Below are 425,454 nucleotides of genomic sequence, written 5' to 3'. Positions count from 1 at the left end.
AGAGCATAGATTTGAGGCTTGGGACTTGGTGTATCTTCATTTGCAACCCTACAAAGAATCATCTCTCAAAATAAAAGGGATATAGCAACTAAAGCCCAGATTATGTGGGCCCTACAGGATTGTGAGACGTGTAGGGGAAGTAGCCTATGAGGTAGAGCTTTCGGAGGGGTGTAAGATTCACAATGTTTTCCATGTATCTAACCTCAAAAAGGCCCTGGGACAACATGTATTCACTTCTACCAAGCTTCCACCATTAGACGAGGAAGGGGAGTTGATTCTAGTTCCAGAGGAAAGTTTGGAGGTAATAGAGTGGAAGCTGAGAAACAAGACTATTAAGGAGTACCTGGTGAAATCAAAAGATTTTCATGTTGAAGATGCCACATGTGAAGGGGAATAGGTGCTCCAACATCTGGGACAAAAGCTGCTTAAGGACAAGCAATCTTGGGCGAGGAGGGCCGTAATGTCCCCATCCGCTTAGGAGACATACAGAAGGCGATCTGCTAACCTAATAAGGTTGACGTAGGCTATGATGGGAAAAATTAATCAAGGGAGTAAATTTGCCTAGGAGAAAACATTACAAAAGCTAAAGTGGTGAAAAGGGGACATGGGTCCTAGGTTAATGAAAAGTCACTTTTAAATTATAGTGAGAAAACCCACTAAAGTGACTCTATTAAAATAAAAGGGTAAAAAGGTTGCAAAACTGGTGAATTAGTTATAAAAAGGGAAAATCAAGAACCTCTCCTCGTTCTTGCATTTGCTCACTTGAGAAAAAATAAATTTGGAGAGCTCTTAAAGAAGTGTCTATGGTTCTTGGAAACCCTCATTATGATTGCTAGTTTCAGTGTTGAAACTATACACCCTAGCTAGTTTGGGAGTAGGCTCACTCAAATTTTTCCATTGTGCTTCAAGAAGAAGAAGATATTTGCATGGAGTAATTCAGTGGTGTTATCAATTGATTTTATGGAATGTATTTGGCACACACCTTAAAGAGTTTCAATTAAATATTTATTTGTTTATATGTTCACCTGGTGACTCCTTAGTTTATTTGTATCATTTATTTTCATTTCAATGGACTTTTCATGGGTTTCTTTACGCTTTACTCCATTAAATTTTGCTGACATTACAGGTTTTCCAAATGAAATGCCAAAAATAGAGGCATGGGATACCCACTTATCCTATTTTCGAAGAGATGAAGATGATGATCTGACACATCTTATCAAATTCCATGATTGCATTCCCAAGATGGGGGTTGCCACGAGGATGTACTCATGAAGTTGTTCATGATGTCATTAGAAGGCGATGCTCGAAATGGTACAGAGGACTTCCTCCTAGTGGAATCTCTTCGTTGAAATATTTTCATACAATCTTTCATGAGTACTATAAATGTATGTATCCTACAATGTTGCTTGATTTTAATTCTTGTAAACGTTATAATGATAATAATATCAAAAATCAACATGATGATAATGGTAAAGAATCTGAAATGGATAATAAATATGAAGTAGAAAGTGATTTTGATGAATCTAACTTTGAAAATCTTCAAAGATCATCTTTTGTCTTAGGTACTAATGAACAGGATATGTTGCCATCAAATTCAGGAAGTCATGAAGAAGACACTCCCTTTCTAACAGAAGATCTTGCAATGCATTTATGTTTTAAGAAACCTCAAGATTCTATAACTCCTGTTGATTCTAACTTATCTTTGGTTTCGTGTTTAGAAATTAGAAATAATGATATTGATAGGGGAGAAGTTTCATCTGAGGTGTTTGACTCGATATCTAAGCAAATATAATTATGTTGTATATGCATGAAGATGCACACCAAAAAGTAATCAATAAAAATATTCTTCAGTCAATTGATCCAATTTTTCAACCTTTTTGTGATACAACCAGGAGACTAGTATGTGTACTTATCTTTGACCATTCTAATTCCATTCCATATAGTTTTCATGTTGACTATTCTCAACCACCTATTTATGATGATTATGAAGAAGAATTGATCATGAATCAGTTTTGGATTTTAATTCTTATTTTTAACACACTTTAGATACTTTTAATACTTATCTAAATGAAGATTATGACAACATAACTCAATCAACATCTTTGCAATATACTTAAGAACAACCTATCTATGAAAGTTATGAGGAAGATGAGCTTTTAAATGAAAATGGAATTAATGATATCAGTTCTTACCTTTCATCTCTTCCTAAATATGACAATCATTATCAATGTAATCATTTGCAAGATGATCCTTGTTCCAATTTGGAAGTTTTAGACAATAAATCTTATAAAGAAGATAATCTAGTTTCCCTTGTGTTATCACTCTATAATTTCCCAAGGCTTTGGAGAGAAACCCATAGGTAACCACAAAACCACTTGCAAAGCTAGGATCTAGCCCTTCCAGCTTCAGAGAGGGATCCCTCTTTCTAATTTAGATTTTTTGTTTTAAGATATTAGGTGAGTTATTGAGTTTTGTGTTTGGTTTTTTCAAAGATTTGGTTGAAAACTGTAGGGAAATTCCATTGGGCATCGAGCCATGAAGTCTTGGGGTGATTAAATACAAAAAGGATAGAGCAGCTATAACAGGGCAAAATATGCAAGCTTTTGGATATTTAGAGCATTTATGGAGTGAATAGGATGAAATTATTTAGATTCAATTAAATATAGAGCATGATGAATTCTATACTTAATATCAGAGTGAAAACATAAATATTTTTTATAACCCAGAGTAGAGTGTACTTAAACAAATTCAACCCTTTATCTTCTTTAAACAATAGAGACAGAAAAACATATGGAAAACTGAGGAAATAATAATTTCACATGAGAAGGAACATCACCAATTGCCTCACATGGGAATCCTAGAACAAACTCTTTGTATTATTGAAATTGATCACTTCAGTACATGCATAGCTTAGATCAAAATGTATGCTTTCTTCATACAAGTTCCAACCTTTTCTAAGTCTTATTTCTGAATATTTATACAAAACTATTACATCTGAGATCTGATTGCAAAATAAAATACATTTACAAATAATATATGTTAATGACACAACTATTTTAGATATAGAATAAGAAAAATAGGGAAATTTTTTCTAAACTTTGTTGCATTGTTGAGGCTATGTAGGAATCTGGTGATGACTATAGCTATTTCGCTACAAATGTTGTTCCTCTGATGCTGAAAATTTTGTGCTTCAGTTACACTTCACTCGATCAACTCTAGCAATCGGTCCCACCTTTCTTCACTTGGGATAGAAAAGTTAACCATATTTCTGAACCTTTCATCCACCTCGGTGTAAGTGTCAAAAGTTGGCTTATTGACAAAAAGGTGGTGGATTTCATGTTGAATATTCAAATCAAATTGTATTCCCTATATGAATGCTTCTCCACTAATAACTCCTTTGGCCTTTACAAATTTGGAAGCATCAGCACCTATGCTACACAACTATTCTTGGTAGTTTTCTAATGGGATCAATTTTCCATTAGAATTCTTGAGAGTAGGTAAACCCTTTTCCTGCAGCAATGTGAATTTTTTGTTGAACCTCCTAACCTGCAACTCAAGGTATTTGCATTTATTCTCCAGTTGTATCATTAAATTCTTTTTTGTTAAGACCCTCTTAACCTCCATGATTGTTGTTGTCCTGTTTGGAATGTTCAGGTCTTCTAGTTCCTCCTTGGTCTTGGAATTCAACAGCTTGATAACCTTTTGTGCCTCTTCTGGTCTATGCTCCAAGTTTGCCTTTGTGTTCTGTATTGTTTTTTTTACTCTTTGCACAAGTTATTCCTTCTCAAAAGTAATCTGAATTGAAGGCTACATATATGTTATGTTGGCATTTATATTCTGCCAAATGTTGTTCTTATCCTCTGCCAACACCTGACTGACAAAGGATTGGTCCTCATATTTCTATAACTGTTGGATGAGCTTGTAACTTTTCTACATTTCTGACAAATATGCATTGTCATTTTTAATCTTATTCTCCTCCATCCGAGTTAATGCCGCTGACAATTTCTCTTTCTTGGCCTGAACTGATGAAAATTCATCCAGAGCTCTCGTAAACTCTTTTGTAGACTATGAAGTTGTCGTCTTTACTAGAGTTTCTACTACTGTACCTGTCCTTGTTGTAGATTCTCTTGTTGCTTCCCACTGTTCTTTTTCTTTCAACAGTACTTTCATGCCCTGCTCCATCTTTTGTATCTATGCATTCTGCTCAACTACTATAGTAAATAATTTTTCTTTCTCCATTTCTATATCGACAACTTCTTTAGCTTGAGGATGTTCTGTGTAGGGTAGCTTTAGTTGCTTCCTCAATGCTTGAATGTTTACCTCCTTTCTCTTTATGAGCTCTTTTGTTGCTTTGATATCCTTGGGGTCATGTCCTAACTTTATGATCAAATCTTCTAGAGATTTGATCCTAATGTCCTTGGCAAATGATGACATCTTCTAAATCTTCAGTTGAGAATTCATGTTATTCAAAGATGACTATAATTTTGAAGCAGTCATGGCTGAACTAATAAGTGTTGAAAAAATCAGCTCCCCTGTTTGCTTGTGCAAATCGATTTGATTGATTTCATGTATCTTGCTAGTATCAATTGAGAAAATGGAGGCTTTGTAGTCTTCAACACTCCTGGGAGCTGGTACTAAAGGTTCCATGAAGGCCATTTGGAATTGTCCTTTCTCTGAATCAAATGCAGAGAGTAATCTATGTTGTGTTTTAGTTGTCTGCTTCCAAAATTTAGAGTAGGTGGAAGCCTTCAAAGCTTCATTCTTCAATTTTATCTCCCTGTATCTTGAAAATATACTTTGCTGAGTTGAAATTTGGGAACTGGATGATACTGGAGACTGGACTATTGTTTCTGTAGTAGGTGATTATACTGTTTCTTTCATTTGAGTAGAAGGAGTGAGAGGAGTTTCTGACAAAATCAATGTGGTTGTTTATCGTGTGTCCATTTCCTGTGGAGTTTCATCTTGAATAGTAATTACTTGAGGCTTAAACAGAGGATTTATTTGAGAATCTGACTTTCGACTAGTGGTTGGGTCCTTATTTTTCCTTTTAAAAACAATAAACTTTGCATATTGTCAGAATCAGTATGAGGCATGGCTTCCCCTTCCCTTTTGCCCTCCTTTTCCTTAGGAAGGGGTGTCTGCAAAGATGACTTAGTGACCAGTTGTCCTTCAGCTTCCTGTAAAGTTCCCTTTGTCCATTCCTCCTGGTAAACATATTGTTCAATTTCAGGCCTTGGTGTATGTGCATAGGAGGTACTTTTTTGTTCCAATCTAAGCTTAGAAATGATGCCTAGGGGATCATAGGACCAATGGAAACTAAGCTTGAATTTCAACTAACTCAAAATAGTATCCACTTCCTTTGCTTCAGCTCTGGTGTTGATAATATAGGGCCCTATATGAGCCTTCATCTTGAACTGTGTCTTCTTCTTATAGGAGACAAAATGCAGCTCATCCATGTTTAGCATTTGCCTAGTGTATTCTAATGCAAATATTCTAACTGGTATAAATACTAGAAACCTGTAAGGAGGTAATTTTGATCCATAAACTATAATATCAATGTAGTTATGGTATAAATACCAGTCTCCAACTTTCGATTGCTCTAACAAGTGTAAAAATTGAGTTGGCAAGAAACTGGTTGTAATTGAAAATAATTGATGGTTGTTTGCCAACTGCAAAAAATAGATAAAAATCCTAACACTATCTCATCTATCCACTGATCATTATGGTACTTGAGTAGTCGAGTTACCATAGAAATTACATGTTTGGAAATTTTAGGTAAAATTGAGACTGGATATGGGGGATTTGTCCAGGGTAATTCAACATTTTCTGGAAGGAAACACTCAAAAATTTGGGCTCTCTGAGGGAATGTCAATTTTTTATATAATTCCATTAAGACATCAGTAGAAAAGGATGATGGGAGGCTTGATATTCAATTTGCAGGGCCTGGCACATACTTTCAGGGGAAATGGAGAAAATGACTTCATTATTACGAGAAATGACAGCCCTTTGACTTGGCAAATATCGGAGATGGCACCAAACAGAGAATTCAGGGAAAAAGTAAGTTTGGGGGAAGACAAACTAACGGAGAAGGGATTCCAAAATACTCAAGCCATCACTTTTGTCCATGAACTTTTGCTTTGCCCAGTTATGGAGCTCGTACAAGTCAAATTCGAATTAGATCTCGACAATTTTGTAATGGGTGTCTATCAAGGGAGATTTGTCAAAATCTGGGACTGAGGGAATGAGGGGATTTGACTCTGTAATATTTCCCTTCCTTTACGGTTTTACATTTTGGGAGATGAAATATTGGGAACAGAAGAACAATGCTAGAGAAAAACTTGATAAAAAAAGGTCTAAAAACAAGTTTACTCGTGGAAAACTATCGACTTTGCACAGGGAAGGTTGTTGTAGAAGGCTTGCAGTTTGTGGCAATTTGTTCCTTTAATCTGCAGGATCAATGTCGTGCTCAAAGGGTTGAATGCTAGCCTCTATGGGTTTTTATAACAGTCCAATTGGTTATTTAGCGGGAAGACTAACGTCTATGGAGCGGAGAGATTAATTAGTAAAATGGATAGATGGTGGGAGTTAATGACATAATGTTCATTTAGATTTCGGGCAAATATTTAAACGGATAATATGACGTGGATGGGAGTAACATGGCAAGACAGATGGCAGAAACAAAGTGGCATGGGTAACGGTTATGTAGTGGGAGATGAGTGGTGGAAAGGGAGACACATGGTGGGAGAGAATTGGCGAAGGGATGAGTCGTTGGCGGGGGGGTGGATAGTAAGCGGTATCGGGAGGAGACCCCCCAAAATTCCCCAGGCACCACCACGTTGGCCCAGGGGTTTTGGCGGAAACAACTCCCCCCCCCCCCCCCTCGTGTTAATTGTTGGGAGTGTGGGGGGCGAAAACACCCCTCCGTCGTGGATTAGGGTGGAGTCAATCACGACCATTGATTCCAACACGACCTTTATTCATATATGCCAAAATAAATTTGTCATTTTATTACATAGCTTAAAACATAAAAACCAAATAAATGATAATAACCAAGGTTTAAAACCTTATAATTTGACATTTTTTTAATTTTGAAAGCGACATTTTGATTGGCTTGCTATAGGGGCCCACTTTTTCTTTATTTTTCTAATTTTTTGTTCATTTCTTTTGTTTTTTCACATATATATCATTTTTTTATATCCCCTATTTTATTTTTTCTTTTCTTTCTCTTTTTCTTTTTCTTTTAATTTTCCTTTTTATATCATATATATTTTTTACTTTTCTTCTTTTTCTTTTGAACTTTTGAAAATAATTTGTAGAATGAAATCATTATTTACAACATCTCATAGGAGAAAATCAATAATAATTGTCAATTGATCGTATTAATTATAGGACCCTAACACCTTGAATTTGATAGTGATATTTTTACTAAAAATATTGAGAATATTGAATTACACAATCATAACGATAATCTTCATTTTCCTAAGCATAATTTACAATCTTTCTCGCAACACATGGAGAAATTGGATTACACTACAATAGGTTCTAATTTGAAATACGGAAATTATTTTGGAAATACCCTTTAGCGGTTTTTTTATCATGAATCATCTGAAGGATGTCACGGAATTCTGGATTTCCATGGGAGTAATCTTCTTGAAATTTCAGAAAGCATCGAAAAGAGAATTTATGAAAGGCCCTCATAGGAAAACATCGCAGAAAACTTTATACTTGGAAGGCTTGATCATTTGTATTTTCACACAGAATATTGTGACTTTGTGAAAAATTGGATGGACAAGGTATTTCAAAGAACATCAACATATTATTACCTATACTTCTACTTTCTTTTGGGATGCAAGTTAGTTAACACAACTTACTTCTTTCTTAATTTACTTCTGATATTTTTGTTTTGGATAAGCAAGAAGCCCCGAGCTATGAGATATGTCATTAATAAGTTTTTGACTTGGTTACATTGGATTTTTTATTTATTTGATAAAGTTTGCTATTAGGACACATGCATATAAATTTTGTGCATAAATAAAATTATTACAATTTTGATTGCATATACTTTATGCATGTTTAGTTTAGAAGAAATAAACATGAAACCTTTACATCTTAAATAATCTTTAGTGCTCATAACAAGAATGAAAAACCCTCATTCTAGTTGCTAGTTTTCTTGTTGAAACTATACGCCCTAGCTAGTTTGGGAGTGGGATCAATCAGATTTCGACATTGTGCTTCATGGATGATCTGTAAATTGTCGTGGATATTCCACTAAACAGTTCTGATAATAATATATTAAAATTATGAATTTTTTATACTATTACAGTTTTATTAAACTTCTAGATCTGAAAATTTCACTGTAATTAGTGTATGCATGGGAATGGAAATTATGCAGAAAGTAGAGAATGACAAAATAATCTCACACATGCACATAAGACACAAGATATGATATGGGAAACCCTTTTGGGAGAAAACCCAACTAGAAGGTGAGGTTGCTTCGCTCTCCTTCTCTGTCTGGAAAATAAGGTTGCAAGTACAAAAGAGTAAGGCTTGTAGCCCCTGGGCTGCTACAGTGCACAAATCCTCCCTGTGTTGTTTACATCATATCCCTCTTAGCTATATTTTCTTAGTTATGGAACAAAATTCTCTCGAAAGAATGGAATGCATCTTTCTCCTAGTGGCCCGGTTATAACATAGCCTGATAGCCTACTAGTGGTTAAGTTTGAATACATCAACTCTTAACTAGAGTTACAATATAGACTCTTCTAGAGTATTTTACATCATAATGACGTGGCTATCCCCTTTACATGAATAATGGGGGCTGACGCAACATCCTCCTAAATTATTGGTGTGAAACCAGGAAAGTCAACTTCTAAGTGGCATAACTTTTGCATACAGACTCCGATTGACGCACTTCTTACGTCGTTGGAAATATATCTATGTGTAGAACAACATGAAAATGTGTTATGCTAAAGTAGAAAAATTTTACCCCCAAACAACATCGTTTGATGCCTCAAAACGCTCTGGGAAGGTTTCAAACCTCGTTTCGCCAAACTGAGTCTCGCTGGTAAAAGCGGCCCATGAGATGATTCCTCCACTTTTTCCACTCTGACATTGAGATGGATGAAAAATAATATAATGATTCAATATAGATCATAACTCACCATTTTGGGAGGATTTTGGTTCCCAAAAGCTTCTACTAAATGAGGTGAGGAAATTTTTCATCCACCTTCTCTCTCGTGTACCATTTAGCTTTGCCTAGAAGTTGTCCCTTCAACCCAATCTACCAAAGGCGATGCTTCCCATATCTTGTAGTTTTGGACCTCTTCTGCAAAAATGTATCTTCTATCAACTCTTCCTAAGCATCTGATGCCAAATCCTCCACAGAAGGTAGGACTTGTTCCTCTTCCTGATCTAGCATGAAAGGATCATAGAGTTTCAAATTATCTACATTCAGAACTGAGTAAATGCGCATATATGGTGGTAAACTAAGTCGACAGGCATTATCACCCACATTTTCCAATATCTCAAAGGGACCATACTTCAAAGCCTTGATTTTCTTACCAAGACCCCGTAGCCTCTCCTTTTTCAACTGTAGCCATACTATGTCTCCTATCTTGAATGATTTCTCTGTTCTGTGTTGATCATACATGGCCTTATACTTTTCTTACGACTTCTACAGTGTCCCTTGTACCTATAGATGGATATGTCTAATCTTTTCTATAATTTTTTCAACCCTCAAGGCATCTCATGTAAGATCTTCCTTCACGCCTCCTTGCTACCCATATGAAATATCCAAAGGTGAAGGCGGAAAATATCCAAAACAAGTTTCAAATGGGGACTTTCCTGTAGAAGTGTGGACTGATCTATTGTAAGAATGTTATATATAAACCATATTTTCATATCAAACCTTTGAATTCTTCTAGTTGTATCCCCTTAGAAGTTGAACCAAAGTCTTGTTGACTACTTTCATCTACCCATCTGTCTATAGATGGAATGTTTTAGATCTCTTTAACTTTGTGTCAATATTCTCCCACAATGTAGTCCATAATTCACTAAGAAATCTTGTATCCCTGTCTAAAATTATGCTCCTTGGTATCCCAAAGTGTACCTAGACCTGTTCAAAGAATAAGCTTATTGCTTCTTGTCTATTGATGGTCTTTTTATAAGGCGTCATAACACACATCTTGTTGAACCTGTCAACTACCATGTATAAGTAGTCATGTCCCTTGCTTGTTGTCAGTAAACCTCCCACAAAATCCATGGAAATGATTTCCCAAGGATGAATAGGTACAGGTAAGAGATGATATAGACTTTGTTTCTTGTTTCTAGGCTTGCTGGTACAACAAAGCATGCATCCACTTATGAACCTAGCTATGTGCTCTTGCATATTGGGCCAATACACATACCTCTACAAGTTAGGCACAGTCTTCCCTACACCAAAGTGCCCTGCAACCTTGGAGATGTGAGCCTCTCTAATCAGCTGCAATCACTCACCTTTAGGAACACATAGCTTATCCAGCCTGTAGAGTAACCCATCCTGGAGATGGTAGTCAATGGTGTTATCGCCATCGTGCACATGACTATGACTCTGCAATTGTTGATACACCTCCTTGAAGTCCTCATCCTCTAAATATGTCTCTTTGTATGCATCATGGGTGAATGGCTCCATGTGCATAAGAGTCCCCAAAGTTGTAATATTTGATGTGGGTGGCCTTGAAAGCATGTCAGCCAACTTGTTTGTGCTTCCCTTCTTATACTTGATCACCAAATGAAATTGTTGTAAAAACCCCATCCACTTGTAATGCCTGGTCTGTTGTAGCTTACTCTGGGCCTGCAAGTACTGTAATGGCTAGTGATCTATGTGGATTACTGTCTCCTTTCCCATCATATAGTGCTTCCACTTCTTCATAGCTTACACCATGGCATAGAGCTCCTTATCGTAGGTAGGGTATTTAAGGACTTCCCCATGAAATACTTCATAATAGTAGCATACAGAGATTCCTTCCTGCATCAAGACAACTCCCATAGCATACCCACTCGCATTTATCTCCACTTCAAAGTGCCTTTGCAAGTTTGTTAATGTCATAACTGGTGCTTGGCTAATCTTCTTCTTTAACTCCTTGAAAGCCTTTTGTTGACCTTTTCCCCACTAGAAACTCTTGCCACTTGTTGTTATGGTGTGGAATGGCGTTGCTACCACTGAAATAAGGCTATGAATTTCCTCAAGTACTATGTTGCCCCAGTGAAACTCCTGACCACATAAACATTAGTAAGCACTAGCTATTTCATGATGGCCTCCATATTGGAAGGATCTATCTTCAACTCTCCTCCATCGATCACATACCCCAGATACACCAAAGACTGTTGCGCAAAGTCACACTTCTTAAGATTTGCTACCAGTTGGTGCTTCTTCAATGTTTCCAGGACCTACGTTAAATGTGAAATATGCTCCACTCAAGTAGAATTATATACCAGTATATCATCAAATAGAAAATAACAAATGAATCTATAAAATGGCGCATTATATCATTAATTAATCTCACAAATTTAGTTAGTGCATTACATAGGCCAAATGGCATGACTAACCACTCATACAAACCTTACCTGGTTTTGAAGGTGGTCTTTCAGGTATCTTCTTCTTTGACTCGAACCTAGTGATATCTTGACTTCAAGTCTAGCTTGGTGAAGTAATTAGCTTGTTGCAACTGATCCAACATATCATCTATCATAGGCAAGGGGTATATGTTCTTAAGCATGATTTTGTTCAATCCCTTGTAATCTATACATAGCTTCCAAGTGGGTGACCCATATGGTGATGTACTCGGTCGAATGACACCCTGTTCCAGCAGCTATTCAATGTTTCTTCACCTCACTTACTTGTATAAAAAACTTCTTATACAACCCAATATCCAAAATGTGGAGTCCGGAAATAGCTAGATCTCGTGCTCCACTCCTCTCTTAGGCGGTATCCCTTTAGGCTCTTGAAACACATCCTTGTATGCTTGTAACAACTCATCCAATTGTTGTTTGTATTTCTTAGTACACACCTCCAGGGATGCCTTACCTCTTATTGACTCCTCTACACACTGACTTTCTCTTAAAAACAATAAAACATACTTCTTGCTGGAACTGATCAATTTCTTGGCTTGGTTGGCACTCACCAATGAAATTTTTGACTTACCTTTGTGCTTATTGATGATAAATGTTTTTCCATCCTTGACAAGTCGATACTGGTTGGCTCTCCTCATGAATATTGCATCACGCATGTACATGTATGGACTCCCAAACACAACTCCACATACATTGATCTAGATCTTTAACTTCAAGGATGCATTTAGAATTGCATATAACATAGCATATTAACCATGAAACTTAAACCACATAAAAAGAAGCAAAAAAACATATGCAAACATGAGATCAAGACACAATTATTTGATTATCGAGTTCACCCAATGTGGGCTACATCTCCGAGCCCTCCTCAATAGTGGGGAGGTCTTCTTTTATTAAGTTGCATCAAAGAAATCAGTTACAAGCAACTTCATAAAAATGACCCTTATACCTCCAATCCTGATGATGGCCTGAAAATAGAGAGCTCAACCGGAGAAACGAACATCACCACTGAATTATTGGCGCAAAAACGTGCAAAATCTGTTATAAACTTGCCCAATTCTAACACTCTTACCTCAGGCCCTTTAGGGAATCTTTAAGGAATCTTTGTTGATGCCCCACTCACGGTTGCAACCCTAGGCCTTCTCCTGGTTCCGCAAATCTGGGTTCCAACCTCTGCCTCTGCTTCGTTGGTCGTTGTGAAAATGGTTGGTGTTTAAATATTTGTGCGTCGACGAAGCCACCAAGGAGTGAGCTTGTGGCTCGATGGTGGCAGATCCAACTAGGCAGGCGGAGGTCGGGTTATCAAATCCCCCACCCACCCATAATAGCGAACATTTTTTGTTAAATGGAAAACAGTTTGTTGGCATGATAAATACACGGTTGGCGGTTACATTTCATATGTGGTAACAGTTACATTTCCCCACAGCTTATGTGATAAATGTTGGTTCGGTGGGCGGGTCCACCAGGGGTTCCTACCCCACCATCCTTTTTTGGTTTCATATGGTATAACTGTGGTGGGTGTGGTGGCGGGGTTTGACCACCCATCACCGTGTATTATATATATATATATATATATATATATATATATATATATAGATATATAGCAGGGTTGGTGGCCCGCCAACCATTTCTTATATTTTTTTATTTTATATTTTATACAAAAAGCCTCATTGGTTAAAAATCGTCAATTGAAAAATAAGAGATATTGGACAAATTAACCATCCTACAAATTCACACGTTCTGATGGCTAAATTCTATGCGTCGGGTCTCGGTCAATTTGGTTCCTCTTTAAGCCTGCCACTTGGCCAATTTTGACCCAAACTTTGACGAGCTATAACTTGACCATACAAACTCAGATTTGAGTGCCGTTCACACCTATGGAATCAGTGAGACGAGCACTATGACTGGTCTTGGTTTCACTTCCATCTGAAGACTTTGATTTTTGAGCTATTTTCAAGGCCACTTATATTTCTGGATCCTTCCAGATCATTCCTCCCCACTGAGGAGATTTTGGTCCTCCAAAAGCATGACCACATCCTACACACTACCTGTGTCCTCATCAAACCACACTTTCAACATCTGCATTGCATGCAAATCTGGTACATTCTTTGCAATCACATACAAAACCACACATGACTCAAACAACCCCATACTTTCCAAGAGTTTATAACACACTCTTTGGTCAAGTTTTACATAATAGAAACCAATACCCCAGCTACTAACAAAAGGCCAAAAACATCATTGTTGCTTTAGTAAGCGATGGAAAACACATCATCACTTTTACAATTATTCACAACACATGATTTACAAACTGTGGCCATGAAAAGCTACTATATCTAGCAAAACCATCTCTTACTCAATAAATCAGACCACCATGAATGTGGTGGATTCATTTGTTGAACATCTTTTCCAACTAGTTTCTTCATGGGTGCTTTCTGGGCTTGGAGTGTCTTACATGCGGCTTTCTGGTGTCCATCCTCATTGCAATAACTACAATGATTCTTTTTCCTCAAAACTTTCTAGATCGTCTTGGAACGCTTTCTCCTTGTGTGCCTTTGATAAGTGCTCGTGGAACCCTCACCATCAATGGAATGTGATTAAGTGCTCTCATCACCCGTCATTGGTTGGTCACTGGCTGTCTTAGGGCATTCCCCAACTTCCTTTCTGACATATCTAAGTCCTACATAGTGAGGAAATTCTTCCACTTTGATAGGGTTCACAATGCCTTGGCCATTAATGTTGAGGCCCTTTCCTTGATACCCCATTTTCTTTAACAATTTTGATCCATCTCTTGTAGTATGTCTCTCAAAAGCAGCGAAATCATCATCTTAAAAAGTACATGAAATTGAAGAATCACTTTTTACCTTAGGCTTGTTATGTTGCAACTTTTCTAAGGCCTCCTCCTTGGCTTGTAACTAATGTTGCAACCTTTGTTTCTCCTTATCTGCTTCTTGTAGGAGCCTCCTTAGTTCAACATTCTCGGCCTGAATGCTTTTATTGATTTCTTCGAGTTCTTAGAGCCATGCCGCATTTGGTGCCCTTTTCATATTGGGTACAATATTTGTTGAAATATTTGTCTCATCACCCGAATCGGAACCCAAGTTGATGGGTCTATCTGTTGCAATCCCAAGAGTCATGATCTTCATTTTGTCACCTAAGTCTGATCCCATGTTAACTGGTCCATCGCCTGCAAATCCCACAGTTGTGATCTTCTCATCATCCTCGGATTCAGATTCTTGGTCTTGTTACATGGTTGCAACTGTCTTCTACTTCCCTTTTCTGTCATTCCTCTTAGGTCTCAATTCTAGATGTAGTTTCCAACAATTCTCCTCATCATGCCCTTCTTTCTCACAATCAATACACAAGGGCTTTGATCCTCTTCTCTTAGTTGTTGTTGTCCTCTTTGGGTGATCGTCTTGTTCATGCTTCTCCTTGCTTTCAAGATGTACAACCTTCACACTAGCTTCATCAAGAGACTTAGGTTCAAATAATAACAATGAATGACGCAAATAACTATGCAAAGAGCCAATATATTTCATCAACATCTCAAAAGTGTCTAGTGGAACATTCAATGCTAATACTTGTTTTCTAAACTCCTCTGTAAAATTCTAAACAGTTTGACCTTTGCTTTGCTTCAAATGTTTCCATTCCATCATGGCCTTCTATCTGTAACCTAATGGATAAAATTGTCCTCTTAAAGCAGAAATGAACTCAGACCAAGATGAAAGAAGTTTATGACTACTCTTACCACCTTGCTGCAATTTTCCTTCCCACCAAACGAGAGAACTGCCACTCAATTGAAGGGATGCTAGTTGGATCTTGACTTCATCCTCTTTGATTTGTTGTATGTGACAATACAGTTCAACTTGTCTTATCGAGTTATCTAGATTTTCTGCATTAGATTCTCCACTAAAAATAGGTAAATCAAATTTGACATCTAGCTTAAGAAAGGGCTCTTTAGATGTATTCCTCTTATGCTTGTTAGAGTGATGAGAAGAAGCAGAAGAAGAATTGTCACTAGAAGATGGAGAGGGAGGAGGCTCTTCTCCACCGCTGATTTGAAGCTCACAATTTGCTCAAAATTAAAAGTTGTCAAATCGGTGTGGAACTTGAACGACCGTGTAGTGCTTGTCGTCTTGAATCCAACACAACTGTTTCGCACAAAACAGACTCCGTATACTCCCAGAAACGAGATCTATTTGTTTTTCAAAATAGATGAATTTTTTCAAAATCAGTCCGTACTACTGATGTGGTAGGGTGACGGGGATCTTGACGTGGCAGGGTGATTGTGCATTAACTAGGTTTCCTCCAATGAATCAGGGGGTGCCAAGTGGCACCTCGTCATTGGTGTGATGTGTCAATTTTTGGTTGATGGGTTGGTGACCAACCACAAGTTGCCACGTGGCCCAACCAGGGTCTGCCATGTAGCAACCCGAGGGCAACCAAAATTTATGGCAAGTCGGAACTGCACTCCGTGGGTTTCAAACTTGAGACCTGCCCAACACAAACATTAGACTTAACCACTATGCCAAACGATGGTTCTTGTTTAAACAACAACAAAAATATATATTTCAAAGGTTGGATGGGCACATATGGCATGGGGGTTTGGGCTTAGGGCTAGCCCCTGGCCACCCCAGCACCACGAGACCACAGGCCGGGGGGGCGGGGGGCTAGGCCCTAGCCCACTCCTATGGTGTTAACCCAAACGTGCAGCATATAATCGTTGCCATGTGACATGGCATAGACCGTGGCGTTAACACATAACTGCCAAGCCACCATAACCATCAGTGCCTTAACCTTTGACCTTAACCGCCCATGTGACCGGGTTCACAATGGTCAGTCCAACGTTTAGCGGAATGGGTGGGGCGGGGGGGGTTAAGAGCATGACCTCTGGTCCCATGCGCACCCATGTGGCCACAAAATTCGGAGTTAAGGCCTTGGTGGCTAAATTAATGCTTCGACAATTTTGCCTAGCGTTTGGCAAAATTGTAGGACTGATGCCGGATTTGGGGAAATTTGTAGAGTGAATAGTGCAAGAGCTAGGGAAGCTCATAACTCTTTCTTTTTTGATCCAATTCAGCAGAAAGAGGCTAGACAATCATATTTGGGTCTTCTGAAACCAATGGAACAAGTTTCAAAGCCATTGGGGCACTTCTTAAGAGACTTTTTGTAGGTTTAAGTCTATGGGTGCTATGATCAACTAGGGGATTGAATCATTTTTTGAAGGCTTTTGAGTATGGAGAGGACCTTGTAGGGGGCTTTCCAGCCTTCATATGTTTTCTGCAACAACTGAGACATCTATGGTGTAGCTCATGTTTCTCTTTTCTCATTATGTCTTTGAGGAAGCTCTCTTTTAGTACTTCAAGTGAATTGTTGTACTTGTTATGCTCATTATCAGATGGAGTATGGGGTCTTGATTTGAGAACCCTTTTCTTGCTAATTGTTTCATGACTAACTGTAGGTTGTCATGTTTTTAGAGTGAGAGTTATTTGTAGATCAATGTTTCCTTGAAGGGGAACTAGCCACTTTTTTGGTCAGCACACTTTACGTACTCTTTATCACTGAAGTATTTTGAGCATAATGAGATTGGGTCAAGCCATTCGAAGCTGGACCAAGGAGACATAGCCCAGGAGGGGTGAACTCCTTTATCAATTGCTGAGTGTATTAATGTTATGTTGTTGTTTAGTGTTTTACTTATGTTAATTTGCTCATGAAATTTACATAAAAACACATTTAAAAAAACCCATGTAAAACTTGCAATTTATCTCATAATCCTCAAGCACTTTGTTTACTATTCAAAATTGGAATTTAGCACAACAAACACTAATTTTCCTATTCAAATCAATTGCCTCCATTATTTACCGATGCATGGTCATATGGATCTTCCTTTTTGGGCTTGATTGTCTTCTCATACTATGCAAATAGCTTGTTAACTTTCTCTGCCATGTTGTAGAAAACCTTGCCATGGTTTCACTCTTCTTCAAATCGAGCTTCCTCATCTTCCATGTTCCATCTTCGTGGTGCATGCCCTGCTTCAAGATCAAAGGACTTAAGTTTTCCTTCACCTCTTTGTAGCTTGTTCCTGGTTAACATTCACTCATGCAACTCACATCAAGAAGACTGGCTCTGATACCAAAATTGATCCAGATCTTTAACTTCAAGGATGCATTTAGAATTGCATATAACAAATCATATTAACCATGAAACTTAAACCACATAAAAAGAAGCAGAAAACATGAGATCAAGAAACAACGATTTTATTACGGAATTCTCTGGGCCTTTGCTCAATATTGGGGAGGCCTTCTTTTATTTAGTGGCATCAAAGAAATCAGGTTACAAGCAACTTCATAAAATGACCCTTATACCTCCAATCTGGATGATGGCCTGAAAATGGAGAGCTCATCTGGAGAAATAGACATCACCACTGAATTCCTGGCACGGAAACATGTAAAATTGACTATAAACTTTCCCAATTCTAACACTGTCACCTCAGGCACTCTAGGGAATATTCAAGGAAGCTTTGTTGATGCTCCGCTCAGGGTTCCAACCCTGGGCCTACTCATGGTTCCACCCAAATTGTGGTTTCGTAGCTCTGGGTTTCAACCTCCACCTCAGCTTCGTTGGTCATTGTGGAAATGACTGGGGTTTAAATATTTGTGCGTCAGCAGATCCACCAAGGAGTAAGCCTATGGCTCGTTGGTGGCAGAGCCGACTAAGCAAGTGGACGTCGAGGTATCGAATCCCCCGCCTACCCATAATTGCGAACAATGTTTGTTAAATGGCAAACAGTTTGTTGGCGCGGTCAATACGCGATTGGCAGTTACGTTGACTATCGGCAATTACATTCCATATCTGGTAACGATTACATTTCCCTGCGGCTTATGTGATAAATGTTGGTTCGATGGGCACGTCCGCTAAGGGTGGCCTGCCCCACCATCATTTTTTTGTTACATATGGTATAAATGTTGTGGGTGCGATGGCGAGGTTTAACTGCCCGCCATCATGTACTATATATATATATATATATATATATATATATAGAGAGAGAGAGAGAGAGAGAGAGAGAGAGAGCCTTATTGGTTAAAAACCGTCGACTGGAAAATAATAGATATTGGACAAATTAACCATCCTAAAAATTCACCTGTTCCGGTGGCCGAATTCCATGCGCCATGTCTCAGGAAATTTGTTGCCTCCTTAAGCCTACCACTTGGCTAATTTTGACCCAAACTTTGACCAACTATAACTTGGCCATACAAACTCGGATTTGAGTATCGTTTGCACCGTTGCAATCAAGGTGACGAGCACTAACAATTGGTCCTAGTTTCACTTTCATCTGAAGACTTTGAATTTTGAGTTATTTTTAAGGCCACTTATATTTCTGGATCATTCTCAATCATACATCAAGGGGAACCACATCTAGATCTACTTCATCAATAAAATCAACACTATTAAAAAATCTAATTTTACATTGTTTTGTTATCTTTAGCTCTACATCCTTATTTACCCATCCCAGTGGATATGGGTTTGGATGATCATGAACTTCCAACCCCAACTTCTTGACTAGATTTATTGCAATGAGATTCACCTACTATCCTGAGTAAAATAAAGCACCAACCTTCGTCTTCTTAACTTGTATATTTATATGGAATTGTTTGGTTATTTATTTCTCCTCCTATTGTTGAAGGCTACTCAGATTCACCTCCTTCTGCACTTATGTACAGATGATCTTCTCATCCACATCCGAGTTGCTTTCAACTTGGTTTCTCGAATCTGTGGCCATGATATTCTTCTACTTTTTATCTTTCTTCTAGTTCTTTAGGTTTAGCTCAGGATGCAACTCCATCATTTCTCCTCTATATGGCCATCAATGTTGCAGTGGTTACAGTGGTTGCTAGGATCCTTGCACTAGTGTGTTGTGTATGTTGTCTTTTTATATTTTCCCCATTTTTTCTTCTTCTTTCCCTCCTTAGAAGCATCATGTTTCTCCTTCTGCTTCGATCCACCCGATTGCGCTCTCTTCAGGTCTATGTTCTCCAAGTACTATACTTGTACATAAGCCTCGTCCACCAATTTGGGCTTGAATAGCATCACTTGCCCACGCAAGTGGCAGTGCAGAACCCCTATATACTTGAGGAGTACATCTGGGTTCTTTGGAAAGATACCCAACATTATAACCATCTTTTTGAATTTTGTGGTGTACTCCTACATGCTTTTGCCCGACCTTTTCCTAAACTAATGCCATCGTATCCACTGGTCCTCCACGTAGCCAATGGGATAAAACTATGACTTAATGATGGTTTTGAAATCCTCCCACTTAATCACTGGAGGTTCTCCCTCCAACCCGAAGGTCTAAGTGTGGATCTCCCACCAAGCTAGCACATGGCCCTCTAATTTCAGTCGTGCAAATGAGATATTTTTCCCTTCCTCGATCTGATGGATGCTGAAATAAACTTTCAGTTGTGGCAACCAGTGGTTCAACTTTAGAGCATCAATCTCATCATGGTACAACTTGATATTGATTTTTTCTTCCATTTTAAACAGGGATTGATTCACGGCACTCGAACTGGCTTGATCTTAACTTGGTTCTTTCTTTGGCTAATTCTATGTTTCTCCCTGACCTTCTGATCCCCGTTCTGATTTGTCCTCTACATTCGAACCCCCATCTTCTCCAAATATCCTCGGCTTGTTATTAAAGGTCGCCATGAGGAGGCTTACATTGTGGTTGATATCTGTGACTTGTTTTTCTAGCCGCGTAAACCTCACCTCTACAAGATCATGAGGTTTGTTTACAGATTTGTCGGTCATGATTAGGGTTTTACGATTTTCGGCCTTACCTAGATCCCTACAATTTCCACAAAATACCCAAAGAAAACTACTCTGATACCAAATGATCAGTAAACTGCCGTGGATATTCCACTGGATCGTTCGTCACAATAGATCTTATAATAATATATTAGAATTCTAAAAATTTTACATTAATACAGTTTTATTAAACTTAGAGATCTGTAAATTTAACTGTAATTAGTGCATGCATGTGAATGGAAACTATGCAGAAAAGTAAAGAATGAAAAAATAAGCTCACACATACACATAAGACACAAGATATGCTCTGGGAAACCTTTTCGGGAGAAAAACTACCTAGAAGGTGAGGTCGCTTCACTCTCTTTCTCTGTCTGGAAAATAAGGTTATAGGTACAAAGAAGTAAGGCTTGTGGCCAGTGGGCTAATACAGTGTGCAAATCCTCCCTATGTGCTTTACCTCTTATCCCTCTTGGCTATAGTTTCTCATCTATGGAACAAATGCTCTCGAAGGAATGGAATGCCTCTTCCTCCTAGTGGCCTAGTTATAACACAGCCCGATAGCCTACTAATGGTTAAGTTTGTCTACATCAACTCTTAACTAGAGTTACAATATAGACTCTTCTAGAGTCTTTTACATCATAAACATGTGGCTAGCCCTTTTTCCATGAATAATGGGGGATGGCGTGGCATCCTCTCGAATTATCAGTGTGAAAACAGGAAGGTCAACTTTTGAGTAGCATAACTTTTGCATACGGACTCTGATTGATGTACTTCTTGGATCATTGGAAATATCTCTGTGTAGAATAACATGAAAATGTGTTATGCAAAAGCAACAAAGTTTTACCCCAAAAAAGTGTCGTTTGATGCCTCAAAACACTCTCGGAAGGTTTCAGACCTCGTTTCTCCAAACTGGATCACGCAGGTAAAAATGGTCCCATGAGCTGATTCCTCCACTTTTTCCACTCTGAATGCATCGAGATGGATGAAAAGCAATATAATGATCCAATATGGATCAATGGAGAAGAAGATACTTCTAGAAAGGAGTAAGTCAGTGGTGTTATCAATTGATTTTTATGGACTGGCTTTTGCTATTCTATATCACTTATATTGGTTGAGCATAACCATTAAGGAGTTGACTTTTGGGGTCATATTTGGAGGGTCAAGTTAAAGAGTCTGGTTGTAGCATTTGAGGTCGAGCTTACTTCCCTACTGTTATTCAAGTTTCACTGTTATAAAGGGTCGATTCTCACCACAAAAAGGGGTCGAGTTACCTAGTCTATTTCTAGGTCAAGTCCACCTTCAAATACAACTGATTTTCCTAATCCATTGATCGAATATCTTTGTTGTCAACAGGTTGTGAGTAGTATACATAAAGGAGGGCCAAGTTCTAATAATAGTGGGGTCAAGCTTGTCATCCATAAATTGTTGGTCAAAAGCATATTTTGTAGGAGGATGAGAATCACCATAAGAGTTGTTGGTCGTGTCCCTTTACAAACCAAGAACCCTCTCATTTTAGAGGACAACCATTTTTGTTTGCATTCCACGGTCTCATATTTTCTATGCACTGAGTATATTTTCAAAGGTTATCACTGCCTTAAAGCTCAGAGATTAAGTTGTTTGCTTAGGGATATTATTTTTGGGTTGTATTTACCTTTAGAAGGCTGATTTCCATTTTCCAAGGGGTAGAGATATAGACCTTTGAAGGTTGAGTATGCAGTTGGGTTCGCTAAACCTTTACTAGCTTGGGTGTTTGTAAGTCTACTATCATTTGTGGTTATGCATATATCTTTATCTTGTTGTGAAACTTATATCAATGGTAAGTATGCCCTCTAAATTTAATAAAAAATAGATACCAATTGTTCTGAAGTACTTTAGTGATGTTTTTTTGGCACAATATATGTTATTTTAAATTAAACATGTGGAGAGAACACCCATGGGTAATTGTATGCAAATTGTTCGACAAAATACCATAGTGAAAAAAAAAAATAATAAATAAAATTAAAAAATTAAGAATTAAAATTAAAAATTAAAAATTAAATAAATAAATAAATAAAATAAAATAAAATAAAAAACAAAAAACAAAAAATAATAAATAATAAATAATAAATAAATAAATAAACTCATAAATTTAGTGGGAAATTTTGAGATATTCCAAGAGGGTATCTTACAATGGTATCATAGCATGGCCATGGATAGTTGTGTGGTTTGAAGGGAAGAATACATCACAATTTGATAAGTTTTGAAGATCATCACTCCAGGGGTGTCACCTATAGGAGAAATTATCAAGGCAGAGAACCCACTCCACTTTGGGGAGAAGAAGAAGAAGCTCATGAAAGGGAGAAGGAGGTACAATATGAAAAGGGTGACAGAGACATGGGGGATACGAGAGATCAAGGAATTTAATAGTTTTATTAGCATCATAAATGAGTTGGCTAAGGGCCAAAAAGTGATGGTGGAGTTGATGGGGAAACTAGCCAACAATGGAGGTTCTACTGAGGTCTCAAGGGATGACCAGCCGGAGAAGGGTCCCATTAATTGTGAAGGATCTAATAGTGGAAAAGGCAACTAGGCATGCACGACCATGCAAAGCAACCCACACATATATATCAAGTCATCTAGACCCACTATGATGCAATTTCTAAATGAGACAATTATTCCCCATGAGTAGCAGGATGATTAGGACATACCTTTTGGGGAATATTTGGAGGAGTATAGAAGGTTGGGACGATACTTTCAATTTTCCATGAATTTTATGCACTTCTGCAACATCAATATGAGGAACAAGCCTAAAGGAGATAATAAGGATATGATGCAAAACCATAAACTTCAGAAGACTCTGGGGAAAGTGACCATCCCATGTTTTGATGGATCATCAAAATGTTCAGCTAGATTATGGGTTCAAAATATGGACACATAGTTCCAGCTACATCAGATGATAGAGGTTGTTACCATTAATCGGTTGTGTTACATTTGGATGGTGAGGCCCATGAGTGGGAGTACCATGGGTTAATGACTTTGGGTCATGGCAACATAACTTCATATTTTGAGTTTACTTAGAGACTCATAGAGTGCTTTAACAAGAAGGACCCAAAGATTCATTTTGGAGAGTTGGCACAGCTCAAGAAGACTAGCAATCCAAAGGCATATATTTCAGAGTTTCAAAGGTTAGTAGTTATGGTCATCGACATATATGAGGCAGGGTTGGTGATGTTATTTGTTGAGGGGCTATCTGAGCCTCTACATGGTTGGGTTAAGGGTTATCAACCCGCCACTCTACTAGATGTAGTTGGTAGAGCCAAAGATATGCAATATGTTGTTCCTAGGATCAAATTTCCTAACAAACTATGATTTCCTCAAAGGGACAAAGATGCTAAATCCTTTCAAAGGGAGTACACTGAGAAATCAAAGCTAGATGAGGGAGACCCAGAAGGAGTTGAGGAAGAATAAGCTTTGTTTTATCTATTAAGAGCCTTGGGTGCCAGGACACGGATGCACAAGGAAGGACAAACATGGCAAGGTACACTACATTATGACCTACTCAAATAGTGACAGTGATGAGGAGGATGGGGAGTCGGGGAAGGGACGAATACGGGAACAAGGACATCTGGGAGCTAGGAGGAGTCATCATAGGCTAGGGCTAAAGGACTTGTTATTGCATTCATGTCACTAATTCCCATATATCATGTATTCAAAGTCAGGGGGTTATGTTAGGACAGAAAGTGATAGTGTTGATTGATGGTGGAGAAACCCACAACTTTATAGATGCAGCGATGGTGGATTGAAGGGAGATTCAAACACAGGAGTTTGATGGATTCATAGTGGTCATACCAGGTGGTCATCAAATGGACTACACTAGTTGGATCCTCAAACTAAAAATAACCATGGGGAACTACACTTTGATGAATGACTTCCTTGTGGTGGACATATTGGATACCAATGTGGTACTTGGTGTTCAGTGGCTTTACTCCATAGGAGGAGGATGGAGATGGAGTTTACAGATCATGACGACAAAAAGGTAGTTTTGTGGGCTATGCATCAATATCCACCCAAGATAGTATCATGTTAGAGTATAGAGGCAGTGTTGCAACATGGAAACATAGAATGGGCAGTAGAGTACTACATTTCGAACAAAAGGCATCTGGAGCCACCTCAATAGTATCCAGATGACATTTAGGTATTACTCCGCAAACATAAAAAAAAAAAAAAAAAAATAAATAAATAAATAAATAAAATAAAATAAATAAATAAATAAAATAAAAAATAAATAAAATAAAATAAAATAAAAAAATAAAAAAAAAAAAATCGTGACATTTCTCTAGGTAGACCTCCAGATTGGGGATTTGAGCACGTGATAGAGTTGGAAGAGGGGTTGTAGGCTATTATAACTAGCACTTATCGTCATCCAAAGGTTTATAAGGAAAAAATTGAAAAGGCAATCAAGGAGTTGTTGAGATTAGGCCACATTCGTTCTAGTTCTAGCCACTTTGCTTCTTCGATGGTGATGGCTAAGAAGAAGGATGACACCTTGAGGATGTGCATTGATTACCAGGCACTCAATAAAGAACAATAAAAAACCAATACCCCATTCCAACGATTGATGAGCTAATGGATGAACTGAGGGGAGCAAAATATTTCGAAGATAAATCTTCGCTTGGGGTACCATAAGATCTAAGTTCAAGAGTAGGATATCCCGAAAACTTCTTTCAGGTGTCACTATGGGCACTATGAGCTTTTAGTTATGTCATTTGGGCTAAACAATGCCCCTATAAAATTTTAGTTTTTCATTACCATGTGCTCAACAAATAGGTGTGAGAGTATTTGGTGGTTCTCTTTGACGATATTATTGTCTACAACAAAACTTGGGAGGATCACCTCAGGCATTTTGGCAAAGTGTTGGGGATTTTGGAGGAGAAGGATTTATACACAAAAGGGTCCAAGTGCGAGCTTGGTATGACTGAGATGCTCTATTTGGGGCATTTGATCAGAGAAAATGGGCTCCAAGTGCACCAGGATAAGATCAGGGCAATCATTGAGTGGCCTACCCAAAAAAATGTGATTGAAACGAAGATATTTTTGGGCCTTTGCACATATTATAGGAAGTTTGTTAAGGGGTTATCACATCTAACAACACCTATTACAGACCTCACAAAGAAAGGAACTTTTAGTTGGTCTGATAAGGCATAGGAAACCTTCGAGGGAATGAAGCGGGTAATGAGTTCATGCCCTATGCTGGCACTACCATATTTCACTCGGTTATTCATGCTTGAGTGTGATGCTTTAGGGGCCAAGGATAGGTGCAATGTTAATGAAAATTCACCACCCCATTGTGTTTCAGAGCCGAAAGCTCAAGGATTATTAGCAGCATTACTTTGTATATGATAAAGATATGTTGGTCATTATTCATGCACTAGCCAATTTTAGAGAATACCTAGTGAGGAACGGATTTAAAGTGAAGATTGAGCATAATAGCTTATGATTCTTCGTGGAGCAGAAGGAATTGCACGAGAGGAAACATAAGTGGATCAACAAACTACAAGAATATGATTTTGAGATTGAGAATGTGAAGGGAAAGAACAATGTGGTAGCAGACACCTTTCCTAGAATGCAATCCATTCTCTCTCTCATGGAGAATACGGATGACTGGAAGTCACTCTTGCTAATGGAGTACTCCAAAAAAAAATCGCTTGTAAGATCCTCGATGGGCCAATCCAAGATGACAAGTACTATGTTGTTGATGACATTATTTACTACAAAAACCAAATTTACCTAGTGTTGGAGTCTTAACTCAAGGAAAATATCATGTAGGTAGCACACAGCTTGCCCTTAGCAGGGCACCCGGGGTACTTTAAGACCTATAGGCAGGTCAAGGAGAGTTTCACATGGATGTTATGAGGTTCGTGAGAGAATTCAACATCTTCCAACAAAACAAAGCAGATCGTACTCATCCATGAGGCTTTCTTCAATCACTTCCCATCCTGGAACGAAAATGGGAAAGCATTTCCATGGATTTCATTACGACATTTCCCCAGGTGCGGGGGAAGAATTGTATTTATGTCATAGTGGATGGGCTCACAAACTTGCACACTTCTTCATCATACCTTCCAAATATTCAAAAGCACAAGTGGAAGAGTTGTTTTTCAGAGAGGTATTCAGATTGCATGGGTTATCGAAGACCACTGTGAGTGACAAGGACAGTAGGTTCATGGGAGGATTCTGGCAGGAATTTTTCAAGCTAGTTGGGACAAAGCTAATGCCTATTACTAGTTTCCACCCACATATTAATGGACAAACCAAGATAATCAACAAATCACTGGAGGGTTATCTCAGAACTATATTTATGGCCAGCAGAAAGCATGGGTAAAGTGGTTATGTAACACCCTCCTCCCACGTTTACCCAAGTTCAACAGCCCATCGGGGTAAATATGTGACGAAGAGTTACTATGATATGACTCAACCTCCTAGGTATAGTTAAGGAAGTGGAATCGCCCTACCAAAACTTTACTGACCTCCCTCAGGAGCTACAAGACCCCCCTGGAAGCTAAGCAACCACTACAAGTGCCCAAACCCTGAGCTAGACTGCTTTTTCATTGATATGGACTCCTAGTCGCTTGCATAACAAGGCAAGCCAATAGTTGTAAACCTCCAGTCGCATGGATATCCCTGCCTCCCAGCAACTGCAGTCTAAATTACCCAATTTTATGCATGCAACCCTGAGATATGAGCCACTTTTTTAGGGCTAGGATCTAGACCTCTGTCTAGAACTTGATAGAACTTTCCAGAATGATAAATGACACAAGGAAAAATACATTAATGCAAAACTTAGACAAGAACCTAGCCTAACAAGGCATAACCAAGATAGGCATTCCGTCAAACACATAGTGAACATGTAGTCTACATGTCATAATTAGATATTTGAACATAGGGGTCTCATACTTATCTAAAAATCATCAAGAAGGTCTGATGCCCTCTAAAAATAGTTGCATCATATATCAGGTCATACATTCATTAACCATTCATTTACCCATCAAAGCATGATGATATCCATAACTAAAGTTTGTTATAAAACCATGCTTATAATCAGTGTATAACCAAAATCATAATAATGATAAAGCAACCATCAAAACCACATAATAACAAGTATAAATACTCATGAAATGCAAGAGGAAAAGAGCTCTTATTAACATATGCCAATCCAACCAATTCAAGGACTTCCTCGTACCTCCCAACCATATATTGGGTTAAACCAAATCTTTCTTTCAATCAATCACCCTTGTTCCATATTCCAAGCATGAATGTGGGACTCACAACAAAACAACTAGGGCTTTATCGCAATCTCGCCAAAACCAGTCAAGGGACTCCTAGGGCCGAAACCCTCACCTATACAACCTTGGCTATCCAGAAATGGCAAGGCAAAGTTGAAACCACTATCACACCTGGAAAAACCCATGCCATTGACAACAAGAGAACCAAATACACACATGCATGTACCATGCATGCCAAAACTAGCAAGGAAATCATGCATGCAACTTGATTCTTGCAAGTAATCCCATTGTAGTAGCTTGATCCAACTATTCCTTGCTTGACCCTTACTTTCCTTTGCTTTCTTGTCCTTCATTTGCCTTCCTTTCTCCAATGTTAGAGTGCTCCAAGAATGCTCTAAGTGTGCAAGAGTATGAGAGGGAAAGAGCTCCAAAACTAAACTGAAAAAGGCTATGAATTGATCCTCAGAAGCTTTTTTATCAATGAGGCCTCTATTTTCTTCATTTTCCTTAATTTTCCTTCAATTTCCTCCTCACATGCAACCTGTGACCTTTCACCTTCCTTTTCTCCTATTTTCCACTATCTTCATAAATAAATGTGAATTAATGCCTCTTTTCCTTTTTAATGCCTTTGTCATTGCCTTTGCCAATTTCCTTAACCATAATAAACCAAATGAACACCCACTACGATGTTTTTCCCAACATTCAGCTTGTAATACGTGTCCTGTGTTATTGGTCTTATTTTACCTTTATTAACTTTATTACATGGTTTTTTAACTGGGGTTGTCATAGGTTACACCTGGGAGAGCATTTTTATAACACCATTTACCACCTATCAATTGGAATGAAACTCTTCACAACCCTATATGGATATGAAGCTCAAGAATTTGTGGATTGGGTATTTGGGGATAGTCGAACCTCTCTGGCTAAGGATAAATTTCAGGAGAGCCGAGACATACTACAATTCCTCAAAGATAATTTGTATATGGCTCAGAACCAATATAATATCTATGCATACAAGCATCAGATAGAGAATAGATTTGAGGTTGGGGACCTAGGGTATCTCCATCTGCAACCCTATAGACAATCATCACTCAAAATAAAATGGGTATAGAAATTGAAGTCAATATTTTGTGAGCCCTGCAAGATTGTGATGTGTGTAGGGCAAGTAGCCTATGAGGTAGAGCTTCCAGAGTGGTGTAAGATTCACAATGTTTTCCATGTATCTAGCCTAAAAAAGGCCCTGGGATAAAATGTAGTCACTTCTACCAAGCTTCCACTACTAGACGAGGAAGGGGAGTTGATTCTAGTTCCAGAGGAAATTTTGAAGGTAAGGGAGCTAAAACTAAGAAACAAGACTATTAAGGACTACTTGGTGAAATAAAAATGTTTTCTTGTTGAAGATTCCACATGGGAAGGGGAACATGTGCTCCAACATCTGGGACTAAAGTTGCTTGAGGACAAGCAATCTTGGGCGAGGAGGACTATAATGTCCCCATCCACTTAGGAGACATACAAAAGGGGATTTGCTAGCCTAATAAGGTTCTCGTAGGCTAGGATGGGAAAAATTAATCAAGGGAATACAATTTGTCTGGGAGAAAACATTACAAAAGCTAAAGTGGTGAAAAGGGGACATCGGTCCTAGGCTAATGAAAAGTCACTTTTAAATTATAGTGAGAAAACCCACTAAAGTGACTCTATTAAAATAAAATGGTAAAAAGGTTGCAAAAGTGGAAAATGAGTTATAAAAAAGGAAAATCAAGAGTCTCTCCTCATTCTTGCATTTGCTCACTTGAGAAAAAGAAATTTGGAGAGCTCTTGAGGAAGTGTCTATGGTTTTTGGAAACCCTCATTTTGGTTGCTAGTTTCAGTGTTGAAACTATACACCCTAGCTAGTTTCGGAGTAGGATCACTCAGATTTATCCATTGTGTTTCAAGGAGAAGAAGATACTTGCATGAAGGAGTAATTTGGTGGTGTTATCAATTGATTTTATGGACTGACATTGGCATGCACCTTAAAAGGTTTCAAGTAAGTCTTTCTTTGTTTATCTGTTCACCTTGTGACTCCTTAGTTTATTTGTATTGTTTATTTTCATTTCATTGGATTTTTCATGGGTTTCTTTATGCTTTCCTCTGTTAATTTTTTTTTACATTACAGGTTTTCCAAATGAAATGCCAAACATAGAGTTATGGGATACCCACCTGCCCCATTTTCGAGAAGATGAAGATGACGATCTGGCACAACATCTTATCGAATTCCATGATTGCATTCCCAAGATGGGGGTTCGCCATGAGGATGTACTCATGAAGTTGTTCATGATGTCATTAGAAGGTGATGCCCAAAAATGGTACAAATGACTTCCTCTTAATGGAATCTCTTCGTTGAAAGATTTTCCTACAGTCTTTCATGAGTATTATAAATGTATGTATCATCCAAGGTTGCTTGATTTTTATTGTCGTCAACGTTATAATGATAATAATATCGAAAATCAACATGATGATAATGGTAAAGAATATGAAATGGATAATAAATCTGAAGTAAAAAGTGATTTTGATGAATCTAACTTTGGAAATCTTCAAATATCATATTTGTCTTAGGTATTGATGAACATGATATGTTTCCATCAAATTGAGGAAGTCATGAAGAAGACACTCCCTTTCTAACATAATATCATACATTGCATTTGTGTTCTAAGAAACCTCAAGATTCTATAACTCCTGTTGATTCCAACTTATCTTTGGTTTCAAGTTTGGAAGTTAGCAATAATGATATTGATGGGGGAGAAGTTTCATCTGAAGTGTTTGACTCAATATCTAATCAAATAGAAATTATGTTGTGTATTCCTGAATATGCACATCAATAAATAATCAATAAAAATATTCTTCAGTCAATTGATCCAATTCTTCAACCTTTTTGTGTGCAACAAGGAGACTAGTATGTAAACTTATCTTTAACCATTCTACTTCCATTCCATCTAGTTTTCATGTTGACTATTCTCAACCACCTATTTATGATGATTATGAAGGAATTGAATAATGAATCAAGTCTATATTTTAATTCTTATTTTCAACACACTTCAGATACTTCTAATACTTATCGAAATGAGGATTATGACAACATAGCTCAATCAACATATTTGCAATATACTTTAGAACAACCCATCTATGATAGCTATGAGGAATACGAGTTTGTAAATGAAAAAGAAATTAATGGTATCAATTCTTACCTTTCATCTCTTCCTAAATATGAAAACTATTATCAATGTAATGGTTTGCAAGATTATCATGGTTCCAATTTAGAAGTTTCAAATAATAAATATTATAAAGAAGAGAATCCAGTTTCCCTTGAATCTGATAGTGATATTTTTACTAAAATTTTTGAGAATGTTGAATTATACAATGATAATGATAATCTTCATTTTCTTAAGCATAATTTACAATCTTTCTCACAACACATTGAGAAATTGGATTACAATACCATAGGTTCTAATTTGAGATATGGAAATTATTTTGGAAAATACTCTTTAGCGGTTTTTTATCATGAATCATCTGAAGGATGTCACAAAAATTCGGATTTCCATGGGACTAACCTTGTTGAAATTTTAGAAAGCACCGAAAAGAGAATTTATGAAAGACCCTCATATGAAAACATTATAGAAAACTTTATACTGGGAAGGCTTGATCATTTGGATTTTCACATAAAATATCGTGACTTCGTGAAAAATTGGATGGACAAGGTATTTCAAAGAACATCAACTTCTTGTCACCCATACTTCTACTTTATTATGGGATGCAGGTTATTTAACACAACTTACTTCTTCTTTAATTTACTTCCAATATTTTCCTTTTGGATAAGCAAGAAGCCCTGGGCTAGAAGGTATGTCATTGATAATTTTTTGACTTGGTTAGATTAGATTTTTTATTTCTTTGATAAAGTTTTCTATTAAGACACATGTATATATATTTTGTACATAAATAAACCTATTACATCTTTGATTACATATACTTTATTCATGTTTAGTTTAGAAGAAAAAAAACATGAAATCTTTACATCTTAAATAATCTTTAGTCCTCATAACCAGAATGAAATGTGAATTTAAGACACCTCACTATATTATATATTGATGAGTTTGGAGCACATTTTTAAAGACCTTGTTCATGTATGAAGGTTGAAGCGTAATTATTTTTCCAAAAGGCTCAAACCTTATCTTTTTAATAGATTCAAAGTGCATGTTGAAGCATTTTCTTTGACCACATCCTTATTCCAATGCTTACACATAAATATTATGAGGGATTGCATTACCTTATTAGTGCTAAAACTATAAATGCAAGGTTTGACTTTCACAAAATCTAATGATATTGAAACTCTTGTTGTACTAGTTATTTACATTCATACTCCATGCATGAGACCTTCCCTAATCATCGTATTGTTCTTGACTACTTGAAACTAATTTTTTTTCACAATGGGGAACATTGATAACTCCGTTGGGGCTACAGATGCTCTCTAGCAGTAGAGAAATATATGTGGTATTGGATCACCACAGTGCGTAATCATCCCATTAGTTGCTTCAAAATGGGGAATGTTAACATCCTCCTCAGGTCTATGGACGCTCGCTAACAGCGGAGCAAGGGGTATTGGGTCAAATCCTAGTATGTGGTCATCTCATTATTAATAAATGAAAGAAAAATGAAGCTTCTGCATTTCATTCTTATATGTGAATGAAAAAGGGATGAAATTTCTTAGCCAGGATAGTGGATGACTCCGTCGGGGCTATGGATGCTTGTTGACAACGGAGCAATGCCTAATTCTAGAAACTCATGTTTTGGAAACAAAAAGGGAAATAAAGTTGGATAACTAGTCTCATGGTTTCAATTGAACTTTATTTTAAAATGAATGTCATCCTTGTGATATTAAACTTGTACCATAACTTTTGCAATCTTTTAATCGATAATTGTAAGCATGCATAATTTATATTTGGTTTTCAAATACTTTGATGAAGGATGAGAAACATATCAAATCATGGTTTTGTGTTGTAAATCATTATTATAATCACCCTAATAGATCAACAAAGACGAACAAATGATTTATATGTCAATAACCACTAAAATCATTAGTCTTTACATACTAGGATCTCATATGATTAATCTTGGTATCATTCTTGTTGTTGATCAGTTAAAACTTTAAGAGGTAAAGATTTTCATTCTCTTTCCTAGGATAGGTTAGGATTTATATTTGGTGCATTGAAAGTTTCCTTTTCTCCTCTTATTAACTAATAAAGGGTTTTTCCTTAATGTAAATTAACTCCATGCCCAATGGATAAGGCACCAAGTCCGAAGTTCTTGATGCCTTGCAAGGAGGCACCATCCCCTGTAGGAGGCATATGTTGGAGCTGAATTTGACCCTCTTTAGAACTAGGTTACCTCTATGGGTTTTGTCTTCCATTATTCTGAGTATTGGTGTTTACCTCATCATATGATATTCCCTGCATCAAAAATTGCATACCCAAATCTTCGTGGCAAAGATATTCATAATCATTCCCATTAGGATTATAATAGTCATTATAAATTATAATAATTATTATATAAAATAAGAAACTAAAAAAATTTAATATAAATAAATAATTATAAAATATAATTATTAGTATAAAAAACTAAAAACATTAATATAAATAAATAATTATAAAATATAATTATTATTATAAAAATTGTAAAATAAAAATTTGAATTATTAAAGTAATTAAAAAGTTAGAAATTAAATATAATAATTAAAATACAAATAAAAAAAATAAAGTAAATTAAATAAACAAAAATATGAAATTAAATAAATTAAAAAATATATTTGGAAGATTTTTCATCCTCCCTCCTCAACGACATAACTTACCACATAAACATGCTTTGTATTATTAGTCCCTATCGTAAGGCAACAAAGACTATTGTAATCGATTGCCTTAGAATATGAGATGGGGCAAAAAAATACAGATGCCTAAACCCAAACTATCCAAAGTTTTGTTGTACATGTTTTTATTCACTTTTTCCTCAGCCTATTAAACACTGAAATGGTATCTTGGTATCTTGTTAACAAGTAAAAAACTATGAGATCGTATTTGGCCTCTTCCCGAGGTTGAAAGACACATATTGTACCAAAAACTTAGGCTAAAAATGCATACTATCCAGTTATTTTTCCATCATCTAGTAATGCTTGGGATAACTTTAAATGTTTCGAGTTTGCACTTGTTGCCACGAGTTTGTACTCGCTACCACGTTGTTTTAAGTTTGCATTTGTTTCCAGGCTGCCACAAGTTTGCACTTGCTGCCACGTTCATAATCATGCAATGTTGCCACTCGCACACACTTGTTGCAATGTTCATAATCATGAAATGTTGCCACATGCAGGGAACAAAATATGCAACTAGTTCGCTGTTAGAAATACGAGAGGAGTTCAGAACGAAACAAAGGTAAACAATCCGGTGCTTAATAATATCCAAAAGATTGTCCCGGTGCCCCATATTTGTGTAGGTTTTAATCCCATACAGAAATTCCCTGCATACGAATTCTAAACATAGAAAATAAATAATGCGAGATCATAACACATAAAACACATATACATGTGTGATTTTCCCCTGGATCCCAAAACCGAGACTACCAGCTTGATTTTTCATTATTTTCCTTTCAATGTTACAATACATATTTATATATGTCAAAGCATCCAATACCATGGACCGAAAACCATCACGTCCAAAACTATGGACCGAAAACGATCGCATCCAAAACCATGTGCGAAAATCATGCACAAAACCATACGTGGACTAGTCGTGGAAAGAATAACACAACCCAACAATTTGATGTAGTGCAACAGAAAGCTACAGGAACACGAGAATCATATTGGAGGTTCTGCAGAACTAGTTACGAGTTATCAAGAGATGCCAATGGTAACAAAATTTAAAAAGATGCATACAAAATTCAGAAATATGCATACAAAATTCAGGTTTAACTATACTTACTTTTCACCCATTCAAGTATTCCTCTCTGAAAGAGCACAAAGGCTTTGCCCATTGGAAAAACAAATTTTTTATTTTTACCTTACTTAGGAAAAAAAAAAGAATAAAAAAAAAATTAACAATTACTCAATTTTCGACTGTCAAAAAATACAATAAATATACAAAACAATGCACACCTCTGGCTCGTATTTCATGCACAGATTTTCAAATTCTTCAGCCCAACATCAGCAAGCCCATAAACTTCATTGGAACAAAATAATGTCAATGTAGAATTTCCTTGAACCCTACTGGAAAAAGAGATTATATGTTTTGTTCTCTTCTTATAGATTACACGAGTATAAAGGATTTTTTTGCCAATATATGTAAAAAGAGGCACAAAAAATAGATAGTGTGCTCCGCTCTCTTCCTATAAAGTACACAACTATAAAGAGCACACAACTATAAATCCTGGGCCTGCCCAGGATACTCTCACCAGTTACCGATTGTCCTAGTGTTAAAAAAAAAAAAAAAAGTAACAAAAGTATTTCTCAACTCCGAAAGGAAGGTTCTTGTCCAGCTCCAAACGCAGAACCTATGCAGAGGATAAGGTGCAATTCATTTTGTACCCTCAACAAGAAAATCCATTCGATGTGCTTTGGGGATATATTGAATCATGTTGATGTTGTACATGACAATGATAGTCAACCTTTCGAAATCCAAGATTGTTATCTTCTAACTCTAATTAATCATTGAATCATGTTGACGGTGCACATGACAATGATAGTCAACCTTTCGAAATCCAAGATTGTTATCTTCTAACTCTAATTAATTTACCTTATCAAATATATCTAAAGGTCTTGTGTTCACAAAAATATCCACTAGTGAAAGGTTGTGGATACATTCACTAAAACAATGTCATAGAAATTTCAGTGGAATCAGGGAAGAAACAAAAAAATTTATTATCTAACATCTATTGCCATTTCCTAGTGACCAATCCTCCTGAATACTTAAAAAATAATAATGCAAGGGATGACCAAACCTATTTACATCAAAATAGAAATAGTTCACAATCCCAGTTCATTTTTGGCTATAGTCCCGTTGTTGTTCCTTGTAGGTGTTCCTCTTGTAAACTTTCAGGAAAAATTCATCTTGTAAACTTTTGGGGAAAAATAATGCAAGAGACTTATTGATTTTCTTTTTCATACAAATGGATATGGTACATGTTACTTCAGGGCTAGCCTTTGTCAATCCCTACATATAATAAAAAAATTGAAAAGTATCCACTGCTAATCAGTTCCAGAATTTCAGTTCTCGAAATATATGATACATTCAAAAAAAAATATTAGCATGCTACCATATTACAATAACAACAATTTGCAAGCAAATAAGGAGAGCATACCATTTTGGAACAGCCACTTAAGTATATGAACTATGAACATTTAACCTGCCACCAAAAAAGTACTCATTTTCCTTTGCAAATTCATTAATCCGGTGTCTTTGAGCTCTGTTTAAACATGGATGTGCAAAATCTACTCACATCCATTCCACGATAAATCCCGAGAACATTCTTGAAATCCAGGTCTATAGGTTAATCTATTTAGCTCCTTCACTATCACTATTTTATAAAAACTTTGTGATTATTTAGTATCCCCATAAATTGTAGATATTATCAAATTAAAGAGAATCTCCAAAAAATTTACCAGATAATTTGGCCATAACAAAAGGATGCTCGTTATGAGCATCCTCATTATGAGATGCATGTGCAACCTTGGTAATTCGTTTAAAACATCTTCCTCTTCAAAGTTGGCATCAATTGTATGACTCAACATAGGTTCAATGTGAGATGTGAACTGGTTGAAGCTTAAATCAGTTATGCCTTGTGAAAATTTATCTATTTTAAACATTGTCCATAGAGTTCCTGCCCTGATCTTGCACCCACAAACAAAGAAATGACATGGAAAACAATTATATAATGACATTACTAGATAATAAACCTTACTTTATAGATCAAACTCGTAAATTACCACAAGTAGGAAACCTTAAACTAATTTCAGTAGTAGTACACACCTTTAAATCATTTCTGGCATTGGTAAGGGATGCCAAACTGTAACTTGGGATGGAATATTGGTATTGAGGCTTCTTGGTATTGTTTACCCATAATCCACAATTGAAGTTGAACCGCCATCATTGGCATCACTACCCGTTCGTGATTGAGTGTACTAAGCCTATGCACCAATTTCAGTAGCATCAACATGAGCAAGCATTCCAAAAATAGATCCACCTAAAGCATATATAGTTCCAATCATTTCTTCAACCAAAAAATCAGAACTCCTAGACACATTTCTAGTCCTAGGTTCGAATGGAGATCATCTGGGTCCAAAAGGAGTTCCTTTTTCCCTATAGTCACTAGCTTTCCTTTGCCCAATCTTCAATTCCTATCCCTTATTGCATTGTAGCAAGACGAGAATAACTACCTTACATAGGTGCTACTCCCTCTCTCTTTCACTAGTTCTTAAAATAGATAGGTGCCTAAGCTATGGCTTTCAAACTTAAACTCAATATTGATATGTTCTTGGAGAATCTACTACGTGATCGATAAAATATGGCACCAGATCTAACTTCGGATTTGCGACTAAAGGATCTGCATATGGACCCTGACCAGGTGCTTCCTATGCATTTGTCTCTACTAGTGAAAACCCTTTACTTTGTCTCTCGATCTGGCTAAGATATTAACTATGTCATTAAACACAGTGCTTTTTCCACCCCGATTATCTTTGTGGAGCCTATGAATAGAGTTCATTGAGAGACAATTGTCTTAAACCGTTCAATGAGGCACCTTATTCATCGATTCCAATAACGAAATAAAGTTGAGACACATCAATTTCGCTCGAATATATTGCATTAATGTTTGTATCTTTGGGAATCGATTTTGTGTACTAATAATCACGTTGGAAAAATGACATATGTAACCCTTACAACATGTTACCCATTCACCCTTCACCATCCATAGCTTACACACGAGTAGCACACTCTATGTTGAGTGTTGCGAATAGACAATACTTAGTATTTGCTTTTTCGTAAGTCTTAAAAAGATATGTAGGTGGAATTTTTATTTTTATTCTTTTAAATAAATACCTTTAACAAAAAAGTCATTATTGTTATTTATGGTAAATATGTTTTGTGCCTATGATTTGTCAAATATCTATGACGGATCAAATAACATGTAGACTCATCATAAATATAAATAAAACTTCAAGTTTATCGAGTATTTATAAAAATATTTTTTGAAATTTCAAACATGAAAACATTTTATATTGAAATTCCACTTGTCAATTATAAAGATGTCGACTTATCATAAATATAAATAAAACTAAGTTTTTCGAATTTTTTAATATAATAATTCTTGAAATCCAAACATGGAAACAAATTATTTTAAAATTCCAACGCCTTCATTTAATTCACCAATTTAGTAGGTAGGGCGTAGATGTAGGTTGATAGGGGTTGTTGAATAGGTGGGATTGAGGATTGTATAAAATTGACTGAATTATAAATAAACAATAATGCTTAGTTGTAAACGAGTCCCCTAACAACCTGTGCAGAATATTTGAATGAAGTATGGGGAGGCGAGGTAGTGGCATCACTCCATCGCCCCATGTAGGGCTCAAACTTCTAACCTAATTTTATCTCTGACATACCCAATAGAATTCTATAAAAGTAGTTTTTTTTTTGTAAATCAAATAAATAAATGGCTACACCTAAGGTTAACTTAACACCAAAAAATTTAAACAATGTATAGTTAACTTAATACCGCAAAACAGATCATATATTTCCTTCTTACAATCATTAAACTATGAGAAGGACAACTACCAAATATAGGTTTATCCCTTTAACCAGTGTTGGTAGATTAATTACATAAAAGGAACCCAAACCCCCCCCCCCCACCCCAAGTTTTCTTTAAGTTTTTGACTCTCTAACATTGAAAATATCGGCGGGCATCAACCATCCTGGGCTCGAGAAAAATCCACAAGATATTATTGGAGTTTTCTTTGAGTTTTTCAAACTCATTAAATTGAAAATATCAACGAGCATTAACTATCTTGTGCTCGATAAAAATCCACAAGATAGTGTCATAAAAAGAAAGTGTAAATAAGATGGCTTGATAGTATGTAGCAGCAAGAAAGTGATCTTGCTTAGTAATGGTTTCTTTCTTTCACAATAAAATTATGTGAATTATTTCCTATAATTACAGAATTCATAACAATTTTTTTTGTAAGTTCCTATAATTACAGGATTCCCCGAAGAGGGATATTCTCAATTATTTGCTCAAACAAGGTTATTTTTACTAAATAATCACGCATGTTAGTGATTACATCAAAGGAAAAAACTGCATCAATATCAACAAAAGAAACTTTAGTCAACATGACCAACAAGGACACTTTTCAAATTCCTGTAATGAAGTTTTTAGATTCATGTAATAGCAAGTTCAAAATTCCTAAAATAAAAGCTTATGAAAAAGGTTAGTCCAATATCAGTTTTAGCAAGGAAAACATTAATTCATTCCTAAAAACTATAGATTGATGGTGATGACAAGTCAAATTCAAAACTCTTTCCAAAAAGGCAATGAGGTGAATGTTTCACATTATATTCATTTATTAAACTTAGAAGATTCTTTTTAAATGATTGATTAAACTTAAAAAAAAAAAAAAAAAAAAAAAACCATGTGCTATATATTTTCTTAAAATTTATACATCATTATTACTTTAGGTGCGGAATTCAGACCTATAATTGTATTTGTACTTCTGCAAAATCATTACCCTTTATGCGTAAAGCCATACTTCTAGCATTTGATGAAATAATGGTCTACCTGACTACATTTGAGTTTCACCATACATTTCTATCATTCTAAAGCAATGTGATATTTGTACTTTTGTTGCAAATATCACAATCAACACACCAATGTCATTTCGAATGGTTTTCGTTGTTAGTTTACCATTGCTCTGAACCCTGAAAACCAAAGTTTTCCTACTCTATTATCATATAGTGCTACTAAGACTTGAACTAAGCTCTCTGCCAGACAAGTAAACATTGTAACCATAGGGGTAGTATGCAATGAACCTCATGGCATCGCTATCTTGGAAATATTTCCTGCATGTCGTATACAATTCCATATATTAGGGTTACTATCATTTTTTGAAAAATTCCAAGGCCATAACATAGCAGTAATAAAGGCATTTGCTAACACATTCAATGGACATGCCACAAGTGTTGGGGACACCACACTCAATTTCAAAAGAAACCCTAGCCAAAATTACAAGATTAGAGCAAGTTAGGGAAAAGTGGTTTAAGGGCAAGATAATAAAAAATGGGCAACGTTCCTAACAGAATCCATATTGGTCAAAAGGAGTTCCTAGATGGTGGCTTAAAGAACCTTGGGCATAGATCGTATACTTTTTGCAGAAGTATATAACCTGCGAGGGTAGGTATAGTATCATATTCCTTTACCATATTTGTTTGGTTGCACATGTGAAAGATAGTGGTAGAAGAACCAATTTTCATTTTTTATTCTGTAAGAGTTTATTGAAAATGACAACTGTGGTCCAAAAATGTCATTCAAACAAGGAGAGACTACATTACCACCAGGGGTTAGTGAAATTACTTGTTTTGTACAAATTGAGTAAGTTAAACCAAACTTGGGATGACTTTTTATAGAGGAATGAGTTTAGGGTTGAAGAGGAGATAATTGAAAACCGTATCGAGGAAAATCCTGACAATGAAGAAGATCATGTTGAAGAAAATAGCCTTGAAACACCAGTAAACCCTAAGACTACTCCTAAAGTAGAAGAAAATGTTGAAACCGAATAGAATTCCCCAATCCAACAGCAATTTGAAGAAAATGAGGGAGAAGAGAAAAGAAAACAAGAGTTGCAGCAGGAAGAAGGATCACCACCCTGTATGGAAATTGTTGGCTTGACTTCTGCTAGTAGAAAGAGAAAAGCTAGCTATAGAGCTCCATCAACAACTTATAGCAAAATGACAAGGAGAATGACTCATATATTAAGAGAAGCCTACAGGGAGACTTCTAACCCTATAGAACCAAAAGAATTGCCTAAGAAAGCCAAGACTAGGAGTCAGATACTCTATGAGGAGGCGTTGGAGGAAGTTTATACTGAACAGTCTCCTCAATTTAAGGAAGAACAAGGGTTTTACACTAAACAAAGCCACCAATTTTATGAGGGGCAGGAAATGTTTGAAAAACAATCACTATAAGAAGAAACCCAGTACATAGAAGCATAAACTGCACATGAAGATTAACACATAAATACCTTAGTGGCTAAGTTAAAGAGGAAAACAAAAAGATAAAGAAGTTGAAGCAAAAATTGTATGAGGTTGAATTGTTAAACAAGGTAGTGAAGGACGAGAATGCAAAATTGAAATATTAGTATGCTAAGAACAAGGAAAAATGCAAGACACTTAGGAAAACATATATAAACCTGTATGAAGAAAATTTGAGAAAAATCAAACACAACAAAAAATTAATAGTAAGACTAAAAAATTTGCAGGCAAAGATAAGAAACATGACAACATCAAACACTAATCTAAACCTCCTTATTTAGGCAACAGAGGCAATATAAGACAACAGGGTCATACAACTTTGGATGCAGTTTTGGATACAATTTTGGATACAAGTCAATTCTTTGTACTAAATTTATGAGCTACAATTAATACAAGGAGGACTTTCTATGATATGGTGCATATTTTACTTTAGCTTTCTAAGTGCTTTCTTTGACAACATTTCCCAGGAGGCCCCCTTGGTATGTGTTCCGATGATTTTTGTCATATATTTGATCAGTTTTGTTATGCTTGAGTTGGTTTTGTTGGCCATTTTTGTTATATATATCTAAAAATATGCATGCTCTGTTTTCCTGTAATTACACAGAACTTCCTGTAATTTTCCAGAATTTCCTATAATTTACTGTAGTGATCTTGTAATCACACATAATTCCTCATAATTAATACTTTGTTTTTGAGTAATGGTACAATTTTGATGTCAGAACATGGGTACAAGACAATATTTATCAAAAATTTATTGTTATTGTACTTTAAAGATATTTATTAGAATTAGCTAGAGCTAATAATGCCTAAGTTAATGACTGAAAATATGATTGAAACGATTCAAGTTTTGGGTTTAAGAGTGATTGTCATTAAATTGGTGTGAATTTGCTTATAAACTTAGAACACTGATTTCATTTAGAGTTCTTTTTCATTACATTCTTAAACCAATTTTGACCAAATAACTACGATTTCAAAAAAGATCATTTAGTGTGAAAGTGTAATGTATTTGTCTGAATCTGCAATCTTATTCCAACAAGGTCAATAATTGAATTTAGAATTATGAAAACAATTTTAAGCTAGAATCAACTCTGAGATTTACTTGTACTTGGTTTGTGCTTTATTTTTTGCATATGGAAACACCTAAGTAGCCAGTTTGCACATATTGTGTTTCACCTCATAGTTTACCTACCTTGGTTTGACAAAACAAATGTTAAATCATTTGTCCACTTTATGACTTGACAACATATAATTAACATAATAGTCTTCTTGCACATAGAGGATTTACTCATAACAAAAGGCATTTAACTATTTCAAGACATGTAATCAATACCATTGCATGAGTTGACAAGGACAAATGAGAACATTTATCGAAATTGCAAGGTTGTCAATTTAGTAAGGTGTGAGCCTTTTTCACCAAATGATGGGCTCAATTGCACATCAAACTGTCTACAATTGGCCACTCCCTAATAGAGCCATGATACCACGAAGGGAACTCTTCAAACTTGTAGGAATTGGTTGTTTGAAGGTAACTCTCCTTCACATGCAAAATATACTTATAGACCTCCTCTTCCCCACTAAGATTGTAGTCCTTGTAATCTTAAGATGCCTGTTGGTGGGCTCCAGTATTGTAGCAATAATGCTACAGCTCCTAGAACTCCCTTCTTTAATTTTATCAACCTGGTAGTTCGTAACAAACTTGGAAGCGACGGTGCTGTATGCACAAGTACTAGCTCTTGCCGCAGCTGTCACTTGGTCAGCTGGCACAAGTCCACTAGGAGCTTAAGCCAACTTCTATGAGCTCTTAGAAGAAGCTTTTTAATTGATGGATGAAAGCTAACTCGAAGGAAGCAAATCTAATTGCAAAAAGAAACTGAAAGCCAAAAAGAAACGCAAACCCTAGCAAACCCTAATTCTACCAACTAGTCCTACTGACGCAAAGGAGAGCATGCAAACTACTGAAAGAGATGCCATTACTTCTATGAAGGTAAAATGCAAATGTCTAAGCTATCACTATCTGAAGAAAGCATATTTTTGTATTTTTGATTAAGTTGTTGGAATTATCATGCATGTGCTTCTAACTATTTTTGACTGTGCAGAGGTGGATCAAGGAGGAGAAATGCTTGGGAAAGGTTGGGAAGGTTCAGAGAGGGTCTAAGGGGTCCCTAACACCCTTCCAGAGAGTCTCACAAAGTTTGGCTGCCAAGAAACCGTGTTTATGAGCTTCTACAGGAAGTCTGCAGGGGTTCTACAGGATGTTCAGGATTTCTACAGGATGTTCTGTAATTCTTCTACAGGAAGTTTCGAAATGGGATTTTGGAGCATGGATGGAGGGAAAAAGATGGAGGAATGAGTATGGAGGTGAAATAGGGGTGTAAAGAGGTCTAGGACTTGGTGGATGAGGCTAAGGAGCGATTGGATTTGTTCAAGGATGGAGGAAGCGATGATGCACAAGAATGTAGGAATTAGGGCAAGGTGGGGAAAGAATGGCAAATGAAGGGTACGAATCATGGACTAAGGGTTGGAGCAGATTATCTGATGGATTATGGGTAGATAGAGAAGGATAACAGGTGCTCTGCAAGTTATTTTTCGAATTTAACAAATGAAGACTTGGAAAATCAAGAACCTAATTACCTTGACCTAATCTGACCTAGATAATAGCAAAAGAAATGGGACAGAAGTTTATTTGCACAAAATCAGATGAACTAACTATGCAACTAAGCAATCATAACCCTAAGCATGCAGTCAAAACTGATATCAAGTTTGACAACTAAAAATCCAACACTAATACTTGCATGGTGAAGCAAAACAGCGTTTTTGTGGGCAGCAAGGTCACCTTTGTCCCAACTCACGATCCCACTGAGGGAGAGGTAAGATCAGAGGTGCTTGAGCCCCTTTTTCCAAGGATCCTTTATGTTATTAATCTATCCAAATCAATCTGAACATGAAAATCTACTTTAATCATCAAAAGCAACCTAAATAACACAACAAGTTTTAAATCTAAATAGCAGATTTTACTCTAAGAATGCAGCAAAGACACATGAAAGTAAACAAAGGAGGTACTGGGCGCTTGAGATGGGCCCAACCCCAAGAGCTACAGCCTCCTAAGAGAGATTTAGAGCTGGTGCAAAGCTGGATTCATCTTTATTGATCAAGAAATGAAGAGTTACATCAAAACTGTCCACAAGGAGAACTTGAAAATGAGCTGAAAGCAAAGCTAATCTACTGCCTAAAAAATCGAACTACAAAATGACTACAACAAGACTATGAAATGACTAACTACCAGCTAACCAAAATGAGGCCCTAAGCCTTCATATTTATACAAATTGAGGACCCTAACAGTCCTCCTAAACTTTAGGGACTCGGTTGCCCAAAACTTGTAGTTAACAGCAGTCCTACTTGACTTGCTTGGCTGCCCTTGTGCTAATTGATTTGGTGGCCTTTGAACTCCGAACTGATGGTGGAGAATTCGAGGTAAGGGCCCATAAATGAAGGGGACACCTTCCTACAAATCCTCTCCCTTGTTCTCCCACGAATTTGGCTACCAAGTGCTCATTAAAACCTTCAATTTTGTCTCCAAGTTGACCAAAAAGGCTACACAAAGCACCCATTAGACTTGTTGGCATAATGACTAACCCAATTCACTCTATTAGCATAAATATAATCAAAAACATGCAATAAACTAATCAGAATGGTGGATTAAGTCGAATTAGGAGGTTGAATGAGCCCAAATAATTATCCATTTTTGGGGCTCATCACCTGTGAGTTGCCTTGCAATGCAAAGGAGGAAATCCCTTCGGTGCTCCTCAATCACTCAGTCATTTCCTACCTCTTGCCTCTTATGTTTACCCATCAAACATCAAATCATGACCTCCTTAGCTCAACTAGTTTATATAGTTCTTTTGAAAGAATTTTACATGCAAAAACTAGGCTATATAAGCCTAGGACACAAAGCATTGATCCAACTCATGAATGCTTTCTTTTTCCATGAAATTGGGAAACTAATTCAAGTTCTATTCACCAAGAATGCCAACTCTCTACTCGTGAATTCACTTCTCTAGGCTTGAGCATCCCCCTCCTATCTATGTATGGAAAAATGACTGGATGCTTGACTTTTCCCCATGATTTTTTCCCTTTCCCCCACACAAATTGTGTGTCAACCCTCGAATTTCGAGATGGGTATTTGCCCATGCTACTCATTGAAGTTTGAAATAACTTTTCAATCACCATCCAATCTCCATACTTGTGGCAGTTGGTTACATCAACTACTAGGTTCCTCATTCAATGAGTGTTGAGCTCCAGTATTGCAGCAATAATGTTGCAACTCGTGGGACTCCCTTCTTTACTTTTATCAACTCGGTAGTTCGTAACAAACTTGGAAGCGACGGTTTCGTATGCACAAGTACTAGCTCTTGCCGTAGCTGTCACTTGGTCAGCTGACACAAGTCCGCTAGGAGCTTAAGCCAACTTCTATGAGCTCGGAGAAGAAGCTTTTTAACTGATGGACGAAAGCTAACTCAAAGAAGGTTGTTCTACTTGCAGAAAGAAACTGGAACGCTGAAAGAAAACGTAAACCCTAGCAAACCCTAATTTTACCAGCTAGCCCTACTGATGCAAGAAAGAGGATGCAAGCTACTGAAGGAGATGCCATTGACTTCTAGGAAGGTAAAATACATGTGTCTAAGCTACTTCTACAGTAACATCTGGAAAAAAAAAAAAAAAAAAAAACAAAACAAAACAAAACAAAAAACAAAAAACAAAAACAAAAACAAAAACAAAAACAAAAAACAAAAAACAAAAAAAACAAAAAACAAAAAACAAACAAAAAACAAAAAACAAAAAAACATCTTTTTGTATTTTTGAATAAGTTGTTAGAATTATCATGCATGCGATTTAACTATTTTTGACTGTGTAGAGGTGGATTGGCGAGAGGAAATGCTTGGAGGAGGTCGGGAAGGTTCAGAGAGGGCCTAAAGGGTCCCTAACACCCTTCTAGAGAGTTTCACAGAGTTTGGCTATCAAGAAACCTCATTCGTGAGCTTCTACAGGAAGTCTGCAGGGGTTTTACAGGATGTTTTGGAATTTCTACAGGATGTCTGTAATTTTCTACAAGTTGTTCAGAAATGGGATTTTGGAGGATGGATGGAGAGAGAAAGGTGAAGGAGTGAGTATGGAGGTAGGACAGGGGTGTAAGGAGGTCCAGGACTTGGTGGATGGAGTTGAGGAAAGATGAAGATGGCTGGATTTGTTCAAGGAGGAATGAAGCAATGTTGCACAAAAATTAGGGTTGTGTGAGCAAGTGTGGCGAACGTGAGGTAAGAATCCGAGTTAGGGGATGGAGCAGATGGGATTGATGGAGTATGGGCAGATAGGGAAGTGGTACAGGTGCTCTGCAAGTTGTTTTTCCAACTGAACCAACGAAGACTTGTAAAATCAGAGACCTAGTTACGTTGACCTAATCTGATCTAGCTGACAGTAAAGAGAATGAACAGAAGTTTTAATTGCAATGAAACCATGTATACTAACTATGCAACGAAGCAATCAAGAATCTGAACATGTAACCAACTTCTGCAAATAAAAATCAAACACTAATGATTGCATGGCAAAGCAAAGTCAGTGTTTTTGTTGGCAGCAAGGTCACCTTGATCCCAGCTCCTGATCCCACTGAGGGAGAGGTGAAATCAGAGGTGCTTGATGGCCCTTTTCTGAAGCTTTTCCCTGTTAATAACCTATCAACTCAATTTGAACATCAAAAGTCTTTCTAATCATCAACAGTGACTTAGTTAATCAGCAAGATTTTAATCTACTTAACAGAAATGATTTTGCAAAGACATAAAGAACAAATAACAATACATAAAGGAGGCCTTGGCACTTGGGTTGGGCCCAACCCCAAGAGCTGCAGGCTCCTATAAAGAACTCAGATCTGATGCCAAGTAAAGCTGCTTTTCATTACTCAAAAATAATCATCACAAGAAAGTTATACAGTAGTAGATACAAGAAAACGAGCTGAGAAAATGACAGCACTATAGTGCAAATACCAACAGTTCCAAAAGTAAACTACGAAGGCTGAGGCCTTCCTATTTATACACTACGAGGGGCCTAGCAGCCCTCCTTAATTCAAGGGACTCGGCTGTCCAAACTGCCAGTAAATAGTCACTCTTCCCAAAGCTGCTCGGCTGCCTTTAGGATTCATTTTGGTGGCCTGTTGAGCTCGGAGTTGAGAGTGGAGATTTCGAGGAAGGGCCATTTAATGCCAGAGACAACCTCCCTACGAATCCTCACCTCAAGCTTGGCTGTAACCGAACCCATAATTGCTTGGTTTTGCTCCAAAATTTGTCCAAAAAACCTGAAATAACCACGTATTAGCCTCCTTGGTAGAGTGACCACCCATATTCGTTCAAATAACATAAACATACTCAAAAAACATGCATAATCTATGAAAAATGGAGGATTGAACAAGGACAATTAGGCAAAATGAGCCCAATAAGTTACCCAATTCGGGGCTCATCATCACCCCCCTACTAAATGGGTTGATCATCCTCTGAGCAACTAGTCCAGCTCATCATCCTTTATTGCTTTGACTGCCTCCCTCACGTCCCAGGCCTCCACGGTGATATCTTCTTCCTGGTCGTGGAATCCTGCTTTCCTTTCCACTTCCTCCCACTGTCTGTCTTCCTCCTCTTCTTTAACTCCTTCTAGCAATCCCAAAAGCAAAGGAGGACTGAATTTCAGGCCAATCCAATTGGCCTGCAGATTTTGCAGCAACTGTTTGTAGAGAGGTACCCTTGCCAAGGCCTCCCTCATCCTGGTGGGAGAGTGGTATTCCCTTATCTTCAAGCTGTGAGGCAGTGTGTTCCACCGCCTTGTGCAGGCATGCAGGTAGTTTTCTCCCAACAGTCTCTCCATGTCCTCAAAGTGGGCAATAGCTTGAGCCTGTTGCTCAATGTATTCTGGTAAATCCTGAGGGCTGTTGGCCAAGTGCTGGTGGGTGCTTATCACTGCTGAGGGGTCATCCGGCTCTGCTCTGATCATTAGTGGCTCAGTGAGTTCTCTGCCTATGATACTGCGGACCTCTGCTGCTCTCTTCTCCTCATGATTCATCCAAGAGGCCATGGCCATAAGTTGGACATCTCCTATCACAATGTTGGGATCCCATGCATTCATGTTCGAAAGGGCGAAGTTGTGCAAGTATAACTCTGATAATTTGGCCCTGTCCTCTGATGAACTACTGCCACATAGAGTTGTAAATTGATGATAATTTTGGAATGGGGTGATGCCCCTTTGGGCCAAGGTGTTGATATGAAACTGTAACCACTGATCCTTGAGGTATAGGGCGTAGGATTTGGCAGGCTGCCTACACTGCAGGGCTTCCATCGCCCAGCTAGCCATGCAGGCCAGTTGGGCCTCCTTTTCTTGTACCTGCTGTTTCAGAGACTGTATCTCCTGGCCTGCTTGCAATTCCTTTTCCTGTAGCTGTCTATTCAGTGTCTCAATTTCAACCTGCATCATTTCCCTTCTCTTCTGTTCATCAGGGGTTTCTTTATCTGCTGTGGGCTCCTCTTGTTGCTGTTGTTCTCCCAAGATGTGAGGCCTGTCTTCCTTCTTCTGTCCTTGTAACTGTAGCTGCTGTTTAAGCAGCTCATTTTCTTCCTGTAGCTTGACCCACTGGCTGCTCTCCACATGTCGTACCATAGCCAATTCCCTTCTTGCCTCTTTGAGTTGTTCCTCCAGAGGACCTATATCTGCCACACCCTTGGACTTAGCGATCTTCATCCAAGCGTGGGTCCTCACTCTTTCTTCTTCTAGTGCAAGGAAAAATGGCACTGTGAATTTTTGGGGAATGATCTTTCCGGCCTCTAAGAAGTTATAGTAGGAGCCCAAACTGGGCTGGGGGCTAGGTTCCACAATTTTCTCCACCTTTTCTTCCTCCTGTGGTGATTTAGCTGCCCCTCCTTCCATTTCTTCGGTCTCCTTTAGCCTAGCCAGTGTTTCATGTAGAACAGTCTCAGCATCTTGTAGAGAGGCCTTTGTGTCCAACGTTTTCATTCTTTCTCTCCAGGTGGATGTCTTCGGGCTTCCCCGCTCATAAGTGATGGATGCCTTAGAGGGAGACCTCTCCTTTTTTGTAGCTGGGGTGTCTACAATCATGATTGGTTCTTTTGACGGTGGCTGGGGTCTGCCAGTCTTTATCCTCATGCTCCTTCTTGCCTTAAAATACATGGAAGGCTCCCTCTTCTGCTTCCCTGTTTGCTTTGGAGATGTGCTCAGGGTAGCTAGCACAGCTGTTGCCTCCCTGGCTAAAATCTCAGGCGATTTTTCCTTCTGTTGTCCTGTTTCCAGACTTCCTGTAGAAAGTCTTGTGCTGACTGTTTTCTGGTTTCCTGTAGAAACGGTTTTCTGGCTTCCTGTAGAAACGGTTTTCTGGCTTCCTGTAGAAACTGTCTTCACTGTTTTGGTCTGCTTGGCTGGGGGTGCCTTCCCTTAAATTTTGCCGTGGTTGCCTTGGTTTTGTCACTTGCTTGGACTTTTTTAGTCCTCTCTGCCCTGATTTGCAATCGTTTCTCCCTTGGTGTTTGTTCCTTTATTCCACCCACAGTTTTGGGCTCAGCAACTTGGCCTTTCTCTTGTTTCTCTTCTTGTTCTTTCTGTGGTGGTCTGTCCTGGGTTTCCTTACCCTTTGCTTTCTCTTCTGCCTCAATGTGATCCCTTTCCTCATTGTTGGATGAAGTGAGTTCCTCGGCCAGAATCCGAATATCATCATCCTTAGACATATTGTGGAAAATCTCCCAGGAGAGAGGGACAGTGTAGGTATGGAGGGCATCTTCCACTAGAAGCTTGATAAGCCCATGATGGGCCAGCTTATCTGGTGTCCCTTTCTTCAATTTTGTGCCACACTCAATTAATGATTGTAGGAGGAAATAGGGGATGCTTAACTTTTGTTCTGGGGGTAAATCCATCCTATGTCTGAGTTCACTTAGCAACGGAAGTGATAACCGTAAACAATACTAAACCGCCCCTCACAGGTAATGTATTTCATGATCTGAAGGCTGACCTCGCTCCAAAACGGGTGTAGGCTGGCTCTCCGGACCCCATTCTTATCTTCTGAAAATTGTTCCTCTGGTAGGAAGAATTCTTTCTTGGCTTTTTGGCCCAATGCTCTCTCCTCTTTGCTCCAAGGTATCCCTAATGGCAGATCAGTAACCCGACTAATGAGTTGTGGGGTAAGCTTTAGGGTCAACCCTCTGAAATTCACAGTGGCCAGTGTCTTTGATTTAGGCTACAGGACATTAAGAATTCTTTTGTTACCTCATCGTCATGACCTTGAATTCTGTCATAGAAGGTCATCCAATTGGCACGGGTGAATAGGTCCACCACCTCGGGAGTTTCTCGCAATTTCTTGGAATCCGAGGGTTCCTTTCTGATAAACCCTCCTGGCATGGTGAGAGTGCCATGTTTCAATGCTCCAAGCAGAAAGGGACTGTTGTTTTATGGTTTCCTCTTTTGATTCTCAGGACAGGGCTTCTTAGGTGTTTGTATTTCACTTTGCACCAATTCCCTGGTTATAATGTTGTTGCTGCCCAAAACTCGACTGTTAAAAGGGAATTAGGCTCCCACAGACAGAGTGCAGCTTAATTTTCATCCCCAACTTGCATACAACCACATAAAAGTCACACTCTTCATGCACAGGTTAGCCCTCACAGTGGTTTATCATTTCTATAGGAGGAATTTCTTAACAGGAACCGTGGAGGAGAATTTGACACAGAACCAATTGAAAAAATTTTGTGTATCACACAGGCAAACTACTATTCTTGACCCACAGGCAGACTTGCTACTAATTCTCCTACTCCAGACAGTTTAATTCACCACCTTTCGAAATATCATACATGGGAATGGTGTTTTCGAGCCTACCTCTCTTCGAAACTCCAATTTCGACGCAGAAAGTCCAGGTTTCTCTGCTCCAGGAGGTTATGCCTTGCTTCCTGTAGAGCTCCTTCCTGTAGAAAGCTTTGCCGGCTTCTGGAGGATGTCACGACGCTTCCGAAAGAGCCTGGGACACGGGAGGATTTTGAAACGAGCCGAGAATCTCGGGCTAATAGACTGCGGAGGAGGAGGACGCGTACTTTGCTGAGAACGGTTGCAAGTGTAAATGACAGCGGTTAATCGTGAGTTCTTCGGCCGAGCATGTTTGAATTATGGCGCAATTCATGGCAAGGGGGTGAGGTGGCCAGGCCGATCCATTAGCCAACGTCACGGCCATCATTCCTCTGTGCGTCTCTGACCACCGTTACCCTTCCTCTGCCATTAACCGCCGCCATTACTGCCAATCCGCCGATTCTCCCCGACTGGACACTTCCCACGTGTCGGTTGCACGTCTCTTTGGCATAACCGAGCTCGTTTGGATCCCACGAGGCCATTCGACTGACTGTGGGTGGCCAGTTGACTGGCCACCGAATTCGTTTAATCCGCACCATTTCACAAACATGCAGTTTTCAGAGTATAGTCTATGCAATTTGATGAATAAGGTTAGACACTTACCTGTGTGGCTATGGACGTGTTCTGCAGGCTTCGGGACGTGGAACGATGGCTTTGCTCACTGCTTCTTCGTGCACAGGCGTTGGAACTCCTTCTTTCATTAGCTGATGTTGTATGCACGGCTTCGGGACCCGATCCTCTGGTTGTAAACGCTGCATGCACAGGCTCCGTCTGATTTCAGCTGTCGAGGAGGTGTTCACGTCCAAGCGGAGTTTGTTACATGTCCCCTGTGTCGATTTCAGCTACTACCGACTCCATAGCATGTGCTCCAGACGGATCTGCTGCTACAGGATTCCTGTAGGACATCCTGTAGCTGCTTCTCCTCCTGGGATGCATGCTGAAACGAGAAAGGTTGTATTTGTGGATGAAGGGTTCTGATGGAGCTTTGACAGGTAGAGTGTGCGAGCCTTAGTGTGCTTGATTTGTCACTTGGAAAAAAGATATTTCAATCTGAAGAAAACAGGACTCTTTGTATGACTGTGTAGGAATACATAACCAGATTGTTGCAATGGCGGTGGAAAGAGATGAAACCGGTGATGGATGGAAGAGAGGGGTGGCTGTAGGCCTAATCAACAGACTTCAAGCTTTAAATCCCTTTCCAAAATCGATTTTGGCCTGCCCGAAGGCTCTACAGGATGTTTCCTGTAGAAATGTAGAACTTCCTGTAGAAAGTCCCAAAACTTCCTGTAAAAAGCTCAGAACTTCCTGTAGGAGGTTGAATCTCGACCCGATTGTGATCAAACCTTGGGAAAAGTGAGTGGCTATGGAGGGAGTGTCTGTAAGGATGTCCGGTAGCCTGGTACAGACCCCTGTCCTCGTTTTGCGCGACCTTCTTTATCTGCAATGTATTCCCTGCAACCTGCAATAATTTACAGAGATTAGACCTGTTCCTTTTTTTTGTTCTTTCTTTTTTCTTTTTCTTTTCTTTTTCTCTTTTTTCGAGAGATAGCAGGGGTGCCTCCATGAGGTTTTCACCCCCACTATCTGCCCTGGGTGCCTCAGAGAGGTTTTCACCCAAGGATCTTTTTTTTTTCTTTATTTTCTGAGAGACAGCTGGGGCGCCTCCATGAGGTTTTCACCCTCACTGTCTGCCCTGGGCACCTCAGAGAGGTTTTCACCCAGGGATCTTTTTATTCCCTTTTTTTTTTATGATCAAGGTGTGGCCAGAATAGAGGCAGAACCCTGCTCTACTACCAGCACTGATTTTTCCACAGTTTCAATGAACTCCTGCCTCGAAAGGGGTTTCTTGTAGATTTTCAATCGATGCCCATTGACAAGCATGGGGATGGCTTCTTCATCAATGGTCCTGATAAGGACTGAACCATTGTCATTACATTTCTCCACTGTATATGGTCCTAACCATCTTGTCCTCAGCTTTCCTTTGAAATCCTTGTATCTTGAGTCATACAGCAGCGCCCAATCTCCTGGTTGGAATTGCTTTTCATTAAGGTGTCGGTCATGCCATATCTTCCTCTGGAGTTGAACTACTTCTGAGTGGAGGAGGGCCTGCATTCTGTGTTCATCTAATCCATTCAGCTGCAATAATATTTCACGTTGAGCATGGCTGAGATCTAGGTCCAGCTGAGCTGCCACCCTCAATGTGTTGTACTCGAACTCTATGGACAGCAAAGCTTTCTTCCCGTAGACCAGCTCATAAGGTGTGAAACCTGTTGTAGTCTTCCAAGTGGTGTTGTAGGCCTAGGTGGCCTCAACTAGGCGATCTGCCCAATCCTTTCTGCTGCTACTCACCACCTTAGTCAAAATCCGTTCCAATGCTCTATTAGTGACTTCCACCTGCCCATTTGCTTGTGGATGATATGGGGTGGAAGTCCTGTGCTTGATCTTGTGATGAGCGAGCAAGTCTTCAATCAGGTTGGAGGTGAACTGGCTTCCTTGATCGGTGACTAACTCTCTTAGGTAGCCAAACTTGTAGAAGATATTTTCCCTTAAAAACTCAGCCACCTTTTCTTCTGTTGCTACTTTGATTGCCTTTGTTTCTGCCCACTTTGTCAAATAGTCAGTGCACACAATGATGTAAGACCTTTGCGTTGAAGGAGGGTTGATAGGACCCACAAAATCCATGCCCCACTTCTCAAATGGCTCGAAGGTCACTTGATGTTGGAGAGGCATTTCATCCCTTGGAGTCGGTTTCCCCATCCTCTGACATCGGTCACACTGGCTGATGTATCTTCTCACATCTTGATGAAGAGTAGGCCAATAGTAGCCTGCCTGTAGAATTTTGAAGGCAGTCCTTTTTGCTGCAAAGTGGCCTCCACAAGGTCCGTCATGACAGGTTAGGAGGATGTCAAAGACTTCCTCCTCCCTAACACAACGCCTCAAGATCTGATCTGGGCCAAGTTTAAACAGGTTGCCCTCGATCCAAGTGAACGGGGCACTCTTCCTTACAATTCTGCTCTTCTCCTTTGAGGATAGATGCAGAGGGAACTGTGCTGAGACCAAGTAATTTTCTATATCAGCAAACCATGGAGAGAGTACTGAGATAGCAAACAAATGTTCATCTGGCATCTGGTCATCCACTGTTCCTTCTTCACCTGCAGGCAAATCCAATCTAGACAAGAAGTCAGCAACAACATTTTCCTTACCTAGCTTGTCGACAATAGTCAAATCAAATTGCTGCAACAAAAGTAACCATCTAATGATACGAGCATTGACATCAGGCTTATTCATTAAATATCTAATCGCAGCATGATCAGTGTGTACAAATGTTTGATAACTAGTGATGTAGTGTCTGAACTTGTTTAGGGAATGGACTACAGCCAGGAACTCTTTCTCGGTTACAGTATAGTTCATTTTTGCCTTGGACAGGTTTTTGCTGACAAAGTATATGGCATATGGTAGTTTCTCCTCAACTTGTCCTAAGGCTGCCCCTATGGCTTTGTTCGAGGCATTAGTGTGGATGTGGAAAGGTAGGGCCCAGTTTAGACCTCTCAAGATCGGGGCGGACACCAGCTTATCTTTCAACTCATCCAGTGCCCCTTGACAGTTGTCAGTCCATTTAAACTCAACATCTTTCCCTAAGAGGCCAAACAATGGCGAGGCTAGCTTACTGAAATCTTTAATGAATCTTCGATAATATCTTGCTAAGCCTAGGAAACTCCGAACAACTCTTACCTTTTGAGGAGGTGGGACCTTTTGGATGATAGCAATCTTATTAGGATCCACCCGTAATCCTTGCCGAGAAATGGTATGACCTAGCACGGTCCCTTCAGTCATCAGGAATTCACACTTTTCAGGACTGAGGGACAGGTTCATCTCAATGCACTTGGTTAGAACTTTTCCAAGATTAGTCAATGCTTCTTGGAAGTTGGACCCATAAGGAGTAAAGTCATCCATATATATTTCTACCGAATCATGGACCAACTCAGAAAATATGCTCAATATTGCTCTCTAGAAAGTGGCAGGAGCGTTGCATAGCCCAAAGGGAAGGACTCGGTAGGCAAAGGTACCCCATGGACAAGTGAAGGTGGTTTTATCTTGGTCCTCCGGGCTTATTTGGATCTAGTTATACCCACTGAACCCATTTAGGAAAGAGAAGAACTTCTTCCCTGCCAGTCCATCCAACACTTGATCTATGAAAGGCAAAGGGAAATGGTCTTTCTTGGTGGCTTTGTTAAGTTCTCGGTAATCTACACAGATTCTCCACTTCCCGTTCTTCTTGGGCACAAGCACTAGAGGTGAGACCCACTCACTATCGGAGATAGGGTAGATGAATCCTGCATCCAACAATTTTTGCAATTCTTCTTTGACAATGTCTTTAAGGGCTGGATTCATTCTCCTCTGAGGCTGCCTGACTGGTTTACAATCTTCTTTAATGTAAATGTGATGGGTACAGACCGAAGGGTGGACTCCTTTCATCTCCTTATAACTCCAAGCGAAAGCATCCAGGTGATTGTTCAGTAAGCTACACAGCTCCTTCTCCTGGGAGGGAGATAGGGAGGAGCTGATCTTCAAGGTTCTTTCGGGGCCAAATTCCACATTCTTAATTCTGGGAGAGGTCGGATCAGTCACACAGAGGTCTACTAAAGTGCTGGCTTGGGTATCTTTCACCAGTTCCTCTAAGGACAGTGCACTGGGAGGTGGATTTTGAATCAAAGTCTCAATCAAATCATCCTCGGTTTCAGGGCCTCCCCTGGTGGTTTCTACTGTGCACAATGGTGCATAGTAGACCTCATCCTCGTCTCCCTCTTCCAACCAGAGTGGTAAGTCATGTTCTAGCAGAGGTTGGGCAGGAGGGTATAGGACTAGTTGCTTGGACATAGGCCCATTCTTGATGGTCATGCTTCCAACTCGACAACTGATGTAAGCGTCCGCAGTGGCTAAACAAGGCCTTCCCAAAATGAGGGGGTATCCAGTGAGCTTTGCCTTTGGATGAAGGACCAAGAAGTCTGCAGGGTACTCCCAAGAGTCAACAGAGACCAAGACATCTTCCACAATCCCTTCGGGAGTCACGGTGGAACGATCTGCCAACTGCAGGACTGTCGAGGTCTTCCTTAAGGAACTCTGAAGGTTGAGTTTAAGCATGGTGTCCCTGGTCATCACATTAATGGCAACCCCTAGATCAATCAAGGTATGGGGGATTATGGTGCCATTGATGTGGACATCAACTATAGGACACCCAGGGTCCAAATACTTTGGACAGATTACTTGCCCCAACATTAGATCAGACAGTTGTCCTATGACATTGATAGTCGAGGCATCTCTCTTTCGCCTGCCTGGGTGCCTGAAACACTTCTCCTTAATCAATTTGTTGTATATCGATACATATTTTATGGCCTGGAGAAGTGGTATTTTCACACACAATTGTTTAAGTTCTCCCAGAAGTTCAGTCTCCTCTGGGTTTGGTTGTGTGGTTACTGTTAGTCGCTCAGGAAAGGGTCGAATGGCTTTGGGTTCACTTTCCTGTTTCTCTTCCTCATCCTCTGGGGGAGGAGGTTGGCGATCTGGAAGGGTCTTCCCAGATCACAGGTTGATCTCCTGGATCTCCACAGCATAGGTAGGGCATGTGGTCTCCCCAGTGTATACCTGCCGGGCCTGTTGGTTGTTAGGGTTCAGGTTCGGTTGAGCAGGCATCTGGGGTTGTCTTGGAGGAGCAGGAGGTAATGGTTGTGGCTGAGCCGGTGGTGGAGGAAAAATGGCAGGAGGAGAGTTGTATTGGGGCCTCCACCCCGGTTGAGGTGCATTCCACTGAGGTTGTGGCTAGACATGTGAGTGAAACGAATGGGCAGTGGGTTGAGTATGGTATTGAGGTGGATAAGACCACGGAGGAGGTGCGAACCAGGAAGGATGAGCAGGGGGACCACAAGAAGGTATGTGAGCAGATTGGTTGGGGCTATAATAAGCTTGGAATGTCCCTTGCATCCCCTGCTGGTAAGGTCTGGGCCCATGCGGCCTCCTTTGGTTGAGGAAGTAGAGAGGTTCATTGGTTGCCTCAGTCCCTTGGTACATGGCTTTAAATCCGGGTAAGGTTGGGCATTGGTTTGTGGGGTGGTTTCCCTCACAAACAAAACATTCCTCTACTGAGTGCAATGGACACTCGTTCTTAGGGTGCTTCCTCGTACATCTAGGACAGAAAATGGCCAAAGCCCTCTCAGCTTCCTCTTTCTTTTGTTGGATTCGGAAAGTATCAAGTTGCATGGCAATGGTCTGTCTCATCTCACTTTTGAGGTCTTCCATCTGATTGGCAAACTCATGCTTGGAGAAGGTAGTACTAGCTGAAAGTGGATTCCCCCTACCTCTTTTCCGGGCTGCCCTAGAGTGGTTTCTAAACACAGTCTTTATGTCCTCATAAGGTAGTTGGTAGATGTCTCCTCCAGCTAGCATGTGAAGGGTATCTAGAAGGTCTTCAGGGACTCCTCGGAGCAGAACCAACTTTAGAGATTCAGGGTCAAGTGTGCACCTGGCCTGTTTATAGCTGAGTTGGAACCTTTCCTCGTAGTCTTCTAAAGACTCATCATTTCCCATGGTCATCCGAAAGATTTCTCCCTTTGTTTCCTTTGACCTACAGTAGTCCCGGTATTTGTTGTTAAAGGCTTGCTGCATCTGAGCCCAAGTGGTGATATTGTTTCCAGGTAACCCCATGAACCAGCGTAATGCTGCATCCTTGAGGGTAGAGGGAAAGAGTTTCAACTTTTGCTCGTCTTCTACATAGTCATAAGTTCGACAAAGGACATCAAACTCAAACAGGAAGGTATTAGGGTCTTCAGTGGTCAATCCATGGAAATGAGGTAAGGCTGAGGGACTTATGTTCTTCATCTTCAAGTCCCCGTTGGTTTCTCGGATGGGGAAGGTACCTTCTATCCTCTCATCATCGTCTCTACCATTTCTGTTTTCAGCCATGGTCTCAAAAAGAATGTTTTCTTGCTCTTCTTCTCTTATAGGATCTCCGTATATCTCTGGAAGTTCACCTATAGGTTTTCTGGGTCACTGCCACCAAAGAAGAGAGAAGGGTGACTCAGTGAAGTGGTGGGGGTGTTGGTAGGAATTTTCCGGTATTATCTCTGTTCCTACGAGGCATGAAAAGATTTTTGGTTACTTTTGCTTTTTTCTGCTTGTACCTACAAAACTAAAATAGATGGAATTGCAACTAACTAAAATCTATCTTGCGGAAATGAAAATGCGGAATTGAAATGAAAGCAAGAAAGGACTAATCTATTTTGCTGAAATCAAATTGCAGGAATGAAATGCTAGACTACACTTACAGAATTGAAATTCTAGTCTATGCTTACAGAATTGAAATTGCGGAATTGAAAGGCTAACCTATGAAAGCAGGAAATGTCTAATTTACTTTTGGATAAATGAAATTGCAGAATGGAACTGAAATAAACTACTTAGCAGAAGGTTGGAGTAGAAAAAATAGAAGAAAGCAGCAATCACAAATACTCTGACGCTTCCCCGGCAACGGCACCAAAAAGAGTGGTGAGCTCCAGTATTGCAGCAATAATGTTGCAACTCCTGGGACTCCCTTCTTTACTTTTATCAACCCGGTAGTTCGTAACAAACTTGGAAGCGACGGTGCTGTATGCACAAGTACTAGCTCTTGCCGCAGCTGTCACTTGGTCAGCTGGCACAAGTCCGCTAGGAGCTTAAGCCAACTTCTATGAGCTCTGAGAAGAAGCTTTTTAACTGATGGACGAAAGCTAACTCAAAGAAGGTTGTTCTACTTGCAGAAAGAAACTGGAACGCTGAAAGGAAACGTAAACCCTAGCAAACCCTAATTTTACCAGCTAGCCCTACTGATGCAAGAAAGAGGATGCAAGCTACTGAAAGAGATGCCATTGACTTCTAGGAAGGTAAAATACATGTGTCTAAGCTACTTCTACAGTAACATTTGAAAAAAAAAAAAAACAAACAAACAAACAAAATAAAACAAAACAAAACAAAAAAAACATCTTTTTGTATTTTTGAATAAGTTGTTAGAATTATCATGCATGCGATTTAACTGTTTTTGACTGTGCAGAGGTGGATTGGCGAGAGGAAATGCTTGGAGGAGGTCGGGAAGGTTCAGAGAGGGCCTAAGGGGTCCCTAACATCCTGAGAGTTTCACAGAGTTTGGCTATCAAGAAACCTCATTCGTGAGCTTCTACAGGAAGTCTGCAGGGGTTCTACAGGATGTTTTGGAATTTCTACAGGATGTCTGTAATTTTCTACAGGTTGTTCAGAAATGGGATTTTGGAGGATGGATGGAGAGAGAAAGGTGAAGGAGTGAGTATGGAGGTAGGACAGGGGTGTAAGGAGGTCCAGGACTTGGTGGATGGAGTTGAGGAAAGATGAAGATGGTTGGATTTGTTCAAGGAGGAATGAAGCAATGTTGCACAAAAATTAGGGTTGTGTGAGCAAGTGTGGCAAACATGAGGCAAGAATCCGAGTTAGGGGATGGAGCAGATGGGATTGATGGAGTATGGGCAGATAGAGAAGTGGTACAGGTGCTCTGCAAGTTGTTTTTCCAACTGAACCAACGAAGACTTGTAAAATCAGAGACCTAGTTACGTTGACCTAATCTGATCTAGCTGACAGTAAAGAGAATGAACAGAAGTTTTAATTGCAATGAAACCATGTATACTAACTATGCAACGAAGCAATCAAGAATCTGAACATGTAACCAACTTCTGCAAATAAAAATCAAACACTAATGATTGCATGGCAAAGCAAAGTTAGTGTTTTTGTTGGCAGCAAGGTCACCTTGATCCCAGCTCCTGATCCCACTGAGGGAGAGGTGAAATCAGAGGTGCTTGATGGCCCTTTTTTGAAGCTTTTCCCTGTTAATAACCTATCAACTCAATCTGAACATCAAAAGTCTTTCTAATCATCAACAGTGACTTAGTTAATCAGCAAGATTTTAATCTACTTAACAGAAATGATTTTGCAAAGACATAAAGAACAAATAACAATACATAAAGGAGGCCTTGGCACTTGGGTTGGGCCCAACCCCAAGAGCTGCAGGCTCCTATAAAGAACTCAGATCTGATGCCAAGTAAAGCTGCTTTTCATTACTCAAAAATAATCATCACAAGAAAGTTATACAGCAGTAGATACAAGAAAACGAGCTGAGAAAATGACAGCACTATAGTGCAAATACCAACAGTTCCAAAAGTAAACTACGAAGGCTGAGGCCTTCCTATTTATACACTACGAGGGGCCTAGCAGCCCTCCTTAATTCAAGGGACTCGGCTGTTCAAACTGCCAGTAAACAGTCACTCTTCCCAAAGCTGCTCGGCTGCCTTTAGGATTCGTTTTGGTGGCCTGTTGAGCTCGGAGTTGAGGGTGGAGATTTCGAGGAAGGGCCATTTAATGCCAGAGACAACCTCCCTACGAATCCTCACCTCAAGCTTGGCTGTCACCTGACCCATAATTGCTTGGTTTTGCTCCAAAATTTGTCCAAAAAACCTGAAATAACCACGTATTAGCCTCCTTGGTAGAGTGACCACCCTTATTCGTTCAAATAACATAAACATACTAAAAAAACATGCATAATCTATGAAAAATGGAGGATTGAACAAGGACAATTAGGCAAAATGAGCCCAATAAGTTACCCAATTCGGGGCTCATCATCACCCCCCTACTAAATGGGTTGCTCATCCTCTGAGCAACTAGTCCAGCTCATCATCCTTTATAGCTTTGACTGCCTCCCTCACGTCCCAGGCCTCCACGGTGATATCTTCTTCCTGGTCGTGGAATCCTGCTTTCCTTTCCACTTCCTCCCACTGTCTGTCTTCCTCCTCTTCCTTAACTCCTTCTAGCAATCCCAAAAGCAAAGGAGGACTGAATTTCAGGCCAATCCAATTGGCCTGCAGATTTTGCATCAACTGTTTGTAGAGAGGTACCCTTGCCAAGGCCTCCCTCATCCTGGTGGGAGAGTGGTATTCCCTTATCTTCAAGCTGTGAGGCAGTGTGTTCCACCGCCTTGTGCAGGCATGCAGGTAGTTTTCTCCCAACAGTCTCTCCATGTCCTCAAAGTGGGCAATAGCTTGAGCCTGTTGCTCAATGTATTCTGGTAAATCCTGAGGGCTGTTGGCCAAGTGCTGGTGGGTGCTTATCACTGCTGAGGGGTCATCCGGCTCTGCTCTGATCATTAGTGGCTCACTGAGTTCTCTGCCTATGATACTGCGGACCTCTGCTGCTCTCTTCTCCTCATGATTCATCCAAGAGGCCATGGCCATAAGTTGGACATCTCCTATCACAGTGTTGGGATCCCATGCATTCATGTTCGGAAGGGCGAAGTTGTGCAAGTAAAACTCTGATAATTTGGCCCTGTCCTCTGATGAACTACTGCCACATAGAGCTGCAAATTGATGATAATTTTGGAATGGGGTGATGCCCCTTTGGGCCAAGGTGTTGATCTGAAACTGTAACCACTGATCCTTGAGGTATAGGGCGTAGGATTTGGCAGGCTGCCTACACTGCAGGGCTTCCATCGCCCAGCTGGCCATGCAGGCCAGTTGGGCCTCCTTTTCTTGTACCTGCTGTTTCAGAGACTGTATCTCCTGGCCTGCTTGCAATTCCTTTTCCTGTAGCTGTCTATTCAGTGTCTCAATTTCAACCTGCATCCTTTCCCTTCTCTGTTGTTCATCAGGGTTTCTTTGTCTGCTGTGGGCTCCTCTTGTTGCTGTTGTTCTCCCAAGATGTGAGGCCTGTCTTCCTTCTTCTGTCCTTGTAACTGTAGCTGCTGTTTAAGCAGCTCATTTTCTTCCTGTAGCTTGACCCACTGGCTGCTCTCCACATGTCGTACCATAGCCAATTCCCTTCTTGCCTCTTTGAGTTGTTCCTCCAGAGGACCTATATCTGCCACACCCTTGGACTTAGCGATCTTCATCCAAGTGTGGGTCCTCACTCTCTCTTCTTCTAGTGCAAGGAAAAGTGGCACTGTGAATTTTTGGGGAATGATCTTTCCGGCCTCTAAGAAGTTATAGTAGGAGCCCAAACTGGGCTGGGGGCTAGGTTCCACAATTTTCTCCACCTTTTCTTCCTCCTGTGGTGATTTAGCTGCCTCTCCTTCCATTTCTTCGGTCTCCTTTAGCCTAGCCAGTGTTTCCTGTAGAACAGTCTCAGCATCTTGTAGAGAGGCCTTTGTGTCCAACATTTTCATTCTTTCTCTCCAGGTGGATGTCTTCGGGCTTCCCCGTTCATAAGTGATGGATGCCTTGGAGGGAGACCTCTCCTTTTGTGTAGCTGGGGTGTCTACAATCATGATTGGTTCTTTTGACGGTGGCTGGGGTCTGCCAGTCTTTATCCTCATGCTCCTTCTTGCCTTAAAATACATGGAAGGCTCCCTCTTCTGCTTCCCTGTTTGCTTTGGAGATGTGCTCAGGGTAGCTAGCACAGCTGCTGCCTCCCTGGCTAAAATCTCAGGCGATTTTTCCTTCTGTTGCCCTGTTTCCAGACTTCCTGTAGAAAGTCCTGTGCTGACTGTTTTCTGGCTTCCTGTAGAAACGGTTTTCTGGCTTCCTGTAGAAACGGTTTTCTGGCTTCCTGTAGAAACTGTCTTCACTGTTTTGGTCTGCTTGGCTGGGGGTGCCTTCCCTTAAATTTTGCCGTGGTTGCCTTGGTTTTGTCACTTGCTTGGACTTTTTTAGTCCTCTCTGCCCTGATTTGCAATCGTTTCTCCCTTGGTGTTTGTGCCTTTATTCCACCCACAGTTTTGGGCTCAGCAACTTGGCCTTTCTCTTGTTTCTCTTCTTGTTCTTTCTGTGGTGGTCTGTCCTGGGTTTCCTTACCCTTGGCTTTCTCTTCTGCCTCAATGTGCTCCCTTTCCTCATTGTTGGATGAAGTGAGTTCCTCGGCCAGAATCCGAATATCATCATCCTTGGACATATTGTGGAAAATCTCCCAGGAGAGAGGGACAGTGTAGGTATGGAGGGCATCTTCCACTAGAAGCTTGATAAGCCCATGATGGGCCAGCTGATCTGGTGTCCCTTCCTTCAATTTTGTGCCACACTCAATTAATGATTGTAGGAGGAAATAGGGGATGCTTAACTTTTGTTCTGGGGGTAAATCCATCCTATGTCTGAGTTCACTTAGCAACCGGAAGTGATAACCGTAAACAATACTAAACCGCCCCTCACAGGTAATGTATTTCATGATCTGAAGGCTGACCTCGCTCCAAAAAGGGTGTAGGCTGGCTCTCCGGACCCCATTCTTATCTTCTGAAAATTGTTCCTCTGGTAGGAAGAATTCTTTCTTGGCTTTTTGGCCCAATGCCCTCTCCTCTTTGCTCCAGGGTATCCCTAATGGCAGATCAGTAACCCGACTAATGAGTTGTGGGGTAAGCTTTAGGGTCAACCCTCTGAAATTCACAGTGGCCAGTGTCTTTGATTTAGGCTACAGGGACATTAAGAATTCTTCTGTTACCTCATCGTCATGACCTTGAATTCTGTCATAGAAGGTCATCCAATTGGCACGGGTGAATAGGTCCACCACCTCGGGAGTTTCTCGCAATTTCTTGGAATCCGAGGGTTCCTTTCTGATAAACCCTCCTGGCATGGTGAGAGTGCCCTGTTTCAATGCTCCGAGCAGAAAGGGACTGTTGTTTTATGGTTTCCTCTTTTGATTCTCAGGACAGGGTTTCTCAGGTGTTTGTATTTCACTTTGCACCAATTCCCTGGTTATAATGTTGTTGCTGCCCAAAACTCGACTGTCAAAAGGGAATTAGGCTCCCACAGACAGAGTGCAGAGCTTAATTTTCATCCCCAACTTGCATACAACCACATAAAAGTCACACTCTTCATGCACAGGTTAGCCCTCACAGTGGTTTATCATTTCTATAGGAGGAATTTCTTAACAGGAACCGTGGAGGAGAATTTGACACAGAACCAACTGAAAAAATTTTGTGTATCACACAGGCAAACTACTATTCTTGACCCACAGGCAGACTTGCTTCTAATTCTCCTACTCCAGACAGTTTAATTCACCACCTTTCGAAATATCATGCATGGGAATGGTGTTTTCGAGCCTACCTCTCTTCGAAACTCCAATTTCGACGCAGAAAGTCCAGGTTTCTCTGCTCCAGGAGGCTATGCCATGCTTCCTGTAGAGCTCCTTCCTGTAGAAAGCTTTGCCGGCTTCTGGAGGACGTCACGGCGCTTCTGAACGAGCCTGGGACACGGGAGGATTTTGAAACAGGCCGAGAAGCTCGGGCTAACAGACTGCGGAGGAGGAGGACGCGTACTTTGCTGAGAACGGTTGCAAGTGTAAATGACAGCGGTTAATCGTGAGTTCTTCGGCCGAGCATGTTTGAATTATGGCGCAATTCATGGCAAGGGGGTGAGGTGGCCAGGCCGATCCGTTAGCCAACGTCACGGCCATCATTCCTCTGCGCGTCTCTGACCGCCGTTACCCTTCCTCTGCCATTAACCGTCGCCATTACTGTCAATCCGCCGATTCTCCCCGACTGGACACTTCCCACGTGTCGGTTGCACGTCTCTTTGGCATAACCGAGCTCGTTCGGATCCCACGAGGCCATTCGACTGACTGTGGGTGGCCAGTTGACTGGCCACCGAATTCGTTCAATCCGCACCATTTCACAAACATGCAGTTTTCAGAGTATAGTCTATGCAATTTGATGAATAAGGTTAGACACTTACCTGTGTGGCTATGGACGTGTTCTGCAGGCTTCGGGACGTGGAACGATGGCTTTGCTCACTGCTGCTTCGTGCACAGGCGCTGGAACTCCTTCTTTCATTGGCTGATGTTGTATGCACGGCTTCGGGACCCGATCCTCTGGTTGTAAACGCTGCATGCACAGGCTCCGTCTGATTTCAGCTGTCGAGGAGGTGTTCACGTCCAAGCGGAGTTTGTTACATGTCCCCTGTGTCGATTTCAGCTACTACCGACTCCATAGCATGTGCTCCAGACGGATCAGCTGCTACAGGATTCCTGTAGGACATCCTGTAGCTGCTTCTCCTCCTGGGATGCATGCTGAAACGAGCAAGGTTGTATTTGTGGATGAAGGGTCCTGATGGAGCTTTGACAGGTAGAGTGTGCGAGCCTTTGTGTGCTTGATTTGTCACTTGGAAAAAAAGATTTCAATCTGAGGAAAACAGGACTCTTTGTATGACTGTGCAGGAATACATAACCAGATTGTTGCAATGGCGGTGGAAAGAGATGAAACCGGTGATGGATGGAAGAGAGGGGTGGCTGTAGGCCTAATCAACAGACTTCAAGCTTTAAATCCCTTTCCAAAATCGATTTTGGCCTGCCCGAAGGCTCTACAGGATGTTTCCTGTAGAAATGCAGAACTTCCTGTAGAAAGCCCCAAAACTTCCTGTAGAAAGCTCAGAACTTCCTGTAGGAGGTTGAATCTCGACCCGATTGTGATCAAACCTTGGGAAAAGTGAGTGGCTATGGAGGGAGTGTCTGTAAGGATGTCCTGTAGCCTGGTACGGACCCCTGTCCTCGTTTTGCGCGACCTTCTTTATCTGCAATGTATTCCCTGCAACCTGCAATAATTTTACAGAGATTAGACCTGTTCCTTTTTTTTGTTCTTTCTTTTTTCTTTTTCTTTTCTTTTTCTCTTTTTTCGAGAGACAGCAGGGGTGCCTCCATGAGGTTTTCACCCCCACTATCTGCCCTGGGTGCCTCAGAGAGGTTTTCACCCAAGGATCTTTTTTTTTTCTTTATTTTCTGAGAGACAGCTGGGGCGCCTCCATGAGGTTTTCACCCTCACTGTCTGCCCTGGGCACCTCAGAGAGGTTTTCACCCAGGGATCTTTTTATTCCCTTTTTTTTTTATGATCAAGGTGTGGCCAGAATAGAGGCAGAACCCTGCTCTACTACCAGCACTGATTTTTCCACAGTTTCAATGAACTCCTGCCTCGAAAGGGGTTTCTTGTAGATTTTCAATCGATGCCCATTGACAAGCATGGGGATGGCTTCTTCATCAATGGTCCTGATAAGGACTGAACCATTGTCATTACATTTCTCCACTGTATATGGTCCTAACCATCTTGTCCTCAGCTTTCCTTTGAAATCCTTGTATCTTGAGTCATACAGCAGCGCCCAATCTCCTGGCTGGAATTGCTTTTCATTAAGGTGTCGGTCATGCCATATCTTCCTCTGGAGTTGAACTACTTCTGAGTGGAGGAGGGCCTGCATTCTGTGTTCATCTAATCCATTCAGCTGCAATAATATTTCACGTTGAGCATGGCTGAGATCTAGGTCCAGCTGAGCTGCCACCCTCAATGTGTTGTACTCGAACTCTATGGACAGCAAAGCTTTCTTCCCGTAGACCAGCTCATAAGGTGTGAAACCTGTTGTAGTCTTCCAAGTGGTGTTGTAGGCCTAGGTGGCCTCAACTAGGCGATCTGCCCAATCCTTTCTGCTGCTACTCACCACCTTAGTCAAAATCCCTTCCAATGCTCTATTAGTGACTTCCACCTGCCCATTTGCTTGTGGATGATATGGGGTGGAAGTCCTGTGCTTGATCTTGTGATGAGCGAGCAAGTCTTCAATCAGGTTGGAGGTGAACTGGCTTCCTTGATCGGTGACTAACTCTCTTAGGTAGCCAAACTTGTAGAAGATATTTTCCCTTAAAAACTCAGCCACCTTTTCTTCTGTTGCTACTTTGATTGCCTTTGTTTCTGCCCACTTTGTCAGATAGTCAGTGCACACAATGATGTAAGACCTTTGCTTTGAAGGAGGGTTGATAGGACCCACAAAATCCATGCCCCACTTCTCAAATGGCTCGAAGGTCACTTGAGGTTGGAGAGGCATTTCATCCCTTGGAGTCGGTTTCCCCATCCTCTGACATCGGTCACACTGGCTGATGTATCTTCTGACATCTTGATGAAGAGTAGGCCAATAGTAGCCTGCCTGTAGAATTTTGAAGGCAGTCCTTTTTGCTGCAAAGTGGCCTCCACAAGGTCCGTCATGACAGGTTAGGAGGATGTCAAAGACTTCCTCCTCCCTAACACAACGCCTCAAGATCTGATCTGGGCCAAGTTTAAACAGGTTGCCCTCGATCCAAGTGAACGGGGCACTCTTCCTTACAATTCTGCTCTTCTCCTTTGAGGATAGATGCAGAGGGAACTGTGCTGAGACCAAGTAATTTTCTATATCAGCAAACCATGGAGAGAGTACTGAGATAGCAAACAAATGTTCATCTGGCATCTGGTCATCCACTGTTCCTTCTTCACCTGCAGGCAAATCCAATCTAGACAAGAAGTCAGCAACAACATTTTCCTTACCTAGCTTGTCGACAATAGTCAAATCAAATTGCTGCAACAAAAGTAACCATCTAATGATACGAGCATTGACATCAGGCTTATTCATTAAATATCTAATCGCAGCATGATCAGTGTGTACAAATGTTTGATAACTAGTGATGTAGTGTCTGAACTTGTTTAGGGAATGGACTACAGCCAGGAACTCTTTCTCGGTTACAGTATAGTTCATTTTTGCCTTGGACAGGTTTTTGCTGACGAAGTATATGGCATATGGTAGTTTCTCCTCAACTTGTCCTAAGGCTGCCCCTATGGCTTTGTTCGAGGCATTAGTGTGGATGTGGAAAGGTAGGGCCCAGTTTAGACCTCTCAAGATCGGGGCGGACACCAGCTTATCTTTCAACTCATCCAGTGCCCCTTGACAGTTGTCAGTCCATTTAAACTCAACATCTTTCCCTAAGAGGCCAAACAATGGCGAGGCTAGCTTACTGAAATCTTTAATGAATCTTCGATAATATCTTGCTAAGCCTAGGAAACTCCGAACATCTCTTACCTTTTGAGGAGGTGGGACCTTTTGGATGATAGCAATCTTATTAGGATCCACCTGTAATCCTTGCCGAGAAATGGTATGACCTAGCACGGTCCCTTCAGTCATCAGGAATTCACACTTTTCAGGACTGAGGGACAGGTTCATCTCAATGCACTTGGTTAGAACTTTTCCCAGATTAGTCAATGCTTCTTGGAAGTTGGACCCATAAGGAGTAAAGTCATCCATATATATTTCTACCGAATCATGGACCAACTCAGAAAATATGCTCAATATTGCTCTCTAGAAAGTGGCAGGAGCGTTGCATAGCCCAAAGGGAAGGACTCGGTAGGCAAAGGTACCCCATGGACAAGTGAAGGTGGTTTTATCTTGGTCCTCCGGGCTTATTTGGATCTAGTTATACCCACTGAACCCAGTTAGGAAAGAGAAGAACTTCTTCCCTGCCAGTCCATCCAACACTTGATCTATGAAAGGCAAAGGGAAATGGTCTTTCTTGGTGGCTTTGTTAAGTTCTCGGTAATCTACACATATTCTCCACTTCCCGTTCTTCTTGGGCACAAGCACTAGAGGTGAGACCCACTCACTATCGGAGATAGGGTAGATGAATCCTGCATCCAACAATTTTTGCAATTCTTCTTTGACAATGTCTTTAAGGGCTGGATTCATTCTCCTCTGAGGCTGCCTGACTGGTTTACAATCTTCTTTAATGTAAATGTGATGGGTACAGACCGAAGGGTGGACTCCTTTCATCTCCTTATAACTCCAAGCGAAAGCATCCAGGTGATTGTTCAGTAAGCTACACAGCTCCTTCTCCTGGGAGGGAGATAGGGAGGAGCTGATCTTCAAGGTTCTTTCGGGGCCAAATTCCACATTCTTAATTCTGGGAGAGGTCGGATCAGTCACACAGAGGTCTACTAAAGTGCTGGCTTGGGTATCTTCCACCAGTTCCTCTAAGGACAGTGCACTGGGAGGTGGATTTTGAATCAAAGTCTCAATCAAATCATCCTCGGTTTGAGGGCCTCCCCTGGTGGTTTCTACTGTGCACAATGGTGCAGAGTAGACCTCATCCTCGTCTCCCTCTTCCAACCAGAGTGGTAAGTCATGTTCTAGCAGAGGTTGGGCAGGAGGGTATAGGACTAGTTGCTTGGACATAGGCCCATTCTTGATGGTCATGCTTCCAGCTCGACAACTGATGTAAGCGTCCGCAGTGGCTAACCAAGGCCTTCCCAAAATGAGGGGGTATCCAGTGAGCTTTGCCTTTGGCTGAAGGACCAAGAAGTCTGCAGGGTACTCCCAAGAGTCAACAGAGACCAAGACATCTTCCACAATCCCTTCGGGAGTCACGGTGGAGCGATCTGCCAACTGCAGGACTGTCGAGGTCTTCCTTAAGGAACTCTGAAGGTTGAGTTTAAGCATGGTGTCCCTGGTCATCACATTAATGGCAACCCCTAGATCAATCAAGGTATGGGGGATTATGGTGCCATTGATGTGGACATCAACTATAGGACTCCCAGGGTCCAAATACTTTGGACAGATTACTTGCCCCAACATTAGATCAGACAGTTGTCCTATGACATTGATAGTCGAGGCATCTCTCTTTCGCCTGCCTGGGTGCCTGAAACACTTCTCCTTAATCAATTTGTTGTATATCGATACATCTTTTATGGCCTGGAGAAGTGGTATTTTCACACACAACTGTTTAAGTTCTCCCAGAAGTTCAGTCTCCTCTGGGTTTGGTTGCGTGGTTACTGTTAGTCGCTCAGGAAAGGGTGGAATGGCTTTGGGTTCACTTTCCTGTTTCTCTTCCTCATCCTCTGGGGGAGGAGGTTGGCGATCTGGAAGGGTCTTCCCAGATCACAGGTTGATCTCCTGGATCTCCACAGCATAGGTAGGGCATGTTGTCTCCCCAGTGTATACCTGCTGGGCCTGTTGGTTGTTGGGGTTCAGGTTCGGTTGAGCAGGCATCTGGGGTTGTCTTGGAGGAGCAGGAGGTAATGGTTGTGGCTGAGCCGGTGGTGGAGGAAAAATGGCAGGAGGAGAGTTGTATTGGGGCCTCCACCCCGGTTGAGGTGCATTCCACTGAGGTTGTGGCTAGACATGTGAGTGAAACGAATGAGCAGTGGGTTGAGTATGGTATTGAGGTGGATAAGACCACGGAGGAGGTGCGAACCAGGAAGGATGAGCAGGGGGACCACAAGAAGGTATGTGAGCAGATTGGTTGGGGCTATAATAAGCTTGGGATGTCCCTTGCATCCCCTGCTGGTAAGGTCTGGGCCCATGCGGCCTCCTTTGGTTGAGGAAGTAGAGAGGTTCAGTGGTTGCCTCAGTCCCTTGGTACATGGCTTTAAATCCGGGTAAGGTTGGGCATTGGTTTGTGGGGTGGTTTTCCTCACAAACAAAACATACCTCTACTGAGTGCAATGGACACTCGTTCTTAGGGTGCTTCCTCGTACATCTAGGACAGAAAATGGCCAAAGCCCTCTCAGCTTCCTCTTTCTTTTGTTGGATTCGGAAAGTATCAAGTTGCATGGCAATGGTCTGTCTCATCTCACTTTTGAGGTCTTCCATCTGATTGGCAAACTCATGCTTGGAGAAGGTAGTACTAGCTGAAAGTGGATTCCCCCTACCTCTTTTCCGGGCTGCCCTAGAGTGGTTTCTAAACACAGTCTTTATGTCCTCATAAGGTAGTTGGTAGATGTCTCCTCCAGCTAGCATGTGAAGGGTATCTAGAAGGTCTTCAGGGACTCCTCGGAGCAGAACCAACTTTAGAGATTCAGGGTCAAGTGTGCACCTGGCCTGTTTATAGCTGAGTTGGAACCTTTCCTCGTAGTCTTCTAAAGACTCATCATTTCCCATGGTCATCCGAAAGATTTCTCCCTTTGTTTCCTTTGATCTACAGTAGTCCCGGTATTTGTTGTTAAAGGCTTGCTGCATCTGAGCCCAAGCGGTGATATTGTTTCCAGATAACCCCATGAACCAGCGTAATGCTGCATCCTTGAGGGTAGAGGGAAAGAGTTTCAACTTTTGCTCGTCTTCTACATAGTCATAAGTTCGACAAAGGACATCAAACTCAAACAGGAAGGTATTAGGGTCTTCAGTGGTCAATCCATGGAAATGAGGTAAGGCTGAGGGACTTATGTTCTTCATCTTCAAGTCCCCGTTGGTTTCTCGGATGGGGAAGGTACCTTCTATCCTCTCATCATCGTCTCTACCGTTTCTGTTTTCAGCCATGGTCTCAAAAAGAATGTTTTCTTGCTCTTCTTCTGTTATAGGATCTTCGTATATCTCTGGAAGTTCACCTATAGGTTCTTCTGGGTCACTGCCACCAAAGAAGAGAGAAGGGTGACTCAGTGAAGTGGTGGGGGTGTTGGTAGGAATTTTCCGGTATTTTCTCTGTTCCTACGAGGCATGAAAAGATTTTTGGTTACTTTTGCTTTTTTCTGCTTGTACCTACAAAACTAAAATAGATGGAATTGCAACTAACTAAAATCTATCTTGCGGAAATGAAAATGCGGAATTGAAATGAAAGCAGGAAAGGACTAATCTATTTTGCTGAAATCAAATTGCAGGAATGAAATGCTAGACTACACTTACAGAATTGAAATTCTAGTCTATGCTTACAGAATTGAAATTGCGGAATTGAAAGGCTAACCTATGAAAGCAGGAAATGTCTAATTTACTTTTGGATAAATGAAATTGCAGAATGGAACTGAAATAAACTACTTAGCAGAAGGTTGGAGTAGAAAAAATAGAAGAAAGCAGCAATCACAAATACTCTGACGCTTCCCCGGCAACGGCACCAAAAAGAGTGGTGAGCTCCAGTATTGCAGCAATAATGTTGCAACTCCTGGGACTCCCTTCTTTACTTTTATCAACCCGGTAGTTCGTAACAAACTTGGAAGCGACGGTGCTGTATGCACAAGTACTAGCTCTTGCCGCAGCTGTCACTTGGTCAGCTGGCACAAGTCCGCTAGGAGCTTAAGCCAACTTCTATGAGCTCGGAGAAGAAGCTTTTTAACTGATGGACGAAAGCTAACTCAAAGAAGGTTGTTCTACTTGCAGAAAGAAACTGGAACGCTGAAAGAAAACGTAAACCCTAGCAAACCCTAATTTTACCAGCTAGCCCTACTGATGCAAGAAAGAGGATGCAAGCTACTGAAAGAGATGCCATTGACTTCTAGGAAGGTAAAATACATGTGTCTAAGCTACTTCTACAGTAACATTTGAAAAAAAAAAAAAAAAACAAACAAACAAACAAAACAAAAAACAAAACAAAACAAAATAAAACAAAACAAAACAAAAAAAACATCTTTTTGTATTTTTGAATAAGTTGTCAGAATTATCATGCATGCGATTTAACTGTTTTTGACTGTGCAGAGGTGGATTGGCGAGAGGAAATGCTTGGAGGAGGTCGGGAAGGTTCAGAGAGGGCCTAAGGGGTCCCTAACATCCTGAGAGTTTCACAGAGTTTGGCTATCAAGAAACCTCATTCGTGAGCTTCTACAGGAAGTCTGCAGGGGTTCTACAGGATGTTTTGGAATTTCTACAGGATGTCTGTAATTTTCTACAGGTTGTTCAGAAATGGGATTTTGGAGGATGGATGGAGAGAGAAAGGTGAAGGAGTGAGTATGGAGGTAGGACAGGGGTGTAAGGAGGTCCAGGACTTGGTGGATGGAGTTGAGGAAAGATGAAGATGGTTGGATTTGTTCAAGGAGGAATGAAGCAATGTTGCACAAAAATTAGGGTTGTGTGAGCAAGTGTGGCAAACATGAGGCAAGAATCCGAGTTAGGGGATGGAGCAGATGGGATTGATGGAGTATGGGCAGATAGGGAAGTGGTACAGGTGCTCTGCAAGTTGTTTTTCCAACTGAACCAACGAAGACTTGTAAAATCAGAGACCTAGTTACGTTGACCTAATCTGATCTAGCTGACAGTAAAGAGAATGAACAGAAGTTTTAATTGCAATGAAACCATGTATACTAACTATGCAACGAAGCAATCAAGAATCTGGACATGTAACCAACTTCTGCAAATAAAAATCAAACACTAATGATTGCATGGCAAAGCAAAGTTAGTGTTTTTGTTGGCAGCAAGGTCACCTTGATCCCAGCTCATGATCCCACTGAGGGAGAGGTGAAATCAGAGGTGCTTGATGGCCCTTTTTTGAAGCTTTTCACTGTTAATAACCTATCAACTCAATTTGAACATCAAAAGTCTTTCTAATCATCAACAGTGACTTAGTTAATCAGCAAGATTTTAATCTACTTAACAGAAATGATTTTGCAAAGACATAAAGAACAAATAACGATACATAAAGGAGGCCTTGGCACTTGGGTTGGGCCCAACCCCAAGAGCTGCAGGCTCCTATAAAGAACTCAGATCTGATGCCAAGTAAAGCTGCTTTTCATTACTCAAAAATAATCATCACGAGAAAGTTATACAGCAGTGGATACAAGAAAACGAGCTGAGAAAATGACAGCACTATAGTGCAAATACCAACAGTTCCAAAAGTAAACTACGAAGGCTGAGGCCTTCCTATTTATACACTACGAGGGGCCTAGCAGCCCTCCTTAATTCAAGGGACTCGGCTGTCCAAACTGCCAGTAAACAGTCACTCTTCCCAAAGCTGCTCGGCTGCCTTTAGGATTCGTTTTGGTGGCCTGTTGAGCTCGGAGTTGAGGGTGGAGATTTCGAGGAAGGGCCATTTAATGCCAGAGACAACCTCCCTACGAATCCTCACCTCAAGCTTGGCTGTCACCTGACCCATAATTGCTTGGTTTTGCTCCAAAATTTGTCCAAAAAACCTGAAATAACCACGTATTAGCCTCCTTGGTAGAGTGACCACCCTTATTCGTTCAAATAACATAAACATACTAAAAAAACATGCATAATCTATGAAAAATGGAGGATTGAACAAGGACAATTAGGCAAAATGAGCCCAATAAGTTACCCAATTCGGGGCTCATCAATGAGACATAGGTAAGGGGGGGAAGGTAACATAACATTTTCAATTCAAACTTTTGGTACATGGCTTTGGGTGAGGATTTTGTACACTGCAAGCAAGATTAGTTCCCACAATGCCCTCGCCAGTTCCCACTTATGGTACCATAGTTTGTTTTGGTGCTTGCATTCCTATCAATTGTTCAACATTTTAACAATAAATTAATTACATACACTTTATTTCCAGGATATCTAGTTTGATCCATCATAACGACGACACATAAATGTTGATACATTTGATAACAACAAAATTAATTATAGTAATCATGAGGACCAAAATGGGGCGTTACACATAACACATAGGCCACTATCCATATGGAAAGAACAACCATCGACACAAGCAATGAGCTCCAAGGGCTCTAAGTGAGCCCCACAATATCAAAAAGTCATTGCCATCAACATAAAATCTATGAAGTCATGTAGGAGAAGACACTTCTAGCGAAGATATGGGAGATCAAATCGCTGCCAAAAGCACAAAGAACGAACATATTCCATGGTAAACTAGAAATCCTTGCACTAAACCACAACATATACACAATAACATACTGAGAGATCTCTCATAGTTATCATAGACCCTCTATCCTCCCCAACTCAATCACCTCCTTGCTCTATTGAGCCATTGACAAGTGCCTTATGTTTTGTGGATAACATCTTTGAAGGCTTTGAAAGAGGAGTAGGTGAAACCCTTAGAAGGGTTTAAATGAGGCATTGCTAGGAAGATGGGGAGAAAGAAAGAAAGAATGATTACTTCTCCTACTCCTTTAAAATGCTATCACATTAAGGGATAATTACATTGATAGTGTCCCCCATTAAACCTGTGCAAATTAATCTTTCAATTAATCCGAATCTCTATCTTATAGTCATAAATGAAAGACGTTGGCATATTAACATCGTCTCCTCTACAATCCAAATCTCTATCTTATGGTCATAAATGAAATATGTTGGCATATTTTCATCGTCTCCTCTACATCAACAATGAAATTTCAAATATTAACTACCTTGCATTTTTAAATCTACATCTACCATTTCTCATTTACCTAATACAATTATGAAATTACCATGCAAATTATGAAGTAACAAATAACATTGTATGGATAAGTAGGTTTATAAAACAAAAAACTCATTGTGTTGAGAGGTGCTCTCTAGCTAGTATGGTAGAGATGTCGTAAAGGGGTAATTAAACCAATAAATTAATATTATAATTATAATTAATAATTAAACCAACAAAAATCCATCTTAACTTTGGATCTACCAATCATCGAAAGATCAAATATTAAGAGAAAAATAATACACATAAAGCACATTTACTAATATAATTATGGCTATATTTACTCTTTACATTAAATTCAAATATGTAGGTACAAGGTTCAAATGTCTCACTCACTCCATGGCAAAACGGATACAATGGCCATGTACCAATTGACCCAACTTTTGATTTGCAAAACTCATATAATTAGGCCGATAGGCCTTCCTTTTGAATAAGTCATCAACACTTTCATTCCCTTATTGACATCTGGCATATGGTTTCTTACTCGACATCTGGCTATACCTTTTGCTGTTTGACACTCTCTCCAAAACCTAGTTATGGTTTGGCTTAACTCTCTCCGAAATCGAGTTATGGTTTGGTGGCATTATTGCTTAGCTCTCTCCAAAACCCAGTTATGTGGTGCACGATCAACAAATTCGTGCTTTGAAAACCCTGTTCTGTGGTGCACACAAATTCGTGGTTTGAAAACCCTGTTCTGTGGTGCACACAAATTCGTGGTTTGAAAACCCTGTTCTGCAGTGCATGATTAACAAATTCGTGGTTTGAAAACCCTGTTCTGCGGTGCACGACCAATTAAGGAAGTTGAGATTGAGGATGTGTGTAAATTACACTACTAGGACTTCATTCATGCAATGGATGAGCCTAGAGGGTTGTTGAAGAGGAATTGATAACACCTAAACCTCAACTGCAGCTTGAAGTGGAACCGACAGTATCCAAATCTGCAAATTTATTCTCTCCTTCAAATTCAAATCCAGCGGCTTCCAATACTCTATCAGAAAACGATGATCCCACCCAAATTCATATTCATTCTTCATGGCCATTCAATTAAAGCTGGTTTGTTTTTTATTTTTTATTTTTCGAATTTGTTTTATCCTCAAGATTCATTTGGTAAACGCCTGGGAAGCGGAAACATATCGGTTCCCTCGCCCAAAAGGGCAAGAAGGGAAGGCAAGGAAGTGGTTGAAGCAAGTGAAGATACCCCTCTTGTGAAAGAACAGTGCAGTATCTGTTTAGAAGCAGAATGCCCATTTGAGTTTTTCGATGGTATGGTTTGTTCGCACAGGTTTTGTTCTAATTGCATGGTCCTGCATATCCAAAGCAGATTGAAAGAAAAAATGGGGACCATTCATTGCCCTGAGCCCAATTGTAGCGAGCACTTAAGTCCTCAACAATGTCAATTGATCCTTCCCAAACAAACCCTAGAAGAATGGTGTCTGGCATTGGTGGAAGAAGAGATTCCCAGTTCTCAGAAGTTCTATTGCCCGTTCAAGGATTGCTCGACACTCTTGTTGAAGGATGTGCCTGAAGTAGGAAGCTCAACTGAGCCAGCTGTTGTTGTTATTAAAGAGTCAGAATGCCCTGAATGCAGAAGGTTGTTTTGTGCTCAATGTGGTGTGCCATGGCATGTGGGTTTGGATTGCTTTGACCTGGAGAAATTGTCTTTTTCCGAGAGGGACAAAGATGATTTGTTGCTCTTAAAGCTCGCCAAAAAAAAAGATTGGCAACTGTGTGGAAAATGTGGACAAATTGTTGAAAAAACATCTGGATGCTGTCACATGATTTGCAGGTCAGTAAACTGGTAAAATGCATTTTTGTTGAATATTTTTTTTTTGATAATACCCTATTTGTCTTTGATAAAGATAATTGGTTCCAATCTGAAAATTAGATTTTCTAATCGTAGCTGTAGGTTATGATATCTTTATTGTGTGCATATGGATGCCTAAGTATTTCCAATTGAAAAGCAAAGCTACATACTAATTGTCCATGGCTTAACAAAGATGTTTCTTCAAATGTATCTAGCTTAGGCAAACCTGGTATTTGAAAACTACTTATCTAATATCTTTCCCTTGCCTCTGGTGAATCTGTCATTGAAATTTGATGTTCAATACTGGAAAACTAAGAGGCATTGCTTGGTTATTTAAACCACAAGGAGAACTGAAACATATGGTGGTTGGTGTTGTTTCAGATGTGGTTAAAAGTTTTGTTATAAATGTGGATCAAAGTGGAAGAATGATACAGTGCCTTGCAAATGCTCTGGTTGGGAATAATGATAAAAGGAGCTGAAATTTTCTTGGATTTGGGACCTGGGAGACAACAAAGTTGTGAAAAATACATATGGTTGTAAATATTGTTTACCAAATTCCATTGTGGTTTCTCTTTAAGTTGATCTTTGCAATGTAGTCCTGATTCTCTTACACAGGGTAATTGTCTATTTTTTAGGTTGTATAGATGTTGAACAATTAATGTGCATTCATTATTGAACATGTATAGTAATGCTGTATTCAAGTATGTTTACAATGTTGTGTTCAAGCGTATTCACAATTTGTTCTTATACCAGAACTTCTTCGTCATGAATAACATGATTTGTTTCAAAGCGCATGCCATGAAGATTTCATTCAAGAGATACATGCTTGACCAAAAACAAACTCAAAATGTAGTAAGTTCAACCCCATACCTGTTGTGGATCTTTGATAGTCAGGGTTCTTGCGAAGTTTCATGAGTCAAGAGAAAGCCTCAAAGGACCTTGTGAAGTCTCTTTACTGAAATCTTTTTGAAGACTTACCTTCGCATGTTTTGGATAATGTGATCAGGGGTGTTCTGAAGCACATATCAGATTGCATCGTAGCCACATTTCTCAGTGATAACATTAAGCGGTTCAATACAAATGTTGTTATGGGAATTGAGGTTGATTTGAAACTGCTAGAATCTTTTATAGATACTCAATTTCATGACAATGGCTTGGATGAGCTTGAAGGTGCAACAGATCCAAAAAAGTCTCTGTTAGAGGCAAGGCAGTTGGTTAGTCTTTTATTAAACAACCATCCAAAGAATTTCATGAATCCTGTTATAAGGGAGAAGCATTATAGTTCTTTGGATTACAGAAAGGTGGTCATGATTTCTGAGAAATACAGAGATTCATCTGACAGACTCTTTGGAACCTTTGGTACGTGAACTTTGAAGCAAAATGCAAAGAAAAAATCACTTGAGACATTGATAAAGAGACTGAGAGAGTTGAGTTGATGTAATGATGAAAATGCTTTATTTATGGAGTTGGAAAATCGTCATTTTGTAGGGTTAATAACCTTGTCTAATAATCATTACTGGAAAAGAGGCCATTGCCTCAATTCTTCTTCTTTCTAAGTTCCTCATCCTATTGTTTTGTAGTCACCATCAATAGTCACAGCTGATGTTCTGGTAAAATATTCCTCCTCGAGAGCAATGGAATCTTAGTTAATGGACATTTATAACAAATTCTTGTGAAGTGTGGAGGATGGAGAACATTGTACATCAAGATGGGGCTCCATTCATGTATTATCACACTTGCAATGTAAGCCTTCCAAGCCCATGTATTCATGATTTTTCCTTTTTATTGTAGAAAATATATCTAAAACAGCTAGGACAACATTTGAAATTCTCAAATTCTCTTCCTTTTTTGGTTCAAGCATGTCAGCATTTTTAAATACATGTGAATGAATCTGGACCCCAAGAAATACATGTTGAATCAGAAAGTCTTATGGTTTTCTTTATGTTCTTTTGCGTTTACATGCTGCTCTGTTCTCTTTTTCTCTTCCAGTATAAAGGACTTACATTCCCAGTCTGTTTTGTCTCCTATATCTTTTACTCTATTTCAGATTTAATAAGCTGTACAATATCAATAGCAGCTCAGAAGGTGGGCCGGCAGGCAGTGTAGACTCCAAATATCACAGAGGTTCTATCAACCTATATTGTGAGCTATCTGGTGCATTATACCTGTCTACTATCAGAAAACAATAGCTGGATTCCTATTATGTAACATGGAGCTGGCATTTTGTTCCTTTTGATTCAAAAGTTTCAAATTCAACTTGCCATAAGATCTTATCTAATTATTTATTAACCTACATGTTTGAACGAATTCCTTTCTTCATAAATTGTTTAATCCTTTGTATGGAAATTTGAAGTGTCTAACACTGATTGAGATGCTTAAGACAAATGTACATTGTATATGTGATAGTTCTCGTTTCAGAAACTTTGTATACCTATTGTACTACCCATTTCATGATAGCGTTACATTCAGTGATATCTAGTGTGTTATTCTTTTATTCAATGTGATTCACATCAAGTATATTCTCTTTTTACTCATCCAAAGGTGATGATTTTGATTGAAGGCTAAAGATCTAAAAGTAATTGTTTATAATTATAGTTTTAATTTTGATAATTTTAAGATTTTGTCTCTACCTTTTTTAAATTGTTTTTCAATAGTTGTACGTTTGAATGAAAACAACGTGTTTTTCTGTTTTGTTTTGCATTACCCAAATTGAATTTGAAGTTTGCTTGATGCACCATTATTATTCAATCCTGATAGAGTTCCGAAGATCTCAACGCAGTGGCAGAATGACTCCTTCCAACTACACAGGGACCAAGAGAAGAGTTCATCATTGGGTGAGATCTTGTGCATTTGAGCTGAATGGTATGCCTACATCAGCACATCTAAATGTCCTTCCTTTAGGTTCATATAGTATTCTTCTAGGCATTGATTGGTTGTTCATTCATAGGACTAAATTGGATTGCTATGATAAGACTATTGAGTGCATGGACGATGATGGGGAAAGGAGAATCTTGCAGGGAACGAGTGAGAACAGTTACAACGATGCAAGAAAAGCGTAGTTATATGAAGGGATGTGTATTGTTTGCAGTTCATATTTCCATTAGCAGAGGGAAGGATGTTGAGGATGATGAAGTTCTGAAGAGGTATCCTGTTTTGCAGCAGTTTTAGGATGTGTTTCCTGTGGAGATTCTAGAGTTACCTCCTCATAGAGAGGTGGACTTTTTTATTGGGTTGATGTTGAGAGCAACACTAACATCTAAGGCACCTTATAGGATGAGCACTCCAATGTTGGAGGATTTGAATTTACAGCTTAAGGAAATGCTTGACAAGGGATACATAAGGCAAAGTGTGTCGCCTTGGGGTGCACCAATATTGTTTGTAAAGAAGAAGGATGGTACTCTTAGGTTGTGCATTTATTACCAATAGTTGAACAAGGTGACTATCAAGAAAATGTATCCATTGTCGAGGATTGATGACTTATTTGATCAACTAAAGGGAGTAGTAGCGTTTTCGAAGTTGTTACTAGGAAATATTAGTACCAAAACATTGGAAAGCAATCTAGGATGAAATTACTAGAATGGAATTGCAACAAGTGTGAACTTTTATAATGAATAGCATTTCTAAAAACAGCCACTGCGATCTGTGTATTGTTTGCAGTTCATATTTCCATTAGCAGAGGGAAGGATGTTGAGGATGATGAAGTTCTGAAGAGGTATCCTGTTTTGCAGCAGTTTTAGGATGTGTTTCCTGTGGAGATTCTAGAGTTACCTCCTCATAGAGAGGTGGACTTTTTTATTGGGTTGATGTTGAGAGCAACACTAACATCTAAGGCACCTTATAGGATGAGCACTCCAATGTTGGAGGATTTGAATTTACAGCTTAAGGAAATGCTTGACAAGGGATACATAAGGCAAAGTGTGTCGCCTTGGGGTGCACCAATATTGTTTGTAAAGAAGAAGGATGGTACTCTTAGGTTGTGCATTTATTACCAATAGTTGAACAAGGTGACTATCAAGAAAATGTATCCATTGTCGAGGATTGATGACTTATTTGATCAACTAAAGGGAGTAGTAGCGTTTTCGAAGTTGTTACTAGGAAATATTAGTACCAAAACATTGGAAAGCAATCTAGGATGAAATTACTAGAATGGAATTGCAACAAGTGTGAACTTTTATAATGAATAGCATTTCTAAAAACAGCCACTGCGATCTCTATAATGTAAGAGTTTTTAAAGTTTTAAAATGATATCTATATATATATATTTATTTTTATTTTATATATATAATTGAAAATAAAATAAGCAGTAATTTTAAAACAAGTGTGAACTTTTATAATGAATAGCATTTCTAAAAACAGCCACTGCAATCTCTATAATATAAGAGTTTTTAAAGTTTTAAAATGTTTTTTTTTTTTTTAGTAATTATGATATATATAATTGAAAATAAGTAGTAATTTTAATTATATCAATAATGATGATATATTATAATTTTGTGATGGATGAGTTTGATGAGGACAAACTGCAATCAAGATATACATTTAAAAATAATTGTAAATAAATTTTAATTAATTTAAAAAAATATTAATTAATAATATAATAATATAATCGAATCATTTTAATTAAATTTAAATAGTGATTTAATATTAAAATGATTTAAATGGTGGTTTCTAACCTTCTCTATTTTTAATATTTTGTTATAAGTATATAAATTAGTATTTTTTAGTTTTATCCATATATATATACAACTTATTACATATAATAAACATTCATAAAACTAAAATATCATTTTTTACAAGATCTATATAAAATTTAAATTTGCCAATACATATGGTATATGGCATACATATCTACAAATATTATCCTCAGAGCATTTTTCCAATTTTTATACCATTTTTCCAATTTAAAAAATCTATCGGCCACTCTGCCTAATTTTAGTTCAGTTCTTTTCTGGAGCCTTCTCTTCATTCATCCAACGGAACACTCTGTCTACTCTATAGTAGCATACATTCTCATACGAAGCTCTTTACTCTCGACTCTCTTCTTGTACACAGGAACTCATCCTTTCTCTGCAACCGAGGCACACTTGGCCTCTTCTTAGAACCACTCACAGACCGAGCTCTCTACACATCTCACTAGCAACATTGTTGCTTTTCTGCAGTTTCTCAATTATTGTCCTAGATTTTGTTTCATTTCTACACAATGGTTGATGTTATCTCCGCAGCCAAACACATTTCCTGATACTATACTCTATGAATGGCCCTCCATACTGTTGTAACATCTGGTTACTTGCCACTACTACCATATTAAACGCTTAGCATGAGATCTTAAGCATTTTCTTGACTATGCTACTCAACAAATGCAATTGTAGCACGATTAATTCAGAGAATAGGAACCTGTGTAATTCTCAATACTGAGAATTAAATCTTAGTCAACTTGCACACTCAAGGAGTACCACTGGATTGGATTCTACTTGATACAATATTCGAACATCAAACTAGCACTTCATTGATGCTCTTTAAGGCTCACATGGCTCGAGATGTACATCTGCAAGGCTTCCTTGATCTAGGCCTAACCTTCAGTACCCGACCTTCTTTTATATTTAATTATTTGTGGCATGAGGAACACTCAGGTATGGAGATTTTGCATGTAGCCATATTTTCAATTCAATTCTTCTCAACATGCAAGAGAGATAAAAAAAAGATTTTTATGGAGTCACATGTTGCCTCTGGGAATCGTGGTCCTCTCTACCTCAGTCTCCATCCTTTAATTATCACCATTGACTCCATTAAAGAATTTGTGCAATTATCATCCTTGCTGCCTTGCACCGGTACTTTCACTATCTTCCTTTATTCTAGTGATACCAACTATTATGTGTGCATTTACCTAGCTATCACATGCTTCTTCTTATCCCACTATGTCCATGGCCAATTATGGCATAACCACAAGATAGGGAGGACTTCTGTCCAAAGTTGTCGACTTATCCATGCCTAAGGAGCTAAGCTCTTAAATAGTTTTTGACTTGTCCAGTCACTGAACATATGTCCTCAATGCGTTTATTTGTTGAACCCAGTTATGGAAAATAGCCAAACAGGCATATCTCTGAAATATGGCACATGGTTCCCATGAGTTGTGACTCATTCCATGCCATTAAACATATACCACTATCGAGATGGAGCTCGGATGTGGTGATGCTTAAATCTTCTTATAAAATGGATCACCTACATCTTACGGTCTTGCAGTCTTCGTGTTTGGCCCACCGGCCACCTGGTTGCCTTTGAAAACCTTTGTCTGCCAGCTTCTATAGACCTCCACCTGTTGGCCCCACTACAATGCCTATACTATTGAGTTGGAGCGTTGATGCCATGTGGCTCTAACGTTTTTTTAAATTGGCTTTCATAAGGCTTACGGTTGGTAATCTTATAGTTATTGGCCCACTAGTGTGCACCACTTCTAATGTTACCTTGTCTTTGCACTCTTTTCTTCGTATTCGGTCTGATGTCCTTAACACGCTTACGTGCAATGGTTTTTGTTCATAAATAGCCTGGAGGCCCTCGGTCATGAAAACACATGAAAACCACTACATAACCTTGACCTTAGTGTGCCTTTCGTCATTTGATGAAAATTTCAACTTATAGGAAACTCTATGTCTCCCAGAAATCCATTGAAAGTGCTTCTGGGTTTTTGACTTTTGGGAAATTCTTGTTACGGGTTCTGTGAATTGACTTTCCATCAAATATTGTCCCCTGCTAGCTGAGTTCCTTGCCATCTTGGACCACCTTTTAAATAAACCTTTGGGGTTTTGGGCCTTTTAGGGTTCCAGAGTCCCAGGCTTCCCCCTACACTAGCTCATTACAAACCCATAACATTTTAAAATAAACCTTTTGGCTTCCACCTTCTGCGGTTCGACCTTCTGCCCCACTAAGATTCGAGGAACTATCCCCGCAACCTCGACTCACTGCTATCCTAATTTTCTTTTAAATAAGACTTTGGGCTTCTCGGCTTCCCAGGGTTCTAGGCATCTAGACACTGCAACTATAAGTGACTTTGACTTGTCAATAAATTTTGAACGAGAGGGTGATTTGCATACTTTAGTATACGATTGGAAAGATGTTTCCAATAACTTTCCAACTAGGCTATTTCCAAGAGAATTTGAGTAAATATCATAATGCATAAATGCCTCAAAATCATGGGTCTCCCAACCATCATAGTCATCTTTTTATTTATTCCCCACTAGGCCTACTACTATGATGATTCTCTACAAAACACTGCATCAACCATGCGACTCCCCTCGAACAACAACAACCTTAATGCTGGTTTGGTTGACATCAACGCCTCACTTCTTGCTTCCACTTAGCCATCAATGCTAATCTTGCTTGACATCAATGTTAACATAAATGCCAACACATTGGATGCCACCAACCATCGATACTATGCGAATTTTTTAACACATATCTCCTATGTTGTAGGAATTAATGCCAACACACTTTCCAATTATTCATACAATGCCAACTGTCCAACAGTAATGAGAGAGTGGGATCCTTTGTTGATTGTAGAGCCTAATTATCTTCTTGATTTGGAGGTATTATTTGTTAACCATGTTTAGACCCCAGCTCCTCATTGGGGTGTAGAGGTGATTTCTCCCTTAGTATTGTTCCATGACAAGGATTAACAATGATAAATTATGGTTAAATATGGTTGACCATTAATGATCATGTTAACTATTGTTGAACTAGTTTTACCATGGTTAAGTATGGTTGAAATTAAAATTTCATTATGTTAAAGCCCTTCTTCATTAGCTATTTTTATTAGAAGCCTCATCAAAGAAACCCATAGGGTATTTTCTCTAAAAATTCATAAGCCGAATGCATCTCAGTGGTCCCTTATTGGACATGGGACCGATTTTGTTTAGGTAAGCACATATGTTGATGCATATGTGATTGACGTCCAATGAAGAATTTTTAAAAATACTTGCATTTATACTTCTCCAAATTCCCTCTATAATGTTTAAAGGAAGGGCCCAATATTCCTTCTAACTCAACATCTAGTCCCACAAGCAAGCTTCCATAGATGTAAAATTCCAGTTTTCATAAATGTTTAAGATGCGTAGAACTCCAATCCAAATGGAGACAACAAATGGACACTACAGGAAAACATGGACCACGTCATCGAGTGCCCCCTTACATAAAAAACATATCCCAAGTCCAATGAAACCCCTACGACATAGATTGTCCCATGTTAAAATCTTATTCTTTCAAGCCAGCCACGCAAAACATTTGATCTTTAGGGGAAGGTTCCAATTCCAATGGTCATAAACATTGTATTTATATCTATATCATTCTAATGAAATGAAATAAACTCTTATGATTTATTTATTTATTTTTCTATTATTATTATTATTAGTCTACATATATAAATATTCACTTAAATATCTAAAAATTATACAAAACATGGTGTGGCTTCAATGCATACATTATAATCATATTGTGCTAACAGTTTTTGGTTTCCTCCCATCTAGATTCCTCCACATTGATGCCTACAACATATGTCAATGTCAAACCATTAGTATTTAGTAATTCATAATGCCAATTTTTCTGACTTACTCCATGTAAAACACATAGTTTGAGGAGGTTATCAACCTATTAAAGAAAAGTAGTTTCCCAAGGATATTCATGACTATTCTATTAAATTCTATATTTTCAATCTCTCTAGCGTACCTCACAATTTTTTAAAGAAATTTATAATGATAAAGGAGGAAATTATAGTTTCATCCTGAAATTATATTTCACCCCTTGCTATGTTATCCATCATTGTTGGAAGATGTAGAGACCTTATTAGTGTAGAGTTTGTAGATTGTTTAGTGATAGAGTGAGGAAGACACACTTCTAGCAATGGAGATAGAATTTCCCATCTAATCCACCATTTCCTAGAGATGATAGAATATCCAAAGCTATAGAACCACATGGCAGGGAGAGTAGCACACTGGTTTATGTTAGCCTCTACAATGTCCCAGGCTGAGGAGGAGATCGAAAGAAGTAACTTCAAACCCCTTGCAGTTTAGCAGCTAGCCCTGCTAAAATAGAGAGGGATCTCTCTAAGGATTTCTCAGTCAAGGACTAGAAGAGAAATGGATTTTAGGCTAGATATAATAGTTTAGGTTTGAGTTTTTGAAAATTTAGGGTTTTTAGGTTGCTGGATCAGAGATGAGAAAAAAGAAATTAGGTTAAGGTTTTAAAGGTTTGCAGTAGCAGGCATAAAGAGGAGCAAGATATCAGTGCCTTGTGATGAATCTGAGAATTTGGTCAGTGTAGTATAGGGTCTGAAAAGCTTATAAAGTCATAATGAACATTGAATTCATTAATCTAGAAGAAGAAATACAGAGACATGATTTTCCACATAAACAGAGATTTGAATATAAAGAATTTTGCATATATCACTGTAAGGAAAATCACTGAGGAAAGAAAAACATGTTAATAGATATGGATTCATTCATAAGAAACTGGCATAAAAAAGAAAAAACATCACAAACTCACTGCACAAGTATTCATGAAAAATAGCTGCAACTGCTCCTTGATTAACTATGTGAAAGCATAAGATACAAGTCCTCTCCTCTGAAGTCCAACCCTTATCTCTCAATGAGAAATGATACATATAGACTCAAAAAAACTGTTTCCCCACCTTCAAGGGTCGAATCCCTAAGTGGTGGAATGGTTCCCAAGAATCTCTCAACCAACAAGAGAGAGTGAGAAGGTAAAAAACAAGCTCTTCTCCTAGACTTTGATTTGAGTTTTGTTTAATTTATGAGGCCTAATTAAGCACAAAAACAACCTATCATGCTAATTTATTCCACAATTACATCATCAAGACCTTAAAATATCAAAATTACATCACAAAACCAAGATTTGGTGAAAATAAGCTGAGGAAGACTGCTACAGGCATAAGCGCAACACATTTTGCCATAAGTGCAGCGCACTTAGTCATAAACGCAATGCCATCTTGAAGGAGGATTTTGGAAACCTTTTTGAAGTAAAATTTGAAAAATGAGAGAACGATCAACTATAATTTTTTGTCTAGTTTCTAGAACAACTTCAGTTTTTGAAAATTACCCAAGGGAAGGCCTTCAAAAATTGATTCTCCCAAGGTGACTCTATAAGTGCAACACCTGCTTCAGAATAGTGGCAGAAAGTGACTTTTTGACCTGTTTTTTTGGCTTTTTCTCCTAACCTGTTTGTTGAAATGCTTCAAAAAGTAGATATTTGATAATTATAGGTGATTATCTATTCAAGCATAAAACTTTTTTTTCATTTGGAGGTTTGTAGAGAAAGTGCAGCACCAAGGCACTAAGCTTATAGCTAGGTCAAAATTCTGGACTTTTTTTGCAAACATAGGCCTGAACAATGGAGCGATATATCTATAACCATAACGATTTTTGGAAACCTGAGAGACGTGTTTGTAGCTACGAATGTTGTGAAGAAAAACCTCTCTCATTGTATGGAAATTCATTTTCATTTGCTTGGAATCCGTGCCACAAAAGAATGACTAAAACAGGAAATTGACTTGAATTTTTTTTATTTTCTAACATAAGTCTCCAAGAAAGTTTCATATCTCTCAATATATGATACCTGTGTAAAAACTTAAGGATTTTTTTGCCCCTTCGTCTATTATTTAAAAAACCTCTTTCAATTTTGTCAAGTTCATCTCCATTTGGTCAGAAACATGCTTTGAAGCAAAACCGTCCCTGTGTGCCACAAATGACCTCTTGATGAGTTTGTGAGGCACTGATCTCTTTGATGTTAGATGGCTCAACTCTTTAGACATGTCCTCCATTATTGTGCTTCTTATTTTCAGTGTGTGTGGCCTTTGCTTCCAAGGTGAAACCCTAGCTCACTAGGAGGAAGAATTAGGGTTTAGTTCTAGGAAAATACGGGATTTGATAGCTGTGAGGAAATTAGGGAAATGAAAGGGACAGGGGATTGGTAAAATTTTGGGAAAATTTGAGAGGATAGTGAGGAATTTTAGGGAGCTAAGGAAGGTGAAATTTTCAAATTTTGGTGAGGGGAAGGGGTAGGAAAGTGAAAAACATAACCCTAGCCTAGGAAAGTGTCAAAAGTATAGCAATAGGCTAGGGTTTGTGGGAAAGTAAGGGAAATGAGAGGAATGAGAATGGGAAAAGCTTAAGGGAGGTATATGGAGTATAGGTGAGGGTGTTTGAGCATAAAAAGTAGGGTTTTACCACAACAATGAAGTAAAATGACTAGCAGACCAAAAGCGTAGCAAAACCCTAGGAGAGGATGATTGACTGGCTCTCACTGAGTAAACTGATGAAAGGAAGGATGAAGGAGGAGTGAATGAAGTTCACTTACTTGCTAATGATGTGATGGACTTGTAATTTGATACAGAAAGCCTCTGTAATGAATGATTTTGCTCCCTTTTCAAAAGCGCAGAAAGGATGGCAAAAACATAGTGAGGGAAAAAGAATGATACTCTAGAGGAAATTATTTAATCTTTTAGGGGTTGGAATGCACTTTGGATATCATTACATAACACTTTTACCTATTACTACTCCCATAATGATGACCTGGATGATGTCATGACTCCTTTTGGACGTTTTTTTGACGACTTGACCTAATGATGACATATAGTGGAGTATGAAACTGATGATTTGGACCTTGAAACATGACTAACCATGAGATGATGACTGAGATGGTGATCAAGACACTTCAATGATGACTCATCACAATGAGTGATGGCATGACTCATATGACAATTTGACCATGAAATGAAGGGAGTAGTAACATACCTAGACACACTAACCAGTGACCAAATTTTTATTTGAAATCCTATTGAACCCATAAGAATTTGAATTTGAGACCCTCACAAAAACCTTGTAAGAGCATATTTGATCACTGGTGACTGGCAACACTGACAGGCACTAACAGTTTAGACCTACACTCAAAATTGGCCCTCCAAATTATTTGACTAGAGTTGAGCCATCATAATTAGAAAATTAGTCAAGGAATAACCTTTTAAGCCAAATTTACCTTTAAAATCAATTTATTTGGAAATCTTCCTAAGATAAAATCCAAAAATATTTATTTGGGAATTATTCCTGACAGAAAATCTGAATTATTTGGAATCATTCTTAAAAGTGGCTCTAAAAAATATGCATGTGCAATCCCCAAGCTAAGTCTTGAATCACATAATTATATGGCCATGATTTCTCTTGATGACTAACGTGCATTATATTTTGTCTTATAAAAGAAAGGTTTTTGGTGAGACTTGATGTTTTAGTTTGAGAAGTAACACCCTTATGCCAACATTTAGCTAAATTCTAGTAACCTTCCTATTGTCCTTTTTGTCCTTGCTTGAGAGGGAAAGCGTTTTCTTTACTATATAATTGAGATATTTCCTTAAGTGTATCCTAGTAGATATAATTGGATCAACCTACTATCATTGTTGGAAATAAGGGTGTTGGAAACTAAACTAACTGAGTACCTTGTAGTTGGAGCACATCCACCTACTTGTTTGTATCATAGACTTGGTTTACCTGTAGCTGAGAAATGTATTGTTCAGATCTGGTCCATTTTCAACGTTCTTTTCATGTCACAAACTTGGTATACCTATAGTTTAGAAAGGTATTTTTCAAATTCGATACATTCACTACAACAAAAAAGGTCATTTGTAAGGGTCATGTCTGTGATAGACCTTTAATGCCCATCACCAATGTCGCATATGATGATGGTCCTTAACAAAGCGATGTTGTAAGTGTATTTAATGATGGTCCTTTAAGGTTTGTCACCAAATCCATTTTCAATGACACTTTTGGTAAGGGTCATTAAAGGCCCATCACTAATTCTCTTTTTGGTGACACTCCTAGTGATGATCTTTTATTGACCCTCACCAATTCTATTTTTGGTTACTTTTGGTGACGGTCAAAAAATATTTATCATAATTGATCTTTACAATGAATTTTTGATGACGCCATGTGCCTGTTACTATATTTTTTTTTTCAAAAGATAACGATTTAAGATCATTATTATGGAGACTTTTTCATTATGTGTCCAAGTCCATAGTGGTTAGAGTCAATCAATTTGTTAAGAAGTAATCAATGTGTATCATTTCCCTCAAGTAATGAGAATAGAGTTTTTCTATGAGCCAACACATGATTCATCTCTATTAGGTTTATTATCTAGCAAATTCCCTTTAGATAAAGTTACACTAGTGTGTGTAGGAAATATATTATTTAATACATAATCAAGCTCTGTCAATTCTATTAATGAGAGAGACCTAACACTCCTCAACAATCCTGGCACACCTTAAAATTCTTTGGCACACACTAACATTTCTTGGCACCTCACATGTCTTGGAACATCTTTGTACCTAGAACATCTTGCCATGACTAGGATGCCCAAGCACATGTTGGCATGCCTTAGCACAACATAGCACTTTCCTAGCATGTGTCGGCATGCCCTCTAGTCCCTAGCATGCCCTGGAACACCTTCGTATGCATTGACATACATTAGCACTTGTCACATATTGACACTTGGCATGTATTGGAACCTATTATTAATTTTCCTAACATGCCCCTTTTGAAAAAGATAAAGTCCCAACTTATTAACCCTCTTATCTGTTGATTTCCTTTCATTTTAGATTTGTTCTTGCTTTTATTGCCTTGACACATATTAAAATACCCTAGCGCTCTGCACATCCTAGCATGCCTTAGTACCTGGCATGTCTTGGCATACCTTGGCACATGTTAACAAACCCTAGAACTCCCTAGCACATTCTATAACTTCTTGACATGCCTTGATATTCCCTAGCATATCTTACCAATGCTTAGCATATGTTGTCACTCCCTCCTTGGAATGAAATCTAGCACTCATTGACACTCCCTGACACACCCTAATGTTCATTCACTTCCATGAATTTTGACCTAGTTCTCCCTTGTGATGTCCTAGTACTCCCTAACACTCCTCAAAATGCATTATCACTCTCTAGCACACCTTAGCACTCTTTGACATGCCTTGCCAGTTCATAACATGCATAACACTCCTTGACACATATTGGCACTTGGCACGTGTTGGCGCTTGGCAAGTCTTAGCATGTATGGAATGCGTTGAGATGCCTTGGCATGATTTGACATGGTTTAATATTAAATTTATTTGAGATCAAATATTGGAAAGTAGATGAGAAAAAACAAAGGAAGATTTGGCACTTAGAATTAGAAATGGAGTTTCTTGAAGAGTCTCATGATTTGATTTTCTCAATCAGTGGTGTAGGCTTCTCTAAATCTACGGATCTCATTTTTGGTGTAGTCAATTTTATGGAAATACCATGCAAAGTTCACAACATTTGCTTAAGAAGCACTGCCCACCTATATAAATTATATAGTTTATCAGAGCTTCGTAGTGACAATGTCTGCATTGTCGATTGTGAACAAATAATAAGTAGAAATATTAAAAAGATTTATGAATAATTAAGTAAATGAAAAATAAAAAATGGATCTTACTCGGGACAAGCAGAGATATATTTGATACAGATTGCTCATTTTTAAATAAATTCAAAACATATTAAAAATATATATATTTGTATATAAAGAAAGATTTCTCGACTTTTCTTTAAAATATTTCTTATTGCTCTGCACTAATGTGGCATGTTTTACTAAAAATATGAATTAAAATTGGAAAAGATTTACAATTGTGGAAGCATATGTTTGTGTAAAAATTAACCAATATCCAAATTGAAAATACAAATGAGATTTTAATTAATTTAATATATATATATATTAATCAATAAAATATTTTAAACTGTACATCTTATTTGGTTTCCAACATTCATTATTTTCTATTTTTTAAAAAAATACTTATACTTTTTAATTTTTTATAAAAATTCAACAATTCCAACTTCATAAGTCGTCTATTTTTACATTTTATAAAAATTCAACAATTCCAACTTCATAAATCTATGAGCGTCTCTTTCTACATTTTGGGCCTCTCGTGGTACATTTTAGAACCATTGCTAATATACTGTACCTTCTTCTCTACCACGTCCATATATATATTTTTGCCCACAGTCCATATATTGCCGCTGGTGCATTGTGTCGATGACCTTTAAGTCGGACAAGAAGAAGTGGAGCGATCCTTACATCCCCACCGAAATCCTCTCTGTGATTGGATATCAGAAAATATGACTAAATCCGGGTCGGAAAATGAGGAGGTCTTGAAGGCAGCAGAGGCTGCTCTGCAGGAATCCGGAGAGACCGTCGTGATGGCCGTCAGGGGATCAAAGAACAGAGGGATCTGGGGCGTCTCCGGACGCCTGGCTCGTCACATGTCAAAACCCAGGGTTATTGCTCTTACCAGTAAGTCTCTCATCCTTAAACTGCATTTTGCCTCTGTTTTCTCTTCATGTCTGTGCGACACTGCTTCAATTGATCGCATCGTGGAAACATCGGAATCTTTTGAATTGAGTGGGGTTTAACAAACGAGCTATCGAGAGCTCCATCTACTTTCTCTTCAAAACAGAACCGAGCTCCAATTTGATTGCAATTATTAGCAGGATCGAGACAGCTTAAAATGTAAAATGTCTCAAACCGGTGAAAGTCAGTTGGAAACAGGTTAAAAGGTTTTTCAGGATGGAAATTTTGCAGGTTTTGACTTATAATCCTTCGATAATAAACTCATCCCTCCTTCCCACGGTAGAATTTATGAACGATAATTTGGTTGTTGGAAGTGTGGAAAAGATCCTTTATTAATTTGCCAGTCAATCTCTGGCCAATAAATCGGCTGAAACTCAAACAATTGCCTGGACCAGTGAAAAATTCGCCCCGCTTGAAGGATCGCTGAGTATTTTAAAAAAGTTTTGGAGCTTTTAAAAAATTTCTCGAGTTGGGCGTCAGTGTCGTTTATAAAGCATCCTGCCCTAATTTCTCGATCTTTTTCTTGCTAATTTCTACGATTTTAATTTTTCATTTTCTGTCCTCATTGCTCACTGCTTTATTTTAAAAATCATTAAACTATGCATTTTCTTTTAGCTCGGGGATTGTTTATGGAGTTTTTGAAAATTTTCTTAATTTTTATTTTTTTGCACCCTTGCTGAATCCCAAGTTTTCAACACTGCTCCGAAGTAATAGGATTTCCCTGCTAAAACATAAGAGCTGATTCTATATAATGGACATCTACACGTCTCAGATGTTGGTCTTATGCTGGATATTGATTATTCTTATAGAATATTCATCCATTTATAATCTAGTTCAACTCTGTTTTAGCAAGGAGGAGGAGTAGATTTGAGGTTCATACCTCATGAACCATTAAGTGAAGTGAAGCCGAGTTGGAGAAGTCTTTTGTGAAGTATTTTTTGAGCTGAGGAAGGGTTTTTTGGCATACTTTTTGAAGGTTTTTCTGTCTGTTTTGGTTATAGTTTTAAGGAGGCCGAGTTCAACCCTGATGAGAGGCCAAATTGTGTTGAAGCTGACGTCTCTTCCAAGAGGCCGAAATCTGATCTGTTGAGAGACCAAGGTCTGTTCTAGATGTCGAGTTTTATTGAAGCCGAGGTATGTTCCAAGAGGTCTAAATCTGTTCTGTTGAGAGGCCGAACCGTAGCCGAGCTATGTGTGCTGTTTTAGAGGAGGTTGAGCCCTAATTCATTAAGGCTGCCTAAACATAAGTGACACCAGATTTGTCAAGGTTAAGTATGAGCCGCCGGATTGGAGCCTGCAAATTTGTAGGTTGTTGCGTACAAATGATTGGTGTCCTCATCTTCTTGACAGTTTGGAGCTTGCAATTTTTGTAAGTTGGTGCTTACAGAGGATTAGTGTTCTCACCCATGGTTGTAATAAATTGAAGGTTGTTTGAAAAGCATTCAAGTATTTCTTCTTCAAGTTTGAATTTTCACTTTAATCTTGGTGTTTATGCATCGTGTTGATGATTGATTATGTGATGATGTTTTATTTTTAAGATTAATAAAGTGAAAAAAATTTAAATCTAAGTGATACTGATTCACCCCCTCTCAGTATCACTGTGTATTTACAACACCTTTAGCCTCATTAGCGGGTTCCTTCTTGCTTAATAGGTGCTTCTGTTAGTGACATCTGGCTACGTAGTTGTCTACCATGTGTCGACTTTAGCACATCATCCACTAGGAGCAACGCACAGGTTATGTGGTGGCAAGTTGCAGTTTAGGTTGGGTACATATGCGTGGATGATACCCCCTTTTAGCCGATCAACTGAGGCTCCATACTTGTTGACTCCATTGCCCACTAGATAGACACATTGGATCAAGGATCATTCTTTAGATCATAGTCTTCATGGTACATGCATAGGTTTTGATCTATTTTGGCTGTCACAGGTTGTGAGGCTCCATACTTGTTGACTCCATTGCCCACTAGATAGGCACATTGGATCAAGGATCATTCTTTAGATCATAGTCTTCATGGTACAGGCATAGGTTTTGATCTATATTGGCTGTCACAAGCTGTCATTTGGGGATACAATTTATAGAGATCATTAGGTTCTCAACATCCCTCAAGGGGATGCAATATCATTGAGTTGCCATTGTTAACCGTTATATTTGACCCCTTGCAAATTTGAAGTGTTAATGACCAACGAATTTCATTAGGCTAGAGGCTCAGAGATGTTCAGATACAACTTTACTGGAGCTAGTGGTTGGTTCCCATGGAGTTCAACTATAGTATTGGTTCAATTTTAGTGATGCTATGGTTGTTTAGAAACAAATTTTGCACAGATTGGAAAAAGTTGCTATTTTTAGCAATGTGCCCCTCCCCCCCCATTTTTTAAAAGACATGGTTAGGGGACTCGCATGTTAGTTGTGATGGTATATTTGAGATTCGTTTGAGCTCGCGATTCCAATGAGCTACTTTCAGGCGACATGCAATATAGGGCTATTTTTGGTAGCGGTTACATGTCAGAGTTTGTCACATATTTGGACTCTTGACTGAAAATTGAGTCCAATGGGATGGTTTCATAGATAGTTATATTTTTAGAAATTTTCTCACGTCAATTCTAATGGCTTATTTGAACTCCTCTCTGAAAAATGAGTTTGATGAGTATGATCTTGTGGACATGCAACATTTTTTCTATTTTCATTAGTGATCATGGAGGGGTGCCACGTGGCAATATCCACATATGTAGCAACATCTGGTTGGACATGTGGCAGCTTGTGTGTGAGAGTGACACATTGTAGGATTTGGATACATGCATGAGCTGGAGTGAGGTTGTGAGTCATCTAGGTTGGATTGGGTGTGTTAGTGAGTTAATTGGGTCACTTGAGTGTGTCAATTGCGCACCCTAGTTCGCATGCATGGTTCTAGGAGTGACTTGGCATTTTCTTGAGTTAACTAGGTTACATGCATGCATCGAAGAGTCTAAGAGGTTTTCTCTTGAATTAACTAAATGCACACGTTCTCTTTTCTTCACTTCATTTTAGTTTAAATCTTTGTCTTTTTAGTTCCACCTCAGTGAGACTAAATCCATTCCAACCTCGCCCACGCACATGGCCTTATCCTTCACTTCGCCCCTAAATTCACTCCACCTCACTCTATTCCTTTTCGAATTTAACACTAATGTATTTCCACTTCACTCATCTAGCTCTTTAGTTGACTAATGCACACCTCTACTTGCTCATGCACATTACTCTCTTATCTCCATTCATTCGTCACTTCACTTCACCAAATGCCTACATCATCCATGCGCATGGTTGGTTTCTCTACTTCATTGCCACTTAACTATGATAGACTCTCCAGTGAGTTAATGTGCATTGATACTCTAGGATATTTCACCTTGTATTGACTCAACCACTCCCCAATTTTAATTTAAAGTGCTTGACACATTACTCTACTCTTCTTTGGGATTACAAGATTCACACTCATTTGGACTAAAAGCAATTGCAGTTGGATGGCGAGTTCACTCATCAATGCACATAGGCTACTCTTGCAGGAGGAGTTAGACCTTTCTTTAGGATGAAGAGATCATTAAATATAGGTGTTGGCTATTGGCCCAAGGTGGGGATCTTCTTTAGTCGCAATAGATTATTCTCTGTTTCTCTTGATTTCTCCTTTTTCTTTTCTGACTTCTACTTTGCAGGAACACCATTATATTGGTTCTATAGCCATCTTCTTGGCACAACCAGCTTCTTGGTTTTTATACAATAAAACTCGGTTTTGCTCTTATTTGGTTCTTTGAGTTTGTTGAGATTTTGATGAATTTTTGTGCTATATCTTAGAAGTTCTTAAGCCTTTTTCTTGGTAACAAAACTGCCATTAAAAGTGTTTTCTTTCTTATGTTTTCTTTTGCTATTTGAAGCTAACATTGAAGATAATTCCATTTCTTTATCTACCAATTATTTTACAACCTCTTTGGCCAATTAGTTGTTGGTCCAAGGAAATTATTGCATGCTTGTTTCATGTGTTTGTGTTGCATATCTACATGGAAAACATTACATGTGAGGCTAGGGACACCCCGTTGTGGATGGCAAGGACCACTTGTATGGAGAGAAGAGTTTGCATGTGACACTATAGGGAAAGTTGTTTTGGATGTTGCACTGGGATTTTCCATTATAGATCTAGCAAGTTTTTCACCTTTCGAAGGGGTAAATTTCTATGCTAACACAAAGTCATAGCTATATTCCATGAACGTGATTTGGTTTGTGGTCATCCTAAAATCATTATTTCATAGAAGACTTATAGGTTTTGCTAGACATGAGTTTGTGGTCATCTTTAAATTATTTCCATTTGTGAGCACTTTCAATTAGCAGAAGACATCGTCTTCTAGCCAAATTTGGAAAAGTTTTGGGCACTGCTGAGCCTCAGAGCCGAGTTCCAGAGTTTGTGATCATCCATAAGCTACCATTTATTAGAAGATTATAAAAAAACCACTAGATTCCAAGAGCACATTCAATGATTGGCAGCTGTCCTCATCGTGATGCTTGGACTCACATACACTCCTTTGAAGCTAGGGGGAATATTAGACACCTAATCTATTAGGATTATGGTAAGGAATATGAAATGTTATCGGGAATTCAAGAGACATTGGAAGAAGAATCCTATAGTCATAAACATGTATTTATATGTGTATCATTTTAATATGCAATTCACACTTATTTCTCAATTTGCATAGTCCAACAAATTTGTAATGATGTAAATATTCTAAATTTTGCTAAAGACCCCAAGGAAAATATTTGAGAAGCAAACATTTGCCATATTTTCATCAAAATATTGTTTTTCTTTTGTTCTTTTGTCCTCCTAACTTCAATGGCTTTCTATTATGGTTTTGATATGCATAATCTGTTTAATCTTCCTTTATGGAGTTACATGATTAGCTTATGTTTTTTTGTAAGCTAATAGTTGATTCCTTTCATTCATCAAAAGAGAGTTACATCATTCAATCCATATTTCCTATCATCAGACAAGCAAGGCCTGCCCTGTGGGCAACCAAGATTTACCCATCTGTATCCAAAATATCCAGTCCAAAATTTCAACAAAATCAGAATTTTCAATCTCACCAATGAGATGATAATGTCATACCAAAACACTAAAACAAGTAGCAACAAACATACTAAACCAAAGAAAAACATAGACTAAGATTCATAAGAGGTGACTGGTGCTAGGTCCTTCGCACTTGAGCCAGGAGGAGCTCAAGAAGTAGCAAGGCAAGGTAAATGCCTGCTCTATGCGTGCAAGGCATTTGTCCATCTGCTCCATGTGGAACCTCATATTCCCCTGCTCTCTTTTGACGTCTTCAAGGTTAGCGAATATACCATACTGGTTCGCTTGCCACTCCATCAAGATTCTCCCCATCAAAGATTTCATTTTCCAGCAAAGGAAAAGAGCCTGAAGGTATTGTTTCCTGCGTCCTTTGGTGTGGCTAGGATTCAAGGCCAATTGTACAAATTCATCCACCAACTTTGAATCAAACATAGAGTGTCTGTCTCTGGCAACTAGATTCTCAAGATTTCTCAACTCAGTATGGACCTCTGCTGAGGTGGACTCGTGAAAGGTTTCAACTGCTTCCCTTGCATGGTCTTGGTCTCGATTGCGACATTGGGGGCCTCCATTGCCTCCCACACCTCGTCGGCTATGCATACTCTGGTGTTGCATGGATGCTGGCAAGTAAGAAATAACAAATATATCCCACAACACCCCCTAGGCTTGCTGGATAGGCCAAGTATCTTTTACACCACAGGTTAGTAGCATACTCCCAGGCACTGGCACCAAGCCAACATTGGACCAGAGCCACCTTGGCGTCAGAGCCACTATATTGCTGGAGACCCTTCCCTCCTTCCAACTAGACTAACTAGAGTTGGCCACCTTCACTCTTTCGAGCTCCAAGGCAACGAAAATGTTGAATGCCAACCACAACTGCGTATAAGCTTTCGTGGAAAAAGACTCCAGTACCAACTAATAATTCTAATTGCAATAGACTGGTGGGAACCCACAAATATGTTGAGCCCCTGATTGCAGACCGTAAGATGTATGAGAACCTCGAAGGCCACCAACCAAACTGTCTGAGTGCGTCACAGTGTCAGGCTAGAAATATGTAGAAAAGAAAAACAAACACCATGGCACAATTCTTCGAGATTGGGGGGCAAGAGTCTGCCAACCTAGTCAACTTCTAAGATAGGAATTTTCGTGAGAACCCATCCAAACCCGCAATTGACACAAAACTCAACAACAAAGGACACAATAATCTTCCTTCTATAGTTTATATTCTCATATAATGATACCTTCTGAACTTCGACGAAAAAGAAAGTAGCTCCAACAATAACCCTATAGAGCCTTCTCTAGATTCCTTATGGCGCACGACCCAAACTAGAAAGGGATAGACCAGTGCAATCAAACTATAGAAAAATCTAAGGAGAAGGTTAATTACCCAAATGAACTCGACCTCGACCTTCCATGGACACATGATAACCAAGCAAGTGAATAGTTCTGGCAGGGAAATGTGGCACTGCAACAAAAGCCTTCCAAAATAACCACAATCTATGCGCCCCGTTCAGAGAAAGATTGGCGGTAGGGAGAATTTCCTTTTGGTCCCTGTCTCCTGCAGATCACAGGCCTCGACAACCTCAGCAAAATACCCATTTCGCTGGCGGGATAAATTCATTCTAGCAGCTTCCACATCTCCTTCACAGGCTGACTAGACGCGAGCCTTCACATGGGAATGCATGCACAGAGGTGGCCACACCACCCCCTAACATTAATGCCCTTCAATATCAGCTTGCCCGAGGTGGTGGGCATGGATCCCCACCGGGCTACTTGCCAAGGATCTCATCCCCATCTGGGATACATGATTAGCTTATGCTATACTCGTTAGCTTAATAAATACTGGGAACTATGTTGCCAGTACTCGTGAATAATATCCATGTTTGTTGTTAACCTCGTTTCCACACTTGCAGTTTTGTCCACATATCTCAGATTTTATGAGGAACAAAATCTTATCAATAATGACAGAACTTTGGAAGTGTGTATGGCATGAAATTATCAAACATTTTTAAATGCATTTTACCAGAGATTTCATTAGATGTAATGATGCAGAGGAGGAATATGATCACATCATTTGGTATATTGTATTTCTTTCTTTATCTTGGTGTGCATTGGAACATGGACAAACGAAAAGCTTTTGACAAAGTAGGACAAATTATCCATGGTGAAGGCATTGCTGTTCCCGTGTCATATCCTGTGCCCACTTGTAGGAAAGTTATTTCCCCCCCATTTCTGGTACATCGATTTGCTTGTTTCAGTTATTGAACATTGGTTTGCTGTTATTTTGTTGATGTGAGAAGAGACTGTCCCAGTTTCAATGCACAAAGGACTAAATCTTGTGACTTAAAAAAGGAGTCTCTTATTTTGTTTATACCATTGAAGTTATAACAGGAAACTTTTCTCGTTTGAATGCATGGTAAAGTAAGGCTTGTAACTATAATAGAACCTTTTTATTCTGTTATGCCAGTGAAATTGTTTTATAGTTTCTGTGTTTGCTTGCTCAATTACTTTAACTAAAAGGTAACTTTTGGCAGCAAGGAGCTCCAGTACAGGTCAGAGAGCGAAAGCTGACCTGCATGTCTTCAAGCATTCATCTGGAGGGGCTCTTCAGGTAATAGTCTCAAGCTTCTCCATATTCTTTCTAAAAAATAGTTATTTATTAAGTTGTCCTATGCAGACACTTTTTGAAGCCATGATGACATCTTATGATTGGAAGCATTCTCACATCTTGCTTTTATATTCCCTTATACCTCGATAGTAAATACAACTGAAAGCCACTTTGTTGGAAGCATTCTCACTTCTTGCTTTCATATTTCCTTATACTTCAATAGCAAATACAACTAAAAGCCACTTTGTAAGGGCTTAATTTTTTTCCCTTTTATAAAATTGTTTTAGTGTTTAGTGGCGTGCCTATGCACAGGGAAAATAATCTATCCTGTTAAATTTACTTAAAGACAGAAAACTTGAAAAAGTCTCAGCTATTTCATCACTATCAAAAGGTGTTTGGAATTGGTTGATTTCTTCTTAGTGTGTTCAGATTGGTCAATAGAAAACAAGTTGGCAACTTCTAAAATTTTGGAGCACCTCAGCATATACACAACATCCCTGGTGAAAAGAAAAGATTCAGATCCAGAGGTAAGTCACCTCTCGTATGTTTTATGTGGTAAGATAGGACGTTATGCTGCTGAGTGTTCTCTCAGTGAAGATAATTATGATGAGGAAGAACTGAGAAAAAGGGTCTTCAAAGGAAAATCTTTGAAAAAGAAAAATCTCTACTCCAAAGATAATGATTTCTCCAAAGAAGAAGAATATCATTCTGATGATGATAGAAGAGAGATCCTATTTTTAGGCACAGATGGAGAATCCAAAATAGACAAATCAGAAGAGCAAAAAGAAAAGGCAGAAGAAGAAGGCGTTGAAGGCATAGTGGATCTTGAAGCAGAACTCATCAATGCATTAGAAGAGATTGATAAACTCAGGAAGAAGAACAAAAACCTATTCAAGGAAATCATCTTCATCAAATTTGAAAAAGAGTGGAATAAGTGTTGAACATTCAGCTAAAAGAAAAAGAAGAAAACTGTGAGAAGCTTGAAGCAAAAATTGTTTCATTAAGGAAAGAGCTCAACAAAAACATGAAAAGCTGTCAAATCCTAGATGCTATTGTCAGCTGTCAAAGACCAACATATGACAAAACTGATCTTGGTTATATGGGTGAGACTTCATACAAAGAAGATGCAAATCCCAAGTCACTTGGAAAGGAAGTTGAAGAAAAGGCTTGAAAGCTCCAATCTCAGCTAGAGCAAGAACAAAAGTCAGGAGGAGTCTGGAAACACTGCTACACTGATGCTCTCAAGAAGTCCATTCACAATGCAGGCAACAATATGATAAGGGACAAGGACCAGCAATCTTCTCCAAAGCAGAGCAACTCCAAAATAACTATTCCATTAAGGCAATCATACACAACCAGGTATCAAACTATTTTTCTTGGTCACTATTTTTTACTAAAAAATTTTTGACATCAAGCAAGAGAGTGTAAAGCTTATAATATTTATGAAAAAGGTTCTCATCAAACCTCTAGGAATAAGCTTGTAGACAACAGAATCAGAGATACTGATGGCTTCAATAACAAAAATCATAATTCATTTGCTCCATTATCCAAGTATAGTATAGAGTGTTATAGATGCAACAATTTTGGACATATAGCATGAGACTGTCCTACAAAATCAAGAGAAGGGTTTTGGAAGAAGAAAAAGGAGGAAATGTGAATTTTGGAGACGATGGATCTGCAAAAATCGCTGGAAGAGGTATTGTAAGCCTTGACAAAGGTAGGGCTAAAGCACAAAATATTTTGTATGTTGAAGGACTCAAACATAATCTTTTAAGTGTCAGCCAGATGTGCAATCAAGGTTATGATCTCACTTTTCGTGCTAAAGATAATGAAATAAGGAAAACTAATTTAGGAAGATTAGTGGGATGAGCGATAAGTACTCCAGGCAATGTATATACTCTGGGATCTGGATTGGTCCACCTTTCATACCAACTTTCTTCATCTTCCCGATGAGGGCTAAGTTCTAGCTCTTCTTCACACCATCTGAAATAGTTTCTAGTCTGGTATCCCCCTGGATAAAATCATCCAAAGCTTCCTAAAAATGGGAAGCTTCTCACAAGCACAAACTTTTTGAATGAACAACTCCCAAGATGAGGAGAATCCATTAAAACTGTTAATTTTAGGTATGCTCTATGCTTAGAGCAATTTACTTCAATTTTTCATTTTAGCCCAATGACAATATTCAGATTAGCAATCACATCAGCGTGATAGTAAAGTGCAGATAGAACATAAACATAAACATCAGAAAACAAGCCAAGACAAGAGGAGACAAGATGTGGTGCCAGCCAGGGACAAACGGCGATGTGGGGAAACCCTTGATCAATTCTTCTTATATTCTTCAATAGTTCAGTAGAGAGAGAGATAGTACAAATACATTTGAAGTCAGCACTTTGACTTGCCAAGATAAGAGATCAGACATTAGAGATCTTCTTGATGAAGATGATACATGAGGTTGTAGATCTGATGACAAGGACTGCAGATCTGAACTCAGGTGAAGGCATACTTCTTCAACTGATACTCCAAGGTGATCCCATCACCATGCTGCATCCAATCATGCTGGATCCAATCATGTTGCATCCATCATCGCGCTGCATCTTCCAGAATGCTGTCCTCCTCCTGCAGTACTAGCAGTCACTGTTTCATCAACTCATCAACTCATCTTTTACTCAGACAACAATGTAGGCCTTCTAAGACTACAATGTATCAAGGTGGGACACCACCTCTGCCATGCTGTCAAGACTGATACAACAGCCTTAGCTGCTGGCTATGGCCTACGGCCTAGCCCAGCAGCAAGTTAAGCAACAATCAAAAATGTCAATGAAGCAGTATTTACAAGGGCTTGACTTTGCTGTCAGCACTGTGATTTACCAACCATGTAAACAGTCCTAGGAACAACCTTCTAACACAGTGCTGTCATCATACTTCTTTTACCACGCTGCCACAAATTCCACGCTGTCCTTTCAGGCCTTGATATATTGATAAGGCTTCTTCTTATCTGTGGATAGTAGCCTTCCCGTTTGACTGCGACTAGGGCAGATTGTGACAACGAATTAGGTCACCTTCTAGTCTGTGATTGGGGCTAAGACATCTCCTTGCTGTGTAGACAGGGACTCTTGCTGCATATAAAAGCTCCCTTTACAGCGACTAGGTATCTTCTTCCTCTGCAGCTAGGAGTCTCCTTTAGAACAGTGTATACAGCTTTTCTATTAGACCAGCATTTAGGCCTTTCCTTGCTACGATATGGAAGCCTCTTTCACTGCATTAAAGCCTCTCCTTCATGACAGCATTAGGGTCTACTTCCATGACTGCGTTAAGGGCTAGGGCATCTCCTTTAGGGCAGCATATAACCTTTTCTTCCATGGCTGTGATTTGATCTTCATTAGGGTAGCATATTAGATTAGGGCACTCCTTCTAGATCTCTCTTTCATCAAAACCAAAACAGAATGAAGAGAGAGATCACAAGAGTGTGAGTGTGTCTAAATGACATGAAGACCTTTTCGATTTATAATAAAATGTGGAGGACAAGTGGGGGTAATTTGGTTGTTGGCCAACCTTGATGAATTGTCACATAACACAAATAAATTCATATCTCCATGAATACCTGTCGGAATCGGATGATCTTTAGATCAATCCTACACCTCTCGACGAGAGGAATCCAAGGAAAATATCAGCTGCCATAAGTAAGTAGACCGACTTGGAGTTTGGCCCTAGTTGCCAATTTTAACACTCCCTCTCAACTAGGGAGAACTCCATCTGCTAATCCATCTGCCAGACTGTACTATCTTTGCCATCAACGCAATGCCCTGCGCTGCTCTGCTTAACTATGAAGAAGAAGAAGTGATCGAGAATGTATGATACCATTCTCTACTGACCCGAAGTCAGTCCCATATAAAGAGATTGTCTCATACCACTCTTATTGATTCGAAATCAGTTCCAAATAAAGAGAGTGTATCATACCACTCTTACTGACCCGAAGTTAGTTCCAATTGATCCTAGATCAATATCATCCTAGCATAGGGAGTACAGTAGTAACACGATGCGTCCATCGGTACTACTATGGTCCTTATCCTCATTTCGCTACTCATTGGCCAGATGAGAGGTACTTCCCATGAGTCCCGTACTGCATGGGTAGGATGTCTCAGTAGGAGAACGACGAACCACTCATCTTGCCTACATGTCGCCATGGGGTATCCCAGGGGAAGGCTGAACCACTCACCCTGTACACAACAAATCACTAGGGGAAGGCTGAACAACTCACCCTATGATTGTGTCTCAGCAAGAGAAGGATGAACCACTCATCCTGCCTACATAGCAGACCACTAGGGGAAGGCTGAACCACTCACCCTATGGTTGCTCATTGCTCCAAGAAGTACCCCCAAGCCCCTCGGAGCTCCCAGAGCTCAATGTCCATATCATATAGGACCTTCAGGAGAGAGTCTCTCCACGACTCCTAGTCGTTCTCAGAAAGTCAAGAATTTGACCTTTCCCAGGGGCTTCATTTGAATATCGGCGACCTGCACATCAGTCCCAGAGTGATGGAGCCTTCTTGCTCCCCATTGTACCATATCCCAGATAAAGTGGTACCTGATGTCTATATGCTTGGAGTGATCATAGAACACGAGATTCCTCAACAATCAAATCCCACTCTGGTTGTCACAGAAGATCACGGTGGTATCCAACACGTGTCTTAACAGCTCACTGAAGAGCTTCTTCAACCATATAGCTTCATAGGAGGCCATACTCACAGTTATGTATCCGGCCTTAGCGGTGCTCAAAACAACCGAATTCTGCTTCTAGCTCATCCAGGATATCAAAGCAAAACCCAAAGAGAACCAACATCCATAAGTGCTCTTGCGATCCTCCACACTGATTGTCCAATCATCATCGAAATAATAATGCAGCCTCACAGCTCCAGCAAGGTATCTCAGCCCATGAGTGATTGTGCCTCGAAGATATCTCAGAAGATTCTTGGCACCAATCCAATGAGGCTCAGCCATATGTTGGTTGAACATGCTGATTGCAAAACATCTATCTAGATGGGAGTTCACCAAGAACATCAATGCTATTATAAGTTGACGAAACTCAGAGGCATTTCCCAAATCAGGTCCGGCAGCACTACCACGTAACTTCTTACAGTTAAGCTCCATTGGGGTAGTCACGAGCTTGTAGTCCACCATTTCAAATTCGGAATCCAAATTCCTCTTACTTTTGCAAATGAGAGGGTCTGTACCTGCTAGAAAAAGATCGTCCACATAAGGTCCCAGTATGAGAGGTCTATCATCCACAACCTTAAAGCAATGGTTTGGATCAACTTCACTCCTAGTGAATCTCAGCTTCATCATATAGCTGTCAATCCTCTCACTCCAAGCTCGAGGTGGTTGCTTTAAATTATAGGGAGTTTTCTTCAACCTGCATACATGAGATTCCCGATCATGAATCTCAAACCCCTCGGGTTGTTCCATATTTGTGGTCTTGCTTTTACATGAGGGGAATGGTCCCCTTGTAAGTATTCCTTCGGTACATCTCGGACATGTAACTTCATGCTCTTCTTTGAATTCAGGAATCCCTGTCACCATCTGTCTCACATCGGGTAGGGCCTTACATTGAAGATGGGCAAACCTTCGGTGCCATAGAAGAGAAATGTCACACGACATGGTCCCCAATGGACTTCTTGCAACTTGATACAAATTGCCAACCCTGAACCCAAGAGTATAAGCATCTTTAAAATTCCTTTTCCAAACACGTACCTTTCCATCGATGAATGTCACTTTGAAACCTTTGACTTCTATTGCCAAAATGGACACCAAATTCCTTTTGAGATCAGGTACATAAAGAACTTTTTGTAAGTGAATCGAGTTACCCTCATCCAATTGAAGAGTAACATTCCCTACACCCTTTACGAGATAGGTGGCATCGTCTCCAATGACAATCTCCAAGTTTGTTTCCTTCTCTATCATATTAGAGAGCGCTTCCTTGTATCCAGTGAAGTGCCTTGAGGCACCACTATCAATAAGCAAAGAGTCTAGAGGAGAAGTAGTGGAGATGGCTGATATAAGATAATACTCCTTTTGCTTATCAAAAACAACATTTGATTCTTCATCCCTGGAGTGTCTTGCTTCCTTGGAGGGTCGACCATTTCCTTGAAGTCCTGAATTCCTTTTTCCTTTGCCATTGAACCTGTCATTGGTGATTGCTCTTTCACTCTTGCTTGGGCTTTGTCTTCACCTTAACTTTGATCCCATGTTAATTTTAGGTATGTTCTATGCTTAGAGCAATTTACTTCAATTTTTCATTTTAGCCTAATGACAATATTTAGATTAGCAATCACACCAGCATGATAGTAAAGCGCAGATAGAACATAAACATAAACATCAGAAAACAAGCCAAGACAAGAGGACACAAGATGTGGCGCCAGCCAGGGACAAACCCCAATGTGGGGAACCCTTGATCAATTCTTCTTATATTCTTCAATAGTTCAGCAGAGAGAGAGATAGTACAAATACATTTGAAGTCAACACTTTGACTTGCCAAGATAAGAGATCAGACATCAGAGATCTTCTCGATGAAGATGACACATGAGGTTGTAGATCTGATGACAAGGACTGCAGATCTAAACTCAGGTGAAGGCATACTTCTTCAACTGATTCTCCAAGGTGATTCCATCACCATGCTGCATCCAACACCATGCTGCATCTTCCAGAATGCTGTCCTCCTCCTGCAGTACTAGCAGTCACTATTTCATCAACTCATCTCTTACTTAGGCAACAATGTAGGCCTTCTAAGACTACAATGTATCAAGGTGGGACAACACCTTTGCCATGCTGTCAAGACTGATACAACAACCTTAGCTACTGGCTATGGCCTACGGCCTAGCCCAGCAGCAAGCAATCTTTTAAAAACCGGAACCGGTGACCAGACCGGTCCACCTAATGAACTGGGTTACTGACCGGAATCGGTCGAACTGGGATTGGTTAGGTCTAAATGAACCGATTTTAAAAAAATACATTAAATAATTAATTTCTAATGAAAAAACTATTTTTAAGATTTAAAACCATGATTCCAAGCCAATAGAGACAAAATATGCAAAGATTGCTCATTTATATACCATGTAAAGGTGAATATATCAAAATGGCACCGAGTGCAATACATATCATCGACAAAATACATAAGCAATGAGGCTCTAAATGGCCTTTAGAGTGCAAAAACAAAGCCTACAAACTATGGGGCCAGTGGCCTACTACAAGACTCAAGTCTACATATATGATAATAGTGATCAACATTATCACTTGAAACTTCTCATGAGTCATCATGATCAAACTCTGTTGGTTGAGTCTTGACTCCCAAACTTTGTAGTCATAAACTTCTCTATTGGTTCAGTGACTTGAGTCTCAAACTTCTGAAGGTATTCTGCCCTAATATGCCCTATTATTTCATTTGGTGCTCCACATGGCTTTACATGGCCTCCTATCCTAGCCAAGTGTTGCTTGAACCTATTAATACCCCCCTTTCAATGGATTTTTGGCAATATTTGCAGATCATTTTGCCATCAATCATATCACAATGAGCCCATGCAGTATCTCTGGCTTTTGGAGGCATGATGACTACTACTTAGCTTAAACTCTGCTGTTCCACTACTCCAGCAAAAACTCAACACTCTCCAAGCTCCCAAGCAAACTCACAAACACTCCAAATGAGATGTGTGAGACAAATGAGAGGGAGAAGGGCCTCTTAAAGGCTTGGAGAGGGTGTTTTTGGAGGGAAAGGACCCTTACTTTCCCTCCAAAAACCCTAAACCACCTTGGATAAGCTGTTGTGTGGGTCCTCCGCGAGCATGGCAGGTAACCGACCGGTTTAGGGCGGAACCGGCCGGTTTGACCACAAATCGACTGGTTAGGATCGGTTACGGTCCATTTCTCGCCATCTAGCCTCCTAAACTGGGTTTTTGCTCTAGTTCCAACTGGAGGGCCTGCTAACTGGCCGGTTAGACCGGTAACCAGTTAGCTAGGCCAGTTTTTAAAACTATGGCAGCAAGTTAAGCAACAATAAAAAATGTCAATGAAGCATTATTTACAAGGGCTTGAATTTGCTGTCAGCATTGTGATTTACCAACCATGTAAACAGTCCTATGAACAACCTTCTTCCTCCTCTTTTACTTGCTTCGTCCCACAACTGCTGCTACCACCATTGATGGTGCTCTTCACCAGATCTCGCCCCATCTCCTCCTTTTGCAGATCAACCCACATATGTTCCCAATCTGGCAGTTTTTCTTTGCCCAGGATACTCTGGACGAAAACTTGCCACTCTTTGGAATTGCTGTTCAGAGCTAATCGTACAAACTTTGTAGGCTAGGGCACTGACCCTACTGAAGACGGCTGATCCTAGAAATCCTAAAACCTAGTAAGGAAAGGGTCTATAAGCTCCCCTTTCTGCATCCTTGTGCAACTCAACTTCTCCTCAAGATACATCTTCCGCTGCTCAGAAGACCCTTCTTACAGCGTAGCTAGTGCTTCCCACATTTGTTGGGTAGTATCTTTGTCAGCTACGTGAGATATCACGTGATCTCGAACCCCATCGAGAATCAGCCTCTTAGCTTTCGCCATTTCCTTCTTGTATTTCTTAAGAGGATCTGCATTTGCGGGTAAAACTACTACACTATCGATATAAGTCTTGAGATCATGTTCATTTAGAAGGTAGGGAATTCTAGCTTTCCAGATCACATAGTTGGAGGCTCCGTCTAACCAATCATGATCTCTCAACCCAACTGATGCCATCTTTCTGAAAATGTCGAACTCCTCTTCTCCTCTGTGCAACTGCTGCCCAACTATTCGCACTCCCTTCTGTAGTCAAAAACTCCGCACACAACTACTGCTGCTTTGCTAGGAAAATTCAAACTTCTTGGCTAGAAGTCCCCTGAGGAAAGAATTCCTTTAGTGTGTGCTTTTTCTTCCTCTTGACGCTATTTGCACTAGTAAACCGCTACAAAATCCGCGTCCCAGCTGAAGATCTGCTCTGCAAGGGAACTACTGCTACTCCCTCTGCCTCTGGCACTCTTTGATCTGAAAAGTTTCATTTTTTGTCGACTCACTCAGAGAAAAACTTCCACGAAAAATTGACCCTTCTGGCCAAGGAAATACGCTGTCCCTGGGGTTTCGAATTGTTGCCTACGCAGAAATTCGAACCTCCTTCTCCTCTTCTGCTCTGAGCTCTCCGGCTTACGATCAGTGGTCTGATACCATGTGAAAATTTGGTTAACCCGAATCACTACTGCAACAACTGATTAAATTTCTCCTACTTGTTAATTTTTGAATCAAGTTATTTACAGTGTTACACAATAAACATTGAAATAAAATCTAGTACAACCTTCACAATATAAAATGCTGTGGAAACAAAATATTGCACAGGAGAGAGATAAACACACACATAATTACACCATTGTTTTTGGATCAATGTCCCCGGAAAAACCCAACTTGGGAAAACCGTGCAGCAGCTGAGGGTTTTATTATTATGCAATAGTAATCTGAGTACAAATCTTTAGATGCCCAAACTGGCAATCTGATACAGAGAATAAATTGGCAAAGAGGTAGTGAGAAATATTCTCACACTGTCACTGACGATCTGAATATGATCCAGGCTTTGGATGGCTAGCCCCACGCTGCCTCTATGCAGTCACTGTGCTGTCACTGCGTTGCAGCCTCTAGGAACTGCGTCACCCTTCTTGCTGATCGTTTTGTTGATTGGAACTTGACTCTCTGGCTCTTTGGTCTCACACCCCGACTTCCGACACTAGATCTCAGCTGCTCCTAGCAAAATTACAGACTCCCTCTGAAGCACTGTGCTGCCTCTTTGAACCTCTCGTTGCCTTCTCTGCCTTGCACTCTCAGAAACTGGAAAAATCCCCTCCGGTGTACTATCCTTGATCCTCATTGCAAGAAGATCACTCGATCTCTCTCCGACAACTTAGCGTTGCTACTCTTGAGAAATTCTATCTCTAGATCTCACTATCTCAATGTGTCCTCCAAGTCCCCATCAAGCTCCTTTTTATAATCTCTCGTTGGAGCACCAACGACCAAGATTAAAACATAATCAAAGGCCAAGATTAACTGGGAGTTGATCCTCGTCTTTTTCTAGAAGATTCACACCAGATTTAATTAATACCCTTTAATTAATCACATTTCCTAAGTTTAGACCTAGGAATACATTAAAAATGATTAATTATTTTAATTAAACCATCTCTAGGTGGAATTTTCCCAAAAGATTTATGGGTCTTGGAGAATGCATGTGTCTTAGCCTCTTTGCAAAATCTCGAGGCTAGAGCGCATCTGATGCTACATAAATCAACACAAGATTCATTGATAGAGGCAGATTTGGATGCCAGAGATTAGGAGCAGATGGACCAATAGATGTGTTCAGGACACATGAACTAAAAGGTCTGTGTGTGGCCACCATCAAGTAGGTCAGGTGCTGTCTTGTTCAGGGTAGATTGGCAGTGAAAGTGATTGACTCCAAGACCTAGCTTGTATTCTTGTATCAGTGATTGTATGAGGGCCATGATCCCTGGTACAAGAGCCCTAAACTGTTGTATTATAGTTTGTTAATATAACAAAGAAGGGTTTGAAAAGTTAAAAATTGTCATGTGCGCTAGATGATTCACTGATGTGTGTTTTTCCACTGTGAAAAGTAGTGATGTTGTGGCATTTGAGTTGGTTGTGTCAGAGATTCTAAGTTTAGACTTAGGAATACATTAAAAATGATTAATTATTTTAATTAAACCATCTCTAGGTGGAATTTTCCCAAAAGATTTATGGGTCTTGGAGAATGCATGTGTCTTAGCCTCTTTGCAAAATCTCGAGGCTAGAGCACATCTGATGCTACATAAATCAACACAAGATTCATTGATAGAGGCAGATTTGGATGCCGTAGATTGGGAGTAGATGGACCAACATATGTGTTCAGGACACATGGACTAAAAGGTCTGTGTGTGGCCACCATCAAGTAGGCTAGGTGCTGTCTTGTTCAAGGTAGATTGGCAGTCAAAGTGATTGACTCCAAGACCTAGTTTGTATTCTTGTATCAGTGATTGTATGAGGGCCATGATCCCTGGTACAGGAGCCCTAAACTGTTGTATTATAGTTTGTTAATATAACAAAGAAGGGTTTGAAAAGTTAAAAATTGTCATGTGCGCTAGGTGATTCACCGATGTGTGTTTTTCTGCTGTGAAAAGTAGTGATGTTGTGGCATTTGAGTTGGTTGTGTCAGAGATTCTAAGACCCTAACCTAGATTCTCCTGTGTTGTGGAAAAGACAACATGGTATTAGAGCTACTTTGAATAGCCAGTGGATCAAAGTGTGCACAGTGGAAGCAGAATGAGCTATTGGAGATCGTGTAGATTCAAAGGGAGTCTAGCTTTAGAGGGATCAACTCTATGGAAGTTTGAAATCTTCAGGTTCTGATGAGGTAGAGACACTATAGAGACCATGATCCATTCTATAGGGTATGCTGGAGTGATGTATGCTAGATGGGCTAGTGTCACTGGTGATGATGGTTACTTCTAAGCAGTGGAAGTGCCTCCCTTGCTAAGAGGGAGTGTTGAATTGTCTAGTTTGGGAGGTACTCCACAAGCCTAGATCTGGGGTTTGTGAGAAGTTTGGTCACAAAAAGACTTTGTTGGCAAAGAACCCAAGCGAAGGGGTTTTAGACCCAAATGGTGTTTAAAATTTTAAAAATAAAATTAAAAAGAAAAATTTAATCCTAAGTCTAATTGGATCAAAACCCTTAAGATCTAGAGGGTTCCAAAGAGGCTTAGAGAGATCTATTTAAGAGAAGCCTTAGGACAAGGCTAGACAAGTCAAGTGAGAGGGAGTCACTTGAACAAGGAGGCTAGAGATGTAGTCTTAATGATGCCCTAGTCTGAGGGCTAAGAAGGGCTACTAAGGAGGTCGAGATCACCATAAGGAGGTAGCACAAGGAGGTCACAGGCTTCTAGAGGCGCTGAATCAGCTAGAAGAAGTGGATGGTCAAGCTAGAAGGTCTGTTTGTGGAAGGTTTTGGGCACAAGTTTCGGCATAAACAGATCACTTCAATTTAGATTTGGAGAGGAGGGCGGAGACCCTACTATGGGCTGATTAGAGGGCTGTAAGAACTAGTTTTGGAAGGTCGCATGGCCTGACCTGTTGTAGTAAGGTGATCGATTGTCAAGGAACTCTCTGAGGTTACCTTCCCTTGTTTACCAGACTTCAGCTGGGGATTTTTCTTGAACAAGAGTTTAAGTAGCTCGAGATTCAATTGTTTGCCTGGGGAGGTAGCCTAGTAGTGACTCTTCTCTCTCTTAGTATATCGCTCTTGAATTACCCTGTATCCACTTCTGTCATTGGGATCTGAATTTGTCCAGGATCACATTCTTCTTCAATGTTGATATGATTTAGGCTCAAAATGACTGCAATAACCCTAGCAAAGGGTGGCTGCAGAGATTTATGTACTCGACGTAGTTTCCAGTCAAAGTTGGTGGCCAAATCTATGGATTCTTGGAGCCGTGATGAAGGATCCAAGAAGGCATAATTGTGTGCTTCATGTTGGTGAGAAATGTAAAGTATTTAGGACAAAGATCTATAAGCCCTATATGAGGGCAGATTTGTGTTAATATTAAGCCCTAGAGAAGTCAAGCAATGATTTTTTATGGGCAGTCTTTGATGTCCTAACACCGACCCATGTGATTGTTCTAGCTTAGAGAGAAAGAGAGGCTGAGATCTGGTGCAGAGTATGAGTAATAAGATTGTGTATTGGGTAGAAGGCAGATTCTAGGAAGGGCTATTCATAAGGGTTAACAATGTTTGTACCCCCTAGATTAGGGCAACTCCGGTATGTGATTAGTCTATGTAAAATATGTCTGTGTAAAATATCACTCCAAATATGAGTAGAAGAGGGAAGGAATGAAGTATTTCTGAGCAATTGAGGCCGAGTTAGTGGGTTGTAGTAGCTGATACATGTAACCCTAACTAGGTGGTCAAGACTGCAGAAAGGAAGTGCATAGGTCGAGTTGATATAAAGTAGAAGTAGAAGGGTTGGACTGTCATAAAGAGGAGCAAAAATTGTTCAAGTTCATTGAGCTGTTTAGGGTTTGGAGCAACATTACAGTGGAGCCAAAGAACAATGATGAGGAGGCAACCTATTCATTGTTAGAGGGTAGATTTTACAAGCCCTAGGTGAGGGCAGTTCTGAATCCTGATGACCCTAGATCAATTAAGGAGATGACTGAAGATGGGCAGATGTGAAGCACAAGAAGCAGTGCAGGATTGGTGTCCAAATGGGACACTAGAATGGCAACTTAAAGAGCAGATTGGAGGATTGCAGTAGTTGTCATCTTGTAGCCCTAAGTGTAGACTTGAGAAGGACCTCAAGCATGCTAGGAGTGGTAGGCTTATTGAGCTTAGGGACTACAACCAGGAGAGCCAGATTGATAGCCCTAGTTCATTGTTAAAGAAGGACATTTGCAGCGAGAAGAATGGCAAACTCCACGCCCTAAGTTTGTCTTCATAGGAGCAACACAAGAAGGCAATAGAGGGAAGAAGTCCCAAAGTGTTGAGGAGCAGCAGTGGGCAATCTAGGAGTTGTTCACAAACGGAGTTGTGAACAACTCACAAGAAGACCCTATGTGTTGATTCATTGATGGACTAATGATCAGCTAGAGGGAAGATTGGTGAGCCGTGTTTAGTGACTTGAAGGAGTAGGATTCATTGATAGAGACAGATTTGGATGTTGCAGATTGGGAGTAGATGGACCAGTAGATGTGTTTAGGACACATGGATTGAAAGGGATGTGTGTGGCCACCATCAACAAGTAGGTCAGGGGTTGTCTTGTTCAGGGTAGAGTGGTAGTCAAATTGATTTACTCGAAGCCCTAGTTTGTATTCTTGTTTCAGTGATTGTACGAGGGCCAAGATCCTTGGTACGACAACCCTAGATTGTTGTATTATAGTTTGTTAATATAACAAAGAAGGGTATGAAATGTTAAAAATTGTCATGTGCACTAGATGATTCACTGATGTGTGTTTTTCCACTGTGAAAAGTACTGATGTGTTGAGTTGGTTGTGTCATAGATTCTGAGACCCTAACCTAGATTCTCCTGTGCTGTGAAAAAAACAATAGTATACAAGCGGCGACAGTGGAAATCGAAGGGTGTTATCTTGACTCATGTGGCATTCGTGCAAACTTCAAAGTATTGTTGGAACTAAACTCTTTTCAAAAGTTAAAGAAAAGATGACAACTAAGGATATTTATTTGTCTCTCCTATTGCTTGCTCATATCTTTGACTACCATTAAATAATTCTTTTTACATCGGGGTGCCTCGATGGGCTATTGGCAAGGAGTAAAAGAAAGTCTGATGAAAGTATATACACCTCATCCCATCATCAAACAATGGTTAAAACTACTCATAATCGGACAAAATAGTAGCAAGGATCATTAGCTTCACATTGTTTAGGACCTCAAGCCCAACACATTACAGACCTGTAGCACTTTCTTTCCCACTTTAATGTTGGAAATAATAATTATTCGAGATCTAACCATGCATATAATTGCTTATTTAAGGAGGCATTTTTAGGGCACAATTAATTCTAGGTCCATTTCTCTCCTTTAGTAAAATTTTGACAAAGTTTACAACACCATGTTAGCGAAGGAAAGGTACAATGGAATGTGTTAAAATAGGGTTGGTTTACTATCCAAGCTTGATGGGAATGTTCAACACTAGAATGGTCCAATGCATTCGTGAAGGCATATTCGAGATAGAATTGGGTTTTTGTACCTTCGTCCTCCTTATAAGCTTTCCAAATAGGCTAAATTTGGCAAATTTTATTTTAGGAAGTCGACTTGCGATTGATGAGTTAACTAATTCAAACCGACTCTTGTAACTCGTCTAGTCTCAATTTAGAACTAGGACTCAATCACTCGTCCTTTTCCCAAATCTAACTTGCACTAGAAGACAACAATTGAGCCTTCCACTTTTGCGCATTAGACAAATTTCTTCATCAACTGTCCTAACTTATAGGAATTCGTCCTAAATTTTAGGAATCCATGCATGCTAGGGAAAATTGCTTCGTGGTCTCTTTGACTAAGGCACAAGTCAAAGAGGGACCTTTCTTGCTACTATTTTCAACATTTGAAGTTGGAGGAGAGCTGGCCGAAAGAAGCAAGGTAGGTTGTTGAGGTGACAATGGGTGACCTACCCAAGTGCCACTCAGATTGTGTGGCGTGGGTTGGAGCTTTCACCACTTCAACGCACAACTCGCAGAGGTAACACATACTAGGGACTTTGAAGCCTTTCTTGCAGCAATAATAAAATCCACATAGGTTGGTAATAAGGTGACTTAGCAATGTTGAAGGGGATATCTACATCATACCACCATCTAGCTATGTATTCAAAAGCAACATCTTTGTATTGCTTATTCTAGTGGTTATCTATGGTGGGATGGGTTTGTCTTTGGTCGAGAGGCATTACCAGAGGTTGGGGAAGCAGTAGTATAACTTTGAATGTTCTTCATTTTGGGCTGCTTGTTAGGAGGGGGAAGGAACATAACAAAAGGTGTCCTTGACATTGGTGGAAGGGATAGAGGAAGAGTGTTCAAATTCAACACTAGCATTTTGCTCTCATTGCAACAAGTAGTGTCTTCCTTCCTATTTCAGCATTTATCTCCTTTTGCCTAGCCTTGTCTTATTCAAATTTCTCAAACTAATTATGCAATTGTGCTCTAATCTGCCCAATCACCTCTTTTAGTTCATTGTTTTGGGCAATTTGGCCTCTTATACCAGCCAAGTGTTGTTCCAAACTATGGATTCCACCTCTCCCCTTTTATGCGTTTTTTGCAATGTTTGCAATACAGATTCTCATCATCAAGATTAGCATGTATTCATGCAGGGTCTGTGACTCTTGGGGCCACGGTAATTAAATGGAAAGAAATCTACAAATTCAAATATGCAATTTAATGAGAGCAAAAACAAGGACAGATTTATCATTTAACTGTTAAAATACTTGGGAATGAGAAGAATGCAAAGTGGACACAAGAATCTGGTCCACAACTCCTACAAGCTTGAAGATGGGCTGTAGTCTCCTCACTTATATGACAAATCCATTGCAAACAGCCCATGATAATTGCCATACAAGCTCCAAGTTCACTTTAAATCATTATTTTCCAATGCTGCACCAAAACATCAGATGTTCAATGAGAGAGGTGTGAAGCAAATAAGGGGTGGGGGGTTCTCTTTATAGTTTTCTGGTAGGTTTTTTTTTTTTTTTTTTTTTTGTAAATTTTTTTTTTTTTTTTTCTTTTTTGTTGGTTCTTCTTTGATTTGTTCTATGCATTTCGTTTATCTTGTTGTGTTGTTTTTAATCTTAAATGGTCTTTTCCACCTATACTGCATTGGCGAGCTGGACTGTTTTGGTACGTAATCGGTCGAGGCGTGCCTTCAGTACCAAACTGGTTCGTCGAATCGAGCAGAGTGTTGACGTTGAGTTGACTTGGTCCAGGGTCAACTTGGTCGACTCTATGTGTGTATAGACTGATTTTTAAAACGCTTGTTGCAACCGAGAGCAGCACTTCAAAATTTCAAATGCATTGGAACAACCTCCTCAGCTTAGAAATGCATAGAAATAGCAGAGCCTATAAATATTTTGATGCATGTAGCTACACAATTTCAGGATATTGCCCAACAATAGGAGTGGGTCTTCATATGCGCCCTAATACCATGTTTGACAAAACAAGATATTTCAACATAGGTTGCACCTTAAGCAACTGCTTACACAAATAGATCAAAGATTAGTACACCAGTGTATTATGTGGTTAAAACCCTCAAAGAGGGAAACAATCCATTCCCCCAATCAACATGGTCACTTTAGGCAATATATTAATCCAAAAATATATATATATATTTTTTACATAAGAGTTTCTAACAATTGACCATTAACAGATGTCTCTCATTGCTCTTAAAATAGAAATCATGGACCAATTGATGATTTTTTGTGTAGTATCGGGAGGTATTCCCGCATGCCTAAGTCGGCCTAGAAGAATTATGAAAAATTAAATTAAAAATTTGATTTTTGAATGACAAGTCGGCCCACGAGGGTGAAGGGATGTGTCCCTTGGGTTATTTCACCCCATTCGACTAGTATATATAGATGATGTGACATTTTTTTTTCTCCAACCAACGATGAGCAAATCTGAGCATGAAGAAGTCCGTTTTGGAGATAATCCTTCTATCTTTCTATTTCTCTTGGCTGCACATGGGAAGGAATCTTTGACCGAGTTCTTGGATGAGTTTGACCAGCATTCTTGGAAAGTCACACGTGTAAACAAGAGGAATTTGACCGTAAGCTGTCTATTTGACCAATGTTGACTTGCTGAAGATTTGACTAGGTTCACTGGTATCTGACTTGGATTATGGGCACAGATTTCTAGGCAAAATTGCTGATTTTGTAAACCTTGCTGAAGAATAATTTCTCCTAAAGAAAAGTTACTGGGTTTTCTCCCAAAGTTGGGTTTCCCAGGGTAAAATTTGTAGTCTCTATTGTGCATGGCAGTCTCTATTATTCAATGATATATAGTAGCATAAAATACTGGTTGAAAATCATTAGGAGTAATTATCTGGCAGAAAATCATATTCTACTCTACAGCTTGTAGGAAATTCAACACCAATTGGGTGTTAAGCCACTGATCAATACAGCCATTAGTGTTGAGGATAATATAACACATTGCAACACTTTATGCCTAGAGCATATTGTGGCTATCGATTTGCATAATTACAAATGCACACTCAGGAAACACACTTTACCTAAAGGCACATTAGACCAAATTGATCTTAACTAACTTTTAAGTGTCTAAATATCCTAACCATTCCCATTGACGACATGCCTTAGGTGGATGATTCAATGAAATGAGCTAGCCATTGGGGCTTTAACCAATTTATATGTACATGTTTATCGGCTTTAAATTTAGATAAAGGAAGTAAAGCACAAGACATGTTATTTTTGCATTGCTAGTTGTTTGTAAAATTCACTGTAGTTTGCTTAATGAAATCGTCCAAAAGTACATGTCGGCTCCAATTGTTTAAGTCGGCCCAGCACTGAGAGTCATGCCCCTTGAGGCACCGAAAGATTACTATAAAAGGAACAATTCGACCTCAAACATGGACACACTTTGGATCACCACTATCTGTTCACAGTGCAAGAAAGGGAGACTTCCGAGGCAGAATTTGAAGGACGAACTTCTGTTTGTATGAGGCTGAAAGGCCTCAGGTCTGCTACTTTGTTTCTGTGGAAGGGCTGAAGCCCTAGAAGGAGGACTTGTAACTTCAGATTGATATAAGGGCTGGGCCAAGACCTTGAGAATCTGCTATTGATGGAAGAAGGGTTGGTTAAGCCCTAGGAATTTTCAGGTTATTTTATAACACTCAGATTGTACTTCTGAATTGAACAGTTCCTCCTAAAGAAAGGATTGCTGGGTTTTTCCCTAGTTAGGGTTTCCCTAGGGTAAAAAATTGTGTCTCTTCATGATCCTACTGTCATTATTGTATCTGTTGAGATTTTCTATGTATAAATTCTTAATGATTAGAAGATCATGAAAAGTCAACAGTTTAAGCATATATTTTGTATGTGTTATTTTTTCTATGTAAAATATCATTGGAAAGTAATTATCAGATTAGAAGATCATGAAAAGTCAACAGTTTAAGCATATATTTTGTATGTGTTATTAAGTGAAATTGAATTTTCAGAAAGTACAAATGTTAAAAACAAGGGCCTGATAAAATTATTGTTTTCCTTTTAGAAAATTGGGCGATATCTAATGCATTTAAAAAACCTTGTCACAAGTTGGCATCATGTATATTATAATAGACTTTAAGTATTAGTTGACATTTCTGTTGCATGTGCTGCAGCCAGCAAAAGTTTATAAGCTGAAACATCTTGCGAAAGTGGAAGTTATTGCTAGTGATGTGACTGGCTGTACGTTTGTATTGGTATTGTATTGTTCACTAACTGAATGCTTTCTTTCTTATGTATTAGTTATACAAATGTTTTGTATTTTTACTTGAATTTTTTTTTTTTCATTTTAGTGTTTATCATTTATGTGACAACTAAATTTAAACGATTTCAAAAAGTTAAAGCTTAATCTTGATTTCACTATTCTTTATCATATATTGACAGGGATTTGATAACCTTAAAAGTCAAAGTGTTTCCCCTGCTCAATGGACCCTGCGTAACATTGATGACAGGTGATCCAAGAGGCTTTGGCTATTTATCAAGAAATTCTTCCGTTCATTTAATTCATTATGAAGTTTCATATTTCTATATATATGACATTGAAGGGTTATTGGTAGATTATTTTTAATGATTTAGTATTACTATCTATGCAGGAACCGTTTACTTGTTTGTATTTTGAAAATGTGCAAAGAGATCGTTGGTCGCCTCCCTAAAGTTGTTGGAATGGATGTGGTTGAGATGGCTCTTTGGGCACAGGTATGCTATCTACATAGTCATTGTCATGAATCATAACAGCGAAGTAAATGGTAACCGCCTTTTTACATTGTCTAGACTCTAAGCATTCAATGGAGCGGCAAATGAAGATAGATTGATGATATATGTGAATATTTTGGCAGTTATGGAGTTGTCATGGGATAAGGGTTGATTGTTTTTCTTGAAGTGTTGCTTCTAGTAATTGTGGTGCACCTCATTCTAAAAGTGGTCCATTGTACTACCTTTGAAATGAAAACTGATGCATTTACTCAGAGAATTAAACGAGAAGCACTGAATAAGGAAAACAGACGATAAGCATTTATTTATTAAAAGAACGAAAAGGACAAATTATCCTATTATTGCCCACTTGAACCAATTTTGCTTGTCGGACAGGTGGTTAGCATAAAAGAAGGTACAGGTGGTTGGAATAAAAGTGTGTTCGTCAATAATAGAAGTGATTGACATATGGGATGTTTTGTCAACAGTTGCTTTGAACCCAATGTTATCAGAACTAGAACTGGAACCAGACCTAAAGTGGTGTTAAGTTTTGGTATGTTCTATGCTTAGAGCAAATTTACTTCAATTTTCATATTAGCTCAATATCAATTCCAGATTAGCAATCACATTTAGCATGATAGTAAAATGCAGATAGAACATAAACATAAACCGCAGAAGACGTGCCAAAACAAGAGGACACAAGATGTGGCGCCAGCCAGGGACAAACTCCAATGTGGGGAAACCCTTGATCAATTCTTCTTATATTCTTCAATAGTTCAGTAGAGAGAGAGATAGTACATATACATCAGAAGTCGACACTTTGACTTGTCAAAATTAGACATGAGAGATCTTCACCATGAAGATGATAAGGACTGCGGTTCTGAACTCGGGTGAAGGCAAACATTCTTCAACTGATTCTCCAAGGTGATTCCATCACCATGGTGCACCTAACTAGCAGTCTGATCCTCAATGCAATCATACCAACCCATGACGATAGCAATGCCCATCTTATATTGCAGCAACATCATGCAGCCCTCAGTATGACAGCTCCATGTATTATGCTAACAATATGGGCCTCAAATACCCATATGAAATATTGACTGTGGTGTTATGGTCTGCGGCCTAACACACAGTTTTCCTCTGCTGCTCACAACGGTTTCCAACCAAGGTCTTCAACACAGTGATAACATTCACTGTTCGTAGCCTTCACCCCTTGCTCTATCCAAGTGACTGTACCCTTGCATTTATGTCAACACAGCCCTAACATATGCTGTCCAAGCACGCCTTGCTGGACAGACTTCAACACATACCTTTCAGCACTCTTCTCCTCATCATACAAGCCACTTTCAGACCTTCCTTGTCTGCCTGAAGCTTGACGCTGTCCCTATCCAAAACAGAGGTCAGACTAGGCATCATATAGCTGTTGTATGACTGTGGCTAGGGCATGCTTGAATAGACTTCCTTTTGACTGCGGCTAGGGCTCGTTAAGGCCTCCTCTTTCCAGCGTATAGGAATCCTCCTCTTGCTGCATAGAACCCTCATTGACTGTGGATTATATGACCTTGGAGGACTGCGGTTAGGTGGATAAGACTGGAGATTTAGGTCTTCTGTAGCTGCGGATTAGGGCCTTCATTTAGGGCCTATATTAGCTGTGTATAGAACCTCCTCATAACTGTGTATTAAGGCCCAGTTGCTGCGGAATAGGATCATTGTTTAGCTGTGAATAAGGGCTCAACAGACTGCGTATTAGGGCAACCCAGGACAGCGTATGAGGGCCTCTTCAACAGTGAATTAGGGCTACCCTTAACTGCGGATAGAGCCCCCTCTTTGGACAGTGAATAGGTGCTTCTTTAAGCAGCATATAGGTCTCCTCTTTTCTGCGTGTAGATCTCCTCATAAGCCTGTGGCTAGGGTACATGATGACAGCGGATTTAGGGCCTCATAGATCAGCATCATAGGGTCTCTTCTAGACCTGCATTTAGGGTTCTTAGGACAGCAACTTGGGGTCTCTTCTTGCTGCATTAGAGAAACCTCTTTTAGGACAGTGTGGGATCTTGCTGTGACAAGACCCCTCCATGACAGCGTTAAGGTCTAGGGCATCCTCTAGGGCAGCGTATCCTCTTTAGATCTCTCCTCCCATCAAAACCCAAAGGCAAGTGGAGAGGAAGAGATCACAAGAGGTGTGTGACAAATGACTTGCAAGTCACCTCTATTTATAGTAAAACGTTGAAGACAACTGGGGGTAATTTGGTTGCTGGCTGACCTTGACGAATTGTCACACAACACAAATAGATTCATATCTCTATGAATACATGTCAGAATCGGATGATGTTTAGATCAATCCTACACCTCTCGACGAGAGGAATCCAAGAAAAATATCAGCTGCCATAAATAAGATGACCCACATGGATTTTGGCCCTAGTTGCCAATTTTAACAAGTGGACAACCCCCAAAATCACAATTGGATTAAAATCAGGAAGGAAACTGTGATTCTGTGAACCTTATATATATGGAAAATTCAAATTTTGATTAAATATATATATATACACACACACACACATATATATTTATGTAATTTTTTTTATAAATCTGAACCATTAAACACCAAATATGTGAATTTCTTATATACTTAGCATTGTAAGGGTGAACATAGCAAAATGGTGCCAAGTGCCATTCATATCTTAACCAAACTAAATAAAAATGGAGATTCTAAATGGCCATTATAGTTAAAAATTAATCATACTATGGTCTACAATCTAATCAATCTACATACTTATCCAAATGTAGATCCTCTACATTCTTTGCAGGGATATGCTTGATCTTGAGTTGCTGCCCCTGAAGATCCAATATCAATGACTGTATCCTTTGGCAGTGGAGGCTAATACAAGTCATCCAGGATAAGTCGATCCGTGATAGAGGGGCGCATCATTAAATAGATGAAATTTTGGTTTCAAGGTAATTTTAGGCTCTTTTTCTGTTGTTTTTGGTGGGAGAGGGGGATAACGAGTAGAAGACTGGTCAAACTGACTGGTTTTGTCTTGAACTTCCTGGTTTTGACTGGTTGAGAACAAAATCCCCTCGCCCCCACCTGGCTTGAAACAGCGGTTCAGACTGGAAATCCCCCAAACTGTCTCGAACTGGTCAGTTCCATGCCTGTTTGACTAGTTCTGAAAAGTTGCTTAACCATTGCTTACCTCACTCCCCAACAATGAGAGATGCCCAAAATACGGAAAGTTTGGTCGTCCTTTGTGATTCTTACCATCTGTCTGATGTCTCCTTGTTGAGCTTGTTACTGGGCGATCCTTTGTACATGCATGTTAATAATAAGGTGTAGTTCATTTTTCCTTCTGTTTATGATTGTGGCCATATGTGCAGATGGGATATTCTTGATATTGTCCAAGACAGTTGCTTATCATTTGTCCTATCCAGATCTAACCTTTGAGATGGCAGTAATAGTCTTCTGTTCATAGTTGGTTCACTATAGGTGATTTTTGATCAGGAAACAACTCCCATCCATGCCTTGATCATGGACCATATTTCGTTCCAAGTGCGCATTAGTAGTTGCTAGTTTTGGATTATGATAGTTAGGTTTGTCCTTTTAAGAGAGTTATTGACTACTGAGATGTTAAATAGGTTTACAATTGGCAAACCTTTTCTATCATTATGAATGGTGCTGCATTCACAAGAGGAGGGAGAACAAAAGGTTGAATCCAGGTCTTTCTCATGGAAACTTTTGTTGTAGATGGTATTGTTTATATCACTATTATTTTTCTGTTAATCTTCACAATGAGTGCTGGTCTGATATGAATACCAGGTCAAGATTGATGGACAATTGATAAACATTCTGTCATGCTTAAAGTTTATTGTTATATTGCAGTTTATCTAGAGCATCATATGAGCCTGTTAGTCATCCATGGGAGTTGTGTGTCAGAATTGTTTTCCATGCATTCTTGCTTATTGGTGATATACAATGTTAGATACCTTTTCTATGTTCTTAGGTTGATTCCCATTAAAAAAATGTGAATGCTCAAGACATGTAATATACTGTGAATTTTTAGCAATATATAGCATTGATTGATTCGAGTTTGAGAAATGTGACAAATGGTAAATCTACCAGAAAAATCTAAACCTTTAGCTAATTTCTTCAAATATATAGCTAATAAGGTTCGAGTTTGAGAAATGTGACAAATGGTAAATCTACCAGAAAAATCTAAATCTTTAGCTGATTTCTTCAAATAGATAGCTAATAAGATAATCTACTGTGAAAAAGTAGAGGTAGTTGCAACTTTGTCATCTTTTATTTATATTTACAGTTCCTGTTCTATGCTGATACAGCTGTGTCGTTAGTTTCCTGCTATATATACATGCCCTTTGTGCTAAAGAATTTAGTGTGTTTCTGGCCATATTTTCAACTTTTGGTACTAGTGGTTCAGTCTTTTTGGTTTTTTCACACGTCTGTCAGTCATATGGTTATGGGAACATTTGTTACTTGCATTTTGGGAAATAACAATTTATTTATTGCTGTCACAGGCAAATACAAAAACGGTTCCTGTCAATGTGAATGCACAGGATACTCAAACAGTAGATGGTGACAGTCCAAATGATTTGAAGGTGACAGTGGAGGAGGACCTTGTTTCTCAAGCAGAGGAGGATGACATGGAGGCTCTTCTTGGCACGTTCGTATTCTCTCTCTGTATTAACCTTCTTAATAGATTAGGTATTCTAGAATCTGCTGTATAACTGAGCTAGAAATATATCTTGTCTCTAAATTTTGAAGCCAGACATAAAAATTAAGTCCATTTGATATCTTCTATTCATGCCTAGTGATCTATTAGGTCTATGAAAAGATACCCGAAAACTATATGTGACTGAGAACTATGCAGCTCGAATGTTAGGTTTATGAAAATATATCTGAGAACTATGCACCTCGAATATTAGGTTTATGAAAATATATCTGAGAACTATGCAGCTTGAATATTAGGTTTATGAAAAGATAACTGAGAACTATGCAGCTTTATTCAGATACACTGTACATGAGTTTGGCACCAACTGTAACATAAAAAATGAAACTTTACCGCATCACAGTTTGAGAGTTGCTACATGGTTTAAGTGATGGATGACATCTAAGCTAAGCTGCATGAAATGCTGAAACGTCTGGAAGTTTCCGAAACGGGTACAGCTGAAAACGTGACCCCCCAAAAATTGAAACGTCGGGCGAAATGTCATATATATATATATATATGATTTTTTTTTAATAAATAAGTTAATAACGCATCTTGGAAGAAAAAAGGAATGAGACACATAAATGACAATTTAGAAAGAAAACCCAGTCTATGTTAACTCTCATAGATGATTAAATCATTCAAAATCCAATATTATCATTTATAAGTGAGGTTGTAGTATTGTACATCCAAGGTTTGAAAATCAGCCTTTATACATGAGGCTTTACATCCAAAATCAGCCTCTATACATGGCTATATGTGCTAAAAATGAAACATAACATACGCTAATGACAAGTACAATTACATATCTTATAATTCTAATCTTCATCTTCATAAACAAAAATAGAACAAGTTGCTTTTTTAGCAGAACTAGAACATGGATTGATTCGAGATAAATTAGTTTGTGGAGTGATTAGACATAAAATTTAGTGTTATATTAAATCTATTTTGGCCATAAAAGGGCCCCACAACCTTCTTGGGTGCTTGAGTGAGCCCGCAAAAGCAAAAATATCAGGGAAATGGGTCAAAATTGGCCGGAAATGGAGCAGAATTGGGCCGAAACACCATAGAATTGTTTCAGTGGCATTTCCAAATCAGGAAATGCCACCCAGACGTTTCAGATGCGTTTCGGTGTTTTGGGGAGTTTCGGGCACGGGGAAGCCATCTCAGGGGCCGTTTCCTGCAACATAGCATTTAAGGGTGTTGAGAGACACTAAGTTTGAAGAGATACAAGTGGGTATGGCCAAGTTCATTTATCTAAATGGAGGCATTGTATACTATTTCAAAGGTAACTGGGTAAGCTTTTTAGGGAGTCTTGCAGTTGATTTAGGTCTCAGGTAGACACAAAAGCAGGGAATGGAAGTAATCCTTCAGAGGTTATAAATCAAAGTTATTAGAATTGGGACCACACTGGAATTGGAATTAATGTTATCAAAACTAGTCTGGTCATTGAACTGGTCAACCCCAATGTTGAGAAATGTAACTATGCTCGGTCTTCATAATTGTTATTGTATTTGTATCATTATATATTTATTGTAAAAATGAAAAAGAAGAAAAAGAAAATTATTTTTGAAGCATGGGTTTCATGCTATTTTTATTTGTCAACTAGGTCAAGCATGTTCTTCATCCTCCTAGGGTTTACTTGAGTCAAAAGAGTCCTTATTATATGTATAAGACCCTTCTTGGGTGTTTGTGTCATAAAAGAAAAAATATTTTGGTGTCAATATAGTCTAAAAAGACCTCCGTCACCAATTTGGCCTTGCCCAAGAGAAGTTGGCCTATAAGAGGCCTATTCAACCATTGAAGAAGGCTATATATAGATGATGAATTCGACCTCCTTGTCACTCACTCATTCGATCTGCAATAAGAAGAAGAAAGAAGTGCGAAAATCAAAGAGAAGAAGAAAAGTCACAGGAAGGACGAAAACCTGATTTTTATGCTTGGAGTCTCTCACATGTGCGAAGCTAGGGTTTCTGAAATTCTGCTAAAGGCCGAAAATTGCAGGACCGAAAATTATAGAGGGCTGAAATTCTGATTTGACCAAATTGTATAGGCTTGACTTTGATTGACTTTTGTTGACTTGAAGGAGGAATTGTTGAAGAGCTGAGTTGGTGATTGGAGAAGGTTGTGATCTTGGTCTAAAGCTCTTGGTTGTCTCATTTTGATTTGGTTCTATAAAAAGAAGAAGAGTTTGATTGGGTTTTCCCCTAGGAGAGGGGTTTTGCCTTGGCTGAGAGCCTACATATTGTGTTCTATTGTTCTTGTGATCTTCATGTTCTTTTGATTTGATAGTTGCTTGATGAAAAGAAGACAAAAGAAGATAATATAATTAAAATTATTACAAGCTATTATCAAAATAAGAAAATATTTTTTGCCTTTTGATTTTCTAACATGGTATTAGAGCTAAGGTAAGGAAGGAAAAAAAGGTAGCTTGAAGATCATTTGTCATAAGCAAGGATACTAGGGAGGGTATAAGGAGAAGCTCCTAAGAAAATAGGCTCACCATTCATCTTAAAGAAAGGCTACTTGGGAAACAACATTTGAAGACATCTTGAAAGAAGCATCTCGGAAGATCTTTGGTAAACATCATTCGTAAGGCAAAAAGAAGAAAGTTTCTCTCTCCCTCTTTAATTGGAAGCTCTTGATTACAAATCATTATCTTAAAAATCTCCCTCTCTTGAAAGATATTATAAAAGTCTCTTGGGACCATCATTGAAGCAAGAAGTATCAAGAACCTTCGATGCATCATTAAAGGAGTAACCAACACCTTGGAACAATCATCAAAAGCAAGCTAGGAAAGAGACCTATTGAAGACTACAAGAATGACATTAACAAGTGTACCTATGGCATCATCAATGAAATCATAAAATAAGCTTCAAGGAGCTTCAAATTTTAGAGCCTAGAAGACAAGGATGGATCTTATCCTTGCTAGGAACAAAGTCTTGGACATTGTGCAAGGTAAAATTAAAGAACCTACAAATGATGTTGGAAAAGAAAAAATTCAAGGATAATGACATAATAGCCATGAGCCTCATTGTGGATTTAGTTAAGGACAATCTAATTCCCTACATATCCACTCAAGACACCTCAAAGAAAATGTATGAAGCTCTCTCCAAACTATTTACAATAAAAAATATTGGCCAAGTAGCAAGCTTAAAGAATGAGCTTCGAACTATCAAGATGACAAAGGATGATACTATATCTTCATATTTTGTGAGAATCTCTTGTTTAAGAGATGAACTCCAAGCAATTGATGAAATTATTCCTGATAAGGAACTTGTAATATCAGCCATACTAGGATTACCCAAATCTTGGAATGCTTTTGCTGCTGGTATTAATAGTTGGAAAGAGGCTCCATCTTTTGAAGAATTATGGTTTGCCTGTACTCAAGAAGAAGCCCGATTTGCTCTAATAAAAGGAAATCAGGGAGAGGAAGAAAATGTTACCTCTAATGCTTATTCAGATCATTTCAAGATGTTGATTAAGTTAACAATGGTACGTTTTATGCTTAACACAATTACTTCAATGTTCTTTTAGCAGTCAAATGACGATTTCCAATTTAATTTTCCAATAACAATCACATCAGCCATAAATCACATTGACAGTAGTTGTAGATAAAACATGAACAATAAAATGTAGAAGACAAGCCAAGACAAGAGGACACCAGATTTGGCAGATGCCAGTGAAAAACCTCAAGATGGGGAAAACCCTTTGATCAATTCTTCTTATTATTATATCAAATGTTCAACAGAGAGAGAGAGAGTACAAAAGTCAAAATTGACTTGCCAAATCAAAGTCAAAACAACCCTGTCAAATTTGTAGTCAACAACAGTCAAATTCTGCCCTAACCAGAAAGTCAACGATGGTCAACGCAACAAAAAATAGTCCTCTTTGGTGCTCGATCAAAGGCAGTCAAACTTGACCTTCTGAAGTGGTCAAAGACAACCCAAAATAGTCACTAAATCAATGGTCAAACTTGATCAAATTCTGTACTTGAAATCTGCAGTCAACCTTGCGGTCAACTCTGGTCAATGTGTCCAGAATACCTCAGTTTATGTGCCAATCAATGTGACCTTCTAAAAATGAAATTCTAACCCAAAAATTGCAGTCAAACTTATGATCAAAGTGGTAAGCGCTTGTCAAAACTGTAACAAAATTATGAAATTTCGGCCCTGTAATTTGTCCAGAAATTTGTCCTTCTCGCCACGTGTGGGAGAATAGATATGCCCAATAAGCTGTAAGAACCAATCAGAGAAGGAGAGAGAAGAATGTATGTGATGAGATGATGCTAACTGAAGTTTGAGGTCCATTATATTTATACAAGTCGTTGGGGCTTAAGTGACATGTCCATTGGGCTGCGTGACCCTACATGATGATGTGGCCGACCTTGACAATTTGCACATGTGTGGGCTTGACCTCGAAAACATATTTTCCCTTGTCCAAATTTGATGATCTTTAGGTCGATTTTGGTCCTGTTGAAAAGAGGAATTGAATGCAACCATCATCTCCATCAAATGAGTTGTCCCACGTGGAATTTGGCTCTAGTTTCCAATTTTAACACTCCCTCTCAATTAGGGAGAATTCCATCTACTAATCCAACTCGTGTCAACTCTGCAACTCGTGTCAACTCTGCTGAACACTGATATAGATAATGAAGAAGAATTGATCGAGAGTGAGTCACAAGACCTTACCACTCTCGATTGATAATAGTCAGTCCAGGGGTAGAAACCCAATCTGACTTTATCCGAGATCAAGTTGTTGAACACCATGCATCCTAGACATAGGGAGTACGACAGTACACGATGCGTCCATCTGTAGTGTTATGGTCCCTATCCACTTTTCCCAATTCGTTGGCCGGATGAGAGGTACTTCCCATGAGTCCCATACTACATGGGTAGGATGTATGTCGGGGCATTCGCAGGAGAAGGTGAACCACTCATCCTGCCCATATGCCATAGGAGAATGTACTATCTCTGCAACTTGTGTCAACTCTGCTGAACACTGATATAGATAATGAAGAAGAATTGATTGAGAGTGAGTCACAAGACCTTACCACTCTCGATTGATAATAGTCAGTCTAGGGGTAGAAACCCAATCTGACTTTATCCGAGATCAAGTTGTTGAACACCATGCATCCTAGACATAGGGAGTACGACAGTACACGATGCGTCCATCTGTAGTGTTATGGTCCCTATCCACTTTTCCCAATTCGTTGGCCGGATGAGAGGTACTTCCCATGAGTCCCATACTACATGGGTAGGATGTATGTTGGGGCATCCGCAGGAGAAGGTGAACCACTCATCCTGCCCATATGCCATAGGAGAAGGTGAACCGCTCATCCTATGCATATATCATCAATCGTAGGGGAAGGTGAACCACTCACCCTACACGTGCCATCAATCATAGGGGAAGGTGAACCATTCACCCTACACATGTGTCATCAATCGTAGGGAAGGTGAACCACTCACCTTGTACACAACGCACCTATAGGGGAAGGTGAACCGCTCACCCTATGGTCGCTCAACTCCAAGAAGTAACCCAATCCCCCAGGAGCTCCCAGAGCTCAATGTCCAACTCAAGCAGGACCCTCATGGGAGTGTCGTTCCATGAATCCAAGTCTCTCTTGAAAGGCTAAGAATTTGACCTTCCCTAAGGGCTTTGTGAGGATGTTTGCAACCTGCTCATCGATCTTGATGTGTTGGAGCCTTATTGCTCCCTGTTGTACCATATCCCAGATAAAGTGGTACCTAATATCAATGTGCTTGAAGCGGTTGTGGAACACGAGATTCTTTGAAAGGCGAATCCCACTCTGGTTGTCGCAATAGATCATGGTGGTATCCAACACGTGCTCAAATAGTTCACTGAAGAGCTTCCTCAACCATATAGCTTCACAACAAGCCATCTTAATAACAATGTATTCAGCCTCAGCGGTGCTTAGAGTAATCGATTTCTGCTTCTTGCTCATCCAAGAAATCAAAGCATATCTCAAATGAGAAGCAACATCTTGACGTGCTCTTTCTATCCACCACATTGCCATCCCAGTCAACATTAGAATATCCATGTGGCCTCAAATTCTCAGCAGTGTAGCTCAACCCATAGTTGGTTGTGCCACGAAGATATCTCAAGAGATTCTTAGCAACAATCTAATGTATGTGATGAGGCTTAACCATAGAATGACTCAAAGTATTCACAACGAAGCATATGTCTGGTCGGGAGTTTACCAAGAACATCGGGACCCCCACAAGTTGTCTATATTCAGAAGGGTTGGCCAGTTCAGGCCTGGCAACACTTCCACATAGCTTCTTGAAGTTGAGTTCCATCGGAGTAGACACAAACTTGCAATCGACCATCCCACATCTCTCTAGAAGCTTCACAATGTATTTTCTTGGAAATCCTAATATAATCTCCTCCTTGGATCGACTTAGAGCAAGACAACTCTCTTAAGGCCAACGAGGTCTAGAGTAGGGTTTTCCCTCTTCTAGCTGTAGATTCTGCACTTTGTCCTCTTGCAACTCGGACTTGCAATTTTGGTATGTTTCTGCAGCCTAGAAACCCTAGAATTTCACACGTGTGAGAGATAGTGCCCAGAAACAAGAAATTTCGTCCTCCTAGCTTCTCCTAGATCTTCGCTCTCCTTCTTCTGCCTTTCCTAGCTATAGATGAAACTCTTTCTTGTAGATCAAACTCAACAAGTTGTAACCTTATATCATTTCCTTCCTTGTTAATTGAGGTCTTTGATTTATAGGGTTTGTGAACCAAGTATAATCTAATAAGAGAGTGTGCCTAGAGTTTTGGACAAGTCCCTAGGATGAGTTGTTAAAATACAAAAAATCCTCAATGATGTCTAGATCAATTCAAGATCAAGAGGGAGCCACTGCTATTCACAAAAAGACAAGTATTCTATTTCTTTTCTTTCTTACATTGTTATTGACTTCCCCAGTTATATCTATCTTTATTATCACTTGATTATAACCTTTTCTTTTATGATCTCCTTGAAAATGATTGCAAGTAAATGAAGTCAAAAGATTATGGCTAGATTCAGAGGGAGTAATTCAACTCTCAAGTTTTAAAATTAGCAGTTAGAATTGCACATGCAAGTGCATCAATAAAAGAAGTTTTGGCATCTTTGTTAGAAGCAATCATCTAGCAAAGCATCTAGATCACTTCATTCAACAATATTATGGCCTCACAAGCCTCAAGGATCACAAGGATCCTTTACTAAAATAGAATTGCAACATGAAGGCAATCTCTGAAGAACAATTCTAAAGGAAGTAGAAGACTGTTTGAGGTATGTTTTCTATATTATGTCTTTATAATTATTTGAAAATATTTATGTAGAGTATCTATGAGGTTTTTGAAGCTATTTTATAGATCTTGAATTTAGGGTTTGCCGGTATTTAGGGTTTTCTCACCCTAGATGGAAGTAAACCCTAGAAAACAAAAATCTTAACCCTAGTTGATTGTTACCTCTATGAATCCCTAGTTCTTGGGATATGGCATCTAGGGTTTGCTAGTTGAATGTTTCTTTAATAAGTATCTTGAAATCCTAATATAGTTTCGATGGTTTCACCAACAACTGCCCCATCTTATTTATAGTCGTTCCGATTCGTTCCAATCTTCCCCACTGTCAGTATTCTGCTCCACTTCAATCCTAGTCACTGTAAGGTTCGGGTTCTAGGGTATGTACTAAAACCTACTTAAGGCTAGGAAGTAAATAGATCTTAGGACCCTAGGACCAAATGTTTTTGCTTTAAGCAGAAACCCTAGACTAACAAAATTGCTAATTTTAGGCAACAATGGTATGTTCTATGATTTAGAGCAATTTTACTTCAATTCCTTTATGAGCCCAATATCAATTTCAGTTTAGCAATCACATAAAAATGCAAGTAAAATGCTGATAGAACATAAACATAAACAATAGAAGACAAGAGGACGCAAGATGTGGCACCAGCCAGGGACAAACCCCAACGTGGGGAAACCCTTGATCAAATCTTCTTTTAGTCTTCAATAGTTCAGTAGAGAGAGATAGTATAATTTACAAATTCTAATAATTTATAACAACAGCAAAAGAGCCCTAACCAGAAAAGTCAACGTTGGTCAACAAGGCAGATTGGACCCTCAAAGATTCGGTAAAATTCAGTGAACTTCGGTCTCCAAACAGCAAGATGAAACAATCCTCAAAACAATCAAATTTTGCCTAGTCAAGGTCTGGCCAAACAGTCAACCTACGATTAGCCCTAACCACAGTTTTTAAAATTGGCAACTAGGGCCAAAATCCATGTGGGTCATCTTATTTATGGCAGCTGATATTTTTCTTACTCCTCTCATCGAGAGGTGTAGGATTGATCTAAAGATCATCCAATTCCGACAAGTATTCATAAATATATGAATTTATTTGTGTTATGGAACAATTCGTCAAGGTTGGCCGACAACCAAATAACCCCCACATATCCTCAACGTTTTAGTATAAAAGGAAGTGGCATGAGAGTCATTTCTACACACACTTCCCTCTTGATTTCTCTCCACTTGTTTTGGGTTTTAGTGGAAGAGAAATCTAGGAGGATGAAGCCCTAGCTGCAGTCCTAAAGAGAATGATCTACCCGCAGTCCAAGAGAAGAGATCCCTGCTTCTATACGCTGCCTAAAGGATGTCTAGCTGCAGTCCTAGCATTAACACAGTGAAAGAGGCCTATACTCGCTGCCCTAGCCGCAGCAAAGAGGGACAAAACAACGTGGTGTTTTAGGGCTGTTTCTAGGGTATGTTTGAGGGCCGAATTGCTGTGAAGGGAGGCCGAGGTAACTCCCTAGAGGGCCGAGATAAGGGCAGACTATTTCAGCCAGCGTGGAGGTGTTCTTGAGTGCCAAACTTTTGGTGAAAGGCAGTGTAGGCTGCTGTGGGTAAGTCGCAAGCCTTGTGAGCAATTTGGAGGGCGACGTAAGGTGTCTTGAGTGCGCTGTAGGAGGCAGCAGAGGTCTGTGGTAGGCCGCAGGCCTGGCCACTCCAAAACAGGCCAGTGTGGAGGAGTTAGGGGCTACAAAAGCCCAGAACAACAACTCACGTAAGGAGGAACCTTCCTTGCCTTGGCCGCAGAAAAAGGGGGACTGTTTGTGTAGTATTTAAGAGTTGTTGCAGCATGCATATGCCCTAACCAGGGACAACAATACAACAGACTTGGAGCAGCAGTTGTGATGTGTGTTGGATCCGTTCTTTGGGTCAGTTTGGATCAGATTGTTGGGCAGTGTGTGGGAGCCAAATTGGTGGCTTGACATAGCAGCAATGGTACTTGGTGCAGCAATGGTACATGGTGCAACATTGGTACAACAATGGGAGTTGCAAGTACAATACATCATAGTGCAATGAAGAGCTCAGCAGTGCAGTGATGGGTACAGTCATGATTAGTGAAGCATGATGAGATGCAGCATGGTGTAGCACATTGAGGTGCATCATGATGATGAGGAGCAACACAATGATAGGCGCAACATGGTGTAGCACAGTGAGGTGCATCATGATGATGAGGAGCAACACAATGATAGGTGCAGCATGGTGATGGAGTCACCTTGGAGAATCAGTTGAAGCAGCATGTCTTCAACTGAGTTCAGCTACCTCATGTATCATCTTCTTAGAGATGATCTATGCTCTTATTTAGATAAGTCAAAGTGTTGACTTATGTTGTAAATGTACTATCTCTCTCTCTCTCTCTCTCTCTGTTGAACTATTGAAGAACATATAAGAAGAATTGATCAAGGGTTTCCCCACATTGGGGTTTGTCCCTGGCTAGCACCACATCTTGTGTCCTCTTGTCTTGGCTTGTCTTGTGCGATTTATGTTTATGTTCTATGTGCAATTTACTATTATGCTAATTGGATTGCTAACCTGGAAAGATATTGAGCCAACTGTGAAAATTGAAATAAATTTCTCTAAGCATAGAACATACCTAAAATTAACAACAGTCAACACTGGTCAAACAATACGTATTGCCTCGATTTCTGTGCCCAGAAATGTGGCCCGCCCAAACAAAAATTTCCCTCACAAAAAACACAGTCAAATAGGTCAACGATGGTCAAACCCTTCTTGAAATTTGGTCAACGTCCAAAACAGAAAATTGTTGTCCTTTACTTTGCACATGTGGAGAGAGAATCTGCCCAAAAATCCGTACCCAATCAGATGAGGAGAGAGAGATGTATGAAGATGAGTGCTCTCGCATCTGCGACCCAAGCTAGGGTAGGTATGCCGAGGTCCTTTAGTCCTCAATGAGCTTTTGTATTGCCAAATTGGATGTGCAAAAGAGCTCCACAACACCTCTTATATATGCACATAAGGGAGGGCTTCTTCCAATGTCACAATAGGGCTTGAACAACTGTCATAAGCATAAATAACCTTAGGCTGACCTTGACATCTCATGTGCAAAACCCAACTTCAAAAATTAATGTCTCCATTTCTACAACTCAAAATCAAATGATTCTCATTGTGCTAAATGGGTCTTGCTGAGAGCTATCATACTCATCCATCACATGTCGAAATGTGGTCATGGTTTTGGCCCAAATCCCGATGGGTGAAAAACCCCATGCTTGGGTTCCAAGCCCACAAGCCTACTTGTGGCGCTTTGCCCTCCAAACCCCGAACACTAGGGCTTGGAGTACCTCCCAAGCTAAAAAAATCAACACATAGATCATATTATCCCTCATCTCCATGAGAAGAAGACAACATATGAGATGTTTAAAGCTATCTTATATCTGTATCATGGTTCCAGTGATGCTAGGAAGCTTGCTCTTAAGGAGAAGCTAAGAAGTATCTGGGTGAATAGGGAGAGCCCATCATCACAAATCTTTTAAATTTCACTCAGGTTCGAGATGAGCTAGGTGGAGTGGGCGTCGCTGTAGTAGATAGTGAGTCTCACACTTCTGGGACTCCATAAGTCTTGGTATATTTTCCAGGATGCAGTAAGTGGAAGAGGGAATATTCCCAGCTGGGAAAGGTTATGGAGTGACTACGTTCAAGAAGAAATCCGGAGAGGAATGAGAGCTGAGCAGAGGACAAGGAGAACTTTGCCCTGACAAGCAAAGGTGGTAGAGCCAAGGGCAAGAATGGCCAAGGAGAGGCCGAGTATAGTCAAAAGGGCGAGAAGAAGAAGAAGGATTTGAGCAAGATAAAGTGCATTTGTTGCCATGAGTTTGGGCACTATGCCACTAAGTGTCCTAATCAGAAGGAGTTCAGTAAGGATCATGTAGCTACATTAGCTGAGGTAGATGCGTTTTCCGCTTAGTTCGAGAAAGATTTCTCTTTGATAGCTTGCATGGCAAGCTCAACAGACAACATTGTATGGTATATTGATTCAAGAGCATCCTTCCACATGACCAGGAACAAGAAGTATTTCAGCCACTTGAAGGAGAAGGACATGCAATTTTAGATTAAGCTAGGAGATGATGGCAGGTATGCAACTAGGGGAGTTGGGACTGTTAGTTTTGAGAGGGTGTCAGGTAGATATCTCCATCTAAGAGATGTCCTCTATGTTCCAGGCTTGAAACCGAACTTTGTTTCAGTAGCTACCCTTATGGACAAGGGTTATGATGTCATCTTCAACAAAGGTAAGGCTTACCTCAAGCACTTAGCTTCAGGATGTGTGAAGTGGATAGGTGTGCGGAAGAAAAATATCTACAAGTTTAAATTGTTTCTAAAGCATTTTAAATTGTTTTTAAAGCATTTTAAATCGTTTTTAATGCATTTTAAAGCATTTTAAATTTTTATTAAAACATTTTAAAGTATTTTAAAATATTTTTAATTGTTTTAAAAGATAGGCGTAGCCTTGAGCAGCAAGGCAGGAAGTGCACAAAGTAGAGAAGTGATGTTTGAGGAGAAAAGAGCTTTGAGGGAGTCCTTAGAGCCAGAGCAGGTTAGAGTACCTAAGAAGAAGCTACTCAAGATGGAGCCTTAGCCAATATCTCAGTTTGAGTGTGGGGAGAGTTCAAGCCAAGTGGGTAGATGAGTTGTTTAGGGAGGATCGAAAGAGAGTAGGACCTCCTAGTGCCGCCTTTAGGCAGAGTAAGTAGCCATCGAGATACACAGGGTACATGGCACATATGACTGAGGTGATAGACTTGTAGAGCATGGTTGGAAAGAACAGGTCTTCAGATCAGATTCCATAATAGGAAGTAAGGAAATCTTTTAGTTTAGAGGGAGCAACTACAGTAGCAAATAACGAGGTAGTGTTGGAGGCAAATCCAAGTGGAAGAGATTCTTCCAGAAGTACCTTCCTCTCTAAGAGGGAGTGTTGAAAATCTAGTGAGCAAGGTCTTCTGGCTTGTGCCTTAGCTAGTGAAGACCTCGAATTGTCCTCATGAGTTAGACTTCAGTTAGGATGAGTTATTTCAAGACTTCCATTTCACTGGAATAATCATCAAGTTAACGTGCATAGAGTTGGAGTTTCAGTTAAGTGGAGTCTTAATCAATTTGACTACAAAATGTGGTGGCAGTTGGAAGTTCAGTTAGAGTGAGTTAGTCTTTAGTCTTGATTGAAGGAAGGATGAGTTAAGAACTCCAGTGTTTTTTGGAGAGAGAAAGAGTGTCACTCTCAGTTAACTTGTCAATTAGAACTTGAGTTCTAAATTATAATTGGGTCTCCTTGCATGTTCGAATTGGGCCTATAAAGAGGAGGATGAAGGCACAAAAAATTGATTGTTTTGTACACAAAGGTTTGTGTGACAAGATAGAGCTCATGAGTTTGTGAGAGAGCCTTGATTGGGGAGAGCACAGGAATTGTTCCCTAAGAAATAGGAGGAATGAGTGTGCTAGTATTTAGGAGTTGGTTGTGCGCAAAGAAGAGGAGCTGGGTCCTAAGAAATAGGGCTTCCAAGTGCACAAGGAAATAGGGATTTTCCCTATAAAATAGGAGCTGATCTGCGCTAGAGAATAGGGGCTCATGTGCGCTAGGAAATAGGGACCTAGTGCGCAAGGATTAAGGAGCCTCTAGTGCACAAAGATCAAGCAGAAGAGAGTAGGTTTTGCAGAGCAATTCAAGGAGGCAGCAGAGGAAGAATTGTGTGCTACAGGGTCGGGATCAAGCAGGATCAAGGCCAGCCAAGATCAATTGTATCAGCTGAGATTTGAGAGAGAAGCAAAACACTTTCTCAAAGAGACAGATTGCTTTGTAATAGATCCAAGTGCTCAAGAACAATCAATAAAATAGCCACATCAAGCAAGCAGGTTTTTCCTGTTGGGTTTCCTGAGAAAATAAGTGTGTCAATTTGCGCATGTGTTTTTGTCTCTGTGTTTTTATTCTGCTGTTTATGAATTGTTAAGAGACCCTGTATCTTGGTGAAAGTAAACTAGATTTCAGTTTTCAGATATTCGTCTAAGTAGTTGCAGAGTTTCATGGAAATTTAACAGTTTTGATTGAGGCTTTCAGTTGTTAGCTATCTAGGTTTAGGTTAATTTATCTAAGTGCAGAATCTGCTTAGCATGGATTGAAGTTGTTTCATTGATTACTGAACATGGTCGTCTTGTGGCATGATTGTTTTTATGTTGCTTGTATGACAGGTATGTCATGGGTATTGATGAAGCTGAGGCATTTTCTGAGCGTCTAAAGCGAGAGCTACTTGCTTTAGAAGCAGCTAATGTTTATGCTATTTTGGAGAGTGAACCTTTAGTAGAAGAGGTAGACCTTTGTTTTCATGAATATGATAGAGTAGATGTCCCTTTTGACTATGTCGAGCTTGTTGTCTGGCACAGTTATTTCAGTGCTGAATAGTTGGCTTAAGTTCATGACAAGATTTAATAAGCAGATGCTAAGCTTCTGTATTTTCCCTATGTCAAGCTTGTAATTTGTCACAGTTACTTCAGTGTTGAATGGTGGGTTTAAGTACATGATGAGATTTAATAAAGCAGATGCTAGGATTTTATATGCAGTTTTCATCAGCTTTTTGTACTTTTTATGTTCCATATTTCGATAGGCGCCATAACCATGTTTTGAAATATTTTCAGGTTTTGCAACGTCTTGATTCAGCTATGGTTTGTGTAGAAGACATGGATGAGTGGCTTAACATTTTCAATGTGAAGCTCAGACACATGAGGGAGGATATTGAATCGGTATGCTTTGGTTTGCATCTTTTAGTTTGTTGCGTCAGCTCTGTTTGGTTATCATGAATAACCAAACAGAGCAGGTTATCAAATTGTCTTTCAATATGTGCCTTTGCATAAGTTGTGAGGATTTCTTTATCCCATTGCATGATTCCAAGGTTTTCAAAGCATTTACCATGATCAGTTCAATGTTATCAAGCTGGACTGATCACCTTAGAGGTGGACCTCAGGAACTGGAAACTGGTCGGAACCAGATCGAAATGCAAAAAAACCTGAAGAAAATCTGGACAACCAAAAAATACATAAAGTTTTCACATTTTGATTGAAAAATATATTCATGTACACCCCTGTGAATCCAAACCACTCAATGCAAATGTGCCTAGTTTATTCATGTATACTTGTGTATATAACAACTTGCAAGGGTGCATATGACCAAAATAGCATTGAGTGCAGTCCATGTCTGAACCGAAATATATAAATAAACAGTCTCTAAATGGCCTGTAGTCTCAGAAAACATCATGCTACAACAAAATACTACATATCATCAAAATCATCGACTACATTTGGATCCTCATCATCAGAGTGCCCTCTGCCCCTCCTCTAGGCTCTAGCTTTTCCTCTACATCAACCCTCCAGGGACATTAATCAACGCTCTCCAACTTTGATGAAGCTCCCTAGTCCAAGCATTAAAATAAGGTAGAAAAATCTTTAACATGCTTAATCAATGATTTTGCTTGAGTGAAGGGCCCTCTCATACCATTTTTAACATTGAAGTACATAAATGGCTAAGTGCTCTTGATTGGATGCCAACCCCATACCCTCATATGGGATAGAAACCAATGAAAACGGTACATTCTTGCCAATCCTGAAATTCTGAAAACTAAGTTTGTTTAATTTTGAATGGGATCTGATATTTGACTTTCTCCATATGAAATCCAATGAGGTTGGATCCACTCAAACTTCCTGACACAATTAATAGAAATGTTAAAAATTTAAGTAAAAGTTGACACTCTCCATTAGGTTTCCTTTTACTTTGTCTTTCCTTTTCTATACTTAAAGAATTTTATATTACAAGTAATTACCAAGATGACAATCTCAGGGTCTAATATTCATTTTAGTGTTTTGGTGGTTGTTGTTGTTGTTATTTTTCTTTTTGATTTGGTAAATTTTTGGGAGGTTAATTTTGTGGTGCCATGCACTGGTGTACAGATCTATGCAAAGCTGGCAGGTTTTGTATGGAATTGGCTGGTTCAGTACAGAAAGGCAGCTTCTGGTTTAAACTGTTGATTTGAACCAGAAACCCTTGTAAATTGGTTAAACCAGCTGGTTTTGGTAAAGTCGGTCTGGTTCTGATAACACTGGATCAGTATGCAGTTAGAGATATTGGAAGAATAATCCTAAATACATAATAGCCATTTTTGCATCCACTCTCTTACACTTATACAATACAGTCAGACTACAGTTAAAGGTCAATGAGCGATTTTGAGCTAGAGATTTTTTTAATAGGTCTAAATCAATTAGTTGCATCATCTCTACCATTTCAAGCATAGAATGGATGCTTTAGTGTCAAAAGATGGTGGCAGAAATGTTATCCCCAAGATGTTGGCCTCCTCAACTATCAATGATAGTTCTACTAGAGCTCAGTTTATACTTTATAGTATTCCCATTGTACCAGCATCTTATCTTATATACTCTCTGTTATCTGTAAGTTCATTTATTTATTTTTCTAGCACAACATTTAGTGGCTAGTCTGTAGGCTGCTCTTAGGTCTTATTATCTTTCTTCTTCAGCATTGTTTTGGGCGCCACTTTGTATGGACAGTGGATGTACTATCGTAGTCCCTTTCATTGAATTTTGTGATCCTTTGTTAGACATTAATAAAATTATATTATCTATCTCATGTTATGAAACAAAATGGAAGTTCATCTTTGACCATCTTATGTTCTAAGTTCTGTAAGAGTAAATTATTCATCCAAGAAAGAATTCTTGGCAACAGAGCAGATGTTTTCCAATTTAATTGTTTTAGTTGCTTTCTAACCAAATTAAAATGTTACAGAGAGAATCTGATGACACAAATAAATTATGTTAACTTGGGTTAGTGGCATTAAACATACTTAAGCACGGAGGGTACCACATCAGAAAGACGTACAGAAGTGAGATATATTGAAAAACCATAAATTATCTATGACTCAATTATCTTATAGCAGTTCTTCAATTGCTACAATTAGATCATACATGATGATATCATTCAACACGAATTCCTGCTCTGCACTGTACATAAGGACTTTTCTCACTTTTCTCACTTATCCCACTTATCCCACTTCAGGTCTTTTCTTCCTTAAACCTATTTCACACTATATAAATCCTATTCTCTAGTATCTACTGTTGCTATATTATTATATCACTCTTACGGAACATATTTATATGGTCATAATTATATAACTCCTAATTTCTAACATATTTTTATGGTTCTTCTGCATCTGCTTCTTCAGTTGGCCAGAAACCTTGGTGCCATGCTTCCCTTACTTTCTTCCAATCAAACCCTCTTTTCTGCAACAGGTTTAGAGTTTCTTCAATCAAAATCCTAGATAAGAAGGCAATATGTGCTTATCAATAGTGAGTGCCTCTCTCGTCTGTTGAGCCTTGGTTGAGACATTGAAACTTGAAAGTCTTTTACCTTCACACATTATCAAGCACTTGAAGAGGCCTCATAATATATTTTTGATGTGATGCTTCTGGTATATCTTATTTTTTCATGCTGTTTTAGGAAACTGAGTACTTGCATTATAAACTTCAAATCTAACCTTTATTGCTTCTTGGCACACAATTGTTTGATATTTATTAATATGTGTTTTCCAGATAGAGTCTAGAAATAATAAAATGGAGATGCAGTCTGTCAATAATAAATCTCTCATTGAAGAACTTAACAAGCTGGTTGAGCGTTTGCATGTTCCTCCTGAGGTATGTTGTGTTACATTTGAGTAAGCTCATTGAGTTCTATTGTGGTTGGTTTTGTCTGCATTTGCAATTACTGGGCCTTTTTCAACCACCTCTCATGCTTGAGTGTGATATAATGTGTATTTTCAATGTCAGCATGAATTCTGTCCATCAATTATTGCACTTTTGGCTTATATGGATAGACAACACCTTTATCTTGTCTGTTACTTAATCTGAGATTCTCATTGCATTTGCAGTATGCATCTTCACTGACAGGAGGTTCATTTGATGAGGCAAGAATGTTACAAAATGTGGAGGCTTGTGACTGGCTGGCTAATGCTTTGCGTGCTTTAGAGCCACCCATTTTGGATCCTAGCTATGCAAATATGCGGGCGGTATGTGAAGGGATTCTGACGCACACGTCCACATCTTGTGCCTTCTTTTACTAATGTCGCATATCATATGTTGTAATTTTAATCTGATTTTCAGTAAATCTTGCTTATTATTTTTCAAATTCCATATGGTTTCTCTTCTTTAATAATACTATAGAATGTGTTATTCCTTTTTTATTGTAATGCTGACATAAGTTGACAATTATTTGAATTCTGGGTTTGGTAATGATACAATGTACAGGTCAGGGAGAAGCGTGCAGAGCTTGAGAAATTGAAAACCACATTTGTTCGTAGTGCATCTGATTTTCTGAGGGATTATTTTGCTAGTTTAGTGGATTTTATGATAAGTGACAAAACTTACTTTTCTCAGGTAAATTTGCTATAAATGAGTGGATGCCTTTTCAGATGAAAATTTATGGATAGAGATTCATTAGGGTGATTTATGGTGGTGGACATGTTCATTTGTATATCCAGAGAGGCCAGCTAAAAAGGCCTGATCATGCTGATTTGAGATACAAGTGCCGAACATATGCACGGATGCTACAGCACTTAAAGGTCTTGATTTGGTTGAGCATGGGCTAATCTATAAAATTTAATAGTTTTTCATGGGTTTATACCTTTTTCTTTAGGACCTTTCTAACTGATAACGTTTGCAGAGTCTTGACAAAGGCTGTTTGGGGTCACTGAGAAAAGCATACTGTCATTCTCTCAACCTGTTGCTTCGTCGTGAGGTGAGTAAAACCTATGATGGTCTTTGTAATATCAAAATTGAAAATCCAGATTGATCTATCAAGGGTTTTCTCCTAAATACCAGCTTTGCTACTGTGGAGAATCTACAGGCATGGAAATCCTTAATTGTACATTAAATGCACGTTGTCCTGATACTGACTCTTCTATTAATGCTTGTTTGTTCCTGGAATATGTCAAAAACATTTCTAAGGAATAAGAGTAATTGGCCAAATCAGTTCATGATATCTAAGTGGGCTAATTCACATAATTGGTTTGGTGCTTGCTTCTGCGTGCTTCGTTGTTCTCTTCTTTTGAAAAATCAAGTATGCTTTCTATATACGGCATGTTATACCATCTTTCTCTTTGTTTCTTCCAGCTGGTCTTCCTTTTCTTAGCGGCATATATGTCTAATTTTTGTTCTATAGTAATCATCTGCTAGTTGAAGAGGTCCAAGTCCATTAGATGTAAGTGGTTTGACATTGTATCATTAGATTTTTCTCCTGCCCATCTATAAGCAATATGCTATAATGTGTCTCTTTTTGTTGATTTTTCCTTGCCACTCAAGAATCAGGTTTTAGTCTAAAACCACGATCACAAACACACTCAAATGCCACAACACAAACACTATGCAGAGCAGAATAACATATAACAGTGAATCAACTAGTATGCAAGACAAATTTTGAATGCACAACTTGTTATATTAAAAATATTAATACAACAATCTTAGGGCTCTCGTACCAGGGATCATGGCCCTTACAATCAGCCCTGATAGAAGATCAACTAGGGCTTGGTATCAACAACTATGATACCAATCTTTCCCTGAACAAAGTAGTCGACTTACTTGCTGAAGGTGCGTACTACAGTCCTTTCAGTCCACGTACCTTGAACACATCTGGCAGGTACTTTGCCTCCTCTTATGCTACTCACAAGTCTTCTGCAACCTTAGAAATACTTGTAACTTCAGCTTTCAATACACCTCTATCAATCACTCTTGGCTGCTCCAAGATGACTGAACGTAGGCTGCCTTCACACAATGTCTTTTGTTGCTCCAAAAGGTCACTGTCATAATGTTTCCAACTTCTGCCCACTAGCTGTCCTTTGCTCCTCAAAGACACCAGCAAATAGGGTCTTTATTGCTGCCGTGTTATCAGTTATCACTGAAGTTGCCCACTTGAAATCCCTGAACCTGGGCACAATAACCAGGCCATTTTACTTTTCTTTTGACTGCTTCAAAAGTCAATCCTTAGGGCACTATACACAGCCCTCTTATTGCCCCTTAACACCACTAAGGAAGACAACTAGGGCATACCAAAACTGCTGTTTATTACACCATTAACAGACCTCACATCACCTTGCATTTATCAACATAGAAGGACTAATCAACTTCCCTTCCAAGATGTATGCTACAGCCTGGAAAGCGCACGGTTCTGAGCACAATTTCCTGAGCTATACAGCCCTCTTCTAGGGCTCCTCTACAAGCCACAGGTCTTCCCTACAACTCGGCCTGTACAGCTCCTGTAAACCCATGCGTAACCTCCCTTCCAGCCCTTGTTATCCCTGCGCTTGACCCTTAAACAATGCGGCATTGCTCCAACAATTTACCAGGCCTCTTGGCCCTCCAAAAGTTACAGGGGCTCAGCGCTCCTTCAAAAACACAGAACAATGCAGCCAGAATCACAGAAATGTTTGCACAAACATATGCCCAGAATCTCAAAGATAAACTTGGCCAGCCTTCTCCCTAACACGTCCAAACAAGAACACAAGAAAAGATATGAACTTGTCCTCTTCTCCAACTCGGATTAGCTCCTCTAGGTCTGCGGTCAGATCAGATTATATTTCACTTTGATTGAATGCACTTGGATGGGGAGAATGAACTCAACTTTGTCTTCATTTTATAGTGTTCTTGGTAGGTTTCCCTTAGCCACCAAGGGTCATCACTCAACTCCAAGCCAACCTAAACAATTTGTTTAAACACTAATAAAACATAAGACCAAAATTCTTTTCATTCAACCAACACCACATCATTGAAGCCTTTGGGGCCCCTTAGCCCCTTAAGGGAGCCCCACATGCTCTCAATGATCAAACCATCAAAATCTCCACTTGGTTTAGCGCCCACAACTTTGGATGCAAACCCCACTGCTTGGCGACACTGCCCACAAAGCCCATGTGGGTCAAACATCTCCCAAACCCAGTACCCTAGGGCGTGGGAGTACCTCCCAAGCTACACAAATCAACACTTTCCTCCCTCAAACCTGCCCCCCTCCTAAAAGCATCCAGGTTTGCTTCCCTTTCATTATTAATCTATACCTAGTTGATATAATATGATGTTGTCATCTGATTTTCATTCCTTTGCACAAAATCCAATGAATGAATTCTCCTATTTTTCAAAAAATTAAAATTGATTGGGGAATTCGGATGTGTTAATATTTTTACACCTTAGGATAATGAAGGTGTGACTAAGGAAACAAAATTGTATTTAATATACACTTTTCATAACAGTGGAGTGCATATTCTACAGGCCCGTGAGTTTGCAAATGAGCTTCGTGCTAGTACTAAAGCATCAAGAAATCAGACAGCCTGGCTTGAAGGATCTACTGGTTCCAGTGCCAGCAGCGCGGATACTTCAACTGTCTCTGAAGCATATGCAAAAATGCTCACTATTTTCATTCCGTTGCTTGTAGATGAGGTGCGCCATGTGAATGAAATTGTTGCAATTCCTTTTCATTTGTATATTAGCGGAGTTAATTTGAATGGGTTTGTAAGTTCATTGTCTGTTCTAACTGTTGCAGAGTTCATTTTTTGCATCATTCATGTGTTTTGAAGTACTCCCGCTTGTTCCCCCGGGAGGTCCTTCAAGTGCTGCTAAGGATGGAGCCAACAGTGATGATAGTGAAGATGATTTGAGTCTTATGGATCTTGAGGGAAATGACATTAAGCCTAGTATACTTCATAATCTGTATCTTAAAATGATTTAATGACATTTTTCTTCATGAATTTAGTTTTGATCTCTTGTTGAGTCTCTTATGGTTTCATTTTACATATGGAAGTGTAATTTGATAGTGAGATAGTATGATTGTGCAATCCCGTTTCTTCCTTTGTATACTCTAAATTGCCAATTTTGCAGGCCAAAATTCTGTGGAGTTGGAGGCTCTAAATGAAGCTCTTGAAGAATTACTTGATGGAATTCAAGTAAATTTAGCATCCCTGACTATGTTTTCCTTGCTTGCTTCTAAGTTCTGATACATCAATTCCTGACAATAGTATTATTCACTAAATCTGCATGGTACAAAGTCTGTAGAGGACAACTTAAATATGGATCATGTTATGGCCGTCTTGATTCATTTCAGTTGTTTTAATAAGGAAGAGAAATCTTTAGCATAGATAAAATAACATCAAGTTGTGGATCATGAAGAAGAGTTGGTTGAACAAGAGTAATTATGATAGTTATCATTTGTGTCTTGCCTTTAGGGCATCTGTTAGGTCTGTGCTTAAGTATGCCCCCCAATGTATTCAAGGGCTGTGTCTGTTCAGCCAATTTAAGGGCAGTAAATAGGCCTCTTATCCTGGTTTCTGGTGTTCTTTTTTGGAGTGTGCATTATTAATCGTAGGTCTATTGTTAATCTGATAGGCTCAATTTGGCTGAGTGGCTTTGGTAGAAGATTTTAATTACATTTTTTCTTCAAGGGAGAGAAGCAGTATGCAAAGTGTTATTTGGGTTCTTGATGAAAACATACAGAGGGGAATCTATTATGATGGATTTTTGGCAAGTTTCTGATTATTGCCTTTCTTCCCATTATTTTGTGTGACATGGAGTTGTTTTCCCAAGCTTTCGTGAAAAATGTTTGTGGTAGGGGGGTATTTTTGATATTTATCTTATTTGTCTCTTTTCTTTGAGAGGTAGATTTGCTCACTTGTTCTGAATAACATTTGCAATAGATTTCTATTTGTGAGGAATTAGCTGTCACCTTGAGGGTGGACTTTAGATTAAGTGATGACATGTAGTCTATGAATTGCTTATTTGTGAAGGATATTATTTTGACATATTGAACATTGGTATCAAATGTAAAACATCAAATGCTAATGAAATCTTCTCAAAACGGAGATGGAAAACACTTAAAAAACAATTAATTTTTATTTCTAGTCCGTGGGTTTTCATTGGTCCATGGGTGGGTTGAGGCACAACATGGGTTTTGACGCTTGCGTTGAAGTTGTGGATGGGTGAAATGCGTGTAGGGTTAGCCGGTTTATGATGGAGCCATAGAGATGGACAATACTTCTTGAGGTGGAAGGGTTAGCCACATGGAGCCATAGATCCGCACACAGTGGAGTAGTTCGAGGTAGTGTTATTAGAGTGGGGTCCATACGATGCTGTAGAATGTGAATTGGACCTCAAAAAGTCAATTTAAAAAAAATTTAATTACTTCTTGTGGGATGGCCCACCTCCAAAACAATCTTTGCCCCCCCGAAAAGCTATTTAAAGACATCCCCCCTATTTCACTCACACTATTCTTTTGACCTTCTTGAAATTCTTGAGTTGAGTTTCTTGAATGGGTTTAGATAGATATTTGTAGGGTTGTTTTGAGGGAGTTTTTGGGTAGATTTTGAAAGGTTGTTGAAGGGCTGAGTTAAAGAGCTTTTGCACTAAGTTTTTTAGGGAGAGTTGAAGCGTCTTGTTGAACCTCCAATTTGTTGTCTTTTTGACAAGTTTATCTTCCCTTTTTCCACTCATTTTGTTACATATTTCCACCCTATTTCATCTCTCCGTGGATTAAGAGTACCTAGGTCATACAATCTATGTTTTTCTTTATCAAAATGGTTTAACTAGATTATAGCTACCAAAATGTGCACTTTCTGCAGCTAACCTAAATTTCTGCAGCTGAATCCAAAATTCTATAGGTTCGCATGTGCTAGAGATTAGCCAAAGCACATGAGTAGTTGCCAAATGTCATCAATACAGAGATCCACCTATTGGTTACGGATGGAAGTTCACAGGATAAGCATATCTCATTGGTCAAACATGTGGTCAACATGGCTATGACATACCTATTTTGCGCAAAGTATCAAGTGGTTGGTTCTAAAATCAAGAGTGCGAGGATAAATAGCAAGAGAGCGAGATCTGAAGACGACGTTGAAGTTGATGATGTGTCAAGAAATGTCTTCTCATGATTCGCTCCTTCAGTAGTGAATCATGAGAAGCAAAACTCCTATTTTGATTCAAAGATTTAGATATCGATTTCAGTTCTAGTTTCTAGGCAGTAATTCCTCAAGTTGTTTAACTTTGTAAACATCATAAAAACGCTTCACTTGTAAGTGAAGACAGGTAGTTAAGTTCAAAATTATTGTTATTGTCATTGAAATTTCTTGTGAAGTCTCTGTTTATATGCTGCGAGTAATATAAGTTCTGTTCATGACATTTTCGTGATTGTTCTTGGTCAGTCTAGTCTTGTGATATGAGTTTTCAACACCTCGCACTCATTAGGAGGCCCCCTTGAAGACGTGTGAGAATAATATAGATGTCTTTCATTTCTTTTATTTAATTTCTTTACGCTCTGCGTTTAGATTAAGTTCTGTCTTTTAAATGCTCTATTTCATTTTAATGCTCTGTTCCTAAATTGGAATTTTACTCATTTACCTTTGCTTCTCTACTGGTCAAGCGCTTGATGAAAGACCAAAAACAACCAAAAAAATTACTTTGATTGTCTTTTTAGCTTAGTCTCATGTTTATGTTTATTCAATTATGATCAGTTTTGGTTCAATATGCATGCACTAGTAATCTCTTAGGCTTCTTACATTTCGATTCTTGTCATTTGCTCTTTAATTGTAGCATAACCTCGTTGCTTTCCTGGTTATAGTATAGATTTATTTTCTCAAGTCTCATAGATCAAATTTGCATCAATAATTTAGATTAGAAATTGTCTTTGAATTCACTAGAGTAGATTCATAGAATAGACTTGTTTCAACGTTTCATAGAATAGATTTCTTTTCCAAGTCCAATAGCTTAGGTTTCCTTTCCAAGTACAATAGAGTAAATTTATCTTTCAAAGACTCAATAGAATAGATTTCATTTCTTGTCCAATAGAATAGTTCAATAGAATAATGTTTTGAAGCTTTCACATTAGCATAGTTTGTTTTGAATTCCTTTACATTTCAGTCTTGCATTTGATGTTTTCTTAGAGACAGTCTTTGAGAAAGAACATGTGTGTGTGCTCACTAAGATCTCTTCATAAATAGGTTTTATTTTTGCTTTGTAATTAGACTAGTTTTCTTTCCAATTGAAATTTGATAACCTAGCATATATAGTGCAAGTATACTTCACAAGTTCACAAACCTTGGATTGATAATTTAATGCAAGTAATTTAACCAACAATAATTTAATGCAAGTAATTTTAACCAACAATTAAATTACCCAACACTGCTTCAAGCGTATTTTTCTTTTATCTATCTTGGGCTATTTTTGGAGGTGATTAAAAAACCATTTTTAGATTCTCGAGGGCTGTTACAGAGTTGTTTGTTTGTTTTTTATTTTTTTCTGCAGTTTGGAGCTGTTATTCTTCTCAAACATTTGGAAGGCTTCTCAAGGTATGCCAGGGCATCTATTATTCTTCTATTTTTCTCTAAAAAATTTCAGTATTTTTCGTCGAAATCAAGAAATACTAGCATTTTGTATGCAAATTTTTATTTCTTGCTGTAAAAGTTGGCATGGCCCCTAAAAGCAAGAATGATCCAGCATGGGTTCATTTCCATTTTGATGAAGATGGGGTAAAAGTATGCAACTGTTGTGGGAAGAAAATTAAAGATGAGGGGATCCATAGGATTAAACAACACTTAGCTCTTTTGCTAGGCCAAGTTGAACCTTGTAAAAAAGTCTCTGATGAGCTAAAATAGCAAATGCTATCTTTGATTGAAGCCTACCTTAAAGAGAAGTGCAATACAAAGAAAGTTAAAAATGACATAGGCAAAAGCGAAAAGGATGATGTTCTTTTTAGTGACACTGAGCTTGAAGGGAATATGCCTAATTTTGACGAATCCTCTAGTTTTCCTGTTAGAATTGGAGATGGACATGCTTTCGATCCTAGTTCATCCAATTTGAAGAGGTCACATAAAGGGATTGACTCTTTCTTTGTAACCCGCATCACCTTTGGTGCTCAATGTGCCATAAATGTTAAATGGAAGAAGATAGAGAAAGAGGTTGCATGGAAATGCATTTTTGAATGGAGGCATGATGTAGACAAACCTTTCATTGGCATTAATTTTGCATATTATCAGCCTATGATCGATACTACAACTTCATGTGGTCTGGGCTTTAAAGGCCCTATATTTGAAGATATCAGGGGGCCACTTTTACAAAATGAGGTCGAAAGAATATACCAGTACCTCATAGAGTTCAAGCAATCATGTGCCTATTGTTGGAAAATGTAACTAGTTTCGGTCTTCATATAATGTATTTGAGTCATCTTGTAATGTACTTATCAAAAGAATAAAAATAATAATAATAATAATTATTATTGTGACTTATTAAAGCACGGGTTTTGATGCTTTGGACACCATGTTTTAAGTCAAAGGCCCCATTGAGGAATTCTAAAATTTATTCTCAGTCAATAGAGTCATTGTACTTTTAAAGAGACCCTTCTTGGGCTTTTGAATCATGTAAAAAGGTTAAGTATTGAGTCAAATATGATTTATGTATCCTCCACATCAAGTTGAATTAGAAGAGATCAGGTCGGCCTAAGGACCCTAATTCGACGTCACATGGAGCCTATAAATACAAGCACATCCAATTCATTTGGAACACACTCTCTCACAAGAAGTTCGATATCTCTTGTAGCGGGGAAAAGTGTAAAGTTTGTTGCCAGCAAGCCAAAGGAAGTGCGAGTTAGGTGGAGCCTAAGGAGAAGAAGAAAATCAAAATTTTGGTGCCTCTCTCTGTCTTTGTTTCGTGACCTAGATTGGAAGATTGAGGTCTTCCAAGTTTCACTTTTGCCAAAAGTTGCTGCCTAGTCGAAGTTGCTGGAAAGGGGTCGAAGATCTGGGAGGTTGACTTGGTGTGGAGGGAAGGCCTGGTCTTGGTCTAGGGTGAATAGTCTCAAAGAATACTATTGAAAGGAAGAATTTCCTGATTGGGTTTTCCCCTCGAGGGGGGTTTTGCCTTGGGATAGTGCCTACATCTGGTGTCTATTGTTTCATGTGCTGCTGCTTTGGTAATTGCTTGATGAACTAAAAGAAAGAAGATATAAAGAATTATAATAAAAAGAAACGTCACAAGTAATTATCAAGAATAAGAAAATCTTTTTGCCTTTCTGATTTTTCTAACATGGTATTAGAGCTTTTGGTGAAGAAAGAAGAAAAAGGCAGTTTCAAGCACTTGATCAAGGAACCATTCAAAAGGACTATCTAAGGGAAAGAGTCTACTATATTCAAGGAGGATATCTAACACAATCAAGGGAGAAAACAAACTTGAAGGAGCCTCAAACTACAGGTATTGGAAGAAGAAGATTGACCTCAGCCTTGAAAAGAACAAGGTACTAAACTTGTTCAAAGGAAAGGTAAAGAAGCCCACAGATGACTCCAGTGATGCTCACAAAGTGAAATTCAGGGAACTGAAATTGGTGGCCATGACTCTAATGGTAAAGGGAATAAAGGACAACCTTGTCCCATTCATAGCCAACATCGATCATGCTTAGGAAATGTATGAAGCCCTGTCAAAATTATTCATTATTAAGAACATTGGTCAAGTAGCAAGTTTGAAGAATGAGCTAAGGACCACAAAGATGACTAAAGAAGCACAATGGCCTCCTCCTTTGTAAAGATAGCAAGAATTAGGGATGATCTTTTGGCCATTGATGAAATTATTCCAGACAAAGAACTTGTGATCACTGCCCTGTTAGGATTGCCACCTACTTGGGGTGCATTTGCTGCAAGACTTAATAGTTGGAAGGTAGCTCCCACTTTGAAGAACTATGGACTGCCTGCAGTCAGGAAGAATTAAGGATCTCATTAGCTGCCAATCCTGAAGGAGTATCAAATGCCTACATTGCTCAACATAAAGGAAAGAAATCAAAAGGGCCAAGGAAGAAAGTTGACATGTCTAACGTTGGATGCTATCAATGTCATAAGAAAGGTCAATATAGGAGTGACTGTCCCAACAATCCAAGAAACAAGAAGAGAGAGAGGTCAATCCAACTTTGCTGAAGAAGGAGACCCAAAGAAAGTCTAAGCCCGACGAATCTGACATTAGGGACTTACACTACTAAGTCCTTTGCTTGTAGCTTTAGATACCTTGTTTTATATGTTTTAGAATTTATAAGTTTTTAACATATTTTGGAAAAGACATTTTTATTGTTTTTATAAGTTTGTAGGTATCCCTTAAAAGCTTTGGAGGGAGCCCCCAACAATTCCCAAAGATAAGTATTTCATTTCCTTTCAGTTGTTGGTTTCATGAACTCATTTAGTTTTGATTATATTAAATGCTAATCATCATTCTCCCTCTATTGTCTTGATTAGGAGAACATCTGATATATTCTCAAGGAGTATGAAAGAGGACCTCTCAAGACAAGGTTTGTCGAGGAACAAAGGTATGCTTGAAAACATTGATTTCTTTATAATAAATGTTTATTCATTTGAAAATCTATTACTAACATTGTTGTGTCTAGCTATAGTGAATAACATTGATTCTTATTTTGGGTGATTCATCACTTGATAAATCTACCCTACTCCTGTTCTTAATTGATTTTATAGAACCCTAGACAGGTTCTCCGGAAAACCCTAACCTTAGTGTATGCTAATGTGAATGTTTGAAACCCCAAACTGCTTAGGGATATTGTGAAATGCTATTTGAAGTTTCATTGATCATGCAATGTTTGGAATTTTGGTATGATCAAGAAAACCTAACTTAGGGTTGGATGATAAGGTCTAAAATCTCGAACTTTTGAAGTATTGGTAATTTTTGGGTTGGCTATGTTCCTATATTGAAACTCTAACTCATTAGGGTTTAGTGGAATGTGTAAATACGACCCTTATAATGTCTTAGAAATGATTTCCTTGGTATGTGTGTGTTTATCTGATCAAACCTGTTGTATAACTCTTATTGATATTTTGTGAAGTTGGGTTTGACTAACACATGATATGAAATACCTTTGCATGATGATGAAACACTAGGTATTTATAGAGATGTCCTTTTGGTCAAAACACTAGCTTGGTCTAGGTCAGTGTATATTTAATGTATTAATGTTGTCGGACATATGTTATGCTTATGAATTCCTAGATATGAGTGTTGACCTAGTTATTGATGGTCCTTGTTTAAGATTCTAGGATGATGATATTTGGAATCGAGTGTTTTGCAACTAAACCCTAGTACGAATTAAATTCTCTAGTATGTGTGATATAACAATTTGAGATCTGTTTATATAATGATTGTTGAGATTGTGAAAATGAAATTCTAGGGTTATGGAGTTGAACCTTAGTAGAAGTAAAATCTCTAATGACAATATGATGATTTGACTTTTGTGTAAGATTGTTGAAATTTGAGTTTTGGTTGAGGTTGATGGTTGTTTGAAAATCTAGGGTTTGCAACTAACCCTAGTGGAAGCTAGTCATGTTAATGACCAAGCTGCGATTGACTTTGATTGATTCTTTTATATTAAATCTAGGATTTGTATGAAACCCTAGTGGAAAGAGTAACATATGAATTTTGAAAGTTGTTAGATGCCTTGTAGATCTATATTTGTTTGAATTGTTTCTAGGGTTTTGTATATGTTGTAGTAGGGTATGTTACACCTTTGAAAGAAACATTGAAACCCTAGATGGAATGAAAGTTGTTATGAAACAATCTAGGGTTTATGACAAAGTCCCTAGCAAGATGTTGAAGAGTATTTATCTGTTGTTTTGGTATCTGATATATTTAAGGTTGAAATGCTTCCTTGATTCTGATATGGCTAACTTCATGCTTCTATAGTTTTGGTTGTACCTGCTGTCTAAGTTGTGCAGGTACACAATCTTCAATATGATGAAGATGCTCGTTGATGTGATAAGCATGATAAGGATGATGATAACTTTGATAATATGGTTGGAAGCCACGAAAGATTCTCCCAGGGTTGCAGGGGAGCCCCCCCCGAATCCTCTCCCAATTCGTGCTCCCGAAATCGCTCTCGAAGGGGGAGCGATGTTGGGAGCACACTCCCTTAAAAAAACGCTCCCTGGTTTTTAGGGAGCAATTAGGGGAGCGGTCGTTCCTTGACCGCTTTGGGAGCGATTTTTAAGTAGGGGAGAGGACCTACACTCTAATCTAGCATTTTTTTTATATGTTCATTGCTAAATAAAAAAAAATTCTCTATTTCCCATTCCCATTCTCATTTTGCCATTTTTTTGCAGACTCAAAACTTTAAACATCATGGCTATATGGCTTGGCATTTTCTTCTTCTTGGTTCCTTTTTTGGTTATTATGGTGTTGGAGAGTAGGAGGAGGAGAGTTGATCATGATGAAGAAGAGGGTGAAGAAGTGGGTTATAGTGGATTTGATGAAAACCTTGGAGAGGAGTACCTTGGTGAAGAGGAAGAGAGTGGACATGATGAGGCCCCAAAAACTAAACAAGACCAAACCCCATTGTGGAAATATGTTTCTAGGCCTGAAGGAAGGAAAGGGGCGGAACCACTAAATTTACATGCCCCCATTGCAACAAAACTTAGACAGGTTCATACACCCGTGCCAGAAGGTACCTTTGTGGGAAAAGGCCGTGGGATGAAGATAAACCAATAGGAATCAAAACTTGTGTAAGTGTGTTAGCAACATATAGGGCCAAATACATAAGGGAAGAGGAGGAAGCCCAATACAAATCTAAAAAATCAAAGGGTTTCTTTGAACATAGCTCACAATGACATCAACATGCACAAGGAACTCCTTCAACATCCTCCCATGGTAGTGGATATGGAGGTATAGGAACAAACATCTTTTTAAGGCGTAGAACATTATCAGATTTCCTTGACGAAGGGTGTAGGAATGATGCTAAGTTGCAGGAAACGTTGGAGAAGGGTCCGTTTCCGGCCAGAAACGAAACGGAAACGAGGAAACTTGTACCGTACGGACTAGAAACGCGTTTCCAGCCGTACTGGCCCATTTGTCAAGGAGGAAACGTGGCCAGTATGGCTGGAAATGCGTTTCCAGGCCGTACGGTGGAGTTTCCTCTTCTAACTTGACTTTTTCTTGTATTTTTTTTAATTTTTCGCTTCTAATTTTTTTATTGGGCGACTAAAATATCTTCTGGATGCTTCTAGATGCCTTTCAAGTTGTAAAAATGAGGATTTTTTTGAGTGGGGCAACCTAATGTTCAAGCCTATGGCCCTAGTGTTGATATGCAATTCATGGTAATGTTAAATTCTTAAAGTAAAAGTGACATACTCCTTAAGGATGAAAATGAAAAATAAAGGAGAATGTCACTTTTACTTAAATTTTTAACATTACTATGAAATGACTTAGGATGTTTGAGAGTGGTTTCGCCCTCATTGGATTTCATATGGAGAAAGTAGAATTTTAGATCTCACTCAAAATCCAGTAGACTTATTTGTTTTTCAGGATTTCAGGATTGGGGGGATTGCAATGTTTCCATTGGATTTTGTCATGTACTAGGGTATGGAACTTGTATTTAATCAAGAGAACCAAGCCCTCTATGCAGGGGAGACTCCCAATAATCAAGAGCACGTAGGGTATGGAGCTTGTATTTAATCAAGAACACTAAGGTCGTTCGACTATGTAAAAGGAGACTCCCAATCAAGCACGAGACAAGAAATTAGAAATTTCTCGTGGCTGATTTTGGATATTGCTATTTTCATTATGTGATCATTCATGAGTAAATGTGATGTAAATTTAGAGACTTATAGTTTATGCATTGACAATTGACAATTTAATCATAATGTAATAAATTAGAATGGATCATATATGCTTTATGATTGCACATATTTCTTAAATGTCCTAATATATATATATATATATATTGCGTTTCCCCATTTCCAAAATTTGTGGGGGTCACATTTCGTACCTGTGCCCGTTTCGGAAACTCGTACCTGTTTCCCTGTTTTGTGCAACTTAGGAATGATGTGGATTCAAAAATTTACTGGTTTCTCTATGCATGTGGGATACCGTTCAATGTCCTTAGCTCACCTTATTGGCATGAAATGGTTTCTGCCATAAATGATGCACCGAAAGGATACAATAGCCTTGGGTATGACAAGGCTAGAACCGTTGGACTTGATCATGAAAAAGCAAAAATATCACATTCTTCGAGTAGAATGACAAATTCTTGGACTGAGCATGGGGTATCCATTGTATCTGATGGATGGACCAATGTAAAAGGTAAGCCATTGATAAGTGTTCTTGCTGTGTCTGTTAGTGGTGCCATCTTTCTTTCAACATATGATTACTCAGAGAAGTTCAAGACCAACATCAACATTGCAGAACCATTACTTGAAACATTTGAACATATTGGGCCATACAATGTCATCGAAGTCATCATTGGTAATGCTCTTAATTGTAAGGCAACGAGACCAATTATTGAAGATAAATACCCCAACATATTTTGGTCTGGGTGTTTGGTTCACACAATGAACCTTTTGATGCATGATATTATTAAGCACAAAAACCAACAATACAAATGGATTATTGATTTGTACAAGAGAAGCAAACAAATGATAAAATTTATTACAAATCATAGCAATACCCATGGGTTTTTCCACAGTGACTCAAGATTGGAGTTGTTGAAGATTGTGAAGGCTAGATTTGCTAGCTATTACCTCACCTTCAGGTGCCTTTTGAAGGTAAGAGAGTCATTGTCTAGCATGGTATCAAGTCCACACTGGTAGGTATTAAAGTAAGGGCTACAAATGCAGCTGACAAGAAAGGTTTTGAATAGGTGGAGGAGACCGCCCTTGATGGTCTATTTTGGGCACGTGTGAGGCAAGTATTGCAATTCACCGAACCCATTTATAGCATGATTCATTTTGCAGATACAGATAAACTAGTGATTGGGGAGGTGTATGAGCAGATGGATACCATGTTAGGGCAAATAAAAGATATTGTTTATGAAGATGATCCCAACTTGTATACACTGATTCACAATTGTGTGTGTACACAGTGGAATAAACTTAATGTTCCACTACATGCCTTGGCGTATATCTTAAGGCCAAAATACTACTCTCCATCTTGGTTGGGCCAACTTGCACCTGGGGGTGGGGTTAGGATCAAACCCCATACAAATCCAGAGGTATCTAAAGGATATATGAAAGCATTAGACAAGTTGGTACCTGACAAGGAGTGTGCGAATCTGCGTCTTGAATTAGGCAGATACTTCAGTTGCACAGGTTTGTTTGGTTCTTTGCATGCAATGGAAGATAGAGACAAATTTGATGCTGTCACATGGTGGGAAGCATATGGAGGCATGGGAATTTTGCCAAAATTGGCAAAAAAGTTCTCTCACAGGTTGTAAATACTTCTTCTGTAGAGAGGTGTTGGAGCACCTACAACTTCATACATAATGTGAGAAGAAACAAACTCAATGAAAACTGGGCAAAAAGCTTGGTTTATGTGCACTACAACTTGATGTTGTTGAGTCATTATTGTGATCGGGCTTATGAGGATCCAACATATAAAATTTGGGACAACCACCTAGAGGACGATAATTTGGAGGATGACACTATACATCTTGAAGAATTGGAAGCAGGACTTATGAGAGATGATGATGAAGCAACAACGACCATGCCACCCCCTCCATCCGGTAGCAGTGCCAATTTTCGAGTTCCAAGTATTGTTCCTTTGCTTCCGCCGCCTCCATCTACATCCTCACGTGGAGGGCATGTGCCTTCTGGTTCTGGCCGTGCAACTGTGTGGGAGGAGATTCCTAGAAGACCACCACGACCTGCTCAGAAATTAGACATTTCTCGTGGCAAGAGGAAGCTGTAGATAATAGATTTACTTGTCTTTTCTAGTTTCTAGTAGTTTTAATAACTATTGACTTTTTCATATTTATTATGATATTTTTTGTAAAAAATATATGACAATTTAAGTTTGAAGTTTGAAGTTGGCAATTATAACTCATTGGTAATGAATTATGAATATGATGCTTCATGAAAGTTGAAAGTTGTTTCATTTCATTTAATTTCCTGTTAGATATTCTTTGTTGTAATGGTTACACATAGTTTACAAGTACAACTTTGGTGATCAATTATGATAATTGTTATATATTAAATTTTGAAAGCTTGAAACTTTAAGATTGATGAATCATGAGACTCAATATGTTGTATGTTACTAACTTGTGGATGTGGTTGATGAAGATTATAACTTCTAGATGATTGTTGTTATATGGTCCAATCTATGTTTTTTATGCTTTTTACATCTAATTCATTATTCTACATGCTTTTGTTGACATATATGCATCAATATATATATATATATATATATATATATATATATATATATATATATGTATATATATAATACAAAAAATTGCTCCTCGAATCGCTCCCAAACCGGGAGCTTCTAAAAATGTCGCTCCTGCTCCCAAGTAACTTTGGATTCTCCGATGACAAAAAGAAGAAGCTGATCTCCCTAAGGAAGCCTGAATAGAAGAGATCTCCCTAAGATTAAGAGGGAGTCTGGATAAAGAGATGCTCCTTGGTTGAGAGGGAGGGCATAGCTTGGTTTTGATTGAAGAATGAATTTCAGAGGATATGTTGTTGCATGAGAAGTAGGAAAGGAAAGTGTATGATTGAGGAATCTTTTGTCAAAGATTCAGTTAATAGTCCTACTATGAAAAGTTGAGAAGCAACATCAAGTTGTTTGGAAGACACCGGAGGTTTGTATTTGATTATGTACATGTGAAGGTATATTATTGATTGGGGTTGTGTTTGCAGAGGTGAATCTCTAGAAGGTTTTGAGAGCATGCTGGTTACCAACTAGTTTGATCGGGAGAGATTGGTCATCCTTGATCTATTGGATCAAGGAGTGTTGAGGGGAGTGTTGAGGCTTTGTGAGTGAAGCATTGCCTGGGAAGACATCTGGCCAACACTTTGTGTTGATGTCTAGGTCCCGAAGTTGGAAAGGTGGTGTTGATTATAGAGCTCTGTTTTGGATACACACTTGGATCTTTGGGTTGGTGGTTAGCAAGTAAGCCTGATGGTACCTAGAGGGGCTGAAAGCTTGAGTCCACCTTATTCCCACTTGGATAGATTGCCTTGGTCAGGAATCTAGTTTGTGGCATTGTGGTGCCTAAATTGTTGAGAGACAAATGGATATATTTCCTTGGTCAGGAATCTAGTCCATGGCATTGCGGTGCCTAAAGTTCTTCATTGTTCATATAGTTTGAGATCTTCCATTGTACTTGTATATGATGAATACCTCCCTAGTTAAGAGGGAGTGTTGGAAAATGTAACTAGGTTCGGTCTTCATTTAATGTATTTGAGTCATCTTGTAATGTACTTGTCAAAAGAATAAAGAAAATTATTATTATTATTATTATTGTGACTTATTAAAGCATGGGTTTCATGCTTGGGTCACCATGTTTTAGGTCAAAGTCCCCATTGAGGACTTCTAGGATCTATTCTAAGTCAATAAAGTCATTTTACTTTTAAAGAGACCCTTCTTGGGCTTTTGAAACATGTAAAAGTGTTAAGTATTGAGTCAAATATGATATATGTATCCTCCACATCAAGTCGGCCTAGAAGAGATCAAGTTAGCCTAAGGACCTAATTCGACCTCTCATGGAGCCTATAAATACAAGCACATCGAATTCATTTGGAACACTCTCTCTCATAAGAAGTTCGATATCTCTTGTAGCTAGGAAAAGTGTGAAGTCTATTAGTGGGAAGCCAAAGGAGGTGCAATTTAGGTGGAGCCTAAGGAGAAGAAGAAAATTTAAATTTTGGTGCCTCTCTCTCTCTCTCTCTCTCTGTTTTGTGCCCTAGATTGGGAGATCAAAGTCTTCCAAGTTTCACTGTTGCCGGAAGCTGCTGCCTAGTCAAACTTTTTGGAAAGGGGTCGAAGATCTGGGAGGCTGACTTGGTGTGGAGGGAAGGTTTGGTCTTGGTCTAGGGTGAAGAGTCTCAAAAAATACTATTGAAAGGAAGATTTTCTTGAGTGGGTTTTCCCCTTGAGGGGGGTTTTGCCCTGCCTACATCTGGTGTCTATTGTTTCATGTGTTGCTGCTTTGGTAATTGCTTGATGAACTAAAAAAAAAGAAGATATAAAGAATCATAATAAAAAGAAACATCACAAGTAGCTATCAAGAATAAGAAAATCTTTCTGCCTTTTTGATTTTTCTAACACCTATTCGCAATAATTTTTGCACCCCATGAATTGACACAAACTTCAAAATCCAGCAGTCAAAATCAATGAACATATAAGAAATTCTACCCCAAGTATCACCAAAAAATCTTCCTCTCCATTTGCGTTGGTGTGTCAACCATAGAGGGTGTCCCTAATGATTGTACCTGTTGTTCAAACTTGTAAACCTGCAATAAAACACTCAAGAAACAACAAGATAAAAGGTATTTGACTAGCAAGTTTGTGGCCAAACAAGTGAGTTAAAATCCTTAGGTTCAGAGTGTGGAATATCCTTGGTATGGGAAGATAATGCAAGAAGAAAGCATATCTATGTAGCTAATTTCCCAAATAAATAGCTTAAAACTCGTAATAATTTGCAGAATATAACGTTGAATCCAATAAACGAATGTGAGTGAGTCAAAACTGAATTTTATTCTGTGAGAGCCAAAAGGTTCACTGCACCATGATGACTTTCGTAGAACTTGAATACAATGATACCTACACACAAACTAATAAGAGCTAGAAAAGAGAGAGAGAAGAAATATGTAGAGAAGAAAGTATGGTTGCTTGCTCTTGCTCAAGACAATTTGAGAGGTAATGTTGGCCTTCGACCGGTATATATAGTTTTTTCCCTTTGCAATTCATGCATAATAGAAGGAGAAGTCGAATTCTCCATTATTGGCTATTACTATATATGGTTGAATTAATTGACTTCTGATTAGAGAAGAAATTGAGTTAAGTGGCCACTGCTTGAGATGAACTGAAGTAACTTCGAGTTGGCATGAGACAAATATAACTTTGAGATTAATTTAGCCAATTTGACTTGGCTCATTTTCCTCTACTTTTTTAACATTTCGACTTAGGATAAATTTAGTGGTTGCATTAATTTTCTTTTTTTTTTGTGGAGAGAAAAGGAGAAGAAATTTAGGAGAAAAATAGAGAATTTGTGATAGGAAATGTTGTAACTTGTATATTTTTGTTTCATTCAAAAAATCACTTGAAAAATATTAAAAGATAAGGCAAGAGGGAGATGTAATAAATTGTATATCGGAATCAGAAACACAAAGGAAACAAAGTAATATATCGCAATCGCAAAGATGCAGCGGTTAGTTATAAAGTTACCACGGGAATCACCGATCGCTGATTGCGATAAAGGCGTATCTTGGAAACTGTGCAAAGACTTTGGAAAAGGCGGAAAAAGGTATCATTATGCATTTTATATGTATTTCTATTATAAAAGATTATAAGCGTTGAACAGGCCAGACCCGAAACTTATATATATTACATTTTAAAGTTTCGACGGTTCCGTGATCATCACGTAATGTTTTATATATGTGTATGTGGTATGCCGATTCCGATTGCGACAGGCCAGACCCGATAGTTTATATATGATGTGTTTTATAATTCTGGCGGGTCTGCAATATCGCAAGGTTTGAGTTCAAGCACCAGTGGAAAGCGCCGATTGCGATTGCGATGACGGACCCAAAAAACTCTACATTGATTTTTATAGTTCTTGCGGGTCCGCTATATCATAAGCCCTTCATATATATTTTGTTTATGCAGCTTTATATGTATTTCTATTATAAAGGATTATAATAGAAAGGTCGGACGTGAAGCGCATACATGTTATGATTTATAAGTTCGATGGGTCCGCAAGGCATACGAAAAAGCATATTTCAAGTTATAAGGCAGGTTTTCGGGCGGAGCAAAAAACGGTAAATGGTTTTATTGGAGCTCACCTGATCCCACTCAGCATTCAACACGTAGCAGTCGGGTGGAGAGAGGAAATCGCCCATTTCGGGTGGGTATTCTCTGGGCTTATGTCCCACCCAAAACCTTTATAGACCGTCTGATTTGAAAAGCGCAGATCTATGGTGGGGATGAATCGGCGGGAAAGTATACATAAAATTGTGCGGAGCTCGTATTGAAAGCGGAAGAAGCATGTTTTATAATATATTTTCATTATAAAGGGTTTACAATAGAAAAGCGCAGGTATAAAGGATTTACGCATAAGTCCAACACTTCCATAGTTATGTGACCTAAGGGTGCATAAGTTAAGTTTTACAGTGATTATCGGGCCGATTGCGATTTGCGATGGAAGTCAACGGAGCGCTGAACGAGCGAATTTGATAGGTTTATAAAGCAGAATTAACTCTTTTGAGTTCCATATTAATCAGAGGTTCGCGTTAATTTCACTATGTAAAGTGGAAAATCAGGGTTAGAGCCGTAGCTGAAGAGGAAGACAATCTGGTATGTTTCTTTGCATTTTGGCCAATCAGAATGCCCATGTAAGCCCAGGATTATACAAACTAAACGCGTTTCATTACGGCTAAAACGAATTAAGCATCATTAGGGCATTTACAGAGGAATTCGGCAGCGGATCAACAGAGCAAGCCAACAGTTATCATCCCCTTCTAAATCCAGTTATGTTTTTGTTATTTCATGTTCTTTGAGGTGTCTTTTACCCTCTGTAAAATTCTGTAATAGTTTTTACTTCATATAGTTAGAAAAGCAGTTAGATAATTTGGGCAGTTTCAGAAATCAACAACTGTTCCACAATGTATAAAAAGAGGAAAATTTACTAAGAAAGGGTTGGAATTTTGGAGAACCCGGAGACTAGGCCACTGTATTCCTGATATCATCGTTGATTAATGAAAGAATCAGAAGTTTCCATGAGTTGTTGCATATAATTTTGTAAGCTTCTCTGTCATGTGTCATGCTATGTTTTCTTCTTTTCAAGTATAGTAATGAAGCTGCAGGTCTTTATTTGCTTATGTAGATAAAGTTAAACTTCCTTAAAAGAGTGCTCCTATACTTGAAGTCCTCACTTCCTTTCTAAGTTATAGATAATAGTTTCTGTGAAAGACTAGCATATTGTCTATGGTTCAGTTCTCATCATCATAGTTCCTCTAAATTACAGATAGTAGTTTCTGTGAAAGATCGACGTATTATCTTTAACTTCTCCTTCAAACTTTCTTCATTCATCATTTATATCTAGCAACAAATGGCATTCTGAGATGTTCTGGTCATACATGTATTAAGAGTTAAAGACCAAGTTTTCCATGTCCTTCATTTGAGAACACAACAAACAATAAGTGACAGCAAATAATATTTATTAATGTCTTAAGCACAATTTCCCCACAGCCAGGAAATTGGTTTTTTAAGGTACAACAGGAAACAAGAGAAAATTTAGCGGGATGATGGAGAGGAAAAATAGGATAGGAAATAGGAGATAAAGAGGAGGGAAAATACGAAAGGAGAGATGAGAGGAAAACACACTAGGAGAGTGGAAAAATATGAGAGAAAAATTGCTTAATTGCCATGCCAACGCATCCTCTGGCACCTCACTTATGACTCTTCCAAATTCTTGCCACTTGTCCACTCACATTCGCTGCCACATGTCAACCCCTCAGAGTGCCACCTCATATTGCTAAAAATAGACACGCCAAAATAGGAAATACCCTAGAAAATAGGAAAAGGTATCAAATGCTAGGAATAGATAGGGGGACCCTACCTTACAAAGCATCCCTGCAAATAGGCACTACTAAAAATATAAATTTCATAGCATGCCCACAATATTATACTCATTAGACTCAAAGTTTAATGGGGAGCCAAAATATGTTGTTGGTGCTTCCATTTAATGATTGTTGAAAACATTAATTGCTCAAATTTTGATCAAACCACCACCATAAGACTTAGAACTTAGTGGGGAGTTAGAATACATAATCACTGCTGCCATGCGCCAACTGCTAAACATAGAACTTTCTTAGATTTGTATGAAAATACCATCGTTGGACTTGGAACGTAGTGGGGAACTCGAAGGTTTTACTAGACCTAGAGATGCGACCACTGCAAAAAATAGAAATTCCTTTGAATGTCATGAAATTATCCTCATCATATTTGTCTTTTGGTAAGGAATCCACATCCATGATCAAAATTGACATGCAAGCACTGTAAAAGATGTAAAGTACTCGCATGTCGCATGTAATTAACTCATTGGACTTAGAATCTTGCAAGGATTATAAATATATCATTATCTATGGCATGCAAGTCCTCAGGTGAATCTTGGTAAAGATAGAAAAAGCCATGCATGTTACTCGAAAAATCGTAATCTTGAGTTCAGAAGTACTTCGAATGTGATTGACACTTCTACAGTGTGCTTGGAACCCTGTCTCCGACAAAATAGGAAACTTGCTAAAAATATAAATCTCTCCAATCCATGTCAAAATGTGTTTGAGATATCATCCAATCAATCTTGCAACTAGTCTCCTTGGAAACCAACCCCCAACTTGTATCCATATATGCCTTTGAGCTTCCAACCTATTGAAATGTGTTAGTCCTTAACACTCTAAATTTGCATGGGGCAAATTTAGGGGTTAACATGACCAAAACATGGTGCACAATTATGTCTGATGGTTGGATTGATGATGTTTCTCAAATTTGTGGATGCATTTTTTTTGTAAATAAGATAGAATATATTACTTGGTAAACTAACATGTTACAAAATTTGGGTTGTGTGGGAAAGAGAACCCAACGCAAGGCCCAACCGAAAGACTAGAGAAGGTCATAACATTGCCTTTTTTACAGTACTACGCTGACAAACGAGGGTTCTAAGTACAAAGGTGGAAACTGAGAGGAGCCCTCTTTACAACATTCTCAAAATTGAGAGTATAGAAGCCGAGAAAGGAGAAGAAAGCATTGTTGCGGCCGATTGCGTCGATTTTGATTTCTTCTGCGACAGAAAGCCTTTTGCAGAGGAAGAAGAATGTGAACAAAGGAAGAAAAACAGGGAAGGAAACTGACGACATCACTCCTGGTTGGTGGTGACCCAGTCCTCATCCAGACAAATGGGAGTCTCTTGAGAGCTTCCCTCCTGTTGCGCGGTGGTGATTCGTCGACTCGTGGAGGCCCCAACGTCCTCTTTCTTGATGCTCGGGGATCCTTCAGCAGTTGAATGGACCTTCGCTGTCGACTTCTTCTTGATGATAGTATAATTCGGAGCGTCTCTGATGAATCTGCAGTGGTGGATGGCTTCTACATACATTACAAACTTCTCAGTGAGCCGGTCAATCTTTGTTTCTAGAGCCTTGGTGCGCTCCTCTTATTCCTGCATAGCAAGCCCCATGATGGTCTTCATTTGCCACCATGTTTCTATAGTGCGCGCGTAGAGGTTTTCGTGCGCCCGGGTGAAAGCAGGGTCTGGAATCCAGGCAAATTCGACGTCGACCTCCTCAGTGGTGATCTCTCTTTGGAGAACATTTGCTTGGGCTTCTAAATCAGAAATCTGGTGCTGAGTTTCCGGATTAACCATCGCCGCGTAGCACAGAGTTGTGCGCCTAGCAGATGTCTCTGCGTGAGTGGTAGGGGGCGGGCCCAAGGACTGCCAGTGGGAGGATGCGTGACTGCGCTCACTTCCCCGACATGGACCAATGGTGGAGTAAGTCCTCGGGGCCATGAGAGAAGCAGAAGGACTGGAGAGCGGGGGGAACCAAAGAGTGGCAGACCAACTAAGAGGGGAAAAGGCAGAGAGAAGAATGATGGGGAGAAGGGGGAGGGGTGAATTTATAGAAGCCGGGAGAAGGAGGGAGGCCGAGATGAAGGGAAGGGGGTGAGAAGGGAAAGCATGCGAAGATCTGATGAGGGGCGGTGGAGGAATGACATTGCAGAGAGGATGTGACTGAGAGGCGACGATCACACCAGGGAGAGGGGATGTGGCATTACGGGCTCTAGAATTAGGCGAGCCAAGGATGAGTCTGTACTCAAGCGCCATCCACCTATCCTTCCAACTGAGCAGAGAATCGACCTTGAAATGATGAAAGGTATGCGAACAATTATTGTTCAATAGAGTAGTTATCTTCGTCATTGATTGATGCACATTGCTGACGGAGTTCCCCTTCCTCCAATTCCTGCCATGCTTGGGACTTCATGCATAGGGTACCAGCCATACCCTCATTCGCTAGTCTGTTCGCGAGTTTATTTCCCTTCCTTCTGATTGCTTGAAAGTGGAGGCCAGCCATGCTGTCAATTCCCTGCTTGATTCATTGTATTATTTTGTTTAGGCGCCAGTTTTCCGAAATTTTGTCCACCTCGATACCCTGCTGAAGTTTTTTGCTGATTTGGGTGGCCAACGTGGAATCTCCTTCAACTATTAGAGGACTGAGGTTTAGTTCGTGTGCTATGGTGATGCCATGTTCCAGGGCATGAAGTTCTGCGGTTTTGTTTGTAGCTGAACCTATGTTGCCCTCATAAATCCAGATTATCTCTCCTTTGGAGTTTTTGAAGACTCCTCCAAAACCGGCTGGGCCCGGATTCCCTTTAGCTGCGCCATCGTAGTTGAGCTTGAAGGTCCCCTACTCTGGTGGCCGCCAAGTGTTATTTTTATTTTCTTGCCTAGGGAGGGGAGTGACTTCATGGACCTTGATTTGAAGGAGATCCAACATTGAGAGAATTCTCACTTCGAAGAAGGTGGGAGGGGCTTTGACAGTCTGAGTGGGAAGAGAGGTCACTGTTTCCCGGAGCGCACTTTTGATCTTTGAGATAATGAATTCCTCCTGGGTGGAGAAGCCACGAAAGATTCTTGCGTTGCGTTCCTTCCACAGAGCCTAGCAGATCAGACCAGGAATTAAATTCCATGCGCGGTTAACCAGAGGATGTGGGGAAAAGACTGTTCTCCAGTTCGCGATGGTACTTTGGATAGAAGAGGGGTCTCGATCAGAGCTTTTAAAGACCAAAGAAATCCAATTCCATAAATTGGACGTGAAAGGGCAAACATTTAATAGATGATTGGGGGTTTCTTCTTCTTGCTGGCAGAGGGGGCATCTCGAAGGGCCAATAAAGCCTTTTCTTCTTAGATTGTCCCACGTTAAAACTTTTCTGTGCATGACTAACCATAGAAAGATAGAAATTTTTGGCCAGTGCTTCCTGTCCCAGATTGCATTCCACTTCGGATCTGGTTGGAGTTGATCGTGCTTTGCTATGTATCTGTAGGCTTCTCTTAATATGAAGTGTCCAACTGAGTTTTTCCCCCATCTGAGTTTATCCTCAGCAAAGTCAAGGAGGATTTGTCTTTTTTGTAATTCTGAAGAGAGGTCCGACCAGGTTTGGGGGTTCATGTGGGGAATCCATTCCTCTTGTTTCATCCAATTTCTCCATCTGTCGTTTTCTTCACTTTTTCCTAATACTGGTTGACTTTGATCTTCCCTTTGTTTTTCATTTCATCCTTGATTTGGTGATAATGATCTTGATCAAGTTCCGGCCTTTGTTGCTAGGCATCCTCCCAGAAAAGAGCCTTGTTCCCGCTGCCTATTTCCCAGAAACTATGTCTTTGAATGATGTCCTTGTTCTCCCAAGCTTGATTCCAGATGACTGAACCTTTGATGTTTCCATTGAGCCTGATGATTTGCTCTTGCATTAAGGAGGGGGTGTACTTAGCTTTCCAAAGGATTCCCCAAGGGGAGTTGGGGTTGGCAATCCATCTCCAAAAGTTTTTGGCTCCCAGGGCCTTTCTCAGGAGGTCTATGTCTCTAAGACCAAGGCCACCATATTTTTTGGGCTTGCAAATTTTTTCCCATGCTACTAGAGCCCATTTTTGTTTCACCTCTGCACCTCGCCATAAGAAGTTTCTCTGAAGGTTTCTGATTTTGTTTGAAATCACTTTTGGGGCTGCCAGAGCCGAGTACAAGTAAAGTGGGATGGCCTGTAGGACAAATTTAACCAGGATAAGACGACCAACCAAATTGAGAGATCTGAAGGTCCAGTTGACAATTCTTTTCTCCATTTTGTTAATCAGGTTCTCCCAAGTGGCCCGGGAGAGAGGCCTATCTGTAAGGGGAACACCAAGGTAAGTGGAGGGGAGAGTACTAATGGGAATAGCTAGGAGTCTGGCGATGTTCCTACAAATGGGTAGCGGAGTGTTAAAGAAGAACAACTTGGATTTTAGGGGGTTGATGGAGGTACCAGAGGCAACAAAGAAGTCCGTCAGGATGGACATGAAGGAGGCAACCTCTTTAATAGAAGGGAGGCCCATGAGAAGGGTATCATCCACAAATTGCTGGTGAGTTGAAGGGGGGGCCAAGGCATGGGGCTGGAGACTAGAGAGCTTATTTTCATGTAGGGCAGCAGAGATAGAGCGACTTAGCCCTTCCGCCATTATAACAAAGAGGAAGGGAGAGATTGGATCCCCTTGCCTGATACCCCTTGAAGGATTGAAGGGTTGCGAAGGTGATCCATTCACGAGGATGGAGAAGAAAGCTCCTGACACCATTGCCATGATCCACTTGATGCTATCTTTGTGGAAACCAAATGCCTCTAGGACCTGTCTCATATAGTTCCAGCTAATTTTGTCAAAGGCTTTTGACATGTCTAGCTGAATCATCATACTAGGATTTTTTTTGGGATTTGAGAGAATGAATAAGCTCATGAGAGAGGATGATACTATCCATGATTTGTCTTCCTTCCACATAGCCAGACTGTTGATGGGAGATGAGGAGAGGGAGGATGACTTTGATTTGATTGGCCAGAACTTTGGAGATTATTTTGTATATGACATTGCAGAGGGCTATGGGCCTGAATTTTTCCGGGGAATCTGCAGAGATTCCCTTGGGAATCATAGTCAGGAAAGTAGAGTTAAGGGATTTAAGGACAGACTTTTGAATTCGAGATTCCTCCACTAGGGTATGTACTTCCAATTTTATGATAGGCCAACAAGCTTTGTAGAAATCAATGGTGAACCCATCCGGGCCTAGAGCTTTGCCATTGGGCATTCCCATGACCACATCTTCCACTTCCTAGAGAGGGCCTTTCGTTAGGATCATTTTGTTATGGTCCTTTGTGAGGATTTTGGGGATATTCTTGGTGATCTTTTTGATGTCCTGATCCTGATCATTCCTTGGCTCTTTGAGAAGAGAGCTGAAATAGTGGTTGAGCTTTGTTTCCAACTCCTCTTGAGAGTGAATGAGATGACCCTCTTGATTCTTCAGAGCCAGAATTCTGTTGTTCCTCCTGTGCTGTATCATTATTTTATGGAAAAAGGCCGTATTCATTTCCCCACATTTCAACCAATTTATTCTAGATTTTTGTTGCCACAACTTTTCTTCCTGAATGGCTCTTTTTTCCCAGCTTTGTTATAGTCGTTGTTCCTCTTGCTTACTGTTCTCCGTAAGCCCTTCTTCAATTATTTTTTGTTGGAGAAGTTCCAGTTGGTGTTCCAAGTTTTTTTATCCGTGATGATGTTGCCAAATGTATCTCTGTTCCATTTTTTGATTTCCTCTTTGATGTGTTTTAACTTTTGTTGGAAAGTATACATTTTGTTACCAGTTCTGATGGGAGAGTAAGTCCACCATTGTTTCATTTTATCCATGAAATCTTGGTGATCCAACTAGAAGGCCTCGAATCTAAAAGGCTTATTTTTCAGACCAATGGAAATTTGAATCTTGAGAGAGATAGGCCAGTGATCAGAGCCTGCTTGCGGAAGGATTCTCGCCTCCGTTTCCCAGGAGGTAAGGTAAGTTGCCTCGGAAAGAAGGAAGCGGTCTAAACAAGAGGCTATTTGATGGTCTCCTCCTCTTCTGTTATTCTAGGTGAATAAGCCATTGCTAGTGGGAATGTCGATGAGGTTGAGGTTTTCTATGGTAGCGAGGAAAGCCTCAGAGTCCTTGTCTAACTTCCGGATTCCTCCTTTCTTTTTAGATAAGTTAGTTATCATATTAAAATCACCAGCTATGATTTTGAGAGGGTGGTGCAGAGGGTCAAGGAGATTGGATATGATTTGGAGCATTTTGATACGGTCTGTCACCTTGTGCGGGGCATAAATATTAGTTATGCAAATGGTCTCGTTGGTGCCTAAGATTCTCAGGATCACTGTTATGGAATGGTGAGTGGCCAGAGAGGAAATAAGATCGAATTTAGAGTTTTTCCAAAGTGTCATTATGCCCCCCGCTGTACCTGTAGCCGTATTAGCCAAGGAGCTGTAAGGCTTGAAGCACGAGTTGAGAAGGAAGGGAGGGTGATTTGAATCAAGTTTCGTTTCTTGAATTAGCAGGATGTCGGGATGATCAGACATGATTCTGCTTTTTAAGATGCGTTTCTTCCCAAGACTGTTTAGTCCCCTAATATTCCAAGAGATGCAATTCATTGACATGCAGATGGGTATAGAGCCAGAGCCTTTACCTTTCCTTCATTGATTAGCTTGGCACCCAGTTCTTGAAGGAGCTGACTGGTGGTCTTTCGTCCTTGCTTTCTGCCTGAGCCTTTGAGGTTGAGTCCTTCTACTGGAATATTGGCTAATATGCCTTTTGAAACCGTGCTTTCTTGTAGTGTATGGTGAGCTTTGAGTTTTAATTCTTCCTGGAGGAGATAAGCTCCTTCGATTTTTTGTAACTGTTGTTTTGATATGGCATTTATTCCTTTTAATTTCCATTCCTCTGCAATTGTTGCAAGGTCTACCCCCTACAGAGCTTCCTCTATTGCGTTTTCCTCTAGTGTTTCCTCTGTTTCTACCTGCTGCATTTTTGTGTCCTCTTGCGCCTGCTCCTTTCCTCTGTTGGTGTTACCTGTATCCCTTTCATCGTGTTCACTATCTACTGGGTTCATTTCTTCCTCTCTTGCTTCATTTGCTATCAACTCGTTAGGATCCATTTGCTCTTGGGTACTGTTCAGTACATTGAACTGATTCTGGCTTGCTTCTTTAGATTGATTCTTCTTGGGGATAGCTTTTTTCCTGTTATTCTTGTTCCTGGAGATGACTTTGGTGAATCCTTCGCTGTCTTTTTGTTTATTTGCTTGCTCTTGCGTTTGAGGGGTTTTATTCATGGGACAGTCTCAGAAAAGATGCCCATGCTCATGACACTTTCTGCATCAGAAGGGAATATGTTCATAGTCTATACTTTGCAGCCAGACTTCATCCCTGAAGATTAATTTGATTTCTTCTGGCAGGGCACCAGAGACGTCTATATATACACAGATTCGGGCGTAGGAAACATAGTGGCCCGTTCTGGTGCCTTCAGACATTTTGATGTACTCCCCCAGCTGGTCTCCTATTCCTTTTAAGACTGAAGGAGCCCAATAATCAATTGGTAAGGAGTAGAGGCGTACCCAGACTGGAACCCTAGTAAAATCCTCTTTTTCCGGTGTGAAGTTCTCCCTCCAAAATCTCATGTATAAACTAGTTGAATTGTAGAAATAGGGTCCTCCTTCAAAAATTATGTCTCTATCTTCTAGGAGGTCAAAGATGACTGTGAAAAATCCTTTGGAGCCCAGCTGAAGTCTGATCTCCCCTTTGGGTGTCCATTTGCTCTGAATCCACCAGTTCAGGGCTCTTTTAGTTGGCCATATTCCCATGAACTTGCATATAACTGTGTGTTCCTACATGTATTCTCTATATTCAGCTACTCTGGGATCCTAGATTTCCAGTTCTGGGATTTTCTTGGCTTTGGGGTTACAATTATTCTTAGTCTTTTTCCCTTGATCCTGTGGCTGCTCCTGAGATTTTGAAGGATTGATGTTAGCAGGGAAGGGCGAGTTTGCGGCCTTGCCCTTGTCTACCCGAGTATATTTGGTTAAGCTTTTCCCTGTGTCAATGCGTAGTTATTTTTCTTTCTTTTTGGACGAAGTGGTTGTGGAAGTAGGGGTAGAGAATGTTGTACAAGTGATCACAACCAATGCCTCTTATGCTGCAATTAGAGGGATGTTGGAGAAAAAATATCTCACCATTTGGTGGACTCCATGTGTAGCCCATTGTTTGGACCTCATGCTTAAGGATATTGGCAATATTGAGTGGGTGAAGAAGCGTGTAGAAAAAAACCATAACTAGGTACATCTATAATCAATCCTGGGTTTTGAACATTATGGGTTTGTCCAATCAACCATTATAGGATTTGCAACAAACTTTCTTTCATTGCAATCCCTTGTTCAACAAAAAGCCAACTTGAAGAATATGTTTTAATCCCTTGTTCTGCATATCTCAATGGAGTAGATATGCAGAAGGGAAGCAGGTGGTTGGCCATATGTTTGAATTTTGTTTTTGGAGAAAGGCATAAGAGAGTGCTATTAAGTCACTGCTCTTGTGAGAGTTTTGTGGATAGTTTATGGTGATAATTTTTCCATGGGTTTTGTTTATGAAGCTTTGGATTAGGCCAAAGCGGAAATAAAATCAACATATTTGGATGAAAGAAAGAGTATCTTCCTCTATGGAGAATCATTAATAAATGTTGGAACAAACAACTCCATAGATATTTACATTCAGCTGACTACCACTAAAACCCAAGATATGTAATTTGAGTTTTCAAAGTTTATAAGTTCTTTTATTCATTAGAAAAGCCTTGCAAAACATTCGAAAACAATTGATGAATATTTTTTAATATTTTGTTTGTTGAAGGCACCATTACACAACTAGAGACAAAATATGGAAAGTTAGCTCATCTATATACCATGTAAGGGTGAATATATTAGAATGGCACCGAGTGCAATACATATCAACAACAAAATACATAATCAATGAGGCTCTAAATGGTCTCTAGTATCCAAAAACACCAAAGCTTGTACTATATTTTGTTTATCAGCATCAACTCCCTAATTTATCAACACCAAAGCTTGTACAAGAGTCAATATTAGACAAAGAAAGTATGCCCCTCTAGCAGCTACTCCTTTGTCCTTCATATAGGCACTCGACTTCCTGAACATGGCCTACTTAGCAACAGAACTTCCCTCAATAAATGATTGTTGAACTCAACCTCTAGAACTCTGCCTCCTCCATAAGGTTCGGCCTCCTCAACAAAGGAAAGTGTGAGATCTTCAAAACAGACCTAAAACTTGCTTTCAAACACATTAGGATTTAGCCCTCAAAATAGGCCCAAGTTCGGCCTTCTTTGTATCAGAACTTCGGTCCTGAAATTCAGACTCAACAAGGGCAGGTTACTACTCTCGAAACAGACCTAAAATTCGGCCTTTCACACTAGAATTCAGCCCTCTACACAGATCTGAAATTCGGCCTTCAAAGGAGATGGAATTCGGCCCTCAAGAACAGGTCTGCAATCAGCGTTCTAACCAGGGATAGAAACCTTCAAAAGGTGTGCCAAAAATCCTTCCAAAATAAGCCAAAAAACCCTTCCAAAATAGGCCAAAAATCCTTTCCATAAAGTTACTTCTAGTTCATCAGGTATGAACCTCATAACTCCTTTTCTTCGTTTGCTTGAACATATCCGAACTTGATTGAGTGAATGACTTGAAATGCTCTTTCTCATGCCTATTTATAGTGCATTCAAGCTCTATACTAGGTCGACTTGTCCAAAATATATAGTGAATATTCAAAAAAAGTATTTATCCTCAACTGTGAGGGAGTTCTATCTATTGTTGGAAAGGTCTTGGAAAAAGCTTACCAACCATATATGTAATGCTTCCATTTGAGTTGCGTAAATGGACTAAAAATGCACTCAAAAATAGGTTATCAAAATGGGGCATCAAAAATCCAAAAACAATATTTCGAAATATGTTATTGGAAGATGTAATTTTCTCTTTCATTTGGATAGCCTTTGACATCAATGACAACCTTTTGCTACACATAAACCATGTCATTCAATTGTTTTCACTCCAAACAATTCCTCTTCTTGGTGTGTACTCAAAAAATGCTCTAATTATGTTCACACCTCAAAGCACTACACGACTGGCTCAATATCCAAATTTTAATTTTTTGCAAATCAAGGCACTGGCTACCAAGTAGTTGCCACCAATACATTACAATAAGAGAAGAAGGCAAAAAAGCATTAGCAGATGATTTGGAAACTTGGACACAACTCTTCCAATGAGTAATATAATTTAAAAATTGAGATATTTCTTATTCGATCGATCCTTTATTTTGCTTTATATGGACATAGACATGCCATAGCTACTAGTACTCATTGAAATTCAAGAGAATGATATGTATCTCGTCTTGAATCTTGGAATCTAAAACCATGTGCTCAATGCATCTATAGAATCCCTCTTTTCACTTCCCATCTGCCTCAAAATTTTGTGTAATGGTGCCTTCAATGAACAAAATATTAAAAAAATATTCAACGAACAAGGCTTTTGTACTATATTTTGTTTATCAGCACCAACTCCTTAATTTAGAGACAAAATATGAAAAGTTAGCTCATCTATATACCATGTAAGGGTGAATATATCAGAATGGCACCGAGTGCAATACATATCAACAACAAAATACATAATCAATGAGGCTCTAAATGGCCTCTAGTATCCAAAAACTATACTACAAGCTACGGGGCCACTAGCCTACTACAAGTCTACATATTAGTGATCAACATGATCACTCCTCATCATGGTCAAACTCATCACCACTACTTTACATGAGATCATCAATAGGAGCTACATAAACATCATTTTTCCTAGAGTCTTAGTACTCCTCATACTCCTCTGTACTTTCAATAGTACTAGAAGTAGCAACGAAACTAGACCTAATGGAAGCACACGTTGGTCGAGATGCATGACTAGTGCCTTTCATTGGTTGTTTTCCTTTGCTTGATTTAGCTACTGGTTCTAGTTCCATTGCCACTACGAAATCTACATTGGGATCAACCCCCCCAAATCCATGGCATAAATATCAAAATCAACATCAAACTCAACACGCTGAGTCTCCTCCCCCCATTCTGATGTTGGATCCATATTGTCCAACACAATGAGATCTAGATTAAGTCTTCTATTCAACAACTAGTTGCACCTTAGTTGAATGTTGTACTGCACGAAGACGATAACATTTAATCTTTTTTATTCCAATCAGCTTCTCTTCTTTGTGTGTATTCGCTCAAAAACAAACCAATTATGCTGCCAAATAGAGGGACTGCAAGCTTGGCTGAGGACTCTAATCGCAAACATTTTCAATTGAGGACGTTGGCTGCAAAACGACTCCCACCAATGTGCTGCAAAGTCAAGGACATTAGTTAGTTACATTGCACAACAATTTTGATTCTAAGTTTGGCTAAAAAAGCAAGTATTTACCGTTTCATTTGTAAACAATTGAACTTTAAAAGAAAAACAAATTGGAATTGCTTAGCTGGTTGATCTACACTCTTCCCATCTTTCCCAAGTCTTTTACAATAGTACCCGAGGCCTTATTGAAAAGATAGATCTATTTATGTATTTCCAACTAGTTGGATTGCTTAGGGACAATGCGTTCCACACAGTCGTACAATTGATCTCTAACCTTCCTAATGTGATCTTCTCATAGTTGAGTTTTATAATGATACTTTGGGTTCGGGAAATACCCGGTTGCATGTATAGGATGATGGAGTTGATAGTTCCATCTGTTATCAGTGATCTCCTAAATAGGCCCATATTTACCTACTCTATCTTTGTAGCCTACTCGTATCTGCTCCTTTTCTTGATCCATAGCCTTAGATGTAGCCCATGGCCATTTTTTCCCCATCCACCAATTGTAACACGTTAACGAGGGGCTCGTCAATTTCGCAACTTCTGCAGACGTTTTCCAAAAAGAGTTGTCAAAAACATTCTTTTTGATGTCTTTCCTGATGATGAACCAAACTTGTTGGTTTGAAACGTCAACAACATAATTCTATGTGATGGTCTCGGAAGATGCTTCTCAGTTTTGTTGACCTACGTATTTGGTCATTCATTTGAAATTAATTTATCTGTCTCATCTTATCTATATCTCCTCTATAAGAGGTAATTTCTATACTATTCAACAATAATTGTTAATTTTAGGCAACAATGGTATGTTCTATGCTTTAGAGCAATTTTACTTCAATTTCTTTATTAGCCCAATATCAATATCCAGTTTAGCAATCATATCGACATGATAGTAAAATGTAGATAGAATATAAACATAAACAATAGAAGACAAGCCAAGATAGGAGGACGCAAGATGTGGCACCAGCTAGGGACAAACCCCAATGTGGGGAAACCCTTTATCAATTCTTCTTATAGTCTACAATAGTTCAGCAGAGAGAGATAGTACAATTTACAAATTCTGATAATTTATAACAGCAACAAAAGAGCCCTAATCAGAAAAGTCAACGATGGTCAACAAGGCGAATTTGACCCTCAAAAATTCGGCCAACTTTAGTCAACTTTGGCCTCCAAACAGCAAGATGAAACAAACCTCAAAACAATCAAATTCAACCCAGTCAAAGTCTGGTCAAACAGTCAACCTGTGGTCAGCCATAACCACAGTCAATGCTGGGCAAACAATCAACGAATTGCCTCGATTTCTGTGCCCAGAAATGCGGCTTGCCCAATCAGAGATAACCCTCACAAAAACACAGTCAAACAGGTCAACGCTTGGTCAGCAGTGCCCGAAACAACCTTCTGGAAATTCGGTCAAACATGGTCAACACTAAAGCAGAAAATGCCCTTCCTTTCCTTCGCACGTGTGGAGAGAGGAGCTGCCCAGAAATCCGACCCAATTAGATTAGGAGAGAGAGAGATGTGTGAAGATGAGTGTGTCCAAATGCGGATGAGGCATCATGTATTTATAGGCTAACGTTGAGGATGATTCTGAGCCTACATGAGTTTGCTGGCCGACCTTGACAATTTGTCCATAATATAAATAAATTCATATCTTCATTTGTACATGTCAGAATCAGACGATCTTTAGATCAATCCTACACCTCTCGGAGAGAGGAATCCAAGAAAAATATGAGTTGTCATAATTAAGATGGCCCATGTGGATTTTGGCCCTAGTTGCCAATTTTAACAATAACCAATATTGCTAGAGGATGGATTGAAGCAAGGATTGGGAGTGATGAGAGCATTCCTTTCAAAATGCTGTTGGGAAAATAACACGCGCAAAATGCGAAAGTAGTTGCAAAAAATATGAAATATAGATCTTTAAGCTACTTGTAGACAAATACTACTTATTTAGAAGTTAGAAATGTCGTCATTAGTAGATTAATTATTAGAGCATCAACTTTCCACCATTTAGTTCACATATGAGATCAACTATCTATTAACGCAGATAACAGGAAGTAGACAATGAAATTTTGAAATGAAATAATCCGTCATGACCAAACAGTTGTGCGATGCATATAATGGTTATCAAAATAAGTTATGTGCCCAATTAGCAAAATAGATCTTAGAGGTTGAAAATTACTAAATGAGGCTAAAGTCTCTGATAATTGAGAAGTAAACAACTGAAAAAGTAGAAACGATTTTCTTATCTACTTTTGTGTCCTCTTGCCATGAGCAACTTCTTGCTCTAACATCATGTGATTTATGAGTAGGAAGGGTACCATTCTGAGCTGCACAACCCCCATGTGGTTGTGGAGGTTATGAACCTAAAATTGCTAGAGTGCTGTTGACAATGGCAAGTAGATGGGGATGACATCTCAAAAATATCAATATATTAATCCTACATTGCACGAAGTGCTGAAACGTTTTAGACTTTTCGAAACGGGTACTTTTAGAAATGTTACCTCCCAAAAATTGAAATGTCAGCCAAAACGTCATTCATATATATATGTATATATATATATATAAAGAAATTTATAAATAAGTGAATAACTCATTATCTTGCAAGAAAAAAGGGAATAAGACCGATAGATGACAATTTAGAAGGAAAACCAATTCTATATTAACTCTCATAGATGATTACATGATGGTTGAGTTTTGGCCAAGTTTCGGAGTTTCGGGCACCAGTATGCCCCGAAATAGATCAGTACTGCTCCAGTTGGAAATACATAAATAGATCCGTCTTTTGTGTGGAATGTGCTGCAAAAGTATGTGTACTCTATTTTCATATCATTAGAGGTACACATACTTTTGTAGCACATTCCACACCACTATAAGCCCAAGGTCACAAGTTAAAGCCTTGTAACAACCATATGAGGCCTTGCACGGTTATATTTGTATCAAGTCTGTATGTGGCCTTGGTCTTGGTGCAATATCACTCAGATAATTCTCATCATTGCAATTTCACAAAGTCAACTTTCACATTTCTTGAGGTGGTTCACATTTCCTAATGCATGTGGTCTTGGAAGTCAAAAAGTCAACTTGGTCCCATATTATTAAACTCGATGAGAGGATGACATGGCACATTGAATATTTCCAAACAGTGAAGGCATTATCAATGTAGAACCAGTCTAAGTTGGTCAAGAAGTATTATAGCCAGGTGGAAAAATAGGGGCAATATTGAGCAATTTTGGACATTCATTACGTCAAAAGTGGTCTATAGGAAAAGAGGAACAAAACCCATGTGTCAAAGTTTCTAGGTTTCATAGTGTGTTAGAGAACTAATAGAAGGGCATGATGACATGGTAGGGTAGTGATGATGTGGCAACGCAGGGCAAGATGTGGATAAGCAAAGTAAGACCCAAATGAAATCAAGGCAGGTTACAACAAACCCATATGGCAAAATCATCAGATTCACCAAGGTATTGAAGATCAAGTAAAGGGTGGTGAAGTTGAGTTTACTATTCATTAATTGTCAAGACGAGTCACTGTTATGGATAGTGAAGTGGAATTTTGGGGTGTTACGAACCAAGAAGTTTATGAGTGGACAAAAATATAGTTGGAAAGTCAAGAGTCTTGTCTTGAAGCAAATTGAATTCCAAGAGGACTAAGTTGAGTTCCATGGAGCAAGTGCAACATGGGCTTCCAAAATTTACTATTCTTTATATTTGGTCTTCAAGGGACATGGTAAAAGGGAATGTTGGACCTCCAAGGGAAATTTGAGTCAATCAGGCCCTTACTGGGTAAATTCATGAATGTAATTGTAATATTTTATTAAATTTTCTTAGTCTCCAACATGTGGATGACAAGAAAATTATTTTCTTGGAGGAAGAGTCCAACTAGCTATAAGCTAACCAACCATTATCTAGTTGTTATATATATTTTTTAAAAGGCAGCCTTTCCTCTAGAGATGTTGCTGTTGTAGTTTTGTGAGATCATATGCCATAGTAAAAGGAACTCATTTGCAAACCTGTACACACACATTGTGTTGGTTGGGTTTTACTATCTTGTTTCTTGTTGGCTTATTGTGGTATCCATGCTTAAATTTGAAATTATTTTCACCGAGTAAGGTTACACAGAGGGTTGGAGGAATGATCCATTTAGGGGTTACATAACCATGTGGAGAAGATAAACTAGGGCACTAGCCTGCTTTATTTCTTTGTTGCGGGTGGATCACTCCGACAAAGGTTAGACCATTCCAGAAAGGAACTTTCGTTGGGGGAAGTGTTTGTATTTCGTCACATAGTTGATTCGAAGGAGAACACCACGCTAGAGCCACTTCTAGTTGAATATGAAAAATGGAATGGGTTTTAAGTTAAAAGTGGGGGTGACTTCTCTTCAGAGACCAATCTCAATTTCCTGAACAAGTGTAAGGTTGACTTAGAGACAAGTGTGTTTCACAACTCGGCTCATGAGGTAAATTTGTTGTGGCAAAAGGGTAAGAAAAGCAAAATAACCATCTTATTTATAAATGATCAAAGTGTTTTTTAAACGCTTTTGTTTTAGTTTAGGATAATTAGCTTGCTATTTATTTCAAGTTTTATCATAAGGAAACATTTTCATTTACCTTGGAGTTGATAAAACAAAGTTATATATATATATATATATATATATATTTTGTGAATAAGATAAATCATAAAATATATTACTGAAAGAAGTGAGTAATTACATTGGTTGGTTTGTGAGGGGGAGAGAACCCGACATAAAGACCAACAAAGTAGTTTGATTTGGCTTCAATATTCCTCCTATTACAATGAAACCTTGGCAAAATTGGGTTCTGTAGCCTAAGGTAGATACAATGGAGTAACCAGACATGAACCCTTTTTACAACATACTAAAAAATGAGTGTATAGATTATAGCTGTTGCAATATAGACTAGGCATGGGGTGTTTATTTCTGAGACATGGTAGTCTACAACAGTCAGGCCTCTGCGGGGGAAAAGAGACAAAAAAGGGCTTGCCATAGTCATTCTTGGTTGGTGGTGACCGAGTCTTCGTCCAGGCTGATGGGAGTCTCCTGAGTGCTCCCCTCCTGCGGTGCGGTGGTGTTCAGACGACTGGAGGAGGCTCCAACGTTCTCTTTCTTGATACTTGGTGAGCCTTCAGCTGCAGAGTGAACTTTCGTAGTCGATTTCTTCCTGATGACAATGTATTGTGGAGAGTCCCGAGTGATGAACTGACAATGGTGGACGACTTCAACATAGATTACAAACTTCTCAGTGAGACTGTCAATCTTGGTTTCGAGCACCTTAGTGTGCTCCTCCTGCTCCTGCATTGCAAGACCCATGATTGTTTTCATCTGCCACCATGTTTCTATAGTGCGCGCATAAAGATTCTCGCGCGCCCTGGTGAGGGCAGGATCAGGGATCTAGGCAAAGACCGCGTCAACCTCAGACGAAACCTCTCTGAGAAGAACATTAGCTTGGGTTTCCAGATTGGCGATGCGCTCTTGAGTTTTCGGGAGGACGACTGCCGCGTAGTTCAAAGTTGTGCACCTCGCGGAGGTCTCAATGCGGGTAGTGGGGGGTGAACCCAAAGAATGCCAACGGGAGGTTGTGCGACTGCGCGCAACTACCTGACTAGAGGTAGGGGTGGAACAACGCTTCGAGGCCATGAGAAAACCAGAGGGACAGGGGAGCGATAGGAGCCAGAGGGCGGAGGAAAAGCAGGGGGGAGAGAGGGCAGAGGGAATGATGGGAGGAAGAAGGGTGAGGGGGAAATAAATAGAGTCCAGGGGAGGAAGGGAGGCAAGGTGCGGAGACAGGGGGTGGGAAGGAGAAGCGTGCGAAGAATGGAGGAGGGGTAGTGGGGGAAGAGCCTTGCAGAGAGGATGTGACGGGAAGGCGGTGACCGCACAGGGGAGGAGGGAGGTGGTAGAAAAGGCCAACACATCAGGCGTGCCAAGGATGGATCTGGGCGTGTGTGCCGCAGTGTCATCCTTCTTTCGGTACTTAGAATCATCCTTGAATTGATGGAGGGTATGTGAACAATTATTGTTCAGTAGTCTGGTTGTCTTTGTCATTGATGGCTGCGCAGTGCTGACGGAGATCACTATCCTTCAGGTCATTCCATGATCTGGAGTTCAGCCGAAGGGTCCCCGCTGTACCCTCATTTGCTAATCTGTCTACTAGCTTATTGCCATTCCTTCTGATGGCCTGAAAGTGTAGGCCTGCCATGCTGTCTATTCTGTGTTTGATTCTCTGAATGATTTTGTTTAGGCGCCAGTTGTTCGAAACTTTAGCCACCTCGATACCCTGCTGAAGTTTTTTTCCAATTTGAGTGGCCAGAGTAGAGTCCCCTTCCATGATCAAAGGACTGAGCTTTAGCTTGTGCGCGATGGTAATGCCATTTTCTAGAGCATGAAGTTCAACAACGTTGTTTGTTGCTGAACCTATGTTACCCTCATAAATCCATATTATTTCTCCTTTTGTGTTCCTAAAGACACCTCCAAAACTGGCTTGGCCTGGGTTACCTTTAGCTGCACTATCGTAGTTAAGCTTTATGGTGCCTAGCTCCGACGACCTCCATATGTCTTTTTGTTTATCATTCTTGGAGGGGGAGGGGACTTCGAGAACTCTTATCTGGAGAAGGTCCAGCATAGACAAAATTCTCGCTTCTGAGTTGGTGGGAGGGGCATTGGAAGTCTGAGTAGGTGAAGATACCACTGTTTCCCGGATAACGCTTTTGATCTTCGATAATATGATTTCCTCCTGAGTAGAGATGCCTTGGAAAATTCTGGCATTGCGTTCCTTCCATAGTGCCCAGCAGATTAGACCCAGAATTAAGTTCCATGCACGATTAACCAAAGGATGAGAGGAGAAAGAAGGTCTCCAGTTCGCGATGGTGTTCTGTATGGAGGAGGGATCCCGATCCGAACTGTTGAAGACTAGGAAAACCCAGTCCCAAAGTTTGGACGCGTATGGACATTCATTCAGGAGATGATTGGGGGATTCTTCTTCTAGCTGACATAGATGGCATCTGGAGGGGCCAATGAAGCCTTTTCTCCTTAGGTTGTCCCAAGTAAGGATCTTCCTGTGCAGAACCAACCATAGAAAGATTGAAATTTTAGGCCAGTGTTTCCTATCCCAGATAGAATTCCATTTTGGGTCTGGTTGAAGTTGATCAAGCTTGGCTATGTATCTGTAGGCTTCTCTTAAATTAAAGAGACCTGCCGAATTTTTGCCCCATTGGATTTTGTCCTCTGAGGAGTCATGAAGGATTTGTCTTTTTTGAAGTTCTGTTGAGAGAGCAGACCAAGCCTGTGGATTACTATGGGGAGGCTAGTCCCCTTGATCTAGCCAGATTTTCCATCTGTCCTCATTCGTCCTTGGTTTCCAATATTGGCTGACTCTAGTCCTTCCTTTATTTTGCATATTGATCTTGATTTGATGGTATTGATCTTGATCGAGTTCAGACCTTTATTGCCAAGCATCCTCCCAGAAGAGAGCCTTGTTTCTGATTCCTATCTCCTAGAAGCCGTGTTTTTGTATTATTGCTCTGTTCTGGCACGCTTGATTCCAGATCACTGATCCTTTGATGCTGCCATTTAGCCTAATAATTTGCTCCTGTGAGAGGGAAGGGGTATACTTAGCTTTCCAGAGGGTTCCCCAGGGGGAGTTGGGGTTTGCAATCCATCTCCATAGAGTTTTGGCTCCCAGAGCCTTCCCCAGGAGGTTTGTGTCTCTGAGACCAAGACCATCGTCTTTTTTGGGCCTGCAAATTTTTTCCCAAGCAACAAGAGCCCATTTTTGTTTTACCTCTGCGCCTCTCCATAAGAAATTTCTCTGCAGGTTTCTGATCTTGTTGGAGATTGCTTTTGGAGCTGCCAGAGCCGAGTACAAGTAGAGCGGGATCGCCTGTAAAACAGATTTGACAAGGACTAGACGACCTGCCAGATTGAGAGATCTAAAGGTCCAATTGGCAATTCTTTTTTCCAGCTTGTTGATCAGGTCTTCCCAAGTCGCCCGAGAGAGTGGCCTGTCTGTCAGGGGGACCCCAAGATAGATGGAGGGGAGGGTGCTAATGGGGAAATCAAGGAGTCTAGCAATGTTCCTTCGGATAGGCAGAGGGGTGTTAAAGAAGAACAACTTGGATTTCTCAGGGTTGATGGAGGTACTAGAGGCAGCAAAAAAGTCTGACAGAATGGTCTTGAAAGAGGAAGCTTCTCTGATGGTTGGGAGCCCCATGAGCAGGGTGTCATCCACGAATCGCTGGTGCGTGGAGGGGGGAGCCAAGGCATGAGGCTGTATACCAGAGAGCTTGTTGTCATTCAAAGCAGCAGTAATTGAGCGGCTTAACCCTTCAGCCATGATGACAAAGAGGAAGGGAGAGATAGGATCCCCTTGCCTGATACCCCTGGAAGGATGGAAGGGTGTCGAAGGGGAGCCATTCACGAGGATGGAGAAGAATGCTCCTGACACCATTGCCATGATCCATTTGATATTATCTTTGAGGAAACCAAACGCAGCCAAAACTTGTCTCATGTAATCCCAACTAATCTTGTCAAAGGCTTTGGACATGTCTAATTGAATCATCATACCAGGCTTCTTTTGGATTTTGAGAGAGTGGATGAGCTCATGAGAAAGGATGATACTATCCAAGATTTGTCTACCTTCCACGTAACCAGATTGGTGATGAGAGATAAGGAGAGGCAGGATGGATTTCAACCGATTGGCAAGGACTTTTGAGATAATTTTGTAAATGACATTGCAGAGGGCTATAGGCCGAAATTTGTCCGGAGAGTCAGCTGATTTGCCCTTGGGAATCAGGGTTAGGAATGTGGAGTTGAGGGCTCTTAGGACAAACTTCTGAATGCGGGATTCTTCCACAAGGGCATGGACTTCCGATTTAAGGATGGGCCAACAAGCTTTATAGAAATCTATGGTAAAACCATCCAGGGGATTTTCCATTGGGCATCCCCATAACCACTTCTTCCACTTCCTGGAGGGACACTTTTCTTAGGAGCATTTTGTTATGCTCTTCAGTAAGGATTTTGGGGATGTGGTTGGTGATTTTTTTTATATCTTGATCCTGGTCATTCCTTGGGTCTTTGAGAAGAGAGCTGAAGTAATGGGTGAGCTCTGCTTCCAACTCCTCTTGAGAGTGAATGAGTTGTCCCTCTCGGTTCTTCAGAGCCAAAATTTTGTTGTTTCTCCTGTGTTGTATCATTGATTTATGAAAAAACAATGTTCTTTTCCCCACATTTCAGCCAATTGATTCTAGATTTTTGTTGCCACAACTTCTCTTCCTGGATGGCTCTTTCCTCCTAGCCTTGTTGTAATCTTTGTTCCTCTAGCTTGCTGCTCTCTGTAAGCCCTTCTTCAATAATGTTTTGCTGGAGAAGCTCTAGCTTGAGCTCCAAGTTTTTTTTTTGAATATTCCGTGATGATATTGCCGAATGATTCTCTATTCCATTTTTTGAGTTTGTCTTTGATATGTTTTAGCTTTTGTTGGAAAGTATATATTTTGTTGCCGGATCTAGTGGGAGGGTTGGTCCACCATTGTTTCATTTTATCCATGAAACTCGGGTGATCCAACCACAGGGCTTCGAATCTAAAAGGCTTATTTTTAGGACCATTGGAAATCTAGATCTTGAGAGAGAATTCGCGCTTCTGTTTCCCAGGAGGTGAGATAAGCTGCCTCCGATAAGAGGAAGCGATCTAGTCGAGAGGCAATTTGTCGATCACCTCCTCTTCGGTTATTTAATGGTTGTGAGGAAAATCTCTGAGTCCTTATCTAGCTTCCGAATGCCACCTCTCTTCTCTGCCAGATTAGTTATCATATTAAAATCACCTGCTATTATTTTGAAAGGGAGATGAATGGGATCAAGCAGATTAGAGATGCATTGAAGCATTCTAATTTTGTCTATCACCTTGTGAGGGGCATAGACATTGGTTATGCAGATGCTTTCATTGGTGCCAATAATTCTCAGGACTGCTGTTATAGAATGATGAGTGGCTAAAGAGGATATGAGGTCAAACTTAGAGTTTTTCCAAAGAGTCATTATCCCTCCCGCTGAACCTGTGGTTGAGTTAGCTAAGAAGTTGTAAGGCTTAAAACAAGAGTTGAGAAGGAGAGAAGGGTGAATTGACTCAAGTTTGGTTTCTTGAATTAGAAGGATATCAGGATTGTCAGATAGGATTCTGTTCTTCAAGATTCGTTTCTTCCGAGGACTATTAAGTCCTTTAATATTCCAAGAAATGCAATTCATAAGCATGGAGAGGGGTTTAGGGCTAGAGCTTTTACCTTCCCTTCATTGATTAGCTTGGCTCCTAGTTCTTGGAGGAGCTGACTGGTGGTCTTTCGACCTCTTTTCCGACTTGGACCTTTGAGGTTGAATCCTCCTACAGGAATGTTGGCTAAGATGCCCTTTGATGCTATGCTTTCTTGTGCGGGGTGGAGAGCCTTGAGTTTTAAATCTTCTTGGAGGAGGTAAGCACCTTCTATTTTTTGTAACTAGTGTTCTGGTATGGCTTTTATTCCATTTAGCTTCCATTCCTCAGCAATGGTTGCTAGGTCTACCCCCTCTAGAGCTTCTTCTATGGCGCTTTCCTCTGGTGTTTCCTCTAATGCTATTTGCTCCATTTTTGTGTCCTCTTGTGAGTGCTCCTTTTCTCTGTTACTGTTGACTGTATCCCTGTCATCGTGTTCTTTGTCTGCTTGGGTCGGCTCCTCTTCTCCTGCTTCATCTCCTGTTGGATAGTTTGGATCCATTTGTTCCTGAGTGATGTTCAATGCATCAAACAGATTCTGACTTGCCTCCTTATGTTGATTCTTCTTGGGGATCGCCTTTTTCCTGTTGTTCTTGTTCTTGGAGTTGACTTTAGTGTATCCTTCACTGTCTTTTTTGTTTGCTTGCTTGCTCGGGAGGTTGAGGGGCTTTGTTTAGAGGATAGTCTCGGAAGAGATGACCGTGCTCATGGCACTTCCTGCATCTAAAGGGGATGTGTTCATAGTCTATACTTTGAAGCCAAACTTCATCCCTGAAGATTAATTTTATTGCTTCTGGAAGGGCTCCAGAGACGTCTATGTATACGCAAATATGGGCGTAGGAAACGCAATGACCATTTCTGGTTCCTTCTGACATTTTGATGTACTCCCCCAGCTGGTCTCCTATACCTTTTAAAATCGAAGGAGGAGCATAGTAATCAATTGGTAAGGAGTAGAGGCTTATCCAAATTGGGACTCTTGTGAAATTCTCCTTTTCTAGTGTGAAGTTGTCCTTCCAGTATCTCATGTATAGTCTAGTTGAGTTGTAGAAATAGGGATCTCCTTCGAAGATTCTATCTATGTCTTCTAGGAGGTCGAAGATGACTGTGAAAAATCCTTTCGAACCCAGCTGAAGTCTTATCTCCCCCTTAGGTGTCCACTTGCTTTGTATCCACCAGTTTAGGGCTCTTTTGGTTGACCATATGCCCATGAACTTTCATATTATTGCATGTTCTTGCATGTATTCTCTGTATACTGCTGCTCTTGGGTCTTGGGTTTCTAGCTCCAAAATTTTCTTGGCTATGGGGTTGCAGTTGTTCTTTGTCTTTTTCCTTTGTCCTTGCATCTGCTCCTGAAACTTTGTTGAGTTTGTGGCTGTGGAGGAGGGGATGTCCAAGGCCTTTCCGTTTGCTGAGCGAGTTTCTCCGTTTTTCTCTTTCTCTATTTCTCTGAGGCGGTTCTTTTCGCTGAGAGAATCTGGTATCTCCATTATCAGAGGTTCGTCCTGGGGGGCAAAAGGCCGCGCTGGAGGCAAACTTTGTGAAGAAAGAACCCTGGTTTGGAGGCCGACCAATGACTATATCCTTGAATGAGTGGGCACCTAGGTTGAGGTGCAGTTCCCCCTGCATGGCCCAGACCAGTCTCGCCAGAGGAGGTCGTGAAGAGTGCGGGCATTGGGATTAGGTTACGGGTACCATTGTTTGCAACCGCGTTCTATGACCGTTCTATCTACCAAAACAAAGTTATATATTAACCAAGGATTGATACTATGATTTTTTAAGGTTTTATTGCATATATTTTGTTGTTGTAGCATTGTCTGTTTTCACTATTGTTACAAAACAAATCTGCAGTTTTTCTACGGTTCCACATTATGACCATGTAATTATTTTCATTTGGAATCTTATTGGTAGGCTCTAATATCAATATACTTACTGGTCTATAAATTTAGAGTCAAAATAATAATTATTCTAGCATAGTGCCTTGTGGGATTTGATCCTAGGACTTAAGTAATTTTATTTGCAGGCACTGCCCCCTCGGTTCAGAAGGTGGATTCATGTCCTGTGCGGAACTGCAGTTTCAAAAATCAGAACCACAGTTCCAACCTTTTTTCGCGCATCCTGGAAAATCGGAATTGTATCAGTTCCATTCCAGATTCCGCAAGCCCAAACTGCGGTTCCGACATGGTTCTGTTGCTGTTTGCAACCGGTTTTGGGACAGGGTCGGATGGTTCCGTGGCATCCATTTATTTATATATAATTTTTAACTAGGTTTCGTTTTTCTAGCCATGGTGGATCGATAATTTAGAGTGATTTGGGCTAGACCCAAGATCAAACTTTTTGATTGCCACTATACCACCAAGAGTATATCCAAATTGCCTGTAAGATAAATATACTAGGAATATATGACTTAGCAAGAATCGGGACATCTCTTATTGACCATGAACAGAGTAACTCCTTGGGGTCGCCTATTCCTCTAGCCTCATCATAATGGGATTAACATGTCATTTAAGGAATCGAACTTGGGTGGAGAGGGAGTTAACGTCTTGTCTTAACCACTCATCCTACCCTTACTTGACAATTTATTTAACTAAGGTTAAAGTGGGGCTTCCACTGAGTTAAGGGCGAGTTAGGGAAAAGAGAGGATGAGGTTAAAAGGCATTTCACCCCTTTTTTCCTCATTCTTGGATCTTTGAAGAGTTTGCAGAAGAGAGGAAATAGCCAACTTTTGAGATCATGTTTGTGAGTGGTTTGAGGAGCGCTTGGAGGAGGGAAGGAGGAGCTTGGAGGAGTAAAAAAGGGCTGCCTCCTAGAAGAGCTAAAGAGGTAAGTGCAAACTCCAACTAACTCCCTCATTTTCTTGTGATTATTGTTTGTATTTTTTCGCATCCCTCTCTTACTCTTTCCCATTCTTTCTTCTTGCTCATTTTATTGTAGGTTGTCCATCTAGATTCTAAAATGGTGTTCTTTTGGATTATCATTCCGCTTTTGGTTTCAATGGTGTTGGTGGGGGGTAGGCATAGAAAGGAAGAAGTGGAAGATGAGGATAATGGTTGTAGTGTCGCACTCATAATGACCCAATTTATGATGAGGAGGAAGGGTTAGAAGAGGAAGGGGATGAAGAGGGCACTGGAATGCAAGGGGGAAAATTTGTATTGACACCCTTTCAGAATTATGTGACAAAACTTGAGGGGGGAAAAGGTGGTGAAAGCCTTTGTGAGGAAAACCTTAGAGGGGTTCATATACCTGTGTGAGGAGGCATCTTTGTTGGGTAATGGATAATGATGACATAAAGGGTCCCATAGGGATCTCAGTTTTCCTTAATGTTGTTAGTTTTAGTAACCTCAGACAGGTGTTCTTGTTTTGAATTTGGTTAGAGAGGCTAAGAAACACAAGATCTCCAGGACCTAGGGAAAGTTTAAGGAGAAAACACCCAAAGACAATTCAATTAAATTAATTGATCGATAATTAAAAATTTCCTAAATCTAACTTAGGGAAATTGATTAATTAAAGATAAATTAATTGAGAAAAGTGATATTGCTCTAGAAACTCATGAATTTAGTTTGACATGATCTTAGTTGTTGATGAAGATTTAATCATGGCTGTTGGTTCACCAACGAGAGATTATAAGAGCAAGTCGATGGGTAGAGGAGAAGACACACCAAAGACACACTAGTGAGGTGAAGTTCCTTGGCAGATCGAGCTAACCAACTGCAAAGGTCAAGCTGGGATGCAAAGATAGAGAGGGAGCAATGACATTAATTCCAGAAGAGGTTCCAGTTCCGAAGAGGCAACAATAGAGAGGCCGAGATAATTTTCCAGAGGGTCGGAGAATCGCTTCTAGAGGCAATAACAGGCATGACCTCTGATTCAGAGGCAATTTCGGGCAGTGCGAGTTATAGGCTGCACAAAGGTAGTGTAGAGGCCTACGTAGGGGTATTTCAAGGTCAGTTTTTGAGCAACAGTTCATTGCAGGATTGCTTGTGGAGAAGCGAAAAATTTCCTTAATAATATGGGCTAGATTATTTGATGAGGATTGCCAGTTTGCCATCTAGATGGCACTTTGAAAATTCATTGCTGCGTAATAATAATAAAACCCTCATCTGCTACACCAATTTTCCTACATTGGGGTTTTTTGGGGACATTTGTCCAAAAATAACGGTGTCAATTTTATTGTGTGTGCTCTATTTTCTCAGTTCCTATTTTTATTTTCCACAACATTTTTATTGTGAAGAAATTGCAATGTGATTTATTCATTGTTTACTGTAGCAAATAAATTGCATAATTAATCAGTTTGAAGAATAAATTTCCAGTCGTTGTTTTTTCAAGGAATTTTCACACGGTACCAGAGTAGTTTTGATCAGATCAAGAGCTCAGTAGCGAAGAGGGAGAAATTTTGTAGTTCAGAGGGAGTTTGAGTGAATTTCTTCCAGGTCTGCGCAGAGGGCTAGCTAGGCAGTTCAAATCGCTGGGCATAAGGTTTCGATTTCCAGTTGCAGGTGCATGAAGAGTTCGAATAGCCCAGTAGCAATTCCAGTGGGCAATGTTGTTGTTTTGAAGAAGTTATGGTGAGTAGATTAGTAATTTCGTTGAGCAGATTTGGGAGACACTGTTTTTGCAGCTGTTTTGCAGTAGCAAAATCAACGCTGGGCAAGGAAGAGGAAAGCACACACATAGGATTTCTCAAAGGGTTTCCAGATTAGGTTCTAGGAGAAAATCCATAATTTCCAGTTGCAGAAGGCCGTGCAGGTTGCTAGAAAGGCCAAGCGAGTGGTCTCATAGAGGAGTTGAAGGTAGAGCGAGGCAACAATCATAGTTTTGCGCATTCCAAGAGGGAGTGCAAGTAGTAGAGGAGGCCGAGCAGGAAAGGGAGGAGATTCCCGTTTATTTTCATAGGTTTGAATTTTGCAGAAATGGCCTTAGCTAGACTTCTAGATCAGGATAGGCTAGATGGAGCCTCAAATTATTGTATCTGGAAAGCCAGAATGTCTTTCCTACTAGATGAGCATGGTTTGAAGATGTATGCAGAGAGAGTTGTAGTCGTACCTACAGACCCACAACAACTAGAGAACTACAATAAGGAGATGGCCAAGGTAAAGCAGTTGATCCTCGATGGAGTTCGAAATCATATAGTCTCACACTTAGTGGCCAAGAATATGACCAAAGAAATGTGGGATGCGGTTGCTACGCTTTTCCAAAATCCTTCCGAGAACCGGAAGATGTTCTTGAAGGAGAAGTTGAGGACCACCAGGATGCATAAGGGTGAAGGAGTCACTCCTTATCTCACTAGAATTTAGAATGTCCGAGATGAGCTTGCAGCAGTTGGAGAGGCACCTCGAGAGAGTGAGCTAGTGCATACAACTCTCAATAGTTTCACCTCGGAGTGGACTACCTTCGTCCATTGTACCATTGGATGAGATAATCTACTTGGTTGGAATCAATTGTGGGCTGATTTCACACAAGAAGAGAGGAGGCTTGCTCTGGTTGAGAGGAACATCAACGACAACAGTAGCAAAGGATCAAAGAGTGTGAAGGACGAGGAGAATGTTGCCCTTGCGTCAAAGGGGAAGGTAAATAAAGGTCCTAGTCAGGGACAAGGCTCAAAGGGAGAAGAAAAGAAAACGAAGGATTTGTCGAAGATCAAGTGCCTCAAGTGTGGTGAGTTTGGTCACTACATTACCTAGTGTCCAAAGAGGAAGAAGGACAAGCAGGAGAATTAGGAGCAGACAACAACTTCGCTAAAGATTGATAATTTGTCTTCCAGGTTGGAGGACGAATTCGCTTTGTATGTGACTATACCTCCAAGAGATGTGAAAATTTCAAATCTGAAATGCTATTGCAGCAACTAGATTTTTTTTTTCTAATTGTTAATTAATTTAATAGTTTATCTGCTACAACAACATCAAATAATTTACACTATAACCTTAACAAATAAAACTGCGGAAAATAATAGCGCTGGAAACTGAGAAATGCTAGCATACACACATAAAATTTTTGACATAGTTATTTTTGGATAAATGTCCCCGAAAAAACCCAACTTGGGAAAACCGATGTGGCAACTGAGGGTTTTTATTATTATGCAACAGTGAAATTTTGAGTACAATCTATGGAAGCCCAACTGACATTCCAAACAAGAAGAAAATCTGGACAAAATTATCTATAAGGGAATTTACCTTCCTCCAAAGGCAATCCCGTCACAACTTAGCTTCAGAAACATATCCTCTTGGACCCCTCACGCTGGCATCTACGCAAACCCTTGGACATCTAGCCCAAAATTGCCTCTGATCAAGTCATTTTGCCTATCTCTACGGAGGAAAATGATTCTTCGACCTTCTGGAAGACTTTCTAGTCCTTTGGAAGTTGAATCGATTTTTCCTCTTGCTAAATCGAATCGCCCTCTTGTTGTTGCCTCTGCGGATCTGGAAAACTTCCTCCAGCCTCACTGTCTCTGCCCCTTGCTGTTTTTGCTTCCTTCATTGGCTTTTCGACAATTGCTGTTGCTCTCTAGAAATCGAACTGCCAAGGAAATCGAACTCCACAAGTGTGTTCTCTATCTACCCATCGACTTTTTATTATAATCCTTTGTTGGACCTCCAACGACCAAGGTTAAAACTCAATCAAGGGCCCATATTATTTCCTAGTCTATCCGTGTGAGTTTCTAGATAATTCACACCTTATCTCAATTAATATTGATTAATTAACTAGTTTTCCCAAGTTTAGACTTAGTGAACATTAAAAAATAGGTTAATAATCTAATTGAGACACTTCTAGGTGGATTTTCCAGAAACGATTTCTTGGTAGTGGAGAACTTGTGTTTTAGCCTCTCCTCAAAGTTTCGATATTAGAACACCTCCAATGCTACAAAAACTAATACTCCCTCTTAGCAAGGAAGGTGTTCTCTCTAATGCTGCACATTCTGCCTCAACACTTGTTTTTGTACCACCCTTTGTCACTTTGTTGATGTCTGGCCACTGTGACTACCTGCCACTGCCCACCTGCTACTGCGCAACTTTGATGCTGCATTTGTGCTGCTGCTACACTATGTTAATTTTAGTTAACAATGTTATGTTCTATGCTTAGCACAATTACTTCAATGTTCCTTTATCAGCCCAATCACAATTTCCAATTTAGATTTTCAGTAGCAATCACATTAACCATTAATCACTTTGATAGTAAAAGCATAGTTTTAAAAATTGGAACCGTTGACCGGACTGATCCACCTAATAAACCGGGTTTCAAACCGGAACTGGTCAGGTTTAAATGAATCAGTTTTTAAAAAAATACATTAAATAATTATTTTTTAATGAAAAAAACTATTTTTAAGATTTAAAACTATGATTCCAAGCCAATAGAGACAAAAGATGTAAAGTTTGCTCATTTATATACCATGTAAAGGTGGTATATCAAAATCAACAAAATACGTAAGCAATGAGGCTCTAAATGGCCTATAAAGTCCAAAGAAATGAGATAAGTGGGTACAATTGGCTAATTCGAGTGGGGGTATTCATTTCCTCCTTGTTAGCAAATTTCAATTATTTGAGTTATCTCACTGGTTCCTAGACATTGTTTCCTAGAGTAAAAGAATACTTTAGCCAAAGGTACATGATCTTGTAATGTTTCAGTGACCTATCCCATGTTGCAAGTACAAGTCATTCAACATTGCTCATTTTCCTATTAGAGTGATCTATTTTGTTCCCAGAATTGTGATTTCATCATCTTGCAGAATTAAACTACTAATACTTTTGAGCAGAACCTTTGGAGGAGAATTGCTGGCCTATTGCATTTTTCTACTCAGAAAATCCCTTGGCATTCCAATCACTGGTATAAGGTGACTGTCTAGCTTTAATTGCAGGACTCTTCATCACTGGATTTCAAGCTCCTCTTGCAGTAAAGAACTGGCATTCTTATCGTCTAATCATTTGAAGGTCTTGCTACCCAGGCCAAGAAATTCGCTGTTGTCATCATCTTGTTGGAACGCTGTAAGTCATTAATAGTCTCACCCTTGAAGCAGTTTTGGACCATCTTAAGTGGATTTGTTTTTGACAGGTTATCACCATGTAGAGAAGTTCCTTGAAAAAGAGTCTTCCTCCTTTGTATGTAGGGCAATATCATTAATAAAAATGTGTTTATTTCTCTAATTGCATTGCACTCTAATTGCATTTCTAACTCGCGTTGGCCTTGGCAGCGAATCGACCAGTTTAGGACAGAACCGGTCGGTTCTGTCCTAAACTAGCCGGTTAAGACTGGTTTTTCTAAATTTTGGGGGAGGGAGGTGGTACAACCGGGTTTTTCTGCGGGTTTGACCCGTTTGGCTAGTGAATTGGCCTATTTGACCAGTTACCAGTTCAAACCGACTGGTTTTTAAAACACTGAGTAAAAGTAGATAGAACATGAAACAAAATGCAAAAGACAAGCCAAGACAAGAGAACACCACATTTGGTGGATGCCAGGGAAAAACCCCAATGTGGAGAAAACCCTTTGATCAATTCTTCTTATTATTATATCAAAATGTTTAGTAGAGAGTGAGAGTACAATAGTCAAAATTGACTTCCAAATTCAAGTCAAAACAACCATGTCAAAATCTGCAGTCAATTGCAGTCAAAGTTCAGCCCTAACTAGAAATCATAGAAGATCAACGTAACAGTAAAACCCCTCCTTTGAAGCTCAGTCAAAGTTAGTCAAACTCGACCTTCAACAGTGGTCAAATTCAGCCCAAAACAATCACAAAATTTGTAGTCAAACTTGGTCAACCTGCGGTCAAACAAGCCTGCGATCAACATTTTCATTAGTTTTTGTGCCCAAGAATGCGGCCCACTGAGACAGAAATATATGCAGAAAATCGAAGTCAAATGATGCCCAGAAAGTCAGTCAACGCTGGTCAATGCTGGTAAAAAATTTCTGAGCTTTTCAGCCCTACAATTCTGTCTTGTAATTTCGCCCTCCTTGTGCCACACGTGGGAGAGAGAGAATGCCCAATGTTGTACGAAGTTTGAACCAATGAGAGAAGGAGAGAGAATGCATGAGCGATGAAGATGCCAAATGAGGTGAGAGGTCACTTGTATTTATACAATTCATTGTGAGTGAAGAGTCACGTCCATTGGGCTTCATTAGCCTACATGATCTTTAGGTCGATTTTGGTCCTCTCGAGGAGTTCAATGCAATCATCATCTCCATCAAATGACTTGTCCAATGTGGAATTTGGCCCTAGTTGCCAATTTTAACACTCCATCCCAACTAGGGAGAATTCTGGCTACTAATCCATCCATCATCATGCCATCCTGTCCTCATGTACCATCTCTTTATCTCGTCTCAACTTTGTTGAACATTGATATAGATAATGAAGAATAATCGATAAAGAGTGAGTCATAAGACCTTACCACTCTCCATTGACAAAAGTCAGTCCAGGGGTAGAACCCCAATCAGACTTGATCCCAGATCAAGTTGTTGAACACCATGCATCTTAGACATAGGGAGTACGACAGTACACGATGCGTCCATCAGGAGTGCTATGGTCCCTATCCACTTTTCCCAACTCATTGGCTAGATGAGAGGTACTTCCCATGAGTCCCAGACTCATGGGATGTATGCTGGGGCATCAACAAGAGAAGGTGAACCACTCATCCTGCTCATATGCAATAGGAAAAGGTGAGCCACTCATCCTATGCATATGTCAATCAAAGGGGAAGGTGAACCACTTACCCTACACACAGTTAACTATCATGGGGTATCACAGGGGAAGGTGAACCACTCACCCTGTACACAGAGCACCAATAGGGGAAGGTGAACAACTCACCCTTTGGTCGCTCATAGCTCCAAGAAGTACCCCAAGCCCCCATAAGCTCACAGAGCGCAGTGTCCAACTCAAATGGGACCCTCATAGGAGGGTCTTTCCATGACTCCAAGTCTCTCTCGAAAGGCTAAGAATTTGACCTTCCCTAAAGACTTCGTGAGGATGCCTGCGACCAGCTCGTCAGTCCTGATGTGTTGGAGCCTTATTGCTCCTCGTTGTACCATATCCCAGATAATATGGTACGTGATATCATTGTGCTTGGAGCGATTGTGGAACATGAGATTCTCTTAAAGGCGAATCCCACTTTGGTTGTCACAGAAGATCACGGTGGTGTCTAGTACGTGCTCAAATAGCTCACTAAAGAGCTTCCTCAGCCAAACAACTTCACAGCATGCCATACTAGCTGCATTGTATTCGGCTTCCGCGGTGCGTAGAGCATCCGATTTTTGCTTCTTGCTCATCCGAAAAATTGAAGACCCTAATGAGAAGCAACATCCAGACGTGCTCTTACGATCCACCACATTGTCATCCAATCAGCATCAGTATATCCATGTAGCCTCAAATTTCTGACAGTGTATCTCAGTCCATAATTGATTGTACCATCTAGATATCTCAAGAGATTCTTAGCAGCAATCCACTGTATGTGATGAGGCTCGACCATAAATTGACTCAACGTATTGATAACGAAGCATATGTCCGGATGAAAGTTTACCAAGAACACCAGCGCCCCCACAAGTTGTTGATACTCGGAAGGGTTTGCCAATTCGGGCCCAGCAACACTGCCACACATCTTCTTGAAGTTGATTTCCATCATAGTAGAAACGACTTACAATCCACCATCCCACATCTCTTGAGCAGCTCCATAATGTATTTTCCCTGAGAAAGGAAAATCTCAACTAGCTTTTGCCAAACCTCCAGGCCTAGGAAGTAGTGCATCAGACCTACGTCCTTCATCTCCAACTCCCTCTTGCATTGATAAATGAGAGAGTCTACACCTGTCAGAAGGAGATCATCCACATAAAGGACCAAAATGAGAGGCATGTCCTTCATTGGTTCATCTGTCGGAGGTTCATCCTGCTTTCTTGCAACATCATCATTGTTCTTCCTTGGGATTGGAAGATCTTTGGCTTTTCCAAGGGCAAAATCTTCATTGAAAGTGACATCATGGTTTATTTCCACTTCTCTTTGATCAGGCACATAGATTCTATAAGCCTTCGAATTTTCACTGTAGCACACAAATGTTCCTTTCTTCCCAGATGCTTCTAACTTGTTTCTTCTCTTTAGGCACATGAAAATACACACTACATCCAAATATTCTAAAGTGAGAAACATTAGGTTTCTTACTAGTGAAAACTTCTTCGGGTGTCTTGAAATCCAATGCTTGATGCAGGCTCTTATTTTGAACATATACGACAGTGTTGGCAGCTTCTCCCCATAAGAACTTCGGTAGGCCTTGGTCATGAAGCATGGCACGGGTAGCTTCTATGATTGTTCGATTCCTCCTTTCAACAACTCTATTTTGCTCAGGAGTATATGGAGTGGTGGTCTCCCTCTTAATGCCAACCTCTCTACAATAGTCATTGAATTCCTTTTATTCGTATTCAATTCCATTATCAGTTCTCAATATTTTGATCTTATTCCCTGTTTGATTTTCAACCAAGCCTTTGAAAGAACAAAACCATTTGAACACTTCGTCCTTCTTCTTCAAGAAATAGATCCACGTTTTGCGAGAGAAGTCATCCACAAATATTGCGTAGTATAAGTATCCTTCTATTGATGTTACAGGCAACATACCAGATAGATCAGAATTGACCAATTGGAGAATGTCGGTATTTTGACTTTCACTTGAGGGGAATGTTCCCCTCGTAAGCTTTCTAGCTGCACAACCTTGACAAATACCTTTATGATTTATGTTGAACTCGGGCACACCTGTGACCATCTTTCTTACCCCGCGGAAGGCTTTGTAATGAAGGTGGGCAAATCTTCAGTGCCATAATTAAGATTGAAGAGAAGTATCACAAGTCAAAGCTCCAAGTGTAAATGCATCTTTCGGGTTTCTTTTCCAAATACGTACCTTTCCATCAATAAATGCTACCTTGAAGCGTTTATCTTCCATCGCGGAAATAAACACCAGGTTCTTCAAATCGGGTACATACAATTCTTCTTGTAGATGAAGTGTTTGACCTTGATTTAAGGGAAGAGTTACAGTCCCTATCCCTTTCACGGGGTAGGTGGCATTGTCTTCAAGTATGATCTCCAAATTAGTCTTCTTTTTAATCAGATTTGAGAGGGCCTCCTTGTACCCAGTGAAGTGCCTTGAGGCACCATTATCAATCAACCAATGATCCAAAGTATCCGGAGGAGAGGCAGTAGCGAGGGCGGAAATAAGATAAAATTCCTTTTGTTTTTCTACAACATTATGTCCTCATACATGAAATTTCTCATCCTTTTGGGAGGTTGACCATTTCCATCTCAAGCAGCGGGAGCATTCCTCTTTCCTTTATTGTTGAACCTGTTGTTCCTTTGATTGCCATTGCCTTTGTAGTTGTGGATGTTGTTGTCATCTTCCCTTGGAGTGTCCTCCTTGTGAGGATAGTCTCTAGCATAATGGCCAAACTTGTTGCAATTGTAGCACCTTCCTTTTCTTCTTTCTTTGAATCCCTGCTTGAATCCTTGACCTTGTCTTTTTGGACCAACATTGTTCTTGCTCTTTGCATGAGCGGAGAAAGAAGTAGGTTGATTTCCATTTGAAGGCTTGTCTCTATCCATCATCCTCGTCTCTTCTTGAGTGCATCTAGCCAATAATTCATCGAAACTAGGAATCATGTCATTGTTAAGAATGGTGGTGTAGGTGGCATTGTCTCCAAGTATGATCTCCAAATTAGTCTTCTTTTCAATCAGATTTGAGAGGGCCTCCTTGTACCCAAAGAAGTGCCTTGAGGCACCACCATCAATCAACCAATGATCCAAAGTATCTGGAGGAGAGGCAATAGCGAGGGTGGAAATAAGATAAAATTCCTTTTGTTTTTCTACAACATTATTTTCCTCGTACTTGAAATTTCTCGTCCTTTTGGGAGGTCGACCATTTCCATCTTGAGGAGCAAGAGCATTCCTTTTTCCTTTATTGTTGAACCTGTTGTTCCTTTGATTGCCATTTCCTTTGTAGTTGTGGTTGTAGTCATTATCCCTTGGAGTGTCCTCCTTGTGAGGACACTCTCTAGCATAATGGCCAAACTAGTTGCAATTGTAGCACCTTCCTTTTCTTCTATCTTTGAATCCCTGTTTGATTCCTTGACCTTGTCTTTTTGGACCAAGATTGTTCTTGCTCTTTGCATGAGCGGAGAAAGCAGTAGGTTGATTTACATTTGAAGGCTTGTCTCTATCCATCATCTTCGTCTCTTCTTGAGTGCATCTAGCCAATAATTCATCGAAACTAGGAATCCTGTCATTGTTAAGAATGGTGGTGTTAAACACATCCCATGCTTTTATGAGACCTCCAAGAGCAATGAGAGCGAGTTCCCGGTCAGTAACAACTTATCCAATAGATAGAAGATCATTCTTGATTTCTGTAATCCTCATGAAGTAGGATTGGATAGACTCCCCTTTGTCCATCTTGATATCCTTCAACTTGTTTTTGAAAAAGAGGATTTGATTTGCATTGTTCACTTTGAACATCCCAACCAGCTTATCATACTTCTTAGATGTTCCTAAATCATAAATATAAGCAGCCAAATGTTTTTGAATGGAGTCTATAATAATTCTTTTAGCTTTGACCTCACCTTTCTTGTATTTTTTCTTTCTAGCAGTAGGTGCATTTGAAGGAGGCTCCACCACTCTTCCAATCACATAGTCCATGGCATCATGCTCTTCCAAATTCAAGTCCAAAGTCATCTTCCATGCATGATAGTCAGATTTGTCCTCGAGCTTATCCTCGAATTTAAAGTAAGACGTAGAAGCCATTGAAGTTAGAACAATAGTCTTGACCAACAAATTTTGCTTAGTGATTGCTTTTCTCTCTCTTGCTTGGGCTTTGTCTTGACTTGTGCTCTGATACCATGTTAATTTTAGTTAACAATGGTATGTTCTATGCTTAGCACAATTACTTCAATGTTCCTTTAGTAGCCTAATGACAATTTCCAATTTAGATTTCTAGTAGCAATCACATGAACCATTAATCACATTGACAGTAAAAGTAGATAGAACATGAAACAAAATGCAGAAGACAAACCAAGACAAGAGGACACCAGATTTGGTAGATGCCTAGGAAAAACCCCAATGTGGGGAAAACCTTTTGATCAATTGATCAATTCTTCTTATTATTATATCGAAATGTTCAGCAGAGAGAGAGTACAATAGTCAAAAATGACTTGCCAAATTCAAGTAAAAAAAGTCTTGTCAAAATCTGTAGTCAACTACAGTTAAACTTCAACCCTAACCAAAATTCACAGAAGGTCAACACAACAGTCAAACTCCTCCTTTGAAGCTTGGTCAAAGGCAGTCAAACTGGACCTTCAACAGTGGTCAAATTCAACCCAAAACAATCACAAAATCTGCGTTCAAACAGGCTGCAGTCAACCTTACCGTCAAACATGCTTGTTGTCAATGCAGGTCAAGTCCTTTTTCCTAGGTTTTTGTGCCCAAGAATGCAGCCTGCTGAGACAGAAATATACCTAGAAAATCAAAGTCAAATGATGCCTAGAAAGTCAAAGTCAATGTTGGTCAAACTGCAAAAATTTCTGAGATTTTTGGCCCTGCAATTTTGTCCTGTAATTTCGTCCTCCTTGTGCCACACGTGGGAGAGAGAGAATGCCCAATGTTGTACGAACCAATGAGAGAAGGAGAGAGAATGTGTGAGTGATGAAGATGCCAAATGAGGTGAGAGGTCACTTGTATTTATACAATTCGTTGTGGGTGAAGAGTCATGTCCATTGGGCTTCATGAGCCTACATGTTGATGTGGCCGACTTGAACAATTTGCACATGTGTGGGTATAAATTCAAAAATGCACTTTCGCTTGTCCAAATTGGATGATCTTTATATCAATTTTGGTCCTCTCAAAAAGAGGAATTTAATGCAATCATCATCTCCATCAAATGAGCTGTCCCAAGGTGGAATTTGGCCCTAGTTGCCAAGTTTAACACACTGCCATACTGCTGCCAACCCTGCATCTACACTCAACTCCCTCTCAAGTGTTGCTGCTGCAAATGCAACTATTGCAACTAAGAAGCATCCTAAATATTGAATCAATTTTGGTCAGTATGATGCATCTGTCTTTCGAGTCGTTGACTGCTACTAGCCCCTACACTGTCTACTAAGGAATCTGTGCTGTTGCTGACTCTGCTACTGAGCTTCTTGCTTTGCTGTCAAACCTGCATTGTGCTCCTCAACACCTGATTGCAACTAGTCTGAAACTGTCACTCTGGAATCTGACTGCATCATTGACACTGATCCATCCTGCTACTGAATACTGTGGGCACTTGTAGCAATGTAATGATTCATGAGGAGGACACCCTAATGGACCCTACCCATGTCTGCGCTACTTTGGAACTACAGTTCTAGATCACGCCACCTCTCTCCTGAAGGTATAGCTGAAAACATCGCGAAATTTGATCTAGTCATACTGCTGCTTCTACTGCCTTGCTGATGTTGCCGCATTGTTGCTGCAACTACTACAATAGTGAGTATGATCTCTCCAGATCTCGAAGTACTAGCTTCCATAGGGTTGCTCCCTTTGAGTCTTTGTCTCCCTATGAGAAATCTCTTTGTTCCCTCTTGGCAACTCGCACTGTCCTCCTGTGCTGGAACTTGATTACATAGCTCTCCGCTGGGAATCTTCTCGCTGGAATTGCCCTTGCATATTGCAATTGGGCAATTCGCACTCCCTGTGTCACTGGATCTAGCTCTGCAACTGTCTCACGTGTAGTGGCTGGAATTGTCATCTAGTTGACAACACCTGCTGACACTGAGTTTGCTACTATGATATTATGTGCTTCTGTCGCAAAGGTGATAGTCCCGCTGCAACAATCTAGAATTGATCTGACTGATCTCCTTGTTACAACCGCGCTCGACCTTGCCTATCTGACACATTGGTGTCTCATACTCCTCCTCCACCTGGATCTAGTGCTCCACTATCTCCTTTTGAGCCTTTTCCCTCGCTGGGACCTTTCTTCGCTTTGCAACTCGCATTAGACAACTTGCACTTCCTCCGACACCTGTTTCCGGCAACTGGAAGTCGATTTGTTGCCCAGATCTGCATTATGGTTAACTCACACGACCTCCTCGGGCAATCTCGTATGACCATATCTGAAAAGCTGCAAAATCTGCGAAATTCAAAAACTGGGACGAAAATCTCCCTCTTTCCCTCTGCTTGGCTGCTGAATTTGCTATTCCCACTCCCTTCTGGAGTGAGGAAATCTGCTCACAACTATTGCCAATCTGTAACTGGAAAATTAGATCTCTAAAACTCGAGATCCCCTAAGAGAAATTTTCCCTTTGTGTGTGTTATTTCTCTTCCACCCGACGTTGATTTTGCTTTTGGAAATTGTTGCAAAACCCTCCGTGCCCAACTAAGGAATCTACTCAGTGAAAATGTAAGTTGTTGCTGCACCCTCTGCTTGCTAGAATCTTTGCGCAAATCGAATTTTTTGCCTCCCTGCAACTGAAAATTGAACCCTTACCCAATAATTCGTGTTGCATGGATAGGCATTACGTAGAACCAAAAAATTTCGGCCTGTTGCTCCCTTTGAACAACAAATTTTTTTTCTTCCGCTTCTGAGCTTCGCGGCTGATCAATCAAGCTTTAATACCATGTGAAAATTTCAAATTTGAAATCCTATTGCAAGAACTAGAAACTATTTTTCTAATTGTTAATTAATTTAACAATTAATTTGCTATGACAAATACCAAATAATTCACACTGCAACATTCACAAATAAAAATGCGGAAAATGATAGCGCTGGAAGCTGAGAAATGCCAGCACACACATAAAAATTTTGACATAGTTATTTTTGGACAAATGTCCCCGGAAAAACCCAACTTGGGAAAACTGGTGCAACAACTGACTGTTTTTATTATTATGCAACAGTGGAATTCTAAGTACAATCTATGGAAGCCCATTTGGCATTCCAAACAACAAGAAAATCTAGCCAAAATTATCTAAGGGAATTTTCCTTCCTTCGCAAGCAATCTCGACATAACTTAGCTTCAGAAACTCATCCTCCTGGACCCCTCACACTGACTTCTATGCAGTGCTTGCACAAACCCCTTCGACTTTTAACCCATAACTGCCTCTGATCAAGTCGTTCTCCCTATCTTTGCAGAGGAAAATGATTCTTTGACCTTTTGGAAGACTTTCCAGGACTTTGGAAGCTGAATCGATTTTTCTTCCAGCTAAATCGAATTGCCCTCTGAAGTTGACTGCGTAGTCCTTTGCGTTGCCTCATTGGGAATAACTTGGCCTCTTGCTATTGCCTCTCTGTAACGAACAAGGTTCGTATACGTAACGGAGTAAGCTTCAAAATACTTCGAAGACAAAGACATCCCTTGTAGGACAGTAATTGTATATTGAATATTATATAAAAGAATCAATGAGATATGAGATGATTACAATGAGGGTGAGGGGCTTCTTATATACCCGAGGCAAGTACCCTTTCATAAATGGTCATGTCTCTTAAGACATGCCTTTTCATTACTAACTAACTAATTATTAGCTAATTAAGTATTATCTATTATTTATTATATTTTATATTTACATTATCATTTTTTATATGAATTATATTCATAACATTGCCCATCTCTTCAAAAAGCTTTGTCCTCGAAGCTTGCTGATGTAAGGTTTGGTTCCTTTTTCTTGTTTCGAATATCTTTTCGTCTCTGAACTTTCACTTGGTTGATACAAGACGATATGATGCTTTGAGTGATAAACAAAATTGTTGGACTGAGAATGGCTCTGACCATCCTAGATTAATCTCTTGGGGAACTTTCCGGTCATTGGGAATTTGTAGTGAATTGTTATTATAGGATTGGATTCTGCAAACTTTAGTATTGCTTGGAACATAAATTTGTTGCTTCTGTTCTGAATGGTTCAAATATGTAGACCGACTTGCTTGTCCGCTGTTGTGATTCAGGTGCCGATAAGGAGTTATGGCAGTTTGATCTTGCCCTAATCTGTTTGTGGTGATTTCCCAATTTACTTCAAGTACTGTTATTGAATTGGTTATTGAATCATCACTTGGAATGTCCATCATTTGAACTGCAACATTTGCACATGTTTTAACTTCTTTTGGTTTCTCATCCTCTTGAGTTGTGATATTAATTGGATCAATATTTACTCGCTTATTTTCAACTTGGATTGAAATGAATGGAGACTTCAAAACTTCTCCTTGAAGTTGTTCTAACTTGTCATTTAGTGACTTCTTGTCACTTTTGAGCTTCTTAATTTGTGTAATTAGGACTTGGTTATGATTCCTTAGATGTGAAAGTTTGTCATTTTCTGAGTCGTCGATTTTGTCCTTAGTATCATTCTCTTTATTTTTGATTTGTTCTAATAACCTTTGATTCAGAGTTTTTAAACGCAAAATTTCTTGTTCCTTCTTCGACAGATTCTCGTTGAATTTCTCCATAGAACTTTCGTTCTCTTGCTTTAATTTTTGCTTCTTAATCTTAATCGTTTTATTTGCATTTGCTCATTGTCTTGATGTTCTTCTATACTAAATAATCTTCCACACCTTGGACATCTTAAATTGCATTTTTTTAATATATATTATAAAGTATATCCAATTTCGTTTAAACACAGTGAACATTTAGTCCAAAATAGTGATTGTTGTGTGGAACTCATCTTTATATGATTTTAATAATATTTTTTTTTTTTTTTTTACCTTTTATATATTCTTCCAACAATAAAGATTTAGTTTTTTGGATTTAAAAATCTTCTTTATGTAAACTTTATAATATATTTTCGTAGGTAATCCTTATATTAACCCCCTTTTTTCCCTTGTAAAATACTTTTAGTTACCATTTGAACATATTACTATAAAAAACATTTCGATTCAATATGATCACTTAAAAATCTTGCTAACCTTTCAATAACATATTTAATATGCGTTGCTCTCCAAAATTATGCAGAAAATTCGTTTATGGTGGCTTGATGTTTTAACTATAGTATGATAGGACACTGTGTAAGGGTGTGACCGTTCACAATTTTTTTTATCTGACTCAAATCCAAATTCTTGGAACAACAATTGGCGAGCGATTTGTAGAGATTCTGGCACCCCAGGGGTGGATTTTTTCACAATGTGTACGGTTGTTGGATTGAATGGACATTTGGTTTGTCGTTGAGGCCTGCGGCTACTTGTGGAGGCAGCTATTATGGTTGTTCAAGCAACAGATGACAACAAAAATACAGTGACAGTTGCGAGTAGGCCGACAAATCACAATGAAAAAAAGGAATAGCGCGATTGTGGATGCGGCTCGGGAAGGTAGCTTTGAATTGTTGGAGTTCGTGCCAACGTCTCTGGTCGAGTGATAGGTGTGAGTTGGGTAGCCTTTGGTTGTTGGGCCAGGGAAACAGGTGTTGTGAGGCCTATGTCAGTCTGTTGGCCAAGTTAGTTTTTGTTTTTGTGTTTTTTTTTTAACGATATGTGTGTATATATTTAAATAATCTCGTTTATCTTTTTTTTTTAATAATTCTCTCTTTTTTTTAATAATTTCCTTTATTTCCCAATAAATTTTCCTAATTTTTCCTTTTTTTCTATATTTTTTTTAATCTTTTTTTTTGACTTTTTACTTTCAATATATATTGATTTTTTTTTCTATAATTTGTTTTGCTTTTGTTTTATTTTATTTTATTTTTGTAACTTTTTAAATGGTCAATGGCCAATTGGTGATTGCTTGAATTGCACGATAACAAGGTCGACAAATATTTTGATGGCTAAAGGCCTAGATAAGAGAACGTGGCTTTGATACCAATGTAACGAACAAGGTTTGTATATGCAGCGGAGTAAGCTTCAAAATACTTCGAAGACATAGACAAAAACATCCATTGTAGGACATTGATTGTATATTGAATATTGTATAAAAGAATTGATGATATATGAGATGATTACAATGAGGGTGAGAGCCTGCTTATATACCCTACGCAGCTACCTTTTCATAGATGGTCATGTCTCTTAAGACATGCCTCTTCATTGCTAACTAACTATTAGCTAATTAAGTATTGTTTATTATTTATTATATTTTATATTTATATTATTACTTTTATATGAATTATATTCATAACATTCTCCGGATTTGGAAAACTTCCTCCGGCCTCACTGTCTTTGCTTCGCATTGTTTCTGCTTCCTTTGGCTTTTCGGCAATGGATGTTGCACTCTGGAAATCGAACTGCCAGGAAAATCGACCTCCACAAGTGTGTTCTCCATCTACCCATCGACTTCTTCTTATAATCCTCTGTTGGACCTCCAACGACAAAGATTAAAACTTAATCAAGGGCCCAGATTATTTCCTAGTCAATCCATGTGAGTTTCTAGATAATTCACACCTTATCTCAATTAATACTGATTAATTAACTAGTTTTCCCAAGTTTAAACTTTGGAAACATTAAAATAATAGGTTAATAATCTAATTGAGATACTTCTAGGTGGAATTTCCAGAAACGATTTCTGGGTAGTGGAGAACTCATGTGTTTTAGCCTCTCTACGAAGTTTCGAGACTAGAACACCTTCGATACTAAAAAAACTAATAGGAGAGAGGTGGGGAGACCTTGAGCTCTAAAGTTGCAGAGATTTGGGTAGGATCCTTAGAGGATATCATCAGGTAGATGTTTCCTCATGGATCAATACCCTTGCTATAGGTGCCCACAATTGTTTTCGTAGTAGATGTATCAATGTTAAACATGGCGTAGTCAGATCTTGAGGGACAATTGCAGAGCTAGTTGCAGTTAGATGCTGAGAGGCGCAGAGCAATTGCAACACAAACAATTACTTAGTGGACAACATAGAGCCTAGTTGCAGTTAGATACTCAGGAGATAGTTGCAGAGCCAGTACCGAGACACAGTTGATTCAGAGTTTATTTCTCAATTTCAGTGGTTGAAGCAACAACTACATGAGATCAGTTGCAACGCAGAGCAGATTTGGCAACATTACAGGAGTACAGTGCAGTGTCAACAACAATGTAGATGCAGGTTGGTTCAGCTACAGAGTGGAAGATGAATCATAGTTTGCGCAATAGTTGGTGGGCAACGACTAGTTGTCACAATTGCCAAACATCAACGATGTACGGGAGGATGTTATGAGATAGTAGAACACCTTCCTTGCTAAGAGGGAGTGTTAGTTTTTGTAGCATTAGATAGATGTTCTAGTCTTGACTTTGGTCAAAGGGGCTAAGAAAAACAAGATCTCTAGAACCCAGAAAAGGTTTCAAGAGAAAACACCCAAAGACAACTCAATTAAATTAAGTATAACTTAGGGAAATCGATTAATTGAAGGGAATTAATTGAGAAAAGTGAGATTTTTCTAGAAACTCACACGGATTGGGTTTGAGGTGATCTTAGTCGTTGATGAAGATGTAATCATGGCCGTTGGTTCACCAACGAGAGATTATAAGAGAAACTTGATGGGTAGAGGAGAAGACACACTAGAGACACCAGTGAGGTCGAGTTCCTTGGCAGATCGAGCTATCTAACTAAAGAAGTTGAGCAGGGAAGAAGAGTTCGAGCCGGAAGGGATGCAGAGACAGAGAGGGAGCAAAGACAGGGATTCTGGAGGAGTTTTATGATCTGAAGAGGCAACTATAAAGAGGCCAATTATTCCACTAGAGGTTGCACAGACAACTTGAGAGGGCAGTTCGATTTGACCGAGGAGGAGGAGGTCGATTCAAGTGCCAGAGGCCGAAATAATTTTCTAGAGGGTTGGAGAATCTCTTCCAAAGGCATCAACAAGCAGGACGTCTGATTAAGAGGCAATTTTGGGCAGTGCGAGTTATAGGCTTCACAGAGGCAGGGCAAAGGATTGCGCAGGGGTATTCCGGGGCCAGTTTCTGAGCAACAGTTTGTTGCAGGATTGCTTGTGGAGAAGGGAAAATTCCCTTAATAATTTTCGCTGTATTATTTGCTAAGGATTTCCAATTTGGCATCCAGAGTGTACTAAAAAAATTCACTGTTGCATAATAATAATAAAACCCTCAACTGTTGCACCAATTTTTCCACATTGGGTTTTCCCGGGTACATTTGTTCAAAAATAACTGTGTCAATTTTATTATGTGTGTGCGCTATTTTCTCAGTCTTTGTTTTTATTTTCTGCAACGTTTGTATTGTGAAGAAATTGCAGTGTGATTTATTCGTTGTTTGTTGTAGCAGATAAACTACATAAGTAATTAGTTAGAAGAATAAATTTCCAGTTGCTGCTTTTTGAAGGAATTTTCACATGGTATCAGAGCAGTTTTGATGGTATTAGAGCAGTTTTGATCAGATCAGGAGCTTAGTAGCAAAGAGGGAGAAATTTCACTGTTTAAAGGGAGTCTAAGTAAATTTTTTCGAGGTCTGCGCAAAGGGGCAACCAGGAAGTTCAAATTGCTGGGAAGAAGGGTTCTATTTGCACTTGTAGGTGCAGGAAGAGTTCGAATAGCCCAGTGGTATTTTCAGCAGGCAGTCGTGTTGCCGGGAAGCAGTTCTGGTGAGTAGATCAATAATTTCGTTGAGCAGATCTGGGCGCAATTGTTTTTGCAGTCGCGGAATCAACACTGGGAAAGGAAGAGAAAAGCACACACAGAGGAATTTTTCAGAGGGTTTCTAGATTTGTTTCCAGGAGGAAATCCGTAATTTCCAGTTGCAGAAGGCCGTGCGAGTTTGCCAGACTAGCCAGTTCGAGTTGCTGAGATTTTTGTTTGTGTGCCAATTTTCGGAAAAGCACAGCTGGAAGGATGAGCGAGTAGTCTTAGAGAGCAGCTGAAGGTAGAGCGAGGAAGCAGTAGCAGTTCTGCGCATTCCATGAGGGAGTGCGAGTAGTAGAGGAGGAGGACGAGCAGGAAAGGGAGGAGATTCCTATTTATTTTCCTAGGTTTGAGTTTTGCAGAAATGGCCTCAATAGGACTTCGAGGTTAGGATAGGCTATATGGAGCCACAAATTATTGTATCTGGAAAGCTAGAATGTCTTTCTTGCTAGATGAGCATGGTATGAAGACGTATGCAAAGAGAGTTGTAGCCGTACCTACAGACCCGCAATAGCTAGAGAACTACAATAAGGAGATGGCCAACCAAAGAAATGTGGGATGTAGTTGCGCTTTTCCAGAATCCTTCCAAGAATCGGAAGATGATCTTGAAGGAGAAGTTGAGGACCACTAGGATGCATAAGGGTGAAGGAATGACTCCTTATCTCATTAGAATTCAAAATGTCCGAGATGAGCTTGCAGTAGTTGGAGAGGCACCTCAAGAGAGTGAACTAGTGCGTACAACTCTCAATAGTTTCACCTCGGAGTGAGTTACCTTTGTCCAAGGTATCGCTGGGCAAAACAATCTACCTAGTTGGGATCGATTGTGGGCTGATTTCACACAGGAAGAGAGGAGGCTTGCTTTGGTTGAGAGCAACATCAGTGGCAACAGTAGTAAAGGACCGAAGTGTGTGAAGGACGAGGAGAATGTTGCCCTTGCATCAAAGGGGAAGGCAAAGGAAGGTCCCAGTTAGGGACAAGGCTCAAAGGGAGAAGAAAAGTAAAAGAAGGATTTGTCGAAGATCAAGTGCTCCAAGTGTGGTAAGTTTGGTCACTACAATACCCAGTGTCCAAAGAGGAAGAAGGAGAAGCAAGAGAAGCAGGACCATGCAACAACTTTGATAGAGATTGGTGATTTGTCTAGTGTCGTTAGGCACCATTTTGCTTGTTTTCAATTTTTGTTGCAGATTTACACGCAGAAGACTAGTAGGACAACTAATAATTAACTCTTCCACCTCATCCTTTGATCCCAAAGAAGGCACTGGTCTTCTCTTGGTTTGTTGAGGTACTAGTTCGTAATCCTCCCTTAACCTCTTTGGAAGAAATTGGACTTAAATAGTGGGGGTTTGGGCCTAGGTGATAGTGGATGCCTGTTGGAAAATTAGGAGTCTTATGTATTTAGATGATTTTCCTTAACTTGATAATTACTTCTAATTTCGACCCTGCAATTTCGGCCTCCTGTTACTGCAGCTTCACAAAAACCCTAGCTTCACAAATGTGAGAAAGAGGCAGAGAGAGAGAGACAAAGAGAGAGATTGAGAGATTTAGCCCAAGAAACTTTGCTCTTTTCTTTCTTTCTTCTTCCTTCTAGCTTTTCTTCTCCTTCGCTATTGCAGATTGAACTTTACTTGAGTGAGTGTCCAAATGTGGTCGAGCTCCTTTGTATTTATAACCTCCTCAAGGGGTCGAATAACCCTCCTTTACGCTGACTTGATTTGTCTCTTGGGCCGACTTGGTCTTGGGATACAAAATGGCTTTTCCTTGATAAAATAAATTTCAGTCTTTATTACAAAGAATCCAAATGGGACTATGACACATGAATGATAATATTCTTTATCCTAGAAAGATGTAGAAAACCTAAAAGCGCGAAGAACATGCTTTTGACTCGAACTTGAGTATGAAACCCATACTGCAAATATAATTTCTCTTTTCTTTCTTTATAAAGAATATACAATGTAATGATTCAATTAGGTCATTATTAAGACAGAACCTAGTTACAATTTTCAACAACCCCTACCCTGTGTGTGTCCATCTTAGCAGGTTGCACGAACCTTTGCAACCTTACTTGATAGGTAACAAGACACTCAATGTTTTTCCCAAGAATCTGCAAACCATCCTTGAGCTCTTTTGATTTTGAATTTTGCCATCTAGTAACATGTTTCTAGGTTTCTCATTTCTAGGGATCATGTATTATATCTTTTATTGTATTCTAGGTTTCTTGGTACTCTAAATGTTGCTTGTAGTCATTTACTATTGTGATAGAGGGAAAGAAGGAAGTGGTTAGCTTAATTGTGTTTGTCTTGGGTGGACCTTGTAAAATCCATCTTCGGATCCTAGTGCTTTCATCAGGGAGAGAAATAGGCACCTATGGTCTAGGTATTTGAAGAAAATAGTGACGGTTTCTGCAGATTCTCTGTAAAGATAATGGAACCAACTCTTGATCTCATGGTACTAAGGGCAACAAAAGATATGGTGCTCCTCTGAGTTGATTTCATAAAAATGACAAATCTAATAGAGCCTCTCTGATCTAGGAATTTGATGATCTTTCTCAATCTGAAGTCGATGTAAACAAACTTTGAAGACCCAAGGAAATCCTAAAGCTATGTGTACATTTCTTTCAGGATACTCGGGTCTAATAATAAGGCCATCTTGTAGTTGCATGAAATGCTCAAAATAGTAAGCCATCTTAGGACGGAGGCCTTTGGGAGGGGGAATCCAAGAACATAGTAAAGAGAAGAGATACTAATTATTTAAATGCAGATAAAAATATGTGAATAGTAATTTACTAAAAGACGAACAAGGGCATAGATTGGTGAGAATAGGGATTACATTAAATCAAGTGGGTTCCATTATACATTCACAAGCCCTAACTTGCTCAATTTCTACACTTCATGCTCATATTTCTATAATCTGACAAGAGTATGAAATCTGTATCATTTAATGTAACTTGTATATGAAACATGTGCATACACTTGAATTCACAGGTTACAGAAATATGTGCAACTCCTTTTCTTACAGGAATCTATATTTGATGTCTTACCTTCTCAGTTGTCATCACGCTCAATCTGTGGAAACATATCAATTATATTTGGACATCCGAAGTTCCTAACCACGTTAAGGCTTTAGTGAGCAATGCAATAATTTGTATGTTGATAGTTCTCCCAATAGATTTGTGGTGTAATTGAACACATGAAACTGTGAATCAGTAGTTATCAAGAGCATAGGATGTCTTATTTTTCTGTGTAATTAAAATTACAACTTTTTCGACTTAGATTACAGATATCCTGCATATAATTTGCATGGATCACAGCAAGCTGCGGCATGATAAGATAAGCTATATCAGATTATTGTTAATTTTATGGGTTAGCTGGATTAGTAATAGTTAGAATAATTAGAATTCCATGGAACTTTTATGGTGGCATTAAGTTCTTACATTCTGTATTTGTTGTCACCAAAAAGCAAGACCCACGTAGCTTTACCTATATCATGATTTGGCATTTTCCCATTTACTTATTGAATTGTAATATTCTTAAGCTTGCTTCATAATTTCCATGGATTTCACATATAGGGAGGAAACATTCTTTAACCTACTTCATAATTTAGATAGGTTCCTTCACTCATTGTTAATATATGTTGTATATCAAAAGAATTCAAGTGAGTATTTTTATAAATATATGTTATGTTAGTTGTTTTTGTTTCTAGATGCTACAGTACAATACTTGTTTTTTTAACAAGGAGATGAAGATTTTGATGTAAAATTACTCTTTGTTTGGAAATCAGGAGGACTTTTATGCAGTTGTGGACTGGGCATACAAGATTGATCCTTTACGATGTATCTCCATGCATGGGATTACTGAGAGATATCTCTCTGGCCAGAAGGCTGATGCAGCTGGTTTTGTGCGCCGCTTGCTTGGTGACCTACAGACAAGAATTACCGCTCAATTTAATAAGGTTGGTTGTTTTTCTGTAGTTTCCTTAGAGCACACCTAGTTTTTCCTTCACATTATTGTTCCTGTTAAACATTGCTTGAAGTATAATATCATAGTAAGCAAGTAGTATTCATGATGATTTAGTTGGTTTCATTCACTTTCTTATACTGTGTGTGTCTATGCTGCCAGTTTGTTGATGAGGCTTGCCATCAAATTGAGAGGAATGATCGTAACGTAAGACAAGTGGGTGTCCTTTCATATATCACAAGGTAAGCCACTTTATCACTATCAAAACTTTATTGCCACCAAGAAATATGGTGAGGAATTATATAATAATGTGTTTGATTTATGCTAGATATGAATCCTGTTGCAACATGAAGTTGTTTAATGTGGTTGTGTCACATCAATAGATGTAAATATCTAGATGAAGTACGTTTGTTAGTGTTGGACAAAAAATAAAAGATGTTGATATGTTGAAAGTTAAATGGACTACACCTATTTTCACACCTCTACCTTAAACTGATAAGTGAAGTGATCTTGCAACATGAATGAAATAAAATAGATTTTATGTTTTTCTTTTCTATAGAGAAAAGTTGCATATTCCACATCAACAATGTCTTTGCCAAAACCAAAATGGAGAGACAAGTTTGCAGCCTCTCAGCTTAGAAAAAGTGAGTGGAAAGTATGACATATTGAAATTTGAAAGTATATAAGATATTCAAATTTTCCCAAGATAAAATCAAGGATTTTGCACTTCCTGATGAAGACATATAATTAGACTGCATAAAATGCATCAAAAGGAGCAAGCCAGGTCAATATAAGTGGGGTGTTGTCATTGTTCTACTACAGTTTGGAACTCCACAATAACTTGTTCACCCCTTGTTGGTCTGTGCAGCTTGGAAGTGTTCCGTTGATTAGCAGAAGCTTTGTTCCTTTTAAGTTGGGCTGAGGGGTCACCTCTATGGTGGAAAACGATGTCCCATGTCCCACATACACCTCTCTAATAAATGAGAGTTACGACATGATTAATAAATAAGCCTCTGAAACCATGTGGCCCATGTCAGAGCACTGGGAGGTGATAAATCTAGGAGAATGAGATTTGATTTGTTACTTGTTATTAAAGAACTCTTTCCTTATGCATCTCCAACTATTAGATGCTCTAAGGCATTGCGCACTATTGTCGAGAAAGAAGATGCTTTGAGAATCATTGAGTAGGAGGTGGGAGTTAAATTTTATCATTAGAGTGCACCCAGAAGTGTATTCCCACTAATTGAACAACAATCCATCACATTGTCAATCTTAAAACTAAAACCATTGGCCTAGGAAGGGGATGCTAAAGTAAAGCCTGAAGTGGGAACCTCCCCATGGAAAAGATGAGGATCTCCTTTGGATTTTGTAAGGAGGAAAACTTAGAGCATCCCTTCAGGGGGTCGAGCATCCAAATGAAATGGGACCTTGATGAGCCCTGTTACTGATCTGATTAGCAAGGTTGCAAAGGCCCATACAACTTGCTGAGATTGGCACACATAGGGTAGGGGCGCATTGTCACCTCAGCCCAAACCTCCACACTTTAGGTCCAAATTCCTCTTGAAAGGCCGAGGGAGGATTCCCAATTGATACCTCAACCAATTCCAACTAAGACTAGTGTCTTAAATAGGGTAAAGAAGTGGTAGAGGAGTTAATTCTTGGGGCTGTCCCACTGTTTATGTGTATGGTAATGAAGCAGAAAACTACAAGCAACATTAAAAATACACCAATTGATGTTAAATATATTGTATTAGTATTAAAAAATGTTGTAGAGAAAATATCCTAATCATTAATAATATTCTTTTTTAAGCTTTAGTGATTGATTAGGGGGTTTCTAGAGCAAATTAGCTTGCTGTTTTGTAAAATCAGATTGCAAAAACAGCAGCAAACATCAAGGACAACAACCTAGTTCACTCAATTCGACCACCCGAGTGCCAAAGAACTCGTAGGTTATGGATCTAGGGGTGGGAAAGTTGGAGAATGAGAAATGAGCCTTATGAGACCAATTTCCAACTTGTGACAATAGAGAATAACAATTTCCAGCAAGCTAAATGTGGGACCAAATCCCTCTATGCTAAGTGCCCAATTTTTTTTTTCAGATTGAAGATGGACTTTAAATATGGATGGAGAATATATATTTTGGACTCTAAAACAATAGATCGACAATCTAGAAGCAATATACAGTCACCTTAAAGGGCTTTCGATAGTTCTTGGTATTGATGTTTGTGGGTCAGATAGGTACTTTTGCAGAAGCCTAAGTGTCTGGGCGTGCAAGAAGTCGCCTAATAGCCATTGAACCTTAGCAAATTACATTAGTAATTAAAGTAAATTTCTTTTATAAGAGAAAAGTGTGTCTAATCTAATATAATGCAAAGGTTATTTGCAATTTTGCATTACTGAATTAAATGAATCTGAACCATCGACCTCAAGTAAGGCAAGACCTAATCTCAGCCAACAATCACTTTGGATGTTAGGGTTGTGGATTCGGTCATAACTCAAGCTTATAAAAGAAGGACTAGGTCAAGGGAGGAGACATGTAATGCCCTCTTCTAATTAATTAACCAAAGGAGGACGAAGTAGCCTATCCAACCTGGTAGGCTATAGTCTTTTGTAAAGGGGGAAACCCATTATTCATTGTTATGGGGATAATGTTGGGCAAATTGGGGTAATTGCAGGAAAATTTGTGGAAGAAGTCAAATTTGGGGCAAAATGGAGGGAAACTTGTTAGCACCTCAAATTAAAATTAGGAGGGAAGATCCCAAAGGGAATCTATAAAACAGGGAGAGGAGAATGATTTTATCATCATGGATTGTTGATATTCTGATTGGTGCGCTGAGGCTCTTGGAGGGTTTTAAGACCCCTTTCCTTTTGATTGGTTTTGGTGGTGGAAGATTCCACCCTAGCCAGCCTTTTCTCCTTATTCTATTTGGCATAATTTTTCGAGGCATCTTTCATCTGATTTTGGCAATCAAAGGAGGATTTCTGTGGATTGATTGGTCGGAGGAGAAATTTTGTGGCATCAAGCTCTGTCTAAGACAATCCTAGGGTAGCGAAGATCTTAATTGGGCTGCAGACAACTTTCTGTGGTAGGGTAAGCCTGTTAGGGCAATTACAAGGCAACAAGGTTCTAGATTGTCTTGAAACTACAATTCTAGGGCATGCAGCTCTGTCTAAGACAATCCTAGGGTAGCGAAGATCTTATTTGTGCTGCAGACAACTTTCTGTGGTAGGGTAAGCTTGTTAGGGCAATTACAAGGCAAGGAGGTTCTAGATTGTCTTGAAACTGCAATTCTAGGGCATGCAGTTACCCTCAGGGAGTTTCCCTGTAGTAGCGGGGTCATTTGAGGGATATAATTTTGACTGCAGAATCCCCTAAGACCATTGTCTGAGCCAACAACCCTCTTGTAAGTGATTTTCTGTGGTAAAATAAAGTTATCCAAGGCAACAAAGCTTCCCGAGAGCCCTACCTAAGGCAGCAGGGGCCTAAGAGGCCATTTTTTTTGTAAGCAGTGTGTTCATCTGGAATGATTCTATGAGAAAGGAACTCATCTTGTGATTGCGGACCTTGTTTGAGGGCTGTTTAGGTGACTCATCTCTAAGGCCATATTCGGGAGCAACTTGTGGCAGTGACGCCTGGGCTGGAAAAGGAAGTTTGAGCAAGCAACATCCATTCTAGGACAACAACAAGGCCCATTAGGGTTCTCTGATGATAACAAGGAAGCAAGGCAACGAAGTTGTGGAGACAAAGTGAGCAAAATGGGAAGAACTTGTAAACTGGTTGGTTGTGTTGCTGATAGGGTAATTAGTGTTGTTATTGTTACTTAATTATTGAGTGTTGTACAACAGACTCTACTAGTGTAACAACCCTAGAAGTGAATATGTGGAAATTGTAACTTGATGTGTACTGTGGTACTATTGAAAATCATCTACTTGTATACATTGTTGTGTTTTCAATGTCATCACTATTAAATTGAAAAAGGATACTGTGATACTGGAACAAAATTTGTCATATATTCTTTAACCCTAAGGGTAAATTCTTCCAAGGGATATTAAAAGACATAACACAGGGGTGCAAGGCTTTGAGAGAGACATCATAGTGGTGGGTGGAAAAGGAATTCTATTTAAGTGTGCTGTGTCTGAGGAAGGTGGAAAGGGGGTAGCAAGGAGATCCAGATCAACCAAGTCTAGGGCTTGATCAACTAGATCAGATCTAGATTGTTGTATGTATTTTCCTAAGTTTGGGTGATTTTCCTAGCAAGGGAGCCCAAGTAGGTTTTGACTAATGAAATGAAGAGTTGTTGATTGGGCATAAATGTGTGCATGTGTGTGATATTTGTTAATTTAATATCCGTTGAATATAATTTTTTTCTTATGTTAATAACGTAATTGTGCTTTTATTTAGTAGATATGTGAGAAATCTGCTAGGAATTAATTGTCAGGTTGGTGGGTGTTGAAATTTCTAAGTATTACCCGTTAGAAATTTTATCTGTATTCTCTGGTTTTTTCACCTACTTGTTTAATTACTAACAAGTTATTTAACCATATAGACACTGAAATAAACACAATATAGTCTCAGACATCTACAGTTCAACAACTGAAAGAAATAGACAAACACACCAGGGACACCTTTATTTTTGGACAATTGTCCTCGGAAAAACCCAACTTGTGAAAACCAGTGCAATAATTCTGAGGGTTTTATTACTAAGCAACTTTTCTTGAGTACACTGGGTGCCAAATTGGCTCACCCGACAGAGATAAATACTCTGGCAGTAATACCTCTCTTCAGAAACAGATATTCTGAAAGTCTGCCCCACAAAACCTTCTCCAGCACAATCTGAAGCACTGCGTCAGCCTAAAACCTTCTGCGTTAGCCCTCTGAGGCTCTGCGCAGCCTCTCTGGCTCTCTGCGTCACTTCTGCAGCCTCTGCGTGGGTGATGCAAGCCCTTTTGGCCTCTGCGGAGTCACTGCTGGCCCCTGCGTGGCTCCCTTTGGCTTTGCGTTTGCCTCTCTGCCTCTACCTCATTGTGCCTCGCTGCAACTCTGATCACTGGTTCTATTTCTCTTAGCAAACCCCGCTCTAGAAAATCGAACTGACTGATCACTTTGGTTTGTCTCCAACTGACCCTCAAGCCTCCTCTTATACTTTTTTTGTTGAGTCTTCAACGACCGAGATTACATCTCTAATCAATGGCTAAGATTAGATTTGGCTTGATCCATGTCATTTAGAACCTTCTAACCCAGTTTTATATTAATACCCATTAATATTTTTATTTTCCTAAGTTTAGACTTAGGAACCCATTAAAAATATTAATTATTTTAATATCTCCTTCACCGGGTAGAATTTCCCCAAACCATTTCTGGGTCTTGGAGATCTCATGTGCTTTAGTCTCTCCACCAATTTTCATGGTTAGAGCACATCCGATGCTACCCTAAATCAACAGTGGGTTTAGAAATGAACATGGTATCAAAGCGTAAACCCTAAGAAGCCAATCTTAGGAATACATGCGTGCCAATTTCGTACAGGCATACGAGATGCAAATTTGTTTTGCAAGCACTGAGAAACCAACTCGTATGACAGTACGACAACATAACCGCATATAACATTTTTTTTAAATCTAAGAATTCGAGTTGTATGATGTAGTATGGGGTGAAAACGAAATTTTTGTGGCCGAGAGGCTATATCGGATTTTAGTAGGAAGTTAAAATAAAAAAATAAAAAAGGATGGGTGACTGTTGTGGTGGCCAATAGTCATGGGACTAGTCATCAGCTGGCCAACCATGGAGCAACGATAGGCAGCGAGTTGAAGGAGACAGGCATAGGGATCTCAGGGGTGTTGCAACTATTGCTGGTAGGGTGATGTGGGAGGAGTGTGTGCCACAATCGACACAAGTGGATTCGCACGACATGAATCGAGAAGAGACGATTTGCCTATAAGGTGAAGACAATGTTGCAGTTGTTGGCTTTAGTCGAGGCACAACAATGTCATGGTGTTGTGAATAGCAAGGATTGGGTTGCCAGAGTGCGGGGTTAGATAGGTCATGAGTTTGAGTGTCAAGTAAGTGTGTCCGCACATAGAGCACAACCTCGTGACTGAGGGCTCGAGCTGCAAGCGAACACGTGTGCCAAGGTTGGAGCAGACAACAACCAAGCACTGTAGCAACACGGTAGCATGTGGGTGCAGTCATCGGGGCATAGAGCTGGTGTAGGGTTGAATAGCTTTCCGCTACGATTAGAAAGCTTTGTGGCAAGGAAGCTACATGGAGCCAAGGAACATGTAGAAATCAATGGCCAGACTAGTCGGGCCGCTGAGGGTGGTTGGGTGAAGTACAGGTCGTCGACAGTTTACTCGATAGATATCATCAATAACAACAAATTTATTCTTATGGTAAAATTATATTATTTGGAGATGGCTGCAATCGATTTGAGGTTTCAAGATAGGTTGGAGGGCACATATAACTTCATTGCCTAGAAGGCGTTGGTTTCACTAATTCTCATAGAGAGTGGCATTGGTGAGTTTGCTTATAGCAAAGTCACACTGCCTATAGATGTTACAGATTTGGTCACCCACAATCAAAAGGATGTGAAAGGCAGGATTATTTTGTTAAATGTGGTGAAACATGATGTGAACCCTCACATATTTGAGAAGAATACAAAAGGGAGATGTGGAAGGCTCTGACATAGTTGTACCAGAGCAATAATACCAACAGGAAGATGGTGTTGAGAGAAAAGCTCAGGGATGCCAAGATGACCAAATTAGATATAATGACCTCTTTTCAGCAAGACCACACAAGTTCGTGACGAGTTGGCTATAGTTGGGGAGACTGTGACAAATGGAGAGATGGTAAGGATGACCTTGAATGACTTCACCAAGCCATGGGCTCCTTTCATTAAGGGCATTATGGCACAAGAGAACCTTTCTGATTGGGATAGATTGTGGGATGATTTCATCCGTGAGGAGATTTAGGAGGAATATAGATGAAGAGATGATTCATAAAATGCCTTGTATATTCCATTAGAGATCGTCACAATAGATTTACTAAAGTATATTAAAAACTCTGAAATCTACACTATGAGGGTTTATTTCTCCTTAAATTTTTGGATCTGCTAATCACCGTTTTTTGTGCATGAATTCAAATTATTGTTTTTCAGGAAATAGAGAACAAGAAATAAAACTCACAAACCAAAAATTGACACAAGATATGTCCTGGGAAACCCTTTTGGAAGAAAATCTAGCTAGAAGGAGAGGCTTCTCTGCTCTCTTTCTTTGGATGGAAAATGGTTGCAAGTAGAAAGAAGTGAGGCCTCTGGCCCATGGGCTGCTACAATGCACAAATCCTCTGTGTTTGCTCTTTTCCCATCCGTCAATAGAATGGAACCCCTGTTCCTCCTAGTGCCCCGGTTATAACACAACCCAATAGCCTACCATTGGTTAAATTTGACTCCTTCAATGCTTAACTAGAGTTAGAATATTGACTATTCTAGAGTCTTCCTCATCATGATCACGTCGCTAGCCCATTTTCGATAAATAATGGGTGTTGACATGGCATCCTCTCAAATTATTGTGGTCAAAATAGGAAGGTCAACATCCAAGTGGCATAAATTTTGCATACGGACTCTGGTTGAGGAAATTCTTGTGCTCTTGGAAAGGTATTTGTGTGTAGAATAACATAGGTGTAGTACTTAAACGACACAACTTTTAGCCCAAAAAATAGCTGTTTGATGCCTCAAACTGCTTTTGGAAGGTTTAAAACACCAATTTTCCAAGCTGGGTCCCAATGATGAAAATGGTCTTGTGAGCTGATTCCTCCACTTTTCCCACTCTTAAAGCATCAAGATGGATGACAAATAATATAATTTTCCACTCTAGATCACATCTCCCCACTTTGGGAGGCTTTTGGGCACTAAATGACGTGAGGAAATTTTTCCTCCAGCGCTCGAGTGTACCATTTAGCCTTGCTTGGAAGCTGTCCTTTCAACCCAATATGCCAAAGGTCATGATGCCCTTATCTGGTAGCTTTGGACCTCTTTTGCAAAATTGTATCTTCTGTCAACTCTGCCTAAGCGTCTGGTGCCAAATCTTCTATAGAAGGGAGGACTTGTCCCTCTTCCTGGTCTAGTGTGGAAGGGTTAGAGTTTCAGATTCTCTACATTCACCACTAAGTAAATTTGCTTGTGTGGGGGTAGACTGAGTCTATACTCTTTAACTCCCGCTTGTTCCAATATCTCAAAGGGACCATATCACAAAGCCTTGATTTTCTTACCAAGACCCTGTAGCCTGTTATGAACATTAATATGGAATAATACAAATAAAATATTATATAAACAATAAGTAATATAATAATTATAATTGAAAATCACGAATAAGTATTAAAGGGCATGTCTGAAAATACACGACTCCTTATGAAAGGGCATTCTTGTCTAGTGCCTAATATTTATATGAGGCCCATCATTATATTCAATCATATCACTTGTACACACATACACACACACATACGCACACACACACGTATATTATTTATCGTATACTGGATATTCTTGTATTCCAGATATTCTAAATAATTATGTGATAACAAATTTTGTTTGTATCATAGCCTTTGCTTGTTTCGCCATAACCATACTCTGTCTCCCACCTTGAATGACTTCTTTGTTCTATGTTGATCATGCCGAACCTTATATTTCTTTTGTGACTTTTGTAGTGTCTCCTGTATCGATATATGGATTTGCCCAATCTTCTAATTTTTTTCTTTTTTCTTTAAGGCATTCCATGTAAGATCCTCTCTCACTCCTCCTTGCTACCTATATGCAATATCCAAAGGTGAATGTGGCAGATATCAAAAACAAGTTTCAAATTGGGACTTACTAGTAGAAGTGTGGACTGCTTTGTTATAAGAGTGCTGTATATATAACATATTTTCGTTCCAAGTCTTCAGATGCTTCTGATTGTAACCCCTCAAAATCTTCACCAAAGTCTTATTGACTACTTCTATATTTCCATTTGTCTATGGATGGTTTGTTGTAGATCTCTTCAACTTCATGTCCATATTTTCCCACAATGTAGTCCAAAATGCATTGAGAAATCTTGTGTCCCTATTTGAAACACTGTTCCTTGTTATACGATAGTGCACCCAAACTTGTCAAAAGAACAAGTTCACCGCTTCTTGCCCATTGATGGTCTTTTTATAGGGCATTAATATAAACATCTTGTTGAACCTGTCAACTACTATGTGTTGAACATGTAACTAGGTTCGGTCTTCATAATTATCATTATACTTGTATCAAAATATATTTCATGCAAAAGCAAAAAGAAGAAAAACATATTATTATTATTATTATTGTTTTCTAGTTAAAGCATGTTCTTCATGCTTCTGGGTTTATTGAGTCAAACAAATGTACTTGAGTTAAAGTCCCATTTGGACTATTTGTAAGAAAAAGGAAAATTCTTTTATTTGAGTCAAAAAGATAAATTTGTCCTCCACAAGACCAAGTCAGCCCTCCTAGACAAGTCGGCCATAGGGCAGCTACTCGACCGCCTTGATGTGTATGTATTGAGAGCAGTTCAATCTCATTGGAGCACTTACCACTTCGATTTACGTGCAAGAAGAAGAGGAATTTCAACAAAATTCAAAGGAGAGAGAAAGTGAAGTCAAAGGAGAGAGAAATATTGCTTTTCTGCCCTAGTTTTGTGCACATGTTCGAGTTTTTTGAGGTAGCTTCTATGGTATTGCAGACTCAAAATTATAGGGCTGAAATTTCAGGAGATGACCAAATTTCAGATGTTTGACAAACATTGACTGTGTTGACTTTGACTTGTTGGAGGAAGGATTTAAGGAGGGCTGACTTGGGGTCTTTGTGGTACTCTTGGTCTTGGGTCTTGGATATCTGACTTTGATTTAATTATATAAGAAGAGGATTTGCTTGGGTTTTCCCCTTGTGGGGTTTTGCCGTGGTTTGGAGCTTACATCTTTGTGTTCTTTGTCTCTTGTGATCTTCATGTTTTATATGTTTTGGTATATGCTTGATGAAGAGAACATAATAAAAGAAACAATAAGCCAACAAATATTCACAAGCAAGTATCAAGTAAGAGAAATTAACCCTAATTTGCTAGCATATTGGTTTCTCAACATGGTTTTGGAGCTCAGGTGATGGAAGGCAGTTTGAAGGTCCCAAATTGTTGGCAGTTTTGAAGTTATTCTTGTAGCAGATAGCTCTCTCTTCTCCTAAAAGAAGATAGGTTTGAAGTTCATACTATTGTCCTAGCAGAACATCATTAAAGGTTCTTGAAATCATTATAAGAAAGTTCTCGTTTAGGCCATTTCATCCAAAACTACATGTCTACTTAAGGAAGATCCGAAGTCTTCAACATCGAATCAAGAAAGTTCAAAAACTTATTTTTGTGATCCTAATTGCTATCATCTTTTCTCTATTTGGAACCGAGCTCAAGAAAAAGGGGCATCACTCTGTGAACAAAGTGCGAAAATTTGTATCATGCTTTTTATCCAAGTTCTATAATTTTTGTGGGAGATACGATCTCTGAAACAATGCAAAGTCTCCTTAATATTATGACATGTGAAGACACTGGGGTAAACCTATACAAATTTGAAGATCTAAACCTGTGGTAGCACTCATACCTTGTGGAGATCCGAATTGTTTATGGTAAATGGAGGTCTGCATCTAATATAGAAAGCCGAGATTGTAGTGAACAAAGAGATTATGGATAATTACTAGACTAAGGCCAAGACCTAGAAAAGAAAACTTAAGTTGTGAGATAAAAAAGAAATCCTCGCTCAAGCAAAAGGAGTTTGTTGTATACATCTCTGAGTATATACATCCTTCAAAGAAGACTTTGATGCAAGTCGTAGGCAAATCAAAATTGTTACAATGCGAGGTACAGGAACACGCATAATTTGTGGAGGAAGATGAAGAGTACCTAGTAGAATTTGAAGCCTTGTAAACCATCTATTCTAGCTCAAGATTGAAGGTCAAATTTATGAGAGTCATCTTCACAAAAGAATTGAAGTCTCTCCAGCAAGCAAAGTTCTTTGTGCAAACACATCCGAAATCCAAGACATTCACCAAGGTATCCGAATTTTTGAAGGACAAAGAATTTTTGAAGAGGTATATCTCACTCTTTGGTATCTCGCTCTTTGTGTCAAAGTTTGAAGAACAAAATTTATGAGGACCAAAGTATGTCATGAGGCTCATCGTATGCATGCCTAGGAAAGGAACAAAAAACTCTACGTCGCTAAATGATCAAGTCTCTCTAAGATACATCTTTGTACAAAATTCTATGACCAACTCTATGCTATAGAATCAAAAGTCTAGGTGTCATATCTACTTATAACAAGGACTGTAACACAAAACCTAAAGTATTTAAAGCACATCTCTGAAGCACAAATGTACAAAGTAGTCATATATGTAGAAGGAGGACTAACTACATCAATGTAGCCGACCTATAGTTTGAAAGGAATGATTTAAAGGATTAAAAAAAGTTGCAAGTGACAGATATGTTGGAAATACTGAGAGGGGGGGGGGTGAATCAGTATTTCTTTTTCCCACTATTGTTTTACCAGTTAAAACATATATATTCAGAACACAAAATGAACAGCAAGAATAAATGCTTTTATTAATATAACTGTGCAGTAAAATAAATACAATATATAGATGGTCACAATCAGTTGCCAAGCTCCAACTTGGACTTTGGTGAGGCTCCAACCTCCAGAGCACCAACTCTATTTTGCCAAGACACCAATCTTGGACTTAGGAGCACCAACTCCCAAGGACTTCAATCCTTCCATACTTCTGAGGCACCGGCCCCAATCCTTCTTGCTTCTGAGGTACCAACCCCAAGGACTCCTATCCTTCTCACTTTTGAGGTACCGACCCCAAGGACTCCTATCCTTCTCACTTTTGAGGCATCAACCCCAAGGACTCCTATCCTTCTCACTTTTGAGGCACCAACCCCAAGGACTCCTATCCTTCTCACTTTTGAGGCACCAACCCCAAGGACTCCTATCCTTCTCACTTTTGAGTGAGTTCTGTCTATTTACAGCTTCACTATAATCTCCAAACTACAGTATCAATGACAACCATGTCTTCTTATGGATGAGTCTTCACAGCTCTGCACACTGCCCACGCATAGTCTCCAATAGCCTTCATGCTCTCTGATAATGTCTTCACATAGCTCTAGTCAGTCTATTGTTAGCTGCACTAAGCTCTGCATAAAGAACAACTTCTTGCTCAAGTTTATGTTTTCTGCTAGCTGCTTCTCCCCTTTGACTGTCTGCTGTCTTATTAGCCCTGTGGCCCTCTTTTTGTTCTGCTGGATCCTCTCGCTGCCTCTGTCTCCTCCAGCTTATTTCCACAGCGTTCAACAGCCTTCAACAACATTCACCGCTGCTGCTTCTGCTATCTCACATTCTCATTTTGTTTGCAATAACAACAGCAACCACAGTCTTTTGTTCTTGCTGTTTTTATGCATTCCCGTGCCTCTGTCCATTCGTTTCCTCTTACACGGCCTCTTAGACTTCCTCAACGCTCACTGTCATTTCCTCTTCGCTTGCTTGCTTCTTCGGCTTCCCGAATTTCCATTTCCTTTGTCTATTCATGCTCACGGGACACGTTGAATCAATGGCCAGGTCCAAAACAATCCACCGGAGAACATATCTTCTTGGCTAAAACTGTAACAGCGCTGCTTTGCCAATGATTGTGGGCATACACAGGGATGGCATTATTTAACGGATAGCCACGTCCTTTCGATAATAATAGCAGGCATACACAGGGTTTTGTTTCATTTAACAGATAGCAACATCTTATCCCAATCATAATCGCCATGATTTGGTCTCCCCCACTATCGGGACTGTTCCTTACAGTATTTTTGCCTCCACACTTTAGAATCGGAGCCACCTTTTTTTATCGGCGCTTTTAATACTATCAGAAGCCACCACCCATCCGCTGTGTTAACTATCGGGCTAAGCTTTAAAGCCCTGCGGACATGCACATATATTAATACACGGGAAAACACGTAAGTCCCGCTCCAGTTCACATATGCGGATCCCAAATATTATACACCCGCCTCTATACTTATCGGCGGGTCCGTCCGTTCGGCGATTGCAATAACCACTTGACTCCAACCCCCGACGCCCTCGCGGACCCGACACCTCTTACATCCCTTCCTATAATGACTTCGGGTCCGGGATATCGGGGTTATCGCGGCCTCTTGTGATGCGATAGTTCTGCGGACCCGACGACCCTTTATACTCTGCTTCTTAATGATTTCGGGTCCGTCATTTCGGCAGGTTCGCATCGGCGGTTTTGTAATACAAAGGGTCTGCGGACCCGACGTCCCATTCAATCGGCTCTTTATAATATTTCGGCTCCGGCTGTCGGAGCGCACAATTAACAGTCCCAAAGGCCCTTGCGGACCCGATATTACTTTATGCTCCCCTTTATAATGGTTCGGCTCCGGACTGTCGGAGCATACACTTCGGCAGTTCCGAAAGGCTCCACTCCTCCGATGCGATATTGGTTTCGGACCCGATATGGGTCTGGACCAATCTTAATAAGAATTCACGTCCGCCCAATGTTCCGTTTAATGGTTTATCCGCCATTTCTTTGCGGAAATGGAATTCGCCGCCTTCGAGGGATTTCTGTGTTTAAACACAGTTCCGCCACAATCTCTGCCTCCGATACAGTATTCCTTAAGCACTATTGCTCCGATAGCTGTGATTGCTGCGTCCCATGGATATATGGCTCCCGATAGCTGTGTGCTCCTCTTGTAGGTTCTTCGTGGGCATGTATTACATGCAGCACTCCTCCGATATGGCTCCTCTTGCTCTGATATCCTCCGTTTGCTCCTCTTCTTTGGCATATATATATGGCATATATATATGCTCTGTTTGCTCCTGTAGCTCCGCTAACTCTGTCTGCTCCATTGCTCCTCTTCTTTGGCATATATGTATGGTCTATAAGTATGGCTCCGATAGCTCTGTTTTGGCATATATTACAAGCAACGTTCCTCTTGCTCTGATATGGCTCTCCGATGACTCCGATGGCCCTATTTGCTTTGTTTCCGCATATTTATGATATATATATATATATATATATATATATGGCTCCTCTGGTGGTGCTTCATGCTCTGTTAGCTCCTCTGATGGCTCTGTGCGCTCCTCTCATCTCCATCTGCTCCTCTTTGGCATATACCGATGGCTCTATATATATTGCTCCTCTTGGCTCCTCTTGCTCCATCTGCTCTTCTCGGTCCGTCTCCTCTTGGCTCCTCTTGCTCCATCTGCTCTTCTCGGTCCGTCTCCTCTTGGCTCCTCTTGTTCCATCTGCTCCTCTCGGTCCGTCTGCTCCATTTGCTCCTTTGGTGGCTCTGTCTGCTCCTCTCGTCTCCATCTGCTCCTCTGGCCTGGCAGTGTCTTTCAAAGACCTCCTTGCATATAAGTCTGTTTCCGCATATAAATATGATATATATATATATATGGCTCGGCTATCCTGATGGCCTTGCTCCTGTCTCTTCATGAATCTGCTCTGCATCCCCTTGGCTTCATGTCATCCTCTAGTATCCAGAATATTGCCATATTGACATCAATGACAACCTAGGTCAACAAGATATAGGTGAAGAACTGAAAAACATTACCTTGTGGACAAAAGTGTGGGATATAGCTTGTGGAAGAAACAAATAAAACTGTCGAAAAGGCGAGACTTTGTGAACTGTAGAAGAACTATGATAAAATATCTGAAGGTTGATAAAACTCATCTCTGTGACAACAAGAATATGAAGCCACGTTATATCTCTTCTTAAAGAGGACTATGAAGGACACTGCAAGCAACTTAAAGAAATTTATATAGTTCATATTCTAGTAGAATAACTAAAGATTTGAAGCACCTCTGTTGAAAGAAGATGACAATCTCTATTGCAAAAGGATCAATTGTTTGTTGACAAGTAAGATTTAAAAGGCACACAATTTTTGTGCATTTCATGACCTATGTCAATTGCTTATAATGTTAAATCTTCTAGGTCATGGTGATGATCTTTTGAAAGATATTTATAAGGGTTTGCACAAGTATATTAAAGATCATGATATAATTGATATATTAGCATTCAGATAATTTCCTTGAAGTCTAGGTTTTTGTGATCAATAAATGAAATTATCTTTATCTCAAGAAAACATTTCTAGGGTTTGCATGCTTCTAGAATTTGCAATCTCTAACATGATAGATTTTTGAAGACCTTGAAGAAATTAGGGTTTTGCAACTAACTCTCTCTGGTGTGGTTGTAGAACTTTGCAATTTTTAATTGACATGTTTTGAAGTCTTTGGTATCGAGGGTTAGTAAACCCTAGCTAAGATTTGAGTTAGAAAAAACCTAGAAATAGAAACCCTAACTAATTGTTTCCGTTGTAAAAAGAAAAACCTATCTTTTGAGTTTGACATGAATAACATCATGGTGACATGGAGACAAGGTTGGTGAACAGGTGCAAGATTAAGAGGGAGCTAACCCTCTTCAAAAGGATAAGTATCCTACATTTCATTGATCACTACTATTGCTATTTTATCTTTGTACTTTGAGTTTTTGTTATTTCATATTTTTCTAATAAAGGTTGCATGTCAAGTCAAGATCTATTTAAGCTGGTTGCGACATGTGACACTGGGATAATAACTAAACTTCTCAACACACCTCTTGACTCATTAGTTTTCACCCATCAAAACCTTGAACCACCCCGTCACTACATGCTTGGAACCTTGACATCCCAACTCGCCCCTACCACAAATAGAAATTGCTAATTACCCATGTTGCATAGGTATCCGCGTCCCCCAGAAAACTGTCAGAAAATTATATATATTACAGATAAATGAAACAACATAAAATATTGCAGAAATATAAACACAGAAAATGCATAAAACAAGAGACACACAGATATATGTGGTTCACCCAATTTGGGCTATGTCCACAGAGAAATAGCCAGTCCTTCTTTTTATATTATCCAGCAAAATGAAGAGATACAACCTACAACAGATCCGCTGTAATTCCCTCTTCGTTCTCTCACAATCTCCTCTCTCTTTCTCGCTTAGAATACACATCTACATAGTCGCAATACAATTCCCTCATATATAGCGAGGGGTTGCTTTCTAGGTCAAAAAATCCTAAATTAAACATAACTTCTACCATGAGATTTCCACCTAATAAACGGTCTAGATTGACTACGAAATTACAACATTTTACAAGGCAATTTTACATCTATTTATAGCTTCGGGGGTGCTGCCCCCTGGACCCCCCTGGCTACGTCCCCCTTGGACCCCCTTGACGTCACGCATAAATGGGCGGCATTGCCGCCACATTATGAAATGGGGTCCAATGCAGCGATACCTCTGAATAAACAAGATAATCAGGCTCCACACCCAACAATCTCCCACTTGGAGACTGATTATAGCAACTCCACCGTTGCTTCATTTGCTAGACAATGACTCCACTTTGGACCTCAGTGTTTCTCATCTTCATCATCATACTTGAAGACCAATTGAAACCAAGTAGAATCTCAGTTTCTCCCTGGTTACAACTTTGGTTAACATATTTGCAGGATTTTGGCTAGTGTGTATCTTTTCCAGCTTCAACTGTCCATCTTCCAATATTGACCGTATTAAATGGTACTTGAGTTGTATATGTTTAGTCTTGGAATGAAATGCAGAGTTCTTTGCAAGATGTATGGCACTGTGGTTGTCATTGTATAATCTACCCAACTTCTGCTTCTTACCCAATTCATCCAGAAACCTTTGTAACCAAATCATTTCTTTACTATCCTCTGTAGCAGCAACATACTCTACTTCCGTTGTTGAGAGTGCAACAACACTTTACAGTTTTGAAACCCAACTGGCAGCTGTTCCACCTACAGTAAACACATACCTTGTGGTGCTCCTCTTGTTATTTCTATCACCCGCCATATATGCATCAACACATCCCTATAGAGCAATGTTTGAACCACCAAAGCATAATGCCTGAGAATCCACTTCACCTCCATCCAATGTTCTTTTCCTGGATTGTTCATGTATCTGCTTACAATTCCCACTGCATATGCAATATCAGGCCTTCTGCAGACCATTGCATACATTAAGCTTCCAATTGCTGATGCATATGGAACTTTAGACATATAAGCCATTTCTTCCTGAGTCTTGGGACACACCTCCTTAATTAGTTTGAAATGGCTAGCCAAAGGTATACTAACTGGTTTTGCATTCTGTATATTAAATCTTTTCAACACCTTTTGTATGTACTCACTCTGAGACAATGTTAATTTTTGATTTTTTCTGTCTCTAGTTATTTTCATACCAAGGATTTGTTTTGCAACACCCAAATCCTTCAATGCAAATGAGTTTGCCATTTTTCTTTTGAGCACATTTATTCCCTGCATGTTAGAACCTGCAACAAGCATGTCATCTACATACAATAACGATATAATATAACTACCATCATTTTGCATTTTGAGATAAACACAATGATCAAAGTGACATCTAGTATAACCTTGTTTAGACATAAACTTGTCAAATTTTAGATACCACTGCTTTGGAGCCTATTTTAAGCCATACAAGCTCTTCTTCAACCTTCACACTAGTTTTTCCTTCCCTTTTACTTATATCCTTATCGCTGCTGCATATATATCTCTTCCTCCAAATCCCCATGGAGAAAGGTCGTCTTTACATCTAACTGCTCAATATGCAAATCTTCAACTGCTACTAGACTTAAAGTAGTTCTGATTGAAGTCATTTTAATAACAGGAGAAAATATCTCATCAAAGTCTATACCGTTTTTCTGTGCAAACCCCTTCACCACAAGTCTAACTTTATACTTTTTTTTCCCTCCATCTTCTTCCTTCAACCTATAAACCCATTTATTCTGCAATGCTGTTTTAACTGCAGGCAACTTGACTAAGTCCCAAGTCTGGTTATGTACTAAGGAGTCCATCTCTTCTTTCATGGCTTGCTCCCACTTCTTCCTGGTTTCTACCTGCACTGCTTCTTCATAACATTTTGGTTCACCAAAATCAGTGGACAATACATAATATAATGAAGGAGAGTATCGTTCAGGGGGTGTACTTATCCTGGTAGATCTTCTAACACCACTTTCAGGTGTTTGAGGTGTTTGTTGTTGTTGTGGTTGCAGTTGTTGTTCTGGTTGTTGATCATTATGATTTTTAGGCATCTTCACTTTTTCTGTGATCTCATCAAGCACTGTGTATTCTTTGTTTTCTTTTTCTTTTTTCTTTTCCTGCATCTGATCCTTATACAAAAGATTTTCATTGAATATGACATCTCTACTCCTAATGATTTTGTGTTTTTCATAATCATAAAAACGACAACCAAAATCATTAACACCATATCCAATAAATGTACATTTCTTTGATTTTGCTGCAAACTTTGTTCTATTTTCTTTATTAATGTGGACAAAGGCTTCACAACCAAAAGTCTTTAAAAATGAGTAGTTTACCTTTTTGCCTGTCCATGCCTCCTTTGGAATACCACCATCCAAGGAACTTAATGGCCCTTTGTTTATTAGATAAACAACAGTATCTACAACATCTGCCCAAAATTGTAAAGACAATCTTGTATGCAATCTCATGCACCTCGCACGCTCCATGATTGTCTTGTTCATCCTTTCTGACACACCATTTTCTTGCGGTGTTCCTGGAATTGTTTTCTCTCTGCGAATTCCATTTTTTGAACAATACCTATCAAACTCTTTGCTGCAATATTCATCTCCATTGTCTGATCTGAGACACTTCAATCTTTTTCCTATCTCATTTTCAACCAAAGCTTTCCATTTCTTGTGAGTATCAAATACATTAGATTTATTCCAAATACAATAAATCCAGGTTTTTCTGGTTGTATCATCAATAAAAGTAACATAATAATGAGAGCCACCGAGAGATGATACTTGAGAAGGTCCTTATACATCTATATGCACAAATCTAATTTTTCGCTCTTCTTTTCTTTCCCAACTCTGAGGAATCAGACTCTCTTCTGTTTTCCTAAACACAATTCTCACAGAATTCCAAATCAACATGCTTCAAACCTGGCAAAAAATTTATTGAGTGAAGAATCTGCATTCCCTTCTCACTCATGTGCTTGAGCCTATGATGCCACAATGCCGTATCTACTCTTGTAGAGGTTAAAACATTAACAAAATTCAAAATACCATTGCATAAATATAATGTACCAACTTTTTCTCCTTTTGCTATTACCAGGGCTCCTTTAATGACCTTCCAGGTTTTATCTGTAAAAGTAGTTACACGACCTTCACCTCCCAATTGCCCTGTTGAAATTAGATTTTTTTTCTTTTGTTAGATCTGGAAAATGCCTTACCTCCAACAACTATTGATTTCCATTCTGCTGTTTTATGAAAACTATACCTATTCCAATGATTTTACAGGGTTTATCATCACCTAATCAAACCTGTCCAAAATCTCCTTGAACATAATCATGAAAATGTTTCCTATCAGGTGTGGCATGGAATGAGTTCCCTGAATCTACCACCCAGGCATCAATAATATTTTCTAATGAGAGAATCAAAGCTTATTGCAACACATCACCTGTCACATTCGCTTCATGATTGTTTTCTTGTTGCGTGTCTCCTTTTCCCTTCCGAGACTTGCAGCGTTTCTTCAGGTGTTCTTTCTTCCCGCATTTCCAGCACACTATCCCCGATCTGGACTTGGATTTGCCTTTTCTTGACTTACTGCGATATCCTGGGCTCTTTCCTCTTTCCATTTTTCTTCCCCTAGTCTCTGCAGTCAAAGCATTACCTGATGTCTCACCGGAGCTTTTTTGTCACATTTCCTCGCTAAGGATTGCACTGACAACATCATCAAACTTTAAAGTATTAGATCTAGAGACAGTTACTAATGGCCATAACTAAACTATTCCAACTTTCTGGCAATGAGCATAGAAATAACAGAGCCCTAACTTCATTATCAAAAGTAACCCGTACAGAACATAACTGACTGGTAACTGTAGTAAAGTCATTTAAATGATCAGCGACAGATCCACCTTCTGACATCTTCATATTAAATAAATGATTCATAAGAAATACTTTATTTGAGGCTGAGGGTTTTTCATATAGTTTGGCCAATGTCGACATTGAACCCTCTATTGTCATTTCTTTTGAAATATTAAAGGCTATCGACGCCGCGAGGCACAACCGTATTGTTCTAAGTGCTTTTCTGTCGAGAATATACCATTCTGTGTCTGTCATACACGTTGGTTTCTTTGTCTTACCGCTCAATGGTAGGTACACATCTTTCTGATACAAATAATCTTCCATCTGCATCTTCCACCGTTGGTAGTTTTGGCCGTTATATTTTTCGACCCTAAACCTACCATCTTCCACCATTGCTCCCACTCGAACCAGGAACCCTTCTCTCCTGCGATTTTATCATCCAAATATACTTTCGACTTTGATACTAGTTGTTAGAAAATTATATATATTACAGAATAGAACACATAAAATATTGCAGAAATATAAACATAGAAAATGCATAAAACAAGAGAGACACAGATATACGTGGTTCACCCAATTTGGGCTACGTCTACGGAGAAACAACCAGTCATTCCTTTTATATTATCCAGCAAAATGAAGAGATAAAACCTACAACAAATCCGTTGTAATTCCCTCTTCACTCTCTCACAATCTCCTCTCTCTTTCTCGCTCAGAATACACATCTACATAGCTGCAATACAATTCCCTCATATATAGCGAGGGGTTGCCTTCTAAGGCAAAAAACCCTAAATTAAACATAACTTCTACCGTTAGATTTATGCCTAATGAACGACCTAGATTGACTACGAAATTACAACATTTTACAAGACAATTTTACATCTATTTTTATCTTCGGGGGTGCTGCATAAACGGACCCCCCTAGACTCCTTTGGCGGCGTGCATAAATGAGTGGCGTTGCCGCTACATTACGAAACAGGGTCCAATGAGGCGATACCTCTGAATAAAGAAGATAATCAGGCTCCACACCAGTGAAATATGAATCTCCGATCACTTGCGATTAATCACAAGTCAAACTCTGTCCTTCCCTCAAATGATCTGATTCAACTATGGGTGAGTCAAACTCGTGTTGACCGTGTTTGACTCGTGGTCAACACGGGTTTCACTTGCGACTCACCAATTAATTGCGATTTAGGCGACTGAGGTGATTTTCAACCCTCAACTCGAGGGGCACAGGTTTTAACTTTTAGGGTTCCTGCATTTTTCGTTGCGTAGTTTAGTTACGTTAAAAATTAAAAGTCGGTCTGTAATTGACTTTTCTCACTTGCTCAGGCCTACAACTCATACGTCGAGAAGGTAATAGAGGCATGGTTTCAGTTTCAATTTACTCCACGTAATAGAGTCGTAGTGTAATAGAGGCGTAGTGTGCAGTGTGCTCCATTGTAGCTTCAACATGTGCTTGGTCAGAGATTTCAGTAGCAAACCATTATTGTACCATTTTAGCAGCAATCATGAGATTTCAGTTGCTACTTTTTCACTGATTAGTATGCAGTATTTTATAAACTTTTAAAAGCAGGTGCTTCTTGTTCGATGTAGTCACAGGTTAGGAGTCAAGACCCAGTACTTTGGATCATGTTTGGATTCATAACATATATGAGATAGTTATTCATTCATGATATTTTGGACATCTATTGATATTATGCATTGTTTGGACATGGCTTTATTGAATATCAATGAAAATTGTTCTTTTTTTTAATTCAATATATGTGTATATCTTAAATTATTGAATTCACTGATTTTTTCCCGATTTTTCCCCGATCCGATTAAAACTCTTCGCTCTTTTGCCTTGCCGATTTATTGCCGATTCCGAGTCTGGTAACATTGCTCCACACCCAACAAAAACCCACATACCCTATGTTCCTTCAATTCAAGGACTTGGGGACCCTTAGAAAACGTCCCCAAACTAATGGGGACCACATCAAGGACTTTGAGACTTGTTGGCTGCCCCCAATACAGTCCGGACAGATTTTAGGGATGTTCCAGAGAGATTTCAGTGATGTTGTGGGCAGATTTCAGGGATTTTCTGGGCATATCTCTTCAGTTTCGATAATCATGGACATTGATGGTTGGACAATATGATCATTTTTTCTGTCCATTATTTTTGTATTGCATTAAATGTAAATCTGTTGTACAAGTTGCAGCTCAAAACATGGGTTTTGTATGGTGGGTTTCAATTTGAGTTTTTGGTTATTTAAATATCACATTTTCAGCAACAATATTACAACAAGCAAGGCCTCCATTTGAAGAAAACATGAAATGCAATATTTCAAAAAGCTGATCCCTGTGGTTATTGTTTTTGTTATTCTAATTTTTGGCGTCATTTTAGCTTTTACTTGTTGTACATGAGTATCAAGGAGTTGAATATTCAAGTCTAGGGCTTCCACCATCCCAACTTCAAGCATTGTGAAAACAATTAGATAGTAATGACTTGGATTGGGTACTAAATGTTTGAATAAATTCCTATTTAATCTCTTTCTTAATCTAAAATTGAATCTAATCTCTTTACGGAACCAAAGCATTCCATAGTGGTTTTTATCATAGTTGCAAAGTCTACAGAACCTATTGAGAAGGAAATGCCTTCGATGTTTTATTAACAAGAAATATGAGGAATAAAGTTGTTATAGAGACAATTCTTAGTCTCATAGATCCTTCATAGGCCTTTTATTGCGCAAATTGTACATTAGAATGATAAAAGCTATAACCCATATCCTACGACCACGTGGAACACATGAAGGTCACCCACTGTCGCCGTAGTGAGCTACCTCTCCACTTTATGCTGAATTTACTTTTGCTCAAGAGGGGATTCCCTAGGGAATAACTAGGGCTAAGCAATAAGAAACAAGGTGATATCACAAGTAATTCCAACAAAAGAGTTGAGTTTGGGAGAGAAGAAAAGAATGGTGATGGATGGTCATGAAGATGAATGCCAATATCTTGGGGTTGTGGAATTAAACCCTTTCAAGTTTGCAAATTAAACCCGGTGGTTTGCTGTCCTGTTTGACAGGTCTGCAAATCTACAGGTAGAATACTAACCACAAGCCATGTGACTTGAAATTGAGTTAAATATGGCATATAAATAGTTAATTTTGATGCACAAAAAATCATAATCATTTATGTATGTGTTTCTAGGATTGAACACTCAGTTAGGGGGGTTGCTTTGTAATTTTCCATGCTGCCCTATTCTTAATAGGTTTGAAATTTCTGCAGAAAATGCATAAATCAGCTAAGAAACTGCTTGATAAGCCACCCAAAAGAAGTGTTGCGGACATCGCGATATTATCAAGACATCATGATTTTTTCAAATCGACGATTTTTTGCACCCCCAAAACATCGCGATATCATCGTAAAAACTGTGATAATATTGCGACACAATCCAAAAAGTCGGCCTTCCGCACCCAAGTTCATTTATAAAGTTAATTTTTTGTTCTCTTGCATCATTTTGCAAGTAGAGGCCAAGGGTTAGAGAGTAGAGAAGTAGGAGAACGAATTCTTAAGCAAGACAAAAAGTGACGATAATTAGGAGCCATCTCAAAAAGATTTTGCACTGTGTGTTGGAAATTGTAACTAGGTTTGGTCTTCAAAATGAGCTATGTATAATCATGACATTGTATATTTTGTATAAAGAAAAAGAAAGAAAAAGAAAATTTTATTTTTATCTGAAGCATGGGTTTAATGCTCAAGTTTAGATCGAAAGCATGTTCTTCGTGCTTATAGGTCTTTCCAGGACAAAGAAGAAATTATGTCATGTATTATAGTCCCATTTGGACTCATTGTAACAAATAAGAATATTTATTTTGTCAAGAAAAAACCATTTATTTTTCCAAGACCAAGTCGGCCCTAGTCAAGAACAAGTCAGCCTAAAGGAGGACTATTTGACCTCAATTGGTATACTCACTCATCATCAAGTTCGATCTGCAATAGCGAATGAGAAAAAGAGCTAGCAAGATGAAGGAAAGAAGGAAGAATCAACGTTTCTTGGGATGATCTCTCTCTCTCTCTCTCTCTATCCACACGTGCGAAGTTAGTTGCAGTTGCTAGAGGCCAAAATTGCAGGGCCGAAATTTTGGGGAGCAGTTGCAATGGCGAAATTCTAGAGCGATGCTGCAGAAGGTCAAAGTTTGGAAGCTTACTTGAAGAAGATCTTACTGGGGGCTGACTTGGTGCTTGGGAGGATTTTGGGCTTTGGTCTTTGGGTCTTGGAAGTCTCATTGTAAGAAAATTCTATAAGAAGAGAAACATTTCTTTCTGGGTTTTCCCCTTGGAGGGTTTTGCCCTGGCTTGGAGCCTATATCTTTTGTACTTTGTCTCTTTGTGATCTTCATTGCTTTTGGTAATTGCTTGATGACCAAGAACTAAAGAAGTGATAAAAGTGCAACTAATATCACTAGTTATCAAGTTAAGGAAAATCTTCTATAATCTATAAGTCTTCTGATTTTCCAACATGGTAGCAGAGCTTTGGTGCAAGAAGGAGACTGAAGATCACATCCTAGTTGGCACTATGGCAAGGGTTATAAAAAGGGTTTCAAGATTGTTGGGGATCTATTTACATCCATTAAGGGTTTTGTCTTAAAAACCATTTCCAAACTAGAAGTAATGGATGGAAAGTTTATTTTCCTCTTTGCCTAGAACATTCAAGGACGAGAATCTATGGGTTGTCGACAATGGTGCTTCCAGACATATGACGGGAGAATGCAGCGAGCTCCAGACTTTGTCAAAAGGAATCTCCTCTCGTTCAATCAAACTTGGAGACAAGAAGAGCTACCTAGGGAAAGGGATTGGATTTACTTTGTTGGAGCTCAAATTTGGTGGAAGTATTCATCATAACAACATCCTATATGTTCCATGTATGAAAAAAAACTTACTTTCTATTTCTTGTCTAGAGGATAAGGGTGAGAGAGTAGCTTTTGCTGATGGAAAGGTTTTGGTTTGGGGTAAGGGCTCTAGTATTGATGATGCTAGGGTGATTGGGATTCATGAGGGAACATTATATAGACTTTTTACGCCTTTATCTCAAGCCTTACACTTGGATGTGAACCCTTTCGAACTATGGCATAGAAGGTATGGGCACCTTCATTATTGAATTTTGCCATCTCTAAGTCAAATGGTCAATGGCATCCCTGAATTGAAGGAAGAACATGAAGAAACTTGTGAGGGTTGCACTCTAGGTAAGAATGTGAAGTAGCCATTTGCAAGAAGTGATACTAGATTTAAGGAAGTTCTAGATCTCATACCCTTTGATGTATGTGGTCCTATGGCAGTAAAATCTCTTGGAGGGCATCAATATTATGTAACTTTCATTGATGATTTCTCAAGGAAAAGTTGGTTATACCTCCTCAAGCACCAGGATGAGGCATGAAGTTTTAGGAATTCAGGAATGAAGTGGAAAATTTGACAGAAAGAAAGATCAAGATTATGAGATCTGATAATGGTGGAGAATATACTTCCAAAGAACTCATAGATTTTTGCAAGGAAGCTGGGATTAAGAGGGAGCTCATTTTTCTTTATAATCCTGAAGAAAATAGTGTGTCCGAAAGGAAGAATTGAACAATTGAAGAATGTGTCAGGGCCATGTTACATGACCAAGATCTCTCTCAATTCCTATGGGGAGAAGCATCTGTGACAATTGTTTACTTGCGGAACCAAAGTCCTCACAAGATTCTCAACAACATGAGTTCAGAAGAAGTATTTACGGGAAAGAAGCCGAATGTGGATCATCTTCAAATTTGTGGGTCTCCTATTTATATTCATACACTGAAGGACAAAAGGAAGAAGTTGGATCCTACTAGTATGAAGTTCATTTTTGTTGGGTATAATGCTTCATCAAAGGCATACAAAATCTATATTAAGGAGGATCGTCAGATTGAAGTAAGCAAGGATGTCATCTTTGATGAAAGTATAGCTTACAAGCAATCAAATGATGTTCCAGTCGATTCTGATGAAGAAGATATACCTATCTTTGAGGATAACTCGAGGGACGATGATGAGCATGAGCCGACTCAAGAAGACTTTGAAGGTCCTAGTGAGCCTTGCAATAAGTAATTGTTCCTGAAAATTGAATGAGGCTTGCTTGGTTGAGAACTACTCTACAAGAAGTGGAAGGACACGCAACAAAGGGGAGCTTTAGAGAAAGTAGAAGACCAAAGAGGTATTTTGGATATGTTGCATATACGATGAAACTTATTGAAGTTGAACCATCCTCCTATGAGGATGAAACTAAACATCAAGAGTGGAGGAATGTTATGCAAGAAGAATACCAGCCTATGATGAAGAGTGATGTCTGGGAAATCTTTCCTAGGCCAAGTGACAAATCAATAGTCACTTCAAAATGGATATACAAGTTAAAGCATGCTGCAGATGGGAGCATTGATAAATACAAAGGAAGGCTTATAGCAAGAGGCTTCTTATAGAAAGAAGGTATTGACTACGAAGAAACCTTTGCTCCTACAACTCGATATACAACAATTAGATCACTTGTTTCTTTGGATGCTACTATGGGATGGAACATCCATCAAATGGATGTTAAGACAACTTTTTTGAATGGGACTATTGATGAAGAGGTTTACATTGAGCAACCTTAAGGATTTGAAATAAATTAGAGGGAGACTCATGTTTACAGACTGGAGAAAGCTCTATATGGCTTAAAGCAAGCACCTAGAGCTTGGTATGCTAGAATGGATGCATACCTATTGAGGCTTGTTTTTACCAAAAGTTTTGCAGATCCTAACCTATACATCAAGGTGGTCCAGGGTGAACCAATTATCATACTCTTGTATGTGGATGATCTACTTCTTACAGGTGTAGAGCATCAAATTTAGGAATGCAAAAAGCAGTTAGTAGCCGAGTTTGTTACGAAGGATCTTGGCATTATGCATTACTACTTGGGACTCAAAGTTTGGCAGAAGTCAAGTGAAATATATCTTGGTCAAGGGAAACATATGATCATGATTCTTCAGAAAATTGGCATGATGGATAGCAAGCCTATCATGACTCCTATGATTAGCAATCTAAAGAAGTTAAGGAGTTCAGGGTCTATTCCGGTGGATCCTACTTGCTACACATAATTGATTGGGTCCTTGATGAATTTGGTAAACACTAGACCAAACATTTATTTTGCAGTAAATGTCCTTAGTCAGTTTTAGATGGAGCCAAAACATGATCATTGGATTGCAGCCAAACACATCGTAAGATATTTGCGTGGAACTATACATTACTGCCTTTGTTATAATGGTAATGAGATTCAACTCATGGGATATGCAATTTCTGTCTGGGGTGGCAGTGGTATAGATGGAAGAAGCACAACAGGTGGATGCTTTAGCCTAGAATCTTCCATGGTCTCATGGATAGGCAAAAAGCAGGGTACAAATGCTTTGAGTAGTGCTGAAGCTGAGTATGTTGCTGCAATCGAAATCTGTCCGGAAGCAGTTTGGCTTAGGAAATTATTATCATATTTGTTTGAAGGATCACTTAGCCCTAGACGCATACATTGTGATAATGAGAGTTGTATAAGATTGGCTGAAGACCTGGTATCTCATGCTAGGACGAAGCATATAAATAATAAGTACCACTACATCATAAGCCTGGTACGAGATGGGGTTGTGTAGGTGCACTATCTACCTACAAATGAACAAGTAGCAAATATTCTGACTAAAGCATTAGCAAACAAGAAGCTGGAGTACCTAAGACGTAAACTTGGTTTCGTAGACATCTCCTCCATAATTGAGAGGGAGTGATGTTGGATAGTTCTTGTTTTTATGGGTCATGCACTAGACCAGGGCTAACAACCATAAGTCTTAGTGAAGGCCATAAAGAGAGAATGGAGTTCGGAGGATTGGATAAGCATCTAAGATTGGAACTTCTTATGGATTGTAGACTCCAATAAAATAAGTTATGGATCGATGCTCTTTGAGGATGAGGTAGGGCATCCAAGATAATAGTAGTTAAAGAGGACCGAATTCTTTGAGGATTCAGGATTGGAAATCCAAGATAAGAATAGTCCTAAAAGAACATAGCCGGTGAACATCCGGATGGGGTATGTGCCTTAGGGGTTGTGTGGAAGCTCACATAAAGCTTCCTAACACGATGTCTAGTTAAGGCCTTCAATGACAATATTGGTTATGGAATAGATGCTTGACAAAGATGGCTTATCAATACGACTCTTCTTATGAGAATGCTTCAAGAATGAGATTCCTTGTACTCATAATGGGTTTATGAATACGTCCATAGTTAAAGAGTGTTGGAAATTGTAACTAGGTTCGGTCTTCATAATGACCTATGTATAATCATGACATTGTTTATTTTGTATATTGAAAGAGAAAGAAAGAAAAATAAAATTTAAGAAAATTTTATTTTTATGTAAAGCATGGGTTTCATGCTCAAGTTTAGGTTAAAAGCATGTTCTTTGCCCTTATACCCATGATTTTGTGGGTAATATCCCTAAGAGAAATATTTTTCTCCAAGATGGACTCAGACTGACAGCCAGCAGCGCCTTGCAGCCACCAGCTAGCTTGTTATGCCATTTCTTCGCCACTTGAGCCAGCGATGTGGTCCCTCGCCCATCTGCCGTGATCATATGTTTGAAGGTGGGCCTCTCGAACCTAAGGGTATGCCTTGTCATTTGGAAATTGAGTATTGTAGTTTGCTTATCATGGACACTTTTAGGCATGGATTAATGGGGGGATTCAGTAGAAAGAATGAGTTAGGTCTGTGCTCTTGCCCCCTAGACCCCTTTTAGGTATTAACCATGAATTCTAGTCCCGTGGGATCTCTTTTACTGACCATTTGGCTCTAGGGATGGTATTTCATGGGAAACCCTGATTTTGGTTGCATGGTCCCGCTACCTTATCCGCTTATATTACCCTCTTTCCATTCATTATTACCCCATTCATCATTTCTCCCACCTGGGTCCACATTACTCCACTAGATCCACATAGGGGCAGCATGCCCCTTCCCCTTGCCCACACCTTGGGTCATGGCTTAGAATGAAGGCTGGAGGTTGATGTAGCTGAAAAAGATGGTCGGGACAAACACATTTAGCACGTGGGCAAAAACCAATACATGAGCTCTACTCCACCATCATGGCCATCACTCTAGTTCCTACAGGTTCCATGAACATCCTTCATCATATAGGAACCCATGATTGTCCCAACCACTGGTGGGCAATGAACTGCCCCACCTCAAAAGGGGGTATTCACTGCTATATCTTATACATCATGCTCTTCCTCCTTGAGCCCCGAGCAGTTAATCAAAGAAAATCATAAAAGGGCAAAAGGCATAAAAATAAGGGTGGAAAAATCAAGGTCGGGGCACTGCATGTACCACGATTGCTCCCTCTTACACATTATAAACCCAAGTGTGGGCTTCCCTCATATTAGCTACCCTTGTACCCCAGCGTGTGACCCAGGGCTACCCCTTCTCATTCCCTACTTCAGTCACCTATCTGTCACATGCCACCACCTCTTGAGGGATGTACCTTGACTATATTATCCCCTTTAGACGTAGAAACCACCTAAATGGATTATTGATTAACCCCAGTTAGAGTTTAGGAGACATTGGCACATCCCGAAGCCCATTATGGAAGGATAGGCCATTATGAGGTCCTCACCTGTGGTCCATGATTAAGTAAGCTCATCGGGGCCATGAGGGCTATGTTTCATGATCAAGGATTGCCACTGTTTCTCTAGGCGTAGGCATGTACTACTCTAGTATATCTGTAGAACAAGAGTCCTCACAAGGTGGTGAGGAACATGACCCTTGAGGAGGCCTTCATAGGGAGAAGGCTAGACAATAGTCACATTTGCATGTTTGGATGCTTGACATTCCCTCGCGCCCCTTTAGAGAAAAGGATGAAGCTAGGGCCCACTGTAAAGAAGGGTTCAATGAGGTCTCTAAAGGCTACCGAATCTACATACTGGCAATGAGGAAAGTGGTGGTGAGCCGAGAGGTTAGATTCAAAGAGGACTGAGCCTTAAGGAGATCTTATATGTTGAGGGAGCTGGATGAACAAAGTTCGCAAGTGCTAGAAGTTGCACAATAGGAAGTAGCATCACAGAGTTCAAAGTCACAAATTTCATTCCAAATTTTAGGGTTGACTGGGTCACAAGGTACGTGTACAAATACAAGTTCAGGGATAGACACTGGATCACAAGTTGCAAAGAGACAGGGATCAGGTGCTCATAACATCTCTACATCCAAGACTACAATAGGGTTTGAGGGGCCTAAGGATATTGCTCCATAGGAAGTCACTTCAGGGAAGAGGAAACCGAGATGGTTCCAAGATGCACTGAGGGAGGCAAAGGAGTCTGTAGGGGAGCCAAAGAAGATGAGGAGGGAGAGTAAAGCTTCTAAGAGGTTTTGCAGCTATGTGGCGATGGTGACTAGTATTCAGGATTATGAGCCTACCACCTTTGAGCAAGAAGTTGAGCATAGTGTCTGCAAAGAGACTATGGTGGAAGAGTACAAATCGATCGTAAGGAATGATGTGTAGCAGGTGGCGCCTAGACCTGAAGGGAAGTCAATGGTGACTTCATGTTGGCTCTACAAGATTAAATATGCTGCAGATGGCAACATTGAGAAATACAAAGCTTGCTCTGTGGCGCGAGGATTCTCACAAGTCGAGGGAGTCAACTATGATGAGACATTTGCACCAGTGCCGTGGAATACTACCATTAGGAGCATGTTTTCCATAGTAGCAACAATGGGTTGGAAAGTGCATCAGAGGGATGTGAGCACAACTTTCCTAAATGGCTTGATAGAGGAGGAGGTGTACATCGAGCAGACAAAGGGGTTCGAGGTTCACGGGAGAGAATTTCAAGTTTTCAGGCTTAAGAAGTCCTTGTATGGACTGAAGCAGGCACCTTGAGTAAGGTACTCTAGGATTGACTCATACTTGCAGCAGGTGGGCTTTGTGAAGAGTGATGCAGATCCAGACCTCTACTACATGGTGACGAGTGAGGAGATGGTCATTCTCATACTGTATGTGGATGATTTGTTTATTACAAGAGAGGAGAAGCTTATCAGCAGGTGTAAGAGGGAGCTAGCTTCAGAGTTCGAGATGAAATATATTGGGTTGATGCATTACTATCTGGGATTAGAGATTAGGTAGGAGGATTGACATATCTTTCTATGGCAGGGGAAGTACACAATGGACATCTGTTATGAATAAAATATGTATAAAATAATACAAAAAATGTAAACAATAATAATGATAAATAATGACTAATTAGTTAGTAACTAGTTAATGAAAGGGTATGTCCCTAAGGACAGGACTGTTGAGAAAAAGGGTACGAAAGAAGTGTTTCTAAGAGGTTTAGCCTTTTGGCATGTGACTTTATGGGTTATATTAAAGTCGTGGTGAAAAGTAACTTTATGTGGTACATGTGCTAGACACTTTATATTAATGTCACTTAATGTCTTAAAGTGACTTTATGAGGAAAAGTACTAAAGTACCTTTTAATATTAAAGTTACTTTCTAATTTTAAGTTTACTTTATGTGGAGAAAAAGGTACAAAGTACAAAACATTAAAGTGACTAGGGAGTTCATTAAATGAGAGGGATGACATGAGAAAGGGGGTCAAGTGAGGGAAATGATATCCACATTTGATCTCGTGGGCTGAGATCTAATCTCAGCTCTTGATCAATAGAGTTAGGGTTCTCCTATCTAATAAGAAACAAAAAGGGCGAAAAGGCAAGAGAAGCTCATTATTCTACTCGTGAAGAGTTGGAGACGAGAGCAAGGAGAAGAGGAGGAGAATAGCTGAAGGAGAAGAGAACTTACAGCAAAGAAGCACCTACAGCACCAACCTGAAATTTGTGTAGCCCGAAATTTGAGGAGGCTCGAGATTTGTGGAGCCCGAAATTTGAGGAGGCTCGAGATTTGTGGAGATCGAAATTTGTGGAGGTTTCAACAGTCTGTCAGTCCAGATTTTGAGAAGAAAATTTACAGACTTGTTAGGCAGAACTCAGTACGAATTTTGTGGCTGTAAAGAGGGATAGACAACATGCATTTTGAGGCATTAACTGCTGGTCAGTTTGCACTGAAATCAAGGAGAGCAGTGCATTAATTAACTGGCTGACTGGCCCGAGTTTTAAAGCAGTCTGAGACAATTTGGTGGTATGATTTTGCAGGAAACAGTGATCAGTCCAATGGCTCGAATCTCAAAGAAATTATTGCTGTACAGTGACCCAGAATATTAGGCAACAGAATATAGTGGAGGCTCAAAAATTGAGGAGAAATGAGAAGTTATAGTGGCACTCTTTTCAAGGGACATAAGTACATTTGTATTTATTGCTATAATGATTTTCCTGAGAAGAAGCTAATAAAATCTTCCGTATACTGGTTTTCTCCTTGTGGGGTTTTTCCAGGGTCACTGTTTGACCAAAAATAACTGTGTTAAAATTCTGTGCATGCTTGTTGAATTTCTATCAGCTGTAAAGTGCAAAGTGTAGAGTAGTCCTGTGGTGTTTCAAAATAATTTGCATTATCAGTTTTTATATCAGCTAACACTTGGGGCTGTGGGCATTAAACACTATGTGAAAACCTTGAAATGTGTTGGCGCTTCAGATTTGCAAAATTTTCTACACTCCTCCCTCTCAAGATAGAAGAGAAATGACAATTGTTCAATGTTTCCATTGCAAAGCATATGGTCATTTTAAAAACAAGTGTCCTCAAAGGAGTGATGATCGAAAAAAGAAAGGGAAGAACCATGCTTCTGTAAATGACCTTAATGAGCCCTCACATAAGAGGAGGCCTAGAAAGAAAGATTTTGACAATGAATATTCATTTTATTCTACTTTCACAGGTTCCATTGCAGGTCATGATGAAATTTGGTTGGTGGACAGTGGTGCCTCTAGGCACATGACTGGAAGTCATAAGAATCTCTCTAAATTGGTTGAAAAGAAGATTGCTCAAAGGGTTGAGCTTGGAGACAATGGTAAGTATGAAATCAAAGGGATTGGTTCATCGTCCTTCTAGTTGGAATCCGGAGGTAATGTCTCTATTAACAATATTTTATGTGTTCTTGGTTTGAGGAAAAATTTGTTGCCCATTTTATCTCTTGAAGACAAAGGTTATAGAATTGCATTTGTTGATGGACAAGTTCTAGCATGGAAGAAGGTTTCCTCCTTTGAATCTTCCATGGTCATTGGTGTGCGAATAGGAGGCCTATATCATCTCCTTGGACGCTCAATTCAAGCCTTGTTACACAACACCATGATGCATGATGGAGTTTGCAAAGGATGTGATCTTGGGAAAAATGTTAAAGGACGATGTACTAGTAGTGATAGTAGATCCAAAGGAATCTTGAATCTTGTGTATTCTGATGTTTGTCTGACAAATCCTTTGATGGTCATTTGTACTATGTCAGTTCCATTGATGATTACTGTCGTAAAGCATGGATTTACTTCTTGAAATATAAGGATGAAGTATTTGAGAATTTTTGGGAATTCAAGGCATAGGTTGAAAATGCTTCAGGAAGAAGGATCAAAACTTTAAGGTTTGACAGTGGAGGAGAATATGTATCCAAGGAGCTGATTTCTTTTTGCAGGGATGCTGAAATTAAGGGGGAGCTGATAGTTCCCCACTATCCTCAACAAAATGGAATTGCTTTCGCTCCATCTGAATCAGCCTAGACTGCACGACACTTATTTCTCTAGCATGCTCAATTCTCATTTCCTTAATCATTTGAGTTAATTCCTTGATTGGGTCATGCTCCACCTCCTTTATTTCTTGCCCTTTAGATTTGGTTGTATCTCTTTCAAAACTAGGAATCTCCAATTTACCAGAAGCCTTCTTATCCTTTTCTAATTCTTCAGCAATAGTCTTGACAACAACTAAATTTGTAGGCTTAGCACGTCTTATCTCATATGATGTATCAACACAAAATGCCTCAAGATATTGTTCCAACAATGTTTTGTCAGGTGGCTTGTAATCTTGAGTCATATCCTTAAGAATACCATTGAATCTATGATTAAACTCTTCAACTATCTCATTTTCCCTTTTCTTGATAGAGTTAAGTTCCTTGAATAAATATTTTCCTTCTCTTTTGTCCCCATATTTATCTTTGAATGCATTGAAGATAGCTTGCAAAGAATCAAAAGTAGCATCAGGCTTATCCAAAAACCATTGCAAGGCATCATCTTCTAAAGAAAGGACAAAGAGCTTCATTCTAACATCCTCGTGATTGTACTAAGTTGCATGAGCGTGTCTTAATATGAAGGATGTGAACTTCTTGATGTGAGCATCAACATTGATTGCATTATTCCCTTGAAAAAGTGGAATCTTGTCTATACCGACATCTGGAAGGTTGTGAGGATATCCCTGAATGTTGTTGAAGCTACAAGCCCTGTAGAATTCCATTAGGTCTTGATTGATGGGATTAGGGAAAAACAAGTGGATATCAAGGAGGGATTCCTGTCTGAGAAGGAATAAATGCTTACTAGAATGTAATTTGCTTAACCGATCTCTTTAAGCCTTTTCAGGATTAGGAGCAGGGTTAACCAAGCTACTAGGATTTCTTCTAATATAAGCTCTTATGAATGGATGAATTAATGGAGTTGCCACCTAAATAGGAAACTAACCCAAACGTCCAGGTGCTAAAGGTGCGGATAGAAAAATGATGAAAAGATTGGTGAGAGAATGAAGGATAGGATGATGAAGAGATGAGGAGATAAAGAAGAGCGCCAAAAAATGTGTGGTGTTTTCGACTCAAATGAAGAATGAGAATGATGATATGATGAACAAGGATGTCGAAATACCGGGAACAAGAAACTTCTCTGCGGCAATGGCGCCAAAAAATGTTGTCACTCAAATTGTATAGGCATGGTGCGTTAATGACTTAGGGCGGGGGCTGTCACTCTGATTTCCGACCACTCCATTCTAGCTGTCTCCCAACAACAGACTATGGGGGGTAATCCCTATGGAGATGTGAAAATGTGAGATTTGTTGGCAACCAACAAATTCGGGAGACACGATTAAATGGCCAAGCCATTTAGTTGATTTAACAAGTTAAGAGTTTAGATTAGATTATTATGTGAGACCTGTGCCTTATGGAGTCAACTACTTGCTTTATATCGATTAAATACCAAATGACCAGATAAACAATCACTGCTTACGAGATGCTTAACTATCCTAGATAAAATGCAAGTCCTACAATCTAGGTAAAGTTGCAAAAAGCTTGGTTTATTTTAGTTAAATGCTTAACTAAATGTATCCCTTAATCCTCAACTGTTTTGAGGCTAGTCTCTAAAGTAGGTTGTAGAGAGAGGTCAAGGCGAAGTAAGCAAAGTCTTGGTTAACGATACCTCCCCTTGAAATCCAACCACTCGGTGCCTCCGATGTTGCAGAGACTGTGGCTTTGACGATTGCAAGGTCACCGCATTAACCACTAGAGAGGGTCTATCCTTTACAAGCTACAAGATGAAGGGTGTTCCTATCTTTGTATCTACCAAGCTTATGCTTGGAAGTAAGTTAATTAATGCAAGACTAGGCTTAGGATGCAAATGCAAGGTGATTGAGTGCTCTTGAGTTAAGATTGATTATGATCTTAAGTACTTAGTTATGATTAATCTTTAGTTAGGACACAAAGGGTACTTAATTGACGAATAAAGGACAATCTTAACCACAAGATAAAGTGCTTAAAATTAACTTTTCCCAAAAGATATATCCAATGTAACCAAGAGATAATTGCTCAAACAAGATTAATGCTCTTTATGCCAAATTCATCAATTCTCAATAAATATTAAATATAACCATGAACAATGAATCCAATGACAATAATAGCTAAAAGATTAGAGCACTTATCCACGATATTACTTAGAACAATTAGCCAAGGTTCTTTAGAGACAATACAAGAATGAAAAGGATGCCAATAAAAGATTGCTCAAGAGATAGACAACAAATTACCACAATGCCAATTAGATGTTAAATAATTAGGTTTCCAATATCCTTAAGCAATATTAACCATTCAAAATGATGTTCAACTCTTGAGATTGATTTGTGCTTATATGAGTGAGTTACTTAGTGCCAAATTAAGAATTCTTGGATTAATGAAACTCACAAGAAAAGCAATGTGTTAGTATTCTTAAGCAATATAACCAATTTATCAATCTCTTCACGATCCAATGAAAACAATGTAAACAATCCTTTCCACAATGAGCTATGCTTATCAATAGAGCATGAACCAATGTTAGGAACCTTATGCAACTTATGCTCAATTTTTATAACAGCAGTAGGTTAATTTCAATTAGAGCACTTTAAAATGCAAAAAATGAAATGCATATGAGTGCAAAAAATGCAAATGAGGCAACCCAATACAAGATTCTTAATGAACTTAGGTTATTTTAGATGCCAATGTCACTGTTATGATCAGACCTTGTTATTCTTATCTAAAAATAATGACAGTCATCAAATTTCATGAGTTAAGCCAAGCAATGATTAGCCAAATTGATGCAAGTGACTTATTAATATGTTGAGATGACTTACTAGTGATTTTATGCCCCTTAAATGAGATTTTTACCACTGTAAGTGCAATGATCAGAGGCAGCTAGCAAAACAGAGATAAGAATGAGGGTTTGAGGTGTTGAGAACTCTAGGGCAACAAGTATTAGGTGATTTCTCTTGAATTAGTAACTGCTTGTGAGTGCTTTTTACTTCTTTAGATTAGGATCTTCTTTTACTTAAATTATCAGTGTTCTTCTTCATCAAACAACTACCAATGCATGAACATAAATATACAAGAGACACAGAATGTAGGCTATGAGCCAGGGCCAAAACCACTCACTCTTTGAGAGGAAAACCCACACAAAATCTTCTTATAGAGATTCCAATTGACAAATACCAAGACCAAGACCCTTGACCTAGTTGCCACTCCAGGACCAAGACACAAGTTCTCTTTACTGTCTTCTGCTCTTTTCCTCTTCTCGATTCCTCTTCCGCTTCGACCTTCTTAACACTGAGACTACACCACTGTAATATCATCGAAAAAAATCATCACTGCACTAAGATCTTCATTACTGTAATACTACGGAGATCTTATCACTTGTAGGAGCACCGAGACCTCATGAACTGTAATGATACCCAAACAGTGATGTCACCGAGACTGTGCCACTGTGGTGAGACTTCATCATTGTGTATATACTGCAAACACTTGCTGTAGTAGCACCAAAGATAAGAAATGCTTGTCATTGCAATACTGAAATACTTGTCACTGCAATCCGAGTTCCTTTACCAAAATACTTGTCACTGCAATCCAAGTTCCTTTACCAAAATACTTGTCACTGCAATTGATATCCGAACTTGTCTCTTTACTTGTCACTGTTATTGTTATCCGAATCTCAGAGGTAAACCCAAACTCCTTGACTGTGAGATAGCACCGAACTTATCTCTGCAATTCTGTATCCTTATCCAAGCTTCTTCAACGAACCTACCTCTGCAATCTATCTGAGCTTGTCTTTGCACTTTGTCACGCGAATTTTAGAGAGATCCAAACTTCTGTGTCTGTGGAATTGACCGAGGTGCCTATTTATAGTAGTCTGCCTATGTATATAAGCTGACATGACCTTATGAAGGGATGTGTCTCTAATGAGGTGAGTTGACATGAGTCTTCTACTTCATCTTGAGGCCGACTTGAAGAGGAGAACTTGTGCTTGTCTTTTGAGGGCTTCTTGACAATTCTATAGACTCATATACATTTGTAATATGCCCAAGAAGGGTTCTTCATACATGACATTGACTCTTTTTAACTTTTATGACTAGATGACAAATCCTGAAGGCTCACAATGGGAGCCATCTAAAAATAAAATCCTTGCTCATGAAAACCATGAGTCAAGCATACAATCATTTTATTTTTCGTATTTACATCAATTACATAAGAATCACAATTACACATGTCACTATGTAGACCGAACCTAGTTACACTTTTCAACATGAGGAGGCAAACCAAATAGGCCTTTAGGCCTTGAAGATAACCAACTTGTTTGGCCAAAATTCTTCTAGTGAATTGTCCTCCTGCAACAAAAAATATTAGTCCAAAGTCTCTTGACAATCCTTGCAACCACCAAGTATTAAAGGCAAAAATCTCAATGATACCCAAACAATGGCTGAAATGAGGCAAAGAAGGCCAAGATAGGGCAACAATGAGGGCTAGAGGCTCAAAGAAAGGCAACTACTAAGGGAAAAGGCCAAGTAGGCCCATGGCAAGGGTGAAAAAGGCCTAAAGGCTTGACGTCAAGGCCAAAGAGGCTGCAGCCCCTAGGGAAAACCTCTTAGAGGCTGTTGCAAGGGAAGAGGAGCTTGTGACAAGGGAGAAGGAAGCTCATGGAGGAGGAAAAGACCTTGGGAATGCCTGTGACTAGGGCTTAGCAGCCCTTGAAGGCTGACGACAGGGGAAACAATGGAAACAACAAGGGTTTTAAGGCCAAAACAAGCCAACGACTTACCAAGGGAATAAGAGGAGGTTGCGGCTAGGGAAAATGAGGGCTACCCTAAGCATAGAAGGCCTCGTAAAATTTTCGGACCCCTACAAAAATTCAAAATTTGTTTAAGATCTTCAAAATCGCCATAAAAATGCTACAAAATCTTCCTTGAGGGCTAGCGACTTCCTCTTTGGCTTGAGCGTTGAGCTTGGAGGGGAGCTAGAGGGTGGATCTTTCCTTCCTAGGCCTAGATCCACCTCAAAACCCCAACGATTTTCTTCAAGGAGGCTAGAAACCCTCACAAAGTTGATATGGCTTGAGATTTCACCTACACAAATGAAAATAAAATTTCCCAAAACCCCAATACATACAAAACACAAAAATAAACCCCAAAACCCCAATAGCTACAAAACAAGGGTTAGAAATAATTTACAAACAATTATGCTACAAAATATTTACACTTCTTACAAATATACAATGTTTGTAAATAAAATATTCTGAGAAATAAATTCTAAATAATAGTAATGTATGGATGTAATTTTCGAAAAAATTAGAATATTGGCCACAAACCCTTCTGCAAAGTTAGAACACCATATAAAAATTCCTAGAGCCCAAACAAGGTCAGCCCTTCTCCACAGTCTGTGAACTTGGAGCCCAAGGGCTAGTGTACTTGCGAATCTCTATAATTTTTCTCATACCAAATCGTTAAATCATATGATGAATGGGATCATCTAAGATAAAACCAAATTATACCAATAGAATGTCCTATCATTGACAAATGAAAAAACAATTTATATAACAATGAAGCACAATATGGGATTAACACATAACTAGCACATACCACAGATCAATAGAATAAGAACACCATGTGTTGAACCCTAAAGTTTTTTTATTATGATATTAAAATGTTCCCAATAGAGCAATGGCTCAATACCAACGTAATGAATTTACATCATCCATAAATAGCTCAAAATCAGAATTCTTAGAATGATCTATGAGAATTAAAATGACATCTATCTATAGAGGAACCCTCCAAGTGGAAAATAATGGCTAGTTAGATTGATCATTATCAAAATAATCTCGACTATTAATAAAAACTTGATCATCTTTTAATCTCTGTCGTCGAAAATATTTATTTTGAGGAAAATTTCGAATTTTACTTAAATCTCACTTTTAATTAATCCGAAAATTAATATTTTGGATTAATTTCCTAAAAAATTTGACTTTGACTTAACCACCAAGGTCCAAGGGCTTAAATTTTCTTAAAATATCCATTTTTGCCTTTGCGGGGGATCTCCAAAATTTGACTTTTCTTTGACCCACGATTTTTTTGATTATTTTCCACTTGGAGAAATTTAATTTCTCTGTAATTATTTTTTGACTCTAAATTAATTAATTTTCTGGCTTAGGATTTAATTTTAATGTAGCTAGAAAAATTAATTAATTGACACAAGAGGGGATTAATATGAGGGACCGTGCACTAAAATATTTTTTACATTAGATATTACAATTAGTTCAACCCTCAAAGGGGAAATACACATTTGTTATAGACCCTCATGACATTACCCAATTCTGCGACACAATATGATCTAGTATAGACTAAGTGCTCTATAATAAAATAATTTAGCCAAATAGCTTAAATTATTCCCAAACCATTTTTACAAAGACTCGATATAACATTAGGACTCACCTAAGACCTTGTCAATGAATTCCACCCTAGCTTTGGGGTTTAAACTGGAGGAAAAGCTCTGCCGATTATCCGTGTTTAGAAAGACCCACAATTCGGTGAGGCTAAAAAAACCACCTAGGATGAAATCCGTCGCCAAAATCAAAGGCTTACCTAGGTGTTGTTACAAAATTAAATAGTCATACTAGCATCATTTACATTATAACTTGCAGAATTTGGGTTTACAATGATATATCAATTGGTTGGCTGATGATTATGATATTTGAAAAAGTTTGTACACTGCTTCCTTAGACTGTGACAAAATGGGTACAACAGTGCCCAACTTCCCATTGTTGACCCTGGGCTCCAATGTATAGCATGGAAAAGGTGGCAACTTGATCTAGGAGGCAATGACTTGCATTGTCTTGAATGGAAACATGAACATTTCTCTTCTTTTAAGCTTGAAAAGGCTTGCATGGGTGATAGGTAGTGTTGTCGCGCAGATTGGCACGACAACGCTCGGACCGGGGGCTGTCACTCTGATCCCCGATCCCTCCGTTTAAGCCTGTCTCCCGCGGCTAAGGGGGGTAGACCCTGCGAGATAGTGAAGACCAACTGCCAAACAGTTGGGTGGGAGACACGATACACGATATGATAAGCACTAGATGGATTTAGAGATTTAATAGACCAGTGCCTTGTGGAGTTAATGTTTAAATGATTACTTTTTAAAAGATATAAAAAAGATGGACCATGAACAACAATCATCTATCATCAGCTAAGACACAATGCTCTCAGAATGACAAAAACGATATCCAGCAGCTAAAAATTTGAAAAGATGAATACTTTAAATCACCACGAGAATCATAAACCATCAACCAGATATCAATTTCGCATCTCGGCTTGAAAACTTAGCATCTCAGCATAAAACATATAACGCGAAAGCTCCTGAGACTTGCAAACATAATTTCCCACAAAATTTTTATTTAAATCTTTTTTTTTTTTTTTTTTTTTTATTATTATTTTTTTATTTTTATTTAAAAATCAAAAAAATTAAAATCTAATTAAAACTAAACTAAACATTAATTAAAATACAAAACAAAATTTAAAATCTACATTTCTCTAAACTAGAATTATTGCTAAATTTAAATTCTAAAAAAAAAAAAAAAAACATAAATATTTTTTTTTTTTTTGGTTTTCATATAATAAAAATCAAAACAATTAAAATCTAAAAGGTCTAACTAAAATCTAAAGTAAATCCTACGAGAAGGCTAAATCTAAACATTAAAAAATAAAACAAACTATATAAATTTAAAAAAAATCTACGTTAAAAGACCAACCACAATTTTATTTAATACATAAAAAAACTATACAAATTTTAAAACATCTAAACCTATCCAGATCTGAACTATGCTAAACCTACGCTATTAGCATAAAAGAAAATCAAAGCGCATTAAAATGAAGATGAGAAACAAAACTACAGATATACCCTAGCCGTCAAAAACAGACCCACGCGTTTTCAAATAAGCACACAGCATCGTAAAACTACTTGGGCATATGAATATAGCAGTCAAACCACGGGTTTATCGAATCAACCTGAGATAAATCGAATGGCGTGTAACCTTAGCCGGCAGATGAACGTCGTGTCGAAATCAAATGCGGCGGAATGGAAGTTGCTACCGTGATCTGCGTGAAATACAGTTATGACTAAACTGAGCGTCGATCCTCTGCGTAATGAAGGGAATACGTTCATGCTGCTCGATGGCTGTGGTTTCTAGTTCCTGCCGGCGATAGAACAGCGTGGAGAACCCCTTTCAGCTGATACTCATACGCAAAGAATTCACCATTGTTTCAACAGCCCAAAGAATCTGCGTGGGTATGGATTGAGGACCCCGCCTTTATTAAAGTCGAAAATGCTGGGCGAATCACGCTTTGGAAATAACTGATCTTCGAATCGATTGAGGCAGACAGCACGTTAAGATTTGGACGCAGCTACAGGTTGTTATGTTTAGTCCAGCCAATGCACCGCTGCCTGAAACGATTGCCCAGACTTGCGCAGAGATGATAAATGAATGACTCGTTCATTGGTAGCGCATTTTCTTGCTTATGCGTTTGCAGGTGCTTGGGGCTAAGAAGATTGACGATGGTCTTGCAAAGACAAAACCCTATACCTGCAAAAGAAAAACAAAACCCTAATGAAGTATGCCAGAAAAGAAACTAAAAACCCTAAACCCTAAATGAAGATTGCATAAAGCAAAATATGAAACCCTGGATCAGCGAATTAATTTACAGATTTTTTGGCCCCTGAAATGCCAGATTTGACAATAATCGCAGTAATGTTTTCAGTATATCAGAAATTTTGAACTTCACTATGAACAGAAAGAAAATCTCTCAATGTAAAACAGAAAAGAAAACTTTGAATGATTAACCCAGGGAACAATCAGCTGGGCTCTGCACAGAAAATGCTTGCGGGAGTTGGCTGGTTCAGCCGAGAACTTCCCCGAACGCCCACAAAATTTCCTTCAAAAATGTTTTCCTGCACATCTCAAGCAACCATCAGCAAAGAGAGAGAGAAAGCTGCTAGATCTCAGGAAATAATGGAGATACCTGCCATTATTTCAGAAACCCTAGCAGCCCTCAAACCCTAGCAGGTGAACAAGATACCTGTGCTCACACTACTCTAAAAACAAACTATGATTAATGGTTGAAAACTGAAATATGCAGAAAATTAAAGATCTCACAGCAATTCCAGAGAGCAACACCAACACGATTTGGACCCCAAAGTCTTTTTATTAACCAGAAAGTCAGATTTACAAGAGAGCTTTTCAGTACAGACTCACAGATCAGATGATCTGAAATGACCCCCTAAGACCCTATATAAAGGAAATGATCCTAACGGCTAGTTCGAGTGATCCATGTAGAAATGATCTCGACCGTTGATGAGGATCAAGACATCTCTTGATCTCATCCGTCGATTTATTAACTTAAAATATTATTATTTTATTAGTTAGGGTTTTTGCTTCATTTTTTAATTTTTTTATTATTTTTTATTATTTTATTATTTTTATTCATTTTTTAATTTTTTAATTCATTTTAAAATGGATCACTGAACTAAGCCTTTCGGAAACATCACCTAGGACCTAGGACTTAGGACTCATGAGGGGATTTAAAACATTTCTCGACCCTCAGGACACATTACATCATGACTTTTACAAAATTACATCTTAAGGGACAAACCCATTTAATACAGACCCTCACAAAACACTCAGTTCCGCGACACAACTATAATCTAGTAGATTTAACACACTAGGATTTTCCTAAAGTTCTAATGACAAAATCAATCCCGGCTTTGGGGTCAGGTTTGAAGGAAAACTCTGCCGATCCGTGGATCGGTGAGACGAAAAACCTTCCGGGACGTAGATTATCATCAGAAAGTTAGGTCCACCTAGGCAAAATACATACATGACTCATGTCTGCTAGGATTATTTACAATTAATACATGCAGACTGGGTTTACAATCAAAAAGATCAAGCTGCTGATGATGGCAGGATGGCACGGACATGCTGATCAGGTGCTGCTTCTTTTTGTCAAGAAAAACGGGGTGCACTGCATGGGTAGTTGACCAGTAGAGGTCAACAGGTAGAAATATAGCACATGCAACGCCCATTTTCTTTGCCACCTTTATGTTCATTGAATATATGCCCACGTCACCCTTTAGAGATGGGATTCACCTTGAAGTATGTTCTTGTTGCCAAAAAATAATTTTTCCTCCTTTGACAAGTTCCTCCTCAACCTCGACAGAGCAACCAAAGACTTATACAAAGCTTCTTTCCTTTGGCTATGATGTTAGGAGTTTGTCTCGCTCCTACACCCCCTTAGTGTTGAAGAATCTAGGGCAATTAGGTGTAGAGTGATTCTTCGAGACTAGATAACAATTTGTGAAGTCTTTTTACAATTTGTCTTTGTTAGCTTAATCTTCTTCTTCTCTTATTAATGCATGTGTGTGTGCTTCATCAAACTGCTATCAAAACATAAAACAAGAACACAAGATGTTGGCTCTCTGCCAGGGCCAAAACCTCTCTTCTCTTGAGAGGAAAACCCTTTGGTAAGTTTTCTCTTATTGAAGCTTCTTTCTTGATCAATGCCAAACCCTAGACCCTTGACTAGAAGATCCTCCAAGCACAAGTCAAGTCCTTCCTTTTCTCTGCACTATGTTTCCCCGACACTTTGTCCACCTCCTTCTGGCACTTCGTTCCCCGGCACTTTGTCCTTCTTCCGACACTTCGTTCTTCCTTCCACTGTTAGTAGACCTTCTAGAAGAGATACTTATCTTTTGTACTTAGTGATATCCTTCACCTAAGGATACTCCTTCCTTCTCTTGATTAACTGAGTCCCTTCTCGATGTATAGTGGTAGGCTTAGTGTGACAGCACTGCAACCCTAATTCTTGCACGTGTGAGAGGTCTTGTTGATATTATATGGATCTTCTTTCCTTCGCTTGAGGTCCTTCCTTCTTCGCTTGGATAGGGGCCTAGTAGGCCTAATTTGTAGCCCAAACGATGAGGTATGATGGGAGGTGAATTGCTGCTGTCCTAACCGCAGATAGCCCTTTCTTCTCTTCGCACGTGTGGTTGGTATTGGCCCTAAAACAGTCCCAAAACCTTCACTCTTCCTTGTTGATTCTTCGCTACACTAAAGGCTCCTTCTTCGTCCCTTTCTCAGCTTCTTTTTCGGTCCTCTATCTTCGCTGATTTCAGAGTGATTTGCTTGCCTTTTGAGGGAGTGGACAATCTCTACATATAGAGGACTGACCCTCCTTTAGGCTGACTTGTGGGCCGACTTGCTGCCTTGAGGCCAACTTGACTTCCTTTGCTAGGAGGGTGCTTTTAATGGTGCCATTTCTTCTCTTGATGGTGTCTTTGCTAGGAGGAGACTTGACTTTGCTTGGAGGTGTCTTCTTTGACTCTTATACATAAATATACATAATGTAACATACCCTTAAGGTCTTCAACATAATTCTTTTGACTCTTTGACTCACCTATAACACTTTAACATGTTGTAAGCAGAACTTCGGCGAAAATCACATGAGGTAAAGCCATTGCTTTTAAGGTTCATCATTTTGAACGGGCACGCTTGCAGGTCTCGAAGTTGAAGACAGATCTAGCTTTTCTACATGCTAAGCTGGATCTGTTTCTTCAACTTGTCCTGACGATGGACCACACTTGTTAGTTCGAAACGCGTCGACAAAGGTCTTTCCTCATGTGATTTTCGCCGAAGTTCTGCTTACAACTATCACAGAAGCCTCAATTCAATAACTTTAACATGTGCTAGACCTACTTCAATGAGAAAGAAACTCATTGACATATATTATACAAATAATATTTCTTTTCTTGAATAAATACAAATATCAAAAGTACATTTATGAAGACCAAACCTAGTTACATTTCCTTCAACACCTAGGAGATCACGAAGCCAAATTCGTTGTTGGATCCAAAGCACTCTGATAGTGAGCCACAACCACTATTGCCCCCCTTGCCATTGAATATCGAACTCAGACATTCTCCAACCCTGGATGTATTCATCTATCATTCTACATGATCCATTATACACATGTTTATGAGGCTGCCTATTATTATTGTATCCTTCTTTACTTTGTTTTATCCTAGTTTTAGCTTTGGCATTTTCTAGGAGTTGCATTTGCACTCCTGCATTGTACTTGTACTAGTTGTATATGTCAATCCCATTGTCCTATTTATGGTCATTTGTTGGACATTAATAAAATTATCTTATATAATGTGGCATGTCAAGTATCCCTCTTATTGATTACATTGAACCCTTGTTGAATTTTGGAGTGGGAACCTTATGTATTGGGATCTATGAAGTTCCTTACGAAATGTGAAGGTTTCGAAAATCAGAATAAAAAGGGTCATGTCTCCAATTTTCCCTGCTCATCAAAATGCAAATGAAAGTGAAGAATTTGACTATAGGTACCCCTGTTGGAAGGAGGGGTAACAATTGGCAACAATTGCAGGACATGTGTTCCACCCGGGAGGATGTGAGAACCAATGTTGTGAAAATCGCGATCGGGATTAAATCGGCGCGGGGAACAAATCGGAAAAAATCGGAAAAATCGAGAAAAAATCGTTTGGTACAAAAATATTCATTTTTTTTTTTCCAATTTTTTTAATATCTAAACATCTACAACATAAAATAAATACATTGACACATAAATATGATAGAAAAACTAATATGTAAGATGTTTAATATCATTTCTAGCGCTAAAATCACACATAACATTGAATCATGTCCTGAATAGTAAGTCCTGACTCCTGAGTCCCAACTCAGCCTCAAAATATCAACAAAAAATATGATAATGTATCTCATCATGTCATAATGTCATATACAATAAAATGAAAGTCTAATCCTATTGATTTCCTCTGCCCCTCTTGCGAGAAAATGCCACAACTTTCCCTTTCCCTCTAGATGTAGATGTTGGTGCCTGTGCTGGTGCAGATGGCAGTAGAGTCTGATGTGCTCTAGAAGCTGAAGAACTAGAAGTAGGAGCTATAGGAGGTAGACCACGTCCTCTACTGGTGGCAGGGGTAGCCCAGGCAGGTGGTGTCACCTGGAAACATTACAATCTCCCAATCCTGAAATCCTGAAACACTGATAAGTCTGCTGGATTTTAAATGAAATCTAAAATTCTACTTTCTCCATATGAAATCCAATGAGGCTGGAACCACTCTCAAACATTCTGAATCATTTCATGGTAATGTTAAAAATTTAAGTAAAAGGATGAAAATGAAGATTAAGGAGAATGCCACTTTTACTTTAAGAATTTAACATTACCATGAATAGCATATCCATACTAGGGCCTAGACTTGATCATTAAGCTGCCCCACTCAAAAAATATTTGTTTCTTTAAAAAAAAATTGCATGAAAAAACCCAAAAAAACGTTATAAAACTATGCTGTCGCGACCCCCGGCGATTTTTTTAAGTTTTTATCGCGATTTCTTCATAAAATCGCAATTTTTTCAGTAAAAATCGGCAAAAAAAATACCGGCGATTTTTTCGTATAAAAATCGCGATTTAATCGGCAGAAGGAAAAAATCGCGATTTAATTGCGATTTTCACAACACTGGTGAGAACCACAAATCTCGTCACACTACATCAATGATAACCCAAAACAAACAAAGTGCTTATCCTACTGTCCAAGTGGACTTATTCAACTTCTACCTTAGTCAACTTGCTTAAAGTGGGCATTGCTAAGTGAAATAATAAATCCAATGGAACCACCTCAAGTATGCATCAATCCACCAACTTCTTCCTGTGTGCTTGATCACCATATAAAACAAAGACACACTGAAAATCAGTTGTTTGTATGCTAGTTTGAAGCTAAGTTGCACGATACAGGGAAACATGTATGGGTACGAAATGTGACCCTCCGAATTTTGGAAATGGGGAAACGGGATATATATATATATCTTATAACATTTAAGAAATGTTATGTGCAATCATAAAGCATACATGATACATTATAATTTATTACATTATGATTAAATTGTCCAATGTCAATGCATAAACTATACGTCTCTAAATTTACATCACACTTGCTCATGAATGATCACATAATGAAAATAGAAATATCCAAAATCAACCTTTATTATATATCCAAATTTCAAAGTGAACCTTTATTATATATATGATGTTGCAAGTACAATAAATACTATGAGGTTGCAAGTACTATAAAGACTAAAGACTGATCCTCATCATCATAATCCTCATAAAAAATAGAAGCAGAAGCATGCTCAATAGTGGAGGGTAGAGCTGAAGAAGATGATTGGCCAATTCCACTTCTAGGCTCCTAATCATTAATATTTAGGGCATTAAGAGAGAGCTCCAAATCAAGACTTTTTGGATCCACATCCCATTCTTTAGAAGGACCACTGCTATATTCTGAACCCCTACGAGATGCAAGGTGAAGGTTGGAGTGCACATAAACAAGATCCTTTGCCTTCTATGAGCCCAAACTATTGCGCTTCACAAAATGGATAAAACCATACGTGCTCCAATTCCTTTTGGCTTATGAAGAGCTTGCCACTTGTGAAAGAACACGAATGGCAAGGTTTTGTAATTGTACAGCATTTGCTGCATGACAAATCCACCACCTAACTGGATTCATGGTGCTTCTCTCCTCCAAAGCTGATATATCTGAATAATCATCTAATCTTGTAGCAAAATTGACAAATTCTTTCTTCACCTCCCTTTGTAGATTAGTTGAAAACATTCTCATAGGGGCTTTTTTCACCCTGTTATCCACCTCTCTATCCTTATGGGGTGCCTTCCTCTTCCCATTGCTTTGAGCAATAAGCTCCTTATCATAAAATTTGGGGTTCAAGGCATGTGCTAAAGTGTGCAATGGAGTGTTGAAATTGTTCCACCTATCAATAATGATTTTCTTGACTAAATCAACAAAATGATCATCAACAAATAGAAGCTGTGGAGACTCTTGTAAAATGATTTCCATAGTTTTCTCAACCATGGTATCTATGCCATCATATACCTCTCCTAAGAAAGGTTGGTCAGTCTCAGCATTCCGAAGAAGCTCAAATGCGGGGGTTGTGAACTTTAGCAAGAAATCTATCTTGCTCCACCACTCCTCATCAAGGCACAATCTACACACCATATATTCCTGCTCTGAATCTTCTTGTCTCCACTCAGCCTAGAGTTGACTCACCACAATAGAAACTATTGGTTTCTTAACCTCAAAAAGGCGACACAACATTAGGAAGTATGAGGCATATCTTGTCTCAACAACTTTTAATAACTCCAATTTGGAGTACTCACGAAATATTGCTTGAGATTGGTGGTGGTTGGTGATGAATTTAACAATTTCCCTTTCTTCCCATGTGATTTCCTTTATCCATGGAACTTTATAGTCGATCTCCTTTAAGATCAGATTCAAATTATGGACAATGCAGGGTGTCCAAAAGATGTGGTCATAACTCCCCTCAATAATCAAACATGCAACTTTGCAAAATGGTGCATTATCTGTGATAACTTGCACCACCCTGTTAGGTCCTATTTTTCAATAGATTCTATAATAACATCAACAATGAACTGTGCATCTTTTACCTCTCCTAAGCAATCTTCCGCCTTTAAAAATATTGCTCCTTTTGGTGAAGTGGCAATGATATTTGTCAATGGACCACGCCTTGTATTTGTCCATCCATCTGAGACTATGCTAACCCAGAGCTACTCCAGGAAGAACGAATTGGTGATAAGATATCCTCCACAAACTTCTCATTTTTGGGAGGCTGAGTTTTGACTTTCTCATCGTTGGACCCCTTGTACCCTGTGGGAGCTTTGTTAATTTCCCTTATCATATCTTGCCAGTAAGGAGAGCGAACAACATTGAATGGGATACCACATGCATAGATGCACCTAGCCACTCTCGAATCAACTTCTCTCGCTTTCACATTCACTAATTCAACAATTCTACTATCTTGAATTGAATCAGATGCCCCTCTTGTATTTTTTGATGGTGGTTGTTCTTGTTGTTGAGTGGCTCTCCTCTTCCTTGTTTCAACCACAATCCTTGGCTCAATGTTTGGTGGAGCTTGGGGAGTAGCTTGAGTAAGCTCTTCATGGCTTCTTTTAATTGCATCTGCCTCATCTTTCTCTCTTTGATATGCTTCCTCACCAATAGGTCTGTTGTTTTTGTGCAACCTGCAATCGCCTATCCTCCTCCATGCAAAATATGTGCCTTCACTCTTGGGTAGGAGCCCTTGTATGCATTACTACAAAGATTACATGGCCATTCTCATGAGCCACCACTTGCACATCTTTGAAGCTTTTGAACATGCCTCCAAAGAGGGTAATTTTCAGCCCTTAGGTTGGACTTGGGGATTGAACTTGCACCTTGGTTGGAAGCCATTGTTGCAAAAAAAAATTAAAAAAACATATTTGTAAATAAAAAACGTTTTTCACATTTTTGGAAGCATAAACCCTCGAAAAACAGAAGAAAATGAATGCTTCTTACCCAAATGAATTTTTTGTAGCTGAAGCTACCCCAAAATGCCACAAAAGACAAGAGGAAGATGGCTGTAGCTGAGCTAAAAACCAAGAATGTTGTAGCCGGAAACTCCCCACTCCAAATCTTCTTGTGTAATCTCTTTCTGTTGCTACTGAAATCTCCTTTGCTCATTGTTGAAAACGCCCTAGCTGAAACCAGTACTCTCTTCCACTTTTCTCCTTGCTAAAACTGTTTGTCTCCAAGTGAAATGAGTTGCTGAATTTGTGTGATGAGGGAATGAGGCGAGAGTCTTCTTATCACTTACGAGAGCCATTTAGAAGCATCCAAAAAATATTTTATTCGCCAAATAAAATAATAAAAACGAAAAAACAAAAAAAGAAAAATCGAAATAAAACCATTTAAACTCTGAAACGTGGTCGTATGACCTTGAAATGCATTTAAGGCCATACAGGGCCATGTTTTAACCACGTGAAATGTGGTAGTACGACCTGAAATGCGTTTCAAGGCCGTACCAAATGTGTTTGATTGTTTCCGTATTGTTTTTTCACAAAAACGAGGTTTGGCCCAGCGTTTTCTGAAACATAGGTTTGAAGTGATGAATCTTGGAGATATTCATCACCTCTGTTGAGAACTCCTCTTTCTTGGATATTCTACTTTTCTCTTTATTTCTATTAGTGTCTTGTCAATATTACATCTCTTGAAGACTGTCTTGTAACCCTTATTTACTAAAGTTATTGGTGTCTGCTTATAGTTCTACATATGTTGATTTCGTCAGACCACTTTACAAGTTTTGTTTGCTGTAACATTGGCCTTCCTGTAGTGTTATGTATTAGGCCATAACAAATGAGTCTCAACTGCTTTGATGATGATTTCAAGAATTGGATTGAAGTGTTGACTGAAACTACATGAACTACTTTGTGGGATCTGTAGACCAATATTAGATGGTTTAGATGTACATCAAACGAGAAAATTAGGTTCATTAAATTTGTGGAAGCGGTTTCATTGTGGGCAGACTCATTGCAAAACTCTTGATGAACATCCCACTGACATTTGGAGGTCAATAACCATTGAAGATATCTTCTTTAAGTTTGCAAATTTCACTGTCTAAAGATTTCCATGAAAGCTGATTGTATGTGAAGCTAAAACCAACACAATCGCAATTGTTGGCATAGGTATTTTCACATTCATTTAATGTCATTCATAATTTACAAACTTCATGTTATGAATTTACTTTCGAGTTTTTGATCTTTGAGTACTACAACTCATAGAGTCTTCTTCGAAGTTAGATGTCATGAAATTAATCCCTTTGCTTATGATGATACCGTAATGGTGTTCATGGCCTCGAGAGCCAACAATAAGTTCGTCAACATCACCAACAATTAATACTTTTGCTATTGATCCATACAGTCAAAGTCATTTATCCATTTGTTCATTGTTTAAAGTTGTGTTGTACTATTGTTTTTACTTGAGTCAGAGTCATTATATTTTTGGGTCTTCCTGTGTTACGAACAAAGTTCGTAAACTCAGAAGGTAAATACTCCACAAGACTTGGAATATGAGGACTTCCATTGAAGATACAAGAATATATAAAAATGTATGAATGAGAATGATGATACAAATGAGAGTGAGGGCCTGCTTATATACCTTAGGCAGGTACCCTTTCACGTACGGTCATGTCCTTAGAGACATGCCTCTTTATTATTAACTACTAGTTAATTAACCAATATTTGTGTTTATTATTATTTACATTTTTATTATTTTTATATAATTTATATTCATAACATTGCCTTCCTCTTCAAAAAGCTTTGTCCTCAAAGCTTACTGATGAAAAGGCTTGATATCTTTTTTTGTTTCGAATGTCTTCTCATCTTGGAATTGTCATCTTCGTTGATACAAGATGATATGATCCTCTAAGTGATAAACAAAATTATCGAACTGAGAAAGGATCTGACCATCCTAAATCAATCTTCTGTGGAATCTTTCGATTACTGGAAATTTGTAATGAACTGTTATCACCAGACTGAATTGTTCAAACTTAAACATTCTTTGGAACGTAAGTTTGTTGTTTCTGCTCTAAGTGATACATATATGTAGACTGATCAAGTTGTTTTCTCTTGTGATTTAGATGTGTTTGGTCTAAAATGCGGATGCAAATTAGAGTTTCATTTACTATCAATCCGGGTAAGTAACCTTCGAGGATCATCCAATATATATGGACTTAGAGAGAAACTAAACTAATCTGGGTGAAGAAATGCCAAAGCTCCCTTACAGGAGGTATTTCATTGGGATTTCCAAAACCTATTTAGTCATTTAATCAAAATGAAATCTAAAGACATTGTGACAAGTGTAAGAACTATTAAAGCTCCCTTACAGGAGACTGTCCATTAATATTTCTAACATCTTAATCAATTAACTAAGAAATGAAGGCATTTAAACATAATTCAAATTGGTTACGGGAAATATTAAAGCTCTCTTACAAGAGACTATTCATTTATATTTCCAGCATCAAGATATTTAAACTAATGAAATTAAAAACATAAATGAAAGAAATCTTACTATACCAAACAAGTATGCAAGTGAGGCAATGGGGGCCCTCCATAGCTCCACAAGCACGCTTAGAAAGAAGTCAAATGTAGAAGAAAATCCAATCCACTTTATTTATCCTCAATTGAAAATTGAAATTACAAGCTCCAAGTTCTACATTCCAAGAGGTCCTAAGCTCTACATTACAATGATTCCAAAATTTAAAATTACAAATGAAGGACTAAGTTTTTAAATTCTAAAAGTTAAGATTACAAAATGAAGATCACAAATGAAGGAGATAACACTCCTATTTATACAAAAGCTATGACAACAAACTCATAAATGTAAATCCACTATTCCCTCCTTTGACCCACATATTTCTCAACCAATGGTGACACAACCCTATCCTCCATGATCTCCTCCATGAGGTCCATGATCTTCTCAAATTCGAATTTCAACATAGAGTGCCACATAAAGATGCCTTGGAAACTTCCTTTGTACCTACACATGTCAACGAACTCATTCTAATTGTTAGGTATAAGCAATGTTTTAAGACTCCGACTCCGACTCCGACTCGGCCGAGGATCGACTCCGACTCCGACTCCGAAACGGTAATGACTCGGCCGACTCGATTTCAATGACTCGGTCGTTGTAAAAAATACATTAAATATTTATTTTTTTTATAAAAAAAACATAATTTTAAAGATTTTAAACATAATTTTAGAGATTTTCATTCATGTTTCCAAACACACCTACAACTGGAGTCCTTGCTGGCTGTGAGACTGAGGATGGTGGATTGGGATCTGCATTCAACTGAATAGCATGTTCAAGTTCAATTGATGTCTCGATATCTAAATCTAAATCAAGATCCTCATCAAGATCAAACTCTGTTGGACGACTCTCCACTACCCAATCTCATGTTGGATCAATGTCTTCCAACACAATGGGATCTGAATCAGGTCTTTTGTTCAGCAAATGGTTTCGTCTGAGCTGGAGGTTGTATTGGACATAAACTAGATCATTTAACCGTTTTTGATCCAAACGGTTTCTCTTCTTTGTGTTACTTGGGAGCAGGAGCGAAAATGGGAGTGGGAGCGACATTTTTAGAAGCTCCTGGTTTGGGAGCGAATCCCAGAGGAGTTCGACAACCAATGTCACTAACATCAAGGTACATAGAGGGATTGGTGCTCTTGATTAAATAAGAGTTCCATACCCTAATACATGACAAAATTCAATGGAAACATTGCAATCCTCCAATTCTGAAATCCTGAAAAACTGATGAGTCTGCTGGATTTTGAATGAAATCTAAAATTCTACTTTCTCCATATGAAATCCAATGAGGCCGAAACCACTCTCAAACATCCTGAGTCATTTCATGGTAATGTTAAAAATTTAAGTAAAAGGATGAAAATGAAGATTAAGGAGAATGTCACTTTTACTTTAAGAATTTAACATTACCATGAAATTTGAATAGCATATCAATAGTAGAGAGCATTTGAGTGTGTTAAATAGGGTTTGGGAGGGGGAATGGACCCCAAATGACATTTAGCAAATTCATATAACACCTTGGAGTCCAAACCAATCAGAAATCACCTTAAAAATCCATTAAAAAAATATTAAATTGCTGTTTAACGTGTTTTGGGCCGGCTTTTTGTGACTCGGCAGAGTCATAACAAAAACGGCCGAGTTGGCCGAGTCAGCCATGACTCGGCCAAACGTACCGTTTCAAAGGCCGAGTCATAGCTGACGGTATCGGCTCGGATCATACCGAAACGGCCGTTTTTTAAAACAATGGGTATAAGTATAAGCATATTATTTTCTAAAGTTTAACCATAAATCCACTTAAAAATGTTAATAATTAATAAACTTTGGAAAAGCATAGTTATAACCCAATGATGAGTTAAATGTAATGATGTGGAGGTGGAATGGAGGTGACATGAAGGTAATATGGAAGTAATGTGAAAGTATTGGTGAATAATGGAGTGAGAATAGGGACTATTTTGAGGCCCAACAAGATGTCGATAAAGAGTTCTTGTGGTTTGATTTCCCCTTATCATGCGTGTGACAACTACCTGATTTAGTTTAGGTACTATTGTTGTTGAGTTGGCTATAGAATCTTCATTTAGATTTTACATTGTGTGAACTGTAACATTTGAATATGTTTTCCCTTCAACTGGTTTGTTATCTTCTTGAGTTCTAATATTGATTTGATTGGTATTCATTCCTTTTTCTTCAACTTGGGTGGTTACATTTGAAGACTTTGATACGTCTTTCGTGTTGAGTTCTCCTAGTTTGTTTTTCAACGAATTTTTGTCATTTTCAAGTTTCTTAATTTGCGTCAATAATTTTTCATTGTGGTCCTTGAGGCGAGTAACTACTTCTTTTTTGTTAGCGGTGATTTTGTAGTATTTTTTTAACTTCTTGAAAAATTACTTTTGAAATATCTTGTATGTCTTTTGGTGTTATGGAGCCTGGCTTCGATGTAACATCTTGTAGCGTTATTTTTTTCTTTCTGTAGGAAAATGTCAAAAATTTCTTTTTCGTATTTTGGATAAAGGACCCTAGGGTTTCCATCTATGGTGAACCGAAAATAATGCCACCTTGATCGTTCCATAGGGTTTGAATGGAGAATTGGGATGTAAATGTATAATCCAGTGTTGTTAAAATCGCGATAAAATCGCGATTTTATCGGAAAATCGCGATTTTTTCATCTTGCCGATCAAATCGCGATTTTTATACGAAAAAATCGCCTACTTTTTTTTTTGCCGATTTTTACTGAAAAAATCGCGCTTTTTTCAAAAAATCGCGATTTTTTTGAAAAAAGCGCGATTTTTAACGAAAAAATCGTGGGGGATCAGGACAGCATAGTTTTATAACTTTTTTTGGGTTTTTTCATGCAATGTTTTTTGAAAGAAACAAATAATTTTTGAGTGGGGTAGCTTAATGATCAAGTCTAGGCCCTAGTATGGATATGCTATTCATGGTAATGTTAAATTCTTAAAGTAAAAGTGACATTCTCCTTAATCTTCATTTTCATCCTTTTACTTAAATTTTTAACATTACCATGAAATGACTCAGGATGTTTGAGAGTGGTTCCAGCCTCATTGGATTTCATATGGAGAAAGTAGAATTTTAGATTTCATTTAAAATCCAGCAGACTTATCAGTTTTTCAGGATTTCAGGATTGGGAGATTGTAATGTTTCTAGGTGACACCACCTGCCCGGGCTACCCCTGCCACCAGTAGAGGACGTGGTCTACCTCCTATAGCTCCTACTTCTAGTTCTTCAACGTCTAGATCACATCAGACTCCACTGCCATTTCCACCTGCACGGGCACCAGCATCTACATCTAGAGGGAAAGGGAAAGCTGTGGCATTTTCTCGCAAGAGGGGCAGAGGAAATCAATAGGATTAGACTTTCATTTTATTGTATATGACATTATGACATGATGAGATACATTATCATATTTTTTGTTGATATTTTGAGGCTGAGTTGGGACTTACTATTCAGGACATGATTCAATGTTATGTGTGATTTTAGCGCTAGAAATGATATTAAACATCTTATATATTAGTTTTTTTATCATATTTATGTGTCAATGTATTTATTTTATGTTGTAGATGGTTTAGATATTAAAAAAATTGAAAAAAAATGAATATTTTTGAATATTTTTGTGCCAAACGATTTTTTCCCGCTTTTTTTCCGATTTTTTCCCGATTTTAACGATTTTTTCCGCTTTTTTCCCGGCGCCGATTAAATCCCGATCGCGATGTGTGCAACACTGGTATAATCCCCAATGTTTAAATGTACATTGGTTATGTTTATTGTTTTTTGTTATGAGAGTTTAATCTTTTGATTATATTTGACTCGGGAATTACTAGTTGGTTTGCGATTTTAGGGTTTATATAATTTTTTCCTTTGGCTGGCAAAATAGAAATAATGTTATTTTTCTCTGCAAGGGTCCCCTTAATTTTAAATAGCAATGGGGCAAAACTAAATAAAGTTTTTGAAAATCTTCCTTTTGTTATTTCTGAATTTGACTCCATTTTGTTTTGTCTAGATGAACTTAGGGTTTTAAAAGTAACCCTTTTAACTTTTTATTAATCCTTCAAAACTTAATAATGAATCCTTGTTAATCCTTTTTCTTTAGTCTCAAATATATATATTTTTTCTCTTAAAAGCCAAGTATACCTTTTAATTTACTTCATTTTTTTTAACCTTTACTTAAGTTAATTTAATATTACTCTCACTATTCTTAAAAGAACACTCTTTATTAATTACTTTATGACCACACAACAATTGACACCCTAACTATACGACACTATCGGTACCATCACCACCCATCCTTCTAAAAGTAGTGACTATCTAATAAAAGGTTCATGGTATAAATAAAATTGGTATAAAAGCAGTGTGGAAAAAGTCTGCAAAAAATTGGGATAAAATCCTAAAATTGTGATTTTTCCAACAAAACGATTTAATCCTCCATTTTTTTGCAGACTTTTTCAGAAACGAAAAATTCGTGATTTATTTGTTGTATGCCCGATTTTATCGGGAGTCGACCCAAAAAGTCTGCTGTGTTGAGAGTTGAGACTCAGACAAGACTCAAGATTCAAGAGTTGATTCACTATTTTGATATGTGATGTAGCACTAGACTTCATATACATATTAGATATTAGCTTTCTTTACATGTTTATGTGGAAATGCATTTATTTTATGTTGTGGATACTCTAGATGTTAAAAAAAATAAAAAAAAAAGAATATTTTTGTGTTTTTTTTTTAATTTTTCCGACTTTTTCAAAAAACTCCCAACTTTAATGAGTTTTCAACTTTTGGACCCTTGTCGAATTAATCCCTACTTCGACTTTTTCCACATTGGTCATATGGCAAAAGTGTAATTCAATTTCTAACACAAACTTCTATTTAAAAAGACTCAATTTCTTCAAATTTTATCGATTATTGATTATTGATTTTTCAGCAGGGCAAACCAACGAACTGGCTTTTCTTTGTTCCAAGGCTCAACTCATTGAGGGGTTCGTGTTGTTACTACTATTTGTGGCAATCAATTCAATTCAAAAGATAGTCGTTTGGTGGCATTCAAACCTTAAATTTTTGGGACGGGTCACGTCTCTTCCAAAGTGATTGAACCTTAGCACATCAACTCTGTGGTGTTTCCCACGTCCAAATTTTCTTCTCGGTGGCACTGTGTACAGAGAACTCCCACAATTGTATGACAATGACAACAATTTTTACTGTATATGGATTGACGCGACACTGTCGATTGCTTGTAACTGTGCGGTTTTGGTGGCTGGTAGGTATGGCGACTACCTATCGTGCAAAAACAATTGTTCGAATGGCGACACATAGATGTACGGGGCAAACACATAAGTACGATGGTTTTGTGATGGATGAAAGGCAGTAGGATAGAGGAAAATGCAGCATCGTTAATTTGGATGGACTGCCTATCGTGCAAAAACAATTGTTCGAATGGTGGCACCTAGATGTACGGGGCAAACACATAAGTATGATGGTTTTGTGATGGATGAGATGAAGTAGGATAGAGGAAAATACAGCATCGATTATTTGGATGACGACTATGAACCGTTTAGTCGATTCCTGCAGCACCGACAGCTAGTAGCACTGCCGACTGTGGCTTGGCTAATATTGGATGGTGGTAGAGCAAATTTTTTTTTTAAAGGAAACATGTAGCATTTTCATTATATAGACTGGAAAAGGGACAGGTCTTGTACAAAATTCAAGATTGTTCTTTATGCAATTTTCATCAATTTACATTGGTTAGGGACCTTCTTGCTATCGATATTATTTACATATATTCTTATAGCAAAACTGTAATTGTAAACTTTCTAGAAAAAACCACTATATTCAATAGACCGACATAGCATACATATAAAAATAAGACGAATTCTTTCAGCTGCTACCAAGCTCTACTTCTTCGCCTGCGGGATCATCCACAAAAGTGGTCAATTCCTCTGTGACATCCTCTTCTTCATCTAGGACCCGCACAACAACAACAACCTCGGCACTAGCAGTGTGATGACCGTAGCATCCCCAACCCCAAAAACTTCCTTTAAGACCCCAACAGTCGTAGTTTCCACCTTAATTTCGATGTTGTCGACCTTTTGCTGAACACTCAACACATCTATGCACATGCCTTCCATAGTCTTTTGCAGTAATTCCAAATCTTTGCCCAATCCAGATAATTGGGCATAAATAATAGCCATATTTTCATTAATTTCCTTGATGATATCCTTTACTACTTGTTTACAGGAGCTCTCCACCAGGTTCTCAATGTTTCCAAGCCTCGAACCATGGCCAGACCCCGAGCTACCAAGCCCTAAACCTCCCCCACTGCCATTACGCACGGAGGCCATCTTTGCAGCAATACGCCTCTGAACAATAACAATCTTTTGATTAACTAACCGAAGCCAGCTGCAATATATAATAGCCTGATCAATCCCAACATTCCTCCCGATCTTATCTTTCATAAATGTAAGACGATTTAGAGTCTTGTCAATGCCAATTCCCTCCATATTTCCCACCGCCATAAATAACCAGGATCGTAATGCGATGGTACCTTCTTCCCTAGGAGGAATAGCTATATTACATATTCCGGTGAGTAACTGAAACCTCGACGCCCACTTGTCCTCGTACATGATTTGCATTCCAACGACACCACACTTGTGCATTAACTCACAACCTACCATTTCTGCTTCCAATGCACTATGAAGGGACCTCGGGGAGCTAGCCTTCTTAACTACCATCTTAATACTCTGACGACCCGTACCTTCGTAGTACAACGCTGACCTGCTGCAATTGATCAGGGGATGTGACATGAGGAGTTGTTTTTATTTATACACAATCAACCTTGTTCTAATAACACCCCCGCATTGGCTTGACCATCCGCCATATGGTTATTGGCACGCAACACGTGGAACAAATAAACCTTATCAATTTTTTTTAACAAATAAATAATTCTTGCCATGATTGAGGAGGTTTCATCATTGAGGAGATTTGCGTTCTCGAGGAGCTTTACACATTTTTGGATAATCATCATGGAGTCACCAACTATAGACAAAATTTTGATACCATTAGCCAAACTTATTTTCAGACCCTGCCAAAGGGAAAGGGCTTCCACTTGATTATTTGTCATAATGCCAAGATCCCAAGCATACTTACTTTTGTTTTTTCTTTTTGAGGTTGATAATTACCCCTCCCGCTCTAGCCTCCCCATAATCTCCTCCTCTTTTTTTATAAATCCTTATATATACTATTTTTTTGACTCTTTATTTATTTATTTATATTTTTCTTTTTCTACGGCCAAGGCCTTGAATGACGAAACTGGTGAAATGGAGAAACTCAAGAACTTGTGTAGTGAAAAGCTTGAATTGCGACTACAATGAAGTTGATGAAGGATCGATGGCCAAAAGCTGGATCATACTGGCTTTGTGCAGCCAATGAGCGGCCAAAGCATCAAACAACTCTGATACCAATGTATCTTGCCTTAAAAAAACACTTGGCAAACACCAAGTGGTATAGACCAGTGTTGTGAAAATTGCGATAAAATGAAAAAATCGCGATTTTTTCTTTCTGCCGATCAAATCGCGATAAATATACGAAAAAATTGCCGGTATTTTTTTTTTTGCCGATTTTTATTGAAAAAATCGTGATTTTATGAAAAAATCGCCATAAAAACGAAAAAATTGCGATTTTTTTATGAAAAAATCGCCGGGGGTTGCAACAACGTGGTTTTATAACTTTTTTTGGGTTTTTCATGCGTTCATTTGGACAGTCGTGCGCGGAGGGAGGAGGAGCTCTTGGAGACCAAGTTGAAGAGGGTTTTTAGCCAAATCTAAGTGCTTAGAGGAGAAAATCAAGAGGAGACCACCGATTTCTCCATAGAAACGGTACGAGGATTAATTTTTTTTTGTTTTCATTGTTTAAATACATTGTTTTTGGTTGGGAAACTTGGTATGGGCACCATTTTTCTTTTGTTTTCATTGTTTTTAAAGATTTTTTTGTATTTCTTCATTGTTTTGGGTTGGGTAACTTGGTATGACTATGGGAACCAATTTTTTTGTTTGTTTTCATTTTTTTTAAACATTGTTTATGTTGTTTTCATTGTTTTTGCCATTTGGTTGGGTAACTTGGGTTTGGAATGGTTGGGTAATTTGTGCTTGAAACTTTGAACTTTGGAATGGTTGTTTTGGGTTGGGTTACGGGTAACTTGGATTTTCATTGTACAATCATCAATATAAAAATTAAAAATTAAAATACGAAATTGTAATTTGTAAATTTGTAACTTGTAATTTTGTAAATGCTAAATTGTAATCCTAATCCTTATTTTCCCATAGGTTCACAACTGCACCAAAACACCATTCAAGACTTCAAGTTTGCAACTTTAAAGTTCAAAAACAAACATGCCAAGGAAATTGGAGCCTTTCTGGGAATATGCTGTACCTGATGCTCCGAATGATAGAGTAAACTTGAGTTGCAAGTTGTGTGGAAAGGGGATGTTCGGGGGGGTGTACAGGTTGAAGTTTCACCTTGCAAAAATCCCTGGACATGATGTGGAGCCTTGTACAAATACAACTTCTGAACTTATCCAAAAAGCCATGAGAGCATTGGAAAATTTAGAGCGGAATAGAGAGGCCAAAGAAGAACTCAAAAGGCAACTAAAAAGGTTAGCTGAAGGAAGTGGGCCAAGTGGCACTGGTTCTACTGCAGCATCAGCCAATCCGGTAGCTGCATCATCATTTTTTGTTCCTCGAACCACACCTGGTTCACAGCCATCTATCGGTTCAATGCTAAAAAGAACTGAGAAAGAACAAGCTGACAAGTTGCTGGCAAAATTTCTCCTCTAGAGTGATATTCCTTTCAGCATTGTAAGGAATAATCCATTTTTCCAACCTATTGTTGATGCTATTGCCAGTGTTGGCTCGGGGTACAAAATCCCTTCTTATCATGATTTCAGAGGCCAGATTCTTGAAAATGAAAAGCGTGACTGCACCCAAAGATTGGAGGATTTTAGGGCATCATGGGCACAAACAGGATATACTGTTATGTCAGATGGTTGGACTGACCAAAAGGGGAGAACCCTTATAAACTTCTTGGTTAGTTGTCCCAAGGGGACTATGTTTATCAAATCTGTTGATGCATCTGCACAAATCAAAGATGCAAGAACTTTATGTGATTTGCTGGATGTGTTTATTTTGGAGGTGGGTGAACAACATGTTGTCCAAGTCATAACGGACAATGCTGCAAATTATGTTGCTGCTGGTAGGATGCTTATGGACAGGCATCCTACTTTATTTTGGACACCTTGTGCTGCCCATTGTATTGATTTGATGTTAGAGGACATAGGGAAAATTCCCTTTGTCAAAGATATTGTTGACTCATCAAAAAGCATTACAAAATTTATATATAATCATACATCTGTGCTTAACTTGATGAGAAGATTCACCAACAACAAAGAGTTGGTGCGCCCCACCATTACACGGTTTGCCACTAGTTTCATATCTCTTCAATCCCTCTTGATTTCTATGTGGGATGTGAAGAGACTGTTTCTTTCAGAGGAGTGGCGTGATTTACCAATGAGCCGCAAACCAGAAAGAGAGGCCGTATGCAGACTAGTTTCATACTAGGAAGACTTCTGGGCGGGAGTGCAGGAGGTGTGTGCCGTTACTGAACCTTTGGTAAAGGTTCTTCGGTTGGTTGATGGTGAGAAGCCCACAATGGGCCATTTGTATGAAGCCATTGACAGGGCCAAAGAAGCCATTCGGGCCTACTATGATGATAAGGGAGATGATGGGTTTCTGAAAAAACTCCTTCTATGGGGAGTGATTGATGAGCGATGGAACAATACACTCCATCGTCCCATTCATGCTGCTGGGCTTTTCCTGAACCTTGCATTTTCTTTTGCATGTGGGTTTGATTTTGATGCTGAGATCATGGATGGATTCTTATCCTGTGTCCAGAAGATGGTGCGATCTCCAGAACAACGTATAGAGATCTCTAAACAAATTGAGACATATAGGATGGCAGGTGGCACATTTGGCTTTGAGATGGCTATCACTAATAGGGCGATTAAAATGCCAGGTATTTTTTAGTTTGTAACTTTATTTCAAATTTCATTGTCTCTTCAAATTCCATTTTTTTCTTATGTTTATTTAAAATTTTATTTGTAATTTTGTTGTAGATGCATGGTGGAAAATGTATGGTGGCAGGGTACCCCTTCTGCAAAAGCTTGCCATTCGCATCCTCAGCCAAACATGCAGCTCCTCAGGATGTGAGCGCAACTGGAGTGTATTTGAAAAAATACACAACAAGAAGCGCAACAGGTTAACACTTAAACATTTAAAATATTGCAAATTTCCAAATAAATTTTTGAATTCATTAAACAATATTTTTTTTATAATTATTAATTATTATTTCATGATCTTTGTACAGGTTGGAGTCCCAACGACTTAATGACATGGTCTACGTCTACTACAATCTTCGATTGTGGGTGAGGCAACTTGAGAGGACACCTAATGTGGATGCCATCTCATTGGATGGGATTGACACCACTGCTGCATGGAGGGTTAAGGCCGAGAGGCCTCTCATGGATTCTGCTGATGATTGGTTAGTGCAGGATGTAGTGGAGGGGGACGAGGAGCAGGAGCAGGAGGAGGAGTAGGTGGAGGAGGAGGAGGAGGAACAGGAGGAGGAGGTGACACTGCCTGCTCGGGCTACCACTGCCACCAGTAGAGGACGTGGTCTACCTCCTATAGCTCCTACTTCTAGTTCTTCAGCTTCTAGAGCACATCAGACTCCACTGCCAGCTCCACCAGCACGGGCACCAGCATCTACATCTAGAGGGAAAGGGAAAGTTGTGGCATTTTCTCGCAAGAGGGGCAGAGGAAATCAATAGGATTAGACTTTCATTTTATTGTATATGACATTATGACATGATGAGATACATAATCATATTTTTTGTTGATATTTTGAGGTTGAGTTGGGACTCAGGAGTCAGGACTTACTATTCGGGACATGATTCAATGTTATGTGTGATTTTAGCGCTAGAAATGATATTAAACATCTTATATATTAGTTTTTTTTTATCACATTTATGTGTCAATGTATTTATTTTATGTTGTAGATGGTTTAGATATTAAAAAAAATGAAAAAAAAATGAAAAAAATGAAAAAAAATGAATATTTTTGTACCAAACGATTTTCTCCCGATTTTTTCCAATTTTTTCCCGATAAATCCGATTTTTTCCGATTTGTTCCCCGCGCCGATTTAATCCCGATAACGATTAATGCAACATTGGTATAGACAGCATTGTTGACATTAGATGATGAAGGGAAAATCATTTTAGAACCAGAAGGTATCATCTCCAATGGGGAAAAGGAGTTGCAATCACAAGTAATCAAAGAATACTTGATTAAGTGGAAAGGCCTACTAGAAGTAGAAGCTTCTTGGGAGACAAAAGCGTTTTGTGAACAACACCTGTCGTTACATATGCTTTGAGAACAAAGCATCTTTTCGAGAGGAAGGCAATGCTATGTAAAAAATTAATAATTCTGTAATTATAGATTAATTAGGCAAAAGGGAATGATCAAAAGATCATGCCTTGTCACCAAGAGGCACCCGAGGCGGTATATAAGCCAGGGGCCCTTCTATGTAACATTCATCATTCAAGTATTAATAAAAATATATATGTATATGTATTTCTGTCAATTGTTGAGCTTTTTGCTCCATCCTTCTCATCTTTCTGATAGATAACATGGTTCATGGTGTTATCTTCAACATCCTCAATGGTTACTATTTCTGCATAGTTATTAATTTCTTCACATTTTCCTTTTAGGATATTCTTCTCTCCAGTAGAATGCCTCACGGGCTGATCTCCTATTGTATAACAAAGTTTCTAGCTTGGATGATCTTTATCATATTTAGTTAAAGATGAACTAGATGGCCCCTGTAAATTTCTTAGTTAATGGATAATTAGCTCTAGTTTCATTGCTATCCAGGCATGTCGTTTGTCCTTGTTCTCTGTTTCCGCTGACCTTAATCAATATTGAATTGTTGCCTTGTTATGTTTCTGTAATAAAAAAATGGCTTCATTCTCTCTTAATTTTGGAACCTGAAATTCAGTGGTTTTTGATGAACAGTTATAATGTGCAGCAGATCTTTGTGTCAGGTTTGAAATTTTGTGGGTCCTGGAGGGGTGAAGGACAAGGTTTGTTTTCTTGCATGATAAAAATAGCTGTAAAGAGGATCTGATACCAGTTGTCATGAACCTGTGAGATTAAAGTACATTCTACAAGATATAAAAAGAGATTGAATAATTGATTGGTAGATCTTAATGTGACGAGACATTTAAACGATAAGATTTCTCTATATTGTGCGTGAAGAGCGCAAACATGATAAATGGTCATGTCCTTAGGGTTTTATTTAATAGTAAGTATATATTATATAGTTAGATTATATGTTGTTTATTTTTTGTGATGATGGTGATGCAATGATGGATAGTAATATACTCTAGGACTATGTTGCATGAAACTTCTATGAACCCGATGTTTCGGCTCGTATCTGTACCCGAAACTCGACTGAAACTCGACCATCGTGTAATCATCCACGAGAGTTAATATAGACTTGGTTTTCCATCTAAATTAAATTGTCATCTATGCATCATATATATATCAATGTGGAAAAAGTCGAAGTCGGGATTAAATCGACAAGGGTCCAAAAGTTGAAAAAGTTGTTAAAGTCAGGAATTTTTTGAAAAAGTCAGCAGAAAGTTGGCAAAATTAAAAAAAAACTAAAAATATTCATTTTTTAAAAAATCCGGACTCTTTCAATAAAATCCCGATTTAAAAAAAAAATAAATTAAAAAATCGTTAAAGAAACTACCTCATTCACGATTTTTTGGAAAAAGTCCCGATTTAATTCCGACTTTTTCGATTTAATCCCGATTTTTTCAATTGGGAAAAATCGGCAAAAAATCGGCCGATTTAATCGGACAGCCAAAAATATCGCGTTTTGGGGATTTAATCCCGATTTTTTCCCGACTTTTTCCACACACACACATATATATAACGTTTCCATTTTTGGGAGGTGACGTTTCTAAACGTACCCGTTTCGGAAACTCCGAAATGTTTCAGCGCTTTGTGCAACTTAGCTCTAGGACCGAGGTATAGTACATAGTAAATTTACCATGAAATGATATTCACACAGTAATAGTAGATAGTTATTGTTTAGGCCTATTGAAAGAAATTCAACATTTTTGATATTAATAATCACATTATTACATAGATTTGTGGACATACATGATGAATGTGGGCTACCTGTTCTGATTATTTCACATCTGATTTTCATGCTCCAAGCCCGTATTTTTATCATTTCTCTTTGTTTCTTTCAAGCAGTTGAAATATTTTTGTTTATATGAAGAATAATTTGAATAATTTTTTATCATGTTATTTACTTTTGGTTCGGTGGTTTCAAATTCCACATTAGGTAATATGAACTTTTGTGAAAGGCTCAAGTGTATAAATTTCATGCTAGTTAGTTGACATAGATTCATACTAATTTTTATACGAGTCTAGATAATTTTTACATGAACAAATTTATTTTTGTGTGTCTGTGCGTGTGCGTGCGTGTTTAATTATGTTACATGCATGCACTTGTATATGTATTTGCAGAATAGTTGACATAACATAATGCAAGCCATCATTGTATATTTAAGCTTCTTTGCTCATCCTTGGACTAGCTCATGTGTCTTGTGAGTGTATAATTGCAGTCTTGTTTGGCGTTGTGAGCCTGTATGTTATGAATGGTAATAACTCATAGGACTTATGCCAATGTGGGCCAACATGGATGAACCCTTTTAATTCTGTAGGGTGAATGGACACACACAGTATATTTCAGTAACTAAGGAGCTTTGTTCTCTGTAGCCAATGAAAGTATTAAGCAATGTTTATATATCACCCTTGTTTTCTATTTTCCAACAGATTTGCAACCCTTGCTACTCGTATGGAGCAATATATTCAAGGACAATCTAGGGAATTAGTTGATCAGGCATATACAAAATTTGTAAGTAACTAGTAATGCGTTTTTTCTATTTATTATTATTACTTGGTTGGTGTTTGTAGAAACACTCCTCTTTGTGTTGCCTATGTTTTTAAATATTGTCTCTTCAAACTTATGTATGTAATCAATGGCCTAAAGAAAATACATCAGTTGTTGAGTAGAATTTTTTATTATTTTTCTTAAAATGGGCGAAGAAGCTATGTAACCATTCGAAACATATTATTTACATCAGGTTGTCATTACATATGCCTAGTTATAACATGTAGTTAAAATGGTTCACAATGAATTTAACATATAGATACGAATAGTTAATTTCATGTGTAGCTTATATCATTGTAGCTTTACTTTGACAAGTTATTTGTTTGATGATAAGAGTGGAACTATGCAAAAATTAGTGAGATTGGAATGATTGAGATATTGCTTATATGTGACATGCTTGATGGTTTGGTTATGTTGTCAAATTCGCTAAATTGCCATGGCCACTAGTCCATGAACATATAAGCCTTAATTGTGTGCAACATATCTTGTTACTATGGGTGGTGAGAAACATAAAGTGGAATGCCACAAACAAACAACAATGTGTTGCGAAGTGAAAAACCTCTTTCCTCTTTCCAACATTGGACAACTTGTCAAAAGGATGTGTAGCTTATATCATTGTAGCTTTACTTTGACAAGTTATTTGTTTGATGATAAGATTGGAATTATGCAAAATTTAGTGAGATTGGAATGATTGAGATATTGCTTGTATTTGACGTGCTTGATGGTTTGGTTATGTTTTCAAACTCCCTAAATTGCCATGGCTACTAGTCCATGAACATATAAGCCTTTTGTAAGAATTGTGTGCAACATATCTTGTTACTATGGGTTGTGAAAAACATAAAGTGGAATGCCACAAACAAACAACGTGTTGGGAAGTAAAAAGCCTCTTTCCGCTTTTCAACATTGAACAACTTGACAAAAGGATGTGTTACAACAAGATCTGGTACCCACAAATGATGTAAAATCCCAAGCATCAAGGCTACCTTTTCAACTTAGGAAATCTACTTTTTCACCTCAATGGTTTTTCCTTTCACTTTTGGTTGGCTCTTTTCCAACTAAAGAAGGGCTTGTTAATTTTCGAGAGAACCTAGCACCCGACAATCCATTAACGTAGTAGATTACAAATCCACTTGTGTTGAAGAAAGTGTAACTAGGTTCGGTCTTCATAATGACATGATCTTTGTAATTGATGTAATAAAAGGAAATAAATTATTTTTGTAATCTTGCTACATGGGTTTCATGAGCAAGAAGTGTCACTAGGTGAAAGACTTCTTCTTGATGTCTTTAGGATTTGATTTATTTGTCAAAGAGTCATGTCATGTGATGAAAGCTCTTCATGAGCTTATGTAAATATGTACAAGTCTTCAAAGTTGTGTAACAACCCTCCAAGACCAAGATCAATGCCTTAGAAGCAAGCTCACCGAAATCTGCAAGCAAAACAACAAAGAAATCTTATGTCGGCTCCAAAATGAATTAAATATATAAATGGATGTCACATCGGCTTGAAAAAGGACATGTCGGTTCATAAGTACACGTCGGCTCCAAGGTATGGACGTAACCACTATAATACCCATCTAGAGTCAGCGAAAAACGTTAAGAAGAAAATTTCGGATTTCTCTGAAATTTTGTATGGAGGAGCAGAACTGCAGTTAGGGTTTGACTGCACCTTGCTTGGGGTTTTAGGTGTAGTCATAACCTCGACTAAATGGAGCAGAATGACCTCGTTTGATGGATGCAACAATGAACTAAGGTCTGGGCTAGATACACTCTCAGCTTAGTCCTAATCTTCATGATGACCTCGACATTAAAGACAACTTGATCTCGCATATGAATCTCGAAGGTATTCCTATAGCAGACAACATGAAGTCTCGGTGATGATCACAGTGATATGGATGGTAGTGTTCTCCTCCTCAGTAGTGCATATCTCAATGATAGGAAGCACAATGATCATCCTTTGATGGATCTCCGAATTCTACTTCTCTGGTATGATCCTAGGTTGGCCCTAGCTGGCCTAATATGCTTGATGTGTCTCATTCTTATTGTACATCGTATCTTAGCTGAAAATTTGATGAATAATATCTAAGAAGAAGAATCTGGTTGGGTTTTCCTCCTTGTGGAGTTTTTCCCTGGTCTTTGACCTAAATCCTGGTGTCTCTATTGTGCATGTTTTTCTTCTATTATTCCTTATTATTGCACTGCTTTGTTGATGTTATTGTTCTCTCTACATAATTGCTAATGAAGAAATGATGTGATGGGGTGAATGCACTGTGAAAATGTTGAAAAAGTTTAAAATTGCAATAATCTACAACAAAAAACAATCTAGCCCTAAAATTTAACAATGGTTGAATTTCTGAAGTGTAATTGCTTAATGATAAACTTGAATTGTTAAAAGAAGTTCTACATCATTAAAAGTAATTATCAGTGTTTCAGAAATTAGTGCTTGTATCTATTGCACTTGAAAAATCAACATGGTATCAGAGCTTTGGTGAAGGATAGGACATTGAGATCACTCTTGAAGAACTTTGGTAAAGGGAAGAGCATTGAAGAAAACCTACATCTACAATCTAATTGTTTATCTATGACTATGGGTTCATCTATGAAGTCTGAGAACAAATTGGAAGGAGCTACAAATTTCAGGGCTTGGAAAACAAGGATTGATCTTGATCTCATCCTTACAAAGAATGATCTCTTGGGTATTGTGAAATAATGTGAACCCTCAGATAATGAAAATAAAATAAAATATGAGAAGGATGGCACCACAACTAGAAGCATCATTGTGGACTCTATCAGAGATCACTTGATTCTTTATGTCACAAGTCTTGAATCTTCAAAGCAGATGTGTTATGCCCTAGTTGGATTATACACTATCAACAACATTGGTCAAACAATGAGTTTGAAGAATGAGCTTCGTGATGTTAGAATGACAAGAAATGATACTATAGCCTCATATTTCATGAGGATTTCTCAATTAAGAGATCAACTTCAAGAAATTGATGAAATCATTTCTGAAAGAGAACTTGTGACTATAGTGCATAATGATTTACCTTACTCATAGGATTCATTTGCATTAGTATATGTGGTAGAAAGGAAACTCCAAAGTTTGAAGAACTATGGACTGCATGTACTCAAGAAGAATGTAGGCTCATATCAAAAGGAAAGATTCAAAGATCTGAAGAAGGTGAATCTCAAGCATATGCAACACATTTCAAGAAGGCTAGAGGAAGAAAGAAGTTTGGTTTCCAAAGAAGATGAAGGAAGAAGATTTGCTCCTCAATGAAATAAAGATACATCGAAATTTCAATGCTATCATTGTCACAAATTTGGTCACTATAGACATGATTGTCCTAAAAGATCAAATGATAGAAAGAGAAAGGGAAAGTAGCATGCTACCATAACAGACATTGATGAACTTCCAAAGAAACCTAAGAATGAAGATTCAGGTAACAAAGACTTCTTCTATTTTTTTGCTCTTACAGGTTCTATTGCAGATAGCGATGATTTGTGGCTAGTAGATAGTGGTGCCTCAAGACACATGATGGGAGACCATGACAACCTCACAAGTCTAATGGAAAGGAGATTATCTCAAAAGGTAGAACTTGGAGACAACAACAATTATGCAGTAAAAGGCGTTTCGAAGACTTCCATTGAGCTGGAACCAGGTGAAAACATTCATCTTAGAAACATTCAATATGTACCAGGTTTGAAAAAGAATTTGATTTCTATTTCATTTTTGCAAGATAAAGGAGATAATAGTAGCAGTTTTTGATGGCAAAGTACTTGTGGCCAAAGGGCTCAAGTATAGATTCTGCTAGAGTAATTGGAGTTCGTGAAGGAAGGTTGTATAGACTTTTGAAACAATCTGTTTGTTGTCGCTCAAATTGTACAGGCACTGCAACAACGACTCCAGCTGGGGGCTGTCACCCTGATCCCCAACCTCTCTGTTCTAGCTGTCTCCCAACAACAAGCTATGGGGGGTGGACCCTATGGAGATGAAATGATGGAGGACAAGTTGAGAACCAACTAGTTCGGGAGACACAGTTGGGTGGCCTAACACTTGGTTAAATCTAGGAAGATTTTAAGGATTAGATTGAATTTATATTTGAGACCAGTGCCTTATGGAGTCAATACTCTTGCTTTATAAAATTGAGACCAAGTATTGGATGGACAACTGCTGCTATGATGCTTCACTAATTGAAACAAAATGCAAATCCGAAATCTTAGATGTGATGCAAAGATCTTGGGTAGTTTTAGTTAAATGCTTAATCTGAGTTTGACCTTCCCTTAACTGTTTTGAAGCCATGCTCCAAGGTAGGTTTTGGGAAGGAGGCCAATAGGAAGCAAGCAAGGGCTTGATTAATGATACCTTCTGTTAGGTTTCTATCACCTGATGCCTCCGGCACAGCAGAAACTGTGACTTTGACGATTGCAAGGTCACTATGTTAACCACCAAAGAGTTGCTAAGCCCCTCAAGGCAGATGAGAAGGATGGCCCTAAAGATCTATCAACCAAGCTTATGCTTGGAGGTAAGTTATTAGGGCAAATTAGCTTACTGATGGCAAGTAAAAGACAATCTCATCAACAAGAATATGTGCCAATAAGAAACAAGGGATAACCACAAAATAAAATTGATAAGTTGAATGCTCTCCACAATGATACACCAATATAGAGTTCAAAATAGATATCCACTTAACACACGAACTACAAGTCAAATGACAATTAGAGCACTTATCCCTTCAAACAATTAGCGAATGATTCTCAATACAATGTAACAAGATTATCAATGCCCTTAACTTTCCAAGACATGCCTGTTGACCACTCCATGTCAACTACCCCATCGCTGTACACTTTTTGGTGGATGGATTTCCATCAAGTCTGAACACTCAGATGATCCATAGATTCATCATTATCAGCTATATGTACACTGGAGTTTTGTTAACCCATTCTGCATTTTGTAATGCAAATGATCCTAGTAAGACAAATGTATGTAACAACCTAAGTAAATTTATTTTTTTGATGATGATTTCTATCCTAGGAGGTTTTTAGTCTTAGCGATTCATGTGTGTTTCTAAACATGGATGATTGACAAAGTTTTTCCCTCCAGCTTCACCCCAAAGTTAGGGTGGATTTTGTTGTCAGAATTTTAAATAAATCCTAATGTTATTTGTCGAGTCTTTGTAGAAGTGATTTGGGAAAAATTCTAACTATTTGGTTAGATTATTTTATTACAAGTCACTTAGTCTACTAGATCATATTTTGTGTCGCAGAAATGGGTAATTATTGAGGGTCTATAACAAACGGGTGTTCCCGCTTGATGTATCAGACTTGACTTTTATAATTTTATGTCAATATTCACAGTTTAGTTTTCAATGTTCATAGTAGGAAGTGGAACATCAATATGGTTTAAACTTTAATCATAATGTATGATGTATGACAGTATGATTATAAATTAGAATTTTAAATTTATATGATATTAGATAATGATATTCATATTAATGATCATGCTTTGCAGCTTTTCAATTCAAACCCAATTGTCATAGTGGACTCAATTTATAAATTATATTTTATATTTGTAAGTTTTTAAGACCCTGACATCCCCCCATGTTTCCTAAAAATTGGTGGGGAGCTTTTGCATAGGCCACTCCTGCATATCCTTGCTCCCTCGCCCCCTCGTCCTGGAACCTTGGTGGAACATTGGTAGAACCAAAACAAATTGAGACAACCAGGACCTTAAGACCATGACATTGACTGTGTTCCATCCACCAAGTTATCATTCAATGAAGATTAGTCAAACTTCAACATCATGCCAGATAGGATTTCAGTCTTTTACTTTTGCAATTTTTCGGTCTCTTACTATTGTTCTGCATCTTTGGACCTGTAATTCTTTAGTAGATTTGCACATGTAACAAAAAGATGATTAGCTTCTAGACCTTTGTTGTACGTCTAATCTCCTTCGCGTGGCATTTTTTTCTCTTGCAATTGGATGGGCTTCTCCTCATGTGTTTTGCATCTCATCTGCTCTTTTTAATTGTTGCACATCGAAAGTACTTTATTGGATGATCTCTAAGTCGAGTTACCTTGTATATATATAACCTTCTTTTATGTGTGGACGTGTCTCTTTAATGAGGCCGACTAGTGGAGCCAATTTGTAGAAGATGAAGCTGACTTGCAGAGCTGACTTGGTGGATGGAAGCTTGTTATACATTTTGACATATTTTTTTGTTTATTTGACATAAGCAACCCAAGAAGGGTCTTTTACATAATGCTTTTGACTTTGATTTTGTACAAAAATCCTAGAGCACACAATGGGTGCTTTGACCTATTGACTAATGACCCAAGCATGAAACACATGTTTTAATAAGTCAATTTTCTTTTACAATAAAAAAATTCTTTTCTTTTGACAAATACATTACATCATAACTCAATTATGAATACTGATACTAGTTACATTCTTCAATAGAAATTACAACAAATGGATGTCAAAACTGCTTTCCTCAATGGAGTGATTGAGGAGGAATTGTACACAGAACAACCTCAAGGGTTTGAGGTTCATGAGAGGAAGACTCATGTTTGTAAATTGAAGAAAGCTTTGTATGGACCCAAGCATGCACCTTGGGCTTGGTACTCTGGGATTCATGGATATTTGAAGAGTCTTGGTTGTAGAAAAAATTGTTACGCTAGTAGCCCTCACAATTTGAAGTTACTTTGCATAAATTTCACGCCCACACTACTAAACTAGTAAAATTGATATAAAACTTTTAAATGCAAGTCTATTTGAAACATTTTAGAGCTACCTCTAACATTTTGTTTTTAGCTGATACGAGAAATAAAACAAGCTCACACACATAGAATTTAACACAATGTTTTTGGTCCAAAGTCCCTGGAAAAACCCACAAGGGGAAAACCAGTGTTCAAGGAGTATTTCGATTGCTCTTAAGGAAATTAGTACAACAGAGAAGAAATCAAATTTATCTCCATTTTTGGTGGAAGATACCATTGCCTACAAGAAATTCGAGCCTCCATAGCTTTGAAATTAAACTGATACATTCATCGAATTCTGTGCACAGGAACACTAACAGAGCCTTGGAAAACGTGGTGCACAGAGCTGAGATATTCCAGAAATTTAGAGCCAAAGTCTAAGGCATTTTCCTCCTGGAATAACATTGGAAGAGCCTCAAAGTTTGTGCTTCGTATCACTAACAAGATTGTGAGACAACCTCCAAAAAAATCTTGGCTCTATGACTGAGTACTTGGCTGTAAATAGAGGTTCAAATAGCCTCCTTTCACCACAGAAACACGCTGAGTATCGCACTCAATTGCTCCCCAAGCTTGTGCAAGCCCCTTTGCTAGATTTTCGGCCCAAACCTCCTGCAAACACGACTTGTACCAGCTGGCCGAAATTTTCGGGATTTGTGCCAGAAATTTCTGGTTTTGTGCTAGGGATGTTCGTTGTCATCTTTTGGTGTATGTTTGCCTCCTACACTATCCTCAAGTCTCATGAGAAGAATAATGAGCCTTTCCTTTCTCTTTCTCTTTTTGTCATCTCAATAGAGAAGGAAAACCTAGCCCTATTGATCAAGGGCTAGATTAAATCTCAAGCCCATGAGGTCAATGGATGAGATCAAGTCCCCCACTTGACCCCTTTTCTCATGTACTCCCCCTTACTTAATGAACTCCTAGACACCTTTTTAATGTTTTGTACACGTGCATTGTTTCTCTCATGAAGTCACTTTTAAAACATAAAAGTCATTTCAATATTAAAAAGTGCACTTTTTATTTTTCTCATATAGTCACTTTATAATGCTAGTGACTAATATATTAAAGACGATAGTTCAACACCCTTAAAAGGTGACTTAGCTCCAAGACATTAATAATACACATAATGTCCCAAGACAAAAAGGTTATTAATGTGTCTTCCAAGGCCAAAAGGATAAATGCCTAGGAAACACTTCCTTGGTATCATTTTCATCCACATTGGTTTTACTAAAAGTGATGCTGATCCAAACCCATACTTCAAAATTATTAAAGATGAGGTTGTGATCTCGATACTATATGTTGATGACTTGTTTCTAGTAGGAGCATATGACCTCATTGTGCAGTATAAGAAGGAGCTGATTTCTGAATTCGAAATGAAGGATCTTGGTTTAATGCATTATTACTTAGGATTATAAATGTGTCAAAAGCTAGGTGAAATTTTCCTTGGTCAAGGAAAGTATATTGTTAAGATCCTTTAGAGATTTGGGATGATGGATTGCAAGTCCATAGATACTCCCATGGTGACTAATTTGAAGAAGCTGCGAGACTCTGATTCTGACTTGGTTGATCCCTCTATGTATTGTCAGCTGATTGGCTCATTAAACTATCTAGTTAACACTTGACCTGATATTTGATATGCAGTGAACACTTTGAGTTAGTTCTTGGTGGAACCTAGGCATGTGCATTACATTGCAACAAAACATATATTGAGATATTTGTGTGGCACATGTTACACACCACCTATGGATGACACCCTTATGAGAAAATTTTCTCCTAGATGGTCCTCAGCCTGCGACCAACAACCCCTTGCAGCCAACAGATAGCTTAATGTGCCACCAACTTTGCCACCCCTGAGCTAGCAAGTATGCTCCCTCGCCTGTTTGTTATGATCGTATGTTTGAAGGTGGGCCTTCCAAGCCCGAAGGTATGACTTTCATTATGTAGTTGGGTACTTTTGTTTACTTATCATGGACACTTTTGGGCATGGATTAGTGGGGGGATTCGACAGAAAGAATGGTCTTGGTTTGTACTCTTGTCTCCTCTGTCTAACTTGGTGGTTAACCTTGTATCCTAGTCTTGTGGGATCTCCTTTATTGGCTACTAGCTTTAGGAGTGCCACTACATGGGAAATCTCGATTTTGGTTGCGTGGTCCCTCTTCCTGACACCACTTACATCACTCCCCTCATTATAACCCCTTTTCACATATTTACCTTCCTGGTCCACATTTGTTCATTAGGTCCGGAAGGAGTTAGCCCCCCCTTCCCCTTGTCCACACCTTGGGTTGGGCCTGGAACGATGCCCCAGAGGTTGATGTAGCTAAACGAAAAGTTAAAAGCATAATTTGGCCAATCTCAACAGAAAAGTGCCATAAAATGCAAAAGATGGTGGTGACATACAAATTTAGCACATGGGCAAAAGCCATCATGAGCTCTACCCCTTATCACTATAGCCGTCAACTTGGTTCCTAGGGCCCCTATATTGCCCCCTCGCATCATTATGAAACCCATGATTGCCCCAACCCCTGGTGGGCGATGAACTGCCAACCTTGAGGGCTATTCACTGCTATATCATTCACATCATGCTCTCATCCCCTGGAGTCCCAAGCAATTATAAAAGAAAATTAATAAAAGACAAAAGGAATATGAAGAAGAGTGGAAAAACAAAGGTCAGGGTAACTCATGTACCATGATTGCTCCCTCGTACGTTCATAAACCCAAGTGTGGGCTTCCCTTATCATAGCTACCCTTGTACTGTGGCATGTGGCTTGGAGCCTTCCCCTGCCCCACTCCGTTCCATCATTATATCACATGACACCTGCCACTTGAGGGATGTACAATCGACTTGTCATTCCCTTAGAGGTTGAAACCACCTAATAGGGTCCTTGGTTAACCTCCTTCTTGAACTTGGAGATACTTGTACACTCTAAAGCCCATTATGGAAGTGCATGCCACTATGAAATGCCCACTTGGTTCCATGATTTGTAAACTCATTTGCTCAACTACACGAATGGCTTGTTATATTGGAAGCTAAGGATGCGCGTTGGATCTTATACAAGATTGCAAGTGGGTCTTCATCTTGGGGTTTGGTCTACCTATACAAGGTCCAAGTCCTCCAGAGGGTCATATTGGCGTCTGTAGGGTGTGTGTTGACGGCCATGGGCCTCCACTATAGTAGAGAGCGAATAGCCACGTCATGGGGTCATTTAGTACCATCCATTGCTCGCTCGTGCTCCACCTATTTGATGATGATGATGCACTTGGACCACCCTGCACAACTGGCTACTCACTTGCACCACACACTTGGCAGTTGATCCAGGGTCCAAATGAGGTTGAGTCTCACCGTGGGAGACAAAGGGAAGGTTTGCATCATTGTTCCAGACCTTACAAATGGGATACAGGCTTGTTCGATCCATTTGGAGACCCATGAGGATGTTCTTGTGCCCCCAAAGCCACTTGGGAGCACCACAGGTCATTTGCTTGGAGATCAAGGGGCCACCCCCTTTATCACTATAGTTGGAGCCCTTCCACTCATTTTGGCACATGTTGGACTCCATTTGGCCTTTCAATGGCCCTTCGACCTATTGTATCTATCATTTTGGCCCTCTTAAGAGGCTTATTTTCATGTTATGGAGCTATCTTGGTGGGCTTGTCACCAAGTAATGTTATTTTGTACATTATTTTATTAGTTGGGGCATCATTAGGCCTAATTAGGAAAATCAAACCCTTAGAGGATGATATATATTGATGAGAGGATCATTTGATTCTCATCATCACTTGGATTTGGATCTTTATCTCTTCTTGAGAATTTTGCTATAGCTATTGGAGGATGAATTGGATGATCTTTGATGCATTTTGATATTTGGAAATCTTGTCTTGGTCTTGGAGCTTCGATTTTCTCTCCCTTTGATGATTGGATATACTCGCTATACTTGTAAGTGCTTTTCATGGTCTATTTCTCTACTTTATGTGCTCATGTATAATGTATGGAATTTTTGCTCATGAAATCTAAGTTTCTGCGCTAATGAAATGCAAATTTGTCAAATCTTGATTTTGTGAGGTATTACATATATTACATGATTGGCTATAGTGAATGAATATTCCTAGGGGTATATTATCTTAATAATTGCCTTGATAAGTCATCAAATTGTAGCAGAAGAAGTATAAATTTCTTTGGTAAGCGAGTTGTTGCCTTTAGGGCTATGCGAAGTTGTCGGGGAACTCCTTGATTGCGTAAAAGACACTCCAAAGGTTGAAATCTCATTGACTCCATTCTCCCAATAGACTAGGCACTGCTCTAATCCTTGTTGATCACTCCAACGAATATATTTTCACCTCTCGCTCTTGCTTATTCTAAGCCCTAACCATTGTGTCCCTTAGGGCATAATACTAAATCCATTGCAACAATCCATTTGGTGAGCGAGTTGGAGCACAACTGCGCTGGGGTGTTCTCTAGGCCCTCACAATCTTTTAGAGAACTCTCGTGGCTAGATTTGGAATTATCCCAAGCCGTATCTCCAATTCGTTCTTGGCCATAGGTTTCATAAGTTAGTGGCTTCATCAAGGATCATTGCATTGAAAATTCAAGCCAAATCTAATCTCTTTGATCCTTTTCTCCTCCCTTACTTGGTCAAGACCTTTTGTTCAAAGTTTCACCCTAAACCATTGGCCTTGTCTGGGTCCACTTGGGTCTCTCTGTGGTCCCACACCTTTTATCACTCTAATTTCACAAGGATCATCTTAGAGACCCTCTTCTCCTAAGAATGTTGGGTCTAGGGCCTCCTTTATTAAGGATTATCGATCATCCCTAAGTCTAAGCTTCCCTTTAAGCCTTTCTTGGAGAGCCATATACCTTGCTTCTTAAGCAAGTAAGCCCATCACTTGAGCCTCTCCTATGAATAGGCTCTTGAATAACTATCTTTCCATCATTGATATATCATTCTTAGTGATTTCCTATATACTGACACTCCTCCCATCGATGGAAGTCCGTAAAGAGCAAGGGACATTGACTGAGGTGACAGTGGGTCTTTGTCCCATTGTTGCCACTTGGTCTAGTAGTTGCCCCTTTGGAACCCCTCCTAGGATTCCTACTAGATTGAGTGGTAACAACACTATTGGCTATGGATTGAGATATGTTTCGAATGGCGAACTACAACTGCATGGATTCATTGACTCATATTGGGTTGGAAGTACTGAAGATAGACGGGGAAATTCAGGATGTTGTTTCAGTTTGGGCTCCACTATGATATCTTGGATGAGCAAGAAGCAAACATTTGTTGCACTTAGTACTATTGAAGCTAATTATATTGCTAATTGTTTGGTGAGTTGTGAAGCGCTGTGGCGTTAGAAGTTACTCTCGGGATTATGTTGGAACCGACCATGATATATTGTGACAATCAAAGTTGTATGAAGCTTTCTGAGAACCCAATTTTCCATGACAAGTTGAAGCACATCGAGATCAAGTACCACTACATCCGAAGCATTATTCAAAAAGGAGCGGTGAGGCTCCAACACATCTCTACTGATGACTAGGTTGCTAATATGTTTACAAATCCTTTCCCCCGGATTGAAGGATAGGATTGGAGTGGTTGAGAATCCCTCCCTTGGTGAAAGGGAGTGTTGATGTTGTAGCATCTATGGGCTTGGATTGCTCCCTTAGGTCATGGGGTTTGACCAGGAAACCATGGTTTATGGTTGGGGAGATTGGCCCTATAAGCATCAAAGCCTGGATTTCTCCCTTGGTCATGGGGTTTGACTTGGAAGCCATGGAGTTTGGCTGGGGAGATTGGCTTAGTGAGCATCAAGGCTTGGATTGCTCCCCCAGTCATGGATTTTTGACCATATTGCCATGGGGTTTGGCTAGTGGGTTGAGCTTGTGCCTCATAGCATCGGGCATGTATTTACCATTCATGACATGTGACGACATGTGGGAATGGTAAATAGATCCCGTGTTCACCTTGGGTTAGGTGGGGTTCCCGACATGTCTCCAAGTGACGACTTGTTGAGTTGGTGACCCTATGACCAGTAGGTAACTAGTTCCTCTATTGGATGCTTATGCGAGGAAACTTTCAATCTTTCAATCTTTCAACCTTCTATTCATCTTATGTACATCTGTGGAAGTCAAGAAGAAATACCTCCTTGGCTAAGAGGGAGTGTTGAAAACAATGTTATCATAACCGAAAAACCTTGTGGATTGGGAACCGGTCAGAACCAAACCGGAACCGGGAAAAAACCGTTTACAAAAAACACATAAAATATTCATATTTTAAAGAAAAAACATATATATTCATGTGCACCCATATGAATCCAAACCATTTATACACAAATATGCAATTTTTTTTATTTATATAGAAAGTAGTAGTGCATATAATCAAAATAACACTTAGTGCAAAACATCGTTGAAGCAAAAAAATTAAAAACATCAAGAAAGAGGCTTTAAAAGGCCTTTATAGTCCAAAATAACATGATAGTATGATACTACGGTCTACAATACTACAACTACAGCGTACAAGTGCTAATTGTCAATGTCATCAATCATCATTAGAATCATCATCCTGAACATCCTCCTTATCCTCATTTGAAGAATGAGTAGCATCCAAGTCTGCAATGGGATTATGGCTTGATTCCCCTAGTCCTGAAGTTGCTATTGGTGCTTCTAGTATATTTGCCTCTACAACTCGTGGAGGTGGGTCTAAGTCCAATCAAGAAAGGTCTTCATTGTCAAATGTTGGTGCTTGACTCTCGATAACCCATTTTGATGTTAGATCAAAGTCAACAAAAACAATATTGCTTGATTCAGGGGCTTTTGTACTGAACAAAAACCATGTCATTCAACCGTTGTTTCTCCAAACTGTTCCTCTTCTTAGTGTCTATACGCTCAAACACACTCCAATTCGGCTCACACCTTGAAGCACTACATGTTTGGCTCAATATTCGAATTGAAAATTTTTGCAATTAAATACATTCACTACCAAATTGTTGCCAGCAAAAGGCTGAAAAAAGGGTGGAAGGAAAATTAGTATTAGCAAATGAATTTGAAACTTGAAACTTGGACTCAACAATTGCAAATTGAATTGAGTAATATAAAAATTTGCAAATTTTTATAGTTCTTACTTGGGGGATTCTCTGTTTTATTTCTTACAACCATAGAAATGCCAAAGGTACTGATACTCTCACTGAAATTCAAGAGCTTGTTATGAATTTGATCTTGAGTCTTGGAATCTTGTACCATGCGCTCAATGCATTTATACAATCCCCCTAATACCTCCCCCATCAACCTCAAAATTTGTAGTGTAATGGTACCTTCAAAGTTTAAAAAACAAAAAACATATTCATCAAGTCAACAGAAGTTAAAAGTTAAAACTTATGAGCAATGAGCATTGAAATTACATACATTGGGTTTAAGTAGTAGCCAACTGCATGTAAAGGTCTATGGAGTTGTTTGTTCCATCTTTCATCTATGATTCTCCATAGAAGAATGTACTTATGTCTTTTATTCCCATATTCTACCTTTATTTGTTTCTTGCCCTGATCCATGGCCTCATAAACAAAACCCATGGCAGGTTTATCACTATCCACCATCCGTAAAACTATGACAAGAGGCTCATTAAATCGCACAATCTCCTTTGCCTTTGAGCAAAATATTTTGTCAAATACTTAGGCAACCATCTATTTCCCTTCAACTTTTTTGCTCCACTGAGATGCACTCCATTCATCACATGAAAACGTCTTCCTCATGTTCGATTTTTGTTGAGAAAGGGATTGCAACTAAAGAAAGTTTGTTGCAATTCGTGTGATCGCTGATCGAACAAGCTCTTTACCCCTAGTATGTTTTCTCATAATGTTCAAAAGCCATGAGTGGTTGTAGATGTACCTGGTTATAGATTTTGCATCATCCACACACTTCTTCACCCACTGAATTTTGCCAATATCCTCAAGCATGAGGTCCAAACAATGGGCTGCACATGGAGACCACCAAATGGTGGGGTGTTTTTCCTCCAACATCTTTCCATTTACAACATAGTTAGAGACATTATCTATGATCACTTGTACAACATTTTCAACCATTACTTCCATAACTATGTCATCCAAAAGACGAAATAACAATTGTACATCTTTCACTTGATCAGATGCATCAATAGATTTGAGAAACATGGTACCTTTTGGACAAACAATTTATAAAATTTCTTTTAGTAATTAGCCCAACAACTCTCCAAGACTCCAATCAATTCTTCAAATCTGCAAAAAATCTTCCTCAAAACAACCTTACAAAAAACTTTCTGAATTCTCTTCACTAAACTCAGCTCAACAATTGCAAGAGACTCAAATGAATAGTGTGAGTGAAATAGAGGGGGTGGGTGTGTTTAAATTGTTGAAATTTGATGACTAAAAAAGGTTTCCAACAATCCCAACCCGGTTTTAATTTCACCTTGTCACTCCCATTTAGTTAAATGCCTTTTCCCATAAACATACATTCAACATATAGAATTCTGGAAATGAAATTTTCAGATTAAAACACATGGGACTGTCAACACATACTGAAAATAAATATGGACATAACACGACCAACAACACATAAAAATACACACAGATTTTTGGTCAACTTAGACCTAGGCAAAAACCCATCAATCTTCTCTGGGGAAAACCTGTTAGAGAGCTCTTTAAATTTATTTATCTTTCAAGTTCAGGAAAAATACATTTGCAGACAAAACAAGACAACAAAATACAACTTATCTCTTCAACCCAAAACTCCTTAAAAAACCGTGCCCACTTTGCCTCAATTTCTGTGCCCACTTGAAGCTAAAAATATGTACTGTATGAATATGATTGTATGGGCTATCCCATACAGACTGTACGGATTTTTTTTATATTTTTTTTCAAAAACTTCTCTCGAACGGTGTGCAGCTCACAACATTCAATGTTGTTCGTACTGTACTTTATGTTGTCTTCTAAACCTTGATTTCCATGCCCAGCTTTGCTCAGAAATCACTCCTTCAGTTTGTTGCAACACATTTCTCCTTCGGAACTTTTCTCTAGCTCTCAGCCTCCTTTCTCCAATCTGCTCATGAAGAATGAATGTAATTTCTCTTTTCTTTTCCGCTTTTTTTTTTCCCTAAATGACTTTTGAGCAACCGTAAAATCTACTGGCTCAGATTTGTTTAGATCAAGGGATGAGAATAAATGTGCATTTAATTCTCATTTTCTATTTTTTAACTCACCCATTAAATAAAGTACCCACATTGTACTTTACGTTTAAAGTCACTTTTTACTTTATAATTTAACAATGACTTTAACACTTATAAAGTCACTTTCACTTTGTAAAGTCGCACTTAGGAAAAGAATTATTTTGGACACTTTTCCCTAGGTAGAGACTAACCCATGGGAAACCACTTGTCCAAGGTACATTAAAAATCAACACTCCCTCTTACCGAGGAAAGTGTTTTTCACCACACCCATTTTGTTTCTGAAATGGACATGCTTGCCTCTTGGCAAGGACTTCATGAGAACATCGGCCACCTCTCATTTGTTTATATATACTCCAACTTCACTGCCCCTTTCTAAACATAGTCCCTGATGAAATGATATCTGATGTCAATGTGTTTTGACCTGTCATGAAACACTGGATTCTCCGTGAGTTTAATGCAACTTTGATTATCACAATGAATAACCGTCGATTTCAACTCTTGATCAAATAGGTCATACAACAACTTGCGAAGCCAAATGGCCTCACAACTAGCCTGGCTAGTAGCCATATACTCAGCGACAGAAGAGCTCAAAGCAACTGACTTTTGCTTTCGACTGAACCATGACACAACTGCCAAACCCAATTCGAAGCAACACCCTAAAGTGCTTTTCCTGTCAGAAGCACAACTTGCCCAATCTGAATCTGTGTAACCTGCCAACCTCACTCCATCTCCCTGCCTATAGTCCAGACCATAATCAACAGTCCCTTGCACGTAGCGAAGAATGTGCTTTGCAGCTACCCAGTGCACCTTCTTGGGCTCAACCATGAATTGGCTAAGTGTGTTCACTGCAAAGCATATATCTGGCCTAGTGTTGACCAGATACATCAAGGACCCAATAAGCTGCCTATACAATGTGGGATCCACCAAACTAGAATCTGAAGCATGAAGCTTCTTCCAGTTGGTGATCATAGGTGTAGACATGGGTCTACAGTCTTCCATGTGAAATATGCTCAACACATCCACAACATACTGCCCCTGCCCCAGAAAGATATGCCCCTCCTCTTGCCACACCTCAAGCCCCAAAAAGTAATGCATCAGCCCAATGTCCTTCATCTCGAACTCCATAGCAAGATCCTCCTTGCAACCACTAATCAGTCTCTCTGCCCCAGTAATGAACAAGTCATCAACATACAACACAAGAATGAGCAGATCATCCCCTACAACAATGTAGTATAGGTTCGGATCTGCATCACTCTTCGTGAAACCCATCTGTTGCAAGTAAGTATCAATCCTCGAATACCAATCTCTCGGAGCTTGCTTAAGTCTGTAGAGTGCTTGCCTAATCCGACATACACGGGTCTCCCGCCCAAGTACCTCAAAGCCCCGTGGTTGCTCAACATACACCTCCTCCTCTATAACTCCGTTCATAAATGCGGTCTTCACATCCATCTGATGGATCTGCCAACCCATTTCTGCAACAATAGAAATAAGGGACCGGATAGAAGTGTACCAAGCTATGGGAGCGAAGGTCTCATCATAGTCAACTCCCTCTATCTGTGAGAACCCTCTAGCCACAAACCTCGCCTTGAACTTCTCAATGCTGCCATCCGCAGCATGCTTGATCTTGTAGAGCCACCTGGAAGTCACAACTGACTTGCCCTCAGGCCTAGGCACCACTTCCCAGACATTGTTCTTAATGATAGAGGCATACTCCTCCACCATAGCCTCTCTCCATACCTCCTGGCTGGCAGCCTCCTCATAGCTAGTAGGCTCAGAGTCAACAATGCTAGTAGCCTTGGCTACATAACTGCAAAACTGCTCAAGTGGCACACTCTCCCTGTTCACCCTCTTCGGAGGACCAATGGACTCCGCTTCCTTCAAGGTGTTTTGAAGCCACTTGGGCCTCCTCTTCCCTGAAGAAGCCTCCCCATAGGGAACCTCATCCTTTGCCCCCCAGTTTGGTGAACCTGAATGTCTGCCAACTGACCTTGGTGTGCCTGTACCAACACCTATCCTCGAAGAACCTTTACTGGCACCTGTGCCTATGTTAGTTGAAGTGCCATGTGAAGTCTGTACCAGTGAAATCCCTAAAGAAGTGCTCGGTGAACGCGCCACCGGTGCCCCAGATGTCACTGACATTGAAGTACCTCCTGTACCAGTCAATCCAGAACCTTGAGGTCCTGCTCCTTGTACCTGACCTCCTTGCTGAGGAGAAGTCTATGACTCTCTCTCATCATGCTTCGTGATCTCTGATAGGCCCTCTCCTCCTCGAACTTCACATCCCTCCTAATCACTGCTCTCCGTTTAGAAGGAATGAAGATCCGATAGGCCTTCGAAGTCTCATTGTAACCCATAAAGATACCCTTCTCTACCATGGGTTCCAGCTTCGTCCTCTGCTCCTTCTGGATATAAGAATATGTGAGACATCCAAAGATACGAAGATGTGCCACATGAGGCTTCTATCCAGTGAAAGCCTCCTCGAGAGTCATATTCCCCAATACTCTGTGAGGACTCATGTTCTGAAGATAAACAACAATTTTGTAGGCCACAGCCCACAAAAAACAAAGGCAACCCTTGATCATGAATCATCGCTCTAGCAGCCCCAACAATAGCTCTGTTCTTCCTTTCAGACACCTGATTCTGTTGGGGGTGGTAAGGAACCGTGAACTCTCTCCTAATGCCCTCCTGTGCACAAAAGTCATAAAACCCACCATCGGTATACTCACCACCATTGTCTGACCTCAAGACTCGAATCTTCCTATTTGTTTGCTTTTCCACAAGAGATTTGAACTCTTTAAAGCGACTGAAGACCTCACCCTTGGTCTTCAAGAAATATATCCAAGTCCTCCTAGAGTAGTCATCAATGAATATAACATGATACTCATAAGCATCGAAAGACACATGAGACATACGACCACTAACATCAGTATGAATCAAGTCTAGTATACCTATAGATCTGCTGTCGCTCGTTGGGAATGGTAACTTGGTGTACTTGCCCAAAGCACATCCTTTGCAGACCTCATAATGCTCGACACTGAAATTAGGAACTCTAGTAGTGATCTCCCTCAGTACTCTCAAAGCTCCATGATGCATATTCACCATCTTCCGGTGCCATAACTCGCACAAGTCTCTATTGCTGGTGGTACTAGTGTGAGTTCTACTAGATGTGCTACTCACCAATGCTCCTACCGACTGAAAACTGAACCTGTATAGTTTCCTAGAGCGGACTCCAATCACTTTGGCCGAAGTGATGGAAGCTCCCCTGGGATGCATCAATACTTGCCCTCCTGAGAAAGCGACGTCAAACCCTCTCTCCTCCATAGCAGACACTGAAATCAAGTTCTTCTTCATCCCCGGAACATACAAAACATCCATGACCTTCAAAGGAGGCAAAGACTGCCTCTCAAAGGTCACATTCTCCACACCAACAACTCTCACAGTGCAGTCATCTTCTAGTACAATCTCATTATCAAGTGCCCTCTTAGCAAGCTCTGAAAAAAACTCCCGTGCACCTGTCATATGGCGGGAAGCGCCGTTGTTTATGTACCACACATCGGATGATGTACTCCTACTAGATGTAGAAGTAATAAATGCAAAATCCTGGTCAAACTGTGAAGCAAATTGCTCCACATGTGTTGAAGCTGCAGTACCCTTCTTCCCCTTGTTCTTCCTCTCAGGACACGTAGTAGCATAGTGTCCCATCTTTTGACATGCCCAACATTTGACTTTGGACATATCCGTATGTTTCTTCTTCTTCTTCTCCCTTCCCTTGGCCCCATTTGATGGGGCCCCTTTCTTGGCCTTCCCTTTGTTCTTCCCCCTGACTGTCAAGGCCACATCCTCCTCATTTGCTATCTTAACCCCACCATTGCTAGTCTTCCGTATCTCATGCTTCTCCCTTCCCTTAGCCCCATTTGATGGGGCCCCTTTCTTGGCCTTCCCTTTGTTCTTCCCCCTGACTGTCAAGGCCACATCCTCCTCCTCTGCTATCTTAACCCCACCATTGCTAGTCTTCCGTATCTCATGCTGCACACAATCAACCCAGAATCTATCCCAATTGAGAAGATTCTCCCTAGAGGTAACATCATCTCCAAAGACCTCCCAAGACTTAGGAAGTCCCGCTACAACTATCCTAACTAACTCTGTGGGTGCAACTGTCTCACCAATAGCAGTGAAATCATCACGTACCTGTTTGACCCTGCCAAGATAATGAACTACACTTTCAACCTTTGTCATCTTGATGTTCTTCAATTGTTCTTTGAGTACCATCTTCTTGCTCTCATTGGTACTCTGATAGAGAGTGGTTAGAGCTGTCCACATCTGATATGCATATGTGTTGCCTCTCACCTGAGGAACCACATTATCCTTCAGGTTGTCCATCAAAATCCTTTTTGCCTTTGCATTATTTTTTGTGAAAATAACAAGTTCATCTGTAGCAGTGGGAGGTGCAACCACTTGCCGCACTATGTCCCAAACTGCTGCCTCCTCAAACACTGTCTGAATTCTGTCCTTCCAAACGACATAGTTGGATATCCCATCCAGTCTGTCCTCTATCCTTAAGAACATGGCCATGATTGTTGTCTAGAGTTTACAAAGCCAAGAAAATGGAGAAATGGACTTTCCAGCACACCTTGTTGTCCCAAAAGTTCAGTTTGTGTGAAATTTCACCTTGCTGTCCCAAAATATCAGTTCGCTGTCCAAAAATTCAGTTTGTTGTCCAAACCACTGTTTGTTGTCCCAAACTACTGTCTGCTGTTCAAATTGCAATTTCCATCCTGTAGCTCTGATACCATGTTGAAATTTGATGACTAGAAAAGGTTTCCAACAATCCTATCTTGGTTTTGAATTCACCTTATCACTGCCATTCAGTTAAATGCCCTTTCCCATAAACATACATTCAACATATAGAATTCTAGAAATGAAATTTTCAGATTAAAACACATGGGACTGTCAACACATGCTGAAAATAAATATGGACATAACCAGACCAACAACACACATAAAAATACACACAAATTTTTGGTGAACTTAGACCTAGGCAAAACCCCTTTAATCTTCTCCGGGGAAAACTTGTTAGAGGGCTCTTCAAATTTATTTATCTTTCAAGTTCAAGAAAGATACATTTGCAGACAAAACAAAACAACAAATACAACTTATCTCTTTAGCCCAAAACTCCTTGAAAACTGTGCCCACTTTGCCTCGATTTTTGTGCCCATTTGAAGCTGAAAATATGTACTATATGGATACGACTGTACGGACTGTACAGACTTCTGTACTGCTGTACGAGCTATACAAATTTTTTTCTTTCAAAAACTTCTCTCGAACGACGTGCAACTCACAACATTCAATGTTGTTCGTACTGTACCTTCCGCTGTCTTCTAAACCTTGATTTCCATGTTCAAAAATCACTCCTTCAGCGTGCTGCAACAAATTTCTCTTTCAGAACTTTTCTCGAATGCTCGGCCTCCTTTCTCCAATCTGCTCATGAAGAATGAATGTAGTCTTTCTTTTCTTCTCCCTCTTTTGTTTCTTTAAATGACTTTTGGGAAACCCTAAGATCTAATGGCTCAGATTCATTTAGATCAATGGATGAGAATACATGTGCATTTAATTCTCATTTTCTGTTTTTTAACTCACCCATTAAATAAAGTACCCACATTGTACTTTATGTCTAAAGTCACTTTTCACTGTATAATTTAACATTGACTTTACCACTTATAAAGTCACTTTCACTTTATAAAGTCACGCTTAGGAAAATAATTATTTTGGACACTTTTCCCTAGGTAGAGACTAACCCATGGGAAACCACTTGTCCAAGGTACATTAAAAATCAACATAAATAAGTTTAGGGGGGCTAGTTTACAATTAGAAATTAGGGAAAAAATAAAAATAATAAAATTTTGTTTGTCTGGGTTGCGCAACTGCAAGCAATTTGGACCGGTGGAATCGGCCTCTGAACCGGAATAGGCCGGTACCTATTTTGGTTCGGAAGCCTGGTTTAGACTGGAATTTGGCCCAAAACTGTTGGACCTGCCAGCTCTATCGGTTTCGATAACATTAGTTGAAAATCTGTAGCTATGGTTGGTATTTGAAGGCTACCTGTCAAAGGTAAAATAATTATTATTCTTGTTGTTCAAGGCGGCCCCAATTTGACATGTCGACCCCACCTCATGAAGGGGTTTGACCCTTTGGCCAAAACCCACTTAACTTGACATGTATGTATTGACATTTGACCCTTCCTCATTTGGACATCACATCATCAATTCAAATTTGTTCACACGTGCGAAGGAGGGAGAAAAGTTTGACCAACTTGACTCTATTTGACTAGCGTTGACTTGGACTTTTTTGGGCTATTTTGGCTGAATCTTTGCTTAGCTGATTGAACTGTTTTGACTAATGTTGATCGTTGGTCAACTGACATAGGTTGACTAAAATTGCAAGGCTGAAATTTGGCCTCTTTGACCACAGTTGGCCAAGAGTAGCAGAGGCCGAAATTTGACCTGTTGGCTAGATTTGACTTGATGATCTGAAGTTTGAATTTCTCCCTCCTTAGACAAATTTGTCTTGGAAAAGTGGTATGACTATTTTGATTATATTTGACTCGAAATTCAGATGTATAATTTGATTGAATTGGACCTTTTCTCCTAAGGGAAGGTTGTTGGGTTTTTCCCTTGGTTTAGATTTTTCCCAGGGTAAATTTTGTGTCTCTTGTGCATCTTTATTTTACTGTGATCTCTATTGCCCTATTGTATTTATGGTTGAATTTTTTTAAAGTGTAATTGTTTAATGATCTAAAATTTGCTAAGAAGATAAATTGTATCATTGGAAGTAATTATCTGGCAAAAAATTGTGCTTGTCTTAACTGCACGTAAAAATCAACGTAATGGCCCAACTGAGGAAATTACGTATCCAACAACTAGATTTGATCTAGCTGATCAAGCTCTCCTTGACGGATTTGGATCTCCTCGTTGCCCCCTTCCTTGGATCCAACGCACTAGAATGCAAGTCCTTCTCCACTCACCACTGAGATGCTCTCTCAATATCTTGTGTTGTTATATGATGTGTCTTTTCCTTATACTTATCCTCGCTTTTATAACTTTATATTGAACTAAATCCCTAACCTTAATCTCCAAAGTGATTAACGATCAAGATTAGATTTCACGTCACTTGAGATCAATGATTGAAATTAAAACATAATTACTATTGTAAATACTTTATTTTTCCTAAATTCTAGTGTTTCTTCAGTTGAATTAGCCGACATAATAATTATATGCTTTTCTTAAGTTAGGCTAAATTACAAAAGCAACTTGCTCACATATGACAAAGTGTCATGAGGAGACTTTGGGTGAATTCTTGCATGCTTAAACACTTAGGCTTGTGCAAAATTCCCTGCTCGATCTATAAACATCAATAGGGCTTTCCTAAGGATAGGATTGCGAAGGCTATAGAGTGAGGGATGTTGCTGCAAAATCTAGCAGGTCCAGTGAAGGACTCATTGATCAAGGGCCAAATCTTATGGCAACAATGAGGGAGGGTTGCCACTATCACCTCAACAAACTTCCCCCTATTGTTTCGTGGAATTTCATCCACGAGTGAGGCTTCCCTATGCCACCTATGAGGAATTCTAATACTATGGTTAGAGGTGACTTATTTTGAAGGTCTAAAGATAGGTAGAGGGCTTTGTAGGGCCTAAGATGACCAAGATAGTCAAAACTAGGATTCATGCTCTCTAAGGTTAGACATAATGACAAGCTACTATAAGTTAGGGCTTGAGTGATGTTCAATATAAGGGCTTGCAATGGCATATAGCAGCCTTAGAGAAACCCTTAAAATGATGTTCAACAAGAAGGGAATGAAAGGTTTCCAATAGAGACTAAGGCTAATGCAAGCAAATGGGTTTTACAACTATTAGATATGTGCAAACAACAATAAATAGGGATGATGTCGACCCTTCTAGGGCTTGTGCGGCACCTTATGAGGCTAGATTTTTCTTTTATATGGTTTATGTAATCATTTATAGAAGCCTTTGTTGCTGTGATGTGGACCACCTAACAAAACCTCCTTAAGATCAAGTGTAAATCAATCAATCAATCATTAGGTAACTAAAACCATAGATTCGTCATAGTGGATCATACTTAAAGTTAGGGGCAGAACCAATACTTCACACAGATCAACATCAAATATCTAAGTAGACCAAGTCCCGTTTAGGTGTTCCCTCTCTTATGTTAGGGATGGATAGATGGATAACCCTGTTAGGTGCTTCTAAGCCCCAAGGGCAAGCGAAAGTTCTCGGGTCAACCCATCAATCGATAGGTGCATGTGTAAATGGTGGTAATGGTGCGGGCAAGAGTTCATGGCTAGGGGCCATATTCAAAACTATTTATTTTATACCCAAAAAATTAATTTCACCTCAACAAATTAATTTTTCTAAAAACTATTGAATAAAAAATACATCGGCATTCAACTTAAATAATTTGTAGTGAAAATTTGATTGAAAATAAATCACAAAACACAACAAAAATTTTCCCAACAATTTCTCCTTAAGTTTTTTATTACTTAGGAAAATTAGGGCTCCCCTAACAAGGAAATGATCTTCAGAGAATACATAGAAAAATCGACACAATAGAACTTGGATTTTCAACCCCTTCGAAATTTCGGCCTCCTGAAGAATTCAAACCTCTAGAAATTTTGGGCCTTGGGAATAACTCTGCCTCCACGTGCAAATTCGACCTCGTTCTCCTCAACCTATACTTCCCCTTGTGCACTAGAGAAATTCATCCTTCTTCCCTTGTGCAAACGTAGATGGAAAAGCTCCGCCCCTCATAAATTTTGGCCTCTCCAAGTCTTAGCCTCCTCTCTCCACAGATTTGGCTTCCTTTAATCCTTCTCCATAAATCACCTTGCTGCACACTTTTCTCTTCGCTTCAGTGTCACTTGAGAAAATCCCTCTCCCAAGCATTCAATCTGGTTTCCTCCTCTCCGTTACACTTCGTTTATAAGTTTCATTAATCCAAATCCCTAACCCTAATCTCCTAAGTGATGGGTGGGTAGGATTAGATCCTAAGCCTCACTTGAGATCAACAATAGAGATTAGATCTAGTTCATTAAAATGAATTAAATTTGCTTTTCATTAGGAACCTTAGCTTAATAGCCAACATTAACTAATTAATTAATTAATGTGCTTTTCCTTAGTTAGAGTTAGGAAAGAGATCACAAGTCACACAACATGTGCAAGTTCCTAAAGAGGCTTTTGGACATCTTTTGCATGCTTGACACCTAGCTTATGCAAAAGCATCTGTCTGAGCTATTATCATCAACACTTCAAGGTGCATGAGAGATATAACAATAAAATATTTCATCTAGGATAATGCTATATTACCAATATCCAAAAGTTGCCACTGGTCCACAAAATGCATGTATCCAATGCATGTCTCAATACAAAGGTAACCAACCCTATGGATGGATGTGTAGGGTGTCAAGTAGATGGAGTGCTCCATAAGAGATGAAGTAATCAAATCCCAAAATAGCAAGCGGATCATCTCTACAAGACAAATCCAAAGGAGATAAAGGCAAATTAGTGTTTTGACCATGCCAAGACTCCATGAAATAATAAAATATATATCTCCAAGAATAACAAGAAGTGTCTCCACAAGTGCGCCCTTAAGATATCCTAAAAATAGTAATAGGACCAAGGAATTGCATGCAAAAGCCACATGTGCAACCCTCCAAGTATGCTACACACCCCTCCATAACCACCTCCAATAAAATAACATATATGCCATGTCTAAGAGGTGAGGGCGCTCTCTTATGAAAGTCCAATGATGACAAGTGTAGCTTAAATATTCTTGCAATAAAGATGAGAGAGAACCTACGAGACGTGCACCCTAGAAAAGTGTGCTATGTAGCTACATTAACCACCCACAAATAACAAAATATCTACCAATGAAGTGTGCCCTAGAGAAGTGTGCCAACCTCTCCAAGAAACAAAAAAATAATGCATTCCTTGGTAATTGTTTCCAAGAAGTGGGGTCACACCATTGGAATGTCTCTATCAACTCCAACTAACACCTTAAAATGTGAAAGGAAAGTCAATGAACTAGGTTGCCCTAGCTATTAACCTTAATTTGAGTGAATTAGATTGCCCTAGCTATTAACCATAATTTGAGTGAATTAGATTAATTTAACCATTAAACAATTGAAGCATCCTAAGCATGTGTGCACAAAGGTTAGTGCTGGCCTAAAACCATAGGCCCCCTCCAAATAGTGACAATTTGATTAAACCACCATGAACATGTGAGCCAATGAAGGGTACACTCTAAAGTGTCATACCATACAAATAAAATATATTTTCCCTATCAGAACCCCACCATGATAACAATAAGTCATAAAGCCCAACCTAATGTGCACCATTGCCAAGGGATTATTACGTCAAAATTCATCATCTAACATTAAGAAAATGTTAGGTCACCATCAAATCATATGTAGCACCCAGCTTTCAAACTCAAACTTACGAAATAACATATCAATGAGGGTATTAACATCGTGAAACACATTTCCCCAAGGTGATGTCTAACAAATGGTACATCTTATAGTTAAATTAAATAGTAAAATCCTACCAATGCAACATGAAGCAACCCACCATAGCAACATCATAAGAGATGTGACATAAAGAAGTGCCAACCCCATGAAATCATCAAGTGTGTTCTCCATGACACATCCAACACATGAGGACCATGTAGAGCACTTGATCCTAGTGACATCAACATCATATATAAAAACACCAAGTCAGTAGGAAACATCAAGAATGAAGAACATCATGAAACATCTACCTCTTAACTTCATCATGCAACTCCTTTGGGGGGGTAGAACCCTCATCCATATTCATGATAAGCATATACACCAAACGATCATAATGAGATAACTTGCTCCATATCCATCATAACTGCAACCAGGGTTGATCAACAAGGAAAACATGTGTGAGAAGACCACCAAGCAACAAGCACAATCAACTAGCCAAGGAGAAGTGAGACTCCCCCAAACCAAAGATCTCACAATCGATGCTATTTTCAGTTCAGAGATGGATTGCAATCGATGCTATTTTGGTTATGTGCACCCTTACATGCTATATAAATGAGAATTTGTAATTTGTGGACCTGTGGTTGATGAAGATTATAACTACTAGATGAATGATGTTACATGGTTTAATCCATGTTTTAAAGTTTTTTTTATCACTAATTCATTATTCTACATGCTTTTGTTGACATATGTGCATTAAAATATATGAAAATTATGTATTATATAAAAATCGCTCCTGGCCCTAAATCTTTTGAAAATGCCACTCCCTGCTCCCGTTTCCAAGTAGCCTAGGTTACAACAGTCTTGTACGTTTCAGTTTGGTATCCAGCATTTGTATTGATTTTCAAGTTATGTTCTGGAACAGGTTGGGATTATGTTTACAACTTTGGAGCGCATAGCACAAATTGACCCAAAGCATGCAGACATTGTGCTTCTTGAAAATTATGCAGCTTTTCAAAACAGGTATTCATATCATTTCTGTAAAGAAAACAAAAAAAAAATGTACAAGTATTCACATCGTTTTTAGTCTGCTTTTCCTAAACTTTTTCATCCTCTAATAAAATAGTAGTCATAGTTTTGTACTTGTAGTATTGAAGAAGGGGATTTAGCTGCTTTGCTGAAGTACAAAATAATTTTAATTGCTTTAACTGATGTTGAGGTTGTTTGTGATTTAGCCTGTATGATCTGGCCAATGTTGTGCCGACGTTGGCAAAGTTCTACCATCAGGCAAGTGAAGCGTATGAGCAAGCATGTACCCGATATACGACCTCTATCATAAACTATGTACGTTCTCTTGGACTATCTTAGACACAAGAGGCTGAGGAGACAATTTGATGAAACAAGCATAAAGTACCATGTTTTTGCTTTTGCAAATGAAATAGGGATGAGAAATCAAGCGACATTTGTTTAGCTATTTGTTTTGATATCACAAGGATACATTTGTGCCAAATGGAGATATCTCTAGAGTCTAAGGTTCTCAAGATATATCTGTTTACCATGAGTTACCTGAAATTGTATTGCAACAGAGACTTACTTTATGCACTTCCATATTTTGCAGCAATTTGATAAGCTATTTCAGTTTGCTCAGAAAGTGGAGAATTTGATGTATACAATCACTCCAGAAGAGGTATGTAAATTGACATTGAGGTGGTGGCTCAGCTCTTATCCGTAAGTCCATCTATAATGACTTGACTTGGGGTGGCCTGTTTGTCAAGACATAGTTTTGATCCAAAAAATTTACAGAAGTATTCTCACAATTATTAGCAGATTTTTAGGACAATTTTGCATTCATTTGGCACATTATAGTTGCATGAAACTAGTAATAAATTAATTGATTTCATCTCAATGCTTATTTTACTAATTATTTTCATTTTTACCTCAGTGTAACCTTTATTAGCTATTCTTTTCTATATTCTCAATTATAAAATTGATGGATCATTTTTATTTTTATTTTTTTAAATTTAATCTCAAACATGCATTGTAGAGTTTTTGGAACTCTGTTTTGGATCACAACTAATTCTAAATTCAGTGCAGTCTGTTGTATAGATCCAGAAAAAATGTCCACCCTCTAGAGGGCCTTCTATCCTCATTCTGATTATTAACATAAAAGAAGCAAATCACTACAGTTGTTGGTTCCAGAAGGGCCTTTGTATACCTCCTATACAAGTGCATCACACCCCCTAGGACACGAAAAGTGTGCATAACAAATTGCCCAACTGCTAGTTCAATTTTAAATGCCCATATAAATATGTTTTTCTTAGAGAGAGTATGTGGAGAGTGCAATCCACTAAATGTTTTGGTTTTGAGATGACAAATACTTTAATAAGAGATATGAAAGTGACAATCAAACATCATTTACTCTATGCAGTTATTCCATTGAGGCACTACATTTTTGTAATCTTTTGACATATATGTACAGTAAACGTTAATGCCTCCACTTGTGTTGATATCTCAAATCAAGGCAGAGAGACTTTTCATGTACATGTCAGTTAGAGAATGAAACCGTTCGTCCAACTACTTAGAACTTCTCGACTCAGATGTCCTTGTGATTTCTTGATGATCACGTTGTGACTTAACAGATGACATACGTGGTAAAGTACATTATCACATAATAGCTGTAAGAGTCTTTTGATTGACCAAGGTGTTAGTTTTGTGCAACTTAGAAAGGCTACCCTTTGTCACCTCAGTAGATCTTTGTCTCTCTTTTGGTTGGCTTCTCTCCAACTCAAGTGGGGCTTCCTTAAAATAGGATTATCAAGGCTATGGAGTGGAGGCCCAAGGTCAATAATGAATAGTAAGGCTTGTTAATTTCTGTGATGTTCTATGTTGTTACAATCACTTTAGCCCAATTCTTATCTTCAATTAACAATCTTTAAACACAATTCAATCTTTCAATTATCAAAAGCAATTGTAGATAGAATAGTGAATACAATGAAAAATAAGAGATGCCAGATTTGGTCAAAGACCAGGGAAAAACCCCACAAGGGGAAAACCCTTTCAAATTCTTCTTATTAGATTGTCATAAAGTGTTAAGCAAAGAGAGAGTACAATGTTCCAATTCATCAATCACAAGATTATCCAACAAAACCAACCATACAATATCCAAGAGATTAACCCAGCAACAATAAAGATCAAAATGAAAGCCCTAGGTCTGCAGTCAACGATCAAGATTTGTGGTCAACTGTCATCAAAACCCTAGGTCATAGCGGCATGGAGCTAGAGACCATGCGTGCGGATGCAATTCTCTAGCCGGAGGGAGAAGCATGTCTTGTGTGCGGCTACAACTGAGATTTCCCTGTTCCAACCCTGTAGCCCCAGACCAAAACCCTAATTCACACGTGTGAGCTCGGATGTTGTAATTTCGGACCTGTATGAACCAATTCCATGAACCAACTTTAGACCTGTGCAAGCTAATCCAAAGAAGAGAGACGGAGAAGAGGCTTGATGATGATGTCCAAATGAGGTTTACTTGACTTATATTTATAGGGCTTCCAAGGGTGTCCAATTTCTCTTAAGGGCCAACTTGTCCTTTTGTGCACATGTGGGTTTCCATATTAAAAATATATTTTTCCTCAACCAAATTAATTTCCTCCAAGGGCTAGGCGGTGTCTTTCTTGATGAGGAAGGTTGTCCAAAGGAGGGAATTGTCCTTGAGCTGCCAAATTAACACTCCCTCTTAGCTAGTGAGAATTAATTGACTACAACATATGTCCCATCTCAAATATCTCTTCATCATCAAATGTCATCATTGCTCATCTCTGTTCATCTGTTGAACACTCTCGAATCTAATAGAAGAAGAATTTGACATTGTAGGTGAGCTCAAGCTACCACCTTCTATCCATTGAGGAGCCACTGCTACTACCCGAAATCATCTACCAGTGGGAAGCCCAATGCTACTACCTGGGAATTTTTGCTGGCAGGGAGCTCAATGTTGCTATGTGGGAATCTCTGCTAGCAGGGAGCCTAATGCTACTACCAAGGAAACTCTTCTAGCGTGGAACTCAATGCTACAACCCAGGAAACTCAACGAATGGGGAGCTCAATGCTACAACCCGAGAAACTCTGCTAGTAGGGAGCTCAATGCTACAACTCGGGAAACTTTGCCAGTGGGGAGCTCAATGCTACTACTCGAGAATCCATAGACAATAGGAGGGATGCCACTTACCTTATGAGGTAAGGATCACGCCTATCCTATTGCCTGCAGATAATAGGAGGGATACCACTTACCATAAATGGTAAGGATCGCACTTATCCTATTATCTACTCATCTTCCCAAAATGACCCTTATGAATCAGTAGTAGAACACATGCATCACTAGCTTGAGCAGGATGCCACTTACCATAAATGGTAAGGATCATGCTTATCCTATTATCTACTGATCTCCCCAACATGACCCTTAAGAGTCAGTAGTAGAACACCTGCATCTTTAGCTTGAGCGGGATTCCACTTACCATAAATGGTAAGGATCACGCCTAACTCAAGCAGCCAACACCTATTTGCCAGATGTGTGGGAAAGACAGATGCCAACTGGGGTATACTCTGTCAAATCGAGAGGCCCCTCCCCTCAACCCCCGGAGCTTAGATAGGGGGGATGAGTATAGCTTAGTGCCCTTGATCAGCTGTGACCCTTACCCAGGAGGGTCACATCCATCAGTCCAAGCTGCTCTCTGAAGACCAAAAACTTCCCTTTCGACAAAGCCTTGGTGAGTATGTCTGCAATTTGCTCATTAATCGACATATGATGAAGTCTCACGGCTCCTCTCTGCACCATGTAACGTATGTAGTGGTACTTGATCTCAATATGCTTGGACTTTTCATGAAATACAAGATTCTCTACCAATTAGATCCCACTCATGTTGTCACAAGACATCATTGTTATATCAAATACCTGCTCAAACAACTCTCCAAAGAGCTTTCTCAACCAAATTGCCTCATAGCTAGCCATGCTAGCAGTAATATACCCTTCCTCGGTCGTGCTTAAAGCAACGAACTTCTGTTTCCTACTCATCCAAGATATCATCATAAATCACAAGCCAAAGCAACACCCATATGTGCTCTTCCTGTCAATAACGTTTCCTGCCTAGCCATCATTGGTGTATCCATGCAGTCTCACATCTCCGGAAGTATAAGATCTTTCATCTCAAACCTAGAGGCCAACTTACTCTTACTCTCGATCATTGGAGGCTCACTACATGTCAGGAATAGATCGTCAACATATAAAAACAAAATCAAAGACATACCTTCAACCATTTTGAAGTAGAGGTTGGGATCGGCGTTGCTTCGCGTCAATCAAGCTTCACCATGTAACTATCAATGCGGGCATACCAGGGTCTGGGAGCTTGTTTCAAACCGTGCAATGCTTTCTTCAACCTGCAAGCATGAGTCTTTGTGTCCTGTACTTTAAATCCCTAGGGGTCCTCAACACACACTCTTTCCTTGTACTTCTCAATGCTTCCATTCGTTTCATGCTTTATCTTATATAGCTATTTTGAAGATACGACAAACTTTCCCTTAGGTCTCGGCACAACATCCCATACATCATTCTTCATAATCAATTCATATCCTTTCGCCATGGCATCCTTCCAAACCTGTCCTTTCACAACCCCTTTATTCTGCTCGGGATTATCATCAAGCTTGTTCCTGCTAGAGGGGAATGGTCCCCTTGACTTCTTTCCAATTCGATGCCATAGCTCACTTTGATAATTAATGTTGTGGACCATTGCTAGAAGAGGTCTTTCGTTGACTCTATAGAGTCCAACTCTAGATCCCAAGGTAAAAGCATCCCTCATGCGAGATTTTTGAGGCCATGTGAGGACTTTTCCTTTGATGAAGGCTACTGTTATACGTTTGTCTTCCAAAGAAGAATTAGATACCAACTTCTTCTTTAGTTCTGGAACATACTTTACTTCATGAAGAATAACGAATTCTCCATAGTCCAAATCAAATTTGATAGTACCATAGCCCTTCAGTGGATTGTAGAGTTGTCCCCAAGAAATATCTTCAAACTTGTTTCTCTCTCAACTAGATTTGAGAGGACTTCCTTATACTTGGAGAAGTGTCTAAAAGCCCCACTATCTACCAGCCAACTATCATACAAATCTGGAGGAGAAGAACTAGAAAGGGTTGAAATAACAATATATTCATATTAACTAGTAGCTACATTACTTTCATTCCTGGAGTTCCTTGACTTCTTTTGAGGAAGAGGACTTTCTTCACAATCATCCAGAGTATCTCTTCTTCTTTGATCATCTCTTCCTCTTCTATCATCCCACCTTCTTCTATCATCACTTCTTCTATCATTATACCTGTTGTTGTTGTAGCTTTAGTCGGATCTTGGAGCATCTCTCTTTCTCGGACAGTCTCGGGCATAGTGACCACAATTGTGGCAATTGTAGCATTCAATATCCCTTAATCTTCTATTAGAGTTCTTTGACTCGGGAGAAGGACTACTTGATCTACATGGTCTTCCTTTTCCCTTTTTCTTCTTGTGTTGAGTAACAAATGCAACGAGCTCTCCTTCTTCATGCTTTTGAATTCTCCTTCTGTCAATCGCCTCGATCTCCTCTTTAGTACATTGACCAACGAGCTCATCAAATGTCGAGAATACATTATTGTTGCTTAGACTAGTAATGAATGTTTCCCAAACAGGAATAAGACCTCGAAGAGTGACCAATATCAACTCCCTATAAAATACCTTCTCAACTCCCTATCCGATACCTACTCACTTGCAGCTTGCAATTGATCCCTTAAATGAGATACCCTCATGATATAGGATTGCATAGATTCTCCTTTGTTCATCTTTATCTCTTTGAGTTGATCTTTCAAGGAGAGGATGTCATTCAAGTTGTTGACCTCGTATATCCCCACCAGCTTGTCATACATATGCTTAGATGCCTTCAAGTTACCAACATAAACAAGCAAATGATCTTGTAGACTATCACTGATAATTTTCTTAGCTTTGAGATCATCTTTCTTGTCCCTAGATTTTATAGCAGCAAAAGCACTTGCTAGAGGCCAAGTACCTTCCCTTGCACATACTCCAAAACATCATTGTCATCAAGTATAACTTCCAACCTACACTTTCAAGCAACAAAGTTAGATGAGTCACCTAGCTTCTCATTCTCCTTGAAGTAAGAGGTAGACATGTTGACCAACACAAATAGGCTCCTTTAGCTTCTCTAAAGATGATTGCTCTTGTCTCTTGTCTCCTTGGGCTTTGCTATTCACCTTAGCTCTGATACCATGTTAATCTTTTTGTTGTTCTATGTTGTTACAATCACTTTAGCCCAATTCTTATCTTCAATTAGCAATCTTTAAACACAATTCAATCTTTCAATTATCAAAAGCAATTATAGATAGAACAATAAATACAATGAACAATAAGAGACAAATAAGAGACACCAGATTTGGTCAAAGACTAGGGAAAAACCCCATAAGGGGGAAAACCCTTTCAAATTCTTCTTCTTATTAGATTGTCATAAAGTGTTCAACAAAGAGAGAGTACAATGTTCCAATTCATCAATCACAAGACTATCCAACAAAACCAACCATACAATATCCAAGAGATGAACCCAACAACAATATTGATCAAAATGAAAGTCCTAGGTCTGCGATCAACGATCAAGATCTGCGGTCAACTATCATCAAAAGCCTACGTCACAATCGCGTGGATCTAGCGACCATGCATGTCGCTGCAACTCTCCAACCACAGGGAGAAGCTTGTCTTGCGTGTGTCTAGAACCGAGATTTCCCTGTTCCAACCCTATGGCCCCAAACCAAAAACCCTAATTCACACATGTGAGCTCAGACCCAACAATCTTGGACTTGTACGAACCGACTTCAGACTTGTGCGAGCCAATCCAAAGAAGAGAGAAGAAGAAAATTCTTGATGATGATGTTCAAATGAGTTTCATTTGACTTGTATTTATAGGCTTCCAAGGGTGTCCAATTTCTCTTAAGGGATGGCCTGTCCTTTTGTGCACATTTGGGTTTCCATATTAAAAATATATTTTTCCTCAACTAAATTAAATTCTTCCAAGGGCTAGGAGTGGTCTAAATATACCCATTGAGGACATTTTGTATAACTTGAATGTAAATAGTAGTGTTGCGGGGGAGCGTGCTCCCTAAATTTTTTTTTCGCTCCTTGCCTTTTCGGGAGCGTTTTGCTTGTTTTGCAATTTTTTTTTTTTGTATTAATGTTCGAAATGCAATTTTTTTTGAAAGAAACAAATAATTTTTGAGTGGGGCAGCTTAATGATCAAGTCTAGGCCCTAGTATTGATATGCTATTCATGGAAATGTTAAATTCTTAAAGTAAAAGGATCCTTTTACTTAAATTTTTAACATTACCATGAAATGACTCAGCATGTTTGAGAGTGGTTCCAGCCTCATTGGATTTCATATGGAGAAAGTAGAATTTTAGATTTCATTCAAAATCTAGCAGAGTTATCAGTTTTTCAGGATTGGGGGATTGCAATGTTTCCATTGAATTTTGTCATGTATTAGGGTATGGAACTCGTATTTAATCAAGAGCACCAATCCCTCTATGTACCTTGATGTTAGTGACATTGGTTGTCGAACTCCTTTATCATGACCCTCCTAAAAATGTATGCATCACTCAAACAAAATCTTGACTTGACATGCTATGCTTTTTCTATCTTATGTTAATGCTTAGAGGGTGATATTAATGACAAAGATCCTGATTTTCCAACAAGACTAAAAAATTAGACATTTCTCGTGGTGGCAAGAGGCCCAAGCATAAGAAATAGATAATAGATTTACTTGTCTTTTCTAGTTTCTAGTAGCTTTTATAACTATTGACTCTTTCATATTTATTATGATATTTTTTTAAACAATATATGACAATTTAAGTTTGAAGTTGGAAATTATAATTCATTAGTAATGAATTATGAATATGATGCTTCATGAAAGTTGAAAGTTGTTTCATTTCATTTCATTTTATAACACTTCATCTCATGTTAGATATTTTTTGTTGTAATGATTACACTTAGCTTACAAGTACAACTTTGGTGATCAATGATGATAAATGTTATATATTGAATTTTGAAAGCTTGAAACTTTAAGATTGATGAATCATGAGACTCAATATGTTGTATGTTACTATGTTACTAACTTGTGGACGTGGTTGATGAAGATTATAACTTCTAGATGATTGTTGTTATATGGTTCAATCTATGTTTTTTTATGTTTTTTATATCTAATTCATTATTCTACATGTTTTTGTTGACATAGATGTATCAAAATATAAAAAATATAATATATATATATATATATATATATATATATATATATATATAAAACGCTCCGGGATTCGCTCCCAAACTGGGAGCTTTTGAAAATGTCATTCTCGCTCCCACTCCCAAGTAACACTGGTAAATAGGAAGGAAGTTCAACAATAGTTGGAGCTTTTGAACCCAACAAGCTCGAAGAGAAAACGAAATAAAATCTTGAAATTTTTGGGCTTCATGTGGAACTCGTTATCATGGGCCATGGAAGCTATAACAACAATGTCCATTGCTTTGGCAAATGGAGGAGGGAAGGTTGTCCGAAGGAGGGAATTTGTCCCTGAGCTACCAAATTAACAAGGCTCGATAAAATAATGTGGTTGTAGTAATGGTATGTGGTAGTGGCAATGGAAAAGGGCATTTGGAAAGTGAATGAAAGGTAAATGAGGAAGGAAATGGGTTGAAGTAAGACTAGTGACCATCAATTGAAGGGCTAATGCAGTGATGAAACATTGAATGAATGAAAGAACTAGTGTATTACAATCAATTGCTTTGAGGTAGGCTATATGGTTGATAAAGGTTATTTTACGACATTCAACCTATTGGATGAAAGAACTTATTTGATAATTCGCCACTTGGGAATGTACTTAAGGTAAAAAGAATTAGTTTATCTTAATTTAACCCAAAGTGTTTGCAAATAATAAGCTATAGACTAAAGTCTTCGAGGGCTAAGGGTGCCACTCATCAATACAAATGTGAAGAAGTTGATTTATGGCTGAATGTACTTTCCAAATCTGACAAGACTGGGATTTACCAAAAGTGAAGCAGATTCAAACCTTTACTTTAAGGTTGTGAAGAATGCACCTGTGATCCTATTATTATATGTTGATGACTTGTTTCTGACAGGTGCCAAGCCTCTTATCATTCAGTGCAAGAAGCAGTTGGCTTCCAAGTTCGATATGAAGGATCTTGGGTTGATGCACTATTACTTGGGATTAGAAGTATGGAAAAAACCTGGAGAAGTCTTCCTTGGTCAATGAAAGTATGTGTTAAAGATCTTTTAGAGTTTTTGAATGATGGATTGCAAATCCATGGCGGCTCCCATGGTGAGTAACCTAAAGAGGTTAAGAGGCTCCGACTCCGGTTTGGTAGATCCATCTATTTACAGGTGGTTGATTCGTATGTTGATGTATTTGGTTAACACTAGGTCGAACATTTGCTTTGCTGTGAACACTTTGAGCCAGTTCTAGATAGAACCAAGACATGAGCATTGGATTGCGGCAAAGCACATGTTGAGATATTTGCATGGTGTAGTAAATTATATCTTGAAGTATGTTACAAATAGGGATGTACAACTTCAGGGATATATAGACGCAAATTGGGCAGGAAGTGTTAAGACAAGAAGAGTACCTCGGGAGTGTGCTTCAATTTGTGATCGCTATGATATCGTTGATGAGTAGGAAACAGAGGTTGATTGCACTCAGCACTGCTGAAGCAGAGTACATCACAACCAATGAGGCTTGTACTGAAGCAGTATGGCTCCGGAAGTTGTTTGAAGGACTATTCGGCCAAGAGTTGGAATCGACAATGATACATTGTGATAATCAAAGTTGTGTGACGCTTTCATAGAATATCGTGTTCCATGACAGGTTGAAGCATATTGAGATCAAGTACCACTACATATGTGACATTCTTCATAATTGCGATTGTTAGATCACTTGCTAACACAAAGGTTGAAGTTTCTAATGTGAGTCTTTGCCTTAATTGCATTATTTCACTGAAAAGAAGGTAACTTCTCCAAGGCTTTGTCAAGAATAGCATGTGGGTAAGCAACAACATTAGGAAAATTGATAGGAGCATACAGATCATCCATTTCTACTTGACAATTATTTGATTCGAAAGGTAAACGGATATCAAGAATTGATTCGTCTATAAGATTTGCAAGTAGTCTACAAGAAGAAAGCTTGTTCAATCTCCTTCAATAAACCTTTTCAGGTTTTGGAATGAGATTAATCAAACTTGAATTTCTTCTTGTAGAATACCTTATAGAATTGTCAAAAAAGGAGTCGCTAGATGTTGAAATTTTGATGTTCTATGCTGTTACAATCACTTAAATCCATAATTTCTTTATGCTACAAGATAAGTTAAGTAATTGTAGATAGAACCTAAACCATATAAATCATATGCACAATGGAAGACAACCAAAAACTCAATGAGACATAGAGAAGTTAAGTCAATGACTAAGGCAAAACCCACAAGGGCAAAACCCAACCAGATTCTTCTATTAGAAATCAATTGTTCAGCAGAGATACAAAGTACAATGAGAGAATGAAGAAGTTCACCCCAATCTGAAGAATATCTTTGATAGCAGTAGTTGATGCAAACACTGAATCACTTTGGCTCCTCAAGATGTGCTCTTGCTCTTCAAGACTCTTTTTCACTATCTCTCTCTCTAGACACTCCAACTCCCTCTTTCTCAAGTTTGAATTCTCCTTTCACAAGCACAAGTAAGTGTATCAAGTGAGGATGAGAGGCGCAAATATATAGGAAGAGCAAGGAGGTCAAATTCATTAGGGAGTAACTCTTATTCCCTGAGGAGTTACATATGCAAAAATAAGAGTGTAACTTATGCCATAAAGGAGAGGAGTGTAACTTATGCATTTAGGAGAGAAGTGTAACTTATGCATTAAAGAGGTGTAAGGGGAATCTTTTTATGACGAGTCATTGAAGTGTGCAAGAGAGTGTAAGAGGTGTGTAACAACTTTAAAGAGAGAGAGGAATGAATCCGTAAAAGAGCAAGAGTAACATATGCATTAAAATTCCCTTAAATTTTATTCAAGGAAATTCATCCCATAGTTGCCAATTTTCAACACTCCGTCTCAGCTAGGGAGGAATTTCTTTCTAATGCAAGGATCTCTGCGATCTCTACTTTGGAACAATGATGTTGCAATCTAATCAAGAAGAATCATCATAGAGGAGATATATCCATCGCCCTATACACACTTGGGGGATCCACTTGTTAACACATGACAAGGATCTCGCACATCCAAGGCCTCATCACTGCTTGGGGGGATTCACTTGTCAACACATGACCAACATCTCAGACATCCAAGGCTCATCACTGCTTGGGAGGATCCACTCGTCAACGCATGACAAGGTTCTCGCTCATCTAAGGCTCATCACTGCTTGAGAGGATCCACTTGTTAACACATGACAAGGATCTTGCTCATCCAAGGCTCGTCACTGCTTTGGGTGATCCACTTGTCAACACATGACAAGGATCTCGCACATCCAAGGCTTATCATCCATGACTACCCTCTCTAGGAAGGATCACATATGTCAGTCTTGTTGTTTATGGCATGGTGAGGAGATCTATTTTGGACATAAGCAGTTGTGTTTGCAGCTTCTCCCCATAGAAACTTTGGCAATTTCTGATCATGCAACATAACTTTGACCATTTCCATGATAGTTCTATTCTCTCTCTTTGCCACACCATTTTGTTCTGGGTTATATGGTACAATGGTCTCTTTTTTAATTCCAACTTCTTTGCAGAAGTCAATGAAATCACTAGAAGTGAACTCTCCTCCATTGTCAGATCTGAAAATTTTGATCTGTTTTCTAGTTTGTTTGTCTACTAGAGTTTTGTATTCATTGAACATGTTAAAAACTTGACTTTTATTTTTCAGAAAATAAATCCATGTTTTGCGAGAAATTTCATCCACAAAGATAATATAATACAAGTAACCACCGAAAGAAGTTATAGGCATTGGTCCACATAAATCAGAATGTACAAGATGCAATACCTGACTGGTTCTATTTTTGCTTGAAGGGAATGGTCCCTTCACTTGCTTTCCACTTGCGCATCCTTGTTAAACACCATCATGATCAGATCTGATTTCTGACATTCTAGAATCTAGAAACCATCTTTCTCACATGAGGTAATGCTTTGTAGTGGAAGTGAGCGAACCTTCGATGCCAAAGTTCACTTTGATGATTGATTTCATGGATTAGTGCATGAATAGGTCTTCCATTGATTTTTTATAGGCCTTCACATCTAGATCCTAGAGTGAGGCCATCTCTCATGTTGGATCTCGATGGCCAAGTGAGAACTTTACCATTTATGAAAGCAACTCTCATTCCTTTATCTTCTAAAGATGATATGGACGCAAGATTCTTCTTTAAACCAGGTACATATAAAACTTCTTGACGAGTCATAGTTTTACCTTGATATATGTTAAAATTGGCAACTAGGGCCAAACTCCATGTGGGTCATCTTATTAATGGAAGCTGATATTTTTCTCAGATCCCTCTCATCGAGAGGTGTAGGATTGATCTAAAGATCATCCCATTCCGATAATTATTCATGGAGATATGAATCTATTTGTGTTATGGAACAATTCATCAAGGTCGGCTAGCAACCAAATAAACCCCACTTGCGCTCAACATTTTAGTATAAATAGAGGTGGCCTTCAAGTCATTTCAACACACTTGGGATTTCTTCCTCTCTCTACTTGTCTTTGGGTTTTAGTAGGAGGAGAGATCCTAAGGAATAATGTTGCCCTGATCCAGAGGGCAGAAAGCCGGAACTGCCGGAAAAGCCGGAACTGCCGGAAAAGCCGGAAAAGCCGGAATTGATGGAAAAGCCGGAACTGCCGGAAATGCTAGAAAAGCTAGAATTGCCAGAAAAGCCGGAAAAGCCGGAACTGCCGGAAAAGCTGGAAAAGCCGAAACTGCTGGAAAAGCCAGAAAAGCCGGAACTGCTAGAAAAGCCTGAAATGCTGGAACTGCTAGAAAAGCCGGAAAAGCCGGAAAAGTTAGAACTGCTGGAAAAGCTGGAAAAGGTTGAACTACTGGAAAAGTCGGAACTGCTGAAAAAGCCGGAACTGCCGGGACTGCTGGAACTGCCGGGAACAACTGGAACTGCAGGAATTGTCGGGAACAGCCAGAACTGCCAGAATTGTCGGGAACTTCCGAAATAGCCGAAGCATCTGTCTCCGAAGGAGAGCAGCATGCAAAGGACAACTAACTAACATTGGGACAATTGTATGGTATTTAGCAGCAAATACACCAAGCATGCAATGTTACAACTAGCATGAAAGGGACAACTAGCATGCAACAAGAAGCATCCTAAGGGACAACAAGCATGCTAAGGACAACAAGCATGCTAGGGACAACAAGCAAGCAAGGGACAATAAGGAAGCAAGGTGCAACGAACACATAGGTCAGGATAGCAACATGGTGCAGCAATGACACATAATGCAGTACAATGATGGGTACAATCATGATTAATGAAGTGTGATGAGATGCAACATAGTGATGATGGGTGCAGCATGGTGCAGCGCGGTGAGGTGTAGCATGATGACGAAATGCAACACAATGATAGGTGAAGGAGTCACCTTGGAGACATAGTTGAAGCAGCATGTCTTCAACTGATCTCATGTATCATCTTCTTAGAGATGATCTATGCTCTTATCTAGATAAGTCAAAGTGTTGACTTCTGTTGTAAATGTACTCTCTCTCTCTCTCTCTGCTGCACTATTGAAGAACATATAAGAAGAATTGATCAAGGGTTTCCCCACATTGGGGTTTGTCCCTGGCTAGCGCCACATCTTGTGTCCTCTTGTCTTGGTTTGACTTCTGTGATTTATGTTTATGTTCTATCTGCAGTTTACTTTAATGCTGATGTGATTGCTAATCTGGAAAAGATATGGAGCTAACTGTGAAAATTGAAATAAATTTCTCTAAGCATAGAGCATACCTAAAATTAACATGGTATCAGAGTTGAGGTGAAGACAATGCCTAAGCAAGAGTGAAAGAGCAATCACCGAAGACAGTTGGGAAAGGACAAAAGGATCAGTGGATTCCTCATCCCTCTTCAAATTCACCAAGGGTGAAGTCGAAGCAGAGAATATTATCAGAATGGCGCAGCGGAATATGGCCTACCTAAAGATCACTTCATTGGAAGACCGAATCTCAGGGTGGAAGGAAAGGTAGATAACTAGTTCGACCATTATGCAAAGGAGTGTCTGAATGGCAGGGACACATCACTTGATGATGATAACAATCATTTCAGGGACATCTTCAATGATCAAAGGAATGACAGGTAATGCAGGTCATCAAGGAAATGACCGGCTCTTTAGAGAAAGCAAGGAACCCCAGGTATGAAGAATCAAATGTTGCTTCTGATAAGATAAAGAAGCGTTATATTGTATTGGCCCTCTCCTTCAGATTCTTTGGGAATCTGGCTTATTGATCGTAGTGATTCAAGGCACCTCATCGGATAGAAGGGTGCTCTCTCGAATTTGGTAGAGACGGAAACAACTGTGGGATTATACTTGGAGTCGATCCACCTATCTCGAAAAGGGTGTAGGGAATGTTACCCCTCAATTGAATGAGCGTAACTCTATTCATTTACAAGAATCTGTTTTATGTACCTAATCGCAAGAAGAACCTGGTGTCCATCTCGGAAATGGAAGTCAAAGGTTTTAGGGTGGCATTCATCGATGGAAAGGTAAGTGTTAAAAAGTCGAATTTTCATAGATGCTTTTTCTCATGGGTTCAGGGTTGGCAATTTGTATCAACTTGCAGGATGGTCCATTGGGGATCATGTCAATTGACATATCGCATCTATAACATCAGAGGTCTACCTATGGGGCCTTACCTGATGTGAGTCAGATGGTGATAGGGATGCCTGAATTCAAGAAGAGCATGAAGGTACATGTCTGAGATGTATCGAAGGAAAATCTTATTAGTGGACCATTCCCCTCATGCAGCAAGTCCACAAGTTTGGAACAACCTGAGGAGTTTGAGATTCATGATCGGGAATCTCATGTATACAGGTGGAAGAAAGCCCTCTATGGCTTGAAGCAAAACACCCCAAGCGTAGTATGAGAGGATTGATAGCTGTCTGATGAAGCTGAGATTCACTAGGAGTGAAACCGATCCAAACCATTACCTGAAGGTTGTGGATGATAGACCTCTCATACCGACACCTTATGAGGACGACCATGATTCCAAACCAATAGAGACGGAATCTGCAAAGTTTGCTCATCTATATACCATGTAAAGGTGAATATATAAAAATGGCACCAAGTGCAATACATATCATCGACAAAATACATGAGCAATGAGGCTTTAAATGACCTATAAATTCCAAAAACAATGCTACAAGCTATGGGGCCATTGGCCTACTACAAGACGACAAGTCTACTGGTACATATCAGTGATCAACATGATCATTCCTCATCATGATCAAACTACTGGACATGGGATCATCAATAGGAGCTACGTAAACATCATCTGGATCAGAGTTTGAGGATGCCTCATCCTCATCTGCAACCTCACTAGTAGCACTAATGGCAATAAAACTAGACATCCAATAGACATCCAATAGCTCTTTTTGCGTACTAGGGTTTACAAACCCTAGACATCCAAGTGTCCAAAACTCTCGAATCGTAACGCCCTTTTATACAAGAGATGAAATCCATCATTGTCATGACTCATCAATCAATCAAGAAAATTCTGTCCAATAATTTGGCTCTACCAAACTAACTAGTTTGACTTCTTAAAAACATTGTAGCAATAGAAACAACAGATTTCATCAAAATGGAACTCAAAAGACAGGATTTCCATTTTAAGGCTCTTTTATGCCTTACGTATACTAACCCATAAATCAATTAGATGACTCCTGAGGATGTTAATTTCTACTTTGTACCATTGTGATTATTTATGCTTCACTTGAATTCATTCTACCTCAAATAATTTTAATACTTTTATTCTTGTGAAAGTTATTAAACCATTAAAAACACCATGCAAGGAAAAAAGAGCACTTGGCATTTCAAGCTCTAGAAAGATAGGATTTATGTTGCCTTCAAGTTTTCCTTGGGATAAGTTCTGCCAAAATTCCCTACAACAAAAAGTTACGACAAGAGGACACAAGATGACACAAGATGTAGATAGAACATAAAAAAGTATGGAGCTAACATATTCTATCTATAGAAAGGGACAACAAGAGATAGTTTTGCTGTAAATGAGATATTTCAGCAGCAAAAGGGAAGAGTCATTTGAACAAAAAATATGAAGCTAAAATATGGAATTTATGGTTTATGTTCTATCTATAGAAAGGGACAACAAGAGATAGTTTCGCTGTAAATGAGATATTTCAGTAGCAAAAGGAAAGAGAAATTTCAACAAAAAATGAGCAGTAAGTAGAAGGAACAACAAGAGATATTTCAGTAGAAAGAGAGCTGTAAATGGAACAGACAACAAGGTATATTTTAGCAGAAAGAGAGCTGTGAGCGAATAACAAGCTATTTTTCATTAAAAAGAGAGCCGCAAATGGAGCAAACAACAAGATATATTTCAGCAGAAAAAGAGTTGCAAATGGAGTGGACAAAATGATATATTTATGTAGAAAGAGAGTTGCAAATGGAGCAAACAACAAGAGATATTCCAACACAGAGAGTTGGAAATGGCGCTGACAGCAAGAGATGTTCGAACGGAAAGAGAGTTGGAATGAAGCTTGTCTTCACCAAAGCTCTGATACCATGTTGAAATTCTGATGTTCTATGTTGTTACAATCACTTAAAACCAGAACTTCTTTATGTTGCAAAATAGATTAAGTAATTGTAGATAGAACATAAACCATATAAACCATATGCACAATGGAAGACAACCAAGAACTCAATGAGACAGAGAAGTTAGGTCAATGACCATGGAAAAACCCACAAGGGGAAAACCCAACCAAATTCTTCTTCCATTAGAAATCAATTGATTAGCAGAGATACAAAGTACAATGGGAGAATGAAGAAGTTCACCCAAATATGAAGAATATCTCTAATAGCAGTAGTTGATGCAAACATTGAATCACTTTGGCTCTCCAAGATCTACTCTTGCTCTTCAAGAGTCTCTCTCTGTTAAAATTGGCAACTAGGACCAAACTCCATGTGGATCACCTTAATTATGGCTTCTGATATTTTTCCTAGATTTCTCTCATCGAGAGGTGTAAGACTGATCTAAAGATCATTCGATTTCGATAAGTATTTATGGAGATATGAATTTATTTTGATTATGGACAAATTGTCAAGGTCGGCCAGCAAACTTATGTAGGCTCAGAAGACCAACAGTCACGTCTATTCAATCTCAACGTTTGCATATAAATACAAGGATCATTCTTCTCATTTGAACAATTCAATTCACTCATCTTCTCTCTCTCTCTCTCTCCTACGCATAAAAGGAGCCTCTCTCTCTCTCTCACACGTGTCGCTGAAAGGAAGACGTCCTAGGGCAAGGAAGTCGCAGAAGGGATGCTAGGGTAGCAGGTCATCTCTTTGACTAACGTTGACCAAACATTGACCTTCTAGAAGTGCGGATTGGGTGTGGTTGCCTCTCTTAGGCAGACCGCAATTCTTGGCACAAAAACCGAGGTGATCTAACCTCTGGTTTGATCGGTGTTGACTGCCCTAGTTTAGGGCTGCAGTTGACTTCAGAAAATTGCAAATTGAGTGTACTTTTGGGGCTGTTGAAGGGCTGTTTCTTCAGGCTATTCAAGGACAAGTTGATTGGAAATTGACCAAGCATTTTAGAGGTCAATTTCAGCTAGTTTGACCAAGTTTGACTTTGCTAATCTAGGGTTTGCTGCTGCTGATATAAAATTACAGAATTCAGATTTTGTACTATTTCTCTCTACTGAAGTATTGAAGATAAAAGAAAATTTGATCAAAGGGTTTCCCCGCATTGGGGTTTGTCCCTGGCTAGCCACCACATCTTGTGTCTCTTGTCTTGGCTTGTTTTCTGTTGATCATTTAATGTTCTATCTGCACTATACTTAATGTATATGTGATTGCTAATCTGTGGCTAATAAGAAGAAAATTAAGTAAGTTGCTCTAGGCATAGAACATACCATAACTTAACATGGTATCAGAGCTGAGGTGAAGACAAAGCCCAAGCAAGAGCAAGAGCAAGAGCAATCACCAAAGAGAAGGTTGGCAAGGCTATCTTAAAGAAATCATGGGGTCCTCAACACACTTCCCTGCTGAAGACAAACTCTGTTAGAAGTCTGACTATCACGGATGGAAGATGTCTCTCGATCTAACATTAGAAGAGCAGGAAGCGTTGGACCATGTGAGAGGCGGGATTGTTGAGCCTCCATCAAATGCATCTGCTGCCGCTAGGAACAAATGGACCAAGGGAGAAGTCAAAGCAAGGAAGATCATCCGGGACTCTATCGACAAGCGCTTGGTGGCCTATGTTTCTGAGCTGAACACCTCCAAGGAAATCTACGATAGACTGGTGAGTTTATTTAAAGTTAATGATGAAAATCAAGTCTTGTTTCTTAGAAATATGCTGAAAGAAGTTAAGAAGGGCAGAGATGAGAGTATGCAAGCATATTTCTTAAGGATCATCGAGATCAAGAATGATCTCCTATCTATTGGGGAAGTAATTCCTGACAGGGAAATGACACTCACAACTCCTGGAGGACTGCCATCTGAATGGTATATACTCAGGACTACTCTTCTCAACAATAACGTAATTCCTGGATTTGAAGAATTAATGGCCAAATGCATTCAAGAAGAAATGAGGATGGAAGAGCAAGAAATGCCCATACTTAAAGGTCATCCCTTTGCCTTTTCTTCTCATACTAAAAGAAGAAACAATTCTGGGGCTAAATTCAAAGGAAAGGCTGGACCAAAGGGTGGAAGAAAAGGAAGATGTTACAATTGCAATAAAATGGGTCACTATGCAAGGGAGTACCCTGATAAGAGGGACTCACACGGGGACGATGATCAAAATCCCTCTCAAGGCAATCAAAGGAATGGCAGAGGTAAAAGAAGTGCTGGAAATCAAGGAAGAGGACAAGCATTCAAGAAGGCAAAAAATTCTAGGTATGAATCTAACACTGTTAACAATAAGCAAGATGAATATTATCTACCAGTAGCTCTATCTACTACTGCTCCCCCGGACTCGCTGGGAAATTGGCTTATTGATAGTGGTACCTCAAGGCACTTCACTGGTTACAAAGAAGCTCTTTATAATCTGATAGAGAAGGAAACCAACTTGGAAATTTTTCTTGGAGATAATTCAAAATATCCCGTGAAAGGCGTAGAAATGTCACTCATCAATTGAATCAGGGTAATACCATCCACTTACAAGACGTATTATATGTACCTGATCTCAAAAAGAACCTGGTGTCCATTTCGGCAATGGAAGACAAAGGCTACAAGGTGGCCTTCAACTATGGCAAGGTACGTGTATGGAAAAAGAACTTTAAAGATGCTTTTACTCATGGGTTTCGAGTTGATTCATTATATTAGGTCGGAGGAAGTCCGCTGGGTGTCATGTCTTGTGACACATCTCTTTAGTCCGAACTATGGCATCGGAGGTTTGCTCACCTTCATTATAAAGCTCTACTTGATGTAAGAAAAATGGTGGCTGGGATGCCCGAGTTCAGATTAGAGCAAGAAGGTGTATGTCCAAGATGGGGACCATTCCCCTCAAGCCAAAGCAAGACCTCTGATATATTGCAGTTGGTTCACTCAGACATATCTGGTATGATGCCTGTGAATTCCTTGGGAGGATATTTATATTACCTCACTTTTACAGATGATTATTCTTGCAAGACTTGGATATACTTCTTGAAAAAGAAGGATGAAGTGTTCTCTTGGTTTCAGCACTTCAAAGCCTTGATCGAGAATCAAACCGAAAAGAAGATCAAGATCTTAAGAACTGATAATGGGACTGAATATGAATCCAATGAGTTTCATGACTTTTGCAAAGAGGCTAGCATTAAGAGGGAGACTGCTACACCATATACTCCTGAGTAGAATGGTGTGGCAGAAAGGAAGAATCATACAATTGTGGAAGCTGTTCGTGCTATGCTCCATGATCAAAGACTACCGAAGTTTCTATGGGCTGATGCTGCAAATACCACCGTATATGTACAAAACCGATGCCCTCATCAAGCATTGGGTTCCAAGACTCCCGAAGAAATTTTCACCGGTAAGAAACCTAATGTATCTCATTTTAGAATTTTTGGAAGCCCTGTATATTTTCATGTGCCTAAAGAAAAATGAATAAATTGGGTGCATCTGGAAAGAAAGGAATCTTCGTGGGCTATAGCGAAAATACTAAGGGCTATAGAATCTATGTAGCTGGTCAAAGGGAAGTCGAGATTAGTCATGTTGTCACCTTTGACGAAGATATGGCTCTTAGCAAGGTAGACAATCTTCCTACATTAGGGGGATCTAAAGAAGTTGACACCGGGGAACCGAAGGAAAAGGAAGATGAGACAATGCCCGATGTGGAAGAACCTATGGATCTTATTGATCCTCCTCTGCAAGAGCCTTCCTCTTCTAGGAAGAGGCATTCATGGCTTAGGGGGACACTTGATGATGTTGAAGGACACATTGCACCCCGAGGAACCTTCCGTGAAAGTAAGAAGCTGAACAGGTATCATGGATACTTGACCATCATGAGCACGATCATCCAAAATGAGCCTTCGTCATTCACAGATGCTGTCAAGCATCAAGTATGGAAGGATGCTATGACCGAGGAATACGAGTCCATTATGAAAAACGATGTTTGGGATGTGGCCCCCAGACCCCAGGACAAAGCAGTTGTCACTTCAAAATGGCTTTACAAGATAAAGCATGTAGTTGATGGAAGTGCAGAACAGTATAAGGCTCGTTTTGTCGCTCGTGGCTTCTCCCAGAAGGAAGATATAGACTATGACGAGATATTTGCACCTGTTGCCTGATATACCACCATCCGCTCGATCATAGCTCTTGCTACTTCGCAAGGATGGAACCTACATCAGATGGATGTCAAGACTGTGTTCTTACATGGTTCAATCAAAGAGGAGGTCTATGTGGAGCAACCCGAAGGATTTGAGATTTATGATCGAGAATCTCATGTGTGCAGGTTGAAGAAGGCCCTCTATGGGCTAAAGCAAGCACCTCGAGCATGGTATGAGAGGATCGATAGCTACTTGATGAAGCTGGGATTCACTAGGAGTGAAGTCGACCCTAACCTTTACTTTAAGGTTATAGATGACAAGCCTCTCATACTGGTGCTATATGTTGATGACCTCTTTCTAACAGGTGCAGACCCTCTCATTCACGAATGTAAGAGGGAGCTGGCTTCTGAGTTCAAGGTGAAAGACCTAGGACTTATGCACTATTTCCAAGGACTGGAAGTCTGGTAGAAACCAGGGGAGACTTTCCTATCTCAAGGAAAATATGTGGTGAAGATATTGGAGAGATTCGACATGGTGGACTGCAAGCCTGTAACTACCCTGATGGAGCTTGACTTAAAGAAGTTAAGTGGTAGTGTTGCCGGACCTGTTTTAGGAAATGCTACTGAGTATCGTTAACTTGTCGGAGCATTAATGTTCTTGGTGAACTCCTGTCCGGATATATGCTTTACAGTCAACACATTGAGTCAACATATGGTTGAGCCTCACTACTCACATTGGATTGGTGCTAAGAATCTGTTGAGATATCTTCGTGGCACAATCACTCATGGGTTGAGATACACTGCTGGAGATGTGAGAATACTTGGGTATACTGATGCTGATTGGGCAGGCGGTGTGGTGGATCGAAAGAGCACTTCCGGGTGCTGTTTCTCTTTGGGATCTGCCTCGATATCCTGGATGAGCAGGAAGCAAAAGTCGGTGGCTTTGAGCACCACCGAGGTAGAGTACATTGCTGCTAGCATGGCCTTTTGTGAGGCAGTCTGGTTGTGAAAGCTCTTTAGTGAGTTGTTTGGATTTACATTGGATACCACCGTGATTCTGTGTGACAACCAGAGTGAGGTCCGTTTATTAGAGAATCCTGTATTTCATGATCGCTCCAAGCATATCGATATCAGGTACCACTATATTCGAGATATGGTGCAACGAGGAGTAATAGGGCTCCAACATATTGGTACAGATGAACAGGTCGCCGACATTTTAACAAAGCCCCTAGGAATGGTCCAATTCCTGGCTTTCCGAGAATGACTTGGTGTCATTCAGAGACCCTCTTATGAGGGTCGAGTATGATGTATTGAGCTCTGGGAGCTCCAGGGGGGCGCGGGGTACTTCTTGGAGCAACATGTGACCACAGGGCGACTCACCATCCCCTGGTGGTGCACTATGTACAGGGTAAAGGTTCAACCTTCTCTTGTGACACCCTGTGGCGACTGTAGAATAGGATGATTAGTTCTCCCGTGGGCTAGGATGATTCGTTCTTTGTGGCAACTGTGGAATAGGATGATTAGTTCTCCTGTAGGCCAAGATGATTAGTTCTCCGTGGCATCCACTGGATAGGATGATTCGTTCTCCTATGGACAGGATGATTAGTTCTCCTGTCGAGGAATCCTACCCATGCAGTCTGGGACTCATGGGAAGTTCCTCTCATCTGATCAGTGAGCAGGAAAATGAGGATAGGTACCTTAGTAGTACTATCGATGGACGCATCGTTGTATCTACCGTACTCCCTATGCTAGGATGACCTCCATTGATCTGGGATCAATGATACTAATTTGGGATCAGTGAGAGTGGTTCACACTCTGAGACTGACTTCGGGTCAGTGGAGGATGGTATGATACATCCTCGATCATTTCTTCTTCTTCATAGTTTGAGCAGAGCAAGAGCAGAGCAGAGTGGGGTCAAGCTGTACAGGACAGTGCATTTGATGGATGGATAGTAGCGATGGTCTGACGGATTGCAGATGAAGTTCTCCCTAGTTGAGAGGGAGTGTTAAAATTGGCAACTAGGGCCAAACTCCATGTGGATCACCTTATTTATGGCTTCTGATATTTTTCTTAGATTCCTCTCATCGATAGGTGTAGGATTGATCTAAAGATCATTTGATTCCGATAAGTATTTATGGAGATATGAATTTATTTTGATTATGGACAAATTGTCAAGGTCGGCCAACAAACTTATGTAGGCTCAGAAGCCCAACAGTCACGTCTATTCAACCTCAACGTTTGCATATAAATACAAGGAGCATTCTCCTCATTTGAACAATTCAATTCACTCATCTTCTCTCTCTCTCTCCTACGCATAAAAGGAGCCTCTCTCTCTCTCTCACACGTGTGGCTGAAAGGAAGACGTCCTAGGGCAAGGAAGACACAGAAAGAAGGATGCTATGGCAGCAGGTCATCTCTTTGACCAGCGTTGATGAGGTGTTGGCCTTCCAGAAGTACGGATTGGGTGTGGTTGCCTCTCCTAGGTAGGCCACAATTCTTGGCATGAAAACCGAGGTGATCTAATCTCTGGTTTGACTGGTGTTGATTGCTCTAGTTTAGCACTGCAGTTGACTTCATAAATCTGCAAATTGATTGTACTTTTGGGGTTGTTCAAGTGCTGTTTCTTCAGGCTGTTCAAGGACAAGTTGACCAGAAATTGACCAAGCATTTTAGAGATCAATTTCAGCTAGTTTGACCAAGTTTGACTTCGCTGATCTAGGTTTCGCTGCTGCTGATATAAAATTACAGAATTCAGATTTTGTACTATTTCTCTTTGCTGAACTATTTAAGATAAAAGAAAATTTGATCAAAGGGTTTCCCCGCATTGGGGTTTGTCCCTGGCTAGCCGCCACATCTTGTGTCTCTTGTCTTGGCTTGTTTTCTGTTGATCATTTAATGTTTTATCCGCACTTTACTCAATGTATATGTGATTGCTAAGTTGTGGCTAATAAGAAGAAAAATAAGTAAACTGCTCTAAGCATAGAACATACCATAATTTAACACACTCTCTCTCTCTCTCTAGACTCTCCAACTCTCTCTTTCTCAAGTTTGAGTTCTCTTTTCACAAGCACAAGTAAGTGTATCAAGAGGATGAGATGCACAAATATATAAGAGCAAGGAGGTCAAATTCATGAGGGAGTAACTCTTATGCCTTGAGGAGGAGTTACATATGCCAAAATAGGAGTGTAACTTATGCCATAAAGGAGAGGAGTGTAACTTATGCATTTAGGAGAGAAGTGTAACTTATGCGTTAAAGAGGTGTAAGAGAAATCTTTTTATAACGAGTCATTAAAGTGTGTAAGAGAGTGTAAGAGGTGCCTAAGAGCATTAAAGAGAGAGAGGAATGAATCCATTAGGAGAGTGAGAGTAACATATGCATTAATTGAGGGGAGTTACATATGACATGATTGCGTCTCATGATTGAGAGACTCGAAGTTATTTTTAACAATAATATAATACTATCATAAAGAGGATAATAGTAATAATAATAATAATAATAATATTGATGACTAAGTTAAAAATTAAACAATTGAGATTGATTAAGAACAAGTTAAGTGATTTTCCATCATATATATATATGATTACGAACTGATGGAACATGCTTTACTATTTTTGGAAAGTCATGGTTGCAAAGATAGTCATGACTTTCTATTTTTATAAAGTCACTTTAAAAAGGTCAGAAATGAAATTTTATTCAAGGAAATTCATCCGGATCCCATAGCTGTCAATTTTCAACACTAGATGGATACGAATCAAATTCTAATAATGAGAATTACACAAAACAAAGTGACAAATAAAATGAAAACAAAAGGCCTATTCCAGGTCTAAAAAGATTTATCCCCGACAACAACGCCAAAAAAAGTTGCCGCCTAATCCACACCTTCGGGTTACTTGGAAGAAATCTTTAATCCACTAAGTGTGGCCTTGGGGGCAAGTCTTGAATCGAGTTAGGCTTTCTAAAGTGATTGTTTTTGTGGCGTGAATCTATTCTCATGCTAAATGAACTCTAGCTTATGCTTCTAGGTAGTCTTTTCAACCCGTGATTTCCTTCCCCTCTCGAGTCGGGAAAGCAACTTCGCAACTCCCGCCATTGATTCCTTTTCAAACTCACCTTTGGGTAGTCTTATTGTTAAAATTGGCAACTAGGGCCAAACTCCATGTGGGTCTTCTTATTCATGGCAACTGATATTTTTCTTGGATTCCTCTCGTCAAGAGGTGCAGGATTGATCTAAAGATCATCCGATTCCGACATGTATTCATGGAGATATGAATTTATTTGTGTTATGTGACAATTCGTGAAGGTCGGCCAACAACCAAATTGCCCCCACTTATCCTCCACGTTTTAGTATAAATAGAAGAGGACATCAAGTCATTTGAACAATCATCTCTTGTGATCTCTCTCCACTTGTCTTTGGGTTTTGGTGGTAGGAGAGATCAAAAGGGATACGTTGTTCTAAAGGGTTTTGCCTAGCCCTAGACGTTGTTTGAATAGATCCATACGTTGCCCATATGCTGCCCTAAATTACAGTATTGGAGCTGGATATCACATTGAAGATAGAGGCATCTACGCTGCCCTAAATGAAGCCCTCCTACGCAGTCCAAAGAGAAGCCTTAACGCTTGTATGGAGCCCTAATCGCTTGCCTAAAGGATGCCCTATCTAACACGCAGTCATGAAGGGAGTAGCCCTAACGCAATCAGGGAAGAAGGTGATATCACAACAAGGAAGTGAGTCCTAAGTAAAGACTTCTAGATGCTGAGATATGAGGATCATGTTATGCCCGAGTTGTAGGTCTAAAGAGAGTTTATGCAACAGAAGAGACCTATCTATGTAGCAAGGAGATATCATCTAAACCGCAGTCACTAGTAGTCTCTATGCTACCCTAAAATGAAGGTTCTATGCAGCATGGTGTAGGATCCCTTCACGCTGGGCAGCGAAGCCCTTAACTACCACTAGACGTAGTAAAAAGGAAGATGGTTCAAGCATGCCCTAGACGCAGTCTTATGTGTCACACGCTGGTGCCCTAGACGCAGTCGATATAGTCCATGGAGGGAACTAAGGCACAGTTAAGGAGGGTGCTATAGGCAACTCAAGGTGGCTCCAAACATCATCATGTAAATGTGCAGTGGGACGCATTCATTAGAGGCCTCAATTCGCAGTTGAGGAGGACTGTTCGAGGTAGCTCTTGCTCGTTGTTTTCAGGAGGAAAGCAATTGATTGTTGTCCCGAAAGAAGTCTTACACAATCATCTGGCCACTTGCTGTAGGTGACAACATGGTTATGTTTTGGTATGATATGCTAAGCATAAGTATCCAATGAAGAGAAGCTATGGGGTTGCTGTTTGAAGGTTGAATGGATCATTGCATGAATGAGACTTGTTGGAAGAATAGATTGCTACAACCAGCTGCTTTGCTAGGCTGCAAGCCATAGCAAGCAGCTAAGGCTGTTCCATGGGAATAGTGCAACATAGTATGATGGGTGCAACATGATGTATTGTAGTATGAAGAGAGAGTATGATGGGTGCAACATGGTGTTCTGAAGGGAACAACCTAGTACAACATGCCAGTGATGATGCAACATAGTAATGATTGGGTGCAGCTCTGTGATGGGAGCAACACAATGGTGAGAGTAGCTCAATGATTGGGTGCAACACAGTGTCAGGTGCAACATGATGAGGAGGTGCAACATGATGATGAGATGCAACATGGTGATGAGTGTAGCATGGTGATGGAGTCACCGTGAAGGATCAGTTGAAGCAGTATGCCTTCACTTGAGTTCAGATCAGCTACCTCATTATGTTATCTTCATGATGAAGATCTCTACTCTTATCTTGTCAAGTCAAAGTATCGACTCCTGATGTATATGTACTATCTCTGTCTCTGCTGAACTATTGAAGATCATAGGAAGAATTGATCAAGGTTTTCCCCACATTGGGGTTTGTCCCTAGTTGGCGCCACATCTTGTGTCCTCTTGTCTTGGCTTGTTTTCTGCGATTTATGTTTATGTTCTATCTGCGTTTTACTATCATGCAAAATGTGATTGGTAATTTAGAATAGATATTGAGTTAATGTGAAAATTGAAGTAAATTGCTCTCAGCATAGAACAGACCTAAAATTAACATGGTATCAGAGCTGAGGTGAAGACAAAGCCCAAGCAAGAGTGAAAGAGAAATCACCGAAGACATTTAGAAAGGAAAAAAGGCTCATTGGGTTCCTATTCACCAAGGGTGAAGTCGAATCAAAGAATATTACCAGAGTGGCGCAGCGGAAGCATCTGATGGCCTATCTAAAGATCACTTCAATGGGAAGTCTGGATCAAAGGGTGGAAGGAAAGGCAGATGCCTTGCTTGCAATAAGTTTGGCCATTATGCGAGGGAGTGTCCAAATAGAAGGGACACATCACTTGATAACAATCATTCCAGGGCATCTTCAATGATCGAAGGAATGACAGGTCATCAAGGAAATGGCCGACTCTTCGAGAAAGCAAGGATCTCCAAATATGAAGAATCAAATGTTGTTTCTGATAACTACTTCTCCTCCAGACTCTTTGGGAATCTGGCTTATTGATTGTAGTGCTTCAAGGCACTTCATTGGATAGAAGGAAGCTCTCTCTAATTTGATAGAGAAGGAACACTTTGGGAAATTATTCTCGGAGATGATGCCACCTATCCCGAAAAGGGTGTAGGGAATGTTACCCTTCAATTGAATGAGGGTAGCATGATTCATTTACAAGAATATCTTTATGTACCTAATCACAAGAAGAACTTGGTGTCCATTTCGGCAATGGAAGTCAAAGGTTTCAAGGTGGCATTCATCGATGGAAAGGTACGTGTTTGAAAAAGGAATTTTCAAGATGCTTTTACTCTTGGGTTCAGGGTTGGCAATTTGTATCAAGTTGCAGGAAGTCCATTGGGGACCATGACAATTGACTCATCTCTTCTATAACATCGAAGGTCTGCTTGTTATGGGGTCCTACCTGATGTGAGTCAGATGGTGAAAGGGATGCCTGAATTCAAGAAGAGCATGGAGGTACATGTCCGAGATGTACTGAAGGAAAACTTACAAGGGGACCATTCCCCTCATGTAGCAAGTCCTTAGATGTGGAACAACCTAAGGGGTTTGAGATTCATGATTGGGAATCTCAAGTATGCAGGTGGAAGAAAGATCTCTATGTTTTAGAGCAAACACCCCAGGCTTGATATGAGAGGATAGACAACTATCTGATGAAGCTAAGATTCACTAGGAGTGAAGCCGATCGAAACCAATGCTTGAAGGTTGTGGATAATAGACCTCTCATATTGGGACCTTATGAGGAAAACCTCTTTCTAACAGGTGCAAACCCTCTCATTTGCAAAAGTAAGAGGGAGTTGGATTCTGGATTTGGAATGGTGAATTGCGAGTTCGTGACTACCTTGATGAAGCCTAACTTTAAGAAGTTATGCGGTAGTGATGTCGGACCTGATTTGGGAAATGCCTCTGAGTTTCATAAACTCATTCTAGCATTGATGTTCTTGGTGAACTCCCGTCTGGATATATGTTTTGCAGTTAGCATGTTGAGCTCATATATGGTTGAGCCTCACTGGATTGATGCCAAGAATCTTTTGAGATATCTTCAGGGCACAATCTCTCATGAATTGAGATACACTGCCAGAAATATGAAGCTGCATGATTATTCGAATGCTGACTGGGCATGCAGTGTCGAGGATCGCAAGAGCACTTCTAGGTGTTGGTTCTCTTTGGGTTCTACTTTGATATCCTGATGAGCAGGAAGCAAAAGTCAGTTTCTTGGAGCATCGCTGAGACCAAATACATAGCTACGAGTATGACCTCGTGTGAAGCTACTTGGTTGAGGAAGCTCTTCAGTGAGTTGTTTGGACATGTGTTGGATTCCACCGTGATCTTCTATGACAATCACAAGGGGATTCGATTGTTGATGAATCCCGTGTTCTATGATCGCTCCAAGCATATAGACGTCAGGTACCACTTTATCTGGGATATGGTACATCGAGGATCAAGGAGGCTCCTTCGTATTGACACTGATGTGCAGGTCACCGATATTTAGATGAAGCCCCTGGGAAAGGTCAAATTCTTGACTTTCTGAGAACGACTAGGAGTCGTGGAGAGGTTCTCTCTTGAAGGTCCTGTATAACATGGACATTGAGCTCTGGGAGCTCTGGGGTGCTTGGGGGTACATTGTGGAGTGATGGGAAACCATAGGGTGAGTGGTTCAGCCTTCCCCTAGTGTTTTTCTATGTAAGCAGGATGAGTGGCTCATCGTTCTCCTGTTGAGACACAGTCATAGGGTGAGTGGTTCAGCCTTCCCCTAGTGATTTGTTGTGTACAGGGTGAGTGGCTCAGCCTTCCGCTAGTGATTTGTTGTGTACAGGGTGAGTGGTTCAACCTTCCCCTAGTGATTTGTTGTGTACAGGGTGAGTGGTTTAGCCTTCCTGTGGGATACCCCTGGCAACATGTAGGGACGATGAGTGGTTCATCCTTCTCCTGCTGAGACATCCTACCCATGCAATTTGGGACTCATGGGAAGTACCTCTCATTTGGATAATGAGTAGGGAAATGAGGATAGGGACCATAGTAGTACCGATGGATGCATCGTGTATCTACTCTACTCCCTATGCTAGGATGATATTGATCTGGGATCAATTGGAACTGACTTTGGGTTAGTAAGAGTGGTATGGGACACTCTCTTTTATATGGAACTGACTTCGGGTAAGTAGAGGATGGTATGATACATTCTCGATCACTTCTTCTTCTTCATAGTTTAGTAGAGCAAAGCAGAGCAGTGCAAGGCACTGAAGGCAGAAATAGTACAGTTTGGGCCAAACTCCATGTGGGTCTTGTTATTCATGGCAGCTGATATTTTTCTTAGATTCCTCTTGTCGGGAGGTGCAGGATTGATCTAAAGATCATCTGATTTCAACATGTATTCATGGAGATCTGAGTTTATTTGTGTTATGTGACAATTCGTCAAGGTCGACCAGCGACCAAATTGCCCCCACTTATCCTCCACATTTTAGTATAAATAAAAGAGGACTTCAAGTCATTTGAACAATAATCTCTTGTGATCTCTCTCCACTTGTCTTTGGGTTTTGGTGGTAGGAGAGATCAAAAGGGATACACTGTTCTAGAGGGTTTTGCCTAGCCCTAGACGTTGTTTGAATAGATCCATATGCTGCCCTAAATTACAGTCTTGGAGCTGGATATCACATTGAAGATAGAGGCACCTATGCTGCCCTAAATGAAGCCTTCCTATGTAATCCAAAGAGAAGCCTTAACTCTGGTATGGAGCCCTAACCGCTTGCCTAAAGGATGCCCTATCTGACACGTAGTCATGAAGGGAGCAACCCTAACGCAGTGAGGGAAGAAGGTGATATCACAACAAGGAAGTGAGTCCTAAGTAAAGACTTCTAAATGCTGAGATATGAGGATCATGTTATGCCCTAGCCGCAGGTCTAAGGAGAGTTTATGTAGCAGAGGAGACTTGTCTACGCAACAAGGAGATATCATCTAAACCACAGTTATTAGAAGTCTCTATGCTGCCCTAAAATGAAGGTTCTATGCAGCATGGTGTAGGATCCCTTCACGCTGGGCAGAGGAGCCCTTAACTACCCCTAGACGCAGTCAAAAGGAAGACGGTTCAAGCATGCCCTAACCACAGTCTTATGTGTCACAAGCTGGTGCCCTAGATGTAGTCAATACACAGTCCATGGAGGGAACTAAGCCGCAGTTAAGGAGGGTGCTATAGGCAGCTCAAGGTGGCTCCAAACAGCAACATGTAAATGTGCACTAGGACGCAGTCATTAGAGGCCTCAATCCGCAGTTGAGGAGGATTGTTCGAGGTAGCTCTTACTCGTTCTTTTCAAGAGGAAAGCAATTGGTTGCTGTCCTGAAAGAAGTCTTGCACAATCATCTGGCCACTTGCTAGAGGTGACAACATCGTTACGTTCTGGTATGATATGCTAAGCATAAGTAACCAATGAAGAGAAGCTCTGGGGTTGTTGTTTGAAGGTTGAATGGATCATTGCATGAATGAGACATGTTGGAAGAATAGATTGCTACAACCAGTCGCTTTGCTAGGCTGTAAGCCATAACAAGTAGCTAAGCCTATTCCATGGGAATAGTGAAACATAGTATGATGGGTGCAGCATGATGTATTGCAATATGCATTGAGAGTATGCTAGGTGCAACATGGTGCTATCTCTCTCTCCGCTGTACTATCTCTCTCTCCGCTGAACTATTGAAGATCATAAGAAGAATTGATCAAGGATTTCCCCACATTGGGGTTTGTCCTTGGCTGGCGCCACATCTTGTGTCCTCTTGTCTTGGCTTGTCTTCTGCGATTTATGTTTATCTTCCATCTGCATTTTACTATCATGCTAAATGTGATTGCTAATCTGGAATCGATATTGAGTTAATGTGAAAATTGAAGTAAATTTCTCTTAGCTTAGAATGTACTTAAAATTAACACTTATCAATCCGTTACTCTTTGAATGTTCCCTGGCTAGAGATCCTTTGAATGTTCCCTTTCCGAAGAATCAAATAGTTACATTTGTAGACTTTTTTTTTAAGTGTTCAATGAGTTCCTTCCCTATAATTAGTGACTAGAAGTAGTGCCCAGAAGTCTCTGCTCTGCCATATTTATGGCAATTCTCGCATCCTATAGTGAAATCCAACTATGGATCAATGCCTTACCCTTTGGGCTTTGCTTTCTTTTGGAGCAAAGATGAAGTGAAAAAGAGAAGTTTCATCAGGTTAAATAAAAGGAATCCCTTGTTCTCGGATAAATGATGCTTTTCAACAAGTTTAAGGTCCTATCCATCCAAACCCATTCCTTAATTATGATTTCTTAGATACCCTCATTTCTGCTTCCGGGACTTGCTCATTCTTTCCTATTCTTCCGCTCATCCATTCATTCTTGCACATGCCTGTCACTCAATCTCGACCCCTTCGTCTAGGCTAACTCATAGGAAAGCCAAGGGGGGTGGTCCCTAAAAGAATTAAGGTTGATTAAGCTATAGTAAACAAGAAAAATAGTTCTAGGAGTTAATTAGATTACATAAGAATACATTAGCCACAAGCATACAATATGAATGATAGACAAGAAGATAATCAAATGACAGAAATGAAACACTGATATAGATCAGTGCCAAAAGTAAATTCTTGTTGCTTTGAAAATAAATCTGACAATGAATTTGTAACCCAATATTGTATGTTGTAGAAATATTTTGTAGAGTTCTATTGGTAAATATTATTAAATTGATTTCACTTGGAATTATTAAGTTAATTTAAGTGCACAATGGAAGTGCGAGTATGTGACCCATGTGATTGCAAAAAACTAAAGTTAATCTAATGTGTGTTTCGTCTTTGACCTTTACCCTTTGAATGGGGTAGAGAAGGTTGCAAGGAGTTCCAACGGGAGGGAGCTTCACTTCAATGAGTACTCCCTTGATTTCACAAGTCAATAGTTGCAAGGAGATCCAACAATAGGAGGCTTATCTCACTATATTGATTTCACAAGCAACAATTTCTTTTCCCCCAAACTTACAAAAGATTAAGACGTTTTTTCTAATTAAACTAGTTCAACCAACACGCCCTCTTTGGCCATGCACAAGGATCAAACTAGGCTTGCAATGGCAGAGAGCATAACAGGACTTACAGGGGAGATGTTCATTACTTTTGCAAAAATAAAATCTAGTCTAAGAACATAAATTGAAATCTAATCTAATGAGTAAAATAAATCTACTCTAATGTTTTGTGGTGCAAGGTTAATTTTAAGTCAATGAAAGCACTCCATGAAAATGAGACAAAGACACAAGAGGTCCCCTACTGGGTAAGGGGGAATGGGATGCCTAGGAGACTCTCCTATCTCCCTCAAAAACTACAATGTCTTTGTTATGCCAGGTATCCCTTGTGAATAATGGGAAAAACGGTCATTTTATCAAATTTTACAAAGGGAATGACTATTGGTTCCTTTTGGGTGCTTGAATGGTCCAATTTGACAAGAATCGGGTAGCACCTCCCTTTGTATTTTCACGGGCATGCTAAAAATCAGCAAGCAAAAAACAACGAAAGATGCCCAAAATGCTTTTGGAACACCCACAATTGTTAGTAGATGATACTCAAAAATTTCCAAGTGAAAATCTAGAATGAAAGAAACAAATTCCTACTCTAGGCAACCAAGGGAAAACCAAAGTAACTCGTGTTGAAAATTGAGTAATGAATTTCCTTGAATAAAATCTCATTTCTGACTATTGTAGAGTGACTTTCTAAAAATAGAAAGTCATGTCTATTGTTTCAAACATGACTTTCCAAAAATAGTAAATCACCTTGCTTTAATTGGTAATCAAGTATAGATGATGGAAAATCACTTAACTTATCTTTGTTCAATCTTAATTGCTCAATTTTTACTTAATTATCAATATTATCATTAATATTATTATTATTATCCTTATTATACTATAATATTATTATTAAAAGGGAAATACATGTCATCTTTCCTACATGGCACTCAATCATGCTATTTCACACCTCTCTCTCTCCTTGATGGCACTTGTAGCCCTCCGCCCCCCTCTCTCTCTTAGTGGATTCATCGTACTCGTTTTACACTCTCTTATGAACTCTTTGATGCATATGTTACAGTCTCTCCTTCATGGCACATGTATTCCTCTTTATGGCATGATTTACAAAGGCAAGCATATCTCCTTAATGGCATGAGTTACAAAGGCATGCGTACCTCCTTAAATGGCATATGTAACTCTCCCTCGAGGCATGGGTACTTTCTTAAATGGCATATGTAACTCTCCCTCAAGGCATGCGAGTTACTCCTCCGTCATGGATCGAACTCCTTGCTCCTCCTATATATATGTGCCTCTCATCTTCACTACTTGTGCATTGTGAAAGGAAACTTTGAACTTATGAAAGAGAGTTGGAGAGACTAGAGAAGGATTGAGAGAGTGAGAGAGAGACTTGGCGAGTAAGAGCAAAACTTGGTGAGCCAAAGTGATTCAGTGTTCGCATTAGTTGCTGCTATCAGAGTTTTTGCTACAACTAGTTCGGATTTGGGTGAACTTTTTTATTCTCTCGATATCTCATTGTATTATGTTTCTCTGTTGAACAATTGATTTCTAGTAGAAGAAGAATCTGGTTGGGTTTTCCCCTGGTCATTGGACCTAAATTCTCTGTCTTATTGTGTTCTTGGTTGTCTTTTATTTTGCATATGGTTTATATGGTGTATGTTTTGTCTGCAATTGTTTAACTGATATTGCAGTTGGAAAAAGTTTCATTTTAAGTAATTGTTTTTCGCATAGAACATCAATTTTCAACACAGTATCAGAGCATTGGTGAAGACAAGCCCAACAAGACAAGAGTTGTTCCTTCTCTTTGCTGCTGAAATATCACTTGTTGTACCTTCTCATTTTTTGCTAAAATATCCCTTCCTATTTGTTGCTGAAATATTACTTGCTGCTGCTGAAATATGTCTTGTTGTCCCCTCTCTTTTCTACTGAAATATCTCTTGTTGCCCCTTCTATTTGTTGCTCATTTTCTATTGAAATATCTCTGGTTGTCCCTTCTATTCGCTGTTGAAATTTGTTTGAGCAGATCAAGATGTCTTCCTCTTAACTTAAGAATGAAGAGAAGCTGGTTGATGATTTGAATTTCTTCCTTTAGAAGGTCAGATTGGATATTACTCGAGGAACATGATGTATTTGAGTATGTTGAAGGAGAGGTAGCAGAACCAGCAAAAAACTCTAATGTTGCTATCAAGGTGAGATATAAGAAAGGAGAAGTCAAGGCTACAAAGATCATCCTTGATTCTCTTGGAGACCCTCTCATCACCTATGTCTCCAACTTGAAGAAATCGAAAGAAATGTATGATAAGCTTATTGGAATGTATCAGATGAGTAACTTGAGCTAAATTCTTGCTTTGAAGAATCAACTCAAGGATATTAAGATGAACAAAGGAGAGACCATCCAAGCATACTTCATGAGGATCTCGAAAATTAAAGATCAATTGTCTACTATTGGTGAAATTGTATTTGATAAGGAGCTTGTGTTGATTACACTTGGAGGTCTTTCTCCATCTTAGGAAACTTTTATTACCACCATCAACAATAATGACAAGTTTCCTACATTTGATGAGCTCTTGGGAAAGTGTAGTCAAGAAGAGGTCCAAATGATTTCCAAAGGAAGAATTCCCAAAAATGAGGAGAGAGAACCTATTGCCTTTGCTATCTAGGGCAAGACGCCGAAAGGAAGAAGAAGCCATCACTGTTCGAGAAATTCAGCTCCCAGATCAAACAACCCCTTCAATTGGAACAAAGACTTGTCAGAAGTCCAATCCTACAATTTCCATATGCATGGTCACTATGCCCGTGATTGTCTAGAAAGCAAAAGAGCATCGAGATCCAACTACAAGAATCGTACTAACAAATATGATTGTAGAAGAAGAAGGGAAGCTCCTTGTGCTTGTAAAGAAAGTTACTGTTCTTCAGGGAACCTAGTGTATGACAAAAATGCAACTGAAACACAACCAAAATACTTTCTTATTTCTGCTCTTTCTAGTTCCACTCCTGTAAGATTCTTGTGACAGTTGGTTGGTTGATAGTGGTGCCTCAAGCTACTTTACTGGTTATAAAGAAGTGCTCTTAAATCTGGTTGAGAGGGAGACGAATTTGAAAATCATTCTTAGAGACAAATCCACATATCTTATAAAGGGATCTAGTTCTGTTTCTTTCCATCTAGATCAAGGTAAAACAATTTCACTTCAAGAAGTTTTATATGTATCTGGTTTGAAAAGAAATCTGGTATCCATATTTTCTTTAGAAGATAAGGGAATGGAAGTTCCTTTCATAAATGGTAAAGTTCTCACCTGGCCAATGAAATCTAGCATGAGAGATGCCTTCACTCTAGGATCAAGATGTGAAGGTTTTGTACAAAGTCAATGGAAGACCAATTCATGCGTTGATCCATGACAACAATCATCAAAGTGAACTTTGACACTGAAGGTTCACTCATCTGCACTATAAAGCATTAACTCATGTGAGAAAGATGGTTTCCAATCTATTGGAGATTAGAGTAGATCATGATGGAGTTTGCCAAGGATGCACTAGCGGAAAGCAAGTCAAGGGACCATTTCCTCAGAGCAAAAGCAGAACCAGTAAGGTACTTCATCTTTTACATTCTGATTTATGTGGACCTATGCTTGTAACTTCTCTTGGTGGCTACTTGTATTATATAATCTTTGTGGATGACTTTTCTCGCAAGACATGAATTTATTTTTTGAAAACTAAAAGTCAAGCATTTGACATATTTAAAGACTACAAAGCTCTAGTAGAAAACCAAACTGGAAAGCAGATCAAAGTCTTTAGATCTAACAATGGAGGAGAGTCCACTTCCAATGATGTCATTGACTCCTGCAAAGAAGCTGGAATCAGGGAAAAGACCATCGTACCATATAACCCAGAACAAAATGGTGTGGTCAAAAGAAAGAATAGAACTATCATGGACGCAATGAAAGCTATGTTGAATGATCATAAATTACCAAAGTTCCTGTGGGAAGACGCTGCTAATACAATTGTCTATGTCCAAAATAGATCCCCTCATCGTGCCCTAAACAAGAAAACTCTTGAAGAAGTCTTCTCTGGTGAAAATCCCGAGGTGGGGCACTTGAGGATCTTTGGTTGTCCTGTCTACTTCCATGTGCCAAAATAAAAGAGGAACAAGCTGGAAGCTTCAGGTAACAAAGGTATGTTTGTTGGTTATTGTGAGAATTTTAAAGCTTACAAAATATACATACTTGGACAAGGAAATATGGTGTTTAGCAAGGATGTAACATTTGATGAAGATGCAACTCATGGAAAGGCAAGAGACACTCCTGTTCCTTCTGCTAATGTTGATAGACAAGATGATGTATTTGAAATACAAGAAGATTCCGAGGTTGAAGCTGATCTTGCTGATGAACCCATGAAGCCTATGGACCCCTTGGATCCTCCTCCATGTGATCCCTTTGCTAGAAAAAGACCATTATGGCTTCATGACACTCTTCAAGATGTTGATAAAGATGATGCCCCCAGAGGAGCCTCTAGAGAAAGCAAGAAACCATGTCGGTTCCACAGATATGTTGAAGCCATGAGCAACATTATTTGAGCTGAACCATGCACTTTTGAAGAAGTTGTGAAAGATCAAGTGTGGAAAGATGGATTGGCTGAATAATATGAGTCCATCATTCATAATGATGTATGGGAAGTAGTTCTAAGACCCCAAGGTAAGTTTGTTGTGTCTTCGAAATGGCTGTATAAAATTAAGCATGGTGTTGATGGTTATATTGAAAAATATAAAGCTAGATTTGTGGCCAAAGGTTTCTCTTAGAAAGAGGGAATAGACTATGATGACATTTTTGCTCTTGTTTCCCGATACAGCGCCATCCGATCTATTGTGGCTCTAGCTGCTAGCCAGGGACAGACTCTTCACTAAACGGATGTGAGGACTGCTTTTCTGCATGGCTTCCTCAATGAAGAAGTATTTGTGGAGCAACCACAAGGTTTTGAAGTACTTGACCGGAAAACTCATTTATATAAACTAAAGAAAGCCCTCTATAGTTTGAAGCAAGCTCCAAGAGCTTAGTATACTCACATTGATAGCTTGTTGATGAAGCTTGGTTTTACCAGAAGCAATGCTGATCCAAATCTTCACTTCAAAACAACTCAAGGTATGCCTTTGATTTTGGTATTATATGTTGATGATTTATTTTTTACCGGGGGTGAACCTCTTATCCTCCAGTGTAAGAGGGAGTTAACTTTTGAATTTGAAATGAAAGATCTTCATTTGATGCACTACTTTCTGGGTCTATAAGTATGGCAAAGAATTGGTGAGATTTTCCTTTCTCAAGGAAAATATGTTGTCAAACTACTAGAAAGATTTGTCATGACAGAATGTAAGTCCATGGATGCTCCTATGGAGATGAATTTTAAGAATTTATGTGGTGAAGCTGCAGAACCTGTTTTGGCTAATCCTTCTAAGTATCGACAATTGATTGGGGCACCGATTTTCTTAGTGAACACTAGACCGAACATATGTTTTGTGATTAATACTCTAAGCCAATATATGATTAAGCCATCACATGCACATTAGATTGTTGCAAAGCATGTGTTGAGATACCTGCATGGGACCTGTTAGTGTCAGTCTTTCCAGCCTTCCTCCAGTGATCAAATATGCTCTTACAAAGTGATTTTGAAGTGTCAAGGTCAAATTTTGTCATTTCAATGAGTCTTCAAGCAAAATTTGGTCACTAGGCATTAGGTCTAGGGTTTGCTCTCACTCTTTTCAAAGTTGCCCAAATGCCAATCTATGTCACTATTCAGCTGAGTCTATCATCATTCATAGGGTTGTTATTATCATGTCAGTGTCTAATGAGTCATTTTACACCTTGTTCATGCTTCAGTTGCGCCTAGGCAAGGTCATTTCCCTCTCCTAGGGTTTTGAAGACAATTTCTCTTGGACGGTCAAATCATCGGCAAAACTTGTATCCTGATGTTCATACACCTTCCCCTATCCTTAAAATACCTTATCAAATGCTTCCCATCACTGAGATCCCCCAAATTCCTCATTTTCGCGCAAACCCTAGTTTCTAGCTACAACCTGGCAATTTTCTAGGTTGGGCCTGTGTTTTGCCCTTTTGGACCCCTTCCCCTCACTCAATCTCTGAGATTCCACTTTCCCCTGCTTCTTAACATCCCTCCCTACTTCCAAAAATTTTCCCAAGAATTTAGAAGCCTCTTATCCCCTTCATTTCGCTTCATTTCAACAAAATCCCTTGTTCCACACATCGGGATAAGTTTCACTCAAAAGTCGTTTCAGAGCAATCAAAGATGAATTTTGGAAAACTGAGAGAGGTTTTTGTCCACAACAGGCCAAGGAAGAAAAACCTCCTTCACTTTTTGCACAGGTGTCATGGTTTTAGAGAAATGTCAAAATTACAATCGCCGGATCCAAGGAGGTTGGCCAAGGCACTAAAACGACGGAAAAGGCTCGATCCACTCCAAATTTTGGCCAAAGCCTCTTTGACTGAGCATGGTACTTGATTGGGGATTCCCAGCGCAAATTTCAAGAAATTTGGAGAAAATTTTGTCAATTGTGAATTTTTTGTGCCAAAAACAGGTTTTCCTCCCCAACAGGTCGTGCGCCGCGCGCGACCTATTCGATGGGCAACTCCATTTCGGGAAAACTCAGCATTTTTGGATTTGTCATGCAAAGATACACCTGCTCAGCAATTACCAAGAGATTTCATCAAGTTTTGAGCCTCCAGAAGGTAAAAAAACAAGCAAAAAATGACTTTCTGCCACCTTTTTGACACACAGGAAGCAGTCTTGGGAGATTGCAATTTTGGAGGGGCAAATGGCCACCAAATTCAGAAATTCCACTTGGGTTGGAAAGTAGACATCCAAACCTTTCCAACAAGCCCACTTTTGCTTCATTTGGACACCTGGAAGTGCTTCAAAAGCAGCTCCAAATGCGCGCGACCTGTTCAGGATCAGGGCGCGACCTGTTGGGAAAGTTTGCCAATTTTTCATCTACAGCTCAGGAATTCGCCCAGCTTTGACCAGTTTTGACTTGTGATGGGATTTTTCACCCTCTTTGATGTAATTAATGTATTTTCATGTGGACATGACACTTATTTACCTATTCTAGAAGATTCATTCATGAAATAGCAAACATTTAATGAATGAATTGGTTTCCTAGCTTATAGAGGCAAGTTGTTTTGACTGCCTAGATTTTAGTGCTCAGTTTAGAATTGGTTGAAACAGCTCCTAGAAGGATGAGATCGACCCCTAGAGGCAAGGAAAGGTGTTAGCTTGCCTATATTATGTATTTTTTTAGTCATTTTCAGAGGTTGGAGAGGTTGGACTCTTGAGGGAGAAAGCTCTATTGTATTACTCATTGTATCTCTGCAATTTTGGCAAAGGAAGAAAGACCAGGGTTTTGCGGTCCTTTTTGGGATTCCTGTGATTACATGTATTGATGGTGTGTTTCTCTTTGTACTTGTAAGTTTGTTATGTGAATCATCTTCTTACTTTTCCTTCTGCAAATTAGGCAAATGAAGTGTTAAAGTAGAATTCATGATTGCCATGCTCTGCTTTTAAGTTTGCTTAATATTTATGTTTTCATCTGTCTAAAGAGAACTCTTGAAGGTTTCTTGCTCTCTTTAGCTCCTCACCGGTCATTCCTATCCATTCACTTAATTCAAAGGCATCAGTACAGTCTCCTACCTTGCCCCAAAGAACCCCCTGCGAAAACTGTGTCCAATCCCCGCACCCAAAATTGCCTTTCCCCAATTTTCCACCAAAACCCTAAAAATCCCAAATCAAAACTTTTTATCAGTTTACTAGCCTAAAATCAGTGTTCTTTATTGGTTATCTCTGCCCGTTGAAGATCTTTGCCGAGATAGACCAGAGAGAGCCCTCTCCTGCCCCGTAGGGCTAGCTACGAGGCTAAGTGGTTTGATGTTGCCTTGGAGTTTACCTTTTTCAGCCTGAGGTGAAATTTCAAGCGCTAACATATTGGCGACCATACTGGGGAGAACAAATTTGTTTGTGGGTTGATGTGTTTGTTTCATAAGTCTTAGACGGAGCCTGAAGTTATGCCAGGTAGCCTTCAAAACGCTTTTGCTTTGCATAAGCGGAAGTAGATAAACGCTGCTTCAGTTCATCTCCGTGAGCTTGTGAATACAGCACTTCATTTGCATTTTACCCCAGTACATGTATCAAGTTCAGATCTGATTGTTGATGGTGGACAATGATCAGACACTGACAAGGCTGAAATCATTCACTGACGACTCCTTCACTGAAAACTCCAGAGATCAATGTTTCATGGTGACTTCACTGCAAAGAGATCAGTAGCTTTGAGCTTTTCAAGATGGATCGGATTGCAAGAAGATACGCTCCTCTGAGTCGAGATCACATCCCTGGTTTTCCAAATAAAATTCCGAAGGTAGATTGGTCAAGGAATCTGCCTATATTTAATGATGATGGTAAGAAGGATGCTGCTTTACATCTAGTTAGATTTCATATGCATATTCGCAAATTGAAGGTGGATTTTCCTGAAGATTGCTTGATGAAGATATTCTTGGCCACTCTAGAAGGTAAAGCCCAATCATGGTATGAAAGTTTGCCGCCTGCTTGTATTTACTGTTTAAAGGATTTTCATGCTATGTTCATTGAAAGATATAAGGACTGTTATCCATCATTAAATTTAGTTCAAGACTGTTGCAAGCATGCTTATAGTTTTATTGAAAGCCTTGAGAAATATTATGAAGATGATAATTTTATGGATGTTGAGATCATAGAGGCTCTGTATGAAAATCCGTTTCAGCAGCACACAAAAATCTTAGAGGATACTTGTCAAGATCAGCAGGCTGAAGATTTCCATATGGCTGAAAATGAGGAAAGAGAAAATGTTGTTTCAGATCTGCCCACAGAAGAAGACAGCATGCAGATTGAAGAAGACAGGACAGCTACTTCAGTTCTAGATTCAGATTGTGATGACCAAGCATACCTTGTGCTGAATCCTGAAAAGGAGGGTTTTGTTGTTGAAACCATAGACAGAGTTTTTGATCCAAATGTTCTCATGCCATCAGAACAGAGCCTGCATGAGGAGGCAATTCAGTCAGTTCATGAAAAGCAAGATGACATCTTCATTCAAGTAAGTGAAACAGTTCCTTTGGATGAATTTATGGTAGATGATAGAAATGTCATTTTTGCACTTCAAGAATCAGTTGAAGTTTCTTTCCTTATGATTCAAGAATGTAATAAGGAACTTGATAATTTGGTTATGATATCATATGAAGATGACCTACAGCACATTCACACCATAGAAGAACAAGACATTCAGGATTTCCATTCAGATTCCTCTTTATATGTTTCATGTGCTGAAATGCTTTTCCAAGAAGAGATCTGCCCATCCATTTGTTCAGAGTTTTTTGAAGCCCATGAGCATACTTTCACCGAAGCACATGATGAAGGCAGATCAGAATTTGAAGCAAAAGACACCTTGTTCTTTCAGCAGGAGGTGGCAGTGGCAAAACTTCATGTTTTTCAAGATCCAATGGCAGCCTTGTTGCAGTCAACAGTGAAAGTGATTATTGTTGTGTTCAGTGATGAAGGAGATCATGGTCAGCTATGTTTTTGGATGCCCAGTTACCAGTATCTATTGTTGATCAGAAGATCTGATAAGAAGAATCAATCAAGAAGGCATCTGCTTGATTGGTTGCATTGGCATTTTGATATAGTTTGATGTATATTGTCTTGTAAGAAACACAGGTGGTTGTCATCATGATTTCAAATCTTGATGGACTGCTGCCCTTCAATAAGCTTTGTAAGTTCTTGTTTTCGTTAAGTCAGTCATGAGTCATTTATGAGTCAGTTTTCAGTCATGTTGGTTTCATAATTATGTCGGTTTGAGTCAGGTTTCAGTCAATAAATGAGTCAAAGTCTTGTGTCGTTTGCCGAAATAATGACTCCATCGCCCAATGGTTGAAAGCACTGGTCTGCTCTCCCAGAGGTCTGAGGTTCTTGGCACCTCCAAGGAGCTACCATCCCCATTGGAGCCAATGTTAGTGTCAGTCTTTCCAGCCTTCCTCCAGTGATCAAATATGCTCTTACAAAGTGATTTTGAAGTGTCAAGGTCAAATTTTGTCATTTCAGTGAGTCTTCAAGCAAAATTTGGTCACTAGGCATTAGGTCTAGGGTTTGCTCTCACTCTTTTCAAAGTTGCCCAAATGCCAATCTATGTCACTATTCAGCTAAGTCTATCATCATTCATAGGGTTGTTATTATCATGTCAGTGTCTAATGAGTTATTTTACACCTTGTTCATGCTTCAGTTGCGCCTAGGCAAGGTCATTTCCCTCTCCTAGGGTTTTGAAGGCAATTTCTCTTGGATGGTCAAATCATCGACAAAACTTGTATCCTGATGTTCATACACCTTCCTCTATCCTTAAAATACCTTATCAAATGCTTCCCATCACTGAGATCCCCCAAATTCCTCATTTTCGCGCAAACCTTAGTTTCTAGCTACAACCTGGCATTTTTCTAGGTTGGGCCTGTGTTTTGCCCTTTTGGACCCCTTCCCCTCACTCAATCTTTGAGATTCCACTTTCCCCTGCTTCCTAACATCCCTCCCTACTTCCAAAAAATTTCCCCAAGAATTTAGAAGCCTCTTATCCCCTTCATTTCGCTTCATTTCGACAAAATCCCTTGTTCCACACATCGGGATAAGTTTCACTCAAAAGTCGTTTCAGAGCAATCAAAGATGAATTTTGGAAAACTGAGAGAGGTTTTTGTCCACAACAGGCCAAGGAAGAAAAACCTCCTTCACTTTTTGCACAGGTGTCACGGTTTTAGAGAAATGTCAAAATTACAATCGCCGGATCCAAGGAGGTTGGCCAAGGCACTAAAACGACGGAAAAGGCCCGATCCACTCCAAATTTTGGCCAAAGCCTCTTTGACTGAGCATGGTACTTGATTGGGGATTCCCAGCCCAAATTTCAAGAAATTTGGAGAAAATTTTGTCAATTGTGAATTTTTTGTGTCAAAAACAGGTTTCCTCCCCAACAGGTCGCGCGCCGCGCGCGACCTATTCGATGGGCAACTCCATTTCGGGAAAACTCAGCATTTTTGGATTTGTCATGCAAAGATACACCTGCTCAGCAATTACCAAGAGATTTCATCAAGTTTTGTGCCTCTAGAAGGTCAAAAAACAAGTAAAAAATGACTTTCTGCCACCTTTTTGACACACAGGAAGCAGTCTTGGGAGATTGCAATTTTGGAGGGGCAAATGGCCACCAAATTCAGAAATTCCACTTGGGTTGGAAAGTAGACATCCAGACCTTTCCAACAAGCCCACTTTTGCTTCATTTGGACACCTACAAGTGCTTCAAAAGCAACTCCAAAGGCGCGCGACCTGTTGGGAAAGTTTGCCAATTTTTCATCTACAGCTCAGGAATTCGCCCAGCTTTGACCAGTTTTGACTTGTGATGGGATTTTTTACCCTCTTTGATGTAATTAATGTATTTTCATGTGGACATGACACTTATTTAGCTATTTTAGAAGATTCATTCATGAAATAGCAAACATTTAATGAATGAATTGGTTTCCTAGCTTATAGAGGCAAGTTGTTTTGACTGCCTAGATTTTAGTGCTCAGTTTAGAATTGGTTGAAACAACTCCTAGAAGGATGAGCTCGACCCCTAGAGGCAAGGAAAGGTGTTAGCTTGCCTATATTATGTATTTTCTTAGTCATTTTCAGAGGTTGGAGAGGTTGGACTCTTGAGGGAGAAAGCTCTATTGTATTACTCATTGTATCTCTGCAATTTTGGCAAAGGAAGAAAGACCAGGGTTTTGCAGTCCTTTTTGGGATTCCTGTGGTTACATGTATTGATGGTGTGTTTCTCTTTGTACTTGTAAGTTTGTTATGTGAATCATCTTCTTACTTTTCCTTTTGCAAATTAGGCAAATGAAGTGTTAAAGTAGAATTCATGATTGCCATACTCTGCTTTTAAGTTTGCTTAATATTTATGTTTTCATCTGTCTAAAGAGAACTCTTGAAGGTTTCTTGCTCTCTTTAGCTCCTCACCGGTCATTCCTATCCATTCACTTAATTCAAAGGCATCAGTACAGTCTCCTACCTTGCCCCAAAGAACCCCCTGCGAAAACTGTGTCCAATCCCCGCACCCAAAATTGCCTTTCCCCAATTTTCCACCAAAACCCTAAAAATCCCAAATCAAAACTTTTTATCAGTTTACTAGCCTAAAATCAGTGTTCTTTATTGGTTATCTCTGCCCGTTGAAGATCTTTGCCAAGATAGACCGGAGAGAGCCCTCTCCTGCCCCGTAGGGCTAGCTACGAGGCTAAGTGGTTTGATGTTGCCTTGGAGTTTACCTTTTTCAGCCTGAGGTGAAATTTCAAGCGCTAATAGGACCATCAATCTTGGATTGAGATATACGGCTAGAGATGTAAGACCACATGGGTACTCATATTGATTGGGCTAGTAACTCTATTGATATAAAAAACACATCTAGGTGTTAGGATCTGCCATGATATCTGGGATGAGTAGAACGCATATGTCTGTAGCCCTTAGCACGACTGAAGTTGAGTACATTGTTGCTAGCATGGCTAGTTGTGAGACAGTATGGCTAAGGAAGCTTTTTGGGGAGTGGTTTGAGCATGTATTAGATACGACAGTAATTTACTGTGACAATAAGAGTGGGATTCGACTTGCTGAAAATCTTGTGTTCCATGACACAAGTCCAAGCACTTTGAGATCAAGTATCATTATATCTGGGATATGGTGCAGAGAGGAGCAATGAGACTCCATCATGTTGTGACTGATGATCAAATAGCTGATATACTTACCAAGCCTTTGCCGAAAGGGAAGTTCTTGGTTTTCAGAGAGCAACTTGGACTGGTGGATGTGACCTTTCTTGGAGGGGGTAGTCATGGATGACAAAGATGAGACTTGGTTGTGCATGATCCTTGTCAAGTGGTAATCCCCCCAAGTAGGGACTTGGTTGTCCGTGATTCTTGACAAGTGGTAATCCTCCCAAGCAGAGATAAGACTTGGTTGTGCGTGATCCTTGTCAAGTGGTAATCCTCCAAGGCAAAGCCCTGGTTGTGTGTGATCCTTGACAAGTGGTAATCCTCCCAAGTAGAGATGAGACTTGGTTGTGCTTGATCCTTGTCAAGGGGTAATCCTCCCAAGCAAAGACTTGGTTGTGCATGATCCTTGACAAGTGGCAATCCCCCCAAGTAGAGATGAGACTTGGTTGTGCGTGATCGTTGGCAAGTGGTAATTCCCCCCAAGCAAAGATCAGATTTGGTTGTGTGAGATGCTTGTCATGTGTAGGCATGTGGTAATCCCCCCAAGTGAATATAGGGTGATGGATGAATCTCCCCTATGATGATTCTTCTTCATTAGATTGTAGCATCATTGTTCCAAAGCATAGATCCTTGTTTCAAAAATAAATTCCTCCTTAGCTGAGAGGGAGCGTTGAAAATTGGCAGCTAAGGGATGAATTTCCTTGAATAAAATCTCATTTCTGACTATTTTAAAGTGACTTTCCAAAAATAGCAAGTCATGTTTATCATTTCAAGCGTGAATTTGAAAAAATAGTAAATCACCTTGCTTCAACTGGTAATAGAGTACAGATGATGGAAAATCACTTAACTTATCCTTAATCAATCTTAATTGCTCAATTTTTAGTTAATCATCAATATTATCATTGATATTATTATTATTATTATCATCCTTATGATACTATAATATTATTATTAAAAGGGAAATACATGTCATCTTTCCTACTTAGCACTCAATCATGCCACTTCACACCTCTCTCTCTCCTTGATGGCACTCGTACCCCTCTCTCTCACTTAATGATGTGGTACCCTCTCTCTCTTAATGGATTTGTTGCACTCTTACACTCTCTTACGCGCATTAAAGATTCGTCATAAAAAGATTTGTCTTACGCACTCTTCAATGCATATGTTACACCCTCTCCTTCAAGGCATGTGTATTCCTCTTTACGACATGAGTTACAAAGGAAAACATATCTCCTTAATGGCACGAGTTACAAAGGTATGCGTACTTCCCTAAATGGCATATGTAACTTATCCTCAAGGCATGCGAGTTACTCCTCCTTCATGGCTCAAACTCCTTGTTCCTCCTATATATGTGCCTCTCATCTTGACTACTTGTGCATTGTGAAAGAATACTTCGAACTTGTGAAAGAGAGAGTTGGAGAGACTAGAGAAGGATTGAGAGAGAGAGAGAAAGACTTGGAGAGTAAGAGAAGAACTTGGTGAGCCAAAGTGAACTACAACTAGTTCAAATTTGGGTGAACTTTGTTATTCTCTTGATATCTCATTGTATTATGTTTCTCTGCTGAACAATTGATTTGTAATAGAAGAATAATCTAGTTGGATTTTCCCCTTGTGGGTTTTGCCCTGGTCATTGAACCTAAATTCTTTGTGTCTCACTGTGTTCTTGGCTGTCTTCTATTTTGCATATGGTTTATATGGTGTATGTTTTATCTATAATTTCTTAACTGATATTGTAGCTGGAAGAAGTTTCATTTTAAGTAATTGTTTCAGCATAGAACATCAATTTTCAACAACTTGGCTTTTCTCATATAAAACGAACTAAGAATTTGAGAGAATTTTTACAGTTTTGAGTAAGAATAGAAGATAAAGATATTGGAGAAATCTTCAAGGAATTTAGAGATTAAACTTTGTGCTAAGTGTGAATGTAGCTTCATAAGTATGTTGAAGATGGATACTCCAGTTGAGGAGGATTCCAAGCCTTCAAGCATGAGGCACCTGTAAGTTCTTAATATCTTACCAAAAGATTAGTTAAGATCTAAGTTACTTGACACAGTGACACAGGATACGTAGGACACGAAAACACAAGTGGTTAAGATGTGACATGACGACCCCCCTGAACATGACACAGAGGACATATATATATATATTAAAAAAATTAATAAATACATCATATTATAAAAATTCTTATGAAGATACAAATTCAATCTTACAATATGCATATATATTACAATCATGATTCATCGATGATACAAGTTTACATCTAGTACTTACTACGATAAATTGATGACAAATCGACAAACACAAGAAATTAACCATGAACAATTGTTTTCTCATTAAGTCATCAAAATCAAAATGTATTACATAGATATTGAGTCCGAGGACTCCTGACTAACTGAGTCAAAGTCAAATATACTATATGTGGGAATGCCAATGGAAAATAGCAAATACAAAATAGGGTAGATTGCTATAAATAATTTTGTACGCTCTGTTCTTGGATCTTAAGAAACTCGAGACATAATATGTCTTATGAAAATATTAAATGTTTTATTAAAAACATGAATGGATGATTACATGGTTGTGGCGGTGCTCCTTAAATAGGAGTTCACTAGCCATGAACCCCATAAGACACATCCCTTGGGACCAGTGTCCATTCCTTACTAAGAATTTAATTCTTAATTAAATTTATTTAATGGTTTAATTAATTAGACATATATATTTATTATTATTTTAGTTATGTAATTTTTAATTCATAACATTGTCCCTCCCTTAAAAATTCTTAGGTAAGGTGGGGTGTTGCTGAAGAAAACGTTTTGATTCCCAAGATGAATCTTCCTTTGGTAATTTCTTCCATTTGATGAGGTACTCTTTTATTGTCTTGGACCGTAGTACCTTCTCTCAAGTAGTGAGTATACCTTCTGGTTCTAGAATGATTCTTACTTCATCGGTCTCCGGTATTTCTGTTTGAGCTACTTGGTTTTTCCCTAGTACTCTCTTCAGATTTGATAAGTGAAAGGTATTATGGATTCGATAGTTGTCGGGTAACTTTAGTCTATAAGCCACACTACTTATTTTTTGATTATTTGATATGGACCATAATATTTAGGTGATAGTTTATTCTTTCCTTGTTTTAATGACAACTGCTTATAAGGTTGAAGACTAACAAAAACCCAATCTCCTTCTTCAAACTCCCTTTCAGTGTGATGTCTATCGGCCTGTTGTTTCATTCTATTACATGCCATCATTAGATTCTCTTTTAATAAGTTAATGATCCTTTGGTTCTCTTCTAAGTGGTTTTTGACTGTTGGAACCTTAGAATCAAGTAGTGCAAAATCCTTCCATTTGGGTGGTTCATAACCATAGAGAGCTTGGAAAGGTGTCATTTTAGCCGACGTATGGTAGGTGGTGTTATACCACCACTCTGCTAGGTGTAGCCACTGAGTCCACTTATTTTGTTTATCAGCGATGAAGCAACGAAGATATGTTTCCAAGCATTTATTCACGACCTCAGTTTGACCATCTGTCTGGGGATGATAAGCTGAACTCATGTTGAGGGATATTCCTGCTTGGTGGCAGAATTCCTTCCAAAAATTACCCTTGAACCTTGCATCTCTATCACTTACTATGACTTTGGGGAACCCATGCAGTTTGTAGATGTTTTTACAAAACATATCCGCAATTTGCTTAGTTGTGTCCTTTTTTTTTTATGGCCATAAAATGGGCATACATAGTGAGTTTGTCGACTACAACAAATATCTTGTCCTTACCGTCAGATGCAGGTAGTCCTTCTATGAAGTCCATTGAAATCTCTTCCCTTTTCTGATTGGGAATGTGTAGTGGGTGTAACAAACTTGGGTTTGGAATATTTTCACTCTTATTCCTTTGACAAATATCACATTCTGCCATATATTTCTGAATTTCCTTGCTCATGCCCTTCCAATAGAATGACTGTCAGATGTTGTAGTAAGTCTTGTAGAATCCAAAATGTTCGGCCATGGGCAAATTGTGAGATTCTTTTAAAATCTTCATCTTAAATTTGGATGCTGGTGTTAAGTAAATTCTACCTTTGTGCCATATTATGTCATTTTTCCACTCAAAATTGGTATATTGATTGATGTTTTTAATCATAAGGTCACAATTCTCATCCTTGGCATATTCAACTTGTATTTCGTCCAACCATTCTGGAACAATTATCATGGCTGCACATGTTGTGTTTTCGTCATCCTTACGTCAGAGTGCATCAACTACGACATTATCCTTCCCCTTCTTGTGCAATATTTCTAGGTCAAACGCTAACAGCTTCTCCATCCACTTTTGTTGTTCGGTTGATAATGTCTTTTGCTGAAGTAAGAATTGAATACTGTTGTGGTTAGTTCAAATTGAAAATTTACTCCCAAGCAAGTATTGGCACTACTTTGTTAAAGCATGTATGATGGCGAGCATCTCCTTTGGTATGTTGATTTCAAACCTTCTCGTTTATTAAGTTTCCTTCTTTCAAATGCTATCGGGTGGTTATCCTGCATCAATACGGCTCCAATTCCAAATCCTGAAGCATCACATTCGACTACAAACGGTTTGGAGAAGTCAGGAGTTGCTAGCACTGGTGTGGTTGACATTACTCCCTTTAAATTCTCGAAACACTTGTCTGCGTGGTAATTCCACTAAAAAGCATTCTTCTTTAACAGATTGGTTAGGGGTGTTTTTAGGTGTGCATGGTTTTTTATAAATCTTTTATAATACCCGGTTAGCCCTAGAAATCATCTTAGCTTTGATATGTTCTTGGGTTTGGGCCATTCTGTGATTACATTGATTTTGTTGGGGTCCACTTGGACTCCTTCCTTGGATATAACATGTCCTAGGTATTCAAATTCCTTTTGCCCAAAGGTACACTTTGATAACTTGGCGTAGAATTGTTTCTTCTCCAATACATGTAATACTTCTTCTAAATGCTTGAGATGTTCTTTTCATGTCTTATTGTAAACAAGAATATCATCAAAGAGAACTAATACAAACTTCCACAAATATGGGTGAAAAAGTTCATTCATAGTTGCTTGGAAGGTGGTTGGTGCATTTGTGAATCCAGATGGCATAACTTTTAACTCATAATGCCCTTCTTGAGTTTTGAATGCTGTATTTTTTACGTCTTCTAGTCTTACCCGTATTTGGTAGTACACTGATCTTAGATCTAGCTTTGAGAAGTATTTTGCACCGTGTAGTTCATCTAGCATTTCATCAATGAACGAAATCAGAAACTTATGTTTGATAGTGATTTTGTTTAACCCTCTGTAATCTATACACAAATGGGAAGACCCATCCTTCTCCCTGACCAATGCTACGGGTGTAGTGTATGGACTTCTACTTTTCGTAATGATTCCATGCTTCAACAGGTCTTGTATTAATCGTTCTATTTCTATCTTGTGGCGATGGGGATAACGATATGGTTTAACGTTTACTGGTGTTGAGTTTAGTTTGACTTCGATAATGTGTTCAATTTTCCTTTCAGGGGGTAATTTCATGGGTAGATCTTGAAAAACCTTCTCGTATTTCTAGATCAAGGATGAGATTTCTGACCGCTGGTGAGTCCCTTCTATCGATGACATCTCCAATTGCTGACATTGTGCGACAAACGCTTGGGCTCCTTTGTGGATGAGTTTTTTCATCTGTTGAGCAGAGATGACCTGAGTGCTTGGAGCTTGGAACCCAAACAACTTATACTTCCTCCCATCCCATTTGAATTTAATGAACCGCTTCTGGTGATTAGCTGAATACATGCCTAGTGTTTGTAACCATTGTATCCCTAAAATGATGTCTACTCCTCCTAGGGAGACTGTATAAAAATTGGACTCCATTTCGTATTCTCTTAGTTGTAGTTTAACTTTATGGCATTTGCCTAGTTCATCTATCCGTTTTCCATCTGCTACCATAACTTTTAAAACAACTATAGGGTAAGCAAAAATGTTTAGTCGTTTTGCAACATTGACATCTACGAAGTTGTGCATACTCCCTGAGTCTATTAGAACGATAACGTTTTGCTTCTTGATGTGAACTTTAAGTTTTAATGTCTGTGGCTGAGCTATTCCTGTGATAGCTGCCAGAGAAATTTGTGGCATATCCTCTTCTAATTCTGGATTAGGGTTTCCATTTTCTTCATTATTCCCTTTGTCCAAACTATCTTCTGAAAATTCTTCTTCTTGTTTTGCTTCATAGTTGAAAAGTTTTTGTGTTGCGCATTTGTGTCTTGCGTAATACTTGTCTCCGCATTTCCAACATTTCCCGTCTTTTTTCCTTTCAACACTAGACTGTTGTTTCCCTTCATTGCGCATTGGTGGGGGAACATAATTGCTAGTGTTTTCTGATAATGGCTTACCTGACTTCCCCTTGGAGTGGTTGTTTGTTTTCTCATTGTTGGCATATGTTGTCTTATGGAGTTTATATTTCCGTTTGATAATTATTGTTGCGTGTCTGGCCTCTTCAATGTTTTTGGGTTTATGTAACTTTAATTTTTCTCGAATATAGTCTTCAAGTCCACAACGATACATTTTTAATAATTCTTCATCTGTAAATCCTCTTTGCCTTATTGCTAACACTTCCCATTCGTTAGTGTATTCACTCACCGTTCCCTTCTATTTGAGGTGAACGAATCTCTCGTATACATCATTCTCTTTCTCGTCATGAAATCTTTTCAGGAAGGCATTTTAAAGGTTTTGCTAATGTAACGAGCAACCTGTACATTTGGATGACCACCGCAGAAACCAGTCATACGCTTCTACTTCTAGGTAGTTGGATGCAGTCATGACCTTTTCTTGCTCGTCGAGTGGTGGGTTTGCTAAAAATTGGCGTCCATCTTATTTACCCATACTACAACCAATTTTTTAAAAACCAGAACCTGTGACTGGACCGATCGACCTAATGCACTGGGTTTCGAACCGGAATCGATCGAACTGGGACTGGTCAGGTCTAAACGAACCGGTTTAAAAAAATACATTAAATAATTAATTTTTAATGAAAAAACTATTTTTAAGATTTAAAACCATGATTCCAAGCCAATAGAAACAAAATATGCAAGGTTTGCTCATCTATATACCATGTAAAGGTGAATATATCAAAATGGCATCGAGTGCAATACATATCTGCAACAAAATACATAATCAATGAGGCTCTAAATGGCCTCTAGAGTCCAAAAACAATGCTCTAAGTTATGGGGTCACTAAACTACTACAAGTCTACATATCAGTGATCAACAACATGATCACTCCTCATCATGATCAAACTCATCACCACTACTAGACAAGAGATCATCAACATGAGCTACATAAATAATATGCCTTCGAGTTTGAGGACTCCTAAAACTCCTCTACAACTTTAGTAGTAGTAGCAAAAATAGACATCAAAACTACAAATCACTGATCAACATGGTCACTGATGAACTCATTATTGATTCAACACTACTAGAAATACATAAACATCATCAACAAGAGATACATGAACATCATCTAGCTCAAAATCTTCAGGCTTGGATTGCTCAACCTTATAACATGATAGAAATTGAAAAGGTTTAACATGCCTAACCAATGATTTTGGTTTGAGTGAAGGGTTCATCTCCTCAACCTTATAGTGTGGTAGAAAAAGATTAGAATGCCTAACCAGTTATTTTCCTTTGAGTGAAGGGTGCATTTTTGTTAAGGCCATGGTAGAGGAGTTTAACAATCAGTACCACGAACATCAACAAAGTTCAACAATCAAAGCCACTATGATCAAGGCTCTTAAAGGGCTTCATGCTCTTGATCAAATTCCAATCTCATACCCTCATGCATGATAGAATCAAATGGAAACATTGCAAAGCCCCAAACCATGAAATCCTGAAAACCATTAGGTTTGCTGAATTTTGAGTGAAATCTAAAATTCTAGTTTCTCCATATGAAGTCCAATGAGGTCGAAACCACTCTCAAACATCCTGAGTCATTTCATGGTAATGTTAAAAACAATGTTCCACAGGGATGCACCCTCCAGGGTCGGGTGCACGCACCCCTTGCACCCCACGCACCTGGGATGGGGGGACATCTTGGGGTGCGTTTCCCCACGCACCCCTTTTGGGGAGTCTTGGGGAGACGCAGGGGGGTGCGTTTCCCCATTGAGGGGGACATGACTCCCCAAAAGGGGTGCTTCTGGGTCCCCCCTAAAAAGGGGTTGTTAGGAGTATTTTTTTTGAATGATGTAGAGTTATAATAAAACACCAGACAAATTCTGAAATGTAATATGTTTATATATAAATTGATAAAAATTGAATGATGTTTACAAGGCTGAGGCGGTGCTCCTTAAATAGGAGTTGACTGGCCATGCCTGATCAGAGAGACATGTCCCTTGGGGACTGATGTCTCTTCATTTAACTAATTATTTGCTAATTAATTGATTATAATTAATAATTTATTTATTTAAATAACACTTTTAATATTTTTTTTAATTGTTATGATTTTAAGTTCATAACAGGGGTGCTTCTGGGCATCCCCTTTTGAGGGGGATGCCTCCCCCTTCGAATTTGTCTAATAACACTTAATGTAGAGGACCAATCATTGAGATTGACTCCTTGATGTTGATTTTATTTTCAGTCCTCATTGTCCATTTTTACTTTTCAGTTTTAACTTTGTGTGACACTAGATATTGATGACCTCAGACCAATTATTAACTCCTCACTCTTAACTATTTTTGAGTTTGAGATTTTGGGTTATATCAATTTTGAGATTTTGGATTATATCAATTTATTTTTAAATCAATGTAGATTATAGAATGATGAATGACATTGATCAATGTATTTGAATAGTTCATTATTGAATCTCCTGGTATGGATGAATGATGAGTATGTCATATGAATGATGTATGTATCAAAATGAATGGTGAGGAGGGATCAATGCATGTCATTATTTAATTCAATTATGAATTTAAATTTTATGTGTGGATCAATGTATTTACTATTACTATTAGTCTATTTATGCTTTCATTATTGAATATGAACTTGAATTATATATATATATATATATATATATATATATATATATATATATACCCCGACGTCCCCCCACACCCCCGAAATTTCCCTAAAATTTGAGGGTACTCCCACACGTCCCCACTGTGCGTCTCCCCGCACCCGCGTCTTGGTGGAACATTGGTTAAAAAATTAAGTAAAATGATGAAAATGAAAATTAAAGGAAATGTCACTTTTACTTTAAGAATTTAACATTACCATTAATTGGCAACATTGTTAGGGTTGAGATGCGCCAGGAAAATGAGAGGGTAGGCATGTTTTTCTTGGAGGGACTATTTTTGGAGGAAAACAACCCCAAATTTCCCTCAAAACAGCTTCAAAACTCACAAAATGCATTTTGTGGGGGTTATATTTGCCTTGGCAATAAACCGGTCGGTTTAGGACAAAACCGTTTGGTTTTGTCCTAAACCGGCTAATTAGGACCGATTAGGGAAAAAAAGGTGAAATGAGGAGGTAAACCGGGTTTTTAAGCCGGTTTGACCCGGTGGGCTTGCTAACTGGCTGGTTTGATTGGTTACCGGTTCAGACTGGCCGATTTTTAAAACACTGACTACAACACCTTTATGGTCCTTACCATCATACTTAGGTAATTCGTTTCTAATTTTAAGATGGTTTCTTCTGGAAGACTTAGTATAACGCTGGCTTCCTTCGAAGTGTAGTTCTGGTATCTTTTGTTGCTCGTGTCTTAAAAACTCAGAGTTTGGAGAATTTTCGTTTTCGGGGTACGGGGACTTTCTGTTGCTAAAGGTTGATTAGTTCCTTTATTAGACTGTCTCATCATGTCTTTTATGTCTCGGATATTTTGTGCCATGTCGTTTTGAGTCTTCCCAAAATCGTCTTACTTCTTTTCGACATCATCAAGGCATTTCCGCAGGCTGTCGAGTTGTTCTTGATTTTTTTTTTGAATTATCATCATGACCCATTTTGTTCTTTTTCTTCCTAGTGGACCCAATTTTTAATAATAATAATTTTTTTAAATTTTTTTAATTAAATTTGTTTTTTTTAAATAATTTTTTTTTTTAACTATATATATATATGTTTGTTTAATTAATTAATTATAAATTATATAAAATATGTATTTAATTTAAATGTTTAACTTATATCCCGGTATAGTCGTTTGGTGTTTGACTTGACCAGTCCGAAGTTGACCCGAATAGTTGTTCACAAACCTCACGTCGTATCAGATGTCGCAGTCAAGTCTGTTGACTGTTATGGTGGTATGCGTAAGTTTGAGCAAGGTTCTCCACAATTGCACGATAGGAGACGAGCCAGGGATGGACGCAGATGGAAGGTGGAGGCTGGTCGAGTGACAAATAAAGGAGAATGGAGAAAGGGATGAGTATGAGGGTGCACAAGAGCGGAACTATGATGCGTTGAATGTGTGTAGGGATTCGACTGTGATTCATAGAATGTGTGCAGGCGGGACACAGTAGGGATAGTGCGTATAGATGACGAGGTTTGGGGCGAATGACGATGGCTCGATGAATGTGGAAGGCCCGCAGGGCTAGCGACCCACAGGGGGTGTAGTGCTGGCCAGAAATGGGTGGCTCCGTTACCATTGTTGTAAATAATTTTGTACGTTCTGTTCTTGGATTTTAAGAAACTCGACACCTATGAAACCATATTCGTCCCCCAGGTCCTACTTGTCCTGAATCCGGTGAATTAGACATGATTTGGGCGGATTCATGACTGAAAATTGGGACACGTCGTGTCCGATTGGGACACTTCGAATCTGGAAGGTGTCCTGATTAGGACACTTTGAATCTGGAACGTGTCATGATCAGGACACTTCGAATCTGGAACGTGTCCGGATTTTCGAACACAAATCCAGAAATCAAGAACCCGCACGCCATTATAAAGGCATATTTCCCCATTCTATTTGCATATTCACTTGTTTAGTTTGTTGTGGGTGTTAGGGAGCAAGGAGCAAAAGGTGTGGGAGCATTTTCAAGGAGATTCAAGCAACAGGTAAGTGCTAGAGCCTGTCAGATTTGATGATGGTGATACTATAGAGGGGTTGTCCTCCACACCAGCAGGTGCAGAGATGAATTTGGATACAGAGGAGGAGGATGCAGCAGATGAAAGCAGTGGTGACCATGATGATGAGGACAATGACGCTGATTTTGATGATGAGTTTGAGGATTGATGACTCATGAGTCATGAGCTACCTACTGCCTTGTGGCTTGTATAGTTGTAGTTGTAGTTGTTTTGTATTTGCTATTTCTATTTGCCATTGGCATTGCACTACCTATGTAAACAATAACACATTTTGATTTTGATGACTTAATGAGAAAACTACAATATCTCTATCTTACTATCTTGTCTTTCTCTTATTGGATCATTGATGAATTGAATATGTATTATAAATTTATAATTTATTATTTATCATTTATTTCACAATTGTATTTGTAATTTTGTATGCATAATGTTACTTTGTAAAATTTACATCTAGATGAAGATCTATGTTTGAATCAATGAATTTGTATCATGAATGAGAATTTGTGTAAGAATTATCTAATTTTTATATATATATATATATATATATATAACGTATCTGAACGTGTCCTATTCTGGAGGGTCAACCTGTCCGTATCCGACACTCGAATCCCCGTATCCGTCGAATCCCAAATCCCCGTGTCAGGGGACTTAGCTCGACACATAATATGACTTATGCAAATATTAAATGTTTTATTAAAAATATGAATGGATGATTACATGGTTGTGGCGGTGCTCCTTAAATAGGATTTGACTAGCCACGAACCCCACAAGACACGTCCCTTGGGACTAGTGTCCATTCCTTACTAACAATTTAATTCTTAATTAAATTTATTTAATGATTTAATTAATTAGACATATATATTTATTGTTAGTTTAGTTATGTAATTTTTAATTCATAACATAGATACTATAACTCGAAACCGTAATCAAGATAGAAGAATCACATAGGTAGTTGCCAATAGGTTTTAGCCTATAGCCTATTGCTCATCATCAAAATTAACATCAGTTCCACCACTTCTCTCTTCTGCATCCTCCTCTTTTGTGTTCAATAAATCGTTGCATCTGCTAGTGTGGAGGATGACCTCTCAAGAGTATCATCATCATCAAAAGTGATAGGATATAGCATTGGTTCATTAAGATCCAAGTTTGCCAATGCCAACTCAACACTGTTGTCCAAACCCATATCATCAGGGAACACATCCCACATCTTTTACTTTCCTTTTAACCACTCATCTCTCTGCTTGTAAATAAGATGAAGGTTTGTGTGCACACACACCATTGTCTTTGGCCTAGATTGCTCAAGCCTGCTCTTCTTCAAACCATATAGATTTCAAAATGTGCTCCAATTCCTTTCGCAACAAGAGGATGAAGTAACTTGAGAGAGCAGCCTCATGGTTAACTGTTGTAGAGGAGGGCATGTTGCCTCAAGGGTTGCCCACCAAGCATAGGGCTTCTTAGCCCCCTTGTTTCTATTCACATCATAACTTGCAAATTGCCTAGTGCTAGTCAAAAACTCTGCAAAGGCATGCTCCACCTCATCAAGGGATGATCTATCCTGAAATATTCGTCTCAATGCATCCTTCCTCCCCTGTGAAATCTCACCATACATGTGAGGAGGGAATTTGCGTGAAGGTCCACCATTCAACCACTCATGGCTGTAGTATTTTGGATTCAATGAGTGAGCGAAACAATGCAAAGGTGTGCAATTCTTGTCTCACTCGCTGACATGAATATCCTGTATGGTGGTGAAAGGGCCTTCGCCGATGTCTCATACTCTAGGCACTCATTCTGAACAATAATGGTCCTCACAGACTCAATCATGGAATCCCATCCTTCGTAAACCACTCCTAGAATGGGTTAGTTTGTATCATTAAATCATAACAAAGCAATGATAGGGTCCATGATCTTATTAATAAGATCTACCTTCTCCCACCAAACATCATCTAATGTTGTTTCCTTGACTCGTTTTGAGGTCACTTGATCTGTCTTTTTCCAAAAAGAGCAAAACTCTGAAATGACCATGGCTCCAAGAGAAGTATTGAACTCCCTCATCCTCTTCAACATGATGAATAAAGAGGCAAACCGTGTATCTACAATCTTCAACAATGATGGATGTGTGTACTCATTGTAGATTGTGATGGCATTGGTATGATTTTGTACAAAGTTGCGGATATGTCTTGCATCCTCAATAAGATTTCCAATCCAAACCACATTAGAAGCAATAGATATTAGTGCTAAATTCAAGGAATGGACAATGCAAGGTGTCCAAAATATTTGTGGATATTTAGCTTCCACAATCATGGCAACATCTTTGCAAATAGGTGCATTGTCTATAATGATTTGAACATAAGAATCAACACCTACATCTGCAATAACTTTAAAGAACAACTCACCCATATACTGTGCATCCTCGTATTTTCCAAGAGTATCCACTACTTTCAAGAAAACCGGTCCATTCAAGGAGGACACCATGAAGTTGATGAGTAGATGGCATGCTGCATTTATCCATCCATCAGAAACAATACTAACCCCAGATGTTGATCACGTTGATTTAATAGGCTTAAGCATTTTATCCACATCATTCTTTTCCTTAGGCAACAATGTGGTTCTAAGCCTTTGTGAACTAGGAGGCACATACTCCGATGGAGCCCCATGAGTTAGAGCTCGACACTTGTCAATAAATAAAGGTGATTGTGCAACATTAAATGATATGAAGTTGACATAGAAAAAAAGGCAATGTTAATATCAATCTCTTCTCACCTCTCTTGTTGAAATATCTTGTCCATTGGACCAAGTGCCCTCAGTTTTGCTCCTTGACTTGCACCCCCACTGGAACTCTCAAATGGATAATTGTTTTTCCTCAAGAATGGAAGGGGATCCTCATTCTTGTTTCTCTTAGATGTTGCAGCGACCAATTACCACACCAACACTGGCCTCTCTTTTTAATTCTTTCCTCTTAGATGGAGTCACCCCTGCACATGCTCCAATTCCACAAGATGATGTGCCCAACCAATGCCCTTTTACACTGCAATAAGTGCTATGAAATTGTGATGCAAAAGTTGCATGTCCAAAGAACATCGCCTCCTCCCTTTAACTTGTTGCTTGACCCTTGATGTCTTGTAACATACTTCCACAACGAATATTTCAATTCTTGAGCCCGTTGTCTTGCTAAATTGATGTTTCTCTCAACATTTGAAGTTGTTGTTGCAACCCCACTTAAAATAGATGGAAGATTGGCATGCCTTAATGAAATTGAAAGAGGGGGGGAATTACCAATGGGGACATTTCTCCCCTTCTTTTGCCCCTTCCTTGCTGCCCTTGATTGAGCCATTACTACTATAAAAATAAGGAAAAATGCATTGTTGTAAGGTTGTGCATGTAAAACAAATGGACAGGTAGAATGTTGTAACAAAACTAGAGAAAAATGGAAGGGAAATCCACTTACTTGTGCCTTGAATCACCAACAAAAGACACCTATCTCCTTTGTTGGTCACTGACAATCCTACAACACCGAAACACCAAAGAAAAATGCTCAAATGCGGCCCAAATATGGCTTTTACGTAGCTTGCAGGTCGCTTATTTTTTGGACAAGTGTCTAAAAATCGAGACACGATTTGGGCACATGCCCGATACAAGTTTGACTCGCGTACCTCATCTTGGACAAGAGTTAAACTCATGTCAGTGACGTGTCATGCTGAATCATATCATACACAATAGATTTGTGACACGTGTGGGGGGAGGGATGTGTCTTGTGACTTAGCTTAAGATAGGTGAAGCTTCCATCTGGAAATTGAATGAACATGACAATCAACCAAGAAGCACATGTGAATTTCATTTCCAAAATACAAAACTATCAAGAAGATTCACAAACAACCGAGATTGTTTGTCTTATCCTATGGGCAACAATGCCCCTATCAAAGCCTATAATAACAAATTCAAAGCAATGCAATAGAATTAATACAAAGTTACCTAATGGTAGATCCACGCAACCACACAAATCAAAGCACCATGTAGCCTCCAAAGCCTTTTTTATTAAAAATGATAGAGCAGTACAATAGCAGCAAAGCTTCCCCAATTTCTCCTACACTCCAAGACTAGCTTACACTAGAGGAGGAAGCTTCAACTTATAGAAAAAGAGGGAGAAGATCCCAAGAGAGAATTCATAGATCCTAAGAAGATTGATGATCCCAAGGCAAGTGTGAGTTCCCAAGTGGCCATGCGTATCTTCTCAAGGGCAATGTGTAGATCCCAAGTGCAGGAATGCATAGAGAGAGTCGCAGTGGCTTTGCCACATGCCCCACTCAACTCACATTCAACTCAGCCTTATCCCATGCAACTCGTGAGTCAACTTGTGAAGTGGATTTGACCTTCAACTTAAACTCCATCTAGCCCTCCAAACTAGCAACGAACTCGTCCTCAATTCGTGGGACTTGACTCTAACCCCATCCCATCACTTGACTCATGTCTTAATTGCCTCTTGTGTGCTTACTCACTCCTTTTAAGTGAATGAGAGCCTTAGTTGACTAGAAACACGTTTATGACATGTTCCTAGTTATTAATTATCTTGATTTTTTGTCTTTTTCATCTCTTTTTGACTTAGGTTGATGTGGCACTCTCTAACTCAAGCATTGGAGCTCCAAAGTGATGTGCAAGCCACTCCTTGTCATTAGAAGAATGACCATTATCATCTAGGCTCTGGAACAAGTGATTCCCATCAAACAGTGTCAAGCCCAGCTAGGGGTTTTTCTGGGTCCATTGGGCACATCATCAATATCTCGAACAACAAGCTTCATGGGTTAATCATTTTAGCATCAAGGGCTTCCTCAGAGTGTCAAGCATCGTGTTGGGTCATCAAGTAGTCCAACAATATGTTATGGATAGGCAACATTGGATCAATAAGGTCATTCTCTTTGCCATGGGTAAAACAATGTTTGCTATGATGCTAATAAAGTGGGACAATCATCTCAAGAGGCCTTTGCTATTGTGATGAAAACCACTTGACAAAACACTCTCAAGATCGAGTGGAAATCAATAATGATTTGGTTGAATAGCCATGGATGCATCATAGTGAACTTTACTTAATGTTGGAGGCACAATAATACTTCACAGGAAGATCACCTTTAAACTCCCATAAAAGTGTTACCTCCTTATGTTAGGGATGGTTAAATGGATAACCCTATCACGTGTTTCCAACCCCCAAGGGGAAGTGATAGGTACCATGTTAGCCCTTCAACCCATAGGTGTGTGTGAAGATGGTGGCAATAGAGTGGGAATGACTTTAGGGTAGGGTGCCATAGCTGAGTGACCAACTAATGATGGTCCAACATCCTTAGTGTATATATGCAATGAGGGAGCAATCTTGGAGGCATGAGTTACCACTTTCTCTGACTTGCTTTTTCCACGCCTTTAGTGTGCCTTTTACTTCTTTATGATAATGCTTTGATTTGGGTGCATAGCTCATAAACCCAAGCTTACTTTTTGAGTTTCAACATTTAATACCCCTTTGTGATGAGGCGATTTATCACTCATCAAGGTTGGGACAATACAAGGGTTCCTTTTAGAGATGGAGCATCATGTACTCAAGGACCCGAGTGACGACTAATGAGGGGGGTAGAGCTCATGTTAGGCTTTTGCCCATGCATTATTCAAATGTTTGAGCCATCTTTGCATTTCATCCTTCTCTTTCATTGTGGCATTCTTATGCTTTTAACTTTCTTTTAGTTGCATCAACCTCCAAGGCAAATTTTTTTCGGCCCACACCCAAGGATGAGGATGAGAGGGTATGAATCCCCATGACTAATGACAACCAACTCAAAGAACATAGATGGACTAATGGGAAAGATGGAAAGTGGTAAGTATGGCATAACATGGACAAGCTACTTCAATCAAAGCCTCCCTAGCAGTGTCCTTCCTAATATTCCAAGGCCTCAAAGGAGATCTCATTGGACTAGAGTCTATCTCCTAGATGAAGTGAGGGAACAAGAATATAGTCAAGATCATTAATTCATCCAAGTCTCCCCTTAATCCATATTAGTATGCCAAAAACATTAAGTGAAAGCACATGATTACAAAATGGTTAAAATATTTGTTGATGGATCACTGTTGGAAAATCAATAGTGGCAACTATTAATCTTATTTTCCTTAACTTTAATATTTGCTTGTGAACTTATTCACTTTCTTGTAATCTTTTAGTTAGATCTTTCATCAAACAAATATCAAGAACATAAACTGCAATAATAGAAGACAAATATTAGGCTTTCAACTAAGGCAAAACCCCTCCAAGGGGAAAACTTGGAAACTCTTCTCTTCTTAAAATCTGCTTCAAATGAGATACAAAGACCTAAACCCTAGACCAAGTCCTTCTATTAGTACCAAGTCAGACCTTCCTTGATTCTGTACCAAACTGCTACACATTGCAACTTCACCCTGCCAACTACAATACTGCTACTCGACCTGCAACTTCAACCCTACAATTTCGGTCTTGCAGCTTCCAAGGAAACCCTAGATCAACCTCCTCTTGAGACCTTCCTAGAGCAAAATAGCTCCTCTTAAGGTCAACAAGGTCTAGATCAAGTATCTTTCCTTCCAGCTACAAGATGCTGCACTTCGTCTTCTTGACTCGAACTTGCAACTTTGGCCTCCTCCTGTTGCTCAAAAACCCCATAATTTCGCACATGTGAGAGAGATAGAGCCCAGAAACAATAGATTTTATCCTTCCAGCTTCTCCTTGACTTTCGCTCTTCTTCTTCTTGCTCCCCAGCGACAGATCGAACCTTTTGGTTATAGATCGGACTTGTGAGTGAGTGTGTTCCAAATTAGGTTGAATTGCCTCTTTATATAGCCTTTTCAAGTGGTCGAATTCCCTCTTTTTGAAGCCGACTTGATGATCCCATGGCCGACTTGTACTCTTGGAGATTCCAAGACTTTTTAAACTCACAAATAATTCTTTTTACAAGTACAAATTTTCTGGAAGGGTCTTATAAACACGATCTTGACTCCATTGACTCATGACAATAAATCTTAAGACCTAACAAACCTTAGAAGCACGAAGAACATGCTTTTACCTAGAAGACCATCAATAATGAGTATGAAACCCATGTTTTAATAATAATAACATTTTCTTGTTTGTTACATAGGATGCATATTGAAATGAGTACATCAATTATGAAGACGGAAACTAGTTACATTTCTCAACAATTACCCACCTTCCTTCAAGAAGGAATGTCAAATGTGAGAGAGAAATCTGATTGGAGTGAGAAGTGGAGGACCCTGGCATCATGACATGTGCTAACCAATAAGGTTGTTGGTTAACTGTCCAAGGACATGAAAAACTTTCTTCTGCGGGATACCACTTTTTGATGGGTGACAGGTCTAATCAATAGAAAAATTATTTGTGATGGTAAAGTGAATAATAAATACTTTAATGAGTGTTGCAGAACTCACCAAGCAATTGGGGAGTCTATCCCCAAATAGGTTCTTGCCAGCAAAATATTGGTCCCTTTTGAGAAACTCGCAAACTAGTGAATTTTTAGAAAAAACTATAGTTTGCTAATTTTTTTCAAAAAACAATTAATAGGGGTGTTGAGTTGCCATTCAATCGGTGAGTCCATATCTAAATCAATTATTGCTGCTAAGAAATAAACCATTTGCTACAAATATAAATAATATAAAATAGTATAATTAATAATGAATAATTAGTGTTAACAAAAAGACATGTCTCAAAGGACATAACTCTCTATGAAAGGGCACTCTTGCTTATAGGTATATACGGTTTCTCATTTATAATGTGCACAATATCAATTCCCACACAATTATTCAATATATATTTATTATCCTAAATGGATACTTTTATATTCCAGTATTCTGGATTATTTAACTTGTAAGCCAGGTTTGGCTATCACATTTGGCACTGACCTTTGGTCATTGACCCTTAATCAAATTTTTATTATCGATTGCAAATTTATTGTAGGTTTTTAGCCACACGATGATTTTTGGAGCTTCTCCAATTTCAAAGTCTTTTCTAAAAATTAGAAAAAAGGGAAAGAAAAGAAAACTATACATATATATATGAAAAAAATTAAAAAACAAAAATAAAATTAAAAATAAATTTAAAAATTTATTAAAAAATAGAAAAAACAGAGTCGGCACCCTCCGCTCATCGTCGTCGCCCTGACAATATTATCCATGACTAGTGGCCCTAATCGCATTGTACAATCTTGTATGTAGCACCAAAATCGTGCCCCATGCACAAATTGACGTATGATTCTCTGTCGCCGTACAGTGGCTAGGTGTTAGCCCCCCATACAATTTTCCACTAGTTACCAACAATAATATCCGTATAGCCGCACCATTGTTTCTGCCAATAGCCACATTGTTGTATGCTAATAAAGAAAAAACACTCTCGTCTTTTTGATGGTACACAATTATTAAAGGTTAAAATAAAGTTGAATTAAAAAAAAAATTAATATTATTAAATAATTCTTAAAATCCAATTTAAATTATAAAATAAAAAGGAAAAAAAAAGTTAAACGATAGAAAAGGTGATTTTAGAAAAATATACCGATTTCTATAAGGGTGTTTTAAGTCCGTATTATATTATTTTATACAAAGGTTTTTTCTATAAAATATTAAAAAAATACAAAGGGAAAAGGAAGTGAACTGTTAACTATGAGTTCCATATACAAGTCAATATTTTGGATTAAATGTTCTTTTTATGAAACAAAATTTGAATTTTTTTTCGATTCCTAAAAATTGTTAACCATGTTGTTGTGGGAAATTCTTTATTATCGCAGAACGGCGAGATGACAAGATAATATGCAAATACAAACAAAAAAATCTGAATAACAAACTCGTAACACTTCACCATAAAAGAAGTTATCACAACTAAAATACAAAGAGCTCAAGCACATGATTTACAGAAAATCAAGATAGAAGGATGATACAATTTCTCTCTTAAAAGATAACAGTAAAAAATTATATGCGCAAAGTCCGGAAGTCTCAGGGTACGAAGCAAAAATTAGAATAGGAAGAGGAAGGTCCCGAGATGAAACTCGCGAGTCTATTAGAAAAAGAAGAAGAAAATGTGTGGTTAAAAGATCTTATTCAAAGATTATTAAAACAAAACAAAACTTTGAAAGATGAAAATAAAGACACTAATGATAAAGTGGTCAAACCAAAGAATGAAGAACTTTCACGTTTAAAAAATCATAATCAAAATCTACTTACCCAATTAAAAAAACTTAAAAATGATGAGTAATCATTGGAGAACAAATAAGGACTTATCCCAAAAGAAGCATTGAAATATTTAGAAACCCAAGTTAAAGAAAAAAGAACATTGATCGAGATGATATTACAATTCAGAAAGATCCCAATCCAATTAAAGTGAAAACATATTTGAATGTTGTAGTACAAATGATGAAAATGCCAAGTGAAGATTCTTTGATCTACCAAGCAACATTTGTACATGAAGGTAATCATATACTTGAATAAAATCAAGAAATCACCACAAACATGATAAGAGAAAATTAAGTCACATGAACTCCTTGTTGACACCCAAGTCATAAGAGCAAACATTTCAACTAGTCATTCTATCTAGATCACTCTAAACAAAAACAACAAACTTGTGTACCAAAGAATGTTGATAGCAACAAAATTAAATCTTATGATAATAGTTCATCACAAGTATCAAATAATCACAAAGTTCCACAAAAGATTGATTTGTTATGGTTAGGTCATTTCACAGTGAACAATTTTGTAGCACAATTAGAAGTTCATATCGTCTTCTATCTTCGAAGATGATAGTTTCAAGCTAAGTTGCACTGAAACGAATACGAAAACAGATACAGATATGGGGTTTGAAATGAATATGTCATATTTTCAAAAAATCTGGATATGATACGACAAAGAAATGATGCATATATATATATATATATATATATATATATATATACAAAATAAGAATTTTATATTACCATTCATCTTTTAGAATCTAGATTCTATATCTAAAAATACATAATCATCATCAATTCAGCGTAAACATTGTCATGATCGTTAGTGATTATTATCACGTTCAACATATTTTCAAGTTTTTGTTTCTAATTTCAATCATCAACATCGTCACCAAAATTAATAATGCTAAATGCACACTATATAGTACAAATTACAAAATGAACTATGACTTGCAATGTATTATCATATGACATATTATGGTATTCAATGTTCATTGTTCAAAAGTTTAAAACATAGAGTGGTTCAACGACCAACCTTCAGGTGCTCAGTGTGCGCTGATGAGTTGCAGCCTGCAGAGTCTATGCCACATGGTTCGGATTCAACAATTATAATATTTGATTTGAGTTCGATTTTACTTTTTTTTGTTGGATAAGGTTCGTGATTAAGTTCGAAAATATATATATATATATATAACTTAATTTAATAAAATTGCAATTTAGTAATTTTTATAATTAATTTATAACTATACAAAAGAAATATATTTTTTACTAATTTGTATTATTAAATATTACTCGGATATTAATTCATATAAAGTAACCTGTAACATAAAATATAATGCATATAGTTATATATAAAATAATATAATAATATATATTATCAACATATAACTCTTAGGTGCAATTTCATTCATATATATATATAACTTAATTTATAATTATACAAAAGATATATTTTTTATTAATTTATATTATTAAATATTACCGGGATATTAATTCATATAAAGTGTAATTAACCTTTAATAGAAAATATAATTCATATAGTTATATATAAAATTTTATATATATTATCAACATATAGCTCATATATGGTGCAATTTAACTTTCAAATTAATTTGTAATATAAGTATATAGAATAATAAATAATATGAAAATGAAAAATAAATAATTGATATCATGGTTCGTGAGCGATGATGTTGGTCAACAGCGACTCATACATTTATTCAATATATATGTTTAAATTTATTCAATATATATTTATTTATCTTAAATGGATAGACATGATTCTATATGAAGGGGCACACCTACCTAGGTATTTATACATACGTATTTATACAAAATGAATAATAATAATAAATAATATAATTAATAATCAGTAGTAACGAAAGGACATGTCTCACGTCTCATAGGACATATAGAATAGGACATGATTCTATATGAAGGGGCACTCCTACCTAGGCATTTATACGGGGCCATCATTTGTTATTCTCACATCAATTCTCATACATTTATTCAATATATATTTGTTTAAATTTATTCAATATATATTTATTTATCTTAAATGGATGGACATAATTCTATATGAAGGGGCACACCTACCTAGGTATTTATACATACTTATTTATACGGGGCATCATTTGTTATTCTCACATCAATTCTCGTACATTTATTCAATATATATTTATTTATCTTAAATGGATGGACATGATTCTATATGAAGGGGCACTCCTACCTAGGGTATTTATACGGGGTCATCATTTGTTATTCTCACATCAATTCGCATACATTTATTCAATATATATTTATTTATCTTAAATGGATACTTTTATATTCGAAGTCTTCTGGATTATTTAATTGTGAAATTGTGAGCCAGGTTTGACTATCATACCATTTGGGATCAAATTCAGGGACTGTGTGGGAAATATCTATTAGGCTGTTGTCTTTTTCAGGAAATCAGTCAGCAGATCTGCTTTTCTCATTTAAAAGTCAGTTTTGGTGACTCTTTTTTCCCATTTCACTTGCAATCACCGTTCCCATGAAGGAAAACTTCATGCAAAATTTCTAATGTTTTATATCTATATTTTAATTTGTGGAACAAAATCGATTTTCATGCATTTTTTCAATTGTTTGCTAATTTTGCTATTTGTCAAGTCAATAATATTGGATCCTGGCCAAGTAATTGTGGAGTCCAAGTTTTGCAACGTGATTTGAACAGTATATAACAGGGTCTTTTGTGAAAAGTGCGTAAATGTTTATACAAGGCATAGCCTTATTCAATATTTCAAAATTCTGTGCAGTTGTTTTTATGTGCGAATATTTTCAGATCAAGCAACAATTCATTTTCTGTTTAAACAAGTCTAGCTACTATGCTAGACTTTGAAAGCAATAAAACTGTTAATGAAAAATGCTCCAGGATTTTAGAGGGTGGCATGCTAGACTTTGAAGGCAATAAAACTGTTAATGAAAAATGCTCCAGGATTTTAGAGCGAGGGTGTAATCTTTTCCATTGATTTTTAGGTACCATTTCAGCTTGGATTGTCCAAAATGGATCTCCGAAAAATGTTGAAGTCTAGCCTTTCTGGGGTAAGTCAGATGGTAAACTTCACGGTAAAAGCATTACACTGTAACAGAAAATGACTCTTCCATATCTTGATGTTTACAATTGTATAATGTGATGCTTAAATAGCATTTGATTACTGGCCACAGTTTATCTCTCTTTGCTTTTTAATTACTGAAATTGGTGGTGTTAAAGGTGGAGAAGTCTCTTCAAACAATGTATAGAAAGATGCAAAAGAACCTGACCTCAGAGGAGCTGCTTCCTTCATTATGGGATAAATGCAAGGTATGCCATATATTCCACGTTAAATATTAATATGCTTTTTGCTGACAAATCTATGGCAACATTTTTCTCTTGTGATTTTCAAATAACGTCCCTGTTCTTTTCCTGTAAATGTTCTTGTGTTTCTGTTATTTTGAGTTGGAAAGGATTTTTAATTTTCTTTGTTGTCATGGCTTTTTATTCTTTTGACGATGTCTGTTATTATTTTTATTAATGTTATTATATATCATGTTTTTAATTGCATTGTTTGGGCTCCGTTAACATTTACAACCCAATGGAATCTCCATTCAAGTGTGTTATAAATCTCCCAAGTTGGTTAAATGTCTGGTGTTATGAAGTCTTACTGTATTCTAATTCAAAATGTTCTAAGACAGAGTAACGTGTCCAAAATTGTTTATATTATTCAATACGTAGCTGACTTATTCACTAGCTTTACCTTGGCAGGCAGACTTTCTTGACAAGTATGAAAGTTTTGAAGTGCTGCTTACAAAGTGTTACCCTAACGAAGTTTTGAGTCCATCATCTGCAGAGATGAGAGAATTATTCAAAACAATCTAATTACCTGTATATTGCACAGTTCTGTTGTATTTATGATACATTGAATGTCAGCGTCGCCTGCTTGAAGTTAGGCTCTGATGCCCATCGATTGTATATTTAATGTTTCTCAAGAAGTTCAAAATGTGATGCTTCTTTGCAAAAGCCGTTGGCCACATACTTGTGCAATTAGACAGAGAGATCTTTATTCATTTATTCAATGTTATTGATTTTTAAAAATGAAGTTAGCTGTAAGCCTACTACGTTTCTGTCCAACACATAAAACAGAGGTTACCCTATCCTGGTCCGTGGGGAACGGATTACATGAACTGTACTTGTATCTTCTGAGTTGGAAACTTCTAATTTACCTACTGAAGGCATAATATACTTTGTTTTTCTTTAGTTTGAGTGGCTGTTTATGATAATATCAAGGTATGTACTTGTGTTAATTCCATAGTTTATTGCTGTCAACTGAAATCTTGCATCGTCTCCATGCACAATGAGTGAGTATTGTTGTTCTGCTGCTCCCTTTTGTGGATTTGGAGATCCATGTGCTCTTTTTTTGGAGTCGATGTGAGTAGGAAGGAAGTCATTTTTGATGGGTTAGGGTTAGTAAGCCATTTTAGGATTAGGCTAAGTGAATTTCTTAATGTTTTATAAATAATAAGTAAGAATGAGATCACAAAAACTGGCCAGTGATTTGTGGTTGTTTCTGGGAATTTAGTAAGAAACAGCTTGAGCAGTTTCCAAAGCCAGTTGAAAACTTGCAAGATGTTTTTGCCACTCTGAAAGCGTTTCAAGGACAATTTTCTAGGTCTGGAAATGTTTCTGGCACCAGAAATGTGTTTTTTGTCCAAAAATAGTTTCTTGGTTTGAGAGATGGAGAAACGGCTTCCAGTTTTTTGATAACAATTACTGATGGTCTTAAGAAACAAATAGGGGACGTGCCCATCCACAATGAATATGGACCACAACAAATAGTTGTAATCTGTCAGGGTGGACTTTTGTTTCTAGCCTTCTAATTTGAATACAGATTTGTTATAAATAAATAGGCGGGCCCCATTTGGAAGTAGATACTTGTCAAGCACATTGCTTTGCCATAGAACATAAAGAGTCCTCTTTGATAATGCATTTGTTAAAGCTGGTTAGAATCATTTATCCAAGCTATGACATAATATCAGAAATTGTCCAACTCACCAGATCTAGATTCAGGTTGCTTCATCTAGTGCTCTATTAAGGAAATTCTTAGAATGCTAATTTCTAAAATATCTGATTGTATTGTTGGAGTATTAAGAACAAATAAAATAACTAGAAGGAAGTCATTTTGATGGGTTAAGGTTAGTAAGCCATTTTAGGATTAGGCTAAGTGAATTTCTTAATGTTTTATAAATAATAATTAAGAATGATATCACAAAAACTGGCCAGTGGTTTACTCACCAGATCTAGATTCAGGTTGCTTCATCTAGTGCTCTATTAAGGAAATTCTTAGAATGCTAATTTCTAAAATATCTGATTGTATTGTTGGAGTATTAAGAACAAATAAAATAACTAGAAGGAAGTCATTTTGATGGGTTAGGGTTAGTAAGCCATTTTAGGATTAGGCTAAGTGAATTTCTGAATGTTTTATAAATAATAATTAAGAATGAGATCACAAAAACTGGCCAGTGGTTTGTAGTTGTTTCTGGAAATTTAGTAAGAAACAGCTTGAGCGGTTTCCAAAACCAATTGAAAACTTCCAAGATGTTTTTGCCACCCTGAAAGCTTTTCAAGGACAATTTTCTAGGTCTGGAAATGTTTCTGGCACCAGAAATGTGTTTTTTGTCCAAAAATAGTTTCTTGGTTTGAGAGATGGAGAAACCGCTTCCAATTTTTTGATAGCAATTACTGATGTTCTCAAGAAACAAGTAGGGGACATGCCCATCCACAATTAATATGGACCACAACAAATAGTTGTAATCTGTCAGGGTGGACCTTTGTTCCTAGCCTTCTAATTTGAATACAGATCTGTTATAAATAAATAGGCGAGCCGCATTTGTAAGTAGATACTTGCCAAGCACATTGCTTTGCCATAGAACATAAAGAATCCTCTTTGATAATGCATTTGTTAAAGCTTGTTAGAATCATTTATCCAGGCTATGACATAATATCAGAAATTGTCCAACTCACCAGATCTAGATTCAGGTTGCTTCATCTAGTTCTCTATTAAGGAAATTCTTAGGATGATAATTTCTAAAATATCTGATTGTATTGTTGGAAACTTGGAGTATTAAGAACAAATAAAATAACTAGAAGGATGTCCTCAGCAAGATGAAAGCTGTGATTGACCTGAAAAATAAGCAATACTTTTCTTTTCAATTGTGAATAGCTGGCAGAAAGCTATGGATGTGGGGATTTGTAACAGATTTGTACAGCCATCCGCCTCTTAATTTGTATATCATCCCCTGGAGAGTCGAGACTAATATTTAGGAAGAATTAGAATAACAGTTTAAAATATTTTGAAAATTGCTAATGGAAAATTCATGTAGAACTTGTATCCTGTATGTTTGAGAAATCTATAGGGCAATAGTTAGGATAATTTCTCTTTACCTCATAACTGCTTGTGATATCTTTTTACCTTTTCTTGTTGTCATTTTCACTTATTATTACGTTTGTTGTTTATCATCAAATAGCTACCAAAATAGAAAGAACAATAGTACTAGGGCCAAAACCTATCCACATGAGAGGAAACCCGTAAATATCTTCTCTTCTAATAGATTATTCAATTGATGAATTCCAAGAACTCTAGAGCAAGACCAATACCCTTCCAAGATCAATTCCAACCTCCTTGATGATGTGCTTCTGCTAAATTATGGTATGTTCTATGCTTAAAGCAGTTTACTTCTTTTCTTCTTATTAACCATTGATTAGCAATCACATATACATTAAGTAAAGTGTAGATACAACATTAAACGATCGACAAAAAACAAACCAACACGAGACACAAGATGTGGCAGCTAGCCAAGGACAAACCCCGATGCGGGGAAACCCTTTGATCAAATCTTCTTTTATCTTCAATAGTTCAGCAGAGAGAAATAGTACAAAATCAGAATTCTGTAATTTTATATCAGCAGCAGCAAACCCTAAATCAACAAAGTCAAATTTAGTCAAACGAGATGAAATTGACCTCCAATATGCTTGGTCAATTTCCCAGTCACCTAGTCTTCGAACAACGTGAAGAATCAACCCTTAAACAACCCCAAATACATAGTCAAACTGCGGTTGACTAAAGTCAACCTGCTGCCTCAAACTATGGCAGTCAACGCTAGTCAAACTAGAGGTCAAATTGCCTCGATTTTCGTGTCGGAAAATGCGGCATGCCTAGGAGAGGCAGCGACACCAAAATCACACTCTTCTAAGGTCAACGCTAGTCAAAGAGACCTTCAGCAGCTTCTGCATTGTCCTTGCCCTATTGCGTCCTCCTCCTTCCCACGCGTGCGCTGCTCCTTGTGTAACCCAAAGCTAAGGGGAGAGAGAGAAGAAATGAGAGAGATGAGATGATGATAAAATGAATCAACCTCACTTGTATTTATATGATTTACTGGGCATGTGTGCCACACATTTAACTGTTGGCTGACCTTGACAAATTGTTAAGTAAATACAAATAAATTAATATCTCCATAAATACTTGTCAGAATTGGATGATCTTTAGATCAATCCTACACCTCTCGACAAGAGGAATCTAGGAAAAATATCAGCTGCCATAAATGAGATGACCCACATGGAGTTTGGCCCTAGTTGCCAATTTTAATAGCTTCCTTTTGTCCAAGTCAAATCCAATCAAATCTCTTCCAGCAACACAACCTTGAACTCAACAACAAAATTTCAGCCTCTATTGTAGGTTTGAACTTTTTGGCCCTCCCAACTGTAGCAGCTTCTACACATGTAATCTTATTTAGGGCTTCCAAGGCTTCTTCAAATTTTCGCTTGACTTTTCCCTTCTTCTAAGGCTTGAGGATGACTTAATTCAACCTTCTTTCTGCTTCATTTCCAAGTTCGATCCTGCAGCAGAAAAACCCTAACCCAACCATAGAAACCCTAACCTCCTTAGGATATTCCGACACATAGGAAATAATTAAGTATAACTTGGTCTAGTGTATAGTTAGGTAAAGTGTGTTTTTTAGTATTTTTTTTTGTAACTTACAATCTGACTGTCATGATATGTTCTAGACATGAAGTGATATGACTGTTCATTCTATCCTTGGTATTACTGATGCTCGATCCATGGCTTAACACCCGATTGCTTCATGATCTATATAAAGAGCATGGAGGGTCATTTGTTTGTGACCGTTTATGAGAGAAGCTTATGTAAATTTCCTTTCTTTTTATTAATAATATTGCTTGAAGTGGTCGTGTTGGCTCAGGTCATGAATTGTCTCTCTTTGAGGGTTTTAACAACGTCAAGAATATTGGTGTATTGATCTGTGATCTGTTTGTGAACAATGTCCTTTGGTGTTCAATCTAAGGAACTTACCATGTAAATTCCTACATGGTATCAAAGTCCTTCGAGGGTTGCATTTGTTGGTGATCCAAATCCAAAGTTGGTATAACTGCATCCGACTGTCGTTTCCTAGATTTACTATTTCTAACTGCTTTCGGGTTGAGAGGACTGCTCTTGTTTTAGGAGCATCTCTTCAAGTGAAGAACCCTTATCATTTAACACCACAAAAGTTTCTGGTAGCCCTGGCTACTTCATTTTTAAGATCTGGGGGTATATAGTCTTTATTTGCAGTTATAGTTATGTATCTCTCTGTATATTTTGGTTTATAGTCATCTATAACAATTTTATTACCAGATCTATACATTTCATTTTTGCGTATGCTCTTTGCCTCGTGACTCTGTATGATCTGGGCAAACCAGAAACAGAAAGAAATGATTTTTCTCATGTGTATGCTCTTTTCCGTCGTGCTTTAGTGTGATCTTGGAAAATCAGAAACATTGAGGAAAATATCTAGTTTCCGGGGGACTAACCCAAATCTAACTTTAAGTCACAAGGCTTGGATACTTTTGTTTGTTTGTCTGGTTTGTGTGGTTGGTTTTTTGTTTTATTGGCAAAAATAGATTTCTCAAGCAAGCACACATCCCAAAGCTTCGATGAAAACAAAAACCCTTCCTCCTTTTCAACAATTACTAAATATTTTAACTAGCTCACGTGGTTTAAAGTTACTTTATGAAAATAGAGGTTTTGGGTTCAAGTCTTTCTTTTTGTGGAGTTACTTTTTTAAAAAACACATCTAACTTATGTTTTAAAGTTACTTTATGTAAAAGTGTTTTCACCCATTATAAAAAGTGAGTTACTTATAATTCTAAAGTCACTTTATCTTTTATTCAAGTTACAATTTAGTGGATAGTTCATAAAGTACTATTGTAAAAATGATTCTCACTTATTTATAAAAGTGGGTCACATAAAATAATCTTTTTTTAAAGGTGAGCTAATTAGATTAAGTTTGGAAATGGAGGATTTTTTTAAATATAACGTTATCATCAACTTGCAAACATTCACGTGGTTCATTGACATCTGCAACAATTTTTCTTCAAAAAAACAACTTCTTCATCCGGAAGCCATTTTCAGAGCCGTTTTTTTTAATCGGCCTAGTTTTTCGATTTCCATTGAAACACTTAGTTTCAACATCTACAACATCAATTTTTTTTAAAATGGAAAGTCCATGCCTAATTATTCTTAACACCAACTACTTCCAATGACTATCCTACATGCTTGATTTACTTAGAAGTAAAGGTTTTATAGAATTGCCTCAGGCCAAGAGTCTAAAGCTAAAAATGAAGATAAGCTAACCAAATGGAAAAATAAGCAAGATCAAGCATGTGGGTTGATATGGATGTCTATTTCTTCAGACCTTAGATTTCATATCGCAAAAATTGATACCCTTGATGAAGCAATGAAAAATTTCAGTATTGTTTTTGGAATTAAAAATGAGATTAGAGCCCATCAACTCGAAAATGAGTTGCTTACTTTGTACCTCGATAATTTTTCTTCCATTGAAGATTTTTTGTCCAGGTTTAAGACCCTTAGACTTCTCTTGGAAGATGTTGAAGTTAAGAAGGAAGATGGTAGCCTTATCTATTCCATTCTTACTAAGTTAGGACCAACCTACGCTATGTTTGTTTCCACCTTCCATTCCACTAGAGAAGCCTTTTTTTATCAAGGAAAAGACTACACGCCCCCCTCTTTTGATGCCTTTTGTGATTCTTTAATAAGAGAACAAGAAAAACACTTACATCTTGGTCTTCTTAATACTGGAAACTCTTCTAAGAAAGTCGTAGCAGCCCAGCAACAACTAAGTTCAAAGAATCCCAAGAAGCAACATCCTAAAAAGAATGGTCCTAAACCAAACAAGGGCCTTAAGCAATTTCAGTCTCAAAATGAAAAATCAATTAAACAAAATGATAAAGAAAATAAAAACGAAGGGAAAAAGATTGATAGACATTGTAACTTTTGTAATCGTGATGGCCACTTATAATCCAAATTTTTTAAGAAGATGGAAGCAGCGATGAAGAAACATAACATCCATTTGGAGCATTCTTCGACTTCAACTTCATCTTCAAGAATAACACTTCTTGCATGTGGTTGTCAAGCATCCCGGTTTGGTTATGCATTGACTGTATCTTCTTCTTCTTCTCATTTTCATGAGTGGCTCATTGATTCTGGAGCTTCTTATCAAATGGCAAAAACCAAAGCCCTGTTTTCTTCTTTAAATGATTGTGACACTAAAAATATATATGTTGGTGATGATAGATCTCTTAGTGTTGTAGGGTCTAGAACTATTCATCTAGACAATGGTCAATTTAATGATGTATTATGTGTTCCTACCTTATCCTGCAACCTTTTATCTGTATATTAGATAACTCATTCAGGGGAAGGTAGAGCTGTTGAATTTTCACCTCATGATGTTGTAATTAAGGACCTAAGAGATCCTAGATAGATTTTAGCTACTAGCATTGGTGATGATTCTACAAGGTTGTCGAAGTTTGACAACTTTGGGTAATCAACTCTTCCCTCGATATTTGTTGCTCATAATGATGAAGTGAGCAAACTTTGGCATGAGCGATTTGGTCACTTAAACTATTGCTCCCTTCAAAATCTATGTAAAGAAAATATGGTGACAGGTCTTCCTATGGTATCTTGCAAAGATGGTGTATTTTTCGGATGTGTACTTGGAAAGCATCATTGGGATAGTTTTGAAAAACGTGTCTCTTGGCACGCCTCAACCCCTTTACAGCTTGTACACAGTGATTTATGTGGTCCACTTCCAATAGTTTCATTCTCTGGCTACAAGTATTTCTTAACTTTCATTGATGATTTCTCTAGGCGTACTTGGGTATACTTCTTAAAACTCAAGAGTGAAGTCTTTAACATGTTCTTGGCCTTTAAGACCTTTGTTGAGAAATAATTTGGACATCAAATTCTTAAGCTAAGATCTAATAATGACGAAGAATATGTTAACAAAAAATTTATCAACTTTTGCACTGAGCATGGAATTCAATTGCAACACACTATTCCATATAATCCACATCCAAATGGTGTAGATAATCACACCTTAAATGAAATGGCTAGTTATATGCTTCAATGTAAAGGACTTAGCCTTAATTTTTGGGTAGAAGCAATTAACTGTGCAAATTACATTGTAAATCACACTCCTACTAAGGTTTTAAAGAATATCACTCCAGAAGAAGCATGAAGCTCAATTAAACCAAATGTAAGTCACTTTCGTGTTTTTGGAAGTGAAGCATGAGCCCATATTCTAGATGAGAAACATAAAGCCTTAAAACCTAAGAGTGAAAAATGTATTTTTGTTGGATATTTTGAAGATGTCAAAGGATATAGAGTTCTTCAACCTAACTCCAAAAGTATTATTATTAGAAGAAATGTAAAGTTTGATGAAAATATATCGACCTCCAAGCCTAGTTCGACGGATGTGCCACCTTTCTCTATCTCTTCTACTTCTGAAAATATTCCTTCTTCAGATGATGACAGTGAGGATGACAATCCTACCCCACCTTCTCGGGATCTTCTTTCAACTCCTCAATTTCCAGAATGGGTCCACACTGCTCGAGATGCAGCAGGTGCTCTTGCAGGTGATCCTACAGATCAATGTCATACATGTTCTTAGTTCAATAAAGCCTCTTCTTTACTTTCTCAAGTTTCAGCGAATTATGATCCTGACACCTTTGTAGAAGCTTCAGACCATCTAGATTGGGACACAGCTATGAATGAAGAATATTGTTCATTATTGGAAAATGATACATGGGACCTTGTTCCTCTTCCCAAGGGACGAAAACTTGTTAGATGCAAATGGGTTTACAAAACCAAGTTTTGACCAGATGGAAAAGTTAATAAACATAAAGCTCGTCTTGTTGCTAAGGCATTGACTATACTGAAACCTTCTCCCCTATTGCCAAAATGAACTCTATATGCTTTGTTCTTTCAGTGCATCTTGTTGCTAAGGCATTGAATATACTAAAACTTTCTCCCCTATTGCCAGAATGAACTCTATATGCCTTGTTCTTTCCCTTGTTGCCTCTTTCAAATGGGAAGTCCATCAGATGGATGTTAAATTCGCCTTCTTGCATGGGGACTTGCATGAAGAAATCTATATGGAACAACCTCTTGGTTTCATACAAAAAGACTCTAGCCTTGTATGTCGGCTTAAGAAATCCCTTTATGGTCTCAAAGAAGCCCCTCGGGCTTGGTATGCCAAAATGGATAGTTTTTTTTTAGATACTGGCTTCTCTAGGTGTCATTCTGACAACAGTGTCTACACCAAGAAAGTGGGTAAGTCTCTTATCATTCTTGCTTTTTATGTTGATAATCTTATCCTTATTGGTAGTGATCCCAACCTTATAAACCATGTCAAGTGTAGCCTTAAAAAGAAGTTTGAAATGACATACTTAGGACACTTGCATTATTTTCTTGGCCTTCAAGTCTTGCAATCCAAAGAAGGTGTTTCCCTTTCTTAGTCCAAGTATGTATGTGATCTTCTACGCCACTTTCACATGGAAGACTGTAAACCAGCCCATTCAACCTTTCAGTCTGGAGTCAAACTTTCAGTCACTTGTACTTCCTCTGAAGTTGATGCTATGTTCAATGTACAATTCAGTTTGGGATTCATTACAGTGCATGAGCATCTCCTCTGTTGGTTGGTTTCATTGATTCTTATTGGGTTGGCGACCCTGATGATTGGAAGTCTACTACAGGTTATGTCTTCACTCTTGGTTCTAGACCTATTACATGGGCTTGTAAGAAACAAAGTGCAATTTCTCTTTTCTAAGCAGAAGCAGAGTATCGTGGTGTCGTTGAAGCTAGTAAGGAAGCTCTTCGACTTCATTAGATCCTGTCAGAGTTTGACTTTTAGCAGCAACATCTGACTATACTTTGGTGTGATAATCAAAGTTCCATTCAACTATGTAAATATCCAGTCCAACATCAGCACAACAAACACATTGAACTACACATGCACTTTATCAGAAAGCTCATTCACGACCATGTTCTTGAAATGCAGTATTGTTCAACCGATTATCAAGTTGCAAACATCTTTACAAAGGCTCTCACAGAGGCCAAGTTTACTAAATTTCGATTTTTGGTTGGAGTTTAGGAAGTTTTAATTACTTAGGGTAGGCTCTAATGCCTTCTTCCTTCTTCTATTGTGCCATCTTTGTACATCCTTCAATCCTATCCCAAGTTGTTCTTAAGGGGGGATGTTAGAATATTCCGACACATAGGAAAAAATTAAGTATAACTTGGTCTAGTGTATAATTAGGTAAAGTGTGTTTCTTTAGTATGTACTTTTTGTAATTTACAATCCGATGGTCACGATATGTTCTAGACATGAAGTGATTTGATGGTTCATTCTTTCCTTGGTATTACAGATACTTGATCTATGGCTTAACACCCGGTTGATCCATGATTTATATTTAAAGAGCATGGAGGGTCATTTGTGCATGACCGTTTATGAAAGAAGCTTATGTAAATTTTCATTCTTTTTATTAATAATATTGCCTGAAGTGACTGCGTTGGCTCAGACCGTGGACTATTTCCCTCTTTGAGGGTTTTAACCACGTCAAGAATATTATTGTACTAATCTGTGATCTGTTTGTGAGCCGTGTCCTTTGGTGTTCAATCTAAGGAACTTACCCTGTAAATTCCTACAATCATTTCTTTGCACCTGTGAAGAGAGAGAGAGAGAGAGAGTATATCCCAAACAATTGATCCTTCCCCTTCTCTTTCTTTACTAGCCTATATCTTCTTCTCATTCGCTTGCTTGATGAGTGAATGAATTGTCTCTAGGACATTGAGTTCCCTCCTATATATAGGCTTCTAAGGTGGATGAAGATCCTCAAAATAGGCCGACTTCTTAGCTAGCAAGCCGACTTGGTCTTGAAGGGTATTTTGACACTTTTAATTACAAAAATAATTTTCTTTACAAGTTACAATGTGCCCAATGTGTCTTCAACTTATGACAATGACTCTTTTGACTTCTTGACCTAGGAAAAACCCTAAAAGGACTCAATGGGTGCTTGACTTCTAAAATTAAAGACCCTGAGCATGAAACCCATGCTACAAAAATAACAATAGTTTTTCTTTCATTTTACAAACTACATGAATCAAAAGTACATTTTATATTTATGAAGACTGAACCTAGTGACACATTTTTCAACATTCCCTTTTAACTAGGGAGGTATTTATAAATGGTACATGGACATTCTTAATCTATAGAGATCTCATGATAAGAGTCAGATTGGTAACCCATTTGTTTAGCATCATAACAACCAACATTGTAACATAGAAAGGCTTTAAATAACAACTCTATCTCTCCACAAGATTAGAGCACAATGGTAGCGTGACCAATGATTTATAGACACCATCATCATTATCTCTCAAGGCACATACCCCACTTGGGGGTTCACAAAGAATGTCCTTCTTGGACTATTCTTATCTTGGATAGCTAGTCCTCAAAGAATATCGGTCATCAACTACTTTTATCTTGGAATATCGGTCATAGACTACTCTTATCTTGGATGCCCTACCTCATTCTCAAAGAGTATCGAATGCCAAATGTTTAACCAATCCTCCATTTTGTCTATCTAAGTGAAGGCAATAATGATGTGTCTATCTCTCCCTCTCAACTAGGGAGGATATATCAACAAGACCAAACTCGTTTCCCAAATATACAAGTTTCTTATTGGGAAGATATTTTGTCAATATGTTAGCTATTTGCTCATCGGTGGAGATATACCATAGCTGCAACACACCCTTTTGTACTAGCTTTCAAATGTAGTGATACTTATTGTTTATATGTTGTCTTTCCATGAAATTGTTATGAATAAAATATAAATATAATAATAATAAGGAATAGTTAATTAAATAGTAATTAATTAATCAAGATGCATGTCTCTAAAAACATGACCATTCATGAAAGGGAACCTCCCTGGGTATATAAAACATACTCTTATTTGTAATTCAATCATCTTGTATTCGAATATTCTTCTATAATATATTATTGTCTTATCATGAATGTTTATATATTTCAGATACTCTGAAGTAGTCTGCTGCATATACGAATTTTGTTCATTACATTGGTATCATCGCTATTTGACTCTCTAGCCACTCACACTGCATAGAGCGACTCTGAACTGGGCTTTGGCCATCAAGCGTTCATCAACCTTCTTGTCATCACGGCTGAAGTTTTTCACTACTCAAGTTGGAGTTTTTATATTTTCGTCAAGCCCTTAGCCATTAAGGAAAAGAAAAAAAAAAGAAAAAGTTAAAAGAATTTTTTTTTTTTTTTAATAAAAAAATGCTTAAAAAATAAAATAAAAAGGAAATTATATACGGATATGGAAAAAAAAGGTTTAGAAAAAAGTCAATAAAAAAGAGTTAAAAAAATAACAAATAGAAAATATTGTTGAAAAAAATTATATAAAAAAAAAACCATATTATTAATTTCAAAAAATAAAATAAAATAAAAATACTTGCCTGTCGCCAGTGGATCAACGACGGCCACTTTCGACTTTCTCAGGGCCGAACGCAACATTTGCATGGTCTCCCCTGCCATTGAATTTATCAGTTGCTCCTTCGCTGCCACTGTCAAGCAACCGCATGGCCCTTGTCCTCTCATTTCAACAAGCAACCACGTTTCATTTTGTTGTTAGTACCCGCTACCATCATAGAAATTTGAATCATTTGGTACAGTAATAGAATTGGAGTTGTCTATAATGCGACTTTTTGAGATTCCGGTGACGGAATCCGGCGGAAGAAATTGAGCTGAAATCATGATTTGTTGCAGTTAAAATGGTTTTTTAACTGCATATTCGGATTCAGCACCCTGAAAAACCCCTGGGACAGTTTCATTGTGCAGAAATTAGTTATCAAACTTGGATTTCCATAAATCACTGCCGGATTTTCACCGGAAAAAATCGCCGGAAAGGCTTTCAAAAAGTCGCGTTAAAGACTACGGCAATAGAATTAAGCAGTGACAAATTAGAAAGAAAAATGTATCGTACAACCGTACACTCAGTAATTTGTACAACCAATTTGGAAATTGTGTGGTTTCTGACAGACAAATTTGGGTGCAAATTTTTGCATTCAACAGCAGCAGTAGACACCACCATTCAGTGCCAAGTCGATCAATCATTGTCAAATTGTATAACAAAAATTGTTTACACAAATCCCTCGCGCCTCCAAGGTTGTCCATACAACCATATGATTGGATTATTAAAATTAATAAAAAAAGAAAAGAGACAACACCATCCAATCGTTCTGGAAATCCAACCATCGAACCACCAAACACTATTATCGTTTCGTACGACCATATTAATCGAAATCTATACAAATCTGTCCCAGATGTGCTTTACGTATAGTCAACCACAAAATAAATAAATATTTTTTTGTGAGGACGTTGTGTCATTCAAAAAAGCCGGAGTTAGAAATAATCACAAGCTTTCAAAACCATACAACGCACCTCTTGGTTGTTGATTAATTAAAAGAAAAAAGTAAACCGAAAATAAAATTCATTTAAAATTTGAAAATCTAAGAGATATTAGAAAGGTTTAAGTGTCCAAGATACACTCCACGTAGATAAAGTAGAAAGGTGTTTTACATTCTTTTAAAAGAAAAAGAGAGACTTGCGATATATACATATTGAAGAATTGAAGAAGTGGATTTTTAACCCAAAACCAAAAAAAAGTCCCAAGCCTTAATCAAAGTATTGTTTAATAAAATTGTTGATAAAGACAAAGAATTCGATCTTTGAAGGAGGAAAAAAAAAAGTATTGTTTAATAAAATTGTTGATAAAGACAAAGAATTCGATCTTTGAAGGAGGAAAAAAAGAAAAGATAAAAAGATGATTTTCATGAATAACAACTATTTTTTTTTTCAAAATCACTTTTTGTTCAAAAGGATATTTTAATTGTAAGAGTCATTCAAAAATAAAAATGTAGTTTGTACAAAGTGTTACAAAACTTTTACCTTAGTCGAATCTCTAAGTGATGCATAAAACCAATCAATAGCAAGCGATATAGAATAATTAATAACAATATATGAGCGACAACAAGCAAATTTTAATAAGCGAAGAAAATGGAATCCAAATTGCTTGGAATGCCAATCATCACTCTTACAAAATGATGTAATCCAGTGTACTGAGAAAATACAGTGGAAAGATCAACAGAAAGACAAAATAAGCAAAAATTTCGGCCAAACAAGAAAGTGTTACAACAAGAATATGAAGATCTTGCGAATATGCATTACAAAGAAATAATGGAAAAGGACGAAGAAATTTTTCACTTTAAGGACCACATTGAAAAATTAATTGCACAAGTCAAGAAGACTAAGGTCACAAAGAAGGAATTCAAGAAGCACCTATTCGAACAAGAAGAATAAAATTTACGTTTAAAGAACCTTAATAAAAATTTATTACAACAAATCAAAAGTTTAAAAGATGGAAAGATGGATATTAAGGCTAAAGTCATCAATTCAGAAAATGAAAAGCTTTCACGTCTAAAGAATCATAATCAAACCTCCTTATGCAAATAAAGAAGCTTAAAAGTGACAAAAATTTGTTAAAAGACAAGTTATAACAACTTACTCAAGAAGTATCGAAATTCTCAGTGGTAACTGTCCAAGTTGAAGATAAGGGAACGAATATTGATCCAGTCAATATCACAATTCAAGAAGAGGATAAACCAGTTGAAGCAAAGATGTACTCAGAAGTTGCAGTTTAAACAACAGAAATTTCAAGTGAAGATTTTGCAGTTAATCAAGTGACTTTTGCACATGAAAGAAATCGGATTCCTTCAATAAACCATAAAATTACCACAAACAAATTGAGAGATTACATCACAAGAACTCCTTATCGCCATCCAAATTATAAAAGCAAATATCTCAACCAGAAACAAGTGACATATGTTCCTAAGAATGTCGATGTCACCATAATTCAATCTTGTGATAAAAATCCATCTCAAGTTTTCAGTAATCACAAGATTCCACAGAAGATTGATTTAAGATGGTTAGATCCCTTCTCAGTGCGACAATTTTGTTTATCTCTTAAAAGATCCTATCATCTTGTATCAATGAAGATGACAACTCCAAGAATTTGAAGAGTTTCGAAAGATGCAAAAAGATTAAAAGAAAAAGAAACAGATGATACACCTTGTCAACAATAAGCTTTGAGGACAAATTTTTTTGAAGAGGAAGGCAATGTTATGAATAAAATATAAATATAATAATAATAAGGAATAGTTAATTAAATAGTAATTAATTAATCAAGAGGCATGTCCCTAAAGACATGACCATTCGTGAAAGGGTACCTGTTTGGGTATATAAAGCAGACCCTCATTTGTAACTTAATCATATCACTTGTATTCAAATATTCTTCTATAATATATTATTGTCCTATCACGGATGTTTATATATTTCATATCTTCTGAAGTAGTCTATTGCGTATATGGATTTTTTTCATTACAAAAACACTAGGTCTTTAGACAACTTTATACAACTAGTGTTGTCACAATGTATCATTGTAGGGCCCATTGGTCCTTCAAACAAGTCGAATAACAACTTCATCAACGTGACACCTTCTCTGCTTACTTCACAGGTTGCAATATATTCAACTTTAGCACTACTCAAAGCAATTGATTCTTGCTTTCTGCTCATCCATGAGACCATCGAGGATCCCAAACTAAAACATCCTCCTGTAGTGTTCCTTCCATCTTGCTCATTGCCTTACCAGTGGAAATCTGTATATCCAATCAAGTGGACATCATTCCTCCTTTCAAATTTCAGGAAGTAGTGGACTGTACCTTGCAAATATCTCATAATGTGCTTGGCTGCTATCCAATGATCATGTTTTGACTCAACTTGGAACTGACTGAGAAGATTTATCGCAAAAATATGTCTGGTTGAGTATTCACCAAGTATATCAGTGAGCCAATCAATTGTCTATACCTGGTCGGATCCATTGGGCTTGATTCAGAACTCCTTAGTCTTTTTAAGTTTGTGATCATAGGGGTTTTTATTGGTTTGCAAGCCATTTTGTCAAACCTCTTCAACATCTTGATCACATACTTCCCTTGACCTAGATAGATCTCATCAGGTCCCTGCCAGACTTCTAGTCCCAAATAGTAGTGCATCAGCGCAAGATTCTTCATATTGGATTATGTTACTAGCTGCCTCTTGCATTCTTGGATTCGACCTTTTACACCTGTTAAGAGAAGATCATCCACATATAGAAGAATAATCACAGGCTCATCTTTCACAACTTTGATGTAGAGATTCAGATCAGAAGAACTCTTTGTAAAGCCCAATCTTTGTAGGTGTGCATCCATCCTAGCATACCATGCCCTTGGTGCTTGTTTAAGACTATGCAATGCCTTCTTTAACTTGTAAACATAAGTCTCTCTATCTTTGACTTCAAATCCCAAGAGTTGCTCTATATAAACTTTTTCATCAATTGTGACATTCATGAATGCAGTCTTGACATCCATTTGATGTGTATTCCATTTCATCAATGTTGCCAAAGAGACCAGTGAGTGTATAGTTGTATACCTTGTTGTTGGAGCAAATGTCTCTTCATAATCGATGCCTTCTTGTTGAGAGAAGCCCCTAGCCAAAAATCTTGCCTTATACTTGTCAATACTTCCATCTGTCGCATGTTTAATCTTGTAAAGCCACTTGGAAGTTACCACAAACTTGTCTTCGGGCCTAGGTATGATCTCCCATACCCCATTCTTCATTATCAATTGATATTCTTCATTCATGGCATCTATCCATTCTTGATGATTGACAACTTCTTCAAATATGGATGGCTCTGCTTCTATTAACTTTGTCATATACATTGAATACTCTGAATATCCTTTGGTCTTCTTGCTTTCTCTAAATGTGCCTTTAGCCGCTCCATGAAGCTTTGCATCTAATAGAGTAGATTTCAACTAGTTAGGCCTCTTTCTAGTCTCGAGGATTACCACGCGTTGTATAGGTTCACTGAGACCTTCATCTTCATGATTTGATTCATCTTTCTTCAAAGTAACTTCCTCTTCAAACACTGGAAGTTCATCATCAGAGTCCATATGGAGATCCTTTGATTTCTTGAATGAAATACTTTGGTCAAATATCACATCTCGACTGACTTCTATTCGATGTCCTTTTATGTAGATCCAATAGGCCTTAGAAGAATTATTGTAGCCAACAAATGTCTCTTCATGCTTGATGGATCCAACTTCTTTCTCTTGTCCTTTGGTATATGAATATAGACGTGACAACCAAAAATTCAAAGATGATCCATGATTGGTTTCTTCCCAGTGAATGCTTCTTCAGGAGACATGTTATCTAGTGACATGTGGGGACTTCGATTTTGTATGTATACAGTTGTCTTCATAGCTTCACCCCACATCATTAGAGGAATTTTGAGGTCTAAAATGGGCCTCCTAAGAAAAATGTACAACCAAAATAAACTTTATAAGAACCAATAGGATTCAAGATGATGATGTCAACCGTGGGGAATGATTCACCATTTTTGGAGTAAAAAAAAGTAAAAAGATTAAAACATAATAAAATAATAAAGCTACTTTTTCAGCTCATATTTTCAACTTATCTCCCTAAGCTTTTTCTCAAATTTTGAGCGGAAGTACTTGTTGGATGTAAAATTTAATTCCTCATCCAAGGAGTACCCATGTTGCATACTTTTGATGGACCATGCTATTTGAAAAATGAGAAATACATGAAAAAAATGTGATTGCAATCACATTTTTTCATGTATTTCTCATTTTTCGTGTAGTATGGTCCATCGAAAGTATGAAACATGGGTACTCCTTGGATGAGGAATCAAATTCTGCATCCAACTAGTGTTTTGACTTGAAATTTGAGTAAACCCATAAAGAGATAAGTTGAAAAAATATTTTTTTCTTTTTTCCCTCTAAAATTTGATGATGTAATCTAATCTTATTTTATTATTTCTACTATTATTTTATAATTTTTTTAGGAGGCCCGTTTTAGACCTCAAAATTCCCCTAATGAAATTTCAGCAAATTTTGATCATGTAGCATAATTTTTACACTTTCTTCAATGGACCAATTCTTTCATTATGCAACTCCATTTTGCTCGGGATTATATAAATTTCAGCAAATCTTGATCATGTAGCATAATTTTTACACTTTCTTCAATGGACCAATTCTTTCATTATGCAACTCCATTTTGCTCGGGATTATATGGGACTATTAGCTCCCTCTTAATCCTAGAATCCTTATAGAAGGCTATAATTTCTTTGGATGTGTATTCTCCTCCATTATTAGACCTTAATATCTTGATTCTCCTTTCTGTAAAGTTCTCTACTTCAAGTTTGAATTCTTGAAATTTGATAAATACTTCATCCTTGGATTTCATTAAGTAAACCCAAGTTTTCCTTGAATGGTGATTTATGAATGTGACATAATATAGATGACCTCCAAGTGACTTTGGAGTCATAGGACCACAAACATAAGAATGAATAAGATCCAAGAATTCTTTTGATCTTGAAGCACAACTTCCAATTGGTCTCTTAGTGTTTTTACCCAATGCACATCCCTTACATATTCCTTCATGATCTTCTTTTAGTTTGGGGATGCCATTCACTATTGAATTTAGGGTTGGTAAGATTTTGTAGTGAAAATGACCAAATCTTCTATGACATAGTTCACATGGGTTAACTTCAATGTGAACCTTCATCCTTGGATTTCATTAAGTAAACCCAAGTTTTCCTTGAATGGTGATTTATGAATGTGACATAATATAGATGACCTCCAAGTGACTTTGGAGTCATAGGACCACAAACATAAGAATGAATAAGATCCAAGAATTCTTTTGATCTTGAAGCACAACTTCCAATTGGTCTCTTAGTGTTTTTACCCAATGCACATCCCTTACATATTCCTTCATGATCTTCTTTTAGTTTGGGGATGCCATTCACTATTGAATTTAGGGTTGGTAAGATTTTGTAGTGAAAATGACCAAATCTTCTATGACATAGTTCACATGGGTTAACTTCAATGTGAACCAAAGCATGAGCGAGGGGAGTTAACAATTTGTAAAGTCCTCCTTCACGAATCCCAATCATTCTTAATCTTCTATGCTTGAGTTTTTACCCCATACTACAACTTTTCCATCAATGAAAGCAACTATATCACCCTTGTCTTATAGACATGAAATGGAAAGTAAATTCTTGTGCAAACTTGGAACAAATAAGATATAATTGTTGAGATGAATGTTTCCTCCATTCTCGAACTCGTGAAGTTGATCCAATTCCTCTCACAAAGTAGCTTTTATTGTCACTAAACTCTACGGAGTAAGAGGATTTTCCTTTTGATAACGCCTTTAATTGCTTGTGTTGACTAATCCCATGTCTTGATGTTCCACTATCGATCGCCAAAATTTTTTACTATTATTTTTACTTTTAAAGGTTTTTTTTTGGTATTTTTTAGTTTTTTAAAGGTATTTCTTTTTAATTTTTGTCTTTTCCCATACACAAACACACAAAATTTGGTTTTCAAATTTAATAAATGCAAATTATTAAAAAATAATAATTAATAATTAAACAAAAATTATGTAATGTTAGTTTTAGTTTTGTAGTCGACTTTATGGATTTTTTTTTAATGGTAATAATGATCAAGGCCATAATATCAATTGATTGGTAGTTTTAACCCCAAAAATAAAATAAAAGTCAAACAAATTTCAAAAATAATTAGAAAACACGTATTTAAAAAAAAATAGATAAATTTAGGTGTTGATTTTTATGGTTTTTTGTAGTCATAATATTTGGTCTCTAATGCCATGGTTGAAAAATATTTGAATTTAAACCTAAAAAAGTGGGTGATGTTACATCACCATTTTTTAATTTCAACGTGTTTTTTTCATGTCTTTTGTAGTCATGATATTTGGTCTTTCATGCCATTATTATTATTATTTTTTTTTTATATAACGTTTAACCCTCAAGAGGTGATGCTAGATCACCATTTTTTCATTTCGACGTGGTTTTTCAAGTCTTTCGTAATCATGATATTGGTTTTTAATGACATGGTTAAAAATGTTGGAAATTTAACTTTGAAATGAAAAAGGGTGATGTTGCATCACCACTCTTGAAAATCATCATGAAAATTAGGATTTGATGGGACCTCTAAAAAAAAAAAGAACTTGATCAAGTTTTCATTATGTTGGTAACTTATTTTCTAGCCTACATAACAATATAAGAATAGAAACGTAATCACTCTATCTAGGGCTTAATAACAAGTTTTAAGGTTAACATGGGGCTTATTGGTACATGGAAAATCTCTTGTTGGCACCAACCCTAAAGCTATTTAATGAGACCCTAGGTCTATGTCCTTGCATGGCTCATTCATATGATGAAATCCTAAAGATGCTCATGTTAACCTAAAAGTCCTAGAATGAATAAATGATGCCCTAATCCTAATGAGTTAAAAGCCCATGTGATGAAGTCCTAATCTAGTAACCCTAGGTGTATGAATATGTCAAAGAAACCTTAGTCCTTGTATGCAATCCTAATGCATGAAGATCACATGCACTAGCATGAAAAAATAGTGAAAAAAATTATAATCCACTTGATGCTCTAATTCCATAAAATAAATTCTTTAATAGGTTTGTTATGAAAAAATATGCATATGATGAAATAAAAATTAAATTTCCATAATTAGAGGTCATATCTTGAAGGGAATACTATATCAGATTATAGAGGAGGTCATAATCTTTCCAATGAGTACTCACTTGCCTCCTAATTCCTTACCGTTGAAGAGAATTCAATTTTTGAAATCAAACATATGTCAAAATTTGTCAAACTATCCAAGCCGACTTGAGTAGGATCATAACCCTTGGAAAATGGATGTGTCCCTTCAAAATATGGAAAAACCACTATAACTATAAACCTAAATTCATCCATCCAAGATAATATTTTTTCGATGGAGACAGACAAGAGGTAGAGAAGCAGTTGTAGCCTAGAAAAACAAGGAATACAAGTTTGTGGAATTGTTCTTTGTTAGAAATCTAAATTTCTAATTTGCTATTTAACTGTCAAAATACACCAGATGAGTTCTGAATGTAATATATATATTAACTAATAAAATCGAATGATGATTAGAAGGCTGAGGCGATGCTTCTTAAATAGGAGTTGACTGGCCATGCCTAATCAAAGAGACATGTCCCTTGGGGACTAATGTCTCTTCATTTAGCTAATTATTTTGTTAATTAATTGATTATAATTAATAATTTACTTATTTAAATAATATTTTAATATTTTAATTAAGTGTTGTGAATTTAAGTTCATAACATTTCCTTCCCCTTAAGATGCTTTTTCCTCAAAGCATAGGTAGACCTGGGTGTTGATGCAAGAAACGTTCTGATTCCCAAGACGAATCTTCCTCTTATAACCTCTTCCATTTGATGAGGTATTCCTTTATTGTCTTGGATCGTAAAACCTTCCCTCAAATAGCGAGTATACCTTCAGGTTCAAGGACTATTCTTCCTTCTTCATCGGTCTCTGGTATTTATGTTTGTGCTATTTGGTTTTGCCCCAATACTCTTTTGAGACTTGATACATGAAAGTTATTATGGATTCGACAGTTGTCTGATAACTTTAACCCATAAGGTACACTACTTATCTTTTTTATTATCTGATACGGTCCATAATATTTAGGTGACAAGTTATTCTTCCCTTGTTGCTTTCAGTGATAGTTGCTTATATGGTTGGAGTCTAACAAAGAACCAATCTCCCTCCTCGAATTCTCTTTTAGAGAGGTGTTGGTCGACTTGTTGTTTCATTGTATTACGAGCTATGGTTAGATTTTCTTTTAGTAAGTTGATGATCCTTTGACTTTCTCCTAAGTGGTCTTTAACTACTGGTACCCTAGAATCAAGGAGTGCAAAGCCCTTCCACCTAGGTGGCTCGTAACCATATAAGGTTTAGAAGGGTGTCATCTTAGCTGACGTGTAGTACGTGGTATTATACCACCATTCTGCCAGGTGTAGCCACTGTGTCCCTCTGTTTTGTTTATCTGTAATGAAACAACAAAGATATGTTTCCAAGCACTTATTAATGATTTCGGTTTGCCCATCTATTTGGGGGTGATACGAACTCATGTTGAGGGCTATTCCTGCTTGATGGCAGAATTCCTTCCAAAATTTTCCTTTAAACCTTACATCTCTATCGCTGGCGATGACCTTAGGAAACCCGTGTAGTTTGTAAATATTTTTATAAAACACATTAGTGATTTGTTTAGTTGTGTCAGTATTTTTAATAGCCATAAAGTGGGCATATTTAGTGAGCCTGTCCACTACTACAAATATTTTATCCTTTCCGTCAGATGCAAGTAGTCCTTCAATAAAATCCATCAAAATCTCCTCCCACTTCTGATTTGGAATGTGTAGTGGATGTAGCAATCCTGGAGTTGGAACATTTTTTCTCTTGTTCCTTTGACAAATATCACATTCTGCAACATATTTCTAAATTTCCTTGCTCATACCCTTCCAATAGAATGACTGTCAGATGTTGTAGTAAGTCTTGTAGAATCCGACATGTTCGGCTGCTGGTGAATTGTGAGACTCTTTTAGTATTTTCACCTTAAATTTGGATGTGGGTGTTAGGTAAATTCTACCCTTGTACCATAAGATGTCATTCTTCCACTCGAAGTTGGTATACTGACTGATATCCTTAATCATGGAGTCACAATCCTCATCCTTGGCATATTCGACTCGTATTTTGTCCAACCATTCCGGAACAACTATCATGGCGGCACATGTTGTGTGGTCGTCATCCTTACGTGAGAGTGCATCGGCTACGACATTCTCCTTTCCCTTCTTGTGTAATATTATTAAGTCGAATGCTGACAACTTCTCCATCCACTTTTGTTGTTATGTTGATAATGTCTTTTGCTGAGGTAAGAACTAAAGACTGTTGTGGTCTATTCAGAATAAAAATTTACTTCCAAGCAAATATTGGCGCCATTTTGTCAAAGCATGTATGATGGCGAGCATCTCCTTTTGGTATGTTGATTTTAAGCCTTCTTGTTTATTAAGTTTCCTGCTCTCAAATGTTATAGGGTGGTTGTCCTGCATTAATACAGCTCTAATTCCAAACCCAGAAGCATCACATTTGACTACAAATGTTTTTGAGAAGTCAGGAGTTGCTAGTACTGGTGTGGTTGACATTACTTCCTTTAATTTCTCAAAACACCTATATGCTTGGTCATTGCACTGAAAATAATTCTTCTTTAACAAATTGGTTAGGGGTGCTATTAGATGTGCATATTTTTTTATAAATATTCTGTAATACCCAGTTAAACCTAAAAATTCTCTTATTTTGGATATGTTCTTGGGTTTGGGCCATTCTTTGATTTGTTGGGATCCACTTGGACTCCTTCCCTAGATATAACATGTCCTAGGTATTCAAATTCCTTTTCCCCAAATGTACACTTTGATAGCTTAGCGTAGAACTGGTTCTTTTCCAATGCAGACAATACTTCTTCTAGATGTTTGAGATGTTCTTTCCACGTCTCACTGTAGACTAGAATATCATCGAAGAAAACTAATACGAACTTTCGCAGATAAGGGTGAAAGAGTTCATTCATGGTTGCTTGGAAGGTGGCTAGCGCATTTGTTAATCCAAATGGCATGACCTTGAACTCATAATGCCCTTCATGAGTCATGAATGTTGTCTTTTCAACGTCTTCTAGCCTTAATCGTATTTGCTAGTTGCCTAATCTTAGATCTAATTTGGAAAATTATTCTGCACTGTGTAGTTCATCTAGCATCTCATCAATGAACGAAACCAGAAACTTATGTTTAATAGTGATTTTGTTTAAACCTCTGAAGCTATACATAATCAGAAGGATCCGTCCTTCTTCCTGGCCAATACTACGGGTGCAGCATATGGACTTCTACTCTTCATAATGATTCCATGCTTCAGTAGGTCTTGTATTGCGACGCAGGGTTACCCCCACTTACACCCACAGTATGCATGTCAAATACATAAGTCCTGTTTGTCCCAGGAATTTTAACTCTCTAAGGAGTCAAATCTTCAACCATCAATGGATAAGGGCCCCTTTCTTAATCTCTGCGGAATAATTTATAGACTAAGTCTAACCCTTAATCCATCCTTTCCTTTCTATCGGAAATCATTCACTCTCATAAACTTTAGTTTAAACCTTTTACTAACCATTAAGCCCGCATATATATTCAACCCCACTTATAATTGGACTTTTACATAGAAACCTCATATAGGTGCTTTATTCTATTATAAACCCTTTATGAGAGAATTCCATTGCAAACATACCTTTTCCACACTTTTTAAAGCCCTTGCACAATTTCCGAGGTTTCCCTTTATCACTTATTGCAATCGCGATTCTCTACGGTCACACTACGACTCCTTGCATCCTCGATATGTGATAACATAACCTTCTAGAACTCAAATTATTAGACCCGCATCTATAACTCTGTCAGGTCCGTCTCGTGGCTACAATCTTTTCCGCTGCACTCCACCTTCTCCGATCTCCGATCGCGCTTAATGCTTAAACTGGACTTCAAAAGGATTACTCCCACATCTATAGATCATCGGGTCCGCACATCAAAGCCTTCCTCTATACTCCATCGTCCTTCGTTATCCCCAATCTCTAATCGAACAACTTGCATGACAATCCTCCACCGTGGATCTGCACTCAACGGATCCAACGGTCCACGATGATTTCGGGTGAGACACAAGCACAGAGAGAACCCACTCGAAAAGCGGTTTTCTCTATCTCCTCCGCTGCTACGTGTCGCTCGGTTAGTGGAATTGGGTGATTCCCCTTCAATACCCCTTACCACTTTTGCTCCGCCCGAAATACCACTTTCTAGTATAAAAATCGCTTTGTCACCGACTATCTTCTGTGCTCTTCCACCATGCGAATCGATCCTGCCCGTTGATCTATAAGATCCAATGGTTGTTGTGCATCACTTCTTCACTTCTCCACTCTTCTCTTTACTTATGTTTTGCGCTATTTCTTCAGCGTTTTCTCAGTGGTTCAGGTTTCTTCAAAGGTTCTAGTCTTTCTATTATTTCGAATCATTCTCCTCTCTGTGTTTCGCCTCGACTTTGCCTGCATATATTCGTATTATGCAAATCTCTGATAACACATAATTCATCATCTAACACACGAAATACACATTTATATAGATTCGAATCAATCTCTGTATCTATAAACATAAACGACGATTACAGAATGAAATCTGTGTCTCTCTGGCCTGATTTTCTAATATCAGAGGCCTCGGTTTACACTCTGCTTGTAGGCTTACAATCAAACCTATCTCACCTATCTATCTAACCTCTAACTTTCTAACCTCTGACTAGCTTCTGATCATGCCTTTTAGGTTTTCATTTATACAAAGGGATTCTAAAACCAATTTTCGGTTTAGATCCATAAACTCCTCAACAAAATTCCTAAATCTCTTCCTCATTCCTAAAACTCCTCTCTAATCCATAAATTCATGAACTGACTACTAATATGAGTTTTAAAATTAATTCTCAATCCACTCAATCTCTCAACTATCCTAATTCTCTCATGTTCTCTTACATTCGAGAACATTTACAATTATGCTTCACAATATTCAATTAAATCCTATTCTCATTAAAATCACTCAAAACTCTTAATAATTACATTAATTCAACATTTAGGAACCTAACTTCCTTAAAACACAAGACCCCTTATGTCTACTAAAATACAATGATTCTCCTTGAGCTGAATGCTCCTGCATCAGACTCCCAAAGTAGAAAATTTTCATGATCTCCTGATCATGTGTCTTCATATGTTGGTAGAAAACCTCCAGGGTCCCAAACTTTAGTTTGTAACTGTCTGAAAGCTCTGCACCTTTGTTTCTGCTGTATGTCTAGTATTTTTTGCTTTGTCTTCCTCTCCTTGTGAATCAGGTTCAAATTCTGATTGATCATGCTTTCTGCTACTATCATTTTCCTCCCTATGGCCTATTTCATCATTAATTACCATAATTCTTCAATCTCTGTTTCCAACACATCCTTGGATTGGTCCATACTCTGCCACTTAATTCTGCCTCTTTCTCTTTGTTTCAGGTTGTTGTTGTTGTCCACTAACTCTTCAAACTGTTGTTCTTCTCCTTGAAGTTGTCGAATGCTATCACTTACTCTTACTTGTTCTTTGCTTATTCTGATTGCCTCCCTTTCATCCTTACCCTCTGTCAAGATTATCTCTATCTACAATGAATCCTGACTTTCCAGCATTCTCTCCAGCAATTGAGCACCTTTGTTCCATGGATTGAATTCTTCCATAGAATCTTCTTCTTCCATTTTTATTTGGCTGCTCATCTATGCCAAATTTCCTCCAGCATTTGCAACTAAACCTGCACTCATAAAACAATTGTTAAAATAAAAATCATAAGGCCTCAGTGCCTCTTCTTCTTTTGGCAACACATCAGTGTGCTGCTCTGTTTTCTCCTTCTCTATCAGCACATCAGTACGCTGATTTGAATTCCCAACAGAATTCACGAGACTGTCAGCTAGTCCCTCCTCCATACCATCTACTTCTATGATGTCTTCCTGTCTTTTTTCACTGAAATGAACTTCTTCCTCTGCAATCACATTGTCATACTCTGAATTTCCCAGCAAATACTCCAATAATTCAATTTCTCTGTGACACTTCATAAGTACTTCATCATTACTTATGATTCTTGCAATTATACTTAAATTATCAGTTTGAAAATCACAAGGTTCAACAGTCTCAACTGTTGCTTCACATATCAGCTCTTCGGTTTGAATTTCATCTCCTTCTTTCACAAGAAATTGTTCCGGTGTTGTCACAGTTTCAAATATCAATGCATTATCAAATTCGTTTTGCTGCAATACTTCACTGCTGCTTTTCTCATTTAAGAGACATTCTCCATCATTCCTTACTTCAGAGTTTTTATCTTCTGAAAGATACTCTTCCATATTTTTGACAACTTCAAAATATTTCTCATCGTCTACAAAACTTGTAATCACATCAAAATTATTAGATTCAACAATTCAAGGTTTTACATTTTCCTTTTGCTGGTTTGCATTTGTCCAACAGTGCAGAAAATCATCAATGATTCCTTCTTCTTCACCCATAACTTCACCTTGCTTTGGTTCACAAATGGATACTTCCATTTCCAATTCAGCGTGTCTGAGTTTTGCCATCAACCACCTTACTTGCCTCTGTTGTAGCCTTCTCTGTAACTTAGACCACTTCATTGACTTCTTCTTTAAAAACCCAACCTTGTCTCTGGCTTTCTTCAAGTATCATCATCAATATATTGAGTTTTTATTTCATCTTTGCAATCTCTTTGTCAATCTCCTCTTGACTCATCCTCTTGCCATTTGCTTTGGCATCCTCTTTCTTCATCTTTCTTCTGCTGTGGTCTTTCTCAGAACCTCTGCTATGACTATCAGTAGCCATATTCTTCTCTATCTTTGTGAGCTCCTTACTCACTTACTATGAGATGCATTAAAGCCTCTGCAACAACAAGTCCTTCTTGTTGCAACTTACCTCACCAACCTTTCCTCTATACTCGGCCTTTTGGCAAGCAATTGGTTCCCTGTCTCTGGAACCTCTTTTGAGCACTCCTCTCTGCTCCTTCTAGGCTTCAACTCATCTACACTTCTCAAGAATACAACTATCCTCTTGTATTTCAATTACCATGAAATACTTGGTTCTGACCACTTCTTATTTCACTTAGAAAGTCTTACCAGCTTCCTTCATTACCTTGGCAATTCTACCCACATCCTTTGTGGAATTGCCTTTGTGATCTGCAAAAATACCTCTGTAGTAACAAGTCTCCTTCTTGCTACATATGCCTCACTAAGCTTTTCTTTTCTGAGTTCAGTCTTTCAACATTTTCTAGTTCTTTCCTTTGGAACCAATTGAGCACTCCTCATTCTAGGTTGCTGCAATCTTCTCACCTCCTTATGTTGTTACTTGTGCAACAATATAAAAACCACATATTCTCCAATCTTCAAATCAAACTAAACAAAACATGTCATCTCACCTTGAAGATCTCTGCATGATTTTGTTCTCCCATTTCTCTTACTTTGAATGGATTGTCCTCTGTTTTTTCTTTTGCATCTGCAAGTTTTGCTGCACTTTATCTCTGTGTCCCTACTATTTATCAGATCAAAATCTGATCTCCCTTGCCTGCATACACATTTTAAAACACAACTCTGTTCTAAGTCCTTTTCTAAAGAATTCCCTTATTCTATTATGCTATCAATTGTTTCAATCACAATTATGCTCTGATACCAAATGACGCAGGGTTACCCCCGCTTACACCCACAGTATGCATGTCAAATGCATAAGTCTTGTCTGTCCCAGGAATTTTAATTCTCTAAGGAGTCAAATCTTCAACCATCAATGGATAAGGCCCCCTTTCTTAATCTCTGTGGAATAATTTATAGACTAACTAAGTCTAACCCTTAATCCATCCTTTCCTTTCTATAGGAAATCATTCACTCTCATAAACTTTAGTTTAAACTTTTTCTTAACCCTTAAGCCCGCATATATATTCAACCTCACTTATAATTGGACTTTCACATAGAAACCTCATATAGGTGCTTTATTCTATTATAAACCCTTTATGATAGAATTCCATTGCAAACATACCTTTTCCGCACTTTTTAAAGCCCTTGCACAGTTTCCGAGGTTTCCCTTTATCGCTTATCACAATCGTGATTCTCCGCGGTCACACTACACACTCCTTGCATCCCCGATATGCGATAACATAACCTTCCGAAACTCAAATTATTAGACCCGCATCTATAACTTCGTCGGGTCTGTCTCATGGCTACAATCCTTTTCGCTGCGCTCCTCCTTCTCCGATCTCCAATCGCGCTTAATTCTTAAGTCGGACTTCAAAAGGATTACTCCTGCATCTATAGATCGTTGGGTCCATGCATCAAAGCCTTCCTCTATACTCCACCGTCCTTCATTATCCCCGATCTCTGATCGAACAACTTGCGCGACAATCCTCCATCGTGGATCTGCACTCAACGGATCTAATGGTCCACGATGATTTCGGGTGAGACACAAGCACGGAGGAAACCCACCTGAAAAGCAGTTTTCTCTCTCTCCTCCACTGCTACGTGTCGCTCGGTTAGTGGAATCGGGTGATTACCCTTCAATACCACTTACCACTTTTGCTCCGCCTGAAATACCACTTTCCTGTATAAAAACTGCTTTGTCGCCAACTATCTTCTGCACTCTTCCACCATGCGAATCGATCTTGCTCGTTGATCTATAAGATCCAAGGGTTGTTGTGCATCACTTCTTCACTTCTCCGCTCTTCTCTTTACTTGTGTTTTATGCTATTTCTTTAGTGTTTTCTCAGTGGTTCAGGTTTCTTCAAAGGTTCTAGTCTTTCTGCTATTCTGCTGCTCAATTCACTCATGCTTGACTTAACTCTGTGAATTCTTACTCCCGATCATTCCATAACATCACTTGGGTTCTCCAATTGGATTCGATGGTCCATTATGATTCTTCCGAATCATTCTCCTCTCTATGTTTCTTCTCGACTCTGCCTGCATATATTCATATTATGCAAATCTCTGATAACACATAATTCATCATCTAACACACGAAATACACATTTATATAGATTTGAATCAATCTCTTTATCTATAATCATAAACAATGATTACATAATGAAATATCTATCTCTCTAGCCTGATGTTCTAATATCAGTGGCCTCGGTTTACACTCTTCCCGTAGGCTTACAATCAAACCTATCTCACCTATCTATCTAACCTATAACTTTCTAACCTCTGACTAACTTCTGATCATGCCTTTTAGGCTTTCATTTATACAAATATATTCTAAAACCAATTTCTGGTTTAGATCCATAAACTCCTCAACAAAATTCCTAAATCTCTTCCTCATTCCTAAAACTCCTCTCTAATCCATAAATTCATGAACTGACTCCTAATATGAGTTTTACAATTAATTTTCAATCCTCTCAATCTCTCAACTATCCTAATTCTCTCATGTTCTCCTACATTCGAGAACATTTACAATTATTCCTCACAATATTCAATTAAATCCTATTCTCATTAAAATCACTCAAAACCCTTAATAATTACATTAATTCAACATTTAGGAACCCAACTTCCTTAAAACACAAGACCCCCTATGTCTACTAAAATACAATGATTCTCCTTGCACTAAATGCTCCTGCATCATATTGAGTGTTCTATTTCTGTCTTGTGGTGATGGGGATAATGATATGGCTTAACATTTACCAGTGTTGAGTCTGGTTTGACTTTGATAATGTGTTCAATTTGCCTCTCCGGGGGTAACTTCATTGGTAGACCTTGGAAAACCTTCTCGTATTTCTGAATCAAGGATGAAATCTTTGATGGTTGATGAGTCCCTTCTGTCGATAATAATTCCAGCAGTTGACATTATGCGACAAACCTTGATGCCCCCTTGCGAATAAGTTTCTTCATATGTTGAGCGAAGATGAATTGATTTGGTGGTGCCTGAAACCCAAACAACTTATATTTCCTTCCATCCCATTTGAATTTAATGAACTACTTTATGTGATTTGTTGAATATGTGCCTAGTGTTCTTAACCATTATACACCCAAAACAACATCTACTCCTCCTAGGGGAACCGTATAAAAAATGGACTCCATTTCATAGTCTCTTAATTGCAACTTAACCTTATGATGCTTGCCTACTCCATCTATACGTTTTCCATATGCTACCATAACTTTTAAATCTTCTATCGGGTAAGCAAATATGTTCAGTGTTTTTGCAACATTGACATCTACAAAGTTGTGCGTACTTCCTGAGTCTACTAGAACGATAACGCTTATGCTTCTAAGTAGTTGGATGCAGTCATGACTCTATCTTTCTCGCCAAGTGGAGGATTTTCTAAAAAAATGGTGTCCATATTATTTACCCAACGATGACGCCCTTATAGTTCTTACCATCATACTTAGGTAATTCATTTTTTATTTTAAGATGGTTCCTTTCGGAAGATTTAGTATAATATTGGCTTCCTTCGAAGTGAATTTGTGGTATTTGCTGCTTCTCATGCCTTAGAAACTCATGCTTTGGATAAGTCTCACCTTTCGGAGTCTTGGGACTCTATGTAGCTAAAGGGGGATCAGTCTCTTCGAAATGTCGACTCATCAAGTTTTTTAAGTAAGAGATATGATTGGCCATCTGGTCATATCATCATTGTTATTGGTTGCCATTTTGTTTCGTTTTTTTCTTGAAGACCCAATTTTTTTTTTTTAAATATCTATGTAATTATAATATATATATATATATATATATATACGTACCCTTTTAATTAATTCCACTAAACCCCACTAGCCGTCGTCGATAATGGGGTCACGTTGGTTCACTGACCACTGTTTGGAGCGTTAATCGGCCATGACTGTTAGACCACGGAAAAGGCATATTGATCCTGTAAAAATGGTTAGCGTGGCAGCTGATTCGACGTGGTGTGAAATGGTCAGCAGGGAGTACATGCCACGACCTGGCCTAGTCACACATTCAAAAACCGCGGCTGGCATGGTGGTGTGGTGTTCCACACTTGGAGTAGATGTCGCAGAACACATCATGACCCACAGTGACAATACTTCGAAACCTGCAGATGCTGCAGAACACAACACGCCATTATTACTCCACGCCACGGAGCCATGGAGATGTCGCCTATGGCACGATGGTTTATTCACATCGTCTCTTCGACCTGCACCAGTTTTTCACAGCAAATGCAGGTTGCAGATGGAAGACCCATAGGTCCTGAAGGCCAACAGAATGTCGTGGGTGTCACCATTCTAATGTTGGCTCTAATACTAGTGTTAGAAATCTAAATTTCGAATTTGTTATTTAACTGTCAAAATACATCAGATGAGTTATGAATGTAATATATATATTAATTGATAAAATTCGAATGATGATTACAAGGCTGAGGCGGTAATCCTTAAATAGGAGTTGACTGGCCATGCCTAATCAAAGAGACATGTCCCTTGGAGACTAATGTCTCTTCATTTAGCTAATTATTTTGTTAATTAATTGATTATAATTAATAATTTACTTATTTAAATAATATTTTAATTAAGTGTTATAAATTTAAGTTCATAACATTCTTGGGTTAAATAGTCTCCCACAGGTTCTAGCTAGGAGCAGAGAAGTTGTCGTAGTTGTCATGGTTGAAGTTGTGTAGTTGTCGTGGTCGAAATTGCCATAGTTTCTGTAGTCGAAGTGTTGATTTGTGGTAGCATCGGATGTGCTCTAGCCATGAAAATTGGTGGAGAGGTTAAATCACATGAGATCTTCAAGACCTGGAAATGGTTTGGGGAAGTTCCACCTGGTTAGAGAGATATTAAAATAATTAATATTTTTAATGGAGTTCCTAAGTCTAAACTTAGGAAAATTAAAATATTAATGGGTATTAATATAAAACTGGGTGAGAATGTTCTAAATGACATGGATCAAGTCAAATCTAATCTTAGTCTTTGATTAGAGACTTAATATCGGCCGTTGAAGACTCAACAGGAAAAATATAAGAGGAGGCTTGAGGGTCAGTTGGAGATACACCAAAATTGATCAGTCAATTCAATTTTCCTGAGTGGGGTTTGCTGAGAAAATTCAAGCAAGTGATCTGAGTTGCAATGATGGGAAGTGAGTACATAGTAGAGAGACAGAGATAGGGCTAGCGCAGTGACTGAGGAGGCTACGCAGAGGTAGCAGGAGCTATGCAGAGGCAGCTAGAGACCGCACAGAAGCTAAGGGGCCTGCGTGGGTGATGCAGAAGGCAAAAGAGCTGCCGCAGAGAGGCAGAACGCTGACGCAGAGGGTTCTAGAGCAACGCAGAGGCTAGCAAGGCTGACACAGAGCCTTGGAGAAGCGTCAGAAGGATTTTCTTAGTGCTAAGAAGATGAATATCTGCTTCCGAGAAGAGGTATTACTGTTGTGTATAAATCTCTGTTGGGTGAGCCAGTTTGGCACCCTAGTTGTACTCAAGAAATCTGATAATAATAAAACCCTCATAACTACTGCACTGGTTTTCCCGCATTGGGTTTTTTCGGGGATGATTGTCCAAAAATAACGGTGTCCCTTGTGTGTTTGTCTATTATTTCAGTTGATGATCTGTATATGAGTTGAGGCTACATTTTTGTTTATTTTCAGTATTTATATGAATAAATAAATTGTTAAGGAATAAACAAGTAGGTGAAATAAACTAGATAATGCAGTAGGAATTTCGGACATGTTAGATTTAGAAATTTCAACCTGGTATTAGAGCGTTGCAGATCACAGGAGGACTAAAGGTACCAACATAATCAGAAGTATATGCAGCAGTAACAGTTGTCCTGAGAGACAGAGCTTCTCCTAAGCAGAAAGTAATAGAGAAGGAGTGACGCAGAGGGCTTGCGTCATCATTTCGGGCGAGAGAGAGGGCCAGCATAGAGGTAGAGAGAGGTAGAAGAGGCTCACGAAGAGCCACGTCATCCTACTCAGTTAGGTAGGCTTGACATAGTTGGCTAAAGGAGTGATTCAACCTTTGCCGAGATTGTGCAAAGTTGGAGGGCTCAATTTCTTCAGTTGTTGGGGCATAGGGAGTTGTGGGCAGATTGTGGATTAGGAAGTTGGTGGGGTGATGTTGTTGTCGAAGCAGAACAGTACCTAATGGGACATAACCAAGGTAGAGGGAGTCGCTGCCTTGACGGATTTCTAGCCAAGAAATCTAGATCTGAGTTGCAGTTCCAAAGAGGATCGGAGAGGAGCGGATCGACAGTTGGTGTGAAGATTTCCAACAGGGAAATTAGGACTTAGAGGGATATTTCCAGGAGGGAAGTTGAATCTAAGAGGGAGTCCAGAAGGAGGAGCGGAGATGGAAATGAAGGGACTGAGGGATCAGGATAGGTTGGACGGGGCCTCCAACTTTGTCATCTGGAAGGCTAGGATCCTGTCTGTTCTGGATAGACATCGCATCAAGGGCTTTGCCTTGAGAACCATGGATATCTCAGTTGACCTAGCTAATATGACAAGTATGAGGATGTAATAGCGAAGTCAAAGTGCATAATCCTTTATGGGGTCACGGATCATGTAGTACCACATATTTCCAAGAAGAACACGACAAAGGAGATGTGGGATACTTTGATGAAATTATATCCGGGCACTTTCGTGCAGTGGAAGATTCTATTAGAGAATCATCTACGGTCGTATTAGATGCAGAAGGGGGAGAAAATAGATATATACCTCAGCAGGTTGCAAGAGATTCAGGACCAAATTACTTCCATAGGGGCCACGCTGGATTAGGAGTTCATGGTGAGGACTGCCCTGAATGCAGTCGCAGAGGATTGGGAGACATTTGGCCAAAGCATTTTTGGCAGAGCTAATCTTCCAGGATGGGAAGAGATGTGGGCAGCTCTTCGCCAAGAAAAGATCATACGGTTGACCAAGGCGAGAAGTAGCAGCAAAGGGGGTCAAATCAAGAAAGAGGAGGAGGAGGATGCAGCTCTGGCATCTGCGGAATAGCAGGGGAAGAGGAAGAAGAAGGACATCTCCAAAGTGAAGTGCTTCCATTGTGGGGAGTTGGGTCGAATCAAGAAAGAGGAGGAGGAGGATGCAGCTCTGGCATCTGTGGAATAGCAGGGGAAGAGGAAGAAGAAGGACATCTCCAAAGTGAAGTGCTTCCCAGGAAGAAGAATAAGGGAGAGGCTTCTAACTCCAAGGAAGCTCCAACTAAGGCGAAGAAAGAAGTCAAGATGGATGACGACTATGCCATGAGTGCTCATGCACCTCTAGAGAAGAGGTGGGATGACATCGAGTTGTAGTCAGGAGGACTGCAGAAGATGAGGGGCATGATCCTTGAGGTACCCAAACTCTTGGATCATATCCGTCTACGGGAGCCCCGAATGACAGTAGCAAGATGACGGATGTCGGTAGAAGAAATATGCGGATGGAGCGACAAGGCAATGTTAGAGTGCAGAGGTCTGTAGTAGCACAATGGGGGTTTCAGCAGTGCGAGAGGCACAAAGATGGTTGCAACAGTGCAGAAAGGCATAGAGGAGGCTGCAGTAGTGCGAGAGGCACAGAGGTGTTTGCAGCAACGCAGAGGCAGCAGAGGGAGCACATGATAGCAGCAAAAGTAGCTTCAACATTAGAAGGCTTCCGGACTAAAAAGGTTGTCAGTAATTAGGTAGATCAATTACTTACTTCTCGGTAACTGATTTGCAGTGCAGCAATTAGCAGTGGTAGTGCTATGGGCAGCATGATGCAGCATGTTGAGAGGGAGCTGCAGTACGAAAGTAGCAGTGGCAGTGGCAGAGCCATGGGCAACAGTATAAGAAGAAGTAGTGCAGTGGATGTTGGGCAGCAGGCCAAGCATCAACACAGGTACCGGTGCATAAGGATCAGTGTGATGTTCAGTGGTGTTGCATTACTAGAGCACATTCCTCGCTAAGAGGGAGTGTTGATTTGTGGTAGCATCGGATGTCCTCTAGCCATGAATATTGGTGGAGAGGCTAAAGCACATAAGATATCCAATACCCAGAAATGGTTTGGGGAAATTCCACCCGATTAGAGAGATATTAAAATAATTAATATTTTTAATGGAGTTCCTAAGTTTAAACTTAGGAAAATTAAAATATTAATGGGTATTAATATAAAACTGGGTGAGAATGTTCCAAATGACATGGATCAAGCCAAATCTTATCTTAGCCATTGATTAGAGACTTAATCTCAGCCGTTGAAGACTCAACATGAAAATTATAAGAGGAGGCTTGAGGGTCAGTTGGAGATACACCAAGATTGATTAGTCAGTTCGATTTTCTGGAGCGGGGTTTGCTGAGAAAATTTGAACAAGTGACCTGAGTTGTAGCGAGGGGTAGTGAGTACATAGTAGAGAGGTAGAGATAGTGCCAGAGGGCCAGCACAGTGACCGAGGAGGCTACGTAGAGGCAACAGGAGCTACGCAAAGGCATCTAGAGACTGCGCAGAGGTTGAGGGGCTTGTGTGGGTGACGCAGAAGGCCAGAGGGATGTCGCAGAGAGGTGGAAGGTTGACGCAGAGGCTTCTAGAGCTAGGCAGAGGCTAGCAGGGCTGACACAAAGCCTTGGAGAAGCGCCAGAAGGATTTTCGTGGGGCAGACTAGTGCTGAGAAGCTGAATATCTATTTCCGAGAAGAGGTATTATTTCCATGTAGAAATCTCTGTTGGGTGAGCCAGCTTGGCATCCTAGTTGTACTCAAGAAATATGCATAATAATAAAACCCTCAGAATTGTTGCATCGGTTTTCCCGCTTTGGGTTTTTCCTGGGACGATTGTCCAAAAATAACGATGTCCCTTGTGTGTTTGTCTATTATTTCAATTGATGATCTATATATGAGTTGAGGCTGCATTTGTGTTTATTTTTAGTATTTATATGAATAAATAACTTTTTAGGAATAAACAAGTAGGTGAAATAAACCAGATAATGCAGTAGGAATTTTTGACGTGTTAGATTCAGAAATTTCAACACGAAGTTGTCGTAGTTTCCGTGGTTGGAACTGTCATGGTCGAAGTGTTGATTTATTGGGATTGGACAAATAGAGCTTGTTGAAGTCTTCTCTTGAGAATAGAATAGGGAAGAGTTGGAGAACCTTTAAAGAACTTATGAGCATTCTTTGAAGGAGTATCCTTAGGAATTCCTTGAAGCATAAATTGAAGGCTTGTTGGGCAATATTGAGGCTTGTTGAAGGGACATTGAAGACCTGGGATTGTGTTGAGATTGAAAGGCTATTTCGAAGGTTTAGTCAAAGCATTGTTGAAGACCCCTTGAAGTCAAAATTAAGAAGCTTGTTGAGGATATTGTGAAGACATATCGGAAAGAATTATTGAAGACTTAAGCCAATCTTGGAGGCACCCTTGGAGATCATAATGCACTGATGGGAGCCCTCATAATGTGACCTTGAAGAAAATAGTTTGGGTCACATGAAGAGTTGTGGAGACACTTTATGAGAACCATAAAGCTGTCATTGATGAAAGAAGGGTTATTGAAGATTGATTGAGAGCATTACCAGGGTTTGTTGTAGAAGACATTGGAAGCCTTGAAGAATCGTTGAATCCATATTGAAGATCTAAATCAGAGGGTTGGAGCCCTAGAGGATGGGAGTCCTCAAGAAGATTAGGTTGAATCATGTGCTAGTAGAGAGGGTTGGAGCCTCATAAAGACAAGGTTGGAGCCTTGTGGAAAAAGGGTTGGAGCCCTAGAGGTTGGAGCCTCATAAAGACCAAGTTTAAGCTTGGCACATTGTAGGTTGGAGCTTGGTCGATTGAAGATTGGAGTCTTTAGGGTTAGAGCACTAAGATATTTTCGTACCTGATTATTGTAAAAGGAGGATTGAAGTCCTCGTCATTGATTAATAAAATTATTATTCTAGCATTGTTGACTCTATGTTCTAATTATAAGTGATCTAAACTGGTAAAAAATAACAATTGTAAAGAAATATTGATTCCCCCCCCCTTTCAGTCCAACATTAACATGCCCCTTCCCTTCAAACATGTGTTGTCCTTAAAACTTGATTATATGCGGGTGGTTCTACATGAACAACTCATATTCCCATGTCGCTTCTTCCACTGGTAGGTTCTTCCATTTGATGAGGTACTTAACAATTGCTCCATATCTCAGTTGCTTAGTCCTTGTTCCTAGGATTGTTTTTTATTTTAGTATGATTTTCCCTTCTTCATTAGTGTATGGTAAAATAGTTTGGATTGGGATCTTGCCAATGGTTACCTTCTTTAAGAAAGAAACATGGAAGACTAGATGTAAATGTAAAAATGGAGGCAACTCCAATTTGTAATTCATACTTCCAATCCTCTACAAGACATTATAGGAGCCATAATACCTTGGTTCTAAATTATTGTCCTTTTGTTGCTTAAGGGACATCTATTTCTATGGTTGTAGTCTCAAAAATATCAAATTGCCCACCTCAAATTCCCTTTCACTACGATGTTGGCCTACTTATTGTTTCATCATGTTTTGTGTTATAACCCAAGTTGTCTTTCAATAGTCCCCTTTCAAGAGTGATGTGATGGATCGAGGATGATATCCATAAAGTTCCATAAATGGTGACATTTTTTATGAAGTATGGAAGGATGTAATGTACCTCCATCTTGCCAAGGGAAACCATTTACCCATTGTGTATATTTACCATATGAAAAGAAATGTAGATATCCTTCTAAACTTTTTTTCACAATTTCAGTTGCTCGTCAGATTGAGGATGGTATTATGACCCATGAACTAATTGCGTACCCAAACAAGAAAATAATCCATTTAAAAATTTTCAAGTGAAATTGTTATCTTTGTCACACAATAATCTTTAGTATTCCATGTGTCTTTTGTATTTTTCCATGAATTCTTCTGCTATTGTACTTTCTTTAAAAGGATGAGAAAAATAGAAAAAATGGGCATACTTTTCATTCAATCTACCATTACCATAATGATACTATTTACTTCAAATTTGGGTAAACTTGTAATAAAATCCATTGAAACATCTTCCCAAATCTATTTTGGTATGGCTAATGGCTAAAGGAGCCATGGAGTCTTGGTTGTTTCTCCCTTATTTTGTTGGCATACCACTCATTCAGCCACAACTTTTTCACATATGCTTTAAGACCTTCCCAAAAAAATATATTTCTTGATCCTATAGTATGTCTTCAAAAACCTGAATGTCCTACAAGAGAAGTGTGTAATTCCAAAAGGACCTTCTATTTGAGGTGACAATTCTTACATAAGTGTAAGCAATCTTTATACCCCCAACAAATCATTTTTCCACATAATTTTTTCTACTACGTTGGAGTCCTCTTGCAGTTGTTTAATGATCTTTCATACCTTATCATCTTTCTTCCATTTTATCTTTGCTTCTTCTATGCGGTCGAATTGTGGAATGGAAATAACGCACCGTAAACCCTTTGTGTCTTCCTCTTTCCTTGAGAGTGCATCTGCCACAATATTTTGTTTTCACTTTTTTGTAGATAATTTCAAAGTAATAACTCAATATCTTTGTAACCCATTTTAGTTTCTCTTATTAATACAATCTTTGTTCCAAGAAGTACTTCAAACTATCATAACCTTCTTTTACTTTGAAATGTCTTCCTATTAGGTATGGACATCATTTCTTAACTATATGTAGTATGGCCAACATTTTTTTTTTCATAGATGGGTCTGATCAATTTCTTTCCTTTATGTTTGCTACTTTCAGAGGCAAGGGTCCTTCCTTCTTGCATCAAAATTACATCAATACCATGACCTAAGGCATCACACTCCACAAATGAAGGTTTTGTGAAGTTAGGTGTCATGATGATGGGAGTTGTACACATAACTTATTTAAGATTTTCAAAAGCTTTGGTTACTTCTTTAGTCAAAGAAAATGCTTCCTTCTTCAATAATTTGTTAGAGGTACTGATATTATACCATAATTCTTGACAAATTTATGGTAATATCATGCCAATCCTATGTTTCCTCCTAGTTTTTTCAATGTATTTTGGATTGGCCATTTATTGATAGTTTTGATCTTGTTAGGATCCACTTTGACACCCTTATGTGATACAATATGACCCAGATATTTCATTCCTTGAACAACAAAGGCACACTTGAAATGATTTTTCATATAGTTGTTGCTCTTCCAATAGTGTTAAGACCTTGTCAACATGTTGTACATGTTCTTCCCAAGATTTGTTGTAGATTAATATGTCATCAAAAAATACTAACACAAATTTCTAATGGTGGGTTTGAAAATATAATTCATCAAGCTTTGAAATGTTGAAGGTAAATTTGTAATTTCAAATGGCATGACCAAAAATTCATAATGATCTTCATTTGTTCTAGAGGTTATTTTAGGAATGTCTTGCTTAATTTTGATTTGATGATATCCAAAATGGAGATCCAATTTAGTAAATAAAATTGATCTATGCAATTCATCAATGAAAGGAATATGAAACTTATCTTTGATTGTCATTTTGTTGAGTTGTCTGTAATTTGGACACATATGCCATGAACTATCCTTTTTGGCATTTATCAACATTGATGAAGAGAAAGCACTTTGGCTACATTGAATGATGTTATCTCGTAACATGTTTTGAACCATACACTCAATCTCACTCTTATATGCATATTGATACATGTAAGTCCTAATGTCATATTTCAAGTTGCAAATGAATAACATAGTCATGATCTCGAGCAAGTGGAAGACCCTTAGACATCTCTCCAAATACCTTGGAATGATTGTTGATAACTTTTTGGAGATCCAGTGTAGTAGAGGATATAGGTTTTTGAACATCTAATGAACACAATTGTATAATTACACTTTGGTGTCCCATCTTTAACAATTTTTTCATGGTATTAGAGCTTCTGACTTTATTGTGTTTCCCTTGGATACCTCTAAGCTCAATTTCTTTTCCTTTTGAGGAAAATATCATGAAAATATCTTGAAAATTAAAGGCTATTTCTCCCAATGATTGTAACCATTGGACCCCTAATGCAACATCGACAACACCCATTTGAATTGAAATCATGGGACTATCCAACATTACTCCCTGATATTTAGCTTAATATTATGGAACTTCCCTGAACAGTTCATGGTACCTCCATCTACAATCATTACTTGAAATTTTGGTGTTGGATATACAAAGCAATTAAAAAGATTTAGACATTTGTAATTGATGAATTTATGGGTATTGTTGGGCACCAAATCTGGTATCTTTCTGTCGCATTTCTATCATCCTTTTTGACCTTTTTGTACTTATTTACCCATGTTTCTATGCTAAACTTACAAGGTAAATACCCCTGACTTGTCTGATTGGAATATTTTAATTAATGAAGTAAAATCACGGAGTCTTATCTATTCGCAACACTAAAATGTATGTTTGACCACAGCTTGGAGAACAGGAACCCTTGCTTCAACATCTCGCAACAGATCTAGTAACGACCAGCCATAAGGAGGCCACGCAGCTGGAGTCACAAATCCTTGAACTATTCTTGGGCCTCTTACTGATCTCGGTTATCTGGTGTTGGTGCCGTTCCAACTAATGTATATTTCTGAATATGCGGTTACCATGTTTCAGGGAGATATGTTGTTCTCCCGCGTTGTGTATAAAAGAGAGATTGTTCCTGTAAATGGGGATTCCCCCATCGATATTGTAATCACCTGTTACAGATTAATAAAGTATCACCTGTTTTGCTGTTCTAATCTTTGCTGTGACTAACGCAACCCTGATCAGAGAGTTGGGCCCGCTCTTTTGATTAGGTGCTGCGTTTTTTTGTGTGTTATTTATTAGTTTATGCTTGCTGTTACAGTTCTTTACTTCTTGTAATTGTTTCTGGAGTTCTATATTTAGTTTAATCTTACAGCAATGTTTTGAATCTTAACCGCGAACCCTTGGTCGGAACGGATTGTGCTTTTGCCCCTGCATATACCTTGCGCGTTGCCTTGAAAGGATACGCACCCGGATTGATAAATTAATGTCAGAATAGGGTGAATAAATTGTTCATACCTGGACACCAACATTTTGGCGTCGTTGCCGGGGAGGCTAACAAGGTGCAAAACAATGATCCAGACCAACCAGAGGGTCAATCTCTCGTCCTGGGGAGAGAACGAGTTTTCTCACTCTACTTCAGGTCCTGAGTGTAGGTGTTCTTTCCACTTGTTTATTTTTTCTTTTCTGTTTGATTTTGGGCCACTCTCTTGTCCTGGGGAGGGAGGAATCTTTTGATGCCCTACTCTAGGCCCTGAGTTAGACTTATTTTCTTTTAAACCCTGGTGTGATTTTTGGGAAACCCTAGCTTTTACCCTAGGGAGGGAGGAGTCTTTTGACGCCCTGCTCCAGGTTTGGAAGTATTAGGTCTTCTCGAGGTTTGCATTTGTTTGGGTTCTTGTCTTGGGGAGGGAGGAGTCCTTTGACACCCTGATCCGGGCTTGGAATCCTAGATTTTTGTTTTTCTTTTAGTTACCTTTCTTTTTGTAAGTTCTTTCGTCTTGGGGAAGGAATGGTACTTTGACACCTTACTTCAAGATTGAAGCATTGTAGGTTCATACCAAGACCTTCACAAAGAACCAAATAAGAGGGGCCGAGGGAGAGCCCCGGCGAGGGGAGGACCAGATCTGGGAAGAAAGACCTATATCCAACAAATCATAGCAAAGGCTGAATCAGAAGCATCCTCTCGCGCAACTGTGAGACCAGGGGCATAGAGAGTGAAGTCTGAGGGATAATCAGTAGATCAACTAGTGATGTCTACAACATTCTTTGGTGATTCGACACAATAAGTCCCTCTAGCAGTAGAAGAAACATTCAACAGTAGACCTGACCAGGAGAATCTTACGCTGGTAATAGTAGAGGAAGAGGCTGCAAGCAGAACATCGACAGGGTCAAACTACTCCAGTAAGGGAAAGGAGGTTGTAGTCGAGGGGTTAAGCCATTAGGACATAGGAGAAGGAAGCAAGGAGGTACTCACCTCACCAAGGGATCGGGGAAGTGCTGCTAAAGCAACTCAAATCCGAGTGGTAAGGAATCCTCAACCATCTTCCACAGAGCCTGATGAAATTCCTAGCAGTTATTGGAAGATATTTATGGCTCCCACAACCTCCACCATCGATTTTCCGATCGAGGATCTGGGAGCCGGTGCACCCAAAAAACCTATTCCATTGGCAGGCTCACCAAACTGTTGGCATTATGACACAGGTTGGCGCTATGGCATTGGTGTAGCACAGGTGTTGTCCTTGATGGCAACTCACTCTGGTGATAGATCTCAGTTCAGGCTCTCAGAATGAAGGAAAAGATATATACGCAGGTTCACCTAGATGAAGACACGTATACACGCGGGTTAGACGTTACAAAGGCGCGTATGCGTATACACACACTTTCACGCAAGGAAAAGCATGTACATGTTGGAGAACTTACTTTTGGTCTGTGGTATTTAGTCCTTGGTAATTGAACCTATGGTTTTGGGCCATGGTATCTCGTCAGAAGTGTTGATCCCAAGTATTGGGTCCATGGTATTGTTTTGTTATGGTTTTGGACCATGGTATTGTGAAAGGCCTAAGACTATAAAAGAGGAAGGAGATCATTTGGCAAAGGATCATCTGAATTATTGAATATCTGATAAAGTGCTAGATTTGGAATACTGGTGATTGGGTTATGGTGCAGATCTAGATCTGAATGAAGGAGGAACCTGAGCGCAAGGAGAAGGATAAGTTCTATTGATGGGTCATAATCTTAAGGCTTGAATAATAATATCTTTGTATGATTTTGATCCGTTATATGTGGCGCATGCTTGATCTATAAATCTGGTAATCTGAGTTAACTAATGTCTGAACATTTGAAAGAGTGAATTATCCTTTATAGATCTGTACGCAGGTTCAGAGAATCAAAGGCACGTATACACGCTGGTTTTGTGAGTAAAAACAGCGTATACACAGGTTGGTCCAAACACAGAAGCATATGCACGCAGGTTTCTGGTTATTGAAGTAGTGTACGTCTCTTGAATTGTGTTCTAGCTGCTTCTGTTTATTGCTGCAGTGTTCTAGGTTCAGAATTTGGTGTGTAGTTACTATTACTGTGTTCTGGGTACAGCTGTCAAAGAAGTATCTATTTGATTTCAGTTTTAATTGGTGAAAAGGAGATTGTTAGATGCAGAAATTCTTGATGTTTGATTGATGTTCATGGATCCAGTCTGAAAATTTATGAAACGTGGTCCCTGGAAGAAAGAGAAGGTTGTAGCCTTCTGTAGGCCAGCACCTATGTACTAGTATCTTGGCTAGTGCAAGAGCTAAGGGGGTTGTAGCTCCCTTCCAGAAGAAGCTGGAGAACGAGAGAGGGTTGTAGCTCTCTGTAGGTTGCAACCTGCGTACTGGTAAAGGACTGCACCAGTACAAAATCATTGTAAAAAGAAGTTTCTAATTGAAAAAGATAGAGACATATTACAGTAGGTGGTTTCACCCACATTGGGTTTCCACCTTATATCTTGTGTTCTTGTGTGTGACTGTCTGCATTTTTCCTGTTCCTGGTTATTGTTTCTATGGTTCTGACACACAGATTTAAAATCAACATCTGAAAATTAATTAAATTACAAGTCTATAAGTTATACGCAGGTTTCCTTTACTGTAGTTGCGTATATACATGGTTTTCTCTAACTGAAGTAGCATATATGATCTGGGTGTGAAAAATAAAATAATTGACGTGATAATACTGATTCACCCCCCCTCTCAGTATTATTTCCAACACAAACTTTCATGGGCTTGTTTCAGAAGACCCCGACACATTTCTATTTGAGTTTGACATAGTGTGTTGGGGGTATGACTACACAATGGATGCCCAAAAGTTAAAATTTTTCCCTTCTACATTAAAAGGAACAACTCTGCAATGGTTCATGGGCCTTGGAGGAAAGTCTATTTCCACGTGGAATGATATGCAGACAGCTTTTCTAGAAAAATACCAGGATTACTGTAAATCTCGGAACATCAAGGAGGAAATTTTCAAGTTCACACAAAAAGAAGATGAGAGCTTGGAAGATTGTGTGGAAAGGTTCAAGTACACTTTACAAAGGTCAGGTCACTCTAACCTGGATAAGGAAATTTTAAAAATTATCCTCCTCCGGGCTTTTTGTGAGGACTCGATGGAACTATTGAACATTGTAGGAAAGGGAGACATCTCTAAGGAAAGCTTTGAAGCTATTTGCGAATTATGCATTCAGTGCTCGAGGGGGCTTGCAAGGAACAGACAAGGGATTCGCTCAGCAAAGGGGTCAGGCGAGGGAGTTACAAAGGCAGAAATCAGAAACCTACTAGACAACTTAAGGACAGATATCCTCAGCACTCTGTCGGCACAGATGGATACTCTGCAAGTAAAACATAAGTAGCTGGAATTGGACAGGACCATGGCGATATTTTTGCCCGAAGTGTAGAAAGAAGCACCTGGAAAGGGAATGTCCACTAAACTCCATAGAGGAATGTGCAATCTGCGAGCTAAACCATGCAACAAGCTCATGCCCCTCCTTGCCAAGCTTGAAGGCAGTGTTTCAAGGGACGGGGGAAGACACAGAGAAACTATACCTCATGGGGTCTAGGAAGCCATGGTAGCCTCGACCACCGATGGTAAGTCAAGGTATGTACCTAGATCCATCTCAGTGTTTCAATAATTTTAATATGAATCCTCAAACCATGCCTTATCCTCCCATGTGGCCGCAATACCAGTTTCCACTGTGGCAACAGTGGAACCCTCAAGCCAGTACGAGCTCTCCATGGATTGCAACTTGGAAAGGATCCTCTCCTAGGCAGTTTCCTCAGCAGATGCCAATTTGTCGGCCAGATAAATCGTTCTTGCGGACAAGACCGATCTCCCTAGTATCAACAGATATCTAGCGACAAGCAGAACAAGCAAATCTACCTTTCTCTAAATATATTGCGATTTATAAATAAAAACCAAGAGGTGTTTTAGACCCTACCTTAAGTCCAACGCTAGTTTGTGGCAGCCACACTTCGACCGTCCGAACAAGTTTCCTTTTAAGAACCTTCCATCACAAACAAGCACACATCAAATAACACCTGCATAGCTAATATAATAAATCATATTCATCACGGTGATCAAGGAATCCATGAAATAAACCATAAAACACAGCTTATTGAGAAAAATAAACTTGATTGTACTAACTTTGAAAATAGAAGAACTTTACAACCTTTGGTGCCTTGATGTTGTACAAGCTCCTCCTAGGGTCCAAGAAGGAATCTCCTCTACTTTGACAAGCCTCACACTCTTCCCAATGAGATCAAAAAAGGTATGTAATCTCTCATCTCAAGCTCAATTAGGAAGACTAAATTCCAACAACATTTCACCTCAAAAATATTCAGCGTTCAACCTCCTCAGTAACCAACCCAATGCCTCATTTTATAGTGCAGAGGGAGGAAGTTACAGGTCCACCTATGAAGGGATAGAGTCCTCCTTCAAAGGGATAAGCTCCTCACATCAAGGGGTTAGCTCCTTAAGGTATGGGATGCATGAACCTTAAAGGAGTGAACTTGCCACCTCAAGATTCCCTCTAGAAGCTTCCAGAAATAACCCAAAGTGAGTTTTTAAGAATGTACTTGCGTCTTTTTGACTTTTACAGGGGTCCACACCCATTACACAAAGACAGAGCGGTTAGGTACGCAAGGGACATGACCAATAGGTGCGGGACCACAGGCAATGCTAAGAGAAAGTGCAGAACCAGAGTTTTAGAGATTTTTAAGGGCTTTCTCTTATTTTTCAAGGCTTGACATGAAGAACTGAGGTTTAAGACATGCAAAGGAGGAAAGTATGAGTGGTGATAGACTCACACTAATTGCAGAATGTCATGGTGACGATATTTTGTGCAACAGATTGCCCCCTAAAGTGTGAAGTCTGTAATAGATGAGAATAGTATTTGTCATTTAAGAAGAGTGAAGTACTTTATCATTTCAAGGATCATCCTGTGGACACCCGATCAGAACCTGTAAAAACATTCAATACAAAATATATATATGTGAACATATCATCACTGAAGTAGGCATTCCCATACTCAGATCAAAACTGACTAGAAAACTAACTAAACTGCTCTGATATAGGAATGATCTTGTAATACATCACAAGTATAGACATATGTAGGCACAGTATGGATGCAACCATCTGTTTATGAATTAGTCCACTGTATAATGAATAACAAAATTCCTCACTGCCTGGATGGTGGAAACTAGATCCAGGGTCTTGATTTCTGCTTCCCGAACTAGTATGATTCTATCCATGTGAATGAATGTGTCGAAGTCGAACATGGTAGAAACCACTTGATTACCGGTTAATGATGTGAACTGTTAACAAGTGTGAGAGAAACCACCAGTAATGTCAATGGCTCTCAAAGTACTCAGTACAATCTATGAAATGTGAATAGATGAGCTGATGTTGAACATGTCATAGAATTCTTCAATCGAAGGTCAATGATGCAACCTATCGTCAAAGGCGAGAAACCTGCCATTGAGGCATGCAGATTCCAAGGTACTAACGATTTCTAGATCATCTTTCTAGATAATGAGCTGAAGTCAATAGAAAGCGATCCGTCGTAGGCAAGCCCACAACACGAAATCATAGAACAAGTTTGAAGAAATATATTTGCAAGGACTAACTCAGGGATGGTCAAGATGGATGACATATATTTTGCAGATGAATGGTTTATTTGAACTGACCTCTTGAACACATAATGACACTGCAGATAGTTTGGTGATAATTGACCCAAAGCTAATATCTGGAAACTGGCTGAAGACTTTCAATATGGTTTGATTAACTGTTAGGCAAAGGATTTCCCAACCCAGGTGAACAAAAAGTGTCGTGTTCAAGAGTGGTTGAATGCTTTTGTAAGACACAAAGTATGACAAACAGGTTCATTTTCCTCTCTTTTCCCCCACCATTTTTGGCAAGTACCTCTTTATTTTTGACAAGCTTGAGGAGGATAACATTTGCTTGGTTATAAGCTCATCCTTCAGATGAGTCCAACATAGTTTAAAATTCGAACCCTAAGAAGGAGTGGTTCATTCCTGTTTAAAATTGAACAGGTCCTTTACTGTTAAATTTTAACAAGTCCAGTATAGGAGAAACTCAGTGTTTTTCAATTTTAGGCAGTTAGAAGAAAAACTTAAGAAAACTCCATGGATGTCCTTTTTCGTAAATTTGTGTCTCCCAAGCCGAAAAAGTATAAAATAATACTTGAGAGAACCGCTTGACCATTACGATCAAGGAGTACTTTTCATAATTAGTGTCCCTGATTTGAAAAAGTAAAAAAGCGATCAAAGACACGTCGTTTTATAACCAATATCGAACTTGAAACGACAAAAGCCCGACAATCTTTTCATGTTTATACGGTCAGAAAAGAGTTGTAAGTGGACCGTCCTTTTAATTCCGTTTTAACGAGTTTAAAAAGGAAAAACTCGGCAATCTTTTCATATTTCACGAGTCAGAAAAGAGCTTAAAGAGGACTCGTCCTAGAGGAACAAGTGGTATAAAGGGTAGCAACTGGTTCCGGCGATGGTGGAACTGCTCAGAACATGTAATGGTTAAGAGGCTGGCTAACAAAACCACTCATAGATGCGGTTCCTCAGGAAGGGTAAATAACCAATTGAAAGCATATAATCAGCCAAAGAGATGGTGGCGATGGAATGAAAACAACTAAGGCCCATCTAACAGAATTTAGCGGATAAAAAAGGCAATCACGAGATGTAAAACGGGCATGGGTTCATTTTTACACAAGTTTGAACCATAGAGAACTCTGCTTGGATTCGGTTTCATGTTTACACAAGTTTGAAACGAAAAACTATGCTTGTTATAAGTCCGCATGCCCCCAGCATAATGACGCAAAACGAGGTACATGCCCCCCAAGCTTCATTGCATTCAACCAGGTGGATGGAATGAAGGTTCACTTTCGAGATCTTGGAAAGATAGGGAGTTGTTTCAATTTTTTAATGAGGTTGACACAGGAAAAGAACAATCCTCAAAACCCCTGTTTCATTTTTTAACGAGCTTGACATAAGACAAGGAAGTATGCTCATGACATCCAATTTCATTTTTTTTTAACGAGGTTGAGACAGGAACAAAATATCCTCGTGGACTCCTTGTTTCATTTTTTAATGAGGTTGAGACAGGAACAAACTATCCTCGAGACATCGAGTTTCATTTTTTAAACGAGGTTGACACAGGAAAAAACTATCCTCGCGACAGCCTGTTTCATTTTTTAACGAGGTTGATACACGAAAAAAAAAAACTATCCTCGCGGCAGCCTGTTTCATTTTTTAATGAGGTTGATACAGGAAAAAACTATCCTCGCGATACCCTGTTTCATTTTTTAACGAGGTTGATACAGGGAAAAAAACTATCCTCGCCAACTGATTATGGCTTCCAACTGGAAGAAAGACATGTCAATGGACACAACTTGATCATGGCTTCCAAGAGGTCTTCATCAGAAAGAAGAATAGTTCTCTGGAAGGAACACATGTCAAGGGACTCAAAAGGGATAAGAACATCGCGTTCAAGTAATCCCATAGAGTTTTCCATTTCAATTACCATATCTAAATCAAAGGAAGATGAGCAAACAATGAGAGGCTCACTTACATCGGTAACTGAAAACATGGGACCAGTTGCCACATAATTAACCTGTGGCAGGGTAGATACCACTTTAGAATCAGGAACATTTAGGGGTGTCAAATTATTGGTAGTTGAAACAAGACTAGGGAATGAAAGCTGGTCTACAGTCACAATATTTCCATAGTGAGGGAAAGACATCACGCGAAAGAGTGTCAATACGACAGCTTTCATTGCATAAACATAGTCTTTCCCAAGGAGTAAATTGAAATCCAAGGGACCTCGAACTACCATAAGATCAATACAGACAGTTTTACCTTCCAAGGTAATAGCAAACTTAGGAAGGATCCCTAAAGGTTCACTAATGGTTATGTTAAAAGCTTTCAGATTCGGCGTAATAGGCACAAGCTGAGGGGAACCCAAAGCTTTCCAAGCAGTTGAGGATAAAATACTAATAGAAGCACCTTCATCTACCTGTGTGCGGTGTATGTCCCTACCACCAGCCTTGACAATGATTTGGAAAGGGATGGAGGAAAGAAGACGAGGTTCTGTCAGTCTATTCCAATCAAAGGAAAAGACCTCAGTACTTGTAGGGGGTTCTGTAGAAACAGTTGAAATGCCCCCGGCCTAGAAGAATATGATGTAACAAGAAGAACCTGAGCGGTATGAAATTCACTCTCTAAAGGGAGAGTGGGATCGGCCGAATGTGAAATTGAATCGACCACTTGATCAACTAATGGATCATCAACCTGAGTGATATGAGTTTCACTCTCCATTGGAAGAGTGGGATCGACTGTACTTGAAATTAGATCAATCACTCCGTCAGTTGACAGTAGGTTGGGAGAAATTTTACGGTAACCAGTTGGAAATTATTGCTGTGGAACAATAAGGTTTTCCAACAATTTTGAGGCTTCATCCATGTGAGGGCAAATGTGAGTTTTATGACTCCCTTTGCATAACTTACAAGGAAACCTAACTTTAACCTTTTTCCCAGGAACCTAACTATCACTGGTTGATGGATCAATGGAAAGTTGATGAGATTTTTCTGACCATACTTCCAAGACCTTTGGAATACCAGGACAATTGATAAGGAATTGGTCACCCTTACAAATCCTGCAAGGGTATTTGGGTTTACGATGCATGTTGGAGGTTTCCTCAACACAACTAACATTTACAACCATGGTTGGTTGGTTGACTTCTTTCTTATCTTGCTTCTTCTTCTTCTTCTTCTTCTTCCCTTTCTTCTTCTTCTTAGCCACCTGGTTACTAGCGTCAAGGCTTTTACCAAGCAAAGAGGAAGAAATATTAGGCGAAGAAGGTAAAGGGTCAAAAGAAGGTTGGTGATGTTGAGATGGTGAACTTTGTTGAGGTGAAGCATTCGGTTGAGGTGGAACAATTGGAGTATTTAGGGCCAACAAAGTTGAAAATAACCATATCGGTAAACCTATTGTAAATCTAGGTAATGACAAAGTAGCCATATAAGGAGGATCAACATTTCCAAAGCAAGGAAAAGTACTAGGATTCTCGTTAAGAGGGGTTCCTTGGTTGGTAAATTTCGGAACAGTTGCCATTATATTCAACTTCAGTGAATTTTATTAACAATTTAAAACTAAAATTAACAATTCACAATTCACACTAATTAAAATTTTTTTTAAAATTCACAATTCACACCTATGGTCTCTAAAAAGTAAAAACAAACAAATTAACACGCGCTATCAAATCTAGGAGTCAAACTACACACAAACAGTAACTTCCTGTACTAAAAACACTAGTTGGTGATGAAATCCAACTTAATAGAAATTTAATACAGAAAGGGAGGTTGGAACAGTTACCTCGACAACCTGCTTAATGAAACAGACTGGCACGAGTTTCTTCACAAAACCATCTCGAGTGAAGAGAACCCCCAGAGAGTCCAAGTGAGTCTAATCGATGTCTGCTCCAGGTACAGTGGGATCTTCCCTCACGTCACTTAGGAAAGAATCCTATAGATTATGGCCACTAAGGTTAACAAAAACAAATGTACCTGGGGGAATAGTCTACAATC

General features: G+C 38.8%; 2 protein-coding genes and 1 pseudogene across 3 annotated transcripts; all 3 read left to right on the top strand.

Annotated features, from left to right (window-relative positions):
- The first annotated feature begins 51,524 nt into the window (after window positions 1-51,524).
- On the top strand, window positions 51,525-77,950 carry LOC149154631 (uncharacterized; annotated as a pseudogene).
- A 13,621-nt stretch (window positions 77,951-91,571) lies between these two features.
- Window positions 91,572-375,149, top strand: LOC149154629 (exocyst complex component SEC3A-like). 2 transcript variants are annotated; one of them, XM_089440389.1, is made up of 25 exons: window positions 91,572-91,939; window positions 99,610-99,686; window positions 118,601-118,681; window positions 118,869-118,936; window positions 119,078-119,180; window positions 123,705-123,850; window positions 137,429-137,546; window positions 137,873-137,977; window positions 140,828-140,929; window positions 141,163-141,300; window positions 141,539-141,667; window positions 141,772-141,852; window positions 141,954-142,028; window positions 144,545-144,712; window positions 144,816-144,966; window positions 145,151-145,215; window positions 210,761-210,931; window positions 211,099-211,178; window positions 277,628-277,709; window positions 305,121-305,218; window positions 305,431-305,539; window positions 305,814-305,882; window positions 373,892-373,957; window positions 374,127-374,216; window positions 374,644-375,149. In XM_089440389.1, exons 1-25 carry the CDS (start codon window positions 91,765-91,767, stop codon window positions 374,725-374,727), a joined length of 2,631 nt encoding a protein of 876 aa, XP_089296515.1. In that variant the 5' UTR covers window positions 91,572-91,764; the 3' UTR covers window positions 374,728-375,149. The 2 variants fall into 2 exon arrangements, with proteins under 2 accessions (XP_089296515.1, XP_089296514.1); XM_089440388.1 differs by having other exon boundaries at window positions 91,573-91,939; window positions 374,658-375,149.
- Window positions 273,836-274,621, top strand: LOC149154630 (uncharacterized). Its single transcript, XM_089437947.1, has 2 exons — window positions 273,836-273,973; window positions 274,083-274,621. The coding sequence occupies exons 1-2, from the start codon at window positions 273,846-273,848 to the stop codon at window positions 274,309-274,311; spliced, it is 357 nt and encodes a 118-aa protein (XP_089294073.1). The 5' UTR covers window positions 273,836-273,845; the 3' UTR covers window positions 274,312-274,621.
- Window positions 375,150-425,454: the final 50,305 nt, after the last annotated feature.

This window comes from Pinus tabuliformis, chromosome 9, assembly GCF_031772625.1.
Source record: "Pinus tabuliformis cultivar Carrire ecotype Pingquan chromosome 9, CPIR1, whole genome shotgun sequence".
Lineage (NCBI taxonomy): Eukaryota > Viridiplantae > Streptophyta > Pinopsida > Pinales > Pinaceae > Pinus > Pinus tabuliformis.
Note: the sequence above shows the minus strand (reverse complement) of the source record. Positions and strands in the feature narration are given on the sequence as shown.

What these genes read in the sequence shown, in the direction of transcription:
- LOC149154630 (XM_089437947.1), top strand. Translation starts at nt 273,846, where the DNA reads ATGTATGGTGGCAGGGTACCCCTTCTGCAAAAGCTTGCCATTCGCATC. An exon ending in CACAACAAGAAGCGCAACAG is followed by an intron (nt 273,974 to 274,082) that starts GTTAACACTTAA and finishes ATCTTTGTACAG; the next exon opens with GTTGGAGTCCCAACGACTTA.
- LOC149154629 (XM_089440388.1), top strand. Translation starts at nt 91,765, where the DNA reads ATGACTAAATCCGGGTCGGAAAATGAGGAGGTCTTGAAGGCAGCAGAG. An exon ending in GTTTGCATGTTCCTCCTGAG is followed by an intron (nt 140,930 to 141,162) that starts GTATGTTGTGTT and finishes TTGCATTTGCAG; the next exon opens with TATGCATCTTCACTGACAGG. An exon ending in TTACCGCTCAATTTAATAAG is followed by an intron (nt 210,932 to 211,098) that starts GTTGGTTGTTTT and finishes CTATGCTGCCAG; the next exon opens with TTTGTTGATGAGGCTTGCCA.